The sequence below is a fragment of the Lissotriton helveticus genome, chromosome 12, assembly GCF_964261635.1.
Source record: "Lissotriton helveticus chromosome 12, aLisHel1.1, whole genome shotgun sequence".
Taxonomy (NCBI): Eukaryota; Metazoa; Chordata; class Amphibia; order Caudata; family Salamandridae; genus Lissotriton; species Lissotriton helveticus.
Genome location: NC_136073.1, coordinates 167,349,036 through 167,925,751, shown reverse-complemented (window position 1 = coordinate 167,925,751; position 576,716 = coordinate 167,349,036). Strand labels below are relative to the sequence as shown.

Below are 576,716 nucleotides of genomic sequence, written 5' to 3'. Positions count from 1 at the left end.
TCTCCGGGATGGAGTCCTTCTCTGCAGCTTATCTAGACGACATTGCCGTCTTCAGCAGCAACTGGGAGGACCACTTGTGTCACTTACAGGCTGTTCTCCAAGCCCTGAAACAGGCTGGCTTGACAATCAAGGCCAGCAAATGCCAGATTGGGCAGGGGTCGGTAGTGTACCTAGGCAACTTGGTGGGCAGGGGAACGGTGCAGCCCCTCCAGGCCAAGATTGAGGCTATCATGGCCTGGGAGCCCCCCAAGACCCAAACCGAGGTCTGAGCATTCTTGGGCCTCACAGGATATTACTGTCGCTTTGTGAAGGGGTATGGCACAATTGTGGCACCCCTAACTGAACTCACTTCCAAGAAGCAACCTCGACGGGTAGTCTGGACGGAGGCCTGTCAACAGCCTTTGACACCTTAAAGCAAGCAATGTGTGCAGCTCCGGTCCTAAGGGCTCCTGATTTGTCCAAGGAATTCATTGTCCAAACGGATGCATCAGAGCATGGCATTGGGGCAGTGTTATCGCAACTCAACGAAGAGGGTCTGGACCAACCTGTCGTCTTCTTGTCCAGGAGACTGCTTCCCTGGGAACAGAGGTGGAGTGCGATTGAGCGGGAAGCCTTTGCGGTGGTATGGGCTCTGAAGAAGCTGCGGCCATACCTGTTTGGCTCGCACTTCCTTGTACAGACTGACCACTGGCCCCTTCGTTGGCTGATGCAAATGAAGGGAGAGAATCCCAAGTTGTTGAGATGGTCCATCTCCCTACAGGGAATGGACTTCCAGGTGGAACATCGCCCTGGAGTGGACCACGCCAATGCAGACGGTCTCTCAAGGTACTTCCGCCTTAGTGATGAGAACTCCCAAGGGGTTGGGTAGCTCTCCCCACTTTCAGCTGGGGGGGACGCGTGTTAGACCTGTCAGCCCTTTGGGTGGTCCTTCCTAATTTTTTTTTCCCTTTTTGCCTTCTCATATTTTTATTTTTGAGACCACTATAATTTTTGGTGTTGTCCATAGGGCTTTTGGTACCTCATCATATTCACATAATCCTGAGGTATAGGTGCCCTTTCAAAATGGAGAGTAGGGAGACACAAAATGGTGGCCTTCAAACTGCCAATTCCTACCTCATAGCTGGGGGTCATTGGGCAATAGGAGGGGTTCCAGAACTTTCTGGCCCACTCTGGGCCCTCTGGACCTAGACTATAAAAAATGGAATGTTGTGCGGCCATTTTGAGTAGAGTAGAGTCGAGTGCTGAGGTGTGGTGAGTTGAGGCTCAGGCTGTGGGAAGAGGAGGTTGGCGCAGAGTGGGAAGCTTGACCGCCTTGTGGGGCTGCTCTTCCTAGTTCCTGACGTTGTCCCTCAATTACTGACCTGACCCATCCGGAGTACCAGCCACTTTACCCCTAATACTAGCAAGGGAGTGTTACTCTCAGAACTAGACAGGGACATTATCTGAGGGAGCCGGACAGGTGAGGGCGGCTGTGACTGCCTTCCTTGTGGTAACCGGACCAGACGTCCCCCCTTTTTCCCCCCTTCACTTACTGCACGCGGAGTAGAACTTAGACGCTGAACGACATCGTGGCCAGATTTGCTTTGCCAGCAGCTTTGCGACCTGCCTGAAGTTGCCCGTTTTACCCAGGAACCTACCGGAGTGGTGGGGATGTCAGCAACTCCTGGGGTTTCCACGGTGGTGTGAGGCCTTCATGCAATAGGCTTCTGAGGTGAGGTGCGCCACGTGGGGTTAGCGGAGCCATCGGTGCCTACGGAGCAAAGCCAACGAGGGGAGGCGGAAGCTGCTGAGGGAAGCCGCCGGGCGGAAAAGGGGGATTGACGTTCCCGTCCCTTCTGAGCACCGCGACGACGCAAGGGGAGGGGAAGAGTGAGAGGAGGCCGGGCTTGGGCGAGAACCTCCCTAGGAGAGGCCATTCAGGGGGAGGATACTAGAGGAACCCGGGAGCCCCAACCGAAGCCGGCGAGGGGAGGCTCATAGAAGCGCTAAATGTACAGTGTGTCAATTACTGTCCGGCGAACAGCCAGAAGTCAGCACCGAGTTGAGGGCCTTATCAACCTGACATTGGCATCAGCTAGGGATCGGAGCCAGTGGAGAAAAAGAGCCTACCCCCGGTCCGGAGGAACCGGCAGAACTGCCAATAAAGTAAGCTGGGAGCATAGACTGGCTGGGAGGAAGGGCCAAAAGGAGGAAGTAACTTGTGACTGAGATCTTGGCCCCGACTGAGGGAATTTGCTGCGAACCTTGGATGATGTTACCTGCATCGCAAATTAATGACCCTGATTGCTGTACCTGCTAGATAAGGCATATTCACCGCTTGGGAGGAGACTTCCGTAGAGAGCGGAGGAGGGAATCTTGTGCTAATAGCTAAGGGGACTCTCAAGTGAGGAAAGACAAAATAACACTGCGGGTCCTGGTACACGTTCCGATGGATAAGGGGGAATGTGTTGATGTCGCATGTAAATAATTCTAGATTGGAAAGATTCATGGTGTGAACCGGATAGACCCAGGTGATTGCAGCAGAAACTAGAAAGCTATCCGTGATAAGTGTATAATCTGCCTGTTCCATTTCTAGATTCGGTTGTTCAGATATAGTTTTGTTTTCAACAGTACAACCTGCGGAGCTATATGCTGAACCCTGAACTTCATGATCGAAATAACAAATGAACCTTGAAGGGTAATGTACATACTGACTTCCTCGTAGGAAAGCGTTATCCTTATTGTTTACCTCATATATCTGTGATTCTATAGCTGAAAAGTGAAGGTGCTAGGGTAATTGGTGAAAGTCTTTCATCTTGAAAAAAAAAGTATTTATTAATGCAGTGTAAAGTCTTAAGAATGCCAATAATAGAATGTGGAGACATCTACTGTACTGAATTTAACAACTGCTAAGAGACAAAGAGATGCTAAGAAGAGTTTTATAAAGCAGACCATATTTTTCTAAACTGGTGTAGAGTCATTTTTGGTGGATGGGCGCTGAGTTACTGTGCAAAGTGTGATGCAAGCTTAACACAATTTGCCTTGGGGATTAGCCTTTCCTACTCTGTGCCAAGCTACCCTATGTGGACTGGTAACCCCAGGTCCAACAGACAACATACATTTTATGTAAATTATAGGACAAACAGGTGGGAGGGTGAAGGTGCCTTATTTTTTTGTTTTGCATGTTGAGAACTGAAAATCTTTAACAGTTGTGCGCACCTGAGTCTAGCATGCAAACTTGCAAGCTAGCCTTTGTCATGATACTCAAGTAAGGCACTCCAATATCTTTAGGTTGAGTTTAAACCATATTAAAAAAATCAAGAGGTGAAGGCTTGGAACGCCAGAGGCAATTTCCATCCCCATCTCAAAAATCCCTCAGACAAAACACTCAATATAGGGACAGATCGAATTGTGTCCAAGCTTCATTAGTTGGATCTCTCCGAAAATGAAGATGGCTACACTGAAGAAATACAGATATAAAATGTAGACTCTACAATGACGATTTTTTTCATTTTAGATTGGGGTTTTCTTAATCTTGAGGACATAACGAATTCCGTAATAATAAACATATGGTCTTAATTCTTACTTCACCTCAAACCTAGTGCTAATTCTTACCCTAGCCCTTCAATTAATATCACATTGCTATTTTAAAAGTTTCAAAAAGTCATATTGGTTCAATGATATTTATTTTTTATTGATTATTTTCGACAAACAAAAATCTTATTTTTTCACTTAGGATTCATTGATTTAATATTGGTATTCTAGGGTTTCTAAAAATCAGTAATTCTCAAAATTATTTGGCCATAGGTTTGAAATATAGAAATGTTCTTTATGGGGTGATGCTTAGGCCATAGACACAGGCGATTGATGTATTCTGGGCACTCATTAGTAACTAGTGACCACATAAATAAGTATTCACAAGTATTTTTGATAATGTAGTCTGGGACAGCTTTGTGACTATATGGGTAGGCGGGAGTTCTCCAGGCAAGATAATGGGACAAACCAGCTACAGCTTTGTGATAGAGGTTGGACACAATTAAGGTTATTCTGACATTTAGACCACTTTAAGACACCTTTCACTAAGGTAGGTTACTGAATTAAAGGATTGTTCCATGGCCCTGATTACAAGTTGGCCAGTAAATTGTGTGGAGTATAATCGGACCTTACTTTACCATTAGCAGATAGTTACTTTCCTAGGGACCAGAGAAAACAAATCACGCAATTACGAGTAATTTTCCGGTCTAGAAATAATGATTTTATTGTGCACAACTTTATCACATCCGATTTTACCAGGTGTGATTTCTCGGCATGTGATTGTTAACAGTGGTAAAATCAGAAGAAGCTTATGCAAGGAAACACTGAAACAACAGGAAATGACGTCACCAAACAGGAAATATATCATTTAAAAGTGCCAAAATGACTTGGAGAGCACAGGAGAGGATGATTATTGCTTACACTGTATTTTGGAAAATCTACTTGCGGCATCATATACTTTTTGGCTTATACTAGATTTTGGCAGCCATTTTTCAGGTCTGTGATGACATCAATGTCTATTTTTCCAGTCAATACCATGGTTCCTGAACATCCAAGGAAAAAATAATTCAGAGAGTTTGAAATGTAGGTATTGACAGTGGGGGTGCGAAAGAAGCGGCCAGGCTGATGAGACATTTGCTGCACAGAAACAGTGCAAACTAGATCGAAGATATGGAAACAAAACACTGCTAAAGTCAATGCAGTAAAATCCCACTCAAGGAATGTAGAAGACTCTGAGAAATAGTTCGAGGATTTGAAGCATTGTATTTAGAATTTGATCTCGAAATACAAATGAGAGAGTCTGGAAATTGAAGGAAAGCCAACACACAGTACAGAAGCTCACACCATGGGAGGAGAAAGCTCAGTCAATAATCCACCTTGCCAGCATTGAGGGCACGTAATGTGTAGCATAAGCTTGTAGATAATTGGAGCCAAGAAAGTGCTACATTCATATACACAACACCAAAACCGGCTTTGAAGTAGCTACGGGCTGGTGATAATCTTCTTTACGGGGAGAGGACAAATATCCTTCAGTGAATTTTTGCTACCCACGCCGATGAAGCCAGCCTTCACGATTGGTGGGGTTGGACAGAGGAACTCCGAGTACGATGTTCCCACTGGTGCATTGGCACTTGCATTAACACCTTATTATAGGTAATATAGGGAGACTGTCACCGTCTCAGCCCCCTATTTTTAATCTTTTGTTTTCATTCACCTTTTTCATGGTCCTGAAGAAACACCACAGGATCCATTAGGGACCAAACAGGCATGAAACATGTCGACGTAGACCTTGAAAAAACAATTATCACTATCACTCACTCACTGGCTGACAACAGAAATGGAAGAAAATAGCCACCTCTCACGTATAATTTCCCCTGCGCTCCTAGTGGTCTCCATCACCTACCATTTTTATCTAGGCCACTCAGACTGCTTAATAAAGGTACTACAGAGTACCAATGTGTTTTTTTATCAACACACTTTCTAGCCCAGACACCTGCACTCACAACTGCGGCATTACTCCATAAAAAGATCTCTGATTAAGTGCCCTATCGCGGGGCCCGTGGGGGGACAGCAGCGCCACCCTCATGAGGAGCATGACACCTGCGAGGGTGTGTGAGGGTACTTCTTACAATAAGGAGGAATTTCCCCCCCCCCCCTTTTTTTCCTGTATCTCTCTAATTCGTTCCTATCTATACAGAGAGATTTTTTCTGAAAGACCCAGAGAAGCGACTAAAGTTGGCCAACTTATTCTAGTCATAGGAACTGTCACCCCTAGCGTTTACCACTTCTTATTGTATACATGACAGCCGTATTTCCATCATCAAGTATTCATGAAAACTTGATGAAGGAAATGCCTCTTCAGGAAGTCACACAAAATAATGAGCACTGATCAAGCAACAGCCACAATCCCTTCTAGGAAGAACCACAAAAGGTCAGTGTATTAACCTGTGCTTAACCCTGGGCAGCTTGGCACAAAAAGCAGCCAGGCCTAACATAGAGGCAATGTGTAAAGTATTTATGCAACAGACAAGCAGAAATAAAGTGAAAATACAACACAATAAAAAAATCCCAAACCAATTTAGAAACAGAGTACATTTTCTTAAATTATTTGACACCAAAATGACAAAATCCAATCAATAGAACCAGAGTGGTGAATTTTTTGAGAATGAACTGCAATATAGCACCATAACGCATAATGCACCAACCGCAGCTATCTGGTTGTGGTAGATCGGGTCAAAGTAAAATGTTCAACCCAACCCCGATAGAGCTCAGGTTAGATACAGTCCCAGATTAGTCCAACTGAAAGATTTCCTTCCAAGTTTTGTGCCAGGAGTCCTGTTCAAGTTGAAGAGGGGTTTTGAGAAGCAAGGAGAGCATTGTGGGTGGCAGTCAGCACGGTGTGAAGAGCAGGCCGGGCATCGCAGATGGGCAGGCTGAAGCATCACGTTAGCCGTCCCTCTCGGTCTGTCAATGCTGTTGTGCAAAGAGACTGGCTAGCGGCGGTGTATGCTGATTTTCGGTGTGAGCCACACAGTTCTGGTGCATCGGTCTCGTTTGTTGTCGCAAAGAGCTTAAACACTTGAATACAAGAGCTCGAGGATCTCACCAAGCGTACAGGACCTTTGAGGTACCACTTGGGTGTCAGGAACTTGCTGAAGATGGGTCCAAGAGCTGTCAGGGAGCCTTGTATGTGCCTGAGGCGCAGACTAGCCCTTCGAGTCACTCTGGGGTTGTTCAAGAGGGAGTTGCAGGTCCAGTTCTTCTTCCCCAGGCAAGAGGGCCACAGGCAGTGCTTAATTTGAGCCAGTGGTTTCTGGTGCTCAGCACCAGCACTTAATTGGCAACACCAGGGTCTTATGACAGTCTGCCACATGGTGGCGCTGTTTGTGTTTTTTAGAAATGACCCCAACAATAGTAGCTTATTAATAATATACATTAAAATGTCTAATACCGGCCACCCTAGCCATTCTTCTAGCTTTGGGGCCTGGACTAGTCTGAAGTGCCACACTTGAAGCAGTCTGGCGTTAGTAGGTGCGTTTGCACTGTCACCAGCAGCACTGGTCGGGTGAAGGGTGGTTCAAGCGGAAGATGCCTCCCGACAATAGCCCTCTCACTTATTTTTTTTACAAATTAAGCATTGGCTACAGGCAGCAGGTCAGCACAGTAGGTCAGCGATTCCTTCAGAGCAGCAGTCCAGAAGAGTGTCAGTCCTTGTAGCAGCATAGCAGTCCTTCTTTCTGGCAGTGTACTCACAGGTCCAGAAGTATATTGGAGAGCTAGTGTCTGAGGCCCTATTTCTATGCCCTGGTTCTGTAATGTGGGAAACCCTTTTAGAAAGTGTCTTAGCATGGAATCTCCTGCCTCCTCTGCCCTGGTTATAAGCTGGCTGAAGTGATAATGCAGTGTTGTTAGGCCCTTTGTGGGACGATAGAGCACAAGCAATTCAGTTGTAAGTGGGGCTGTGCTCAGCTCTGTCCCCCATCCAGCCAGCAGATGGCCTATTCAGGCACACCTAATATCCCTATGTGTGACTGTCCGAGACAAATTCACAAAGTCTAACTGTTAGTTACAGCCAGTCATGTGTCTCAAGACAGGCTACAGGCATCAAATGGCTAAGGCAAGAAAATGCCAAGTTTTTAAAAGTGCAATTTTCAGATTTCCAATGTAAATTCCAACTTCATCATAAATTAAGATTTTAAATTGTGATTCCAGAGACACTACAACATGAACAGGTTATCTCTTCCCATATGGAAATTACACTTATAAAATGTAATAGGACAACTCAAATGTTCTCCAATTGGACAGATAGGCCTTGCACTGGTGAAAAACAAATGTTTTCACCTCCAGAAAATGTAAAACTTATAACTACATGTCCATTTTTTTAAATACATTGCACCCTGCACTCTGGGAAGTCCAGGGCCTATCCTAGGGGTGACCTTTATGTATTAAAAACTAAGGTTTGAGTCTGACAAAGGGTTGAGTTTGCCAGGTCGACATGGCAGTTAAAAACATACACAAAAAATGAGCACCAGCAGTGTGGGCCCTAATGTCACACTAGGGTGTCATACTGAATATCTTGAAAACACAAACACTTTACTTTTCATGGCTCCACTGCTTAGAAGCCACACATAATCGACACTCAACAAAACAATTGAAAAGGAGCATCTACTATGTCAATCTATTTCCAGCCAAGGTTCAAGCAATAAAAAAGTCCAGAAACCTATCCAATATGAAAAATTCAACAAAATCCAGTGTTCAGGAGTCTTGCGATTGCGTACAGCCCTAATGAGGTTCTAAGGGATGAAACACGTTGGCTGGACTGATTGAACAAAGGTTTGTTTAGAAACATGAATAAAAGACTTGTTATTTTGTTGAATTTCTCATTTTGGAATATGTTTCCGGACCCTTCATTGCTTGAATCTTGGCTGGAAATAGATTACCATACTAGATGCTCCTTTTCAATTTTTTTGATGGAACTTTAAAACTGCACACACAGGCTCTGCAATTGCGGGCCAGAGACATGTTTAAAGGGCTACTTAAGTGGGTGACACAATCAGTGCTAAATGTAACCATGCTTTACAGGAGAGAACACATACACTTTAGCACTGGTTAGCAGTGGTAAAGTGCACAGAGTCCCAAGGCAAACCAAACCAAATCCAGCAAAAAGTGACGGGTAAAGGCAAAAGGTTTGTAGGTGAACCTGCAGAGAGGGCCAGATCCAACAGTGCAGATCAAATTACAATCTCACTTCACCTATCATTAGTCTTCTGGGATGAGCTTGCATGCTGTCTGAAGCACTCCATGGATTCAGCCATGCCCCCTTGCAATGGTGCCACACCATTTTGACCACATAAGGCTGTCGGAAAATTGGCCTGCTGCTGTGAGCTGAAATCTCTCAATATGCTCCTTCCTCTCAAGTAAATATCAGTAAGCAAAGCATTTCCTGTGTGGACAGCAGTCGACCCTCCTCTGAACACAACCATGGATGGTAAGCAAGAGCAGCTCAGAGAGTTGAGAGGTCGCACCGCAAGTCTTAGGTAGGGAAAGATGGAGGAGGAAGGCTGAGACTTCAGTGCCTGCGGAAGTGGGGGAATGGAAGAAAGCTCTGTTATATCAGGCGCTTAACGCCCATTGGGATAAAAGTGTGCTAATCCCCTAACCCCCTCCCCCGTCATGTGCCATAGCCCGGGCTCAGCTTTGTGGGTGCTTGTCTCAGGTGCTTGCCTGGGCAGGCCACTGCTTGGGAAGTGGGTGTTGGAGAACACATTTTCTATTTTAGGTCTCGCCTAGACAGCGCACATGCATTGTCTAGGAGCTGACCTTTGGAAATCGGTATGTTCCTTTCCAAGCACACTCGTGCTTGTGCTGGCATCCACCTTGCGGGAGTGAGAAGCGGCGGACATCCTAATTAAGAACATATAACTCTTTCGCCGCTGCTGCTCTCTCCCGCAAGGCGGAGGCCAGCACAAGCACGAGTGCTTCAAAACAGCTGCTGCTTGTTTGAGTTCTAGGAGGCAGACACAGCACACCTCCCCCACTTGGGATCAGGTTACTGCAGCCGCATCATTAAACACAGCTCGGGCTGCACTTCTTTTTTCGTTCTCTCTCTCGCTCTCTCTCTTTCACTCGCACTCTCTCTCGCACTCTCTCTCTCTTTCGCTTGCACTCTCTCTCTCTCTATCAAGGCAGTCCTGTGCTGCACAAACACTCTACTGAAGCTAGTTGCTATATCTTGCATGCATGAGAGTCTCCAGGTGCAAGGTTGCAATGAAGGGATACAGTCTCTCGGCAGTTTCGTACTTTTTGTCGCTACCATAGGTCTTCCTCTGTCCTCTGTCAACTTGCACTGTGAGCTGTGGTATCTATTAACGATTCAGAAAAGGGGGTGGTGATGAACAGAGTGCCTGAATAAAGCAGACCACTCTTACCCAGTCCAAAGATCAGGGCTTGATCCATCACCGTTTTTTAGCTCACTGCACCATCCCAGCTCAGAACTTGGCTATATGCAAATTAGTCTGTTCCTGTCCCAGTGCATGATGGGAACAGGGCAAACCAAACTACCAAGCCAATTCTTGTACTGGGAAGGAAACAAGCTTCCGGGGACCGGTTTCTGCCATTTCAGGCGTCGTCGGCCCGGCTTGCTTGAATCCTGATGGTGCAATGAGCAAGGGACTCACATCTGAGTATACCCTTCCACGCTTATGGTGGACAAAATGATTCAGAAAAGGGGGTGGTGATGAACAGAGTGCCTGAATAAAGCAGACCACTCTTACCCAGTCCAAAGATCAGGGCTTGATCCATCACCGTTTTTTAGCTCACTGCACCATCCCAGCTCAGAACTTGGCTATATGCAAATTAGTCTGTTCCTGTCCCAGTGCATGATGGGAACAGGGCAAACCAAACTACCAAGCCAATTCTTGTACTGGGAAGGAAACAAGCTTCCGGGGACCGGTTTCTGCCATTTCAGGCGTTGTCGGCCCGGCTTGCTTGAATCCTGATGGTGCAATGAGCAAGGGACTCACATCTGAGTATACCCTTCCACGCTTATGGTGGACAAAATGATTCAGAAAAGGGGGTGGTGATGAACAGAGTGCCTGAATAAAACAGACCACTCTTACCCACTCCAAAGATCAGGGCTTGATCCATCACCGTTTTTTAGCTCACTGCACCATCCCAGCTCAGAACTTGGCTATATGCAAATTAGTCTGTTCCTGTCCCAGTGCATGATGGGAACAGGGCAAACCAAACTACCAAGCCAATTCTTGTACTGGGAAGGAAACAAGCTTCCGGGGACCGGTTTCTGCCATTTCAGGCGTCGTCGGCCCGGCTTGCTTGAATCCTGATGGTGCAATGAGCAAGGGACTCACATCTGAGTATACCCTTCCACGCTTATGGTGGACAAAATGATTCAGAAAAGGGGGTGGTGATGAACAGAGTGCCTGAATAAAGCAGACCACTCTTACCCAGTCCAAAGATCAGGGCTTGATCCATCACCGTTTTTTAGCTCACTGCACCATCCCAGCTCAGAACTTGGCTATATGCAAATTAGTCTGTTCCTGTCCCAGTGCATGATGGGAACAGGGCAAACCAAACTACCAAGCCAATTCTTGTACTGGGAAGGAAACAAGCTTCCGGGGACCGGTTTCTGCCATTTCACGCGTCGTCGGCCCGGCTTGCTTGAATCCTGATGGTGCAATGAGCAAGGGACTCACATCTGAGTATACCCTTCCACGCTTATGGTGGACAAAATGATTCAGAAAAGGGGGTGGTGATGAACAGAGTGCCTGAATAAAGCAGACCACTCTTACCCAGTCCAAAGATCAGGGCTTGATCCCTCACCGTTTTTTAGCTCACTGCACCATCCCAGCTCAGAACTTGGCTATATGCAAATTAGTCTGTTCCTGTCCCAGTGCATGATGGGAACAGGGCAAACCAAACTACCAAGCCAATTCTTGTACTGGGAAGGAAACAAGCTTCCGGGGACCGGTTTCTGCCATTTCAGGCGTCGTCGGCCCGGCTTGCTTGAATCCTGATGGTGCAATGAGCAAGGGACTCACATCTGAGTATACCCTTCCACGCTTATGGTGGACAAAATGATTCAGAAAAGGGGGTGGTGATGAACAGAGTGCCTGAATAAAGCAGACCACTCTTACCCAGTCCAAAGATCAGGGCTTGATCCATCACCGTTTTTTAGCTCACTGCACCATCCCAGCTCAGAACTTGGCTATATGCAAATTAGTCTGTTCCTGTCCCAGTGCATGATGGGAACAGGGCAAACCAAACTACCAAGCCAATTCTTGTACTGGGAAGGAAACAAGCTTCCGGGGACCGGTTTCTGCCATTTCAGGCGTCGTCGGCCCGGCTTGCTTGAATCCTGATGGTGCAATGAGCAAGGGACTCACATCTGAGTATACCCTTCCACGCTTATGGTGGACAAAATGATTCAGTAAAGGGGGTGGTGATGAACAGAGTGCCTGAATAAAGCAGACCACTCTTACCCAGTCCAAAGATCAGGGCTTGATCCATCACCGTTATTTAGCTCACTGCACCATCCCAGCTCAGAACTTGGCTATATGCAAATTAGTCTGTTCCTGTCCCAGTGCATGATGGGGACAGGGCAAACCAAACTACCAAGCCAATTCTTGTACTGGGAAGGAAACAAGCTTCCGGGGACCGGTTTCTGCCATTTCAGGCGTCGTCGGCCCGGCTTGCTTGAATCCTGATGGTGCAATGAGCAAGGGACTCACATCTGAGTATACCCTTCCACGCTTATGGTGGACAAAATGATTCAGAAAAGGGGGTGGTGATGAACAGAGTGCCTGAATAAAGCAGACCACTCTTACCCAGTCCAAAGATCAGGGCTTGATCCATCACCGTTTTTTAGCTCACTGCACCATCCCAGCTCAGAACTTGGCTATATGCAAATTAGTCTGTTCCTGTCCCAGTGCATGATGGGAACAGGGCAAACCAAACTACCAAGCCAATTCTTGTACTGGGAAGGAAACAAGCTTCCGGGGACCGGTTTCTGCCATTTCAGGCGTCGTCGGCCCGGCTTGCTTGAATCCTGATGGTGCAATGAGCAAGGGACTCACATCTGAGTATACCCTTCCACGCTTATGGTGGACAAAATGATTCAGAAAAGGGGGTGGTGATGAACAGAGTGCCTGAATAAAGCAGACCACTCTTACCCAGTCCAAAGATCAGGGCTTGATCCATCACCGTTTTTTAGCTCACTGCACCATCCCAGCTCAGAACTTGGCTATATGCAAATTAGTCTGTTCCTGTCCCAGTGCATGATGGGAACAGGGCAAACCAAACTACCAAGCCAATTCTTGTACTGGGAAGGAAACAAGCTTCCGGGGACCGGTTTCTGCCATTTCAGGCGTCGTCGGCCCGGCTTGCTTGAATCCTGATGGTGCAATGAGCAAGGGACTCACATCTGAGTATACCCTTCCACGCTTATGGTGGACAAAATGATTCAGAAAAGGGGGTGGTGATGAACAGAGTGCCTGAATAAAGCAGACCACTCTTACCCAGTCCAAAGATCAGGGCTTGATCCATCACCGTTTTTTAGCTCACTGCACCATCCCAGCTCAGAACTTGGCTATATGCAAATTAGTCTGTTCCTGTCCCAGTGCATGATGGGAACAGGGCAAACCAAACTACCAAGCCAATTCTTGTACTGGGAAGGAAACAAGCTTCCGGGGACCGGTTTCTGCCATTTCAGGCGTTGTCGGCCCGGCTTGCTTGAATCCTGATGGTGCAATGAGCAAGGGACTCACATCTGAGTATACCCTTCCACGCTTATGGTGGACAAAATGATTCAGAAAAGGGGGTGGTGATGAACAGAGTGCCTGAATAAAACAGACCACTCTTACCCACTCCAAAGATCAGGGCTTGATCCATCACCGTTTTTTAGCTCATTGCACCATCCCAGCTCAGAACTTGGCTATATGCAAATTAGTCTGTTCCTGTCCCAGTGCATGATGGGAACAGGGCAAACCAAACTACCAAGCCAATTCTTGTACTGGGAAGGAAACAAGCTTCCGGGGACCGGTTTCTGCCATTTCAGGCGTCGTCGGCCCGGCTTGCTTGAATCCTGATGGTGCAATGAGCAAGGGACTCACATCTGAGTATACCCTTCCACGCTTATGGTGGACAAAATGATTCAGAAAAGGGGGTGGTGATGAACAGAGTGCCTGAATAAAGCAGACCACTCTTACCCAGTCCAAAGATCAGGGCTTGATCCATCACCGTTTTTTAGCTCACTGCACCATCCCAGCTCAGAACTTGGCTATATGCAAATTAGTCTGTTCCTGTCCCAGTGCATGATGGGAACAGGGCAAACCAAACTACCAAGCCAATTCTTTTACTGGGAAGGAAACAAGCTTCCGGGGACCGGTTTCTGCCATTTCAGGCGTCGTCGGCCCGGCTTGCTTGAATCCTGATGGTGCAATGAGCAAGGGACTCACATCTGAGTATACCCTTCCACGCTTATGGTGGACAAAATGATTCAGAAAAGGGGGTGGTGATGAACAGAGTGCCTGAATAAAGCAGACCACTCTTACCCAGTCCAAAGATCAGGGCTTGATCCATCACCGTTTTTTAGCTCACTGCACCATCCCAGCTCAGAACTTGGCTATATGCAAATTAGTCTGTTCCTGTCCCAGTGCATGATGGGAACAGGGCAAACCAAACTACCAAGCCAATTCTTGTACTGGGAAGGAAACAAGCTTCCGGGGACCGGTTTCTGCCATTTCACGCGTCGTCGGCCCGGCTTGCTTGAATCCTGATGGTGCAATGAGCAAGGGACTCACATCTGAGTATACCCTTCCACGCTTATGGTGGACAAAATGATTCAGAAAAGGGGGTGGTGATGAACAGAGTGCCTGAATAAAGCAGACCACTCTTACCCAGTCCAAAGATCAGGGCTTGATCCCTCACCGTTTTTTAGCTCACTGCACCATCCCAGCTCAGAACTTGGCTATATGCAAATTAGTCTGTTCCTGTCCCAGTGCATGATGGGAACAGGGCAAACCAAACTACCAAGCCAATTCTTGTACTGGGAAGGAAACAAGCTTCCGGGGACCGGTTTCTGCCATTTCAGGCGTCGTCGGCCCGGCTTGCTTGAATCCTGATGGTGCAATGAGCAAGGGACTCACATCTGAGTATACCCTTCCACGCTTATGGTGGACAAAATGATTCAGAAAAGGGGGTGGTGATGAACAGAGTGCCTGAATAAAGCAGACCACTCTTACCCAGTCCAAAGATCAGGGCTTGATCCATCACCGTTTTTTAGCTCACTGCACCATCCCAGCTCAGAACTTGGCTATATGCAAATTAGTCTGTTCCTGTCCCAGTGCATGATGGGAACAGGGCAAACCAAACTACCAAGCCAATTCTTGTACTGGGAAGGAAACAAGCTTCCGGGGACCGGTTTCTGCCATTTCAGGCGTCGTCGGCCCGGCTTGCTTGAATCCTGATGGTGCAATGAGCAAGGGACTCACATCTGAGTATACCCTTCCACGCTTATGGTGGACAAAATGATTCAGTAAAGGGGGTGGTGATGAACAGAGTGCCTGAATAAAGCAGACCACTCTTACCCAGTCCAAAGATCAGGGCTTGATCCATCACCGTTATTTAGCTCACTGCACCATCCCAGCTCAGAACTTGGCTATATGCAAATTAGTCTGTTCCTGTCCCAGTGCATGATGGGGACAGGGCAAACCAAACTACCAAGCCAATTCTTGTACTGGGAAGGAAACAAGCTTCCGGGGACCGGTTTCTGCCATTTCAGGCGTCGTCGGCCCGGCTTGCTTGAATCCTGATGGTGCAATGAGCAAGGGACTCACATCTGAGTATACCCTTCCACGCTTATGGTGGACAAAATGATTCAGAAAAGGGGGTGGTGATGAACAGAGTGCCTGAATAAAGCAGACCACTCTTACCCAGTCCAAAGATCAGGGCTTGATCCATCACCGTTTTTTAGCTCACTGCACCATCCCAGCTCAGAACTTGGCTATATGCAAATTAGTCTGTTCCTGTCCCAGTGCATGATGGGAACAGGGCAAACCAAACTACCAAGCCAATTCTTGTACTGGGAAGGAAACAAGCTTCCGGGGACCGGTTTCTGCCATTTCAGGCGTCGTCGGCCCGGCTTGCTTGAATCCTGATGGTGCAATGAGCAAGGGACTCACATCTGAGTATACCCTTCCACGCTTATGGTGGACAAAATGATTCAGAAAAGGGGGTGGTGATGAACAGAGTGCCTGAATAAAGCAGACCACTCTTACCCAGTCCAAAGATCAGGGCTTGATCCATCACCGTTTTTTAGCTCACTGCACCATCCCAGCTCAGAACTTGGCTATATGCAAATTAGTCTGTTCCTGTCCCAGTGCATGATGGGAACAGGGCAAACCAAACTACCAAGCCAATTCTTGTACTGGGAAGGAAACAAGCTTCCGGGGACCGGTTTCTGCCATTTCAGGCGTCGTCGGCCCGGCTTGCTTGAATCCTGATGGTGCAATGAGCAAGGGACTCACATCTGAGTATACCCTTCCACGCTTATGGTGGACAAAATGATTCAGAAAAGGGGGTGGTGATGAACAGAGTGCCTGAATAAAGCAGACCACTCTTACCCAGTCCAAAGATCAGGGCTTGATCCATCACCGTTTTTTAGCTCACTGCACCATCCCAGCTCAGAACTTGGCTATATGCAAATTAGTCTGTTCCTGTCCCAGTGCATGATGGGAACAGGGCAAACCAAACTACCAAGCCAATTCTTGTACTGGGAAGGAAACAAGCTTCCGGGGACCGGTTTCTGCCATTTCAGGCGTTGTCGGCCCGGCTTGCTTGAATCCTGATGGTGCAATGAGCAAGGGACTCACATCTGAGTATACCCTTCCACGCTTATGGTGGACAAAATGATTCAGAAAAGGGGGTGGTGATGAACAGAGTGCCTGAATAAAACAGACCACTCTTACCCACTCCAAAGATCAGGGCTTGATCCATCACCGTTTTTTAGCTCATTGCACCATCCCAGCTCAGAACTTGGCTATATGCAAATTAGTCTGTTCCTGTCCCAGTGCATGATGGGAACAGGGCAAACCAAACTACCAAGCCAATTCTTGTACTGGGAAGGAAACAAGCTTCCGGGGACCGGTTTCTGCCATTTCAGGCGTCGTCGGCCCGGCTTGCTTGAATCCTGATGGTGCAATGAGCAAGGGACTCACATCTGAGTATACCCTTCCACGCTTATGGTGGACAAAATGATTCAGAAAAGGGGGTGGTGATGAACAGAGTGCCTGAATAAAGCAGACCACTCTTACCCAGTCCAAAGATCAGGGCTTGATCCATCACCGTTTTTTAGCTCACTGCACCATCCCAGCTCAGAACTTGGCTATATGCAAATTAGTCTGTTCCTGTCCCAGTGCATGATGGGAACAGGGCAAACCAAACTACCAAGCCAATTCTTTTACTGGGAAGGAAACAAGCTTCCGGGGACCGGTTTCTGCCATTTCAGGCGTCGTCGGCCCGGCTTGCTTGAATCCTGATGGTGCAATGAGCAAGGGACTCACATCTGAGTATACCCTTCCACGCTTATGGTGGACAAAATGATTCAGAAAAGGGGGTGGTGATGAACAGAGTGCCTGAATAAAGCAGACCACTCTTACCCAGTCCAAAGATCAGAGCTTGATCCATCACCGTTTTTTAGCTCACTGCACCATCCCAGCTCAGAACTTGGCTATATGCAAATTAGTCTGTTCCTGTCCCAGTGCATGATGGGAACAGGGCAAACCAAACTACCAAGCCAATTCTTGTACTGGGAAGGAAACAAGCTTCCGGGGACCGGTTTCTGCCATTTCAGGCGTCGTCGGCCCGGCTTGCTTGAATCCTGATGGTGCAATGAGCAAGGGACTCACATCTGAGTATACCCTTCCACGCTTATGGTGGACAAAATGATTCAGAAAAGGGGGTGGTGATGAACAGAGTGCCTGAATAAAGCAGACCACTCTTACCCAGTCCAAAGATCAGGGCTTGATCCATCACCGTTTTTTAGCTCACTGCACCATCCCAGCTCAGAACTTGGCTATATGCAAATTAGTCTGTTCCTGTCCCAGTGCATGATGGGAACAGGGCAAACCAAACTACCAAGCCAATTCTTGTACTGGGAAGGAAACAAGCTTCCGGGGACCGGTTTCTGCCATTTCAGGCGTCGTCGGCCCGGCTTGCTTGAATCCTGATGGTGCAATGAGCAAGGGACTCACATCTGAGTATACCCTTCCACGCTTATGGTGGACAAAATGATTCAGAAAAGGGGGTGGTGATGAACAGAGTGCCTGAATAAAGCAGACCACTCTTACCCAGTCCAAAGATCAGGGCTTGATCCATCACCGTTTTTTAGCTCACTGCACCATCCCAGCTCAGAACTTGGCTATATGCAAATTAGTCTGTTCCTGTCCCAGTGCATGATGGGAACAGGGCAAACCAAACTACCAAGCCAATTCTTGTACTGGGAAGGAAACAAGCTTCCGGGGACCGGTTTCTGCCATTTCAGGCGTCGTCGGCCCGGCTTGCTTGAATCCTGATGGTGCAATGAGCAAGGGACTCACATCTGAGTATACCCTTCCACGCTTATGGTGGACAAAATGATTCAGAAAAGGGGGTGGTGATGAACAGAGTGCCTGAATAAAGCAGACCACTCTTACCCAGTCCAAAGATCAGGGCTTGATCCATCACCGTTTTTTAGCTCACTGCACCATCCTAGCTCAGAACTTGGCTATATGCAAATTAGTCTGTTCCTGTCCCAGTGCATGATGGGAACAGGGCAAACCAAACTACCAAGCCAATTCTTGTACTGGGAAGGAAACAAGCTTCCGGGGACCGGTTTCTGCCATTTCAGGCGTCGTCGGCCCGGCTTGCTTCAATCCTGATGGTACAATGAGCAAGGGACTCACATCTGAGTATACCCTTCCACGCTTATGGTGGACAAAATGATTCAGAAAAGGGGGTGGTGATGAACAGAGTGCCTGAATAAAGCAGACCACTCTTACCCAGTCCAAAGATCAGGGCTTGATCCATCACCGTTTTTTAGCTCACTGCACCATCCCAGCTCAGAACTTGGCTATATGCAAATTAGTCTGTTCCTGTCCCAGTGCATGATGGGAACAGGGCAAACCAAACTACCAAGCCAATTCTTGTACTGGGAAGGAAACAAGCTTCCGGGGACCGGTTTCTGCCATTTCAGGCGTCGTCGGCCCGGCTTGCTTGAATCCTGATGGTGCAATGAGCAAGGGACTCACATCTGAGTATACCCTTCCACGCTTATGGTGGACAAAATGATTCAGAAAAGGGGGTGGTGATGAACAGAGTGCCTGAATAAAGCAGACCACTCTTACCCAGTCCAAAGATCAGGGCTTGATCCATCACCGTTTTTTAGCTCACTGCACCATCCCAGCTCAGAACTTGGCTATATGCAAATTAGTCTGTTCCTGTCCCAGTGCATGATGGGAACAGGGCAAACCAAACTACCAAGCCAATTCTTGTACTGGGAAGGAAACAAGCTTCCGGGGACCGGTTTCTGCCATTTCAGGCGTCGTCGGCCCGGCTTGCTTGAATCCTGATGGTGCAATGAGCAAGGGACTCACATCTGAGTATACCCTTCCACGCTTATGGTGGACAAAATGATTCAGAAAAGGGGGTGGTGATGAACAGAATGCCTGAATAAAACAGACCACTCTTACCCACTCCAAAGATCAGGGCTTGATCCATCACCGTTTTTTAGCTCACTGCACCATCCCAGCTCAGAACTTGGCTATATGCAAATTAGTCTGTTCCTGTCCCAGTGCATGATGGGAACAGGGCAAACCAAACTACCAAGCCAATTCATGTACTGGGAAGAAAACAAGCTTCCGGGGACCGGTTTCTGCCATTTCAGGCGTCGTCGGCCCGGCTTGCTTGAATCCTGATGGTGCAATGAGCAAGGGACTCACATCTGAGTATACCCTTCCACGCTTATGGTGGACAAAATGATTCAGAAAAGGGGGTGGTGATGAACAGAGTGCCTGAATAAAGCAGACCACTCTTACCCAGTCCAAAGATCAGGGCTTGATCCATCACCGTTTTTTAGCTCACTGCACCATCCCAGCTCAGAACTTGGCTATATGCAAATTAGTCTGTTCCTGTCCCAGTGCATGATGGGAACAGGGCAAACCAAACTACCAAGCCAATTCTTGTACTGGGAAGGAAACAAGCTTCCGGGGACCGGTTTCTGCCATTTCAGGCGTCGTCGGCCCGGCTTGCTTGAATCCTGATGGTGCAATGAGCAAGGGACTCACATCTGAGTATACCCTTCCACGCTTATGGTGGACAAAATGATTCAGAAAAGGGGGTGGTGATGAACAGAGTGCCTGAATAAAGCAGACCACTCTTACCCAGTCCAAAGATCAGGGCTTGATCCATCACTGTTTTTTAGCCCACTGCACCGTCCCAGCTCAGAACTTGGCTATATGCAAATTAGTCTGTTCCTGTCCCAGTGCATGATGGGAACAGGGCAAACCAAACTACCAAGCCAATTCTTGTACTGGGAAGGAAACAAGCTTCCGGGGACCGGTTTCTGCCATTTCAGGCGTCGTCGGCCCGGCTTGCTTGAATCCTGATGGTGCAATGAGCAAGGGACTCACATCTGAGTATACCCTTCCACGCTTATGGTGGACAAAATGATTCAGAAAAGGGGGTGGTGATGAACAGAGTGCCTGAATAAAGCAGACCACTCTTACCCAGTCCAAAGATCAGGGCTTGATCCATCACCGTTTTTTAGCTCACTGCACCATCCCAGCTCAGAACTTGGCTATATGCAAATTAGTCTGTTCCTGTCCCAGTGCATGATGGGAACAGGGCAAACCAAACTACCAAGCCAATTCTTGTACTGGGAAGGAAACAAGCTTCCGGGGACCGGTTTCTGCCATTTCAGGCGTCGTCGGCCCGGCTTGCTTGAATCCTGATGGTGCAATGAGCAAGGGACTCACATATGAGTATACCCTTCCACGCTTATGGTGGACAAAATGATTCAGAAAAGGGGGTGGTGATGAACAGAGTGCCTGAATAAAGCAGACCACTCTTACCCAGTCCAAAGATCAGGGCTTGATCCATCACCGTTTTTTAGCTCACTGCACCATCCCAGCTCAGAACTTGGCTATATGCAAATTAGTCTGTTCCTGTCCCAGTGCATGATGGGAACAGGGCAAACCAAACTACCAAGCCAATTCTTGTACTGGGAAGGAAACAAGCTTCCGGGGACCGGTTTCTGCCATTTCAGGCGTCGTCGGCCCGGCTTGCTTGAATCCTGATGGTGCAATGAGCAAGGGACTCACATCTGAGTATACCCTTCCACGCTTATGGTGGACAAAATGATTCAGAAAAGGGGGTGGTGATGAACAGAGTGCCTGAATAAAGCAGACCACTCTTACCCAGTCCAAAGATCAGGGCTTGATCCATCACCGTTTTTTAGCTCACTGCACCATCCCAGCTCAGAACTTGGCTATATGCAAATTAGTCTGTTCCTGTCCCAGTGCATGATGGGAACAGGGCAAACCAAACTACCAAGCCAATTCTTGTACTGGGAAGGAAACAAGCTTCCGGGGACCGGTTTCTGCCATTTCAGGCGTCGTCGGCCCGGCTTGCTTGAATCCTGATGGTGCAATGAGCAAGGGACTCACATCTGAGTATACCCTTCCACGCTTATGGTGGACAAAATGATTCAGAAAAGGGGGTGGTGATGAACAGAGTGCCTGAATAAAGCAGACCACTCTTACCCAGTCCAAAGATCAGGGCTTGATCCATCACCGTTTTTTAGCCCACTGCACCGTCCCAGCTCAGAACTTGGCTATATGCAAATTAGTCTGTTCCTGTCCCAGTGCATGATGGGAACAGGGCAAACCAAACTACCAAGCCAATTCTTGTACTGGGAAGGAAACAAGCTTCCGGGGACCGGTTTCTGCCATTTCAGGCGTCGTCGGCCCGGCTTGCTTGAATCCTGATGGTGCAATGAGCAAGGGACTCACATCTGAGTATACCCTTCCACGCTTATGGTGGACAAAATGATTCAGAAAAGGGGGTGGTGATGAACAGAGTGCCTGAATAAAGCAGACCACTCTTACCCAGTCCAAAGATCAGGGCTTGATCCATCACCGTTTTTTAGCTCACTGCACCATCCCAGCTCAGAACTTGGCTATATGCAAATTAGTCTGTTCCTGTCCCAGTGCATGATGGGAACAGGGCAAACCAAACTACCAAGCCAATTCTTGTACTGGGAAGGAAACAAGCTTCCGGGGACCGGTTTCTGCCATTTCAGGCGTCGTCGGCCCGGCTTGCTTGAATCCTGATGGTGCAATGAGCAAGGGACTCACATATGAGTATACCCTTCCACGCTTATGGTGGACAAAATGATTCAGAAAAGGGGGTGGTGATGAACAGAGTGCCTGAATAAAGCAGACCACTCTTACCCAGTCCAAAGATCAGGGCTTGATCCATCACCGTTTTTTAGCTCACTGCACCATCCCAGCTCAGAACTTGGCTATATGCAAATTAGTCTGTTCCTGTCCCAGTGCATGATGGGAACAGGGCAAACCAAACTACCAAGCCAATTCTTTTACTGGGAAGGAAACAAGCTTCCGGGGACCGGTTTCTGCCATTTCAGGCGTCGTCGGCCCGGCTTGCTTGAATCCTGATGGTGCAATGAGCAAGGGACTCACATCTGAGTATACCCTTCCACGCTTATGGTGGACAAAATGATTCAGAAAAGGGGGTGGTGATGAACAGAGTGCCTGAATAAAGCAGACCACTCTTACCCAGTCCAAAGATCAGGGCTTGATCCATCACCGTTTTTTAGCTCACTGCACCATCCCAGCTCAGAACTTGGCTATATGCAAATTAGTCTGTTCCTGTCCCAGTGCATGATGGGAACAGGGCAAACCAAACTACCAAGCCAATTCTTGTACTGGGAAGGAAACAAGCTTCCGGGGACCGGTTTCTGCCATTTCAGGCGTCGTCGGCCCGGCTTGCTTGAATCCTGATGGTGCAATGAGCAAGGGACTCACATCTGAGTATACCCTTCCACGCTTATGGTGGACAAAATGATTCAGAAAAGGGGGTGGTGATGAACAGAGTGCCTGAAAAAAGCAGACCACTCTTACCCAGTCCAAAGATCAGGGCTTGATCCATCACCGTTTTTTAGCTCACTGCACCATCCCAGCTCAGAACTTGGCTATATGCAAATTAGTCTGTTCCTGTCCCAGTGCATGATGGGAACAGGGCAAATCAAACTACCAAGCCAATTCTTGTACTGGGAAGGAAACAAGCTTCCGGGGACCGGTTTCTGCCATTTCAGGCGTCGTCGGCCCGGCTTGCTTGAATCCTGATGGTGCAATGAGCAAGGGACTCACATCTGAGTATACCCTTCCACGCTTATGGTGGACAAAATGATTCAGAAAAGGGGGTGGTGATGAACAGAGTGCCTGAATAAAGCAGACCACTCTTACCCAGTCCAAAGATCAGGGCTTGATCCATCACCGTTTTTTAGCTCACTGCACCATCCCTGCTCAGAACTTGGCTATATGCCAATTAGTCTGTTCCTGTCCCAGTGCATGATGGGAACAGGGCAAACCAAACTACCAAGCCAATTCTTGTACTGGGAAGGAAACAAGCTTCCGGGGACCGGTTTCTGCCATTTCAGGCGTCGTCGGCCCGGCTTGCTTGAATCTTGATGGTGCAATGAGCAAGGGACTCACATCTGAGTATACCCTTCCACGCTTATGGTGGACAAAATGATTCAGAAAAGGGGGTGGTGATGAACAGAGTGCCTGAATAAAGCAGACCACTCTTACCCAGTCCAAAGATCAGGGCTTGATCCATCACCGTTTTTTAGCTCACTGCACCATCCCAGCTCAGAACTTGGCTATATGCAAATTAGTCTGTTCCTGTCCCAGTGCATGATGGGAACAGGGCAAACCAAACTACCAAGCCAATTCTTGTACTGGGAAGGAAACAAGCTTCCGGGGACCGGTTTCTGCCATTTCAGGCGTCGTCGGCCCGGCTTGCTTGAATCCTGATGGTGCAATGAGCAAGGGACTCACATCTGAGTATACCCTTCCACGCTTATGGTGGACAAAATGATTCAGAAAAGGGGGTGGTGATGAACAGAGTGCCTGAATAAAGCAGACCACTCTTACCCAGTCCAAAGATCAGGGCTTGATCCATCACCGTTTTTTAGCTCACTGCACCATCCCAGCTCAGAACTTGGCTATATGCAAATTAGTCTGTTCCTGTCCCAGTGCATGATGGGAACAGGGCAAACCAAACTACCAAGCCAATTCTTGTACTGGGAAGGAAACAAGCTTCCGGGGACCGGTTTCTGCCATTTCAGGCGTCGTCGGCCCGGCTTGCTTGAATCCTGATGGTGCAATGAGCAGGGGACTCACATCTGAGTATACCCTTCCACGCTTATGGTGGACAAAATGATTCAGAAAAGGGGGTGGTGATGAACAGAGTGCCTGAATAAAGCAGACCACTCTTACCCAGTCCAAAGATCAGGGCTTGATCCATCACCGTTTTTTAGCTCACTGCACCATCCCAGCTCAGAACTTGGCTATATGCAAATTAGGCTGTTCCTGTCCCAGTGCATGATGGGAACAGGGCAAACCAAACTACCAAGCCAATTCTTGTACTGGGAAGGAAACAAGCTTCCGGGGACCGGTTTCTGCCATTTCAGGCGTCGTCGGCCCGGCTTGCTTGAATCCTGATGGTGCAATGAGCAAGGGACTCACATCTGAGTATACCCTTCCACGCTTATGGTGGACAAAATGATTCAGAAAAGGGGGTGGTGATGAACAGAGTGCCTGAATAAAGCAGACCACTCTTAGCCAGTCCAAAGATCAGGGCTTGATCCATCACCGTTTTTTAGCTCACTGCACCATCCCAGCTCAGAACTTGGCTATATGCAAATTAGTCTGTTCCTGTCCCAGTGCATGATGGGAACAGGGCAAACCAAACTACCAAGCCAATTCTTGTACTGGGAAGGAAACAAGCTTCCGGGGACCGGTTTCTGCCATTTCAGGCGTCGTCGGCCCGGCTTGCTTGAATCCTGATGGTGCAATGAGCAAGGGACTCACATCTGAGTATACCCTTCCACGCTTATGGTGGACAAAATGATTCAGAAAAGGGGGTGGTGATGAACAGAGTGCCTGAATAAAGCAGACCACTCTTACCCAGTCCAAAGATCAGGGCTTGATCCATCACCGTTTTTTAGCTCACTGCACCATCCCAGCTCAGAACTTGGCTATATGCAAATTAGTCTGTTCCTGTCCCAGTGCATGATGGGAACAGGGCAAACCAAACTACCAAGCCAATTCTTGTACTGGGAAGGAAACAAGCTTCCGGGGACCGGTTTCTGCCATTTCAGGCGTCGTCGGCCCGGCTTGCTTGAATCCTGATGGTGCAATGAGCAAGGGACTCACATCTGAGTATACCCTTCCACGCTTATGGTGGACAAAATGATTCAGAAAAGGGGGTGGTGATGAACAGAGTGCCTGAATAAAGCAGACCACTCTTACCCAGTCAAAAGATCAGGGCTTGATCCATCACCGTTTTTTAGCTCACTGCACCATCCCAGCTCAGAACTTGGCTATATGCAAATTAGGCTGTTCCTGTCCCAGTGCATGATGGGAACAGGGCAAACCAAACTACCAAGCCAATTCTTGTACTGGGAAGGAAACAAGCTTCCGGGGACCGGTTTCTGCCATTTCAGGCGTCGTCGGCCCGGCTTGCTTGAATCCTGATGGTGCAATGAGCAGGGGACTCACATCTGAGTATACCCTTCCACGCTTATGGTGGACAAAATGATTCAGAAAAGGGGGTGGTGATGAACAGAGTGCCTGAATAAAGCAGACCACTCTTACCCAGTCCAAAGATCAGGGCTTGATCCATCACCGTTTTTTAGCTCACTGCACCATCCCAGCTCAGAACTTGGCTATATGCAAATTAGGCTGTTCCTGTCCCAGTGCATGATGGGAACAGGGCAAACCAAACTACCAAGCCAATTCTTGTACTGGGAAGGAAACAAGCTTCCGGGGACCGGTTTCTGCCATTTCAGGCGTCGTCGGCCCGGCTTGCTTGAATCCTGATGGTGCAATGAGCAAGGGACTCACATCTGAGTATACCCTTCCACGCTTATGGTGGACAAAATGATTCAGAAAAGGGGGTGGTGATGAACAGAGTGCCTGAATAAAGCAGACCACTCTTACCCAGTCCAAAGATCAGGGCTTGATCCATCACCGTTTTTTAGCTCACTGCACCATCCCAGCTCAGAACTTGGCTATATGCAAATTAGTCTGTTCCTGTCCCAGTGCATGATGGGAACAGGGCAAACCAAACTACCAAGCCAATTCTTGTACTGGGAAGGAAACAAGCTTCCGGGGACTGGTTTCTGCCATTTCAGGCGTCGTCGGCCCGGCTTGCTTGAATCCTGATGGTGCAATGAGCAAGGGACTCACATCTGAGTATACCCTTCCACGCTTATGGTGGACAAAATGATTCAGAAAGGGGGGTGGTGATGAACAGAGTGCCTGAATAAAGCAGACCACTCTTACCCAGTCCAAAGATCAGGGCTTGATCCATCACCGTTTTTTAGCTCACTGCACCATCCCATCTCAGAACTTGGCTATATGCAAATTAGTCTGTTCCTGTCCCAGTGCATGATGGGAACAGGGCAAACCAAACTACCAAGCCAATTCTTGTACTGGGAAGGAAACAAGCTTCCGGGGACCGGTTTCTGCCATTTCAGGCGTCGTCGGCCCGGCTTGCTTGAATCCTGATGGTGCAATGAGCAAGGGACTCACATCTGAGTATACCCTTCCACGCTTATGGTGGACAAAATGATTCAGAAAAGGGGGTGGTGATGAACAGAGTGCCTGAATAAAGCAGACCACTCTTACCCAGTCCAAAGATCAGGGCTTGATCCATCACCGTTTTTTAGCTCACTGCACCATCCCAGCTCAGAACTTGGCTATATGCAAATTAGTCTGTTCCTGTCCCAGTGCATGATGGGAACAGGGCAAACCTAACTACCAAGCCAATTCTTGTACTGGGAAGGAAACAAGCTTCCGGGGACCGGTTTCTGCCATTTCAGGCGTCGTCGGCCCGGCTTGCTTGAATCCTGATGGTGCAATGAGCAAGGGACTCACATCTGAGTATACCCTTCCACGCTTATGGTGGACAAAATGATTCAGAAAAGGGGGTGGTGATGAACAGAGTGCCTGAATAAAGCAGACCACTCTTACCCAGTCCAAAGATCAGGGCTTGATCCATCACCGTTTTTTAGCTCACTGCACCATCCCAGCTCAGAACTTGGCTATATGCAAATTAGTCTGTTCCTGTCCCAGTGCATGATGGGAACAGGGCAAACCAAACTACCAAGCCAATTCTTGTACTGGAAACCGGTCCCCGGAAGCTTGTTTCCTTTCCAGTGAAGAATTGGCTTGGTAGTTTGGTCTGCCCTGTTCCCATGATGCACTGGGCCAGGGACAGACTAATTTGCATATAGCCAGGTTCTGAACTGGGATGGTGCAGTGAGCTAAAAAACGGTGATGGATCAAGCCCTGATCTGTTGACTGGGTAGGAGTGTTCTGATTAACTCAGATACTCTGTCCATCACCACCCCCTTTTTGTAATTATTGTGGTATCTATTAACAGCATCCCTGAAGGAGGGGGCATTTACACACAATAAAATAATACAAATGCACAACCCCTTCTTATCCAGAGAACCTGCAGCTCCTGTTGTGTTCCCACCAATCAGGTTGTGCTTGTTGGAAACCGGACAGCTGTATTCCACCGATAACACTGGAATCTCAGGTCGGCCAGTAATTCCAGTTACTTGTGATCAGCCCTTTGGCATCATGCAAGGTGCGCATACCTTGGGATAGAGACCAGGGGCGATATGTATCAAGCATTTTCGCATTCGCAAAGGCCGAAATTCTGCGAATTTCTGTCTTTGCGAATGCAAAAATGTTCATCTGCATGTATGAATGCAAAACGCATTGAAATTAAGGATATAGCGATATTGCACATTTGCGAATTCCAATTTTGCAAAAATCGCAAAAGCAAAATTGCAAATATTGGAAATCGCAGATCAGCAATCAAAAAAAATCGCAATGAGATGTATGAAAAATTCGCAAATAGCGATTTTTGGAAATTCGCAAAATACAGAATCGCAATTACCACCAAGTAGGAGCAGGTGGTAACCAGGTGCAAACTATTTAAGCAGCAACAGAATTCAAAAAACTGCTTACCACAATGGCGGGCCTTTACATCATAGCAAGGAGGATGCGTTTGAGAGCTGCTGCACAGAGGAGGCTATGGCAGGAGAGGATATTCCATTTGCGCGTGACCATCTCCCAGCGCCTTGAGGAGGAGCAATACACACATTACAGGTTTGAGGAAGACAGCATAAATGATTTAATAGCCGAACTCAGACCCTACCTTGAACACCCCACACGCAGGACAAATGCCATCTCCACAGAAATACAGGTCCTGTGTTCATTACACTTGTTGGCATCTGGAAGTTTTCAGGGGGTGATTGCCTCAGCAGGAGGGGTGTCACAAAGTGCCCTATCACGATTCTTCCATGCCTTCCTAGATGCCATGGTTCAGAGGATGCCACATCACATTTACTTCCCCAGCACACCACAGGCAATAGCACAGACAAAGCAGGACTTTTATCAAATCTCACATTTCCCACACGTGATAGGATGCATAGATGGGACACATGTTGCTATATCCCCCCCTCAAGCAATGAATACATCTTCAGAAACCGTAAATGCTACCACTCACTGAACATCCAGGTGGTGTGTGATGCACAACACATCATCACAGACATCGTAGCAAAGTACCCTGGCAGCACACATGATGCATTCATCTTCCGACACAGTGGGATATATCGTAGACTCTCAAGAGGGGAGTTTGGCGAGGGATACCTACTCTGTAAATACCTTCAGACATAGGGGTCATTAATACCACCTACCATGTGCATGTCACAGGCTAACATATTTTTATCTAATCCACAGGTAACAGTGCTTATGCAGTACGGGATTTCATCTTGACTCCCGACATCAATCCCAACAATGCAAGTGAACGCAGGTACAACAGGGCACACATTGCTACCAGAGGCACCATCGAATGGACATTTGGGATCCTGAAAAGCAGATTCCGGTGCCTCCATAAAAGTGGAGGTGCACTCCAATACAGCCCCAATACGTGATGTAAAATAGTGGTGGCTTGTGCCATGCTCCATAATATTGCAACGAGAAAAGGGACACCAGTGGAGCTGAGTGACTCAGGATCCTCTGATGTGGAGGGGCCTGGACCTGGACGTATGGTAGCTGGTAGAGCTGTTGCAGCGGCTGGGCGCCAGAGGCGTGATGAGATTACGCGCAACTATTTCTAGGTAAGGACAAACGACACAATACCAAGTCATGTAAGTGTGAATTTAGTTTTTAATTCTTAATAGCAGGCTATGTATCAACTCTAAACGTACAGTAGTCAAACAAGATATATTTAGCACATGTTACATTCACAGTGCTCAAAACAGTAAAGGTGTGCCTCACAAGTTGGATGTTGCACAGGCTAATGTTCAGTGGAAGGTGTAGCCCTATTGGTTCTGCCACTACGGCGTCTCTCTTAGGTTGGGTGGTTGGGTGGTGCTGCTCCTAACTGACTGATTGTCTTCTTCGCTTGGAGTCAGTACTCCCGACCCAGTTGTGCGTAATTGGCGCAACTCATCCACAGCAGTGGTCACTTGCGTGAGCGCATTTGCTATGTCTTGTGCAGCATGGCTGAATTGCCGCTGCATCTCAATGCTGCGCCTGGATGCTACATGTAGCCGCCAGGCGGTTTATGGCCCGGGTGTACCTGTCTTGGCGTTGCCAACCTCTGCACCTAGCACTACCCTCAGAATGTTCACATACGGCTTGTAGGCCATCCTTCATGTCATTCCTTAGTGCACGGAAGCCCTCCCTCACCTCCCTTTGTAAGAGTTTTATGTTCTTTGCCTGCAGGCGCTGCACCTGCAACATGTTGAGTTCCAGTCCTGCATAAACTGATTCATCGCCTCGCTCATCAAAAAGGTTGGCCGTGCGTCGTCTGCGCCTGGCTGCACTCCGTGGGACATGCTGTTGTGTTGCTGGTCCCTGTTGCTCTGGCTGTGTGTCCACATTTGGTAAATTTTCCCCACTTTCTTCTGCGTCATCCTGAATTGGCGCTAGAGGTCTGACTATGTGTCTCCTTCTTCGTCTGTGACTGGTCACAGGGCTGTCCTCCCCTTCTGTGTCGACATCTTGGCCTGCTTCTCCTGACTCAGTAACTGTCACACTGGCTGAGGGCTGTGTCGAAGATGGTGCTGTGGACAGAACAGCACACATTAATTAACTTCACTGACTTGCACTGTATAAATAAAATTTTCAAACCTCTTACAAGTACATTGGTGTCTTATTTCACTCTCAAGCCTGGCAGAATACATGTTTGACTATTTTAGCTGCAAATTTTAAACTTTGATTTACATGTGACTACATCTCCCATGATGCATTGCTGGGTCTGCCTGTGTGCCTGCTCTGGACTACCTATCTTGTATCTTGACCCTGGCTCACTGCTGGGGGGTGTTGGGGGGTGTTAAGGGTGTGAGGGCATGGTTCTTACCTTTTGCAGATGCTGGCTGGTCAGAGCTGTCCAAATCACCCACTCCTCCCGCACTCTCTGGTTGCAGGGTCCCCTCCACCAGTTCCTCCAGGGTTGTGGGATCAGAAACAGATGATGTCCCACCACCTGTTAGCCTGGACTGCTCCAGCCTGGCAGCTAGTTTTTCCTTGGAGCGCAGCCGCAGGTCGTACCATCGCTTTCGGAGGTCCTCAACACTCCGGGGTGTCACACCCACAGCATTCACCTTGTGCTGTATGTCTTCCCAGATCCTCCTTTTGCGACTCTCTGGCACCTCCCTGGATTTCCTTCCAAAAAGTAATTTGTTGTTTGTCACCATTTCATGGATCAGAGCCTCCAATTCAGCCTCAGAAAACTTTTGTTTTCTTTTTCTTGAGCTTTCACTCTCTTGCTGCTGGGATTCCTGCCTGGGCGTGGCTCCACTCTCAGCCATGGTTCTCCAGGTGACTGCACTGTTCCAAACACACCTTCACTCTGCCTCTGAATCATGTAGTCAGGTGCAGCATGGGTAGTCAATCACTTCCTGGTTGTGATGTCATCATGCTGCACTAGAGTTCCTGATTGGAACATTCTAGAAAATCGCATCATTGCGATTTTTCGTTCTTTTTTGTGATTTTGCGCTAAAATTGCGATTTTCCAATGCGAATTCACATATTATGCGGTTCCTACATGTTAAGGAATCGCATATGGGGAAATCGCTAATAAATAGCGATTTTTAAGAAATCGCTATTTATTAGCGATTTCTTTCATACATTTCGGTTTGCGATTCTGAATGTGCGATTCGGTAAATTTCGCAGATTCAGAATCGCAATTCTGTACTTTCATACATATCGCCACAGGCCCTAACGATTGAGCCACGGGCACGTGTACCAGCTAGTGGAATCATTTGGAGATTATTGTATACCACTGTTATATATGCTTTGTTCCACAGAATACATTCCCTTTCAGGAAGTTTACCACAAATTATGCACTTACTGTTAGAGATCTCTTCAAACTGGTAATTGAGAAATGAATTCATAACTTACCTGTAGCAACAGTAGTGCAGTTTAAGGCAAGTCTATATGTATATACTGTGCATTGATCAGGAAAACAATGCTTCAGTAAAATGTTTATGTTTGTGCACCAACTATTGATGATGTTGCTCAGAAACTCTCAATGTTTGAGCATGTGACCTCAATTGTCACACTTTTTATCTAGTACCCCACTTACTTTCTAGTCACTAAACAACTATAACTAAACACTTATAAGGTCCCAAAGGCGAGACCGATTGGCTATGCCAATGCTTGCTTAAAGAGAGACATGTTCCGCTTTACCTGCTGCTGAAAAATGTCTTCAAGGGGTGAAGGTCCACCATGATTGGAGCTTTTATTGAGCACAGCTCACTGTTCTGAAGGGAGAACAATGATTGCCCATTAACAGTGTGAAGACTGAGGCAGCATTTGCACTTGAAAGGCAATCTTTGCCTTGTTCCAAACTTGACAAGCAAAGAAGGTACATACAAATGACAAATTATATTGCATACAGGATTACTGGAATTATGCGATTGTGTGGCATTTTTCGCATAACCATACATTTACAGCATATGCCATATAATCCATCATATGCTGTATAATCTGTGGATTCTATCAAAAGAAATAGTTTCTAGCTCAAACTGTTCAAGGGTTACTAAATTTGCAAAATATGCAGCCCCACGTGTTACTGGGCAGTGGGAGGTCCTTTGCAGAGCTTGACTGGTCACCTATCTGTTGCTTATTGCTTTATTTGCGTGTTATACTGGTTCTAATGTGGTGCTACTAATGCCCAAACAGTGTTAATAAGAGTAAAAATGAAAGAATAATGAAGAAATAGTGTCACAAAGTGTGCCACATTACACCACATAATTTACTCAACCCTGCTGCATTATTTGGCCCTCCCCTTTTGCATAATTCCAATGGCCCACACTTTATGTAACAACATGCAAAGTGATATTGGAAAATATGGGTCTGGGCAGCAGTTATTTTGTTTTGGTGGTTGATGGTAGGTGGCACCAGCACTTATTAGTGGGGGCAGTGACTTTTAAAAGATTGTCCTGTGAGCAGTCTCTGAGTAAAATATTCCTGGCTGCCTGTTCTATTTCAGAAGAAGGCCAGCCATGGCCAAAGTGTTGATGTGGCCTGTGAGTCTAGCAGGCAGTATTGGTGTCAGGCCTATGCCATTATGCAGTTATTCTAACACTCCGGTATAAAGGCAGCGGAAGAGAGCAGCCAGTCAATGTGCTCCTCTGCCTCATGTTTGCTACCTAACTCAGTTTGGGTAGGGCACCACACTAGGGACACACGTAGGTTGCAATGTTCCACTGTGACATATCAAGGGCTGGTGTGTGCTGGCCTCTCACAATCCACCTCACAGAGAGCTGTGTGTGGGTCTTGCCCTGGTTATTTGTTTGCTGAACATGTAATAGACTGACAAGTGGTTCTGAATGGCATTGTGTATGGACAGAACCTGGCACTGCAACCACCAAAGCTTTCTGTTGCAGCAGCAAGTGCCCACCCTGCCTTCTACTACCCTATGACGACTTCAGTCTGGCAACTGTAGTCCTGTCTGGCAACTGTAGTCTTGTGCATAAAGAGGGGATTTTAAAGTTCAAACTTGGTTCCAGAGACAAGACTTCACATTAACACAAGTGAGGGACTCTCAGAGGTTGAGTGGGAATGACACCAGGGCGAATACTCTAAACCAGCACTATTCCCTAACGCAGCATTAAAGCAATGAAGTAGCCTAAGGACGCCCAACTTGGTTTTGAGATTTCAACATTCTCCCTCCATATTTATTTATCTTCTTAAAGACACATAAATAACATTTCTTTATACTGACACTCTTCAAAATATGCATATAATGTATATTGAACATCCATATCAATATAAGGCTAGACCCAAAGGGCCAGATGTAGGTAAATATCATTTACCGATTCTTAAATACCGAATTTTACCGATTCGGTATTTTAAAATCGGTAAATGGTATGTAGCAAATGATTCGTTAAATTTTACTGAAACGGTAAAATTCGGTAAATACCGATTCGGTATTTACCGATTCAGTATTCCCCATTCATTTCTATGGACCTGGAGGCCCATAGGAATGAATGAGCCTGCATACATTTCATATAGATAGAGAAAGCAACATTGAAAGTCTATGTGTCAGTGGCTAGGAACTGAATAAAATGGCAGTAAATATAAGATACTGTGCCATTATGATGATGAATGCCAAAAGCGATACAGAGTAAGACTGCTAACGATAGAAGCAACCAGGTTACGAAAGCAGCACACAGCAATAGCTCAGCACAAGTCAAACTGAAAATCATGTGCTATGAAACAGATATTAACCAGTTGATTGTGAAGAAACATTTAGGCACAACGCCAACCAAATATCATAACTGTATCTGCTTTCATAGACTAGTAGAATACAAAGTTTATATTCTTACAAAACCACTAATGACTCATTGTGCAGCGACATGCAGCGGAGAGGCCCCAGAAAGAGGGTTGGGGAAAGTGCTAGCAGAGATGTGTCTGAATGAAGAGGCCCGCCACCAAACCTGCCAAGTAGGGACTCAGAACAGCTCCCTAGACCACCATCAAGTAAAGAGCATCGATGGACAGCCAGGGCGAGGTGCAACCTCCAAATGTCGTTACTGCTGACCCAAAGTCAGCACATCCCAAGGAGCTAGAGAAAATCTGCCTGCTCAAGTTCCACAAGAAACGCCTGAAAGACCACTACTGCCCACCAATATATATATATTAATGTGAACAAGGCTGCGGTGAGGTAGCCGAAACGCGTCATGCTGGAGACGATGGAGAAATAAACCACCTTAACAGAAATCTCTTGCGTATTTCGTGGTCTGTACCTGAGAAACGTTGGGGATTGTGGCCGAGGTTCAGGATTCGGAAACTATATATATATATATATATATATATATATATATATATATATATATATATATATATATATATATATATATATATATCTGCTGAATTCTTAAAACTGTCAACTGCATTACACTGCCAACAAACACATTATTATCAATAGATGGACTGCATGGATAGAGACTTTTCAAAGATTTCATAGATGCAATAGATGAAAAAGATAATAAGAAGATTATAAAGTATCTGAAGAGCATATCTGGTGAAGGAGTTAAATAAACCACGAAAAAGATACCACAAGAAGGTGGAGTGACGTACAATCAAGCCAAAACAGCCTTGAATGTCAAATTTAATCCAGTGGCAAACATATGTTATGAAAGACACATATTCAGCCAAGAATGCCTGAGATGAGGTAAAACCATCAAAGTATTTGTTGAGAGAACGGATGTTCTGGTGAAGCACTGTAAATTCAATGAATTTAATGAAGAGGAATATTTGCATCAGAGTAATCAATGGATGTCTGTCAGATTCCTTTCAATGACGAATGCTGAAAAAAACTTTAAGCTGGTAACAAGCACTCAAGGCTGCTCGAACTGAAGAGCGTGCTAATTGTAAATTGACTGACATGGAGGCAGGACCGTTCAAAATGCGTCGATCATGAACATGAAAAGTACGCTGAAATACAAGGCCAAGGGACACAAGGTATTGTCTCCACCGAAAAAGAATACATGGTATAGATGTGTACTGTGATTTCCACACAAAGGTAAATGTCCCACCAATTGACAGCTGTGGTAAAGTGAACCATTTTGTGACAATTTAAAAGGCGAAGAGAAAAGTAAGTGCATCACAGCATGAATATTAAATGGCCGACTGAATGCTATCACAGAGATTTTAAACACGCTTCCACAACGCTAAGCAGTCCCACCAACTGAGGCAAATTAACACCAAAGGAAGTTCCTCAGTATTAATTTCCAGTGAAAGTAACAATGACATTTGTGCAGCGTTGATGTATACTTCAAAAGAGTATTCACATGTGGGACTGGTTGAATGTGATGGAAAGTCAAAGGTGAAGAAAAATCTATATGAAAAAGCAGTACAAACATTCAAACATTGTCCAAAGATCACTCTAATGATAAACGGGTGTTCGATACTATTAATAAATGATAGTGGTGCATCAATGAATATCATGGTTGAGGAGAACTATAAAGAATTTCCCCTGTTACTAACACTTAAGAAGTCAAAGACTAAAGTATACACAAGGGCTGCCTCATTGTCCTTAAAGAGTCAAGGTTCGTTTGTAGCCTCAAAAAAAATAATACAACTGTGGCATCAGAACCTATTTATGTACTTCAAGGAGCAGCCTCAAGTGCAAGTCTGCTGAGTTTCAACACTGCTGCTGATATAGGAATGATATCAGTGAACTACAATATGAAAGTTCATCATGACATTGTAAGTCAATTTCCTTCAGTAGTTCATGGGTTAGGGAAACTCAAAACAATTAAAGTAAAGTTACACATAAATGATGAGGTTCATCCTGTTGCTTAAAGGCACAGACCAGTTGAGTTTGACTTGCAAGAACCAGTTGAAAGGGAACTTAATTTGTTGCTTAAACATGAGATTGTTTGACGCGTCAATGGTCCGACACCATTGGTTTCTACCATTGTAATAGAGCCTAAAAGACAGAGTGAAGGAGCTGTAAGCATATGTGTTGACATGTGTCAGGCCAACGAGCAAGTCAGAGATAGAGACATCATGGTCTGCACATTGCTGATAGGATAACTTAATTAAGTGGTGCAAAGTTCTTCTCTCTGCTCAAGCTAAATAAAAGAAATCACCATTCGGAGCCTGAAGAAAAATCAAGGTACATTACAATCTTTTCTGTGCATATTCAGGTTCCTCTTGCTTTTTTCTTTCCCTGCCCTTCAGTGATGGGACATGTCTTCGCTGGGACAGCCATGTGCTTTATAAACTGCATAACATAACACAACATATTGATTTTTTTCTCTACAAGCGATTGAGTGTTGTTATATCCTCTGCTGCAGAACTTGTCCAAGATGTCATTCAGCGTATCATGCAGACTGTAGTAAATGCATTTAAGTATAGTGATGACATCTTAGTTTTCAGAGCTACACAGAAAGAACAAGGCAAATATATCATGCAAGAATACTGTTTGCTGAATGATGCAGGCTTAACTAACAAATATGAATTTCACAAGGAAAGCTTGAAATGCTTTGGCCATTTCTTTTCTGATGGGGATATGAAACCTGATCCAGCTAAAGTACAAGTTTTGTCTAGAGCCAGTACCACACAACACATATATATGTTACAATCAATTCTTGGAATAGTCAGATACTGTTCTAGATACATACAAGACTTTGCTACGGCGAGGGCACAGTTATGAAAACTAACGAAAAAGAATGTGTCTTTTCATTTGTAATGAGAATGGGAGAAGAGCTTCCAAAAGATGGCATACACCAGTAAAAGTGTGTCACAAATGGAATATGCTTACTCACAACCTAAAAAAGAAAGCCTGGCAATGGTTTGGGCTTGCAAGTATTTCCATGTGTTTCTGTACAGAAAGCCCTTCACGGTAGAGACTGGTCATCAAGCACTACTGACGATATTCGACAATCCCAGAGCCAAAATGCCTCCTAGAATTGAACGTTAGAGTCTGAGTTTATAAGAATCCAACTGCACAATTCTCAGTCTTCCAGGGAAAGATCCGATTCCCGCTGATTAATATCAAGAGTGCCAGTACAATACCCTGGTATCCCATCTAAGACGGCAAGGCTTACATCAATTTTATTGTGAAATCGAGCAAACCAGCCGCCAAGTCTTTAGAATAAATTGTCACCGCCACAAGCCAAGATAGTGACATGTCAACGGTAAAATACATTATTGCTCATGAATCTTGGAACCAGCACTCTAGACGCCTCACTAATGACAGTGGGTCTTTGAAATTCAAAAATGTAGGAGATGAACTTTCAGTGACTCAAGTGTTGAAAATGGCAATGTATATGCACATAAGCGGCGTTCATTTGTGTTCACTGTACCCCTTGTTGTAAGCAGAACGGATATCGCTAAACACTGACTGTGTTATCCCGCCAGCATAGACCCATGCACACACGTACACGACAGCCATTTTAGGCACCATGGCCTCTCTGCCCGTTTGTTAAACCCCCGGCACCCCTCCCAGCGCGCACTGCTCATGCATCGGCCATAAAACCCTCTCCCTCTGCGTGACCCTGCTCTAGAAGTAACCCTCCTGCTCGACCCACACCCCCCCCATTTCTCCCCCAAGAACACCCTTCCCCTCACCTGACGAGCCCCCCCCCCAGCTGCACTTGGCCTTTCGACCCGGTCCCAAGTCCTAAGACCAAGCCTCGTGGATGTACACCCCTCCTTTTTCCTGCCCAGCATAACAAAACCGTGATACACCAACCGAAGTGCCCGATCTTATCGCCTGCCCAACCTTTGATCTGATCATCCCCTCCTGCCCTCGTGTCCTGTAGGAATGTCCGGCTGAGAGATCACAATCTCTTGTTACATTCAGGAGGGGAGGATGACGTCTGAGCGACTGGTATGGGAATAGGCCTGAAGCTGGGATTCCAAGCATGCTTTTTCCTACTTCAAAGCGTCTTTATTTCAATAAGGAATGTTTGTGCATCATAAACATGTGTATAAAAGACGAAGCCTCAGAGAAACTTGTTAGAGCACCTCCTGAAGACACTATGCGGGTGTCCGAAATGACAGGCTCTCCTCATGAGAAATAAAACTCTTCTTGTTTTCCTGCTTCCAGCGCCCGTCTCTTTATTTGGTAATTGTTCAAGATGAGAACTAAGAGGCGTCCTGCGCCAGCAGCCTGGGCATCAGGTGCGTTATGGGCTGACTTTTCCACAATTGGCGCCCAATGCGGGGCCCATCAGCGACATAAGGTCCGGTAAGAGAGGTCCAGACGATGGGGTGAACATCTAAAATGATTGGAGTATACCTGCCTTGAGAGGGCCCTCGTCCGGCTGCCGATTGAATGAACTTCACCGATTCCGAATGGACCTCTCTCAAGTGACCTACTGTCCTGACTGGAATCCCACAGGAATGCCGCGGTAAAAACATGGAGAAAGAGAACGATCGGGCGCTGGAAAAGGGAAGGTGAAGAACTGCCCACACGGTCCGGTCCGGGTAAGGTTAAGTAGGACGTCTTTACGTCCGATTGGTAGGATGGCTTTATCCATCTGATTGATTGATTGATTGTACTTGACGTATTGGTTCTCTTTGAGACAGTTTCTATTTGCAAACAGCGATGAATAGGAACGTTCCTCTCTCTTTGCAAATAGTAAAAGATAGGTAATGCAGACGTTTGTCCCCCATTGTAATCCGTCATGCCTATCTTTCTCCCCACTGATTGTTTGTTATCGATTTTTATCGATTATTGCTCTTTGAGATATTCCCTGTCTACAAACAGGGAAGAATAGAAATATTCTGCCCCCTTTTGCAGATAGTGAAGGATAGGTAATGCAGACTTTTGTCCCCGTTGTAATCCGTCATGCCTGTTTTTTTCCCCACTGATTGATTGATTGTCTGGACATTTCTTGTTCGAGGAATAGTTCTTTTGAGGTATTCTCTGTTTGCAAATAACGTAGAAAAGGAATATTCTGTCTAATCTTTGCAAGTATCAATTCAATTTCAATTTCAATTTATTTATTATGTTTTGGCTCTCGGAAGAGGGCCACATAAAATGTACAGAAATAAAGAAAATAAAACAAGATACATGGATTTACATATAAACAAGGAGAATATACCATTACATCAACAAAGGTTTGGATACCGAGCTAACATACAAATCACTACTGCAAAAGATCGGAAGGTCAAAACATCATCCAGGACATATTAATAAATAGCTAAAAAACCTTTAAAAAAATTAAAAATATGGAAGCAGAACATTTCATTAGGTGGGCAATAAAGTGCATGCAAAAAACCGTTTAAGGTGACAATGCCGAGGCGAAGGCAAATAACTTTTAACCATCTAGCGCGCAGTTTACGAAGCACAGGACAAATCAATAAGACATGCATGCAGTCCTGAATATTCAATTTACATAAATTGCACAAGGAAGAGGAACCATACCACTTAGATAGCAGAAGATTTAGAGGAATTAAATCATACCGTAAAAGAAACCAAAATCTCCGGATACCATGCGGTAGGTTCCATGTAACGTAGGTTTGAGGTTGCTTCCTCACATATGAATCAAGAAGAAAATCTACCTTCCTTTTACCACAGATAAACGTTTTGTCTGAATGGAAACTTAAGTCCCAGGAGGCAACTTTTAACGCAAGCTTTAACTGTGGGGGAGAGTATGAAAACAAAACGTTTTCATCTAATTTTAGTAGAGCTACAGCTTTTCTAAAGTTACATACAAGTTGGGAAAACTCATTAAAATTACCCAGTAGTTCACTACGGATAAGAGCTCTTATTGTCCCTTCTTTTGCTCTAGCAAGGCAGGCCACCCATCTCACCAGGGCACATAATCCCTGTACCCAGCTGCTCCTAATACCAAAATCAAGTCTACAAGCGGCCAGAGAGCATGCAGTGTTAAGAGAAGAGAGAGCTCTAAGAAGTTTCCCCTCAACCTTATGGCAAAAGGCCCAATTTTTCACTTCTATAAGTTCGATACCATACAATATTGTTGCGGGGATTTTAGATCTATACACCTCCAATAAAATCTGGAAGTGTCGCTTCCCCGTTGCCAGGTATAGAGACTTTAGACCATTGCCATGGGATAGAGCTTTGCGCGTGCAATGCTCAATATGGAGCCTCTCACTTAGATTAGCCATGATGCTTTTTCCCAGGAAAGTATAGGACTTCACAACCTCCAGTTTATTGCCCCCAATGTGCCAATCATAATCTACCGAGCGGCACTTCTTTTTACCAGCTATACACATCACCTTACTTTTGGCAATGTTGATTTTCATGCAATGGGCTACAGCGAAAGCATGAAGAGCGTGTAACCGATTTGCAAGTCCTTTAGGGGTCAGATCACAAATGAGGACATCGTCAGCATACATCAGACACGATATGGAGGTCCCCCCCACCACCGGAGCGATGCCCTCACTAACTGACACAACGGCAGGTAAATCTGCCGTGTACAGGGAGAACAAAAGGGGCGCCAATAAGCAACCTTGCTTAAGGCCATTCATAGATGGAATTACAGAAGAGATTCCCCTCTCGCCCCCCATCAGGACCCTGCACCAGGTCTCTGTATGCAGGGCCCGCACCAACTCCAACAGATAGGAAGGGAGACCAAACGCAGCCAATTTTCTCCACAGCGTTCCGCGGTCAACTTTGTCGAACGCTGTGGAGAAGTCAATAAAGGCCGCATACACAACCCCTCCTCTCACCTGGACATATTTGTCTGTCACCACATGCAGAACGGTGAGATTGTCCAACGTACCGTGATCCCTACGGAAGCCCGTCTGTTCAAGAGGTAGAATATTATGCTCCTCTACCCAATCGGAGAGGGATTGCAAAAGACATTTCGCAAAAACCTTTCCGATAGAGTCGAGGAGCGCAATCAACCGGTAATTGCTAGGGCTATCCCTTGTTCCCTTCTTAAAAATAGGGACCAGGATACTTCCCCTCCAAGAGGCGGGTACCATATTGGACAAAAAACAGGCTCTAAACAGGGGATACAAAATTTTACTCCACCTTGCAGGATCCTGTTTCAGGACCGTCATGGGGAGTTCGTCAGGGCCCATTGCCCCAGAGACGCGCATCTTTTTTATTGCCAATTCAATTTCTCCTTCTGTGGGGTAACTAATGAGACCTTCAGGGGTGGCATCTAGGACGATATCGTCACCTTGGATCCCGTTCCCCGCATACAGGTCACGAATATAAGAAATCCATACCTCTTCTGCTATAGGTATAGGGGAGGGACTTAGTCTGGATCCACATCCCTTACCAATTATTTCCCAAAATTCTCTCATCCTACCCTGAGTAACAGATTCCCTCAAATTAATCCAGACCTCGTCCTGACTTGCCTTTTTAATTTTTAACTTAAGTCTCGATCTCTTTCTCTTTAGCCTGGAAATTTCAATTCCACGTTCCGTGACTCTATCTACATATTGTTGGCGGACTAGCTTGTTTATTTCCTTGTTCAGGTTACACAGAGTACTAGGGACCACAACCCTTTTACTAGATCGGGGAGATTTTTTAGCAAGGGTGATAATATTTCGCATAAATTCCTCAAAATATTCTATTTCATTCCCACTCCACTCATTTAAAACCACTAGAGTATCGGATAAAAACTCCTGTAACCCATAAATGGCGGAAGGATTCCATACACACCTTCCCGAGGAAGTATGGAAGGCAACATCACTGCCATTAAGAGACCAGTGTGCAGTGGACATGGGATTTAAGGAAATAGTTATACACATTATGCTATGGTCACTCATAGAGGTAGAAATGATCTTAAGATCCTGAATAAAAGGAACCAAACCATAATCCGCGATAGCATAGTCCAAGATGGAAGACCCAAAAGGGGATTTGTGTGTAAATTTAGCGGGCACGTCGGAGGGAAATCTCCCATTTAATATTAGGCCATCTACTGCCGCTAATTCTTTTAACAAGATCTTCCCTCTTTTGTTTGTCACTAGTTTATCAGGAAAGAGTATTTGAGGTACCAAATGCACCTCTTCTTTGAATTTATTCCTAAATAATTTTAGGCTGGCGTTAGAGATTTTACAATTCAAATCTCCCACAAGTAGTGAAGGGTAGGTAATGCGGACCTTTGTCCCCCGTTGTAATCTGTCATACCTATCTACTCCCCACTGATTGGTAAACTAGTTCCACCCTGACCATTTATTAGAGGTAGGTCATCTGGCTCGACCAGAGGGCACCCCTAATAAAAAGGACATATGCAACAATAACGAAGTAATCACCGTATCCTGATAACAGAAACGTTAGCATGAAACATGCTAGAAAAAAGAAAAGGGAAGAAAGAAATAAGAAAGCAAAATCAGTAGGCCACTGATGAGTTTTTGACTTCGCTAGAAATAAGAAATGTTAGAAATAAGCCCGTAATAGGAAACCTGAAAATGATGAAAGAAGCCAAGCTTGACATCGCAACGGCCACGAGGCAACCAGCCTCTTCGCCACCCCTCACTGCTCCAAACATGTCTGTCCCACCGCCTGCCACGCCCCAATAACGGTAACATGAGATAGATACAAGTCAGCAGATACCTACCCCCATTCTGGAAACTCCCGAAGTGCAACAGGTCCGCGGCTACGCCCATCCGGAAGACGAGATCTTCGGCACGTGTAGGGCGGGTCCTGCTGCCAGCCGTCGGCTGGAGGTCATCGCATAAGGTGGGCCAGAAGAGGAGCCGAGGCCGACGGGATCCGGGCGTCCCCTCTTCTTTCTTCAATAATGGCTGCGACAACACGGGGGGGGATGTCTTGCTCATGCCACCGACCCCCCCCTCGCATCTCCTGGTCCAGCCACGGCTTGGTAGAAGCTCCCCGTGTGGCCCTGAAGCGGCGCCTTGCAGGCCACCGGGGGGGGATGTCTTGCCTATGCCTCCGACCCCCCCCCTCTCATCGCCTGCTCCGGCCATCATGGATATTAGCGCCGAGAAGAACGGCGTGGGGTGCGCTGGGAGGGAGAGGCGGCGCGAACGAGCCTCTCCCACCTCCCCAGGTGGAGGCCCCCAGCGGCACCCCCAACGCTCCACTCACCCGAAGAGGGTTCGGCCACTCGTAAAATGGCGGTCGACCCTGCAGGAGCGGGCCCGGCGTGAAGAGATGGCCCGGTTGCTTGTAGATTAAGAAATGAGTCCCACAATCAGAAGTGTTCTCCTCGACTTTGAAGATTCTATAAAAGCCACGGGGGCCCCCGACCCCCGCAGACACCCCCGATGGGGAATGACTGCCATGACTACCCTCGGAACGATGAAAATATAGCCGCGAGACGTCGGCGCTCCCATACTGACGCCAGCCTCAGTTCGAATGACTAAAATCCTGCAGACTGCAGTTCGGATCAGTTCCGGTGAAAATCCAGTATGACCCGGTATAAAAAATTGTTGCCTCCCTCCCCCTTTGACTGATGGTTCATACCGCCGATCCTTTCTGTTGCCCTTTAACGGAACTTTTGGACTGCCGAAAGAGGCTCTGGGCCAACCACGAGTTGGTGGACATTTTGACTATGCCTGGATCTGCCTGGCTGCACCCAAAATGGCGCCGGTACAAATGAAACTTTCCACTCCTTGTTGTACCCCGATTGCTCAGCCTTGATGTCGTGAGATATGTATGCAGTTTTAAAAAAAAACAAAAAACACATGGATTGATATAGGATGTGTACTGATTATATGTTCGAACAATGAATTGATATGGTATGTGTACTGTCAGTTCGGACAATGAATTGATATGGGATGGGTACTGATTATGTGTTCGGACAATGAATTGATATGAGATGGGTACTGATTGAACATTCGGATAATGAATTATAGTTAAGTTTTGGCGCATCATGATTATTGAAAAATTCGAATTTCAACACTTATGATACTCACTCACACTGAAGTTTCGATATGATTTTATTACACTTGTCGCACTTTTAAAAATTATGAAATAAGCGACCACCGACTCCATTAGGTTTTCCACTAATAAGTATCCCCACATGTACAGTTCCAGCCTGCTCCGTGGCCGGCCCACGGGGTTGTAGGCCTGTATTTATGCACCGACATTTGTATTAAAAAATTTTGAAAAAAAAAAAAAGCAAACGTAGTTGTCACGCGTAAATTGGTAAGTTTCGAATAAAATTCCGATATAACTAGATTACAGATGAAATGGCTCAAGTCGACTAGTAAGGGTTAAAAAGTATAGTACGCAGAAATATTGCAAATATGAACGGTCCAGGTTTTTGTTGTATGTGTTTTTCATTTTTGTACAAGCCTAAAGCAACCGCTAAAGATCCTGGTATTTAGCCTATACTTTATATGCTACCTGTATCCGGAAAGTTGTTTTAAAATGCCCCTAAGTCGCCCCGAAGGAGTGCCACCTGACCCCCCTAGTACGAACGACAACGACCCCGTACCACTGTAGGTTATCACTTTTCCTCAAAGGAGAGCACGAGCTCGCCCCCCCACGTTGCACCGACTGCCCTTTGTTCTGACCCCCCCCCCTGCGCACGATCCGTAATACCACACTTGGGCGACCTATGCTATCCACAGGCTTCCGATAATCATCTCTCCTACACCAAATGGTCCACCTGGGCTTAAACGCCGAGTTGGCAGGGACTGCATCCAGTGGAGATAGCCCGAGTAGGTAGTAGGTAAAAGCCTTTTCGAGTTTATGCGCGCTGATGTGTCTTTAAAATGCTGTCCCCGCCCCCCTTCTTTTTCCCTCTTTCTGCAGGTCACATCGGAACATCAATTAAAGTACGAAAAAGAAAATGGTGATCTAGCGGACAAACAGATGGGAAAAAGGGGTTCGATTATGGTACCTACACACGACGAGCGAACCATGACTGTTTCTCTCCCTGAACTTAGCGCTTGGGAGGACAGCCTGAAGCGGAAACTACAAAGTATGACTTCGCTCGGCACGCGTGCACTAATGAATAAATTCCTACGTTTAACTAAATAGGGAAAGTTTAAGGAATATTCCGAGGTGAGGTTTACCCAAGTACCCTCCGCTTGGAGGACTAGGAATGTTGCCAGTGTTTAAAATCTACTACCTCCTTTTCGCACCCTCATAGACATGAAACTCAAAGCTGCCCCATTATTCTCCCAACTGACACCCACTGTTGCCTCAGCCTGGAAAATGATTCGAAAATGCCACCGTGAGCATTAGCCCGACCAGGTTAGTTCTTGACCAATTGCCAAAGGCGTAAGTGTGTGCAACCAGAGCCACCAGTGAAGACAGCCGACGATGAAAGAGAAGAAAAGGGTAAAAAGAGCTTAGGATGCTAAGGAGGCGCAGCATACAGGAAGAGATCATTTTTGGCCAATAACTGTTCTATGTTTTGTCTTGGATTTTTGTATATAATACCTGTAACTGTTCTATGTTCTGTCTTGGATTTTTGTATATAATACATGTACTGTCTCCCCCGCCTGAGTTTGTGTGTACGTAATGTATGGATCTACGTTGTCCCTCTACCTGTGTTTCCGTATTACTTGACCCCTGCTGTTCTGTGTTATGTGCGCACTAAATGGCCTATTATTGTACACGTCTCTCTCTCTCTCTCTCTCTCTCTCTCTCTCTCTCTCTCCATGTCATACGTGTACCGAATGGTTCGTTTAGAGTGCGGACGACTCTCTCTCTCTCTGAGGGTCTCCCTGTTCCCTCCTCCCTTGTGTGGTAACGTTGTGCCCCACCGGCACAAACCTAATTGGGTCTCTTCGAACACAAAGGTGTTCGGCAAAATTGACAGGAACTAAAACGATTGTAACTTGCCATATTACTACCTCTCCTTTCTGCAAAACGATAGAACCCGAGTTGGTAATGAAAGAAAGGACAGGTAAGACGACTGATGTCCCCTAAATCTGACCTTTTTATAGGGGGACTATAACGTCAATGGTCTTCTGTTTTTCAGTTCGTTAGAAATGCAATCCCCAATGCCCAGATTGCCTCACCCCTCTGCACTTAAGTGCGGATGTCCAAAGCGTCCTCCTGCTCGCCCGATTGACCCCAGCTCCCTGTCCAAAGCTTCCTCGCTCCTCCCGATTGACCCCAGCTCCCTGTCCAAAGCGTCCTCGCTTCTTCCGATTGACCCCAGCTCCATATCAGCTATCCCCTAAGCGTAATTGATGACCTTGATTAACCGTCGCTCCCCAAGAAAAGCATGTTTAACCTCTGCCCCCCCCCATGATGATAACCCCCCTGCTTGCAAGAGTTAACCGACCCCGAAGGGAAATGTAAGATTGTCAGTTCTTGGGTTTAAGGACTCAATTTCGAGTTTGATAGAATACACTGTCGATGGGAGTCCGATTTCTCTCCATGCACGTCACGAATGTGTCCAAATAGGTTTACGAATTCAGTACAAATGCCCTCCTACATACTCCATCAGTCGTGACTTCTGACTGTGACCGATGAACTTATCCCCCACCTACTTAGGAGTGGGGACGGAATTGAGATGTATAAATGTCTTCTCCTGCCAGTTTTTCTAAAACTTGTTTTGTACCCATTCAAAGATACAATCATCGGAGGAGAGGAGCTGGACGTGACGCACAGCCTGGCCACAGATCATGAAGCACGTGTGACCTCAACCAAAGGTGGAGTCGCAGAGCAACGAGACGCGGGACGAGGCACCACTCACAAACTCGGCAGAAGAAGGAATGAAGGGCTGCCTTAAAGCCCTCAATTTGCTGACCCATTCGTGCCTGAAGTCCCCGTCCCTTTTGAGCCCGACTGATGGGCCTGCCTGCTCGTCATCCTTTGCTCCTTTGGTCCCTTGGTGTGCTCAAAGATCTGGTCCCACTCCGCCCTCTCTTCCCTCGATTATCCAACAACGTCACCCTTTTTTTTCCGCATAACTTTTGACTCAGAAAAGAGGAGCAGCATCTAGATAGGATAAGGTTTTGCCACGGAAGAAGAAAGACATACAGGTGCCCAGCATAAGGCACCCCTAAGAGAATCAGTTAGGAAACAGGACTGTGATCTAACCGCAGAGGACTGATCGCACCCTGCAACGCGTACGAATGAATCCGAGCTGGACTTATAGTTCCACTGCCGGTGCTCAACAGCGCCAACGAAAGAAGACGAACTCTGTAAAAAAAAAAAAAAAGACATTGTGACGAAGACCCCCCTTCCTGAACTTTCTACACACCCCTTGACTAATTGCTTGTATTGAACTGAATTCCTCCCTCAACCATTTTGTATTGCTTTCAAAAATGTTTCATCGGTCACTCATGTATTTAGTTTTCCGAAAGTCTCTTATAGCACTGACAGGACCCGAAGGTATCAGAGCATTTTTTCTGTATGTTGATGTCACCGGAGAGAAAGTCGGAATATGATTCTATAATGTGTCGGAACCTTTTTCTTGATTGACCCCGACTAGGTATTATGCCGATCTCTAGACTTGTATGAATAACCCAACAAATGTAAAATCATATGTACCGCATTCCGCCAATCGTATCGACTGTATAGAAATGAACTAGCTTATGTAAAAAAGCGGCGACTGTTGAAAATGGCAATGTATATGCACATAAGCGGCGTTCATTTGTGTTCACTGTACCCCTTGTTGTAAGCAGAACGGATATCGCTAAACACTGACTGTGTTATCCCGCCAGCATAGACCCATGCACACACGTACACGACAGCCATTTTAGGCACCATGGCCTCTCTGCCCGTTTGTTAAACCCCCGGCACCCCTCCCCGCGCGCACTGCTCATGCATCGGCCATAAAACCCTCTCCCTCTGCGTGACCCTGCTCTAGAAGTAACCCTCCTGCTCGACCCACACCCCCCCATCTCCCCCCCCAAGAATACCCTTCCCCTCAGCTGACGAGCCCCCCCCCAGCTGCACTTGGCCTTTCGACCCGGTCCCAAGTCCTAAGACCAAGCCTCGTGGATGTACAGCCCTCCTTTTTCCTGCCCAGCATAACAAAACCGTGATACACCAACCGAAGTGCCCGTTCTTATCGCCTGCCCAACCTTTGATCTGATCATCCCCTCCTGCCCTCGTGTCCTGTAGGAATGTCCGGCTGAGAGATCACAATCTCTTGTTACATTCAGGAGGGGAGGATGACGTCTGAGCGACTGGTATGGGAATAGGCCTGAAGCTGGGATTCCAAGCATGCTTTTTCCTACTTCAAAGCGTCTTTATTGCAATAAGGAATGTTTGTGCATCATAAACATGTGTATAAAAGACGAAGCCTCAGAGAAACTTGTTAGAGCACCTCCTGAAGACACTATGCGGGTGTCCGAAATGACAGGCTCTCCTCATGAGAAATAAAACTCTGTTCTTGTTTTCCTGCTTCCAGCGCCCGTCTCTTTATTTGGTAATTGTTCAAGATGGGAACTAAGAGGCGTCCTGCGCCAGCAGCCTGGGCATCAGGTGCGTTATGGGCTGACTTTTCCACACAAGAAGGCCTCCTTCTGTGAGAAACACAAATTGTTATTCCTGAGTCTCCGACAACAAGTAATTGATGTTGCCCATGAGGGACATCGAGGAATAATTGCCACTAACATAGCTTTCCCTGATTGATTCTGGTATCCGTATCTTGACGCAAGGGTCGAAAAAGAGTTGAAGACTTGTCACATATGCTAGCATTTTTTATCTCAAGTTATTCATGTCAGAATTGCCACACCATGCTTGGGAGAAAATTGCTATTGATTTTTCTGGTCTTCTTGAGAATGGACATCATCTTCTAGTAATTGTTGATGTATACTCCAGTCTTCCATTAGTAGAAGACCTTTCATCCACTACACATGAAAAGAATATTCACAAATTACATGGCATCTTTGCGACATAGGATGTACCTTCAGTCTTAAAATCTGACAATGGCCCACCATTTAATAGTCGAGAATTAAAAGACGTATTAATTCACCTCAATATAAATGATCAATAAAGCACTCCTCTTTGGCCCCAGGCCAATTGTCTGGTAAAACAGTTCATGTGTGCTCTAATGAAAACTGTTCAGTGTGCTGCATTGGAGAAGCTCGACCTTAAATTAGTTTTGAATACTACCTCTTCGAACTTACCAGAGCAATGTCCTGCAACTCTCATATTTGGAAGAGCCATGATGACCGCACTGCCCCACTTGACCAACTTTAGATCCAAGAACGAGGAGACATTCATGCTACTGACTTTGGTTGCAAACAAAAGATGAAAATATATGCTTCCCAGAATCCTGATTAGTCCCTAATGAGAGAATTCTCTAATTTTCAACATGTGGCCATTCACTCACCAAACATCAATGTCAATGTGGAGAATCGTTCCTGACAGACTGTTGATGACTCTGTGTCTGCTGATAATTCCAGCTCACCTGTGTAAAGCACTGACACTTCTACTGACAGTTCCAGGTTTCCAGTGATCCGATCAGGAGTGTGAATCAGGCGCGATGACATTTAATTGAAGAATTGTAATAGCCTGTATATCTATGATTGTCTGTGAATTTGGTTTGTGTATTTATTTATTTAGTTACTTATTTATCTACTTTGAAAAAGTTGTAACTTTTAGTTTAACAAAGCAGGAGTTGTAGTTCCTTGTAAATAAAAGAACAATGGAACTTTTTGGGTTCCCACTGCACACAATAGGCCTGTGACATAGGCGTTGGAGAGGTGAGTTGAAGGCAGGCTTAGAATGTAGAATTCTGACTTACATGCATCGCAATAAAGACATGTAAAATTACTCTTTGTGTGTGGTGTGATTATTGGCGAGTACCCGGGGCTGGCAGGATGCTACAAGTCCATGCAGAGATAAAATGAGTTCCTACACATGCAGAGAGAGTAGGAATCTGTCATAAACAGAACCCATCCTCTTGAAGAGTGGACCTCATTCAGTTTTATATAACAAAAACTCGACCTGAAGTTAATGGGGTGCTTTACATGAGCCATAACACTACAGCTGAGTCCCTGCATACATTGTGCTGAACCCCTGCACAGATATGGCCGAATTTATGGATAGATGGAATTGAGCTCCTACAGATATAATGTTGAGCTTGTGTTGAGGGCTACAAATGGAAGGACACAATATGATAGATTGGGAGCCAACACCTTTAACAGAATAAATGGTATGAGTTACACCAATTATATTCTGTTAGACCTGAAGCTTTGGCACATTGTTGTCGATATGGTTGTGGGTACAAGTTCAGATAGCGACCATAATCCCCTCTGTTTGAGACTGACGTCCCCATGGGGAGGCATATATGGTAGGCCTGAAAACCAACAGCTAATTAGGGTGGTTCTTCCATTCAAACATAAGTGCCAACTTAAGTGGCACAAGATGATTCTGCATGAAGGTAAGCTTCAACTCATACATCAAGATCTGGTAGCTTGCATGCTAGAGATAGCAGCTTTCCATGAGAATCCAGGAGGGTTAGATAATGGTGCCAGGCACTCATTCCTTTTTTTGGAGCAGTTGGGCTTTCATTTTGTCATGCATGTGCATAGGAATCAATATAAAGCGACCCACTAAGAAGGAATCAAAAACCTGGTTCAACCAAGAATGTAGACGTCTCAGGATCCAACTCTCCTTGGCCATAAAATCTAAGGACACTGGATAAAATCTGAGCCCTGGTTATTCACCTACATGAGCTCAACTATGCAAGAATCCAGCGGGGCTCTCAAAGTCAGCTCATGGATCTAATTTATGATAGTTGTGGAGAGCACCAAGGGTGCATCAAGACACCTACTCTTTTCTCCTGCTTTATGAATAGTTGTCCAGTTTTTAGCTCGGCACCTGTCAGATGCACCAACTCTAGGAGGGGGGGGTAAAAGTTATGACCATTCTATTTGAAGATTACACTTTGTAGGTGTCGAAAACCTCAGGGGGGCTTCAGCTGCTTCTAAATCGATTCAAAGATTTCTGTGATATGTGAGGCCTAGAGATAAACATGTCCGGAACAAAATTCATGACATTAAACCTCACAAGTCTCTAGGGGTAGACCTACCCTCAGTGGGGTCCTGCTTGAGAGGGTTAGTACCTTTGATTATCTAGGCATAAAACTATCTGAACGCAAGTCCAGGAAACCGCATGTGACCAAGATGATTTTGTAGCACAAGCAGATAATTGGGGGCTTAGAGAAGAAGCATCATACGTAAATTAACAAACAGGTTGCTGCTGTTTTGCAGATCTATGATTCAAAAGCAGTGAGCTCTACCCTTTACGGGGTGAACTGTGTGGATTTTTGGAATGTACAACCTTTCCAGATCTGAGCATACATTTTTGAGCAGTTTGGTGTCGCTGCCCCAGAGTGCCCACTTTACCCCCTAAAGTTGGACATGGGCAGGCATTCTATGGCTGACAAAGCCAAGCTCCACTTAATGTTGTTTTGGATGATAATTAGATCCATCCCTGAACTGCTCCCATATTCGCCTGCAAGTCAGCCACCTGGATACATTTAACAAAATAAATTGGTTGAACAATGTGAGGAGACTATTATTTGACATTGTGTTACAGGGAATTTGGTAAAATACTGACCACTCATCACTTCACTCAAATGGCCAAGTAAAATTACTGAGCTTACTAACATGTCTCATGGGAGGTTAGCATCTGAATTTATGGAATTACAAACTAGATAGTTCTTTGGAGAGTTTCCTAGACATTATACAAGTACCAAGCGGATATGAAACTTTATATCCAGTTTAGGTTTGGTTTGGTACACTCCGCCTGAATAAATTCACAGGCAGATGGCACAGTAACCCATCGAAATCTCAGACATATTAAGGCTGCAAAGAATCTATTGAATCTGTTGCCCTTGTAATGCTTGCTTGCCCAGCATATGCACTTCCAAGAGCAAATTGTCAAAAACCTAAATGTAAGCAACTGGGAACTAGCACCCATGTAGAAGCCCTGCAAATTTTAATATCTGATGCCAGATCTCTGTTTGACTGTGCTGTTGCCAAATTCCTCAGACACATGTGGGGCATCAGGAGGAAATCTCAAAAGTCTTGAGTATGCGTCTACTAATCGTACATCTTTTTGTTTTATTTTTTTAGCCTGCCCAGTGCTTATTTATTTTTAGGATACGTTCTTTACACAAGTATTTTATTTATCTTGGATACATGTTGCTATCTTTGTCGGCTGTACGGTTGCCAAACTTCAGGGATACAAGGGGGCACTAAGAGATGAGCGCAAAAGTCTGGAATATGTTGATTTTATCAAATACCTATTAATTGTACTTGTTTGCATCCTAACTTTTTAGACAGCTTTGGGCCTTTTTCCTCTCAAGACATATTCTTAGAGCTGTGCTCTTCCCAAACTCTTTTAATCATGATATACCCTTTTATATGTTAACTGCCATGTGTTTTAATAATGTATGGATAATGAAGATGCGAAAACATTTATTGCATGTATGCCAAAATAAAGTAGTTATGAGACATAATAATGTTAAGTCTACTTTCAGACTCTTTTCAATCTCTTCATTTCCGACCTGTCAGAGTCACTCGATGGAGTCAACTCTCATCCTACAAAACTTGCCGGGGTAAGAGTTAGCAATTTACTGTATGCAGGTGACCTTGTCCTGCTCAGCCACTCCAGGGTCAGCTTGCAGAGACTACTCAATCGGTTGTCTCCTTACACCACCGAAAACAAACTGGAACTGAACCTATCAAAGACAAGGGCAATCACCTTTGCGTTATGGAAATACCAAGACGGCAGTTGGCAGTTCAAGGGTAAAAGCACTGATAGGGCCGCTACATATAAGTATCTGGGGGTCCACATGGATAGAAGGGGTTAATTCTCCAAACATAGAGACGAGGTAGAAGCCAAAGCTTTGACAATCCAGGTGGCATTTAAGAACCTCGCAAGGCGATTGTCTGGCCCAAGCCTGACCCCTCTTATAAGTGTCATGAAGGCAACAACCCTCAACTTCCCCACCTACAACCAGGAGATCATGCAAAGGAAAGACAACAGCCTTGTGAACAAAACAATAACAAGAATTTTCAAACAAGTGCTGAGCATTTCAAAAATGTCATCCTCCGCTCAAATACGACTTGAGTTTTTGGTCTCCAAGATCACCGAGTGGTAGGGGCTGGAGCATTCATCAGGCAGTGTAACAAGTTAAGCATCTCTAGAGAAGGATGCCTGGAGGCCCTTTTGTAGCAGAAAATCTCAGCCGGTCAGCATGGTAGATCATACCAGAGTTATTTACAAGATTCTTTAAAACTCCTTGACGCAGAAGAAATCTGGAGCTCCAATCCATCGCAGCAGGCACTTAAAATCCATATCAAAAGAATTGTCCGCCTCTGGTCTTTCCACTTGGATAGAGCCCAACTGGCACAACATAAGCACGCCTGGTCAATTGTATCAGGGTTTAAGCCAGGGATTGTGGCATCCCATCTGTCATGCACCTACTCAGTGCTGTGGAAAAAAAGATTTTTGGCCCTCAGAATGGGTGACTGGCCATTCCTGTATGAATTGCTAAGTTGGCGCCGCACACATACCAACATGATGTGCAGGGAGTGTGGGAGCAGCAAGGAAACAATTGAGCATGTGGTATGTCTTTGTCCTGCAAACCTTGATGATCGAAAGATTTTGCTAAAGAGCGAATGAAAACTTGTCATCCGTACTTGCCGATAAACTATCCTTGCATCAATGAATCCGGACAACGCACTGCTTAATATCCGGTTTACCAAGTTTGTCACAAGAACAGTAAAAAGACTTATAAACAGTGAGAGCCAGCAAGCTAACAATTGTTAACCATAATAGGGGGATCGAGCCTGCCCATCCAATTACCGGCCCATCCGTCTAATAGACACTATGCAAAAGTTGGTGGCTACACTAGTGCTATCTAGGGTAAATAGGTGGATTGATGATAATGAGATACTATCCACCTATCAAGCAGGATTTCGCTCACATGTTAGCACTATTGATCAAGTTTTTAGATTTATTATGTTATATTGGATACTGTGTTCTTAGCTGGGGGCACCCTTTATGCACCATTTATAGATTTTAAGTCTGCATTTTATCTAGTGCCCCGTAATAAACTTTGGGACACTCTTAACAAAGCCGGGATGCCCGCAGAGATCCTATCATTCATCATTAAACTATATGATTCTATTTATGCCCATGTTAGATGGGGACAGCAGGGGGGGACAACAGAACATTTTTTGGTGAACAAGGGAGTGTAGCAGGGGTGTGTGCTAGCCCCTATCCTCTTCTCTTTGTTCATCAACAATGTTGTCTCATATTACTCCGACTATCCCATGGATGCTCCGACTCTTTCTGGTTCGAGGGTTCCTTTATTAATGTTTGCAGACGATACCCTCATTTTGTCAAAAACACAAGTTGGTCTGCAAAGAGCCCTCGACCGATTTAGCCTTTTTTGTAATGACCATGACTTTGTAGTCAATGTTGACAAGACCAAGTTCATGGTCTTGCAAAAAAAAAAAAAAACAGTGAAATCCAGAGTAGGAATGAATAATGTGCCCCTTGAACAAAATGATTCATTTACTTATTTAGGGGTTACATTGGGAAAAAGATTGAATTGGAAGCCACAGATGGATTTGCTGGTTTTAAAGCATAATCAACTAGCAGGGGCTCTCCTTAAAGAATACAGTCTATCTCAAACCAAACCAGTGGCTCCGGTTAGGGCTATTTATCAAGGAAAGGTTAAAGCCTCAATAATTTATGGAGCGGAACTCTGGGGATTCGAAAAGTTACTTCCTTTAGTCCAAGCACAGAATACGTTTTTGAGGGCAGTGACTGGTCTCCCGCTGTCTACACCACTTAGACCATTATTGATGAACCTTCGGTGTATTTCTTTTGAGGAGGCAGCGGGTTTTAGATCTCTTGCCTATTAGCGACGGCTTTGGACTACCCCAGAGCTAGCTCCTTACGCGGAAGCACTTAAGCACATTAGAGAAGTTGACAAATCCAACAAAATTTCATGGCTACACAGGATAAAGGCTACTTTATTGGATATGGGCCTCAACCACCTGTGGCTGGACCCAGAAGGGAATTCTTTCCCCTCGAAAACAGAATTTAAAGGCTTACACAGGGAGATGGTCTGGCAGAAGTCCTTCTCTCAGGTGAATGGTGATTGCCTAACAGGCCTCTTTCTGGATCATAAAATCGAGTAAAGAATGGAGGCCTATTGGGACACCATTACCAGCTTTGGTGATAGGAAGCTCTACCACCAATTTAGAGTGGGAAGCCTCCCTATAAAATCGTTCACAAAAAACTGGGGGACTGAGTTAGATTTACACTGCCATTCCTGTCCATGTGCGGAAGAAAACCTTGCCACATATCCTTTTTGTTTGCCCTGCATATAAGGCGCCTCGCCATAAATGGCTTAAACCAGTTTGTGTCAAAATAGGAACAAGATCCTGCCAAACGGCTCTGCGCATTTTAAAATCTGATACCAGCAAAGCCATAGTTGTTGCTATGGCTAAATTTTGGAGCTGGGCATGGGCCATAAGAAGGAACAGGAAGCAGGGCCCTATGTAACTATGTAATTATGCAATTATTTAAATACCTGACTTCTCATCAAGCAATATATGTTAATGAGTTTTGGGTGTTTTTAGCATTCTCTAAATTAAATATGTTTATATGCCTATATGATTGTGAACTTCTCTTGCATGTAATTATGGTTTTACCTTTCCATCATGATTTTATTTATGACAAAAGTTCCACCATAGGTATATGAATTTAGATATGTTTAAGTCCATTTTATCAAGTTTTATCTTGTGATATATTATATGTTTTAGTAAGTAATTCCTGGTTTGTTCTCCTGTATATGTGTATTTTATGATTGTTTATAATCGAATAAAGACTAATTGAATAGTGAATAAGGAGGAATAAGTCTGATGTTGTTTTGTCGATTTACTCACCTCACCGTACCACTGAACAGCAGTGGATTATGGCATTTCGCACATTGTTTACTTGCTGTTCTCTGTCTTGTGCGACCCTGGAACTTTTAAATTATTGCATGTAGGGATTTTACTATAGAAATGGAATTGCACTATTAGTGGTATTAGTCAGCAGCTTTTAATAATGACTAATGTCTTGTCTTGTGGCCTTAGCTGAAGCCAAATTAGAACAGACCACCATAGCTCTCAATCGTTTCTTAACCATAGCTTAAAAAGTCTCAATTGTCTAGACGAAGTTTATATTTTAATACCATGAACAAATATAGGTTGCTAGGTCTTTTAATAATTTATTGATGAACTTGACATTTTTTTATTTGCTTGCGACAGTATCAATGCACTAAATGGATGCATTTAGGCGGATTCTAAAAAAAACCAAGAGGAAATAATGTAAGCAAAAATACAGGATTTAGATAACGCCTGCTTACGGTTGTACGTAAAAATATTTTAGCAATTATTTGACACATGTTCTTTTTATCAGTGATGCATGCTCACCATTGTAATGATTTTTATTAATCAAACAATAAAAGTATTCTTCTGCTGGAACTCAAAGTCTACTTTCAGACAGTTTATTTAGTGTACTGAGTCAGAGCTGAGTCCCTCTATACATAGAGCTGAACCCCAGAGTCGTGTTGATTCATAGATTGTATTGAGTCAGTTCACAGGCAGAGTTCAGCTCCTTCACTATTCATTACCACAATGTAAAAGCTGAACTTCTGTGGAGACTGAGATACCAGTCACCAGCTCCTAATCTGTAGAAGCGGTTAGTGTCTGCCATAGAAATTCTCTCATAGTGAGTCAGAAGGAAAAGGTAAGAGGTAGGATGATAGTGAAAGGGGAGGGTTTGAAGAAATAAATTGCGGAAAAACAGCGACAGAGAGACAAGATAGAGAATAATGACAGAGAAGAGAGAGAACGTATAAGAGAATAAGGAGTGATGAAAGAGAGGGAAAAGAAATTAGGAGATTGTGATGGGAAAGAGGAGGGAGAGGATGTGGAATGGGAGATGGAAGAGTGAGTGATGTGTGTACAAGCAGTAAGAAATTATGCTAAATCAAGCTTTACTGCTCATTTCACTAATTACATTTTCTCTCTTCTTCATCAAAAGTCAGACTTTCTCCTTGTCAATGGGCAATGGCATTGCTAGTTGTGGATGCTTGAGGTGCAATATTTTGGGTAACGGCACATATGTTGTTTTTGTCCTTTTTTTTACAAACCTAGGGGTCTATTAGTATGTTGGGTGGATCGCCACCGCCAGCATTGTGGTGGCGATCCGCCCGCCATTTACAACCACCCGCATCCCATTTCGCCCTCCATATTGTGATGGTGGGGGCGACGCCGGCAGATGGAAAGACCGTCCGCCGGTTTTCGGCTCATCGACGAGTCGACCGGCCGGAAAAGGAGCTTGATATGGTGGCGGTGTCTGCAAGACACCGCCATCCATATAAAGATGCATGATATGGAGGCGGTGTCTGCAAGACACCGCTATCCATATTAAGATGCAGGCGGTGTCTGCATGTGGGGGCCCGTTGGGGGGTGCACATGGATTTTATCTATGGTACCCCGCTGCATTTGCATGCACAACATGTCTTTTTTCCATTGCGGCAGGTGCTGCTTAAAGCACCGCCCACCGCAATGTAAAAAATGCGGGATAAACCCGCCAGTGTGGCGGGCGCATGCTAATTTACCCCGCGTGACCACCGCACATATGGCGGGCGGTCCCTTTTGCCCGTACAGTGGCGGGGCTGAATTTGTCTGCCAGCCATCGTAATAGTACCCTAAGCACTGTGGGGGTTGAATCCATTGTATATATAACATAGTCACTTGGCAGCCATTTTTCAGAATTTTACAAGGTGGTATAGTTATTTTTGGAACAGTATTTCATATAGAACATCAAACATTAACCTTTTGCACATTTTGATAAGTCTTTTATTAAGATCACATGAAAATAAGCAAAAAAATCATTTTCTTGGCATCTGTAAAAACATTTTTTATTAGAAGGATCACTAAAACATACCAGAGACAAGTCATTAAATGAGCAGCATCCCTAGCACAAAGAATAGGTACTGGGCATGTGGCAGCCGAAGTAGGAGCAGCACAGATGCTGTCAACCATAGAAGGTATAAAAAGGACAGCTATTGTGAAGGCTTCCCTGTAGAATGGGTGGAAGACCAGTATCAGTAGAAACATGTCTCGTCTTCATAGAACGGGTACAGATGGGACAGCAGCAGGGCAGGCTTCGCTTCCTTATAGAACAGGTGCAACTTAGTTGACAGCACTGCAAACATGTCTGTCCTTTGCAGCAACAATGTAAGCTTCACTGCAAACAGGCCCCTAGAGTGCAAGCTTTCTATCCGCACAGAAGAGGTGTTTCTTGACAGACACAACAAGGCACATGTAGTGTAAACTTTTATCTTTGACAGAATATGTACAGCTTAGGATGCAGGCTATGCACAGTCTTCGGAGCAGGTTCTAAATCTATTGAAATGGTTATATTGGTGAAAGTGTGAGTGCTGCTGCCATTCTCACTTTGGTAGCATTCAGACAGTACATGTGTAGCCACACTTGTTTACTCAAGATGCTGTTTAGAGATGCCTCTAACATATTCTGAAACTTCTGAAGCTGCCACGTTGAGTCTTGCTGTCACCGCAACTCCTACTTTTGTCATATGCTTGAGCCTTGCTGCAGTTGCTGAGTCTTGCCTTCAGTGCCTGCAGGTCTTAATGCTGTCATGTCCTGTAACTTGTGCCCTTGTCACTGCAAGTGAGTTCTGCTGCTATCAAATACTGGCTGTTCCTGCTGATTTCATTCTGAGTACTGCTGTCAATAGACATAACACATGTCAGTGCCCTGCTTCTTAAGGACAATGATGTAATTCACTGGCGATTTAGCTGTCAGTCCTTATGGTACCTCCTGTCCGGGCTTCATTGCAGAAGGCAAACCCCAAATTGACTGGATGGATGGGTGAAGCATAAAGCCTGTGAGAGTAGGTCAACTTCAAGGGTACAAGAGGAGAGATTTCCTTCAGCAGCCTCAAGCTCTGATCATGGTTCAACCAGCAGACAAAAGGTAAGGTCCAAGCACTTCCCTAGACTGCTTGCTATTCCTTACATCTTCCTGCGAGAGATTATTGACATCTGTTGAGGTGGAAAAACATGAGCTCCTTACTGGCTGGTGATGCAGGTGGTGCCACCCATCTAGAGCTACAGCATCCCAGTGTGAGTGCCCCCAGGTTTATGGGCATGCTCAAACCTTTCCACATACATGGTTGTTTGCACCCAGGTCTTCAACTGGCTAACCTCAAATCTCTCATTCTAATCCTGCAGCAGTGTGTCTTGTGCTGATGATGCTCACCATAGCAAGATTTCATCTAATTTTTACACAACTTCGGCTCCTTCATAAGCATGGCTGACAACATTATTTACCTTAGTTGATTTCTAGTTTAGCATGCGCACATTTAAATGTTGACATCTTTTAGCCAACCGCTTTTCATTCAGAGAAAAAGATGATGTGACTGAGTGCAAATTTGGCCTTGCCACGTACCTGTATTTTTGTGAAAGATATTTAACCTCCAACTCTCAATCAGAAACAGACATTACAGTTCTAATTTGCAATATTGGTGCTTACCTGTCACAGTAGTTCATAGTTATTTCAAGAAAGGTTTGGAGTGCCAAAAACTGAAAAAAGATTCATCAATCATGTGTATACGATTTTAAATAAAGGAAAAAACCCCAGTAAAAAAAGGCACTCACCATCTGTTCCACCCTGACAGGTACAATGGGGATGCATTACTATTACTTAATCATTACATTGATAGAACTACATAAATATTTATGTTTTATATGACATTATACTTTAACCCATAGACAAAACTGAACCTTAAGCGACAGACAACGTAATCAAGGTGTGACCCCATGTATAATAACTACATATCACAATCATTTTTATTCGATCTACTCAGTAGACATCATAGGGAACACAGCACAATGATCATGGGAAAGTATCCAAATAATATAAGTGTTCATAAGGATTGGTGAAGGTGAACCCTGTGAGCATTTTCAACTATTAACCTTTTTTGAATGCTTTATTACATCAACTAAGGAATAAGATGTGGTGTAGTGACTAAGTCAGGGACCTGGTATTGAATCTGGCTTGGCACTTAACATAAAACTGTGAAGTTCTGGGCAAAGTACTAAATCTCTGATGATGCCTTAATTGTGTGTAACTGTCTGTTATTCAAAGATTTGAGCCCTCAGTTGATGTATGCAATCTTGATTCGGCTTCCATCACTACCCATAATGTATGATGCTCTGTTTCTCCCTAGCTAAATCTGTGCTATAACAATATAAAGACATATATGTTTTACATTGCAAAGTTATTCTGCTTACTCTGCTCTGTAAATGCTCCTTTCTTTTGAGCTCTTTGTGAACCCCCTCATTTTGTGACATTCAGATAGAAGTCTCATATAATTTTCTTTATTCAAGTATACATGTCAAAGTTTTATTAGGGTTCATGTACCTCTACTTCTTGATCTCTGTGGGCGTACCTTCTTGTGTTTGTTGGGACGTCCCTCATGCACACCTTCTTGCTCCATGGAAGTTTTTATTTATTATGAGTCTTTAGTTGCTATTGGTAAGAGAAGACACTTTTCCAATAAGGCTTCAATGCTTTCTTTCTTTCCTGTGTGTCAGACAAGCACACATGCATAAGACTCGCTCTGGGTTGTACGGCTTTACAACGCATGCTTTTACACCACGTGCTGTTACAACGCGGTTTTTTCAACGCAAGTCGTTACCACGACTTGCGTTGGAGGGGGTGCGGACTTAGGAATTTTTTAATTTACTATTCAAACACCAGACTACGTACAGTAGGGAAGGTGTTGGATAGTAAATAAAAAAATTCCTTGTCCTGCAGCGCCTTCCAGCGCAAGTCGTGGTAACAACTTGCGTTGAAAAAACCACGTTGTAACAGCATGCGGTGTAGCAGCCGCGTCGTAAAGGCTGTTCCTCCTCGCTCGGTACTAACCATCTTACAGACATCCCAAAGCTCACAAGGGAGGTCAATACTCTTGAAGCTCCATCAAGGCTTAGGCCACCATTAAGATGGCGTGCGGACTTTGCCCAAATTAGGATGCGCCCGCCACAGTGGCGGGCGCATCCTGTATTTTTAACATTGTGCCGCCCGTCCAATGGTAAAAATACCTGTTATGCGTTTCAAAGCACAACGTGACAGGCACCCCCCCCGGAGTCCCTGGGGGCCCGCAATGGGCCCCCAAAGCAGACTCCGCATGCCTTTCCGTGGCGGCAAAGCATTGGAAATGACCATTATAATATGGTTGGCTGTGTCTGAAAGACACTGCCACCATAGAGAACCCTTTTCCACCCGGTCGCAAGGCGACCGGGGCGGAAAAGCAGCGGACGGTCTTTCCGTCCGCCGCGGACCCCCCAGCCATACTAATATGGCGGGGGGTCATTCCTGCACGGATAGCGGGCGGATCGCCCCTGCCAGGCCGGCAGTGGCCACCGCGGGCCTGGCGAGCGCGATCCGTCTGCCATCCTAATGGAGGCCTTAGTGTCAGAGTAGAATCTATTGGCAAAGCTAATAGAGCTGACTGTGATGTGCTTAAGCATGAAAATATATACATGCACAAATGCTGCTTGCACATTAAATTCAACTCAGACATTTTGGCAATATGTGTTATCATACTGGCTCTAAGGATATTTCTACATGATGTGGTAGCCACACTACTGCAGCTTGAAGTACAACCCCCCAAAGTTGCACCCCTGTGTTATATACCTGCAAAGAAAAACACGGAAACAGTGTTAGCAACCTACTCTTTTAAAGTAGCTCTGCACTGCCAGTGTATTACACTTATATTTTAAGATGAACTACTGTCATCACTACACTGGAAATTAAATAAGATTAGCTTGCTTGAGAGTTAAATTTGAACCCTGACTCCTGACCTTCCTCAAGACGGAGGGAGAAAAAAGAGAACCAAGGATAAGATTCTTAATAATACCTTGGGCAAGACCAAAGAAAATCTGCTTGCTGTTTTTCCAAGCTGGCCTGATGTTAAAATCCAGTAGTGAAAGTCAAAAGAAGTCCATCAGCAGCCAGGGAAGGAGCGTGCTATGCAGAGGTTTCAGGCTCCAGCGTTCTCTTTCTCATTGCCAAATTTAGCGATAACCAGGAGCTACAAATAGGAGCTCTGTACAATCAAAGCACACTTTTGGGTGCGTTGTCAAACAGCAGAGTGCTATCATGGTACCCATGTAACTTTCCTGGGGCTTGATGAGATCAAAAGCAAGGTCAAAGGGGTAGAAATGGGGGAGGGGGAGCCTAAGTGACCAGTAGGCTCCGATAGTATCCCAAGGATGGAAGGCCCTGTACATCCATTGCAGAATATTAGCTCAATACCTGTAAGTACTGTTTGCCTTAATGCTGCAATGGTGATTATAAACAATGCCAATTTAAGCAAAGAGATGTAAAAAGAGTACCTCCCCTCACCAGGCAAGGCAGCTGTAAAATCACTAGGTGACTCTAGTAAAGCGAACAATCTGTTGTGCTTGAAAAATATATCAATTCAGGAACTATACAGCCTAATCAGACTCAACTAACAATAACTAGAATTATACCAGTTAACTCTCAAATATCATCACAATCTGATGCCCAGATAATAAATGGACTACAGCAAGCATTTGATTTAAGACAAGGATATTACAAAATTTCAAATAACCGCAATGACCATATATACTTAAGTTCAACACAATAAATGGACAAGGCCGAGAAATAACCAGATATTGACTTAGGACTCCTCACCTCCTGATGATGAAGGGGGACTGAATGGATGTTACAGATTATATTGACAAAGATTAAAGCACTGAAAATCAGCCAATTTAGGATCTGATTAGGAGTTGAGGCATTATTTATCACCCTTGATAAATAAGGATACCACGGGTATGCTTTTTATTGGGTGCAATAAATAACATCTATTATAAGTTTATGGGGAATAACAAGCATATTTTGGTGTTTAACACACCATGGGGCCCGATGTAGGTAAGCAAATACCGTTTGGAAACTGCCGAAAATACAGATTCTCGGCCGTTTCCGACAGGTATTTGGATATTGAGATGTAGGGGCATGTTAAATTACAGAATTGGTAATTTTACCGAATCTGTAATTTTTCCGATTCGGTAAAGTACCAAGGGCCAGATGTAGGTAAATTCCATTTACCGATTCATAAATACTGACTCATACCGAATCGGTATTATAGGATCGGTAAATGGAATGTAGGTAAAAAATCGGTAAAAGTTACCGATTCAGAATGACTCGGTAACCCAATTCGGTAATTACCGAGTCGGAAAATTCTGAGTTGGTAAATTCCGAGTCGGTGAAACCCAAGCATTCCTATGGGCCTCCTAGCCCATAGGAATGAATGGGATTTACCGAATCGGATAAATCCGAATCGGAATATACCGATTCGGTATTTACCGAATCGGTATTTACCGAGTCGTGAGTTTGAAAACAGCCATGTGAGCCTGCCAACCAATCAGGGACCCACTCCACACCCCACAACCAAGGCTCTGAGAATCCAACCAATCAGATTTAAGCACTCCACCCCAGTACCTGGGAGTGGCCACACCCATGCAGGTGCAAAGCCAACAGAACAAACATTTCTGCAGAGGTGAGAGGAGCAGAGCATCCACGGGCAAGCAGTGCAACAGGATGGAGTCAACTGAAGGCCAAAAGGATGGTGGGGAGAGAAAAAGGAAAATCAAGTTCAGCCCAGAGGAACTACAGGTGGCTGTTGAGGAAATTGTCAGCCACTACAGCCACATTTTCGGGAGGCACTCTCTGCATATTGCAGAGAGAGTGACCCACCGGGATATTGAGGACATAAAAAAGCGGTGGTATGACCTGCGCATCGTGACAAAAAAGAAGATTGCGGCCCAGAAAAAGGATGCTGGGGAGACTGGAGGTGGCAGGAGCAAAGCCCCTAAGCTGACAGCAATTGAGGAGCTAGTGGAAACCACCATGGAGCCAGAATGCATCCATGGGATAGGAGACATGGACAGCACAGCAAAAGCTACCAAAAAACAAGGTAAGAGGCATGTACCCTTATCCACACCCATCAACCTGACCCCGTACCCCACTGTGTAGACCCATCATACTGCATAACAAATCATACTCGGTGTTAGCAATGCATCATGGTAGACGTAGTCATGAATACATAGATGCAAAGCATCCATCACATGACTCTGCAAGGCATGCCACACACATCACCAAACACACAATGTGCACTGGGCAAAGATGTGTAGACTATTTATTTAGGAACTACACACAGGTGAACAACAACATTGACCCTATGTCAATTTTATTTTATTCCACAGGAGAGTCCTCACGCAGTTCAACACCACCAAGGGAGGAGAGGGCAGCTGCACCTAAGAGAGGGGAGAAAGAGAAGAGACAATCTGGTCACAGCGCGGTCGAAGGAGGCAATGACAACACCCAGGCAGCCTCATCACCAGACCGACCCACAACGCCTGTCCTACTTTCCCCTCTGTTGTTCGGTTCACCTGAACTGACAAACACACCCATTGCAATGTCCAGGGTGTCCATGCTGGGAGGGGCAAGTAGGCATGAGGAGCCCCCTCAGAGGATCCTGCAAACCTCTGAATCGGAGGATGAGGATGACATTCCCCACAAGAAAGCACCTGTAGCTGACAGGGCAACACCACGGACAGCAGCAGGCGCTGCGCGCACCAGTGTGCTTGGCAGAAGGGCACGTGAGGGTGGGGAGGGGCAGGAAGGGGAGAGCGCCTTCTGTGGCCTGGAGGGTACAATGGTGAAGGTCCAGCGGCAGCAGGCCAAAGCACTGTTAGCCATGCATAGGCAGGTCCACTGCATGAACAGTAAAATGTCCAACATGGACAAGGATGATTCAAAGAGGTGAGCAACCCAGTTACACCCTTGAGGGCTTGGGTAATTTAAATGAAAAGGTAAGGAGGCCTTCAAGGGATATATTTCAGGAAAACAATCACTTATTTAGTGTCACTTATGGAGAAGTTAATTCACCAAATGTGTAAATCATATAATCAAAATTTAAATAACATTGAAACATATAAACATATAAACAACAGAACACAGAGGTGTATATAAAAAGAATTTTATCAGAAAGTTCATTAAATCAGCAATAAATCAAAGAAAGCAGGTAAGGGAATGCTGGTAAAAATGACGTAATAGTACAAAAATCAATACCACAGCAAAACCTAAAAAAACATCTATCTCAAAAACAACGTGAATTAAACACTGTAGAGATGAGATGCAGGTCGACGTTTCGGTCTCTTTACACTAAGTTTATCGAGACCATCCTCAGGACTGATGTCATTAGAACACTGCTATGAGCTGTGCTGTAATCTGTAACATAAATGTTGACAGTTACAAATCTAACGTAATTAAACGAATTACTTCATACACCCATGTGACATGACTAACTACAAAAAAACATACCCTATTTGAACTAAACATGACATACTGTGTCAACAAGCTGACTATAACAAAACAGACCTAGTTGACAAATGAACAGACACTTAATACAAAATACAAGACAACAAACTTATGACTGCATTGTCAAGTTTGACTAGAAGACAAGTGAATTCATCTGAATTTTTGTCATTTAACAACAGCCAGTTGTGTGTAAAAACAAGTCAGTTATGCAGATATTGTTAGAGCCCATCACACATTAGAGCGCTGAGCAAAAAAAAAATTTTTAAAACATACATAAGTCGAAACTGAGTTTGCGCCAGAGTTGTATTGTTATCATAACTTCAACACGCCCAACAAAAAATAACCTGTACATGTTGGACCACACAATTATATACAATTTAGTTAGAAATGATGTCAATGTTTCACAAACATACCCAATGGACTGAGATATCACAGTGTTGGTCTCAGAAGAGGTTATGTGGCTTTACCCGGATGGAGGCCTGCATGAGGAACGACGTGCTCAGTATATATTTCGTGATAACAGGGTATAGATCATAGAATTAAATAAAAATAGGTACCTATATATAGAGCATGACCATCGCCCAGGCTAGAGCGCTGAGAGTGTAGTGGTCAGTCAGTTAAAGCTGGCTGAGGGCGCACCAAAATGGACGCTACAAATTAAATATAAGAAGAATGTAAGTTTCAAATATACTACTGGGGCAGTTGCAAATAAATCATCAACTCGTTTACACCAACCTCCGTGATGTAAAACGCAGAAATCTAAACTTTTCCTTTTGCGCAATGTCTGTGTTCACGAACACGTAGTCTGCAGAAAATAAACATAAAAAGCCCATTCAGCAGAACGTAGAGATAGAGACAATGCGTAAAATAAATACGCCCTGTGGCATAGCTACCTTTTCAGTTGAAACAGATATCCAACTAGTAGCGTCAACCAGCTAGGTCACTTTTTTGCATGGAGAATGTAGTGGTCAGTCAGTTAAAGCTGGCTGAGGGCGCACCAAAATGGACGCTACAAATTAAATATAAGAAGAATGTAAGTTTCAAATATACTACTGGGGCAGTTGTAAAAAAATCATCAACTCGTTTACACCAACCTCCGTGATGTAAAACGCAGAAATCTAAACTTTTCCTTTTGCGCAATATCCGTGTCCACGAACACGTAGTCTGCAGAAAATAAACATGAAGAACCCATTCAGCAGAACGTAGAGATAAAGACAATGCGTAAAATAAATACGCCCTGTGGCATAGCTACCTTTTCAGTTGAAACAGATATCCAACTAGTAGCGTCAACCAGCTAGGTCACTTTTTTGCAACATTTATGTTACAGATTACAGCACAGCTCATAGCAGTGTTCTAATGACATCAGTCCTGAGGATGGTCTCGATAAACTTAGTGTAAAGAGACCGAAACGTCGACCTGCATCTCATCTCTACAGTGTTTAATTCACGTTGTTTTTGAGATAGATGTTTTTTTAGGTTTTGCTGTGGTATTGATTTTTGTACTATTACGTCATTTTTACCAGCATTCCCTTACCTGCTTTCTTTGATTTATTGCTGATTTAATGAACTTTCTGATAAAATTCTTTTTATATACACCTCTGTGTTCTGTTGTTTATATGTTTATATGTTTCAATGTTATTTAAATTTTGATTATATGATTTACACATTTGGTGAATTAACTTCTCCATAAGTGACACTAAATAAGTGATTGTCAACATGGACAAGGGCATTGGCCACATAGCCTCAAGTCTGGACCAAATTGCAAAGGGGATTACAGACATCTCCACATACATGGGAGTACTGTCAGATAAGCTGGACGGGGATCATCTGCAGCGTGCCAGGGATCGACAGTACATGCGCCAACAAACTAAGGCAATGAATCGATTTGCAACTAGTACCTCACTACTCTGCAGACGCTCTAATTCCATGCAGGATGCAGTAGTGCACTGCTGCACAGACTTGACACGGGGCATGGGGAGAGTGACGTCTGCGATGGAGCAGATGCTCAACACCAACACTGGCAATGCTGGTGACACCGGTGTGGAGGAGACAGAGGGGTCAAGCAGCAGGAGTGGCTCTAGCACACCAGTCCCGGAGGTGCGCAGGAGCGGCAGGCGCAGCCATGCAGAGTCAGGCCCCAGCAGGGGATCTGAAAGCCAGGAACAACAATCGTGCAATGTGGTGCGTGGACGTAAGCACTGACCTATGGTGCTGATTTACTGAACTGCGCACAGTGACGGCAACTGAGCAGGAGCAGTCAGAGACATTGACTTGGAGTAACGAAGCCTTTTCTGTGTGACAATGATGATGTAGTGCAGATTAAACTACACTTGTCAAACACTACACCTGTCTCTGTGTCATACATTACCTAGAAATATGGACGTGTAATTTCTGTATGTCTCAATCTACCATCTAGTGCTGCTGTTCCTGTTGCCTGGGGCTCTGCATGTTCTTGGTCCTCATCGATGTCCTCGTGATGTGTCAACTCCACCTCTGTGCCTTCCCTGTTAGCAAGATTGTGCAAAATGGCACAGGTCACAATTATCTTGCAATACAGGATGGGGGTGTACTGTCGAGCACCTCCACTCTTGTGGAGGCAGCGGAACCTGCTCTTGAGGAGTCCAAATGTTCGCTCCACTACGTTGCGAGTAGACCTGTGTGCCACATTGTATCGCCTTTCGGCTCTGTTGGTTGGGTTGAGGTACGGTGTGAGCACAAATGAACGCAGGGCATATGCACTATCACCTGGGAGGGAATGAGAGGTACATGAGTTACAAACACATTGCACATTCAGCTGCCATTCATTACAGGGTGTGTTACACGTATTTACCTAGCAGATATCCATCTCCAAAATCTCCAGCAACTAGCCGTGTGTATATTCTGCTGTTCTGGAAAATGTAGGAGTCGTGCGTGCTCCCAGGAAATTTGGCCACTATGTCGGTGATGATGTTGCCTGCATTGCATATCACCTGCACATTGATGGAGTGCGTAGACTTACGGTTTCTGTATATGTGTTCGGTGGCTGCAGGTGGGCATAGGGGAATGTGGGTGCCATCTATGCAGCCTATCACATGCGGGAAGTGTGCCAGTCCATAGAAATCTGTTTTGGTTTTTGCTAGTTCCGCAGGTGTGTCAGGGAACCGGATGTAATGTCCCATTCTCTGCGTCATGGCATCCAGGAACTTATTTATTTATTTATTTAGGAATTTTGTAAAGCGCTTAGTTACGCTCTCCGGCATGTCCCTGCGCTGATATAGAGTTGGTGAGAGAGGAAAATTTAAGGCAGTGCTAGGCGAAACAGGTGTGTTTTGAGGGCTTTACGGAATTTGACCTCCAAGGGTTCAAGGCGTAATTCAGTTGGAAGTAAGTTCCAATTCTTGGCTGCGAGAAGTCAGAACGATCTGCCCCCCATGCGGGCTCTGCGGATTTTGGGGACTGCAACCAGACCAGTGCCAGAAGATCTAAGCATCCGCTCTGGTCGGTACGGGTTATAAGACAGTTTAGGGGGGTGGGTGCTCTAACTCCCAAAATGCGATGGCATATGCATAGGGCTTTGAATTTGATCCTTTCACGGATTGGCAGCCAGTGAAGGGACTTTAGAGCAGCTTTCGAGGACGTGCGCCTAGGGAGCCTCAACACCAGCCGGTCCGTCGCATTCTGCAATACTTGGAGACGGTTAAGACTACTGGCTGTACTGCCCAGGTAGAGGAGATTGGCATAATCGAGTCTAGATGTTACCAGGGCGTGTACGAGGGTCTGTCTGTCTCCAACAGGGAGCATGTCAAGGACCTTACGTAGGGTCTTAAGTATCCCAAAGCACATTCCCACTACCCGATTGATCTGGGGCGCAAACGAAAGATCAGAGTCGAATAGTACCCCTAGGTTTTCGGCCTGTTGACATGGCACAGGAGTGGGGCCCAGACAGTCCTGCCACCATGCTGAGGACCACACAGATGGACCCCCCCCACCACGAGCACCTCAGTCTTGGAGCCATTCAACTTCAGGCAGTTGTTAGACATCCAGGAGGCTAGCTCCTGCATACAAGCACTGAAGTTGACGGCCGCAGTTCCGGGTGCCCGCGATAGGGAGATGGCCAACTGCGTGTCGTCCGCATAGGATACAAGTTGGATATCATATCTTTCCACAATAGTGGCTACAGGAGAGGCATACAGGTTGAACAGGGTGGGGCTTAGGGCAGAGCCCTGTGGAACCCCCTGATTAAGATTGAACAGCCTGGAGTAGTGTTCACCCTGTCTAACCTGAAAGCCTCTCTCCGTCAAAAAGGATAGTATCCACCTAAGTGCCTTTCCATTGATTCCACCTTTGTTAAGACACTGTAGCAAGATGGAATGTGCTACAGTGTCAAAGCCGGCACTTAGGTCAAGCAAGATGAGTGCCATAGTTTGCCCCTCATCAACTCCTTGCCCGATGGTTTCTGTGGCCAGGAGCAGCGCAGACTCCGTGGAGTGGCGCGGGCGAAATCCAAACTGCGTTGGATGAAGAAGATTGGATTGATCCACATAGGTCATAAGTTGAAGGTTGACCACCTTTTCTGCCACCTTAGCCATATAGGGGAGAAGGGAAATAGGTCTCAGGTTGTCCATCCTGTCCCAGCTAAGGTTCGATTTTGTACAATTGCTTGCTTCCATTTTTTGGGTACAGTGCAGGTCTTAAAAGAGATGTCAAGAACATCTCTGATGTACGGTTCTAGGGTTTCGATACTTCCTCCAAGGAGTTTGGGCGATGCAGGGTCACAGGGGGACCCCGATTTGATGGATCGGCAGATCCTCTTCAACTCATTCGAGGATGGGGTGGCAAAATTACCTAATCCTATTTGTGCCTTCGTCTAGATTAAGGTGCTCTCTGAACTCTATTGCCTTATCCTTACCCCCTGTAAAAGCAGAGTAGATGTTAGCCACTTTATCCGAAAAGTAGGTGGCAATGCGATTACAGGACTCAATTGAGCTCGAGGGAGGATTGACAGAGGAGCTGCACAGGGAGATTTCCTTATAGATTTTAAATAGCTCCTTGATGGAGTTATGGGCTTCACCAATCCTGCCTGAAAAGTAATTGGTTTTAGCGCGCCTAATTAGATTGTGATATTCCCTACGTCTGCCTATATATTTCAGTTTAGCTTGATCTAGATACGCCACCCTCCATTGTCTTTCTAGTTTCTTACATTCCGCTTTGATTAGGCGGAGTTCATCGCTAAACCAAGGGGCCGACTTATGGGGTCTGCTATAGGGTTTTTTTTGATAGAGGGGAGCAGTGGCATCCAGGGCCATGATAATGCGCTCATCAAGTCTGTCAGAGGCTATGACGGCATCTTCCCCACCTGGTCTGCCATCTTTGGTAAGGGCTGTATCAAATTTAGCTTTAGAGAATTTAGTCCATTTCCGACTCAGGTATTTGGGGTTTTAGGGCATTAGTTGTAGGGACAGTTATAGTAAATGGAACTACAAAATGGTCGGACCATGGGACAGGGATAGGAGACTGGATTTTTACACCATCCCAGTTGGCAAATATGGGATCTAGCCGATGGCCTTTTTAGTGGGTGGGGGCTTTAGATTCAGTGGATAGTTGAAGGGATAGAAGTTGCTGGTGGAAGTCAGTGACTGCTTTATCTGCTAGATTATCTAGGTGGATGTTAAGATCGCCTAGAAGCAGAAACTTATCCCTTCGCAAGGCCGTTTCTGTAATGCCATCAGTTAAACAAGTAATGAACTGGGTCGAGGGGCCCGGAGGGCGATAGATCAATAGGCTATTCACCATATTCCCCGCGTTAGCCTTGATGGAAAAGGCTCCTATTTCGCCTTCGGCGATGGGACATGGTTCAAGTCGGCAGATCAATGGCTGTTTGAAAATAATCGCTATCCCCCCACCTCTGCCTCCAACCCTATCCAAATGGACCATAGTATAGTCTGCAGGGAGAGACGCAACTATGTCCGGCCCGGAGTTGGAGTCCAGCCAGGTTTCTGTGAGAAACAATAGATCAAGTTTCATGTCTGATAGTAGATCATAAATATTGAGGCTATGTTTCCTCATGGTTCTGGTGTTAAGTAACCCACACGTTAGCCTGGTGTGTTCCACCCTGGGAGGGAGTCTGGTAAGCTACGTATATTGACAGACTTTGCAGCTATTTGTATCCTCTGCATTGAGACTGTGAAGACAGTCTTTAGCAAGGATGGGGCACAGGTCTCGCAGTTGTTGTGAGTTCCAACATATTCTGAGCTCATTTTGTCCAGGGGTTCTGGCCCCTGTCCCCGGGCGTTCGCCATTTTTGCAACACTGTTCCATTTTGGGCCCATTTTTATAGGCTGCACATGGTTACCACCTGCTTTCAGTCCATGGTAAATACCGACTCTTAAATACCGATTTTCATTGAATTCGGTATTTTTGGCATTTCCTACATCTCGATGGGCTTTTTTTCCGATTTCTTATTAACCGATTCGGTGAATAAGGACTCGGTAAATAAGGAATCGTTAAAAATACCGATTCGGTATATATGTATTCGCGTGCTGTTACAACGCGTTTTTTTCAACGCAAGTCGTTACCACGACTTGCGTTGGAGGGGGTGCGGACTTAGGAATTTTTTAATTTACTATTCAAACACCAGCCTACGTACAGTAGGGAAGGTGTTGAATAGTAAATAAAAAAATTCCTTGTCCTGCAGCGCCCTCCAGCGCAAGTCGTGGTAACAACTTGCGTTGAAAAAACCACGTTGTAACAGCATGCGGTGTAACAGCCGCGTCGTAAAGGCTGTTCCTCTTCGCTCGGTACTATCCATCTTACAGACATCCCAAAGCTCACAAGGGAGGTCAATACTCTTGAAGCTCCATCAAGGCTTAGGCCACCATTAAGATGGCGTGCGGACTTTGCCCAAATTAGGATGCGCCCGCCACAGTGGCGGGCGCATCCTGTATTTTTAACATTGTGCCGCCCGCCGCAATGGTAAAAATACCTGTTATGCGTTTCAAAGCACAACGTGACAGGCACCCCCCCCCGGGAGTCCCTGGGGGCCCACAATGGGCCCCCAAAGCAGACTCCGCATGCCTTTCCGTGGCGGCAATGCATTGGAAATGCCCATTATAATATGGTTGGCTGTTTCTGATAGACACCGCCACCATAGAGAACCCTTTTCCACCCGGTCGCAAGGCGACCGGGGCGGAAAAGCAGCGGACGGTCTTTCCGTCCGCCGCGGACCCCCCAGCCATACTAATATGGCGGGGGGTCATTCCTGCACGGATAGCGGGCGGATCGCCCCTGCCAGGCCGGCAGTGGCTACCGCGGGCCTGGCGAGCGCGATCCGTCCGCCATCCTAATGGAGGCCTTAGTGTCAGAGTAGAATCTTTTGGCAAAGCTAATAGAGCTGACTGTGATGTGCTTAAGCATGAAAATATATACATGCACAAATGCTGCTTGCACATTAAATTCAACTCAGACATTTTGGCAATATGTGTTATCATACTGGCTCTAAGGATATTTCTACATGATGTGGTAGCCACACTACTGCAGCTTGAAGTACAACCCCCCAAAGTTGCACCCCTGTGTTATATACCTGCAAAGAAAAACACTGAAACAGTGTTAGCAACCTACTCTCTTAAAGTAGCTCTGCACTGCCAGTGCATTACACTTATATTTTAAGATGAACTACTGTCATCACTACACTGGAAATTAAATAAGATTAGCTTGCTTGAGAGTTAAATTTGAAACCTGACTCCTGACCTTCCTCAAGATGGAGGGAGAAAAAAGAGAACCAAGGATAAGATTCTTAATAATACCTTGGGCAAGACCAAAGAAAATCTGCTTGCTGTTTTTCCAAGCTGGCCTGATGTTAAAATCCAGTAGTGAAAGTCAAAAGAAGTCCATCAGCAGCCAGGGAAGGAGCGTGCTATGCAGAGGTTTCAGGCTCCAGCGTTCTCTTTCTCATTGCCAAATTTAGCGGTAACCAGGAGCTACGAATAGGAGCTCTGTACAATCAAAGCACACTTTTGGGTGCGTTGTCAAACAGCAGAGTGCTATCATGGTACCCATGTAACTTTCCTGGGGCTTGATGAGATCAAAAGCAAGGTCAAAGGGGTAGAAATGGGGGAGGGGGAGCCTAAGTGACCAGTAGGCTCCGATAGTATCCCAAGGATGGAAGGCCCTGTACATCCATTGCAGAATATTAGCTCAATACCTGTAAGTACTGTTTGCCTTAATGCTGCAATGGTGATTATAAACAATGCCAACTTAAGCAAAGAGATGTAAAAAGAGTACCTCCCCTCACCAGGCAAGGCAGCTGTAAAATCACTAGGTGACTCTAGTAAAGCGAACAATCTGTTGTGCTTGAAAAATATATCAATTCAGGAACTATACAGCCTAATCAGACTCAACTAACAATCACTAGAATTATACCAGTTAACTCTCAAATATCATCACAATCTGATGCCCAGACAATAAATGGACTACAGCAAGCATTTGATTTAAGACAAGGATATTACAAAATTTCAAATAACCGCAATGAGCATATATACTTAAGTTCAACACAATAAATGGACAAGGTCGAGAAATAACCAGATATTGACACAGGACTCCTCACCTCCTGATGATGAAGGGGGACTGAATGGATGTTACAGATTATATTGACAAAGATTAAAGCACTGAAAATCAGGCAATTTAGGATCTGATTAGGAGTTGAGGCATTATTTATCACCCTTGATAAATAAGGATACCACGGGTATGCTTTGTATTGGGTGCAATAAATAACATCTATTATAAGTTTATGGGGAATAACAAGCATATTTTGGTGTTTAACACACCATGGGGCCCGATGTAGGTAAGCAAATACCGTTTGGAAACTGCCGAAAATACCGATTCTCTGCCGTTTCCGACCGGTATTTGGATATTGAGATGTAGGGGCATGTTAAATTACAGAATCGGTAATTTTACCGAATCTGTAATTTTTCCGATTCGGTAAAATACCAAGGGCCAGATGTAGGTAAATTCCATTTACCGATTCATAAATACTGACTCATACCGAATCGGTATTATAGAATCGGTAAATGGAATGTAGGTAAAAAATCTGTAAAAGTTACCGATTCGGAATGACTCGGTAACCCAATTCGGTAATTACCGAGTCGGAAAATTCCGAGTTGGTAAATTCCGAGTCGGTGAAACCCAAGCATTCCTATGGGCCTTCTAGCCCATAGAAATGAATGGGATTTACCGAATTGGATAAATCCGAATCGGAATATACCGATTCGGTATTTACCGAATCGGTATTTACCGAGTCGTGAGTTTGAAAACAGCCATTTGAGCCTGCCAACCAATCAAGGACCCCCTCCACACCCCACAACCAAGGCTCTGAGAATCCAACCAATCAGATTGAAGCACTCCACCCCAGTACCTGGGAGTGGCCACACCCATGCAGGTGCAAAGCCAACAGAACAAACATTTCTGCAGAGGTGAGAGGAGCAGAGCATCCACAGGCAAGCAGTGCAACAGGATGGAGTCAACTGAAGGCCAAAAGGATGGTGGGGAGAGAAAAAGGAAAATCAAGTTCAGCCAGAGGAACTACAGGTGGCTGTTGAGGAAGTTGTCAGCCACTACAGCCAAATTTTCGGGAGGCACTCTCTGCATCTTGCAGAGAGAGTGAAGAGGAACATTTGGATTGCCATACAGGGCAAAGTGAATGCCATAGGTGTGACCCACCGGGATATTGAGGACATAAAAAAGCGGTGGTATGACCTGCGCATCGCGACAAAAAAGAAGATTGCGGCCCAGAAAAAGGATGCTGGGGAGACTGGAGGTGGCAGGAGCAAAGCCCCTAAGCTGACAGCAATTGAGGAGCTAGTGGAAACCACCATGGAGCCAGAATGCATCCATGGGATAGGAGACATGGACAGCATAGCAAAAGCTACCAAAAAACAAGGTAAGAGACATGTACCCTTATCCACACCCATCAACCTGACCCCGTACCCCACTGTGTAGACCCATCATACTGCATAACAAATCATACTCGGTGTTAGCAATGCATCATGGTAGACGTAGTCATGAATACATAGATGCAAAGCATCCACCACATGACTCTGCAAGGCATGCCACACACATCACCAAACACACAATGTGCACTGGGCAAAGATGTGTAGACTATTTATTTAGGAACTACACACAAGTGAACAACAACATTGACCCTATGTCAATTTTATTCCATAGGAGAGTCCTCACGCAGTTCAGCACCACCAAGGGAGGAGAGGGCAGCTGCACCTAAGAGAGGGGAGAAAGAGAAGAGACAATCTGGTCACAGCACGGTCGAAGGAGGCAATGACAACACCCAGGCAGCCTCATCACTAGACCGACCCACAACACCTGTCCCACTTTCCCCTCTGTTGTTCGGTTCGCCTGAACTGACAAACACACCCATTGCAATGTCCAGGGTGTCCATGCTGGGAGGGGCAAGTAGGCATGAGGAGCCCCCTCAGAGGATCCTGCAAACCTCTGAATCGGAGGATGAGGATGACATTCCCCACAAGAAAGCACCTGTAGCTGACAGGGCAACACCACCGACCAGTGTGCTTGGCAGAAGGGCACGTGAGGGTGGGGAGGGGCAGGAAGGGGAGAGCGTCTTCTGTGGCCTGGAGGGTACAATGGTGAAGGTCCAGCGGCAGAAGGCCAAAGCACTGTTAGCCATGCATAGGCAGGTCCACTGCATGAACAGTAAAATGTCCAACATGGACAAGGGCATTGGCCACATAGCCTCAAGTCTAGACCAAATTGCAAAGGGGATTACAGACATCTCCACATACATGGGAGTACTGTCAGATAAGCTGGACAGGGATCATCTGCAGCGTGCCAGGGATCGACAGTACATGCGCCAACAAACTAAGGCAATGAATCGATTTGCAACTAGTACCTCACTACTCTGCAGACGCTCTAGTTCCATGCAGGATGCAGTAGTGCACTGCTGCACAGACTTGACACGGGGCATGGGGAGAGTGACGTCTGCGATGGAGCAGATGCTCAACACCAACACTGGCAATGCTGGTGACACCGGTGTGGAGGAGACAGAGGGGTCAAGCAGCAGGAGTGGCTCTAGCACACCAGTCCCGGAGTTGCGCAGGAGCGGCAGGCGCAGCCATGCAGAGTCAGGCCCCAGCAGGGGATCTGAAAGCCAGGAACAACAATCGTGCAATGTGGTGCGTGGACGTAAGCACTGACCTATGGAGCTGATTTACTGAACTGCGCACAGTGACGGCAACTGAGCAGGAGCAGTCAGAGACATTGACTTGGAGTAACGAAGCCTTTTCTGTGTGACAATGATGATGTAGTGCAGATTAAACTACACTTGTCAAACACTACACCTGTCTCTGTGTCATACATTACCTAGAAATATGGACGTGTAATTTCTGTCCGTCTCAATCTACCATCTAGTGCTGCTGTTCCTGTTGCCTGGGGCTCTGCATGTTCTTGGTCCTCATCGATGTCCTCGTGATGTGTCAACTCCACCTCTGTGCCTTCCTTGTTAGCAAGATTGTGCAAAATGGCACAGGTCACAATTATCTTGCAACACAGGATGGGGGTGTACTGTCGAGCACCTCCACTCTTGTGGAGGCAGCGGAAGCTGCTCTTGAGGAGTCCAAATGTTCGCTCCACTACGTTGCGAGTAGACCTGTGTGCCACATTGTATCGCCTTTCGGCTCTGTTGGTTGGGTTGAGGTACGGTGTGAGCACATAGGAACGCAGGGCATATGCACTATCACCTGGGAGGGAATGAGAGGTACATGAGTTACAAACACATTGCACATTCAGCTGCCATTCATTACAGGGTGTGTTACACGTATTTACCTAGCAGATATCCATCTCCAAAATCTCCAGCAACTAGCCGTGTGTATATTCCGCTGTTCTGGAAAATGTAGGAGTCGTGCGTGCTCCCAGGAAATTTGGCCACTATGTCGGTGATGATGTTGCCTGCATTGCATATCACCTGCACATTGATGGAGTGCGTAGACTTACGGTTTCTGTATATGTGTTCGGTGGCTGCAGATGGGCATAGGGGAATGTGGGTGCCATCTATGCAGCCTATCACATGCGGGAAGTGTGCCAGTCCATAGAAATCTGTTTTGGTTTTTGCTAGTTCCGTAGGTGTGTCAGGAAACCGGATGTAATGTCCCATTCTCTGCGTCATGGCATCCAGGAACTTATTTATTTATTTAGGAATTTTGTAAAGCGCTTAGTTACGCTCTCCGGCGTGTCCCTGCGCTGATATAGAGTTGGTGAGAGAGGAAAATTTAAGGCAGTGCTAGGCGAAACAGGTGTGTTTTGAGGGCTTTACGGAATTTGGCCTCCGAGGGTTCAAGGCGTAATTCAGTTGGAAGTAAGTTCCAATTCTTGGCTGCGAGAAGTCGGAACGATCTGCCCCCCATGCGGGCTCTACGGATATTGGGGACTGCAACCAGACCAGTGCCAGAAGATCTAAGCATCCGCTCTGGTCGGTAACGGGTTATAAGACAGTTTAGGGGGGCGGGTGCTCTACCTCCAAAAATGCGATGGCATATGCATAGGGCTTTGAATTTGATCCTTTCACGGATTGGCAGCCAGTGAAGGGACTTTAGAGCAGCTTTCGAGGACGTGCGCCTAGGGAGCCTCAACGCCAGCCGGGCCGTCGCATTCTGCAATACTTGGAGACGGTTAAGACTACTGGCCGTACTGCCCAGGTAGAGGAGATTGGCATAATCGAGTCTAGATGTTACCAGGGTGTCTACGAGGGTCTGTCTGTCTCCAACAGGGAGCATGTCAAGGACCTTACGTAGGGTCTTAAGTATCCCAAAGCACATTCCCACTACCCGATTGATCTGGGGCGCAAACGACAGATCAGAGTCGAATAGTACCCCTAGGTTTTTGGCCTGTTGACATGGCACAGGAGTGGGGCCCAGACAGTCCGGCCACCATGCTGAGGACCACACAGATGGACCCCCCCCCCACCACGAGCACCTCAGTCTTGGAGCCATTCAACTTCAGGCAGTTGTTAGACATCCAGGAGGCTAGCTCCTGCATACAAGCACTGAAGTTGACGGCCGCAGTTCCGGGTGCCCGCGATAGGGAGATGGCCAACTGCGTGTCGTCCGCATAGGATACAAGTTGGATATCATATCTTTCCACAATAGTGGCTACAGGAGAGGCATACAGGTTGAACAGGGTGGGGCTTAGGGCAGAGCCCTGTGGAACCCCCTGATTAAGATTGAACAGCCTGGAGTAGTGTTCACCCTGTCTAACCTGAAAGCCTCTCTCCGTCAAAAAGGATTGTATCCACCTAAGTGCCTTTCCATTGATTCCACCTTTGTTAAGACACTGTAGCAAGATGGAATGTGCTACAGTGTCAAAGGCGGCACTTAGGTCAAGCAAGATGAGTGCCATAGTTTGCCCCTCATCAACTCCTTGCCTGATGGTTTCTGTGGCCAGGAGCACCGCAGACTCCGTGGAGTGGCGCGGGCGAAATCAAACTGCGTTGGATGAAGAAGATTGGATTGATCCTCATAGGTCATAAGTTGAAGGTTGACCACCTTTTCTGCCACCTTAGCCATATAGGGGAGAAGGGAAATAGGTCTCAGGTTGTCCATCCTGTCCCAGCTAAGGTTCGATTTTGTACAATTGCTTGCTTCCATTTTTTGGGTACAGTGCAAGTCTTAAAAGAGATGTCAAGAACATCTCTGATGTACGGTTCTAGGGTTTCGATACTTCCTCCAAGGAGTTTGGGCGATGCAGGGTCACAGGGGGACCCCGATTTGATGGATCGGCAGATCCTCTTCAACTCATTCGAGGATGGGGTGGCAAAATTACCTAATCCTATTTGTGCCTTCGTCTAGATTAAGGTGCTCTCTGAACTCTATTGCCTTATCCTTACCCCCTGTAAAAGCAGAGTAGATGTTAGCCACTTTATCCGAAAAGTAGGTGGCAATGCGATTACAGGACTCAATTGAGCTCGAGGGAGGATTGACAGAGGAGCTGCACAGGGAGATTTCCTTATAGATTTTAAATAGCTCCTTGATGGAGTTATGGGCTTCACCAATCCTGCCTGAAAAGTAATTGGTTTTAGCGCGCCTAATTAGATTGTGATATTCCCTACGTCTGCCTATATATTTCAGTTTCGCTTGATCTAGATACGCCACCCTCCATTGTCTTTCTAGTTTCTTACATTCCGCTTTGATTAGGCGGAGTTCATCGCTTAACCAAGGGGCCGACTTATGGGGTCTGCTATAGGGTTTTTTTTGATAGAGGGGAGCAGTGGCATCCAGGGCCGTGATAATGCGCTCATCAAGTCTGTCAGAGGCTATGACGGCATCTTCCCCACCTGGTCTGCCATCTTTGGTAAGGGCTGAATCAAATTTAGCTTTAGAGAATTTAGTCCATTTCCGACTCAGGTATTTGGGGTTATAGGGTTTTAGGGCATTAGTTGTAGGGACAGTTATAGTAAATGGAACTACAAAATGGTCGGACCATGGGACAGGGATAGGAGACTGGATTTTTACACCATCCCAGTTGGCAAATATGGGATCCAGCAGATGGCCTTTTAAGTGGGTGGGGGCTTTAGATTCAGTGGAAAGTTGAAGGGATAGAAGTTGCTGGTGGAAGTCAGTGACTGCTTTATCTGCTAGATTATCTAGGTGGATGTTAAGATCGCCTAGAAGCAGAAACGTATGCCTTCGCAAGGCCGTTTCCGTGATGCCATCAGTTAAACAAGTAATGAACTGGGTCGAGGGGCCCGGAGGGCGATAGATCAATAGGCCATTCACCATATTCCCCGTGTTAGCCTTGATGGAAAAGGCTCCTATTTCGCCTTCGGCGATGGGACATGGTTCAAGTTGGCAGATCAATGGCTGTTTGAAAATAATCGCTATCCCCCCACCTCTGCCTCCAACCCTATCCAAATGGACCATAGTATAGTCTGCAGGGAGAGACGCAACTTTGTCCGGCCCGGAGTTGGAGTCCAGCCAGGTTTCTGTGAGAAACAATAGATCAAGTTTCATGTCTGATAGTAGATCATAAATATCGAGGCTATGTTTCCTCATGGATCTGGTGTTAAGTAACCCACACGTAAGCCTGGTGTGTTCCACCCTGGGAGGGAGTCTGGTAAGCCACGTATATTGACAGACTTTGCAGCTATTTGTATCCTCTGCATTGAGACTGTGAAGACAGTCTTTAGCAAGGATGGGGCACAGGTCTCGCAGTTGTTGTGAGTTCCAACATATTCTGGGCTCATTTTGTCCAGGGGTTCTGGCCCCTGTCCCCGGGCGTTCGCGGACAGGCGCAGATGGGCTTGCCTTTGGCGCGCCTTCGGTGCCCCGCCGGCGCCCCCGCTGCGCCCGTCCGCTGCGCTTCCTGTATAAGGGTGCCATTATATTCTCTCGAGGGCGGGAGGGCAGGCGGGGCTGAGCGCTCGAATGCTAGCCCACCAACCTTCTCCTCATCTAAGAACTTCCTGAAGAAACGGGACAGACAGCTCTGGGATACACCTCCTACTGCAGCTATCACACTCTAGTAGCTCTCAGAGGCCAGCAGGTGTAAGCTACACAGCACCTGGACATGGGGTGGGATGGCGTGGGCCCTGGGTGTTGGGTGATCCAGGTATGGCTGGAGGTCCCTTATGAGGTCCATGATGGTCCTGGGGTGCAGCCTGTACCTCTGGAGTATCTCAGGCTCAGTCAATTGGAACAGTGTGATCCTCTGCCTGTATACCTGCTCCTCCCTTTGCCATACCCTCAGACCTGCAGCCTGTAGCCTTCGCCTCCTCGCAATCACATAGAGTGCCGCCATTTTTGCAACACTGTTGCATTTTGGGCCCATTTTTATAGGCTGCACATGGTTACCACCTGCTTTCAGTCCATGGTAAATACCAACTCTTAAATACCGATTTTCATTGAATTCGGTAATTTTGGCATTTCCTACATCTCGATGGGCTTTTTTTCCGATTTCTTATTAACCGATTCGGTGAATAAGGACTCGGTAAATAAGGAATCGTTAAAAATACCGATTCGGTATATATGTATTCGGTAAATACAGAATCTGTATTTTCCCGATTCATATTTACCGATTCGATATATTTTTGACTCCTACATCTCTTTTTCTCAATACTGGTCGGTAACGGCCGATTTTACCGATTTTGGTCCGTTACCGACCGGTAAAGGGCTACCTACATCGGGCCCCAAATCTGTAAAATTAACGATTCTGTAATTTAACATGTAGGTAGCACTGTAATCAGTGCTACAAGGGTTTAAGAATTCGTTATTTACCACCAACTAGAAGTTGGTGGTAAATAATGAAAACCCTTCAAAAAGCATTTTTTTTGCTTTAAAAAATGTGCCATGTTGCAGACATACAGGGGCATGTATGTCAGCAACATGTGCACCCATGCACAATTGAGGGGTGCAACAGGGTGTCAAAGTGACACCCTGTCCCCCCTGCAAATTCAGTAATTTTACCGAATCTGTATTTACCGATTCAGTAATTGGCATTGATTCCTCCCAGGGGTAGTGAATGGTGCATGGACCAAGTCTTTCTGTGGGGTGTCTTGAATTTAAACATCATTGAGGGCATGGATGGCATTGGATTGTGGTGATTTTTGTATTTTTTGTCGACTTTTTGGGGTGTTGTTGGGGCCTGGCCATGTGGTTGGGGGCCATTTTGAGGCCTGGTCCAGGCAGGGCCTGGCCATGTGATGGGGGTCAAGGGGCCATTTTGAAGCCAGGCAGTGTGCTCAGGCCTGCACCCAGTTTGCCTTGCTTTCATCCATTAGGCCCAGGGGTAGTGATTGGTGCATGGACCAAGTCTTTCTGTGGGGTGTCTTGAATTTAAACATCATTGAGGGAATGGATGGCATTGGATTGTGGTGATTTTTGTGTTTTTTGTCGACTTTTTGGGGTGCTGTTGGGGCCTGGCCATGTGGGTGGGGGCCATTTTGAGGCCTGGTCCAGGCAGGGCCTGGCCATGTGGTGGGGTTCAAGGAGCCATTTTCAAGCCAGGCAGTGTGCTCAGGCCTGCACCCAGTTTGCCTTGCTTTCAACCATTATGCCCAGGGGTACTCAGTGGTGCATGGACCTAGTCTTTCTGTGGGGTGTCTTGAATTTAAACATCCTCGAGGGCATGGATGGCATTGGATTGTGGTGATTTGTGTGTGCTTTTCGACTTTTTGGGGTGTTGTTGGGGCCTGGCCATGTGGGTGGGGGCCATTTTGAGGCCTGGTACAGGCAGGGCCTGGCCATGTGGTGGGGGTCAAGGGGCCATTTTGAAGCCAGGCAGTGTGCTCAGGCCTGCACCCAGTTTGCCTTGCTTTCATCCATTAGGCCCAGGGGTAGTGAGTGGTGCATGGACCAAGTCTTTCTGTGGGGTGTCTTGAATTTAAACAACATTGAGGGCATGGATGGCATTGGATTGTGGTGATTTTTGTGTGTTTTTTGTCGACTTTTTGGGGTGTTATTGGGGCCTGGCCATGTGGGTGGGGGGCATTTTGAGGCCTGGTCCAGGCAGGGTCTGGCCATGTGGTGGGGGTCAAGTCTCAAGGGGCCATTTTGAAGCCAGGCAGTGTGCTCAGGCCTGCACCCAGTTTGCCTTGCTTTCATCCATTAGGCCCAGGGGAACTCAGTGGTGCATGGTTCAAGTCTTTCTGTGGGGTGTCTTGATTTTAAACACCATTGAGGGCATGGATGGCATTGGATTGGGGTGATTTTTGTGTTTTTCGACTTTTTGGGGTGTTTAACTGATGTTCCTCTGGCTTCCATTGCTTTTAGGTGCATAAGAGAACCACCAGTGCCAGAACCACCAGTGCCAGGTCGGATGCGCCATTTGAACGTAACCACCCAACGGTACATCTGTATAACGCAAAGCTGGCTAAAATGCTAGCGCTGGACCTTCTCCCTTTCTCTTTCGTGGAAGGGGTGGGTTTCCCCTCAAGTGGGACTGAAATTACTGACTGACTACCTGCTTGCTGATTGTTGACAGACTTACTTCTGAAATTGACAGGAGAGGATGCCCTGTGGGCCCTCACTTTGCGAAGAAGATGCGGACAGAAAGTAGAACAGGTAATGAATAATGAGACGATGGCATGCAGTGGACAGCAATGGCTGTCTGTCTCTGTTGAAACCATGTGCTGTTTGTTTTTTGTGTTTTTTGTGAACAGCGCAATTTGCCATGTTTAGATTATACCAGTATTGCAGGATGTTGGGGGTTTCTTTGGGGGTGTTCTAGATTTGCGGTGCTGGGTCGGGGGGTCTGGGAGCACTGCTGGCACAGTCTAATTTTGATTGCATTTGTTTTTCAGGAAATCCATGGTGGAAAAGTGGAGTTATGGCCTAGCTGCACAGTGCGTTTGGACAGAATTTTTGCTTTTTGCCTGTTTGGGGGGGTTCTGCTTTTTTGCGGGTGGGTTGGCGGGTCTTGGGGCAATGCTGGGAAGGTCTAATATCGGAATCAAGTGGTTTGGACAAAATCCATGGTGGATTTTTTTTTCCGTTTTTGCTCACTTTCGTGTTTTTGGGGACCTGCTTGGGGGGATTCCTGGTGTTTGGGGGGGTTGGGGGCCTTGGAGCAACGCTGGGTATGGATAGTTTTGATTGCAAGTGGTTTGAAGAAAGTCCATGTTGCCAAAGGGGAGTTAGGGCCTAGCTGCAGAGCACGCACTGAGTGATTTTGGAATGAGGCCAAAATATTTCTAAGTGCCCGTTTTAGTATTTTTGCTTTTTGTCTGTTTGGGGGTCTTCTACTTTTTTGCGGGTGGGTTGGCGGGTCGTGGGGCATTGCTGGGAAGGTCTAATATCGGAATCAAGTGGTTTGGACAAAATCCATGGTGAAATTATTTTCCCGTTTTTGCTCACTTGCCTGTTTTTGGGGGGCTGTTTGGGGGGGTTCATGGTGTTTGGGGGTGGGTTTTAGGGTCTGGGAGCACTGCTGGCACAGTGTAATTGTGATTGCATTTGTTTTTCAGGAAATCCATGGTGGAAAAGTGGAGTTATGGCCTAGCTGCACAGCGCGTTTGGACAGAATTGAAAGAAGGCCGAAAATATTGTATGAGATTTTCCATTTTTGCTTTTTGCCTGTTTGGGGGGGGTTCTGCTTTTTTGCGGGTGGGTTGGCGGGTCTTGGGGCATTGCTGGGAAGGTCTAATATCGGAATCAAGTGGTTTGGACAAAATCCATGGTAGAATTTTTTTCTGTTTTTGCTCACTTTCGTGTTTTCGGGGGCCTGCTTCGGGGGGTTCCTGGTGTTTGAGGGGGGTGGGGGGTCTTGGAGCAACGCTGAGTAAGGATAGTTTTGATTGCAAGTGGTTTGAAGAAAATCCATGGTGGCAAAGGGGAGTTAGGGCCTAACTGCAGAGGGCGCGTGGAGTGATTTTGGATCTGGGCCAAAATACTTCTTAAGTGCACGTTTTTGTATTTTTGCTTTTTGCCTGTTTGGGGGTGTTAAACTTGTTTTCGCCTGGGTTGACGGGTCTGGGGGCATTGCTGGGGAGGTCTAATACCGGATAAAAGGGGTTTGGAGAACATAGGAGGTGAAAAAGTGTTTGCGTTTTTGCTCACTTGCCTGTCTTTGGGGTGCTGTTTGGGGGGCTTCTAGGGTTTTGGGGGTGGGTTTTGGGGTCTGGGAGCACTGCTGGCACAGTCTAATGTTGATTGCATTTGTTTTTCAGGAAATCCATGATGGAAAAGGGGAGTTAGGGCCTAGCTGCAGAGCGCGCTTGGAGTGATTTTGGAATGAGGCCTAAATATTTCTAAGTGTGAGATTTTCCAGTTTTGCTTTTTGCCTGTTTGGGGGTCTTCCTCTTTTTTTCACCTGGGTTGACGGGTCTGGGGGCATTGCTGGGAAGGTCTAATACTGGATAAAAGTGGTTTGGAGAAAATCCATGGTGAAAAGCGTTTTGGCACTTTCTTTATCTTAGGGCTCGTTAGGGTTAGCAGCAGTATTGCATGTGTTTGGGGGTGTTCTAGATTTTTGCAACTGGGTTCTGGGGTCTTAGAGCACTCGTGGGAATGTGTAATTATGGTTGCAAGTGGTTTGAAGAAAATCCATGGTGGGAAAGGGGGGATTTGGCCTAGTTAAAGAAAGCGTTTGGCACTATTCTTAACTTAGGGCTCGTTAGGGTTAGCAGTATTGTATTGCATGTGTTTGGGGGTGTTCTAGATTTTCACGACTGGGTGGGATCTTGGATCACTTGTTGGAATGTCTAATTTTGATTGCAAGTGGTTTGAAGAAAATCCATGGTGGGAAAGGGGGGTTTTGGGCATACTTTCTGAGTGCGTTTTGGCACGATTTGAAATTAGGCCTCTGCGAGGTAGCAGCAGTATTCTGCACATTTTTGGGAGGGTAATGTGGGGTGTTCTAGATTTTGGGGATTGTCTTCTCTGAAAGTGAAAGTGTAATTTTTGCACTACACAGCGTGCCTTATATATTTTTTTCTCCGAGGTGTATTTATCACTTACTGTTGTGTTTTTCCATCATCAATTACAGGCAGGCTTTTACCCTGTGCCATTGATGTCCTACTCAGGCTTACAATTAGCGATCCGCAAATTCGCATCAGGCAGGCAGTGGACAGTGTGTCTGGTCACCAAGATTGATCGACGGAGCATCCGATGGAATGAAGGAGTACCGCGAATAAGAGGAATGGCTGGATGCATCAACTTCACAAATTCAACGGGACAACTACAAAAAAACAGTAACAGTATCCAAAATTCTCCTTATCTTTTAAATGATATTCTTGTGAACTTGAACTTACTTCTACGAGTGTGACTCTGTGCGTTTGTTTGATCTCTGCTTCAAATTCATCCCTCCAGCTATTTGATACGTCTTTGCTATGTTTAACACTAATTTAATGTTCTAAGTGTTTATTCTCTCTGAGGGCAGAGAGGCAAGTGAAATTGCGTAATGTCTGCAGCCCTGTACTGTCAACTTGTTTCTTCGTAGTTACTAGTAAGTTGCAGTAAGTAGTAGTACTACATTTCAGTAACCTAACCATCCATTTAGTAAACAACTTCTGGCACGCAGTAGTGCACTTCCTTTATGTCCCTTTAAAGATTTATCATTATCTTCAAATCCAAAGATTTGTTTCTCTTCATTTGTTGTTTGACTGTCCATGCTGTGTTTTTTTCCTCTCTACCAAACTTTCCCAAAAAACCCCATTCCCATCCAATTTTCAAACCCTAACCCTCTTCCCCCGGGCTGTGTGGTATTTCATTGAGGTGTGACTGACAACAACAATAAATTCCACACACTTGCTGAGGAGGATAAGGTCAAAGCAACCAGAAGTTCATGTGCGCCATCGTGGATTGATAAGAACATCCTCCTCTTACACGACGTGAACAATCAAATGCTTAATGCTTACCTTACATTGGCACTGTTTAGGCTACAATTTAGGGCACTGTTCTGTACCGTACTATCTATTGTACTGTTTCTAGTGCTACGCTCAGGCCACTCAATGTTTCATTTCCTCTTTTTTTCATTTGGTGATACTGCCAGTGTGTAACCACTACTGCTACCAGCACAACAATGATATTGCATCCGTTGAGGATTCAAGTCAACAACCAACCTTAATCACCATTTGCAATGCAGCCAGCCCTGGGGCTACCCCGATTCTCAAACACAAATCACAGGTAAGATAAGCATATTGGAGAGGTAGTAGAATAATGGGCTAGGAGGACCAAGTTGGGAGGAGAGCAGAGACCGACAGTACTACTAGTAAAGTACAGTAGTAGGGCTACTAAATTTACTAACTCGGTTACTTGCATTTTGGTACATTTCAGGACTAGATGTTTCATTTATGCTGGTAAGTTTGAAGAAAACAAACGTCCAGTAACCACCGCCAACCCCCACACAAAATAATATATGAACGCGTATACTGTGTTTTTGTTAGAACAATAATTATGAAGAAATATATATTTGTGTTGTTTTCAGCACAACAATAAAATAAATTACCCTAACTCACCCCCCCCCTAACCCAACCAATCTCAAAAAGTCCAAAAGTCCCCTTTCCCAAACACCCAATTCCCACCCCCCAACAGTCTTTAAAAAAGGGGCAAGGGACAGTCACTTTCTCCGGTGGCGTAGTTTGGCAAGCTGTTGCTGCATGTCCCGCAGCTCTTTGCGGAGGTCCCGGAGCTGGCGCTGATGTTTTTCGCCCAACCGCTCCAGGTAGTCCACTCTTCTACGTAGCCGGCGCACACGAACCATCCAGGATCTGGGGGGCACTGATTTTGTTGCTGCTGTGCGGCGGCGGGAGGCTGTCGGGCCACAGCTCCGTTTGGCTGGAGGCTTCTGGCTGGTGGACAGTGGCAGTGGAGGAGGATGTAGAGGTTGATGTCTCCTCATGCTCCCGAGCCCACAACCGCTGATACTTAGCACAAATAGCCTCCAGCTAACGGGCCCTGGCCCGGACATCCATCTCCTTGCGGGTGAGCTTTTTGGGAGTAGCATCTATGAAGAAAGAAAGAGAAATACTGTAGCCAATAGTCTTTAACATAAAGTCAAAATAATTCAACGGAAAGTTGACACTCAGTAACACTAGCAAGCAGCAAACACAGTATAACATTTTGGCATTCATCTTTCCGCCGTCTTTGTAAGCCTGTGACATTACTAGGAGTTTCAGGAATTCCACTAGCAGCACTATGGGTGGACTCACTACTACATACATAGTCAGAGAGTACTAAAAAATGGCCTTTTTTACTTTTTTTCTCTTGTTTTGCAAAAGAAATTACTGGTACGTGAACTTGTGGTAGCCACCATAACGGCAGCTCACTCAGCTTTCACCCAAGAAATACAGACACAGGCCATGATGATGCAGACTCGCAGTACTTTAAGCAGTACATGCAGGTGGGGATAGGAATGTCTTACTTTTCTATAGGGGTGGCTGGCACTGCCACTGGCCATACTTCATCCACTCAGCGTCTGCACTACGACATCATACACCTCTGCTATCGATGAGGAGGATAAAGAAAATAACATCCAGGCTTCCAAAGTACGTCTATGATTCTTCTTAATGTCTCAAATGTACCAAAATGTCTTTTTGTCAACAACCAACTAACACCCTTTTCATTATATTTTGGAAACCGCCGTCTTCTTATGTTGAATTGCATTCAACAAAAACATTCTTTACAGTCATAAATATTAAGACTCGCTCGTCCTTCGTTTCACCCTTCTTTAACTTTTCGTTCTTCACATCCCTAAACTACATCTGATATGACTTGGCTTCACAATAAAAATTTGCCAGCTGAGTTGAAGTGAAATAGAGGGGGCCATTGGTTGCCAGAGAAGTACCGCCGCTAATGCTATTACAAGTCAAGGTTGACTGTCTTCTCCGTGATAGCCCAAAAAGTAGTTCTAAATTAGTAAATGTACTTAACAGTACAGTGTACTCATACTAGTGTACTGCGTACTACTGTACAGTACATCATACACTCCTTTACGAGCCTACTCAAAAAAAAATCAATAAGTAAGGAGTATAATAACTTACCACCGTCCGCCGCCGCTGAGTCTTCCCCCCCAGCTCCTCCTGTTGGCGCCGCCGCATCCAGACTGGACCCCTCCGCACTGCTGGCCCCGGCACTGGTGGTCATCTGTGCCGCATCAGATGTTGTGACGTCTAGGAAAAACATGTCATATTTTCAGGTGCCATACACAACCCCCTATTTTGTCTCGTAATGGAAGAAAATGTTACATAACACATTTTTTATTACTGGGATTGAAAAAAAGTAACGGTTTTGGGGAGGGTTTTAACCTTTTATATGCTTATTCCATTAAATGCTACACTTCTTCTTATGACAACTGATGAATGCTTGCTTAACGTGCACCATTTTTCTCATTACAGAAAGAAGATTCCATTGCCCTTCTGCCAGATGATTCACCAACTACTAGTAAGTCATCACCAACAGTACTTTAAGTACTTTAAAGAAGGTGGGGGCTCCCGCAGAGTTATTCTAATAATTTCATGTGTCTGTTAACTAACATTAAGTTTGAGTCATACTAATTTCATTCATGGGAATGTTGTTTGAACTTTAACGTCATCTTCATCCATCACCATTGCTCGCTCAGAATACTACGCTATTAAAAATAAAGAAATAACGTTTTCATTTCTTTATTGAAAATAAAACTTTAAAACTAACAAACACTGTGTGGTTTTTGTTCACGAGTGAGTGAGCGGAAAGGTTTGAACTACTGCACTTGGCAGTGATGTTTCAGTGACTCAGATAGGCGGGACTCGGCGGTAGTCTTCTTCTGTTCTTCTGGGTCGTAAAATCATTGGACAGACACACTAGATAGTCGGTCAGGGGATTGGGGGTTCAACTTCTGTTCGGACTGAGGTATGTCGAAAGTCGAACTGCACCTATCATCAACAATGTCCTATTTATCTTGTCCATAGTTCTTTGTGTGCAGAATAGTCCCTGAAACACTAGCAGTATGGGATGTGCTCCTCTCAAATCAAAAAGGCAACTGCTACCTTTTACTTGGTGTAAACAATGACATTTTGTTGTTGGAAATTGTCAAAGCACTTACATTAAGAAGACTGGAATAGACAGCAAGGGCATCCCAGAGGACTGCACTGAGTGCCTAGAGCTATTGCTGTATCAGAGTTTTATTTCACACCGTTTGCCGAATGGGCAAGCTTAGCTACCTACACAGACCGACTCATAATCGTAAATAATAGTAGCACAGAGAGTGATGGTAGAGGCAGGATAAGAATGTAGAAAGTAGTCTACATTAGAAGAAGATCAAAGACTATTTCGTAAAACATAGAATTATTAGGAAACAATTTGCAATATATAGGAGCTGTAAAAGTTAGGGAAGTATAAGTATTAATATAACAATGGAACAACTTACTGGGGCCAGCAGAAGAGCCTGCAAGGGACTGATCCTGTCCACTTTCTGCCACCGGAGTCTCAGTCGCCGCCGGCGCCTTGCCCCTGGGAGTTGCTGGTGATCATGAAATAAAGAAACACAACATGGATGATTGTTTTTTTGTAAATATTTGATTTCTTTGAACACAATCTAAAATTATGTCGGGGAAACAAATTAACAACAATTGCATCTGATCTAGTCAACTAGGAGGATAGTAGTACAGTATTGCAGGATTCGCAGACCGTCTAATAGGAAAGTTATATAATTCACTAACTACATCAACAACAAAAAGGTTCTACTACGACTGCCATCACTCAGCAGCACGAGACGTCGCGTGACAGACACAGTCCGTCATCATGATTGCAGACCACTAACAAATGTCATATAACAAGTAATGAATAATATACTCAATGTATCAATCCACCACTATCTCTTCAAAGTGGCAGCAGCAGGAGTACAAAGAAGGACTAGACTTGAGTCTACTGTCTCAGGCATTACGCAGTAATTCTCTCAAATGACTAAAAAGTTGCAAACAAGTAAGCATAGTAGCAATGCCAATAACCAGGCGAGCACCTGCAATGACAGAAGCTATTTAAACATTAATTTACCTGCAATGTAATCGAATCAGCAGCATTCGTACTCTTCAGGAAAAAAATTGACTAGCAATATAACAGAGCAGAAGGAAAAAAAGTAGTTATTAAATAGCTACTTACCAAGGCCAGGGATCTCCAATCCTAGCAGGTCGAGCATGTCATGCTCCCAGTCCAGGATGTCAGTCCACCGGTGCGTTGCTTGCTGGTAGGTGCGCCGGACCCTAGACTCCTTACACATGCGCCGGCACACCTTCTCCCACAGCTGGCGGCGCTCCCGGAGGCCGTAACCGGAAGCAATCCGCCCACCTGCTGCCACGGTCTTAGGTAGGTGGACTTGAACAAAAACCATCAAGGCGGCCACCTCCACCGCAGAGAAGATCTCCCTGGCCTGGACTTCCTCCGCCCCTCAAACGCCCGCAAGGGAGCCGGGTACGGGCTGCTGGGCCCTTCCCCTTGCCCTTGTCAGCTCCCTTAGCCATGGTCCTGGGCACAAGAAGAAGGAAAGAAGAATAGGTGTGAAAAAAATAAGAGAGAGAGCGAAAGAAATAAAGTAGGTAATAAAGTAACAAAAAGTAAAAAAAACACAAAATATAGATGTAGGAAATTGTAGAGATAGATAATAATCAAAAAAAAGCACAAAAAAAATTAGGAAAACATAGGATTACAAAGATGTAAGATGGATAGAAAGGTAGCATGCCCAAAACCATAGCAATGAATGAAAAACAAGATGGCCGCGCCCATAGAGGACCGCATGGGTATGTTCGCGCGATATTTCCCCCGCGAGCACGCAAAAACACCCGCAAACCTGTAAACGCGCCACGCGCACAACGCGAGCACGCAGCTAGCACCCGGAACCGGAAATACGCAACGCGCACAAGATGGCCGCGCCCATTGTACGACCGCATGGGTAACTTCGCGGTCGTTGAACTGCAAGCGGCCAGCGATGATGCAAAAAATTCCGCGAACACGCAAAAAAAAAACAATCCGCAAATTCGCACGAATTTGCGGATTGCGAGTTCGATTTCGCGCCCTGCGAATCTCGCGAAATTGCAGAAAACTAATTTTGCACAACAGAAAGCACTTAGCAGGTGCAAAAGTTCAAGCTCATTTGTAACCATTGCCTGTAGTGCTTCCTGAGGGGCCTCTCCAGAGTTCAGTTGCTTACTTGCAACTATTCTCTGACCCTGCTCTGACCCTCAAAGCAGGGTCAGAGAATAGTTACAAGTATGGCACAATGCTCCTGTAAAAAAATAACTGCAACAGGAAGCACTTACAGCTAAGGAAGCAGGTGCCAGACTTGAAGCACAAATTCAGTGACACATTAACCAGCCCCAAATTAATTCATCTCAGTTGAGGCTGGGCAGGTGTGCTTTCCCCCCATAATCTACAGTGGTGAACCAGAGGGTGCTGTGATGAACCAGAGGGTGACAGTGCTGAACCAGAGGGTGGCAGTGGTGAACCAGAGGGTGGCAGGGGTGAACCAGAGAGTGGCAGTGGCAAACCAGAGGGTGGCAGTGATGAACCAGAGGGTGGCAGTGATGAACCAGAGGGTGGCAGTGGCAAACCAGAGGTTGGCAGTGATGAACCAGAGGATGGCATTGATGAACCAGAGGGTGGCAGTGAACCAGAGGGTGGCAGTGGTGAACCAGAGGGTGACAGTGCTGAACCAGAGGGTGGCAGGGGTGAACCAGAGGGTGGCAGTGGTGAACCAGAGGGTGACAGTGCTGAACCAGAGGGTGGCAGTGCTGAACCAGAGGGTGGCAAGGGTGAACCAGAGGGTTCTGTGATGAACCAGAGGGTGCTGTGATGAACCAGAGGGTGACAGTGGTGAATCAGAGAGTGGCAGTGGTGAGCCAGAGGGTGGCAGTGGTGAACCAGAGGGTGACAGTGCTGAACTTTCACTTTCACTTTCCGCAAAGCAGTTAAAACTCACCTCTTTTCAGGTCGGTAGGTCCCTTCCCTCCCTCCCCCCACCCCGGTAAAGTGTGCTCTGGTTTCTTAGCGCCGGGACGCCCCGTTGCTGGGGCAGCTGTCGCGCTCAATAAACCCCTTAACATAACATAACATAACATAACTAGAGGGTGGCAGTGATGCACCAGAGGGTGGCAGTGATGAACCAGAGGGTGACAGTGATGATCCAGAGGGTGACAGTGATGATCCAGAGGGTGGCAGTGGCAAACCAGAGGGTGGCAGTGATGACCCAGAGGGTGGCAGTGATGAACCAGAGGGTGACAGGGGTGAACCAGAGGGTGGCAGTGGTGATCCAGAGGGTGGCAGTGGTGAACCTGAGGGTGGCAGTAATGATCCAGAGGGTGGCAGTGGTGAACCAGAGGGTGACAGTGGTGAACCAGAGGGTGGCAGTGCTGAAGCAGAGGGTGGCAGGGATGAACCAGAGGGTGCTGTGATGAACCAGAGGGTGCTGTGATGAACCAGAGGGTGACAGTGGTGAACCAGAGAGTGGCAGTGGTGAACCAGAGGGTGGCAGTGGTGAATCAGAGGGTGGCAGGGGTGAACCAGAGGGTGACAGTGGTGAACCAGAGAGTGGCAGTGGTGAACCAGAGGGTGGCAGTGGTGAACCAGAGGGTGACAGTGCTGAACCAGAGGGTGGTAGGGGTGAACCAGAGGGTGGCAGGGGTGAACCAGAGTGTGGCAGTGGTGAACCAGAGAGTGCTATGATGAACCATAGGGTGACAGGGGTGTACCAAAGGGTGGCAGGGGTGAACCAGAGGGTGGCAGTGGTGAACCAGAGAGTGCTGTGATGAACCAGAGGGTGACACGGCCGAACCAGAGGGTGCTGTGATGAACCAGAGGGTGACAGGGGTGAACCAGAGGGTGACAGTGGTGAACCAGAAGGTGCTGTGATGAACCAGAGGGTGGGAGTGGTGAGTGCTGAACCAGAGGGTGTCAGTGGTGAACCAGAGGGTGCTGTGATGAACCAGAGGGTGGCAGGGGTGAACCAGAGGGTGACAGGGGTGAACCAGAGGGTGACAGTGGTGAACCAGAGGGTGCTGTGATGAACCAGAGGGTGGCAGTGGTGAACCAGAGGGTGGCAGTGATGAATCAGAGGGTGGCGGTGATGATCCACAGGGTCGCAAACAGGCTGGACACGTAGAAACAACATGGTCGCGACTGTTGCGACGACACAAGTAAGTTCGCATTCCCGAACTTGTAAAAAACCCTCGCAAACTGCCAAAAATCCTCGCGAACACGCACAAAAAAAATCCGCAAATACACACAAATTTGCGGATTTTGCGGCTTGCGAGTTCGCTTTCGCGCGAATTCGCGCACCGCGAATTCGCAAATTTCACCCATATTTAGCAGGCTCCTCCCAGTGCCTTGTCTGTCTCCTGGTCACTTTTCATTTGGTTTTGGAGCTGGAAGGATCACTCTTTGTGTCAGCTGCATAATATATCATTGGATTTGAGGACTTTGAATTTGAGATTTCACAAGTAAGTAGGAAAACTGGTGTTGTTTATTTGATTGGGGCCATGCACCTCGATTTATTTTTACTTTTCATTGATTTTTAAAACATGTATTGTGGTGGGTGGTCTGTAGTTTCAGTAGGGGCCTAGTTGTTTCTTTTTAAGTAATTGTTCTTCTTTTATAAAGGAAACATGTTGCACAGTTCACTACATGTTCTCCATGTTTTGCCTTTGATATCAATTTACAATATTTATTTAATTTACGAAGTAGCCCAGTCATCTGTCAATAGACCTTTCCCAGCCAGTAGGCCCAGAGCTACTCATGGGAACATGAAACAACAACTGTTTCTGTGATGTCTGTTGAATTAAAACATCATTTAGGGTATGGATGGCATTGGATTGCAATACAGAATGTGTTTTTTTCTATGAGCTGTGTTGTTTAGCATGCCTCCTTTGTCAGGCCAGTGTGTCAGTGTGTTTGCAATAGTATGCCCCAGCATTTGCATTGGCTCCCCGTGTGGCCAGAGGCCATTTTCTAAAGTTTGTGTCCATAGGCCTGCTTGTCTTCATTGTTTTCCAGGCCTCCTGCTTGTTGTTGTGACCAGGTGGTTGGTGGACATTTTGTAGAGACAGTCAGTGTACTTTTTTGCCATAGGCCTGCATGTCTTCCCATTGATCCTCCTGGCTTATTGCTTCTTGTTGTGGTGGCCTGGCCATGTGGCTGGCAGCCATTGTGTGAAGGCAGTCCACGTCCATTTGCCATAGGACTGCTTTGTCTTACCTTTGAGGGCTTATTGCTTCTTGTGGTGGCCTGGCCATGTGGCTGACGGCCATTTTGTGAAGACATCCAGTGTGCTTGTAGTAGTTGTTTCTCCCAAAGTAGGGGCAGTTCAGGAGATCAAGCTTCCTACTGAGTAAAGAAGAACAAGCCACTCTTTCGGAAGAACCATTGTCTTCCAGATTCCCAGCAAGGACAAGGAAAAAAAGGGTTAGTCCACCAACTACTTCTCCAAGTCTCCCTTCCGACGATCTAGATACCACTTGGATCCCGCCTCAGTTTGAGAGTGAGACACGCAACGCACAAGAGATAAGGCTAGGGAAAAGGAAGGTTCTGGAAAGCTTTAGAGTTAAGGTAGATGTAGAAGAGGGGGATGATGACAAGCTAGTCATCATGGACAATAGCCCCGCCCCATTGGAGACCAACATTATCCCATCCCAAATTGTTGAGGGACGTGGCACGGATACCACCAACACAGATACCACCAACACCACCTCCAGCTGCCATATTTATAAAGTTCCGGCAGCGCCCTACATCCACCACAACTGCCTCAGTAGAAGTAGGTAGTGCAGCGAGTCAAACGTCACGCCCTCCTACCAGTTCTTCTGACATTGTAAGTGGCACCAGCAGCATTAGAACATTGACCTTCCCTGTTTGGGGCTTCTTTTTGGTTAGCCAGAAAGAGGCGAACATTGCTATATGCTTAATTTGTGGAGTAGGTGTTAGTCGGGGTAAGCTTGGCATAAACTATGGTACTGGTGGCCAAATAACCCATTTGAGAAAACACCACTTAATACAGTGGGAGGTGCACCTTAGCAGCCAAAAAACTGCCAGTGTTGTTGGCGGAGGGGATGAAGATCTGATCAGGGTGGAAGGTGAAAAAGAGGGAGATATTTTCTCTGGTACAAAAAGCAGCCCTGTCCCCATCAGTACAATGGCACCGCCCAATTCATCATCAGCAACATCGCAGTAGCGCAAGAGTCAGGTCGAGACACCAAGGGGTTTTAAGGCAAGAGAGTACTGCAATGAAAAAACGCACATTGAGCCTAACAATACCTGCTCTCAAGAAATCACCTGCATCAGTGGAACGAGAAAAGAAAAAAAGTCCAGGCTACCATCCTCAGCATGTTTAGGCCGGAGGGGCAGTATGAATGCAAACCCTCAACAGCACGTTTCTGCAAAGCTGGATAAAATGTTAGCGCTGGACCTCCTCCCTTTTTTTCTTTTGTGGAAGGGGTGGGTTTTCTTGAATTTGTGTTAACCATCTGCCCGAAATAGAAGATTCCCAGCTTGTCCAATTGTCCCTGAGTTGCTGTTCCATCACTACATCACGACGTGCTGGAATTGCTTGGACAAGCTTTGCAGCAGAGTGCTGTTAACACTATCCACCTGATGACAGACATGTAGACCAGTTGCCAAGCCATTGATTACATTCACATCACTGCACACTGTATCTCTTTTGTGGGGGTAAGAGAAAAGATATCTGTGGGTGTTGACACTGCTGACATTTTTAATGGTGCTCAGAAGCATGCTACAGTAGCCATGTTCTCCATGGAGAAATCCCATACTGCTGCAAACATTTTGGAAGACATGAACACTAAGGTCTTTTAATGGCTGTGACCAAGAGGGCTTAACATTGGTTTTGTTGCCACTGACAATGGCAGTAATGTAGTCAAGGCCATGGCTGATGGTGGCTATTTCAGGGTACTGTGTTTGGCGTACTGCATTAACTTAATTGTTCAGGACTTTCTGAATAAAGAAAACAGAGTAATCAACTTTCTGACCACCAGTAGAAGAATCTGCACACATTTCAACCATTCTTTTAAAGCCCGGAAACAACTGAGGCTCATTCAATGTGATAATAGAATGCCAGTTAAAGCACTCATCCAGAAGATGCCAGCAAGTTGGAATTCAACTTTTTACATGCTTGAACGTCTGTTTGAGCAGCACAGACCAATCAAGGAATATGTCATGCAAAGAGGAGATGCACCTGTGAAAGGCATGATCATTGAGATGGACCAATGGGGCCTACTTAAATATTGACAAAGATGCTGGTTCCTCTTGAGGGCTTCACACGTGAAGACAGACTGTACCATGGGCCAAGCTATCCCACTGTTTCACATGCTACAGGAACAGCTAAAGGAGTTGTCTGCAATGTACGCAGGTGTGGAGGTAAAAAAAGAAGCATATAAGTTCGTGGGGAGCTTAATCCTTCGGTTATCTGAAAATGCGAGGTTGCAAAGAGACATTCTGTTATCCAACCATTACATTTGTGCCACAATTCTTGATTCACAGTACAAACCATTAGTGAACACTTCCCTTCCTTTTTAGACAGGGATGTTGCCAACTTCAAAACTTGGACAGCTGTGCAAGCCAGTCAGCTAGAAAGAGAACAGCCAGGAATCAAAGGCCAGCTTCTCAGGACACAAGTACTAAACGTTAACAACAAGAACAGGAGCATCAGCCCCAAAATCGGCAAAGAAATGGTTTCTACTGGTAGGGCTTACGTCCAGTGCAGAGGCAAAGGAAAAAGAGGCAAAGAAAAGCAGAGCACCCATAACCATTGAGCAGATGGTCCAAGCATATCTGAAGGACTCAACAGAGTTCTACTTTGATCAAAACCCATTGCTGTATTGGTATGGGAAAAGGCGCCAATGAGCAGTGCTTAGCAGGCTGGCGATAAACTATCTGGCTTGCCCCGTAGCAAGTGTCTCTGCTGAGCGTGTTTTCAGTGCTGCTTGTGCCGTTCTGACAGTGAGAAGGACAAGTCTCTCTCTCCAAAATGTGGAGAGGTTAACCATGATCAAAATGAATCAGCACTTTATACCTGGATTACACCATACCTGAAGTACCACAGCAGGAAGATAATAACGGTTAATCAGGCAGTGGAAGTAGTGTGTTAAGTAACCTACTTCTGGGTGAACCACCAGAATTTGAGGATGAGCTCTACCTCCCTGGCAACTAGGCTTTATTTTCTAGTTACTTTCTTTCTTCCTTTGACATCCAAATAAAAAGATATAGAAAAGGCTCATTATTTTCTTTATTATTTCTGTGTGTCTGGCTGACCAATCCCTCCCCATGGTCTTACTCTTACTATTGGGCACATTTTATTGCCAGATTGGAGTTGCAACTGTGTGCAGTGAAAAAGGCACGACTTGCCCTAAAGCAATTTCCCTCCAGCCAGACATTTGATGGAGAATACAAACAAATGTGTGCCTGCTTCTGCCTCCAATCCTTGGCCCTGACTATCCATACTTTCCTCCTAGCCTAGAGAGACTGCCCCACATGTGAGATTATTATTTATTCGGTTTGCAGCAAAGCAATGGATGATCTGCATTCTACAATGTGCCCCCATGTGATCACGGTGAACAAAATGGAAGAACAGGTAAATGATGGCATGTCAACTTGTGAATGATGATATCTCATCATCATCAATCATGTGTCTGTAAACTTGAGTTGAAAGAGACTTGAGACGAAGAAGAGATAATTCATGTGGTTGAGAGTGGGTGATTGTTTGTTACGCTTAATGTTTTAGTGATGATGATTATTAAGATTTACAAAGTTGTGGTGGCCTACTGACGGCTGATTGATAATTTTCCCCTGAAGGTTATTTTTTTTCCTTCCCATTTGAAAGATTGGATAGTGAGATTCCTTTACTGGGTCCACTCCACACTGTTTAAAAAAAAATGTTTTATGCTTACTTATACTCTTCAAAGACTCAGACCTGAGCAGTCGCTTACTTGATGCAAAGTTTGCAAAGACAAATATAGTCAACTCTAGCCTACTCTATACACAAAAAATGACTCAGTCAAGTCAATTATTCCCTTCCTGTTGTTTAATAACAAAATTGCACTACTACAGGCCAATCCATTGCATTGAGTCGGGACTCACTTGGGACACTGATGGTACTGAGTTGGACACCATACTCAGAGTCAAAGTCAAACTCAGGAGGACCAGAGATGATGGAATGACTCAGGGTATGAACGTGATTACTTTGAGAACTGCCACCAGAAGAAGACAGAAGTTTTCAAATTCACTGAAACCAACGGATTTGGATGATGATGACTTTGAAGTAGCCTAAAGGTAAACAGCAACAACACAAGACCTACACATGTCTGTATAGTGGTGGTGAGTGTGACTGAATGATAGTTGTGCATTGATTGTTTTACTTAATTGGTAAAATACTATGTTGCTGAGTGTGTCTGTGCTCAGTACTGTCTGGATCAAATTTGAGGGCTAAGTGGAGTTTGGGTGGGGGGCCTGTTGTAGTAAATAACTGCCAGAAACAGACATTTAGCCATGCTGCCTCTGAAACAAAGTCTACTTGTTGCACTCCTTTATGCAGTTTAACTTTTCCCTTTGATTCTTCAATAATAGTTTTCTTTCCATCTACAGGCCCTTACCCTGTGCCGGACTAGAAAAACAACTCACTCTTAACCATACCGAATTGCATTTGCCAGGCACCCAAGATTAAGGGACAATCCAAGAGGAATGCAGTGCAGAGATGCAACTCTGAGTTTCAGTTGGGCAATACAGTATAATTATTTCTCTTAAATCATTACAACTGTGTGTATTGTTTATGTTTGTTTACTTCACTCCTATAGATATTTTAATTTTATTTGCTATCTTTCAAAGACCGCTACAAGAAATTCATGTAACTTGGTCTCTATGGAGGTCGACGGAAAATTAATTTACCTATACAAGGCCAGTACTCATATGCATTCATGCATTTCCTTTATTTCCAATTACAGATTTATGATGGTTTTTATTTTATTTTTTTGTAGAGTTTTATATAGCGCGAACTAGACCCGAACCGAATCAGGTATCAGAGCGCTTTAGATAGCACAAGTTACGTTTCACATGAGGACACACACATTTTATTTTTTGGGGTTTTTTTTAGGCACGGGGAGATTAAGTGATTTGCCCAGAATCACAGGAGGTTTTTTGGCGTCGTTACCGAGTCTCGAACCCAGATCCCCAGGTCCGAGGTCGAGCGCCTTAGCCGTTAGGCCAGCTCCTCTCCACCAAGATGAATGTGTTGTCCTTGTATAGTAGTGTTTGTTGTTGTCAAAACTTTTCCTCAAATCCCCCTTCCTATCCATTCATCAAACCCCCAATCCTCTTCCCCTGAGCAGTGTGATTTATTTGTGCGACTGAATTAAATTGTTACCATTAATTGATCACACACTTGGTGGGGCGGATGTGGTGAAAGCAACACCAACTCAAGGCAGGGCAGGCAGGGTGAGGATTTTAAGTTCTGCTCTAAGTATAACTATAGCCCACACTGGCAATATATATATTAGATTGCCCACCCATGCACAGGCAGTATTTGATATTCAAATTTTTTTCAGGGAAACATAATCCATCATAATTGCCAGCATCATTATCCTTCCAGCCTTAAAGGTTACACTTGACCACTTGACACTTGACTTGTCCACTTCACTTAATAGCTCTAGTCGACTTCAGTTTGTAACTTGTGCTAGCCCACCATTTTGATTATTATTATTATTATTAATATTAAGCGTTCTTATATAGCGCTCGATTACCCGTAGGCATCTCGGCGCTTGCCTTGGGAACCCGTCCTGGTTTTTCCCTGTGAGATACCCGTACTGGGCATCCCCAAGGTGAAAGCCAGGCATCCCGCCACAGGGGGGCCGTAGTGGAGATTAAGCAAGCTAATGCCCAGAGCTGCAGAGTGTGAACCTGTGACTCGAGTAGGCACCGAAACGAGAATTATCGAGTCCGTGGATATTTGGGCTCAAGACCCTGCCGCGTCGGGAATTGAACCCTGGTCCCGGGTCTGACCTCTGCTTCAGGGTCTGCCGCCTCTAACCAGTGAGCCACACTTCTCCATTATGTTACTTTAGCATTGCTTATCATGTTTTCTACTTTGGCAGTCTTCTTCTTGCGTACTGCTAGTCATACTCTACTCAGTCTATCTAGTCTCCCTCGGGTGACTGCCTCATTTTTTGGGGCAACCTTGCATATCAAATGGCATTGACTCAGTTTGTCAATTTTATTATTGAGTTCCCTGCAATGAATATTCCTCATCCTACAGTTTGAGGTCAGCTAGAAGGGAGGGGAACCTCGCTGCAAAATCTGGTGCTTCTAGTATTCGACTAGTCTGTTAGCACGCTTCTACTGTCTACTACTACAACCACCATTGCACCTTGGGAAACCAACAGCATGCAGCCCTTGCTTCACCTATTCACAGGTAAGAGAGAAGTATGGGGGATTCAATCAAGACGCAATAATCTATATACTAGGGAAATTATTGCATACACCCACACCCATTCAGAGTCCATAGTGGTTAGTTGTAGGCTGCAAAGACTAGGAGGAGAGGCTGAAAGTAGTAGGACAACTGAGGTTACCGCATCTATCTGTTGATGTGTTACACTATCAGCAGATTTCAAAAACTGACAGCGGCCCTATATCAAAGGAAACAGTGCGATGTAAAAGAGTAACCCCCTCAAAAAAGAGTGACATCATATGTAAAACTATAAATGTATTCTCTTAACAAATAAAACAGAATGAAAGAAACCCACAGCACCTGACCCACCCTTCTCTCTAACTCCAACCAATGTCCAGTACTAAAAAGTCCAAATGTCCATAAAAATTCAAATGTAATAAAGAGCACCCAAATTTTCCGCAAATCCCACATTTCCATCCTCTCCCCAACAAGTCCCACCCACCACAAAAGCTATTAAAAAAGAGGCAAGAGAGAGATCTATCATCTAGCCGCGGGCTAGGAGACAGATCTTTCACCCAAGCTGGTCAAAAAGCTCCTCCATCCTGGACTCTAGGCGCATCATCTTGTCACTTGTCTTATGCTTTTAATATACCATAGAGGACATTTTATTTCTTATAATATGTGATAAAACCATTATTCTCCCTCAATAAAAGCCTAAATACCTGAAAAAAATAGTATAATTGCAGATACTTAGAATGAATTCAAAATCTGAAGTTCAAAATTCAACTCACCAATAGGCAGCTAAACAATATTGTGGTATAACTGTATTATAGGCAGAATAATGTACATAATTTACAAAAGAAGGCTGTAGTTCAAAAGGTATTTAACATGCACAGATTCTTTTTTTTGTCTAATAAACTCTAGCTCTGCTAAAAATAAGCCTTCAACTAAAATATCTCCTTTGTAGTAATGGTAATTTCACAGAAACTCAGTTCAGGACAGCTAAAAGGTGAGTGTGATGTTCATTATTCACAGAATAGTTGTGATTCTGTTCAGTGACCTGCCTTTCAAATGTATGGCCATAGCTGACACAGAGATTGTGTATTCACAACTCAGCTGTAATAAGTTATTATAGCTGAGAAGCTATGTCATTTTCTTTTTGCAGCTAACTAGTGATGTCACAACTAGATTGGGATAAGAAATCCAGAGAAAGGTTTTTAATGTATATTGCGGGACTCAATTCTAACATTTAACTATTATTTTCATAATTTATTTGTATAAGTCATTTCATTATAAACACATTTATTGCCGTCTCCAAAGGCTGCAATTAAACTGGTGTTGCTTTTACCCTGCCTAATTGCATTCAAGTACTCTGATTCATATTCAGATTAAGATATTCAAATAAGCCTTCAATTAAAATATTCTAGTAATGTTATTTCAAAGAAACTCAGTTCGGGACAGCTGAAAGGTTAGTGTGCTGTTCATTATTCATAGAATAGTTGTGATTCTGCTCAGTGACCTGCCTTTCAAATGTATGGCCATTGCTGACACATATATTATGTATTCACAACTCAGCTGTAATAAGTTATTATAGCTGAGTAGCTACGTCATTTTCTTTGTGCAGCTAACTAGTGATGTCACAACTAAATTGGGATAAGAAATCCAGAGAAAGGTTTTTAATGTATATTGCGGGACCCAATTCCAACATTTAACTATTATTTTCATAATTTACTTTTATATGGCATTTCATTAAAAACATTTATTGCCGTCTCCAAAGGCTGCAATTAAACTGGTGTTGCTTTTACCCTGCCTAATTGGACTCAAGTGCTCAATTTTCCAAACCTCTGAAGAATAAAATGCGGAGTTGGCCTTGGTAAAATGTTTTTTTAAGATAAGATTTGGTAATCTTGCAGGAACTGGTTCATCAGCTTTTACTAGCAGAACTGTTAGTATCCCCTATTAAAATGCTAGCGAAATATTCAAATCATATTATAAATGTCTTGTTTAGAAGCTGAAAATCTCAATAGCAGAACAGTTATTGATGTCTCATGCATTATAAATTAATTAACAAATAAATCTTGAGGAATAAAATGTTCTATTTGCTGAGAACATGTTTGCAAAATGACGTAATACAAAGACAACAATACATATACTAAACAACCAATCAGATGAACACGAAATATGAACCTTTAAGGAAGTTCAATTGACAATAGATAGATTAAGCAATTTGAAAGTTACTGCACTAGGGGTTGGAAAGTGTGCGATACTCCGATGATTGAGGAAGAAAATCTATATTATATATATCTAGATAAACAGGTCAACCGAAATGAAACTTTAAACAATGTCTATTTAACAAAGGGCCAAATAATGTACTGGCAGAGTAGGTAGAAAGAGTGGCAATTTGAGAGACCGAAGTGGTTTGATCTAAACTGTTTTAATCCTTTGATTGTAAAGGTGCCCCTTATTGTCAATGCAATTCATTTAATCCTGACAGTGGCTGCTCTTCCTTATGGGCTCCAGGGCAACGCCACCTGAGTTTTATGGCCCTTTTTATTATACTAAGAGTGAATAATAATCTATCATTAACTCTTGGTATAATAAAAAAACAATGGCAAGCTACTTCAGGTTCATCCTGAAGTAGCCATTGAAACTGCCTGATGGCTGGAGCAGGCCCACAAAAGCGCCTGCAACAACCACTAGATATATTGTCATGGGGTGGTGAAATCCTAGCATTCTCTTGGACCCCTGGCACGCCCCAGTGCCACCATTTCTTTGACATGATAAAGCATCACTTCTAAAGATACTGCTGATTTAGGCCCTGCAGTGTCCTTGGCGACACGCCAATCATCCAGTCTCATCCCACCCTTTCTCAACTCATCGCAGAGTTGGAGATCGGCTGGGTAAAAGATCAGAGACTAAAACCTACTATCTGCGACTGCTAAGGTTCGAGGTTTAAGTTTCATGCACCAGGGCTGGTTGAAACAAGAAGGACCAAAAGTCCAAATGGAACCTGTGCAATAAAAAAAAAGTTGTTGCTAGTCACATGTGGTGTGGTGATGTTTTAGAGGGTGTGCCTGAGAGGGAGAGTGTGTGTATATGTGAGCAAGCCAATGTGTGCAATACACAATTACCTCAGACATCTTCACATTACCAGTCTTTGAGACCCCTTCAACCAGACACAAAGAGACCCAAATATTAAAGCTATAAGATCAGAGGAGCTGCACATGTGGCCTGCTCTTTGGTCTTTTCCACGCACATTCAATGCATGTCCAGTACTAAGTTTGACAATATCATTGACCACCCATAGAGCTAGACTGATACCAAATGCTGACCATGTAAAGAGTGAGTGGGCGCTAATAGTCTGAGATAGGCCATGGAAAAGGAATGGTGAAGTAATTGTCAGGCTTGCACTAATCTGGTACCCTGGATCTAAGGGGATGTTTTCGTTATTCTAGAATTCTCAGCCGCCTTAGAATTATGAGGTCAACTCATACATTGGTGTATTAGCTGCACAGAAGGTTAATACAAATGTTTCCCTTCATGTACCAACCCGGATTTCTCACTTCTGCCGTCCTTTTCTCTGACTCAAGCTTCTCTATTAAAAGATGTCATTCTGCACAGACTTTGATTTAACAACCTTTAATATTGATTAGGGCTATAGAATAGTTTTTCTGGGTTCTAAAACACCAAATCAATGGAGGTTCAGTAGCAGTGTTGTTTTCATTTGCAGGTTGATTCAATCAAGATAAGACATCCACCTCACCATTAATTGGACAGGGTTACATTTGATCACAGATTCATATTCAGCAAAGAACATTGTTTAGAAAAAACTGTTGTAGCCGATTTAGATGTTAAACTGTACATTTCTGTGGTTAGTGTACACTGCTACTGTATGTTTGGCTCCTGATACATATTGACCAATTCCTAAAGATATCTGTTCGTTTCTGAAAGCTATATTCTGTAATGGTGGGATTTCGTTCTGCTGGTAAAAAGTTCTAGGACCATTTTCTGCTGGTAAAAAGTTCTATGAAAATAAACCACTATATGCATCAGTCCAGTGATTGCATTTCAGTGGGACAAAACTATTCCTATTGCAAGAAATTAAGCTCACTAACCTCTACCGCATTAATATTAAGTTTTCTTCAGATGAAAAGTGCACCTCTATTTGAGCCTTATATGGACGAGATAGAACCGCCCTTTACTGAGGCTCTTTACATTAGATTTAGGCTGAGCACTCTACTACTTGCATCTTTCACTCTAAATGGAGCGGCCTCACATTATGACAAACTATGCCCAGCTTGCACCAAGCAGGAGGAATCGGTAAAGCACCTCTTGTTTTTCTGCCCTAAGAATGTTAAGCAGCAAACACGCTGGGTTGTCCCACTATGTCGAGCTTTGGACATACGTCAAGCATAAGTAGCACTGAGAATCTGCAAGTCAGACACTACACCTTCCATTGCTTTTTCAGTTACAAATACCTAGAAAGTGTATGGCATATTCTTTCTAGGACCCTAGCCCACTGAACCAAATGAAGGTAGTTTTGTTGTAATATGTTAAGATGTTAGCACTCTGTCACATGGGGGTAGTAGTAGTAGGCAGAGCACTCATCCAACACACTGGGAAATTATGCATTCACACTAATCTCTTCAATGGATTCAATGTGTTTGTTTATATGCTGCATTGTTGATCTTTGGAACTCTGAAAGCATGCTTTAGTAATTTCTATTGAAACTGTGTGGCGGGAATAAGTCAGAATATTATCATGTAATTATATAAAATGTTTATTTTATAAATGTACTCGATTGTGCTTTTATTGTCCTTGGCCAAAATAAAGTGCTGAAAAAATTAAAATATTTCTCACTGCAATAAATGGAGGCTTTACACTTAGAAGTTGTAAAATAGGAGCAAACAAAGGCATTTTGTTAAGACAAGGCTTGATCAGCTTCTTTCTGCCCTGTGAAGGTAGATCCTTTACAAAGGAGTTTGGTAATGGGTCTAAATGTCTAAAAAATTATGAACAAGGGAGTGATCCTGAAACGCGTCGAGTGTAATTCTTGCCACACCCGTTTTGCTTAATAAATTGACGTCTGCTGCACTAAACTCTGCTTCTGTGTCCGTGACTGCTGTGTTTCGTGAAAGGAGAAAGGAGAACAGCCGTGGTGCATGTTGAAGAGGCTGCCTGCCTCGTCACGGACCGCCTTCATCAAAGTGGCTGGGAGAGGCGTTGCGAGCGATCCCGCTCGTATTTGGTATTTGATATATATATATATATCATCAGTGAGCAAGGGCACGGACGTGCCCGAAACGCGTCTGATGTTTTTTACCCACCTTATGAAATAATAAAAAAAAGCGTACTCTACATCCTTGCCTCGAGTGCTAATTGGGCTGTCTGCGAACTTTTCTGTGCAGGAGGCACTACATGGAGAGTTGGAGTTTATATATATATATATATATATATATATATATATATATATATATATATATATATATATATATATATATATATATATATATATATATATATAAGAACCAAACTCCTTCTTACAAATGAGCAGAGACCACACAGGGGAACACTTTGGAAGCATGCTTTATTCCATGTGTGGCGAATGCATTTCGGCAATTTAATCGAACTTTGAGTCCTGCCACCCTCTTATTGGTCGAGGGCTTACTCCGCCCCCCTGAGGATATTTGCTCACCTGTTGACAGTTCACACAGTATCTGTGGACTGCAACACCCAGAATGCAACAGGAACAGTCCAGGTAGGTGATGCATGGGGAGTTCTTTTCATGCGGGTAAGGCAGAATAGTTTGTGCATGTAAAACCAATCTCCTTATTGTAATAGAACAAAGCACTTCCTCTGGTCCCCAAACTGTCTCAGCCCGGCGGGGGCAGATATGTCAATTCATTATATATATATATATATATATATATATATAATGTAAAAATAGAAAAGCCTATGAAGCTCTGCACACATTTTATTGAATTAGGTGTGGGCCAACTGTAAAAACATTCCTGTAATCTATTATAACTCCTTGTGAGCCAAATATGTGTCCGAACCTTTCTGCTAAATTGTTATGGAATATGTCTCCACACAAAGAGCTGCATACCCCCTGTAGTGAATCTGAAGCCAGGGAAGGAAGGGAGGAACTCTGTGCACTTTAAAGACCCTTCTTTGAAGTCACACCAACTTCATAGGCACAACTGGTATAAGAACAGGGCCCCTGACCCTACCAACTGAGTAAACTTTTGGGCCTAAAACCACTCTCCTAAGAAGAAGAACTGCTGCTGGACTGCTGCCCTGGAAGACTGCTGTCTTGCTGTGCTGCCTTACTACCTGCTGTTCTCTCTGACTGGGTGAAGATTGGGCCCCCATCACCTAAACCCAGAGTGACACAAAGAGCTAGGTTACTAGCCTCCTGATCTAACAATCCTCCATCCTGCTCCTGTACCTGGCTCACTGGAAAGGGACTCAGATGTTTTCCCCTGCTGAACTAGCACATCCTCTGCTGTGAGAGCAAAATCATTGCATTGCTGCTGTTGCGGGAACAGGACTGCCACATCATGCTGGGAACCGTTGCATCAGAACCATCACATCACCACCATTGCAGAGACTATGGATTCATCTCCTCAAATGCGCAGAGAAACCAGGTGCATTGGCGTCAGATCCAGTGCATGGCAGAACCGGTGCTTCATCTTCAGAACTGGCACATCGCCATTGTTGCATGGAAAAAATAGAAGTATCACCTCAACTGCGGGATGTGCAACATCACATCACTTGGTTTCACCATGCATCTTCAACAAGGATAAAGGTTCTTTTGTTCAGTGGCCCTTACGGAGTCCCTGTATCCCACCCACGCTCCATCGTGGTTAGCCTGAACTTTTGACTTTGTCCCAGTCCAGCATGACCAGAGTTCCCAAATAGGCGCTTATTGCTTCTAAGCACTATTTTCACATTGAATCTTAAAAAATTCATTTCTCAACTTCTAATTATTGTATGTTTGACATTTTGGGCTTGTTTTGTTTACTAAAATAAGTTATATTTTTCTAAACTATTTAGGACACTTTTTGTGTGGCCTTTTTACTGTTTTACTATTTCAAGTGTTGCACAAATATTTTTTTACACATTGCCTTTTAAGCTAAGCCTGACTGCTCTGTGCCAAGCTACCAGAGAATGAGCACAGGATAATTTAAGGTGTCCTGTGACTTACCCTAACTAGGATTGTGGTTCCTGCTTCGACAAGGTACATACCTCTTCCAAACAGAGACCCAATTTCTAACACTATTCCAGTATGAGGCCCGCAAAAGCTTTCTTGGCCTACAGGTGGCAGCACCCTTTTCTACCACAATATTGAGACTGAGAGATGCACAGTGGTGTGTTCGCAACTAATTTATATTCACTAAGAAATAATGTACACGTAGCAGCAGACTCAATTTATGATTTTTCAGCCTAAAATAGTTTTACGTTAGTAGTCTCTTTTCTAAAATTGGGTGGGCTTCAATTTAGGTCAGTGGGGAAAATTCAGTCCCCATATTTTCTTTTTTAAAATAGCCCAGTCTCAAAATGTTGGCATGTATGATGAAATAGGATTATATATCATGTGAATATATTCTATAAAATACTTTAAGCTGTGAATCATCAAGCTCTCCAACAGTGGACATTATTGCCATTGTCACATTTCCTCACAGCGTTATTGCTAGTCCTGCTTATTGTCAGGAATTAGCGATTAAAAGCACAACATATGTTAGTTGCCCCATTTTGTTTTTGGTGGGTGGGGGGGTCAGAGGGAACCATTGAATGCATGCTGTTGCACTGCAACTTGTCCACAAGGCCAAATTACGCAGCTACTGCATTCACACCAAGCTCAGATTAAAACGCAATTTATGCAAAAGACAAAGACTGCTCTGTTATCATTGTACACCTTTGAGGGCAAAGTGCTACTGGCAGTCATTCAAATGTCCCTGAAACCCACATGTCATAAGGGAATGATTCTTGCAGTGGCTTACCACATCCAAGGTCCTTGGACATTAGTTTGAATAACGTCTATTCTCCGAAAAGACCTGCTCCATCCTCCTTTAGTAGTATAGGAGAAAAAGGGTACCCCAATATGTGAACCTGGGGTCAGTAGATGTTTAGGGACAACAGTGGTTCAGTATGGCCAAAAAGGTCCAGAAGGATAAGTAGTGTTCCCAAGGGGAGACACTATGAGACAAGTTTTTTGTTGACACTTAATCTCAGTGGGAGAGGTAAGTAATGTACAAGGGAACATGTAGTTCAAGTGGAATTGTATTTTATTTTGTTAGAATAACAAATAATTATTATAGTATTCAGGTGCTCACACAAGAAGTGACAATAAGAGAGACGTGATAAAGTGAGAGTCAATTAAAAAGACATCGCATTGACAACAGTATTAGGGACTCCACAAGATTTTTACAAAGAGTAAGGAGTTCCTGTTGTAGGGGACCAACAGCGTTTCATTGGTTTGATTACACGTGCTGACAACAATACAGGGGGCAATGTACCTGCAAATGTTTGTGCTACACGGCTCCATTCATGAGTGGCCTCAATCATAATGACAGCACTGCTGCCAGCAATGGAGAATCCACTCTTAGGTCACTGTTACAAACTTATAGTGCCACCACTATCTCCAAGTGTGGGGTGAAAGGCACAGAACAAGCCAAAGTACGAGCGCTAAGTATATTGCATGTCTTAAATATATCATCCTAACAATATCCGGTTCCTCCGCAAATCTTTATTGTCATGCACACCACGAGTTGCCCCAACAGGGCTGATCCTATTTGTATTTGCTCCTTAACAGAAATAAATGTGCACAAAAATTAACTAGCACACAGAATGTGAGGGAGTCATAGGGTGTATATTCATGAACAGGGGGCCTCATTTATGAAAAGTGACGCATCGCTGCGTGAAATAATTTATATTCACTAAGAAATAACGTACACGTAGCAGCAGACTCAATTTATGATTTTTCCGCCTAAAATAGTTTTACGTTAGTAGTCTCTTTTCTAAAATTGTGTGGGCTTCAATTTAGGTCAGTGGGGAAAAGTCAGTCCCCATATTTTCTTTTTCAAAATAGCCCAGTCTAAAAATGTTGGCATGTATGATGAAATAGGATCATATATCATGTGAATATATTCAATAAAATACTTTAAGCTCTCCTACAGTGAACATTATTGCCATTGTCACATTTGCTCACAGTGTTATTGCTAGTCCTGCTTATTGTCAGGAATTAGCGATTAAAAGCACAGCATATGTTAGTTGCCCCATTTTGTTTTTGGTGGGTGGGGGATTCAGAGGGAACCATTGAATGCATGCTGTTGCACTGCAACTTGCCCACAAGGCCAAATTACGCAGCTACTGCATTCACACCAAGCTCAGATTAAAACGCAATTAATGCAAAAGACAAAGACTGCTCTGTTATCATTGTACACCTTTGAGGGCAAAGAGCTACTTGCAGTCATTCAAATGTCCCTGAAACTCACATGTCATAAGGGAATGATTCATGCAGTGGCTTGCCATGTCCAAGGTCATTGGACATTAGTTTGAATAACATCTATTCTCCGAAAAGACCTGCTCCGTCATCTTTTAAAAGTATAGGAGAACAAGGGTACCCCAATATGTGAACCTGGGGTCAGTATGTGTTTAGGGACAACAGTTGTTCAGTATGGCCAAAAAGGTCCAGAAGGATAAGTAGTGATCCCAAGGGGAAACACTATGAGACAAGTTTTTTGTTGACACTTAATCTCAGTGGGAGAGGTAAGTAATGTACAAGGGAACATACAAGGGAACATGTAGGTCATGTGGAATTGCATTTTATTTTGTTAGAATAACAAATAATTATTATAGTATTCAGGTGCTCACACAAGAAGTGACAATAAGAGAGACGTGATAAAGTCAGACTGAATTAAAAGGACATCGCATTGACAACAGTATTAGGGACTCCACAAGATTTAGGTAGATGCGTCACTTTGTAAATATGGTGCAACAAGGCACATTTTTTATGCTGAGGCGTAAAAGTGACGCACGGCCTCATAAATGAGGCCCTGGGTTGGGAGGGGGGCTTAATTCGAGGCAGCAAGTGGAAGAGTGAGCATGTTCACTGACTGTAATGCCACTGATTGGGATCTGTAGTGTTGTGCAAATGCAGCACTATGGTGATAACAATGAGGGTATTTGGCCCCTGTGGTTTGGTGCACTAGTGGTTTCCTCAATGAATATGTGTTATAGCAAATAAAAGGGACAGCAGCCAGGAGCACAAAATCAGTCCAGTTGAGGTACCTGCAATACCTGTGTATGTGTCATCATTTTGGTAACGAAATGGCGGCCCACATTCTCTGCTTTGCCAAGACCTCTTGAGATGCTACACCACTGCCACTGTGTTATGGCCACCACACATGCGTGCTAGCACAGCACCACGATCCACTGGCATGGGGTTGCACCTTGGGCAGAAAGTTGAACTAGTGACATAAGTGGCTGGTAAGCTGTGCGAAGCCCGCAGCAGCACAGGGGACACAAGGGTGGAGCAGCGCTCCTCTACTCAGCGCAAGGCAGAACTCCCAAGACTGACTGTGTGGGACCCAACACAGCCGGAGAGCACTCAACCCCAATCTCTGGTGGGGCCATTCCCCATTGGCAGTATGTAACCAGGTCTGCATTCACCCTGTACAGGCAGGATGGGCATTGCCTTCCCGTCCCGGGTGGGGGCCAACCAGGGCCATTGGCAGTGGTCCTAACAGGGAAGTGCTGAAGTCTTCACCCCAGAGGGAAGAGCCTACCATCTCTGAAAAACAAATGTGATCCCAGTCAGCAATGGGAGCCAGGTCTTTGTCATACCCATGTGGTGGACACAAATGCGGTGCAGGATGAAGAAAGGCGGCAAGCAGTCCACTGGAGGCAGCAGGTTACCCTGGCTCGTACTAAGGCACCACTCAGTAACATAGTCACCCCTTATAACAAGGTCACTCCAACTTAGGACTCACCCAATAAGGGTAGCTAAAAAGGCAAGCACCATTGGAAACCATGCAAGCTAGTGAACAATTTCTCATCTTGGGGCCACCGTTGACTCAAGCACGCAAGTGGAGGATATGAATGGAGCGACTAGAAATGTACTCCGCTGCCACTGCAGTGGAAGACAACACCCTCTGCTGCTACATTTTGTGGGGTAAGACATCTAAAATGTGTCATGCAGTGTTCCAAAGGCAGCTACCTGCCTGCCTACACCAGAATCGGCAAGGTCAAAGGCCATTTTGAAACCATGGTCAACCCAGACTATAAACAATGACTACTATGGAAAACTCATCAGTCACCAGAGAAATCTGTTGATGCTTTATACACCCAACTCAAGAGGTTTGCCAGCACAGGTATACTGCAGGATGAAACAAGCAAGAGACGGCACTGTTTATCCAGGGATGTGTGTTAGTCAAGCTGAGATAAAAGACACTACAAGAGTCTTGCAAATCTCTACAGGACATTGTGAATTTAAGGCACTCCAGAGAGCTTTCAAAGGGAACAGACTCCTAAAAGTGAGCTGATAAATTAGGTCAAGAAAGAGCACCCACAAAAGAAGAAAAGGCTTCACATGTGGAAACTGTACTGTATTTGACCGTTTTCTCATCTGGGGATTGCACAGCCAGTGGGAAAGATGCACCACATGCGGAAAGCCGGAGGGCTTCACAAAAGCGTTTTATTGCAGACATTCCAGACCACTGCCCTTAATGGGTATGTGATCAACATCACTCATAATGATATTGTCACCCAAGTGAAGGTGTATGCCACTTAAGGAGGCACCAGTGTGCTATTAAGCTGCCAGACCACTGAGAGACTGTGTTTACTCAATTTGCATTCAGGGTGTATGCTACTGAGTTTGAAAGACTCACTGAGGAATTCAGGGGACTTTTCTTAGGATTAGGGTGTCTGAAAGGAACAATTATATGACTATATATCAATCACTCAGTATATCCTTGACACCGCAACATCATGGGGTGGAAATTCATCTCCTGCCAAAAGTTGAAGAAGAACTGAGAAAGTTAGAAAAGGCTGACATCATTGAAACTGTATAAGGCCTCCACCTTGGAGTATCGTCATGTGTCCCACGTCCACGTGACCATGGGCCATGCTCGAGTCATTGTGTCTGAGTCACCTTTTCAGAAAAGCCCTTCTTCAACACATGAGTTAGACTCTGGTCCATTCGGACAATGAGTTGTCAGTGCAAAAGTGAAGGAAACGAAATGCTACTCCCAGCTGGAGTCAGTGAGTAAGTTAAAAAAAGAGGATCTAGAATTAGTGTTGGATCATCATCTGCATAGCAAGTTTCCACTTCTGTATGAACCAAACCTCAGGAACATGATGCAAGTTGAAGACACCATGGTAACTGACCGACCAGATAAAGTAAGAATCACAAGAAATATTTCGTTTTACAAATCGTTCACAGGGATGGAATCATGGTCCGCTGTTCTGGAAGCCAACTGGGCAGCAGATCCCAACCCACTAGTCATAACTGGTCTTTCGACTTTGAGAAGGAGTGGTGCCGCTACCTTTGTGACCCCACCTGAAGACCAATAAGGAGCTGGTTAAGGGTGGGTCCCTGATCAGCAGGAAGTGTTAAGTTGTCCTCAGAGTAGTCCTGCACCATGTTCTCGAAAGAACGATCGTAGATAAATTCTTCTAGCTCATTCTCCTCCATCAATAAAATCTTGAGACTATGAAAAGTAGTGGGATGTGGGAGCAGTGTCACCTGTTTTGAATAGAGCTGTTTTGGAAACTTTTATATTTTGGTCCCAATGTAGTGTTTCGCATGCTCAGCTCTAGAATGGTACCATTGAGGGTGTTTGCATAGCTTAGGGCCTTATGGTTTGGGTTGTTAGTGGTTTAATGAATATAAGGGACTGGAGAACGAGGGATGAGGTCAGTCCAGTGGAAGTCCCTAAATTGCCTGTTTCTGCATCATCATTAAATAGCAGCCTGCTACAACCTCACAAGGCCCTAGGTTATAGCTGATGAATGCATATTTGTAAAGAGTGATGTGGGTAATTGATAGTTCGGAGATTGATGAGGGGCTCAGGTTGGCCCTTCGCTAATTGACTGTGCAATGTGGGTGCGTGGAGGGTACGTGTCTGGTAAATCATGGTTCTTTATCCTCATTTGTCCTGTGACATAAACCTTTGTGGCAATTTGCATTATTTACAGAAACCGTCACTGCAGCACTGGTCTACTACATCTGAAAATTCATATTTTACACCTGCAGTGTGCCAAATATTTTAATTCTAAAAACATGCTACAGAGCAACGAGTGCTCAACCATTTCATCCATCCCCTTGTTGGTGCCTTACGTGCGGCAGGTGTGCCCCGATGTGGGTCCTGTTCTCAGTGTCCTGTAGGATGTAAGCTACATCCTACTGACGATATTCTGGTAGGGTAAAACCAGTCTTCGGTAGGTTCTGATGCTTTCTGGAGGGTGTTTCGCCTTGCAGTTTGGGATGGACTGTTCCCATGAGGATTAAGGGCCATATGTAGTGATGGAGCAGGTTAATGAACAATATTTTGTTCAGGCTTGTGAAGCCAGACTTCCATAATGTTTAATAAAACTAATACGTTTGTTGCATGTTATTAAATCAATCGAGAATAAACTGTGCATCATAAACACATGGGATTAACATTATGCTTATTTGTGCAGAATGCAAAAGAAATAATATAATAATTATTGTCTATTGTCTTTGTCATACACTAACTGCTGCTCTTAAAAAATAATAGCATGTGCTTTTAAATGTGCTTTTGTTTTGTCTTTTCTGTGACAAATGTATATGCTGCTTAAATGTGCTTTTGCTAGGTAACATAATTAATGGGTTAACATTTAGCAAAGGAGGGTGGGAAACAGAATATATTTCAGTTCTTTAATTAATCAATGCCTTGTGTTTGTTTAATATTAGTTTCCATGATGGGGCCTGCCTGAATAAGGCAAGTGGGTGAGCTGCAATGAAAAGGACCCTGGTTCTGCAAAATAAAGCTATGTGGCAGTGGAAAGGTTTCTTATGAATGTCTTTGCCAAGTTGGTTTCAAAAGTCTATTGTGCCACGGGAAGCTCAGAACGGACAGGCTCAAGGTTGGGAGGAAGAGCCGCGGCATTTTTGTGCATTACATGAACATCTTTGCTACAAAATGTAGCAGCCTAAGGAAGTGTCGCCAGGACTCTGTGCTTGAACAATGGGTTAGTGAAAAAGCCCGGACATGAGGTGGAAGATGTCACAATTTCCTGTGGCATGAGGTGGTTCAGCCAATGGGGAGCCAGAATTCAGCTGTTGGAATGTGAAAATAGTTAGTTTAGCTTTAGTTTTAGGGTATAAGAATTGGCTCAAAAAGCAGATATTTGCCTACGCTTCTGGATTCCAGAGGGTCGTGTTCTGCTGATGGAAAAATGCACGTAAGGAAAGGAGACTTTAATAAAGACTTTATTTTCAGGCGATGAGGGTAGAAACAGGGAATTAGTTAAGGTTTGGAAATGCTCATTTTCACTTATTTCTATTAATGAATAATATTTCTTGAATTAGGCTCTCTTTATAAATGCTGAATAAACCTTTCTTTATGACATTTTCTAATACTTGTCCGAATCCAAAACCATATATATATATATATATATATACACACACATATATAAACAACTTTGTTTCCATTAAAAATATGTTAATAACTTTAATGAAATATACATAAAACGATGTTTTTCATGAAAATAAATAAAAAGGATTCCCTACTCAACTTTTAATATTCTTAAACACATATTGAATAAACCTGAAACCTTTGCTTTGGATGGGGAATTTCTAATTAAATGCTTAAAAAATATGTTTAATTCAATATACTTAAATTAATTCAAGATTTATTTCAAGATCAATAGTGCAATAGTATTGTTTATATTAGTATGTGCTGAAAATAAAATTGTTTTTTAAAATGGAATACATTTTTTTATTTTTCCTATATTATTCCAACTGCAGTGATTTTCGCCTAGGTGCAAAAGATTATCAGTCGTAACGTTACACTTGTAAATTAGACCCTTTGTTCTGAATTAAGAGTGTGGACGCATATAAGTCTACAACTAAAAGTAAATAATAAGTGTAAGAGTACATTTACACATGTAGATGGACTCATGCAAATTTACTCTTATGGATAGGCCCCATCTTTTTTTTTGTGTCCACTTCAAAGCAAATATCTTATGTTTCTTTGCATAATGGCATGACAAGTTCTACTTTGCACATTCAGTGAATGGTAACATACCCTGACCCAGTTGTGTGGGGCTGCACAGGTTACCTACATGAGTAGTCAGTTTGCCTGAAGCTCTCCCTGGGTATGCTGAAGGCCATAAAAAGGATGGGTAGAGCCCGAGTCTCAACCCACTATTTTGGTGACCTCCAAGTCCCCTCAAAGGAAAAATGTGGTGAGCACATGCCCAACCCTATTCACTTTCACTCCAGTTGCACTGACACGTGTTGTGAATGGCACCTTGCCTATCAATGCTACACTTTGGAAGCTTGGTAGAACCTAAATGTATGGAGTAAGACACATGTTCTCTTCCGAAGCTCGCCTCGAAGGGCGGTGAATATTCAGTGAAACTCCCAGGGAACACTTCATGCATCCATACTTTGAATTCAAGAAGAATTTTCCCATTTTGCAGTGCAATCTTCATTCTTAGAGAGGACACCCTTTAGAATTGCAAAGGTGCTAACTTTACACCTGCCTTAATAACATTTGGAAGGTGACCTGCCTTCATGTTTATGTTCTGGAGCCCCCTTACTAATGCAAAATTGGTTGCCTAAAGTTACATTTCCGAACGTTTTTCTAACACTCTACTCCAACCCCTTTCTTGAACAGTATATTGGGTAATGCAAATAGTCAGTAAGTAAGTCAAATCAGTTTATTGTCTGACATGGTTCACTTTAGAATATACAAAGAAACAATAAAAATATATTTTCATTTCTATATAAAACCATATATCTGCCATAGGAGCTTATGATGAGTGAGCAGATTTTCAGCTGGTAGCTACACACTCAATAGTAACCAAAAACGGGAGTCCCTGTAACTCCAGCCTGTTGAACTACTGGGATTTACAGGAGAAACCCTGAGGTTTCTCTGAGAAATGAAATGAAGAATTATTTGGAACTCTGTAATTTTAGGTTTTGTTGCACAGAGTAATTCCTTATTTTCCAAAGAAGTTTAATCTGGAGGTTTCAACTGCTTTCAGTAACTGAATATCAGAGTGAATGTGAACGGATCTGCTGTGTTTCTGCTGATCTCATAAATGCATTGGGCCCAGTGAATGATGTTACAAGCCATATGGGAATTGGGTGGCCACTCCTAATATGGGCCTAAGTCATTCCAACAGGCCTATGTAAACAACTGAGAATGCAAAAGTACATATCTGACATTCCCATATGTAACCATCAGCAATTGGTTCAAAGTCCCATGAATTGGAAATCCTTTCAATAGCAGCAACATTCACAAGAATGTGGTCATACAGAATGCCCTTTTTCTCCAGACCAACAATTTTGAAAGAACGCTGTTACTACAGTAATATTTTCTACTACTTTGATAAGTAATATTATGTTTACGGCCCACATTTTTCAATGCTATTAAACTATTTAGCTAAAGAAAATTTCATGGTAATGCTTGTTTTAACGTGTTAATGCATTATGGGAGTTGAAGTTCAAATGTTGAAGAGTCGTATTTTTTTTAAAATATCCCCTTATAACTTACTTTAAACTCAAAGACATTATCTCAATAAATCGTCTGTATTGAAACAGACATATATTTCACACATTTTAATATGTTTAAGACTAGAGAAATCAGAAAAGTAATACACATATACATTTATTTCTGACACATATATCATTCCAAAGAGAACAGGAAAGCGAGCAAGATGCTACTCCTAAAACTCCTTGTAATATGGAGGTAACCACAGATATACCAGCAAGCCAGCCTGACAGAACAAGACACATCCAGATGCAGAAGTGCACGCCATGATAGTGACAGTGAGTGCCTGTGTGTATGATTAATGCAACAGCAAAATATGATGGCTGGAATGTTTGAACTGATCTTGGCCACAGGAAATTGCTCAGAGTCGCATTCCAGTCCATCACTTTTTACCTACTATGCGACCCTAGTCGAAGGCTCACTTTCTGCGAATCAATACTGAACCTAGGGCCATATGTAGGTAATTCGTGTTTTGCGATTCTCAAATTGCGATTTTTAGGTAATCGCAATCAGGAAATCGCAAAACCCAATGCAGGTAGGATTAGCGAAGTTATTTGAGAATCTCACTTATTCCTTATTTGCGAATCGAAAATTGAGATTAGCAAATAAGGAATACCTTCTCAATCATTCCTATGAACTAGAAGACCCATAGGAATGAATGGGAAGACATTCTCAATTTGCGATTCTCTTTAGAGAATCGCAAATTATGAATGCAATTTCAGGGTTGCAAGGGTGTCAATAGGACACCCTGTTGCACCCCTGAAATTAACATGTGTGCACATGGCACTTTGAAAAATGCCAATGTCAATGAAATTGTAAATTACCACTAACCTGAAGTTGGTGGTAATTTGCGATTTCTTAAGCAAAAATCGCACAACTTGGGTGCATCCTACATTGCATTTAAGGAATTGCAGTTTGCAATTCCTTAAATGCATTCGCAAAATAAGGAATCGCACATTTTGCGATTCCTTATTTTGCATGTGGGGTTTTCTGTGCTACATAGAACACTGCCCAAATTGCGATCGCAAATGCTGAAATTCAGCGAATTTCAGTTTCCTACTGATCCAGCGCTCCTACCAAAATTCTGCATAAATGACTCTACCTACTACCACCAAATTTATCATACAATATCAGGCCCATATCAACAACAGAGCGACTGAATCATGAGGCGATTAGATCTATATATGTTGTTTAAACTATCTACAATAATCAAGACCAGCTTGTCATTTAATAAGTTTATTCAAACATATTCATGAAAACTTAGGTTTTGGAATTTTATTAAACAAGTATTAGAAAATGTCATAAAGAAAGGTTTATTCAGCATTTATAAAGAGAGCTTAAGTCAAGAAATATTATTCATTAATAGAAATAAGTGAAAATGAGCATTTCCAAACCTTAACTAATTCCCTGTTTCTACCCTCATTGCCTGAAAATAAAGTCTTTATTAAAGTCTCCTTTCCTTACGTGCATTCGTCCATCAGCAGAACACGACCCTCTGGAATCAAGAAGCGTAGGCAAATATCTGCTCTTTGAGCCAATTCTTATACCCTAAAACTAAAGCTAAACTAACTATTTTCACATTCCAACAGCTGAATTCTGGCTCCCCATTGGCAGAACCACCTCATGCCACAGAAAATTGTGACATCTTCCACCTCATGTCCGGGCTTTTTCACTAACCCATTGTTCAAGCACAGAGTCCTGGCGACACTTCCTTAGGCTGCTACATTTTGTAGCAAAGATGTTCATGTAATGCACAAAAATGCCGCTGCTCTTCCTCCCAACTTTGAGCCTGTCCGTTCTGAGCTTCCCATGGCACAATAGACTTTTAAAACCAACTTGGCAAAGACATTCATAAGAAACCTTTCCACTGCCACATAGCTTTATTTTGCAGAACCAGGCCCCTTTTCATTGCAGCTCACCCACTTGCCTTATTCAGGCAGGCCCCATCATGGAAACTAATATTAAACAAACACAAGGCATTGATTAATTAAAGAACTGAAATATATTCTGTTTCCCACCCCCTTTGTAAATGTTAACCCATTAATTATGTTACCTAGCAAAAGCACATTTAAGCAGCATATACATTTGTCACAGAAAAGACTAAACAAAAGCACATTTAAAAGCACATGCTATTATTTTTTAAGAGCAGCAGTTAGTGTATGACAAAGACAATAGACAATAATTATTATATTATTTCTTTTGCATTCTGCACACATAAACATAATGTTAATCCCATGTGTTTATGATGCACAGTTTATTCTAGATTGATTTAATAACATGCAACAAACATATTAGTTTTATTAAACATTATGGAAGTCTGGCTTCACAAGCCTGAACAAAATATTGTTCATTAACCTGCTCCATCAACTCCCACCAAACACCACCCAAAAATTTCACAAATGTTATCCATTGAACATGTTTCAGGCTTACTCAGGATTAGTATTTAAACCCTAATTTCATCTATATTTCTGCAACTCTCATATTGAGTTCTACAAAATTCTTCTAATGCTATTTCCTTTTCCCTTTTTTTATTCAGCTAAATTGGATCCTTTCCACCTTTAAATCCCCAACCCCCAATGAATTTATAGGCATCTTCATTTTGACTTGCACCAATCAAAACAAATATTAATCTGAGTATTGTCCCACCTAAAAAAAAAACAAAAAAAAATAAATTTTGAAAAATTAGTATATACCCCCTCTTTTTTTTAAAGTTTCCAAATTCTAAAACATGTTTTCTTCGACCTAGGTCATACAACAAAGTTTCTTTTTCCAATTAAAACATAGTTTCTTCGACCTAGTCAACTAACAAGATTTATTCGACCTTGTCAATTAATCTTTCAATTACAGGTGGAAATATTATAAAGGACTGCCTTGATGACTTATTTTTCTGATTTGTTTTGACCACTCTCATTTGTTTTCTTCTATTTAACACTTCAATTTTTCCTTCTATTTGGAACTTTTCATTTAACTCTTCTCTGCCTTGACTTGAAATTTCATTCACTTGTTCTTCATTTTTATTCACCAACTTGTATTGTAGAGTTTTAACTCCTATTGTTTGACTATCTTCTTTATCTACCAGTTTGTATATCATATTCTCATTTCTTTTACTAATTAATTTTCTCTTGTGTTCTGTCAAATTATACTCAATTTTCCAAGTTCTCTTTTTCGGCTTATTTACATAATCATCATTGTCACTAGTTTCAGATTCTGTGTCTTCAGCTGATTTTCTTTTTCTGCTGAATAATTTCGTTATTTCAGTTTTCTTCTTTGATTCAGGATCTTCTCTAATCAGCAGTTTTACTTCTCCATTTGGAACATCATCCTTATAGCTGGTACTTGGTAATTCGTCTTCTTCTTCTGGAATTACTTCAATTACCTTCAACTTCCCAGTTTCAGAATTCTTGTTCTTGCTTTCGGAGTCTTCAATCTGCTTTTCGATACTCTCCTGATCTTGTTTTTGAAATTCTTGAATCTCTTGATCAGATTCTTCATCTTGTTCTTGAATTTCTTCAATCTCTTGATCAGATATTCTTCTGCTACTTGATCTAGCAAAATTTCAGTTTTCTCATCTTCAGAATCTTCTATTACTATTTTCTCATTTGATATTTCATTCATATCAGCATTTTCCAGATGTCGACTTTCTTGTCGATCTTCAAGTTCTGGATTTTCTTCATAATCTTCTTCTTCAGAATCTGAATCATCTGTAGTATCCTCTTCATCTTGATTTTCTAGTTGTGGTACACGCAAAGTATGACTGACATGTATCCACCTTTTCATACCTTTGCATTTTACTGTATTTGTTGATACTAGAATTATTTGTTTTGGCTTCTGCCATTTAGGTATTAGACAATTTTTTCTTCTGTACACTTTTGTTTTGACCCAATCACCTGGGATCAAATCATGTCCTTGTTCTCTCTCCTTTGTAATCACTTCAGTTCCCACTTGATTGAATGCAGTAGTTACCACATCAGATAAGTTTTTGCAATAGTCTAAGATAACACTGTCATTTATACTTAACAACTTGTTTGCTGGAACAAAAGCTTGCCTCATGATCCTTCCCATCAATTTTTCTTGAGGGCTCAAACCTGTCTTGTCAGGTATGTTTCTTAGAGTACTCAACACAAGTGGCAAGGCTTCTGTCCACTTTATACCTGTTGTTTCACACAATTTTGTAAGTCTATTCTTAATAGAGCTACTTACTTGTTCAACATCTCCTAATGCTTCCGATCTGTATGCACAATGTATTTTTTGTTCAACACCAAATGCTTCACAAACCATCTGCATTAATTCATTTTCAATTCTTGTTCCATTGTTAGTTTCTACAGTCACTTAAAAACCATAACGTGGAATGAATTCACGCAAAAGCAACTTTGCCACAGTAATTTTGTCATTCTTTCTTGTTTGAAAAGCTTCTACCCATTTTGAAAATAAACAAATGATAACTAGGACATACCTCAGTTTGTTATGTTGGGGCATTTCAATGAAATCTATTTCCTGCCGGCCTATAGTTTCCAAACTCTCAGTAGTCTTTTGACCTGGATTGTATTTCTGGCATGTCAGACATCTTTGACAGAGTGACTCCGCAACTAATCTGAACTTTGGATTGTACCATGTTTTTCTGAACATTTTCATTATGTCATCTCGATCTACATGACCTTCTCCATGGTACATTCGAGCCATATCTGAAATGATGCTGTTTGGCATGACCAATCTGTCATCTTTATCAACCCAAATCTTATCGCCTTCTCTTTGTTTACAACCCTGTCTCAGCCATCCAATTTCATCCTCATCATCTGCCTTGTCTTGTAATTGTTTTAATTCTTGCCATGTCTGAATTACAAAGATTAATATGAGAATGCTTGAAACATGTTCATTAAATTTTTCCCGATTGATTGCAACCCTCTCCCGAGCACAGAACTTAGCAATGATACCTGCATACGCATTGCCTTTTGAGACATAATAATTTTTCTCTACATTTACAACACATTTCACCACTGCTATTTGGTCAAGAAGCTCAATTCCATCTATCAACCTCTTAATCAAAATAGCATTTCTTATAGGTGATTCTATAGACTTTAAAAAATATTTTTGTAACCATAGTTGATCATAGTCATGCATTATGTTATATCCATATTCACTATCAGTTATTATGGCAATTTTCAGTCCTTCACCCATTTCACATGCACGAATCAAAGCAATTAATTCCGCTACTTGAGCTAAACGAACTCCTTTGAGACAAGAGGCTTCAATCACTTCTGCAATCGTACATATTGAATAAGCTGTACTCAATATACCATCATCTGTTCTCAAACATGAACCATTCACAAATAGCACATAGTCAGATTCTGGTAAAGGAACATCCTTAATGTCTTGTCTGGGCTTTGTGTAAAATTCTAATACATCCTGACACTCATGGCCATTTGTCAAGTTTGTTTTAATCTGTGGATCAGTTATATCTATTACTTGGATATTTTCACTTGAAAGATCATCAGATTCATTCCAAGATTCTGGGAGTACATTTATTCTTTGTGGTCTGTTTTCCTGGTCTCCACTGAATCCTGTATCTGTCTTGTATTTCTGCTCCCTAACATAATTTGGCAATGGCGGTGGAGGTATCTCATTCTGCTGAATCACCACCTGTCGCTGTATTTGTAGCTGTTGATTCAGCTCATTTATCTCATTTTGCATCTGTGGACACCATGATTCATTCTTAATGATATTTCTGGGTGAATTTTTACACTCTCTTACAAAAGCTAAATTTGCTTTTTCCTTCTCCTTTTTATTCATCCATTTTGTTTTCCATTTATTCAGATTACCCCATTGTCTCAAAGTCCAAATTAAATCTTTTATATGGGCAATTCTATCTGTATTGTTCAAGCTTTCAATGTCCCTTTCAGTGAAATCCATTCTGTAATTTTTCTGAAACAGTTTTTGTTTACTCAAATCAATTTCTAAATCAGAAGCCATTTCTTCAACAGCATCATACTTATTTTTTGTTTTCCAAGTAATGCTTTTGCAAAGAAACAGCAATTCATCATCCTGATATGTTTTTAATCTGTCTGTACTGATTGTACCAATTATTAATTCTTCTAAAACAACATTTAACTTTGACTCATCAGGCTGTGTCAGATCAATTAGGTCAACATCAGAGTCCTCACTAGCTGGAGCTGGAGTCATCACTCTCTCTTGCTGAGTTGGAATCATTACTGGCTGACTTTCAGATACATTAGAATAAAGTTTTTCAGCAACATTTTCAAATTTAGAATTCAATGGGACCGTTAAAGCTGTGGAACTAGTTTCATCTTTTCTAAGCACTGGGAAAACAGGTCCAATTATCACAGGAACTGTTACTGCTTCCATGTTTCTGGTTAACTGTTCAATTAAATCATTTGTAGAATTTACATGACCAGGAATATTAATTCCAGAAGTACTAGGCATTTCATCATTCTTTTCTGTTATAGATATCTGCGCTGGGACTCTATTAATTTGAACTGAAACTCTTGAGGTTACATTAATCTGTTCTAGAGTTTTGTTCGAACTTGAACTTCTGCCTTGGTCTGTAGACACATTACCATTTCTACACTGATCAATAATTTCTACTTTCTCATATTTATAATTTTCATTTGTTAATTTGGGAATCGAATTTTCATTAAAAATTATTTCTTTTGGGGGAGATGGTGTTCTTTCAAAATATATGTCCTTTAAAATTGTATCTTTCTTATCAGTATCTTCATTATGCTTACTAGTTACTTCATTATTCGCCTGTTTATTCATTAATTTGCTCTCACATGTAGCAACAACCTTTTCATCATGTTTAAATACATTTTTCATTTTCTTGTACCAGGAAAACATTTTCTCTTACTTTAGATAATAGTTATCCATGTTTTTAAATATTCACCTTTATTAAACTAATCAACAGAACTTCTCTCTTGCTTAAATGCTCGATTTTTATTTTAAAAGGCAGAAAAAGTGAGCTGACTAAAAGCACCAAATGAAAACAATTTAATAAACAGAGGCAGAAACACCTACAAGTAATGGGGCGTCTATAAGGTTATTTTGCGCACTTTTAATGGAAGGTTAACTAAGGGAAAGGTTTGAATTCCTCTATTCAATAACACCGCAGCATCTGACCTCGATGCAAAAGTCAATAAATCTCAGAATCTTCCGTCTTCTTGCAAGAGTCAATTAGCCATGAGTTTAATCTCATCACACAAATCAACCCTTTAATGCTGCGACGCTCGTCTTGTTAAACACAGAGAAGAGCAGCTGCCGTGACACACACAATGATGGAAATGTATTCACTTCATTGACTCGTGGAAACAGCTAATCAGCGCATACCTTTTTTCCAACAATTCTACTAGATTTATGATGGTAATAATTCGTCCAATCAAAGACCCCCTGTCCTCCCTTGCGTTGCTGTAACACTATCAGTCATTCACAGCACGGCTGCAGTGACGTACACTGCCGCTGCAGTCTCTCTTTCTCCCCTTGCACTCCAAAACAGCCCCTCCTTTGGAATTTGAGCTCCGTTCCTGGAAACAGCCTCTCTTTTACAAAATGAGCTCACAACACTTGGTTATACAATTTTAATATCGCGTACTTTACCCGAAGGCTTCAAAACACTGCACAATTGTTTTTCAACATTAGTAACTACATAAAACGAACCATTTGCCTGCTTCCCTATAAAGGACAGTATTTTTCAGACATTCAGAATTGCATTAATTTGAAATAGACGACGCTATTTCTATCGCATTTATACATACATATATACTGAAGAAATCCCTACTCATGCATACTTATTTTCTTCCTTAGGACTCTAACCTTAAAAGAAAACCTCTTTTGCCAATAAGAAAGCGATGTTTCTTACCCTTCACACAAGTTTAGATATGTCTTTTACTCTTTATCACAGCGAGTTTTAAAAAGGGCTCTTTGTCCCTATACTCAAAGGTCAAATTTCTTAGACAATCTTCACTATCATATATACAACTTATTCAACACACCTAGAACTCTAAACTTGTGTTGTACGTCCACAACACAAATGATATATGACGATATCACCTCTTGAAGCAGAACAAATAAACTGTGTAACCTGATAACAGCGTCCTGATAACAGCTTCACACTACTCTTGCCATGGCAAACTAGGAATTTTTCACACTGCTGGAAAAACCCTTATAACTACATATAACAATCTGACAAAATCAAGAACTCAACATATGTTAAACATTGATCCTATGAATATACCAACATATATGTATCATGTATGTAGCATGTATGTCAAAAACAACATATAAACCATCCTCTGCTACCAAGGAATTTAATCCAGCGCTCCTACCAAAACTCTGCATAAATGACTCTACCTACTACCACCAAACTTATCATACAATATCAGGCCATATCAACAACCGAACGACTGAATCATGAGGCGATTAGATCTATATATGTTGTTTAAACTATCTACAATAATCAAGACCAGCTTGTCATTTAATAAGTTTATTCAAACATATTCATGAAAACTTAGGTTTTGGAATTTTATTAAACAAGTATTAGAAAATGTCATAAAGAAAGGTTTATTCAGCATTTATAAAGAGAGCCTAATTCAAGAAATATTATTCATTAATAGAAATAAGTGAAAATGAGCATTTCCAAACCTTAACTTATTCCCTGTTTCTACCCTCATCGCCTGAAAATAAAGTCTTTATTAAAGTCTCCTTTCCTTACGTGCATTTTTCCATCAGCAGAACACGACCCTCTGGAATCAAGAAGCGTAGGCAAATATCTGCTCTTTGAGCCAATTCTTATACCCTAAAACTAAAGCTAAACTAACTATTTTCACATTCCAACAGCTGAATTCTGGCTCCCCATTGGCTGAACCACCTCATGCCACAGAAAATTGTGACATCTTCCACCTCATGTCCGGGCTTTTTCACTAACCCATTGTTCAAGCACAGAGTCCTGGCGACACTTCCTTAGGCTGCTACATTTTGTAGCAAAGATGTTCATGTAATGCACAAAAATGCCGCGGCTCTTCCTCCCAACCTTGAGCCTGTCCGTTCTGAGCTTCCCCTGGCACAATAGACTTTTGAAACCAACTTGGAAAAGACATTCATAAGAAACCTTTCCACTGCCACATAGCTTTATTTTGCAGAACCAGGGTCCTTTTCATTGCAGCTCACCCACTTGCCTTATTCAGGCAGGCCCCATCATGGAAACTAATATTAAACAAACACAAGGCATTGATTAATTAAAGAACTGAAATATATTCTGTTTCCCACCCTCCTTTGCTAAATGTTAACTCATTAATTATGTTACCTAGCAAAAGCACATTTAAGCAGCATATACATTTGTCACAGAAAAGACAAAACAAAAGCACATTTAAAAGCACATGCTATTATTTTTTAAGAGCAGCAGTTAGTGTATGACAAAGACAATAGACAATAATTATTATATTATTTCTTTTGCATTCTGCACAAATAAGCATAATGTTAACCCCATGTGTTTATGATGCACAGTTTATTCTCGATTGATTTAATAACATGCAACAAACGTATTAGTTTTATTAAACATTATGGAAGTCTGGCTTCACAAGCCTGAACAAAATATTGTTCATTAACCTGCTCCATCACTACATATGGCCCTTAATCCTCATGGGAACAGTCCATCCCAAACTGCAAGGCGAAACACCCTCCAGAAAGCATCAGAACCTACCGAATATATTCGGTACCATTCATATATATATATATTCGGACAGAATCTGTCCCTGATCACGGTAAATAACATTTTTATTTACCGTGATCAGGGACAGATCCTGTCCGAAACGCGTAGGTGGGGATCCTACAGGAATAATAAATCACAGATGAATCTTTGAGTGGTGTGCGACGCCTTCTTCATTGAGGATTTTTGTTATAAACATTTAATGCGTGGCTGTCCCGAACCACGCCGCCAGCACCAGCTTTGAAGCCGCTCCTTCCGCATGGGACATTTGCTTGTTAAAAAATATATATATATATATATATATATATATATTTTTTTTTTTTAATATAAACTCCAACTCCAGTTTCCTCAGTCAGAAAAGGACACCAACGCAGGGGGTTGATTGTTAATCTGTTCCTCGTTTATTAATTACGCTGTTATCCATTTCGATACTTCCTGCATTGTTCACACAACAAATGTCACTCACAGTTAACCAGTAAAATTAGCAGAGTTGTGGGTCACATGGTTTGCTCTCCGCGTAATCATGGAAGACTCCTCACATATGGTTTCACATTTTGCAAAATCCTCACAATGCCGTAGAGTGTTTTTTTATCTTATGGAACCATCGTTGTATTAATGGACCCTCCAGATGGACATGTTTGTATTTTTTTTAAACAATTCTTTATTGAAGTTTTTAACAGATACACTCCCTCCCCCTTGTTCCCACCCCCTTTCCCACCCCCCCTCCGGTCACATTTGACAGGTTATTTGAAAGAGAGAAAAAGAGAACAAAAAAAGAAAAAAAGAGGAAAAGAAAACGCAGTACATCTCATTACAACATAGTCAGATATCAGCGAGAGATTGGCTCATAATATAGTCACATTGGTTTCAGAATATTAAATATTGCACTTTACACTTTACGATTCAATGAGTTGCATCCACTGTATTAGGGGACCCCAGATTTCGAGGCCTTTTTTTTCCTTTTCGCCCCCTTCCTCCTATATATAGCTATTTCTAAGCTATATGTGGCTATGTGTCTAACCCGCCACTGTTGAAAGGTTGGATGGTTTGGATCGAGCCAGCTAGATGCTAGACATATTCTGAAAACAGCCATGGAGATAAAAATGAGTCCCTGTATTTCCTTTGGCCTGAGATCTCCATTAATTCCTAACATTATTGCGGCTATTGATATTTCTATTGTTGTGTTGCAGACTCCGGAGAGGAATTTAGAGATTTCGCATCTAATGAGGCCTAGTGTGTCGCATGTGGCAAATGAGTATGAGTATGAGTATGAAAAGTATTTCTATAGCGCTTGACTACCGGGAGGCCTCGTAGCACTTAAAGAAAAGAAGCAGAGTAACATCAACTTACCTTTAAGGGAACATTCTAAACAGATGGGTCTTTAAGCACTTGCGAAAGGTCAGCAAGTTGTTGTTCCCCCGCATAACTTGGGAAAGGGAGTTCCACAACCCAGCGGCAGTGAAGGAGAAAGAACGTCCACCCCATCTCACCTTTCTTATTTTCTTGATGTTGGCCAGATACAGGGAACCAGAACGAAGAGTCCTAGGTGGCAGGTAGTGTGTTAGTAAAGGGTGTAAGATGGATGGGCCGGTTTTCCACATGGCTTTATGGGCCAGACACATTGCCTTGAATTGTGTTCGGGCAGCGATGGGTAACCAGTGTAACTGTTGCAGGGCTGGCCTTGCTGATTGCCGCCGTGGAACCTGCAAGAGCATCCGTGCTGCACAGTTCTGAACTACCTGTAGTTTATTTAATGTAGCTTGAGGTGCTCCCAAGTAAAAAATGTTTCCGTAGTCCAGCCGGGACAATATGAGGGCCTGGACCATAATCCTGAATTTTCGGAGCAATCTCAGCAATCCATAGCAGGTTGATGAAAGCATAGTGGCCTGATATCCAAAGTTAAGGGCGTTGTCAAGCCAAATGCCTAAACTCTTTATTTGGAGCTTTGGGGACGGTGTGGGGCCTAAGCATGGCGGCCACGTAGGGACAGATATAGTAGGTGAAGGGTTTGCCAACACCATGATTTCTGTCTTATCCCCATTAATGCAAAAACAACAGTTGATGGACAGAATGCAGAAAAATGTCATATATTCACCCCAGTACAGAGATCTGGGCCTAAATCCATCGTTTTTTGCTCACCACACCACCCCAATTCAGACATGGCCATATGCAAATCAGCCTTGACCCTGTGCCTCATGGGAACAGTCCAGCCCGAACTGCCAAGCCATATCTTCCTTGGACCGGAATCAAGCATCCTAGGACCGGTTTCTGGCTATCAGCCTTCTTCAGCCCGGATAGCTTGACTCCAGTGGTGTGGAGAGCACGGGACTCACGTCTGAGCATACACTTCGCACTCGGGGTGACAAATGCAAAAACAACAGTTGATGGACAGAATGCAGAACAATGTCATACATTCACCCCAGTATAGAGATCTGGGCCTAAATCCATTGTTTTTTGCTCACCACACCACCCCAATTCATACATGGCCATATGCCAATCAGCCTTGACCCTCTGCCTCATGGGAACAGTTCTGCCCGAACTGCCAAGCCATATCTTCCTTGGACCGGAATCAAGCATCCTAGGACCGGTTTCTGGCTATCAGCCGTCTTCAGCCAGGATTGCTTGACTCCAGTGGTGTGGAGAGCACGGGACTCACGTCTGAGCATACACGTCGCACTCGGGGTGACAAATGCAAAAACAACAGTTGATGGACAGAATGCAGAACAATGTCATACATTCACCCCAGTATAGAGATCTGGGCCTAAATCCATTGTTTTTTGCTCACCACACCACCCCAATTCATACATGGCCATATGCCAATCAGCCTTGACCCTGTGCCTCATGGGAACAGTTCTGCCCGAACTGCCAAGCCATATCTTCCTTGGACCGGAATCAAGCATCCTAGGACCGGTTTCTGGCTATCAGCCGTCTTCAGCCAGGATAGCTTGACTCCAGTGGTGTGGAGAGCACGGGACTCACATCTGAGCATACACGTCGCACTCGGGGTGACAAATGCAAAAACAACAGTTGATGGACAGAATGCAGAACAATGCCATACATTCACCCCAGTACAGAGATCTGGGCCTAAATCCATTGTTTTTTGCTCACCACACCACCCCAATTCATACATGGCCATATGCAAATCAGCCTTGACCCTGTGCCTCATGGGAACAGTTCTGCCCTAACTGCCAAGCCATATCTTCCTTGGACCGGAATCAAGCATCCTAGGACCGGTTTCTGGCTATCAGCCGTCTTCAGCCAGGATAGCTTGACTCCAGTGGTGTGGAGAGCACGGGACTCACGTCTGAGCATACCCGTCCCACTCGGGATGACAAATGCAAAAACAACAGTTGATAGACAGAATGCAGAACAATGTCATACATTCACCCCAGTACAGAGATCTGGGCCTAAATCCATTGTTTTTTGCTCACCACACCACCCCAATTCAGACATGCCCATATGCAAATCAGCCTTGACCCTGTGCCTCATGGGAACAGTCCAGCCCGAACTGCCAAGCCATGTCTTCCTTGGACCGGAATCAAGCATCCTAGGACCGGTTTCTAGCTATCAGGGCTGGACTGTTCCCATGAGGCACAGGGTCAGACTGATTTGCATATGGCCATGTCTGAACTGGGGTGGCAGAGTGAGCTAAAGAACGGGGATGGATTAAACCCAGATCAGTTGACTGGGGGTGAGTGTTTGTATTGTCAACGCTCCATCCATCATCACCTTTGTTTTTTCTTTGTTCGCCCTAAGTTGGCAGGGTATACTCAGACGTGAGTCCCTTGCTCACTTTGCCACTAAAGTTAAGCAAGCCCCGCTGAAGACGGCTGTAATGCCAGAAACCGGTCCTGGGAAGCTTGATTCGGGTCCAGGGAAGACATGGCTTGGCAGTTCGGGCTGGACTGTTCCCATGAGGCAGAGGGTCAGACTGATTTGCATATGGCCATGTCTGAACTGGGGTGGCACATTGAGCTAAAGAACGGGGATGGATTAAACCCAGATCAGTTGACTGGGGGTGAGTGTTTGTATTGTCAACGCTCCGTCCATCATCACCTTTGTTTTTTCTTTATCCCCATTAAGGCGGAGGTAGGAACATTCCATCCATCTGGCTACTGCCTCAAGGCAGGGGACCAGAGTGCTGGACGAGCCCTTATTGTGGTATAAAGATACCACTAACTGGGTATCGTCTGCATAGCTCACGATCTTTATGCCGAATGGGCGGATGATGCCTTCCAGCGGCCTCATATAGACATTAAAGAGCGTCGGACTTAAGGCCGAGGCCTGTGGGACCCCGCATCCAAGAAGTAAGCTGGAAGAAACAGCGTCTCCTTCAAAGACCTGAAAGTGACGGTCAGTAAGGAAGGATAGGAACCATGTTATGTTATGTTAATGGGTGACTTATATAGCGCACGGCTACTCCAAGGAGTGTCCCGGCGCTTTCTGACCCATTACTGAAAAAGAAGAAGGATAACAGACATAACAGTATTATTGATTAAAAAGCCACGTTTTCAGGGCCTTTCTAAAGGCGAACAAATTAGAGATGTGGCGGAGACCAACGGGAAGAGAGTTCCATAGTCTGGGGGCATGATGTTTAAAGGAACGTCCACCGATTCTGGCTTTCTTAATGGGAGGCACCATTGCCAAGCCAAGATTTTCCGACCGGAGAGATCTGGTGGGCTTGTAAAAGGAAAGCCGTTTCCTAATGTAAGAAGCCCCTACCAGATGGAGTGCCTTGTGGGCCAGTGTAAGAGCTTTGAATATGATTCGTTTTTTAATCGGAAGCCAGTGCAGGGAGACTAGCAACTCAGAGGCTCTGGCTTGCCGGGGTAGGCCGAAGATGGCTCTAGCCGCAGAGTTTTGCACAACCTGGAGTTTGTGCAAAAGATAATCCGGCAAGCCCAGGTAGAGGATGTTAGAATAGTCAAGCCTGGAACAGATCAGAGCTTGTACTGTCAACTTCCTATGGGCAGCGGGGAGCATAGGAAGGAATTTACGAATCATTTTTAGCAGACCAAAACAGGTACCTGTGAGGCCTGTGATCTGCGTTTTCAAAGCAAGGGTGTTATCAATTTTAACCCCCAGGTTTTTTGCAACCGAAGAAGAGGAGGAAGGGGGGGACATGCTCACTGGCCACCATTCCTGCCAGGGCGGCTCTGCCGGACATCCGAAGAAGAGCACCTCAGATTTGTCAGGGTTGCATTTGAGGCTGCTTCGCTGAAACCAGTTGAAGACAGCCCCAAGGCAACCACGGATGCTCTCCCCGTCAAACTCCGTGCCCTTCTTGCAGGTGAAGAGTAGCTGGGTGTCGTCAGCGTATGATATGATCTGGGCACCCATTGACTCCGCCAGCGCCGCCAATGGAGTCATGAAGATGTTAAAAAGGGTCGGGCTCAACACCGACCATGCCAGCGCAGCGCCTCTCACACCTACATTTTTTAGTCGGCCGGCTAAGATCTTATGATTAACCCTATCAAACGCTGCGCTGAGGTCTAAAAGGATGATTCCAGCCACCCCTCCCTCATCCACCAGCTTCCTTGCCTCCTCTGTTACCATTAACAGGGCGGTCTCCGTCCCGTGGTTAGGACGGAACCGGTCTGTGTGTTATCCAGCAGGTTATTGGATTCAAGATGGTTAACCAAGATGTTATTAATATGTTTCTCCAACAATTTGCTCATCCAAGGTAGAAGCAAAATTGGGCGGTAGTTGGAAAGGTTTACTGGGTCCAGGCTGGGCTTTTTCAATAAGGCCTTGACCATCGCACACTTCCATTGGACAGGGACTGAGCTTGATGTAATAGAGGAGTTAAGAACCTCAAGAATTGTTGTGCTAACAGAGTCAAGGACCGCCATCAGATGTTGATGTTGGCTTCATGTGATGCACATCTTGGACACTGGGTACCTTTACCTGTACTCCGTTTAGCTATTTGGTATGGTGTTTTAAAATATTGTGCTTGTAGCTTGGGGGACATTAGTAGTGTTTGTGATAGATGGTATGCCAGTTGGACTGAATCCTCATTTATGTCTAATTTATTTTGCCATTTGAGGATATGTTTGTCCATATCGTTCGGCAGTGAAGAAGCTAAGTTGTTATACATTTCCCCTATTTTGGCTGTTTTATTACGGATAACTGCCTCGATCGTCTGGATTTTACGGAACTCTGCATTGCCCCCCCCCTTTTTCATTAAAAAGTCTCTAATTTTCAAATATTTGAAAAAATGTCTACGTTCTAGCCCATACTCATTTGTCAATTCTTCTAATGATTTAAAACCTGTTGGTGAAAAGAGGGCGCCACATCGGGTGATCCCTATATTAGCCCATCTTTTCATACATATGTCCAAGAATATCTCTGGTAGGTTGTTATTTCGACATAGGCTCGTGTAGTGGGAATACCTTCCAATTCCAAGGAGTTTACGTATGCTTTTCCATGCTTTATAGATGCCTGCGAGTGTTTTAAAGCAAACTTTTTTAAAGTGATTGTCATAGGTCAATCCCTATAGATGTTCACCTGTTTCCGATCCAAGGATGAGTTCTTGTGGAGTTGGAACCCCCCTTCTTGTGTCGGATGTCTATTTGGTGTCAGTAAGGCCTTACCATATTTCAAGAGTGTAGCCCACCAATAGATCTTGAGGTTTGGGACAGCGAGGACCCCTCTGTCTCTGGGGAGCGAGATATGCCTGTAGGCTCTGCGCAATCTTTTATATCCCCAAATAAAGCGAGAAAATATGTTATCTGTTTCTTTGAAGATTTGCTGGTCAAAGTTTAGGCAGATGGTTCTAAAAAAGTATAAAAATTTCGGTAGAAGAATCATTTTGATGACGTTACATCTGCCTATTAGGGTAAGGTGTAGATTATGTAATTTACTGAGATTTTTCATAGTTTGTTTCAGAAGTGGATCCATATTGATTTTTACTAGGTGATCTAGGTTGGAGGTGATATTAACACCCAGATATATAGCATTCCCAACTATCCTTTCGTCTCTGTATTTTGTGTTTTTATTAATAATTATCTGGGTTTTGCCTTGGTTTAATTTGTACCCGGAAATTTCTCCAAAGCGCATAGCTTCTTCTTCTATCGTTTCGACGGCTATACAGGGATTACTTGTGGTGATCGCGATGTCATCAGCGTATGCCAGGGTTTTGGTGTTTCCATTTGGAGTTTTAATAGGTAATATGCTTTGATTGGTCTCCAATTTGCGAACAAATGGGTCGATAAATATCGCAAACAGTAGGGGAGAGCACGGCCACCCCTGCCTCGTCCCTCTAGTCACCTCAATCTTGCCCGATATTTCGCCATTTATCATGACCACTGCTTCTGGGTTGTGGTATAAACTACGGATGGCATTTATAAATTGATCGCCGATTCCACTCTTTGACATGACTGTCCATAGGTATTGCCAGGAGACACTATCAAACGTTTTTTTTCGGCGTCCAAGAGTATAAGCGCCATAGGGTCTCCTGCAACTTCTGCCACGTCAAAGAGTGTAATTACCCTTTGTACATGATCCATCGTGGATCTACCAGGGACGAATCCGTGTTGATGGGCTGATATGATCTTGTGAATGATTGGAGCTAATCGGGTAGCTAACAATTTAGAGTAGATTTTAGAGTCACAATTAATTAGTGTGATCGGGCGATAGGATCCTAGTTCAGTTGCGTCCTTGTTTTTCTTTGGGAAGACCACGATTTTGGCCCGTGCCCATGATTTTGGTGGTTTTCCCCCTAGAAATACGTGAGTCATTAGATCCGTTAAAATTCCTTTGAGCGATTTGTGAAATTTGACATAAAATTCAGCGGGTATACCATCTATTCCTGCTGCTTTCCACGGGGCTAGACTGTTTATGGATAAAAAAATTCGACCCACTGTGGTATTGCCTCTAGATTATCTTGGTCTATTTGTGGAAGTTGGGCCGTTGTAACTTGATCTAAGTATTCCATGATTAGTTCTTGATCCTTATTGGTCTCTTTATATAGATTTTGATAATATATCTGGAATTCTGATCTGATCTCTTCTGGGTCTTGTCTAAGAAAATTATTTTGATCTTTGATCTCTTTAATTGTGTTTGCGGTGTTTTGTTGCCTAGTGCGAATAGCCAGATAATGCCCAATTTGCTCACTTAATTCGTATGCCTTCTCTTTATACATTGTGGCTTTAACGATTGCTTTTTCTGCAAATATTTCCGTTATTCTATTTCTTGCAATAGCCACCTTTTGTAATGCAATTTCTGTATTTAGACCCCCTTCGACTGTTCTAATAAGCCCTTCCTCTGTTTCTGCTAGTTTCCCATGTAATTCTGTTATTTTTTGTTTCGCTTCTTGATTATTTCTGATAGAGAATCGGAGTGTTTCGCCCCTAATTCCGGCTTTGAGTGTGTCCCATACCACTTCTACTGGTGCGCTACCCAAGTTGTCTTCCAGGAATTCTGGTATCCACTTCTCCATAAGTTGACAATATTTCTCATTTAATAATAAAGCCCTTTCATATGTTCAGCTATTTTGATTGATATCAATATTTAAGATTAATGGATTGTGGTCTGATAGGACCCTGGGTAGATTCTCTATTTGACACTTAGTTATAATGGTAGCCAATATGTAGTCTAATCTGACAAATTTCGAATGGGGCTGAGAGAAGAACGTATGCCCTGCTTTTTTGAAGTACTTATATTGCCAACAATCGGTTAGCCCCTGTGTGTTACACAGCGCTTGAAATGCTCTAAAGACCTTGGGTTTCCTGCCCTGGTATTTAAAGTTGGGGCCCGAGGACCTATCTGAGGGTAAGTTTAAATTAAAATCCCCACACATTATTATTGGCAGTGGCCAGTGTGTTAACTCATTAGTGACATACTCTAGCAGATCTGGGTCATCTGTGACGCTTCCATAAATGGAGCAGATAGTTAGTCTCTTTCCAGGCCTGTAATTACATTCCGCTATCACCCATCTCCCGAATTTGTCGGCTGCAGATCAAGTAAACTGGACATGTTTGTAATTGTAATTCATTACCAATCATGTATGTTTCATCACAATATTGTTGAATACAAACTGCAATTCAATGCTTCTATTAATACTTCCTTCGGTAAAAGAAAGTGCAAGTTCTTATGGCATCATCATTTCAGCAATTCATGATTATTGCAACATTCAGGTTAGAATTTGAAAATATAAATACAATTAAAAATTATAAAGACTATAAGAGAAACCTAAAGGTACCACCTTCAGAGTTTTTCGCCAACATTGTACAGCAAGCAAATATCATTGGTTACAAGGTTGCTAAGTGTTGAATTTCCCAATGCATACAATCTATTGAATAAAATGGTTTGGCAGACTTAAAATCGGCTCTACTGAAGTCAAATACCCCCAACTGATGTCATGTATCGGTTAATGCTGCATCACTGACTAGAGTACAAGTGCAACAGTGACCAATAGTAGCTAGTCAGAAAATGTAATGTCTGACATCTACTGTTATGTGGAAATTAACATACCGCATGGCCTGTAGTAAAGTGTAAGTGCTTTCATGAACTTTAACTCCTGGTCGTCATCCCTTTCAACTGACCCACAGTACTAGTTAAGTAAAGTGCAATTGCAGGATTGATCAGTCTGCCTGACAGCAGTCAATAACAGCCTGATGGTTAGAAGGATGATAACCTATGTAAAGTGCAAGTGCTTATCAAGTTAACCAGGGTAATAATAAAATATGCAGGTTCACTAAGGGAGAAGTATATCTTTCCCAATTAGATGTCTAGGGCATATATGTAAAGAGACAATGCATGTAGTATGTAAAAGAGTGCCAATACAGTAGATTCAATACACACCAAATTATGATGTTGGCATCTTGACTAGGCAACCTCCAACTCAATGGGCAATTTTGTTAAAATGTGACACTTCCTTCTCACTCACTGTGTAAATAGCTAGGTTCTTTCATATAACCATGGTTGACTTAAAAGATCAATAAAGATTACAAATTCAAGCTGCATTGACTTCAATGCTGCTTCCTCCTACTAAATCCCCGATAATGTGCATAAAACCTTTCACAAATTGTATACCATATATAAATATTCCTTGTTAAATAAATTCAGTACCATTTATAGCTTACAATACTTCCCAAAAGATGTTATGCAAAATGCATTATGTTATCGTGTGACCTACATCTCTCTGCCAATAATTAAAACTCTGACCATGGATACTACTAGACCCCTAAATGCACATAGAAATCCTTTTCTGAGTTTAAGCCTGACGGGATTTTGGTGTTGAACAACAGTATGTATCTGGATTCAAGGTGCCGTATTTTACGCTCACGATTTCCTCCCCTTCTTATTTTGGCAACTTGATCTATTGCATAGTAGGAGAGGTCATTTACATTGCCTTTATGTACTTCATTTATGTGTTGGGCAACCGGGTAATTCTTACAATTATTTTTAAATGCTCTTAGGTGCTGTAATATTCATACATGCACCATGTGAATAGTGCTGGCCACGTACATCATAGGACAGGTGCATTGCAGAAAGTATACCACAAATTCACTCTTGCAATTCAGAAAGCTTCTGATCTTCCATGGGCTTTTCATTAGCAGTGATGTGACTTGTCTCTCATTATGAGCAATTTTACAAGCCTTACATTTTAGGCATTTATGGAAGCCAGGGCTCGCTTTTAGACATCCTTCGATACTGTCAACCTCAGGGCTCCTGTTCTTCAGGTCCTACCTCATTGACCTTGCTTCTTTAAAGGTGATTAGCGGTTTACGGGGCATCACCACACTAAGGATAGGGTCCCTCTTAACTAAATTCCAGTGCTTACTCAAACAGTCTCTCACCCTGGTGTGGTAAGCACCACATCCAGTGATCATTCTTGGCTTTTCATTGGTTATCTTCCCACCAACACTATTGGATTTAATAGGTCGTAGAAGGGGCTCCCTCCTGATATCTTTCAATCTATTCAAGGCCTGATTTAGGATGAAAGTGTTGTGGCATATCGGAGTGAATCTCTCAGTGAGGTTGTCCTGGGCTTCTACCAAAGCTGATGCCTCACTGCAATTCGTTTTCATTCTAAGGTGCTCAGCATACGGTATGCTGTTCTTCAATTTCTGATAGGGTGAAAGCTTCTGGTGTGTAAGATGGAGTTTCCTGCCGTGGGTTTTCTAAAAGTGCGAGTGTATAATGTGTTATCTTTCACATATACTTCTAGATCAAGGAAAGAGACTTGCGACCTACTGATGATATCTGTGAATCTGAGATTCAATGTGTTGTTGTTTAATTCCGAAATGAAATTTTGGGCTGAATTGCATGTTCTTTCCCAGAACACAAAGATATCATTGAAAAATTTCAACCAAACAATAATGTTTTCCTTCAATTCTCTGACATGTTTGACTTTGAGCACCTGCTCCTCCCACCAGCCATATGCAAATTAGCATAGATGGGGGCAAAGCAGGTGCCCATTGCCTTCCCTTTCATTTGCCTGTATGTATCACTGCTGAACATAAAAAAGTTGTTGTCCGGACATAGTCTACCCATCTCAACTAGCATCCCTGAATGCTGGTACAGTGCAATGGGTCGTGTATTGAGGTAGTGCCTCATTGCCCGTAGCCCATCTTTATGCATTATACTCATGTATAGGGATGTAACATTGCGCGCAATCAGCAGGCATGAATCCTTCCACTTCAGGTGTTCAATCTTGTTCAAAAATTCCCCAGTATCTTGTATATATACAGGAAGTTCTTTTACGAACTTCTGTAGAAAGTGGTCAATGTATCTGGATGTAGGTTCAAATAGACTGCCTATAGCCAAGATTATCGGCCTGCCAGGCGGTACCTCTTTATTTTTCTGCACCTTTGGGGTGAGATATAAAATTGATGTAACAGGGTTTTCTACTTTTAAGTACATATATTCCTCTTGGGAATAACCATGCCCAATCCTCTCCTTCTTGCAAGGTCTTTGTGAAATTTGTTTTTTACTTGAATGAGGTTGCTAATTGGCACCTTGTGATAACATCTACTGTCCCTCAATTGTGACTTGGCTTCTTCATTATACATATCAAGTGGCCAAAGGACCACATTGCCTCCTTTGTCAGATTGTCGGACAACTATGTATTTTCTATTTTTGATCTTATTCCTGATCATTTAATTTTTCATGTCGTACTGATTACCAACTTTAAAAAAAACCTCACTAGATGACATTGACAACTCTTTTTAATCATTTATTATTAATTCAGAGAAAAAGTAATTAGAGTCCTTAGGGGTGTTGGGAATGAAAACTGATTTGGGTTTAAATATGGCTTTGGTGCTTTCAAAAATGTCCAAACCAAAAAGTTCTGCAGTGATGGTAAGCCCTCTCATTCCCTTACAAGTTGGTTCAGTTCATGCAGTTGTTTATATATGGCAAATGGACACTAATGACTGCTCTCTTAAACTTATGAAAACATTGATCATACATGCTGAATGTAAGCTAGAGGGAGTATTGGAGAAAATTCAAGAACCTGAAAAAGAGTTAGACAAACACCCTAATAATGAGGAGAAAAAAGAATTGTTGGAAGCCATGGAAAAAAGATTGTCAAACACGAAACTGATGTGGAAAAGAGGAAAGCGAGTAAGTTCAATCGAGATCGTATAGATTATGCAAATGGGAGAATATATACCTTTGCTAGGAAATATGACTCATTACGAAACAGAGCAGCTATGGATGATGTATCAGTCATGACAGTCATGGAGTTGAGGATAGTTCTGACCCAAGTTCAACAGATGAAGACTCAGATGTGACTAAGTTGGATTTTTGTGGGGAAATGCGGCTGGCCCAAATGGAGACGCGACAACGAGGAAGAGCCCGAGGAACATCTTGGGGAAGAGGGAGGGGATCAAACCCCCAGCAACCAGACGTAGCAAAAGACGGAACAAAGCCCAAAAGAGGAGAAGAAAAGAAAAAACAAAAATGAAAAAAATGGTCCTTGACAAGAATTTGGTGATCAATCTTTCCAGTATGAATCTAAATAAGGATCATGTTAGTCTCCTGAACAAAGGACTATCTTTCTGTCCTAATACGAAAATGGATATCCCAAACTTCCGCATTGACCTGTACAAATTCTGTCGCAAGGCCAAATTAAAGAAACACTTCGAGGACAAACCCCCAAATAAATCTAACACACGTACCATTCCGATTGAAACATCTTTGCTAAGTAGAAAAGAATTACCAGCCCTGAGGGCAATGTCAGAGCTACAGCCTGAGGCCACAGGAAACAATGCTCTTGAGTCTATTGCAAATCAAACAGATATTGACTATTGCCAGATGGTAGGAATAAAGACCAATAAGGGTGGGGATAGTGGTCTCAAATCACAATCACAATTCTGCCCACAACTGCCACCCGGTAACAAAATAGACCTATTCCATGAAATTGTTGTAGAAGAAATGAACTTGTTGACAAAGAAGAAAAAGAGATTTGACAAAACTTCCTGGAACCTCACAATAGGAGAATACAAGGCCATGAAAGAACTAAGAGATAATCAAACTATCATTATAAAGGCCGCCGACAAAGGCGGGAATATAGTCATTCAAGATCGAGAGCTATATATTTCAGAGGCCTATCGTCAACTTAACAACCAAGAACACTATGCTAAATTAGAGGTTAACCCCACAGAACATTGGACCAAAGAGTATCATTCACTACTTCTAAAATGGAAAGATAGAGGTCTCATGAACTTTGAGGAATATATGTATCTGAAGGTGGAAAATCCGATAACAGCAACAATTTACTTTCTACCGAAAGTGCATAAATCCCTCATTAATCCACCAGGGAGACCCATAGTTAGTTCTATGGGCTCATTATTGGAGAAAACCTCGCATTACATAGATGTGTTCCTGTTGGAATATGTGAAACTCCTTCCATCTTATATCAAGGACACAACCGCTTTTCTCAATAAAGTGAAAAACATGGTCTGGAATGACAATCTAATCATGGTAACAATAGACGTGAATGCATTGTATACGTCGATTTTACATCACAATGGACTATCAGCTGTAAAAAAAAATTGGATATGCGATCATTGAGATTCCTTGAACACTCGGAAATGCTAATGGACATGTTAAACTATTGCCTTACCCATAATGTTTTTCTCTTTAATGGGGAAATCTATCTTCAAAAACAGGGTACTGCGATGGGTACTTCTGTGGCTCCCACGTACGCAAATCTTTTTATGGCAGCATGGGAGGAAACCATACTACAGAGTAGCCACAAATCCAACATAAAAACCTGGATAAGGTATATAGACGCTCTATTTGTCCCGTGGGAAGGAGATCTAACTCAGTTGGAAGATTTCCTAAAGGACCTCAATCATAATGATCAGAATTTAAGATTTACATCGTCGAGCAGCAAAACCAGAGTGATCTACTTGGATGTAGAGGTTTTTGTCAAAAATCAACCACTGTTTACAAAAATACATAGGAAACCTACCGCCACTAACAGTGTCCTTCACGCCAGCAGTGGACATCCAGAACATCTAAAGTGGAGCATCCCCTACGGAGAGATGCTCCGCGTAAAAAGAAACTGCTCAGAAGAAAGTGACATTGAACAGATCATTGAGGACACTGGTTTAAGATTGTTGGCTAGGGGCTATCCTATGGAGGTTGTTGAAGAGGCAAAAATGAAAATTAGAGAAAAACCACGAGCTATCCTATTGGAAACATCAGAGAGGGTGGACAATGAGGAACCAACTCGTATGATCATGGACTTCAACTCAGAAAACTGAAGTCTGAAGAAGATCATAAAGAAAAACTGGAAGATCTTAATGCTGGATGATTCATTGAAAAAAACTTTACCACCTACTCCCCAAATAACATACAGAAAAACAGCCTCATTGGGAGATATCCTCATGCAAAGTCACTTAACCACCCATAACCCTAACAGTAAGAATGGCAACAAACCATGGCTGACAACACCTGGCTTTTGGAAATGCTCGAAATGCAAAGCCTGCGAGCATGGCTACAACACTCTTTCATATCAATTACAAAATGGAAAAAAGGAAAACATCTCTGATCATATAACATGTGAATCCAAATTTGTGATATATGTTCTGCAATGCCTCTACCAAAAAACTATATGTTGGTAGTACAATAAACAAACTAAAATTGCGCATACTACAACATTTAAGGGCAATTAAAAACCAGGATCTATCTTATCCAATGGCCAAACACTTCTTGGAAAAACATTCAAGCAACAACAATGAACTTAAATTCTTTGGAGCAAAATTGATAAAACCAAACGAGAGGGGTGGTGACAGAACCCTGGACTTGAGAAGAGCTGAATCGAGGTTCATCATGGCGTAGGGAACTGAGAGTCCTTTTGGACATAACTTGGATGCTGAGTTACATGTACATTTATAGAATATGAAATTATTTGGATATCAAATGAAGAACATGTTTTACCATCATACATATTTCTCTGGGAAGAGAAAATAATGATAGATAATCTGGTAATACTCCTATGACTGACCTATCTATTTAAAGAAAAAAAGGAGGGAAAAAGAATAAGGGGAATTTTAGTCAAAAAACTGTGTTGGATGAAGGATGTGCATTAACTGAGTTTTTGTCCTAGTGTTATCAAGTTTATTACTCACTGAGTTCAATTTTTGAAAAACTACTTTAGTATTATTGATAAACAGTGAAAATGCATATTTTGTTTATATAAATATAGGGAGGATATGTTATTCCAAGAAAAGAAATTGCAGAATGGTCTAAAAAATAATTCTTGCGTTTTTTGCACAAAAAAAGTATTCATTTGCGTTTTTGCACATAAATGCTATTGTATGAAAATGTTTACATAAGATAATTTGCACAATGCACAAGGCACATTAAGATTGCAATTATGCCATTTAGGAATCTCCTGATGGCCTCCTTTCTTGTTCATTCTAAACCTTTCCTTCCCTTAGAAATTATTTCTTAGATGCCTAGTTTTATACATTGATAACAACAGACAAGTTATAGGATATCGTAATCTCCTTCTCCATCATTTCCCATGCATATGTTTCCCCTTTCTTTTCCTCCCCTTATCTTTGCCCTCTCTTCCCATTGCATTAACATCCTGAATTTTAAGAGATGAAATTGTATGAATTGTGGGATAATACAATTTGTAGAATGCTTTTCCTTATACACCATTTACATTGATTGTGAGAAATGTTTGAAAGTAAATTGTATTATTGCCTCTCTAGATATGAGGTACTTTACCACTATGTTTCTGCGCCGACAATAACAAAAAACAAAAACAAAAATTTAAATACTTGAACAAAAAATTGTACGTCATAAATGGCCTATGTATTTGTACTTATTAGTAGGGTTTACAGTCTAGTCTATTTTAATAAAATGTAAAAAAAAGAAATGAATAAGGAACTAATGCACTTACCACTTTAAATGGACTGTTTGAACTGCGGGACTCTATGGTCCAGTCGAAGGCAACCGCCGAAACGCGTCGACTGTCCTCTTGTTTGCACAGATGGTGTTGAAAAATAAATAACCTTTAAATTTGAAGGTGTCTTTTGGTTCCTGTTCGTGCTGTGGTGCATCGGGACCGCCAGGCTGTCAAAACTGGGAAAAGCCTAACTAGTCCGTTCTTGGTTTAAGGAATATATATATATATATATATATATATATATATATATATATATATATATATATATATATATATATATATATATATATATGTATATATATATTTATTTACTGATAAAACATAGGTTTCAGGCACATTATAGTTAGAAATTAGCATTTAAAAAAACATTGAAATTCACTGAAAAAAACATAGGTTTGAGGCATGTTATAGTTAGAAATTAGCATTTAAAAAAACCTTAGAAATTCACTGAAAAAACCATAGGTTTCAGATATGTTATAGTTACTTGGACATTTCACTCGTACAAAACCATAGAAATTCTCTTGTTATAGTTAGTTCAGCTAACAATAACTCGTACCCCCACAATGCACTGCTGATGACGTCACATATTACATTATTCATGACATGGTCAGTGACATCACTGATGACATCTCAAACGACATCACTGATGACATCATCCACGTGACAATCTGATGCACCTCCTCACACCCGTAATATAACCTTTGATACACCCCCTGTAAAATACAGAGTTCCATTTTCAAAACCTTGTTCTGGCAGCCTTCTCTCCTTAATTAATTGAAATGCATTTATTTAGTGTTGCTTGCTGAATCTCTAAAAAGCATATTCTCTCTGTGGTGCCCCGCTAGAAAGGATTTCATATGTAATTGCTGAGTGATGCCATACATTTTTTGTCTTTGTTTGTTATGGCTGATCAGATTTTCAAAAGTAGACTTTAAAACATATGTACATGATCACAAAGGAAAAGAGATCATCAGAGAACATTTGGCTTTTCACAGATTCATTGTCCCCGCTTATCTCTTCCCTGAGTGGCATTTAATTACAAGAGTGTCATATAATGCATTGCATTGTGTTGTGTTTGGGCTTGCTGATTGTGACACAGTACTGTTAAGGAGCGCGTAATGCGTGAGGCTGATTATGAATGGAGAGCCACAAGGCACTTACGCAGACTCCATGAATCAGACGATGAAACTGATGATTCACTAATTTCTGCCTCGCCTCCATCCATAGCTGGCACCATTTTAATTGCATTACTGTAATTGTATGAAAGTGTACACAAATTACTTTGCAACATTTTTCCTAATGCTTACTCAAAATATGGCATTTGACTCTGTGCTAATCACAGTCGTTTTCAATCTGAACTTTTGTTAGCAAAGATGTTTCCATGTGTCACCTTGGGGAAAACTGAAGATGTATATCATTTTAACATGTTCCCCATTTTAGCAAGAAGATTGTCAGATGTTTTTAAGTTCTGCCGGCGTTTCCATTTTCTTCGTACTAACACTGCTTGTCTGAAATCTCTCAACTCCAACCTCACTGACCTTTTATCCAGCACTCGTTTGCTCACAGGACGTTTAGGGGATTCAGAATGGTTTCCTTTGCCACTTGCTCTGCTTGCTCCGTGTCCTAGTGTCCTCTTGTTGAAACTCAGCTTCTCCTTCTCGGTATTCTGAAAGATTTGATGGCGCCACGGCCGGGGCTTGGATGGGGACAGCCAATCAGCTCTCATGCTGCCAGGAATGCCCCGGAAGTCAATTTGTGCTGAGTCAGATTGTTCCTTTCGCACCGAGGCCTGCCTGTTCCATTCACACCAAGGCCTGCCTCCCCCTGCAGAGAGTTGAATCTGCCTCCGACAACAGCCCCGCACACAGCTTCACTCTTTCTCTGCAGCTGACCAACTCCGATCAAGGCCCAAGCAACTAAAGAAATTTCACAATTTAAAAGTCGACACCTGCAAAACGAGCATAACCATGGCTCTCAAGTCTATAGACCCGGCCCTGAGAAATAAGTGCCGGTGCTTAGCACCGCAAAGCACCGGCACAAATTAAGGACTTCCACCACCACCCCCAGGACCCCAGGACACATCCTCCCTCTACCACCGAGGCAGCGCAGTACAAGACATCAAACTTTTCTGAAAACAGTATGGCCCCTCAGCCACACACTAGATGAATATTTGGACAGATGTAAACTAACTATATGTGAAGGAGGAATTCACACATGAATAACATTGCACACAATGCAAAGTGTAGCAGTGATGTGCTGCACACATCTCAGTATGCACAACTCACACCTCTCCCTGTGAACAAATACTACTGGTTCTTGTAGTGTTGTGGACACTGGACCCAATATTGTTACGTCAAACACTAGGGAAGATCTCAGTCATGTAGCTGTTTCGTCCCCCCCTGTAAGCATAACCGTAACTGGAGTGGCCTGGTCTGACGTATGCCACTTCAGCGTAAGAGTGTGAATAAATAGGCCAGAGCTCTTGGCGTGGTTCACTTGTGGTAAAGCTAAAGCATCTGCCAGGGCGGTGCCCCTCACCCTGACACGAGGGCGCTGTTGTGACTCCCAGCCTCCTCAGCCGATCGCTGGCTTCCGCAACACAGGCCCCCAGCGGCACAGCACTGCGGCCTTATGTCTGTGCAAACTACTGCCTTCGATATACACTGCGAACAGAAGGCTCATAATTCAGATTGAGGCGCGATTGAATATGACGCAGTCCAGTAGGCAATAGACATTGCTCAAGTCAACAACAAGTGGCTGTGGGCCCTTCCTCACCGCTGCCTCCGGCCTACTCTGTGGTGAGTAGGTCTCACAATTTAGATTGAGTCGCGATTCAAGATGACGCAGTCCAGTACGCAAAAGACATTCCTTAAGTCAACACGACATGCCTGTGTGCTCTTCCTGACTGCTGCCTCCAGCCTACACTGCAGTGAGTAGGGCCACATTACAGATCGAGTCGCGATTGCAAATGACGCAGTCCAGTAAGCAACAGACATTGCTCAAGTTAATGCCACATGCCTGTGTGCCCTTCCTCACCGCTGCCTCCTGCCTTCACTGTGATGAGTAGGGCTCACAATTCAGAGCGACTCGCGATTGCAGATGACGCAGTCCAGTAGGCAATAGACATTGTTACTAGTACGGCCTGCCCGTACGACGCATCATCGGCACAGTAGATCTCACATGTGCAACTGTGTCCTGAGTCCTGAATGGCAGTGACCCCAAGTCCGTGGCAGCGACCACAGCATTAGACTCCCTTCAATCAGTGAGGCATATTTCCATATACAAGGCCGCCGACACGTGGTGCCACTAACCCTGTTCAACACAAGCAAATCCCACATGTGAAAATGTGTTCTGAGTCCTGAATGGCAGCCACCCCAAGTCCGTGGCAGCTACCATAGCACCAGACTCCCTTCGATCAGTAAGGCATATTTCTATATGCAAGGCCGGCGGCACATGGTGCCACTAACCCTGTACAACACAAGGCGCGACTCATGCCACGAACCCTGTTAAACACAAGCCGATCCCAACTGTGTCCTGAGTCCTAAATGGCAGTGACCCCAAATCCGTGGCAGCGACCACAGGATCAGACTCCATTCAAGCAGGGAAGCGTATTTCCATATGGAAGGTCGGCGACAGGTGGTGCCACTTATCCTGTACAACACAAGGCGCGACACGTGATGCCAGTAACCCTGTTCAACACAACCTTCCTCTCTCACTCTCTCTCTCTCTTTCTTCCTCTCTCTCACTCTTTCTCTCTCTATTCCTCTCTCTCACACTTTCCCTCTATCTTTCTCTCTCTCACTCTTTCTCTCTCTGTCTTCCTCTCACTCACACTGTTTCTCTTTCTCTCTTCCTTGTATCTTGCTCTTTCTCACTCTTTCTCTCTTTATCTTTCAGATCACTAAACTTGAGGTCTGCACTATCTCCCGGCACGTGGTTGGAGACACAGCGGAGGCACAAAGGTGAGCTGCAACGATTTTTTCCACTCTCAATACCCCCTCTCCATATGTTCCTTTCTCTCTCTCACACTTTCTCTTTTTATTTGTCGCATTCTTTCGATCCCTCCTTCACTTTCTCACTCTTTATCTCTCTCTCTTCCTCGCTCTCACACTGTTTATCTCTTTATCTCTCCTTTCCTGTCTTTCACACTGTTGTTCACGTTGTCTTCCTCTCTGTCTCACTCTTTCTCTCTTTGGCTGGCTTCCTTTCTCTCACTCTTCCTCTCTTCCTCTCTCACTCTTTCTCTCTCTCTCTTCCTCTCTCTCACTCTTTCCCTCTCTCTTCCTCTCTCTCACTCTTTCTCTCTTCCTCTCTCTCACTCTCTCTCTTCCTCTCTCTCGCTCTTTCTCTCTCTCTTCCTCTCTCTCACTCTTTCTCTCTTCCTCTCTCACTCTTTGTCTCCATCTCTTCCTTCCTCTCACTCTTTCTCTCTCACTCTTTTGCTCTTCCTCTCTCACTCTTTCTCTCTCTCTCTTCCTCTCTCTCACTCGTTCTCTCTCTCTTCCTCTCTCTCACTCTTTCTCTCTGTCTCACTCTTTCCCTCTCTCTTCCTCTCTCTCACTTGTTCACTCTGTCTTCCTCTCTCTCACACTGTTTCTCTGTCTCTCTTCCTTGTATCTTACTCTTTCTCACTCTTTCTCTCTTTATCTTTCAGATCACTAAACTTGAGGTCTGCACTATCTCCCGGCACATGGTTGGAGACACAGCGGAGGCACAAAGGTGAGCTGCAAAGATTTTTCCAGTCTCAACACTCCCTCTCCATCTGTTCCTTTCTCGCTCACATTTTTTCTTTTTCTCTGTCTCATTCTTTCTTTCTCTCATCCTCTCGCTGACTCTTTATCTCTCTCTCTCTTCCTCTCTCTCACACTGTTTCTCTTTTTATCTCTCTCTTCCGGTCTCTCACACTGTTTCTCTCGTTGTCTTCCTCTCTGTCTCACTCTTTCTCTCTTTGGCTGGCTTCCTCTCTTACTCTTTCTCTCACTCTTCCTCTCTCTCACTCTTTCTCTCTCACACACTGATTCTCTCTTTCTCTCTTCCTCGTATCTCATTCTTTCTCTCTTTGTCTCTCTTTCTCTATCTTCCTCTCTCTCACACTGTTTCTCTCTTCCTTGTAGCTCACCCTTTTTCTCTTCTTCTCTTTCACTCTTTCTCTCTCTGTGTTGCTCTCTCTCACACTGTTTCTCTTCCTTGTATCTTATTCTTTCTCTCTGTCACTCTTTCTCTTGTTCTGTATCTTCCTCTCTCTAACTCTTTCTCTCTTCTTCTCCCTCGCTATCTCCTTTCCTGGGTGCATGATGCACCATCTTATCTTTCTTTTTGTCTTGCAGGCTGTGATTCACAAATGGACCAGCGATGATAAGCCACAGCTGTACATAGTTTTATTTGTTGCGGTTTTGTATAAATATAATGTTTTATATGTAAATCTATACATGACTAAGATTCTTATTTGTCCAACCGCACAGAGACACTTCCGGGTCCAAGAAGGTTGTTGGGGGTATGCTGGTGAAGTGGGAAGAGGGTGTGTTACCTGCTAATGTGGGGAGATGCAGCGTGAAAAGGGTATCTTTTACAGATAGAGCTCCGGTATGATTTCAGAAATGCCTTAGAAAAATGCTACGGCCCGTCTGCTCCCAAAGGAACAGCAGCATGGTAGTTCGCAGAGGTAGCGGTACAGCAGCGTAGTAACTCGCAAAGTTAGAGAGCTGCGAGCCAACGCACTGGCTTCTAAAGGCATACCTGCGAAGTGGTGATGTTGGGCAGAGGGAGCGTGAAGGGAGTATCTCGCAGAGAGAGACCTGCGGTATATTTCCAGTTTTTACTTCATAGTTACAACTGCAGCCCTAAGAAGTCCCAACAGAACTGCTGCGAGCCCACCACTAGTGCGCTGAGGCAGACTTGCAGGCCCAATAAAGTTGTTGGGGGTATGCTGGTGATAAGGGAACAGGGTGCATTACCTACTGATGTGGGGAGAAGCAGAAAAGGTATCTCTCACCGACAGAGCTCCGGTATGTTTTCAGAGTTGCCTCGGACAGATGCAAGTTGACGGGCTCAATCACAAAATGGCTTTTCAGTGCTCATATAGTGTGACTTATCAACAGTTCGCACCTAGTCTCGCAAAGGGGCACCTGCACCCCACAGCAACGTACTAGCTTGCAAACGTAAGGAGGTGGGAGCCAAAGAATGGGCTTCTAAGGCCATAGCCGCGCCCTAGTGACAGGAGAGGCAGTGTGAAAGGCATATCTCACACAGATGCCAGTGTTGCCTAGCAGAGTTAAAACTGCAGACGCGATGACTTCTACACAGAGACATGCAAGCTAATGGAGTAAATCACAAAATGGCTTCCAACACTTCCTGGTTTCAAGAGTTCATAACCAATGAGCCGCACGCTCGTACTTGTAACCCCTCAGCCAATCACATGTCAGAATTCTCAAATATCGATATCCTGAAAATTTTATATTTCTTAAAAACTACTGAACAAATTTACACCATTTAAACAAAAGCATGCTTTCTGGACCATCAACTTTCTCCCTGACAAATTTAGCGTAATTCCGTTCAGCAGTTTCACCTGTAGTCTTCTGTAAAGTTTCATATCGAAATTGCATGGAGAAAACACATTTTGGGACCCTCTTTTTTCTCAGTCCCTCCTACACCATTCACCCCAAAACTTTCAATATAGGAGCTAATTAAAAAAGAGAAACTGAATAATTTCGTAAAAATTCAACAAACGACGACAAAGTTATGAGCACATAGATGGCTTCAGGACGGGGGTAGCACAACCCCCTCCCAACATGAGGGAAGCCCTGGGGCCCCTGCAACCCCTTCAAGCCCACACAGTTTTTTTAAAGAAATGCCCCTGTAACCTAGCCCACCCAGGGACATCATTAAAATAGAATGCGGGAACCCGCAACTCCGGCGCTAATTGCGCTGATTAAAAAAAATATATATATACTTTTTTGGGTCCTGGGGGTCTTCTAGGACCCCCTCAGCAATCCTAGGGTCAAGGTCTTTCTCCCCTGCCCCCTCCCCTTGTTTTCTACCTTTGTTTCTCCATTTTCGGTTGACTCAATTTTACTGAGCCACAAGATGGCTGCCAACTCTTCCTGGTTTGGACTACTGGCAGCCAATCACAGCGAAGCTCGCACATGCGACTTAGGCTCTGCCCAAATATCAAAACTTTTATTTTTCTAATCTCTCAGCAACTACTGAACTGATTTACACCATTTAAAAGAAAGGTTGCTTTTAGACCCATGCACTACCTTTGTGCTAGATTTGCAGTAATTCCGTTCAGTAGTTCCGGCTGTAGCCTTGCACAAAGTTTCCTATGGGAAAATGATGTTTTGACTCTTATTTTTTTAATTTCTCAAAAACTATTGAACGGATTTACACCATTTAAAAAAAGTCACTTTCTGAACCAAGCTCTACCTTTCTGCCAAACTTGGGGTAATTCCGTTCAGTGGTTGCAGCATGTCGCAAAATTTCCCATGGAAATAAACATAGGGAAAACGTTTTGGAGAATTTCGAAAGATTTGTCAAACAACGTCAAAGTTATTAGCAAACCTAAAAATGTTTTTCCTATGGAAACTAGGTTCTAACTATAACTACCTACTGGCAACCACCAGTAGGATATAGATCTATCTATATATATACTAATATAATAAAGAGAGAGCCCAAACCTTTGAGACGGGTAATCTCAGGAACCACAGCACCAATCACAACACCCAATACAGCATTGGAAAGGGCAGTTGCAGCAGAAGGACATAGGCTATGCAGATGCCCACCCATTTAAAAGGTAAAAGAACCGTGCCAGCAAAGTAGTCCCTTGTGGGCGTGTCTGCGTTGTGCTGTGGGCGTGTGCTGGTGGCGTGACAAACGCTGGGGGCATGTGGTACATTCCGCCCTTCATGCCATGTCTCATATCGTGTGCTGTGGGCGTGTGCTGGGGGCGTGGGCGTGTGCAGGGCGCGAGATTACGGGAAAAAAAGCGAGCGTTGTGCCCAATATTTCATTGTTTTTTCTTCCCAGGTTCTGTACATTCCAGCTCTGGGTGTCCACCCTGCTCCCTTTAAATACACCTGCACCCCATAATCATAACCCACCCTTACTCCTTAAAATACCCCAACAACCTTAAACACTAACCCATCTTAACCCTATAAATATACCCTGTACCCCAAAACCCAAACCTATCCCTAAACCCTAAAAATACCCCTGTACCCCAAATCCCAAACCTAGCCCTGAACCCTATAAATACACCTGTACCTCAAAACCCAAACCTACCCCTGAACCCTAAAAATACCCCTGTACCCCAAAACCCAAACCTAGCCCTGAACCCTAAAATACCCCTGTACCCCAAAACCCAAACCTAGCCCTGAACCCTTAAAATACCCCTGTACCCCAAAACCCAAACTTACCGCTGAACCCTAAAAATACCCCTGTACCCCAAAACCCAAACGTAGCCCTGAACCATAAAAATAACCCTGTACCACAAAACCCAAACCTACCACTGAACCCTAAAATACCCCTGTACCCCAAAACCCAAACCTAGCCCTGAACTCTAAAAATACCCCTGTTCCCCAAAACCCAAACCTAGCCCTGAACCCTTAAAACACCCCTGTACCCCAAAAACCCACACCTATCCCAGAACCCTAAAAATACCCCTATACCCCAAAACCCAAACCTAGCCCTGAGCCCTAAAACTACCCCTGTACCCCATAACCAAAAACTATATCTGAACCCTTAAAATAGCCAAACACCCCAAAACATATACCTCAGTACCCCAAAACATATACCCCTATACCCATACTTACCTTATCCAAACATAAAAAAGCATGCTTTTACCATTCATGCATTTACAACAAATTTCATTGTAAATGTATGCGTGGTAAAAGCATATAAAATGTAATGCTATGCGTTATAATGGCATTGCGGAGTCATGGTACTTTCGTAATGAAAGTATGTGGAGAGATAGTATGCGGAAAGAAAGTTGCGGAATAATGGGTGTTTACCCTCCCCCGGTAAGTACATTGGTGGCACGGCGGCCCACATCCCCAGCAACATACTCATATTTTTTCACCACCGATTTGAAAAATGCACAGGTCTCTTTCAATGATGGCAAGCACCGACGTACACTTTTAGACACACCTCCCGCCACAAGTTCTAGAATTGCGAACTTTAGATCTGGGGAGCTACGTTCGAATCTCGGCATCAGCTCAATATCCTGTGATTCCAGGGAAATTGCTTTGTCTCCCCCTGCCTACCACAAATGAATATGTTCTTCTGTAATGTAAATTGTGCTCATGCCATGTTGTCGAGTTCGAGCTATATAATAGTGCAAGGAAAAATAAAGTAGGGAAACTCGAGTTCACACACTACTGAACGCGCACTCTTAAGTGCATCAGCAGTGCACTGTGAATCGGAGCATTTCACAGGCCTGTCACAGATAAGACATGCTATCAAAACGAAATCCTACAATACAATATACTACTGGCCGGCAGCAATTCATACCTGGACAACTTCGGGACGGGCTGCTAGGACTAATATAATACAGAGAGAGCCCAAACCTTTGAGGCGGGTAATCTCAGGAACCACAGCACCAATCACAGCACCCAATACAGCGTTGGAAAGGGCAGTTGCAGCAGAAGGACATAGGCTATTCAGACGCCCACCATATACATTTAAAAGGTAAAAGAACCGTGCCAGCAAAGTAGTCCCTTGTAGGCGTGTCTGCATTGTGCTGTGGGCGTGTGCTGGGGGCGTGACAAACACTGGGGGCGTGTGGTACGTTCCGCCCTTCATGCCATGTCTCATATCGGGTGCTAATCCCACCCTGCTCCCTTTAAATACCCCTGCACCCCGTAATCATAACCCACCCTTACTCCTTAAAATAACCCACCACCCTTAAACACTAACCCATCTTAACCCTATATATATATACCCTGTACCCCAAAACCCAAACCTATTCCTAAACCCTAAAAATACCCCTGTACCCCAAAACCCAAACCTAGCCCTGAACCCTATAAATACCCCTGTACCTCAAAACCCAAACCAACTCCTGAACCCTAAAAATACTCCTGTAACCCAAAACCCAAACCTAGTCCTGAACCCTAAAAATACCAATGTACCACAATACCACCCCTGAACCCTAAAATACCCCTGTACCCCAAAACCCAAACCTCCCCCTGAACCCTAAAATACCCCTGTACCCCAAAACCCAAACCTAGCCCTAAACCCTTAAAATACCCCTGTGCCCCAAAACCCAAACCTACCCCTGAACCCTAAAAATATCCCTATACCCCAAAACCCAAACCTAGCCCTGAACCTTAAAAATACCCCTGTACCCCAAAACCCATACCTATCCCTAAACCCTAAAACTACCCCTGTACCCCATAACCCAAAACTATATCTGAACCCTGAAAATACCCAGACACCCTAAAACATATACCTCAGTACCCCAAAACATATACCCCTATACCCATACTTACCTTATCCAAACATTAAAAAAACATGCTTTTACCATTCATGCATTTACAATGAATTTCGTTGTAAATGTATGCGTGGTAAAAGCATATAAAATGTAATGCCATGTGTTATAATGGCATTGCGGAGTCATGGTACTTTCGTAATGAAAGTATGCGGAGTGATGGTATGCGGAAAGAAAGTTGCGGAATAGTAGGTGTTTACCCTCCCCCGGTAAGTGCATTGGTGGCATGGCGGCCCACATCTCCAGCAACATACTCATATTTTTTCACCACCCATTTGAAAAATGCACAGTCTCTCTAATTGATGGCCAGCACCGACACACACTTTTAGACACACCTCCCGCCACAAGTTCTAGAATTGCAAACTTTAGAGCTGGGGAGCTACGTTCGAATCTCGGCATCAGCTCAACATCCTGTGATTTCAGGCAAATTGCCTTGTCTCCCCGTGCCTACCACAAATGAATGTGTTCTTCTGTAATGTAAATTGTGCTCATGCCATGTTGTCGAGTTCGCGCTATATAATATTGCAAGGAAATATAAAGTAGGGAAACTCGAGTTCACACACTACTGAACGCGCACGCTTAAGTGTATCAGAAGTGCACTGTGAATCGGAGCGTTTCACAGGCCTGTCACAGATGAGAAATGCTATCAAAACGAAATCCTACAAAACAATATACTACTGGCCGGCAGCAATTCATACCCGGACAACGTCGGGACGGGCTGCTAGTATATATATATATATATATATATATATATATATATATATATATATATATATATACCTCTAAGCTACTGGCGATAGCCAGTAGGTATATATAGTTAGGATTGTTTTCCATAGGGAAATCGCAACATTCTATTGGGAATAACTTTGGCGCCGGTTGAGGGATCTGCCTGTAATTTTCCTTAACTTTGCCTCGCTGCGCTCCGCTCCTTCCCTGAAAGTTTCGGGGGAATCCGTCAAGCGGGGTCGAGATAAAAGGGGGGTCCCAAAACGTGTTTTCCCCATGTTAATTTCCATAGGGCGGTTGGACTCACTTTTAGCCCGAACGGCTGAATGGATTTCCACCAAACTTGGCAAAATTGTAGGGACTGGTACCCCGATTTGCCTTTGCTATGTCTCAAGATATATGCTCCAGTGGTTTTTACGAAAATTTACTTTGAAAAAATATATATTGGGCTACATTGGGCTATATATATGTTAGAGCCCAAATGTAGCCCAATGTAGCCCAATGTAGCCCAAAGATGGCCACCAGAGACAAAAAAAACAAATGTAGCCCAAATATCAGCCAGATGTAGCCCAACTATAGCCCAATGACAGAATGTCCCAGAGTGTTCTAAAGAACAACTAGAGCGCTAACAGTCTTATGACAAAAGTATAGCACACCTGAAGTCATCTTGATTGGAATACATTTAATTTGAAAAGGAACAAAATGAGGGGTTTTATTTTGCCATAGAATTTTTTTATATATATATATATATATATATATATATATATCACTGAAAAAACCATAGGTTATAGACCATATATAGTTAGGAATTAGCATTTACAAAACCTTGAAAATTCACTGAAAAAACCATAGGTTATAGACCATATATAGTTAGGAATTAGCATTTACAAAACCTTATTTTACTCACACAAAACCATTGAAATTCGCATATATAGTTAGTTGCACTAACTATATATCGCGCACCCGCAATCCACTGCTGATCATGTCACATATTACATCATTCATGACATGGTCAGTGACATCACTGATGACATCACTGATGACATCTCAAATGACATCACTGATGACATCACTGATGACATCTCAAATGACAGCACTGATGACATCACTGATGACATCTCAAATGACATCACTGATGACATCTCAAATGACATCACTGATGACATCACTGATGACATCTCATTTGACATTACTGATCACATCACTGATGACATCATTCATGTGATAATACGATGAACCTCTTCAGACTCTAATATAACCTTAGATACACTCAGTGTAAACAGACACTCACAGACTGTCACTCATCCATGGAGTTACTCACACACCTAGTCAGTCATGCAAAGAATCAATCACACCTCCATTTCCTCAACTATACAGTTATACACACCTTACTTATTCAAACATATACTAACACATATTTACTCTCTTATACAATCCCTGATACAAGTTCACAATGATCCATACAGCCACTCACACATTCACTGGCTCTTATGCACAGTTATTTATATATGTCAACTCTCACATGTACTGTGTTTTACATATGTACTTACTTTGACATGTAGCACTGAGATATCCATTCACTCACCAATACACTCATACACACAGTCAACCGCCCATACAGCTGTTTCCACATGCACTTTTGAACCCATACATCTAGTGAATCAACTGCTCACACATCTATGCACAGAGTCATACACCTCCCAGCCACCCACACACACACTCAGTCTCCCATACAAATACTTGGGCAACCAATCAATAACCCATATAGTTACTCATATAGCTACTGATCAACACATGCAGCAGTTTACAGAACAACAGACATAATGATGCACAAATTAAGACAGTTTAGTCACTAACCCATGCACCCAGTGAGACACATTTAATCACTCACTCATACAGTCAGTCATGCACCTACTAAATCCTTCATCCAGACACTTATACATCCACTCATTCTTCAATATGTAAGACATATTTTAACTTTACAGAAACATACAGTCACTGGATGTTGTCATCAGTGATGTCATCAGTGATGTCATTTGAGATGTCATCAGTGATGTCATCAGTGATGTCACTGACCATGTCATGAATGATGTAATATGTGACATGATCAGCAGTGGATTGCGGGTGCGCGATATATAGTTAGTGCAACTAACTATATATGCGAATTTCAATGGTTTTGTGTGAGTAAAATAAGGTTTTGTAAATGCTAATTCCTAACTATATATGGTCTATAACCTATGGTTTTTTCAGTGAATTTTCAAGGTTTTGTAAATGCTAATTCCTAACTATATATGGTCTATAACCTATGGTTTTTTCAGTGAATGTCAATGGTTTTTTAATAGCAAATTTCAAAAGCTGTAAAATGTATTCTTCTTTTAAAGGAAAAATATATTTTATATGTATTTAATATAATTTTTTTATGTATATAAATTTTTTGAGGGAACGAATTTATCAACTATCATGCTGAAGAAGAGTGTGGGGAAAAAAAACCAAAGAGGAGGACTAAGAGGAAAGAACAATCAGTTCAAAAATACAATTGCTTTAAAGCATGAAGTGCTTTTCCACACATTTACATTTAAATAACCCATATTAGAACATACAAAATATCTACAGAGGAGACGGTGTACATTGAATTTTAGACTCTTCATTGGTACCTACATGTTGGTACTTACATCACCCACACAACACAACGGCTCTATTCAGAGCTACCCTACCTCAAAGCACTCTAAAATATTATTTTAATATTTCCCTTGGTTTTCCCCTTGTTACGCTTTCCGGAACGCTACCTGTTTTTACATATATGGGCCTCCTCAGCCACCCTCAGAAAAACCTAGGGGGTCAGGATATGTCTCCCGTGCCCCCTTATACCCATTCCCAACATTGTTTATCCTCCATCTTGTGACTAAATTCGTCCGAAACACAAGATGGCGGACTCCCGTTACGCTACCGGTGAGCTACCCGGTTCGCGTACCGGGTAGCGCTTCCGCCACGAAAAATCGAAAAAAAATTTATTTTAGTTTTTTTGCCCCGCGGGGCCCTTTAATAGCCCCCACATCAATCCTAGGGGGTCTGGAGGGGGTCTGGAGGGTTCTACCTTGCCCCCTTTCATTCATTTCCCCCTTCGTTTATTTCCACCTCTTGTCTCTCGATCCTACCGAGAGACAAGATGGCGGCCACTCCGGACTGTTTAGAATGTTGACAGTCACCGGAGAGCCAATCCGCTTCTCCTCGCAAAGTTCCGTTATGCGTCTGGTACGCGAACCGGGGCGCTAACCGGGACGCTGTCACAGATATATATATTTTTTTGAACGTTAATTTCTCAAAATCCACTGGAGCACATATCTTGAGACCTAGCAAAGGCACATCGGGCAAACAGTCTCTTCAATTTTGCCAAGTTTCATAGAAATCCATTCAGCCGTTCGAGCTAAAAGTGAGTCCAACCGCCCTATGGAAAACTCAATGTTAAAAACACGTTTTGGGACCCCCCTTTTTTCTCGGCCCCCGCTTGACGAAACCCCCCCCCCAACTGTCAGGGGACGCTCAGAAACAAAATGTGCCATTTTCCTGAAAATTTCAGCCAATTCCGTCCATCAACGCCAAAGTTATTCAACATAGAATTTTCAGAAATCCCTATTCAAAAAAATCCTAACTATATATACCTACTGGCGACCGCCAGTAGGTAATATATATATATATATATATATATATATATATATATATATATATATATATATATATATATATATATATATATATATATATGTATTACCTACTGGCGGTCGCCAGTAGGTATATATAGTTAGGATTTTTTCCCTATGGGATTTTTGAAAATTCTATGTCTAATAACTTTGGCGTTTGTGGACGGAATTGGCTGAAATTTTCTGGAAAATGGAACATTTTGTTTCTGAGCAGCCCCTGGAAATTTGGGGGGGGTTTGTCAAGGGGGGGCCGAGAAAAAAGGGGGGTCCCAAAACGTGTTTTTAACATTGAGTTTTCCATAGGGCGGTTGGCCTCACTTTTAGCCCGAACGGCTGAATGGATTTCCACAAAACTTGACAAAATTGTAGGGACTGGTAGCCCGATGTGCCTTTTCTAGGTCTCAATATATGTGCTTCAGTGGATTTTGAGAAATTAACGTTCAAAAAAAGATATATATCTGTAACAGCGGACCGGGCAGCGCTCCGGTTCGCGGACTTTACGCGTAACGGAACTTCGCGTAGCGAAGCTGATTGGCTCTCCGGTGTCTGTCAACATTCTAAACAGTCCGGAGCGGCCGCCATCTTGTCTCTCGGTAGGATTGAGAGACAAGAGGAGGCCAAAACAAAGGGGGAAATGACCATAAGGGGGCATAGTAGATCCTCCCTGACCCCCTAGGTTTAATGTGGAGGCTTTAAAAGGGCCCCGCGGGGCAAAAAAAAAAATTTTTTGCGTGGGTAGCGCCCGGTTCGCGAACCGGGAAGCGTTCTGGGCAGCGTACTATAAGGAAAAAAGAATGATAGACTTTTCAAATACTGTATGTTAATTGATTGTTGGTTTTGTTGATTATTTTTTAATTTTTTTTTTTTTTAAGCAATTATTTATTATTGTGATTGTGTTTGAAAATTTAATAACATTTCTAACATTTAACTAGTTTATGAATTACATATAAAAATGATTAAAGACTCAAACAATTTTTTAATATTACATACAATTTTATTTTTCGGATTGTTTTTCAAAATTTAATAGAACGTCTAGCATTTGACTGTCCGATATGTCCTCTTGTTGAGTGAACATAAGTTCCCACATTTGACCGTCATCATAATGAAGTAAATGATCCACAGATTCTACACATTGAACTAATTCATGGTCCCGTGATTCATCCATGAAATCTGAGTCATCATTGTCCTCAATATCTTTTTCTGTGTTGTTCTCCAGAACAATTTCGAAGGAAACATTCTGCTCACCTTCCATTTTATTGCTGTAATTTGCATAAAAAATAAATATATCAGTAGAGATAGGGCACTGTTGGGTTTAAGTTCAGACAGGTACTTGTGAGTTTATAACAGAAAAGTAATCTATGGGCACTGTATGGTTTCAGGCGTGAAGTAGTACTATTAAAAAGTGCCTGTGAAGAAGCCTCAGTAAATTCATAATTATACCACAGAAACCTAAATCAATCCATAATTATAATAAAGAAGCCTTTCTCAATGTCTAACTCTTACAGAGGGATAGTATATAACTATCTGAAAATGTTTTCAATTTTATAAAATAATATCTCACCTTCTAAAAAGAAGTTTAAGTTGTGAGTGAAAATGATCTTGCAATGTAGTTCAGGAAGTAGTAGTCAAAATGGCTGTGTTTCTCTCTCTTCCTTTATATATATTCAGGTACATAGCCAATCAAATGTCAGGTAAAAAAAGTAGAAAATGAAAGTAACATTTTAATTGGTTGTCAATTCCAACACTTCAGATGTGTTTTGTGAAGTAATTTACCTCAGGGTATTTAGAGAGGTCTACAGGCTAAATGGTTAAATGGAATTTCAATCAAATTTGTGAAAATGGTAGGCATTGGTATGTAGTATGAGGTAATCTATATTTGGTGAAATTGTCTCCAGTCGCTTTTCTGTAAACTACTTTCCCACCTTTTTTGATGGTGCGCTTCCCAGGGAGCGACCCGGTACGCGAACTGGCGAGCGCCCCGGTTTGCGAACCTTAAGCGTTACAGGAGTCCACCATTTTGTGTTTCGGTCGAATTAAGATACAAGATGGAGGGCAAATAATGTTCAGAATGGGTAGAAGGGGGCACGGTAGACTTATCTTGACCCCCTAGGTTTTCTGAGGGTGGCTGAGGAGGCCCATATGTGCGAAAAAAAAACATTTTTTTAAAAATTTAGCGAGGTTAGCTCCCGGTTCGCGTACCGGGTAGCGCCCCAGGGAGCGTACTTTGTTGAAAATTAGTGAAAAATGTTAGAGTAAAATAATAATTGTGAGTGATCAGATGTAGGGTAGCTCTGAGAAGAGCTTTTGGGTTTATGGTACATTTAGGTACTTATAAGTAGGTACCAATGCACAGTCTTAAATTCAGAATGAAAATTCTGTTGCCCTCATCTGAGAAGTGAACTCCATCTCCTCTGTAGATATCTTGCATGTAGTAACGCAAGTTATTGTTGTACAGGGAGCCCATTCCATGGTCTCTCATGTAAGCTGAAACAGATTTGTTTACATGCTTCCTCGACTTCTCAATTTGTGGACAAAATTGGTTTGACCACCTCCATTTCTGTCTTTGGCATATATTTGAATATACCAAGGCAGTCTGAGGAAAAAGTGCCATCAATTGCTCAAAGGTGTCCTTTAAAAGCATTTCCAGACCTACCCCAGTCAAAGTGCCCAAATCATTACCTCCACAGTGCACAATTAACAGGTCAGGTTTTGGCAAATGCATAAAGGTTTTCACCAATGGTATCAATTGGTGACATTTTAATCCTCTGTGGCCAAACCACTTAATTTCCACATCTTGTAAATTGAGGCTAGGTAAATTCCTGTTCTCAGCATACCTCTGAGCCCAATAGATGTAACTATGTCCAACAATCCAGACAGAAAACATGGTGAGAGAAGGTTCTCCTGCAGTCAGATGAAGTGTGGCAATGAAATGGCAGTTGAAAAAATAAGAGTTTAAAATGAAAAAAACAGTGGAGTTTCTGAGTTAATGAAGCAGTAACAGTGATTGGTGGATTTTGATTGCTGAAAACAGAAAGTTAGGGTGCATGGATGAGTTGTTTGAAAGATGTATTTTGAGTGGTCAAGAAAAAATCATTAAATGAAAGAATGCACTGGATATGAGGTGCACTGAGAGTTCAGAGTTCAATTGCAACATTGTTGTGTGAACTTGCAAACACCAGAGGTCTTCCAAGACGTGGTTGCCATGCAGAAAAGGCAGAAAGGGCAGAGGGGGGAAGGGTTTTCATTTGAAAAAAAGTGAGGGAAGAATTTTGATTGGGTGACATGAGAGATATGTGTGAAGAATTACAGCATTTCTGTGCTTTTGATAGCTGCAGACTCTGGAGTGCATACCTTTTGCTCTGCTGAAGACAAATTGGTGTGTTTCTGAGACTGTTTTGAAACTCAAAGTATTTGCTAAGGTGAGAAAAGATTTCTTTAATTTAGATAGAGAATAGTGTGCTTTAAGGAGAAAATTATGAAGAAAGTTGTGTTCTTCAAATGTTGCTTTGTCTCAAGTGTTTTACAAATAGATTTTGTTTCTTTGAGAAAATGTAATTGGAGAAAATGTGAAGTATTAGTACTGACAGGGTGTTATTGTGCATAGGAGCTGTGGAGTCTTTTCAAATTATGACTTGAAAATCGTTTTTGAGGAAAATGAATGGTTATAATATTTATGACAAGGACATAATGGTGTATGCTTCATTATAAGGCAATTGAGTGTCTCTGATGTTATTTTTCCCATTTTAATGGAAGACCTTTCTCTGTGGAGCGAATTGCTTGTAAATATGCTCCCATCTGTGCATGGCAAATTTAGATTTTGAATGTTTGCGTTACATAGCCATGTTAAAAGTGACACAAACATGCTGCAAAGGCAATCAAAAAACGCTTTTATGTGTCTTAAGGACATTTTAAGTAATTTCTCCATGTGCAGTGTTTTGAAATTATGATTTGAAAATCGTTTTTGGGGAAAAGGAATGGTTTTTAAATTTATGACAAGGACATAATGGTGTATGCTTCTTTATAAAGCATTTCAGTGTCTTTGATGTCATTTTTCCCATATTACATTAAAAGACCTTTCTCCGTGGGGCACATTCCTTGTAAATATGCTCCCACCTGTGCATGGCAAATTTAGATTTTGAATGTTTGTGTTACATAGCCATGTTAAAAGTGACCCAACCATGCTGGAAAGGCAATCAAAAAACGCTTTCATGTGTCTTAAGGACATTTTAAGTCATTTCCCCATGTGCAGTGTTTTCAAATTATGATTTGAAAATCGTTTTTGGGGAAAAGGAATGGTTTGTAAATTTATGACAAGGATATAATGGTGTATGCTTCTTTATAAGGCATTTCAGTGTCTCTGATGTCATTTTTCCCATATTACATTAAAAGACCTTTCCCCGTGGGGCACATTCCTTGTAAATATGGTCCCACCTGTGCATGGTAAATTTAGATTTTGAATGTTTGTGTTACATAGCCATGTTAAAAGTGACCCAACCATGCTGGAAAGGCAATCAAAAAACGCTTTCATGTGTCTTAAGGACATTTTAAGTCATTTCCCCATGTGCAGTGTTTTCAAATTATGATTTGAAAATCGTTTTTGGGGAAAAGGAATGGTTTGTAAATTTATGACAAGGATATAATGGTGTATGCTTCTTTATAAGGCATTTCAGTGTCTCTGATGTCATTTTTCCCATATTACATTAAAAGACCTTTCCCCGTGGGGCACATTCCTTGTAAATATGGTCCCACCTGTGCATGGTACATTTAGATTTTGACTGTTTGAGTTACATAGCCATGTTAAAAGTGACCCAAAAACTTGCAAAGGCTTTAAAAAAACACTTTCATGTGTCTTAAGGACATTTTAAGTCATTTCCCCGTGGGCAGTGTTTTCAAATTATGACTTGAAAATCGTTTTTGAGGTAAAGGAATGTTGTTAAAATTTATGTGCGCCATATGCCCCCAAATTTCTTTTTCAGGGGTGCAGCAGGGTGTTCTTGAGACACCCCTGCACCTTTGGAAAAATTCCTAATTTGCGATGAGCTAATTGCTAATCGCAAATTGCACCTTCATTCCTATGGGCCTCCTGGCCCATGGAAATGAATGGGTAATTTGCAATTAGCAATTTGCTCATCGCAAATTAGGAATGGTAAAGAATCGCTATTTATTCCTTAAAATTCGCTATTTAGGAAATGCAAAATAGTTTGATGATACATATGGCGGTTCATCTGTAACAAGATAAGAAGCTTAGGGATACATTTATGATGACTGGCGCAATGAAGTGGACATCACTTACTTCATTGGTAGAGCTTTACATGTATTATCTCCTCTGTATTCTTCATCAAGCGTAACTTTCATCTGCAATCCTGAGTAGGCCTCACCTTAAACAAACCTCTGGATAGGGCACACCTTATCGTCATCCTGAATTAATCATTTAAAATGCTAGGGACAGATTTATGATAGGTGTATGCCTCTTTTGCGCCACTGTGCGTCACTTTTGTGATGCAGCGGCGGTGCAAAAGATTTGCTATGAGGCGACAAAATTGCAAATTGATGCATTTAGGCAGATGTGTCATGGTGTAAAAAACACCGTGCCACATGAAACTGATGTAGCAGTGATGCAAAAGATGCACCATGTTGCAAGACAGGCCTCACTTGGGGCCATATGTATGAAGCTAATTAGCATTTGCAAAGGCCGAAGTTCTGTGAATTTCGGCCTTTGCAAATGCTAATTAGACAAATGGTATGTATCAAACAAGTTTGATGCAAAATAAGGAATAGCAAAATTTGCTATTCTTTATTTTGCGATTGCACTGAAGGATTTGCAAATTTTGTGATTTCTTAAATGCAATGTATCAAACAAAAAATATGCAAAAAATGCCATTAAGGATTTGCAAATTACCACCAACTTCTAGTTGGTGGTAATTTGCGAATTCTTTTCAAAAAGCTTTTTTTCCAAAAAACAAAAGGTGACATATGACGCCCATACATGCCCTTAGGGCATGTATGTGCGCCATATGCCCCCAAATTTCTTTTTCAGGGGGTGCAGCAGGGTGTTCTTGAGACACCCATGCACCCTTGGAAAAATTCCTAATTTGCGATGAGCTAATTGCTAATCGCAAATTGCACCTTCATTCCTATGGGCCTCCTGGCCCATGGAAATGAATGAGTAATTTGCAATTAGCAATTTGTTCATTGCAAATTAGGAATGGTAAAGAATCGCTATTTATTCCTTAAAATTCGCTATTTAGGAAATGCAAAATAGTTTGATGATACATATGGCAGTTCATCTCTAACAAGATAAGAAGCATAGGGATAGATTTATGATGACTGGCACAATGAAGTGGACATAACTTACTTCATTGGTAGGCCTTTACATGTATTATCTCATCTGTATTGTTCATCAAGCGTAACTTTGATCTGCAATCCTGAGTAGGCCTCACCTTAAACAAACCTCTGGATAGGCCACACCTTATCGTCATCCTGAATTAATCATTTAAAATGCTAGGGACAGATTTATGATAGGTGTATGCCTCTTTTGCGCCACTGTGCGTCACTTTTCTGATGCAGCGGCGGTGCAAAAGATTTGCTATGATGCGACAAAATTACAAATTGATGCATTTAGGCAGATGTGTCATGGTGTAAAAAAAACGTGCCACATGAAACCGATGCAGCAGTGATGCAAAAGATGCACCATGTTGCAAGACAGGCCTCACTTGGGGCCATATGTATCAAGCTAATTAGCATTCGCAAAGGCCAAAATTCTGCGAATTTCAGCCTTTGCGAATGCTAATTAGACAAATGGTATGTATCAAACAAGTTTGATGCAAAATAAGGAATAGCAAAATTTGCTATTCCTTATTTTGCGATTGTACTGAAGGATTTGCAAATTTTGCGATTCCTTAAATGCAATGTATCAAACAAAAAATATGCAAAAAATGCCATTAAGGATTTGCAAATTGCGAATTCTTTTCAAAAAGCTTTTTTTCCAAAAAACAAAAGGTGCCATATGACGCCCATACATGCCCTTAGGGCATGTATGTGCGCCATATGCCCCCAAATTTCTTTTTCAGGGGGGCAGCAGGGTGTTCTTGAGACACCCCTGCACCTTTGGAAAAATTCCTAATTTGCGATGAGCTAATTGCTAATCGCAAATTGCACCTTCATTCCTATGGGCCTCCTGGCCCATGGAAATGAATGGGTAATTTGCAATTAGCAATTTGCTCATCGCAAATTAGGAATGGTAAAGAATTGCTATTTATCCCTTAAAATTCGCTATTTAGGAAATGCAAAATAGTTTGATGATACATATGGCGGTTCATCTCTAACAAGATAAGAAGCTTAGGGATAGATTTATGATGACTGGCGCATCACCAGGGATGTGCCAGTCATCCTGCGCTGCTGTTCCGCCACCCATGGTGTGCTGCATTTACAATGCGGCGCAGCATGGGGCAAAAATGGCACAGATGCGTGACGCATCTGTGCCGTAAAGGTGGCGCATTGCTGGAGTTGTATCGCAAGTGTGATTCAGCTCCAGCAAGGCTCAGGGGTGCCCCATCTCCACAATGTTGCGTCAAGACCTATGCCTGCTTCAAGCAGGCGCAGGGTTTTGACGTAGCTTTCTCCTATCTGATTGTAAATGCGGCACACCATGAGTGGCAGAGCAGCGGTGCACGTTAACTGGTGCATGCCTGGGGATGTGCCATTTAACATAAATCTGCCCCTTTACATTTAAGTATGTGCAGGGGACACAGAGTTGGTGAGGCTTATCCAAGGTTAAGAAGAGATGAGTCCTGTTCACTGAAAAATTAGACATAGGCTTCACCTGCTCAGCATCGTTGGACATGGCTATATAATAGCTGCAAAATGTTACTCTTGTTAAACAATTTTACTATTATAATCTCTGAGATTTGTCTCTTACTCTGCAACATCTCATTGTTGTTATCTTTCTTTAAAGATAAAGACAACATCAACATGAGCGACAATCAGCAATCAGTTGATTTTGACCTCATCATTGAACTCGTAATTGAAACATCAGTGGATGTTGATCCCTTGGATGATTTAAATCCTGAGGATGAAGAAGAACGTGATGAGGATGCAGATTTGTCCGAATTATATGACATAGGATGGGAAGCTGACGTGCTTGAGCCTATGGAACTATAAACATTTATTTTAAAAATGTATAATAAATAAAAAGTAAAAATGTAAACCGTTTAATTTAAAAATAAAGACACCTTCAAAAACAGGTTATGTGTAGTGTCTTCAATAAAATATTAAAATATGCTCATAAAATTAGATCAGATTCACATATAAAATAGCACAGGTAACATGAATATAAATTCAATTTCTTTTCTGCTATTTCTGTATTCTAAATTTGCCAAGCACTAAAAAATCTTCTATGTAAAAATGTCAAGTAGTGTTTTAAGTTTTTGATTACTGTTATTGATTTACTGTTGGGTAATAGTGGTTAATAACATTTTTTATTATATTTTACCACAGATTCAACTGCAGATCATTTCAAGATTTCAGCATGCCAACCAAAGAAAGAGTGAGAAAGGCTGCAAAACGTCAAAGACAGCAGGTTAATGAAAAAAAGCAGCAGTCCTCTAACAAAAAGATTTGTCAAGTCACCAAGAAAGCACCGGGTAAGAGTACAAAAACATTCATAAGAAATATTTGTAGTAAAAAAAATATTACTACAGAAAATGTTTCAGTCCAGAAAAAGAGAAGCAATTCAAACGGAAAGGAAAGGCCAATGAAAAATGTTACTGCTAGAGCAAGAGATAACTCTGTGCATGATAGTAGAAGGAAACAACAGTTTAGGGACATTCGTAAACGAATGTTCCGCAACAGGATAATTGGCAATTTGTTAAAAAATATTAAGAAAGGTCAACAGAAAGTGGTTTTTTATAAGAGAAAAAAAAAGTTGAGAAAGTTATTGATCATGCATTTGAAATTAAACGTAAGGTATTTATTTTGATAATCAATAGAATTAGGAAGCTCAACAAGGCAATTTATGATTTCAAAAGAAATAGTAGATGGAAGAGAATAGTTAATCGTAGTAATTTTTGTGAAGTTTTTTCTGGAGAATGGATGCATAGTTCAAGCTGTGAGGCATTTTTTAATGAGGAGAGTTATTTCCAGGATAATGATTTGGTGCATGCAGTTGACACCAGTGGTCGAGCTTATGAAGTGAAAGATGGTTGTCCAGTTGAAAAAGAAAAACTTGTGACAACAGAGGCAGAAGAGGTGTTAGGTAATGAGGTTTTAGGAAGACGTGCTAAGGGTCCTGTGTACACCTGGAAGTGTAGTAGTATTTGCAGTGTGCGACAGGATTCCATCAATTTGCTTTGTGATTTTGTACGGTCATTTAATAAGAAAAGTTTGAAGCAGAAAATGAGGTTGTTGCAAGAATTAGATCCTTGCAGAGTGAGAGAAGTGACAGGTTTGCATGGTCATTCACTGGCTTGTCTTTCCAGGAGAGTATGCCAGAGTGTTTTTCATCATTTCAGGATGCTAGCAGTGCATCATAATAAAGTGAGGAAATTAGTTAGAATGTTGTATTATGCTAAGAGTCCAGCAATTATGCTTAAACAATTATGCGCTGCTCTTTTGCATGGTTCTGAAATAGATGTGAAGAATATATGTGAAGAAATTGAGTTTTGTTACTTTGGAAGTAAAGAGGAGAATGTTGAAATTGACCAAGAAGAAGCGGGTAATGTGGAAGATAGTGTACAGGTTTCCAGTACAGATAATTTCCAGAGGGAAATTGCGACGTTTCAGGTCAAATCAAGTGAGAGGCCAAATTTCACTTGTGTGTGTTGTCGACGCACTTATTATAAGAATCAGACTAAGTTAGTGGATTTATATGCAAAAAGTGAAAGGGAAAATAATAGTGAATGGAAGGATTTCGCAACATACTTGATGGCAGAAAATTGTTTTGATTTGGGATTGGATCAACGTGTGTGTACTTATTGTTGTTGCAAATTAAATCAAAACCAGATGCCTGCTAGAGCAGTTCATAATAATCTGGAATTGGTTGATATTCCTTCTGAATTGAAGGATTTAAATACTTATGAATCTATTTTGATTCAAAGTATCCATCCCTTTCAGGCTATTGTAAGAATGGAGCCAAAGACAGGGAAATTGCCTCCATCAGATTTACAGAGAGGATTAAAGGGAAGAGTTGTTTATTTGCCTCTAGATTTGAAGAAAAACATTAACACAATTGGAGTAGAAAAAGTGGAAGAGGAACCTCTGGTTATCTTAGTTAATGGGGTTCCGACAAAGAATAAGAAAATATGGCAAGATTTAGTGGATGTTAGGAAAGTTAAAAAGGCAACATTGTATTTGAAAAAAAATAGTAAATACTATAAGAATGTATATGTTGCAGAAGAGGAAGTAAGTGAGGAAGAGGATAGCGATTTGTGTGCTGGTCAAATTGAGAAAGTAGAACCCTCTACTAGTGAAGAAATATATGAACATTATAGTGTTCATCCTTTGCATTCCAAGGAAGTCATGGGGAATGCTATTAAGTTGTTTCAAATGAAACAAGCCAAAGGGAGTCCCATTAGTGTTTGGGAGGAAAGTTTGGAAGCTCGGTGTTTCCCACAGCTTTTTCCAACAGGTCAGGGAGGAAGATATGATGAGCGACCTCATCAAATTCCTGCTTCTGAATACCGGACTTTGCGATTGTATGCAGGAGATGCTAGGTTTCGACAATGCATTCCTTATTTGTTTCATCTCCTGTTTGAAAGCGATCTGTCTGGACTGTCATATGCAGTGAACCACATCTTGAAAAGTGGTATACACATGCAAAACATCTCGGCAAGTGACTTTATGGATAAAGTCAATGTCCAAGACAGTATTTTGGATTCTCACCTGATTAATCTCATGGCGTGTCAGCGTGGTACTAATGAGTACTGGTACCGTCGTCATGGTGATTTAAAATGTATGCTGAGGAACTTAGGAACTCCCACATGGTTCCTCACTCTGAGCTGTGCCGAATATGGCTGGGAAGACTTACTTGAATTTCTACGAGAGGCAAATGCTAACGTAGAAAACATCGAATTCAAGACACCCGGAGAACTGTGCTCTTTGGATCCAGTCAATGTATGTAGGTACTTCAATCATAGATTTGAAGCTATGATGTCTTTCATCGTGAATAAGAAGAATCCATCTCTTGGAGAGGTGTTGGATTTCTTCTGGAGAAAGGAGTACCAAGCAAGAGGTGCTCCTCATATACATATGTTGCTGTGGATCAAGGATGCACCTAAATTTGGAACGGATCCAGAAGACTCAGTGATGAGTTTTATACAACAGTATTCTACGTGTGCTGTTCCAAACGCAAAGGAGAAGAAAAGCCTAAGAGAAAAAGTTCTGCGTTTCCAAAGCCATCGATGTGGAAAGTACTGTCGTCGTAAATTCCGACTTTATGTCAAGAGAATTTCCCTTTAGGTAAAAATATTTAACGAACATCAACTTCTCAATAATGTAGAAGAACAACATATATTTAAGACAAAAACCACAGTTACAACCAAATGGAGACTAGAAAACTAAGAGCAATGCAAAGGTTAAAAAACATAAGATAACAGTGATTTCAAAATAAGCACAGTTTATTCATTATAAAAATATTGATAAAAATGCATAAAAACACAGTAAATTTGGGAACACAGAAAATATTACACAGGGGTGAATCTAAACGCAAATACTCCTACTCAAATTCATACACCTAACACCAGGAAATATACAAAAAGTCTTAAATCAAAGGTAAATGGTATTATTCCCTCCAATTCAACGCGTTTCGACGGACATTTAGCCTATCGCCGTCTTCATCAGGAAATAAAGTCTGTATTCCCAAGCAATCTTATATCTTAGGTGCGTCACCCTCGTGAGGCAGACACTGGTTGTTTACATGGACGTTATGCCCTCTTTCCGTAGGGCTGCAGAGAGATATAACTCCGCAAATTTAAAATCCAAGTTGAAAAGACCTTTAGAGGTTTCAAGCAGATAAATTCGGCGAAAAAAAAATATATATATCTAATGAAGTAAGAACCAGAGTACTCGCGGTACTGTCATGAATCTCAGCTATTATGTCAAAGCGATCCGGGCTCCCGACCAGTTTTATCGTTATCAGCGCGAAAATCGCGTCACTAAAACCAGCGTTTCCTTGCTCTTGTAGGATAATAAAAATTCCTCTACGAGCCTCTTGTTTAACCGGAGCCACTGACAAACCGCGAGAAAGGAGTACCAAGCAAGAGGTGCTCCTCATATACATATGTTGCTGTGGATCAAGGATGCACCTAAATTTGGAACGGATCCAGAAGACTCAGTGATGAGTTTTATACAACAGTATTCTACGTGTGCTGTTCCAAACGCAAAGGAGAAGAAAAGCCTAAGAGAAAAAGTTCTGCGTTTCCAAAGCCATCGATGTGGAAAGTACTGTCGTCGTAAATTCCGAAACAAGGACAAGTTCTACACCAAATGTCGTTTCGGCTTTCCACGACCGGTGATTTCTAAAGGAAGAGTAAACAGTTTGATGTCTTCGCTGCGACATAATGTGATGAAGAAATCACCTAAAAACACATACAATTTGAAGAGGAACGAAGAGTCCAAGTACATCAACGACTACAACCCGGTGATTTTGTCCATGTGGAATGCTAACATGGATATACAGTTTGTGGCTGATAACTGTATGGCTGTGGCTCGGTATGTGACGTCTTACATCACCAAAAAAGAGAAGACAGAATTGAAGGATATGTGGGAGGACATTTCCCATGAAAAGAGCCTCAGCAAGAAGTTGTACAGTTTCAGTCTGAAGATGTTGTCGCATCGAGAAATTGGAGCGTACGAATGTTCTGACCGGTTGTCTTCAGCAAGTCTCTATGCCAAGTCCAGGAGTATCGTTTGGGCGAGTCTTGGTCTTGCTGCAACGCGTAATCGAGTTCTCAAACCTGTGCGGGAAATTGAGTATTTGGCGGAAAAGGAGCCAAACAGTACCGACATTTTGAAGACCAACATGTTGGATACATATTATCCAAATCGAAGCATTCACCTCGAGAATGTTTGTCTGTATGAGGTTCTTGAAAATTACATATTCAAGAGGAACATCAAAGAAGATACTGAGAAAGGAGTGTATGCTGTAATAGGAAGTGAGGGATGTCTGGTCAAGCAAAGAAAATGCCACTTGGTAAACCATCGAAAATTGAGTGGCGAATCTCCTGAAAAAAAGGAGTTTTTCTATTTAGCACTTTTGCAACTTTTCAAGCCTTGGCGTGCAGAAGAGGAACTGCTTGGAGATTTTCTCTGTTACGAAGACTCTTTCAATGCCGCCAAGGAGACCATAGAATGTCCTGCTTTTCCCAAATATGTAGAAATGTTGAATGCGGAAATTGAGCAGGAAGCAATGATTGTAGCCGAGATTGCCAGAGACAGTTCTCAGGACAGTCAGAGTTCTGCTTCATTGAGTCAGGATCCACTAGGAGGACCTGTTATCGAAAATGAAGCTGCCACTGCTATGAATGAAGTGGAAAGAGCCATGGCACATGCTCAGGAGGATGCGGTTAACTTAGAAGAGTTGGAAAGACAACTCAACGTTGAGCAGAGGAAAATATATGACGAAGTTACCATGCAAATTGATCATGGATTAAGTCATGACAAGAAAGAGTGCTCATGTACGTCGTTGAAGCCTGTCCGACTGTACGTGAGTGGAGAAGCGGGAACTGGAAAAAGTTTCCTTATTAAAGCAATTTCATGTTATTTGCAGGAAAGGACAGAGTCATCGCTGTCTTGTGTTGTCACCGCTCCAACTGGACTGGCAGCACATAACATTAAAGGGATTACTTTACATCGTTTACTGATGCTGCCAGTGGAGCATGACAACAAATTACAATATCACAAGCTATCTGGAGATGCTTGTTTTGAAGTTTCAAGAATCTTGAGGAAAATGAAACTTCTTATCATTGACGAAGTAAGCATGGTTTCCAATGTCATGCTTGCCTTTGTGCATTTGAGAATGCAAGAAGTTCTCAAAACAGAGTATGATGTGTTATTTGGTGGCAAACACATCATTGTTTTCGGAGATCTTCTGCAGCTGACACCAGTGAAAGGGCAACCTGTGTTCAAAATGCTCACGCATGAAGATACCAGGAAGTGCCTAGGCAGCATTGGCAACGTCAATATATGGTTAAACTTCAATTATGCTGAACTGCATGAAAATATGCGTCAGGCGAAGGATGAAGTTTACAAGACTATTCTACAAGATGTTAGAATTGGAAAAGTGACCGAGCATGGGAAAGAAGCTTTACATGCACGATTACTGTCAAATTTATATCCAGAACAAGATGTTGTGCCTGAGAATATTTTTCAGAAAATTACTGAGAAGAAATCTGGAATATGTTTGATGCCAACTCTTGCAGAATGTGCCAAATTCAACAACAAAATGTTGCATTTAGAAAAGCAAGAGATTGTGAAACTGGAAGCTATTGACAGAGTAAAGCATATGGGATCAACAATTATTTTGTCTGAGAATCTGAAAACAAAATTGGATTCATTAGAGAAGAGTATATCTAAAACTGCAGGTTTTGAAAAGACTCTGAATGTGTGCTTGAACTGCCGTATAATTTTAAGAAGGAATTTACATGTTGAAAGAGGTCTGGTAAATGGATCAATGGGTAATGTTGTTGATTTTGTAAAATACAGAAATAGAGATGGAATTGAATTTTTAAAAATTAAATTTGATGGCATTGTGGAAGTACAGCTAATTGGTCGTTGTTCTGCTAGATTTTTGCTTGTAAAAGACTTATATGTTCGCCGTAAGCAGTTTCCTGTTTGCTTGGCATATGCGGTGACAATCCATAAATCGCAAGGTTTAAGTGTAGACAGTGCATTGGTGAATATTGGCAGTTCTGTGTTCAAGGAGGGTATGGCATATGTGGCATTGTCACGAGTTAGAACTTTATCGGGATTGTACTTGATTGAGTGTGATGTCACAAGCATTTGTGCGGATCTAGATTGTGTTAAGGAATACAATAGGTTAAGAAGAGAGTATGCGCCACATTTGCCTCAATATCCTTTGTTTGAGAAACGTGTGGTAGGCCGGAAACGAAGAAATGTGACCAATACTGGGGAGGTTGTAGCAAAAAGACGAAAAGTCGATGAACCTGAAATTATAAGCAGAAACAAAAAGGATTCTGTTGAAGATGTTGTTGGTTTTCAATTTGAAAACAGTTCTGGTGTCAACTGCTATGCTAATGTAGTGGTTAATGTTTTGTTTTCTCTAGAAAATGTAAAAGAAGAGATTGTGGTCAATTCTGATCAAAGATTTTGCAGTTTGTTAAATTCTGTCTTAGAAAAATGTAGCACTGATAGAACAAACATAGAAAGTGTGTCTGAAATTCGAAATCTGTTAGACAGATGTTCAGGCCAAACACAATTCTCTCAAAATATTCAGCAAGATTGTCAGGAGTTTTTAATGTATATGCTTGATGTATTGCATGCTGAAGGTGTAGATGTAGATCAGCTGTTTGGGCTTTCTTATCAATGGCAGCATGACTGCGAGAACTGTAGGGTATCAAGTACTATTAGTGTAGACTCAGAAAGATTTATATATTTAACTTTGCCAGACAGTAAATCAGTCTCCTTTAATAAGCTAGTAAAAGCAGCTGATCACAACATGGAGTGTAGCCAATGTAAATCTGAAATGATGTCCACATTATTTATACGAACATATGGCCAGTATGTCATTTTAATGTTCCAACGATGTAGGCCTGATGGAACAAAATTGACAACTTTAATTAAAAATGTTGTGGCTTCGCAGTTGTCAATATCAGGAAGGACTTTTGTAACTGCAGCAATTATATATCATGACGGTCCTTCAACAACATCAGGACATTACACAGCTTATTTAAAGTCTAGAAATGGCTGGTCATTCTGCAATGATTCTGTTTTAATTTTCAAAAAAAAATGCCGTATGACCTTAAAAACTCTTACCTGGTGTTTTTAAAACCAAAATTTTAGGGAAAGAATCTCGGGATGTGCTCTGAGGAATTTCAAGAAGTTCTAATGGCTCCTACACGATTTGGCCTTGAGGATAAGTGTAGTTCAGATACATAACTTCTAACCATAAGACTGGACGTCATGGAGAAATAAGTGCACTTTGAATGAGTTCAGAAAAACTATTTCTTTTTATAAGCTAATTGTAGCAGCCAATCAAAACATAGAGTAGAGGGAATGTAAGTCTGCAATGCTGTCTACTGTTTTACATTGCTTTGTGATTAAAAGTGATGTAGAGAATTAAATAATTGTAGTAGTCATAGAGGTAGTGTAAGTCTGCTTCATAGTAAGCAGTATCAGTGTCATAGGAAATGTAGAACATGACTGAGGAAGAAGGGGAAGATATTACTAGTCCAGGATTGTGAAAATGATCTTCAACATTTTAATTCTGAAAGTTGCGGAAATGCCAAATGACAGGATTGGCTTACAAGAAATCCAAGAGTTATAAATGGCTCTGACAAGATTTGGCCTTGTGGAAACTTGTGGTAGAGAGCAAGAAGTCATTTATTGTATGTAACATGTTTTTCAAAACGATGGAGGTTTTCTTTCAGAAAGTGGCGGGCTGAAAGTAATAACAGCACAACAGAGTGTAAGTTGTTCATAGGACATCCTTTGACGTCATGGAAAGTAAGTTAACTTTAAGGAGTTCTGAATTCTGATTTGTTATGTTGTATGGGTTTTTTAAACACAATCATTTTGATTGTGGTTTTTTTTCCCCGCTGTTATATGATGAATACCTTCAAGTCACTGTTTTTAGTGAAATTTGATACATTCTGAGAACAGCAAAAATAAACCATTTAACATGTATAATTAATTCTGTACTGTTTCCATTTATGATGTACATTTAGAACTGTGTAGGAGGCATGGAGAAGGAGAGGCTTCTGTAAGTGTCAAAGTTCTTGCATACAGTGCTCATATTCTACGTAGTCTTTCATATGATAGACTACATTTCCACAATGAGATACCTAAGCAAAGGAAACACAGGTCATATGATTGTGGAATGAGCAAAAAAATTTACATGTTTTTCAATTATATTACCTGTGTTTCCTAACATTACACACCACATTGTGTAGATGAGGTTTAGGCCTGTTCCTGGAGACAGAGGAGGTCTGACATTTGTTCAAGAGTGCAGTGGACATTACTCACTTCGTTGGTAGGCCTCCACATGTATTATCTTCTCTGTATTCTTCAACAAACCTAAATTCCATCTGCAACCCTGAGTAGGACTTACCTGAAACAAATCTGTGGATAGGTTACACCTTATTGGCATCTTGAAACAATCATTTAAAATGTTAGGGTCAGATTTATGGTGGCCGTGCGCCTCTTTTGCTCCATTGTGGGTCACTTTTGTGTAAAAGATGCACCATGTTGCAAGATAGGTTTCAGTTCATCTCCAGCAAGATACCATCAGTTTAAAATGTATATAATTAGCATTGTGTAGGGGGCATGCAGAAGCAAAAGCTTTTATAAGTGTCAAAGTTGTTGCATGCAGTGCTGCACTTCTAGGTACTGTTTAATATGCTGGACTACATCTGCACTATGAGATACCTAAGCAAAGGCAACACAGGTGATGTGATTGTGAAATGAGGAAAAGAAACTCCACATTTTTCAATTACATCACTTGTGTTTCCTAAGTTTATGAATGACATTGTGCAGATGAAGTTTAGGTCTGTCCACGGACACAGAAGAGGTCTGGCCTTTGTTCAAGAGTGAAGTGGACATGACTTACTTCATTGGTAGGCCTTCACATGTATTATGTCCTCTGTTCTCTTCAAACAACTCGAAATTTCATTTGGAACCCTGAGTAGGTCTCACCTCAAACAAACCTCTGGATAGGACACATCTTATTGGCATCCTGAAGCAATCATTTAAAATGTTAGTGTCTTGCGACACTTTTCTGAGACAACCGCAGTGCAAAAGATGCACCATGTTTTAAGATAGGCCTCACTTCATCTGCATCAAGATACTGTTAGTTTAAAATGTATATCTTTAGGACTGTGTAGGGGGCCTGGAGAAGCAGAAGCTTCTGTCAGTGTCAAAGTTGTTGAAAAACTGTTTGTCCTTCAATCTTTTCCCTTGTCTTTTGTAATTTTTAAATACATGTTTTAATATTTTTCAAATGTTTGTTCTCTCTTTCACAGATTGAAAGTATAAAAACAAAAAGTGAGTAATTTAACGACAATTATAAGGTAAATGTTTTGTATTCTTTTCGTTACATTTCTATCACATTCACCTACTATTAGTTCCACAGCTTCATTTCTTTAACCCTCAGTTTCCTGCCTTTGCTACTTTCCTCATTCCTTTCTCTATTACCTACTTACTCAACTCCTTCCACTCTTTTTCTCAGTCCCTCTCTTCTCATAGTTCCTTACTCTTGTTCACTCACTCCGTCTCTATTACTCTTAGTGTCTTTGACTGATCACTTTTTCACTACTTGTTCATAATGCTTTCTCTGTGTAGTTGAAGCACACTAAGGGGCATATTATGAACACAGCCAATAAAATTATTGCTGTTTTTATTGGCAGAAAACTGGTGCAAAAGTGGTTTTAGCGGCAGTTTTCTGCCGCAAAAGCGGCTTTGGTGACATATTTCTGCCGATAAAAGCTGCAAAACTTTTATTGCCTATGTTGATGATATGGCTCTATGTTATTTACATTTCTTTGCTGTTTCAATTAATCTTTTTCTGTTATTTTTTGTTTTCTGTTTTCTATTTTTTCTCTCTGTTATTCCCCATGTTTTAATCTTATTTTGAACATTCACTCACATTCTCCAAGAAACTCTTCTTTGTTATTGTTCTACTCTCTTTTTTTTCTTTCACTTCCTTATCTATTTTGTTTTCCACAATTATACCCTCTTCCGTCTTTTCTTCGGTAAATAGATCTATTAAACAGTATCTCTGGTTTACTCCCTATAGCTGTCTTTCTTTTAACATCACTCTCTGTTTACTTTCCTTATACTTACTCTTCTTTTTTTTTTTATTTTTTTTTTTTTGGTTCGCTCCCGGTTCGCGAACCGGGAAGCGAACTGGGAAGCGAACTAAAAGAAATAGAGCTTGCCAGAGTGCTAAACATTCTAGCAATTTTTTTTGAAAGGGGAGGTAGTTCTGAAAAGAACTTTTTTTTTAATGTTTTTGTTGTTTTATATTTTTTTTTATTTTTTGAACATTTTTTGTTTTTTTTGTATTTTTTGAACAATTTTATATTTTTTTGGGTTTTTTGGGGGGGGAAACAACAAAAAACAGGCATTGAAAAGGGCTCAACAGGAGCAAAAAAAAAATTACTGTCTGGGGCGGTTAGGGCAATTATGATTGTTATAAGCCAGGTTGATGGAATTAATACTCATGTTACCACATGATATCAATGCACCACAGTGCAGACAAGTATATTTCATATGCCCAAAATTCTCCTGGATGTTTGGCACGGTTTCCCGTGCCTCTGCTGCTGTCAATGATATTAACGATGTTGACCTGGCCACAGGAGTTGCTGTTGGGTTTTGTTCCATGTCACGAATTTCCGCCCGGCTGTAATTGAGTGGATGCCACCTGTTCATGTGCCTATGCATGGTATAGTTCCCATAGCTATACTTTTTATCAGTCCCTCTTGATAATTTCTCTTTGCAAATGAGGCAGGTGACATACCTCGCATTCACTTTCTTCTGCCCTGGAGGGATTGAAAAAAACTGCCAAATGAAACTGGCTTTCCTATGGGAAACCCGGGGCACCTCTTCCAAGAACTGTGGTCCTTCTCTGTCCTCTTCCTCTATTTCTTCCTCTTCCTCCTCTGTGTTGGTGATGACCTGGGGAGGTGGTCCTCTCTTCCCATGAGGAGGTGGAGGTGGTGGTGGGGGTGCACCAGCTGAAGCAAGTACTGAAGCCATTGCTCTACTATGAATAAAGGTCTTCCTCTCACAATGATGAAAGTCAGAGTGAGGAAAGAAGGAGGGGTTTTCATCATTTGGGAAAAACAATAGTTCTAAACCAATGAAAAGTGTTATTTTTAGGTCACCTGACCTAGCCTTACATGATTATGAAACCAAAAGTTAAATGAACCAATGAAAAGTTTTATTAACAAGTCACATGACCTCTCACGCTTATGTTACGCGCTGCGGAACGCGCCCCGGATCGCTTCCGGGTCGCTGCGCTTCGCGCCTCGGTTCGCGCTCCGGAGCACTTCCGGGTGCGCTAACGTGGCGCGTCATAAGACGCATTACGCGGCAACGCGATACGTCGCGCTTTCGCGAAGCGCCGCGGATCGCTTCCGGGGAGCTGCGCTTCGCGTCTCAGTTCGCGTACCGGAGCACTTCCGGGTGCGCTAACGCAGCGCGTCATAAGACACATTACGCGACAACGTGATACGTCGCGCTTCCGCGACGCGTCACGATGTTGATTTCTAACGCGGCAGTTGCGCTAACGGAACGTTTACCGGTTCGCGGACCGGGTCGCGGCATCAAATTGAGCTAACGGAAAGCTTCCCGGTTCGCGAACCGGTAGCGAAACAAAAAAAATATTTAAAAAAAAAATTATTAATAAACATATAAAATATATTTTTGGATTTAAAGAAGAATACATTTTACAGCTATAGATATTAGCTTTTAAAAAACCAATGAAATTCACTGAAAAAACCATAGGTTATAGACCATATATAGTTAGGAATTAGCATTTACAAAACCTTGAAAATTCACTGAAAAAACCATAGGTTATAGACCATATATAGTTAGGAATTAGCATTTAAAAAACCTTATTTTACTCACACAAAACCATTGAAATTCCATATATAGTTAGTTGTACTAACTATATATCGCACACCCGCAATCCACTGCTGATCATGTCACATATTACATCATTCATGACATGGTCAGTGACATCACTGATGACATCACTGATGACATCTCAAATGACATCACTGATGACATCACTGATGACATCTCAAATGACATCACTGATGACATCACTGATGACATCTCAAATGACATCACTGATGACATCACTGATGACATCTCATTTGACATTACTGATCACATCACTGATGACATCATTCATGTGATAATACAATGAACCTCTTCAGACTCTAATATAACCTTAGATACACTCAGTGTAAACATACACTCACAGACTGTCACTCATCCATGGAGTTACTCACACACCTAGTCAGTCATGCAAAGAATCAATCACACCTCCATTTTCTCAACTATACAGTTATACACACCTTACTTATTCAAACATATACTAAAACATATTTACTCTCTTATACAATCCTGGATACAAGTTCACAATGATGCATACAGCCACTCACACATTCACTGGCTCCTATGCACAGTTATTTATATATGTCAACTCTCACATGTACTGTAATTTACATATGTACTTACTTTGACATGTAGCACTGAGATATCCATTCACTCACCAATACACTCATGCACACAGTCAACCGCCCATACAGCTGTTTCCACATGCACTTTTGAACCCATACATCTAGTGAATCAACTGCTCACACATATATGCACAGTCATACACCTCCCAGCCACCCACACACACACTCAGTCTCCCATACAAATGCTTGGGCAACCAATCAGTAACCCATATAGTTACTCATATAGCTACTGATCAACACATGCAGAAGTTTACAGAACAACAGACATAATGATGCACAAATTAAGACAGTTTAGTCACTAACCCATGCATTCAGTGAGACACATTTAATCACTCACTCATACAGTCAGTCACGCACCTACTAAATCCTTCATCAAGACACTTCTACATCTACTCATTCTTCAATATGTAAAACATATTTAAACTTTACAGAAACACACAGTCACTGGATGATGTCATCAGTGATGTCATCAGTGATGTCATTTGAGATGTCATCAGTGATGTCATCAGTGATGTCATTTGAGATGTCATCAGTGATGTCATCAGTGATGTCACTGACCATGTCATGAATGATGTAATATGTGACATGATCAGCAGTGGATTGCGGGTGCGCGATATATAGTTAGTACAACTAACTATATATGGAATTTCAATGGTTTTGTGTGAGTAAAATAAGGTTTTTTAAATGCTAATTCCTAACTATATATGGTCTATAACCTATGGTTTTTTCAGTGAATATATATATATGTAACATTTCTATGGCAAAATGAAACCCCTCATTTTGTTCCTTTTCAAATTAAATGTATTAAGTGTTACCACTTTATTCCAATCAAGATGACTTCAGGTGTGCCATACTTTTGTCATAAGTAAGACTGTTAGCGTTCTAGTTGTTCTTTAGAACACTCTGGGACATTCTGTCATTGGGCTATAGTTGGGATACATCTGGCTGATATTTGGGCTACATTTGGGCTCTTTTGTCTCTGGTGGCCATCTTGGGAGACTGCATATCAGAATTTTTTTAATGAAATATAAGAGGATTTGAGAAGTCACTCAAAATGTGCCCTAATTTTTCTTTTTTCAGCACTAATCATAATTTCTATGGCAAAATGAACCCCCTTATTTTGTTCCTTTGCAAATTAAATGTTTTAAGTGTTAACACTTTATTCCAATCAAGATGACTTCAGGTGTGCCATACTTTTGTCATAAGTAAGACTGTTAGCGCTCTAGTTGTTCTTTAGAACACTCTGGGACATTCTGTCACTGGGCTATAGTTGGGCTACATCTGGCTGATATTTGGGCTACATTTGTTTTTGTTGTCTCTGGTGGCCATCTTTGGGCTACATTGGGCTACATTGGGCTACATTGGGCTACATTTGGGCTCTAACATATATATAGCCCAATGTAGCCCAATATATATTTTTCAAAGTTCATTTTCGTAAAAACCACTGGAGCATATATCTTGAGACATAGCAAAGGCACATCGGGCTACCAGTCCCTACAATTTTGCCAAGTTTTGTGGAAATCCATTCAGCCGTTCGAGCCCAACCGCCCTATGGAAAACTCAATGTTAAAAACACATTTTGGGACCCCCCTTTTTTCTCGGCCCCCGCTTGATGAAACCCCCCCAAACTTTCAGGGGGAGCTCAGAAATATAATGTGCCATTTTCCTGAAATTTTCAGCCAATTCCGTCCATCAACGCCAAAGTTATTCAACATAGAATTTTCAGAAGTCCCTATTCAAAAAAATCCTAACTATATATACCTACTGGCGACCGCCAGTAGGTAATATATATATATATATATATATATATATATATATATATATATATATATATATATATCAGGCTCAAACTCCGTTGCATTCATGAACAAAGTGCAGCACTCAAGGGGGTAAGCGCCAAATTTCTTTAATCAGCCGCTTTCAGCAAGTCCTTCATCAGTGTCTACACGAAGCCTCGTGAGACGGCTACTTTTAACTACGTATCACAGTATTTTGGTACGTCATTACAATGTTTCAACAACATAGAAGATGGTATTGGAGTCGCATCGATGCTCTGGTGATAGTGGCAGCCATTATAAGCGTTCTGAATGAACGGTTACTTCTATACATATTGTAAAAATATTTAAAAATCCCGAGAGCCAATCTACTGAGCAAGCAAGATAATAAAGTGCAGTCGGAAGTGAGCAATAAATTCAGAATGATAACCTCATTCTCCGACAATGCCAATTATCTAAGAAGTATTCTGACAAAAAATTGGCACATACTACGTCTGGACCCTATTATAGGGAAGGATGTTCCACCTCGCCCCCTGGTAACATTTCGTAGGTTAAAGTCATTGAAAGACAGACTTGTACAAAGTCATCTCATGCCCCCCAGATCTAAGAATAGTGGCACCTTGAGAGACATGGAAGGCTTCTTCCCCTGCAGTAAATGCAAAGCCTGCGAGAATAGTAGACGTGTACTGTCTTATGACGTCCCAGGTCTAAAAAATCCCAGAAAGATCAGAAAGTTTATTACATGCTAGACCCCATATGTTGAGTACTGCTTAACCTGTCCCTGCGGGTTAAAGTATATTGGGAGCAGTATTAATAATGTGAAGATGCGAATCCTTGAGCATCAAGGTGCCATCACCAATAAAGACACAACATATCCAGTAGCCAGGCACTTTGCCAAACAACATCAAAGTAATAGGGATCTATTACGATATTATGGCATCGATCATGTCCCGTCAAACCCTAGAGGGGGGGATAGATTAATGAGATTGCGTAGACTGGAATCACGTTATATCATCGATTTGCAGACAAAGAGCCCTTTAGGCTTAAATATGGGCGAAGAACTTATGGTACATCTAACTTGATAAAGAGTGATAAAATTGTCATTTAATTTGCAATGTAAATGAATTATGTATATCTTGTGCTCTCGTTAACTGACTTCATGTGGCTACTATACTGTACTGACAGTTTCGATGATTGAATTTATTTGGAAATATTTGCTAGAAAGTATGGGAGTCGCTACTTGCTCCATGTGATTGCAACTGGTAACAGCCGATACACGGCTTTATGTAATGAATACACCAGTTACTAAGCGGATTATATCCGAGATAACTGGTGACTTGCCGATACACGGCATTATCACAACCTATACCAGTTCTGTGGCCACAAGCCGATCCACGGCAAGAACATCTTACAATATGTATAGAAGTAACCGTTCATTCAGAACGCTTATAATGGCTGCCACTATCACCAGAGCATCGATGCGACTCCAATACCATCTTCTATGTTGTTGAAACATTGTAATGACGTACCAAAATACTGTGATACGTAGTTAAAAGTAGCCGTCTCACGAGGCTTCGTGTAGACACTGACGAAGGACTTGCGTCCGAAACGCGTTTGTTTTGCTGAAAGCGGCTGATTAAAGAAATTTGGCGCTTACCCCCTTGAGTGCTGCACTTTGTTCATGAATGCAACGGAGTTTGAGCCTGATATTGAACGCGAGTGCCATCGCGTAGCAAGCACCCGCCGATGAGTGACCCGGGAATCTTGGTACAGTGGAGCGCGCATATATATATATATATATATATATATATATATATATATATATATATATATATATATATATATATATATATATATATATATATATATATATATATATATATATATATATATTCACTGAAAAAACCATAGGTTTCACACCAGTTATAGTTAGGAATTAGCATTTAGAAAACCTATTAAATTCACTGAAAAAAACATAGGTTTCACACCAGTTATAGTTAGGTGGAAATTTTACTCGCATAAATCCATTGAAATTCCCACGTTATAGTTAGTTGGACTCACTATAACTTGCGCGTGCAATGCACTGCTGATGACGTCACATATTACATCACTCATGACATGGTCAGTGATATCACTCATGACATCACTGATGACATCTCAAATGACAACACTGATGACATCATCCAGTAAATGTGTATCTTTCTGAAAAATAAATATTTTTTATATATGTATATCTAAAGGTTGATGGAAGAATAAATGGGTAAATAAATGTCTAAATGGATTTTTTTTGTGTAAAATTGATTGGTTAACTGACTTATTAAATGTATCTTAGTGAATACATATATTAGCGAGTAATGTTTAAATATTTAAATATCTGTATCTGTGTCTCACTTTGTGTATAAGTGGCTGCATGGGTTGGTGAGTAGCTACATGAGTGTGTATATGGGTTATTAGTTGTTTTTTGAGTATCAGTATCAGTGTCTGTATGGTTCGGTGGGGGATATTACTTAGAGCACAGATGCATGAATGAGTGACTCACTATTTGTATGTATTTTGAAGACAGCATGTGTGCAAGACTGTATGGGTGGATGATTGTGTGTATTGGTGGGTTAGTGAGTATGTGTTTTTATAATTGATTGTTTATGAGAGTAAATATGTTTCAGTTTCTGTAGAAGTATGTGTAGTGGTGTGTATATAGCAGTATAATCAAGTAAATGTTTTTTTGATAGTTTATTTGCATGTGTGAATTTGTGTGTGAGTAACTATATGGATGAGTATTAGTGTGTAACAGGATGTATAGGTGTATGAGTACATATGATGAGTAAGTACATGCATGAGTGACTATATAGAACTGTTGGTGAATGAGTGGATGTGTATGTAGATGTTGGAATTACCCAATAAGTTGTAATTGGTATTGGTTTCTCCTTTTTTAAGAAAATGTTAGTTTCTATTTTTGAATGTGTGTGTCAAAGGTTATTTTATGCTGATAGGAGGTCTGCCACTTTGTCACACCCAAACACCCCACACACCCACACCCACACACACACCTTACACACCCACACCCCCACCTACACCCACACACCCCACACACCCCCACCCACACACACCTCACTCCGCCCCCCCACACACACACACACCTCACAGACACACCCCACACATCCCCCACACACACCTTAACCCCCCCCACACACACACCTCTGACACACACCCCACACACACACACACACACCACACACACCTCACACACACACACACACACCCACACCCCCACTCCTCACACACACAACCACACACCCCCCCACACACACACACACCCACACACACACCCCACACACACCCCCCCCACACATCCTACACACACACACACACCACACACATACCCCCCACACACACACCACCCCCACCCCCCCACACACACACACACCACACACACACACACTCATTATTATTAATTTTTTTTTTGAGGGGGTGCGCGCCCTGGTACACGTATCGGTACACGTGTCGGTACGTGTACCCTGGAGAAAAAAACAAAGACAGAGTTTTTTAAAAATGTAACATTTTTATATAAATTGGAGGTACCCCGCGAATTATTATTATTTTTTTTAATTTTTTTTTTTTGCCTTGGGGGTCCTTGTGGGACCCCCTGAGCAGGCCTAGGGGGTCAGGGTGCTTCTACTCTGGCCCCTTTGCGAGTTTCACACCTTTGTTTCACTGCTTTCTTGTGCCTTGATTCTAACAAGACTAATTTGCATATAGCCAGGTTCTGAGCTGGGATGGGGCAGTGAGCTAAATAACGGTGATGGATCAAGCCCTGATCTTTGGACTGGGTAAGAGTGGTCTGCTTAATTCAGACACTCTGTTCATCACCACCCCCTTTTCTGAATTGATTCTAACAAGGCACAAGATGGCTGCCAACACTTCCTGGTTTTGAGTGTTGACAGACAGTGGCAGCCAATCAGCATGCCTTCCCGAGAAAGCTGCATGGTCATTGGCTGTCAAGACTTCTAACCAGGAGGTGTTGGCATCCATCTTGTGCTAGTGTTGACAGACAGTGACAGCCAATCAGCATGCCTTCCCGAGAAAGCTGCATGATCATTGGCTGTCAACACTTCTAACCATGAAGTGTTGGCATCCATCTTGGGTCTTAGTAGACTGAGGCACAAGAAAGCAGAAAAACAAACGTGTAGGACACAAAAAGGGGGCACGGTAGAAACACCCTGACCCCTTAGGGCTGCTTAGGTGGTCCCACTAGGATATTAATATATTTAAACGTTATCCGCTAATAGAATAAGCATTAAAAAAACCTTTGAAATTCACTGAAAAAACCATAGGTTTCAGGCCTTATATAGTTAGGAATTAGCATTTATAAAACCTTGCGAATTCACTGAAAAAACCATAGGTTTCAGGCCTTATATAGTTAGGAATTCGCATTTAAAAAACCTTTGAAATTCACTGAAAAAACCATAGGTTTCAGGCCTTATATAGTTAGGAATTAGCATTTAAAAAAACCTTGCAAATTCACTGAAAAAACCATAGGTTTCAGGCCTTATATAGTTAGGAATTGGCATTTAAAAAACCTTGCAAATTCACTGAAAAAACCATAGGTTTCAGGCCTTATATAGTTAGGAATTAGCATTTAAAAAACCTTTGAAATTCATTGAAAAAACCATAGGTTTCAGGAGTTATATAGTTAGGAATTAGCTTTTACAAAACCTTTGAAATTCACTCAAAAAACTATAAGTTTTAGTGGTGTTATAGTTAGCTGGACATTTTACTCATACAAAACCATTGAAATTGCTCCTATATAGTTAGTTGTACTAACTATATTTGGCGCACCCGCAATCCACTGCTGATGATGTCACATATTAGATCATTCATGACATGGTCAGTGACATCACTGATGACATCTCAAATGACAGCACTGATGACATCACTGATGATATCATCCACGTGACAATCGCATACACCTTTTCATACACTATTACAATTTTTCATCACTCTTTGTAAAATACAGAGTATCTTATTTAAATCCATTGTCACAGCAATACAAGTATCTAAAAATCCACTCAGTGATTCATAGATGTATACACACATCTAATCACTTACCTATGGATTCACTCATACATGCTGTCAATGAACAATAGAACACTATCAAAAATATTTATACATCTATATCGACATTAAACAACAGCACGCATCCTATTCACATATGAAGTCATCCTACTCACTTATGCAAACAATGGATCATACTTACATATTTACTTAGCAAAACACTTATACAAACACCACTTCTTCGATTCATTTAGATAGTAAGTCATACTTAGTGAATTATAAAATCATTATTACAAGTATACAGTTATCCATACAGTCACTCACACAATCATTGTGTCTTATGTATACTTATTTATATACAACAACTGACACATACACTGCCTTTTATTTTTCTAGTTTGTTGGACCTGTACCTTTGAGAAATATATTTGCTCATCACCACACCCATAAAGAGATTCCCTCACCCAAACTGTTAGAACATGTAGTTTTAACTTCATATATCTACTGAATCAACTATTCACACATCTTTGAACAGTCACACACCCCCACCGAACCACACACACTTTCACACTCCCATACTAATACTCAGTTAACTAATCAATAACTAATATAGACTTTCACATAGCTAGTAACCAACTGTAGAATCAGTTTACACAACAACTGACAAAGTGATACAGATATTCACACAGTTTAGTCACTATCCACTATATTTAGTGAGACATTATAAATTGGTCAAGTAAACAGTCAATTTCACTGCTACTAAATCCTCCATCCAAATATTTATTTATATATATCCACTCATTCTTCAATGCAAATTGCTATATATATAATGGATATTTAAATAACGAAGCAAACCACATTCACTGGATGATGTCATCAGTGATGTCATTTGAGATGTCATCAGTGATGTCACAGACCATGTCATGAATGATCTAATATGTGACATCATCAGCAGTGGATTGCGGGTGCGCGAAATATAGTTAGTACAACTAACTATATAGGAGCAATTTCAATGGTTTTGTATGAGTAAAATGTCCAGCTAACTATAACACCACTAAAACTTATAGTTTTTTGAGTGAATTTCAAAGGTTTTGTAAAAGTTAATTCCTAACTATATAACTCCTGAAACCTATGTTTTTTTCAGTGATATATATATATATATATATAATATATATATATATATTCACTGAAAAAACCATAGGTCATAGACCATATATAGTTAGGAATTAGCATTTACAAAACCTTATTTTACTCACACAAAACCATTGAAATTCCATATATAGTTAGTTGCACTAACTATATATCGCGCACCCGCAATCCACTGCTGATGATGTCACATATTACATCATTCATGACATGGTCAGTGACATCACTGATGACATCACTGATGACATCTCAAATGACATCACTGATGACATCACTGATGACATCTCAAATGACATCACTGATGACATCACTGATGACATCTCATTTGACATTACTGATCACATCACTGATGACATCATTCATGTGATAATACGATGAACTTCTTCAGACTCTAATATAACCTTAGATACACTCAGTGTAAACAGACACTCACAGACTGTCACTCATCCATGAAGTTACACACACACCTAGTCAGTCATGCAAAGAATCAATCACACCTCCATTTTCTCAACTATACAGTTATACACACCTTACTTATTCAAACACATACTAACACATATTTACTCTCTTATACAATCCCGGATACAAGTTCACAATGATCCATACAGCCACTCACACATTCACTGGCTCTTATGCACAGTTATTTATATATGTCAACTCTCACATGTACTGTGTTTTACATATGTACTTACTTTGACATGTAGCACTGAGATATCCATTCACTCACCAATACACTCATGCACACAGTCAACCGCCCATACAGCTGTTTCCACATGCACTTTTGAACCCATACATCTAGTGAATCAACTGCTCACACATCTATGCACAGAGTCATACACCTCCCAGACACCCACACACACACACTCAGTCTCCCATACAAATACATGGGCAACCAATCAATAACCCATATAGTTACTCATATAGCTACTGATCAACACATGCAGCAGTTTACAGAACAAAAGATATAATGATGCACAAATTAAGACAGTTTAGTCACTAACCCATGCACTCAGTGAGACACATTTAATCACTCACTCATACAGTCAGTCATGCACCTACTAAATCCTTCATCCAGACACTTATACATCCACTCATTCTTCAATATGTAAGACATATTTTAACTTTACAGAAACATACAGTCACTGGATGTTGTCATCAGTGATGTCATTTGAGATGTCATCAGTGATGTCATCAGTGATGTCACTGACCATGTCATGAATGATGTAATATGTGACATGATCAGCAGTGGATTGCGGGTGCGCGATATATAGTTAGTGCAACTAACTATATATGCAAATTTCAATGGTTTTGTGTGAGTAAAATAAGGTTTTGTAAATGCTAATTCCTAACTATATATGGTCTATAACCTATGTTTTTTTCAGTGAATTTTCAAGGTTTTGTAAATGCTAATTCCTAACTATATATGGTCTATAACCTATGGTTTTTTCAGTGAATTTCAATGGTTTTTTAATAGCAAATATCAAAAGCTGTAAAATGTATTCTTCTTTTAAAGGAAAAATATATTTTATATGTATTTAATATATTTTTTTATGTATATACATTTTTTGAGGGAACGAATTTATCAACTATCATGCTAAAGAAGAGTGTGGGGAAAAAAACCAAAGAGGAGGACTAAGAGGAAAGAACAATCAGTTCAAAAATACTATTACTTTAAAGCATGAAGTGCTTTTCCACACATTTACATTTAAATATCCCATATTAGAACATACAAAATATCTACAGAGGAGACGGTGTACATTGAATTTTAGACTCTTCATTGGTACCTACATGTTGGTACTTACATCACCCACACAACACAACAGCTCTATTCAGAGCTACCCTACCTCAAAGCACTCTAAAATATTATTTTAATATTTCCCTTGGTTTTCCCCTTGTTACGCTTTCCGGAACGCTACCCGGTGCGCGGACCGGGCGCTAACCGTGTGAGAATTTGAAAAAAAGGTGTTTTTTTTTACATATATGGGCCTCCTCAGCCACCCTCAGAAAACCTAGGGGGTCAGGATATGTCTCCCGTGCCCCCTTATACCCATTCCCAACATTGTTTATCCTCCATCTTGTGACTAAATTCGTCCGAAACACAAGATGGCGGACTCCCGTTACGCTACCGATGAGCTACCCGGTTCGCGTACCGGGTAGCGCTTCCACCGCAAAAAATCGAAAAAAAAATTATTTTCTTTTTTTGCCCCGCGGGGCCCTTTAATAGCCCACACATCAATCCTAGGGGGTCAGGAGGGGTCTACCTTGCCCCCTTTCATTCATTTCCCCCTTCGTTTATTTCCACCTCTTGTCTCTCGATCCTACCGAGAGACAAGATGGCGGCCGCTCCGGACTGTTTGGAATGCTGACAGTCACCGGAGAGCCAATCCGCTTCTCCTCGCGAAGTTCCGTTACGCGTCTTGTACGCGCACCGGGGCGCTAACCGGGACGCTGTCACAGATATATATATTTTTTTAACGTTAATTTCTCAAAATCCACTGGAGCACATATCTTGAGACCTAGCAAAGGCACATCGGGCAAACAGTCTCTACAATTTTGCCAAGTTTCATAGAAATCCATTCAGCCGTTCGAGCTAAAAGTGAGTCCAACCGCCCTAAGGAAAACTCAATGTTAAAAACACGTTTTGGGACCCGCCTTTTTTCTCACCCCCCGCTTGACGAAACCCCCCCAAACTTTCAGGGGACGCTCAGAAACAAAATGTGCAATTTTCCTGAAAATTTCAGCCAATTCCGTCCATCAACGCCAAAGTTATTCAACATAGAATTTTCAGAAATCCCTATTCAAAAAAATCCTAACTATATATACCTACTGGCGACCGCCAGTAGGTAATATATATATATATATATATATATATATATATATATATATATATATATATTACCTACTGGCGGTCGCCAGTAGGTATATATAGTTAGGATTTTTTCTCTATGGGTTTTTTGAAAATTCTATGTCTAATAACTTTGGCGTTTGTGGACGGAATTGGCTGAAATTTTCAGGGAAATGGCACATTTTGTTTCTGAGCAGCCCTTGAAAATTTGGGGGGGGTTCGTCCAGTGGGGGCCGAGAAAAAAGGGGGTCCCAAAACGTGTTTTTAACATTGAGTTTTCCATAGGGCGGTTGGCCTCACTTTTAGCCCGAACGGCTGAATGGATTTGCACGAAACTTGGCAAAATTGTAGGGACTGGTAGCCCGATGTGCCTTTTGTAGGTCTCAATATATGTGCTCCAGTGGATTTTGAGAAATTAACGTTTAAAAAAAGATATATATCTGTAACAGCGGACCGGGCAGCGGCCCAGGACGCGTACTTTTCGCGCAACGGAGCTTTGTGAAGCGAAGCTGATTGGTTCTCTGGCATCTGTCAACATTCCAAACAGTCCGTAGCAGCCGCCATCTTGTCTCTCGGTAGGATCGAGAGACAAGAGGAGGCCAAAGCGAAGGGGCAAATGACCATAAGGGGGAATAGTAGATCCTCGCTGACCCCCTAGGTTTGATGTGGAGGTTTTAAAAGGGCCCCGCGGGGCAAAAAAAAATAATAATAATAATAATCGAACGGCTGAATGGATTTGCACGAAACTTGGCAAAATTGTAGGGACTGGTAGCCCGATGTGCCTTTGCTAGGTCTCAATATATGTGCTCCAGTGGATTTTGAGAAATTAACGTTCAAAAAAAGATATATATCTGTAACAGCGCTCCGCCTCGCGTAACGGAGGTTTGCGAAGCGTATTGGTCATTCTGTCACTGGGCTATAGTTGGGCTACATCTGGCTGATATTTGGGCTACATTTGTTTTTTTGTGTGTCTGGCGGCCATCTTTGGGCTACATTGGGCTACATTGGGCTTCATTGGGCTACATTGGGCTACATTTGGGCTCCAACATATATATAGGCCAATGTAGCCCAATATATATTTTTCAAAGTTAATTTTCGTAAAAACCACTGGAGCATATATCTTGAGACATAGCAAAGGCACATCGGGCTACCAGTCCCTACAATTTTGCCAAGTTTCGTGCAAATCCATTCAGCCGTTCGAGCTAAAAGTGAGTCCAACCGCCCTATGGAAATGAAGGAAATGAATGGGTAATTTGTAATTAGCAAATAGCTAATCGCAAACTAGGAATGGTAAAGAATCGCTATTTATTCCTTAAAGTTTGCTATTTAGGAAATGCAAAAAACTTTGATGATACATATGGCGGTTCATCTCTAACAAGATAAGAAGCATAGGGATACATTTATGATGACTGGCGCATCACCAGGGATGTGTTAGTCATTCTGTGCCGCTGTTCCGTCACCTATGGTGTGCTGCATTTACAATGCGGCGCATCATGGGGCAAAAACAGCACAGATGCGTGATGTATCTGTGCCGTAAAGGTGGCGCATTGCTGGAGTTGTATCGCAAGTGTGATGAAGCTCCAGCAAGGGTCGGGGGTGCCCCTGTCGCAGGGTTTCTGTTCTCACACAGAACTGTGGACAGAGGATTGGAACCTCGGCAAATTAGGGTGTCCCAAAACTCACGTTAGTAATCAAAAACTCCTTAGCAAGCTAGGTACAGTGTCACATTGGATATAACAAACTCTCAATGTTTAGACAATCCAGAATATGAACTTATAGTACCTCAGGATACGTGGAACTCATGAACAGTCGGTCGTTATATATTTCTTAGAAACCAGAACATGGAGTTAAGAAGAACACATGTGTATTTGAAATGTTTATTTACTAATGCCGTCTTCTGAGGCGTAGTATCTTAGATTATACAAGTACACATATTATCAGTAGCAAAATTACCAGCATAGTCAGTAGTACATAAAAAGCGAATGGTGACAGTATGTTAACATGCTGTAAATGAATAAGAGTTAGCAACACTTATAAGCAGCCGCGGGCCGTGGAGGGAGTTACGGTGAGGCAGGGAGGCGGGGAGGGGGAGAAGCAGGGTGGAGAATACAAGTACACATATTATCAGTAGCAAAATTACCAGCATAGTTACTAGTACATAAAAAGCGAATGGTGACAGTATGTTAACATGCTGTAAATGAATAAGAGTTAGCAACACTTATAAGCAGCCGCGGGCCGTGGAGGGAGTTACGGTGGGGCAGGGAGGCGGGGAGGGGGAGGGGCAAGGTAGAGAGGGCTCCACCCTGCTTCTCCCCCTCCCCGCCTCCCTGCCTCACCGTAACTCCCTCCACGGCCCGCGGCTGCTTATATCTCACCCTCCCTAATACACATATTATATTATTTGCTAAGAAGGTCTCTTTGTGTTGGTTTAGGGCGTGCCCATACTTTAGTGTCTTAGATTTGAAGGAATCACATCAGCATACACCAGCTCTCTCTTCATGTGAACCGCATCAACTGTTGTGTATGTGTGTTCGGCAAAGCAATATAAAACCCGCCTCATGCCCAGAATTGGCAGAAGTTGCACTTATGTTATGAGTATGAAGTCGTGGAGATCAGACCTCATAACAATTCTGTATCGTGTTGTTCTTGAAACTTTAGCACTCGCTGTACAGATATAGTTTAACAAGCAAAGCAGATAGTAGAGCAATAACATATTATTCTCATGTAAACCACGATGAACTACTAGGTGGAAAGCTAAAGCAACAACTAAGTGTCGTGTGCAGAAGTTGCAAAAAAGGAAAAATGGCGTTTAAACCGGTAATGAGCCCATGCTAACTTAACACGGTGTAAAGATATCCAGGACCTAGATGACACCTCCCCATGATCCGGAAACGAACTGAATAAGATAATAGAAGTGCCATCTCATGAGAGTAGATTGCAAGTTTATATGTGGACGGTCCGCAAGGTAAAGCATTAAAAACTAGGAAAATTTAATGCTAAAGAAAAATAAAACAGCCAAGTACTTTATCGAGTCTTAAGCCAATAGGCAAGGTAAATAATAAAAACTTGACAAATAAGTCAATGAATTGTCAATGAAATGCTAGTACTCAGCATATCAAACATGAAAAAGGTCTATGACATAACTGTGTATGCAAAATAAGCTGCAACAGCCTCCAATAGGAAGTCACCGTCTTCATCCGAAAACAGTTCAGCCATCCAATTTAAAAGCGGAAAAGAACATACGTGCTCTCCCAGCACCGGATCCTCTATCACCATCAGAGGACAGCTCGGTGGGTTTTCAAGAAAGCTCTGTTCCAAGAAAGACTGTGCTGCCGCCAGTAAATTCCAGAGACCAAGTAGTCCATGCATCAATGCCACAGCCATAATCCTTTCGCCAGGACAAACCAACTCGTGAGTAATGATAGGAGTCATCAGCTGATTAAAGTCGACGTCAGGAGAAACCGGTCCGCAGAGACACAAATCAATGGCCCAATCGAAATCACAGGTCAGGCAGTGAAATACAGGCTGGACACAGGTGAAGTAGGAGAATCGAAAAGATAATCCATATGCCGTGCTTAATATCGCCAACGGCATTGTGCCATAATATTCTAGCATGCGATTGCGGAACAGTGTCAGCATCTGCAGGGTGGGAGGTTGCATAGGAGGGACATCCATATTTAAAAATGTAAAAAAGCACAAGAGCGTCCGCTGGTAATGCAAGTAAAAATGCCAATCCACGAAGCAGAGTGGAGAAAATATAATGAAAGGAAGCAGGGATGACTCCAAAGATTTTCTCAAATGAAGTCACGAGACCACTGGTAACAACTTTAAAAAAGTGCGCCAGGGCCTTTGTGGAGGATGCGTTAAAGATAGTCGGAACGATCTTGCTGAAATTGAAAGGCAAATCTTAATTGAAAAGGGTCTGCACCTCTGTACTGGTGTTCGCTATGTGAAGCACGAAAGTTTCACGGGCCGAACTCAAGGCCACCTCTCTCTGAGACAAAAGAGCTCTTATTCTTGCCATGCCGTTGAAATGTGCTCCCAAGGTTGGTATTTGTGGCCAGATTGAAAACTCCCTATGTTCATGTGTGGGAGGAAATAGAACATTTCTGTAGCAAATAACCCGTTCACTTACTGTTACGATAAAAGGAATACTTTTAATTAACTCAGAACAATCTTCATTATTGAGCATCAAATAACTACCATTTTCCAACAACTTGAACGTGGGGATGATAGCAGGAACTGGCGTGCCTTGCAACACGCAAGCCATATTTGGTCGGTGTTTGTTGCATGAACCGTGTAACTGTATGTGCCTACACATTAGTGAATGATCTGGCGTCTCAGTGCATTCCTCTCCATTCAGATAAACTTCTTGATCATCTTTGAAACATCTGTATGTGTATGGAAGCGACCAGACCTCATGAAGAAAAGCACTACCTAAAGGTTCATAACGACCTATTGGTATATATTTCATACAATTTGAAAACTTATATAAAGCAAAAGGCAGCGTTATTAAACCGTGGATAAGGCACGTTGCCAAAAAACCCGCAATCCTCTGCTGATGATGTCACTGAGCATGTCATGAATGATGTAATATGTGACATCATCAGCAGTGGATTACGGGTAATAGTATCTCTAGTTTACTCCCCTATAGCTGTCTTTCTTTTAACATAAGTGTCTGTTTCCTTCCCTTATACTTACTGTTTTTGGTTCGCTTCCGGTTCGCGTACCGGCGAGCGAACTGGGAAGCGAACTAAGAGAAATAGAGGTTGGCACAGTTCCAAATATTGTACCAATTTTTTAATAACGGGGAGGTAGTTCTGAAAAGAACTTTTTTTTTTATTGTTTTTGTTGTTTTATATTTTTTTTATTATTTTTCGGAACATTTTTTTACTTTTTTTGAATTTTTCTGAACAGTTTTATATTTTTTGGGGTTTTTCTTGGAGGGGGCAATGAAAACGATTCATTGTAAAGGGCTCAACAGGAGCAACAAAACAAAAAAAGAAGTATTTATTATTTTGGGCGTTTCGTACAAACTTGCATATGATAGTCAATAGCTCTGTTGATCAGAGTGATGCTTCTTTCTCCGTAGGAAATGACTCCATCGCAAAATACGCAGATGTGTTTTACTTCACCAAATTTCATTTGTATATTTGGCACCATCTCCCTGCCCTCTGGTCCCGTTACTTCCGGTACAACAGATCTTCTGGCCATAATAGGGAGATTATCTAGGTCGTTCCGAAACTGTGCAGCACTGTAGTTGTTAGGATGCCACCTAGTCATATGGCGATGCATTGTGTAGTTTCCGAAACTGTATTTTTTCTCGGTTCCTCTGGACAGTCTATCTTGACATATAAGGCAAGTTACGTATCTTGCATTTACTTTTTTCTGACCTTTGGGAATTTTAAAAAATTGCCAAATGAAGTTTTCTTTCCGGTGAGACGTCTTGGGCTGCTCAGGCAAAAACTGCCTCTCTTCGTGCTCGTCGTCCTGTTCCTCTTCTTCCTCTTCTTGTTGAATTATAACTTGAGCAGGTGGTCCACTCTTCCTTGGATGTGGTGGAGGTGGTGGGGAAGCACCAGCTGAAGCTACTAAAGAAGCCATTGCTCAGTGATCACAAAGGGTCTTTCTCTCACAATGATGAAAGTCAGAGTGAGGAAAGAAGGAGGGATTTTCATCATTTGGGAAAAACAAGAGTTCTCAACCAATCAAAAGTGTTCATTTTAGATTATATGACCTAGTCTTACATCATTAGGAAACCAAAAGTGAAATGAACCAATGAAAAGTGTTATTACCAAGTCACATGACTTGCTGTGTTTACGTTAAGCGCTTTGCAGGGCCTCACGGTTTGCTTCCAGAAACCTGCGCTTTGCGACTCGCTTCGCGTACCAGTTCGCTAACGTAGCACGTCATATGACGTATCACGCGACAACGTGGAACGTCATGCGGACGGGAGGCGTCACGATGTTGTTTTCTAACGCGGCACTTGCGGTAAAGAAACGTTTACCGGCTCGCGGTCTATTTCGCGGCATCAAGGTCAGCTAACGGGAAGCTTCCCGATTCGCGAAGCGGGAACGTAGAAAAAAAAATATTAAAAAAAAAAATTATTCATAAACATATAAAATATATTTTTGGATTTAAAGAAGAATACATTTTACAGCTACAGATATTAGCTGTTAAAAAACCAATGAAATTCACAGAAAAAACCATAGGTTATAGACCATATATAGTTAGGAATTAGCATTTACAAAACCTTGAAAATTCACTGAAAAAACCATAGGTTATAGACCATATATAGTTAGGAATTAGCATTTAGAAAACCTTATTTTACTCACACAAAACCATTGAAATTCCATATATAGTTAGTTGCACTAACTATATATCGCGCACCCGCAATCCACTGCTGATGATGTCACATATTACATCATTCATGACATGGTCAGTGACATCACTGATGACATCACTGATGACATCTCAAATGACATCACTGATGATATCTCATTTGACATCAATGGTCACATCAATGATGATATCATTAATGTGACAATACAATGCATCTCCTCACACTTTAATATAACCTCTGTTACACCCAGTGTTAAATACAGAGTATAATTTTTGAAACCATTGACACACCAATACTAGTTACTACATACGCACTCACTGATTCCTACGTCTACACACACATTCACTCATTCACCCATACAATCATTCATACATACAATCACTCATCTTTACAACACTATCATATGCACTCATACACCTATACAGACACTCACACTCTGCCACTCATCCATGGAGTTACTCACACACCTAGTCAGTCCTGTAAAGAATCAATCACAGTTCCATTTTCTAATCTACACAGTTAAACATAGAGTACCTTACATTTTCAAACATATACTAACACATACTTACTCTCTTATAGAATCACTGATACAAGTACACATTGATCTGCACAGAGTCACACACCTCCCAGCCAGCCATACACACACTCAGTCTCCCATACAAATACTTGTGCAACCAATCAATAACCCATATAGCTACTTATATAGCTACTGATCAACACATGCAGCAGCTTGCACAACAACAGACATGCTGATGCACACTTTCAGACAGTTTAGTCACTAACCCGTGCATTTAGTAAGACGCATTTAATCACTCACTCATACAGTCAATCACGCACCTACTAAAACCTTCATTCAGACACTTATACATCCACTCATTCTTCAATATGTAAAACATATTTAAACTTTACAGAAACACATAATCACTGGATGTTGTCATCAGTGATGTCATTTGAGATGTCATCAGTGATGTCATCAGTGATGTCATCAGTGATGTCACTGACCATGTCATGAATGATGTAATATGTGACATCATCAGCAGTGGATTGCGGGTGCGCGATATATAGTTAGTGCAACTAACTATATATGGAATTTCAATGGTTTTGTGTGAGTAAAATAAGGTTTTCTAAATGCTAATTCCTAACTATATATGGTCTATAACCTATGGTTTTTTCAGTGAATTTTCAAGGTTTTGTAAATGCTAATTCCCAACTATATATGGTCTATAACCTATGGTTTTTTCTGTGAATATATATATATATATATATATATATATATATATATATATATATATATATATATATATATATATATATATATATATATAACATTTCTATGGCAAAATGAAACCCCTCATTTTGTTCCTTTTCAAATTAAATGTATTAAGTGTTACCACTTTATTCCAATCAAGATGACTTCAGGTGTGCCATACTTTTGTCATAAGTAAGACTGTTAGCGTTCTAGTTGTTCTTTAGAACACTCTGGGACATTCTGTCATTGGGCTATAGTTGGGCTACATCTGGCTGATATTTGGGCTACATTTGGGCGCTTTTGTCTCTGGTGGCCATCTTGGGAGACTGCATATCAGAATTTTTTTAATGAAATATAAGAGGATTTGAGAAGTCACTCAAAATGTGCCCTAATTTTTCTTTCTTCAGCACTAATCATAATTTCTATGGCAAAATGAACCCCCTCATTTTGTTCCTTTGCAAATTAAATGTTTTAAGTGTTAACACTTTATTCCAATCAAGATGACTTCAGGTGTGCCATACTTTTGTCGTAAGTAAGACTGTTAGCGCTCTAGTTGTTCTTTAGAACACTCTGGGACATTCTGTCACTGGGCTATAGTTCGGCATCTGGCTGATATTTGGGCTACATTTGGTTTTTTTTGTCTCTGGTGGCCATCTTTGGGCTACATTGGGCTACATTTGGGCTCTAACATATATATAGCCCAATGTAGCCCAATATATATTTTTCAAAGTTAATTTTCGTAAAAACCACTGGAGCATATATCTTGAGACATAGCAAAGGCAGATCGGGCTACCAGTCCCTACAATTTTGCCAAGTTTTGTGGAAATCCATTCAGCCGTTCGAGCTAAAAGTGAGTCCAACCGCCCTATGGAAAACTCAATGTTAAAAACACGTTTTGGGACCCTCCTTTTTTCTCGGCCCCCGCTTGACGAAACCCCCCCAAACTTTCAGGGGACGCTCAGAAACAAAATGTGCCATTTTCCTGAAAATGTCAGCCAATTCCGTCCATCAACGCCAAAGTTATTCAACATAGAATTTTCAGAAATCCCTATTCAAAAAAATCCTAACTATATATACCTACTGGCGACTGCCAGTAGGTTATATATATATATATATATATATATATATATATATATATATATATCATTCAATTACATTAATCTAGATTTTTTTTTAAATTTAAATTAAATTAATGTAGTCAAACAATATTTCCTATGGGGTGTAATTTGAAATCCCTGTCAGCCCTGGGCACTGGGCATGTTCCTATTGGACTTTAAGGGCGGGGGCCATTTGTCTACTGAGGGCAATTTTTTTGCAAAGGGGCCAGGTCCGTCACATTTCCTGTGTACAGCGCTTCGGTGCATTGCAAAACAGACAATGCAAAACAAATGGCTTTACTGTGTGACGTCAAACCACGCTTGCTTCAAAACCATTTGTTTTTGTACTTGTTTGGCTCCTGTTTTCTGCATGATTGTCAGGAGCAGCGCTGACATTCAGGGGTTCAGGTGCAAGGGATGTGAGGGGTCTGCTGTAGCTTGTTCAGGGGAACCAGCACATATATGATTAAAATATTTAAAACTCAAAACAGTTTTTTTCTTTATAGCGTGACCATTGCCACTCATTTAAATTTAGAATAGTAAATCATGCTCCTAGTAAATGGCTAAGAACAGTAGATGACAATGGTTAGAACTGATTCTGAAAATGAACTTTGATGCCCCTTACCACTTTCCTGACAACAATGCTGTTAGTGAACCAAGAGGGACGTCAGTTGTATTTGGCTTCCTATTTAAGGCCTGGTGTGTTACTATAGCTGGAGTAACAATAGAGTTTTTTGTTTGTTGTGCATCACACCGAACTGAGGTATTTAAAAGTATTCCCATGTGATGATGAAGGAAAACGAGGCAGTGTAAAAAAAAAATAATTCCTCAGTTTGCACAAGATGGTCAAATGGAAGCTGGAATTGATGCAAAGTTTCCTGTTGTGTAATTCAGCCACTACATGCCTAGCTCTATTTCCCTCCCATTTTAAATCAAAGCCTAATGCTTTGTATTTAATTATTTTAGAAGCCAAATCAATGCATTGTGTTAAATACACATGAACCATGCATGTTTCACAAAGATTAGTGCTGGTAGTATTTAGGGAGTGTGATGCTTTAATACAGAAGCTAAAATGAAAACCAACGATGTCTCCAATGTTCATCCACTCATTCAATGATTGGAAAGAGTCTATAATAATATATGTGTTGTAAACCTCACTACAATTGCAATTTAAAGACTTACTTGGGGAGACAATGCAGTTTTAAACATTGCAAATGTGGTGAGTTTAACATCACATTTTCAAATTTTGTCAAGGCACGGTTCATGATGCACATAGCAAATGAGTGCAGCGAGCATCCCCCACAAACTCCTTCATAGTGGTAAGGTACACTTCTTTTTTTTTAAAAGGTTTATTAATAACACAACTAACACAGGGATTCAGCCTACATCCACTGAGTGGCCGGCTGCCGTCAATATAAAATAAATCAAAGTAAGCAGGAAAAGCGGATATCTTGATACACAGCAAGCCGCCTACAACCACTACGGGCTGGCCGCGTCAGGTAATCAGTGAAGGGTCACTGCAATGTAACATGCAACAATAAAACAAAAGCTGGCACTAAGCTTACATGCACATTCTCTGGGTGTCACAGATTGTCAGTATGTATGGCATTCTCAGACAAAGTCATGCCGTCAAGCATACAGATGGAATCATCCATGGATAAGCCTGCGGGAAGGGGGGGGGGTAAGGGGGGGGAGGGTGGGACAGGAGGGGGGGGAAATCCGCCGGGCCCTAGGACAGGAGGGCACCCACTTGCCTCAGGAGGTCAACAACCAATTTCAACAAGAGCAGAGTCCGTGCTTGTTGGCACTTAGGCTTATCTAGGCACGTAGAGTAGCGCAGTTGTGTCATGTGGAAAGGGTGGGATCATTACGAGGGGCAGTCAGTCAAGCTCGCCGTTCCAGTGTCCGCAGCCCTGGCCGAGAGATAAGATGTTAAGGGTGACCAAATGTCTCGAGGTCTAGATGAAGTAGGCAGTAATTCAGCATAATTGGATAATTGTTCCTGACAATAGGTCATATCATCCAGCCATTCCTTAAATTTGGGCGCACGCCCTCTGCCCCAATGACAGGCCACTCGTCTTTTAGCCATTAATAACGCTAATGCTATGTATTTATGAGATGACGGTGGAATGGGTAGGACATAACCAAGTAGTGCTACTACGGGGGTTGCGTCTAATTGTGTCTCAGTCATGTAATGCAGAGCCTCAAAGACCTCCTCCCAGAAGGTCCGGACCTCCGGACAGCTCCAAGCTAAGTGCAACATGTCTGCGTTTGTCGCATGGCACCTATCACAGGCGTCTGTTTCCTGCAATCGAAAGCGGTGCATTTTAGCCGATGTGTAATATAACCTGTGAAGGTATTTATAGTGTATAATGCGCAGTCTGCTACTAGCCGATATGCGCTCAGTCTTTAGACAACAAAACTCTCATTGGTCATCAGTGATCTCAATTCCTAGTTCCTCACTCCATCACGTCCGGGCGTGCGGAGCCGGTTTCACCTGGTGCTCTTGAATAGCACGGTACAATAATGAAACTAATTTTGCAGGCGTTTCGCGTTGCAGGAGCAAGTGTAGGGGTGCAAGTGTGGGGGGTTCTGCTGGGAAAGCAACATGCAGGGCTCGGATTCCCTGTCGAAGACGTAGATATAGGAAGCTGTCCAGCGGCATGCAGGTAAGATTTCTAAAGAGGCAGTCAAGGGTTCGGAATTGACCATCTTTGTACAGTGTCCCCCAGGTGAGGAGAGCATCATCTCCTGCAGTAGCGGCATTGCGGGATGATAGGCCAGTGGCAAAAGCGGAGAATATAGAGAATCCGCTCCCAGTAGTGTCGCGATGCGGCGCCACGCAGTGATCGTTGCATTCACAGTATTCTGAGTGCGCTCTCGGGTTGGGATTTTAGCAAACAGTACCCCTTCTATTGGAATCGGGTGCACAAGCCAATGTTCGGCTGCTATATGCGGCATAAATCGGTGGTGTCGCACCCAATAGTATAGATAATGGGCCTGCGCGCTAATGTAATACAATTCCAGGTCCGGTATGACAAAGCCACCCGCAGCATAAGGTCTGGTGAGCATCGACCACGATATTCGAGCCTGCTCCCCCCCCCCACACCAATCTAATCAACTCGGTTTTTAACAATGCGAAAAAGTGGCGTCCTGGATAGTACGGAATGTTAAGGAAAAGGTAGAGTAGTTGAGGAAGTATGACCATTATGATCAAAGATGCACGGCCAGCTAGCGACAGCGGGAGCCTTATCCAACGGCATATCTTGTCGGTGATACGGGTGAGTGCAACACCATAATTAAGCCTAATAAGTTCTTCTTTATTTCAAGTAATGCCAATCCCCATGTAGCGGAACTCGTCATCACACCATTCGAGCGGCTAATCCAAGGGGAAACGCAGCATCGAGCTCGTAAGGGGGAATAGGCATGACTTTCCCCAATTAATCTGGACTCCAGAAATACCGCTAAAGACCACAAACTCTCGGAGGAGCGTATTGAGGTTAGAGCTGGGATTGCGAACATAGAGCGTTATGTCATCGGCATACATTGAGACAAGGATCTGCCGCAGCTGGCATCGCCGAGCCATATCATTATGCCATTGCCGTAGTCTAGCCGCCAGTGGTTCAGTCACCAACGCAAATAGGAGAGGCGAAAGGGGGCAGCCCTGCCTGGTGCCCCGGGCAATTGGGATAGACGTGGACATATGACCATTGATCAATACTCTGGCGCCCGGATGACAATATAGGAGCTTAATCCATGAAATAAATATAGAGGGGAAGCCCATCAGTTGTATGACTCCGAATAGATAGTCCCATTCAACAGAATCGAACGCCTTGGTGGCATCGAGAAAGACCGCCGCTAAAGGTAGATCAGGGGAGACACTGTCCAGGACGGTGAAAAGCGTACGTAAGTTATGAGACGTGGATCGTCCCGGGACAAACCCAGATTGATCCGGAAGTGTTAAGCAATCGAGTAGTAAGGTCAGCCTGTTGGCTATGAGTTTCGCCAGTATCTTAGCGTCGCAATTGAGCAAGGAAAGTGGGCGATAGGAGCCACACATGTGAGAGGGTTTGTCGGGTTTCAGGAAGGAGATAATGAGCGCTTCTCTCATAGATGGCGGAAGGATCCCTACTTCAAGGGATTCTTCGAAGACTTCTAGTAGGATAGGTGCCAACAGGTCAATGTAGGTTTTATAAAATTCTATAGGGATGCCGTCCAGGCCAGTGGCTTTCCCAAATTGCATCCCCATAATGGCATCCCGGACCTCATCAAGTTTGAATGGGGCACTTAAGAATTCTCGGTCTGCATCGCTAAGCCAACCTAAGGCTACGTCACTTAGGTAGGAATCTAGGTCAAGATCCCGCTGACCAACACTGGCATACAGGTTGGCGTAGTGATTAGTGAACTCATCTAGGATGGTGGCAGTATCCCAGCATCTCGTGCCATCTGATCGTTCCAGGTCAATTATATAATTGGAGTGCCGCGATTTTCTAAGCACATCAGCAAGAGCTTTGCCAGGGCGCTCCCCTTCTCCATATCTATGCGCCACCCAGTGTTTGCCACGAAAGCGTACCTCCCTTTCCGCTTCTGCCATGTATTCCGCCAGCGTCTCCCTAAATTTGCTCTTAGTGTCACCGTCTGGGCGGCTAGCTAGGAGAGTGTCAAGTCTACGTAGTTCTACCTCTAGTCTCCGAAAGGAGAAAGTGATACTCTTTAAAACTCCCGCTCCCTTAGATATGCACACCCCCCTAACGGTAACTTTGAATGCTTCCCAAATTGTTTCCACGCTCCGCACGGATCCCTTGTTGACCTCAAAGAATTCTCTAATCTCATCCTCCAGTTCCACTTGGAAGACCTCATCGAGTAGCATACGCGCATTCAGCCGCCATGCGCTGCGTGGACACTCAACGATCGAGGGGGAGAGAGTGAGCAAGACTGGCGCGTGATCGGAATATGTCCTGGCTAAGTGCCGCGTTGCCGTGACCAGAGGGCCCAGACCCCGAGATAAAAGCCAGAAGTCCCGGTGCGCCCATGAGCTGTAAAGTGTGTGCCCTCGCGTCGGTGTGGATAGAGGTTTTGCCAAGCATCTAACAGAGAGTTATCAGAGATGATGTTATGGAGCGCAGCGGCTGCTTTGGTACGGTGGTGCGGCGCGGGATTACATCTATCAGTAGCAGGGTCATAGGTGACATTAAAATCTCACTTATTTTATCCCATAGAGAAGAGAAAAAGTAAGGGGAGTCTGTGTTGGGGCCATAACAGCATACTAGCGTCACCGAGTTGAGGCCTAGTCATCCCCATGTGAGGCAAAAACTCCCCTGTATGTCACTGAAGGAGCCTACCACAGCAAAAGGCACATTATGCTTGATCAGTATGGCAGTGCCCCTGGCATAGGTAGAATAATAAGAAAAAACTCTGTGCATGGACCAGCGTGAAGCAAAGGTAGGGGCCCGCAATGGGTTAAGATGGGTTTCCTGTAACATCGCAATATGGATGTGGTGTCGTCCAAATAAGCAATGGTCTGTCACCTCTTGCGTGGATCCCCCAACCCCCGGACATTGCATGTAAGAACGTTGAATGGTGTCCCCTTATGAGCCAGTGTGAATGTTAGAGATAAATCTGAGCAAGCCTAACCAGACGAAAGTGCGGCATGTAGGATCAAAGGGAAAGTCACCCTGTGCAATGTAGAGTGCAAAATGCCATTCAATAAGTGCAGTCTTAAAAACCAAAAGTATACGGAGTAACACCTCCAACCATACAGTACAACATTCACGTACTCTCAATTCCCCCCTCCCCCCACCCACTGAAGCATCCTAATCTTGCCAGTACCCTACACCCTCCCCCCACAATCCCCCACCCCCCCAACAAATAGAACAACCACAGTTTGGGTCTCACTAATCTCATGTAGTGGACCAAATCAGTGTAATGCCCTTACGGGGCCGTCTCAGGTAGCAACACAACCTCACCCCTGTCTTGCCAGCCAGAAGCCGAGGCCCCAAGTAGGCAGACAGAGGTGTCAGGTGTTAAATAACTTGGCACCCACTGGGCAGTCAAGGCACCCCCACATTTAAAGCGCAAAGGGGGTCATCATCATCGGAACATCCCCATGAAGGTTCTCAGGTAGACGGGGAGCAAGTATTCTAATAATAGAGGACTTCATATCAGAAGGACCGTGGAATTAGCCCACCCATCACACACATCCAGAGTAAAGCACATCTCACTTCAGTCCTCCTCCAGTCCTCCAGAATCTGAGAAGTTTGCATGTCAGCTCATAGTACAGTTCAAGCTCAAAATCACTCCCCGCCCAAAGTTACAGAGTGCATGGGTCTTACTAGTGTTCCATATCGGCAAGTGGGGGATCTCGAGGATCGTCAGCATCCGCCTCAAGTCTAGCCGATCAGATGTTTCAAAAAGTCCTCCACTTGCTGTGGCTTCGTAAAGAATCGCTGGCTTCCCCTGGTGAGTGACCCGCAGTCGCGCCGGGTACAGAAGTGCGTAGTCCACCTGTGCTTTTCGCAGTTTAGCCTTGACATCCAAGAACTTACGGCGTTCCTCCTGCACCATAGGAGTGAAATCCGGATATATGGAAAAAGTGACTCCATTATAGACCAGCTCTCGCCCGCTGCGCGCCACCCGCAATGCCACATCTCGGTCTCTGTAGTTCAGAAGACGCGCTATCATCGGACGTGGAGTGTCTCCGGGTTTAGGCCGGGGCACAAGCGAGCGGTGAGCCGGCTCAACAATAAATTGGGCAGAAAAAGCGTCAGTCCCCACGGCCTCCAGGAGCAACTTCTCTACATAGTCCTCCATACGTCCAGTGTTGTTCGACTCTGGAATACCAATAAGGCGAATGTTGTTGCGCCGGCTGATGCTTCCAAGTCCTCGTTCTTCGCTGCAATGGAGCGTAGCAGATTTTCCATACGAGACAGTTGGGACGTGGGAGCGGTAGTGACATCCTCAGAATCAGAGATGCGCCTTTCCGCTTCTTTAATCCTCTCATCATGCCCATCTAACTTGTGGGCAATGGCGTCCATCCGAGAGGTTAGCCTGTCCACTTTATCCACAATAGTGGCGAATCCTTGCCGAACCTCTCTGAGGATGTCCTGTATTTCGGAGGTCGGGTAGGGCGCCGCTGCTCCATCCACAGTTCGTCCCGCTGTTCCCGATCACCTTGGCTAGGCCGGGGCGTTTTTTTAACAGCCTCAAAAGTAATCTTGGGTTGGCGAGTGTCCGGCTTGCCCATTTTGCCAAACGGGTATGACAGTGATCTCTATGCCTGCCCTCCTACAGCGCTCAAGTTTAGTGGGGTTATTCACAGAGATCAGTGAGGGATGGAATCAGGGGACTGAGCACACCACTAGCCTTTGCAGAAGTCAAGACCTCCTCGCCAAGCTGCCGCCACTCCCTCACTCTGGGCACTTAAGAATGTCTGCAGGCTCTCGAAGGTCGCAGTAGTCAGGGATAGAAAGCACCACTTGTGCCCTATACCGTCCAGGGAGCACTGCCTCGCCACACAGGGATGTCGCAAGCCAGGATTCAAAATGGCGCCAAGGGTCTCGCTCCTTCCACCTAGCGTCGCAACGGGCCGCGCTTGGTAAGCAGGCCGCCACGGTGGGTCGCGCCTCCGCAACGCTACCCTCGGATTCAAAGATGGGTGGGGGGCGGCATAATACTCCCCCAAGGCACTCGCTGGGCAAACAGCACCACTGCGTGGGACGTGGTCTTAGCGTGACCCACGGCAAGCCCGGAGCACGAAGCCTGCGGCGAGCACAGGTGCTCACTCACCCCCTCCTTGTGGTATCCAAGGCATTGTCCAGAGGCCCGTTATATCAGCGCCACTGGCTCCAAGGTGCAGATCCCGTACGTCACACCGATGTGGGCCGGAAACGTCCGCAAGGGCCCTCTGCGCCTCCAGCTCCCACCACACAAGGGAAGCAGCTCTCCACCAGCCTCCCCTCGGCGTCTAGCAGTCTTCGGAGGTAGCGCCACAGGCAGTCGAGCACCGCCCCTGCAATCTCGGGCCAGGACTATGGCCAGTGCGGCCCAGCCAGCCGCGCCGCAGCCTCGGTGTAAAGTAGCCGCCGCGGCCGTCCTCGCAGTACCCAGAGTACTGCTGTCAGGCGGGGCCGTCTTCCTTCACCGGTTTCTGGGTCAGCGAGCCAGCAAAGTGCGCGAAACTCGGTCCACAGGTGGAGCACAGTGCCAGCTATCGATTGGGGGTGCCAGGTTACACCAGTCGGGCCAGTTTAAGGATAATTAATAATATTATTTACGCCAGGCGGCAGGAGCTCGCTATATAGCGGCCATCTGCTAGTGCGCCACCTAGCACCCCCCTGGTAAGGTACACTTGCCTCACATGTTCTCTATGTGCTGGATGAAAAAAGGTCTGTGAAAATTTGCCAGGTCTGCTTTTTGGTCTCAGTATGGTCCTGTCTCTATTATATTCCATATGTGGTGTTGCATTACCAGTGGTTCACGTTGTATAGTGCTGGACTTACTCCAGGTCTGAGCTGGAATACATTTTTGAATGTTTGGGATCCTTTTTGGCTGTAGTAACTATAGAAGTGCATATTGTGAATAGTAATGATCTTATAAAAATCTTGGTGGGTGCCTGTCCCTTGGTAGAACACTCTCTAGCCTTCCCTTAAACCCTCCTCATTCCTCTCTAATATCTCTCTCATTTAGTATTAAGAATTCCCCATTTTCAAGTCATTCTTCGGTTCTTCCTACATTAACTACTGTAACCTAGGTGTTCAAGTGCTCAGATCTGTGCAAGTGGGGGTGGAGATCCCCACACAGAAATATGGGAGGGGCAGAGGCATATGCTAGTTAAAAGCATTTTGTAGTAAGTAAGTTGTAATACTGTAGTGTTGAACTTGGTACATTCCGTAGGGTGCTCTCCAAACTTTTTGCCTTTACCCTCCTGTTTTCTGAACTGTTTTTGTTGGCTTTTAGGACTCTATACACTTTAACACTGCTAATCAGTGCTAAAGTGCTGTGCTCTCTCCTTTTTAACATGGTAGAATTGACTTACACCCAATTGGCACATTTCATTTAACTGGTAGTCTCTAGTAATGTGGTACTTCATGTACCATGTCGCAAAATTTCCTATGGAAATAAACATAGGGAAAACGTTTTGGAGAATGTAAATGAAATGCTACTAGTGGGACTGCTTATTTATTAAAGAAGAACAAAGGTCCTAAAGGTGAATGAATTCAACACAAAATGAAGTTATAGACTAGGATCAGTACTATAATCAAACTTCCTATACCCAGCCGGGTAAGGAATGTTTATTCCAATCAAAGAAATCAGAGAACCTCAGGGAGGTTATATACAAACATTAGATAGGGCACAATCCTGTACCTATCCAAGAATACGAAAACAAGTGGTAAGGAAGGGAAAGAAAAGGTTAGCAGGCAAAAACGTTGGAGCCAACTGTCACTTGCAATTGGTTACATAATACAGCAAGCTAAGACAAACAGTTTCTACAGTACAGTGAACACAATGGATTTACTGCAGAACTATTTTAAGCGTCGACGTTTCGATCCCCTGGCTCCTAATAAACCGGGATCATCATCAGGACTGAATGATTAATTGCCTGTTTCAAATTAAGAACGCCTGTTGGAGTAAAAGGAAAAGGACAAAAGGAAACAAAATAAGGCATCCGCCATACATTGTAATAGACATTTTAAAACGAGGTCCATATATCAAGCTTATTTAAGGCAGTGAATATCAATATCAAGTTTGTGAACGTGTTGTTGTTCAGAGCGCATCCGCTTAAAACATGCAAAAGTTGTCATCATGGTTGCCCAACAGGAAAAGTGATTGATCGGTGTTTTGTGGACTGAGTGATCAAAAAAAGATTTTTACCCGGCGCGGTGATGTGGAGAAGGATTTGGGCCGGCGCGGTGGTTTAAAACCATTTTGGTAACCGGCGCTGTGATGTGAGCATAACAAGGTCTAGAAGAGGGATGAGAAAAGAAATTATATCTGGCGCATTTATAATTAAACCCGGCGCAGTGATTTAAAGCCATTTTAGGTGACCGGAGCAGTGATGTAAAATTTCGTGAGCATAGCAAGGTCTGATTGTATATGCAATGCAGTGATACACATTATTTCATGTGAGCCCATTGTTTAAGATACCATCTGGCAAAAATCAAGCGTTAAGCTTCAGGTGGATGGCCTAAAATGGTGATTGACTTCAGCGCGGTGACCTGGATTGATTGTTAAATGTGCGAGCATTAGGACTGCTCAGGGCGATTTGATTGCGCTTGTTGCTGTGATTAGCGATGGTGGGTGCCAGAGTCCTGTAAGGGGAGTTCAGTGTAAGAACCCAGTCTGGAGATAAAAAAAACGAGGGCACTAACCTGCCGACCTGCAGTGTGTAGCTTGGGTCAGGCGCTGAAGGGGGAGCATGAATGAGGCACCCTATAACAGAAGAAAACAATATTGGTCGTGTGTCGTACCAAGTGTAAGGTGACGGCTGGGTGTGGAGTGTCAATTACCTTCAAGTAGAAGAGGACGGGCTTATGCAGAAGTCCAATATGCCGTTGAGTAAAGTAGGAGTCCTTCTGGGTGAGCGGACTCTCAAGTGGGCGAGTCGTTCTCCATGGGTCTGGGGACTGCCCTGGGTGTGCAGCTTTGTTCGCGGACCAACTATAAATCAAGAAATGAGGATTCTTGGTGAGGAGCGAGTCATGGGCGCCCTCGGGTATTTGGAAAAGTACCGGGGCTTACACGGGCGCTTACCTTCCGTTTGGTTGAGGCAGGGGAGACACAATGGTCTTTCTCCTGGAGCGTGCGGCAGGCTGCAGGTCGGAAGACACAATGGTCTCTTCTCCTGGGCAGTGCGATAATACGCTGCTGCTGCGTGGCTGTCCTGGTTTCCGCGTTGATATCGACTAGAACCAATGTGGAAACCAAGGAAGGACTAACTCAAAGTGTGTAGTCCCTGGGGATATGGCGGACATATTGTAGTGGTGTTAGTTGTGATTAAGGCACGAGAAGGGAGTGGCAGACATGTTATCGTGGCCTTTGCAGTTGGGAATAATCGGTGATTGCTTGAAGCAGATCACAAAGTGAAGTGAGAAGTGGGTGATCCTTGTGGGGACAGTGAAAAGTGATTCTTGTTGATACATTTGGGCAACTGAACCGGCATTGTGTTACACACGTGTGCATGCATGCGCGTCAGGTGGTTCTAGTCATTACTGCAATTTCAGACATTTATACACAATTGGCGGCTACATGTACTGGACAATTGATTTGCTAATACAGTTGAAGCAGCTTCACACTCAAATCATAGTAGACAAATTACATCAGGGCGAATCATGCGGCATCTAACAGGAAAAGTGATTGATCGGTGTTTTGTGGACTGAGTGATAATTAATCACCCATGGTCCAAAGATATCCACTGGGTCCCCTTGTTCACATTAAAAAGACATATCCCCAGGGACTACACACTTTGAGTTAGTCCTTCCTTGGTTTCCACATTGGTTCTAGTCGATATCAACGCGGAAGCCAGGACAGCCACGCAGCAGCAGCGTATTATCACACTGCCCAGGAGAAGAGACCATTGTGTCTTCCGACCTGCAGCCTGCCGCACGCTCCAGGAGAAAGACCATTGTGTCTCCCCTGCCTCAACCAAACGGAAGGTAAGCGCCCGTGTAAGCCCCGGTACTTTTCCAAATACCCGAGGGCGCCCATGACTCGCTCCTCACCAAGAATCCTCATTTCTTGATTTATAGTTGGTCCGCGAACAAAGCTGCACACCCAGGGCAGTCCCCAGACCCATGGAGAACGACTCCCCCACTTGAGAGTCCGCTCACCCAGAAGGACTCCTACTTTACTCCACGGCATATTAGACTTCTGCATAAGCCCGTCCTCTTCTACTTTAAGGTAATTGACACTCCACACCCAGCCGTCACCTTACACTTGGTACGACACACGACCAATATTGTTTTCTTCTGTTATAGGGTGCCTCATTCATGCTCACCCTTCAGCGCCTGACCCAAGCTACACACTGCAGGTCGGCAGGTTAGTGCCCTCGTTTTTTTTATCTCCAGACTGGGTTCTTACACTGAACTCCCCTTACAGGACTCTGGCACCCACCATCGCTAATCACAGCAACAAGCGCAACCAAATCGCCCTGTGCAGTCCTAATGCTCGCACATTTAACAATCAATCCAGGTCACCGCGCCGAAGTCAATCACCAGTTTAGCCCATCCACCTGAAGCTTAACGCTTGATTTTTGCCAGATGGCATCTTAAACAATGGGCTCACATGAAATAATGTGTATCACTGCACTGCTTATACAATCAGACCTTGCTATGCTCACGAAATTTTACATCACTGCGCCGGTCACCTAAAATGGCTTTAAATCACTGCGCCGGGTTTAATTATAAATGCGCCTGATATAATTTCTTTTCTCATCACTCTTCTAGACCTTGTTATGCTCACATCACAGCGCCGGTTACCAAAATGGTTTTAAACCACCGCGCCGGCCCAAATCCTTCTCCACATCACCGCGCCGGTTAAAAATCTTTTTTTGATCACTCAGTCCACAAAACACCGATCAATCACTTTTCCTGTTGGGCAACCATGATGACAACTTTTGCATGTTTTAAGCGGATGTGCTCTGAACAACAACGCGTTCACAAACTTGATATTGATATTCACTGCCTTAAATAAGCTTGATATATGGACCTTGTTTTAAAATGTCTATTACAATGTATGGCGGATGCCTTATTTTGTTTCCTTTTGTCCTTTTCTTTTTACTCCAACAGGCGTTCTTAATTTGAAAAAGGCAATTAAACATTCAGTCCTGATGATGATCCCGGTTTATTAGGAGCCAGGGGATCGAAACGTCGACGCTTAAAATAGTTCTGCAGTAAATCCATTGTGTTCACTGTACTGTAGAAACTGTTTGTCTTAGCTTGCTGTATTATGTAACCAATTGCAAGTGACAGTTGGCTCCAACGTTTTTGCCTGTTAACCTTTTCTTTCCCTTCCTTACCACTTGTTTTCGTATTCTTGGATAGGTACAGGAATTTGCCCTATCTAATGTTTGTATATAACCTCCCTGAGGTTCTCTGATTTCTTTGATTGGAATAAACATTCCTTACCCGGCTGGGTATAGGAAGTTTTATTATAGTACTGATCCTAGTCTATAACTTCATTGTGTATTGAATTCATTCACCTTTAGGACCTTTTTTCTTCTTTAAGAATTAATCACCCATGGTCCAAAGATATCCACTGGGTCCCCTTGTTCACATTAAAAAGACTAGTGGGACTGCAGCACTGATTGTGCCACCCACTTAAGTAGCCTTTTAAACATACCATTTGATTTACATGGAGATGGCTGAGGCAATAATTATTACACTTATCACCTTAGTTAACTCACAGTTGATTAGGAAATGAAATAGGCGCACAAGTGTGGGAGGTCAACCACCATAAACTCCCATATGGGACAAAGTAAACAATAATGCTTATGGCAAGAGAAACTCAGCACTCAAATCATCAAAAATGTTGATAAATGTTGTGATATATGTTCAAGATTAACATGCATAAAGCCACACAATGCGAATGGCTCCGCAAATGATTTCTTTATTCATGATCTTACACCCTCAGCGTCCTGAGCAGTGACCACAAAAGCATGAACATTTCAAGCTATTGTGGACAATGTACAGGATGCCAAGGTGAACCAACTGAAATTTACAGGACCGCAAATGATCTATCCCTACACAGGATGAGAAAACAATGTCATTAAGATTTTCTGATGCTTCAGAAAAGGAAAACTTTGCATTCCAGCTTACGTATATAGAAATCTGGAACAGCCCTGTAGAAGTCCCAAGAAGGACGGCGTTGGCTATGGCTACAATCAAAAGACTTTTTTTAGAAAATAAGATCATGGATAAAGAAATCTTCTAAATCATTTGGATGTTCATTTTCCAGCGGTGGCAGCTACATTAGGACAGAGGAGCGCCGCCCCCATGCCACCACTAGTTCATAAAATGATAATAAAACAGCTTTTAAATCCTTTTCATTATCATTTTATTTAATTCCACTGGGCCCACCCACAGGACTCTGACGAGTCCACGGGATGACACTGCTGGTGGGGGAATGTCGGGCACTCCCTTCACTGAGCATGAGGTGCTCAGTGAAACCCCTCATGTGCAGTGAAGTGCTCTGCAGCCTCAGCTGCATTGCTGGGCTGGAAAGAGCAGGTACAGGCTCCCAGTCAGCCTGGGAGTGCAAGTTGCCGACTCTCAGGCAAATCCTGAAGCAGCTATCATGCGAGAGAAGCTTCAGGATTTGCCACAGGGCAGGATGAAAGCCTGTGCCCAGAGCCAGAAGAACGAAGATCTGAGGCACAGTTAACGGCGGTGGCAGCGCTAAGTACGTTTATTTTAAAGTTTGTATTTTTTTTCTAACCAAACCCTCCCCTCATGTTCTGCTACTGCAAGGCATACGTGTCCCTTGAGATAACAAAGGGTTTACTTATTACAGTTAATAAGTGATAACTTTCAATTGTGAGTAGAAAGACAGGTCGAGTTTGGTGTCTAGACAATTTCAATTAAAAAGTCTCCCTAATGGTAAAGTCGGATTTTAAGTCGTTATTCTGAAAAAGAGACATTTATTAATTTGGCATTTTCTTGTCCTAACTGTTTAGTGCATGCAGACTGTCCCAGGGTCACATGATTAAATGTAGCAAGCAGTTGTTTTCTTGTATTCCTCCCAGACAGTGAAACAAAGACTATAGGTGCTGGAAGGGCCATCTCAGATTTGGTGACAGAGAGGAGCTGTCACTTACTACACTTGCACATCACAGAGGCTCAGCCTGAGCACACTCACAAAGGGTTTGACACTGGTCTTTTGTGAACACAGACAATCTGGGTCTATAGAAGGGCGCCAGGAAATCCTAGGCACTTCTGGGGGGCAAAACCTTCATAACCTTCTCCTACTTCAAAGCTGGTACATGGTATACATATTGGACCCTGAGACCCAACTCTTCAGTACACCTCTGGACCTGTGGAAGACTCAGAAGGACTGCTGTGCTGCTCTAAATGAAAGACTGCTGCTCTTTTGACCTGCTGCCTGAGTCAAGGACTGGACCTGCATCTTGAACCCTGGACCATCAGAGTGAGTCCAAGGGCCAGCTGGCCTTCTGTTCAAAAGCCTCAGGGACAGAACAGAAAAAAAAAAAAAGAAAAAAAGACAAAAAAAACATCTTGAACTCACCACCTAGACTCATACAGCTGTGAGTCTTGTCCCCCAAGTGGTGCCACCAAAGTTTTAGACCCTTGGAAGTGGACCTGAGGGTACACTGCCAGCCAAGCTGTGGTCCTGTGGGCAGAACCTTTGCAACCCAATGCATCTCCTCACAGTTCTGCTTCAAAACAACTGCTGCACGATACATCCCCCGACGCCAGATTTCACACTATAACCCACAGTCTTCTCGGAACTGCCACTGAGTGACTCATCCTCAATACAGGACTTTGAATTGCAAGCCTCCATCGACAGCATCCTCAATGACAACACAGGACTCTGCATTGCAGCCCTGTAACTTCTTCAAACCGAATGTGCACGATACATCTTTGCATCACAAGCCCCTTGTCGAGGCGGTATCTTCGATGACAATGGAAGACTCTGCATTGCTACACTACAACATTGTTGGAACCACTGCTGCATGATGCATCCTTGAAGCAGGATCTTGCAATGCTCTGCAAGCCAGGATTTACAGTATTTTGTCCAATGGGCCTAACTTGGTCCCTGTATCTGGCCAGTGCTCCAACACAGTCAGTTCGAACTTGTGACTTTGTCCCAGTCCAGTGTGACCATATACCCACAGTTGGTGCTTTGTGCTTCTAGGCACTATTTTTGATTAAATATTTAAAATGGAATGTCTCCGGTTCTTCCGAATGGATTTTGGTCATAAATATTTATTTCATTTTACTTACATTTTCTAAATTAGTGTGCAATTTTTCTTGTGCTATGTTTTCAATGTATTACTGTTTAAAAAGCTGCATAAACACTTTACAAAATTGTCTCTACATTATACCTGACAGCTTTGAGCCAAGCTACTAGTGGGTTAAGCACAGGTTAATTTGGAGTTTGCTTGTTTTCACCCTGAGAGAGATTGTGTTTGCCGCATGAGTCGAATTTCACCCACCTCAAATAGTAACCTAATTTCCAACATGTACTACTACTAAATGTGCTACAAAATGTTTTTTGTAAATATGTTTTGTTATCTTCTGGCACATGCCATAGCGTGGAGTGCAATAGGAGTGAATCCACCTGAATTTGTGGTAAAAGAGGGAATGTACTGTTAGTGTCTGTGAGTAACTTCAATCTTTGGAACACTCTTTGCTCAGTCATTAAAAATACTTCATGATGCATAGATCCAAGTTTCCAAATTGCTGTTTATCTCTGTTATAAAACTAAATAATTAGTCATTACGTTTGCATTAATCTGCTGCTCTTTGAGCTTTATCAGTGGAACTTGGAATCACACCATGCCTCTCTCCCCTTGTATAGTTCTACTTCCCCTTTGACCTCTGAGTTGTAGTCCAAAGATCAAACCTTGTATCAGATGTATTGCTTCCTCCAAGCCTTCTCTCCTCATATTCATAACTTTCTCTGCCCATCAACGACTACCTGAGGAGAAAACAGAGGAATTATTGAGAAGATGAAGATTTCACGTGCAGACCTGTTCATTTGTCTTTTTTTACCTGGTGAGTAGCCCAAACCTCTAGTTAACAAACGTTTTGTGTTCCTTTTATTTTTTTGTTTGTTTGTATTCTTGACAAGCACCACAATCTTAAATGGCGCGAGGATCTAAAGTAATGTCTGGGCTTCTTAAGATAAAAAAGGTTGGCATACATGTTCTGCTCTTCTGAAGTGCTCTGGGACCGAACGACTTGCTGTGCACAAACATTTTTGCACAACTTGGCACTGAATGTGACCACAATTGCGCTGCATCAGAACAGCGCGTGAAATGTGCCTGAGCACAGGCGTACTTTTGGCATCAAATGCTTGCTAGCAGTTGTTAATTAAAGCTGCAGTTGGACTATTTTAGTGACGAGTTTGTCAAACAGTCCATTTTTAGAAAGCAAATCTTGGTGTTTATTATTCATGCCGAAGTGCAACACGTTTAAAGATGTTATCTAAGGCGGTGGAAATATTTGTATCATGCAGTAGAATTCCGAATTGTCGCCCTTTCCATAGTTTGCAGTTTCCCACCGTTTCCCTACGCCTGAGTGTGAATTTCTTCCTGTGAGTCTTAGCTGATGCTAAAACCGGAGAAACGACAGAGCATCGGTAAATCACAAGCCCAGATGTAGGTAAAAAATATTTACCGATTCTTAATTACCGAATCGGTAAAATTCGGTAATTAAGAATCGGTAAATATTTTTTACCTACATCTGGGCTTGTAGCCCAGATGTAGGTAAAAAATATTTACCGATTCTTAATTACCGAATTTTACCGATTCGGTAATTAAGAATCGGTAAATATGAAGGGTGGACATGTAGGTCCATCCAGATGTGTATTTTACCGATTCGGTAAAAATCGGTATTTACCGAATCGGTAAATACCGACCGGTAATGCTCCATTCATTCCTATGGGCTTTGAAGCCCATAGGAATGAATGGGGCATTACCGGTCGGTATTTACCGAATCGGTAAATACCGATTTTGACAAGGGTGCAGGGGGTGTCACTTTGACACCCTCTAGCACCCCCAAAAAAGGGTCGGGGGCCATATGGCAGGCAGACCTGCCCTAAGGGCAGGTCTGCCTGTCATATGGCACAGGTGTGCATGCACACATGTGCATGCACACCTGAATCGGTATTTCACCATCAAATTGAATTTGATGGTAAAATACCGATTTCTTAGGCCTTGTGGGACTCATAAGAGTCCCACCTACATATCAATTTTAACGAATCTGTAAAAATACCGGTCGGTAAATATACCGACCGGTATATTTACAGAATCGGTAAAATTACCGATCGGTAATTTTACCGAACGGTAAATTTACCAATTCTGCCCCCTACATCTCAAAATCCTTTTACCGGTCGGTAACGGACGAATTCGGCCGTTACCGACCGGTAAAACCCTACCTACATCTGGCCCAGTGCAGGTGCATACCTTACTCACCTTTTCCTCGCAGGTTGCTCGACCGTCTCTAGGAAAAGGTGTGTTGAATCCACAAATAGTGAAATATTTTTGAGAAAGGCGACCTGACACACAGAACGTCGTAAATTCATTGAAGCTCTTTGGAAGTACTACGTGGTTGAAAGAAAAACAAACTTTGTAACTATGCACCCACACACAGATTTAGCGCATTTAATAAAAATAGAGTTGTTATTACAAAATAAAATTATGAATATCGCATGCAGAATTGGGACACTTCCGCATGAAAATGAATGGAATATACAACAATAGTCTAACTTCAGCCTTAAGTGAATGTAAAGTAGTTTGTGGTGCCAAAAATAGACTTTTTGCCTCTTAGATTTTGCAAGTTCTCTGAACTTTTGTAATGCAGTTCAAAAAGAGGTCAGATACCAAATAACGTACGTGAATGGATGCTTTTCCAAGAGGCTTTAAATTCTACCTTGGGGCAAAGCCTGTTGGAATATAGTTTATATGGTTTTATAAAAAATGTTTCAAAAGGAGTGAAGGCGATCCTGAGGCGACGCAGACAGCTATTTTTAGGCAACAAAGAATGGACAGCGTGTAAATTAGAGCAAGTGAAAATACATGAAACTTATGAGTGTAAGCAAAAGGCCAACTTCCCTGTCATCAAGGGCTCTCATGCCAGCATTGAGTTTATTCTAAAACAGAAAACTGTACTTAATTGATTAACTGAATTAACTAAGAGACTTTAAATGGGCCGGGTTCCTCTGTCTCAGACCGTGTAGTTTTTGAAAAGGAACATTGAAACTAAACCCTATCTTCATATACTTAGCTGCACTGAAAAAAACCACTGACAGAGTTCTGAAGAATGACTGTAAAAAAATCGTAAGGTAATCCAAGCCAGCGATTTAGTTCCTGTTTATATTTCACATATTTTACTTAACCTTGCATTGCCTAAGAGTGTTAGCTAATTCCAGGAAGTTGGATTTTTTCTGGGGTTTTTTCGTTTAGCATATTACACTATATAGTGCATACTTTGAACTAAATCACCTCCATGTGTTGGACCTCGAGTGAGAATTTTGGAGTTGAAGCTAACGTCAGGGCAATTTTCTCAGAGTGCCAGTGAGTGGGTCAGAAACTGTTCAGAATATATGGTAATACAATATTTGGCTTCAATGTAGAGCATGCTGAGCAGGGGTTGCAATTGTAACTGTGCAAATGTTCTGTGTTTGGGGGATGGTGAAGTGAAGGAGAGGCGAGGAAGTGAATTCAGGAGAGATTGAAAAGAGGGTGCTGAAGAGGAAAGCAATGAGATGTAAGATATGATGGAGATGTGGAAAGAAAAGGGTGTTCATGCCTGACATAGAGAGAACACAATGGGGGTGATTGATACATTCTGAATAGCACTAGCCCTTCCAGCGACCTCTGTACTATGTAATTCACATTCTTAAAATTTCAGAAATGAAAGATTGTCAACGTTAACAACAAAATAATTGTTGTTAATTTATCTTAAACAACTAACCATCATTGATAAAGCCAATAGTTCTGGATAATTGTAGGAGTGTCAGTTGTTGTGGTATATATCTGAATGCAACAACAGAAACCTCAGAGAGGCACAAAAATACCAATCAGGTGTCACACTCCATTATTTTCATCCCACTTAAAGTCCTGAGTAACTGTGTGCACTTCGTATTATGTGATAAATATTTGTAGAACGCACTCTCACCAGGGAGGGTATCCTGGCACTGAGCAGGTGTGAGTCTAGCCAAACCTAGTACCTAATGGGACGACTCAAAAAAAGCCAGGTCTTCAGCTTCTTGCAGAATCCAATAAGTGAGGAAGATGCTCTCATGTGTAGAGGCAGGTTGTAGGAGTAATGTAGGAGAAGACTCAACTGCATGATCTGGTTTTCCTGTGCATCGGATATGTGCAAGTAGCTGTCTGGATGAGCGGGTGTGTGAAAGGTTTGTGAAAGTAGATGAGATTGTTGAGGTATGCTGGTCCAGTGTTACATAGTACCTTGAAAGTATGCATGAGGAGAATTGTGCTTGTTCATGTATGGGGAGCCAGAGGAGCTCAATCATGTGCACTGTGATGTGAGAACGGCGTGGAGGTTGAGAGTGATTCGGGACACAAAGTTCTGAATAGTCTGTGGCGTTTTTGTGAATTTGTTGTTGATTCCCAGTATAGAGGGTGTTCCCGTAGTCTAACTTACTTGTGACTAGGGCATGCATGACAGTTTTATGGGTGCTGATTGGGAGCAATTTGAAAATCTTCTTCAGCACCTTCAGGGTATAGAAGCATAAGGTGGTGATGGTGTTGACCAAGGTGGTCATGTTGAGTTTGCTTTTGATGATCCTGAGGTTCTTGGCGTTAGTGGTGGTGGGGGGATGTCGGTCCTAGCTCCAATGCCCATTTCATAAAATAGGACTAGCCAACACAAAGATATATTTTGGCAGACAAAAGTGATACAATTTGTGACCCTTTGGACGACATTTATGAAGTCCATTGGGGTTCAAAATACCTTCATCATTGCAGACCCTCCTGATGAAGCAAAGCCCTTTTTAAAATCATCACATACTTTGTCATTTCATTTAAAGACCTTGAGACCTTTACCCACAAGAGCAGCGAGAAGATTTTCAGTGGTTCAGACAAAAGTGAATTGTCCTTGAGTCTCTCCCCATGTACTTAAAAATCAGTTTTTGCAACTTTTCTGAAGTATGCACGTGGCACCATTAAGTGCCACCCTAAGGCAGTTGCCTTTTCCCACCTAATGAAAGTGCTAACTCAGAGTACTCATCTCAACAGGCAAAGACAATACCACCAATACATTATTTTGATGAAAAACCTGTAAGGTCTCACAGCTCAGTGGCAGCACCAAATACACAACTATCTGTTCACCTGTACTACCACACTCAATATCCAAGGTGTCTACCTTCAAGATGCTTTCAGCTGTTGACTGTGGCCATCCTCATTGGTTTCAAGGCCAACAAATATTATCAATGTATTTATTCACTCACACAATTGTGTATAAGTCAGAATAAAACCAGGGAGTTTCTGAGTGATGTGTAGCTAAAATTGAACATAATGCATTTGAGTTAATAGTGAACAGTCATTCTAGTCTAAAATGAACAAGAAATAGGTATGTAAACTACATAAGTGTACTCAGGATGTAGTAGCAAAGTTACACTTGTATCATCAGGGGAGGTGATAGAATGCATGTTGAACAGGACCAACCCAGATACTTAGTTGACAAAGAGAAAAGCTACTTAACCACCCTGAATTGCTTTGCTAGAGGAGTTGTCAGAAAAATGCCAACCTATATTTTAATTTTATAACTCTAAGGAGTTAGGCCCATCTGGGCATGGAATAGGCTGGACCCTTTTTTAAGTACACAACACACAATATGCCTAAACCACCCTTATTTTTGTACAACACAATTTTTTGTAGGTCAAAAAGCTGTTTATTGAATTTCGACCGGGTATTATTATTTTGTACCATTCATTTGTTTTTTAAAGACTTTTTTCAACATCCTTGAATTAGATCCAGACGGCGGAGAGACTCGCGTTGGAGAACATCAAGTGCATTATAAAATACCCGATTGAGACATAATACAGAATAAGACAGATACAATTGTTTAAGATGCAGCATGTTGGATGAACAGGCTTGTTCTCCAGCGTTCATCGAAAAGAATAGCTTATATAACTGAGACAGAACTACTATAAATATCACACACGGAAGGAAAGAGGTGTGTAGCCAACACAACAACGAATCAGTGCATACTGCATTTGAGTCCAAGAGAAAAGGTCTCGTTGAGAATAAATACAGATTCCTACAGTCCCCCGCCTGCAAAAGAACCGACAAAAGAAAAAGCCCTGATGAGATTCCAGGAACTGGTTTCCTGGTTTCGAAACGCGTCGGCAGATTTGGAGGAATAAATGATTGACTATAGTAAAAACTAGTACTATCTAGCTTAGAGAATATCAATTAGTCCTATCAATTTAATTGTATTCCTTATCTTTTGATGTGGTCGTTCATTTTTTTATATCAAATATACATGAATACATTATGTGTTGTTTTTTGTAAGAATTGTCTTTTGATATGGATGGTGTTGCAAATTTTATTTTGTATTTATATGTATTTTTTTATCTGTGTTTGTAAATCGTCATGTATAATAGTGTAAATATATAAATGTACAGTTGTTCATTTTTTTGATAAATCAATGTGTTGAAAAAAGTCTTTAAAAAAACAAATGAATGGTATAAAATAATAATACCCGGTCGAAATTCAATAAACGGCTTTTTGACCTACAAAAAATTGTGTTGTACAAAAATAAGGGTGGTTTTTAGGCATATTGTGTGTTGTGAACCTATATTTTACTAACATCGCCAACTATTGACCCATTATCCAACTGCTCATCATCAGATAAACAAGAAAATATTAGTAGCCACCCAAAAACATGAGAATAGCAACTTCGTCTGCCTTCAGTATTACTATCAGCCTCCAGATCAAGTTACCACGTTCCTCACTGCAGGCGAGAATGACCACTAGCCTCATCATACTTTTTGAACTCTCAGTAGCCCTTAACACAACTGTCCATAAAACACAGGTCAACAGCCTCATGTCTTTAAAGGGATGCATTTCCTCTAAACTTTGTGGGTTCATCTCCCATCTATATGATCAATCTATCCAGATGCCCACCTCTAGATCCCAATAGAAAAGCATGGACTTGAAATGTTTCCTGATGTTGTTCAATCAACCATCAATGACATTTATCCTACTCACCACATGCATCAAGCAAGCCAAACTGCAGGAAGGGCTCTCCAACAGCAATGGTAAAGATTCTCACCAGGACTTAACATAAGGTCAAACTCGATCAACTTATCCCTGGAATCTGGCAACTCTGATAACATGACTCACCTTGCACACAAGCAATCACAGCAAGCTTGCTACAACCCGCCTTTCATACACATAATCAAGCCATGTCTCCCTATTTCAGATTTGGATCTTTGGGGCAGGCCCTTGCTCTCTTCACCTCAACAGTTTCAATGCCCTGCACATTATCCGTCCTTAAGTCCCCTCTTCCCACACCATTTAAAATCTATGCTATAAGAAATCGGTTCACTTCTCTCCAGGCCAGATGAAGTCTGCTTCTTCTATACGACGTGCTGCATTAATTTCAAAGCAACAAAAAGTAGTGACCCACTCCCTATCTAGGAGAAAAACTGAACAAACTAGTGGCCAACACAGCACAAGTGATCACCAATGTTTCAAACTTACCTATACATAGTTATACTTATTTTACACAGTAAATGTTATGAACTTTTTTTTATAGAACACTTCTTTTACACACATTATTACATTCTTTCACTTATGTATTTCCAAACACAACCTAAGTCATATGCATAGTGTTCATACTTACGTGACATAGGTTACTAGATGCTTAATGAGAGGGATGCCGAGTTAAGGGTAGAATGTAGGTGTGTGTGTAACTGCATATTTCTCGCTGGTGTAATTACTCCTAATTTCCGTAACATTACTCGTAATTATGCATAATTATGCGGGATGCATAATCCAGGCTTTAGCACGATTTTCTTAGTGCAAAATGCACCATTAGCCCAAAATGGGCCTGAGGATGCATTTTGTGTTAAGAAAATAGCACTAAATGCTGTAGGAGATGAACAGCAGTAGCCAGCAGCTGTTTGCTCTCTTATTTCATTGTTCCTGTGCTCCTGCAGTAGGATTGTTTGCCCCAAACTACTCAAGGTGGTGTAATTGTGTAATTTCGGTAATTTTGCACCACAAGAGTAATGGTTTTTACTGAAATTACTCTGATTACTCTGATGTAATTAAACATACAGCCAGGCCTATTAAAATGTTCTGATAACTCTTCTGGTGCATCTTAGTAAGTCAATTATCAGTTGAAGGGTTACTTTCTGATGAGTCTTGTGAAGAACGTCTGTCTTGATGCTAGTGTTGAATTGAGGACATTCAAAGCCTACAGCCTCACACTTCAATGGATGTACAACTGTGCATTTAAACTAACAAATGGATGTCCAGAGGTGCTGCATAATAGCAGCCCATCTTCCACAGATATTCATGAACCTTGCCACAGTAAGTCTTTTGTAAAGTACGATGTACTTTGGGAACGAATGCAGTATATTTAGGGTATGTTTTCTTTTCAAACTTCTTCAAGTAAAAACAAACAGTTTTTGAGGCTGAATTTTCAGTTACAAAAGTCTACCTATGAGTATTTTGGATTGGATTGGATAGGATTTTGAACTAGACTGGATTGGATTTCGGAATGGGTTGGATTGGATTTCAGAAATTCAAGTTGCCATGACCAGGACTTTTCTCAACACCACCAGTACATGGCTCTGAATTTATTTGAGAAAAGCAGGTTATATCTAGGCCTGGGCAGAACTCGCGTAGTTTTACTCTGCAGAATGCCACGGAGTTACCTAAAAACTCTGCGAGATTCCATGGAGTCCAGCAGGTGGGTGAAATTCGCCATGTTGTGCTGCTTGTGCTGATTTTTAGTGCCAGGAGCTTGTTCTGCACTTTAAAATCTCTGCAAAAGGCACCATGTGGTGTGCCAGATCGAGCTTCTTCTTACTGCCACTTAAGTAGATTTTTTTGCTTGAGCAGCAAATTTCTCAACACGAACCGGTAGGGACCTGCCACGACCACTGGGATTAAGATGTTCTAGCACTCGAAAATCATGCTTGGGGATGCATATTCTTGCTTGCACTCACCAACTTAATGTTGGCAAACAGCCCATGAGAAAAAACTCTGCCAAGATGCGGTTGGTGGAGTTTTGCCAGAACTCCGTGCTTCAAGCGGATCATGGACTAGGCAAAACTCAACGCACGTGGCTGGCGGAGCTGAATTTTTCACCCACCCCTAGATATAGCTGAGTCCAAATTTATGTCAAATGCACTTAGTTTCTTTGTTGGTACAAGTTTGTATCTAGTGTACAGGGCAACATGAAAAACATTATCTTAACTTCTGTACCATTCAGTGTTATAATGCCCAGTTTGGTGCCACTGAGAAGGAGGAAGTTCTTATTTTCCCATTGCTATTTGTAACCTGTGATGATGATCTGCTCTTTCTAGTTCTTTTTCCTTTTTTAGATGAATGCTTTTTATTGGTCATGCCTGTGATTGCGCCAATGCACTTGTGTTTCTGGATTACATGCCCTTTTGAACACTTGTGACAATTACTAGGTAAAGGAAGTAAAGGTGCTAAAAACAAACAAAAAACACTTCTCCTTGAGCACTTAAGTGTGGTTAACAGTGTGCCAATGCGCATTAAGCCAGAATGAAAGAATCTGTTAGGGGTTTGAGTGCCAATTCCAATGCCAAACATTCTGTGTGCACTGTTTATCAAGCAATCCTTAGGGTGGCATGTAGACTATTACTGATGCCGCTGAGTAAGTAAGTGCTATTTCCTCACTTCCATGCAGTAGGCATTTACAGATAGCAATCCACTGTTAAATGTGCGAGGTATTGAAGCTTTATCAGTGAAATGATGATATCAACCTTGGATCTTTCCTTTACATTGGCCCTCTAAGAAAATCATTTTTTGTGCCATGTTAAATCAGAGGGGAGATGTGTGCATGAGTTAACAGAGAGCATGAGTTAATGCCCAGAAATGGGAAATACCTCACCAGACCCAGAATTACTAGAAGGAGGATTGCATGTTTCTCCTCTTGCTCAGGGAGTTGTAAAGTTGGAAATGCATCCGAGCATCTGCTGACTTGCAGCCCCAAAGTTCCACAAGCTAGACTGGGTGCACAGACGCATTTTGTAAAAACAAGTCCAGTATCGCAGACCTGGTAACAGAATGGGCAGAGTGATCCACAATTATCATTTCTATTGCATACTAGCTCAACTACAGATAATGTCAGCATTTCTTCTTGGGTGCACCCAATACCTTTTACATTTTTGGAGCTCTTCTGCTGAGCTACAAATAACTAATTTACAGGAGAATGTTTCAGCTTAAAAACCTGTCCTCAAGGTCCTGTGTTTACATTAGGATTTATGAAGGAACGTAACTATTCACTGACATCACACTTTTATAGTGCTTCAATTCATCAGTGCATTGAGAAACAAAGTATATTCGAAAAAATAAGTCTCATAAATGGTGGTCTCCAGGGTGCAAATGACTATTCCTCTATTCTGCTTAAAAAAGACTCTTGATGCTCTTCTGAGCCCAGTGCCTAACTTGAGGTGTGGTTTCCAGTGCTCAGTACCAGCACTTAATTATCAATCCTGGCGCTTCTGACAGTCTGCCACATGGTGGCGCTCTCTGTCTGATTTACAGATGAGCACAAAGACAATTGTATATTAATTCAATACACATTAAAAATGGCTAATACCACCGCCCAGGCCATTCTTATAGCTTTAAGGGCCTGGAATAGTCTGAATTGTTAAACTTGTAGGAGTGTGATGCTTTGTAGTTGTGTTGGTACGGTCATTGGCAGCGCTGGCAGGGGCAATGGGTAGTGCAAGTGGCTGTGAGGTCCTGATGAGGGCCTTGGCAGGTATTTTATTACATACTAACCACTGTCTGAGCCTAGGTCGCATGCATTGGGCTGTTCCTTGCCAGAAATATGATCCTACATATAAGGCAGGCTTTCTTATGGCTTTTTTGAGCTATTTAAGTTATTGAAGTAGAGTCTAAAAGGTAGATTTTGTTCCAAAGGAAGTACCAAAACAACACGCACTGATAGAGAAAATGGGGTTGCTGATCAATGAAAGAAGGTTGAAGCTAATCTTTACCATTACCTACCTTGTAATGTATTGGCAAGTATTGGCAAAGCCAATAGGTCTTGCCTTTAGGACAGATTGTTGTAATACTTTATTCGATATTGTCATATCATAAAAGTACATACATTCTAAAAAACATATTTGATAAAATATCCAATTCATAGGGTATAAGGCAATAAAACATTATGTACATTGATAAGAACAATTTGATGACAATACTAAAGTATAACAATATTTAAAATGCATATAAGTTAGAAACAGTATGTCTAGGATCTATACTTTGTTAGCATTTAACATCCTACTGCGGTCAGCCAGGCACATGATAGGTATTTTGCCACTCCACATACAATAGGATGGGATGCTGTATCAGTTGTAAGGATTCGTAGGGCAACTCGAAAATCTCTGACCCCCAACTCTATACAAACTGGTTTCAACCATCTCAGTCTTGCCCTCTTGTAAGCTTTACAGCAAAACAGAAAATGTGGTAGGGATTCTTATTTAACGGGCAGCATGGGCAAGTACTGCTTGAGGCCCTTGATCCTTTCCATCTTTCAGTGAATGTATTGAGGGGTAGTGTCCCATACCTCATCTTTAGAAAGACCGATCTGTCTCTTGGTATTCTGATGAGGTCTAAAAACGGTTCCAACTTTCTGCTTGGCTTGTGTTCTAAGAACTGTGTGGTTAAAGATCCCCATTTCAAGCTCTTGTGTAGCTCTGCATCTACCCACTCCGAATAGATTTTCTTAATTACTTGCTTTGGGGTGGGGGACTGAGAGGTCCAAAATTCTGCCAAGCCCAATTTAATGACCATTTGTCTCAATTTGATTACCCACTGTATTTTGTTCATACTGTTCAAGGTAATCAGTTCATCCAACACCAAAGCATAGTTTGCTAGCTCTGGGGTCCTCCTCAGGCGCACCCAAAACAGCAAGGGGCGAAGGTGAACTATATCTAAGATAGAGCATTTGCCCTTGTCATGGAAAAGGGGTTTCAGCGCAGTTGAGGTCGGAAGGGAAACTAGGTCCCTTATAAATTTGTTCTCTGCTCTTACCAGATCAGGAACATTTTCGCAACCCCAAAGTTCAGCCCCATAGGTCGCCGAGGGCAGCACCCTCCCCTCATAAACAGCGAGAGCCGGGGCAATAGGTCTGCTGACTGACATTCGCTGGCTCCTTAAAATGGCACCTGAGACCCTCTTGAGGTTTAGCAGCATCATGGCTACATGGGAATCCCACTTCATTCTGCTGTTAATTCTGATTCCCAGGTAGTCAAAATCCTCGACCACCTCAAGAGGTGACCCATTGAGAATGATGTTAATTTTCTTTGCTTTTTTGGAAGGGGGCAGGACCATCAGCTTGGTTTTAGTTGTATTGATAGTCAGCCCACGTTCATAGCAGAACAGGCTGAATCTGTCCAGTAATTTTTGTAATCCAGAAGGTGTTTTGGCCAACAGGAGGGTATCATCCTGTGGAAAAGTAAATTTTGCCATGTTCTGTGTCCCTACGCTTCATCCATCATATGTTATGTGTGCATGACCAATATGCATATGTTATTCCCCATGCCTGATTAATGACGCAATTCCAGTTGTGTCCACCTCTAGTATGCTATTTTCCAGTCTTCGTGAATACTACGAATATCAGGCTTATGTAAAGTAATGTTGCCACGTTTCTTAGTGTGCACGTTATTCCATTATAATATCCCCGTTTCTAGGCCTCAAAAGGGCCCAGACCACAGATTCAGCTCCTGTCTCCTGAAAGTCTCGCTAAGGAGCGATACAGCCCCCACCTGTATCCTCGACCCTTCACTTACTTCCTGCCTCGCAGTGCTCGGTGCAGCTTGGCTCTGCCTCTGAGTCTGCCAAGAGTATGTTATGATTCCAGCTATCAGTTCAGTCCTCCTCCTCTGCATTCCTAAGCTACTGAACTGCATCAATAGTTTCCGTCATTGTCTAGCCTTCTCGTCTCCACGTTAGAGAAATACTGTATTTAATGGTCATTTAGTATTCTTCATCACGCACTACATGTAGAATAATGCATGGTCCAGTCTTAGAATCAAGTTAGCTTTTCCCCTCATGACTTCTAGTTTATATCAACATGTTCCCTAAACATCAGATACCAGATAGGGTTTAGGTACATGTCGCTCCGACCCTTCAGACTCTAGTCTCTGCTCCTAGCACAGAGTTCATAGCCCCCAGATTCTCCTAGTAACACGTCATTGCCAGTTTTCGCGCACCATTAGGTTAGAGGTCCCGGCTCCTTAGGTAGCCCCCTCCTATGTTTCCGCCCATTCATGACATATTCTGTTATGTTCGCACCACATGTCTATGTATACTCCCAGTTACACCTCTTTTTACTGTTATCTTTCGCGACTGCTACGCGTCACGCCTTCTGCTCCACCCACTGCTACGCCTACTGCAATGTAATGCTATGTGTTTGCGCTATGTATATAAATCAATGTTTTGTTATTGAATGTTAGCGCGCTCATCCCAGACCCAGCCCCGGCAGCTGCCGGGCCTTATTGTCCTATTCCCATGCAGGTTGTCCTGATCCTGTCCTTATGCTGTAATAAACCTGCAGAAACTCCTACTACCTCGAATCTTGACTCTTATTTTATTGAGCTATCTGTTATGCTATAAGTCTAGTCAAAAATAGGGTATTATTTATTTATTTACCACATAATGGCGCCCGAATAGGGACTTGCCCTTTCCCCACGCGTCGGTGAAGCCACGCCGACCCCCTGACCCTCTGCAGTCGTGACGGAACCATACCGTGCACTGGCAGATATTTCTGCTCCAAGTATCCCTCAGGCCCACGGAGGAGACGGAGGAGGCGGTCCAGCATCCAAACGAGACGGTGGAGGAACGCGGCGAGTCCCGACCAGAGCCCAAGCCGAGAGTCCAAGGTCCGAGGTATCCGGAGGCCCACCCGTAACTGAAGTCCGAAGTCCGAAGTCCGTCGTAGTCCAGTCCCGTCCGAGGCCTTCCGTTCCGTGCTGCCCGGTGAGTACCATTGCTGGGGTAGTATCTAGACAGGACCAATCTAAATTGACTCCTGGTCCGTGGGTTGGTGGTGCCCAGACTCACAAACGAAGTGTTCACCTAGGTGGATACGGGTCTTGATGCGTCCCTTTATGGGACCGGTATGTTCCGTACTGTTACAGCAGTGCATCCAGTAACTCTAGTCTGTTCCGTTCTCGAGAAAACCTGTTCTATTTCTGTTCTCAGTATTCCAGGTAATATTCTGTTCGAACTGTTATTTATAAATGTTCTTTATGTATTTTAATGTTGTGGTATGAGTGTGATGTGATTTCGTGTTTTTATTGTGTATTGTATTTTGTCCAGATTACAGTTCAGTCATGCCTATATTTTCCAAGTTACGTCAGTTAAAAACTAGAAAGGGTCTGTTAGAGGAAGCGGTTCCTGTCCCACCTAGGGACAGTCCAGGTCATTTTATGTATCAGAAATATGGCATAAGCGCCATAATGTATCTAGATTTATGGGTAGAGTATACCAAACAGTTAGAAGAAAAGTATAGATGGCCCGTATCGGGTACATGGGATGCCGAATGTATCATGCGAGTAGAAGAAGCATTATGGAAAAAGAAAGCCAGACAGTCACAGAAAGATGCCATCGAGTTATGGCGTAAGGAAGCTCATAGAAGAACCGAGAAGGAAGTCAGAAAGTCAGAGTTGAGTAGAGAATCCCAAGAACGAGCCCAAGAAAGAGAATTAATCGAGATAGGTGAACAAGTCAAAGCAGAACAGTCAGACAGACAGAGGCATGCCCTTATTAAGGGTATGTATCCTCTTCTTGCCGAAGGAGTGCCAAAAGCGACCCCAGAGGCATCCAGTAATTTCCCGCCACCATTAATTCCGACCAAGCTACGTCACAAACCGACCGCAGCTGATATTTTTATTTCGTCCTATCTGGACGACACAGTCCCCGAATATGCAAATCCTGTCCGCGCTCCGCCAGTCCCTGTAAACCAGGTAATTCATGCTTCTCCAGACACCGGAGTACCTGTTACGGTACCCCCGGTCCAGCCTACAGTTCCATTTCCCACTCTGCCAGGACGAAGAATGTCAGTCGACGATTCTAGTCTAGGGGCCGCAGGGGGAGGTCTTCCTCAAACCCCGCCGCCACACAAACGTTTATCAGCACTCGAATTACATGCTCAAGCATCACAGCGTACTCCTAAAAGTAATAAGTCTGTCACAGAAATCAGACAAGCCCTTAACGAATGTGTCTATGACGCAGTCCCAGGCGAGTATAATATGGTTTTATATTCCGTACGTGTAAGGAGGGTGACCGAGTATCTAGTCACCTTACCGAATATGAAAGAAGATCTAGACAGAATATATCGTTTCATCCGTACAGGGGATGATCCAGAAAGTATTGGCGAGATTATGTCTCAAAGGAAAGCCGAGATTCAGCTCATGATATTAAAGTTCCTGATCAATTGTTTAATAAGAGAACAAGATTACCCGTCTAAAGATCCCGCCGAAATGAGAATCCTGACAAGGTGGAGTGATAATATAGCCGAGGGTAAGCACAAGACCGTCAGTGCCATGGAGAGTATGTACAAGAAAATTCGTAAAGAAATAATAAGGTTACACGACCAGCGTAAAGCAGCACAAGTAAGCGAGAAAGAAAGTATCTCTGATCCTGAAGAGGAAGAGAACGAGAATCCCGCCAGAATAGCGTATGTAGGAAAATCCAGATTTCCAGATCGCCATTTACGTCTAGAACCCAAGTCTATTTTTCAACATCTAGTACCAGAACAAGGTTCCCTAGAACAAGTATTTCAAGCTACCGATCACATTCTGAAATCACGAGTCGGTTACAGTGAACTAAGTACTATGCATGAACAAGAACTAGCCCGATCAGCAGTCCGATGGATTAATGATTCTACCACTTTTCCAGACGAAATAGTGGCACAAATGTTTCTGAAATTGCCCCCAGCCGAGCAACGACTGGTGGGTATGTATATGATCCAGCACCTCATTACTCAGTATGAGGGTCAACATTCTGATCCAGGCCTGTTGCACGATATCCTGAACGAGTTACTCCAGTATAGATGGAGAGGTCTAGGTACCGATTTAGTTAGTGTCATTCTAGAACAGCGTCACAAGTATAGAACGTTTTTGAACCCGCATTTTGTTCATGTCTCACCCCCAGAAAGTAAATCATTCTACATAGACAGACAGAATCCGTTACGAGAAGTCCACCCAGTCCAAGGGGCGGGTGGCGTAATGCAACGAGTGTTTGTATACACTCCGATTTCAAAGATGGAACTTCTTGAAATGAAGAAATTAATTCCTTGTCATGACAAAGATCCAGCAGGGTTCCATAGAGAATTAAAAGACATGCTCCGTATGGGAGAATACACTTACCCAGATATCATTAAAATGTTAAAGGTCCTGTTACCCGCAGGGGTGTATGAAAAGTTAAAGGAAAAAGAATGGGAGGTGGGAGAGAAAAAGATCGATTGGGCAGCTCTAGAAGCTGAAGACAAGGCACGAGTTCCAGGTACCGGTCTTGGAGATAAATGTAAAGATTTACCAGAATTATTGATTCAAGTTTTACCCAGATTATTGACAACTAGGAAAGAAGACTGGGATGCAATCTCAGCCTGTAAACAGAAGCAAGACGAGGATATTAGTGATTTTTATTCTAGATTTGAAAAATGTTTTAGTATTAATAGTGGTCTCAAGACAAGTAGTGAGTCATACCCTCATCTTTTCGTCACCAAATTAGTCGAGAATTCAAGTCCACAAATTAAAAATCGAGTTTTGAAAGTCGAAAGCACCTGGCAAGCAAATACTCCGTCCCAGATGCTCCAGATGCTCCAGTACCACCAGAATAGAATCAGGGAAGAGCAAGAACACGAGAGAAAACGTATGAAAGACACGAAAATGAAAGTGCTAGTTGCACAATCTGTTCCTCAAGACAGTCAGAAGAGGGGTCCGAATCAAGCCAGTCATCCTGCAGCTCCCGTTAAAGGGAACTGCAATTATTGTAAACAGCCAGGTCATTTTATAAACGAGTGTGCAGTTCTGAAACACAACATAGCTACTGGTAAGACTAAAGAAAGACCACGTCCGCCGAGACAAGAACAAGTTTCACAGACTCCTCAGTCACAGAATGCACCACAGACAGTTACAGTACCGCAGCCTATTGCTGCAACACAGCATGTCACATCACAGATGTACCAGTATGCACAGTCCGAGTATCCAGAGTACCAGTCATATTCATGAAACAGCCTAGAGAGGGAGGTAGGCTTGCCTCTCATCGAGATACCTGTAGATCAAGAAGGTCCCTATGTTCACAGTCAAGTATTAGGGAAAGACAGAAAGTTTTTGATCGATACAGGGGCAAGTAGGACCACAATAAGTCACGCCGAAGTTCCAGGGGCTCCGCTCTCAGGCTCAAGAAATGTTTCCCTTGGATTTTCAGGAAAACCCATCGTTAATGAGATATCTAAGCCAGTTACTCTAGAAGTAGGTCCATTGTCCCGCACTACTGACCTGTTACTTACTAAGTCATGTCCAGAAAATCTATTAGGTATTAAGACACTGAAAGAGTTAGGTGCAGTTATTTGCTGTTCCCCAGAGGGAATACGTCTGTTCCTACGTGACTTTAAGGGTCACTATGTGTTACGAGATTTTGATTCAAGATTGTCTAATGTTCCACAGCATTTATGGGCGCAAGGTCCAACTGATGTAGGTTACATGCAAATCACACCCCATCGTGTGACTCTCAAACCAGGTGTAGTGTTACCCCGAATCAGACAGTACAGATTGCCACCTGAGGCTGTAGCAGCCTTATCCAAAATTATTGACGAGCTCATGGCTCAAGGAGTAGTTGTAGAAACTGACTCCAATGTATGCAATTCTCCGATCATTCCAGTCATGAAACGTACTGATCCGAATGCACCCCCAGTATATCGATTAGTGATTGATTTACGAGAGCTTAATAAATGTATCATTCCTCAGTACCCAGTTGTCCCAGATATTTCTTCCCTGTTAACAGCCATTGATTCCGAAGCCATGTTTTTCACTGTCATAGACCTCAAGAATGCATTTTTTAGTGTTCCAATTCATCCAGACAGCCAGTTTCTTTTCGGATTCTGTTTAAATGGAAGGAGCTATATGTTCACACGCGCTCCTCAAGGTTTCACAGAAAGCCCTAGTATTTACAGTCAAGCACTCAAGAGACAACTAGACAATATTCACATGCCAACTGACACTGCCCTGCTCCAGTATGTCGATGATCTACTGATCACAGCCCGTTCTGAACGTGCTTGCGAGCGAGCATCACTTACAGTTCTGTATTTTCTAGCCGAGATGGGGCACAAGGTGTCACCTTCGAAGCTTCAATTCTGTGTCCAGCAAGTGGTATACTTAGGACACTTGCTGTCCAAGAGGGGTAGGCAGTTGACACCAGACCGTATTCAGTTAATAGCGAGTCTTCCCCAGCCCAGAACCCAGAAGGAGGTACGTGCCTTTATCGGCCTTACTTCTTATTGTAGACAATGGATTCCCCAGTATGCATTTCTAGCCAAGCCACTGATACAGTTAACGACACAGGAGGCAGCCGTATCGACTGTCCTCCCTTGGACATCTGACCATACACTTAGTTTTAACGAGTTAAAGAAAGCCTTATGTCAAGCTCCAGTTCTAGCTACACCGAACTACAGTAAGCCTTTTACACTTTTCGTTACTGAACGGGAAGGTACAGCATTATCTGTTCTCACACAAGATCAAGCAGGTCAATACAAGCCCTGTGCTTATTTTTCGAGCACATTAGATCCAGTCGCCCAGGCGTTGCCTGCGTGCCTCAAGTCAGTTGCAGCCACAGCACTAGCTATCAGACAAAGTGATTCCATAGTTTTAGGACATTCCTTGACAGTACAAGTCCCACATTCAGTAGAAGTTCTTTTAAACCGAACACAAACTCAGCACTTGACAATTGCACGTTTAACAGGTTATGAATTGACACTGTTCCAGCCACACATAGAAATCAGACGCTGCAACGTTCTGAATCCTGCTACACTGTTACCATCAGTTAATTCAAATCCAGACCCACATGATTGTGTGGAAGTAGTTAACATTACGACGAAGCCAAGACAAGACCTGACAGACATTCCGTTACCAGATCCTGACCTGACACTTTATGTAGATGGTTCATGTATGAGAACTAGTACAGGAGAACTAGTCGCCGCGTATGCAGTGACTACTGACACTGAAGTTATCAAGACACACCGTATTGACACCCTGTCCGCTCAAGCAGCAGAGCTAGTCGCTCTGACACAAGCCTGTATACATGCCAAGAACCTGAAAGTTAATGTTTACACAGATTCACGTTACGCATTCGGAGTTGTACACGACTTCGGAGTGCTCTGGCAGGAGAGAGGTTTCATGACTTCTCATGGAACCAAGATTCAGCATGGTCTCCTTATTCAAGCCCTGTTAGATGCCATACATTTACCGACATCTATTGCTATTATGAAATGCAAAGCACATACGAAAGTCACTGACATTATTTCCCAAGGTAATGATCTAGCAGACCGCACAGCCAAGCTTACAGCACAGACTCCAGACATTCCAGTTAATCTGACACATACTCCAGATCCGATTACATGCATGACAGTTAAGGACCCTACACAAGATGTCATAGATATACAGTTACATGCTACTCCCGATGAAATCAAGAAATGGTCTGAACAAGGAGGGGTCCAGACAGATCAAGGATGGTTAACGAAGGGTAGAGCCACATGGTTTCTCCCCGATTCTATGGTTCAAGTCATTATCAATACCGCACATAGTCCAGCACATTTAGGAGAAAAAGCTATGTTAGACAGTATCCAGAACATTTGGTTCAACAAGCATTTACGAGCTGCAGCCAAGCAGAAAGTCCGTACCTGTATGATATGTTGTCAGTTTAATCCAGGTAAAAGTGTCCCGGTGGAACAAGGTGGTTTCCAGCCCCCTGACCACCCTTTTGAGGTCCTCCAGATGGATTATATTCAGATGGAGCGATGTCGAGGTTTCAAGTATGTCCTTGTAGTTGTATGCGCTTTGTCCAGGTGGACAGAAGCATATCCAGTCTCAGATTACACAGCCGCGACCACTGCCAAGCAGTTGGTTCGTGAATTTTTCCCTAGATACGGACTCCCTAGAGTCGTATATTCTGATAACGGCCAGCCATTCTCATCTGAACTCATGAAACACGTTTCCCTGTTGTTAGGGTACCAGTGGAAGTTTCATTGTGTACGCCATCCAGAAGCAGCTGGACTAGTCGAAAGGCATAATCAGACTCTGAAAATCCGCATTGCAAAAGTCTGTAAGGACAAAGGTGTGGACTGGTTAATAGCTCTGCCAGTCGCTTTATTTTATATGCGTATGGTCGCACATTCCAGATCAGGTCTGTCCCCGTATGAGGTCGTATTCGGCCGCCCCCCTAACGTGTGGGGTACTCCTAGACCCCGAAGTATTACCGATGTTTCATGTAATATGCTGACAGATTACCTAGCTTCCTTGATGTCTGCCCTCAACTCATGTCGTTCACAGGTTGCCGCCGCATTTCCAGACAATACCGAGGTGGCACCGCACGAGATCGTTCCAGGCTCCCTTGTGATGATCAGAAATTTTGACAGATCAAGTCCGCTGGAACCACGTTGGAAGGAGCCACGTCAGGTCCTCTTGACCACCCGAACTGCCGTCAAGTTGGAAGGCAGGAAGGGGTGGGTCCACCTTTCTCATGTAAAACTTTTCAAAGGATTGAAACCAGCGTCTAAAAACATTTTCCAGGATTCGAAGGATTGCCAGAACATTGTTTTAAAGGACTGTCCCGCACAAGACATTATTACAACCCCTCCCTTGTTAGAGAAAACTCCGCAGCAGGAGTATAAGTTCAAATTAAGGTCTAGTAAAATAAGTCAGTCAGTTTGATTGTATAAGTCCTCCCCTAGGTGAAACGGTTAAATTGTTTCTGACATGTATAAAATAGACCCCCATAGTGAGAGAGTCAGTCGAAGTTCACTTCAATGTATCGTTTTTCTGAGTTTCATATTGTTTCTCAGCATAATGATTTCCTGCACCAGCTACGCACTTTTCCTGTGTTTTCCAGTTCCTCATGCAAATATGTCTGCTAATGCTACAGTAGAGCACACGTTTAGTGATCTGCCTCCTCACGAATATTCTTACCGCCTCGCTATGCGCAACAACACATTTATCCGTATGTTACATTATTCACACCAGACCAGCAATGCCACTAATTGTTGGGTGTGTGGTCGACTCCCCCCTTTCCAGACACCGAAGGGAGTTCTGCCACTTTTTCCTTATCCATTCTCACACAATGGTTCGTGTGGAGCATGGTCCACGTTAACGTCATCCTCAACAGATATGTCTTTTCTTAACAGTACATGTTTTCCAGACAAGCAAGGTCTCCCCCACAGAACAGGTTTAGATCTAGAAAATGAAGTATATAATTTAGGTAATTATTCGTCGAATTTCATGGTCCTGAATGTTCAGTCTGATACTACTCCAGACTTACCTGCTATTTCAGTACTACCTGTCAAAGGCGAATTATGTGTCCGTAATTATGGTTCTGTACATGTAGGTCATAGTGAATGTACTACTGTTATCCAATATAGTGACAGTGGGAAATCTATTTTCAAAGCTTCACGTCATTCTTATTTTATTTGTGGTCAAACTGCATATGTCCGTCTGCCCCTCGATTGGGAGGGAACCTGTTACATTGCCTTCCTACTGCCACCTGTTTTCCTAGCCCCACCTGACTATCATAGGAATTCCTTTCTAGTACACATTAGACATAGAAGGGAGTCCCCAATTGTCGATTATACTGAAACTACTCTAGAACAGTATACAGATTTCAATAAAGGTTTCTTCTTCTTTATAGGACCTGTCCAGAATAGTAAACTGATCCGTAGGTTAACAAGAACCCTTGAAGCTGTAGTAAATGAAACTGCCTCTGCTCTAGGTAACTTAACCGAAGAACAATCTGCTATGAGATTTGTCGTTTTGCAAAATCGTCTCGTCCTTGACGTCATACTGGCCGATAGGGGCGGGGCCTGTAGAGTCATCGGATCTAGTTGCTGCATTTTCATTCCAAATAACGCGCCGTCTGTTTATTCAGCTATAACCAGACTCCATAAAATTGCCCATCTGTTACATCAAGATCCAGGCACCTGGACATGGTCCGGTTGGTTCTGGAATATAATTTCCGCATGGGGATGGAAAGTCCTGTCCCTTCTAGGTATCGCAGTAGCGATCATATTAAGCTGCTGCCTCTGTATACAATGTGGCCCTGCGATTTGCGGCATGTGTGCTACCTCTTGTATTCCTAGTCCCAAGCCCCGTTCTAAATCCCGTTCCAAGACAATTCGAGACGAGCAAATGGTACTGTATGAAATGATAGATGGTATCATGAAAATTGATGTTTCCTGATGGAAACGTAGTGACAAGGAGGGAATGTGGAAAAGTAAATTTTGCCATGTTCTGTGTCCCTACGCTTCATCCATCATATGTTATGTGTGCATGACCAATATGCATATGTTATTCCCCATGCCTGATTAATGACGCAATTCCAGTTGTGTCCACCTCTAGTATGCTATTTTCCAGTCTTCGTGAATACTACGAATATCAGGCTTATGTAAAGTAATGTTGCCACGTTTCTTAGTGTGCACGTTATTCCATTATAATATCCCCGTTTCTAGGCCTCAAAAGGGCCCAGACCACAGATTCAGCTCCTGTCTCCTGAAAGTCTCGCTAAGGAGCGATACAGCCCCCACCTGTATCCTCGACCCTTCACTTACTTCCTGCCTCGCAGTGCCCGGTGCAGCTTGGCTCTGCCTCTGAGTCTGCCAAGAGTATGTTATGATTCCAGCTATCAGTTCAGTCCTCCTCCTCTGCATTCCTAAGCTACTGAACTGCATCAATAGTTTCCGTCATTGTCTAGCCTTCTCGTCTCCACGTTAGAGAAATACTGTATTTAATGGTCATTTAGTATTCTTCATCACGCACTACATGTAGAATAATGCATGGTCCAGTCTTAGAATCAAGTTAGCTTTTCCCCTCATGACTTCTAGTTTATATCAACATGTTCCCTAAACATCAGATACCAGATAGGGTTTAGGTACATGTCGCTCCGACCCTTCAGACTCTAGTCTCTGCTCCTAGCACAGAGTTCATAGCCCCCAGCTTCTCCTAGTAACACGTCATTGCCAGTTTTCGCGCACCATTAGGTTAGAGGTCCCGGCTCCTTAGGTAGCCCCTTCCTATGTTTCCGCCCATTCATGACATATTCTGTTATGTTCGCACCACATGTCTATGTATACTCCCAGTTACACCTCTTTTTACTGTTATCTTTCGCGACTGCTACGCGTCACGCCTTCTGCTCCACCCACTGCTACGCCTACTGCAATGTAATGCTATGTGTTTGCGCTATGTATATAAATCAATGTTTTGTTATTGAATGTTAGCGCGCTCATCCCAGACCCAGCCCCGGCAGCTGCCGGGCCTTATTGTCCTATTCCCATGCAGGTTGTCCTGATCCTGTCCTTATGCTGTAATAAACCTGCAGAAACTCCTACTACCTCGAATCTTGACTCTTATTTTATTGAGCTATCTGTTATGCTATAAGTCTAGTCAAAAATAGGGTATTATTTATTTATTTACCACAATCCGCAAAGAGGAGAGTAGGTGTTTTCTCCCCTGCCAGGACCGGGGCATCGGCACTGCACTCCCTCAGATGGTCTACCACCCCATTAACAAAGAGGAGAACAATGTCGGGGCCATCACGCAGCCCTGGCGTACCCCCCCCTGTTCACAGACACCCTCTCAGTTAGTTGACTCTGTCTTCCCCATCTGATCCTTGCATAGCTATCCTCATGCAGTTTGACTATGACCTCCAGGAGGTAACGAGGAAACCCCATATCCTGCAACACCCTCCAGAGTTTGTCACGGTGTACCAAGTCAAAGGCACTTTTAAGGTCTATAAAGGCCAGGTAGAGATTCCCCTTCATAATAGTTACCGTTTTCCAATAAATTGCCCAGTACCTGAAAACCTGGTCCATAGTACCCACGTTTTTACGGAAGCCCGCCTGGAAGTGGGAAAGTATATTCCCCTCCACTAACCATCTATCCATTCTATTTACAAAGACCCTGCCAACTACTTTCTGCATAGCGTTGATTAAACTAATCGGCCTGTAGTTGGCAGGGTCCTCCCTATCGCCTTTCTTATGTATGGTGACCACTTTGGCACCCTTCCAGGAGTCGGGTACAGAATGCCCAGCAAGGATCAAATTCATAAGGGGAGCAATAAAATCCGACCACAACTTGGGGTCATATATATATAAGTCACCTGGTAGTCCATCCAGGCCTGCCGCTTTTGTGGGGGTTATATTCCTAATAGCATCAAGAACTTCCCGGGTAGTAAAGGGTTCTACGGGTGCTGACCCATCATTTCTATGGTTAATTTGTGTCCTGCAAAATGGTCCTACCTCATCTTCACCACAGTACAAATTTGAGAAGTGTGAGTGCCATTGCTGTTCAGTTATGTGGTTGGCAAGGGGCTCCATTCCTCTTCTGTCTAATTTGTTTATCAGGTTCCAGAACAGAGTTGGGTTCTTTATGCTGGCAGCGACCTTAAGTTCCTGCCAATATTCCTCCTCCCAATCCCTCTTAGCCCTTTTGATACACATATTATATTCCCTTCTAGCCAACCGTACAGCTGTAGTGTCCTTTCTTCTGATAGCATTTGCTATGTCCCTTCTCATTTCCCTACATTGTACCGTGTACCATGGGGTACTGGCTTTTACAACATTCTTCCTTTTTGGTCCCCCTGTGTCATTTATTGTGAAGAAGGTGCCAATTTTCTTCATTAGGGTATTATAGGAATCTGTGAGACTGAAATCATGATCAGTGTGGTGGGCAGGGATTTTAGATACAAGTTCCCTGGTTTCCAATTCCACCAGACCTTTGATACAAAGCAGACTATCTTCTTGACACAACACCCTGCTCCATTTAAGTTTACGGTTACCGTTAGATGGAACTAATTATTTTGTTAACATTAATGGGTCATCTGGGGTTTCCCTCTCCACCCCCCATTTTATTTCCATACAAAGCGGGTTGTGATCACTGTCCTGTGACTGTATGACTTCCATATCAATTAATCTATTCCAAGAGCCAGTGTCAAGCAGAATATAGTCTATTCGGCATGGACAACTAAGTCTGTTATATGTCATCGCACCATTTGGGACCGAGATTGTCATACCGTTCAGGGCACGTAAGTTATATTCTATTGTTAGAGCATTTATTTGGATCGCTCTTGGGGTCCACTTTTTGATTGGGGCTAGGGTCAGAGGCAGGATAGACTTTTTACAATCTTCTTCATTCATGTCCACAATATCATCTGCACTTAGGGGTTTATATGTACAGTTAAAATCTCCCCCTATGATCACACTGGACAGTAAGGGGATACCTGCCAGTGCCCCCTCAAGTATGGCTATGTTGGATGAGGTTTGACCTCCCGGGGACCCTCGGGCATAAACATTAAACAACTCAAAAGAGCTTATAGAGTGGTTGCCCTTAACAGAAATATACAGTATGTCCTGCGATGGCAGAGAGTGAACAGTAACCGCCAGATTAAGCGCTACTTTGATCCAAATATGTAGACCCTCCGAGGGTCGACTTCTCCCTATACTAACTGCAGGGATAAAATGGGTAGAATAACCACATTTATATTGGGGCGATATACTCCATGTTTCTTGAAACATGCAGATATCAAACATGTCTATAAATTCAATCCATTCTGGGTTTAACATATTTTTCTGGAGCCCCGCTATGTTCCAAGAAATTAGTTTAATTATTTTCATGTTTGGGTTAGTCTTGCTGGTAATTATATCTGAAGCTATTTTTCCTACAACTGTGGTTAGGGGCCTATCAACTGTGGGCACTTCATTTGGACCTCCATCCCTAGAGGGCGTAGCCTCATCATTAGTCACCCTGCCCTCATTGACTACAATGTTTCCAGAGCAGTTGATCTGGTGCTCAAGGTTCTGTGTATCATGTTTTTGTGTTACACGGTTCAGACATACCCCCTTTGGTGGTCAATCTATATTATTAAGGCCTGATTGCTCCTCGGGCCTATAATTAGACCATAGTGGTGCAGGTCTGATCTGAATATTGCAATTCCTGGGGGGGCAAGTCCTATGCTCCACAGCTACCAAGTTCTCAGCAATTGCTATATTGCCAAACACAATCTCAATGCAATCTGTTGTCGAGGTGGGCAAGGAAAGTCTTTTAACATTAATCATGTCCTCCCTAATGACTGGCCTACACCCTCTAACATGACGAAGCCAATAAATGGCCTTGTTACGTAAAGATTCACTATTCTCGTAGTTACTGGTGGCTTCCCTCTTAGTAACCCCAGTCATGTAGACAGTACCACAGAGGGATTTTGCCGCTATACTCCCAGCAGGTGGTCTATCCCTATCACCGTAGAGGATATTATGGCCTTGCAAGTCCATACGTTGTGATATTGGGTCCCTCTGTTTCGCTACTGTGGGAATAGAGCTAGAGATCTTATGCCTGGCTGATGTTTTGGCAAGAGGTGGTTGGGCTAGATTCGTGGTTCGTGAGTCTCCTGCGGTTTTACCGACTGTCAGTGGGGCAGTTCGTGGTGTACGTTTAGATGATGCCACATGTGCAGTCTGATTTATTGGGGTCAATCGTGGGGTGGGGCCTTTGGCAGGATTAAGTACTGACACTAAATGTGGAGAGGTTACTCTATATGGAACCTCCCTTTTTATAAGATCTATCATCATTTCCTTAATTTGGGCTATATCCCTTTCCAGGCTTTTTATTTTTCCCATTAACCTATGATTAAAGTTCAGGCATCTAGAGCATTCCTCTGGGCTATTCCTATCCTCCATATTCTCCCCCAACCTTTGCGTTAGAACCTCACCTATTTCCCTTGACTCCCCTTCCAACACCGCAAATCGATTTGTACAAGAAATACCCAATTCCTTTTCTATCTGGCACGGGGACATGTCTGTATTCTCGGTTGGTATTTCAGTAATAGCATTGACATTTACCCCTTTTTGTGCCTCTATAGTATTTACCTCTATGAGTTTCGGGGGTTAGAGTGTGTTTAATCCAATAGGCACTTATGTTTAGAATTTTTAGTAAAAATTGCTGGAATAACTTTACTCTTTCTCTGCAATAGACTTTCCACCAAAGGGTCAGCAGTATCCACATTACTTGAGGTAGTAGCAGTCAGTAGGATATTCTTACAATCTTCAACGATAGTTTCGATACTTGACATTACACAGTTAGTAGCAGCATGTAATGATTTCTTGGACTTCTTTTTTTTCTGTTGTAATAACAGGGGCTCCCACCCCCTCCTTAGCCTTTCTCTTCCACATAATTCTCTGCTGATTCCTTTAAAGGGAAGGGGCTAGTACACCACATGCAAGAATGGGCTCTTAATATATTATTTTTCCACGAAGTGATCACAGTACCTTATTAGTTTATGATGTAACTCAGGCTCACACGTTAGAGGGGGGCCCTGCCCTGCCTCGGTCAGCCTAGGACCGCCGCAGACGGCCCCGCCCTTGTCCCGGGCTTCTCCCGGCGATGCCCACGCGCGTCCCGCGATGCGGGGGCTGTGCAGGATTTTGTAGCGCCTCCGAGCGCTAGATTCGCGGTGGCGCCTCCTGCCGCTAGGGATTCTGGGGCGGGTAGTTTTGCTCCTCCACACGGCGGCCGCTTCAAGGGTGTAGCGGCGGCGGGATGGAGGTCGAGCGAGCCCAGCACTCAGACGGTGACCAGATGGCAATAAGGTAACCCCCAACAGCTTGGAACAGCCCCCGCTCCACCGGGGCTGTGCAGGATTTTGTAGCACCTCCGAGCGCAAGATTCGCGGTGGCGTCTCCTGCCGCTAGGGATTCTGGGGCGGGTAGTTTTGCTCCTCCACACGGCGGCCGCTTCAAGGGTGTAGCGGCGGCGGGAGGGAGGTCAAGCGAGCCCAGCACTCAGACGGTGACCAGATGGCAATAAGGTAAGCCCCAACAGATAGAGACTTGTTCCCCACATTTTTTAGTAGTAGAATTGTTAGTGACGAATGCACTTACCATTCTCCTTATTAATTTCTATAATTCACCAGAATTTGTCAGTAATAGTCAACTCTTAGTTTTACTTGAGGACTTTTTGGAAAGTTATAAACTAATTAAAAGTAGTTTTGAGGTCATCCTTATGGGAGACTTCAACACTCAATCTTGCCAAATGGACTGCAACATGGAAGATAAAGGGGGCCCACCTTTTTCGCTCCTCACGCACTTTGAGCACACTAAGCATGGGGAAGCTCTTGAGATTTTTTTGGCCTCCCTTAATCTTTAAGAATCCAGTTGCTGCCAAATAGGCTCAAGATCTCTAACATTTAAAGGGAAAGACACAGGCTCGGTTATAGACTATATTTTTATATCAACTTTTATTTTGGTTTTTATTTTTAGCTATAGGGTAGTAGACTCTATTTTTAGTGACCATAACCCTGTGGTATTGGAGGTCTCACAGGGGGGGATATTGGATTTTAAAACTCCTAAAGAATCTGTCACACGTTGTGTGACTGATTTGATCACCAAAGACCAGGGCAGAAGGTTGAAATGGTCTAATGGGACCCCAATTACCTTCCTAAAAGAGGTATTAGCAAAGGTCGAAGAAGAGGTTGGCATTTGCTTAGATCCTCTTGCCTCTCATAACAGAACAGTAGAGACTTTTAACTTAATATGTTGTCAAGTAAATCACGATCTAACGCTCAAAGCTAAGCCCGGTGTGCAAAGAGGTAAACGGTGGTTTGATACCAACTGCTCCAGGGCCCATTCCGCCCTCCTAAAGGGACTAAAAGAGACTCCGAGAAATAAAACAAATATAGTCCAACTGAGCAAGGCATACAAACAGGCCATTTATACCAGGAAGAAGCAGATCAAAGAACAAGCATGGAATGATCTTACATCAGTTGAGGTTCTTCGGGATAGCTCCAAATTCTGGGAGGTGATTAATCAGCCCTATTTTTCAGGGGTGGAGAATCACGCCGCGGAATGCGTTATACCCGATGAGCAGTGGTTATCCCATTTTGGTAGCATCTATAGTCAGCCCACAACTGATCACATGCAGGACTTACTTACTCATCCTCATATGGAGTTAATTCCAGCGTTTGACCCTGAGGATGTAGAAAAAGCCATAATTGATACATCAAAGAACAAGGCACCGGGACCTGATGGGGTCCCTGCGGACCTATATAAAGCGGCACCTAAGTTCTGGGCAAAGATTTTGTCAAATCTGTTTAATTGTGCAAGACAAAATACGTTTCCTGAATCTAGGGCAAGATCAATAATCATACCTATTTTCAAAAAGGGCCAAAAGGGCGATCCTGCTTGCTACAGACCTATTTCCCTTATAGACTCTGCCGTTAAGATCTTGGGCAGAGTCATTTTGGGTAGGATAACATCTTGGTTAGAAGGTAGGGGAATTCTATCAAACGCCCAATACGGATTCAGGCCCAAAAGAAGCACACTGGATCAGTGCTTAAATTTGCATCTGATCATCAGTAAATATACTAAAGTTAAAGAAGGGGCTCTGTATATGGCATTTATGGATCTCTCCTCAGCCTTTGACCAGGTTAACAGGTCAAGGCTGTGGGGAGTCCTTTTGGAAATGGGCATGGATAGGTCATTGGTGGGATTTCTAGCGGATCTTCACCAAGGACTAGAGGCCTCTGTTAGAGTCACTCAAGAAGGAAGATGCACTGGACTTTTTAAATCCGAGAGAGGGGTGAGGCAAGGGTGCATCCTTTCCCCCCTCCTTTTTACTTTATATATAAATGCACTTGAGCCCGTGCTCTCCACCCTGGGGGCCGACGTCCCGCGTGCAGGAGAGATTAACATCCCGGTCCTCCTGTACGCGGATGACGCAGTCTTATTGGCCCGTACAGGTGTGGCCCTTAACAAGTTATTGGCTTCCTTTGGGGATTTTATGACTTCGTTAGATTTGAAAATTAATACACAAAAATCCCATGTCATGATCACGGGACTCAAGGGCAGAAAGAGGAAACCCATAACCTTTAGTTGTACAGGAAAGGAAGTACAACGGGTTTCTTCTTTTACCTACTTGGGCGTGATATTTGATGACAAAGGAACCTGGGGCGCCCAACACAAATCCAAATCGAATGCTGTCACCAGATCCGCTGGAGCCCTTTTGAACTTTGCAAAAAGATTGGTGTCACGCCCAATGGAAGCTATTCTGAATGTATATAACGTCAAATGCTTGGCAATTGCTACTTATGGAGCCTCAATATGGGGTTACACAAATCCAGTTAACATCCAGAGGGCTGAGAATAGATTTTTTAGATCTCTACTCTCCGTCCCCCAGTCTACACCCACTTTTACCATTCACACAGAGATGGGTACTGGGTTTGTTTCAGACCACATAAAATCTGCCCCTGTGATCTCCTGGCTAAAAACTTGGCTAAATGAGGAAATCTCTTTAAATCATCAAATCCTCAGAGACTGCTTGGCCATGGATGGAGCACTAAAGATCCCATGGCTAAATTATGTAAAAACCATGCTATCTCGTGTGGGTCGAATAGATCTTTTCTACTCCCCTGATAGCATCCATAAGGAAGACGTCATGATGATAAAAACATCATTGATAAACTCCTTTATGGCTGAGCGGGAGGAAGTAGAGTTTAAAAAAACAACCGTTAGAAGAAACTATGCCCTCATCACTGTTCCCGGCTTAGAACCCTACCTGGTATTTGTTAACAAACCATTTCATCGTTTTCTTTTAACCAGATTTCGTTTAAATTTGATACACTTTTTGTTAGGCACTTACTCAAGATGGGATACACCTGACAATGCAAGTCCTTGTGACTGTGATCACTTTTCACCTCAGGACACTTTACACTTTATTATGTTCTGTGATCATTATGCACAAATCAGGAGAAAATATCTTTTACCCATCTTGCGAGAGGCTGGCTTTTTACAGGTCAGACCAGCACTCCTATTTTTGCAACTATCGCATGATGTACGAACAACTTTTCATGTTGCAAATTTTTTAGTAGCAGGAGTCCGTCTAAACAAAAGGCGTTGCAAGTGGAGACAAGGACAAATTCAAAACGAAACTTTTTAATATATTTTATTAAACTGTGATTTTTTAAACTTTTTTATGTAAATTGACTTTTTACTCAGGCTAATATAACATGAGGTATTACCTTTGTATATATACTTTTTATGAACCAATGAAATATGAAATTGGATGGCCTGATGTATGATATATTATGTAGATATTTGTATTGTTGTATTTTATTGTCTATTTCTTGTACAGTATCCTGTGTCTTTTTGTGATTTTTTAAAAATCGAATAAAAGTGATTGACTGACTGACTGGCGTCAAAGTTCCAAAAGCCAAACAGCAGCAGAGTCAGAAAACAAAGAGATGCAACACTCCTGATACCTTGGGGAGGCTATGCAACAGTTCTGCGACCCACAGAGGACGAGTTGCATCGATTCTGGTCCATATGGGGAGTGATGCGTTGATTCTTCGTGACGGTTCCTGTTTGCAGGTGAAGCGTCGGGAAAGCGTGCCTTACAGGTACGATGCGTGGATCTTTGGTATGCGTCGGTGATCAATGCGGCGGAGTTGCATCGGTCCTCTTCAGCCACAATCCCTCGATGCGTCGATTCATGCAGTGGCGACAGGCGTTGCGACGGTTTTCTCAGCGGCTCAGCGATTTTAGCTGTTCTTCACGTTTCTTCTTTCTTCCCGCTCCCAAACAGCAGCAACAACCTCCAGAGTCCCCAAAACTGGCACAGGCAACTCTAGGCAGGTCAGAACTCACAACAGCAGAGTTCAGGGGAGCTGGGGTGAAGTCTTTGAGTCCTTGAGACCTCAGAACAGGAGGCCGGGTCACACAGGCCCTTGGTGATCTTTTTCAAGCAAGAGACACAGCACAAGGCAAAGTCCTTCTCCTCTCCTTGGCAGAAACAGCAACTGCAGGCCAACCCCAGACACACAGCAAGGGCAGTACTTTCCCTCAGTTTCCCCAGCTCTTCTCCTCAGCAAAGGGTCCTCTTGAATTTCAGGAATGATCTAAAATTCTGGGGTCTGGGCCCCTCTTTTTATACACAGAAATCCTTTTTTCTCTGAAGGCAGAGAGTGGCTGTACCCAGCCAAAACCAGTTCTGTCCTCACTGGTGCAACTTCCAGGCAGGAGGTGGAGACAGCATTGTTGAAGGCAGACCAGGCTCATTCAGGTGGAAGTAAATCTCCTCCCCCTAATCTAAATGCAACCCAGGTCTATTCAGCCCAGCACTGACTCATCAGACCTCTGGAGCTGCTGCCCCTCTCCAGCCCCTGTCACACCAACAGCCAGACAGTCAACACATAAACCTAGTAGAGGCACACTGGATGGTTAGGCAAGAAAGTACCTACTTTCTAAAAGTGGTATTTTCAAACACAGAATTTAATATCACTTTCACTAAAAGATGCATTTTAACATTCTGAGTTCATGCATACAAAGCTGTATATTCGTACCATGTTCCCAGGGGCAGTTATGTTCATAAGATATTATAAACAAACTCCCTACTCTGTCCTATGGGAACAGGCAGCCTTGCAATAGTGAAAAACGAAATTGTCAGTAATTTACTATCAGGACATGTCACACATCAGTACATGTTCTACCTCTCACATAAACAGCACCCTGCCCAGGGGGGTACCTTGGTCCTCTCATAGGGGTGTCCTATGTGTAAGACAAGGGAAGGGTAGGGCCTGGCAAGTGGGTATACTTGCCAAGTTGACATGGCAGTTAACAACTGCGCGCAGCCACCACGATGGCAGGCCTGAGACATCCTATCCGGGCTACTCATGTGGGTGGCGCAATCAGCGCTGCAGGCCCACTAGTAGCATTTGATTTACCAGGCCTGCCACATGTAGTGCACTTTACTAGGGACCTACTAGTAAATCAAATATTCCAATCAGGGAGAGCCAATCATATTCACAATTTACACAGGGAGCACTTGCACTTTGACACTGATCAGCAGTTCCAAAGTGCCCAAAGCAACTAAGCCAGCAAAACTAAATCCATCACAGCACCAAAAATACAGGAAGTAGAGGCAAAAAGTCAGGGAAAACCACACTGAAAATGCCAATTCTAACACGTGTCCCTTCCAGCTGAAAAGTTGGGAGAACTACCCACCCTGTTGGTAGTTCCCACCACTAAGGCGCAAGAATCTGGACAGACCAGAAGCATTGGCGTGTTCTGTACCAGGGCGATGTTCCACCGTAAAGTCCATTCCCTGTCAGGAGATGGACCACCTCATCAGTTTTGGATTCTCACCCCTCATTTGCATCAACCATCTGAGAGGCCTGTGGTCTGTCTGAACCCGGAGTGAATTGTGTAAGAAAGTTGCTCTGTATATACTGGACCAAAGTAAGGTACGGTGTGCACAGAGTCCACAGTCCCCAGAGGTTTGGCAGAGGCTAAAGTTAGATATAACCTTATTCTCGAAAGTGGTAGCTTGGTAGAGCAGTAAGGCAGTATCAGAGAACAGTGCAAAACATTTGTTGCACACAAGCAGTCATCAAATGGTCTCACACACTCAAAAACTGAACTCTAGGCCAATGGTTTTGTATATAAAAATATATAGTTATTTTATTTTAGAACCACAGTAGGTATCATAAATACTTTCTCAGAATGAGATTTTGCAATTGAATACTTTCTAATATCAATAGACTTTTAAATGCAATAGATAGAGTCGTTGCAAGATGCAACACAAGTTAAATACAAAATAACATTGAGCTCAATGGGAGGTTTTAAGTAAATGCAATAAAATCACTTTACAGATGTTTTTCTTACTCAGGGCTGGATCCTGGATTCAGCCCTGGTGCATTTCCTGTAAACAGTTGAAAGAAATCGTTTTTGCTACACAGGCGATTTTTAAGGAATATTTGTAAGTTCTGAAAATCAACACTTTGAAGAAAATCTGGCAAAAACCAGACAATGTATTCCTATGGGGGAAAATTGGGTTAACAGTAAATCACGGTTGTAATTACTTTTCAGGTTCACTTCTGGGCTCAACAACACAGCACTGTAATCTCTCCTGATTGCAGGTGAGTAATTTTGTTTTTGATGTTGGGACAATTTTTAAGGAAAAATTTAAAGTTGTGAAAATCAACGCTTCAAAGAACTTCCAAGTGAAACCAGCCAATGTTACCCTATGGAGAAAATCAAGTTATCGGTCTTTGGGTAAGTACTCGACTGGTAGAGTTAAGGTTCTGGGGCTGACTCAAGGGTCTCCCAGGGTCAGGTAAGTACAGTTGTTACACCCTCAGCGGCACAGGGGCAGCCGGGTGCAGAGAGAGTAGGCCCAATGTTATCCTATCGAGGATGGTCATTTACAGAAGGCAAGTGGGGAAGTAAAGTAGGATAGATGCTGCACTCCCAGTTGCACTCAGGCCTCTGGGTGCAGGGTGCTTTTGGGTCTTCGGGCGCCCAATGCTACTCATTAGGAAAGCTGGAAGTTGAACAAGGGCTGCAGGCTCGGGGCGGAGATTCTTCAGGTGTGACAACCACTTCGAGAGGTAAGTTGGGATCTTGGAGGATAGGTAGATACCCAGGAGTTGGGCAAAGGGGGCCGTGGGGCGCCGGGTGTAGGGGTGTCTTTTGACGTCGGGAAATCTTACCCTCAGCTGGTCGCGTTTGGAGGGGTCACTTGTTGTGAGGCTTCAGGCGTCGCCAGGAGTGTCAAGGAGGGTCCTTTATGCACTGGATTTCAGGTCACAATTGCTGGGGGGACGTCCTCGTGGTCTTGGTTCACTCAGGTACAGGCCCGACTCGGCGGGTGCAGAGTGTGCTGGATACGCGGTTCCTGGCTGGCACCAGAGGTGCTGCTTGTTTGAGCAGAACCACTGCTCGTGGGAGTCCCAGTCTTTAGATGAGCAAGGCAGGCAGGTCCTCTGGGGTTTTCGAGGTTGCTGTCCGCAGGAGACGCCGGGGTTTAGCAGGAGAAGGTTCAAGGATCAACAGGCCGGTAGGGCTTGGGCCAATTCACTTGGTGTTGTCCTTGTGTTAGCAGCTGCACGGCAGGTCTTCTTTCTTCTTGTTTTTAACTCGGGATCTGGGGAAGGAAGGCTCAGGGTGCCCCTAAATACTAAATTTAGGGGCGTTACAGGTAGGGCAAGGGCAGGGACCAGTGGATCCCTGTCCTGGGGTGAGTACACCCCTATCTTGCTCCTCTCCTGTGGGAGGGGGCAGGAGCCTATCTCTGATTGGGTAGGGCTCCCTATCCTCAAGATGGCGGGAGCCCGGAATTATGCTTGACCTCACCTCTGCCACCTGAGGGGTGGGGTTGGCAGAGGCTGGCACACCGCCTTTCCTCACTTAGGGTTTCCCGCCTGCCTTCCCGCCACAGTGGGGGTCAGAACCGGTGGGGGCCAGTTGCTGAGTACAGCAATTGGCCTGGGGAAGCTCACAAAAGGTGGCATGCCTTTGAAGCTTCCCCAGCCCATCCTGGGGGCGGAGGCTTGGCACCTCTTCCCAGGATGTGCATTGTTTCTGGCCCCCGAGAGCGGCAAACTCATAACCCAGGAGTCCAGAAACATGTCTGGTGGTGGCAGCCTCTGTAGCCACGCAGTCAGGAAACTGGGAGTTGGTTAGGCTTTGGGGTCATCTCTAAGATGCCCTCTGTAGTGCATTTTACATTAAATCCCACACTGGCATTAGTGTGGGTTTAATGTGCTGAGAAGTTTGATACAAAACTTCTCAGTCTTCAGTGTAGCCATTATGGTGCTGTGGAGTTTGTAATGACAACCTCCAGCACCATCTACTCTTAATGGCATCACTTCACTTACAGTGCCCAGGAATGGCCCTGGGAACTGTAGGGGGACAGGGCTCATACACCTGTGCCCACACCACTGGCATAGTGCACCCAGCTGGAGGGGTGACGGAGGGATGCCAGGGCAGTGTGTTTGTGGGCATGGCACACAGGGATGTGTGAAATGTCGTCTCTCTGTTTAGTTCTGCACCAAGACACTCAGCCTGCAAAGGCAGTGTGTATGTGTGTCAGGGTACAGGGCCCCCAAGGGTGGAACAATAAGTGCTGCAGCCCTTAGGGGTCTTCTTTGGCCACAGTGCCCTGGGTACCTAGGGTACCATTTGCCAGGGGCTTACCTGTGGCCAGAGATGCCAATTGGGTTTAGGTTTCAACAGTTTTAGGGAAGGAACACAGGCCCTGGTACCTGATTGGTAGGAGCCCGGGGCACACTCAGTCAAAGCACATCAGCAATGCAGCAAAAAGTGGGGGCATACCATGCAAGAAAGATGGCACTTTTTGACAAATCCCAAACAAGTAGGGCCTTAGCTTCTTCAACGCCCAGACCACAGCAACAACTTCCCTTTCAATTGCACTCCACTTCTGTTCCCTGAGAAGTAGCCTTCTACTGATGAAAGCTACAGGTTGGTCCAAGCCCTTGTCTTTCAATTGTGAGAGTACTGCTCCCACACCATGCTCTGAAGCATCTGTCTACACAACAAATTCTTTGGAGAAGTCAGGTGCCTTAAGCATGGGCGCCGTTCACATGGCAGATTTCAGGGCATCAAAAGCGATCTAGCAGGCATCAGTCCAGATCACCTTCCGGGGCTGCATCCTTATAGTTAGCTCTGTCAAGGGGGCAACAATGGCGTCATTCCCCTTGACAAATCGTCGGTAGTACCCGGTGATACCTAAGAAGTCTCTAACCTCTGTGTGAGTCTTGGGGGGCTCCCAAGCCAGAATAGTGTCAATCTTTGCTTGTAGGGGCGCCACCTGGCCGCTTCCTACTTGGTGCCCCAAATACACCACGTATCTCTGCTCTATCTGGCATTTGCTAGCCTTGATAGGGAGGCCTGCCTTTTGCAGAGCTTTCAACAATTCACAGAGGTGTTGCAAATGTTCCTCCCAACTAGAGCTGAACACAGCAATGTCTTCCAGGTAGGCGGAACTGAATTCCTCCAGCCCGAACAGTACTTGGTTGACCAGTCTCTAGAAGGTGGCAAGGGCGTTCTTCAACCCAAAGGGAATAACCTGAATTTGGTAGTGCCCCTCTGGTGTTGAAAACGCTGACCTCTCTTTTGTCCCATTGGTTAAGGCAATCTGCCAGTACCCAGATGGTAAATCAAATGTACTGAGGTACCGGGCTGCTCCCAACCCATCAAAGAGCTCATCAGCTCTGGGGATGGGGTGTGCATTAGTCTTGGTGATGGCATGGAGCCCCCGGTAGTCCACACAGAACCGGAGTTCTGGAGTGGCACCGGGTGCAGCTTTTGGTACTAAGACCACTGGGCTAGCCCAGGGGCTGCTTGAGGGCTCCATCAACCCTAACGCCAACATCTTAGAAACTTCTTCCTTAATGTTGGCCTTGACTTTGTCAGCTACCCTGTAAAATTCCTGCTTCACAGGTAGACTGTCTCCAGTGTCCACATCATGGACTCACCAATTGGTGACTCCTGGTGTCATGGAGAACAGGAGGGTGAACTGTCCCATCACCTGGCGCCAGTCCCTCTGCTGTTCTGGGGTCAGGGAAGGCGAGAGGTTTACCCCTTCCACTAACCCATCATGCTCCTTTGTTGACAGGAGGTCAGGAAGAGGCTCATTCACCTCCTCCATTACATCATCTGTTGTAAGGGGCATAGGGCCAGATGTAGGTCGGCAAATACCAGTCGGTAACGGCCGATTTTGACCGTTACCGACCGGTATTTGCAAATGGAGATGTAGGGTCCTTCAAATTTACAGATTCGGTAAATTTACAGATTCTGTAAATTTACCGATTCTGTAAAATACCGAATCGGTAATTTTACCGAATCGGTAAATCCAGATGTAGAATTTGTTATTTACCATGAAATACTATTTCATGGTAAATAACGAATTCCTGTATACATGCACATTTGTGCATGTACACCAGTGCCATGTGGCATACATACATGCCCTAAGGGCATGTATGTGTGTCACATGACACACAAGCCAATATCAGGGGTGCAACAGGGTGTCAAAGTGACACCCTGTCCCCCTTGACAATCCGCTAATTTTATGGAATCGGTATTTACCGATTCAGTAATTACCGAATCATACAGATTTGGTAAAAATTACAAAATTTTTACCTACATCTGATTTACCGAATCTAGAATACTGAATCGGTAAAATTCGGTATTCTAGAGTCGATAAATCAGATTTACCTACATCTGGCCCATAGTTACTCCAGGCCTCCAAAGTGTGAATTGAGGGGGATCACGTGCAGGACCCTCAAAGGGTTCCAAGGAGACTGCAAGTCAACCAAATCGGTCACCTCACTCTTGCTCTCCACCACCTCATATCGACCACCCCACTTGTCTTGGCGCGCACAAGCACAAGGAACTGGACTCCACTTGCTTGGCCTTAATGTCCAGTTCCCTCATGCTCAACTCATGAGCCAAAGTCAATTTCTTTTCCTCGAAAGCAAGAGCGTTCTTGCTCTCCTCTGCCCTCCTTTCTCTCTCCAAAAGCAATTTCTGTTCCTCCAAAGTGAGAGTGTTTTTGCTCTCCTCTGCCATTTTCTCTCTCTCCATGGCAACTTGTTGGTTTTCCATTTCCAATTGCTTCATCTTAAAGGTTAAAATCTGTAATCATCTCTGACCCATTCGTTTTCCTCCAGCTCCTCTGGGGAAAAGCTCCAAACAGAATTGTTTCTGCCAGCCCTGGAGGTTGCTCTTGACAAAGGCAAACCCTGTGACCTGAAACCATTCCTTTGCACCTCCTCATCCACTTCTGCATTGCCTTTCTCCCCAGCCTCTTTGGCCTCCCACCAGGCACTTAAGGCCTTCTGTAGCTCCTCCTTCCAGGAGCTGCTTTTCGTGGGACATCCAAAATCTTTGCAAAATTGGTTGAGCTGATCTACTCGTTAGGTATGCAAAACCTCAATATCAAACTCCAATTCTGCTATCTCACTTGCTGGTTTACCCTTCTGAGACATGATGTGTGGATATTTTCAGTCACTCAAAATTAAAACCAAAAACAAAACACAGTATGTGGTTGCGTAGAGGTCTGCACTAAACTTGTGATGTACACCAATCTCTGTGGGTCAAGTACAAATACAGGTTCAAATCTTCACCGCTGACTACCAATGTTAGAAATGGGGGTCTCTAGTTGGCAGAGGTAGGTACCTTTGTCCAAATAGGGAGCCTTGCTTCTACTCAGGGTAAGGGGTATAGACACTTTAGATAACACCTGCTCACCCCCTCGGTAGCTTGGCACAAGCAGACAGGCTTATCCCAAAGGCAATGTGTAAAGTTTTTGTACCAACACTCACAGTAACACAGAGAAACCACCACAGATGGACACCACAACAGTTTAGAAAAGTAAAGTATCTTTATCTAAACTAAACAAGACCAAAATGCCAAAAATCCAACATACACATTTTTAAAATATGTCTTTCAAAAGATTTCAAGTACTTGTACCATAGAAATCTATGGATGAGTGACTTTTCACCAAATTACCTGTAGATGCATCAAAGTTTCAAAAGCCAAACAGTCGCAGAGACGGAAAACAAAGAGATGCAACACTCCTGAGACCTTGGGGAGGCGATGCGACAGTACTTCGACCTGTAGAGGACGAGTTGCATTGAATCTGGTCTGTATGGGGAGTGATGCTTATATTCTTTGTGACAATCCGGTTCACAGGTGATGCGTTAGAAAAACGTGCCACACAGGAACGATGTGTGGATCTTCGGGTTGTGTTAGTTATCGATGCGGTGGTGTTGCGCGGCGCTGCTTCAGTCCTCTTAAGCCGTGATCCCTCGATGAGTCAATTCTGGCAGCGGTGCTAGGTGCTGCAACGGTTTTGAAAGCGGCACTGCGATGCTTGGAAAATCTTCTTGTGTAATAGACATGCGTTGAGAAAAAAGCTGCAAGAATAGTGATGCGTCGATTTTAGCGGTTCTTCATGTTTCTTCTTTCTTCCAGCTCCCAAACAGCAGCAACAACCTCCAGAGTCCCACAAAACTGGCACAGGCAACTCTAGGCAGGTCAGAACTCTCAACAGCAGAGTTCAGGGGAGAGGGGTGTGAAGTTTTTGTGTCCCGAGACTTCAGAACAGGAGGCCAGCTTACATAGGTCCTTGAGGATCTTCTTCAAGCAGGAGACAGAGCAAACAGCAAAGTCCTTCTCCTCTCCTTGGCAGAAACAGCAACTGCAGGCCAACCCCAGACACACAGCAAGGTCAGTACTTCTCCTCAGTTTCCCCAGCTCTTCTCCTCGGCAAAGGGTCCTCTTGAATTCCAGGAATGATCTAAAATTCTGGGGTCTGGGCCCCTCTTTTTATACACAGAAAACCTTTGTTCTCTGAAGGCAGAGAGTTTCTGTACCCAGCCAAAACCAGTTCTGTCCTCACCGATGTAGCTTCCTTGCAGGAGGTGGAGACAGCATTGTTGAAGGCAGACCAGGCCCATTCAGGTGAAAGGAAATCTCCTCCCCCTCTCTAAATTCAACACAGGTCTATTCAGCCCAGCCATGACTCATCAGACTTCTGGAGCCGCTGCCCCTCTCCAGCCTCTGTCACACCAACACCCAGACAGCAAATTCACAAACCTAGCAGAGGCATACTGGATAGTTAGGCCAGGAAATAGTGGCATTTTCAAACACAGAATGTAAAAATCACCCTCACTAAAAAAGGCATTTTAACATTCTGAGTTCAGTCATATTAAACTTAATTTTCCTACCTTGTTTCCACGGGCAGTTATGTTTATAAGATGTTTTAAACAAACTCCCCACTCTGTCCTATGGGAACACGTAGCAATGCAATAATCAAAAACAAAATTGGCAGTAATTCACTATTAGGACATGTCACACACATTAGTACCTACCTCTCACATACGCTGCACCCTGCCCAGGGGGGTACCTTGGGCCTACTATAGGGGTGTCCTATGTGTAAGAAGAGGGAAGGGTAGGGCCTGGCAAGTGGGTGCACTTACCAAGTAGACATGGCAGTTAACAACTGCGTGCAGGCATTGAGGTGGCAGGCCTGAGACATCTTTTCCGGACTACTCATGTGGGTGGCGCAATCAGCGCTGCAGGCCAACAAGTAGCATTTGATTTACCAGCCCTGGCACACGTAGTGCACTTTACTAGGGACCTACTAGTAAATCAAATATGTCAATCAGGGAGAACCAATCCTATTCATAATTTACACAGGGAGCAATTACACTTTGACACTGATCAGCAGTGGCAAAGTGCCCAAAGCATCTAATCCAGCAAAAACGAAATCCACTACAGCATCAAAAACACAGGAGGTAGAGGTAAAAAGTCAGGGAAAACCACGCAAAGGATGCCAGGTCTAACAAACAGTAAATAGTAATGACAAAAACAAATACAATGAAATACTTCGATCCCTGAATGCCTCTCTCAAATCTGTCCCTCACCACATTCTTCTGATATTTTCCCTTTTTCCCCCTTACTTCCCTATCCCCACCACCCAATAGCTTTCTCACGCTTCGCTACTGGTTGATTCATGCTTCCTCTCTCATGTGTCCTGATTATCCATTGTTCCTATCTCTCCCTATTCCTTTGTTTAATCTCAATTGTTTTATTTTATTACCACAAACCGCTTCGCCACTCATTTCATTGTGCCTCAATTTCCTCTTGTTCTTCTCTTTCCTGTTCTTTTCCTTCACACTAATTCTTGTATTTATTCTGGTACCACATAAGGCAAGAAAGTGGCACAAATGAGTTTGACTCCTGTTGCTGACGTGTTTTTGTCAGCAAGATTGCATTTTAGAAAAGCCAGTTCACCTTCTAGCCTACTAAGAACTCTTATTTACCATTAAAATGTAATTTACAGCACTTGGAAATATCATTAGTGTACTACTAAATAAATATCTTTATTTTTAATAGTTGAAGTTAACAAGTCATGTCAAATCAACTTTATAGCATCAAAATAATTGAAACCAACTCAATTAGTTACCATTTCATACACAATAATAATAAAAACCTACATAAAACGATAATCTATTAGAAGGCATTAACCCTTTCACTACGAGGCCTCCCTCCCACCCATCTTTGCTAAGCCTTTTTTTTTTAGCTTTTTAGGGAAGTTTGCGCTTAGTGCCCTGTAACTTTTTGTCCACATAAGGTATCCATGCCAAATTTGTGCCCTTTTCTCCCAGCATCATCGGTGTTATAAAAGTACCAAGGGTTTGTGGATCCCCCTGGAGCAAACCCAGAAATTAGCCTAAAAACAGCTAATTTATCATTCTTTTTTTGACAAATTGGGAAAAAGTGCTGCAGAAGAAAGAATCTGTTCTTTCCCCTGCAAATTGTATCAACAAAGGGTTTGTGGTGCTGAAATCAGCATGGTCCCAGCTTTCAGGGACAAGCAGATGTTTGTCAGAAAACCAAAATGTTTTACACAGTTTTGGCATTTTACTGGGACATAGCCTATTTTTGCAGATTTTGTTCTTTTAACGTCCTTCCAGTTAGTGGTAGAAATGGGTGTGAAAGCAAAAATGGATCCTGGAAAGCTATACATTTCCGAAAAGTAGACAACATTATAATTTCAGCAAGGGGTCATTTGTGTAGATCCTTCAAGAATTTTTTTTATAAAAACAGTTGAAAATAAGAAAAATCGAAAATGAGTTGAAAAAAATAGCCATTTGTGCTAACGTTTTCACCTGTAACGTCTTTTAAGTATGACAGATGTTTGAAAGCAATATACCGTCACATCCACTGGCCACTTCTGGTTGTGATGATATTTAGGACCTGTAGGTTCACTAAGAACCTAAGTAACCCAGGGCCAATGACTGAGCAGCGTCTTGCAGTGGTTTTTCATTGTGTACCAGGTATATAGCAATTAATTAGGTAAAATATAAAGAGTGAAAAATAGGTATCCAAGACTCCTATGTATTTCTGAATGGGAACAAAATATAGAGTTTAGAAACAGTAGCTATTTGCACATCTCCGAAATTGCTGTTACCCATTCAACCTCAGAATTGTAGGACATTTTTCAAAGTGACTTCTTTTTTACACATTGTCTTAGGATGACAGAAATACATAGAAAGTCGATAGGCAATAACAGGTGCTCTGCAATTCTGGGTTTCTCTAAGGTTCCCAATAAAATTAGTATCTCACTTGTATGGGTAGACCTAGTGCCCGCATCAGGAAATGGCCCAAAACGCAACATGGACACACCACATTTCTACAGAAAAAACAGACCCTTTTTTTGCAAAATGCCTAGCTGTGGATTTTGGACCCCAGCTCTGTCGGCACCGAGGGAAACCTAGCAAACCTATACATTTTTAAAAACTAGATACCCAGTGGAATCCAGGAGGCGGTGACTTGTGTGGCTCTCACCAGGTTCTGTTATCCAGAACCTCTTGTAAATCTCAACCTTTGCAAAAAAAAATAAAAACATTTTCCTCATATTTCTGTGATGGAAAGTAAGTCTGGAATCTGCGTGGGTTTTAGAATTGCGGGTCTCTAGTTGGTAGAAGTAGGTACCTTTGACCAAATAGGAACTCTGGCTTGTAGTCAGGGTAAGAGGCTACGCTTCTAAAATAACCCCTGCTCACTCCCTTGGTAGCTTGGCACTAGCAGACAGGCTTATCTCAGAGGCAGTGTATAAAGCATTTGTAAACACATACAGTAATACAGTGAAAACACTATAGATGGACACCACACAGGTTTAGAAAAATAAGTGATCTTTACTAGACTTAACACAAGATCAAACAACAAAAATCCACTATACTGTAATCCAAGTAAGTCAATATGGTAGAAATAGCTTAGTTCACTGCAGATGCAAATGCAACACCTTTCTCTCACAGTATCTGGGATGCGTAATGCAAAACAAGCAAAAGGGTCGCAGGGAAGGTAATGTGTCGGTTCCTTACACACAGGGGGGTGGATGCGTTGGTTCCTTACTGCTGCGCGGGGGAGTTGATGCTCGCTTTCTTACTGTGTGGGGAGGTGATGCATCAGTTTCGTACTGCGATCCGATGCGATTACGCTCCGGTGCGGTGTGACAAAATGGTGTCTTGGTTACAATGCGACAACATAGGTGCGATGCGTGCACGTCCGACTGCCGTGCGGTGACTCAGTGATCTTCAGCGCCGCGACAGGCCCTGCGACACACTTTTCCGGTGATGCAATGGCAACCTCTGCAGCGGTGGTATGCTTCTCCGGTATGCAATGTGCATTAGCGATGCAATGGTGACAGTGGCGGCACGCTTACTCTGCGATGCGGCGCCAGCTGCTGCGGCAGCGACGCACTCTTGTCGTTGAGTCATGCATCCAGCTCCCAGCGACATGCAGTCTCTCAGAAGGCCCTGCACAACAGCAGGCACTTCAATTCCCAACAAAGGTATTCAGGGGGGAGCTGGTGGCAAAGTCTTGTATCCCTGAGACTTCAGGCAGGAGGCAAGCTCAATGTTCAAGCCCTTGGAGATCTTTTACAAGATGATGAAAAGCACACTCAGTCCTCTTCTCCTTTCTTTGGCAATGAAGCACCCACTGCATGTCAGCCCCCAAACACACGGCACAGGGGTAGTCTCCTCCTTCAGCTTCCTGGTTCTTCTCCTTAGCAAAGGTTTGTCTTGATTTCCCAGAAGTGATCTAAAATTCTGGGGTTTGGGTCCCCCTTTTTATACTCTTAAATCCCTTGTCTTTGAAGACAGAGAGTGTCTGTACCTAGTCCAAACCAGTTCTGGGTGCATTCTGCCAGTGCACAACTTCTTCCTTTGTCAGTGTGTGCCAGGGTCATCAGACACACCACAGGAGGTAGAGCCAGCATTGTGGAAGGCAAACACAGCCCTATTGAGGACCAGGTGCTACCCCTCCCTCCAATCCTCATGCAGATAGGTCTATTCAGCCTTGTGCTGACTCAACCTGTCTCCTAGAGCCACCAGAGCCCCTGTCACTCACAAACCAGACATGGAATACACAACCTAGCAGAGGCAGGCTTGGATGGTTTAGGCAAGAATATACCTACTTTCTAAAAGTGGTATTTTCAAACACAGAATGTTAAAACCAACTTCACTAAAAGATGTATTTAATCATTCTGAGTTTAGGCATTCTAAACTCGTATTTCTACCTAGTTCCCTGAGTCAGTTAGGATTATAAGATGTTATAATCAAACTGCCCATTCTGGCCTTGCAATAGTGAAAAACGAAATTCTCTCTAATTCACTATCAGGACATGCCACACACATCAGGGCATGTCCTACCTTAACCTTACAATGCACCCTGCCCTTGGGCCTACTTGAGGGGTGTCTGATGTGAAGAAAAGGGAAGGTTTAGGGACTGGCAAGTAGGTGCACTTACCAAGTTGACATGGCAGTACTAGACTGCACACAGGCTCTTCAATAGCAGGCCTGAGCCATAGGTTACAAGCTGCTCCGGTGGGTGGCAAAAACAGTGCTGCAAGCCCACCAGCAGCATTTGATTTGCAGGCCCTGGGCACAAGTGGTGCACTGTACTAGGGTCTGACAAGAAAACCAAACAAGCCAATCATGGAGTCACTAATCCATGACATCAATTTAACACAGGGAGCACTTGCACTGTGGCACTGAATAACAGTGCCACAGTGCCCAAAGAATCTAGACCAGCAAAACATTTAGCAAAAACACAGGGGGCAACAGCAAAAAATCGAAGGGAGACCCATGCCAATGGTGCCAGGTCTAACACGTGTCCCCTCCAGCTGAAAGGTGAGGAGAACTACCCTACCTCTTGGGAGTTCTCATCACTAAGGTGGTAAAATCTGGACAGACTTTCAGCATTGGCGTGTTCTGTACCAGGGCGGTGTTCCACCGTGAAGTCCATCCCCTGTAGGGAAATTGACCACCTCAACAGATTTGGATTCTCACCCCTCATCTGCATCAACCATCTTAGGGGCCTGTGGTCTGTCTGAACCTGAAAGTGAGTCCCAAACAAGTATGGTCTCAACTTCTTCAGTGCCCAGACCACAGCAAATGCCTCACGCTCAATCGCACTCCACCTCTGTTTCTGTGGAAGTAACATCCTACTGATGAAGGCTACAGGTTGGTCTAGGCCCTCCTCATTTATCTGTGAAAGAACAACCGCTACACCATGCTCACAAGAGTCTGTTTGGACAATGACCTGTTTTGAGAAGTTGGGTGCCAGGAGCATGGGCGCTGTACACATGGCAGTCTTCAGGGCATCAAAAGCTTTCTGACAGGTGTCAGTCCAGTTCACTTTCTTGGGCTGCTTCCTGAAAGTCAGCTCTGTCAAGGGTGCAACAATGCTGCAATACCCCTTGACAAACTTCCTGTAGTACCTAGTGAGTCCTAAAAAGGCTCTCACTTCTGTCTGGGTCTTGGGGTGTTCACAAGCCAGGATGGTCTCAATCTTGGGCTGTAGGGGCGGAACTTGGCCGCTCTCAACCTGGTGCCCCAAGTACACCATGGAACCCTACCGATCTGGCACTTACTCACCTTGATCATGAGGCATGCTCTCCGCAGCACCATCAGCACTTCCCAGAGGTGGCGCAGACATTTTTCCCAACTGGCGCTGCACACTGCAATGTCATCCAGGTAGGCGGCTCTGAAATATTCCAGTCCTGCAAACACCTGGTTGACCAACCTCTGAAAGGTGGCAGAGGCATTCTCCATTCCAAAGGGCATAACCCGGAATTTGTAGTACCCATCTGGTGTGGAGAATGCTGACCTCTCCATTGCCCCATCAGTAAAGGTGTTTTGCTAGTACCCAGATGTCAAATCAGACGTGCTGAGGTACCTGACAGCCCCTAACCGATCAATGAGCTCACCTGCTCTGGGGATGGGGTGCGCGTCAGTCCTGGTGATTGAATTGCGTCCTCGGTAGTACACACAGAACCAGAGTTCGGGTATGACACCAGACGCAGCAGCATTCGGGACCAAGACCACTGGGCTGGCCCAAGGGCTGTTAGAGGACTCAATCACCCCCAATGCAAATATCCTGGAGACCTCCTCCTTGATGCAAGCTTTCACCCTGTCAGTCACTCTGTAAGTTTTGTTCTTAACAGGAGGACTGTCCCCAGTGTCCACATTATGGATTCACTAATCAGTGGCACTAGGGGTCAGGGAGAACAGGTCAGGAAATTGTACCAACAGTTGGTGACAATCCTCCTGCTGCTCAGGGGTCAGGGAGTTAGAGATGTTCACACCCTCCACTGACCCATCTTGCTCCTTGACACACAGGAGGTTATGAAGAGTCCCAGTCTCCTCTTCCATTCCAGTATCTGTGGCTAGGAGCATGCCCACTTCGGACCTCTCCAAGTGGGGCTTCAGGCAGTTGACATGTAGGACCCACAAAGGGTTCCTAGGAGACTGCAAGTCCACCAAGTAAGTGACATCCCTCTTCCGCTCCACCACCTCAAAGGGTACGGTCCACTTATCTTGGAGCGCACAGTGCTACATTGGGGCCATGACCCACACTTGTTGACCAGGCTGAACCTCAATCAGAGTGGCATTCTGATCATACCACTGCTTCATCTCCTCCTGACTGGCTTCCAGATGCGCCTGAGCGAGTTGCCTGAAACGCCGGGTTTGGATTCTGAAGGCCAGCATGTAGCTATGTATATCCTGGGTAGGTTTCCTGGGAGCTTCTTTCCAGCCTTATTTTACCAAACTCAGAGGTCCTTTCACTGGGTGACCATAGAGAAGTTCAAAGGAGCTGACCCCCAGGGACTCCTGTGGCACTTCTCAGTAAGCAGAGAAAAGGCATGGTAAGAGGACGTCCCACTTACGCCTCATGGGTTGCTCAACACCCATAATCATGCCTTTTAGGGTCAGGTTGAATCTCTCAACCAGCCCATTACCTTGGGGGTGGTAAGGAATGATGAACTTGTATGTTACACCACAATCCTGCCAGAGGGACTTCATATACTTAGAAATGAAGTTTGCCTCACAGTCTGACACCACCTCCCTGGGGAACCCCACATGGGAGAAAATCCCCATCAACACATGACCTACCACAGGGGCCGTCACCGACCGAAGAGGGATGGCTTCCGGATACGGGGTGGCATGATCCACCAAGACCAGGATGAATCTGTTGCCGATGGCTGTCTTGGGATCCAGAGGCCCCACAATGCCAATACCCACCCTTTCAAAGGGGGTGCTGACCTCAGGGAATGGCTGGAGCGGAGCCTTGTGCTTCCTCCCACTCTTTCCACTTGCCTGGCAAGTCTGGCAGGTCTTGCAATGAGTGTCTGAACTCTTGCACATCTGGGGCCAATAAAAGTGGGTAACAAGTCTTTCAAAGGTCTTGTCCTGCCCCAAATGTCCTGCTAAAGGCACATCATGATCCAACCCCAGTAGGAAGTCTCTGAAGCGCTGGGGTACCATCTGCACATGGGCTACCATCACCGACCGGGCTCAGCAACCTTAGGCTCACTATACAGGAGACCTTTGTCCCAGTAGATCTAATGTGATCCAGACTGATCACCTGCTGCCTGATTTGTGGCCTGTTGCCGCAAACCCACAAGAGAAGGGCACTTTTTCTGTTCCTCACAGAACTCTTCCCTGGAGGGACCTTCCTCTTGCTGCCAATGAGTCAGCTCAGGCAGGTCTCTCAGTTCAGCAATCTGCTCCCCTGTAGGTTCCAGGGCATCCTCCTCAAGGTCAGCCTCCTCCTGGACCGTGGAAACTTCGGGGGCTTGTTTCCTGTGCCCCCTATCTCTTCTCTTTAAGGCAGGTACCTGGGCCACTCTCTCATGCTCCAGGGCCTCCTGAACATTCTTACTGGCTGTCATGGATCGTGTGGTCACACACGCCTATGCAGGCAGACCCCAAATCTGCAAATGAGCACTTCGCTCCACCTTAGCCCAAGGGAAGCTTTCCAAATCGTTACCCAACAGACATTCAACAGGCATGTCTGGCTTAACAGCTACTTGAAGAGTACCAGAGACCCCCACCCCTCCCTCAAAGGGAACCTGAGTCATCTGACAGTGGCTCTCTGTGTTGTCAGCGGAAACAACTGGGTAAAATGCATTGGGGACCACCTGCTCTTCAGAAACAGCCGACAACAGACAGCTGTCACACTGGCTCTGGTGTCTCTAAGAGCCTCCACTCTATGGCCATTGATGGTCACCCACTGCCTGTACTTTTTAGTGTTATCAGGCAACTGGGTCCTGGGGACTTCCTCACAGTCTCCTAAAGAGACAAGGGACATCTCCGCAGGAACCCACCCACCTTGGGAACCCATCTCCTCCCCCAAGGGCTACACTAGCCATCTGCCGGGGTGGGGCACTCATGGGTGCGGTTTTCCCATACAGGGGACATCTAGCATCATAAGAACAGTGGCCCACTTGACCGCACTTAAAACTGGTCTTGGGCCCCCTGTGAACAGGGCTATCTGTTGGGCCCCTGCTTTCTTCTCAGGGGGAGGCTGGGAACCCTTCCCCTGGTTTCCTTGGGGATTACTTTGGGGCCATTTCTGGAACTCCCTCTGTTTACCCTTGTCTCCCCCACTCCTCTGCTGGGGACCCTGCATGACCCTTGTGAACCCGGGTGCTCACCCAGCCGTCCGCCTTCTCAGCAAGCTTCCAAGGGCTAGTCAGCTTACTATCAAGCATGTGCTGGCATAGCTCTGGAAAACAATTATTGGGTAAGTGCTGCCATGCAAACAAATCATAGAGCGCCTCAAAATTATCCACTTTGCTACCCTTCACCCAACCATCCAGGGCTCCTCAAAAGAAAGACACATATTCCACCCATGTGGTAGACTCCAGTTTCTTGCAATTCCTAAACCGTTGTCTGTACAACTCTGGGTCAAAACATATCTGGACAATAGGGCTCCCTTCATGTGGGCATAGGACACCTGCTCCTATGCAGGTAAATCTAACAATGTGTCCCGCCAATCACTAACAATGCGGCCCCACAATTCAGCTCCCCAATCCTTCTCAGGGACCCGGTGGGCCAACATTGCTGCTTCATAAGCCCTAAACCATTGACCAATATCCTCATGTTTGTGGAAATCTTTAACTACCTCTTTGAGGATGTAGGCCCTTGCTACTACAGGCACTGGAGGTGCGCTGTCACCAGAGGAAGGAACTTCTAAACTTTTGGCCTTGAGTTCCAATTCCCTCAACACTCGCTCATGTTCAAGATGCATTTTCTTTTCCTCTAAGGCTAACTTCTTCATTTCTAATTCCATTCCAATTTCTATTTTCTTGCTCTCTATGTCACACTGACCATCTATTTTGAGCATGGCTAGCTCCAACGTATGCACTCTCTCCCTCTCCCTGCCCTCCAGCTCTCCTGGGGAAAGGCCCTTGGAAGAAACACTGCTGCCCACCCTGGGAGGTACTTTCTCCCCAGTTGGGCCCAATGCCCCCTCAAGCTGTCCATCTAAATTCTCTGCCTCCACCACCGACTCCTCAGAATGCTCCCTGGCATTCCTGGATTCCACCCAGGCCCTCAGCACCTTCTACTATTCCTCTTTCCTGGTGAGGCCTTTCAAAGAGATTTTAAATTTCTTGAACAGAGCCTTGGGGTTTTGCACATTGTAGGTATCAATCTTCTTCTTCCAATTCAATATCAACAGATGCAATGGACGTTGGCTTACTCATGGTAGAAAAGACTGGAAGTTCTCAAATCAAAAATAGAAAAGAAGTTCCAAGGAAAAAAATTCTACCAAAATGTATGTGGTCGGTTTATGGTCTGCACTGACTAGTAGTGTACACCAATCACTGTATATGAATCACAAATGCAAGTCCAAATCCCGCCGCTACCACCAATGTTAGAATTGGGGGTCCCTAGTTGGCAGAGAGAGATACCTTTGACCAAATAGGGACCCTGGTTTCTAGTCAGGGTAAGAGGCTACACTTCTAAAGTAAACCCTGCTCACCCCCTTGGTAGCTTGGCACAAGCAGACAGTCTTATCTCAGAGGCAGTGTGTAAAGCATTTGTGAACACATACAGTAATACAGTGAAAATACTACAGATGGACACCACACAGGTTTAGAAAAATAAGTACTTTTTACTAGATGTAACACAAGACCAAACAACAAAAATCTACAATACTGTAATCCAAATAAGTCTTTAAAATGGTAGGACTAGCTTAGTTCACTTTAGATGCAAATGCAACACTTTTCTCTCACAGTACCTGAGATGCGTAACGCAAAACAAATAAAAAGGTCACAGGGAAGGTGATACATCAGTTTCTTACACTCACGGGAGTGGATACGTCTGTTCCCTACTGCTGCGCAGGGGAGTTGATGCTCGATTCCTTACTGTGTGGGGAGGTGATGCATCGGTTTCTTACTGTGATCCAATGCCATGACGCTCTGGTGAGATGCGACAAAATGGCGTCTTGGTTACGATGCAACAACGTAGGTGCGATGCGTGCATGCCCTACGGCCGTGCAGCGACTCTGTGATCTTCTGAGCCGCTACAGGCCCTGCAACACGCTTCTCCCGTGATGCGACGGTGACCTCTGTGGCGGCAGCACGCTTCTACGGTGATGCAACTCGCTTCGGCAATGCGGTGGTGACAGTGGCAGTAGCGGCACGCTTACTCGACGATGAGATGGCAACTGCTGCGGCGATGACATGCTTCTTGTCGTTGAGTCGCGGTTCCAGCTCCCAGTGACACGCAGTCTCTCAGAATGCCAGCACAACAGCAGGCACTTCAATTCCCAGCAAGTGAATTCAGGGGGGAGCTGTTGGTGAAGTCTTGTATCCCTGAGACTTCAAGCAGGAGGCAAGCTCAAAGTTTAAGCCCATGGAGATCTTCTACAAGATGATGAAAAGCACACTCAGTCCTCTTCTCCTTTCTTTGGCAATGAAGCAACCACTGCAGGCCAACCCCCAAACACACAGCACAGGGATAGTCTCCTCCTTCAGCTTCCTGGTACTTCTCTTTAGCAAAGGTTTGTCTTGATTCCCAGAAGTGATCTAAAATTCTGGGGTCTGGGTCCCCCTTTTTATACTCATAAATTCTTTGTTTCTGAAGACAGAGGGTGACTGTACCTAGTCCAAACCAGTTCTGGGTACATTCTGTAAGTGCACAACTTCTTCCTTTGTCAGTGTGGGCCAGGGTCATCAGACACACCACAGGAGGTGGAGCCAGCATTGTGGAAGACAGGCACAGCTCTCTTCAGGCCCAGGCACTACTCCTCCCACCACTCCTCATGCAGATAGGTCTATTAAGCCTCGTGCTGACTCACCCTGTCTCCTGGAGCCACCCCTGCCCCTGTCACTCACAAACCAGACATGGAATACACAACCTAGCAGAGACAGGCTTGGATGGTTTAGGCAAGAAAATACCTACTTTCTTAAAGTGGTATTTTCGAACACAGAATGTTAAAACCAACTTCACTAAAATATGTATTATATCGTTGTGAGTTCAGGCATACTAAACTCGAACTTCTACCTAGTTCCCTGAGTCAGTTAGGATTATAAAATGTTATAATCAAACTGCCCATTCAGTCCTATGGGAGCAGGTAACGTTGCAATAGTGAAAAACGAAATTGGTTGTAATTCACTATCAGAACATGCCAAACACATAAAAGGTGGGACACAGGGTATGCCCCACCTTTTACATACAATGCACCCTGCCCTTGGGCCTACCTTAGGGGTGACTAATATGTAGAAAAGGGAAGGTTTAGGGACTGGCAAGCGGGTGCACTTGCCAAGTCAATATGGCAGCCCCAGGCTGCACACATGCTCTGCAATGGCAGGCCTGACCCATAGGTTACAAGCTGCTCCGGTGGGTGGCACAAACAGTACTGCAAGCCCACCAGCAGCATTTGATTTACAGGCCCTGGGCACACGTGGTGAATTGTGCTACGGTCTGACAGGTAAACCAAATAAGCCAATCATGGAGTCACTAATCCATCACATCAATTTAACATAGGGAGCACTTGCACTGTGGCACTGAATAGCAGTGCCCAAAGCATCTACACCAGCAAAACATATAGCAAAAACACAGGAGGCAACAGCAAAAAATGGAAGGGCGACCGACGCTAATGGTGCCAGGTCTAACACTGGGTCCATAAAATTCCACCCAACCCGCATTTTGCAAAGTCTTCCGATAAAAATGGTACCTCACTTGTGTGAGTAGGACTAGTGCCCACGACGGGAAACGGCACCAAACGCAATGTAGACACCCCACATTTTTACAGTGAAAACTGACCCTTTTTTTCGCAAAGTGCCTAGCTGTGGATTTTTAACCTTAGCTCAGCCGGCACCTACGGAAACCTAGCAAACCTATGCATTTTTTAAAACTATACAACCATGGGGAATCCAGGAGTGTGAGACTTGTGTTGCTCTCACCAGGTTATGATACCCAGAATCCCCTGCAGACCTCAAACTTTGTAAAAAAAAAAAAAAATCCTCACATTCCTGTGATGAAAAGTTCTAGAATCTGCATGGATCCACAAAATTCCACACACCCCGTGTTTCCCAAGGTCTTCTGATAAAAATGGTATCTCATTTGTGCCCCTTTTTAGGGACCTAAAAAAATCCGGTATTGGTATTGCCCATTTTGGGCAGCCCCCTCCCCTACTGGTGTAAATAGCAAAAAAATCCCTGTTGCCTACTGTGCTTTCTCCCCCCCCCCGTGGGAGATTGGGGGTATTGCCCTCAGCTTCCTCCCGGGGGGGGGGGCAGTAAGACTGTGGAATTTGGGGGGGGCATTGGCATACCCATTTTGGGCAGCCCCCACCCCTACAGACTTAAAAATAATTTTAAAAACCCTGTGTGTCTAGTGTGTATTTTGCCCCCCTGAAGGGGGGTACATTGGGGGCTATTGCCCCATCTGCATCTCAGGGATGGGCAGAAAGACTGTGGAATTTGGAGGGGTTGGGGGCATTGGCATGCCCATTTTGGGCAACCCCTCCCCTACAGGCGTAAAAAATAAAAAAAAATCCTGGGGCTTAGTGTGCTTTCTGCCCCCCTCCCCAGGGGGCAGATTGGGTGCTATTGCGCCTATCTGCCTTCCAGGGGGGGGGCGAAAGTCTGGAATATGGTAATAGGGGTGGGAGCATTGGCATGCCCATTTTGGGCACCCCACCCCTACGGGTGTACATCTAAAAAAAATCCCTTGTGCCTAGTGTGTTTCTTGCCTTCCCGGGGGGCGGATGGGTGCTATTGCATATATCTTATAACTTGAGCCCCCGCCTACCTTTTCATTTAAAACAGATAATTGTGTTCAAGACATTAAGAATGAAAGATACACTTTGCAATTTAGTAAGCAAGTATACCTCTGTGCACCATCACAGGCTTCCAAAATGTAGTTACTTCTCACAAAGAACGTTACAGCGACAACATAGGCAGCTTCAGTGCAAGCTTTCCTCAAACACTGAATCAGTAATTCAGAATTGAGAGTATAATTTCAAGCTTTATACACATGGAAGAGGTACAGCAAAGGCGTCAGAAATTGTGCCACAAAAAGATTCACTACCGAATTGAAATAATTTTGCTCACATTTTATCAGTAACCCCCCCAATCATTTTGCCAGTAACCCCATATTCTAAGTTATACTTTGTAGTAAGCTCTTTAATTACAGCATTCTGATTGATTTGTATGAGAATATGATACAATTTACCTATGCCAAAAATAAAAGTCCCAGAAATTGCATCAGTTATTTCATGGACATAAAGTGTGTTTTTTTTTAAATATGGCTTTATAAAGGCCCCTATCTGTGATGGGGTAATAAATAACAATGATTTGATTTTTTAGTGAAAAGAGGTCCGACTTGCCTCCCAAAATTTGGGTATCCCAGTGGCCACAACAATCTGTGAACCTATTGAAAAACAGCATCTTTCAACTTTTTGAGTTCTCTTATTTCAGTATTTAGATTCATATTCCGACACTGTTCTAAGGCATCCAGTTAATTTATCTCAGCATTACTGCATTAGGCAAAACAATTCACAGTCCTATCATATGCAAACTTTTTCAAGTATTCTCTTTTGGGATATTTAAGAGATTTAATAAATAAAGGTGGATCTATAAATGATCCTCTTTTTAGAATGAATTTCATCATGTGTTAGAAAATCGGTTGTTGGTTGAGGAGGTGGACACCTAACTCAAGCAACAACCACAATCCTTGTGAGGGTGAACCACACACGTTATTGAATTAACCTGTGCTTTACCCTCTGGAAGCTTGGCACAAAAGCAGTCAGGGTTAACTTAGAGGCAATGTCTAAAGTATTTATGCAACATACAAAGAGTAAAAAAGTAAAAACACAACAGAAGAAGAATCCCACACCAATTTAAAAACATAGAGAAATAATAATAATAATTAAAAATAACACCACAACAAAATAAATCCAATCATTAGACCTGAAGTTATGAATTTTTGTTTTTTTTGTGAACTCTAATGCCTAAAAGATCAAAACACCAACTGCTGGCATTAGTTCACACAACAGTGGGGCAAAGTCAAAAGTTAAGGCTGAGTGCGATTTAGCATGGGTTAGATACATGAAGTGGAACAGCACCCGTCTCGGAGCACCTTCGTTCATGAATTAAATTTTGAGGAAAAGTCCAGGATACAGTAGAGTTCAGCAGGGCAAGGCAGCAGACTATGTCTTAGGAGGAGCCCTTTACATAGCAAGACAAATCACCGGAAGAGGTCTGGGTGAACCCAACAATAAAAGATGGATACCCAGGCCAAGGAGATATTCGTCATCAATGGGGAGCCTCTCAACGTTGAACCTGGTGAATATGTTTACCTTCTGACTTAGACAAAACCTTCAGTGGGATGAAGCTCTAGCCGAAGAGGGCTCCACAAGGTCAAATACCATTGCTGAGAGATCCCACTAAACAAGATTTGCTGCTGCAGAGAGGACCGTAGCAGGAGTTACCATATAGTCAGGTTGACCGGCAATGTATCTTAGGCAGATTGGCTGGCAGGTAAGTTCTGATCTCATGTCAGTTCTTCTGGCTCTTTTTGATAAACATTTGTATTAGTCACAACTCTTAAGTTTAGGCAGGAGCAGCACCTTTAACACCATTTCAAAGGGTCTACGACTTGGTGGGCACCACTTTGTTGGCCTCAGGACTCACCTCAGCAGAGGCAAGGTGCAGGGTTCAAGTTCACTGGAGCTTGCTATGTCCCTGTAGCACACATGGAAGGTCACTTTCACTGTGATCTAGTGGAACTGATGACTCCCGTCCTCAGAATTCACAACTACCCTCTCAGCCCTCCTCCAAACTAAGGGAGATAAGGGCACTTTCTACCATTTGTTCCAGGTGACTACTTACCCCATAAGCCATATTCACCACCACTGTAGAGTCCCCACCGGTGGCTGGTCTCTCCTGGCAAAGTCTCCCTGCTTGAACCCCTCACTAACAAGAGCCCATATCTTTTTCAATTTTCACCTATTGGGATGGATGTATGTCATGACAACGTGGGCTTTACACCGCGCTACCATTACAACGCATCCATCACAACGCAAGTCGTTACAACGACTTGCACTTTAGGCGCAGGATTTAGGAATAGTATGATTTACTATTCCAACTCCAGCCTACGTAACAGTAGGGAAGGTGTTGGAATAGTAAATCATACTATTCCTTAGTATATAGCACCATCCAGCGCAAGTCGTTGTAACGACTTGCGTTGTGATGGCTGCATCGTAATGGTAGTGATGCAGCGCTCCTAATAAAAAACTGTCTCACTAAAAAATACCTAACTCCACAATACTCACCATTAATCAAGAATCACTTACCAAGGCCCATAAACTAACGAGACAATTTCTGAGCGACTGAATCATGTGACCTAATTAATCAGAACTATTTACAAAACTATTTATACATTTATATACAACTGCAGTTTATCATTTCTTACCATGGTTTTTAAAACATATATCATTTAATTAAGTCACTAAGGCAAACGGATCAACTGATGGTAACAAGACCATGAATAAACAAGACCAGCTTGTCGTTTCAAAATCTCATTTATTAACTATTTATTCAAAGAAAAAGCATTTTCATTTAAATCTTTTTATTAGCAATTTATTAGCAGCTTTTTATTGAGGAGAAGCACATTAGACTGGCAATTTAAAGCAAAAATCAGTTAGCATGAATTAAGTAAAATAAACAGTTTCCATCTCCTAAATTCTATTTCCCTGTCTAAAACTCGCTCCACCTAAAAAGAAATACTCATAAAATATGTTATCCTTACGTTTGCCAATAAGTCATAAGTCCTTCAGCACGTCACACCCTTCAGGAATCGGAAAGCGAGAATCGCCCTCCTGCCCATGGGGGCAATTTTTATACCTTTTTGCCTAGCTAATCTCACTAAAAGTATATTTTTATCTTGCCAGCCAGTGTTCTCATTGGCTGACTGATGTCAGCTCATATGGTGTCACCACCTTTCTCGAAGCCTAGATCAGACTTTTCTTAGAGTCCATTTTCTCTTATTCTCAAGTCACGCAGCTTCCTCAAAACGAAACATTTTACAAGTCACAGGCCGTGACTTCCTTAGCTTGGCAATCTTTGCCGGTTCCCGTCCTTGATTCAGTCCTTCCAAGAGCACGTATAATACAATTTTCATTTGAGTTTGCAAATATTTTTCAGTGTGATAAAAGTTTCCATGCAGGGCTCTTGCTCTCTCTGGACAGGACTCGACAACACCATCTTTAAAACGCTAGGCCTTAAGCCTCTCCCTTGGAAACTAGTATTCAAACAAACACAAGACGGTAATTAATTAAAGTATTGAAACCCAATCTGTTACCCACCCCCTTTACTAATTGTTAACCCATTAATTTATGTTACCAAGCTGTGCACACAAAGCGGTACAAAAGGGGGTGGTGATGAACGGAGCATCTGAATCAATCAAACACTCACACCCAGTCAAAAGATCTGGGTTCAATCCATCACCGTTCTTTAGCCCACTCTGCCACCCCAGTTCAGACATGGCTATATGCAAATCAGTCTGACCCTGTGCCTCATGGGAACAGTCCAGCCCGAACTGCCAAGCCATGTCTTCCCTGGACCGTAAACAAGCTTCTGAGGACCGGTTTCTGGCATTCCAGCCGTCTTCAGCCCGGCTTGCTTGAATCCAGTGGCAAAGTGAGCAAGGGACTCACGTCTGAGCACACCCTGCCACACTTATGGCAGTCAAAAGCGGTACAAAAGGGGGTGGGGATGGACGGAGCATCCGAATCAATCAAACACTCCCAGTCAAAAGATGTGGGTTTAATCCATCACCGTTCTTTAGCCCACTCTGCCACCCCAGTTCAGACATGGCTATATGCAAATCAGTCTGACCCTGTGCCTCATGGGAACAGTCCAGCCCGAACTGCCAAGCCATGTCTTCCCTGGACCGGAAACAAGCTTCCGAGGACTGGTTTCTGGCATTCCAGCCGTCTTCAGCCCGGCTTGCTTGAATCCAGTGGCAAAGTGAGCAAGGGACTCACGTCTGAGCATACCCTGCCACACTTATGGTGGCCAAAAGCGGTACAAAAGGGGGTGGTGATGGACGGAGCATCTGAATCAATCAAACACTCACACCTAGTCAAAAGATCTGGGTTTAATCCATCACCGTTCTTTAGCCCACTCTGCCACCCCAGTTCAGACATGGCTATATGCAAATCAGTCTGACCCTGTGCCTCATGGGAACAGTCCAGCCCGAACTGCCAAGCCATGTCTTCCCTGGACCGGAAACAAGCTTCCGAGGACCGGTTTCTGGCATTCCAGCCATCTTCAGCCCGGTTTGCTTGAATCCAGTGGCAAAGTGAGCAAGGGACTCACGTCTGAGCATACCCTGCCACACTTATGGCGGCCAAAAGCGGTACAAAAGGGGGTGGTGATGGACGGAGCATCTGAATCAATCAAACACTCACACCTAGTCAAAAGATCTGGGTTTAATCCATCACCGTTCTTTAGCCCACTCTGCCACCCCAGTTCAGACATGGCAATATGCAAATCAGTCTGACCCTGTGCCTCATGGGAACAGTCCAGCCCGAACTGCCAAGCCATGTCTTCCCTGGACCGGAAACAAGCTTCCGAGGACCGGAAAGCAGCATTTATATTTACTTTCTTCTTATAGGCCACAGGTTCCTTCCTCAAGCTTATGCCACATAAAGACGAATAGACATAGCATAAGCACACAAAATAAGCATATGCCACTAATTAAACAGACGCATTTAATACTGACAAAGACAATAGACAAAGTTAGTTTATTATTTTTCACGTACTTGCAGTTGCAACATAGAGCACATGAGTTAGTCCCTTATGTCGTGTAGATGCATTTTAAAACTAGGTTGATTAGTACTTTTCATTTCGTGCTTATTAATACGGTTATAATATTATGGAAATTTAACTTTGCGAGTCAGAACAAAATATTATTCTGAACCTCGCTCCATCAACTCCCTCATCTAGTGATTTAAAAATCACCAAACTACACCCAAAATTTTTAGCAAACATTTTAACCCTTGAACATGTTTTGACATTCACTGTATTAGTGTTTCTAAAGTTTTGATTCTGCTGTCTGCTTGTAACTCTCATATTGTGTTCTACGAAACTCCTCCAGTTCTATTTCCTTTTCCTGTTCCTCTCTGAGCTTATAAATTCTCTTCTTCTCCTTAAGATATTTATTTCTCTTGTGTAACATGCAACTAATTTTTAACATAAGTATCACAAATACTATAACTAATAAAGGAGTCAGTATTTTCTCTTGAAACCAGGTTTTGATTGCTGCAAATCTTTTTCTCAAACGTTCTGAAAAATCTTCATCTTCTAAAGGTACAATTTCTGAATCTAATTCTGTAATATTTTAAAATTTTAATGCACAATTCAATATTCTGACTCTTGTCAGGATTGTATGTGCAGCAATGCTGGACATGTAATATTCCTCAAACTCCTCCCTCTTTAGCTAGCAGAATATCAAGGGCAAGACGGTTCTGCATAACCATAGATCTCATGGCAATAAGTTCTGTATCCACTAGCTGGAAACCACTAGCAGTATCAGTAGACAATCTGTCAACAATTGTGGACATTTTTCTGACTTTTACTGCATTCAGGGTTATACCCACCATAGGTATTACTGCACCAAAAATATCTCCCAAAATTTCTGAAAAACTTTCTCTTTTGAATCTATTCAGATGATTGCTGATTTCAAATGAACCCTTTGCATTTCTGTCAACATGAACATTTTTTGGAAAAACTAATCCAACAAAACAAGTCCCATACCAGTGGTCTGGGAGATTGTAATAGGCTTTGTCCCCACATACAAAATAAATTCCAGGAAAAATTGGATCTTTACCACCTTTAAAACCCCAACCCCCTAGGATTTGGTAAGTATCCTCACATTGACACCTACAAAATAATTGTCAAAAAGCGTGTTATCTCTTCTAATACAAAGCTTTCCACTAAGAAGTTTATCTATGTGAATAGCAACATTCTCTGTTCTACCATTAAGCTTTTCATCCTCAATTTGCCAAAACTTAGATTTGGTTTGTTTCAGCATTTCATTTCTCTTATAAATTGCCCTTCTCTCCTCAACCAAGTTCAAGAAAGATTTCTCTTCAGTTCTCAACTTACAAGTTAAATTGTTTCTAAAAGCGTACTCATAAGTGAGTTCATTAGTTACAATGAAAAATTCCCTCATCTGCTTAGCATGTTTATGTTTATTCGAGCTTTTATCAACTTTTAAGTTTGCAAAGATTTCGTCCTAATTCGAGTAATAGTACTCTAGACGACCTTTTTGATAAAATAAACTAGCTATCACACTGCAAGTAATGCCATAAGTAAGGGGAAGCATGTTATAAGTCACCCCCTCCAAAACAGAAGCGGGCAATTTCACACAAATATAAAAAAAATTGACATCCATAACCTTAACATATTCAGATAAAAGTCTTGAAAAAGTATTACTAGAAAAATCACCAACAGATCTATCTTGGTGGATCTCCGGTTTGTGATCAATAACTCTGTTAATTTTGCCTACTGCACCATGGTTATCTTGTTTAGCCATAGCTTTACATGTCATATTAGCTTTGTACAACTCCTGATCAACTCCAAAAGGGAAAATGACAGCTAACATTAACCAGACTAAAATTAATAAAATCACACAAATAGAAGACATTTTGCAACATCTCCTTGGAATAGAACATCTTGAGTTATTATTAACAGAAGGCATCTTTTACTCAGAACAAGAGCCTTACAAAAAAACACAAATTCAAAAATTATCAAAAATTACTATACCCCCTATTTTACTTTTTTTTAAAAAGAAAACCCTACTTACTAACAGCTTTTCTTCGACCTTACGTCTTACATCAATGTGTTTTTCCAGCTAACACAATTTCTTCGACCTTGTGTCACCTAACACAATTTCTTCAGCCTTATGCCAAATGCAAGTTACAACTTTATATTGAAACAAAATCAGTCATTATCACTTGTGTCATCTATATCTTCTTGACTACTGCTATTCACTTCCACTACTGGTGGGATAATAATGTACATCCACTCAGGGGACTTGTACTTTTGATTAGGTTTTATCACCCTCTTTGCTCTACTGCTAATCACTTCTATTTTCTTTCCTGCTTGAATTTTGTATCTGTATCTCCTCTCTGACTTGAAACTTCATTAACCTGCTCTTTTGATCTATTAACTAATTTGAATTTCAGACCTTCATTCTCATTAGGCCAATTATCTCCTTTTCTCGATATTTTCTTCTTTGGTTCAGTCAGGTTACATTCTGCTCTCCAAGCTCTTTTCCTAAAATTTCTTATTTCGGATTCTTCCTCACTTTCTTCTGATTCAGTTTCTAAGATTTCAAATCTAAATTTAGGTTCTTCTTTACTCTGCAGTTTCACTCTGTTAGGAACATCATCCTTATAGCTGGTACTCGGAATTTCGTCTTCTTTTTCTTCCGCAATAACTTCCAACTTCCCAGTTTCAGAATTTCTGTTCCTGCTTTCAGAGCTTCCAATCTGCTTTTCAATATTCTTCTGATCTTGAATAATTTATTTCTCAGACTCCTTTTCTGCTTCTTTTTCTAGCAGATCTTCATCATTTTCAGAGTCTAGTATTACGACTTCTTCAGTATTTTTATTCAATGCCTCATTCGCATTAGAATTTTCCAGATGTCGACTTCCTTGTCGATCTTCAGAATCTGGATCTTTTTCAGGTTCTTCTTCAGAATCTGAATCAGTTGTAGTGTCTCCTTCGTCAGGATTTTCAGGTGGTGGTACACGAATGCTGTGACTAGCATGAATACATCTCTTCAAGCCTCTGCCCTTTACTGCATTTGTTGTGACAAGTATCACCTGTCTTGCCTTTTGCCACCTGGGTACTAGGCAGTTTCTTCTTCGGTGAACTTTTGTTCTTACCCAGTCTCCTGGTAACAGATCATGAGCTTGTTCCTTTTCTCTTGTTATTATCACTTCAGTTCCCACCTGATGGAACACAGAAGTGACGACGTCAGAAAGGTTCCTGCAGTATTCCAAAATGACGCTATCATTTATACTCATTAATTTACCCACTGGTACAAATGCTTGTCTCATGACTCTGCCGTGACAATTTCATAAGGGCTTAAACCTGTCTTTTTATCAGGAGTACTTCTCAGAGACATCAAAACAAGTGGAAGTGCGTCTGTCCACTTCATTCCTGTAGCTAGACACATTTTAGCTATTCTATTTTTGATTGTGCCATTAACTTGCTCAACAACACCTGATGCTTCTGGTCTATAGGCACAATGCAGCTTTTGTTTTATATTCAATGCCTCACAAATCATTTGTAATAGTCTGTTTTCAAAATGTGTTCCACGATCAGTTTCAACAGTCACTGGAAATCCGAACCTAGGTATGATTTCCCTTAAAAGCAATTTTGCCACAGTAACTGAATCATTGTGACGTGCTGGGAACGCTTCCACCCATCTTGAAAACAAACAGATTATCACTAAGACATATCTCAACTTATTATGAGGTGGCATGTCAATGAAATCCATTTGCAACCTGGTAAATGGACCACCCTCCCGTCCTATGGTTCCCATGCTCACAACTGTTTTCCTGTTTGGGTTAATCTGTTGACAGATCAAGCATCTCTGACAAAAAGATTCTGCAATCAGTCTGAATTTCGGATTGAACCATGTCTGCCCAAACAATCTAATCATTGAATCCCTTCCAATATGTCCTGGACCATGATACATTCTAGCCATGTCAGCAATCATGCTATTTGGCATAACTGGTCTGTCATCTTTGTAAACCCAAATCTCATCTTCTTCTCGCTGTCTGCAACCTGCTTTTTACCATGTGTCTTTATCCTCATCATATGCTTCATCTTGTAAATCTTTTACTCCTTGCCATGTCTCAACTACAGATGTTAGCATAAGTGAGTTTAAAACATGTTCATTGTTTTTCTCCTGATTGATTGACATTATTCTTCACGCAAAATTTCGCGATTTCATCAGCATAGGCATTACCCTTTGTAATATAGTCATCACCCTTTTTGTGCGCTGTGCATTTCACGACAGCAATTTTCTCTGGTAGCTGAATACCATCAATCAATCTCTTGATCAATTTAGCATTCCTGATTGGTGTTCCCGCAGAAGTTAAGTAACCTCTTTGAGACCAGAGCTGGCCATAGTCATGGACTACGCCATATCCATACTGACTATCAGCCACTATGGTAATTTTTAACTCTTTTGCTCTTTCACAAGCACGAATCAAAGCAATCAATTCTGACACTTGAGCTGAACGAATTCCTTCGAGACAGGAAGCTTCAACTACATCTGCAACTGTACAGACAGAATATGCTGCTCTCAGAAAACCTTCATCTGTTGTCAAGCATGATCCATCAACAAAATAAACAAAATCTGTTTCAGGTAATGGGACATCTTTAATGTCCTGCCTTGGTTTGGTGCAATATTCTAAAACATCCAAACACTCATGATCAATGTCATTCTCATTTCTGATTTCAGTTACAGTACCATCTGGCAATAATGTGGAAGGATTTAAATTCACACACCTCGCAATCGAGACGTTATCTGATCCCAGAATAACTTTTTCATATTTGGTCAACCTGTTACTTGTCAAATGCTGTGTTTTGCTTCTGGTAAGAAGAATTTCAACTGAATGGGGAACATAAACTTTTACAGGAAATCCCATTATAATTCCCTCACTCTGTTCAAGGCGTACACTTGTTGCAGCCACTGCCTTTAAGCAGCCTGGTAATGCTTTTGCAACAGGATCAAGAACTGCTGAGAAATAGGCTATTGGCTTTCTCAGTTTTCCGTGTCTTTGGATTAGAACTGATAATGCACATCCTTCCCTTTCACTGCAGTACAGCTCAAAGTCCTTCTCATAGTCTGGCATACCTAATGCAGGTGCTTCACACAAACTTTTCTTTAACTGCTCAAAAGCTTCTAACTCAGTTTCTGTTAGGGTAATCGGGTCTTTTATGTCTGCTTTTGTCAATCTCTGCAGTGGTTTTGCAATTACTGAAAATACACTAATCCATTGGCGACAATAACCAACCATTCCTAGAAACATCCTGACCTGTTTCTGCGTTTTTGGAGGTTGCATTCCCTGAATCATTTTTATTCTCTCCATTGTCACTTGCCTGATTCCTTTTGCAATTCTGTGACCAAGATATTTTACTTCTTGTTTGCAAAACTGTAATTTTGCAGGAGACACTTTATGTCCCTCATCTGCCAGATGATTCAAAGGAGTAATAGTATCTGTCACACAGTTATCTCGTGTTTTTGCAGCCACAAGGAGGTCATCTATGTATTGCACTAATGTTGATTTTCCAGGCAAATCTAAGTTTTCCAAGGATTTCTTTAGCAACTGATTAAAAATAGATGGACTCTCTGTATACCCTTGAGGGATACGACACCATGCTAATATACGCTCTTGGAACCTAAACGCAAACATTTGCTGGCTATCTGGATGCAATGGAACAGTAAAGAATTCATTACAAAGGTCAATAACTGTATACCATTCTGCATCATGCGGAATCTGATAAAGAATTACAGCTGGGTTTGGAACAACAGGGCAAATTGGAACAACTATCTCATTAACCTTTCTCAGGTCTTGAACAATCCTGAAAGTTCCGTTTGGCTTTTTAATCCCCATAATCGGTGAATTACATGGACTACTCTCAATTTCTTTTAGTACACCTTGTTTTATGAATTTGTCAATAACAGGTATAACACCTTCAATAGATTCTGCCTTCATTTTATACTGAGGAATGTTTGGAAAATCTACTCCTTGTTTCACTGTAATTTTAACTGGGTCTACATTTTTCATCAAACCCATATAATTTACTGTCAAATCCCAAATTGTAGCATTGACTGTCTCTTTTAATTCTTCTGGAAGATTATCTTTATCAAATGCAGGAAATAATTTACTTTCCTCTGCTTCAACCATTAACATTGTTAACTTATAAAGCCCATCTTCCTCTTGAGTTTGGAGCTCAATACCATCCGGTGAGCAATATATTTTGCAATTCAGCTTACATAAAATATCCCTTCCTAACAAATTTACAGGACTGCTGTTACAAACTACAAATCTATGTTTGTCTTTAAATTGACCAATTTCAACCTTGACTGGTTATGGTAAATCTGTTACCAACTACTTGTATGGTGTCCCCAGAGAGAGGCAGGTTTTCTATTTCCACTGATCTAACAGTAGAATGGGTAGCACCTGTGTCCACAAGAAAAGTGATTTCTACATCATTCACTTTACCATTTACAAATGGACCAGACTGATCTACCTCAAGAGTGGCTCCAAGCACACACTCTTCCTCCTCTCTCAGGCAGCGTCATAAGGCATCCTCAGAATCACTCCCTCCATTTTCTTTCATCAAATATTGTTGAGAAACATTTGGCACATGCACTCTTTGCGGTCTGTTTACTTGTACACCTCCGCAGAATCCCGTTTCTGTACTGTATCTCTGCACATTCAGACAGTTTGGAAGTGGCGGTTGTGGAATCTGACTCTGCTGATTCACTACCTGTCGCTGTAGCTGTTGCTGCAGATTTATCTCATTCTGCATCTGTGGATTTAATGATGCATTTTTTAAATTTCTGAGCGGATGTTTACATTCACGCTTCCAGTGTCCAATTTCGCCGCAATTAAAACATGGGAGTTTTTGCTTTAACTCTTCAATATTATCCATCAATCTTGGCTTATTAAAATTACCTTTAAATTTGCCTTGATTCTGATTAACATTTTTGTTTTCCAAATTTGCAATGTGTTGTTCAGCCAATTTTACTTGTGCCCACGTAGCTTTTTCTTTGAGCTTTTTCTGTTTGGCATCTATTTCATCACTACAGTATTTTGCTTTTCTCAAAATATCATCAACTGTTAGTGATTGCCAACCAACAATTCCATTTCTAATCATTTCACCAATTTCAGGTCTTAAACCATAAACAAATCTATATATGAAGTGGCTCATATCCTTTTCACTTAATTTTTCATAGCCACTGTATTGTTTAAATACCAGCAATAATCTTTCATAAAATGAATGTACTGATTCTTTTGGCTCTTGATTTGTTCTGTCTATTTTAACCCAATCAACTTCTTTTGGGGCAATCTTATTTTTTAACCACACAATTACTTTATCATACAGATCCATAACATCTGTTGATGGAGCACCTGTTATTCTATCTCGAGCAGGTTCTTCTTTGGGCCAACTTACAGAAATTTTACATTCTGTCCAAAGATCCGATGGAACAACAATGTCAAATAATCCATCAAGATCAATCCACAGAACTTTTGAAACCTTAATAAATCTATCCACCTGTCAATACCATTCCACAGGCTTTTCTCTCAGCCGGGGGAAATCATTTGTGAACAATAAGATGTCCTGTCTTGTCCAAGGAACATGCACATATCCGCCTCCTGCTATCTCTCTCATTGGAAACTGATTTGCTATTCACCTCTTTCTTTTCTTTATTCCTCTCTTTTCTTTGTCCATTTTACTCTCCATTTACTTAATTCACCTAATCTTTTTAGGAACACAATTAATTCTTTTATATAAATTATTCTTCCTGTGGTGTTCAGGTTTTCAATATCTTTTTCAGTGAAGTCTACTCTGTAATGTTTTCCCAAATTGTTCTGCCTGCTCAAATCAACTTCTAATTCAGTAGCTAATTCTTCTAACTGTTCATACTTGGTTTTGGTTTTCCATTGTATGCTTTTACAAATAAACAATAATTCTTCATCCTGATACAGCTTTAAATCGTCAGGTCCAATTGTGCCAATAATCAATCCCTCCAACTCTGCTTTCAGTTTTGCAACATCAAGTAATTTAAATTCTGGGTTTTTCGGGGATAGCATTAAATCTATTTTATCAATGCTCTTTTCTGGAGAACCAGCATCAGATTCTACACCAGCTGGTGTTCTACATGTTGGACTTTGATTAAAAGTTAAATCAGGCATCATTGTTTTCTCTCTGTGAATTTCAGATAAATCTGAGTAAAATTTTTCAGCCACTTTCCTGGATTTCTGCATTTAATGGAACAGTTAAAGCTGAATGCCTAACTTCCCTTTGATCAAAAACTGGTTGAACAGGTCCAATCGTTACTGGTACTGTTACTGCTTCCATGCTTTTAGTTAACTGTTGTATTAATTCATCTTTTGATCGGGAATATTCTGAGGTATTTGGTGTTTCCTCACATCTTTCTGTTCTCATTACATTTCTTAGAGTTTCATTTCTCGGAACTGGAGTTTCAGAATAATTTCTATTTTCTCCAGATATACTAGAATTAGTTCTGGTTTCTACTCTTTTGGGTGTTTTTGCATTACTCTGATTTAATCTGGATGGTGTCTCATCAACTATTTCTGTAGGAGGAGCACTTGGAGAAGTTCCTGGAGGAACTCTTGGGGAAGACCATGAACAAACTGGTTGATAAGGTGGCGGTTTCTGTTTTGTAATATAAATTTCTTCTAAAACCGCATCTTCTAAATCATTATCTTCTGCATCAGTGCTTCACAATTCTGTTTTGTAGTCGTGTGATGAAAAGGATAAGATCCGACTCCAAAGTCTTTAACTTGTTAGGTGTTTATTCATTCAATGATAGTATTAGTTTCACAAGAAAAAACCAGCCGACACGTGTTTCGTCAAAACGGGGGTAAACCCGTGACTCCTCATGGCTGTAGGGTGATAGGATGTGAGCTGTATCGTCGGAACGGTGGTATTTCCAACCCGGTCCTGATCGGGTCTGTGACACGGGGAGACGTTAGGAGAAGGTGCTTCTAAGCGTCTCGGTGTAAGTCGAGTGGAAGAGTAAACCGACGCCGGATGAGCGTTCGGGGGACACAGGGAAGCAAATCCGCTTACCCTTGTGTAAAACGTCCGTACGTCCTCGAGTAACTGGGACCCAGTTACTCGAGGACGTACGGACGTTTTCCACCTCGCCACCGCGATCACCAGTGCATACACAAGGGTTGGAAATATCACCGTTCCGACGATGCAGCTCACATCCTATCACCCTACAACCCTGAGGAGTCACGGGTTTACCCCCGTTTTGACGAAACACGTGTCGGCTGTTATTTTCTTGTGAAACTAATACTATCATTGAATGAATAAACACCTAACAAGTTAAAGACTTTGGAGTCGGATCTTATCCTTTTCATCACACGACTACAAAACAGAATTGTGAAACACTGATGCAGTTTGTGTGCGCTTGACATTGCATTTATGTACACAGAAGGTTGAGGCCCTCTCCCCTTCTTTTTTCTGAGACAAGGGTTATCTCAGATCAAGTAGCATCTACCACCGAACTTCTCAAATCACCCATTGACCACTACATGTAGAGCGCCTAGACATTTCTGAACACTTTCATAACCCCTCGCTGAACTTTGTATTTACACATTTATATACAACTGCAGTTTATCATTTCTTACCATGGTTTTTAAAACATTTATCATTTAATTAAGTCACTAAGGCAAATGGATCAACTGATGGTAACAAGACCATGAATAAACAAGACCAGCTTGTCATTTCAAAATCTCATTCATTAACTATTTATTCAAAGAAAAAGCATTTTCATTTAAATCTTTTTATTAGCAATTTATTAGCAGCTTTTTATTGAGAAGAAGCACATTAGACTGGCAATTCAAAGCAAAAATCAGTTACCATGATTTAAGTAAAATAAACAGTTTCCATCTCCTAAATTCTATTTCCCTGTCTAAAACTCGCTCCACCTAAAAAGAAATACTCATAAAATCTGTTATCCTTACGTGCGCCAATAAGTCATAAGTCCTTCAGCACGTCACACCCTTCAGGAATCGGAAAGCGAGAATCGCCCTCCTGCCCATGGGAGCAATTTTTATACCTTTTTGCCTAGCTAATCTCACTAAAAGTATATTTTTCTCTTGCCATCCAGTGTTCTCATTGGCTGACTGATGTCAGCTCATATGGTGTCACCACCTTTCTCGAAGCCTAGATCAGACTTTTCTTAGAGTCCATTGTCTCTTATTCTCAAGTCACGCAGCTTCCTCAAAACGAAACATTTTACAAGTCACAGGCCGTGACTTCCTTAGCTTGGCAATCTTTGCCGGTTCCCGTCCTTGATTCAGTCCTTCCAAGAGCACGTATAATACAATTTTCATTTGAGTTTGCAAATATTTTTCAGTGTGATAAAAGTTTCCATGCAGGGCTCTTGCTCTCTCTGGACAGGACTCGACAGCACCATCTTTAAAACGCTGGGCCTTAAGCCTCTCCCTTGGAAACTAGTATTCAAACAAACACAAGACAATAATTAATTAAAGTATTGAAACCCATTCTGTTACCCACCCCCTTTACTAATTGTTAACCCCTTAATTTATGTTACCAAGCAGTGCACACAAAGCAGCATTTATATTTACTTTCTTCTTATAGGCCACAGGATCCTTCCTCAAGCTTATGCCACATAAAGACGAATAGACATAGCATAAGCACACAAAATAAGCACATGCCATTAATTAAACAGCCGCATTTAATACTGACAAAGACAATAGACAAAGTTAGTTTATTATTTTTCACGTACTTGCAGTTGCAACATAGAGCACATGAGTTAGTCACTTATGTTGTGTAGATGCATTCTAAAACTAGGTTGGTTAGTACTTTTCATTTCGTGCTTATTAATACGGTTATAATATTTTGGAAATTTAACTTTGCGAGTCAGAACAAAATATTATTCTGAACCTCGCTCCATCAGTAGCGCGGTGTAAAGCCCTCGTTGTAATGGCTGGCTCCCATTGGGATTCTGAATGATGATTGTAAATTTCAAGCAAAGGCAAGAAAACATTCCTGCCAACCAGGGCCGGACTCGGAACCAAAACTGGCTCTGGCAAAGTGCTTGGTTGGCTCCCTGGGGGTTGGAGGTGCATTTGAGCTGTTTGCCATGGCCGATTTCGGATAATTTTGTTACAGGGTTTGCTATTGCAGCTATGCTGCATAAACGGCCTTGTGACAAAACGGTCCACCAGGGACCCAAAACAAGCCCCCACCCTGGCCGCCCACCGGGGAAATGCACGATGCCCGCTACGGCCAGTCCGGCCTTGCTGCCAACAAGACCTTGAATCTGGTGACTCGCTTTTTTAACAATGCCGAATATTGCAACTGTTATTGCATGAAAATAAATACCAACCACATTACGCTGTATTGACCTTGAATGGCCCAACATATTGAGCTTTGGATCAAAATTGGCTTCAGACTGTAACAGATTATGTAATGTATTGAACAGTGTGGGCCAATATGGTAGGAGGATTGGGCAAGATGCAAAAATATGAGTAGTGTCTGCGCCTGGCTCCATACACCAAAAACAATCAGAGGTTGCCCTACAGCCCAATCTAAACAATCTGTGAGGTTTATAATATGTCATGCAAAATCTTGAATGAATGAGCTTTAAAACGAGATGCATTGAGTATACTTTGGGCCAGCTGGACACTGAATCTAATATCATCCAAAGGGACAGCCAGGCCTAAATTCTGAGCCCATTTAGTTAATAATACATAAAAGTTATTAGAACTACAACTAATACGTCTGGTACAGGGAACTGATAGAGTGGCGTATATGCAAGTGATAAAACAATCCAGAAATTGATTCTGACCCATAGAAACTTAGTTAGCAGCAAGATGGGCAATGAAATCTCCCAGCTGCAAATATCAAAAATAAATGTGACGATGTGTGCCCCAAAAATGGTGTAATACCAGATGAAAGGAATACCCCACAGAAAACATTAGACTGAGCCACTTTATACCAGTCCCTTGCCAAAAATGTACTTAACCCTCATGCAGCTGCAACAGCATATTAGGGTTTGGACCAAAGCAGGTGTACTGATTGAAAGTCAAAATATTACAATGCATTTTAATAGAGAGCGAAATCTTGAGATAGGCAAAAATCATCTTAAACCTGGTACGTTTGATAAAGACTGTATCAATCATTCTCTGCAAAGGTGACTGGGTCCAACTAACAATCCAATATTCTGGAATAGCCATAAGGCAACTGCCAGTCAGACATACCCGTGATGGACAGAAGCCTGTACCCATATGAGGAAGGAAAGTACAGCCATAATGAGGGAAGGGCCGTATCACCTATCTCACGAAGTAGCTGCAACAACTAATTTGCCCAGCAAGGTTTTTTGTAACCTCACATTAATTTTTACCAAGTGGCCTCAACCTTCTTAAAAAACAGCTTAGGGAAATATAAAAGTATCAACCTAAACAGATACAAGAACTGTGGGCAAAATGACAATTTTAATCAAATTACACCTCCCAATCAGCCCCAGATGAAGCTAATCCCCTTTACGAAAGACAATCATCGATTCATAATAGCTCGTAATGAAGGTCAACAATATTCCTCATTCGGGGGGAGATCAAAACCCTTAAATATATTGTTTCTTTAATGTACCAGGAATTTTAGGAGCCAGGTAATAAACTAGTGACAATCTGTGTTTTACCCATGTTCAACTTATATCCTGGCACTGACCCAAAACAACCAGCCGACTCCTCAGTGCCAATAAGTGCTTGAGCCGGAGGAGATGACAAAATGACAATATCATCAACATATGCCATTACCTTAGTAGTGAAGCGATTAAGTCGCAGCGGGGGGATGATATCCGAAAGCTTCAACTTCTGGATAAATGGTTCCAAATGCAATGCAACTAATAGGGGGACTGCAGACAGCCCTGTCGGGTGCCTCGTTGAAGCATAAGGCTCTTCGATATTGTCCCTATACTATTGTGGCTGATAATGTGGTGTAGAGTGATTTAATAGAGGTAATAAGCTTTTCTTCTAGCTCTATTTTAGCCAGTTCGACCCGCAGGACGCCCTTTGGAAGTGTGCCTTCTGCAGACACACTGGTGCAGGGTCACCCTTTGTCAACGGGTTCAAGCAAGTAAGGAGAATCAACACTGGAATGAAGTAAGAATCAGACAATTTATTAACACTCAATAGTGCGGGCTCTGTCCAACGAGCACCAAGAGGCCCACCGAGCAACGATTACATGGGTTTTTATAGGAAGAGATCACAAACAGGAGACGCCCAATGGTGTAAATAGAGCTTGAGAAAGACACACACAATGAGGTAATAAATACACCAACAGCCTTGGTGTTTAAGAAACTCTGGGTCTTGGAGATGCATAACAAGATAGGCTATTTACGTACACTATATTCATGGTTTAACCATTGACAAGAAACTCTGAGCAGACGCCAGCTGTTTTTCTGTGCTGCTTCTGCGTGTACACATATTTTGCTATACCCCAATCTCGTTTCTTTACGCACGATTGTGCAGGGGGAGTGCCAACGACAGAGAAGGGGCTCTCAAAGAGGACAGAGAAAATGGATGACTCATAGGTCAACACAACAACGAGAAGAAGTAGGGTTTTTTACATTTTAACATTCCCTCCTTTTTAGCCTATGCTAATCCATTTTCAAGGCACATATATTAATCCTGTATACCAACCATCATAAGTTCATCAATTTCCTGTTATACAATCATTTGTTTATTCAATGCATGGACGTTAACTGGGGGGGCTTGATATTGTTACAGGCGGACCTGCAAACTGTACATATCACAGGAGCACACTGAATGCAAGAACAGCAAGTAAGAAAGATGGCTCCTATTATTACTACTACCATCAATATTTTCCAGCTCCAAGTAGAAAACATACCCCAAAAGCAATCTGACAAAGTCCATGTTCTTTTTTCCTGATGCATTTCTGCAGCTATTTTATGTAGTTTGGAAATAACCTCATACAGCAAAGGGGCATTATCAGGAACATACACACAGCAACTACTTCCTATTATGCGACATGCCCCACTCCGATCAGCTAGTATCACATCTAAAACTATCCGGTTTTGGAAAGCCACATTCCTGGAAATTTGGAGCTCCTCTGTGATATTTCCAAGGGCTGCCTCTGTCTGATTGGTCACTGCCTCTACCACTCGATTCAGGCGTCTTACTTTCCTGCTGTTTACTACTGGACCAATAAAGAAAAAGAATTCCAAATTGAAGTCAACATACTGCTATAATGAAGTGTTTGATCCACCTCATCATCCTCTATAGTTCTTTTAGATCGATCTGGGGAAGAGTCATTGAACAATTGTTGATCCTTGTGATAGGATGCAGGGTCCACGAACACAGGAGGAAGCAGGAAGGACACATAGCATATTCCAGGCCATCCACTTGACAAGTGAAAATAGCCTTTATTTCCACAAATAAAATAAGTGATATGAGATGCTAGAAAACTGGTATTGTTTGTTCCCGTAATGTTTAGTCCTGTAATGCAATCACTTTTCCCCACAGGGTACCACTGACACTGCTTACACAGAGGGGGGCTTGTGCTCTCGTAACAGCGATGACAGGAGGTACATTCCTCTTGGCTGTTTGGAAGTTGACAAAGACGTACCCTGTGGTGGAATTTCCTTTGCTGTATTCCTCCATTTCCCATAAGGACCCATAAGCTTGTGGGGTGCGTCATCATCAGGGTAACATACTTTATTCAATTATGTATTAAGTCCCCCCACATCAGCTGTGGCAACATTGTAAACCTCGGAGGCCCATAAAAGTTCAAACCAGGCCCTACAGGAACCATTATGGGAAAACAGTAAGAGAATGTTCCTCCCTTCCCCTGATGGGCTGGCAACATTCCACATACCCAGCATTTGATAGTATTCGTAGCATTATGAGTATGCTGTAACTTCCGTAGTAAAGTGTTATTTTTATATGACGATCAATGCTTCCTCTCATAATAAGGAAGGGTGAAGTAATAATGTTCCAAGGGGACGGGAGTGGTTGTATCAGAGAGGAAGTTTTGAGCTGGAATTACCTCCTCCACTGTCCATAATGCTGCTGCCAATATCACTAACAGAATGATCAGGGCCATCATGCACATAGTCTTGTCCTTCGCTCTCCACTTGGATACAGATGTATGCTTTCTCCTTAATGGTACTAGTACAACCACAGGTCGGAGAGAGACCCAGGTATCACTGAGCACGTATCACAACCCTCTCTAAACCTAGTTCAGCTTATTCTATGATCCCACCGTGCCACAGCCGAACCGTCCCACTAATTGGTAGCAGGTCCTCAGGTATCTCTATCTGCTCCTTCGATTCCTTGGTTGTAGATTGTACCTTGTTGCCGCAGGCATAGTCTGATCAGGGAACAGAACTTCTTTGTGTGTAGGAGCAATGTTCTTCTAGGTTTGCAATATCTCCTTAGAGTTATCTCTATCTTTGGGTTGGAGGGCAGTTGCTGGTATCCTCTTGCAATGGGAGACGTGGATCCAGTTCTTCCTATTGGTGACACGGACAGCGGTCCGAGTTGCAAGCAGAACTTGTTTGCGGCTCTTCCAGCGGGGTTCCAAGTTCTTGGAGCGTTGGAAATTCTTCGTTAACACGAAATCGTCATGCTGGAGACAGTGGACTAGACCTTCTGAATTGTCAGGTATGGCTTCATGTACCTGCTGATGAATTAGAGACAATTTTTCCGAACAGCACCTCATGAGGGGAGAGAACAGTCTTACTGTGTGGGATGGAACAAACCGATAACAGGGCTAGGGGCAAAGCATCTGGCCATTTAAGGCCCGTTGTTGCCTGTTTTTTAGCAGTTTAAGCTTCAGTTTGGCATTGGATCGTTCTACAAGTCCCGCTGCCTGAGGGTAATTGGCAGCATGAAACTTCTGTTCTATCCCTAGACCTTTCATTAGGTACTTTATTATCTGACCAGTGAAGTGAGGGCCATTATCACTCCATAGGACCCTACAAGTTCCAAATCGAGGGAAGAAGTCTGACAACAAACTGTTGGCCGTTGTCAAAGCCGTATTATCTTTCGTTAGTTAGGCCTCTACCCACTTGCTAAATGAACAAACCACCACTAAAGCATACTTCAAGTTATTCCAACGTTCCAACTGATATACTCCTTTTCAAGTGCTTCAAAAGGTGCCTGGGGTGGAGGAAATTCACCTGTGGGAGTTGATACTCACTTCCCAGGATTGTGTTGTAAACATATCATACAATGCCTCACTAAATATTCAGCTGTTTTACGAATGTCCGAATTGTCCCAAATCTGCTCTAGTTGGGAGATGGTGTTCTTAGCACTAACATGGGCAGACCCAAGAGCCATAGTCAAAAAGGGCAGTAAATAGGCATGGGGCAATTTCCATTTTGACATGTCTTTGGACCTCCAACATCCCTCATCATCTAACTCACCTTTCTTTTCCCATTCTGCCTTTTCTTGTTCAGTAGCTGACTGTTGTATCTCCTGAACCTCTGTGTACATGTTTCCCATCTTTCAGCTTGGGACCGTAGTACATACATTCTGCTTATTTTGAGTGCTTGCAGTATCATGTGCTACCTCATCTGCGAAAGCAGTTCCTTGTCCCACCTTATCTGTAACTTTCTTGTGGGCGCTACATTTGATGATGGCCACACTCTTTGGCAATGTCAGAGCAGTGAGGAGGCCATTTACCAGTTCACCATGTTGAATCTTTGCACCATACAAAGTTAGGATTCCCCATTCTTTCCAAACCCTGCCAAAGTTGTGTGCCCACCAAATGCATACTGGATGTCAGTATAAATATTTACTAACAATCCCTGACTGAGTTCACAGGCCCTCAAGAGTGCGATGAGTTTAGCAGCGTGGGCTGATCTTTGAGGAATACAAGCTGTTTCTACTACTGTTTATAGTGTTGTTATGGCATAGGCTGCAGAAGTGGTGCCAGCTAGTTTTAAACAAGAGCCATCCACCCATAGTTCTCCTTCAGGGTCTAACAATGCTGTGTCTCTGAGGTCTACTTTTCCCTTGGTTTGTTCCTCCGTCAGAAAGATACAATCATGCAAATCATGGGATTGTTCAGCTGGTAAGGGCAACAATGTGGCAGTATTCAATGTCAAACATCTGTTGAGTGTAATATGGGGTGCCAGAAGCATAAGTAAGCCTCGCACTAGTCAGATGCTGTGTCTTGGTTTGGTTAAGCAGTATATCTACAGAATGTGGTACCATAACCATAAGTTTTCTATTCAGTACTATCCCTTCAGATTGCAGTATTGGAGATAGCCATAGTAGCCACTATCCTAAGACAACCCAGGAGTCCTCTGGACACTGGGTCCAATACAGCTGAGAAAAAAGCACATGCGTGATGTTTGCTGCTGTGTGGCTGTGTAAAGACTGATAATGCACACCCTTCTCTCTCGTGCACATATAGTGTAAAGGGTTTGGTGTAATCAGGGGTACCCAACACAGGAGCATCGAAAAGGGATGCACAGAGCTGTTGATATGCATTTTGACATTCAGATGACAATGCTAGAGGAAAGGGGTTGTCTTTCGTAACAAGAGACAAAAGGGGTTTGATGATGAATGAAAAATGTGGGGGCCATTGTCTACAGTAAGAGGTGATACCATAAAGTGCTCGGACCTCTTTTTGTGTATGGGGAATAAGAGTGTGTATGATAGTTTGAATCCTATCCTTGGTGATAGTATGTCCCTCCTTCGACAAGAGGTGACAAGAGGTGACCTAGATAGGTGAACTATGGTCGACAATATTGCAATATCTTCCTAGAGGCTTTATGTCCTTTAGCAGCAAGATGGTGCAATAAGGAGAGGGTGGTCTCTTGGCAATGTTCAGTTGTATTGGCCGGGAACAAGATGTCATCTACATATTGGCCAAGTGTGACTCCAGTGGGTAAGGGAAGTTCATCCAACTGCCATTTGAATGCCTGGCTGTAGATGCTAGGACTTTCTGTATAGCCTTGGGGGGGGATCTACAGAATCTAAATGAACGGTCTCCAACTGAAAATCCAAAAAGATATATACTATCTCGATGTATAGGGATGGAGAAAAAGGCATTCTTAAGATCGATGACAGAGAACACAATAGCTGTGGGCGGGATCAATGTCAACAAGGTGGTAATATCAGAAACAACGGGATATTGAAGAACTACTATCTTATCAATTTCTCTCAAATCAATCACAAATCTGTAAACTTTATCCTGGATTCCATCCTATCTTTAAAGGACAGGAAGAATAGGACTAATACAGACATTAGAGGAGACTTCCTCAATGACCCCTGCAAGTATCATGTCATCAATGATGTGCATTAGCGCATCATCACCTTCCTGTGATATTTTGTATTGAGGGACGCATTGCAAGAAAGCACCTTCCTGAACCCGTATGTGTATTGGAGGAATGTCCATCCTCCCAAAATCTGTGTCTGCAGTAGCCCAGACACATAGAGGAACGGAAATGTTACATTGTTTGGGCGATGTTTTCCTTCCAAATATGACACGTTCTCCAGATGGGGAGCAATGTAGGGAAGCGTGAAAATATTTCAAAAGATCAAGTCCCAGCAAATTATCAAGGCCATGCGGGGGAAGCAAAAAGGGTGCAGAGGTAAAAAAAATTTTAACCTGTAAAGCCAATTTTCAGGACACAGGTCTAGGGGTTGATATTCCATCGAACCCCACCGATGTTATTATCCGGCCAGACAACTGTGTCCTATGGACCAGTGATTGAGATATCGCACTATGTGTAGCCCCTGTTTCTACTAGGAATTTCTGATCCTGCCCCAGTATGGTAGCTGTTATATGGGGCCCTAACTGATCTACAGGTATCTTCCACTGGTCCTCCTTGTCCTACGCTGTCCTCGTCAAAGTGCATTCCTATGGCATTGTCCAGTTCATAGACATCCAAAGAACATTGATTATTTCTTTGATCAAAATAATGATCTGACCTATTTCTGCCTGAATTTTGTTGTGGCTGTGAGGGGGCTTGAGCTCCCCTATCATTACTTGCTTGTCCCCTGCCCCTCCCACTAGAAGCTAAGACGGGGCATTCAGAGCACCAGTGTCTTATTTCCTTGCAATAGGCACACCGATCCGATCCTAGTGGTGTCTGTCTACGCAGTGGGCCTGGTCGGGGCATTTGTTTGTAATTTTGACCATGGCCACGACCCTGGGGTCCATGAGCCTGAGCCATCATAACCTTAGTCTTTAAATCCTTTATTTTACCTTCTTTCCTGTCATGCTCATCTGTCACCTGATTCTGATAATACCGAGCAATATCCAATATGGCCTTTGGGGATACTGAGGCCCATGTACTTTCAGACCTCTTTAAATGAACAGATATTTCGGAAAGTAAGTTTCCAACAAATCAGTCTGCAAATAAATGGGAGCCCGTGGGTGTAGATGTGTCTTGGCCACTAATTTATTTATTTATTTTATTTATTTATTTAACTTGTAACGCGCAACAGCTACCGGCAGTGGGTTTCCCGGCGCTAGGGATAGACTCAAGAAGAAAGAAGTATCCGGTAATATCAAGCAGACCAGGACAACGGGCAGATCACTCAAAAAGCAAGGTCTTACGTCCCTTCCGGAACTGCAGCAAGTTATTCTCCAATTTTAGAGCAACTGGTAAAGCGTTCCAGAGCTTGGGACCTAGATGAGCGAAGGACCGCCCACCCATTCTGGCAAGTTTGAATCTTGGGATAATAAAGTCTCCATTCCCAGAAGATCTAAGGGTTCGATGAGTCCTGTATGGTTGAACTAAGTTCTGTAGGTATTTAGGGGCTGTGCCCTGCCTAATCTTGAACAGATAGCATAAGGCTTGAAATTTAATCCGGCTTGAGATTTTAAGCCAGTGTAAATCACGCAGAGCAGAAGATGCTGAAGTTCTCCTGGGAACCTTCCGAAGTAGGCGGGCAGCCGCATTGTGGACTACCTGAAGAATCTTAATGGTTGCAGCATCAGCTCCCAAATAGAGAACATTACCGTAGTCCAGGCGGGAAACAACCAACGCCTGGACAACAGTTCTCTGAGTGGATAGGGGCAGCATCCATAAAATTTTCTGGAGCCATCTTAAGGTGGAAAAACAGATCGCAGCAACCTTTGTAGCCTGCTGCCTCATAGATAACTTGTCATCAACGAGGAAACCAAGGTTGCAAACCACTGTGGCTGGTTGTGGAAGTGGTCCCATATCACTAGGCCAATGTTGGGGGCCCCATAGATTTTTATTCTTGCCCAATATCACCACCTCTGTGTTCTCCCCGTTTAATTTCAGACAGTTCTTCTGCATCCACTCGGCCACGCGTACCAGGCCGAGCTTTAGAGCAGAGGGGCTGGTCTCATCTCTGCCTGACAGAGAGAAGACAATTTGGGTGTCATCGGCGTAGGAGAATAACGCCAGCCCTGCTTCCTCCACAATGGTGGCCAGGGTGGAAAACTTCCTCAAAGCGAGTAAAGAAATCAGTGACGGACTCGTCATTTCTTTGTTTACAACTAGTAAGGAGCGTCTAATCTATCTTTTGTGGGGGAATTATCGTCCTTATATAAGTGAGTATGAGTATATTGCCTGGGAGGTTCAGTATGAGTTGAACAGGTTTTTCACCAGGCTTCCTATCAGTTTCAGCCACTATTAATCCAGTCCAATCTCCTCCTAACTCGGCAACATGATCCTGTATCCGAGTGAGTCGCCACATATCTGGCGGCAAGATCATGTCGAAGAACATATCAATGTCAGCTAGCATCATAACACAAGAGTCAATGGCAGCCTGTATGTCGTCATAGAAACCTCTGGGGTTCTTTTGAATATCAGGTTAAGTGGCCTTAAGAGTGAGGACATCCGTCCTTTTCCATGGTGTATATATCCAATTATACATGAAATGGGCTCTGGCATTGGGGCTGTTAGGATCATCATTATCTGCATTCCCCCTTCCGGGGACATACTGGGGCGCGGCTTCCCGCATAGTGTAGGAGAGTAGGATCTGCTTCTTATAGATACCCCCACTTTTTGCTGATTTTTCACTGTTTTCGACTTAGTCTGGTTGGGATCCTACTATTCAGGACCCCAGCCTAGCTGCTTTCTCTTATAAACTGATTGCATGTACTTTAGGTACACTCCAGATTGGGTTCTGGGGTACCCTTATAAGTCCATAGTATATGGTATACTATATACCCAGGGCATAGGTACCCCAGTCGCCTCCCAGGGGATGCAGCATGTATTATGCCACCCCTGAGAGGTCACTCAAATTGACACCACAGCTCTGCTACTGCAACCTATGGAAGGTGGTGCATGCACCCCTTACTTACATATAGGTTCACTATATCTACCTTATTACTGCACATATAAACCTATCAGTCACTACTATGGCAGGCCTTATAAATCCTGAAGGCAGGGTGCTGGGTTTTAAGTGTGTGGGTGCCCATGCATGAACAGGACCCCTCTGCAGCCTTCGGAATCTATTCTCTGGGGTTGTTCTGTGATGCAGCCACACCATATACTCTTAAGTGCATTATAACCTCACGGTAAAGGCTAACTTTAGAACGGCTGCACAGAAAACTGTTGTGTTTGGTGTCAAACACCTTGGAATCATACCTTCACATCAGCCACTGGTGTGGGAGGTATGATTCCACCCTCCTAGAGGAAGAAATATGACAACACCGGTACACCCGGTATTAGCTTTCTCGACCCTGGCATCACAAGATGGATGCCGCCAGCCACAGACATGCGTCTGCCCTCCTGCTGCTGGACAAAACTCTGGCAGGGGAGGCTGGACAATAGGTCTCCTGTCACAGGGAGGTGTGATGACCTCCCAGACAGGCTTCAGTGTATTGGGGCTGGGTGGGTGCATGCCAAGTGTGCTTTGATGTCTGCCCTGAGGGCACATGTAAGGTCCCTGTGCATCGTCCAGCTCAAACCAGTTGCTCAGCTGTGAAACTGGACAAAGCCACCCCTCTGTCCTGACCCTCCCATGGGTGGAAACCCAGAGTTTGTCCCAACCCTTCCTTGGGTATAAAGTAGGAACCCCTTGCTACAGGACTTTAGATATTACCTGGACTAAACTCTGCTACAGAAATGAAGTTCTTTGATGATCTGCACGACGCTGGATGACTGAAGAATCTCCCTTGGAGTAAAGGAGTTACGCCCCAGATAAGCAAGCACCAAAGACACGTCTGACTGTTTTACAACTCTGAAGCTCCTGAGGTCTCCAAAGACTTTTGCTATACAGGAGGTGGGATACCAAGTGTCCCCGAGGTCGACTAGTGTGCTCAGCAAACCTGAGACCTGTATACCTCGCGGGGACAGTGCAACCCGAACCCCTGGGCACGGTGTCCACTTGCAGAAGCTTCTGCTTTTCGATGACCCCTGAAGCTGTGCTTCAGGCTACTTGAAGTCTAGACCCTGAGCTTCCACTGAAGATTACCGACTGCCTTCACTCGACAAGTGTTCCGTGGGCTGATTTTTGTGATTTCTCTCGAGATCCCTTTGCGATCTCTCGTCCGTTGGCCTGTGGGTCCCTGTGAAGGCAACTTTAACTTTCAGTGGGCTTACCTGGTTGCACCAGATGTGCCCTGACTCTCCATTGCTTGGGTAGTCCCCAGGACCTTGCTGGTCCTCCTCGAAGCATCTTTTCTCTGACCGCGTGGGTTGCAGTTGCCATGGCTTATTGGTGTTCCAGCCAGACACTGACTCCCCAGCACTCGACATCCTTTGTGGTAAAGCTCACTTGCGAACTTTGGTCTTCGTCGACATCTCCTGGTCCCTGTGGCTGCAGAGTCAAGCTTCACCTCTTTGCACCTGAAACCCCGGACATCGGTGGGCATTTGTCTACTGAGCCCCTGGTCACTGGTAAGTGATCCAGACTCTGTCTCCTCTGCTTTCAAGTTCTTCTCAGCTCCAATCCAGGCTTGGAGCACACTGGACACTTTTCCTCTACACAGCAGCAGCACTTTGAGGCATCCTGCCATTATAAACAATGAAGATTCCCAGCACCGTTTGACACCTATGCACTCGGCTTCCCTGGGTTAGGTAACACGAGTACTCCAGTGTTCACATGGGTGCTGGCCTTAGAACCTTCTAAGTCTGAAAGGGTTTGCTCAAAGTCCTCTCCTAAGTGTCCTTAAACTTTAAAATTTCAACCACGACTTTCCCATAGAATTGTACGAAGCTCGAGGCTCTGTTCTCACACTGCACGCGTCCCCCATAGGTCCCCTGTGTCACTACCTTAGGTGGTTTCTTGGGGTGCCAGCAATTCTATGTGCTCTAAGCACTGTGTGTAGTCAAGTTCTGGTTGTTATACCACTTTCTTAATATATTCTCCTCCTGGTGCCCGCTGTGTATTGTGCTATTTACTGTCATCCTAGCGCTGTAATATTGCGTTCCTTGTTCTCTAATCTCATAAAGAGGTTAGTAGAGAGTGTTTAATAATAAATACATATATTTTACATATACACCTTGTGTAGATCTCCTTTCATTTGGTGTATCAGGAGGTTTTAGACTGGTAAAACAAGCTGCTTTACATTCCTTCGAGACTTAGCCTGAAGGCAGCTCTCCATAGCTTCGACTAGGATAGCTTTCAATAAAGGTTGTCTTTAATCTAATCATCAATAAGGGTTGTTTGGACTGGTACAAGGTACCCACTATACCAGGCCAACTTCTCACACATAGGTCTTATCTGGGGAGAAACAAAAAGTTTGTTGTGGTGCTGCATTATCATTGCTATGGTGGCATTAACCATGCCCACAGGGAAGGTCCCTACCTGGCACTGTCGATTAATGACTCTCGTCTGTACCATTTTCCCCTGTATTCATCTCCCACTGAGCTAAAAACTGGTAAGAAAGTTTGTTTATAGGACAAAGGAGCTCACCATCAGAGAAATCTTGTATCTGATCTATCATTTCCCCTGCCTCCATTTCTGGATCATTTAAACAACAAAATACTATCGGTTGTATTAAATCTTGGTATGGTTGTGGTATGGCAGAGCAGAGAATTCGGGGAGCTGGGATAGGTACGGGACCAGCTGCCGGTCCAGGCACTTCAACTTGGGATTGGGGGATAAGGGACCAATCTGCACAGGTTGAAAAGTAGGGGGTTGGACAATCATCGGTGGAGAAGGTGGGGGCTGTGGCAGAGGTAGTACAGTATTTGGTGGTCCAGGGGGAGGGGATGGCAAAGGTGTGTATGGGGGTGGGGGTCGTTCAAACAATAATCCGTTGGTTTCTGAGTCAACATCATCATGGTGGACCTGGGCCGTCGCCGTTGGCCTAACAACATATTCTTTAGATCTTGTCAATCTATGTTCTTGATCTAAACATTCTGTATTTTCCTGAACTTCTTTATCCTTTAATTCCTTAAACATTTTCCTGAACTTCTTTATCCTTTAATTCCTTAAACATTTCATAAACAGACTTCCTTTCCTGTTTCCTTCTGACTTTCTCTGACTTGAACTGCCGCTCCTTCACTACCTTCCTCCACATATGCAAACTGTCAAACATAGTTGGTCTAACTTTTCTAGCAAAGAATTTTTTTTCTAAGTACTCAAGTTTATGAGGGTCCATCGTCCCCTCTAATTGCCACTGAAATTGGGGATCCACTTTTGTATATTTGTACCACAATGCACTATACATGATGGGATAAAAATATGTTTAACTCGTTTCATGCGCCTGCGATTTTGCGGAAGTGCGGCACTTCCGCAAAACGGGCGAGGCCACGTCGGCCTTTGGCCGACGGCACCACTGGGCACGTAGTGCTGCCGTCGGCCAATGGCCGACGGCAGCATTGAAGGGGTTAACATACATTTCAAAATTTGGCGTACCTTCTGGGGGTGCGGGCTGACTTTCTTCTAAAATGCGCTGCTTATCGCAGCAGCAACAACAAAACTTCCATAGTTTTCTAAAAACAGACATATTGTATAAGGCATAAACAATAGCTTACAGACAGAGAACATTTTCTCACATTACCTGTATATTCTTAACATTTGCAAATGTTAATCAAACAAATACCAAACAAACAAAAACCAGTTCAATAAATCCTACCTACCCGTTGTCTTCAACTCACACCTGTCGATCCTCCGTGACCAAATGATCAATTCCAAATAGCCGTCCGGAAGCCCCAGTCAAGGTCAACAGCCGCGGGAGGATCAGAGTCAGGAAGCCAAAAAAATTCACCTTGGTCACGAGAACTAGTCTCTCCTCAGGTGGTGCGCTCCTTAGTGAAGTTCTTCTCACCGACACAATCTCTTTCCCATTCCAACTGCAGGCCTTTGATAGGCCCCACGTTTGGCCACCAATTCGTAGGAGTGTAACTTCTTCCAGACACACTGGTGCAGGGTCACCTTTTGTACACGGGCTCAAACAAGTAAGGAGAATCGACACTGGAGTGAAGTAAGAATTAGGCAATTTATCAACACTCATGAGTGGGGGCTCCATCCAACAAGCACCAAGAAGCACACAGGGAGGAAGCACACCGAGCAATGATTACATGTTTTTTTTTTAGGAAGAGATAACAAACTGGATGCTGAATGGTGTAAATAGAGCTTGAAAAAGACACACACAATGAGGCCTTGGTGTTTAAGCAACTCTGAGTCTTAGAGCTGCATAACATGATAGGCTATTTACGTACACTCTATTCATGGTTTAACCATTGACCGGAAACTCCGAGCAGACGCCAGCTGTTCTTCTGTGCTGCTTCTGCGTGTACACATATTTCGCATACCCCAATCTGGTTTCTTTACACACAATTGTGCATGAGGAGTGCCAAGGACAGAGCAGGGGTTGACAAAGAGGACAGAGAAAATGGATGACTCATAGGTCAACACAACAATGTGAAGAAGTAGGGTTTTTTTTACATTTTGACAGCCCCACAAACTCTATTGGTTGCTTTATCTGCATCCAGCAGGATCATTCCTCCTAGGTCCTGCTGCGTTTCACCAACATCTAAAACACAATCCTCCCAATTGTTAAAAGGTTGTGCTAATAAGCGCTTGAATCCGCTACTCTGGTCGGGCGAAGTGCTGACGTCCTGGCAGCTCCAACTCGATCCGGGAGTGAGTTGTCTTACCGAGAGTGGCGTGGATTCAAGCGCTTATTAGCACAACCTTTTTACAGTTGGGAGGATTGTTTCCCAATGAGTGACCATACTGGCGTAAATTTCCTTAGGTGTATTTCTATTAGATCACCTGTATAGTTCGTAGTCTCAACTTTTGAAGTAGTAACGTTGATGCCGGTCTGGAATTTTCACTGCCATCACGTGCACGCCATCTGTGGCCTAACCTCGCAGCGATTTGTATCCATTCTCAACAGCACTCATTATTCTGATTATTGCTTGTACCCTAATGGGTTGGAATTGTCACCGGTTCAGGGACTGCACTGACCTTGGAATCAGCCAACAAGCCCTGAAGAGTCGGAGACCACTGTTTCTCTGACGAAACACGTGCCGGCTGGCTGTTTTGTGCTATAACCCAATAAATACTGTATGTGTGCACAGAACTGTTGTTTTATGTATATGTGGTAGGATTCTCCTTCACAGAATAAGGGGTTATTAGGGTCTCTCATTCCCGGACAGCACCATTCTAAATTGTTTCCTGTACAACACACCAACGTTAATAAGCTGAGCGTCACTACTTCATTTTTACTGAAACCCCTGTTCTCTTGTATCTAATGCTTACATTGCTGTTATAATAATCCGCTGTTCTTTGGTTCCATATCACATGATGGTTATGATAACTAAAAATGTTTTATTGCAATTTTTATTCTGTATCTGAATTATGAAGTTTTCATCATGGTGGTATGCTCCACTCTTTTTATGATTTTAACAGATCTAATAAAAGTATTTTTATTCAAATTTTATTCTGGGAGTTAATGCATGATTTTTCGACAGCACTAGTCATAAACCGAGGAAGGCAATCTTGCTCACTGTTACTGACCTTTGCTGTCTGAATAATGCATGAAAACAGGAATTAATGCATGGAGATATTGCAAGATATGATCCTGTTTTGTATGCTGCACTAACACAGTGGGGGCCTGTGCGTGTCTATTTCCAGTCTACAGAACATGCATTATTAACTCCTGAAAATCTCTGAGTCAGTGCATGTGCTGTAGACAGATGACCTTGGAAACACAGGACACTAATCCCCTCTGTGAGTCTCAGAGCTCTGCTGTCTGTAGTACATGCATTCACTACATTTTATAAGTTAATGCATGAGTTAAAGGAGTGAAACAGAAACCCCAAAGATTCCGGCTGCGTTGGCACAGTGCACTGAATCATGAGATATTTATGAACAAAGGATTAACATGTGTGCTCACTCAAACATAGGGGCATATTTTCAAGAAACGGCGTTAAAATTATTGTCGCTTTAGCAGCAGGAAACTGCTGCTAAAGCGGCGATAATGAGCTTGATAATATGCCCTTGAAAATTCCCATAGAAGCCCATGTTCACACCAGAACATGGGCTTCTATGGGAATTCTCAAGGCCATATTATCAAGCCTGTTATAGCCGCTTTAGCGGCAGTTTCCTGCAGCTAAAGCGCGATAATATTAACTCGCCCTTGATAATATGCCCCATAATACCTCCTGTCTCTTGAATGAAGTAACGTTAAAAGAAATATGCACATGGAATATGCAAGATGTACTTTTGATGTCATCTGCTTCTTAATGTTTTGTTTCTGATGTGTCAGGAATGACCACAACTGTTCAGACACACTCTAATTGAATAAATGAGTAACAAGGATTGAATGTCATGGGATTGTGGCAGAGCATCACTCATTCATCTCTTAATGTATTTCTGTTTTGTGCTATAAAGGTATCCTTACTCCAGCTCAAAGTCAAGACACCACCAGCCTGAATACCGCTGCCACAGTTGCCAATTTAACCACCATCACAGCTACTACTCCTACCAGAACTCATACTCCCGACATCAAGACATTAACTACTACTGCTGCTAACCCTACTACTACAAACACAGGAACTTTCACCACTACTTCTACCAGTACCACTACCAGCACAACCTCTGCCAAAACCACACTCAGTAAGTTATAGAAAGATAGGCAAAAATATTGTACATTAAAATTGTAAAGCTGTCATGTGATATGTGCATGATAACTGATATATACTCATTACCTTAATGTTTTGAGTGAAATAGGACGTTCACTTTAGAAACCAAAAATATTTACAAGCGGTGTATATTGTGTACAAATGCATTCTGTCATGCACAATAATCTTCACTGAAATCCTAACAAATGAGTCCTGTAGAACAACCTCTCGAAGTTCTAGGGACCAAGACACAAGTGACCTGCCAAGAAGGGTGTTGAACCTGGCCCTCTCTGCATGGTCACCTTCCTGTTTTATGATCCTGTTTTTGTTCGCTTTTGCAACTCGGCGCACTTTACCACTGCTAACCAGTGCAAAAGTGCTAGTGCTCTCTCCCTTAACCATGGCAAATATGTCTTGCAGTCAATTGGCACATTTAATTTACTTTTAAGTGCCTAATAACGTGGTCCTACTCAGGGCTGGACTGGCTACCGGGCGTTTTTTGCGGGGGTGGCAGGGTGGGGCCCAGGTTCACTACGGAAGGGCTGATTTTGATGCTGGGGAGCTGCTGGTGCTTCTAAATAAACAATACAAAGCAAATAATAGCTTTAAAGCTTACTTTTTAAAACATTTGTTTTGTATTGTTTATTAAGGAAAGCCCAGTAGCTAGTCCGACCCTGGTCCTACTTGTACGCAGGGCCTGTAAATTATATGCTACTAGTGGCCTGCAGCACTCATTGTTCCACCCCATTAAGTAGGTTTTCAAAGAAGTCCCAGGCCCCAGCATTACAGCCTTTGTGTGCATATTTAAACCTCACTTTGACCCTGCAAAATAAACCTTTTCCTGGGCCTATGCTTTGCCTTTTTAATGCATATAAGTCCCCCACAGGGTAGGCCCTTAACAGCCTATGGGGAGGATGCATGGTACTTAAAAAATTGAATATGTACTTTTAAGTTTTACATGTCCTGGTAGTGAAATAATCTTACATTAATTTTTCACTACTGCCTAGCCTACCTCTCCTCTAGGATAAGATTGGTGTACCTTATTGCTAGTGATAACTTTTGATAGAAAGCAGGTGGGAAAGCTGTGTCTGGTGTCTTAGGAATTGCTATTTATAATCCTCTTTAATGGTTACGTTGTAGTTTAAATCACAGTTCTGAAGATGTCACTTTTAGAAAGTTGCAATTTTCCTGTCCTTACATTTTGTTGCCTGCGTCCTGAATCACATATTAGGTGTAGTTGGCAGGAGACCTTTGTGTATTCCTCTCAGACAGCATCACAATAGAGGGTCTGGTTTTTGGCAAGATGGGCCATTTCTGGCAAGAGTGGGGGAGCTGTCACCTACCAACATTTTAAAACCACTGCTCAAGCACACTCACAAACAACTTCACACTAACCTATTGCACTTCCAGGCAGACTGGGACCAGGGCAAGGAGGTAGAAAATTCTAGAAATCTCAAAGTGGGCACCAGGTACAAATAAGGGACCTTGAAGCCCAACACTTCGTATCACTTCTAAACCTGTGGAAGCCTCAGAAGAAGGACAGCTCTGCTGCCCTGCTGATCCTCTGCAAGAAGGGCTGCTCTGCTATTCTACTGCTCTGCTGCCCTGACTGCTATGTAAGGAAGAAGGACTGGACCCATACCTAGAAACCAGGACCACCAGAGTGGCCTGAGTGCTAGTTGGCTGGCCTCCTGTTCAGAGCTACAGGGACACAACAAGCTCCAACACCCTTGAAACCTGAACCTGGACTCTACCTGGTGTGAGTGCTAACACCCCCATCTGGTGCCCCCAGTACTGGACCCTTGGCTGTAGGAGTAAAGATGTTCTCCTAGCTCAGTTTTAGTCCTCATCGGAAACAATGCAGCACAACACAACCCAATGCAACCCTCACAGTTTGAAACTGACACAGCACGACTCAACTTAACATGAACCACGCATTGCAGCCCTCGCAGCTCATCAGAACTGATGCAGTGCGACACGGCTCGATGTGGGACTCGCAAACCTCCCAGCTCCTCATTGGATCCGGCACAGTGCGATGCACCTTGATGCAAATCCTAGCATCAATCCTTCGTACCACCGCTGTGCGGTGCAACATCCCGCACCAAGGAAATAAGGTACAGTTCTCACAGGGCCTAACCTGGTCTGTGTACTCAGCCCTCTTTCACCGTTGACTTGAACTTGTGACTTTTTTTCCCAGTCCGACATGACCAGATAACCACAGTTTATTCCTAAACATATAAAAATGTATATCTCTAGTTCTACTAATTGGACTTTTGTTGTTTAGGTGTCAATTTATTTAATGCATGTTAGAAATGGGGGTCTCTAGTTGGCAGAGGCAGGTACCTTTATCTAAAGTAGGGACCCTTCTACCTAGAAACGATAAGGGAGTTACACTCCTAAGCTAACCCCTGCTCACCCCCTTCGTAGCAGTCACGCTTATCTCAGAGGCAGCGTGTAAAGCATTTGCACATAACCAACAGTAATACAGTGAAGACACTACAAAAGGACACCACACCTGTTTAGAACAATATCCAATATATTTATTTATCCAAAACAAGCGGGACTACTGTGATGCTGAAAGCAACAGAATCTAACAGTTCCCTTCGACTGCACTGGTACAGGCCAGCGAAAGCGGGGAAAGACTCGTGCACAGTACCTTTCCTTGTTGCGGCTGGCATGTTAGTGTGAACCGTTCGTGGCAACCGTCTTGGTTGCATTGCAAAATGGAAGCTGTGCAGGGTGCGGTGCCCTCAAAATGCGGTGCAGGCAGCGGCTCAATGACCATAATCCATATGGTGTTGGTGAGACCAAGGTTTACGGTGCAGGGCGAGGTGGTGCTCAATGCGATGCAGGCAGGTTGCGGTGCAAGCGACAGACCCGGTTGGCAGTTGCTGGCATCTGTATGCCCATACTGCTGTGTGGGACTAGGCAGTGTGTCGTGAAAATAACGAGCTGTGTCCCTAGCCGCATTGCGGACATGGGTGTCAAAGTCAGTAGCAGCTGAGAAATAAAAGGAGGACCCCACACAAGTTAAATGAATTACCCAAACAACACAGTTTGTAGTGAATCTAAGAAATATTTAAAAAGATATTTTCCACACCAAGAATTTCTTACCCTCTGTTGTTGTTTATTTAACAAGGGAAAGGAGTGCTTCTATAGTCTCTTTATATTATATTTGAATTATAATTGCCTTTTCCAAAAAATAATGGGAAATTAAATGGATGTTTGAAACTAATTTTGTGGAGGGCTGTTTAAATTTCCCCCTGCGCTTCCTAACATCAAAATTATCATTTTCCATTACCTTAGTTAACAAATTCGGCCTCCCTGCTCCTGGTCTCTGGCAGTCAGTCCACACGTCCTTTCAGTCTGGTATGAGCCGTCACGAACGCTGAGGGTTTCCTCATTCCTCAACCGAGGGTAAGAAATTCTTGGTGTGGAAAATATCTTTTTAAATATTTCTTAGATTCACTACAAACTGTGTTGTTTGGGTAATTCATTTTCGTAAAAATTAAATGTTTATGTTTGAATTCAAAATATTTATGTTTAAAAATGTTTTTAAGAAATACTATCCCATATACGCTATTCACTGAAAACTTGGTCACTGCCGAAATATTATATTGTTGACTCATAGACTCTGCCTCCCCAGTTGTATGTTGCTTTTAGAGATTATTATCTTGAACCTTGTAACTTTACCTTTCCCGCCGAAATAACGGCATGCTAGTTCGTGGGTAAAATACTCAACCTGTGTGGTTTCTTTCTTGAGGGGACACCTAAGTCTTTTTTAAAGTCAGTAGCAGCTACAGTGTAGGGGAGATCAGGATGGTGAAGTGAAGCAATGCGGTGCGGAGTGCGGTGCCCACAGGTCACAGTGCAAGCAGTGTCTCGGTGGCGGATGGGTTGGTCGGCGTCATTGGTGAGATTGGCTGCTATGCGAGATGCAAACGGAGCCTTCTGTGGTGCCGTCAAAACACAGAGTCAGCGACTGAGTCGGTTGTGTTTCCCTTCTCTGTGGCAACTGAAACAGCAGTTCAAGAAGTGGCATGCTGAGGTTGGTGAAGACGTTGCAGTCCCTGAGACTTCAGAACAGGAGGCAAGCTCTATGTCTAGCCCTTGGAGATACTCAGCACAAGTAAGGAATGTTCAGTCTAGTCCTTTCACTGCCCAAGGAAGAAGCAGCAAAAGCAAGCCAACCCAACAAAGCAACAACACAGCAAAGGGGCAGGACTCCTCCTGGCAACTCTTCCAGCTCTTCTTCATGGCAGGTTCCTTGACTCCAGTGAGTTCTAAAATTCTGGAGCCTGGGCCCCAATATTTATACTCAAAATTAATTTATTATCTTAGGCAGAGAGTGTCAGTGCTTGGTCCAAACAGTTTGGTCCTCTCTGGCCCAGCTTCCCAGCAGGCGGTGGAGACAGCATTGTCCACAGCGGACCAGGCCCATTCAGGTGCAAGGAAATCTCCTCCGACTACTCTGAATGCAGCCCAGGTCTATTCAATCCAGCCCTGACTCATCCAGGAAAGGCTGGACACACCTCGACCCCTCCAGTGGCTGTCAGAGGAGAATGCACATCCCCAGCTCTAAAGCCGCTCTAAGGCCACACAGTCAATCCACAAACCCAGCAGAGGCACACAGAATGGCTAAGCAAGCAAATACCTGCTTTCTAAAACTGGTATTTTCAAAAATAGAACATAAAAAATATACTAAAAGATGCATTTTTACATTCTGAGTCCAGGCATACTAAACTCCTTTTCTCTATTTTGTCCCAATGGAAAGTTGTGCATATAAGGGGAAACAACCATTACAACGCATGCATTACAATGTATTATTTTACCCCACATGCCATTACAACAAAAATGGCTTGCTGTAGGGGTTATAAGGTGTTGGATTTAACTCCAACAACTTCCCTACTGTTGCACAGACTAGAGTTGGAATAGTAAATTATACAATTCCAAACTTCGGCACACCCCCGACAGCAAGTCGGGGTAAAAAATTACGTTGTAGTGGCATGTGGGGTAAGAGCATGTGCTGCTTATAAGATGTTATAAGTAAGACTACCATTCTACCCTATGGTACAGATAGCCTTTCCATGGTGAAAAACGAAATGCACTGTAATTCACTACCAGGACATGCCACACTCAGCAGAACATGTCCTACCTTTAAGATTCACAGCACCCTACCCACAGCGTTACCATGGTCCTACCTTAGGGGTGACTTATGTGTAAGAAAAGGGAAGATCAGGGCCTGGCAAGTGGGTGCACTTGCCAGATCGACATGGCAGTTACAAACAGCTCTCAGACCCTGCAGTGGCAGGTCTGAGCTACCTTTTCCGGGCTACTACTGTGGGTGGCACAATCAGTGCTGCCGGTTCACGAGTAGCATTTTATTTACAGGCCCTGGCACTCTCAATGCACTGCACCAGGGACTTAATAGTAAATCAAATACGCCAATCATGGAAACCCCAATCCATAACACAATTTACAACAGGAGCCCTTGCATTTTAACACTGAACAGAAGTGAGAAGTTGCGCAGAGACACTAAACCAGAAAAAACAGAGTCAAGAAAGCAAAAAGACTGGGGAAACACGCCAAACGATGCCAAGTCTAACAATGCATTTTACTCTATTTTTGTAAATTGGTGTGTTGAGTTTTCACTTTATTTCTGTTTGAGCCCTGAAGAAATACTTTACACATTGCCTGTAAGTTAAGCCTAACTGCTTTTGAGGCAAGCTACCAGAGAGTTAGGCACAGGTTTACCTTTTTGTGGTTCACCTTGACAAAGGCTCTGTTGAAACAGTTAATATAGTCCAAATAAAGTAAAAATAGAAATTCATGGCTATGGGTGAGGGAAATTAAAATTTTTGCCACAAAATAATGAGTTTGAAAACTTTGCACTTCACAAAACTGGCAAAGTATTGTAATCTTTGCAGAAGTATTCTGCAGGCAAAAATAAGTAGAAAAAAGTTTAATGGAATAATTTTCTCAAAGATATTTTTGTGGATTGAATAATATAAATAAAATGTAGAGTTTTAACAAAATTGTTATTTTTCACTGGAATTTTTTTCTCAACGTTTTTGAAAATTGCATATTCCAAGTGGATTGTGAAGCAATCACATTTTAAAAAGGAATTTGTGTGACATTTGTGGAGAAAGAAAACTGTGTCAACCCCTACCATTCAGCATTCTAATGAGTAAGATAAACACCAGCTGCAGTCTACCAAGTAGTATTCAAGTATATTCAGTTGTAATAGTTTTAGGCTGCAGACCTTACATACCATTAGTTTTCCTATAACATTTATCAATGGAAGAGTTTTCGGGCCCAGCCTTCAATGTAGGACGGAATCGGCACCTACACAGCCACTGGAAAAAAGAATACCAGTATTTATTTTTAGGAATGAGATCCTCAAACCACTGAACAATTACACCAAGTATGGATTTTAGGTTATCCATAAAGGATCTGTATAAGATAAGTGTACAAATATTGAATTACATGTATTCAGTCATTCCCAAAAGCTGACTGAATGTGTCTATTCAGTGGGCTGCCAAGTAGGCCAGGGCGAGATTTTCACTATTTCCGCATTACTACAGAGATGCAATGTTACCAAAATTACGCAATTACGTCATCTTGAGTAAATAAGATTCATTTTTTGCAAAACCCCTACCGCAGGATCGAAGGAATAATGAAATAAGAGCGAGCGGGAGGCTGCTTGCTACTGCTGTTCATGTCCTCCAGCATTTAGTGCTGTTTTAGCAAACAATGCAGCATCTGTATCATTTTTGGCACTAGGGTGCGTTTTGCACCAAGAAAATATCATTAAATGCTTGATTACGTTTCTCTTGTATTTACATATAGTTACAAGTAATTTTGCAGTAATTACGATGGAGAGAATTATACCAGGTATACCCACCCCTACATGCCAAGCCCAGCCTAAGTTCTCTTTATTCCCAGCCAAAAATATATGGACTCCAGATGTATGGTTCAGTGTAGTTACGAGGTTGAGTGAAGCAGTTTTTATTCCCTTCTATTATCAGCCCCTGAGTGCTGTGCTGGTTGTTAAATGCACCCACTCCAAATTCAAAGTTACAGCTGCAGATGAGAGCTCATAAGCAGGGAGAATGCCAGGCCTATCCTAAGGTAGAAGGACTGAAAATGCTATTAGAGCATCCCACCCATTAAGGGTAAAGTCCAAAATACAAAGGGCCTCAATCATTTTTGTGACGTTCCGTGGCGCAGGAGCCTGCTCGATATTTACGAGGCAGTACTAAGCAACTTTTTTGGCCTAATGCTGCCTTGTAAATATTGTCCCCTTTAACGCAGTTTTCTGCTTTAAAGGGGCGTGCAATGGGTGTTGCTGGGGGCGTTCCCAGCAACATCCATGTCATTTTGACACCCTCCCCAGATTTACTAGGAACCGTAAATATGAGGCAGTGCCAGAACATACGCCTCCAGAGAGGAGGCGTAAGGGAGGCCCATTGAGGAGAAATATCTTTATTTCTCCTCGTTTGTTTCCTTTTTCTATGTGTGCTGCATTCTCAGTACACAAACAAAAAGGAAAAAGCCTCTTGTGATTTTTATGGAGGAACGTTCCCCTTCCTGCACAAAGACAATCATCCCCTAACCATAGTCACCCTTGCACCATGGTGTAAAGGTGCCTGCATTGGCGCACGACAGTCCATTGTGTGCGGACGCAGGGGAAAAGGACAGGGTTGCGCCGTATCTCATAGATATGGAACATTCCTGCCCTTTTCTTTTACCATACGGCAGCGCAACAGGAGGCCTGCGGTGCAGCCCTATGGTAAAACCTCATCAATGAGGCCCTAACAGTGCGTTTGAGCACAAATTCCATAGCCACCATTATTGCCTGTGTGCCACTCCATTGTTTTCAGTGGAAAGAATCTTTAACAAATGGTACAGCCCAAAGACAAAGCACTGTACAGTGATTAGAACATTCTACCTAGTATGTACCCTTGTATTATTTCTCCCCCCCTTTTCCCCTTAAGATTTAGCTCTAAGTGTTTATTGATTCCATTTGTATGAGCCTTTTATTTTACCGTTTTCTGGCTTATTATCACCTCATTCTGTTTTCCTGCATTGTTCTCTCATACTTTTTGCTATGTTGGTTTCAATAAACTTGAACTTAAAAAAAAGACCATTCTACCTAGTAAGTGTAGAATGTTCTAAATTACACAGGGTTGAAAAAAACTTGACAACGCTGGACTGCTGGGCAGATGGCCATTAGCAGCCATTATTGGCCTGTTACCACTCAAAATGCATCATGCTTTCCTCTTCAAGGATCTTGTGACCAGGGCAAAATGAAACCTCAGACTAACAATCAAGATCTCGCTGGGTTATGTTATGATAGCTGCACCAGACAGGTATTGTGCCGCATGTCTTGTACCCGTTGTAAAAAGACTGTTTCTCAAGGTATTTTTTTTTATTGCAGACCCTTTAATTTGCCAGAATGGAGGGATTTTATCTAGCTCTGGTAATACATGCCTCTGCCCTCCTAGTTATGGTGGAAAAACTTGTGAAGAACCCCTGAAGGTGTGCCAGAACGGCGGGACTTTTGATTCAATAAAGTGTGTATGTACCGAAGATTTCTACGGGGACGTGTGCCAATATCCCGTGGATGAGATAGGAGTCGGTAAGCATGTCATATGATTAATTATTTGATTACTGCCAGAGCTTCAGGGATTTAAAGCATAAAGAGGAATGTTTTGTTAACGCTAAAAGTGTGCTATAGCGAGTTTTGACTCTGTAAATATAAACATGCTGCAAGTGTGACCCCTCAAAGTTTCGTACCGGATGCAACAATAAGGGTTCAGTGTATTCTGACGGTTTGGAATTACAAATTAAAATGTATTTCACATATCTGATAATTATCGAATGCGTTAAATACCTAAAGGTTCATTACATTTTGGCAGCTCAAACTTGCCAAAATTTAGAAGGAGAAAAGCATGCAGTATTTACGGTATCATGCCGATTTTGGTTTGTTATACACCAATATTTGCATGTTATTCCCCATAAACTTGTAATAGGTGCTAATTATCGCACTCAATAAGTAATGTACTCCGTGGTGTTGTTATTTTTCAGGTGCATGAAACAGCACCTACACTCGTAATCAGGGTCTAAGTCTCGAAATACAAGGCGCCCAGTGCGCATGAATGAATGAACCTTTTCAAAGAGTTGCCAGCTCTGCTCCTGACTTGAGCGTGGTGACTTAGGAGGTGACTAGTTTGTTCGCAATAAAGGAGGTCACAGCTACTTTTTAATGCATTGAAAACCCAAGAATTAAAAGGATGTCAAGGACTACAAACCTTTGTTATGCATTTTTTTTTTACAAATACCTTGTTTCATCTTGAAATCATGAGTGCACTGATTTATGTCCACATTTCAGCATAGACTTTCCTGTTCAGACATTATCAGCTAGGCCTTTAAGTCTATAGGACGAGCACAGTTTTGTTTTCCCAATTAAGGGCCTGATTACAACTCTGCCCGAAATCACCTCAATCTCGGGTTAGACCATCCTCGGGTCGGAGGTCCCGACATCGCCATTTCAATGCAACCGCAAATGGTGCGTAAAATACTCCCATTTCTCCATGGGAGCTTGGGCTGTGGCCATAAACCGGCCGTAGCACAAGCTCCCATGGAAATGGGGTATTCTGTTAATCCCTGACTGTGTGGCAAGCACCTCAAAGTGCCTGCCACACAGTGCAGGGATTAACCTGAGGCCGTGGAGAAATGGAGGCCCTGCTACGGGCCCCCAAAGTTACTTTCTGACAAACTTTCCATTTCGGAAAGCCTGACATGGAAAGCCTTTTGGAAACCGACATAATCGCTGTCCTCGGTGATTACGTTGGGGCCTCTGACTGGCCGATGGGCTCCTTGAGCTCGTCGGAATCCAGCCGGAATTACCGTCTGGTTTCACTTTCGATAACCGGCAATGTAATGCGGCGGTCGAAAGTGAAACCGAAGATGTCAGTTGGAAAGCCTCCAACCATAGGTCAGAGGCTTCCGACTTCCATCAAATAGGGCCCTAAATCTTAAATATGTTAATTTAATGTTTGCAGTGGTGATGAGAGTAAAATCCCCGTCATCATTGGCTCCTCTAAAAGGAGTGCTTGGGACTGAGGAGATGCTTAGAGAATAGGGTGTGAGACAAATTTGAGATTGGGGGTATGTGAAAAAAAGTTGAGCGAAAAGAAGGTACAAGTGAGGGCAGTGAAAAGAAGATCAGAATAGAGCAGGGTGGGTGTGGTGAGCAGGAGGAAAGCTAGAGGGTGCTATACACCAAACCTGATAAATAAGGATACCCTGGGGTTCCTGCTGCCACGCTGAGTCTGTCTTGTGACAGAAGGAAGCCTGCACTGCATCTGCCTTTTGTGACAGAATGAAACATGCTTTTCATTTCCCATGATGCACCTGTTCTGCGAGTGAGCTCACAAAGCTACTGCCCAATATGTAACCGTCCTCTGAGGGGGAGGTTCCACTGCTGATGTCCAAACAGAATTTGTTCGATAAGAGAAGCTTGCACTGCTGCACCTGTTCCTTGAAAAAGGAGTGTTTCTTCTGCTGCTTCATCACCTGTACCTGTCTTGTGAGTAGAGAAGCTTGCAATGATGTAGCCCTAACTGTACCTGTCTTGTAAGAAGAGAAGCTTGCGCTGCTGCTTCATCCCCTGTACCTGTGCTGTGACAAGAGAAGCTTGCTCTGTTGCTGCCCGTGTTGTACCTGTTTTGTGTGCAGGACAGAATCTCGAGACTCACTTCCTGCTGCCACTTTACCTATTCTTTGCATGAGTGATGGATGAACTGCTGTTCCCCATGTCTTAGTGTTATGTGATAGCAAATGAAGGTACAAACCCTAACACTCCAAAAAAGTCAAGTTCAGTACTTGTTTCAAGGATGATGTGAATGAAAGACCAAATCTTCCCAATATAGTTTACTTTTGGTTTTGCCTGTGAAACATGCAGTCTATAAAACGAACTAGACCCCTTTGTAAAATTAAAAAACTATGCCAAGTGGTTCAATGTGATGTGTGATGCATTTATCCCACTCTGGCTTCTTTGTCATTATCACTTCGTATGTTGGGATTGTGAGCCCCTGAAAATGGTGTTAAAAATAACTACAATCCCCATGATGAAGTATGTTGTGTGGAGTAAAATGAACAACTTCAGTTCTGGATTTTCCGCTCTTTCATTTTAAGTGACTGGTTTCTGAGAAAGAGGGCAGAAATGCAGATGTTAGCATACCACTGCTAATGAGCGAACAGTAACACTGTTTTGAAAACAAAGGGGCATATTATCAAGGGCCATATCGCCGCTTTAGCAGGACTTTTTCACGCTAAAGCGGCGATATTTTTATCACCCTATTAGCAAGCTGTCGCTAACAGCAGTTAGCGACAGCTTTTAGGCGATAGCTACAGGTTTGGGGCCCGCTTTGCATGTCAGCGATATTTATCGTTAATGCCATGCAAAGTGGGCGTACCCAAACTGTTAGCGACTGAAAACATTTGCTAACTCAGCTATCGCCTATTAGCAAGGCCTGCGAAGCGATAAAAAGAATCGTGCTAAGCGCGATTATCGCTAGAAACCAACACCTGCTAAAAAGTTGACTTATCTGTATAGTCAATGGGGGGTGGATTATCACATTAAGCCCCCATTGGCATTAATGCGAGAATATCGCTGGATTTCCAGCGATATTCTCGCATTTCGCCGCATTCGCCGGATATTTTATCGCATTGGAGATAAACGTTGCTAATAGCACGTTATCTCTGTAATTATATCCAGCAATAGCAAGCGATACATTTTTTTTAGCGATAAACATTGCTAGTTGTTGCTAATAGGCCCCAAAGAGACCAGCGAAAAACTCCTTAGTACCCAAAACAATGAGAGCGTACATGGAGTCTTTACTGCATGGGAAAAGTTGAACATGTTTGAAATGAAGGGAACAAAGAAAAACACTATTTGCTGGTGCCTCTCTGCCACAGCACAACTTTAAGTTTGCCCTGATTTATGCACCACTTCTATCATACCTCTGTGAAGCGCCCTTCTTTAAACAAGTGCAGCACGTGTTGCAGGTACTCCCCCATGAGGGCCCACAATGCATGTTGGGTGAGTGAAAGGGCCACAGGTACTCTTTACAGATTCCTTCAAAGATTTGATTTCTCAGAATTTTTTGATCTTTTCGAAAAATGCATCTCGATAAGGAAGACCTCAACGATGAGGTCTCACACAGTATCTTCTTCTGCTCCCTCTCTCACTCACTATTATCTACTTCAAGCACTGTACCAGAGAATCACCTTCAAACTTTCCTGTTTCCTCACATTCTGGCGTAACTTCGCTGGAATGCAGTTACCTTTGAAAAACGACCTAATGAAAGTCAAAGGACCAGATGAACAAAGAATATTTATTTTGAGGTTGCAATGGTCTAAATAGCAGTATCTATCCGTTTGAAACCTCAAAAATGTTTTTGTTAATGTATAAATCTCAAATTGTGATTCAGCAACAAATTACCGAATCACAATCTGGATTTGCGATCCAGTACCATTAAGGTATTTTGGAAGGGGCGTGTTTGTGGCTTCCCTTCCAAATACGGAATGGTAGTGCTATGCATTAATATTTTGCGAACAAATTCCAGTCGCAAAACATTAATATTTTAACTCCTCTTTATAGGAGGTAGTAACCCATTTGCAAATGGGGAGGGGACCCCATGGGTCCCCTTCCCCTTTGAGAATTAAAAAAATATTTTTTTTAAGAGCTGGCAGTTGTCCCATTAAACACTGCCTTCTTTTCAAAAATGAAAGTTAAAAGTTTCATTTTTTGATTTAAAATGCATCTCATTTTCCTTTAAGTAATCAGACATGGTGTTCTGCTCTCCCCAGCAGGCCACCACCCCTGTGATGACTATCATTCCTAATGGGTCACAAAGTGCAAACTCCCTCATTAATATACATGAGGTAGGTCGATTTCTACCCACTAGGAAACGCTAATTAAAAGTAGACAGGTTTCATACATTCGGAATAGTGATTAACTAACTAGGATACGCAGAAAATTGCAATTTGAAAATTGTGATCCCCAAATTTTGCACATCTTGCCCTAGGTTCCCAGACACAGACACAATGAGTCAGAACTCAGCAATCACTGGACCAACCCATCCTTCTTAATTTTTTGTGTTCAAGGTTATTCTGTTGTTAGTCTTACATTGGAATCATTACAACATGCACACCCCTGATATTCATGCTCTACTTTCTGTGAACTCATGTGACCAGAAATCCCATTTGAAATTCTTTGGCAGTCAGCTAAGGTGGCCACATAGGGCAATGTGCAGGGGATTGATTCAGCACAAAATTATTTGTGTACCTATGGTGCGCCTTAAACATCCCTGCACCCTGTGGCTGGAACCACAAGGTGCCTGCCACATGGTGCAGGAATGTTTCAAAACCTGCATTTCTCAATTGAAGCTGGTGCTGCTGGCCTTTTCCACACCCCGCACAAGCTTCCATTGACATCGTAATAAGGCCCTAAGAGTTTTGTTGAAAACCGGGACATGACAGGTACCTTCTGATTCACTCGGATTCAGGGCTTAAGTCTCTGCCTTCCTATAACTTAATGCGGTTTACAATCCATCCTATTTTCATTATATGAATTTCCAAAACTCACAAGTTGCTATGTGATGGGGAAACATCACATGTGATGGGGAAACATGCTGTTTGGGTTTTTCTTTTTTGTTAGAAAAAGTCTCAAAGTGTATTGTGACTCATGCTGTGTCCCGGAGGATCTATCGCAGGTTGAATCCACTGCTGTATGGTTGCTTCCATCACTCTGTGCTTCTATGATATATGTAAACAGCCCACCTATGCCAGAGGTCCAATCAATGCAGGTGTAACGTGTTTTCCCATGCTTGCCCTCATAACAATGGTTGCCCTTTCAAAATAATCCTTGCCTCTAATTTGTTTTCGGGTTAATAGCTGTCACTGAATTTCTGTATCTTTCATAGCCACCGTCCAGGTAGAAGTGGCAGTCGAGGTAACAATCACCAACCAAGAGTTCACCCCGCAGCTGATGAATATTAACAGCGAGGAGTATAAAGTCTTTGAGCGCCACTTCAAAAGTGAGGTAAGAAATCTATTATAACCTACTTAAATGTATAACATGTACTCTAGCCCTGCTGCCTCTAGCTGCTCGGCCAGAGTGTGTGACTTGATCTTAGAATGTTGGTGTGCCTGTGATGCGTGGAATGCCTGGGTGTCTGAGTGGGATGAATGTGGCAGTTAGAGATAGGCTGAGCAGCTAGGCAGGCTGCTCCTGGTGGGGCTGGTACCACACTAGGCTGGCTGGAGTCAAGATAGATGTTACCTGATCTGAAGACTCAATAAAGAAGACTTAAATATACATCCTGGCTCCTGGTGTCTTTCTACATAGGACACAACAAAATCATTACCCAACCAGGTTACAACTGTGAAACAATACTCTATGGACACTCTTCTGGCTAGTGATGCAGGACTTTGGGGAACCTTAGCTGGATGGTTTAATCTCGGATGAAGTGTCCACCCACAAAATCACCATATGTATATCCTTAATCTTGTAAAGTGTCCCGAATTGCACATGTAGGCTCTGCCTATGCCTGAGCTAAGGTCATGCTACATAAGTACCACTCCATTAATACAGATGTACAAAGCTTTGCCAAGCATATCGATGGGTGAGTAGGGTCAGGCTGCAAGTCTGAATTACGGAACACTTTAGATAGTAGTCCACTCGTACATACAACGTGTAAATACCTTTAGCAGTCAGAAGGTGGGTGCTGCTGTGTAGATGTGCTGAATAACAGAAATGAGAGAGTGCTAAGAAGTCTAGTTCATATGGAGAAGAAATGTATGACAAGCTGGGCCCACAGAAATTGGTTCCTGGGCTGGTGCTCCAGAATACATTCTTTGGGGGGTGTCACAGAGGATATGGCTAGTATGCAATGGCTGTTTACAGACAGTGTAAGATTTGTCAGGGAGAATAGTCAAGTAGGTGTCAACATTTGTCAAGGCAGCCAAGAACAAAGCCATCCATTGAGGAAACAGCAACACTAAGGAGCTATACAGAGTTTGTCATGCTTTTTCCTCTTAAGTTGAAGGGACCCTCTAGCAATACCAAAAACGTTCTCAGCTGGCCTCCTGTAGGTAATGTTAATTTAATCTTTAATCCAGCATCTACATGGTTAACAATGTTATCCCTCTTAAGCAATCTGCAACAAATTTGGGTAATGCATTAATCAGTAGAAACACTTTCAGACTTCCAAATTTGGTACAGATTTCCTTAACAGATCATCATTTTTAATGTGCAACTGTTGAAAATACCATGGGTTTTCCTATAACAAAGCTTCTCCACGTGTTTCTCCAGAACACTGAATTAAAGTCCATCAAGTATTCTTGACAATGCAGCCCTTCTGTAATTCAATGCCTTTTCTTGGTTTGGTGCAATTTGGCTACCTATTTTGGAGACATCAGCAAAAATGTGACTAGACAAAGACTGATATTTGTTTAGATCCAATAATACAAGATCATCAGTTAATTGACCTACGGCGCAAAGCTCCCCGGGAAGCACTCGAATATACTTGCCATTCTCATCAATTGCAAACTGCATCCTGTATTGATTTTTTTGTAATATCTCATTCCCTGAAACATAATGGCTCAGAAGTAGGGGCCAACTCATTCTCAGACCATTCTTTGGTCAAGTTAGATTTAGAAATTGGGGAGGGAAGGAGGACAAGAACCAGGTGGCAGATGGATTGACTTCTAATCTCACATCAACAATGGGTTGCAGGCATAATGGAATGGATACAAAAGTTTTTCTAAGGTCAATAAGAGAACAGCTGAACATTTTTCAGGATGGGGGGTTTTTAAGGCGGCAGTGCGTGGGCATATGATTGCTTTTATGGCCGCTCAGTCCAGAAATCAAAGCATTCATATAGCCAAACTCCAGCAGGCAGTTGATATTGCCTTGATGCAGAAGAATGCCTCCTTACGGGGTGATGAGTTAGCTGGAAGTCAGCTTGAAAAAGCAAAAAAGGAAGTAAGAGAGTTTTTTTGCCGTAATTACTGAAGTTATAGATCCCAGGACCAAAGTTGTGGTGACGGATAAGGATAGGATTGCCCAAGTATTTGTGGAGCATTATGACCAGCTATATGCTACCAAGTATTTGGTTCGGCAAGAACTAATTCAGCATTATTTTGAGAGTGTTAATCTCCCGCATTTGTCACTTACCCAGGCTAAGAAGATTCTACTTGATGTATCAGGAGCAGAACGTTTGGCAGCCCTGGATACAATGGTGGGAGTGAAAGCTTGTGGGAATGATGGGTTACCAATAGAATTCTATAAGGTCTTTGTTAAGGAATTAACACCCTTTTTGAAAAAGCTTTTTAATGATGTAAAGGTGGGTGGTTTTGTTCCGCTAACTTTCAAAGAATCCATCATTGTTAGTTTTGTGAAAAAGGGGGAAAATCCTATGGATAATAATGCCTATAGACCAATTAGTCTACTTAACTCGGACTACAAAATGTTTATGAAAATCTAGGCATAGCGCTTTATCCCTTTGGCACAAGAAGTGATCCACAGAGACCAGACAGGGTTTGTCGCAGGGAGGTTAATGTCTGCAAATGCAGGGTTTTTAGTAGAGGCACTCGACTTTTTTATTAGTAATTGAACTCCAGAGCTTGTCATGATGGTAGATGCAGAAAAGGCATTCAACTTGGTCAATTGGGATGCTCTTTTTTTCGGTTTGGGCAGGTATGTGGTACCTCTGGTTACAAAAATGCTATGGAATATTTACCAGGGGGCACATGCTCAGTTCTTTATTAATGCAAATTTAGCAGGGATAGTCAATGTGAACCGGGGGACCAGAAAAGGGTGTCCACTGTCACCCGTCCTATTTACCTTTTTTATCGAGCCTTTGGCCACTAAAATTCACAACAATATGACAATTAGAGCGCCAATATTAAGTATGGCAAAATTAAAGTTGTTTGTGGATGACCTAATTCTTTATCCTAGTCCAGAGAGTCAGAATATAGAGCTAGTATTAGCAGAATTAGCAGAATTTCCTCAATTTGAATTGATTGGGGGATAAATCAACCATAATAAGACTGAGCTTTTCTCCCCAAAAACCTTAAGCAACAAGCCCTTAATGCCGATCCAATTCGATATCCAGGAATATACGTCACTAATCAATATGGGGAACTTTATAAATTCACTTAGGAAGCCATGCGAAATAAAATGTAAAAACTGCTAGATGACTGGTCATTACTACCCTTCACATTGATAGGCTGTGTGGCCCTTATAAAAATGTCCATTTTACCTTTACTTGTTTTTCTCTTCACAAATATCCCTATAACATTAATACCATCTATTTTAAGAAGTTTGAAACAATGTTTAGAAAGTTTGTCTGGAGTAGGAAGGCACCCAGAATCAAACTCTTGGTGCTCCAATTGGATGTTAACCAGGGGGAGCTTGCACTTCCACAAATTCGTACATATCATTAAGCTGCTATTCTAGATCTGACAGCTCGCATATTGGACTCGAACAGATCTGTAGATCATTTTTTTCTGGATAAAATGGTGCACGAAGCTGGCTCACAGATTCCGATATTTTTAAAAACAGCAAAACTCCTGACAAAAACTAGGTACAACATTTTGCAGGAATATTCTTATAGACTGCAGACTTTTTTTAAGCAAGCAGGTGCTACAGGCTTTTACTACTTAAAATTTGGTGAATGTAAAAGTCTGGCTCTTCAAATATAGAGTAGCTGTTTAAGATGCTGTAATTACTGTGGTCTGAAGGAGCTGGGGCATTTTCTAGTTGGAAATAGAGTGATTACTGTCATCCAAAACAGATGTGGTGAACGGAGTAAGTCTCCCTTCTTTGAATTAATACAGATTGTATATTTTTTGAAAAGATACAATCTCTCTTCATGTGCCGGTCCAACTAAGCTCTTTACTGCCCTATTGGAGGCAAAGTTAAGAGGATTTGGAAACTGATACCATCTTTTATGCTCCCAAGGAGAATCAATGCTGGTCAAGAAATTCCTAGGAAAAGTCACCCAAGAGACACAATGGACACTCTGAATCAGGATTGGCAGTCCATATCACAGTTAGTTAGCAAGCCCCTAAGAACTGGCAACTTTAAAAGATTGGCCTTTCTGTCTCGATGGATGGCATATTATACAACTGAAGCACTCCATAAATTATGTCCAGAATTGGAGTATAGATGCTTTCATTGCCAGGCAGAAGTAGAGGGAGATTGGCTACATATATATTTTACGTGTCCAACCCTAGGGCAATTTAGGGAAAGGATCTTCTCGGCATTAAGCCAGGGGATCCAGAAGAGAATAGATCCCGAGGCAGATGTAGCTCTCCTCTGTATTACTAGGCAAGAAGTAAACCTGGCAATGACAAGAGGTGAGGAGACATTTACAACAATTTCCTCCCTTGTAACACATTCACTGATATTTCAGAATTGTAGGTCTTCGGAAAAAAAACACTTATGTGGGATGGCTAAATAAGATGAAATGAACAAGGAAATGTGAAGAAGCGTATGTAAAGGGAGTGGATGCTACTAAAATGTTTACTGCCATTTGGAAATATATGGCGAAGGTAGAGCCCACGCTGGAAGAAGAAGCCCATATTGCATCACAAAGTCTTGTTTAGAATGAAATGGGGATGTTAAAAAAATGCACTTTAATACAGCACCTTAGGATGAGTAGCTTAGGAAGATAAAGTCAAGTTTGCACTTTAGGACTTTAGTACTGCACTTTAGTATTAAGTAGGGATATTAACCACTGTATTTTATAAGATCTATATCTTGCAGGGAGATTGCTGGAACATCCCATACTGCACCTTATAGTATTTGCCTTAACCAAATGTTTTATGTGTGTAAGAATGAATATTAGTCAAATGGTGTTTTAAATCCCCTGTTTTTATCTATGGTTGTTTTTTCTCTTCATGCTTCTGCTCAATAAAAATTTAAAATAAAAATAAAAAAGAAGAGAAGAGAAATGCCAAATGCTCCTTTGTTTTTGTTATTAATTTAGTATACTGGTTAAAACGGCGACTGCTTTTTGTACTAAGATCAAGAAGGAAGTCTGTATAATTAACATAAGGTTAAAAATTGGTGTGCAGAGTGTCACATTCTTTTTTGTTTCTTTTTGTGGTTTCTTTTTTGTCTTTTTTGTAAAACGGTGACCACGCCATACTCCCTCATATTGGGTTGATGCGAGAATCTTGCCATGAAAAACGGGGCATATTAGCAAAGCGGCGATATGAAATTATCGTAGCTTTTGCAGCCGTTTTCGGCCGAAAAGCAGTGATAATTTCATTGCTTTATCAGCAAAGACATGCTACCGCCTGTTTTGCTGATTTTGTGGCCTTTTCAACAACATTGCCCAGCTTTGCATCTCTAATGAGATTCAAAGTGGGCGTTCCAGAGAAAAATAATAGGAGAAATGTCGCTAAGGGGGGACCTAGTCTGCAACGTGGGTTGCACCTGCATCACCCTACCGGCCCGTGAGGAGCACCTAGCGAAGCCGAGGATCCATTTTCGCTGACCTGCTGCCCCGTCGCTTTGGCTGCTGCTTTCCTGCTTTCCTGCTCCCTCTCCGCCGTCGCAGGCTGCTCCAACCTTCCTGCGGCCGCTGTGTGTGGGGGAGGGACCTCGACATCAGGGACACTCAGGACTGCAGGTACCAGCCTGCTGGGCGTCCGGAAGCCGCCTCCCGCTTAACAGCGCCAGGAGGCGCTAGAAAAACCGACTCTTCCCCGGTGGAGCGGGGGACCTAGTCTGCCATGTGGGTTGCACCTGCATCACCCTACCGGCCCGTGAGGGGCACCTAGCGAAGCCGAGGATCCATTTTCCCTGACCTGCTACCCCGTCGCTTTGGCTGCTGCTTTCCTGCTTTCCTGCTCCCTCTCCGCCGCCGCAGGCTGCTCCAACCTTCCTGCGGCCGCTGTGTGTGGGGGAGGGTCCTCGACATCAGGGACACTCAGGACTGCAGGTACCAGCCTGCTGGGCGGCCGGAAGCCACAACCCGCTGAACAGCGCCTTGAGGCACTAGAAAAACGGACTCTTCCCCCACGTCGCGGTAGCGCACGGGAGCGTCGCCGGGCTACGCCCGGGCAAAGGGCAGGCCGTCTTTGGCCGTCCGGGGCCGGCAGAGGCCGGGCTGGGCCTTCCCATTTTCGCCCCTGGATAGGACTTCATGGACGGTATTGGAACCTATAGCTGGTGATACCAATATACTGCCGCATTTTTGTTATTGTTCTGGCACATTTTATTCCCTCGTGAGTGTCTAGTGTTATCCATCTGTCTTTAGCTACCTGTGGTCAATCGATATCCATACATGGCTAAGTTGAATCCTAAAGTTTCCTCAGGGGCTGGGGGTGTAGGGACTCTGGATGCCTATCTTAGAAGGGCTGAGCATGAGGTGACCAAAGAGATAGCAAATGTTCAAAGGAGATTATCATTGGACGCTCTAGCTCACCCACCTCCCCAATCGGCGAACACACAGCCGTTAAGCCCTACTACCACCCCACTTAATTCAACCAATGACTGTGCTATTTCCATCATATCCACTGATCCCATACAGGGGGGAACTTTGCCTTCTAACCTACTACCTGGTGTTACATGTGCTGGTTCTAGTACATCTCCCTCTCCCCTATCAGCCCGCACTAGGCACCCGCGGGCATTGGCGTCTGCCAATAATCACATCCTAGGGGGTAAAAGAAAAGCTACTGGTATACCCAAGGGTAGTAGACATCAAGCTAAACAGCCTAGGAGCAAAAAATCCACACTTGGGCTGGAGCACCATCTGGGTAATCTGGGTAATGCTGTAAACCCGGATCCTGAGGTTAGTACAACTTTAAGTAATGCAAGAGGGATAGAGTCCAACACATTTATCCCAGGGGGGATCAAGCACGATCTCATGGATTACATTGAGTGTAGGCTTAAGGCACTTATTTCCCCTGTTTTAACTAAACTTGAGGAAATAGGTAATAGACTTTCTGCTATTGAAATTAAATTGCAGCAGCAGGCAGTACCGTTACCTACCCCCAAACCACCGGAAGTACCATAAGCGACATTTCTCCTATTATCAAGCTGCACGCTAACAAGTAGAGCGTTAGGAAAAGTAGCACTAACCACAGTTAACGCTACTTTCCTAACGCCTGCTTGTGACCTGACTTAGCCATGTAATCCAATGGGAGGTGGATTACATGGCTAAGATTACCCTGCCCTATCAACAAGCTTATCGACTTTTTTAATGGAATATCGCTGGAAAACCAGCAATATTCCATTGAAAACGGCGATAATCCCCTGGGATTTTTATCTCCATGGCATTAAGCATTGTTAATACAGCGCTAACATGGAGATTCTTGCCAGCGATAGCGGGCGATAGATTTTCTCACGCTAACAGGGGTCAGCAATAATTATCGCTGCCGCTTGCTAATATGCCCCATCGTTTTCTTGGAACTTTAGTTTAATGAGTAGTTGCTCCTGTAGTGGCGGTAAGTGGAGTTTCACAAAAAGGAAGTGTTTGTCTTTGTTGTTAGTACAGACATGCAGTAAAGGCTTTTTTTTACATTTTTTTAGGAACATAGGATATCGTGTTCGGATTTAGCGTTGTGTTGTAAGTAAATCTAGAAAGTGCCACATAATCTTTTTTTAATAGAGACGTGGGTGATGCGGGATTTACCATAAAGAGGAGAGGTAACGTGGTGATGGTTGTAAGTACATTCTTGACATCACTAGACATCAGATTCTCACAGAGAGATGTACTTTGCGAGATTTTGAACAAAGAGGTGATGATGTTAGTTGGTTATTATTAAAAACGTGGAGGGATAACTAAGATTCCTTATACTTGCTGGTAAATTGGAAACTTAGAGGAATCATGAGTAAAAACTAGACTATATGATGATTAGTTATTTATACGGGGAGCTTTGAGCCATAACATCGTAAATGTGCGGAAATATGATTCTAAAGAAGGTGATTTCCCAGTGTAATTGAAAATCTGGATTACCAGAATAAGAAACTTTAGGATTTTTACAGACAATGTACTACTTCTGAAGAAGAGCTTTTTTTTTTTTTAAAAGCTTTATTTTGTTTATTTTCGTTAGAGAGAACAAAAGAAGAAAACAGCGACAATCCCGCACATCTTCCCTCGCAGGGGGCATAAGGAGAGGCAAACAGTAAGGGTGTCAAATGCTAGAAAGCTACCACCGATCAGCTCAGAGGGGCAGTGCTGTAGAGCAATAGAACAGTTCAGGTGTGGGATCGCAGTTCCAGAAACCCACCGTGGTGGAAGGCGCTGCAAGGGTGGAATACCTTACATAGGCACACAGTGTATCATATAGGGTTCTGAAAAGCCTCATTCATCTGTGAGGGTGTCTCAGAAATGTAACTAACAAAACACATTACCCCCCCCCCACCCCTCCCGCCCTCCCCTAGTGGTGGTGACAACAACATACAACACTCATCCATTCTAGCTCCTCTGTTAGACCTGAAATAGGTGAAGCGATCGTACTGAGGATGGGCAGACTGCAGATGGTAGACCTTTCTAAAGAAATCGGCCAGGGGACCCCAGCGAAACTGAAAGTTTTTGAAGTTGCCCAGGAAGATGTCCGCTACTCGTTCCACGCTTAGCAATTTCCATAACCTTGCGTGCCACAGAGAGATCGCCGGGGCCTCCGTTTTTTTCCAGGCTGCTGCTAGAGTGAGTTTGGCAGCTCCGAGACATAACCACAAAATTTGTTTGTCCGCACGCGTCTGATGTTCGAGAAGGGGGTCTCGAAGACCCAATAGCACTTGGGCCATTGAGTCCACTATCGGGTAACCGAGGATCTCTTTGATATGGGATAGAATCTCTTCCCAATAAGGGCGACTGATCGGGCAGTCCCACCAAATGTGGCAGAAATCCCCAAGCAGACCACAGCCCCTCCAGCCCCTATCAGAAGAGGCCGGGAAAATGCGGTGGAGCTTGGCCGGGTACAAGTACCAGTCATGAGCGTCTTGAGGTGGGCTTCCCTTAAGTCCAGCGAATGATTATGCGCAGCAATGTCGCGCCATAGGGCCGACCATTCCCTGTCAGAAATGTCCCGTCCCAGGAGTTCCTCCCAGTGCCCCATATAGCGGGGACGAGGCGACACTGCCGAAGTAAGCAGTAGGTTGTAAAGAAAGGAAATTACACCCTTCATGGTAGTAGTGCGAAGGATGAAGGACTCAAATGGCGAGGGAGGCCTCGTAGCCGCGTTGATGACCCCAGGCGACGTGGCCCAATGGAGCAGCTGGGCGTGATGAAATCGCTCCGACGGTGGGACTCCATAGTCCCTCGTACAGTTTGCAAAGGTAAGCGGAGTATCGCCGTGAAAGAGGTGGGTTAAGGCCCTACAGCCCCCCTCTCTCCACACCTTGAAAGGGCCCTCCTGCAGTGCTGGCGGAAAGGCCGGGTTAAAGTGGATAGGCGTGAATGGGAAGGGAATGTAGTCCAACGATCATCAGTAGACAATGTGTCCCAGACCTTCAGGGTGGTGCCGGTGGGGGTACTAATGTAAGCGTTCTTGGGTCTATCCTTCTTGGGTTTCCAAGCCAGGTCCCAGATTGATCTCCCCGCGACACTTCTGTCCATATGTAGCCAGTGTTTCTCGGAGTATTGTTGGGACCATTCCACCAAAACCCGCAATTGTGCAGCTTTGTAGTATAAATGCATATCGGGAAGGCCCACACCTCCCTCTCCTCGCGGCCATCGCAAGGTATCAAAGGAGAACCGCGCTCGTCCCCCCAGCCAGACGAAACTGAGCATCTGGGTTTTAAGGTGTCGGAAGAAATCTACATCCAGTGGGATAGGTAGCGCCTGGAATAGGTACAGGAATTTGGGGAGGAGGACCATATTGATAGCGTGAATTCTACCCAGCCATGATATATATTTCGGCTTCCAGCGGTCCAAGTCCGCCCGAGTCTTTGCCAGTAACGGAGGGAAGTTCGCGGAATACAATTTCCCCACCGAGGGTGTCAATCGGACCCCCAGGTACAAGATGGAGTTAGGGGCCCAGGAGAGCAGAGTGAGAGGCCACACTCGATCCACCTCCGCTGGGGAGAGTGTAAGGTTGAGAACGTAAGATTTATCGTAATTGACCTTGAAGCCGGCCACCTCCTCAAAGCGCAATAACACCCTCTGGACGTGTGGTAGAGAGTGAGCCGGATCCATAATAGATAATAGAACATCATCAGCAAATAGGGAAATCTTGTGCTGCTTTCCAGTAAAGGGGAGACCCCGTATCTCCTCGTGGTCCCGCACTGCCAACGCCAATGGTTCAATGCTCAGGGCGAAGAGCAGCGGGGAAGGGGACAGCCCTGTCTGGTGCCGCGGAAATGCGAGAAAAACGCTGATAGATGGCCATTTCCCGCCACTCTAGAGCGGGGGTTGCTGTAGTTCACCTTCACCATCGAGAGGAACTTTGCCGAGAAGCCGAAGGCTTCCAAAGTATGGAACAGGAAGCCCCAGTCCACGCGGTCGAAAGCCTTTTCCGCATCAAGGCCCACTAGAACCGCCGGTATCCAGAATCTATTAGCCTTCTCTATTAAATGGATAACCTGCCTCGTATTGTCATGGGTCTGACGGCCCTTAATGAATCCAGACTGGTCCGGATGTATGAGCGCCGGCATTAGATCTTGGAGCCTAGCTGCAATGATAGCGGAGTACAACTTGGCATCAATGTTGAGGAGAGCTATCGGACGATACGAAGAGCATTTAGTGGGGTCCTTCCCTGACTTAGGTATAATTGAGATTACGGCCTCAGCCATTGACCCCGATGTTACCCCGGACTCAGCCATGTCATTAAAAAGGGAGACCAGAAAGTCGCATATTTCGGCCGCGTAAGTCTGGTAAAAAAAGGCAGTATAGCCATACGGTCCCGGTGCCTTATGAAGCTTCAGGTTTTTGAAGGCATCTAGCACTTCAGCCCTAGTGAATGGGGCAGCTAGTAGGTCGTTCCACTCATTAGATACCTGAGGAAGGGGTAGATCACGTAGATAACCCCGCTGTTCCTCAGGGTTGAGAGTGTCCCCTGCATAGAGTTCGGCATAGAAGCGTCCAAAGAGATCGGCCTTAATCTCGTCCCGGTGTTGCAGAGCCCCCATCGTGTCCTGGATACCTCCTATGTAATCCCTTTCCCTCTTGTCCCGAAGCTGCCGAGCCAGGTGTCTCCCCACCTTGTTCCCCTGGGAGTAGGAAAGGTGCCGTAGTCTTAACAGGGTGAATTCTGCTCTATTGTTGTAATAGGCCCTCAGTTTCCCCCGAACCGCCGTCAGAGTGCGAAGGGTCAATCTGGAAGGGTTCAGTTTGTGTGCTTGCTCAAGAGCAGCAAGTTCAGCTTCCATCTCCTCTCGCTCCTTTCACCGCATTTTATTGAGGTTAGCATTGAGACCAGGCAAGTGCCCCTCATCGACGCCTTAAAGGCGTCCCAGGTTGTGAAAATTGACGTGTCGGACACAGGATTGAGAGTAAAAAATTCCCGAATGGCCTTCCTTAGCTCCTTACACGAGGTCTCATCCCTGACTAGCGCGACCGGGAAATACCACTTGCGTTGTCCGTCACCTTTCGCCGACCATTGCAGCCCAAGCACGAGGAGGCTATGATCAGAGACAGACAGCGGGAATATACTAGAGTCGCGGACATCAACTCTGAGGGCTTGACTCAAGAAAATGTGGTGTAGGCGAGAATAGGAGTGGTGGACATGGGAAAAGAAGGTGTAGTCCCGGGACTGGGGGTGCAGGGACCGCCACCCATCAACTAAGCCCAACTCACCCAGCAGCCGCTGCGTCTCTGCAGAGAACAGGCCAGCATCAGCCCTCTGAGTATGAGAGCTATCCATCTCTTTATTCCATACTAAATTAAAGTCTCCCAATAAAAACAGGTGGCCCTCAACAAAATCTTCCACTTTTCGCAGCAGATCCTGAATAAAGCTATTCTGTCCCGCATTGGGGGCGTATACCACCACAAAGGTGCACAGTCTACCGTGCGCCAGACCCTTGACCATCAGCCAGCGGCCCTCCTTATCGCTGCGCACACCCATAGGCTGAAAATGAAGGGTCGCATGAAAGAGAAGAGCCACCCCCCTGTGTTTCGTGGAGGCAGATGATCTATAAATAAGGGGGAAATGCCTGTGCCGGAGTCATTTTTGCGGGGAGTTCAGGCCTTTCACGTTCCAATACTAAGAGGCATTACTAAGTAGTGACTCCACCCCCGCTACCTTCACACCACATCGCCCCTCCCACCCAAAGCTGCCACTGGGTGACCGGAGCGGATGTGCTACAACAGAGATATTCACAAAGGCCCAGTGGTAGGAAGACACACCCCAATCCGCCTCCCTACATCCACCCAACGCACCAGGACCCCCCCACAAGCAGCCACAGACTCCATCCCACCTCCCCATTCTCCGGTGCAACAGGGATCCCCCCAAATAGCCTCCCCAAAGCCACACAGCCGTAGAGGAAACCCCTAGAGCCCAGGGTTCAAATATATACTGTCCGAGGACACACCACACACACACCATAAGTCAAGTGTCTCAGCAAACCGAGGAACCCTGTCACCACCACTACCCCCCCATTCCCCCCTCCCACAACCCACAACAACTCCCCTTGATTCCACCCCCCCAAAAAACTGTAAGAAGAAAAAGGAAACAAGAAAAAACAGTGTTCCTGACAGTCCCATTGAGCGGACGTCCGTAGATTCCTCCGGGGGTGGGGGGCGGGGTACCCCAGAGTGTGCCCCCAAGGTTCCGGACCGGGGTGTCTTCCCAAAAGTACAAGATTACCCATGGTACCTGAAGAGAAGTGTCCCTCCGGCGCCCAGCAAACGTCTTCCCAGATCTCAGGCTGCCCCGGAGCTAACTTGCGACGGCGCCACCGTCACAGAGGCAACCGCTGCCCCCCTCTCCTGTAGGCTGGTCGTACGATCAGGCCTCCTCAGTTCCGTCTCCCGACCCACTCTCTGCCAGGATGGGGAACGCCGTCTCCGCCTCGACGGGGAGCTCCCGCCGCCCGGGGAGGGGGCTGCATCATCAAGGCCCAGGATGTCCCTTGCTGCCTGCAGAGAGCGGACCTGTACCAATCTGTTCTGCCACCTGAAAATGAGGCGAAAGGGGTGGCCCCAGGAGTAGGACACATTCTGTTCACGCAGGAAGGTGGTTACAGGGCGAAACTCACGTCTCTTTTGGAGTGTCGATGCCGCTAAGTCCTGGAATAACTGGGGGCGGTGGTCTTGGAATTGCAAGGATGGGGTCTCCCGGGCTTTTCGAAGGATGCGTTCCTTCAGTTGGAAGTCATGGACGCAAACCAAAATATCAGGGGGAGGAGCCCCTCCACGCCTTGGCAGTCCAACCCTGTGGACCCTGTCCATCCTGATCTCGCTTATGTCCTCATCATCCAGGACCTGCAAGAAGAGCGCCTCTACATATCCCCTCAGATCACCAGCTTCCCCATCCCAGTGCACAGCTCGGATACGGATGTTGTTCCGGCGTGAACGGTTCTTCAAATCCTCCACATGTGCCTGGAGGTCCAGGTTCTGTTCCAGGAGCCGGATCGCATCCTGCTGCAGTTGGTGCACATCGCTCGCCACACTCAAATCGTGATCCTCCAGCGTAGCTACCCGCTCTCCGATGCCATCCACGTCTCTCCTCACCTCGCGAAGGTCTGATGCCAGCAGAGAGCGGAGTTCAGAGATGTCCTCCTTAATGGAAGCGAAAAGTTCCAGCATAAAGGCCTTAGTGGCGGGCGCCTCATCATCCTTAGGTTTAGGTGAGACACTGGGTCTGGGAGACGCCGCCTGCTGGGTCCCCCTTGTAGGGGCATCCTTGCCGGGCTTCTCTTTACGCGGTTTGGTGGTCATCTCGTCTGTTCTCCGAAGGTGCGTCAGAGACTGCCCTGGGTCGCCGGAGCGGCCGCCACAGGTCGCCCCGCAGGGTCCGCCGCCTCCACAGCGAGTATAGGGCCGGTATCAGCGCAGCGCAGTCCATTCCAGGAGGCTCGGCCGGGCAGCATCAGTAGTTGCCCCCTGGGTAGCGTCCGGATTACCCTCCAAGCTCCGTCAGAGGCCTATGTCACTGGACTCCAGTCCAGGGATCGATCTTTCCGCGACCACAGCAGCGATCTCACCGGACCTGTCTCCAATGGCGTGACCAGGCCGCGGCGTCCGGGCCCAACGGGGCGAAGGGCCGCCGTTCGCCACCACCGTCGCGTTCGAAGACCAAACTTCTCAGCTTCTCAGATCAGCATCTGGCCCCTGCGCAAGACGTAAGCACTCCGCAGTCCGCCGGCTAGTATCGTGCTCCCCACGTGGCATAGGCCGCCCGTCACCACACACACTGCCCGAGGCGCCTGTGCAAGTCCACCGCACCGCTTGTGCTGCCAGGCCTCTACGTTGGAGCCGGTCCAGGCACGGCCCTCCGGGGATTCTGGGGAGGGCGCCGCCCAGGATGCGACCACCGGCCGGGAGCTCTCCTCCAGACCAGACGGGCCAGGGATCCGGGCTTACTTCCTGCTACAGTCACCTGCAGCCGGGGTCCACGACTCGGCAGCCGCCGGCGACGCCTCTATGTCCCTTGCTCCTCAAACTGCGTCCATCCGGGCACCCCGACAGGCAGGGCAACCACGAGGCACCAGCCACCAGGGAAGATCGGCAGTGCTGGGGAGGTCACAGCTGTCCCACGGTGACCCGGAGGACCCTCCGCCGGCCCTCAGGTATGCCAGATGTCCCCAAGCCTAGGGCTCTCCAATGATGGCCCACCGCAGCAAGGCAGCCCACTGACCACAGACGGGGGAAGGGCGGCGAGGTAGCACCTCCGGCCGCCCCCAGCAGGACACCGCCGCAGTGGGGCCGCCGCAGCAAGGCCGCTCCGGCCACGAAATCAGCCCACCGGTCGAGGAGGGGGGGAGGGGCAGCGTGGCAGCGGCTCCAGTCGTCCCCAGCAGGCCTCCGGTCCCATCTCTTTCTTACCGGGCCCTGATTCGGCCGTCCGGCAGCGCCCCACGCTCCCAGGAGCACTGCGCAGCAGCCGCCGGGGGAAGGTGATCACAGCGCCGGCTGGTCCGGGGTCACCGCAGCGCCCGGCTCCCGGACGGCGCCCGCTCTCCGTGCCGCCGCGCTCGGTTCTCGGCCACTCCTCTGACTCCAGGCCGGGGATCTCAGGGCCTCTGGCAAGGCACCGCCGCCACATTGCGTCCAGGAGGCAAACTCCGCCACCAGACTGTGCCCCCGTGCCTCGGGACTCACAGCGGGCAGGAAGGGGGCTGGAAGCTCACTGCTCCGGGGGCTATAACAAGGCGAAGCTAATGTCGGCGCCGGAGGGACTTTGCAACACGTCTCACTCCGTCGCCATCTTGGCCACGCCCCCAAGAAGAGCTTTTTAATGCAAAATTAATTGTGGAATTGGATAATAACTTGAATATTATTATGTGTGAAAAAGGATAGTTCTTTGGAACAATATCATTCTGATGTAAAAATAAATTCAGAAGTGTATAAAAGGTCTGTTAAAACTTGATTCATCAAAAGTTGAATAAGAAAATCCACATCTATATAATATATACTAGAGAATATGTTTGAAGAGTAAATCTGAACTGTTCGAAGATTTGAAAAAAGGGAAATATATATATCTATACTAATATAATAAAGAGAGAGCCCAAACCTTTGAGGCGGGTAATCTCTGGAACCACAGCACCAATCACAACACCCAATGCAGCATTGGAAAGGGCAGTTGCAGCAGAAGGACATAGGCTATGCAGAAGCCCACCATATACATTTAAAAGGTAAAAGAACCGTGCCAGCAAAGTAGTCCCTGTGGGCGTGTCTGCGTTGTGCTGTGGGCGTGTGCTGGGGGCGTGAGAAACGCTGGGGGCGTGTTGTACGTTCCGCCCTTCATGCCATGTCTCATATCGTGTGCTAATCCCACCCTGCTCCCTTTAAATACCCCTGCACCCCATAATCATAACCCACCCTTACTCCTTAAAATACCCCAACACCCTTAAACACTAACCCATCTTAACCCTATAAATATACCCTGTACCCCAAAACCCAAACCTATCCCTAAAACCTAAAAATACCCCTGTACCCCAAAACCCAAACCTAGCCCTGAACCCTATAAATACCCCTGTACCTCAAAACCCAAACCAACCCCATAACCCTAAAAATAACCCTGTACCCCAAAACCCAAACCTAGCCCTGAACCCTAAAAATACCACTGTACCCCCAAACCACCCCTGAACCCTAAAATACCCCTGTATCCCAAAACCCAAACCTAGCCCTGAACCCTCAAAATACCCCTGTACCCCAAAACCCAAACCTACCCCTGAACCCTAAAAATACCCCTGTACCCCAAAACCCAAACCTAGCCCTGAACCCTAAAAATAACCCTGTACCCCAAAACCCAAACCTACCCCTGAACCCTAAAATACCCTGTACCTCAAAACCCAAACGTAACCCTGAACCCTAAAAATACCCCTGTACCCCAAAACCCAAACCTAGCCCTGAACCCTATAAATACTCCTGTACCTCAAAACCCAAACCTACGCCTGAACCCTAAAATACCCCTGTACCCCAAAACCCAAACCTAGCCCTGAACCCTAAAATTACCACTGTACCCCAAAAACACCCCGGAACCCTAAAATACCCCTGTACCCCAAAACCCAAACCTAGCCCGGAACCCTTAAATTACCCCTGTACCCCAAAACCCAAACCTACCCCTGAACCCTAAAAATACCCCTGTACCCCAAAACCCAAACCTAGCCCTGAACCCTAAAAATAAACCTGTACCCCAAAACCCAAACCTACCCCTGAACCCTAAAATACCCCTGTACCCCAAAACCCAAACCTACCCCTGAACCCTAAAAATATCCCTATACCCCAAAACCCAAACCTAGCCCTGAACCCTTAAAATACCCCGGTACCCCAAAACCCTTACCTATCCCTAAACCCTAAAACTACCCCTGTACCCCATAACCCAAAACTATATCTGAACCTTCAAAATACCCAAAAAACCCAAGACATATACCTCAGTAACCCAAAACATATACCCCTATACCCATACTTAACTTATCCATACATTAAAAAAAAACATGCTTTTACAATTCATGCATTTACAACGAATTTCGTTGTAAATGTATGCGTGGTAAAAGCATATAAAATGTAATGCCATGCGTTATAATGGCATTTCGGAGTCATGGTACTTTCGTAATGAAAGTATGCGGAGTGATGGTATGCGGAAAGAAAGTTGCGGAATAATGGGTGTTTACCCTCCCCCGGTAAGTACATTGGTGGCACGGCGGCCCACATCTCCAGCAACATACTCATATTTTTTCACCACCCATTTGAAAAATGCACAGGTCTCTCTCATTGATGGTCAGCACCGACATACACTTTTAGACACACCTCCCGCCACAAGTTCTAGAATTGCGAACTTTAGAGCTGGGGAGCTACGTTCGAATCTAGCCATCAGCTCAACATCCTTTGATTCCAGGCAAATCGCTTTGTCTCCCCGTGCCTACCACAAATGAATGTGTTCTTCTGTAATGTAAATTGTGCTCATGCCATGTTGTTGAGTTTGCGCTATATAATATTGCAAGGAAAAATAAAGTAGGGAAACTCGAGTTCACACACTACTGAACGCGCACTCTTTAGTGCATCAGCAGTGCACTGTGAATCGGAGCGTTTCACAGGCCTGTCACAGATAAGAAATGCTATCAAAACGAAATCCTACAAAACAATATACTACTGGCCGGCAGCAATTCTTACCCGGACAACGTCGGGACGGGCTGCTAGTATATATATATATATATATATATATATATATATATATTTTTTTTTTTTTTTTGGTGGCCAGTCATCAAGGGAGTCCTAGGATCTTTCAAGGAGAAAGATCGACAGACACGACCTGTGTTTTTTTAGTTTTATATGTCAGAGCTCTCGGTTGGTGCACTCAGATTTGTATAAAAGAAACTGGAAATAAATAAATAGCAACAGCTGAAAATTGAAACATTGTCAACAAGACTGCTACATGGTAGGGACGCAATGGAGTTCTTTTGGGCTATCGAAAGCATGGTAGGCCAGCCGATATTTCTCTAGTCTGATGGAGCCCCCGCAAGCACTACCTAACGAAGTATTACACCAGTATTGTGGTGAACAGCTAAGCAGCTTATAGCTGCCTGACCAATGGTAGGTAGTTCCTGTCGAACTTAGATTTCCCCACTGCCCAGGTGGGGAATTTTCATAAAAGTGCTTTTGTTGACCCAGAAGGAACACTTTCAGTATATATGGAATGCCAGATGAGCCATCATCTTATGCCAGGCTGCTTGACCATTTTTGTATTGAGTAGACAAACCCCCTTAGTGGGGTTTCATTCTGCAAATAAGGTCAATAGCGTTGATGAGCTGGGAGTTCTCTCACTGAGTGTGGGATCCATTGATAATCTTTTCTGCCCAGAATTCCCAGAGCTATCATGTTGGTCCTGAGTAGGAAAAAGGAACTGCAGAAGACCTGCCCTTCATAAGGATTGCTATGCAATATTCACAAAGTTGGGGCATGCCTTTGTCAGATGGAAGAGGTGTGACTCCGGAACGAGGGGATCTGGCAGAGCTGGACTGGCCATAGCGGGCACCGGGCGTTTCCCCGGTAGGCCGCTAGGGTGGGGGCCGGTTTTTGAGCCCCTGGGGGGCCGTTTTTTAGGTCGAGGACTGTAAGGCTGCGCTTGCCCAGTCTCCGGTAGGAGATTTAATGATTTCTAGTCTGGGGGCTTGAACCCGCCTCTCTCCTCCATTGGCTGGCTTCCTAAACAAAGGCCAGCCATTGGAGGAGAGGGGCGTCACTCCTTTCAAGCCCCGTCTCTTTCGGATTTGCGTTATTTCGACCTGTGACGTCATCCATCACTCAGAACGCCAAAAACAGGCCCCCGAATCCTAAAATGGCCGTGTGTTTCTCCAAGGCATTTGTGCCTCGCCTCGGAGAAAGATGGTGGCGCTACGATGCTTCCAGCCCCCCTTGCCATGCTGAGAGTCTGAGAGGCACCCGCAGAAGGAAACCGGCATCTCTGGAGACCCGCAGCGTCAGGGAAGCTGCCGCGGCCTCGGGGAGAGAAGCGCTTCAACCCCACCCGGCTGCAGCCCAGTAAACCACACCAGTGCTGCCCAGATGCCGTATCGCTTTTCATAGCAGAGTTAAAGGCCAGTTTCAGCGCAACATACAAATGCCCCCATCATCCCGCATGGCAGAGAAAGGAGCCTCAAACGCCCGCATTTCTTCCCGCAGCAGCCGTAAGTAAATATACAGCCCACTGAATTTCTAAACTGCTGTGGCCTGCTGAAATTGTTACCGCCCCACCTAGCAGCGACTCGCGGCACCGCGTCCTTGCCTGAGTGCTTGACTCCAAGGAGGCGCCTCGCTATAGATATGGTGGGTGCAATATATATGCCACCCTGCTGCTAGTCCTAAAATATTCATACGAAGCTTCCAGCCCCCCTCGCCATGCTGAGTAATGGTTGGGGTGCGGGAAGAGGAAAACTCACACAATGCCCGCATGGGCTTACAGGCTGCAACTCCCCGCATAGCATGTCGAACCCGCCCCAGCCATGAAATATGCCCAGGCCGGCAGTCTCAACTGACACTGCCCGTCGGTTCACCTGAGAAGGGGGAGCGGAGCCCGCTCAAGGTGAGAGCGGGCCATCTCTAAATGAAATAAAAGGGTGACGGAGCGAACGGGTGCTGTTACCGGGCAGGCCAGAGCAGGTTGAGAGGCACCTGCAGAAGGAAACCGGCATCTCTGGAGGCCGGCAGCGTCAGGGAAGCTGCCGCAGCCTCGGGGAGAGAAGCGCTTAAACGCCACCCGGCTGCAGCCCAGGAAACCACACCAGTGCTGCCCAGATGCAGTATTGCTTTCCATAGCAGAGTTAAAGGCCAGTCTCAGCGCAACAAACAGATGCCCCCGTCATCCCGCATGGCAGAGAAAGGAGCCTCTTTCCGCAGCAGCCGTAAGTAAATATACAGCCCACTGAATTCCTAAACTGCTGTGGCCTGCTGAAATTGTTACCGCCACACCTAGCAGCTACTCGCAGCACCGCGTCCTTGCCTGAGTGCTTGACTCCAAGGAGGCGCCTCGCTATAGATATGGTGGGTGGAATATATATGCCACCCTGCTGCTAGTCCTCAAATATTCATACGTGACCAACGATTTCACCCCAAGCAGTCAGGCGTGCGTTTGGTCCCTGACGTTCACCTACCTGTTTAGCACTGGCGGTGCACAGAGATGCAGGGAACAACAGTGCAGCAGTTAGAGGTGCAACTGTTACTTACAGCCCCGCTCCCCCCTCAGGTGAAAGTGTGCACCCAAACATTCATCCTGAAAGTGCCATTAAATGTACAATATTATGTAGCTCTTGCCAAGTAGTCTGTATCAATCATGATGCAAATGTACGATATGCCTATGTTTGCATTGTCCCTACGCTGAGCCCCCAAGCTTCTCAGCTCCACGTGTGCGTAGCCAATCCGGTCCAGTGTTCATTGCATTGCATTCTAAGTTTTGAAGTCCCGTTCTGCTTATTATACAATCATGACTACAAGCCCCAAAATGTAAACCAAAAGTGTAGACTGTATAAACAACCCAAGCATTAACCTCACAAACACGAGTGTTCTCTCCACACTTTGAGTGATTTGTTTGATTGCAAGCAAGATACCGAGGCAATGCTCAGATCTCAAACCCAGTTTTAGCCCTGACTTGACAGCTCGGGTGTTGCTTACTTTATGTGACCAACAGAAAAACAGTTTGAAAAAGCACTGTAGAGAGGGGGCTTTCCCTCCGTCCAAATATTGGTGGACATGAGTACAGCATTCAATTGGGTAGAAGTTATGCAGTTCCACCCAAAAGGCGGCTTTTATTATTGCCTAAAGAACTCCATAATCTTCATGCCTTACACAAAACACATAACTCACAAAAATGTGTACAGTTGTGTCCAGTCTCAATGAAAATGGGTACTCATACTACACATTTCCACAATGCCTTACACAAAACTCTATGGGATTATTTAGCATTATATATAGCTTGGACATGGCCCGAAGGTATCAGAGCACTTTACAACAGTAGAAGGATATGGGTGGGTGTGTATGTGGCTCTGGGTGTGTATGTGGCTCTGGGTGTGTATTGCTCCCCTGCCCCCTGGCTGTGCTTGATCCCCTGCCCCCTAGCTGTGCTTGCTCCCCTGCCCTCTAGCTGTGCTTGCTCCCCTGCCCCCTGGCTGTGCTTGCTCCCCTGCCCCCTGGCTGAGCTTGCTCCCATGTCCCCTCGTTCGCCTGCCCCCTGGCTGTGCTTGCTCCCCTGCCCCCTCGTTCGCCTGCCCCCTGGCTGTGCTTGCTCTCCTGCCCCCTCGCTGTGCTTGCTCTCTTGTGTCTATGTGGCTCTAGGTGTGTGGGTGGCTCTATGTAAATGGCTGTGTGGGTGGCTCTGTATGTGTGTGTGTGTGGCTCTGTGTGGGTATAAATGCAATAGGTCATGCATATGCGAGCGATTAAGCTATTGGCATTGTAAATGACAATGCCATTTATTTAACGATTAAGCTATTGGCAATGTAAACGACAATGCTATTTATTTATGATTTAAAAAAATAAAAATAAAAATAAAAAGATGTCATGAGCAATGCCAATAGCTCTACCTTTAATAATGCCGAGACCATTGCATTGTAAATGCTTGTTTGTTACTGGGGTCGGCAATATCGGCACCCTGTAACAAAATCGCCCGAAACCGGCCATCGCAAACTGCTCAGCTGCACTCACCCTACCCCAGGGAGGGGGCAGCTGAGCAGTTTGCCAGGGCCGGTTTCTGTTCCCAGTCCGGCCCTGGGCTCAGGGTTCAATCCCCGGTGCCAGCAGCAGCAGCTCAGATCAGCATCATGTGACTCTGAGCAATAGCTCACTTAATCTCCTCTTCGACCCCCAGCACCTGGATACCCTTAGGGGCGATAAGTCGTGCTTTACAAATCTGGAATTCTACGGGCAGCTGGCTAACACGTTCCGATGGTTAAACAGCTGAGGTTCTGATGTCGGAAATTGTAGAGTTTCAGTCTAATGTTTATGAAATGATCAAGATGTAACTATGACTTGGAAATAAAGTTATGGTGCAGAGCATCAATATTTGGGGGCCGGACCTTGTTGTTGAAAGTCACTTATGAATAGATAAACCTGAATTGAAATATATATGTCTGGAGATCTTCGCAGTAGTGCAGCCAAGATTCTCTGACCCTGCTGCTAGGAAAATAGAAACCTCGGACTGCTGTATGAGTAGCAAAATATAGCAATTGCCTGTGTATCCCGGTGCCAATACACATGCTGCACCAATGGAAGCTACACCCTTGGGTCTTTGGTGATTGTCACTAACATAAATCTAGTCCGTAGCTCACCTCTAAATGCAGAAAAACTAAGATCTGGCAATACCAAACTCTAATTCAGGTTATTTGTCTTTTTAAAAGATGGGATTTCAAGAAGGAGCGTGTCAGAGTGCCAGAGTTGGTGCTGTCCAGCAAAGGCTGTTAGTTGTAAAGCATATTTACTGTTTTACCACAGGTATTTCATCAACAGATGTATTCCAATAAATGTGTGTATCCAATGCAATATAAATGTTTTATGCTGCGCATCCATCATACTAAATTATGCAGTCATAAGGACTTCACCAAATGTTACATTTTGGTGAATATTCAACTGACAATGCAACCGATGTATTTGAACATACTAAAGATAATTCAGAGAGAAAACCTTCTTTTAACTTTTTTTCAGCATAGCACCCACAACATATCTATCTTGTTGTTTTTTCCAGATGATAAAGGTGTATAGAAATGTGCCAGGGTTGAAATACGTTGAAATACTATCAGTAAGGTAAGATGATTTAATATATTTGATAATTCATCCAGTCAGTGTTATGAAATCCGAACACGCCCACTCAGCAGGAATAGACATATGATCTGGCCTGGTGAGAAGGCTTAGACATTTTGGGATTTTATTTTCTGTTTTTAGAGATGGCAATGATAAATATGAATTTAGAGAATTAATTATTAGTAGGAGGCAACAGTCTGAGTTGTGGTAAATGGAGCAACAATGGGTGCAAAAGGATTTTCTGCAGGGTGGGAAAGGAAGGATGACGGTGGGGAGGGGTAGGCAAGGGAAGAGGTTGAAGTGAACTAGCAGAAAGAAACATGCATTACAGGGGTGGCCGGCATGGGTAGGGGTGGCGATGAGTGGTGCAGGGTGTAAAAAAAGAAAGGAAAAAAGCACTCACCGTCTCTCCTACATCACTCCTCTGCGTCAGCTGAAACAGGAAGCCCCCAGGCTCGTGTAGTGTTGTGATTGGTCTGAGAGCCGTTGCTCTGTGCTCAGATGGGGACTGGAAGCCTGGGCATTTTCTCCATCCAGGCGGTAATGCAGCTTGCGTGGTGAAGATGCAAAGACCCCAAGACGGCCAGTCACAAATTCATGCTCACTTTACAGAGTGCCCACCACTTCCCCTCCGCTCCTTGAGTAAAGCAGCCCCGCCCCTCCTGCAGCAAGAAAAAATAAAATGATAACATTGAGGTATCATTTAATTTTTCATTTCTTAACACTGCTGCAAAGCAGTGGGGTGTCGCTCCTCCGCCTTAGCTAAGGAGCCGCCCCTGATGCATTGACGGAAAAGGAGTTCAGGCGGAGCTGGCAGACAAAGACTAGCTACTGTTGCAGCAGAAGCCTACCGCAATTCCATCAGTTTTTTTTTATTACCAGTAATATCAGGTCCAGTGTTCCTGTACCTGCGAAAAATTGATGCAAGAACCCTGAGCCATTCATGATCCAGCAGAGTTTAACTCCATACTGCAATTGACCCTATTCACCAGACTGGTAGTGAGAGCCATAGTGTGACTGGGAGGAGCACAGTGTCATACACAGCTCACTTTGTGATCTAGAAAATAGAGCAACTTAGAATACACTGTGTGACTCAAAAAAGATGGTTAGACAGAACACAAAGTGTGACACAGAAAACATGTTAATCATCATATGCAGTGTGACATACAAACAAAAGATGTGATACAGAAACACAGTGTGACAAAGAACAAGCTGTCACAGAAATAGTGACTAGTAGAACAAGCTGTGAAGGGACGTGAAGTAAAGTTAAGTAGAGTGAAGTGGAATGAAGTAAAGTGCTGGTATCAGAATAACCTTTTCCACAGTTCCATTTTAGATGATTTCTGGAAAACCATGGCTAAAAACCTAAGACTTACAGTGATGTTACTTCCATTCAGCACACCGCCTGAAGTGACAGTAAGGCACAGGCACCCATGGCTCAAGGATTATGCAGAACCATCTGATTACATTTTCCTAATATTCATGGGAAAAGACCTAAACCTTTAGTGAGTCCATACCATGGCTCCACCTAGTAAGCAGAACCAAGCCATGTTGCCAACTGGACACTGTATATAAGTAATGCCCACCTCGTAAAGTCCAGATTACACCATCTTATGATACACCACGATAAACACTATTGTGATGTCAAGTTGGAGAACGCTACCAGAAACTGATCCAGTGGAAGCGGTGTAATATTTATACTCATTACAATATCTCCAATATATCATGAATAGAATCTTTATTACATCTAAGAGTTTGGGCCTATTGAACCCTCAATGACTACTTACATACATCTGGTCCTCCCATGGATATTTTGGGAGAGCTACTAGGGATTCAGATAATAAGAGACGGATGCTATTTCTCATGAGGACCTATAATGAAGGAAAAGCTTGCGCAACAATAATAGTTACAATAAGCATTATGTCGAATAACTCATCAATAAAGACAAACTCGATACTTATCAAGTCACTTTTATCTAAATATGCCAAACATGAATGGTCTATACACCAAATACATTAGTAATGTCAATTTTGTAATATTTCAATGTTACAGGCAAAATACAATTAAAAAAATACAGTTCATGGCAAATACATCATAATCAATAACAAGTGTGAGAGGAGAAAGAGAGACAAAAGGAAATAAATCATGCAATATCAATATGCAATTCAGATTTCATATGAACCTAAGATCAAAGGACTAATGCACAGCGTACAATAGTCAGAAGTATCTAACCCTTCAGCTGAAAAGGTATAGCTTGAGCAACATCACCAGCCGATGAAGGACAAGGTAATCAGGATAGTTATTATTAAAAGAAAATCAGATTCGTACTGACAGTATGTCAAACCCAGTATATGCATGGATTAAAGCCAGTCGAAGTAGCAGAGAGAGAATACAGCACCAAAGGGCTCTCTTCTCAAAGAAACAGCTACTGCTAAATTCTTTTTCCATGGAAATAATTATACCCCAAGATGTCCACAATCCCACCCCTAATTGTTTCATTTTCACAGTTCTGCACTATTCCATTACTTAAGTTCATGAGGTGATCATTCTCCAAGCTCTGTCATCCGGAACTATAACAAGACAGTCCATTGTTTATTTAGAAAGATATCATCACTCCAAGGAAGCAGGAAAGGAAATTGAAACTTCTTTATGTCCTCATGCTCGCTTTCACATCAGCTTTTATCATAGTCAACACTATTATTCATATAAAGAAATACTCTTAACAGTAGAAAGGAAATTCTAGTGATATGTTATGCACAGTTAAAACAAATAAATCTGCATTTTTGGAAATAACAAAGGACGTAATACATTTTTTTGAGGCCTAGTTTAACGAAAGGAAAAAAGAATAATTCTAGCAGGATTTGAGGCCTTCATAGGGAAAGCATAAATTGTTGTTTTTCTGAAGAACAAAGCACACACATTACTGGTGAAGAAATATTCTGATTAGACTCACAAGCGTAACCCAATTTTAAAATGTGAGTTATTACTTAATCTATTACTTTCTTGTTATAAAGAAGAAAACATAATCATGGGGAGAGGATGTAGCCTTGCGGTTAGAGCGGTCAGCCTTGAAGCTGGGGAACCGTATTCGAGTCTCGGGAACAACGCTCAACATCCTGTGATTCTGGGCAAATCACTTAGGGGCCAGATGCAGGTCGCCCAATACCGGTCGGTAACAGCCGAAATTACCGAATTTCGGCTGTTACCGACCGGTATTGGGAATTTGTGATGTAGGAGGCAAAAAAATACAGATTCGGTAAATACGAATCGATAACTACCGATTCGGTATTTACTGAATCAGGTAGATGATATGTAGCAAGGACAATTAAGAGTGCTCATGTGCATTAAGGATTCAGTATTTACCACCAACTAATAGTTGGTGGTAAATATTGAAAACCTTTAAAAAAAGCAATTTTGTGCTTTTTTCAACTGTGCCATGTGGCAGACACACATGCCCTTAGGGCATGTATGTGAGCCACATGTGCACCCATGCACTATACAGGGGTGCAACAGGGTGTCAATGTGACACCCTGCCACCCTTGTAGGTGTGCCCCCTATTACCGATTCGGTAAAATGTACCGAATTATAGCTACATATCATTTACCGATTCTAAAATACCGAATCGGTAAAATTTGGTATTTTAGAATCGGTAAATTATATTTACCTACATCTGGCCCTTAATCTTCCCGTGCCTAACAAAAATGAATGTGTCTGTCTGTAACAAAACTGGTACTAATGTAAAATGCTCTGATACCCGATGACTCGGGTCTAGTTTGCGCTATATAAAACTCTTTAAAAAAAATCATGAAATATTTTACTTCAAGCATTTTCATTACCATTATTTACTAAATTCCACTTATGAGTTTTGCTTTAGCACCTTTATCAACCTTCTCTCGCATGTCATTTAAGTTCCATAAATCTCATATTTTCCATCATATCTGCACGTTTATTCACTGCAGTTTCTGTTTACTAAATGTGTTGTGTCTTTCTTGCACATTTTCACATGTTAATTTATTTTCACATTGTTAATTATGTATATTAATAAACGTCTGAGCAGACTTGCAATAATCATGCTCCATCACTGCCTTGCAGTGAGTATTGGCCATTCAATTTAATTCAATTCAAATGTTACTGTTTGATTACTAAAAACCATAGCAAAATGTTAAAGTATTGGCCATTCTGTTTTTTGGCCCCAGCCTCATGCTAATCCAGTGTATGTGTAAAGGTGAAGGACTTTCATTGATGTGAGTGAAGTCCTGAACTTTGCATGTCCTCATTTGTTTGACAGCGGACTACCACACCTGTCATAGGTTTAGCTTGTAGAGCAGTAGAAGCATGCCATGTTTTTTTAATTAGTCATTGTAACCAGGCCTTTTTATTGTCACAGGAATGGAGGCCTACTGGTCCACTCACTTAAAGTTTTGTTGCGAAACACTATCCCAGGTCCTTTCACTAAAATCACACTGCATGTTGTGCATCTGTGCATGTGCGCAACCCTGTGGTGAAAACACTGTATTCAAAGTGAACCAAAGTAAGAGAAGACTGTAGATTCCATTTTAGAAGCCCTTGGTCTACTCATGTGGACAATATGTAAGTGAGGTTATTTTCAAAGACAGTGAAAGTGAATTGCTGACATTCCTGAAATTTGAGAGAGGACACGAAGACATCAAGTGGGTAAAGAGAAGACTGGGCTCCCTTTAGAAATGTGAGTAGGTCCTTTTCTTCAGATGGGTAGACTGCTGATTAGTTTTCCTGAGCTCTGTAATTTGGGACATGGCAGGGGGTGAGGGATGGGACTGCTGTTACTGTTGTTCAAAGATATACTATGATATTTGTATTTGTATGGCATTAATGCCAGCTGGGAGGTATCCTGGTGCATAAAAAGGAGGCTGCAGACATGGCTGGGGCCTATTGATAATAACAGGTTGTCAGGTTCTTGCTATGAGAAAGTAGATTATTATCTGGGTTCAATGGTAGCCCTCCACAAGTAATAGTATCGCTTTTGTCAGGTTCCCTAAAGGTGTCAGTAATTTAAACCTGAACTTAAACCCTTGTCATAATGTACATTAGGGCCTGTGCTGAGTCTCAATGTTTTGGTTCACGTTTTAACTTGACATCTTTTTCTAATGATAACGTTTACATGTTTTACACTTACACAATAATGTACTGAGAAGCTCCTGTATATGTAGTTAATTTCTTAGTAAGTCTTATTATCATGGCATTCCTACACTCTGTCCAAGGCTCTGCACATTGAACGCAATGCACTTGCATTTGGTTGTCCAGCTGGAAACAGCTCTAAGACTCTAGACAAACCACTGCATTAGCTCTGCACTTGTGACACAGTGCGAGACGAACACTGCTATTATTGTATAAACTGCCTCCGTACTACATTTGACAGATGAGCACTTCTACTTGGATTATCCTGAACCGTGATGTACTGTGACTGAGATGAATCCCTGCTGACTCAGACCACAATCCTGCAAAGGACGATATTCTGCTCTACACATACCAGCTTCCTAACACATCATAATCGGGTATAGGAAGTTCGGCTATCCCAATGGATTTGGCAGAGGGTACTCCAACAATGCTCTCGATAGTGTAGGTAGTAAGATATAGGAGTATAACCACATAATAATGTTATCGTGGTTGAACTTTTTATGTTTTTCACCATACTTGCATTGCTGGTTACCATGCTTTGATTCATCTGAATAGGACCCTGCATCTTTTACTCTGCATGCCATTACCCCACATTTTTTACTCCTCATTAATTTTTAAAGCAATCTGGTACAATGCATTCCCCATTCCAACATTTACTATTCTAACTCCAGGGGGCGTTACTTTGGGGAATGCGCTGTAACAGTTTTGTGGTGTAAAGTCCTGCATTGTTAAAGTTAAAACGGAGTAAAAAATGCGGGGTAATGGCATGCAGAATAAAAGCATGCAGGGCAAAGGATGTTTCTCATTTCATCTACCTAATAACCGCAGCTCATACTTTCTATACAAGAATATAATTGTTTCAATACATTTTTGAAAAGCTATTTTGTAACTTTCTCTTGTTCACTTTGGGCATGCAAAGTAACAATGAAAGACCTATGTTTGCACAATTTCCTTTGGGAATGAGGAGGGTCATGTTCAAGGTTGCAGGTACCATTTAATACCCTGGTAAGGTTAAGGGGTTCAGATGGGCACTGTGAGCTAGCTCGGAAACTGGGCCAACATTTTCTGATGATATGTGTGAACAACTAAGTTCCCATATTCTGAAGTTTAGGTTGCCTAGATACACAGTCCTGCTTAATTCATACGAACCATATAACACAGTTGTAGCTATGCCACAGAGCAGACAGGCTGCTTCGATTTATAAAAAAAAAATAGAGAATAATCTAATGAACAACATGACAAAATCCAATAATGAGAGCCAGGATATGAATTTTTAAAGTTTAAATTAAAAAATAGCACAAAAAATGCTAGGGTGCATCTGGTTGCACTTGACCGATACATACGTGTGATTTAAGGTATGGGTAGGAAACAGATACCATGTTCGTTCCAGTTGGAAGTTTTATCTTTGCACTGAGGGCCGGATTTAGAGTTGGCAGACTGGATCCTCTGACGCAAACGTGACAAAAATCCTATCCTTTGTATTTCAAGTGCCATGAATAAAATGCACTTGAAATTAGGGAGATGGGATATCAGTCATGTTTGTGATAGAGTATCCCAGCCGCCAAACTCTAAATTTGAAGTGGTTGAAGTGAACTAGCAGAAAGAAACATGCATTACAGGGGTGGCCGGCATGGGTAAGGGTGTCGATGAGTGGTGCAGGGTGTAAAAAAAGAAAGGAAAAAAGCACTCACCGTCTCTCCTACATCACTCCTCTGCATCAGCTGAAACAGGAAGCCCCCAGGCTCGTGTAGTGTTGTGATTGGTCTGAGAGCCGTTGCTCTGTGCTCAGATGGGGACTGGAAGCCTGGGCATTTTCTCTATCCAGGCTGTAATGCAGCTTGCGTGGAGAATATGCAAAGACCCCAAGACGGCCAGTCACAAATTCATGCGCACTTTACAGGGTGCCCACCACTTCCCCTCCGCTCCTTGAGTAAAGCAGCCCCGCCCCTCCTGCAGCAAGAAAAAATAAAATGATAACATTGAGGTATCATTTAATTTTTCATTTCTTAACACTGCTGCAAAGCAGCGGGGTGTCGCTCCTCCGTCTTAGCTAAGGAGCCGCCCCTGATGCATTGACGGAAAAGGAGTTCAGGCGGAGCTGGCAGACAAAGACTAGCTGCTGTTGCTGCAGAAGCCTATCGCAATTCCATCCGTTTTTTTTATTACCAGTAATATCAGGTCCAGTGTTCCTGTACCTGCGAAAAATTGATGCAAGAACCCTGAGCCATTCATGATCCAGCAGAGTTTAACTCCATACTGCAATTGACCCTATTCACCAGACTGGTAGTGAGAGCCATAGTGTGACTGGGAGGAGCACAGTGTCATACACAGCTCACTTTGTGATCTAGAAAATAGAACAACACAGAAGACACTGTGTGACTCGAAAAAGATGGTTAGACAGAACACAAAGTGTGACACAGAAAACATGTTAATCATCATATGCAGTGTGACATACAACCAAAAGATGTGATACAGAAACACAGTGTGACAAAGAACAAGCTGTCACACAAATAGTGACTAGTAGAACAAGCTGTGAAGGGACGTGAAGTAAAGTTAAGTAGAGTGAAGTGGAATGAAGTAAAGTGCTGGTATCAGAATAACCTTTTCCACAGTTCCATTTTAGATGATTTCTGGAAAACCATGGCTAAAAACCTAAGACTTACAGTCATGTTACTTCCATTCAGCACACCGCCTGAAGTGACAGTAAGGCACAGGCACCCATGGTTCAAGGATTATGCAGAACCATCTGATTACATTTTCCTAATATTCATGGGAAAAGACCTAAACCTTTAGTGAGTCCATACCATGGCTCCACCTAGTAAGCAGAACCAAGCCATGTTGCCAACTGGACACTGTATATAAGTAATGCCCACCTCGTAAAGTCCAGATTACACTATCTTATGATACAGCATGACAAATACTGTTGTGATGTCAAGTTGGAGAACGCTACCAGAAACTGATCCAGTGGAAGCGGTGTAAAATTTATACTCATTTCCAATATCTCAAATATATCATGAATAGAATCTTTATTACATCTAAGAGTTTGGGCCTATTGAACCCTCAATGACTACTTACATACATCTGGTCCTTCCATGGATCTTTTGGGAGAGCTACTAGGGATTCAGATAATAAGAGACGGATGCTATTTCTCATGAGGACCTATAATGAAGGAAAAGCTTGCGCAACAATAATAGTTACAATAAGCATTATGTCGAATAACTCATCAATAAAGACAAACTCGATACTTATCAAGTCACTTTTATCTAAATATGCCAAACGTGAATGGTCTATACACCAAATACATTAGTAATGTCAATTTTGTAATATTTCAATGTTACAGGCAAAATACAATAAACAAAATACAGTTCATGGCAAATACATCATAATCAATAACAAGTGTGAGAGGAGAAAGAGAGACAAAAGGAAATAAATCATGCAATATCAATATGCAATTCAGATTTCATATGAACCTAAGATCAAAGGACTAATGCACAGCGTACAATAGTCAGAAGTATCTAACCCTTCAGCTGAAAAGGTATAGCTTGAGCAACATCACCAGCCGATGAAGGACAAGGTAATCAGGATAGTTATTATTAAAAGAAAATCAGATTCGTACTGACAGTATGTCAAACCCAGTATATGCATGGATTAAAGCCAGTCGAAGTAGCAGAGAGAGAATACAGCACCAAAGGGCTCTCTTCTCAAAGAAACAGCTACTGCTAAATTCTTTTTCCATGGAAATAATTATACACCAAGATGTTCACAATCCCACCCCTAATTGTTTCATTTTCACAGTTCTGCACTATTCCATTACTTAAGTTCATGAGGTGATCATTCTCCAAGCTCTGTCATCCGGAACTATAACAAGACAGTCCATTGTTTATTTAGAAAGATGTCATCACTCCAAGGAAGCAGGAAAGGAAATTGAAACTTCTTTATGTCCTCATGCTCGCTTTCACATCAGCTTTTATCATAGTCAACACTATTATTCATATAAAGAAATACTCTTAACAGTAGAAAGGAAATTCTAGTGATATGTTATGCACAGTTAAAACAAATAAATCTGCATTTTTGGAAATAACAAAGGACGTAAAAAAAATTGGAGGCCTAGTTTAACGAAAGGAAAAAAAATAATTCTAACAGGATTTGAGGCCTTCATAGGGAAAGCATAAATTGTTGTTTTTCTGAAGACCAAAGCACACACATTACTGTTGAAGAAATATTCTGATTAGACTCACAAGCGTAACCCAATTTTAAAATGTGAGTTATTACTTAATCTATCACTTTCTTGTTATAAAGAAGAAAACATAATCATGGGGAGAGGATGTAGCCTTGCGGTTAGAGCTGTCGACCTTGAAGCTGGGGAACCGTATTCGAATCTCGGCAACAACGCTCAACATCCTGTGATTCTGGGCAAATCACTTAGGGGCCAGATGTAGGTCGCCCAATACCGGCCGGTAACAGCCGAAATTACCGAATTTCGGCCGTTACTTACCGGTATTGGGAATTTGTGATGTAGGAGGCAAAAAAATACAGATTCAGTAAATACGAATCGATAACTACCGATTCGGTATTTATCGATTCGGTATTTACCGAATCGGTAGATGATATGTAGCAAGGACACTTAAGAGTGCTCATGTGCATTAAGGATTCGGTATTTACCACCAACTAATAGTTGGTGGTAAATATCGAAAACCTTAAAAAAAAGCAATTTTGCGCTTTTTTCAACTGTGCCATGTGGCAGACATACATGCCCTTAGGGCATGTATGTGAGCCACATGTGCACCCATGCACTATACAGGGGTGCAACAGGGTGTCAATGTGACACCCTGCCACCCTTGTAGGTGTACCCCCTATTACCGATTCGGTAAAATTTACCGAATCATTAGCAACATATAATTTACCGATTCTAAAATACCGAATCGGTAAAATTTGGTATTTTAGAATCGGTAAATTATATTTACCTACATCTGGCCCTTAATCTTCCCGTGCCTCACAAAAATGAATGTGTCTGTCTGTAACAAAACTGGTACTCATGTAAAATGCTCTGATACCCGATGTCTCGGGTCTAGTTTGTGCTATATAAAATTCTTTTTAAAAAAATCATGAAACATTTTACTTCAAGCATTTTCATTATCATTATTTACTAAATTCCACTTATGAGTTTTGCTTTAGCACCTTTATCAACCTTCTCTCGCATGTCATTTAAGTTCCATAAATCTCATATTTTCCATGCTTTCTGCACGTTTATTCACTGCAGTTTCTGTTTACTAAATGTGTTGTGTCTTTCTTGCACATTTTCACATTTTAATTTATTTTCACATTGTTAATTATGTTTATTAAAAAACGTCTGAGCAGACTTGCAATAATCATGCTCCATCACTGCCTTGCAGTGAGTATTGGCCATTCAATTTAATTCAATTCAAATGTTACTGTTTGATTACTAAAGACCATAGCAAAATGTTAAAGTATTGGCCATTCTGTTTTTTGGCCCCAGCCTCATGCTAATCCAGTGTATGTGTAAAGGTGAAGGACTGTCATTGATGTGAGTGAAGTCCTGAACTTTGCATGTCCTCATTTGTTTGACAGCGGACTACCACACCTGTCATAGGTTTAGCTTGTAGAGCAGTGGAAGCATGCCATGTTTTTTTAATTAGTCATTGTAACCAGGCCTTTTTATTGTCACAGGAGTGGAGGCCTACTGGCCCACTCACTTAAAGTTTTGTTGCTAAACACTATTCCAGGTCCTTTCACTAAAATCACACTGCATGTTGTGCATCTGTGCATGTGCGCAACCCTGTGGTGAAAACACTGTATGCACAAGTGAACCAGAGTAAGAGAAGACTGTAGATTCCATTTTAGAAGCCCTTGGTCTACTCATGTGGACAATATGTAAGTGAGGTTATTTTCAAAGACAGTGAAAGTGAATTGCTGACATTCCGGAAATTTGAGAGAGGAGACGAAGACATGAAGTGGGTAAAGAGGAGACTGAGAAGCATATTACCAACGTTAAGCGATATTTATCGCTAACGATGCTTAGCAACGATTCTTTTACCGCTAAGCATCGTCAGAAATTATCGCAGATAAACCTTGCTATTATCAAGTTTTATCGCAAATGGGCTAAAAAACGGCCGTAATGCATGAATATCGCTGAAAAGTCAGCGATATTCATGCATTACTGAGCTAATGCTCTTAGCCATGTTATCCACCTCCCATTGGATAACATGGGTAAGAACTGCTCAGGGCAGGTGTTAGTTTTTGGAGATATTCGCGCTTAGCGCGAATATCTCCAAAAGTTGGTAATAGGAGATAGCGATGTTAGCGACTGTTTCCAGTCGCTAACATCTTGGCACGCCCACTTTGCATGTCATTAGTGATAAATATCACTGACATGCAAAGTGGGGCCCAAGATGGTCGCTATCTCCTACTAGCGGTCGCTAACTGGTGTTAGCGACAGCTAGGTAATAGGGAGATAATTTTATCTCCGCTTTCTTGGCTTTTAAAGCCAAAAAAGCGGAGATAAACCCCCTTGATAATATGCCCCTGAGCTCCCTTTAGAAATGTGAGTAGGTCCTTTTCTTGAGAAGGGCAGACTGCTGATTAGTTTTCCTGAGCTCTGTAATTTGGGAGATGGCAGGGGGTGAGGGATGGGATTGCTGTTACTGTTGTTCAGAGATATACTATGATGTGTGTATTTGTATGGCACACATATCAGCTCGGAGGTATCCTGGTGCATAAAAAGGAGGCTGCAGACATGGCTGGAGCCTATTGATAATAACAGGTTTTCAGGTTCTTGCTATGAGAAAATAGATTATTAGCTGGGTTCAATGGTAGCCCTCCACAAGTAATAGTATCGCTTTTGTCAGGTACACTAAAGGTGTCAGCAATTTAAACCTGAACTTAAACCCTTGTCATAATGTACATTAGGGCCTGTGCTGAGTCTCCATGTTTTGGTTCACGTTTTAACTTGACATCTTTTTCTAATGATAACGTTTACATGTTTTACACTTACACAATAATGTACTGAGAAGCTCCTGTATATGTAGTTAATTTCTTAGTAAGTCTTATTATCATGGCATTCCTACACTCTGTACAAGGTTATGCACATTGAACGCAATGCACTTGCATTTGGTTGTCCAGCTGGAAACAGCTCTAAGACTCTAGACAAAGCACTGCATCAGCTCTGCACTTGTGACACAGTGCGAGACGAACAGTACTATTATTGTATAAACTGCCTCTGTACTACATTTGACAGATGAGCACTTCTACGGGGATTATCCTGGAACGTGAGGTACTGTGACTGAGATGAATCCCTGCTGACTTAGACCACAATCCTGCAAAGTACGATATTCTGCTCTACACATACCAGCTTCCTAACACATCATAATCGGGTATAGGAAGTTCGGCTATCCCAATGGATTTGGCAGAGGGTACTCCAAGAATGCTCTCGATAGTGTAGGTAGTAAGATATAGGAGTATAACCACATAATAATGTCATCATGGTTGAATTTTTTATCTTTTTCACCATACTTGCATTGCTGATTACCATGCTTTGATTCATCGGAATAGGACCCTGCATCTTTTACTCTGCATGCCATTACCCCACAGTTTTTGCTCCTCATTAACTTTTAAAGCAATCTGGTACAATGCATTCCCCATTCCAACATTTACAATTCTAACTCCAGGGGGCGTTACATTGGGGAATGCGCTGTAACAGTTTTGTGGTGTAAAGCCCTGCATTGTTAAAGTTAAAACAGAGTAAAAAATGCGGGATAATGGCATGCAGAATAAAAGCATGCAGGGCAAAGGATGTTTCTCATTTCATCTACCTAATAATCGCAGCTCATACTTTCTATACAAGAATATAATTGTTTCAATAAATGTTTGAAAAGCTATTTTGTAACTTTCTCTTGTTTACCTTGGGCATGCAAAGTAACAATGAAAGACCTATGTTTGCACAATTTCCTTTGGGAATGAGGAGGGTCATGTTCAAGGTTGCAGGTACCATCTAATACCCTGGTAAGGTTAAGGGGTTCAGATGGGCACTGTGAGCTAGCTCGGGAAACGGGGCCAACATTTTCTGATAATATTGTGTGAACAACTAAGGGGCATACTATCAAGAAAGGGCGTTACATTATCGCCACTTTTATCGGCAGGAAACTGCCGATAAAGCGGCGATAATGGGCTTGATAATATGCTCTATGGAATTCCAATCGAAGCCCATGTTAGATGTGAAGACATCTAACATGGGCCCTTTCTTGATAATATGCCCCTAAGTTCCCATATTCTGAAGTTTAGGTTGTCTAGATACACAGTCCTGCTTAATTCATACGAACCATATAACACCGTTGTAGCTATGGCACAGAGCCGACAGGCTGCTCCAATTTTTAAAAATAAAATAGAGAATAATCTAATGAACAACATGACAAAATCCAATAATGAGAGCCAGGATATGAATATTTAAAGTTTAAATAAAAAAATAGCATAAAAAAGTGCTAAGGTGCATCTGGTTGCACTTGACCGATACATACATGTGATTTAAGGTATAGGTAGGAAACAGATACCATGTTCATTCCAGTTGGAAGTTTTATCTTTGCACTGAGGGCCTGATTTAGAGTTGGCAGACTGGATCCTCCATCGCAAACGTGACAAATATCCTATCCTAAGGCAACACCTGTGAGGACAGTGACTGCACCTGCAGTAGTTAAGGCCCTGATGGGGATTTTCAGCCGGGTGGTGTTCCCCAAAGAGGTGGTACCTGTCAGGGGCACCAACTTGTTGTCTGTGTACATGAAATCAATGTTGAAGGAGTGAAGTGTAACCGACAAGTTCTCCACCCTCTACTATCCACAAATCAATGGGCTTGTTGAGAATTTCAGCAATACCCTAAAAGGCATGAATATGCACCTGCCTGAGCCCATGAGGTGGCAGTGGGCTGCCCTCCTACCATGCCTGCTCGTTGCTTACAGGTATGTGCCACAGAAATGGAGTTGGGTTTAGACCCTTTGATCTTCTGTATTGTCACCCTTTTAGGAGACCTCCTAGTCTGTTCAAGGAGGAGTGGGAGCCAGCCCTACCCCGAGATGTGATTTATGCCTGCCAGCCATCGGGAACCAGATGACCAAGTTCTGGAAGAAAGCTTCTGATAACTTGGAGGCCAGACAGGAAGACATAAAGCAGTGGTATTGCCAGTTGGCTACCATGGTGGAGTTTCAACCTGGACGGAAAGTATGGGTGGTTGAGCCAGAGGAGCCCAGGGACCTCCAAGACTACCGGTCTGGGCCCTATGAGGTGATTGAAACGAAGGAAGAGGTGACCTACTTGGCGGACATCAAGACCCTGAGAAACCCCATATGAGTACTTCATATCAATCACCTCAAACCCCACTATGAGATGTCTGAGGTCACCATGCTGCTGGTGGCAGATGGTGAGGAGGAGAAGGAGAGTTAACCTCTGTTTGAACTCCTGACATCTAAAAAAAAGATGGGTCACTGGAGGGTGTCAATCTCTCCCCTACCCTGACAGCAGAACAGAAGAGGTACTGTCACCAGTTCCTGGGACAGTTTGCCTCATTGTTTTCCCTCCCTCCTGGGATTACACATCTGTGTACTTATGATATTGGCACTGGGTACAGCTTGTCTTTCAAAAGTAAAATATACAGGCTGTCTGACAGAGTGATGGCAGCATCAAGGAGGAAGTCTCTAACATGTTGGAATTGGGAGTGATAGAGCAGTATAGTAGTCTCTGGTACAACTCAGTGGTCGTGGTACCTTTTGCTACCCTACTGAACCTGCCCCAGAACTCAGATTTTTCATGGATTACAGGGGGCTCAACTCAGCCATTAAGACTGATGCTTATGAGCTAATCGCTAGATTAGGGACTGCCAAATTTCTGAGTACTTTTGATCGGACTTCAGTGTACTGGCAGATTGCCCTAACTTAAGGAGCGAAAGAGAGGGTGGCATTTTCTACCCCAGAGGGCCACATTCAGTTAATAGTGATGCCCTTTGGACTGACATATGCCTCTGCCATCTTCCAGAGGCTGGTGAACCAGGTATTGGCTGGGATGGAGGCTGTTAGAAAAGATGCTGCTCAGACAGGAAATATATGAAGAGCAGTTTATTCTGCGTCTGGTCTCACCGCTGCCAGCCTCACACAGCGTTCTAACATGAGCGCCCTCACCAACATTCTAAAGGATTACAACAACTGTACCTGAGGGAAGGGGTGTAAGGAACATACCAAAATGAACATGAGAAATATAAAGAGCAATTTACAACACATCTCCCTCTGTAGAGAATTTAACAATACTATGAATATACAGACAGCTATTGCACATAGTCCTCCTGCCAACGTGGTGGGTGGCGTACTCTAGTCTCTCTGGCCACTTGAACACCTGGCAGCACAACTTCCTTGGTCTCATCACATCCAGGTACAGGAACACATACATTAGGGCAACAACTTACATTGTCCATACTCCATGTGCTGCCATCATTCAAAAATGCAGAGTTACTGTTTACACGCTGGATTCTCAATGGTTTGGAGAAGGAGGACACTTTTGCACGCCCTATACCAGGTCGTTTGACTACCACCCACTGTCCAACATGGAATTTTCTATTGGAAGCTCCCCACTTTTGGTCATATCTGGTTTTGTAATCAGTTTGATGTAGGTCCACCTTCTCTCTCACAGAATCTCTATCCACCCACACTGGGATTCCTCCATTTAACCAGTTGGGGGTGAGTTTAGATCCTGGATTTCTCCCTTTAAGGGATACAAAAGGAGAAACTCCGGTCACGGCATTAGGGGATGAATGATAGGACCATAGAGTTTTCCTAATGGCGTCCTCTACCGGTTCATGCATGGTAACAGCCATTTGAATGGAGTTCTTCAACATTCTATTTGCTCTCTCTACCATACCATTGGCTTTGGGACAGTAGAAAGGTGTTCTTACATGAGAAATGGCCAACTCAGATAGAAATTCTTTCATTGCATCAGATGTAATTTGGACCCCATTGTCTGTCACTAGGGTGCTGGGTATTCCCTCTCTTGAGAACACTTCCTTCAAAAACTCAATTAATACAGGAGTAGTTATTGAGGATACAAACTTAGTGCTGATCCAATGGGAGTGATAATCAATGATAACGAACATAAATCTCTGGTTGATGTTAAGTAGGTTCAAAGGGCCTATAATATCAAGCCCCAGCTTGTCCCAGGGTTTACTCGGCACCACCACCGGAACGAGAGGTGCTTTATGTATTACCTTGGATTTGTCACACCTTCCACATGCCTCACAGTCTTTCACCGTGTTCTCCACCAACCCATCCATCTTGGGGAACCAATAGTGCTGCCTAACCTTGCTCTTGGTCATGCTTCTCCATGGATGACCTTCGTGTGCTAATGCAATAATGCGTTCCTTCATGCCCCCAGGAGGAACAATTTTATTTCCTCTGCACACTTGGCCGCTCACATTGGATAACTCATCTCTTACAATCCAGTATGGTTTGAGATTTTCTGACAGCTCATTGCTAGACTTAGGCCAACCCTTTTCAATTAACTTCCTCAAATCCCTCAACACTTGGTCTTCCTGAGATTCTTTCTCCCACTCTTCCTTATTGATGGCAGGGTATTCGACTGCAAGAATAACTTCCTCTGGTGGATTACATAAACTTTCATCACTATGAATCGGTAACCTCGACATGCAGTCTGCTATGGTGTTTTTTACACCCGCCACATAACACATGTTGAAATTGTACCCTTGCAATGCCAAAACCCACTTTGAAATACGTGGCGTGGCCCTCTCAATGTTCTTTGTTGAAAATAATGGGATTAGGGGCTTGTGGTCGGTACGTACTGTAAAGGGGATTCCCCACAAAAAAAACTTAAAATGATTTATTGCCCAATAGCATGCTAAAGCTTCCCTCTCAATTGTTGAATAATTGGACTCAGGTTCCTTCAGCGCCCTGGAAGCAAAAGCAATTATTCTTTCACATCCATCCACCACTTGAGTGAGGGATGCCCCCAGGCCTTTAATGCTGGCATCAGTGGTCAGAGTAGTTTTTTCGTTAGGATCAAACATGCCTAAAGTGGGTGCCTTGGCAATGGCTGACTTGACATACTGGAACTCCTGTTGACACTCAGAACTCCAAACAAAAGTGCAATGCTTCTTCAAAAGTTCTCTCATGGAGCATGTGTGACTTGAAAAATTTTCAACAAATTTAGTCATGTACTCCACTAGACCCAGGAAAGATCTAAGCTCGTCTTTATTAGATGGAGCGGGAGCTAACATTACTGCGTCCACCAGACTAGTTTTTGGCTTGATCCCCTCTCCTGAAATGGTGTGACCTAAGTAAGTCACAGACTTGACTCCAATTTTACACTTGTCTTTTTGGGTTGTAAAGCCTGCCTTGCTTAATTTGTTTAGTACCTCTCTCAGATTCTTGTTATGCTCAGTCTCTAAATCACCATAAATTAAGATATCGTCCTGGAAACACAAGACTTTCCCAAGACCCTCAAGAATGTGCTGCATGATACGCTGAAATACAGCAGCTGCAGACGCCAACCCAAATGGCATCCGGTTGTACTGGTATGCCCCAAAAGGTGTTATAAAGGAAGTCAAGCTTTTAGCCTCGGGATGACGGGCAACCTGGTGGTACGCAGCCGAGAGGTCTAAAACACTGAAGTATTGTGCTCCTTTTATCACACTGAGCATCTCATTTATCTTGGGTAGAGGATGTCTCTCCACCCAGATGTTGGCATTAAGGTCCCTAAGATCCACACATAAGCGAATCCCTTTACCCCCTCCTTTCGAAGCTACCACAATGGGGGCGAGCCACTCCGAGCTCTCAATTTTTTCAATAACCCCGATGGATTCCAACTTCTCCAGTTCACTTTTTAGAGAATCTCTCACCACTAACGGTACCGATCTGGCTTTATGCACAGTAGGTTTGCAGTGTTTCTTCAACTTTATCTTATGAAGGAAACCCTTAAGCAATCCCAACTCACTAGAAAATACTTCTGGGAACTCCTCACATACTTCTGCACCTACGCTAGGTTGTTCCACCAAGTATACAGGCTCTGAAGCATTAGGATCTAATTTAATGCCAAGGTCTTTCTGGTGTTTCCACCCCAACAAGCATGATCCCTTCTTGGTTAAGTATACCTTACCCACTGTGACTCTATCTTTGAATTTGATCTGCATAATGACCATTCCTACTAAGGGTATGGTATCACTGTTGTATCCCCCCGGTTTGATGTCAGGAGGCAATACCTCATACTCTTGGTTAACAGACCTCGCTTTGAATGTAGCTTCATTAATGAGTGTATATGGGGAACACGAGTCAGCATAAACTTCATAGGGTATGTTGTCAAGCAATATCTCGCATTCTGGGTAACTACAATCAGAGCTTTCAAGAAGTTCATTCACCTGGAATACAATGTCGCCTCTATGTACCTCCTCATCAAGAATAACATGGGTTACATCTTTCTTCATATCATGGCAGACTTTTGTAAAATGTCCCCGTTTATTACACCTCCTACATATGACATTCCTTGCAGGGCATTTAATACTATTTGCTAGGTGGTTAGGATTACCACAACGGAAACATTTTAACTTCTGAGTTTCAGCCCTTTGAACAGAACTTCCCATTGGTACACTTTTGCTTTTATCATTCCTTGTTGATACTTTTAATACCTCCTCATCACAAACTTGTTTTACCTCAACAGAATCCTTCATCTCACTCATACACATACAGAAAGCTGTGTGCTCTATGCTCTTAGCTATATCCACAGCCTGCTTCAAATCCGGAGCATCTGCTAGTAATTTTTCTTGTATTTTTTTATCAGATGTGCATCTAACCAGTTGGTCTCTGATCAGCGAGTCAGTAAGAGTCCCAAAATCACAAGTGGAAGATAGCCCTCTAAGGACCGCAATATAATTTACTACTCTTTCACTCTTCCTTTGTGACCTAGAGAAAAACTTGTGTCGTTCCAGAACTACGTTAATCTTCTTACCAAATTGGGCATCTAACTTTATCAAGGCAATTTGATAAACATCTGGTGGAACATCACCATCACTACTTCCACTTCCGCTTTCACTTACAATATCAGGTAAATTGTCATATATTTCTCTTGCATGCTTCCCTAGATTATGTAATAAAATGTGTAGCTTCCGCACCGACGAGAACCTGTTACCACCAATAGCTATTAGATAGGATTCAAATATTCTCACCCAATTCTTCCAAGGAGTGAGGGGTTCCCCATCCTCATTCAGAAATGGTGGTGGTTGGGACATTGACATTGCAGTTGCCATTACACACTAAAAGAACAATCTCCTGTTTTAGAGCTATAGAATAATATGTTAAAAATAACTAAGTTACAGCTGCAGACTATTTAAGCTCAAACCGTTCTCAAAACATGCATAGATTTCCAATTGTGACACCAACGTTATAGATGCAATCTTGACCATATGTTACACATCCTACAAGGAGGAAATAACGTGTTAAATTGTTCATATAGCTTTTTAACTTTTGCTTTACACATGTATATATGTACACGATATAGTGCACCCTCACTTCCCTTAAAAATCCTTTCCTTTAATTTCTTTTAGTTTCTTGCTGGCAGGCTTTACTTTTCTCTAATAAATGCTGAGCCTGTCAGCGCAATTATAACCTTGAGATCACTGTCACAGCATACCAACTCTTCACTAGACTTAAAACAGCTGTGCCTATCAGCGTAATATTGTACAATATACGACACAACAGGCTCATTAAACTTCAATCAGCTGTGCCTATCAGCGCAATATGGTTTGATTGACACAGATAGGCTTCCTCTCAAATCTGCACGATGACCTTTCTATTTAAATGTGAAGTTCCCAATTTATGCGTCGTAGGATTTTGAAGAGTTGCTGCCCTCTTGTGGCCGAAATGCACCAGCGCACAGTCAGCACTTACATCAGAACAGCTGACAGGAAAAACGAGTGAAGAATCTCCTCGTTCGACAAGCGGCAGCTGGCTTAATTTGCTCGAACAGCCACGCCTACACTTAGTACAGAATGCTAAGCCTCCTGGCTCAGATTCTAAAAGCTGTAGGATTTAAACAGGCTTACACTTTTCTTGAATGACGCCCAATTGCTGAAGTAAAATGGCAAAGAGAGAAGCGGTTCGTTTGAATTCCAATACATCGATTCGAATATGTGTCAAATATGAACCAGATAAACACTCCACACCTCACAATTATGTCTCAGGGGTTGTAATAATAGCGTCAATCAATGCGGATAAATCCCGCTTTCAAATTGTTACACTGCGCCAGAATATTAAATGCTTAATTCCTGAGGCGATTAATGAGCTTTCAGCTGGCGCGAGCAGTAGACACACGCTCACAGGTCGAGGTCACTCACGGCTCAGTTCAATGAAGATGTCTCAGCTGTCGGCAGCGCATCAGTAACGGGGGAAGACCAGAAGCTGCCCCCCGCGCAGCCCCATCGCCAACTTGTTAGAAAAGATGCTGCTCACACAGGAAATATATAAAGAGCAGTTTATTCTGCGTCTGGTCTCACCGCTGCCAGCCTCACACAGCGTTCTAACATGAGCGCCCTCACCAACATTCTAAAGGATTACAATAACTGTACCTGAGGGAAGGGGTGTAAGGAACATACCAAAATGAACATGAGAAATATAAAGAGCAATTTACAACAGAGGCCTTTAAGGACGCTTACCTGGGTGACATAGCTGTCTTCAGCAGCTGCGGACCACCTCTTTCACCTGCAGAAAGTGCTTCAGACCCTGCAGCAGGCAGGTCTGACTATCAAGACCAGTAAGTGTCTGAGCGGTCAGGGGTCTATGGTGTATTTGGGACACCTTGTGCGAGGGGGTAAGGTGTAACTGCTCCAGAAGAAAATAAAAACTATTCTGGCCAGGGAAGCCTCTAAAACTCAGACAGAAGTGAGGGCCTTCCTTGGCTTAACTGCTTACTACAGGAGAGTTGTTTAGGGATATGGCACCACTGCTGTTCCCTTGACTGAGTTGATTTCCAAGAAGAAACACAAGAAGGTGATCTGTCCATAGGCCTGCCAGAAAGTCTTTGACTCCCTCAAACAGGTCATGTGCACAACCCTTGTGCTCAAGGCGCCTGCCTTTTCCATAGAATTAATTGTACAAACAGATGCCTCAGAACATAGCATAGGGGCAGTCTTATCAAAGTTCAATAAGGAAGACCTGGACCAGCCTGAAGCTTTTATTTCTAGGAGGCTACTTCCCAGGGAACAGAGGTAGAGTCCTAATGGGAGTGTACCAGGCCTGCCATTGAGGCCTGAATGCAGTTTTTAACTGCCAATTCGACTTTGCAATACAACCCCCTTTAAACTCCCCTTTTATTGCATATAAGTTACCCCTAAGGTAGGCTATAGGTAGCCCGTGGGGCAGGGGGCATGGTAATTAAAAGGTTAGACTTGAACTTTTAAGTTTTACATGCCCTAGAAGTGAAAAACTCTTAAATTCCCTTTTCACTACTGTGAGGCCTATCTTTCCGATAGGATAACATTGTATTGCCTTCTTACATTTAATACATGGTAAATTTTGATTGGGTACAAATAGCCTTTTCATGTTTGATATCTAGGGAATTGTCATCACAAAATGTCTCTAATGGTAAAGTTGGTTGAAAATTACAATTTTGAAAAAGCTACTTTTAGAAAGTTTGAATTTTCTACCCCTTAGCTATATGGTGGCTGCAGCCTGTCCAATGTCACATGACTGGGTGTAGTTGGTAGTAGTGTAGTCATAGTATACTATAAACAGTCACAAAATAGAGAGATTAGGTGCGCCTGAATGGGCATCTCCATCAGGATGGGGGACAGAGCTGGCCACAGCACCACTTGCAACTGAATGGATTGTGCTCTACCTTCACTCAAAGGGCTAGTCACCACCTGCATTGCCCCTGCAGACAACTTGGAGTCAAGGCAGGGGTATCAGGAAATTTGAAGCACTTCAAAGAAAAACCTCAAGAAACGTTTACTACTATAAAGAAGGCACCAGATGTCAAAATATGGCCCTCAAACATACTTTTCGTTTCACTTTCTGGAAGGACTCTCAGTGGACTGCCTGCTGCTGTGAACTGTTGTTTACTCCACTAGACTGCTTTGCTACACCTGGAAGGACGGGTTTGCTGCCTGGAGCCTGCCTTGAATCCTTAGAGCCCTGCCCTGCTGCTTGTGCCTTGTTCTGCTGCTTGAACCCAGGCCTACCAGAGCGACTCCAAGAGCTAGTTTTCTGGCCTCCTGTTCAGAGCCAGAGGGACATAACAGGCTTACACCATCTTGAGCCCACGCCTTGTGCTAACCTGAGTGAGTCCTAATACCCAAGAGATGCCAGTCCAGTCCTGGATCCTTGGTGGTGGTGCTAAAGGAAGAGACCTCATGTAATCAATTTGTTTTTTAGGCCAAAAACGTGCACTGGTTGCATTGCTTTCAATGGCAACGCGTGCACGTTTGGTGATTCCTTTGCGGGAGCGAGCTTGGAAACCATCTGTTTGTAATTAACTTTCAAACAGATGGTGATGCTCGCTCCCGCAAGGGAAACGCTGTCGTCCATACTCCCCCCACCCCTCCCACTTGGTTACTGCACACATCTCACCCTGGGCCATCTCACTCCGGGCCAGCGTGGGGTGACCCTTACTGCGGCTACCCACCCCCCTTCCTAGCCACTGAGAGGGAGGACCAGACTCTTAAGGTAATTTCCATTTTTTAGCCTTTTTCCAAGCCAAAAATGTTTTTTTTTGTGTTTTGTTTTTTCAAATAAAGGGCGCTGGCAGATCAAGCTGGACTGATCAGTGTATAACAGCATTTGTATAGCGCTTGAACACAGAGCCTCTTGACCATTCCAACCACTACCCCCACCAGCTGATTAGCTGGTGAGTAATCCATTATGCCATTCCCCCCCAAAGCCCGTCGCTCATGTTGTTTGCCCACTTTCCGTGCAGTAGATAGGGACATGCCACCAGCCTGATTCTCAGACGCACTATCACTTCCACTGGAGCCCGTAACTGATTCTGAATCGTCCGCTGACCAGTCAGCTCCATCTGATAATAAATAAAAGCAGTCATTCATGTCGGGATTCGAGCTGATCGTGTCTGCCCGGTTCTGCACATTTTTACTAGCCTGGAAAGGTCTACCATGAGCCCTCCCTTTCGGGGGTAAGCCTATGCTTAGGGCTGAATCATCACCGATCATCACCTGCACCATGTCTGGACTGAACACGGAGCCCACCAGTTTTTGATTTTTTCCCTCTTTATATGGCTCAATTAATTCTTTAGAAGTTACCTTGCATGCTGTACTGAGTCCCTCTTGGGCCAGAATCTCAGATGGAACAACTTCTTGGGGGCTCGTCTCTGCCGGGTTAGTAGCCAAATTTTCCCTTGTGTCCAACGGTGCCTCCGTAGTTATAGAATTCACTTCAGCTGTCACTTGTGTGTCCATATGTAACGTAACTGGTGCTCATGTAAAGCGCTCTGATACCTCCAGGTCTAGTTAGTGCTATATAAAACTCCCCCCCTAAAAAACAACAAAAAAGCTTGCTGCCTTGATTCCCCTGCAGTACTTGCTCATTTATGAAGTAACTCTAGGACCATAGCACCCAGTGTGCGCTGTGAGGGTAGGGGCTCCCCCTTCACCTTCTTCTCTTTAGCCAAGCCTCTCCTGGCTAATGATAGCAAACATTGCCCACTCCGGAATCGGCCAAAGCCGGTAGAGCAGACAGAGCCGCTGGAGCCACTACACCGTTTTCCTTCAGACTGCCTGCTCTGGCTCCCGCTGCCTTTGGACCCATTCGGTCCTCCTGAACAAGATACGAATAGCAGCTGTAATGGATCAAAGCAGCTGCAAGCAAACGCCAACAGGCAGAATGAAACTTCTTCCGCAACAATGTATCTGCACGTCACCTATGGCAACTGCATGCTATGGAAAAGCCAGACAACATAACATGTCAATCTTGAAGCCTCCGTTATTGTGTTGCCTTTTTCTTCCTGCTTAAATTCTAAATGTCTTCACGGCAAGCGTAACATCACCCAGTTATGATTTTTCTCAAGCAGCTCTTTGCATTCATCCGCTTTTTATTTATTTTTTACTGTAATGTTTAAGTAGTATATTAAGGCATGTACTGTGGAATAAAGTCACCATGTAAACGGATGTTGGTTAATATTCTATACGTGAGAAGGTGTAGCACTCTTATAATCAGTCACTTAACACTGCGCTTTTTATATATTCAATGACATCAGTGCCATACATATATTCTTGCAACCTGTTCTCATCATAAACGTATAGGTTCTCTATTCACAAATGTGAAACCTAATTAAAAGTGCTGATTTACTCGTTTAGTGGGTATTGGCTGGAGTGTAGCAAAGGTGCCTTGGGTCCTAATACAAGCAATCAAATTGGGGCCCTTCCCCCTGGCTTTTAATCATACAAATATATAAAACACAATTAATATGGATGTAGTGAGCCCCTTTGTACCCAAGGTCCCGGTGTCACTGGGCCCGATTCACAGAACTAACTTAAGACAAAATCCTAAACTTACTACTTTTGGTATTTACAGAAGTTAGGATTTTGTCTTAAATTTGTATTAAAACAGTCTTAACACAGCCTTAAGACAGACTTAAGTTAGGATTTTGTCTTAAGTCTGTCTTAAGTCCGTCTTAAGTCTGTCTTAAGTCTGTTTTAAGACAAACTTAAGAAAAATCCTAACTTCTGTGAATACCAAAAGTAGTAAGTTTGGTCTTTTGTCTTGAGTTAGTTCTGTGAATCGGGCCCACTATGCCTGCTGCACCTTCAACAGCTTTCTACATTCCTTTTCCGTATGTTAACGCACTGCGTGCTGTTTGTTGGAGAACAAATTTGATACAGTATTGCATAGTCACATATCCCGGTGTCACTACGCCCGCTGCACCTTCGGCAGCTTTCTACATTCCTCTTCCGTATGTTAACACACTGCGTGCTGTTTGTTGGAGAACACATTTGATACAGTATTGCTATTGCATAGTCACATATCCCGGTGTCACTACGCCCGCTGCACCTTCGGCAGCTTTCTACATTCCTCTTCCGTATGTTAACGCACTGCGTGCTGTTTGTTGGAGAACAAATTTGATACAGTATTGCATAGTCACATATGTTGCTTAAAACAGCGATAAGATGACTTTCGACTGTAACAACGTTCTTGCTCCATAATCATTGTTTTACAAAGAACTGAAAGAAGTTGCCAGAAAGGTTGCTTTACGAAAGAGGGCAGAGCAGCACAGCCCAAAGCATTTCTCCTGCGTGGGCTAGGCTGGGTGAGTCATTTCCTCATTAACCTTTCGCAAACTGCAGCCAATCACAGGAGCGAGAAATGTAGACTTTAGTTACTAGGTGTGGTTTCACGTCCGCATTATAGAAAACAAACATTGGCATAGCCAATAGGTCTCACCTTTGGGACCTTATAAGCGCTTAGCCATGCAACAGTTGATGTTGTTGCACCAAGGATATTGTGCTGCATAACTAAATACTTGTAAGGTCCCAAAAGCGAGACCAATTGGCTATGCCAATGCTTGTTTCCTGTGTGAATACCCTTGGGTGTGATTATTATATTGTAAACTCTTTGGCAACCCAAGCACGTTTATGGTCCTGATGAATTGCCATGATCGGTTTTGACATTAAATAGGCAAGAAACATGTTGACCTTCTTTTTTTGAGCTATCACTCTCCAAGGTGGTTTGGACCATTGTACCCATCTCTGGCTCACAATCATTTTATAATGTTAACAAGGGAGCACACATATTAAAACACTAGGGTAAACCTTAGTTCTTTTATCCTCATATTCCACCATTCTACTCACATTGGCTCACACAACACAGCACCTCATACTTCACATCAGCAAAAAACAAAAGAACTCCAGCAAAGAGCCTCCTCGCAGGGTGCGTTGGACATCGCAGTGCCGGCCCAATGATGAAGCATGACACCCTTCTGGTTGTGTGATGGCTCTTGATCCTGAGTAAACAGATCCCTTGATCTGGGGTTTCTGGATACTGCCGACCTCCTCTTTTCCTCTCTATTCAGGAACTGCAGACTCCTTTGACTTACACTGCCCTAAAGTGTTCCTGAGTGGACGGCTTCACTGCAAATCTTCAAGTCGTACCTAAAGGGGCAGCACCCTAGCACTGCCCTAAAGTGTGCCCAAGCTGGCGGAGCTGCTTCAAACCTGCAAGTTGTGCCTAGGCACCTGCATGTTACATTGCCCTGAAGTGTGCCAGAGTGGATTGCACTGGCATGATCCTGAAGCATCTTGCACTGTGGCAAGGCTCTAAAGAGTAGTACTGTAAACTCGAACATTATGCCTGAGTGGACCATGTCATTATAATTCGTGGAGCTGTAGCTGAAGCGGACTACACAACTGTAATGACTGCCTGGCCTATGTGGACCGCTCCACTGTCCCACCGCCATGAGTAAAGTTGAAGCTGCACCACCGCCAAAGAAGGGTCAGAAGCCACATGATTTGTAAACCCATAACTCACGGCACAACTTGCGTACATGTGCTGAGGCTCCTGATTGCAACTTCAAATCCATAGACCTTGCATTGGTGAGATATAAACAATGTGAGTGAGCTGAACTGAATCCACTCACTCTAAAAGAGGGGGTGGCACTGCACTTGTGCCTGAAACCTAGCACACTAAATCCAACCCCTGAGTTTAGGAGAGAGAGGGGATGGGAAAGGAGGGATTCCTGATCCCTATTTACACTAGTCACTCACCAGTAGTTTGTGTACCTGCATATTATAGTGTGTAGTATTAAAGGTTTTTCTTTTTTATAAAAGATAAGCACTGGGATGGACAATCAAGCATTTCTCTGTTGGGTGATTGTGTTCTGAGCTTGAGGCACCCCACACTACTTCCCTGAGAAGCCTGTGTTTTCTCATCATCACTATCACTAAGAATCAGGTGCTGAAGTAGTTGTACTTGGCCCTGTTTGTAAAGCCATAATAGGATGGCCCCAGGGATATGAGAGGTAAATTACTCCAGCCTCCATGACTTCAGCCCAGTGGCCCTGCTTGCCCTCTGGCCCGCAGTATGGAGTCAGAAGACTAGTGAAAAACAAGGCTTATCTGGTATTGGCAGATGCATCCTGGTGAATGCATTTGAGGGAAATGAGTAGAAAGCTAGTTTGATAGAATGTTACCAAATCATCATAGCCAAAATGTTCTACCTACATTTTTATAAAAGTATTGCGCCACTGGAGTTAACAGTAGTAAATCTGCAATCAATGGGAAAGTACTTTTGTAAATAAAATTTGGAATGCTATCTTTATTTAAGACAACATTTCTGCATTTGATAGTCTGGCGTACACCCTTACACAGATACCTCTGACAAAAATGTATAAATATTTTCCAGTTTTCTCTCAAAAGGCTTTTTCACATTCTCTCATCCAATGTAAAATAATTGCCCTCACACCTCACTCTACACTATAGTGTAAAATGTTCTCTACTTGTTTACTCAACTATTATGTCTTTTGTGTGGGCCTGTGTTTCCTGAGTATCAGTCGTGGTGGGCATTAATCGCGAGTGAGAGGGGCAGGGGGTCACGGGGAAGGGGGTAAATTTAAAAAAAAAACATACCTGTCCACTGGCCGGGTCCAGCGTTTTCTCTGCAATGGCAGCGTTGTGATAAGTGGGGACGCCGCGCAACCGGGGGCTAACGGAGAGGCCATTTCCTTCATGTAGGCTGCATTGCAGCATGCATGGAGAAAGGGCAGAGTGCGCATGACTGGTTTGGGCGACCCCAGAGGGCCGTACAAACAGTCATTGTACACTCAGGGGGGGGGCACACCCCTTCTTTCCTGCCCATCCCTGCTTGCAGAGCAGCCCTGCCCACCCTCAACAAACCCCTTCTGCTTACTCGCAGTGCAAGAAGCAGAAATATAAAATGGTAGTTATTGTGGAGGACCCGCCCCTGCTGAGTATCATCCATCAATACATTCCTTAGCTATCGATAACACTGTCCTCTCTTCCTTTGTACTTCCTACGATCCCTACAGTAAGTGTGTGATACCCCTAGTTACGCATACAGCGTTATTGTTATACCTTCAGCATTTCACATGCAGTACACTGTATAACAAGAATGTTGCAACGATTATATCAACCTAGCTACTACATCACAGAGTAAGTTTAGGTAAGTAGATGTGGAGATAATATGAGTAAATATATACTTGACCAGCGATGATGTGGTTAGGTAGAAGTAGTGGACATACTATTATTGTGGGTCCATATTATGGACCTCGATATAGTGACATCCACCTATGTTGCTGCCTAGGAATACTTCAGTTTAGATAGAGAAAGCGAGACCACCCTTTTAATCATTAGCCACTGGCTGCACATTATCCTGCCTATTGGCCTCTGGAATACCCTTGGTGTATCTGCAGGTCCTACTAAACTAATGGTTTTCGATTAGTATTTCAGTAAGCAGCTTGGGGATGTTTTATGCTAGTTTTTGGGGTGAGAGGTCCAATTGAAATTATAGTTCAAACAACAGACAGGCTTCCAAAGGGAGGTTGTATCCAGCACACATGGGCATTGCAGACATATTCCTTACAATGTGCTGCAGTTACAAAATCTGAACGACATTGGGGCTATGGAACCTCTGGGGTCACAACCTTATGCGAATAGCTTGCTGTGTCTAATTATAGCACACTTACAACGAAGGTGCTGTAGAAGTGAACCTCTGTTTTGCTAAATGAAGATTGTGAAGCAGGTGAAATGTGCAAATGTTTACATTGGATGTATGTTTTTAGAGCCGGAAGCATCATTGTGGATCATAAAGTCCTCATGGAGCTAGAGCTAAAGCCAATCATCACCATTCAAGAGAATTACAAGGAGGTGGTGACCATACTCAAGGAGGAGCTAAAAGTGTTCATCCAGAGCCAGCCCAGCTGTAACCAAAGCAACCCAGGTGAGCACAGCAGGAACCTTCTTTTATGATGGATCAAGTGGACATGAAGAAATACATTTCCAGAGGTCCAGGAGATAGAAGATAAGGCAGAACTAACGTATTCCAATTGAGTAGTATTGTTCATACATGCCACAGACCCAAGAAGGTTAATTCACGAATTCCCCAGGCCACTCTCTAACTTGCCACAGAGAGAGAAGACATCTGATGTGCATTCTATAAATTATGTACAAACCTAGTAAGAAACACATACAGCAAAATGTTAGCAAATATTATGCTTCCAATAGCAAACATAATACAATATTGTATATTTGTGAATACGTTATCTGCTTATCCAAACCCTAATTACTAGTAGCTAAGTTCTACCATCATTGTAAATCAGATAGTCACTAACCAGATGCACATAGAATACAGCCTTTGGTTAGCACGCGCCCTACCTGATGCGGTTAAATGTCTGAGAAAGATGGCGGAAGTCCCTGGAGGCTCTGCTTCCTGGGTTCATTTCACTCTCGCTCCAACAGGCTATACATCGGATCAAATGTTTTGTATTAGTACTCTCAGGGGTTGTAAGGTGTCTGTGATTAATAGGACGAGTGGTGAAAACAGTAGCCTGAGAATTTGTAATTACAGTGTCCTCATGATGGGCTTTCCAACGTAATATAGTTAACCCACATATTTTGCAGGGATAAAGTCTGTAATACATACCATAAAAAACGAATACCCTAATATATATATATATATACATTTATATATATATATATATATATATATATATCTATATATATATATATATATATATATATATACTATGCATAAATAAAATAATAAAATATAGGCACTATATTATATTGTGAATAATATTAGCTCATATCAGAACATAAGCATTGTAATACAACAATATACATTTAAAGGACCTTAGAAACAGGAAAATGACGCACTTGTGAGACATAATTTAATGATGTCACAGGTCAGCGGTTGCATGGTGTGCCCTTTGGCCAGGCTCTGGACCCAACCTGTGCAGCTGTGAACAGCAGTTGTCAGGCACAGGGCCCTCAATCAATAATATGCATTGTTATGGAGATAGCAAGATTTTGATAAATGTTTTTATAGAGTTATTTATATAGTGAATTATCTACTGTGATGGTTAGAAATAATTATATAGTTATAATTTTTTAATGTGGTGGTGGCTATTTAATTCCTGCTTTTGCTTTCAGCTTTTGCAACGCAAACCTGGAAATCACGATTACCATCGTAATTTTGATTTTAGGCCTCACCAAGTAAATGGTAAATAGGTTTTAGAGATGTTTTTATATAAACTCTCTAGAAAAACATGACTTTAGAGAATACAGTAAGAAACGCCTAGAGTATAAAATACTGTAATATTTGTGGAAATATCTATTTTACCCTTTATGGAAAAGGCGTGATCGTCGCAGTTAACGACATCATAGCGACGTCCCGAATAACAACGAAAATGGGAAAATAGGTCTGAAAGATGGTTTTCAAAGAAACTTAGTGGCAAAATATGAGTTTAAACATGCTTTGAAAGAAGTATGTATATAGTAATATGTGTGGAGCTATGTTCAGAATGGATATTTTTACATATTATTTTCGGGTTTGTTGGTAGACATTGATTGTCTGCTTTTGTTTTCCGTTTTTGCGACATATCCGCGGGCATTGCAAATATAAAAAAAATGAAAAAAACCTTACTAATCCACTGAAGAAAATACAAACTTATGAAAATACTTCTTACAGAGCAATTTTAGATTAAATATAATGTGAAAACCTTAAAAATTCAATAAAACAACACCGGTTAAGTGGGCATTATAGTTGGGAAATGGAATTTAAATAACCGGCCCCGCCCGCCACCCATTTACCCCCGCCATATTACTATGGAAGACCATCCGCCGCTTTTCCTCCCGGTCAACGGGTTGAAGGGGCGGTAAAGGGTTTAATATGGGTTTAATATTACCATGGGTGCGGTAACATGCCTTTCCGTGGCGGCAATGCATGCGGGAATAGACTGTAGGGGCCTGTTGCAGGCCCCCAGGGACTCTGGGGGGTGTACATGGGGGTATCTATGGTACCCCCCTGCAGTTCCATGCACAACAAGGCAGGCACCCGCGGTGCCTGCCATGTTGCGCTTGGAAGTGCACAACATGTCTTCGTGGCATTATGGCAGGCGGTGCGGAGTGCACCGCCCGCCACAATAACAGGAATGCAGGATTCGCCCGCCACTGTGGCAGGTGCATCCTAATTGCCCCCACAGTACCCCCGGCCTTATGGCGGGCGGTCCCATTTCCCAACAGGATGGCGGGCGGACTAATGACCCCCTAAGTTATGATCATAAAAAGTAATGGAGGTCCTCACCCATATTGAGCCCATTTGGTATCTTTGTATCGAACTCTAAGATGAACTTAGATTCCAATTGCTGTAACAGCTTTTCCCTTTTGCATCCTCTCCTTAAAATTGGCACTGCTCCAATAACAAAATATTTCAGATCATTTAAATTGTTGTGATGAACCAACTTGAAAAGTCTCACTACTGGGTACGTAGGATCACAGTTTACTATTGCCCTGATGTGTTGTAGGATATTGCTTTGTACTTGTAATTTTGTGCTCCCCACATATGATAAACCACATGGACATTCGAGCACATGCTCAGCAAATTCAGTCCTACATATATAATGCCCTCTGATACTAGTTGCTTTTCACAAAATGCTATTTTATAACTTTTCATGTTCACACCAAACTTGCAGACCCGGCATGAACCACATTCTTAGGCTCCAATCAGTTCTGGCTAGAACTGACTTCAGGGCAGCTGCTGACCAAAGTATTGCTCGTCTAAACGTCAGGGTGGGTTTTACAGGGAGGAACTGGCCCAATGTGATGTCTGTCAATACAAATGACCATTGCTTGTTGATAATTGATCTTATTTGCCTCTCCTGTTTACAAAATGTTGTGACTAGTCTAAAATTGTCAGGTTTGTCCACCATTGTGGGGACCCCTACATTTTTGGAATTAGTGATTCTGGCGACTTTAAAGAGGATAGCTTCTCTTGATTGAGTATGAGCTTTCAACTTCGCTTGGTTCAGATTTCTAATATTGTACCCACGTTCTATGAACCTGTCAGAGTGTGAGCTTGTTGCATGGAGTATCGAATTTCCAGCCGTGATTTTTCTACGTAGTTTTGATTCTACTCTGCCCTTATTGATGTATAATTGTACGTCCAAGAACTCAATAGACAGGTTACTAATCTGTACCGTAAACTCAAGATTTAATTTGTTCATGTTGATATGATTTACAAAAGAGGTGGCACTTTCCTTCGATCCCCTCCAAACAATACACGCATCATATATAAAACGCCATCAACTTATTAAATGATTGTTCCAAACCTGACTATATTTTACCTTGAGGACTTGCTTCTCCCACCAGCCCACGTGTAAGCACGCGTAACTGGGGGAGAAGGAGGCTCCCATAGCTACTCTCCTCATTTTTAAAAAAATTTCCTGGTCAAAAAGAAAATAGTTGTTTGTTAAACATAACTGAATCATTTCAATTAGCATTTGATTGTGATCATAAAAACCAATCGACCTTTTGCTCAGAAAGTGCTCTACTGCCTTTAAGCCATCATCATGTTTTATACTTGTATATGATGATGTAATATCCATAGCAATGAATAGATAATCCTCCTTCCAAACCAAATTGTATACTTTTTGAGAAAATCCCTTTATCTTTAATATTAGATGGTAAATTTGTTACAAAACCCTGTAGGTAATAATCCACATACTGCGAGATGTTCTCAAACTGTCTATTTCTTCTGGATACAATAGGTCGCCCTGGTATAGGAGTCATCCCTTTATGCACTTTTGGAATTAAGTACATTACCGATACCACCACGAATCCATTGTTGAGTACATAAAATTAATCTTTTGTGATGAACCCTTTTCACTTCCATTGAGTCAAATTGTCCTTGACTACATTTTTAACAGTTCGTAGATCCTGATGAAGGGCCTTTCTATAACATGATGTGTCATCCAAATGTTTATCTGCCTCTTTAAGATAGTCTTTCCACTGCCACAGAACCACATTCCCTCCTTTTCCCGCTTTATTTACAATAATCTTGTTGTTGTTACTGAGTGTTTTCATTAGATCAGAGAATTGCCTTTCCCGATGTTTCCATTTTCTTTGTTAAGGTTGACTATGCGGTTCAGTTTTCTGTTCATTGAACACAACTACAGCATCCCATGCCATAATAGGGACGAATGTCAACACTGGCTTGAATGGACTTTCCAATGATTTAGCTATATTAATACCCACTCTGTTCATTGCTTCTTGAGTTGATATCTGCACATTATGAGTCCTATCCTCATTTTCAAGTGCTTGAAGTGCCTTCAATGTAACCACATCCTAAGCTTGCAGAATGGTTTGTTCAGGAGTGTCAATTACTGTATGTTATTTAGGTGGCTAATTTGTCACATTCTTTAGTTTGAAAAATGTCGCTAGTTTTATTAATTTCCTTATGAACCTGAACACATCAGTCCTAGACTAATTATAAATAAAAATGCTTTCTGGGCAGAAAGTCAAACCTAGGGATAACAGCTGTATCTCTGCTTTCATTAGCTGAATCTCTGTTAAATTTATGACCGTATTATCATTAGATTTTACTTTCACCTCCACTTTCTGACTTGTGCGCTTTTGTTGGTGTTTGTTCCTTGATTTCCTCCTCTCCCATTTTCTTTGGTATGTGCGCCTCCTTGCTTGTGTTGGGGATTCCGAGGACGCAAAGTTTGCCTGTGATCCTGTATTAAAACTTTGACTTCTTTCCTTAGCCTAAATTTTGCTGTCTCCATATATTTGTTGCCTCTTACTGTCTCATAGCCATCTTCTGAATTTGTTCCACTCTGTACGGAGCTGAGCTCAGAGGTTGATGTACCCTTATTAAGGTGAGCACCACTCACCATATTACGATTCGCTGCTAAAGAACTTGTTTGTCTTTTGGTAGTGTTAAACATTTTAGAACATGTAAAAACTCGCCCTGTTTCATAGTCATTGTTATCCCTTGCAAATTTGAAGGCTTGTTTTTTTTGTCCTCCTCATGGTTCTTTAAACAATCAACTATATCTTTGAGGATTTTTGCAATCAAATCCTTCTAGTCCAATCCATCAAGTACACCATTGATGCGTTCAATCTCCTTTATTGTTGTTTCAAAGTCAATTTCAGCATATTTGATCAAGGCAGTACCAGTCCCATTGATGCCTCTAAGTTGTTCTCTCCCCAATCTTTTAGCATTAAGGGATTAGGGTTCTCAAAGCAGGGCGCTATCATCATGCATAATCCTCTGGGCACTCTTCCTGCGTTACGATACTTCTCCAGGGATTTTTTCTCCAACCACTTTGTTAATTCAGTTTTCATGTGTTTTTCTGGTGCCATTGATAATGCCTCCACATTGTTAATACAAGTATTTTCACCCGATATTGAATCACTTGACTCATTCGTAACTTCTGGGAGATTTAAAAATAATGCTTCCGCTGTAAGTTCCCTATCACGCGGTGCGTCATCTACGGACATGTTGAATAAAGTGATTGGATCACTAAATACACTCTGGTGCTTCCGTGACTTTTCTGCACCAGTTACTGCCAGTCACCAGTAGGTATTTATAGTTATGACGAAAGTTTCCATAGGAAAAACGTTTTTTGGTTTGCCAATAACTTTTGTGCCACTTGCAATTTCGTGAAAACATTTAAAAAAATGATTTTATGCCGTGGTGGGGCCCAGAGGGAGCTCAAGACGATAGTTTGGGGGTCAGGGTATTCCTACCCTGCCCCCTTTTCAGTCCCAAGATGGCTGCCAACACTTCATGATTGAAGTGTTGGCAGCCAATCAGAGCTGTACATTTCCCGGCACAAGCTCGTCTTTTTCACGAAATATCCGCAGTCAGAGATATCACTATATTTTTCTTATTAAATTTCTCCACAACTACTGAACAGATTTGCACCAAATAATAAAAGGAACAATCTGCATAACAATACCTATTTTCTTTCTGCCAAATTTGTAGTTCCATTGATTGGTTCAGAATCAGCCGCGGTCGGTACTTACCTGCAAACCTCCATTATCCATACATTACTAACCCCCACCCTGCTCCTCCCCCTGCCCACGTCACCGCCCCGGCAGGTACTCCCCTACCGACTGCGGCTGTTCAGAATGTAGACATGTTAACAGGTTCCTATGAGAATTAACATTTCAAATGCACCATTTTTTCAACCCCATGTTTCTCAGACCCTGATTCCGGAATACCCCTGAAACTTTCATGTGCAACAAGAATCACTAGAGCACTTTTGGGGGGAAATTTCATGAAGAGTCATCAAACAGCACCAAAGTTATAGGCAGGTCATAAAATGCTTTTCCTATAATATAACTACCTACTGTAGACCGCCAGTAGGTTTTATATATCCAAGCCGCCTCGCGTACTGCCGCAAGATGGAACCGCAGTCCAGATTTCTTTCAACAATTCATTAATCAAGACAGGCGAGTTTCGACCTTTCCAGTCTTCGTCTGGGTCAGTTAATACAGCAAGACAGCCAACAAGTATTTTGTGCACATTCGCACTTCTTGAGGGCTGTTAGGCACAGAAATCATATATCAATATTCACCACCTTAAAATTATAACAAAAGTAAATCAGGATAACTAAATAAACACTCCACAAGGTTTGTATAACCTATAGATTAAACTCCTGTTTCATATGAATTATGAATCCAGATGCAGAGAAATATTGCTTGTACATGCTGTGAAAAAATAATATGTTAATTATTGCGCCACATGTACTACAATTACATAAACATGCATTCGGAGAGACAACATTTATAAAAGTACTGAGAGACATAGTATATGATAATTTCAATTATCATACACATTTCTGTTGTAAACCTCTGTATGTATAGTTTGCATAAAGAAATACATTATTCTCAAAGTTGACATAATCTAATTGAAATTCATAACATACTATTCTTATTCATATTCTTAAACTTTCCATTCTGTAATCTTTGTCCCAAAGAAGTTAGGGCAAGACTAATCATTTCCCTTGCAAATTTTCACTTTCACCTCCCTATGGTCTATACAGTATGTTTCTATTTGGTTCACTTTAACTTTTTATAAGGTAAGTATTTACCTTTCAGATCAATCTACTTAATTCATCCTCATCACTCTTGCCTCCTCAATCTTCTTCAATCAATGTTGTCTGCTTGGTTAGCACCCACTACAATGAATGGACAGAAATGGGCAATGTAACTTTAACTGTGGATCTATACGATAGGCCAAAACATTTCTGTTTCTTGGCCTTAATGGCCTTTACTAAAGTTAATCCGTACTCACTTATGTCAGCACAGTATTTACCCCATACTAATTCAGCAATTCATAGCGAAAATGGCTGAAATGTACCTTCCACAATAAGCGCATTGGAAAATGAAATGACAACCTGGAGAAAATTTTTAATATATGCCAGTTCATTTAGACAAAATTGTCTTGAGATGTATTTTATACGTATTACTCTATTTTTTATACTTCTATTTTAAATCCTCACCTGTAATGGATTTTTAAAGTGTTGCTACACTGAACTCCGCGAAGTGCTGAAAAAACACTGCTGTGCTACACCGAGTTCTGCGAGCGGCGGAGTCCGGTACATCGTGCTGTTCGTGCTGATTTTTAGCACCAGGGGTTTCTCCCACTATGTAAAATCAGCACCAATAGCATCACGTGGAGCACCAGAGGGAGCTGCCACATTCTGCCACTCAACGAGATTTTCTTCCAGAGTGGCAGCGTCCTCAATGAGAGTAGTAGTTTCCTCAATGCGAGAGGTAGTGACCTCCCGCGACCATCGGCGTTCAGAAATATTGCTGGGAGGTAGGCTAGTGTTCGATTTCTCTTGCTCACCATGTTAAGGTTGGCAAGCCGCGCACGGTAAAAACACTTCGCTTAACGTCACTTCACAGAGTTTTCACAAAACTCTGCACTCTGTGCAGAGTGGGCAACACTTCGCAAACTCCACCCGCCGAGTGGAATTCTTCACCCACCCCTATCCATAACTCCACTTTAAATAAGTTTTTCATTTAATCTTTGAGTTTTTTATACATTTATTATGGTGTTATAACCAAAGCTAACCATAACTTCACATTATTCTTTGCTTTCACTGAATATATTTTTCTGTGAGTACTTACGAGCTGAAAAAGATAGTTTGATCCCTGAAAAATGAGTAAGCTTGAAAAGCCTGAAAATCTATTAATTGCATTATTTTTCTCTCTTAGATACTATTTGCTTATCTAATTCAACTAATGTCAGCGAAGTTGTTCCACCTACAGAGACTGGTAAGTGAATAAAATAACTTATTTTCTACCTAAAGAAAAAAATGCACAAGACCGTGCTAGTACTAGTAGTTCTTAAACACCCTCTGTCAGACTGATGGAATATCCAGCTCTGTCAGGTCCAAAGACTGGAGTAAACTTTTCCACCACTCAAATGTATGTATAATCTAGTGGTCGGGTGTCCATATCGTACCACCAACATCATGGTCACCTAACAAATAAGAACGTATTTGGATGAGGTTACTAATTGCAATGTGTTAAAGACAGGATTGTATCAGTGCAACACCATACTGCTCACTAGGTTTAGATGGGTGGATATAAAAAACCCTGAGCCATTTTCTAGGCTGGAAGAACTAGAAATATTGTGGCGTTTTCTGTTTTGCTTATGCATAGAAGTCAGGTGTATATTTTCAGAAGTACATGTCTTGTCTATTGCAATCAGTCTGGGACTCATGTTTGAATGATTCAGTTTTGGCTATTTGGATCCTCGGCTTTTGGCATTTCTTCAATTTGGCTATTAGGGGTGGAATGAGATGTGGAGGGAGTTCATGAACATTTTGCAATTTCTTGCTTTTATGGCAAGACCAGGGGCTTGCATTATGCATGATGTCTCTTTAATACTACACTACAACAGTAGCGTAAACGCATAGTATAAGTAATGTTATAAAACACTTGCTCATCTCTCCATTCCATCATTCTAGCTCTTTTTAAGACTACTTCTAGACAGCTTTATATGTTTTTCTTGTTTCTCTGTTAGTAGGAATTCCTATGGCCAGGGTGAGAGAGGTGTCTGCCTGTTGTGGAAATAATGTAGAAATGATGCAGCAATGAATTCGGTGAAGCATATTATGAATCATTTTAATAATAATACCTACATTTCTGATTCAGGGAGCACTCACTCCCTTGGTGGTATGGTGGCTTGTCTTTATGAAAAGACTTTGGTGATATTGCAGTTTCAAGTGTGTGGATAATTTAATTTGGAAACTAGCCATTCCTGTAAGGCAATTACTTTTTAAATCAACTGTCCACACGTGTGTGTCAATGAGGCAAGCACAGGGCTGAATGCACGAGACAAGGATGTCATTTTTGTAAACTGATGAAAATGAACAGCCTGATGATGATGAAGTTGGCAACTCCCACAATAATAGTGACGTTTCTGACTCCAAAGTTTTGTAGGAATATATCAGGTTTTATTACAACATGTCTAATGGCATAGGCTGATTACTTGCTAGCTCTGTTTCATAATAAAATACACGAGTCAAATGTCATATCATCTATTTATTTTAATTTATTAAAGAGGGCATGCCCCCTCAAGGGATCATGAAACCGCTTAAAACACACAACTGTCATCACTGAAATCTGAAGGTTTACTATGGGTAGCAATACAAGTGCCCCAGTACTGGACCCGGTTTCCCTCCCCACAGAATTACCAATACACTGAGCATTGGTTAATCCAAGTAGAGGGCTAGAGGGAAATCATAGGATACTATGAGGTTTACCCTCATGATTTACCAGGAAAATTGTGAACACCACATCGATTACTCGCAGCAATTACTTTGCTCTCCCCGGGGTTTCACCAGCATAAAAGTTTCTGGGTGAAACACACATAAGCCTTGAAATGATCCTTGAAGAAAATATTTTTTTTGTCATGCACAGATGGATTTGTGACTATATTGTAGTGTGGTTAATGTGTACCCATGGAGTATATTGTATAAGAATGTGTTTAGTTTTGTCCTCAATATATACATTTTGTTCTGCATCAATACAAATATTTTGTACAATTGATTATAGTTCATTTATGGGATAATTTTGCAATACTTCGTATAGCTCCTCTACTAGATGGTAACAAACCTTTTTGACATAACACTCACTAGGAGATGTGGCCTAGTAGCCAGTGTTGTTCACTTTGGAGCTTGTGAACCCAGGTTGGAATCCCAACTTTGGAACTTGACTCAACAATTGCGATTGCTTAAATGCAATGCAGGAAGCACCCAAGTTGTGCGATTTGGTTTAAGAAATCACAAATTACCACCAACTTCAAGTTGGTGGTAATTCCGATTTCTTTGAAAAAATTCACTTTTTTGCATTTTACAAAGTGCCATGTGGCGCATATACATGCCCCTAGGGCACTCATACATGTTTCAGGGGTGCAACAGGGTATCCTTTTGACACCCCTGCACCCTTGAAATTACATTCGCAATTTGCGAGTACCTAATGGGTACTCACAAATTGCGAATGTCTTCGCATTCATTCCTATGGACCTCTAGGCCCATAGGAATGAATAGGAAGGTATTCCTTAATTGCGATTCACAATTTGCGAGTGGCAATTAAGGAATATGTAGGAATCACAATTATTATTGCGATTCCTACATACATTGCATTTTGCCCTTAATAGCGATTCGCAACAAATCGCTATTAAGGAATTGCAAAAAGATGTTTAAATACATATGCCCCTTTTTTCCTCGACCCCACTTCACGGAACACCTCACAATGTTCCAGAAAGGAGCAGTGATGAATGAACATTTGTTTTGGAAAGTATCAGGAAGATTGGTCGAACTAGACCAAAGTTACTTACCAACCAAAAAACGATCCGTTTATAGAAAAGCTGACTTAACTAGGAAATATATATATATATATATATATATATATATATATATATATATATATATATATATATATATATATATATATATATATATATATATATATATTCACTGAAAAAACCATAGGTTTCAGGCCTTATATAGTTAGGAATTAGTATTTAAAAAAATCTTTGAAATTCACTGAAAAAACCATAGGTTTCATGAGTTATATAGTTAGGAATTATTTTTTAAAAAACCTTTGAAATTCACTCAAAAAACTATAAGTGTTAGTGGTGTTATAGTTAGCTGGACATTTTACTCATACAAAACCAATGAAATTGCTCCTATATAGTTAGTTGTACTAACTATATTTCGCGCACCTGCAATCCACTGCTGATGATGTCACATATTAGATCATTCATGACATGGTCAGTGACATCACTGATGACATCTCAAATGACATCACTGATGACATCACTGATGACATCATCCAGTGAATGTGGTTTGCTTCGTTATTTAAATATGCATTATATATATAGCAATTTACATTAAGGAATGAGAGGATATATATAAATAAATATTTGGATGGAGGATTTAGTAGCAGTGTAATTGACTGTTTACTTGAACAATTTATAATGTCTCTCTAAATATAGTGGATAGTGACTAAACTGTGTGAATATCTGTATCACTTATGTCAGTTGTTGTTTAAACTGATTCTACAGTTGGTTACTAGCTATGTGAAAGTCTATATTAGTTATTGATTAGTTAACTGAGTATTTGTATGGGAGTGTGAAAGTGTGTGTGGTTCGGTGGGGGGTGTGTGACTGTCCAAAGATGTGTGAATAGTTGATTCAGTAGATTTATGAAATTAAAACTACATGTTCTAACAGTTTGGGTGAGGGAATCTCTTTATGGGTGTGGTGATGAGCAAATATATTTCTCAAAGGTACAGGTCCAACAAACTAGAAAAATAAAAGGCAGTGTATGTGTCAGTTGTTGTATATAAATAAGTATACATAAGACACAATGATTGTGTAAGTGACTGTATGGATAACTGTATACTTGTAATAATGATTTTATAATTCACTAAGTATGACTTACTATCTAAATGAATAGAAGAAGTGGTGTTTGTATAAGTGTTTTGCTAAGTAAATATGTAAGTATGATCCATTGTTTGCATAAGGGAGTAGGATGACTTCATATGTGAATAGGATGCGTGCTGTTGTTTAATGTCGATATAGATGTATAAGTATTTTAGATAGTGTTCTATTGTTCATTGACAGCATGTATGAGTGAATCCATAGGTAAGTGATTAGATATGTGTATACATCTATGAATCACTGAGTGGATTTTTAGATACTTGTATTGCTGTGACAATGGATTTAAATATGATACTCTGTATTTTACAAACAGTGATGAAAAATTGTAATAGTGTATGAAAAGGTGTATGTGATTGTCACGTGGATGATGTCATCAGTGATGTCATCAGTGATGTCATTTGAGTTGTCATCAGTGATGCCACTGACCATGTCATGAATGATCTAATATGTGACATCATCAGCAGTGGATTGCGGGTGCTCGAAATATAGTTAGTACAACTAACTATATAGGAGCAATTTCATTGGTTTTGTATGAGTAAAATGTCCAGTTAACTATAACACCACTAAAACGTATAGTTTTTTGAGTGAATTTCAAAGGTTTTTTAAAAACTAATTCCTAACTATATAACTCCTGAAACCTATGTTTTTTTCAGTGAATTTCAAAGTTGGTTTTTAAATGCTAATTCCTAACTATATAAGGCCTGAAACCTATGGTTTTTTCAGTGAATTTCAAAGGTTTTTTAAATGCTGATTCCTAACTATATAAGGCCTGAAACCTATGGGTTTTCAGTGAATTTCAAAGGTTTTTTAAATGCTAATTCCTAACTATATAAGGCCTGAAACCTATGTTTTTTTCAGTGAATTTCAAAGGTTTTTTAAATGCTAATTCCTAACTATATAAGGCCTGAAACCTATGGTTTTTTCAGTGTTTTTAAAAAAAAAACTGATTGGTTAACTGGCTTATTAAGTGTATCTTAGTGAATACATATATTAGCGAGTAATGTTTGAATATTTAAATATATGCATGAGTTATGTAATATGTGACGTCATCAGCAGTGCATTGCAGACGTGCAAGTTATAGTGAGTCTAACTAACTATAACGTGGGAATTTCAATGGTTTTATGCGAGTAAAATTTCCAGCTAACTATAACTGGTGTGAAACCTATGGTTTTTTCAGTGAATTTCAAAGGTTTTTTGAATGCTAATTCCTAACTATAACTGGTGTGTAACCTATGGTTTTTTCAGTGAATATATATATATATATATATATATATATATAAAATTTCTATGGCAAAATGAAACCTCTCATTTTGTTCCTTTTCAAATTAAATGTGTTAGACCTGTCTGCCCTTGGGTAGCCCCTCCTATTAATTATTTATTTTGTCCCCTTTCTGGCCCCTCAAACCTTTCTTTTTGTCTTTTTGGGTCCGCTGGATTTTTTTTGCGGTGTTGGCTAGGGGTTAGATGCTCTTTGGCCCTTGTAGTCCTTTTCCCTGAGGCCTAGGTGCCTCTTCTGACTAGATTTGTAAGACCCACAAAATGGTCGCCTTCAACTGCCATAACTGAAATTCCAAGCACCAGGCCCATAGGATAATATAGGAAAGGTCTAGAACCTTCTGGTCAGTTCCAGTGGTCTTTGACCTGCCTATAAAAGGGCCAGGGGGTGAGCGGCCATTTTAGAGTGATCGGAGGAGCTGGGGTTAAGCCTGGTGAGGAGTAAAGCAGCAGTGTAGGGAGGAAGGCGCACAGTTAAGGATTAGATCGGCTCGCGGGCCGACTGTGCTACCGTGTTAGAGGGTCTCCCTAACTGATGACTGAGCCCTACCAACACTGGGTCTGATTTAGCTCCAAACATCGGGCTGTGTTCCAGTGAGGAAACGGGACTGGTATTGTCTCCCACCCTTTCGGGACCCAGCTTGAACTGTCTCCAGACTCTCCGGAAGCGTGGGGTCGAGTAGCATGAGCACCCCCAGCCCGAGGAATTTGTCTTACCTCACGGAGGTCAGGGTGACCGATTTCCCTGCCACGGGGTTACTGTCCCTCCTTCTTTGAGGCCGTTAGTGAGGTTTATTGTGAAGGACCGCTTTGAGTCAGCTGGCGATCTTGCCTTAAGGAGCCTACGCGACGGCCAGGGAGGCAGGTAAGTGTTAACCCGGAAGGAAGGGGCGGAGAGCAAGGAAGGCCAGACTGCGTTCGCTCCCTCCCCTTTCTGACGCCGGAGGAGTGGGCGGGACGCAGTGCCGACTGCATCACGGAAGGAGTCGCGGTTTGGCTTCGATCCTGTCAGCGGTGCGTAACCAACAGCGCCTCATCCGAAGACACCCCCGAGCCTTGGTATCGTGGTGAGAAGTGAGAGAGAGGCTGCGTAGCCTGACCGGGGCGAGTCTGCAGAGCACCCGGTAAGACTGTGTCAGTGAGGCGCGTAGCGACACCACCTGTAGGGAGGGGCAAGGCCTCGCTGTTATTGACCAGAGCAAGGTGGAGGTCCTCCAAACAAAGACACCGGGAGGTCTTAACACACATGAGGAATTGGCTGTACATTTGGGAGATTAGGTAGCTGTGTAAAGGATATGTGAACAATAGACCAGTAGTAGATGGTTATGACATGGATTATTGATTACGGACAGTATATGACCACTGAGGGACAGGATTAGATAGAGGTTGACATGGCGTATGCCCATCCAGGGCGGTATAATGATTACAGTGGAAGTAATACTTCCGAAGGGCCCATCTGTGGGCTGGAAGGTGACTTCGATTTTGATCTCGTAAAAAGGGCAATATGATAGATATTGAGAGACCAAAACAATGTATATAATGTAAAATTACATGCCAACCCTATATGTTTTCATGTTTTCAATCTAATGAAATGTGATCATTTGCATGTTCCAAGATGGCGACCATGAATTAATCTGGTGTCCGTTAACAATGTCCATGATGAAGTGAACATAAAAAACGGCCGTTTCGGCACCGCCATGTCACCATCGATAAAGGCGAATGCCGAAACGCGTCTGGACACCGTGAGCTCTTTAATAAATCTTTTGAGCTCGCCACCCCGAGTGCTTGTCTTCTTTGCGGGGAGTACCGCAGGAATCTTGGAGCGATAATATTGCGGAGGGCACCATCCGCGGGGGAGCACCCGCCCGTGAGTGCAAGGACTCGGTGCAAACTTGGGAGCAATGATATATATATATATATTACCTACTGGCGGTCGCCAGTAGGTATATATAGTTAGGATTTTTTCTCTATGGGATTTTTGAAAATTCTATGTCTAATAACTTTGGCGTTTGTGGACGTAATTGGCTGAAATTTTCAGGAAAATGGCACATTTTGTTTCTGAGCAGCCCTTAAAAATTTGGGGGGGGGTTCGTCAAGGGGGGGCTGAGAAAAAAGGGGGGTCCCAAAACGTGTTTTTAACATTGAGTTTTCCATAGGGCGGTTGGCCTCACTTTTAGCCCGAACGGCTGAATGGATTTGCACGAAACTTGGCAAAATTGTAGGGACTGGTAGCCCGATGTGCCTTTTGTAGGTCTCAATATATGTGCTACAGTGGATTTTGAGAAATTAACGTTTAAAAAAAGATATATATCTGTAACAGCGGACCGGGCAGCGCTCCAGGACGCGTACTTTTCGCGCAACGGAGCTTTGTGAAGCGAAGCTGATTGGTTCTCCGGCGTCTGTCAACATTCCAAACAGTCCGTAGCGGACGCCATCTTGTCTCTCGGTAGGATCGAGAGACAAGAGGAGGCCAAAGCGAAGGGGCAAATGACCATAAGGGGGAATAGTAGATCCTCGCTGACCCCCTAGGTTTGATGTGGAGGTTTTAAAAGGGCCCCGCGGGGCAAAAAAAAAAAATAATAATAATAATCGAACGGCTGAATGGATTTGCACGAAACTTGGCAAAATTGTAGGGACTGGTAGCCCGATGTGCCTTTGCTAGGTCTCAATATATGTGCTTCAGTGGATTTTGAGAAATTAACGTTCAAAAAAAGATATATATCTGTAACAGCGCACCGCTTCGCGTACTTTTCGCGTTACGGAGCTTTGCGAAGCGAAGCTGATTGGCTCTCCGGTGTCTGTAAACATTCCAAACAGTCCGTAGCGGCCGCCATCTTGTCTCTCTGTAGGATCGAGAGACAAGAGGAGGCCAAAGCGAAGGGGCAAATGACCATAAGGGGGCATAGTAGATCCTCGCTGACCCCCTAGGTTTGATGTGGAGGTTTTAAAAGGGCCCCGCGGGGCAAAAAAAAAATAATAATAATAATAATCGAACGGCTGAATGGATTTGCACGAAACTTGGTAAAATATTAGGGACTGGTAGCCCGATGTGCCTTTGCTAGGTCTCAATATATGTGCTTCAGTGCATTTTGAGAAATTAACGTTCAAAAACAAGATATATATCTGTAACAGCGCTCCGCTTCGCGGAGATAAAATTATATCTGTATTACCTAGCTGTTGCTAACACCAGTTAGCGACGGCTAGTAGGAGATAGCGACCTTCTTGGGCCCCACTTTACATGTGAGTGATATTTATCACTAATGACATGCAAAGTGGGCATGCCAAGATGTTAGCGACTGGAAACAGTCGCTAACATCGCTATCTCCTATTATCAACTTTTGGAAATATTCGAGATAAGCGCGAATATCTCCAAAAAGTAACAGCTGCCCTGAGCAGTTCTTAGCCATGTTATCCAATGGGAGGTGGATAACATGGCTAAGAGCATTAGCTCGGTAATGCATGAATATCGCTGAGTTTTCAGCGATATTAATGCATTGCGGTCGTTTTTTATCGTATTTGCGATAAACCTTGATAATAGCAAGGTTTATCTGCGATAATTTCTGACGGTAAAACAATCTTTGCAATGCATCGTTAGGGATAAATATTGCTTAACTTTGGTAATATGCCCCAACGTCTGTTAACGTTCGATTCGAAGGAAATCAGGAAGTGTTGAAAAACATTGTCTGCGCCATCTTGTCTTTTTTCAAATGCCACACTTTTGTCGTGCACGGCAGCCATTTTAGATGCCTTGACCAGACCCACTCTGTGCACGCTGTCGATCCTTAGCATGGCTCCCCACCCTCGCAAGCATCTCACCCAGGCAGTGGTCACCCCCGCTCTCTGTCTTATGCATGGGTAATAAACCTCCCCCCATCTGCGCTGCTCTTCCCTGAGAATCACACCCTGTGCCCGCCCGACACCTCCCTTTCGCCCTATTCACTACCGCACCCTCTGACACTCCTTTTCCTCTGTGTCCGATTGTCCAGGCTGGTCCTAGGGTATCAGCTAGCCCTGCAGATGTAGTTTATGGCCACAGCTGTAAAGAATCACCCCTCTTCAAAGGAGTTATAGTAGATCAAGGCCCACACTCGATGAGATCCGTCACAGCAGAAGCGTTGCTATTATCTGAAAACCATCCTGTATTGTGATTGGGGAGGGGACCGAGCGTGAAGCGGAAGATTCCAGGGATGACTCTTTGTACATCAAAGTTTTTACAATTATGTGTCACATTAAAAATATATAGCACTCCGACAAAGTAGTAAGATTATAAAACTTTAATAATTTATAAATATATACAAGAAAACAAAAATAGTAATAACATATAAACATTTTTAGGGAAAAACAACAAAGTAGCGGTCGGCTGAGCGAATAGTCCCAACGCAGCACAACGTCCAGATTTCCGGCGTGGGGCGTCGCGGGGGGTGGGTCATCAGTAGCAAACTGTTGTGCGAATAGTTCCAAGGCAGCAGAACGCGCCGAAATCTAGATGACACGAAAGTGATGTCTAGTAAGTTGCCACCCAGCAAATAACGGCGTGGGGCATCGCGGGGGGTGGGTCATCAGTAGCAAACTGTTGTGCGAATAGTTCCAAGGCAGCAGAACGATGGCACCAAGGTGATGTCCAGTAAGTTGCCGCACTGGTTTTGGTATCCTACAATGCTGCTCCGAATAACGGCGTGGGGCACCCCGGGGGAGGCGGCGTGAACGGGCCTCTCCAGGTGGAGTGTCATCTGTTGTAGTGGGGCGCCCCTTTACCGTTTCAGTTGCCATTCCGTCCGTTTTTGGTCCACTGTGTCAAAAGCCGCAATTCAGCTGAGTTGCGTCCACTCTTGCGGTGCAGCGATAGGCGGCTGTCACAGGACTCTCAAAATGGCGGCAGGCTCTTTCCTTTTTGGGCCTGGTCCACTGAAATGGCCCTGGGACACCTTGGAAATCGGACGCTTGTCTGCTAGGTCTTGGACCCCATTCTCGAAAGCGTCCCCTCCGCCTTGAGAATTCATCAAAAGTTTTGGGGGCCCCGACTCCTGCAGGCTTCTGGTGGGGAGCGGCTGCCATGATTGCTCGCGGAATGACCACGACGGAGCTATGAGATGGTGGTGCTCTCATGCTGACGCCAGCTTCAGTCTGAAACATCCAGAAACAAGGTGGGGCTTTCATCGTTTGGGAAATAAAAAAAGTTTTCATCCAATGAAAAGTGTTGTTTTTAGGTCATATGATCAAGCCTTCCATCATTAGGAAACCAAAAGTAAAATGAACCAATGAAAAGTTTTATAAACAAGTCACATGACCTGTTATGCGGCATAGGGTATAAAATGCGGAGAAAATACGTTGGCACGTGAGGCGGCGTCAGTAGCGGACCGATGTGCGAATAGGCCGAAGGCAATACAACGCGCCAAGATCCGATGGCACCGAGGTGGTGTCCAGCAAGTTGCAGCACTGGTGTGGCCATCCTACAATGCTGAAAGTCAGCGTGGGGCGCCCCGTTGGCCTGTGAGTTTGCGTCAGTAGCGGACCGATGTGCGAATAGGCCGAAGGCAGCACAACGCGCCAAGATCCGGATGGCACCGAGGTGGTGTCTAGTAAGTTGCCGCACTGGTGTGGCCATCCAACAATGCTGAAAGTCGGCGTGGGGCGCCCCGTTGGCCTGTGAGTTTGCGTCAGTAGCGGACCGATGTGCGAATAGGCCGAAGGCAGCACAACGCGCCAAGATCCGGATGGCACCGAGGTGGTGTCTAGTAAGTTGCCGCACTGGTGTGGCCATCCTACAATGCTGAAAGTCGGCGTGGGGCGCCCCGTTGGCCTGTGAGATGGCGTCAGTAGCGGACCGATGTGTGAATGGGGCCGAAGGCAGTGCAACAATATTTTCGGAATAGAAGACAGCACTAGGCGCTGAGATGCCAAGATCCGGATGGCACCGAGGTGGTGTGTAGCAAGTTGCCGCACTGGTGTGGCCATCCTACAATGCTGAAAGTCGGCGTGGGGCGCCCCGTTGGCCTGTGAGTTTGCGTCAGTAGCGGACCGATGTGCGAATGGGGCCAAAGGCAGCGCAACAATAGTTTCTGACTGACACCACAAGGCGCTGAGATGCCAAGATCCGGATGGCACCGAGGTGGTGTCATAGTTGAGAGTTCTGAGCAGCGGTTGTAACACTGTCTGAAGCTTATTTGCAGCTGCTGCAGCTTCACTACGCGTCAAGATCCGGATGGCACCGAGGTGGTGTCTAGTAAGGTGCACTGGTGTGGCCATCCTACAATGCTGAAAGTCGGCGTGGGGCGCCCCGTTGGCCTGTGAGTTTGCGTCAGTAGCGGACCGATGTGCGAATAGGCCGAAGGCAGCACAACGCGCCAAGATCCGGATGGCACCGAGGTGGTGTCTAGTAAGTTGTCGCACTTCTGTGGCCATCCTACAATGTTGAAAGTCGGCGTGGGGCGCCCCGTTGGCCTGTGAGATGGCGTCAGTAGCGGACCGATGTGCGAATGGGGCCAAAGGCAGCGCAACAATATTTTCTGATTTGAAGACACCACAAGGCGCTGAGATGCCAAGATCCGGATGGCACCGAGGTGGTGTCTAGCAAGTTGTGGCACTGGTGTGGCCATCGTACAATGGTAAAAGTCGGCGTGGGGCGCCCTGTTGGCCTGTGAGATGGTGTCAGTAGCGGACTGATGTGCGAATGGGGCCAAAGGCAGCGCAACAATATTTTCTGACTGACACCACAAGGCGCTGAGATGCCAAGATCCGGATGGCACCGAGGTGATGTCTAAGTTGCGGACTGATGTGCGAATGGGGCCAAAGGCAGCGTAACAATATTTTTTGTATGGAAGATACCACTAGGCGTTGAGATGCCAAGATTCGGATGGCACCGAGGTGATGTCTAGCAAGTTGCTGTACTGGTGTGGTCATCCTACAATGCTGAAACTCGGCGTGGGTCGCCCCATTAGCCTGTGAGATGGCGTCAGTAGCGGACCGATGTGCGAATAGGCCGAAGGCAGCACAACGCGCCAACCCGGATGTCACCGTGGTGGTTTCATAGTTGAGAGGCACTTCATCTGCAGTGGGGCGCCGAGATCCGGATGGCACCGAGGTGATGTCTAGCAAGTTGCTGTACTGGTGTGGTCATTCTACTGTGGAAAAGTAAATTTTGCCATGTTCTGTGTCCCTACGTGTCATCCATCATATGTTATGTGTGCATGATTAAATATGCATATGCATTCCCTATGTTCGATTAATGACGCAATTACAGTTGTGTCCACCTCTAGTATGCCAGTTTCCAGTTCTCGTGAATACTACGAATATCAGGCCTATGTAAAGCTACGTTGCCACGTTTCTCAGTGTGCACGTTATTCTATTGAAAAGTCCCCGTTTTTAGGCCTCAAAAGGGCCCGGACACCAGATTCAGCTCCTGTCTCCTGAAGCCTCGCTGAGGAGCGATACAGCCCCCACCTGTATCCTCGACCCTTCACTTACTTCCTGCCTCGCAGTGCCCGGCTCACCCTGGCTCTGCCTCTGAGTCTGCCAAGAATATGTTATGATTCCAGTTATCAGTTCAGTCCTCCTTCTCTGCATTCCTAAAGCTACTGAATCGCATCGATAGTTTCCGTCATTGTCTAGCCTTCACGTCTCCACGTTAGAGAAATACTGCATTTAATGGTCATTTAATATTCTTCATCACGCACTACATGTAGAATAATGCATGGTCCAGTCTTAGAATCAAGTTAGCCTTTCCCCTCCTGACTTCTAGTTTATATCAACATGTTCTCTAAACATCAGATACTAGATGCTGTTTAGGTACATGTCGCCCTGACTCTCCAGACTTCAGTCTCTGCTCCTAGCACAGAGTTCATAGCCCCCAGCTTCTCCTAGTAACACGTCATTGCTAGTTTGCGCGCACCATCAGGTTAGAGGTCCCGGCTCCTCAGGTAGCCCCCTCCATGGTTTCCGCCCCATTCATGACATATTCTGTTACGTTTGCATCACATGTCTATGTATACGCCCTGTTACACCTCTTTTCACCCTTATCTTTCGCGACTGCTACGCGTCACGCCTTTTGCTCCACCCACTGCTACGCCTATTGCAATGTAATGCTATGTGTTTGCGTTATGTATATATGCTCATGCACTGTTATTAAAAAGTTACTTCCCCTTGTCCTGATCCTGACCCCGGCAGCGCTGCTGGGCCTTGCCATCCTATTCCTGTATTTGCTGTATTAAACCTGCAAAACTCCTACTACCTCGAATCTTGACTCTTATTTATTGAGCTATCTGTTATTCATTTATTCATTCAAAAATAGGGTATTATTTATTTATTTACCACATAATGGCGCCCGAATAGGGACTTGCCCTTTCCCCACGCGTCGGTGAAGCCACGCCGACCCCCTGACCCTCTGCAGTCGTGACGGAACTCTTCTGCGCACCGGCAGATATTTCTGCTTCAAGTATCCCTCAGGCCCACGGAGGAGACGGAGGAGGCGGTCCAGCATCCAGACGAGACGGTGGAGGAACGCGGCGAGTCCCGACCAGAGCCCAAGCCGAGAGTCCAAGGTCCGAGGTATCCGGAGGCCCACCTGTAACAGAAGTCCGAAGTTCGTCCGTCCGGCGTCCAAGCAGTCCCGTCCAGTCTGAGGCCTTCCGTTCTTGCTGCCCGGTGAGTACCGTTACTGGGGTAGTATCTAGACAGGGTCAATTTAATTGACTCTGGTCCGTGGGTTGGTGGTACACAGACCCACAAACGAAGTGTCCACTTCGGTGGATGCGGGTCCTGACGTGTCTCTTTATGAGACCGGTAAGTTTCGTACTGTTTCAGCAGTGCACCTAGTTTCTGTTCCAGTCAGTTCTGTTCTCGAGGAAATTCATGTATTCTGTGTTCCGTATTCCAGGTAGTATTCTGTTCGAACTGTTATTTTTAAATGTTCTTCATGTATTTTAATGTCGTGGTATGAATGGGGAATAAGTATCGTGTTCATTGTGTATTGTATTGTGTCTAGATTACAGTCCAGTCATGCCCTTGTTTTCTAAGTTACGTCAGTTAAAAACTAGAAAGGGTCTGCTGGTAGCAGCAGTTCCAGTTCCGCCTAGGGACAGTCCAGGTCATTTTATGTATCAGAAGCATGGCATAAGCGCCATTTTGTATCTAGACTTATGGGTAGATTATACCAAACAGTTAGAAGAAAAGTATAGATGGCCCGTATCGGGTACATGGGATGCCGAGTGCATCATGCGAGTAGAAGAGGCATTATGGAAAAAGAAAGCCAGACAGTCACAGAAAGATGCCATCGAGTTATGGCGCAAAGAAGCTCATAAAAGAACTGAAAAAGAAATCAGAAAGTCAGAATTAAGTAGAGAATCCTTAGAACGAGCACAAGAAAAAGAACTAATCGAGATAGGTGAACAAGTCAAAGCCGAACAGTCAGACAGACAGAGGCATGCCCTTATTAGGGGTATGTATCCTCTCCTTGCCGAGGGCTTGCCAAAAGCGACCCCAGAGGCATCCAGTAATTTCTCGCCACCATTAGTTCCGACCAAGCTACGTCACAAACAGACCGCAGCTGATATTTTTATTTCGTCCTATTTGGACGACACAGTCCCAGAATATGCAAATCCTGTTCGCGCTCCGCCAGTCCCTGTAAATCAGGCACTTCCCGCTCCTCCAGACACCGGAGTACCTGTTACGGTACCCCCGGTCCAGCCCGCCATACAAGTCCAGCCTACATTTCCATTTCCCACTCTGCCAGGACGAAGAGCCTCAGTAGACGACTCTAGTTTAGGGGCCGCAGGGGGAGGTACTCCTCAAACCCCGCCGCCACACAAGCGTTTAACGACAGCCGAATTACATATGCAAGCATCACAGCGTACGCCCAGACATCAGACTGTAGCAGAAATAAGAAAATCCCTTACCGAATGCGGCTATGATCCAGTCCCAGGCGAGGATAATATGGTTTTATATTCATTCCGCGTAAGAAAGGTGACCGAGTATCTAGTCACCTTACCGAATATGAAAGAAGATCTAGACAGAATATATCGCTTCATCCGTACAGGGGATGATCCAGAAAGCATTGGCGAGGCCATGTCTCAAAGGAAAGCTGAGACCCAGCTCATGATATTAAAGTTTCTGATCAATTGTCTAATAAGAGAACAAGATTACCCGTCTAAAGATCCGGCTGAAATGAAAACCCTGACAAGGTGGAGTGATAATATAGCCGAGGGTAAGCACAAGACCGTCGGTGCTATGGAGAGTATGTACAAGAAAATCCGTAAAGAAATAATAAAGTTACACGAACAGCGTAAAGCAGCACAAGTAAGCGAGAAAGAAAGTAACTCTGATCCTGAAGAGTTAGACGACGAGAATCCCGACAGAATAGCGTATGTAGGAAAATCTAGATTTCCAGATCGCCATCTACGCCTAGAACACAAGTCTATTTTTCATCATCCAGCACCAGAACAAGGTTCTCTAGAACAAGTGTTTCAAGCTACCGATCACATTCTGAAATCACGAATCGGTTACAGTGAGTTGAGTACCATGCATGAACAAGAACTAGCCCGATCAGCAGTCCGATGGATTACTGATTCTACCACTTTTCCAGACGAAATAGTGGCACAAATGTTTCTGAAAATGCCCCCAGCCGAACAACGACTGGCGGGTATGTATATGATTCAGCACCTCATTACATTGTATGAGGGTCAGCACTCTGATCCAGGCCCGTTACATGATATCCTGAACGAGTTACTTCAGTATAGATGGAAAGGTTTAGGTACCGACTTAATTAGTGTCATTCTAGAACAGCGTCACAAATATAGAACGTTTCTGAACCCGCATTTCGTTCATGTCTCACCCCCAGAAAGTAAACCATTTTACATAGAGAGACAGAATCCGTTACGAGAAGTCCACCCAGTTAGAGGAACGGGTGGCGAACTAGAACGAGTGTTTGTTTACACTCCGATTACAAAGATGGAACTCCTAGAGATGAAGAAATTAATTCCCTGTCATGATAAAGATCCAGCAGGGTTCCATAGAGAATTAAAAGACATGCTCCGTATGGGAGAATACACGTATCCAGATATAATTAAAATGTTAAAGGTTCTGCTGCCCGCAGGGGTGTATGAAAAGCTCAAGGAAAAAGAATGGGAGGTGGGAGAGAAAAAGATCGATTGGGCAGTTCTAGAAGCTGAAGACAAGGCACGAGTACCAGGTACCGGTCTTGGAGCGAAATGTAAAGAATTACCAGAATTATTAATACAAGTTTTACCTAGATTATTGACAACTAGAAAAGAAGACTGGGATGCAATCTCAGCCTGTAAACAGAAACAAGACGAAGATATTAGTGATTTTTATTCCAGATTTGAGAAATGTTTTAGCATCAACAGTGGCCTCAAGACAAGTAGTGAGTCATACCCTCACCTTTTTGTTACTAAATTAGTCGAGAATTCAAGTCCACAAATTAAAAATCGAGTTTTGAAAGTCGAAAGTACCTGGCAAGCTAATACCCCGTCCCAGATGTTGCAGATGCTCCAATACCACCAGAATAGGATCAGGGAAGAACAAGAACACGAGAGAAAACGTATGAAAGACACAAAAATGAAAGTACTAGTTGCACAATCTGTTCCTCAAGACAGTCAGAAGAGGGGCCCAAATCAAGCCAGTCATCCTGCAGCTCCCGTTAAAGGGAACTGCAATTATTGTAAACAGCCAGGTCATTTTATAAACGAGTGTGCAGTCCTGAAACACAACATAGCTACTGGTAAGACTAAAGAAAGACCACGTCCGCCTAGACAAGAACAAGTTTCACAGACTCCTCAGCCACAGAATACACCACAGACAGTTACCGCACCGCAGCCTATTGCTGCAACACAGCACGTTACACAGCAGATGTACCAGTATGCACAGTCTGAGTATCCAGAGTATCAGCAGTATTCATGAAACAGCCTAGAGAGGGAGGTAGGCTTGCCTCTCATCGAGATACCTGTAGATCAAGAAGGTCCCTATGTTCACAGTCAAGTATTAGGGAAAGACAGAAAGTTTTTGATTGATACGGGGGCAAGTAGGACCACAATTAGTCACGCCGAAGTTCCAGGGGCTCCGCTCTCAGGCTCAAGAAATGTTTCCCTTGGATTTTCAGGAAAACCCATTGTAAATGAAATATCAAAGCCAGTTACTCTAGAAGTAGGTCCATTGTCCCGCACTACTGATCTGTTACTTACTAAGTCATGTCCAGAAAACCTATTAGGCATTAATACACTGAAAGAGTTAGGTGCAGTTATATGCTGTTCCCCAGAGGGAATACGATTGTTCCTACGTGACTTTAAGGGTCACTATGTATTACGAGATTTTGATCCCAGATTGTCTAATGTTCCGCAGCATCTATGGGCGCAAGGTCCAACTGATGTTGGTTATATGCAAATCACACCCTATCGTGTGACTCTCAAGCCAGGTGTGGTGTTACCACGAATCAGACAGTACAGATTGCCACCTGAGGCTGTAGCAGCCTTATCCAAAATTATTGACAAGCTCATGGCTCAAGGAGTGGTTGTAGAAACTGACTCCAATGTATGCAATTCCCTGATCATTCCAGTCATGAAACGTACTGATCCAAATGCACCCCCAGTATATCGATTAGTGATTGACCTACGAGAACTTAATAAATGTATTATTCCTCAGTACCCAGTCGTTCCAGATATCTCTTCCCTATTGACAGCCATTGATTCCGAAGCCACGTTCTTTACTGTAATCGACCTCAAGAACGCGTTTTTCAGTGTCCCTATTCATCCAGACAGCCAGTTCCTTTTCGGATTTTGTTTAAATGGAAGGAGCTATATGTTCACACGCGCTCCTCAAGGTTTCACAGAAAGCCCTAGCATTTACAGTCAAGCACTTAAAAGACAACTAGACAACATTCACATGCCAACTGACACTGCCCTGCTCCAGTATGTCGATGATCTCCTGATCACAGCCCGTTCTGAACGTGCTTGCGAGCGAGCATCCCTTACAGTCTTGTATTTCCTAGCCGAGATGGGGCACAAGGTGTCCCCTTCTAAGCTTCAATTCTGTGTCCAGCAAGTGGTCTACTTAGGACACTTACTGTCCAAGAGGGGTAGGCAGTTGACACCAGACCGTATCCAGTTAATAGCGAGTCTTCCTCAGCCCAAGACCCAGAAGGAGGTACGTGCTTTTATCGGCCTTACTTCTTACTGCAGACAATGGATTCCTCAGTATGCATTTCTAGCCAAGCCACTGATACAGTTAACGACACAGGAGGCAGCCGTATCGACTGTCCTCCCTTGGACATCTGAACATACACTTAGTTTCAATGAGTTAAAGAAAGCCCTATGCCAAGCTCCAGTTCTAGCTACACCGAACTACAGTAAGCCTTTTACACTTTTCGTCACTGAACGCGAAGGTACAGCATTATCTGTTCTCACACAAGATCAAGCAGGACAATACAAGCCCTGTGCTTATTTTTCGAGCACATTAGATCCTGTAGCCCAGGCTCTGCCTGCGTGCCTCAAGTCAGTTGCAGCCACAGCCCTAGCTATCAGACAAAGTGATTCCATAGTCTTAGGACACTCCTTGACAGTACAAGTTCCACATTCCGTGGAAGTTCTTTTAAACCGAACACAAACTCAGCACTTGACAATTGCACGTTTAACAGGTTATGAATTGACACTGTTCCAGCCACACATAGAAATCAGACGCTGCAACATCCTGAACCCTGCTACACTGTTACCATCAGTTACTCCGAATTCTGCCACACATGACTGCGTGGAAGTAGTTAACATTACGACAAAGCCAAGACAAGATCTGACAGATATTCCGTTACCAGACCCCGACCTGACACTTTATGTGGATGGTTCATGTATGAGAACAAGTACAGGAGAACTAGTCGCCGCGTATGCAGTGACTACTGACACTGAAGTTATTGAAACACACCGTATTGACACCCTGTCCGCTCAAGCAGCAGAGCTAGTTGCTCTGACACAAGCCTGCATACACGCCAAGAACTTGAAAGTTAATGTTTACACAGATTCACGCTACGCATTTGGAGTTGTACACGACTTCGGAGTGCTCTGGCAGGAGAGAAGTTTCATGACTTCTCATGGAACCAAGATTCAGCATGGTCTCCTTATTCAAGCTCTGTTAGATGCCATACATTTACCGACATCTATCGCTATCATGAAGTGCAAAGCACATACGAAAGTTACTGACACCATTTCTCAAGGTAACGATCTAGCAGATCGCACAGCCAAGCTTACAACACAGACTCTAGACATTCCAGTTAACATGACACACACTCCAGATCCGATTACATGTATGACAGTTAAAGACCCTACACAAGATGTCATAGACATACAGTTACATGCTACTCCCGAAGAAATCAAGAAATGGTCCGAACAAGGAGGGGTCCAGACAGATCAAGGATGGTTAACGAAGGGTAGAGCCACATGGTTTCTCCCCGACTCTATGGTTCAAGTCATTATTAATACCGCACATAGTCCAGCACATTTAGGAGAAAAAGCTATGTTAGACAGTATCCAGAACATCTGGTTCAACAAGCATTTACGAGCTGCAGCCAAACAGAAAGTCCGTACCTGTATGATATGTTGCCAGTTTAATCCAGGTAAAAGTGTCCCGGTGGAACAAGGTGGATTCCAGCCCCCTGACCACCCTTTTGAAGTCCTCCAGATGGATTATATTCAGATGGAACGATGTCGAGGTTTCAAGTATGTCCTTGTAGTTGTATGCGCTTTGTCCAGGTGGACAGAAGCATATCCAGTCCCAGATTACACAGCCGCGACCACTGCCAAGCAGTTGGTTCGTGAGTTCTTCCCCCGTTATGGACTCCCTAGAGTCGTATATTCTGACAACGGCCAGCCATTCTCATCTGAGTTAATGAAGCATGTTTCCCTTTTGTTGGGGTACCAGTGGAAGTTTCATTGTGTACGCCATCCTGAAGCAGCCGGTCTCGTAGAGAGACATAACCAGACTCTGAAAATCCGTATTGCAAAAGTATGTAAAGAGAAAGGTGTGGACTGGCTAGTAGCTCTGCCAGTCGCTTTATTTTATATGCGCATGGTCGCACATTCCAGATCAGGTCTGTCCCCGTATGAGGTCGTTTTCGGCCGCCCCCCTAACATGTGGGGTACTCCTAGACCCCGAAGTATTACCGATGTTTCAAGTAATATGCTGACAGATTACCTAGCTTCCTTGATGTCTGCCCTCAACTCTTGTCGTTCACAGGTTGCCGCCGCATTTCCAGACAATACCGAGGTGGCACCGCATGAAATCGTTCCAGGATCCATGGTCTTGGTCCGCAATTTTGACCGCTCAAGTCCGCTGGAGCCACGCTGGAAGGAGCCCCGACAGGTCCTCCTCGCCACCCGTACAGCCGTGAAGTTGGAGGGTCGCAAAGGCTGGGTGCACCTTTCACATATAAAGAAGTTTTATGGACTGAAACCCGTCTCAAAGAACATTTCCCAGGATTTGAAGGATTGCCAAAATATTGTTCTCAAGGACTGTCCCGCAAAAGACATTGCTACAAACCCTCCCCTGTTAGAGAAAACTCCGCAACAGGAGTATAAGTTGAAACTCCGGTCTAGTAAAATAAGTCAGCCAGTTTGATTGTCTAAGTCCTCCCCTAGGTGAAACGGTTAGACTGTTTCTGACATGTATAAAATAGACCCCCATAGTGAGAGAGTTAGTCAAAACTCAATTCGATGTATCGTTTTTCTATGTTTCATATTGTTTCTCAGCATTATGATTTCCTGCACCAGTTATGCATTTTTCTTGTATTTCCCAGTTCTTCATGTAAATAAGTCTGCTAATGCTACAGTAGAGCACACGTTTAGTGATCTGCCTCCTCATGAACTCTCTTACCGCCTCGCTATGAAAAATAATTCTTTCATCCGCATGTTACATTACTCACATCAGACCAGCAATGCCACTAATTGTTGGGTGTGTGGTCGACTCCCCCCTTTCTAGATACCGAAGGGAGTTCTGCCACTTTTTCCTTATCCATTTTCACATAATGGTTCGTGTGGAGCATGGTCCACGTTAACGTCATCCTCAACAGATATGTCTTTTCTTAACAGTACATGTTTTCCAGACAAGCAAGGTCTCCCCCACAGAACCGGGTTAGATCTAGAAAATGAAGTGTATAATTTAGGTAACTATTCTTCGAATTTCATGGTCCTGAATGTTCAGTCTGATACTACTCCAGACTTACCTGCTATTTCAGTACTACCAGTTAAAGGCGAATTATGTGTCCGAAATAATGGTTCCGTACATGTAGGACATAGTGATTGTACTACTATTGTCAAGTATAGTGACAGTGGGAAATCCATTTTCAAAGCTTCACGTCATTCTTATTTTATTTGTGGTCAAACTGCATATGTTCGTCTGCCCCTCGATTGGGAGGGAACCTGTTACATTGCCTTCCTACTGCCACCAGTTTTCCTAGCCCCATCTGATTATCATAGAAACACACATCTAGTACACATTAGACATAGAAGGGAGTCCCCAATTGTCGATTATACTGAAACTGCTCTAGAACAGTATACAGATTTCAACAGAGGTTTCTTTTTCTTTATAGGACCTATCCAGAATAGTAAGCTAATCCGTAGGTTGACCAGAACCCTCGAAGCTGTAGTAAATGAGACTGCCTCTGCTCTAGGTAACTTAACTGAAGAGCAATCTGCTATGAGATTTGTCGTTTTACAGAATCGTCTCGTCCTTGACGTCATACTGGCCGATAGGGGCGGGGCCTGTAGAGTCATCGGATCTAGTTGCTGCATTTTCATTCCAAATAACGCGCCGTCTGTTTATTCAGCTATAACCAGACTCCATAAAATTGCCCATCTGTTACACCAAGATCCAGGCACCTGGACATGGTCCGGTTGGTTCTGGAATATAATTTCCGCCTGGGGATGGAAAGTCTTGTCCTTTCTAGGTATTGCAGTAGCGATCATATTCAGCTGCTGCCTCTGTATACAATGTGGCCCTGCGATTTGCGGCATCTGTGCTACCTCTTGTATTCCTGGTCCCAAGCCCCGTTCTAAATCCCGTTCCAGGATAATTCGAGACGAGCAAATGATACTGTATGAAATGATAGATGGTATCATGAATATTGATGTTTCCTGATGAAACGTAGGGACAAGGAGGGAATGTGGAAAATTAAATTTTGCCATGTTCTGTGTCCCTACGTGTCATCCATCATATGTTATGTGTGCATGATTAAATATGCATATGCATTCCCTATGTTCGATTAATGACGCAATTACAGTTGTGTCCACCTCTAGTATGCCAGTTTCCAGTTCTCGTGAATACTACGAATATCAGGCCTATGTAAAGCTACGTTGCCACGTTTCTCAGTGTGCACGTTATTCTATTGAAAAGTCCCCGTTTTTAGGCCTCAAAAGGGCCCGGACACCAGATTCAGCTCCTGTCTCCTGAAGCCTCGCTGAGGAGCGATACAGCCCCCACCTGTATCCTCGACCCTTCACTTACTTCCTGCCTCGCAGTGCCCGGCTCACCCTGGCTCTGCCTCTGAGTCTGCCAAGAATATGTTATGATTCCAGTTATCAGTTCAGTCCTCCTTCTCTGCATTCCTAAAGCTACTGAATCGCATCGATAGTTTCCGTCATTGTCTAGCCTTCACGTCTCCACGTTAGAGAAATACTGCATTTAATGGTCATTTAATATTCTTCATCACGCACTACATGTAGAATAATGCATGGTCCAGTCTTAGAATCAAGTTAGCCTTTCCCCTCCTGACTTCTAGTTTATATCAACATGTTCTCTAAACATCAGATACTAGATGCTGTTTAGGTACATGTCGCCCTGACTCTCCAGACTTCAGTCTCTGCTCCTAGCACAGAGTTCATAGCCCCCAGCTTCTCCTAGTAACACGTCATTGCTAGTTTGCGCGCACCATCAGGTTAGAGGTCCCGGCTCCTCAGGTAGCCCCCTCCATGGTTTCCGCCCCATTCATGACATATTCTGTTACGTTTGCATCACATGTCTATGTATACGCCCTGTTACACCTCTTTTCACCCTTATCTTTCGCGACTGCTACGCGTCACGCCTTTTGCTCCACCCACTGCTACGCCTATTGCAATGTAATGCTATGTGTTTGCGTTATGTATATATGCTCATGCACTGTTATTAAAAAGTTACTTCCCCTTGTCCTGATCCTGACCCCGGCAGCGCTGCTGGGCCTTGCCATCCTATTCCTGTATTTGCTGTATTAAACCTGCAAAACTCCTACTACCTCGAATCTTGACTCTTATTTATTGAGCTATCTGTTATTCATTTATTCATTCAAAAATAGGGTATTATTTATTTATTTACCACACTACAATGCTGAAAGTCGGCGTGGGGCGCCCCATTAGCCTGTGAGATGGCGTCAGTAGCGGACTGATGTGCGAATGGGGCCAAAGGCAGCGCAACAATATTTTCTGAAGAGAAGACACCAAAAGGCGCTGACATTCCAAGATCCGGATGGCACCGAGGTGGTGTCTAGCAAGCTATGCAGTTGAGTTGTGTGCGCACTTGCGGCGAATAGGTCGAAGGCAGCATAACAATGTTTTCTGAATAGAAGACACCACAAGGCGTTGAGATTCGGTTACCACCGAGGTGATGTCTAGCAAGTTGCCGCACTGGTGTGGCCATCCTACAATACTGCTCCGAATAACGGCGTGGGGTGCCCGAAGGGGGGGGGAGACGGCGTGAATGGGCCTTCCTAGGTGGAGGCTCGTCTGCTGTAGTGGGGCGCCCCTTTACCGTTTCAGTTGCCATTCAGCTGAGTTTCGGCTGCTCTTGATGCTACAGCGACAGGCGGCTGCAAGAGGACTCTCAAAATGGCGGCCTGTTCTTTGGATTTGGGCCTGGTCCACTAAAATGGCCCTGGGACACCTTGGAACTCGGACGCTCGATTTTTTTTTCCTTTCCTGTACATGCAAAAAAAGGTAAATGCCCGGTACGTTACACGCTTCATCTGCCACGATGAACTCTCCAGAGGAACCGAAAAAATATATAGTTGTGGTAACTATACCATGCATCGTCATATGGAGAGGTGGCACCAATTAATTATAGTGCTGCATAAAAGAGAGATTTGGAGGAGAACCCCTGACCTGCTAGTACATTCATCAAAGAAGTGGCACTGAGAGCTTCAGAGGCAAGGGAAACGGTCCCAAATATTTAGAAGAACTTTGGAAAGATTAAAATGACATGTTTAGATTGTGACAAATTAATTTCATGTGGACAGATGAGTGTTACTCTAATAAATACAGCATATGAACATGATCATAGTCGATGGTTGGTAGAGACATTTTGACTATATCCTGGACCTGCCCGTCCTCGCCCAAAATGGCGCCGGAATAAATGGGACTCGTAACTCCTTGTTGTGTACTGGTTGCAGAACCTTGAAATCACGAGATACGTATGCAGTTTTGAAGCACATGGCGGGCGGGGACGAGAATTGATTGAATATTTCGACATCCCTATTGATATTAAGTTCTGATGTGTTATTGATTACTGTACTGTTGAAAGTTCGAATTAACGTCACCCATGATACTTGCCCGCAAATGTATATCTAGATAATTTTATTGTAACTGGCCCTGTCGTATTTTAATTATAAAATGTACGTCCACCGATTCCGTAACTGTTAGACACCTTAGTTCTTGCAACCTAATGGCCCGCCCGTTACGTTCCTCTACAGTGTAAATGTCTATTCATCATATACGATTACAGTTTGCTCCGTGGCAGGCCCACGTGGTTATAGGCTCGTATTTGTATAATGAAATTTTCACAATAAAGGTTTTTAAAAGAAAACATGGTAGTAGTATATACATTGGTAAAGTTTTTAATAATAGTGACTGTTTTAGAATCATTAAAAGGCAAGTGAAATAAAGCAGACCAATTACATGAAGGGTAAAAGGTATAATACGAAGGAACGCAGTAAAGATAAATGGTCAAGGGCTGTTGTGTTTTCTATTCCTGCAACATAAAGTGATCGATAAGAATCTCATATTCAGGCGTATCGGCGACTAAGACAGCAGGTCGACCCTCTTTTGCTCAACGGCTCCGTCATGGGACGAAGAAACGCTCTTTTTCTCGAAAAAAGAATATATTTTACTTGCAGGACAGTTGTAAAATTTCCGGGAAAGTACATTAGCCTGGAACATTATAACATATATTTAAGAAAAAATAATGTTCGGAAGTAATGAAAAGCGTAATTTTTAGGTCATATGACCAAGCCTTTCATCATTACAATAAGAAAAGTAAAATGAACCAATGAAAAGTTTTATTAACAAGTCACATGACTTGTTATGCTTACGTTACGCGCTGCGCGCCCCGGATGACTTCCGGATGCGCTAACGCGGCGCGTCATATGACGCATTACGCGACAACGCAGGTCCAGAATATAGTCAAAATGTCTCCACCAACCAGCGGTCGGAACACAACCCCTTTCAGCAGGCTAAATAGTTCTGTTAAATGACAACAGAAGGGACAGGCAACAAGAACCATCAGTCAAAGAGGGGAGGGCTAGTTCTTCTCTACCGGGTTACATTGGGGCGCTACCGGAACTGATCGAATTGGTAGTCTACAGTGTTTCTGGATGTTTCAGACTGAAGCTGGGGTTAGCATGAGAGCAGCACCATTTCGTAGCTCCGTCGTGGCCATTCCGCCACCAATCATGGCAGCCGCTCTTTATCGTTATTTTGGGCGGGGTGGGTGGCGGAGCCGAGCTGTTTTGCAGCCATCATTGTGTGGAGTTCAGTTCATCTCACTAGTTTTGTATTTGTCATGAGGGGTTGTTCCTAATGTTTCTATTTTAGCGAGGTCAAAAAGAGATCCCATTAGTGGCCTACTGATTATGCTTGATTCCTTTTCTTTTTTTTTACACGATTTTTCGTTATCTGCAAAGACTAAACAGAGTATTGCGACTCTGTGTTTGTTTGTAAATAGAGAATGAACCAAAGAGAACTAATTCTAAAACAGTAAATACTTGGATAACAATCAACCAAATGGAGAGAGAAGCAGGCACGACGGATTACAACGGGGGCAAAGGCCTGCGTTAACTACCTTTCACTATCTGCAAAGAGAGAGTACTCCTAATAGAAATGAGGGGGGGGGGGGCACCATTCAAAGCAGATCAGTGTGCATAAACACGAAAATGTTTTCACTTACCACGTACTTGACATTCGACAGCTTATGATATTTGCTATTAAAAAACCATTGAAATTCACTGAAAAAACCATAGGTTATAGACCATATATAGTTAGGAATTAGCATTTACAAAACCTTGAAAATTCACTGAAAAAAACCATAGGTTATAGACCATATATAGTTAGGAATTAGCATTTAAAAAACCTTATTTTACTCACACAAAACCATTGAAATTCCATATATAGTTAGTTGCACTAACTATATATCGCGCACCCGCAATCCACTGCTGATCATGTCACATATTACATCATTCATGACATGGTCAGTGACATCACTGATGACATCACTGATGACATCTCAAATGACATCACTGATGACATCACTGATGACATCTCAAATGACATCACTGATGACATCACTGATGACATCTCAAATGACATCACTGATGACATCTCATTTGACATTACTGATCACATCACTGATGACATCATTCATGTGATAATACGATGAACCTCTTCAGACTCTAATATAACCTTAGATACACTCAGTGTAAACAGACACTCATAGACTGTCACTCATCCATGGAGTTACTCAGACACTTAGTCAGTCATGCAAAGAATCAATCACACCTCCATTTCCTCAACTATACAGTTATACACACCTTACTTATTCAAACATATACTAAAACATATTTACTCACTTATACAATCCTGGATACAAGTTCACAATGATCCATACAGCCACTCACACATTCACTGGCTCTTATGCACAGTTATTTATATATGTCAACTCTCACATGTACTGTGTTTTACATATGTACTTACTTTGACATGTAGCACTGAGATATCCATTCACTCACCAATACACTCATGCACACAGTCAACCGCCCATACAGCTGTTTCCACATGCACTTTTGAACCCATACATCTAGTCAATCAACTGCTCACACATCTATGCAGAGAGTCATACACCTCCCAGCCACCCAGACACACACTCAGTCTCCCATACAAATGCTTGGGCAACCAATCAATAACCCATACAGTTAATCATATAGCTAATGATCAACACATGCAGCAGTTTACAGAACAACAGACATAATGATGCACAAATTAAGACAGTTTAGTCACTAACCCATGCACTCAGTGAGACACATTTAATCAGTCACTCATACAGTCAGCCATGCCCCTACTAAATCCTTCATCAAGACACTTATACATCCACTCATTCTTCAATATGTAAGACATATTTTAACTTTACAGAATTATACAGTCACTGTATGTAGTCATCAGTGATGTCATTTGAGATGTCATCAGTGATGTCATCAGTGATGTCATTTGAGATGTCATCAGTGATGTCATCAGTGATGTCATTTGAGATGTCATCAGTGATGTCATCAGTGATGTCACTGACCATGTCATGAATGATGTAATATGTGACATGATCAGCAGTGGATTGCGGGTGCGCGATATATAGTTAGTGCAACTAACTATATATGGAATTTCAATGGTTTTGTGTGAGTAAAATAAGGTTTTTTAAATGCTAATTCCTAACTATATATGGTCTATAACCTATGGTTTTTTCAGTGAATTTTCAAGGTTTTGTAAATGCTAATTCCTAACTATATATGGTCTATAACCTATGGTTTTTTCAGTGAATATATATATATATATATATTACCGCTCCAATACCCAAAAGTAGATTCCCTTCACAAGGAAAAAGCACTCGTGGGGGACATTTGAATCAATTTATTGCGAAACAAACACAGCAAACAGCAAACATGTATGCTGTTTGCTGTGTTTGTTTCGCACTAAATTGATTCAAACGGCCCCCGCGAGTGCTTTTTCCCTGTGGAGGAAATCTACTTTTGGGTATTGGAGCGGTAATAGACATGCTGGTGCACCCTCGCATTGTCAGCACCCTCCTGTGAGTGCCTCGCATTGGTGTTTTGTGAGCGGAAATATATATATATATATGCCCATTTTGTATTCTTTCACCTGTGCATTTGATGTACAAGGCAGACATATTGTGCGCAGCTGATTTCTTGCCTGTGTAATATTTATACAGCATGCCTTCTTGCCCTGTGTCCAGCTTGGACCATTAGACCCGGACTCTAATATTAAGTTGAGTTTTTCTTTGACCGTATTGTTCACACAACATGCCCAGTTAATTTCACGCATATGTGCACTTGCGCTTACTAGATATTTTGGATCTCCGTATACTGTGCATATGTTTTTACAGTGTTGATCCTACAGCGTGATTATTATGCCTAACTTGATACTGTCTCTGTAGGTATGCGCACTCGCATCTGCATGCGTTTGGGATTTATGTATTAATTCCGTACATTGCATTTTTAGATGCATTGCCTGGTTATAACAGTGTTGAATTAATCATTTGGTTAAATCTGCACATGCACATGAGACGAACAAGACTAGGACATTTATTTGTTTTGAAAAGTAATGCCAATATTGTTTACTGTGTCACCAGTGTAATTTGCATACCTGCACGTTTAGATCGGGTATCGCAGTGTTCTTTTAATGATTTGGGTTGAAGCTCCATATGCGCATTAGACGCACAACACTAGGGCTCACATTCATTTGTAAGTACATTTTATGTCAAGATTGTTCTCAATTTCACCATTCCATGATGGCTGCCACAGTCAGGTAGACCAAATGTAAATATAGTCCTATGTTTATGTCGATACATTACTGGGTCGTGAAAACTTTATCAGTGTTTGTTTTTCTGTGCACCTCCACACGTGATCAAGGCTCTCGCCGAAACGCGTTGTGTGGAATAAACCTGGACAAGTAATTTTGTGTTTGCCTACTTTCTTCCTGAGAGCGCACTTTCATTGGATTTCGCCGTTGTGAGTAAAGTGCCGGCACGCTCCGCCGGAGTGTGCGCCAACATTTATGGGTCCCAGTATCTCGGAAGGAGTTTCTTGCCAACTATATATATATATATATATATATATATATATTCACTCAAAAAACTATAAGTTTTAGTGGTGTTATAGTTAGCTGGACATTTTACTCATACAAAACCAATGAAATTGCTCCTATATAGTTAGTTGTACTAACTATATTTCGCGCACCCGCAATCCACTGCTGATGATGTCACATATTAGATCATTCATGACATGGTCAGTGACATCACTGATGACATCTCAAATGACATCACTGATGACATCATCCAGTGAATGTGGTTTGCTTCGTTATTTAAATATGCATTATATATATAGCTATTTACATTGAAGAAAGAGTGGATATATATAAATAAATATTTGGATGGAGGATTTAGTAGCAGTGTAATTGACAGTTTACTTGACCAATTTATAATGTCTCACTAAATATAGTGGATAGTGACTAAACTGTGTAAATATCTGTATCACTTTGTCAGTTGTTGTGTAAACTGATTCTACAGTTGGTTACTAGCTATGTGAAAGTCTATATTAGTTATTGATTAGTTAACTGAGTATTTGTATGGGAGTGTGAAAGTGTGTGGTTCGGTGGGGGGGGTGTGACTGTCCAAAGATGTGTGAATAGTTGATTCAGTAGATATATGAAGTTAAAACTACATGTTCTAACAGTTTGGGTGAGGGAATCTCTTTATGGGTGTGGTGATGAGCAAATATATTTCTCAAAGGTACAAGTCCAACAAACTAGAAAAATAAAAGGCAGTGTATGTGTCAGTTGTTGTATATAAATAAGTATACATAAGACACAATGATTGTGTGAGTGACTGTATGGATAACTGTATACTTGTAATAATGATTTTATAATTCACTAAGTATGACTTACTATCTAAATGAATAGAAGAAGTGGTGTTTGTATAAGTGTTTTGCTAAGTAAATATGTAAGTATGATCCATTGTTTGCAAAAGTGAGTAGGATGACTTCATATGTGAATAGGAAGCGTGCTGTTGTTTAATGTCGATATAGATGTATAAGTATTTTTGATAGTGTTCTATTGTTCATTGACAGCATGTATGAGTGAATCCATAGGTAAGTGATTAGATATGTGTATACATCTATGAATCACTGATTGGATTTTTAGATACTTGTATTGCTGTGACAATGGATTTAAATATGATACTCTGTATTTTACAAACAGTGATGAAAAATTGTAATAGTGTATGAAAAGGTGTATGTGATTGTCACGTGGATGATGTCATCAGTGATGTCATCAGTGATGTCATTTGAGTTGTCATCAGTGATGCCACTGACCATGTCATGAATGATCTAATATGTGACATCATCAGCAGTGGATTGCGGGTGCGCGAAATATAGTTAGTACAACTAACTATATAGGAGCAATTTCATTGGTTTTGTATGAGTAAAATGTCCAGCTAACTATAACACCACTAAAACTTATAGTTTTTTCAGTGAATTTCAAAGGTTTTTTAAAAACTAATTCCTAACTATATAACTCCTGAAACCTATGGTTTTTTCAGTGAATTTCAAAGGTTTTTTTAAATGCTAATTCCTAACTATATAAGGCCTGAAACCTATGGTTTTTTCAGTGAATTTCAAAGGTTTTTTAAATGCTGATTCCTAACTATATAAGGCCTGAAACCTATGGTTTTTTCAGTGAATTTCAAAGGTTTTTTAAATGCTAATTCCTAACTATATAAGGCCTGAAACCTATGTTTTTTTCAGTGAATTTCAAAGGTTTTTTAAATGCTAATTCCTAACTATAACTGGTGTGTAACCTATGGTTTTTTCAGTGAATATATATATATGTATATAAAATTTCTATGGCAAAATGAAACCCCTCATTTTGTTCCTTTTCAAATTAAATGTATTAAGTGTTACCACTTTATTCCAATCAAGATGACTTCAGGTGTGCCATACTTTTGTCATAAGTAAGACTGGTAGCGTTCTAGTTGTTCTTTAGAACACTCTGGGACATTCTGTCATTGGGCTATAGTTGGGCTACATCTGGCTGATATTTGGGCTACATTTGGGATCTTTTGTCTCTGGTGGCCATCTTGGGAGACTGCATATCAGAATTTTTTTTAATGAAATATAAGAGGATTTGAGAAGTCACTCAAAATGTGCCCTAATTTTTCTTTCTTCAGCACTAATCATAATTTCTATGGCAAAATGAACCCCCTCATTTTGTTCCTTTGCAAATTAAATGTTTTAAGTGTTAACACTTTATTCCAATCAAGATGACTTCAGGTGTGCCATACTTTTGTTATAAGTAAGACTGTTAGCGCTCTAGTTGTTCTTTAGAACACTCTGGGACATTCTGTCATTGGGCTATCGTTGGGCTACATCTGGCTGATATTTGGGCTACATTTGTTTTTTTTTGTCTCTGGTGGCCATCTTTGGGCTTCATTGGGCTACATTGGGCTACATTTGGGCTCTAACATATATATAGCCCAATGTAGCCCAATATATATTTTTTCAAAGTTAATTTTCGTAAAAACCACTGGAGCACATATCTTGAGACATAGCAAAGGCACATCGGGCTACCAGTCCCTACAATTTTGCCAAGTTTGGTGGAAAACCATTCAGCCGTTCGGGCTAAAAGTGAGTCCAACGGCCCTATCGAAATTAACATGGGGAAAACACGTTTTGGGACCCCCCTTTTATCTCAGCCCCCGCTTGACGAATCCCCCCCAAACTTTCAGGGAAGGAGCGAAGCGGCGCGAGGCAAAGTTAAGGAAAACTTCAGGAAGATTCCTCAACCGGCGCCAAAGTTATTCCCAATAGAATGTTGCGATTTCCCTATGGAAAACAATCCTAATTATATATACCTACTGGCTATCGCCAGTAGGTAATATATATATATATATATATATATATATATATATATATATATATATATATATATATATATATATATATATATATATATATATATATATATATATATATATATATATATATATATATATATCTGCAAAACTTCACCAGAAAATCACCACTTTGAGGAACAGACAAATGCAGACCCTATGTGAGGTGCAAGATATTTATTGAAGCCCCTGCACCACCACCACCATGACGCGTTTTGGCCTACAGGAGGCCTTCATCAAATATTTACAAACTAAAAAACTCTACGTAAAAGCTGACCTAACTACTAGGTGATATATATATATATATATATATATATATATATATATATATATATATATATATATATATATATATATATATATATATATATAATATATGCGTGGCACTTCTCTCCACTTGGAATTTAACTACAGTTCAAATGTGAAGGTATTGGAAGCTGTCCCACAAGGGGAAGAGTATTGACGCAATGCAAGGTCCAGAAGGCTTTGTGAGATGCCACGCCCACTGGGGCAGGTGTTGGAAATGTATATAATTGTGTGCAATGAAAAACTGCTTCTTTAATCCCCTTTGAACTTTGCCTCTGAAGAAAGGATAGAGAAATCCTGAAACGCGTCAGGCTGACATTTACTTTGAAGACTGCAATTGTGTGTTTTTCTGCTGAAGCAAGCTGTGAAATGGATGCAAAATTACGAGTGCCAAATAAAACTTCATGTGGCTTCCTTCATCTTGGGGCTTACCTGTTTTGTTGGAGAATATATATATATATATATATATATGTATATATATATATACATATACATATATATATATATATATATATATATATATATATATATATATATATATATATATATATATATCAATATATCACCTCTTTACCAAAGGGCAATAATCCAGCACTCCAAGGGGTTATTTTCACTTGACTTTTATTCGTGTAGTGACAGCATCTACGCGATTCGGCTGCTACACGCAGCCTTGTTCATGATGCAGAGCACCATTTCAATAAACAATAAATACTCTTTGTAATACATTATCACTGACAAAGGACTACATCCCATTAGCACTCGGAAGTCAGTCATTTTACAACTTTGGGCGCCATATTTGAACATGTTAAAATACTAATACTTTTTCCACAGTATAAAATGCAAGTGCATGATAAATATCCTTGTCTCCGTTTGAGCAGTATAATTCATCACTTTACAACACATGGATACATAGAAAAAGTAAATTTTCTTATTCTGATACAAAAACTGTGTATTTACACGTTTATTAGCTGCCCCATTTTATTTAGGAACTGTCATAAACTTATAATGAACAAAGCTTCATTAAAGTGCAAGTGCTCAACTTTATATTTTCACTTCTTTCTTTTCAATTATTTTATACAGTACTATAATAATCAAAGTGCTAGTGCTCTTTGAAAAATCTCAGTGAAAAATCGCAATCCCGGCTCACCACATTACCGATGAGTTCACCCAGGTACGGACCACCACTCGCAGAGACAAAGTTGATCTTTAATAAAGTGCTTTATTCGTGCCAATAGTACACCATCTATATCAGGCTAGTGTCTGCCATGACGCGTGTCAGCCATTTGGACGTGGCCTTGAGCACATGACATGCCGCTAACGTAACAACATTTGAATAGTGCACAACCCCAACCCTTGATCGAAAAATGCCTTGCACAATTGTTAGACATAGAAGTAAGACATTTTGCAAATGTATATAATTGCATGTACTGTTTTGATAGACGATCTAGCAAATCCCGATTGTCCTTTGGAAATAAACTTCATATGGTTTGTCAACAATAATGGTTATTCTTTAAAAGTTAGAATCTGACCACACACTATCGATTCTCTCTGGTGTCTAAAATCAACAATATTATTACCTTAAATAAAGTGCTAGTGCTAACTAAATCACTTGATGACAAGTCCATAAAATAGAAAAATTGTTAGTACAAATATCAACAATCTATTGACAGCTAAAAACTACATCTGGTATTATAAGATGAATGATCCCCTGTCTTAATTGGTGCAGTGAGAGTACAGATAAGAATCTTTAAAAAAAATAAAGTGCTCACAAAAAGAGCTGTGTGCTTATTTCCTAAAATGTTAATTGTCTAAAACAACGGGGCTACCCGGAAACGCCTTTCTGTATCTGAATAAGATTTATAAAGTGCGAGTGCTAGAACCAATCATAGCTGGTCAAAACAACCTATTTCTCATCTCGTTCCATAATGCTTTGCAGGGCCTTTGGTTGGGATTGTATTTTTGCCCATAACTGTGCTTGGGGTGGTCCTAGGAGGATGGGACCACCACCAAATCGTTCAGCATATTGGGCTCTGTGTGTTCAAGGCATCTTCTTAGTTCTCTCCCTAGGTTAGGCAGGAACCAAAAAATCATCACCTCTCTCACTGCTTGCTATATTTACATTTTCACTTTTGTGAGATGACTATATGCTTTTTAGCATGTAAAGATAGATTTACTTGTTGTTCTATTAATTTGAATGAGAATGGAGTTTTTGTTCAACTCTGCAGGATTCCGCGTAGGGGTGCTCCGCCAACTTCACCCACCCATACAGAGACATTTTGGAACAAAACAAGGCACATTATTAGTTTTTGCCTGGGTGTAGATTATTTTCTGATATTGAAAGAGGTTATGTTAGGCCATAAAGAAGATAGCTCTGGCCTGAAATCTCTCTTTTCTATTATTCTAGTTGCTGCTCGACTTGCCATAGCCAGAGTCTAGATTTCTCCAAAGCCCAGCCCCCCCCCCCCACATGTGGGGAAATGGTGGGCAAGTATGATGGAAACTTATGAAAGGGAGAAGGCCTTGGCCCGAGCTAGAGCAATTCGCTCTGTGAAGAAATTTGGTTATATATGTGGAGACTTGTACAAGATTATCACGATAGGATGGGAGATTGATTACTTTTTTTTGTTTTCTTTGTACATGGTAGCAATATGAATTACCCTTTGTTAGCTGGTATTTTTATTAATTATTTGATCTATATGTAACTTTGTGTACTGATGTAATGCTACACTATAAATTCCAAGTGTTTAATGACTGTCCCCTTTTGACAATAAAAATATATTTATTTTTTAAAGTACGCCTAACTGGAGGTCTTTACTCTTTAGCTGGAGTGCAAGGCCCTCTTGTGGTTGTTTTTATGATTGCATTTTTTGGGCTGAAAAATGTTAAAAGAAAGATGCAGAAGCATGCTGGTTTTTATGTCTCTAACTCTTTCATTTAAAATGTTTTATAAAATGCAATGTTAAAACTATGTTAAAAGAAAGAATCACAGACCTTTTTATGAAAACTTTGTTAAACATTTTGATCATAATCACTAGCATTAAAAATTGCATTGTGTGAATTACTGAATATACATTAGATTAAAAATATTGGTGATTTTCGGAGAAAGATGATGTATCTGCTTTACATATATTGATGTGCTCACCCCATGTGAAAGTCGATAGGCTCACTTTCTATATTTTGGTACTTTGACTTGAAAGGAATTGGGCTTTTGGTAGACTTGGGTATGAACCATGGTCACGCAACAGCTACAGTCTTTACAGTGTGAACCACAAGCAGTCACTAAATTTAAGCTGTGTTTACTCCTGGGTAGCTTGGCACAAAAATCAGTCAGGCTTAATTTATGTGTAAAGCAGTTATGCAGCACACAAACAGTAATAAAGTGGAAACATAAGACAAGAAAAATCCGAAAGCAATTAAATAAAATAGAGAACATTTTAGTAAATTATTGGCACCAAAATGACAAAAGTTCAATCCGTAGAAATAGAGTTATGATTTTATAAAGTTTTAAGTGAAATATAGCACCTAAAAGATCAAAGCACCAACAGCGGACCGAGACCGGATCAAAGTCAAAAGATAAGGTTGACCGCAATGCACGATTCAGATACAAGAAGTGGATTTGGCCCAGTCAGCACTTGCCTTTGGACATAGAAAAGTGTCTTGGAAGGTAAAGTTCAACGGGGCACGGCTGCAGAAGTTGTCCAAGGAGGGAGTGCCATTGACAGATGGCCTTGGGTTAAAGCTAATGTGAAAAGTTCTAGGTTCAGACTTAGTCACTGAAACGGATGTTGAAAAACTCCAGTGGGCAAAGGCAGAAGGCTTTAGCCAAAGAGAGTTCCAGGAGGTCGGATACCCCTGTGGCTAAAAACCACTGAAATGGATTTGCTGCTGCGGAGAATAACGTAGCGGAAGAAGCCGCAAAGTCAATCTAACCAGCAATGAATCTCGGTGGATATCCAAGCAGATTGGTCCCGGTCCCCTCCTGATTCTAAATGTAATTTTTGGACACATTTTGTGTTATTCCTCAGTTTAGGAAGATGGCCATCTGGGCACCTTTTGCACCAATACCAAGGGTCCAGGACTAGTAGGATACCACTTGGGGGTTCAGGACTCCCTCAGGCTGGTCCAGGTGCGGGTTCAAGATCAAAGGAGCCTGTTATGTCACTGTGGCTCTAAACAGGAGGCCATCAAACTAGCCCATACAGTTACTTCTCGTAGTCCTAGGTGCAGGTGTGGATACAGAGCTCAACAGCAGGACTGGCCTCTGAGAGTTCAAGGAAAGCTCTAGGCAGCAAAGCAGTCCTTCCAGGTACAGCAACAGTCTGGCAGAATGCACAGCAGTTCGCAGCAGCAGGCAGTCCTCTGAGAGTCCTTCCACAGGTCCCATATTGAGCTGAAGAGTGGGGCTGAATGCCCTATTTTTATATACTGGTGCCCTTCTTCAGGAAGGTGGGAGATGTCTTCTTTGAAGTGCTTGGAATTTCCTGATTCCCTTGCCTGGGCCCCAAACTGGATACGGTGACAATACAGGGTTGCGATTTTTAGTTCTTTAGACACCCCACAACACACACCCAGAAATATAGACATACGTATTTGATTGAGCTTTTGGTCAGACCTCTTCAGCCATTTATTGGTTTGGGTGAGACCCCTTCAAATATTGCCTGCTTGATCTGCCAATCACAATTTAATCAGTGCCTGCCATATTGCAGATGAACAAAGAAACAGGTAGTCCCTTCTCTGCCGCAGACATCGAAAAGGAGCCTTTGTCCCTGTTGGCAATCTCATGGCCTCAAAACCAACCCTCCATCACTTATCTTGCCTTTACTGTCACCATCAAATAACTTTTCACCATAGTGCTAGTTTAAAAATTAAACACCTGATGAACGCTCCAATGTGACTGCTGTTACCTTGCCTGCAGCACCTACAGGCTTTATTACTTCCAGGCAGGGCAACCCACATGTCTGAAAGCCATACTAGAATGGTCATTTCACAGTGCAGTCACACTGCTGATCATAGCTCAGGAAACCTGAAACTTTAACATGTGAAGCATGACACTTCTATAGCAATACAAAAACAATAATAAAAAGAGAAGAAACCTGCCTGTTTATGAATAATCATGTGCTTCAGTAGGAGTGACACAGAGAATGTCTTGGTGTGTGTATGCAGCACAGGTATTCCACCTTCTTAAGAGCAATGATTTGAGGTTGATTTGCTGTATGTATGGCAGAAGCTAGGGAATGATTGTATCCATGTGGGGTCATGAATGGTTATATGGATAGGACAAATGATGCAAATCTTAGAGTTTTTTAATACGTGGAAAATAATGCTTGATTCAGATGTGCTTAAGTGAGCACAACTAGGCTGCAGTTGGCATGACTAAAACTCCGTTAACTTGCATTTACTGTCTTTCACATTTGCAGAGCAAAATGTATGTTTATTTTATGTCAACAAGATTTTCCTCATTTATGTGTCTCACTTTGTATGTTTTTTCCATTTCAGAAAAAAAAGCAAAATAAATGCTTCAGCCACTGTCTTATGCATTTGGCAAAACATAACTATTCATTTGTGTTTCTCTTCAGTATGCCTCGTCCAGGATGTTTCTGTCTTTGTGACTTTCTAGGTTCTTTATTTGATGCCTTTCTATGTGTCATTCATTGCTTCAACTAGTTATTGTATTTATGTGTTACATAAATGTCACGTAACTTCCTTAATTTTCTATATACACCTCATTCATTAAGCAAAGTAGGTGGTCCTAGATGTATTTTATGTGAATTATGTTGTGTATTGAATAGTGATTTGTATCCTTAATATGCATCTTTTTTTAACCATCACTATGTCCTTTCTCATCACTGACTGTGTGATTGGTTTCTTCGATTAAAACCCTATAAAGGATGCTGTTTTTGTGAAATGTCACGTTTTTTCCCTAGCTGTCTTCGGAGGCAAACTCTATGTTGGTCCTCTTGCTGACCTATACTTAGTTCTGGCTGCTTGATTTCTTTACAGTTTGACCTTATGTTGGTTGTCTTGCATTATTTGACTTTGACTTATTATGATTGCTGATTCTATATTAAACTAACTAAGGAATTTATGCCTTCTGTAATAATCTTAATTTTAAGTAGACTTCCTGGCTTTGACTTTGAATCTTGTCTCATCAAGGTTTTCTTTGATGGCATTGGACTAAGTCTAATGAATACATAGACTATCAAGATCCTGTGTGCCAACCCTTTAACTGGTTAATTAGAAGTGTTGACATGTACAAGATTCATGTGGGTAGGAAGATGTGCTGTGTATAAGACTACCAAGCTTCACCTAATAGATGGAGGAGCTTTTTAGGACCTCTCCAGGAATCTCCTCAGTACATCCGTGCACCAGTCTTAACACGCGAATACAACACATGACCCAAAGCATAGTCTGTGGAGTTCCTTTAATGGTCTGCAGGGCATGGTTGTCCTTAGAAAGTGTGCCACAATGCATCATCGACCAGATGGTGATCACTTCTCACTGGGTCTGAGAATGCACTAACGTCTGCACTGATATGTAAGGCACCAAGGTAAGCTGATACATTCCAAGATGTATCATTTCTTGTTAATAATCCTTCTCTTCATCTCTTGCATTCACATAAGTACATGGACCAATAAAAACGAATGCCACCTTGTTGGAAGTGGGGGTCCTTATCGCTTACCGCCGTCACCAAGTGCTGGAGGCGGGAGTCCCCGACCCATCGCTTCAACTTTAGGCTGAGTAAGGATACCGTCTCAGATAGCCTTGCTCACCCCCTTAGTAGCTTGGCATGAGCAGCCAGGCTTATCTCCAAGGCACAAGTGTACCACACTCACAGCAACCCAATAATGTCACCACAAATAGACTCCACACAAGTTTTGCTAAAATGAGTATAATCTTTATATAAGAAATTATATGATACATTCACATGATTCAAAATCAACATTTAAGAATGGGTAGTATTCTGTCCAGTGGGTTGGTAGGTTCTAATCCCAACCACCACTTCTAACCAACAGTTAAGCTCACTTCTAACCGTTTCCCAAAAGGTTAGGAGAGTCGTATTGCTAGAATCACACACGTTGCAAAAGAAAACAAATACTGCAATGCGTAACGATATTCTCTTGTACTTTTACTGCGCAACAGAGAAACAATGCCATACGTAGCACCACAGTCATGTACTTTGCAATTGAAGGAATAATGCAATGTGTATCACCACCAGCATGCCCTGTACCAGTAAGAAACACAGCAATGCGTCACTCTACAATCCTGTACGGTGCAATGAAGAAATAATACACTGTGCCCCGTTATAATCAGATACTGTACACTGAATAAATAATGCAATGCGCCACGTTACACTCAGGTAATCTGAAAAGGGAAAAATAACGCAGTGCGCAGCTCACCAGGCATGTAGTTCGTAAGGCACAAATGAGGTCAGGCGTCAAACAACAGTTTGATAGTTCGTTAGCAGCAATAATGCAAAGTGTAATACAACAGTTTTAAGTGCTCCATTAACAGTGCCCCCGTTATGGATCAAATGATGACACAAAAGTACTGCTTCCCACTCCGGCCCCAGTAATGCCCCTCCTTGGGTCAGTACGGGCCGAGATCCGAGCCAAAGCAACGGCTCACGCAGCTGACAGAAGCGAGAGTCTGAGAGAGTTTCCCTCCGGGCCCGCACCCCACCCCAGGTGGTGATCCACATTACCAGGGGGGTGCGACCCCACTCTCCTCTATGACGTCAGCGACTTGGGCCTTGATCCAGAACTCCATCACGGGGTCGGTAGACTTGGGCCAGCGGTTCAGCTCCCCTGTGGCTGCCGGTCCAGGCGCTGCTGGTTTAGTCCGAGGGCCCAATGACTTGGCCCTCCCTCCGGCGGTCTCAGTCAACACCAAGATCCGCCCTCAGCACTGTGGAGACTTTCATTCAAATTTGGTGCACACCCTACCCAGACACTCTTCACCAGTGCCTCGGGCCGCACCTCGACATGCACACCGCATGTCCGAGACTCGCCTCTTCTCTGGTTCTCACGATGACCCGCCTCTCTTCACCAACGCCCGCTTGGACCTCGCCCCCACCATGCACGTCCGAGTCTCCCGGTGCACACGATGTCCAGGCACTCTTCACCAATGCCCTGGCTGCACCATGACATGCACTCTGCGTGTCTGAGTCTCACCTCTTCTCCCGGTGCACACGATGGCCAGGCACTCTTCACCAATGCCCTGGCTGCACCACGACACACACTCAATGTGTCCGAGACTCACTTCTTCTTTTGCTGCACACAATGCCCAGGCGCTCTTCACTAACACCCTTCCTGCACCACGACATGCACTCTGCGTGTCTGAGTCTCACTTCGTCTCCCTGTGCACACCACAACCAGGCGCTCCTCACCAACGCCCTGCCCTGCACCACGACACACACCCAGCACGTCCAGGACTCAGCTTACTACTGCGTGCCCACGATCACAAGGCACAACTTCTGAGGGTCTCAAGCTGCAAAAGCACGTGCACACCGCTTTGCTTGGGACTTCTCCGGAAACTTTTATGATCCTGTATTGCCAAACAGGGAGCCAGCTCACCTTGGGCCCTTGGAGTTACAAGACACAGCACAAAGCACAGTCTTCTTCAAGCAAGGGGACCCAGCACCTCCAAGCAGAGTCCCAACAGTCTCTTGCTTAGTTAGAACAGCAAACTGCAGACCACCCCCAGATCACAAAGCAAGGATTGGTCTTTTCACAGCAGTCTCTTTAGTTGCTCCTTCTTTAGCAGAGGTTCCTCTTGACCACAGAATGGGTCCAAGCCTTTTCAGCTTCAATCCATATCTGTTTCATTCCAACGTTCAGGGGCTTCAGCTCTCATAGTTATACCCCTTAATGTCTCTGAAGTTTGTTTGTGCTTAGGGGTCCCTGACCCCTCCCTACATCAGTTCTGGGTGTCTCTCTTCCAGTGTCATCTCTCTCCCTTTGATACTGAGGGTCTGGGTCCTTAATCACTCTGCAGGAGATGGGTCCATTGGTTTATAGCATCAGCCCAGGCCTTTTCACCTCCCGGGCTTCTCCTCCCCCTACTGACCAGATGCACGGCAGCCTGGTGCCATCTCAACCCCTCCCTGGGTCAAGAACTCTCCCAGCTCCTCTCACCTTTCAGTTCCAGACAGACAATCCACATTTCAGCAGATACACACAGAAATGTCTAGAGCACAAAACTCAGTCACTTTCTAAAAGAGTGGTTTCTGAACACACAGTGACAAAACCACCTTCACAGAAATATGTGTTATGACACTGTGAGTTCATACATACTTAACCTCACCTCTCCATTATAAACTGACAGAAAACTAGGCTAACAAACACAACACCCAGCCTACCCCATTCTGTCCAATGGGCAGGATGGCCTTTCAGCAGTGAAAAATGAAATGGAGTGGTTTTCACTGTCAGAACATAGCACACACCTCAGTATATGTTATGCCTTTTGCTTACACTGCACCCTGCCCTGGCGCTACCTGGGACCGTCCACAGGGGTTCCCAATGTGTATCTAAAAGGGAAATTCAGGTCTGACAAGTGGTTGCACTTGTCAGGACAATGTGCTAACTTAGCACTCTGCGCTGCAGGCCTGAGTTCCCTTTTCCGCGCACCTTTGCATTACTAGCCCTGGCACACGCAGTGCACATCACTAGGGATTTTACTAGTAAGACAAACATACCAATCATGGCCAACCAATCACCATTACATTTTACATAGGGAACACTGCTACTTTGAGACTGATCAACAGTGGCAAAGTACCCCAAGCATCTAAATTGCAAAGGAGGCAGAGGCAAAAAAATCAGGGGTATTCATGCCAAGATATGCTAGGTCTAACACACCTCATCTGTAACAAAACAGTGCTTAAATTGGGAAAACTATTGTGGGTCATGTGTGTCTCATTGCATGTTTTCTTTCTTGCAAGTGCGCTCTTTGAGTTACTGAAACGGATCACTTCTGCCATAAATTACAATCTGGAACCGGTGGTGGTGTTCTTGTACTTGCCCATATGAAAACACCTGTAAAACTGAAACCCAAATATAACCCATACACACTGTTAGAGGGAAAGTCTGTTGAACAAACACCAAGAAAACAAGTTGACAAAGTAATATGGTTTTTAATGCATTAATTCAGCTAGGAAGATCAGCCAGGCTCCGAAGAGTATGGAATCAGATGTCCAAAGCAGAGCTCAAAAACAGCAGTTATATACTTTCGAACCACAACAGAAAAAGGTTACAAGTTCAATATTTACATCAAAAACATACTAGATAAAATCAGCAGATACGCCAAATTCTCAGAAACAAAAGGACGCCAAATTCTCAGAAACAAAAGGACATATATGTGGCAGCCACATTGCCCTTGCCTCGCATGATTAGTGGAAACCCCATCTGTAGGTTCTCTGTTCTCGAAAATGTAATAATATTAACAACATTAAATATATATTTGTCTTTCTGCACAGTGAGTGATTATATCTTGCTCGATGTGGATTAGCCACACTTACCTGACATTTTGTATGTGGTTTCTTCAAGCAAGCTAAGCTGTTAAGTGTGAAGTATGGTTTTCAGTAAAAGAGGGCATGTACTTGACCATGTTCCTAGGCAGAATGTGCACCTGGGTTGGTCTATTCTGTGTACGTACTTAATCTTTGGGTGCGTGTTCCAGGAGCCCAATTGCAAAAGAACCAGGCCCTAGTGTGATTGGCACTGTCTTTAACCTCTGTGCTATTGACTGATGGTTTCCTGAGTCTGGAGAAAGATATGTTCTATGTTTGGTGCCGTAGCTCAACTTACTAACCGCAAGATGTTCCTTGACCTTTATCGTGCAATGTGACCTATTTATTTCTGCTATACAGTTTGTTTTTAGAGGGGCCTAAAACTAACCTGAAAGCTTTGTATGGAGGTCTCTCGCCTCAGATCTGTGTGGGTCTTTTTATAATGTAAATGTGTTGTATTTGTAAAGCGCATGGCTGCCCACGCAACAGGGCGTCCTGGCGCTACACTCATACCGCTGTGGAACCCTTCCTGGCTTTTCCATGTGAAATGTCCACTCCTGGGCACCCCCAAGGTGAAGCCAGGCATCCAAGCACTGCTGGGGACGTTAAGGAGATTAAGCAAGCTATTGCCCAGAGTCACACCCATGATTAGACTGGGCACGGAGGAGAGAATTATCAGGTCCGGGGAGATTGAGTCCAAGAGCCGCCGAGGCGGGAATTGAACCCCGGTCCCGGGCCAGACCTCTGCATCAGGGTCTGCCGCTCTAACCATTGAGCCACGCTTCTCCACAATGTATCCCATTTTTCCCTGCATCAACACTCACCAGAAATACACATGCCTGCTCACCATCTCTTATCTTGTGCACAGTACATGCCAGAAAGTACACAGTGCTACACACTCGAGAATTGAAGGCAGAGACAGTGAACAGGGTCCTTAAGAATTCAAAGGCATTCTTTATTTAAAGAAATGTGCTCCCCTCTAAAAACATATGTACAGCAGGAGCATAGTAGACAGGTCTTCTTTCTTTTTGCTGTTATTTTATCTGAAGTATGACTCTCACTTGTTTTAAGTCTTTGTGATAGGAGTTTAAAAATGCTGAAACGTGCAGTAGCTCTATGTGAGCCAGGTTAACATACTTTACATATAGGTAGGCCAGGGGAGTACCTTTCAAAATGAGACCTTTGGACCATTTCATGTCATACTTGATATGGTGAACAGTGGCTGGTGATGAGGGTTACCCTACACAGAGAACTCTCAAATCCCTCACACTAGCTAAGTCTGCACTTTCGCAGAGTAGCAGTCTAAGACTTAGAAGCGGCTGATCATTATGTGTGCAGGGGCTCCGCCGCCCTTTCTGGCAGCATGTAGAGTGTCCATCTTGCTTAGCAATGGTCAATTTGATGAATACTCATCATGTCAAGGTCAGTGTAGTGTTTGGTTTACACCGATAAAGCAACAAACTTAGGGCTTCATCACGATCTTGGCAGACAGGGTTACTCCATCACAAATGTGACGATATCCAGTCCGATGAAATACAAGTTCCATAGGAAATAATAGAATTGGATTTTGGGGGACATTTGTGACGGAGTAATCGTGTCCACCAAGATCGAAACCAGGTCCTTAATCAATTTGAAGAAACCGCTTTAATTGAATCTAAAGAGAGCCCTTGTTGTTCATGTGCATCCAGCAGCGACTCCCGTCTCTCCACTGACTGTCTCTGTTCGAATTCCCATGAGCCTCAAAGCGCACATGCATCAGAACTTCTGGCATAAGACCATTCACATTAAATGGTAAACGTACAGAGCTACATACACATTACCCCCAGGTCCCTTCGTCCTCGACACCTTCATAATTACAAGTGGCGTATGAAGGTGTCGAGGACTACGGGACCCGAAGTAATGAAGATTACCGGTAAGTAATAGGACATTACCCCCAGGTCCCTTCGTCCTCGACACCTTCATACGCCACTTGTAATTATGAAGGTTTTGAGGACTACGGGACCCGGAGTAATGAAGATTACCGGTAAGTAATAGGACATTACATACAACAGGCATCCTGGCACTTTGCTTGCATTAAAGCATTGGTACTGGCAGCCTGAGACAAGGTATGCCAAGATGAAGCTCTCACAGCCTTGATGCAGTGACCGCAGCATCCTGGCAAAGCCCTATCAGATCCTTCTCCTCATTACAAGATGGACCATCACTGATAGTCAGCTCAGGGTGTTGAAGTGTCCAGAGCTGATTTTCTATCAGTGGCGCCTCACTCCACCCATTCCCAACTGGTGCTAGAGCAGGGTGAGAATACCAAGTCTCACAAACCTCAACCCACTGTGGGATGAGTTAGAGAGGGCCCACTTCTCACTGTCTGACTTATAGCAGCAATAGGCAAAGAGAGGGAGTATCAGGATTATCTATTTTTTTTCTTCCCGCCTGAGCAATCTGGCTTCTCCCTCCCACCATCTTTGCCTTCTATGCAGCGGCCCAGTAATTTCTTTATTGAATGTTCGGGTGCGTGTATGTTTGTATGAATGTACGTGCATATGTGTGTGTATGTTGTGAATGGGTGAGTGCAAGTGTGAGCTTGTATGTAATTATGAATTGATGGGTGTGAGTATGTGTCCATGCATGTGCTTGTGAATGCGTGGGTGAGAGTTTGGATGTGTGTGTCAGTTTGTGAATGGATGAGTGTGAGTATGGGCATGCTTGTGTGCTTTTGAATGGATGGGTGTGAGTGGGCGTGCCTGTGGATGGGTAGAAGCGAGTGTACACATGTGTACCCTTCACACTACTCCTCTAAATTATCACCCAAGGCTTCCCAGACTACCAGCAATATTCACACCAGCAGTCACACAATGGCTGGAGTACTCTCCTGTCAGACTCAAGGCACCTCTAATATTGACCTGACTAAAGCATGTACTTGCAACTAACCCTAGGGAAAATGTAGATCCACTGCATTCCGGTACATGGTAGAAAAATGCACAGTTTTTTACTTAGTAGTAGGCGCTCGCTGATGACCTCATCAGGTTGGTTTGCGTTAGAACTTCTCTGTTAGCGCAATGCTAAAGTGCTGTGGCAGAGCAAAGGCAAACGATTTATGCCTTGCATGAGAACCGTATTCGAGATACAACCATTGCTACAAATGTCTACTCTTGACAACTACCCAAGAGTAAGCTTTATCAAGGTGTGATTATGTGGAAGGTACATGTGTTATGTGTGGAAATATCTCACTGTATTCCGCTTGCAATTGGTTGCATCAGGTTTAAATTATGCTAGCTTCCAAGCTAAGCCAGGGAGTGGCGGTTCCCCAGCTAGGGCGGAGGAGCGTCACCCTACTACTTTGAGCAGTGGAAAGGAAAGGTAATGTAAAATGATAATAACTTTTAGTTATTATCATTGTATGTTTCCTTCCTTTGCGGGCGGGTGCGCAGGGCTGCTCTGCTCACGGAGCAGGGCAGGGGCTGAGTGGTTTGCCCACTCAAGTTTGCACATTCCCTGTTCTCCATGCAGACTGCATTACAGCCTGCACCTCCCATTCCCTGGTTGAGCGCCCAAACAGGATGCTGAAAACCATCCACCTGCGACTCATGCTGGCCGCGACTGAAGCCAGGCCACACTGCTTTCTTTGATTTGCACTACCAGTGACGTTTGCACAGTTCTCACTGTTTAGTGCCAACTTTGACCAATTTATTAGCTGTTTCTCTCTATGTGCCACAATGTTGTTTCGGCCTTGCTCTCGCGCCAATTCGCTGTGCAGAATTAGTTGCTTGACACCGCCATTTGCATTGCTCGGCATGGCGCAGCCCCCCTTTGGGTCGCACGGTAGCCCACTGTGGCGTTCAATAAATGTGGGCGAGAGTGTGTAAAGGTAATACCTACGTATTGTACTGTCACATTGCCTGTCATCGGCTCTGCCCCTTGCTTCTGCCACGTTCTCCAGCTATTTCGGGGGTAACTTGAGTATATTTCTTCCCGCTTTCACCACACGTCACACCGACTCCAAAGATCCTGTTGTTTCTCCCCCTGTCATGAGATTCCTCCAGGGAATAGACTCGCGCTTTTTCACCCCAAAAAGTAGCAGAAATGCAGTACAAGGGAAATATTGCGGGAGCTTTAGCGAAAGAGCGGCGAGGGGCAATAACATTAGCCCACCTATGAAAATGTACTTTCATTAATTGAGGTATATGAAAAAATTATCGCCATTTAAAAAAAAAAAAAAAAGGTTCTACTTTTCTACAAAATGAAGCACACCCGAGCGAAAGAAAATCAAACAAGTGTTGTTTGTCGCTGTCACAACGAATCAAATGCCATGACGATGTAACTGAGAGCTATTTTTACTTTCACAGAGCTATGCCAATGGAAGGCGCCAGCAAACTACTCCCAGTTCTACTTCCCGTATTACTTTGATGGCTCCAGTTTGAGATGTGTGACCCACTGCAGAAGGGGTGTGCCAGATGCGATTAACTGCAACCATGGGGAGTGCAGGCTCCTGAGAACAGGACCCCGATGCTTGTAAGTGCAGGAGAAGGGCTTGTAGAATGACTTACGTGATTGCTGTAAGTTTTACTGAGAAGTGTTTCTACATAGACAGAGACACACAATAATGCTAATAACGGTAGCCAGGTTTTATGCAGCGCCTCGTGCCACACTTCTGCACTTTCTATTCACTCTAAATAACTTGTTTTATTATTATCCAAAGTAATGGTGCTCGATTGTATCGACCTCTGAAGGATGGAAGGCTGAGTAGGCCTTACCAGTCTTCGAACTCGTGGCCTGCGACTGGCTCAGGTAAAACATGCCATTTTCATTCCTTAAAAACAAGGATATATTTTGAACATATTATTTTTCACATGCAATGGTTTCCTTGCTCTACTCCTGGTTAGCTCTGATGATATTCAAAGAACCCTTCCTTGCATGTTCAAATCAGAGCTTTGATAACAATTTGTGGACGCTTTAGATTTTCCAGGTAAAATATTGTTGATGCTCAGTGTTTCCCTCTTTGTCGTTTCCTCCTTCCGTTCCCATTGCCAATAGGAGGGAGATACCAAGTCCCATTGGCTGATCTGAGAGCCATTGTACTTTTAAAACATTAAAAGCACAGGGCAGAATTGCTACCGGCAAACTCACCTAATCTTTGGTTGCCATTATTTTTGTCTTCGAAGACATTTTATCCCAAAACGCAAGGCATGAATATTTTGATACTTTTTTTAAAAAAGTTTAAATGACTTCTAAAAGTCTACACACCGGATTTTTCTGACACCAAAAGTTAAATAAAGCCCAGCTTTCAATTTGGAAGGCTGCTGATGGCAAGAATTTTAAGACTAAATTGCACTCCCAATCAGGCCAGAATTGTAATCTCGAATGAGTCATGGTTCACAGTAAACAGCGAATGGATTCCCAGGTCTTTGAGTGATTATGGTATTCAGACCAGTGTTAAGTTCTTGAAGACCTCGTGCCATCAATTCTACTAACAAAAAGAAGGAAGCACAGAGATTTGGGTCAGTTCCCTTCAGCCATATGTTTTTCATGTTTTGCCATTGCTTGGATGGGCTGTCTATTAAGGCCAGGGCATTTCATGGATGTTTATGCTGTTCCACTTTTGTTCCCTCTAGATTTTAGTAAATGGGTGTAAGAGTAGCCAGGGTATACTCTTTGTTGTATTTACTTTTCCAACACAACATTTTAGTTGCTAGTTTACTGATTTTATGTCTATGCAGCTGTTTGGATGCCTTAAACTATTATAAAGTCACTTATCGGCCTTGCATGTTCATAGTTAACTTTACTGTCCTTATAAAATATTGTTACATTTATAGCTATTTGTTGTCAAAGTAATGAGGTGCCACACTTAGGCTTTCTGAAAGATGCAACAAAACACTAGCCCTTTGTCAAAAGTACTATTATGCAATAGTTTCATGTGTATACAGTTTAAACAGTGTATACAGTTTAAACAACATTGCAAAAAGCTTGAGAGAGCTTGGCACAAGCTTTATTTGCCTGAGGATAAGGAGCACTACAAACGGGAACAATCAATTTATAAAGTGGCATACAAAATGCCCAAGCAAAGTACTTCACTGAGAAAATTAACAGGTCTAATAATCTACCTGAAGAAGCTTTTAAAATCTCTAAAAAGTTTACCAATCCCCACACTCTCTCTCAGCCCCTAGAAGCCTCACCATCTGGTCTTAAATCTCAGACTATTTTGAGAGTTAGAAGGGAGGTATTGTTGGGTCCTTAAGAGCTACCGGTGCTACCAACTGCTTTGCTCTTATGGGTCACATGGGTACGAAATATACACTGCCACTAATATCACTGAGCCAGTCTGGCCTCCATACCAGCCTTTGACAGTTCCTCTTTCATTATTTTGCTCCCTTACAGAGTTTTCCCCCATTTCTTTGGAGGAACCTGAGCATTCCCTTAAAGTCTGAAAGTCGAGGTCCCCCGACGACTCCTGCCCTCCCCGAATCCCGGGTGCTAATGCAGAGGCCATGAACCCCGCCCTGAATGTGTTGATCAGATACTCATTGTGTCAGGCCTCTGGTCCCAGGAAGAACACCAGGTTGATTCTACTGCTCAAAACAACTTGGGCAGATAAGTCCGTCCTGTCCAATTACAGTCCAATTTCCCTGTTCCCAGCCTTTGCTAAAATCCTCCAAAAATGAGTCAATATCCAAGTTTCCTGTTGTCTCGATGCTAACCAGTTGCTGCATCCTTCACAATCAGGCTTTCGCCCAGGACATTGCACTGAGTCCGCTTTGGTTGAGGTCTCAGGCACTATTAATTGGCTGTGGACAATGTGAAGAAAGTAGCCTTGCTACTTTGATACCTTTTTGGAGCAATTGATACGGTTTCTCATCCTATCCTGATACAACGCTTGTGTAACATCGGGTCGGGTGGGACAGGCCTAGGCTGGCTGTGTTTCTTTTTATTGAACAGATCAGTCCGTGTGGATGCAGCCAGTTGCATCAGACTCTAAGTCCATAGAGTTTGGGGATCCCCAGGGCTCTGCTTTGAGCCCGACATTGTTCAATGCCTATATGCCTCCTCTCACAACCCTGGTTGAATCCTTTGGAGTGCAAATCATCTCTTTTGCTGACAACACACAGATTATTCTAACTTGGTACCGGAATATCTCTGGTGCCCAATGCAGATTTGAAACGTGCCTGTCAGCAGTGTTTAAATGGATGTGCCAGAGTAACTTCAAGTGCAACATGAGCAAAACAGAGGTAATGTTTTTTTGCCCCCCCACTTAGTGGGTTGAGAGGTTTGGCAGTTTGGCAGTTCTGCTCCCTCTCCCCTGAGTCCAACTATGATGATTAAGAAGATGGCAGTGAAGTTCGATTGTCACCTGTCCTTTAAACCGAGTGGCTAGCACTGTTGGGATCTGTTTCTGCCTTCTCTGGTTTCTGAGGAGGTTTTTGTTTCTGAGCCTGTCACCAGGCTAGGTCACCCACACGCACTGCTGCCTGCCTGCCAGTGAGCCTCCGGCTGATTGCCGCTTCCTATTACTGCCGCTTCGGACGACCCAGCCGCCGCTGAGCCACCCGCCCCAGACTCTTCCCGCCGCATCCTCCCTGCGGCCCCGCCTCCCGCCAGCCCATTCGCCGCCCCGCTCCCGCCACCCAGCTGCTCCTCCCTCCCGGCTCCTTACTTATGATGACCTCAGATCAACCGCGCAGCGGGTGCGCCGATTGTGCGCCGAAGCCATGCCAAAGGCAAGCCCGTCTGCGCCCGTCCGCGCCTGGACCGCACCCAGCGCCAGGACCCCTGGCCCCCGACGACGCCAGCCCACACGACGGACCTACGACGCCGCCACCCTCAACACACTCAACGCCGGCCGGACCCCCGCCTGCTACCGAGCTACCCCGAAACGCACCCACGGACCCTTCAGCTGCCAAGCCTGCAAGTTCACCTGCCTCCGGACCTGCACCGCACCCAAAAGACCGGGCACCAGCAACAACCACCTCAAGTGCATCCTGCTCAACACCCGCTCCGTCCACAGACACGCCGTCGAACTCTGGAACCTGCTCGACACAACAGCTCCAGACGTAGCCTTCCTCACGGAAACCAGGATGGACGCCTCCTCAGCGCCCGACATTGCCATAGCCATCCCGGACGGATGCAAGATCACCCGGAAGGACCGCGTCAACCAAACCGGAGGAGGCATCGCCATCGTCCACAGGAACACCATTCGCATCACGACCAACTCCGACGACACCTTCACCGCCGCAGAGCACCTTCACTTCCAGATACACACCGACCCCAAGACCACCCTCAGAGGCACCCTCATCTACAGACCCCCGGGACCAAGCACACAATTCAGCGAAGACATTGCAGACTTCATCAGCCCGCACGCCCTCCCCTCCGCTGACTACATCCTCCTAGGGGACCTCAACTTCCACCTGGAGAACAACAAGGACTGCAACACTACCGCACTGCTGGATAACCTCGCCAACCTCGGACTCAAGCAACTGGTGGACACCCCCACCCACTACGCCGGTCACATGCTTGACCCCGTCTTCTCCTCCAGCAAGCACATCTCCTTCAGCCACTCCACCGGTCTCCATTGGACGGATCACAGCTGTGTCCACTTCAGCGTCAGAAAAACCACAACCCACCACCACCCGCAACAGGTTCCTCGCAGGAGCTGGAGCAAGATCACCGCCGACCATCTCACCATCTCCCTCAGCCAGAACCCTCCAGCCAGCGCAACGGACCCCAACGAAGCAGCCCGTACCTTCACACAGTGGCTCACCAACTACGCCGACGACCTCGCACCACTGAAGAACCCTCCCAGCAGACCGGGCAGCAAGAAAGCCTCCTGGTTCACCGACGAACTCAAAACATCCAAGAAAAACTGCCGCACCCTTAAAAAAACCTGGCGCCACGACCAAACCACAGAAAACATGACTGCCCTCAAGAACGCAACCCGCAAACACCACCAGCTGATCCGCACCACCAAAAGGACAACTTTCAAGGAACGACAGGACAACAACAACCACAACAGCAAGAAACTGTTCAGCATTGTCAAGGAGTTCTCCAACCCCAACGCCGGAAACAACGACATCGCACCCTCGCAAGACCTCTGCGACTCACTCGCCACCTTCTTCCACCGCAAGATCGCCGATATACACAACAGCTTCGGCGCACAGACCAGGCACCCAACCACCGAACCAACACCCCCACCACCACCCTCTGCAACTGGACCCCGGTCAGCACCGAAGACACCACCCGCACGATGAACACCATCCACTCTGGATCACCAACCGACCCCTGCCCCCACCACGTCTTCAACAAGGCCGACTCCATCATCGCACCCCAACTCCGGGACGTCATCAAAATCTCCTTCAACACCGCCACCTTCCCGGAGAGCTGGAAGCATGCCGAGCTCAGCGCCCTCCTGAAGAAACCAACAACGGACCCCACCGGCCTCAAGAACTTCCGCCCCATCTCGCTCCTCCCTTTTCCTGCAAAGTCATCGAGAAGACCGTCAACACACAGCTCACTGCCTTCCTTGAGACAAACGGATCCCTCGACCCTTCGCAGTCCGGCTTCCGAGCCAACCACAGCACCGAGACCGCCCTCATCGCAGCCACCGACGACATCAGATCCCTGCTCGACAACGGGGAAACAGTGGCCCTCATCCTCCTGGACCTCTCCGCAGCATTCGACACTGTCTGCCACTGCACCCTAGTACAACGCCTCAGCAACATCAGAATCCAAGAGAAGGCACTGGAGTGGATCATCTCGTTCCTCACCGGAAGAACCCAGAGATTCCGCCTCCCCCCGATCAGATCCGAGGCCACCGAAGTCATCTGCGGCGTACCACAAGGATTCTCACATAGCCCCACCCTCTTCAACGTCTACAAGAGCCCCCTCGCAGCCATCGCATTTCAACACAACCTTAACATCATCTCCTATGCCGACGACACCCAGCTGATCCTCTCCCTCACCAATGACCCCGCCACCACCAGAGCTAGCCTACACGAAGGGATGAAAGACGTCGCCGAGTGGATGAAGAACAGCCGCCTGAAACTGAACTCAGACAAGACGGAAGTCCTCATTCTGGGATCATCGCCCTCTGCCTGGGACGACTCCTGGTGGCCCCCTGCCCTGGGCACCACCCCCAAGCCAATGGACCACGCACGAAACCTGGGCTTCATCCTGGACTCCTCCCTCTCGATGACCAGACAAGTCAACGCCGTTTCATCATCGTGCTTCAACACCCTGCGCATGCTCCGGAAGATCTTCCAATGGATCCCCACCGAAACCAGGAAGACAGTCACCCATGCACTCGTCATCAGCCGACTGGACTACGGGAACACCCTCTACGCGGGAACCACTGCCAAACTACAGAAAAGACTCCAGCGCATACAGAACGCCTCCGCGCGACTCATCCTGGACATCCCTCGCCGCAGCCACATCTCGACCCACCTGAGAGACCTGCACTGGCTCCCCGTCAACATGAGGATCACGTTCAGACTCCTCACCCACGCACACAAGGCTCTCCACGACATGGGCCCGAAGTACCTCAACAACCACCTCACTTTCTGCACACCCACCCACCAGCTCCGATCCGCCAGCCTCGCCCTCGCCGCCGTACCACGCATTCGCAGAGCCACCGCTGGAGGAAGGTCCTTCTCCTACCTGGCGGCCAAGACATGGAACTCCCTCCCCATCCACCTACGGCTGACCCAGAACCATCTCTCCTTCAGAAAGCAACTCAAGACCTGGCTTTTCGAGCAGTAACGAACCCCCCCAGCGCCTTGAGACACTTCTGGGTGAGTAGCGCGCTATACAAATTGCTGATTGATTGATTGATTGATTTCTTCTTCTGGCTCCTTGTTGGAAGTTAGTAGTTCATGCCCTTATAACATCTAGGCTGGACTACGCCAGTGCATTATACTTGGGCCTCCCACTGTACGTGCTTAAGAGGCTCCAGTTGGTGCAGAACGCTGCGGCTATGCTCCTGCTCAACATTCCTCTGAATATTTCTGTTCAGGCCCATCTTAGGAAGTTACATTGGCTTCGCAAATGGGCAAGAGTGATGTTTAAAGGACTGATAATTAGCGATTGAGCTTTCTATGGTATTGGACCTCAATATCTACCCAAGCGACTTTCCTCTTATCATCCTTCCAGGAGTCTGCGCTCAGCTGACGCATTGTTGGCTGTTGTGCTGAAGATGAGGTGGAAGAGATTGGGAGGCACTTTCTTCTAGGCATTAGCTGCTGCAAGTTGGAATGCCCTTCCATAGTATCTACAGGAAAACAGGGATGTGGGCTCTTTTAAACGTAGCCTGAAAACTTTGATGTTTAATGATGCCTTTTCGATTTTATCCCCCATGTGACAAGACCTGGGATCTTTTGAACATGTAGCTACATGCTTTACAAGCTCTATTTGATTTGATTTGATATGAGTTCCATTTACATTTAAATTAACCACTTACAATATGAATATCATCTTCTAACTCATTTTCATGACACTTTTTTAAAGGGAACATCTTATATCTCACATTGCAGTCAGTTCACTAAACACATTTTCCTGACCAAATGTGAAAATGAAGACTAGCTCTTTACAAGGGAACATGGGACATTCCCCATCTACAGACATTTTGAAAAAAAAATGAGGTCAAGTAGTGCATTCTGTAGCAGAATTGGTACATATGTTGGCTTGTAAGTTACGGGTCTAGCCAACAACTCTGAAAGGACAGATTCTGCAACATTACCCAGGAAAAATAGTTCTCCGTTACAGCACATCGTATTTAAATCTATGAAAAAATCTGTATGCCTGATGCCAAAGTAAAGATTATCACTGTCGATCTGAAGCAGTAAACGCCATCTGAAAAATATCTTTAGAAAGTCCTATTCTATGAGAATTATCACTAGTTTTAAATACTGTGCAGTAACACATTGTCCATCACTGTTCAGTGTCAGTTACCAGGCAATCAAGATGACTGTGCTAGAAATAGGACCATTACATGTCAGGGTGTAGTGTTTCTATAAGTTTGTACTTCCATATTGTGTCTGAGTGTTGCACTAGAGTTCTAATGCTGAGCTAATAACATGATGCTCATTACACAAGCCTGCCATGGACACTGACTAAATGTGAAATAATTTTGCCAGGAGTGATCAGTGATACTAAAAGCAGCCAGAGTTGTTCATTTTTTTCAGAGGGTGCTTACAGTCATTTGGGCTTAGAGTGTTAGGACTTTTGCAACTGATTTACATCTCCAAGATGCTGAACGCAATGACTCGGGCCATAGCTTTTAGAGTTGCCCATCATGAACCTCCCAAGCCCCTCTTATCTTGTAAATCTATCTATCTATCTATCTATCTATCTATATATATATATATATATTACCTACTGGCGGTTGCTAGTGGGTAGTTATAGTTAGGACCTTGTTTCTATTCAAAAAGCGTTTTCTGTTTTGTCAATAACTTTGGTGTCATTTGACAAATCTTCAGAAAATTTTCGAAACTAATGGCCTGCTCCGGTCAGCTCCTGTCTTAAAAGTTTCGGGGTGATTCATCAAGCGGGGGTGAGAAAAAAGGGGGTCCAAAAACGCGTTTTACCAATGTTAATTACCATAGGAATTTTAGATAAAGCTACAGCCCGAACTGCTGCACGGAATTACACCAAATTTGGCAAAAAGGTAGGTCTTGGTCCAGGAAGTGACCTGTTTTAAAATGATGTAAATCCTTTCAGTTGTTCCTGAGAAATTAGAAAAAGAAAAATATCGTTATCTGAGCGCCGAGGAGGAGTTGCGACTCTTCTCGGGCACGAGCTTCACTCTGATTGGCAGCAAACACTCCAAACCCGTAATTGTTGGCAGCAATCTTGTGACTCAGTAAATGAGTCACAAGAAAAAAGGTTTAACAAAGGTGAAAAACAAGAAAAGGGGGCAGGGTACAAACACCCTTATCCCCTAGTCCCGCTCAGGGGGTCCCACAAGGACCCCCATGGCCAAAGAAAGCATTTATGTTTGTTAAACGGCCAAATTCACGCTGGGTTTGCAAATCCAGCCGAGAAAATAAAAAAATGAAAACATAGCGCGTTGAATTTAAGTCCCCCAGTGGGCCAGGTCCCAGGGGCATGCTAAATTATGTTGTGGGGCCCGCTGGGGCCCCAGTGGCCCTGGGGACTGCCACCTCCCCGGGGCTTTATTTATGATGTGCTGGGAGGCATGCCCCCCCCCCGCAGCCCCGGGGACCGCCACCTCCCTGGGGAATTGTACAAAAAGGGTGGGGGGCCTCACGGCTCCCCCATGCCCCGGGGACCACCACCTCCCCGGGGCACTAAATATTAAAATTGGGGGGTCCGTTATGGACCCCCAAGCCCCAGGGACCACCACCTCCCCAGATCTTTGAAAATGAAGGAAGTGGGGCCCCCCCTCCTGGAGCCCTTGATGGCCCTGGAGACACCACCCCCGATTGCCAGCTTCTGCAATGTCTGGGGATGCCTACCCTCCGGGACATTGGCGTTCACTATGGCTGGGCGGGAGCCGTGCGGCTCCCTCCCTGCCATAGCAAACACTGCTTTGGTTTTTGGAAGCGAGAGCAGGAAACCTGCTCTCGCTTCCAAAAACCAAAGCAAAATTGCTTTTGCACAAGGGGAGCTGCATGTCAGCAGCTCCCCTTGTGCTCCTCCACTGTGTCTGCTGTGCACATGAGCAAAACATCAAACATCGTTAATAATGGGCTAAATTCTAATGGCATATCATCCTACTATAAAAAAGGCAACCACGCAAGAAATTTTAGAAAACCACTGGACTTTGAACTATAAATATCCTGCTGCTGTCTGCCGGGTAGAGGGCTGAAAAATAAAGAGTGAATTAAGCAGCAATTCAAAAACCTTATTGCAGACATTATATAAACACCTGATAAACTGATGTCCTTCACCCTTTGAAGTGGAGTAAGAATGGATCTCAGGTCACCCATACACATCAAACAAACTCCCGCTCTGCATTAAGGAAATACACACCATTTGAGCATAGTGGAGTTCTTTATTAAACAAACAGCTTTGAAGAGAATCCAACACCTTTTAGCTGAAAATACCAGCCTTCTTCATGCTGGGAACCATGTTCAAGACACAAACATTTAAAGGGAAACAGAAAAAAGACAGTAGCTTGCTAGACTTTCTTCATAATCAGGCTTATTATTAAATTACCCATGGTGTGACACATTTATTTAACATAGTATTAATCATTATCAGTCATTAATATATCAACATTGAATTCAAGCATTTGATCCCAAAACCTTAATGCTCATCGTGATCTGAATTCATATGCAAACACAGCACTATCCCAGCACTTAGTCATTTATGTTTCATACTGGAAAAAATAATTTGACACAAATCTTACAGAATCACAAGTTATCAGGGTAAAAGTGCTCTCTACAATATAGCGTTTTTCATGGGATTTGTTTCATCATCAATGTGATATTGCAATCTCACTGTTCAGCCACCTGTGGGCTAGTTGAGAAACATTAAACAGGATGTTATTATCTTAATTATTTCAAGCTTACTAAATTCTCAAAACAAGGGCAACAAGAGTTAGGGAACGCTTCAGAAGGGTAAACAACATTACAGGTCCATCAACTATGATTCATTATTATGGTGTGTGTCATCCATTTCCCCTTGGTGCAATAAAGTGAAAAGTATACATCAATAAAAAACAATACAATCCTACCCATGATACAGTCAAGAGAAAGCTGTATATTCTATATAACACATAGGAAGGCGACATTTTTCTGGAGGATTTAACCCACTTGGTTCACTTGTCTCGAAATCCTCTAACTATCATGGCTCTCATTTGCTTAGAAAATATTTGAAGAGTATGGACTGCTTCAGGTGGCTCCCAAGAACTTTCACAAGGATCATAGCCCTTCCAATTAATGAAAAACTGCAATTTCCCTCTGTGATATCGAGAACCACAGATTTGTTTGGACCTCATATTCAGTTTGACCACCAACAACAAATTTAGGGGGTATTCTCAAAGGAGAATTTCTTGAACATTTCTTAAAAGGTTGTTGTGGGGAGCCTTGGATTTATGAGTGGAATGAGGGAGATTAGCTTCAGATATTCATACCATATTACCTATCTGTTAGGTAGGAGCTGGTCACCTATGTCGATTTACTGCCTTAAAGATTTTCAATTTTGTCCATATGACTGATATATCTTGAGATGTACTGAAATGCAGGAACATTGCATCACAAAGTCAGTGCTCTGAGGAAAGGTTTAAGGATGAAACCAATACAAGGCAACGACTGGTGAATATCCAGTATAATTGAGAACACACTTATTGTAAACTAATTCAACTGCTGGTAGTACAGATTTCCAATTGCTTAGAGAGGTTAAAATGTAACATTATACAAATTATTTCAGAGTTCTGTTCAACCTTTCTCTCTGCTTTTTTTCCCTGGGGAAGCAAGACAGAGGTTAAAACCTGTTGAATACCCCGTTTTGCATAATGTTTCCAAAATGTAGATACATATTATAGACCATGTTCTGAGAATACTTTGAATGGAAGATATATATATATATGTATATATATATATATATATATATACATATATTCAAACTATTCACTCGGAATTGAGGCCGCTCACCACTCGCAGGTCGGTTTGCCAAAACCTTTATTCAAGAAACATGCAGCTTGCAAGTCCTGTGTTGTCATCCTTTGGCCTTACGCGTTTCGAAGCATTGTGGCTTCTCATCAGAGGCCGCATCACACGAATCCCAATTGTTGCGGTTACAACTCCCCTTGCTTTATTCTGTTTGTAATTGGCCCCAGCTGTGCCTCAATTTCAATTTGCAATGTCTGCTGGGAGATGTAGTCCCTTTACATTTTGTTATGCCCTCCAATGGGTCCGATTCCTGTGTGCCACTTCAGGATCATTTGTAGCCCTCCAGTTTGCTCCAGGGTTGCAAGCGACATGTTCAATTCTGCACCTGCCGTGCCATTGCAGGGAATCCTCGTTCTCTTCCCTGCGGTCCTTCTCCCCTCTAGGCAGTGCGATCCCTCCACGGCCGGAGCCGCCGTGATAAAACATTCAAACTATTCACTCGGAATTGAGGCCGCTCACCACTCGCAGGTCGGTTTGCCAAAACCTTTATTCAAGAAACATGCAGCTTGCAAGTCCTGTGTTGTCATCCTTTGGCCTTACGCGTTTCGAAGCATTGTGGCTTCTCATCAGAGGCCGCATCACACGAATCCCAATTGTTGCGGTTACAACTCCCCTTGCTTTATTCTGTTTGTAATTGGCCCCAGCTGTGCCTCAATTTCAATTTGCAATGTCTGCTGGGAGATGTAGTCCCTTTACATTTTGTTATGCCCTCCAATGGGTCCGATTCCTGTGTGCCACTTCAGGATCATTTGTAGCCCTCCAGTTTGCTCCAGGGTTGCAAGCGACATGTTCAATTCTGCACCTGCCGTGCCATTGCAGGGAAGCCTCGTTCTCTTCCCTGCGGTCCTTCTCCCCTCTAGGCAGTGCGATCCCTCCACGGCCGTATATATATATATATATATATATATATATATATATATATATATATATATATATATATATATATATATTACCTACTGGCGGTCGCCAGTAGGTATATATAGTTAGGATTTTTTCTCTATGGGATTTTTGAAAATTCTATGTCTAATAACTTTGGCGTTTGTGGACGGAATTGGCTGAAATTTTCAGGAAAATGGCACATTTTGTTTCTGAGCAGCCCTTGAAAATTTGGGGGGGGTTCGTCAAGGGGGGGCCGAGAAAAAAGGGGGGTCCCAAAACGTGTTTTTAACATTGAGTTTTCCATAGGGCGGTTGGCCTCACTTTTAGCCCGAACGGCTGAATGGATTTGCATGAAACTTGGCAAAATTGTAGGGACTGGTAGCCCGATGTGCCTTTTGTAGGTCTCAATATATGTGCTACAGTGGATTTTGAGAAATTAACGTTTAAAAAAAGATATATATCTGTAACAGCGGACCGGGCAGCGCTCCAGGACGCGTACTTTTCGCGCAACGGAGCTTTGTGAAGCGAAGCTGATTGGTTCTCCGGCGTCTGTCAACATTCCAAACAGTCCGTAGCGGCCGCCATCTTGTCTCTCGGTAGGATCGAGAGACAAGAGGAGGCGAAAGCGAAGGGGCAAATGACCATAAGGGGGAATAGTAGATCCTCGCTGACCCCCTAGGTTTGATGTGGAGGTTTTAAAAGAGCCCCGCGGGGCAAAAAAAATAAATAATAATAATAATCGAACGGCTGAATGGATTTGCACGAAACTTGGTAAAATATTAGGGACTGGTAGCCCGATGTGCCTTTGCTAGGTCTCAATATATGTGCTCCAGTGAATTTTGAGAAATTAACGTTCAAAAAAAGATATATATCTGTAACAGCGCTCCGCTTCGCGTAACGGAGGTTTGCGACGCTGATTGGTCATTCTGTCACTGGGCTATAGTTGGGCTACATCTGGCTGATATTTGGGCTACATTTGTTTTTTTTCGTCTCTGGCGGCCATCTTTGGGCTACATTGGGCTACATTGGGCTTCATTGGGCTTCATTGGGCTACATTGGGCTACATTTGGGCTCCAACATATATATAGGTCAATGTAGCCCAATATATATTTTTCAAAGTTAATTTTCGTATAAACCACTGGAGCATATATCTTGAGACATAGCAAAGGCACATCGGGCTACCAGTCCCTACAATTTTGCCAAGTTTCGTGGAAATCCATTCAGCCGTTCGAGCTAAAAGTGAGTCCAACCGCCCTATGGAAATGAAGGAAATGAATGGGTAATTTGTAATTAGCAAATAGCTCATCGCAAACTAGGAATGGTAAAGAATCGCTATCTATTCCTTAAAGTTCGCTATTTAGGAAATGCAAAAAACTTTGATGATACATATGGCGGTTCATCTCTAACAAGATAAGAAGCATAGGGATAGATTTATGATGACTGGCGCATCACCAGGGATGTGTTAGTCATTCTGTGCCGCTGTTCCGTCACCTATGGTGTGCTGCATTTACAATGCGGCGCATCATGGGGCAAAAACAGCACAGATGCGTGATGTATCTGTGCCGTAAAGGTGGCGCATTGCTGGAGTTGTATCGCAAGTGTGATGAAGCTCCAGCAAGGGTCGGGGGTGCCCCTGTCGCAGGGTTTCTGTTCTCACACAGAACTGTGGACAGAGGATTGGAACCTCGGCGAATTAGGGTGTCCCAAAACTCACCTTAGTAATCAAAAACCCCTTAGCAAGCTAGGTACAGTGTCACATTGGATATAACAAACTCTCAATGTTTAGACAATCCAGAATATGAACTTATAGTACCTCAGGATACGTGGAACTCATGAACACTCGGTCGTTATATATTTCTTAGAAACCAGAACATGGAGTTAAGAAGAACACATGTGTATTTGAAATGTTTATTTACTAATGCCGTCTTCTCAGGCGTAGTATCTTAGAAAATACAAGTACACATATTATCAGTAGCAAAATTACCAGCATAGTTACTAGTACATAAAAAGCAAATGGTGACAGTATGTTAACATGCTGTAAATGAATAAGAGTTAGCAACACTTATAAGCAGCCGCGGGCCGTGGAGGGAGTTACGGTGGGGCAGGGAGGCGGGGAGGGGGAGGGGCAGGGTGGAGAGGGCTCCACCCTGCTTCTCCCCCTCCCCGCCTCCCTGCCTCACCGTAACTCCCTCCACGGCCCGCGGCTGCTTATATCTCACCCTCCCTAATACACATGTTACATTATTTGCTAAGAAGGTCTCTTTGTGTTGGTTTAGGGCGTGCCCATACTTTAGTGTCTTAGATTTGAAGGAATCACATCAGCATACACCAGCTCTCTCTTAATGTGAACCGCATCAAGTGTTGTGTATGTGTGTTCGGCAAAGCAATATAAAACCCGCCTCATGCCCAGAATTGGCAGAAGTTGCACTTATGTTATGAGTATGAAGTCGTGGAGATCAGACCTCATAACAATTCTGTATCGTGTTGTTCTTGAAACTTTAGCACTCGCTGTACAGATATAGTTTAACAAGCAAAGCAGATAGTAGAGCAATAACATATTATTCTCATGTAAACCACGATGAACTACTAGGTTGAAAGCTAAAGCAACAACTAAGTGTCGTGTGCAGAAGTTGCAAAAAAGGAAAAATGGCGTTTAAACCGGTAATGAGCCCATGCTAACTTATCACGGTGTAAAGATATCCAGGACCTAGATGACACCTCCCCATGATCCGGAAACGAACTGAATAAGATAATAGAAGTGCCATCTCATGAGAGCAGATTGCAAGTTTATATGTTGACGGTCCGCAAGGTAAAGCATTAAAAACTAGGAAAATTTAATGCTAAAGAAAAATAAAACAGCCAAGTACTTTATCGAGTCTTAAGCCAATAGGCAAGGTAAATATTAAAAACTTGACAAATAAGTCAATGAATTGTCAATGAAATGCTAGTACTCAGCATATCAAACATGAAAAAGGTCTATGACATAACTGTGTATGCAAAATAAGCTGCAACAGCCTCCAATAGGAAGTCACCGTCTTCATCCGAAAACAGTTCAGCCATCCAATTTAAAAGCGGAAAAGAACATACGTGCTCTCCCAGCACCGGATCCTCTATCACCATCAGAGGACAGCTCGTGGGTTTTCAAGAAAGCTCTGTTCCAAGAAAGACTGTGTTGCCGCCAGTAAATTCCAGGGACCAATTAGTCCATGCATCAATGCCACAGCCATAATCCTTTCGCCAGGACAAACCAACTCGTGAGTAATGATAGGAGTCATCAGCTGATTAAAGTCGACGTCAGGAGAAACCGGTCCGCAGAGACACAGATCAATGGCCCAATCGAAATCACAGGTCAGGCAGTGAAATACAGGCTGGACACAGGTGAAGTAGGAGAATCGAAAAGATAATCCATATGCCGTGCTTAATATCGCCAACGGCATTGTGCCATAATATTCTAGCATGCGATTGCGGAACAGTGTCAGCAGCTGCAGGGCGGGAGGTTGCATAGGAGGGACATCCATATTTAAAAATGTAAAAAAGCACAAGAGCGTCCGCTGGTAATGCAAGTAAAAATGGCAATCCACGAAGCAGAGTGGAAAAAATACAATGAAAGAAAGCAGGGATGACTCCAAAGATTTTCTCAAATGAAGTCACGAGACCACTGGTAACAACTTTAAAAAAGTGCGCCAGGGCCTTTGTGGAGGATGCGTTAGAGATAGTCCGAACCATCTTGCTGAAATGGAAAGGCAAATCTGAATTGAAAAGGGTCTGCACCTCTGTACGGGTGTTCGCTATGTGAAGCACGAAAGTTTCACGGGCCGAACTCAAGGCCACCTCTCTCTGAGACAAAAGAGCTCTTATTCTTGCCATGCCGTTGAAATCTGCTCCCAAGGTTGGTATTTGTGGCGAAATTGAAAACTCCCTATGTTCATGTGTGGGAGGAAATAGAACATTTCTGCAGCAAATAACCCGTTCACTTACTGTTACGATAAAAGGAATACTTTTAATTAACCCAGAACAATCTTCATTATTGAGCATCAAATAACTACCATTTTCCAACAACTTGAACGTGGGGATGATAGCAGGAACTGGCGTGCCTTGCAACACGCAAGCCATATTTGGTCGGTGTTTGTTGCATGAACCGTGTAACTGTATGTGCCTACACATTAGTGAATGATCTGGCGTCTCAGTGCATTCCTCTCCATTCAGATAAACTTCTTGATCATCTTTGAAACATCTGTATGTGTATGGAAGCGACCAGACCTCATGAAGAAAAGCACTACCTAAAGGTTCATAACGACCTATTGGTATATATTTCATACAATTTGAAAACTTATATAAAGCAAAAGGCAGCGTTATTAAACCGTGGATAAGGCACGTTGCCAAAAAACCCGCAATCCTCTGCTGATGATGTCACTGAGCATGTCATGAATGATGTAATATGTGACATCATCAGCAGTGGATTACGGGTAATAGTATCTCTAGTTTACTCCCCTATAGCTGTCTTTCTTTTAACATAAGTGTCTGTTTCCTTCCCTTATACTTACTGTTTTTGGTTCGCTTCCGGTTCGCGTACCGGCGAGCGAACTGGGAAGCGAACTAAGAGAAATAGAGGTTGGCACAGTTCCAAATATTGTACCAATTTTTTAATAACGGGGAGGTAGTTCTGAAAAGAACTTTTTTTTTATTGTTTTTGTTGTTTTATATTTTTTTTATTATTTTTCGGAACATTTTTTTACTTTTTTTGAATTTTTCTGAACAGTTTTATATTTTTTTGGGTTTTTCTTGGAGGGGGCAATGAAAACGATTCATTGTAAAGGGCTCAACAGGAGCAACAAAACAAAAAAAAAGTATTTATTATTTTGGGCGTTTCGTACAAACTTGCATATGATAGTCAATAGCTCTGTTGATCAGAGTGATGCTTCTTTCTCCGTAGCAAATGAATCCATCGCAAAATACGCAGATGTGTTTTACTTCACCAAATTTCATTTGTATATTTGGCACCATCTCCCTGCCCTCTGGTCCCGTTACTTCCGGTACAACAGATCTTCTGGCCATAATAGGGAGATTATCTAGGTCGTTCCGAAACTGTGCAGCACTGTAGTTGTTAGGATGCCACCTAGTCATATGGCGATGCATTGTGTAGTTTCCGAAACTGTATTTTTTCTCGGTTCCTCTGGACAGTCTATCTTGACATATAAGGCAAGTTACGTATCTTGCATTTACTTTTTTCTGACCTTTGGGAATTTTAAAAAATTGCCAAATGAAGTTTTCTTTCCGGTGAGACGTCCTGGGCTGCTCAGGCAAAAACTGCCTCTCTTCGTGCTCGTCGTCCTGTTCCTCTTCTTCCTCTTCTTGTTGAATTATAACTTGAGCAGGTGGTCCACTCTTCCTTGGATGTGGTGGAGGTGGTGGGGAAGCACCAGCTGAAGCTACTAAAGAAGCCATTGCTCAGTGATCACAAAGATGAAAGTCAGAGTGAGGAAAGAAGGAGGGATTTTCATCATTTGGGAAAAACAAGAGTTCTCAACCAATGAAAAGTGTTCATTTTAGATTATATGACCTAGTCTTACATCATTAGGAAACCAAAAGTGAAATGAACCAATGAAAAGTGTTATTACCAAGTCACATGACCTGCTGTGTTTACGTTAAGCGCTTTGCAGGGCCTCCCGGTTTGCTTCCAGAAACCTGCGCTTTGCGACTCGCTTCGCGTACCAGTTCGCTAACGTAGCACGTCATATGACGTATCACGCGACAACGCGAAACGTCATGCGGACGGGAGGCGTCACGATGTTGTTTTCTAACGCGGCAGTTGCGGTAAAGAAACGTTTACCGGCTCGCGGTCTATTTCGCGGCATCAAGGTCAGCTAACGGGAAGCTTCCCGATTCGCGAAGCGGGAACGAAGAAAAAAAAATATTTAAAAAAAAAATTATTCATAAACATATAAAATATATTTTTGGATTTAAAGAAAAATACATTTTACAGCTACAGATATTAGCTGTTAAAAAACCAATGAAATTCACTGAAAAAACCATAGGTTATAGACCATATATAGTTAGGAATTAGCATTTACAAAACCTTGAAAATTCACTGAAAAAACCATAGGTTATAGACCATATATAGTTAGGAATTAGCATTTACAAAACCTTATTTTACTCACACAAAACCATTGAAATTCCATATATAGTTAGTTGCACTAACTATATATCGCGCACCCGCAATCCACTGCTGATGATGTCACATATTACATCATTCATGACATGGTCAGTGACATCACTGATGACATCACTGATGACATCTCAAATGACATCACTGATGACATCACTGATGACAACATCCAGTGACTGTATGTTTCTGTAAAGTTAAAATATGTCTTACATATTGAAGAATGAGTGGATGTATAAGTGTCTGGATGAAGGATTTAGTAGGTGCATGACTGACTGTATAAGTGAGTGATTAAATGTGTCTCACTGAGTGCATGGGTTAGTGACTAAACTGTTTTAAATTGTGCATCATTGTGTCTGTTGTTCTGTAATCTGATGCATGTGTTGATCATTAGCTATATGACTAACTATATGGGTTATTGATTGGTTGGCCAAGTATTTGTATGGGAGACTGAGTGTGTGTGTGGGTGTCTGGGAGGTGTATGACTCTGTGCATAGATGTGTGAGCAGTTGATTCACTAGATGTATGGGTTCAAAAGTGCATGTGGAAACAGCTGTATGGGCGGTTGACTGTGTGCATGAGTGTATTGGTGAGTGAATGGATATCTCAGTGCTACATGTCAAAGTAAGTACATATGTAAAACACAGTACATGTGATAGTTGACATATATAAATAACTGTGCATAAGAGCCAGTGAATGTGTGAGTGGCTGTATGGATTATTGTGAACTTGTATCAGGGATTGTATAACAGAGTAAATATGTGTTATTACATGTTTCAATAAGTAAGGTGTGTATAACTATATAGTTGAGGAAATGGAGGTGTGATTGATTCTTTGCAAGACTGACTAGGTGTGTGAGTAACTCCATGGATGAGTGACAGTCTGTGAGTGTCTGTTTACACTGAGTGTATCTAAGGTTATATTAGAGTCTGAAGAGGTTCATCGTATCATCACATGAATGATGTCATCAGTGATGTGATCAGTAATGTCAAATGAGATGTCATCAGTGATGTCATCAGTGATGTCATTTGAGATGTCATCAGTGATGTCACTGACCATGTCATGAATGATGTAATATGTGACATCATCAGCAGTGGATTGCGGGTGCGCGATATATAGTTAGTGCAACTAACTATATATGGAATTTCAATGGTTTTGTGTGAGTAAAATAAGGTTTTGTAAATGCTAATTCCTAACTATATATGGTCTATAACCTATGGTTTTTTCAGTGAATATATATATATATATATATATATATATATATATATATATATATATATATGTATATATATATATATATATATATATATATATATATATATATATATATATATATATATATATATATATATATGAGAGGGGTTGGCCTAACGGCTAAGGCGCTCTACCTCGGACCTGGGGATCTGGGTTCGAGTCTCGGTAACGTCGCCAAAAAACCTCCTGTAATTCTCAGCAAATCACTTAATCTCCCCGTGCCTAAAATGAAAGTGTGTCCTCATGTAACGTAACTGGTGCTATGTAAAGCGCTCTGATACCTGATTCGGTTCGGGTCTAGTTCGCGCTATATAAAACTCTGCAAAAAAGAAATATATATATATTTTGACCATATGACTGATATATCTTGAGATGTACTGAAATGCAGGAACATGGACTTTTTCTGCACTAAATAAACTAAGAAGAAAGGAAACTTTACTGGTCCGTGTCCGAGTGGTACTTACCCTGGCTGGTTGTTACTCCAGAGCTAGGTGAGACGGCGGTGTGCACGATATATATATATATATATATATATATATATATACATATATATATATATATATATATATATATATATGCAGAACACACAGGTGCAGGTTTGCCGCGGTGCTCCATATCGAGAGGGTGTGTCATTACGCCAGCACCTGCTCACTGGCAAAACATTCCAACCAGGCTCTCTCCCTCTCTCTGGAAAAGAATGTGACACTGCTCCGGGGGTAAGTAGAAACGTAGTTTAATACCTTTTAATATTTATGTATAAGTTTTAATGGATTTTTAATCTAAAATTGTGTATTTTATGTATACTTTTATGACTTAATTGTCGAATAAAGTTTAAGAAATGATATGACTTTATTTTGTTAGCAGCGCTGGATACACAAGTCTCTGGAAATGCAGGGCAGACGCATTTCCGCCTCAATGGCTTCATCAGTGCCCAATCCAGGAAGATTTTCTTGTTGTTCCGGGGGTCTATTATACTGCTCTTACATCCGTGACGACTCCCAGTCAAGTGGCCAATGACCCCTCATTTGCTGCCTCACAGGTGCAAGAAACTGTGCGCTCCACTTACAGCACTGCTGCATTCTGGGCCTTGGAGTCTTCAGGAGGCACCCTATGCAGTGATGGGTTGCCTAAACCGTACAGTGACGTCCCAAACCAAGTTTGGCTGAAGATCCCACGCCGGCACAGCAGTGTGGAGGGTAAAGTCGTCCTTCATCCTCCTTATCAGGCGAAACCAATTATGCCTCCTCTCTCCCTTTGTGGTGGAGATAATGTCCATGTGGAAATACAGCGCCGGGGGGGGCTCCGCGTCACAGTTTTATGCAGAACACACAGGTACAGGTTCGCCACGGTGCTCCATATCGAGAGGGTGTGTCATTACGCCAGTACCTGCTCACTGGCCAAACATTCCAACCAGGCTCTCGCCCTCTCTCCGGAAAAGAATGTGACACTGCTCCCGGGGTAAGTAGAAACGGCTTTAATTTGTTAGCAGCGCTGGATACACAAGTCTCTGGAAACGCAGGGCATATGTGTTTCTGCCTCAATGGCTTCATCAGTGCCCAATCCAGGAAGATTTTCTTGTTGTTCCGGGGGTCTATTATATTGCTCTTGTGTCCGTGACTACTCTCAGTCATGTGACCAATGACCCCTCATTTGCTGCCTCACAGGTGCAAGACACTTTGCGCTCCACTTACACCACTGCTGCATTCTGGGCCTTGGCGTTCTCAGGAGGCACCCTATGCAGTGATGGGTTGCCTAAACCATACAATGACATCCCAAACCAAGTTTGGCTGAAGATCCCAGGCCGGCACAGCAGTGCATAGGGTAAAGTCATCCTTGATCCCCCTTATCTGGCAAAACCAATTTTGCCTCTTCTCTCCTCTTGTGGCGGCGATAATGTCCATGTGGAGATACAGCGCCGGGGGGGCTCCGCGTCGCAGTTTTATGCAGAACACACAGGTACAGGTTCGCCGCGGTGCTCCATATCGAGAGGGCGTGTCACAACGCCAGTACCTGCTCACTGGCCAAACATTCCAACCAGGCTCTCGCCCTCTCTCCGGAAAAGAATGTGACACTGCTCCCGGGGTAAGTAGAAACGGCTTTATTTTGTTAGCAGCGCTGAATACACAAGACTCTGGAAACGCAGGGCAGACGTGTTTCCGCCTCAATGGCTTCATCAGTGCCCAATCCAGGAAGATTTTCTTGTTGTTCCGGGGGTCTATTATATTGCTCTTGTGTCCGTGACTACTCTCAGTCATGTGGCCCATGACCCCTCATTTGCTGCCTCACAGGTGCAAGACACTTTGCGCTCCACTTACACCACTGCTGCATTCTGAGCCTTGGAGTTCTCAGGAGGCACCCTATGCAGTGATGGGTTGCCTAAACCGTACAATGACATCCCAAACCAAGTTTGGCTGAAGATCCCACGCCGGCACAGCAGTGTATAGGGTAAAGTCGTCCTTGATCCCCCTTATCTGGAAAAACCAATTTTGCCTCCTCTCTCCCCTTGTGGCGGTGATAATGTCCTTGTGGAGATAAAGCGCCATCGGGGGCTCAGCGTCACATTGTTATGCAGAACACACAGGTGCAGGTTTGCCGTGGTGCTCCATATTGAGAGGGCATGTTACTACGCCAGTACCTGCTCACTGGCCAAAAATTCCGACCAGGATCTTTCCCTCTCTCCGGAAAAGAATGTGACACTGCTCTGGGGGTAAGTAGAAATGGCTTTATTTTGTTAGCAGCACTGGATACACAAGTCTCCTGGAAACGCACGGCAGACGCGTTTCCGCCTCAATTGCTTCATCAGTGCCCAATCCAGGAAGATTTTCTTGTTGTACCGGGGGTCTAATATATTGCTCTTGCATCCGTGACCACTCCCAGTCATGTGGCCAATGGCCCCTCATACCGAGTCACAAGATGGCTGCCAACACTTCCTGGTTTGGAGTGTTGGCAGCCAATCAGAATGGAGCTCGTGCTCAGGAGGGTTCGCAAACCCACCGCGGCCATAGATATCGAAATATATTCTTTTTCTAATTTCTCAAGAACTTCTGAACGGATTTACACCATTTCAAAAAAAGGGATCTTTCTGAACCAAGACCTACCGTTTTGCCAAATTCGGTGTAATTCCGTTCAGCAGTTCGAGCTGTAGCTTTGTCTAAAGTTTCCTATTGAAAATAACATGGGGAAAACGCGTTTTGGGACCCCCCTTTTTTCTTGGCCCCCGCAAGACGATTCACCCCGAAACGTTCAAGACAGGAGCTGACCGGAGGGCCCCACTAGTTTTGAAAATTTCTCGAAGATTCCTCAAACGGCGCCAAAGTTATTGGGGAAAGAAAAAACACTTTTTGAATAGAAACAAGGTCCTAACTATAACTACCTACTGGCGACTGCCAGTAGGTTTTATATATATATATATATATGCGGCACAAGCCATTTTTGGCCTCACTAGGAGAGCCAGTGCCAGTGATCTGCTCAAAACTCTTCATTGGCTCCCAATCAGAAAGCGTATTGTGTTCAAGACGCTAACAATGGCTTTTAAAGCATTGCATGGGTTGGGCGCCAGGTATCTCCGGAAATGGATGATGTTCTATTTTCCTTCCAGATCACTTAGATCTTCCACTCAGGCCCTGGCCGTTGTTCCTGTGATTCGGCATGCGCGGTGCGGCGGGTGCTCCTTTAAATGCCTCGCACCGCAGCTGTGGAACGCTTTACCCTTGTCCCTCAGAACTAACGGGAATCTGCTGGGTTTTAGGAAAAATCTTAAAACTTTGCTCTTTGCTCAGTAGGTGCCTTTCTCGCCCTCCATTCCGTGCCTGTGAGGATCTTAAGCGCTGGGACACTCCCTGGAGTAGCTGAGCGCTATAGAAATCCCCCCCTTAACATAACATAACATATATATATATATATATATATATATATATATATATATATATATATTGACGAGCAAATGTCCCAAGCGGAAGGAGCGGCTGAACAGCTGGTGCTGGCGGCGTGGTTCGGGACAGCCAAGCGTTTAATGTTTGTAGCAAAAATCCTCAATAAAGAAGCCGCCGCACACCACTCAAAGGTTCCTCTGTGATTTATTAATCCTGTAGGATCCCCAGGGTTAATAAATCACAGAGGAACCTTTGAGTGGTGTGCGGCGTCTTCTTTATTGAGGATTTTTGCTACAAACATATATATATATATATATATATATATATGTTCAAACAAGATGCCTGTGACATGAGAGGCACACTGCAGGGCTCTCCTCTCCGGGCTGAAATGTCACAGCGCGCTTCTGCACATTGCAAGGAGTAATGTGCCCGACGCGTTTCTGGGGGACTCCACCCCCGTCATCAGGGGCTGTTTCCAGTCAAATCTCGATGTATTTCACGTGATTTATGGACATTTTCTATCAGGCAAATCCATAGGCAAGCATGTGGCCTCTTGAGTTGGAATTATGGGATTTGTAGTCCGTGGTGAAGAATACACCTCGATAATCTTGGGTGAATGGTGCTTGAATTTGATACCTTGAGTAGGCTTGCTTTTTGTGCTTTGGCGCGCTGTTATTAAAATGACGAGTCCTGCGCTCCTGTTACAGCCAAGAAGTTTGGATGCTTTGAGCTTCATCCTGCCGCTCCTCATTACAGAGCAGCAGGCGATGGTGCCCTCTCCGCGGCCAGGCTATAAAGGAGCGCAGGACTCGTCACGTTAATAATCAGCGCGCTGAAACACAAAAAGCAAGCCTACTCAAGGTATCAAATTGAAGCATCATGCACCCGAGATTATCGATGTGTATTTTTCACCACGGACTACAAATCCCATAATTCCAACCAAGAGGCCACATGTTTGCCTATGGATTTGCCTGATAGAAAAAGTCCATAAATCACGTGAAATACATTGAGATTTGACTGGAAGCAGCCCCTGATGACGGGGGTGGAGTCCCCCAGAAACGCGTCGGGCACATTACTCTTTGCAACGTGGAGAAGCGCGCTGAGACATTTCAGCCCGGAGGGGAGAGCCCTGCAGTGTGCCTCTCATGTCACAGGCAGCTTGTTTGAACATTTCCACGCGGCAGCCTGGCCGAGGAGAGGGCACCATTGCCTGCTGCTCTGGAATGAGGAGCGGCAGGATGTAGCTTGAAGCATCCAAACTTTTTGGCTATAAAGGAGCGCAGGACTCGTCACGTTAATAATCAGCGCGCTGAAACACAAAAAGCAAGCCTACTCAAGGTATCAAATTGAAGCATCATGCACCCGAGATTATCGATGTGTATTTTTCACCACGGACTACAAATCCCATAATTCCAACCAAGAGGCCACATGTTTGCCTATGGATTTGCCTGATAGAAAAAGTCCATAAATCACGTGAAATAAATTGAGATTTGACTGGAAGCAGCCCCTGATGACGGGGGTGGAGTCCCCCAGAAACGCGTCGGGCACATTACTCTTTGCAACGTGGAGAAGCGCGCTGAGACATTTCAGCCCGGAGGGGAGAGCCCTGCAGTGTGCCTCTCATGTCACAGGCATCTTGTTTGAACATTTCCACGCGGCAGCCTGGCCGCGGAGAGGGCACCATCGCCTGCTGCTCTGGAATGAGGAGCGTGTAGGCAAAAACAGTTCCCAACAGGTATTATGTAGAGACAATTTCAAAAGTGTATGCAACCAGCATTACAAAAGGATCAGAGACAAGGAGTCCATTGATTTTTAGAAGAGGTAGTATTATTTACCAAGAGGTAAAGAGGAGAAAAACTTTCATATACAAAATACAGTTTAGACAGCACTGTAAAGACCGGATCTTGTGACAACCCAGTGACACTTGGTGCAAAGTGCTATATACAATAAGTGAAGTGAGTGTGCAAGTGCTTTAAAAACAGCATTGGCGGCGCATTGAGCAAATTATATACATCAGTTAAAGGCTCCGGATAACAAGTTACAGTCACTTGGAAAAACAATTATTTCTACAGGAGCACAAGACGTGGTATGCGTCGTATAATTCAAGCTGTACAGTCGACGGCGTTTCGATCCCCTTTAGTCGGGATCGTCATCAGGACAGGGTTGTCGATGGGTACAGTGAGTTAAGCCAGGCAGGTCAGCGTGGCTAGAAGGACTCCGCAAAGTCAATTAATCATCGGATGCTGATCTTCGCTTGAATCTGACCAGTGGACGGGGTTAGCTGCGTCTGATTAACGCAGGGCGGCCAGAGGCAATCTGGGGCTCTTCTGGTGTAAGGGCTACCGGCAATGGATGCGGGAGCCAGAAATGCGTCGGGCACATTACTCTTTGCAACGTGGAGAAGCGCGCTGAGACATTTCAGCCGGAGGGGAGAGCCCTGCAGTGTGCCTCTCATGTCACAGGCATCTTGTTTGAACATATATATATATATATATATATATATATATATATATATATATATATATATATATATATATATATATATATATATATATATATATATATATATATATATATATATATATATATATATATATATATATAGGATTTCCTTTGTTTATTCAAAGAAGTCATCCGGCACTCGTACGTGGATATCTCTCAATTAGGCTTTTTATTTAGTATTTGTTACATCCATCAACGCGTTTCGGGAGTCATGCTCCCTTGATCACGATGTTTATACTGCCATTGAATGCTTCTATAAGTACACAGGTAAGGTAATGAACATAGTAAAAGGACCATAAAATGCTCAACAGGTTGCCTGTTAATGAAGCGGCCATTTTAGCACTTTCGAGTTAAAAGGAAATTTTGCGCAGTAACAATGAAAGGATACTGTCTGTTTCGGCGCAAACATTAAAAAACAGGGTTTCAAACATAAATATTCCATCTTAAAATATGCAAGTGCATTACGAACATCATTATCAATAATACAAGCAATAAAGGTTCGACAATTTTCTATATATATATTCTTCTAGACTCAACAGATTCTAGACCTTTGCTGCTAGACCCATACCATACTATAGTTTCTCATCATTTCATTTCATTGAGATGAAAGATGCTGATCCCAACCTAGAACAGCAATGGCACACATCACAGGTTACAGAAGACAACATCTGATACAGGACACACTGGAAAGGCCATCAAAAGAACCAAGACATATTCTGAAGCTAAAAGCATCCTAGAAATACACAATCAAGCCAGGAAAATGTTTTAACATTTACCATGAGTTGCCCAACATAGAATCCTCGGACAGGAGCACCAATGCAACCAAGGACCACTCTTAAGATCTCCTTGATTTCTTTGAATGAAATAAAAAACAAGTACCAAAATAGCCTTTCCATATCAAAGAATCATTCTCACAACCTTCCCAATCTGACATCATTTTTACAGTCTGCTTTAGCCTTAGTTCAACTGCCAAATGATCAGTTGACAAGCCTGACTTGACAAGATAAAAGTGCCAAATTCTTCACAGACTCCTACCCAGGCTCATGCTTCAATCACCATTGTGACAGATACATCAAAAATGATCAATTCCTCTTGCTATTCTGCAGTTGTTCCAGGACATCTGGTACATGGTATCACTAATTGCCTTCCAAGAATACCACTCTTTGCCTGATGCAATTTGCTAACTACCAGTTATATGCAAGCCTTCCTTTAGAGAAGTCATGGAAATGAAGGCAAAGGTACAGATCTACAAATATGTGAAACGTGACTACCTTCTACTTGACATGGCTGTCAGGATTCAGGCCTGCAACAGGAATGGAATAAGCCTAGATCATATTACAGAGGAGCTCATTCTCTCTGGGGCTTCTGACGTCATTAAAGACACTATTCAGCTGGACAGGTTGGATCAATGCACTGGCATAACTGTACCCTATCACTCCTGGATACAATCTTTTCTTTCCAACAGCACCCATACAAATCTGGGTGGAGTCTGTGGAATTATTTGCATGCCCTTTTACTCCAATACACACACACACACACACACACACACACACACACACACACACGTAGATTGTAGGCAAATTCACTTCAAGCTAGATAGCAGATTCCAACCCCAACAAACATCACCTTATGCTTAATGATGTCCTCATTTGGATGAAGAAGAGCTTTCTCTGGGGATTAACTCCAAAACTCAGACCCTAATGATGAGTTCTAAAGAACCCAGTTCATTAGCCCTCGAATAACTGCCAGACTTAAGAACCCCAATCAATCACCATTAAAGTAAGGAATCTGAGGATTTTTTTGGGCACAGAACTTTCTTTTACACCTCGGGTCAATTTAATTCCAACACTCTAAATCGACCACTGGGTGAATCTGATGAGAATTCTGGGCTTAGCACAGCAAGACTACTGTAACCTCCTTTTGTGCCAGTCTCCTGAAAACCCAATTACCAGGTACAACGGCTACAAATCTTAGCTGCCAGACTAGCTAAAACCCTTGCAGCCATGCCCATTTCAAGCCCACAATGAAAGTGCCCTACTGCAACCAAGTGACAGTTGTGATTAAATATAAGATCTTTGCACCGTCCTCGAGGCATACTGGAGCAAAGGCTCAAGATACCTACAGAGGCTGAGTCAGAAAGATTATTATTTTGTGAGGTGCATTGTAGTCCACCACAAGTAATAGTGTCACTCTTTTTGTTAGTTCCAGTAAACGTTTCAGAAATGTAAACCTGAGCTCAATCCCAGGTAGCTATGGCACAGAGCACACAGGCTTAGCTTAATAACATGTGTAAAGCATTTAGAAGTAACAAAAATCCAACTTTAATGTATAAAAATAGAGAATAATTGAATGTACAAAAAGATACAAAAAATTACAAAAATCCATTAGGGGAATACAGCTTCAAAAAGAATTAACCTCAAATCAAGGTCATCTTGTTGCACTTGATTGGTACTGAAGCACAATTTAAGGCTTACCACTATACCTTAGACGCTTAGCCCAAACCCTGCAAGAGGTCAAACATCGCCTCCAAGAGCTGACATTGGTCTCTATTGACCTAGAAAAAGCTTTCAACACAGTAGACTGGGGCTACCTCCATGAGGTACTGAGAGTCATGGCCTTTGGCTCTCACCACCATGGTTGGATTTGGCTGTTATACACTGAACCTATTACTAAAGTGCTTGTATGCTGTAGTTGACCGGACCTGTGAACTCTGGGATGGGGGACACAACAGTGCTGCCATCTCAAGCCACTTCTATTCATACTTGCAATAGAACCCTTGGAGATATGGGTGCCCTGGGAGTTGTCGGACCCGGGAATAGATCTTGGGGATGCCAACAACATTATTTGGCAATACGCAGATGATACACTGTTCTAAATTCCTTTCCCTCACGCTGCACTGCCAATATTGCTTCAAATGCTAGATGCGTTTGGAGACCTTTCCAGCCTCCGGCTCAACCGTAACACTTCCCTACTATTCCCCCCCTGCATCCCTGGTTGGAATGCTTGTGACCATTCTCCCATGCATTGGCCTTCAGTGGGAGTTGACCCAATTGAAATACTCGGAGATGAAAGTGGTGCACTCCAGAACAGAGCAATTACACCTCAACATAGAAAGGCTACAGGACACATTAAAGAGGTCTGTGGAATATACTGCCCCTCTCCCTGATGGGAAGGCTAGATATTGCCAACATGGTGCTATTGCTAAGATGCCTGTATACTTTACAAAACTTGCTTTGCCCCCTTTCCATGAAGGTGCTCAGGCAATTGACCTCCATCCTTATTTCTCTGTGATGAACGGGTCGGCATAGCAGGGTGACCTTAACAACGGTGACCAGTCGATAAGAAGAGGGGAGAGTAGAGGTTCTAAGACTGGGCCTCTACTACTATGCCACACATCTTCAACACGTGTCCCAGTGCTTGTACGTGGATGACAACTGGGAAAAGAACTTGTTAAAGGCCTGGTCGAATCAGATTGAGTACTGGATTTAATAATGGAGAGTGCAGGAGTCTCTGGAGACATGTCATACGTAGTCCGACAAAAGGCAAAATTATGGCAACACTTTGTTGAAATGGCCTTGAAGCAAGCCCCATTTCACTGGGAACTCCAGGTATGAACGCTGGTCAGACAAATGATGGACAGTATGTCCTTTCAAGTATGAAAGGTGGGTGGATCTGCCCTATTTGGAGACTTATAACCCATGGAGATTTTCATAACATTTGAACAAGCATGCAAAAAATTTGCACTTGGGCCTGAGCTCTCTTGCATCCTGTTGTACTAGCCTAGGTGGCCAGGATGACTTGTCCCTCTTACTCAGGCATGCCCCAGTGTATCCAAACCCTGGGAATCTTGCTGTCATGCAGTGTGTGAGCTGCTGCAGAGGGTTCCCATCGCGGACCTGTGGGGTCTGGCAAAAAGACATTGGCACACCATTGGATGACGGGGGCTGGACTTGAATCTGTGAACTTACCCACACAGTTTGTTGTAACACCCACTTTAAGCTACTGTTAACGCGGGGATTCTGGTTTCTATTTACCTTACCAGATCCCAAATCAAGTCGACTGGATCGTTGGTACCTGTCATTGAGTAAAAGATAATCTACTACTAGGTTAGTCAATTAAGAACTTACACCACTCTAAATAACCACTGACCAGTGATAAAGTTTAAAGATTTAATATAAAGCCAAAGATAACTGAAGATACAAACTTCTCAAGATAAGGTTTAAAAGGTATACTGGTATCACTATAAACATAAATTCTTTGAATAATCTAAGTCTACAAAACAGAATAATAAGTACAAGTTCGAAAATCATTAAAGTTGCCAAAATGGATACAAGTTGCAACTTAAGAGTCATTACAGAAAAGAAAATTCAGGTTAGTCTGTCCCTGCACTAGACTAAGTGACATCCCTACTTAACAAGATCTTTACCCCAAAAGGTGTCAGCTGTGGTGACTTCCTAAGAAGATCACTCACTTCTCCTTGTCTCTTCTGTAAATCGGTCTCTTGTGATCAGCCTATCTGCCTACCCAACCGCTCTCTTAGGCTTCCAATATCATCTGCTCTACACTCCTCCCGGGTCGCTTTCCCTAATACAAAATCACATTTCCAATAGGAACGCCCCTCGGGACGCCCCTCACGTGGTATCAAATTTGGCGGTAGACTCCATGATGGTACTCTTCAAGACCCTCGTTAAAGTTGACCTTGGTTCCCAGGCTTCTTCTCCAGCGCGCCGGTACCCCCTGAAATTCCTGAAGACTCCTACAGGCCTGCGCCAAGCGCCACTGAACAAAGCCCCATTCATTTCAACTGATTAAGACCCCTCGCACCTGCATACAGGCCATCCTACAGTGGGCCTCAAATTCCAGGCTCCACCATATCTATAGGTCGTAAAACATATGTAAAGCACAGTACTTGGCGCCTCTCGACTTCTTCTCTAACGAGCACATTGCAGATCAAAGGAACGACATTATCTGTTCGGGCCTACTTGATTTACATGAAGCGGGTCCCTGCACTCTGAAAACATTTAACTTGATTTAAACAGTATTCTTAACTAACACACGTTTCTATAATGCCTCACATCTATAAAACATATATTTCAGTACTAAATTCAATAATACCTTTAAATGAACAATGTCAACCCCACCTCACATTATTTTAGCAGCACGTTTAGATTTACTGTGAGTTGCCATAAGGCCTACACATTTCAACTGGTTTGCAAGGTTCTATTTTCCTCTTACATGATCACTTTAACATGAGAACGTGAGGTTTTCATATTCATTACAGCATTTCTACATTAGTCTTCACATTGCTATGATTATTGTTACCCTACTTGAACACTCTATGCATTTCACTACTGGGTATAAGACACTCTTGTGCAAAGTATATTTAAACTAACTACGTGCTTGTAAATATGGTGCACTTATACATTTTTCAGATTTGTGCTCTCTCAGTCCCCCCTTTGATGACTTTCAGGAGTCATCACCATCAAGACACCATCTCTAAAATGTAGGACCCTACAAAGGGAAGTCATGGCAGTACCACTTCTTTTCATCGTCTCCAATGCCTTCAGACTCTTATATTGAGTATCTTGCATCGCTGTCAACCTTTTCTCCTGTTCTCTCATAGATCTCTGCAACCTGTTTGCTTTATACCATTGATACAAACGCACCAATCCCCACAAAGTGATTACACAAATCACAATTATGATGATGGGTTTCAGTATGTACCAAACGATACCCTTTCCTAGGTTGGCAAACCAACCTCCAACTTTACCCATTCCATGACCTACTTTTTCCCACACGTTTACTTTTGTCAGATCCTCAATTTCGTGGTGAATTGCAGTGATGTTTCGTATGTATTTTTCTAGAGGTTTTGAATTGTCCGGAATGTAAGTGCAGCATTCCTGGACCTTCAAAGCCTTGCAAACTCCTCCCTCTTTGGCTAACAGAACGTCTAGAGCAAGTCGGTTCTGAAGAACCATTGCCCTTATCGATTGCATCTCACCCTCCACCAGCATTAATGATCTAGCAGTACTGGCAGATAACCTATCTACGACTGTAGCCAATCTTCTAATTTTGATGTCATTCAGTATCACTCCCAAGATAGGGAATGCAGCACCAAATACATCCCCAATTACTTCTTCAGCACCTAACCCTCTCTTCCCTCTTGTTGGTATTCCTCTCTTTGTCGTTTCTAAATTCTCAACATGATATATTTTGGGGAAGACAATCGCTAGATAGCATGATCCGTACCAATTATCTGGTAGCTTCACATATGCATTTCTTCCACATACAAAATATACATTTGGAATTGCTTGCATCTCTTTCAGAAAATCTTTGGAGTAGTACTCCAATTGGAAAGCATGTTCACAACTGACTTGACCTACATACAGATTCTCATAATAGGAGTAACTCCTGTGAATGCACAGTTTCCCCCATTTCTCTTTGTCTAAAGCAATTGGACCAAAGCTACCCTTTCTTTGGTGTATCCTTTCTTCCTTGGTCCAATCTGTTTCCCATTGTCCTGAAGCCTTTAGAATCTTCTGCCTCCTGTATCTAGTATCCACCTGCCCTATAAACTTTTTCTCAATTTCTGACACTTGACAAGTCAGATTATTTCTTCGGGCATGTGAAGTATCTAACGTCTTCCATGGAATGAACCATTTCTGTAATATGTCTTCGCTCTTGTAATAGTCCCACTTGTTCAGATGCTTGTAATTTGGGACCTCTGGCAATGTCGAGTCAAAATTCGAGAAATAATACTCGAACCCATCTCGTCCATAGAATATGCTTAACAACAAACTACATGTGATTCCATATGTCAATGGAAGATGATGGTATCTGATACCCTCCTCCACCGAAGCTGGTAATTGCATACAAACGTAGCAATTCTTCGCCTCCATGACATCAATGTATTCGTAAAGCAATTTGGCATAAGCATTTGACCTGAAGTTCCCCTGTGACTCATCTGTATGTAACCTTTTAATTTCCGCATCTAACAAAGCTTTGTCTTTATCATTGATGTTTCCCTTATGATTAACAGTGATTGTTCTCTGTGTTGACACTCCCTTGACTTCCTTGACTGCAGTTGCATCTCTCTCATGTCCCACTATGTATGAGACAGTAACCACTAAAACTATAAGTGAAATCACCACCCCTAAAAGTGTGCCAACTATACATTTTGCCCTGCGGTTCGGGTTGCCAGCCTCCATGATCTCAAACAGTGTAGTTTTGGTGTTCTTCTATCTCCAACGTCTCCTTCTCTCCGAAAAATGTCTCTCTTTTGAACACCTGGAAGTTGACAATTTACTCCGCAAAACAGTTCTAGAGTCCTGTAGAAATAGACAACCCTAGCCCTTCTCCATCCTCTAAAAGGAAGCCCCTACCATTTTTCTTCTTCCACTCGGCGCTAGGTTATCTTGTAGCAATATTTACAAAGTTCTTTTCAAAAAGTCTTTTATCAGTCTAAAACTATGAGTGTTCCAAGAAGTTCCACTACTCGCTCAAGCATTTCCAGTCGAAGAAGAGTTCCCTCCAATACTGGATATCGTGAACAGCAAACCGGAAAATCAACTGTCTCTAAAATCAATTTTCTTATTCCGCTCAGGAGAGGAGGATAGACGATGTTGAGTGTCAGCAACCTTTCGGTCTCCGCTCCTGGTAGCAGGAACCTTATTTGCACTGTGATGATCGGATCAGTTCTGATCAGGTTCACTTCCCTGACCCTCCCGGTTCTGTGTCCCACGGACATCTGCAACGAGGTAGGTCCAATCAGGAGTAGAGTACCTTCTGCTAGGCACTCGCACCCTCCTTGATCTCCGGAGACCCTCCTGGGCTTGGTCCTGAGTATCTTCTTCCGGATCTGAGTCTTCCGATATAGGAGCAAGCGTTTCTTCTCGAGCAGACCTCAAGCTCAACCTCCTCTTTCTTTCTGGCCAGGTGGCTGCTCCACGCCTTGCTCTCCTATTTCTCGTCCTCACACTCGATTCTTGTTCGCTCTGGTACTGATCTGTGTCTGAGTCGTATTCACTGCAGCTCTCCCCTTCAGTTGCGTCTTTGGTCTCACTGCCGTCCTGCCTTCCTTCCTCTTCTGGATCAGATGCGTTCCCAACTTCTTCCGACACCCCCACAGCTTGACTGGTCCCCCCTTGGGATTCTTCTTCCACTGCTGGACTTTCGTCTGGGAGAGGAGCTGTTTCTTCTAGAGGTGCTGGAACTCTTCGAGTATGGGAAGCATGGATCCAATTGGGCAGCCCTCCGCACTTCACCGCGGTATTCGTGATCAGGATTACCTGAAAGGGCCCACGCCAACGTACATCTGGGCAGTTCTTCCGGACGTGCTTCTTGACCAGCACCCAATCCCCTGGGCTCAGATCATGACACAGATTCCTTGATGATGGAACTTCAGCCGCCTGCACCTGAAGGGACACAGAATGGATGGCGTCAGACAGTCCCTTACAATAATCCAAGATCAGATCATCTGTGATATTCAATAGGGCAGCAGTTGGAACTGTAGGAAGTCTCATGGCCCTCCCCATCAGAATCTCATGTGGAGAGAGACCTGTCCTCCTGTCAGGTGTGCTGCGCATACTCATGAGCACTAAAGGAAGAGCATCTGGCCAACTCAAAGATGTGGATGAACAGACTTTAGCTATTCGACTCTTCAGAGTGCCATTTACTTGTTCCACAATCCCTGAGGCTTCTGGTCGATAACTACAATGCAGTTTTTGATCGATCTTTAATGCAGAGCACAACATCTTCACAATTTCGCTGTTAAAATGTTTTCCTCTGTCCGATTCCAGAGAGGCAGGCACCCCGAAGCGTGGTATCAACTCCCTGAGCAACAGTTTGGCTACTGTGAGTGTATCGCACCTGCGTGTAGGGTATGCTTCAACCCACCTGGAAAATATGCATACAACCACCAAAACATACCGAAGGCGGTTGATTTTTGGCATTTCAATAAAGTCCAATTGCATTCTATTGAAAGGCCCCCCAGACCTCCCAATGTGACTCAGTGTAACTGGTGTTCTTTTCCCTATGTTTAATTGTTGGCAGGTAACACATCGCTTACACACTGATTCTGCTGCTATCCTAAATTTAGGGCAATACCAGGTCTGCCTAAACACTCTCAGCATAGCGTCTCTTCCTAGGTGTACTGGACCATGTATTTGCCTTGCCATGGGATTCGCTAGTTCCTCAGGTAACACAGCCCTCCCATCTGCTGAAATCCAAAAATCCATCTCGCTTCTCACGCAACCTGCTATCTCCCATGCCTTTTTCTCTGCTTCAGGTGCGTTCTCCTGCATCACTCTTAAATCCTCCCAAGTGTCTACAGTTTCCAACATCATACTCAATTCTGTCTTCTCTTCCGCCCCATCTATTTCTACCTTTGAGAAGGAATAGTCCTGCTCCGCACAATAGCGGGCAACTTCATCAGCATATCGGTTACCTTGTGACACGAAATCTGTATTCTTAGTATGAGCTACACACTTTACAATCGCAATGGCGGCTGGACCTTGCAATGCTTCCAACAACAGCCGCACAAATTCTCCATTTCGAATGGGCGAACCAGAGAGGTCATGTAACCTCTCTGAGACCACAATTGCCCGAAATCGTGAACCACACCGAAACCATATTGGCTGTCAGTGTATATGGTGACTCTCTTTCCGTTTCCTGCTATACAGGCACGAGTTAGGGCAATGATTTCTGCTACCTGTGCGGAATGTACTCCTTCCAGGCAAGCGGCTTCCACAACTCCAGTAATGGTGCAAACAGCATAAGCTGCTCTCAACCGCCCAGTATCATCTCTTAAACATGAGCCATCGACAAAGTAAATCTCATCAGGGTCAGACAACGGCTCATCCACAATATCTGGTCTTGGTTTCGTGCATAGTTCAGTCACATCAAGGCAATCGTGGTCTTCACATTCTTCGCCTTCTATCACAGTAGGTAGTGGCATCAATGTAGCAGGATTCAAAACAGAGCATCTCTTAAGGGTCACGTTCTCCGCAGCAAGGATAACTTGCTCGTAGCGCGTGAGCCTGCTATTGGTCAGATGCTGCGTCTTGGTCCTGGTCATTAACAATTCTACAGAATGTGGTACATACACCACTAACTGGTGTCCCATCACAATACTCTCACACCTCTCAATGCTGACACCCGTTGCAGCAACGGATTTGAGACATCCGGGCAACGCTGCGGCTACCGGATCTAATGTAGCCGAAAAGTAGGCAACTGGTCTACGGGCATTTCTATGGGTCTGTGCCAAGACTGACAAAGCACATCCCTCTCTCTCACAGCAGTAAAGTGAAAAAGACTTCTCGTAATCGGGCATCCCCAGAGCCGGAGCACGACACAAATCGTCTCTCAGCTGCAGGAATGCCACTAGGCATTCATCGTCCCATGGTACCGGATCACTCACCTCCTTGTGCGTCAGTTTCTGTAAGGGTTTTGCTTTCAGTGAAAAGTTAACTATCCACTGTCGACAATAACCAACCATTCCTAGAAACATCCTAACTTCTCTCTGAGTCGTAGGCGCATTCATTTTCATTATCGCCTCAATCCTGTCTGGAGACACCTTACGTTTTCCCTTTTCTAACCGGTGTCCCAAATACTGCACTTCGGTCAGACAGTACTGCAACTTGCTCGGAGATACCTTATGTCCATTTTCAGCTAAGTGGTTCAATAAGGCAATGGAATCTATTTTACAAGCTTCCTCAGTTTCTGATGCAACAAGTAGGTCATCTATGTACTGAACCAGAACCGAATTCTGCGGCAGTACTAGATTTTTGAGATTCTTCTTCAACAACTGGTTGAAGATTGATGGACTGTCTGTGAATCCTTGTGGGATTCGACACCATGTTAAGACGCGATCTTCCATTTTAAAAGCGAAAAGGTACCTGCTCTCTTCATCCAATGGGATTGAAAAGAAGGCCTGGCAAAGATCTATCACTGTGAACCATTCTGCTTGGCATGGTATCTGAAACAGTATCACTGATGGATTCGGTACCACTGGACAACATGAAACAACTATATTGTTAATTTTCCGGAGGTCCTGAACTATTCTAAATTTCCCACTAGGTTTCTGCAAACCCATAATCGGGGAGTTACAAGGACTTCCCATGATTTCTTTTAGTATTCCCTGCTGAATCATTGACTCGATCACAGGCTTTATTCCTGCAATCGTTTCCTGGGACAATTTGTATTGCGGTGTTCTGGGAAACTCGGCACTTGGCTTTACCATGATTTTTACTGGTTCTACCCCTTTAATCAATCCTATTTCCTCACCCGTGAAATCCCATACTTCTGACGCCACTGCATCTCGCAGGTCCTGGGGAAGATCTTCCACAGTCAGAGTAGGATATAGTTCTATGCAAGATTTGGAATTGGCTACCTTAAAGGTAGCGTCATCATCTGTAGTCTGTACCTCCACCCCTTGCGGGGTGCAGTATATTGTGCAGTTCAATTTGCACAACAGATCCCTTCCTAACAGACATACCGGACTCGAATCACATACCACAAACTGATGTTCATTCATATGGTTTCCTATTTTCACAGACACTGGTTCAGTCAGAGGACTAGTCATCCTTTTGTTTGCAACTCCTACCACTTGAATTGTTTCCCCTGACATCGGTAAATCTGGAACCACCACTGATCTCAACGTTGATCGAATAGCTCCAGTATCCACCAAGAACGTTGTAGGACATCCTGCCACTTCAGCCTCAACAAATGGCCCCCTTTGATCCACCTCTAGGACTGCCCCGAGGGTACAGTCCTCTTCCCTACTCACACGCTGTCCTGTCAATGGGTCAACATAATAACACTTTTCTTCCTCGATAAAGAGAGGCATTTGTTTAAAGACCTTTCCCCCTGACGCTATTTTCGGGGCCTGTGGGAACTGAGCTCTCGGAGCCGAAGTCCCCCCTTTGACCCCCTTACTTCCTGGGACTGTTGCCTTTTGAGCTGGAACCTCTTGAACTTGCTCCTCTAATTCCAGCTCTCCATTTTCAGGGTTAAAGGGACACTCGCGTCGCCAATGTCCCACCTGGTGACACAAATGGCACTTTGTCGTTTTCTTTAAAGTGGCAAAGTCTACCCTAGGTCTCTGGCCTTCGTCATTATCCTTGTTCTGACCATTTGGCTTTCGTCCCATCCCCTGCTTCTGTTGTCCACCCTTCCCTGCTGACTGCATCTGCACTACCATCAATTTCTCCTTTAGATTCTTTGCTTTAGAATCTATTTCGTCACTGCAGTATCTCGCATATCGCAGGATCTCATCTAGTGGTTTGTTTTGCCAACAGATTAAATGTTGTTGAATCATCAAACAAATATCTGGTCTCAGCCCCAAAACAAACTTTGACACAAACTGCCCTATGTCTTTGGGATCCATTACATCGAGTCCACTATACTGTTTGAATATTTTCAGTAATCTCTCATAAAACTCGTGAACTGTCTCTTTGGGTTCTTGCCTTGTTCGGTCTATTTTTACCCAATCTATATCTTGTGGAGGCACTTTATCCTTTAACCAGGCTATTACCCTTTCGTACTTCTCCATGACACTGTCCGATGGTCCATTAGTTCTAGCATTCCTCTCAGGCTCTGCATTTGGCCACTGGACACTAATCTTGCATGTTACCCACAAATCCCCTGGAACCACAATGTCGAACAAGGTGTTCAAATCAATCCACAATACTTTGGAGATCTTTACAAACCTTTCTACCTGCTTATACCACTCAACTGGGTTTTCCCTCAGTTTCGGAAACGAGTTGGTAAATGCAGCCAAATCTCCCCTACTCCATGGTACATGTACATAGTTCCCATTTGATATCTCTCGCAAAGGGAATGCCTCCATCTGCATTACCCTTCCCTCGGGGGTCATCACATTTGTACTTCGTCTAACTGTGCCCTTTTTCGACCACCTTTCCTCCCATTTGTCCAGTTCTCTCCACACTCTTATTCCTGATACCAACTCTCTTATGTGTGTTTTTAATCCAGTAGTTCTCTTCTCATCTAGGTCTTGGTCTGAGTACTGCAATCTGTGGTTACTCTGCAATGCCCTTGTCCTAGATAAATCTACGGCATACCTGTCGGCCAAATTAGTCAGTTTCTCATGAATCGCTCTAGCCTTCCTAGTAGTATCCTTCGCTATGAACAGCAGCTCATCTTGTTCGTACAAATCAATCCTTTCTAAAGGCACCGTCCCTTCTATAATCTCGTCTAGATCGGATTTTAGGCTGGAGACATCAAGCCTTTTAACCTTTATTGCAGCTTTTAGTACTTCGGCTCCAGGTGCTCCTTCCGCATCTCTCCCATCCCAGCTCCTAGTCCTGCGCCTAAGCACTGGTGAGTTATGGGGAGTCCTCCCATGCTCCCATCTCTCTAGGTCCCATGCCTTTCCATCTTCTCGGGGTGGATGGTGAAACACTCCTTCGCGCCTCATAGCCCCGCGTTCCCCATCCTGTCTAGTTTCACGGGATACATGGTAAGATATTCCGTTATTCCCTCCTTCTTCCTCATGCATCTGTGACCTCAGATCACTCGATGTATGACGTGACCTTTCACTGTTCCCTCTTTGCCAGTGCTGTACACTTTCCCCAGGTGCGTGATGAGTGCACCTAAACCTATCCCTGTACTCTTGTGTACTTCGGTCTCCCTCGGTTTGCATGAGACGAGACATCTCCTCACACTCCATACTCCTACCATTCTGCTCCTGTTGTTCCCTCTCATTCATAGGACATGTAACTCCTCTATTCTCCTGACTTTGACCTTCTCGGCCCTGACTGCTTTCGCTAGCCCCGCAATGATATACAGTCCCGTTACCTCGGCTTTCCCACTCGGGTTCTGTTCTTACCCTATTACTCGGGGTTACTGCGGACCCATCCCATTCTCTCAAGTCAGCCCTTAATTCCGTATAGGGTTTCGGCCGTGGTCCCCTCAGGTCCATCGGTCCTCTCTGACCTCCCTGTCCTGTGTTGGGACCCACAGTCGTATCGAATGGGGTGTTCCACGTTACCGATCCTGGCAATTGCTTCCATGCATTTGTCGTGTTATTCCTCCTTTCCATCTCAATCCTTTCTCTATCTAACCGTGCCTGCTCTTCTCCTTTCCGATGATCTGGATTGTAAATCGACACTATAGGTCCTATGGTAACAGGTACTTGAAGAGCATCCGGTAATCCAAAAGACTCAACCTTTTCGGTGTTTGGCGTCTTTTGTACCACAAACCTTCCCACTACACTCTGTACTGTGTTATTTTGAGGTGTCTCCTCGCCTTTAATAGGTGTCCATTCCGATATAGGGAGTGGTGTAAACCCCTCTATGGCAGTCCCATCTTCCCTTGCGAGCCCTCTATCTTCAATTTCCCCAACTCTCGGAGGAGGTCTGTCTATCAACAATCTGTTTATCACATTGTCCTCCGACTCGCTCTCCTCATCCTCTTCCATGAGGTTCTTCCCACCTACCACCTCCCTCATTGGATACAACTTCTCTACCTCGATAGCCTGTACCCTCCATCTCTTTGCTTCTTCATCCCATTTAGAATCTCGCACTGCTCTTACCGATCGAGTCAATCTTTGTTGACGCCTGTTCAAATTTCTATCGTGTGCCGCCCTAATCCATGCATTAAGGGCCTCAAACTGGGTTGGTCTAGGTGAGGGTTTCAATGAGGACATGGTTGCTTTTAGCCGATGTAACACCTCTAACTTAAACGTCCCGTACTTCGGGAACTGCATTTCCTCATTTCCTTCCGTAAGCTTATTCCAAGCCCCAATCCATAATATCGTATGCAGCCCCACATTCGCTGCCATATAATGAGCTGGTGTACCCTCCGGTGGTGCCTCTTCCCCGTAATAATGTTCACTTCTTTTTCTTTTAAAAATCCCTTTCAAACACTTAAAGCACTTCATGATTTCTCTTTTCTCCGCGTTTGTTTACTTCCTGATGACAATCTACCAATCACTGCGCTGTTCTCGCCAACTGGCCTATCCGATCGCGACTTCTCACTGACGTCGCACCAGCCGCCCAATCGCTTCGCGGCTCTTGCCGACGTCACACCAACTGTCCTATCGCGTCGCGGCTCTTCACTCGCCACCCTATCTCAGCGCGGCTCTTTCTGACGTCACTCGTCCCCCTTCGCAGCAGTTCCCCTCCTTTTTCAGCTCGTCTCCTCGGTCATGCGTGCATCCCATTCATACTCTGAAAAATGATTACTTCTGTCCAAGTGATCACCTTTCTTGACTGTACGCCCACAGTCTTTCTGTAGTTGTCCCCTTAACTTGACGAAATGTCTTTCCGTTTACTTCCAGACAATCGCCTTCTCTGATAGGTTACTCACACACAGTAACTTCCGACCAGCGTCCGTTACTCATACGCTCACTCTTACACTCCCCCTATCTCGGTCCCACGGCGGTCAATGGTACCTCATGACTTCCGTACTATGGTCGACAACTACTCTGGATGTTCGATACACCCAAAACCACTTAAGCTCTGGCCTGAACTTAAGATTCGCCAGTTCACCCGTTTACCAGGTAACCAGTTCACCAGGTTGCGCGCGCTCACAACCTTCTCACAATCACGCTACAGGCATTCAACTCCACAAGACATTGCACTACAAATACAACACAAAACACCGCAATCTGTTCACGCATGACCCTTGTTATACTCACTCTCCTCCGATACTGCTGCTTTTCTCGCCCCGTCTGCACCTTCGGCGCACGATTCTTCCGCTGCTCGTCTCTCGATGTCTAGGGGCCTTGGGGTAAACTAACCTCTCTAGATTACCTTCCTCAAGAAGATAACCATCCTCTGCTACCAACTGTTAACGCGGGGTTTCTGGTTTCTATTTACCTTACCAGATCCCAAATCAAGTCGACTGGATCGTTGGTACCTGTCATTGAGTAAAAGATAATCTACTACTAGGTTAGTCAATTAAGAACTTACACCACTCTAAATAACCACTGACCAGTGATACAGTTTAAAGATTTAATATAAAGCCAAAGATAACTGAAGATACAAACTTCTCAAGATAAGGTTTAAAAGGTATACTGGTATCAATATAAACATAAATTCTTTGAATAATCTAAGTCTACAAAACAGAATAATAAGTACAAGTTCGAAAATCATTAAAGTTGCCAAAATGGATACAAGTTGCAACTTAAGAGTCATTACAGAAAAGAAAATTCAGGTTAGTCTGTCCCTGCACTAGACTAAGTGACATCCCTACTTAACAAGATCTTTACCCCAAAAGGTGTCAGCTGTGGTGACTTCCTAAGAAGATCACTCACTTCTCCTTGTCTCTTCTGTAAATCGGTCTCTTGTGATCAGCCTATCTGCCTACCCAACCGCTCTCTTAGGCTTCCATTATCATCTGCTCTACACTCCTCCCGGGTCGCTTTCCCTAATACAAAATCACATTTCCAATAGGAACGCCCCTCGGGACGCCCCTCACGTGGTATCAAATTTGGCGGTAGACTCCATGATGGTACTCTTCAAGACCCTCGTTAAAGTTGACCTTGGTTCCCAGGCTTCTTCTCCAGCGCGCCGGTACCCCCTGAAATTCCTGAAGACTCCTACAGGCCTGCGCCAAGCGCCACTGAACAAAGCCCCATTCATTTCAACTGATTAAGACCCCTCGCACCTGCATACAGGCCATCCTACAGTGGGCCTCAAATTCCAGGCTCCACCATATCTATAGGTCGTAAAACATATGTAAAGCACAGTACTTGGCGCCTCTCGACTTCTTCTCTAACGAGCACATTGCAGATCAAAGGAACGACATTATCTGTTCGGGCCTACTTGATTTACATGAAGCGGGTCCCTGCACTCTGAAAACATTTAACTTGATTTAAACAGTATTCTTAACTAACACACGTTTCTATAATGCCTCACATCTATAAAACATATATTTCAGTACTAAATTCAATAATACCTTTAAATGAACAATGTCAACCCCACCTCACATTATTTTAGCAGCACGTTTAGATTTACTGTGAGTTGCCATAAGGCCTACACATTTCAACTGGTTTGCAAGGTTCTATTTTCCTCTTACATGATCACTTTAACATGAGAACGTGAGGTTTTCATATTCATTACAGCATTTCTACATTAGTCTTCACATTGCTATGATTATTGTTACCCTACTTGAACACTCTATACATTTCACTACTGGGTATAAGACACTCTTGTGCAAAGTATATTTAAACTAACTACGTGCTTGTAAATATGGTGCACTTATACATTTTTCAGATTTGTGCTCTCTCACTAATACACTACAATTTCCTACACAGGACTTCTCGAACCCCCAAAGACCTTCACCGCAGAGCCCCGGCTTGGTCTGACATTTTCCCATGCTGTGGATCAGAATTTCTGCAACTGGCCTGGCACTGTCAGATGGCACAGGATTATTGGAACTGGGTGGTGGCAGACGTACTGAGGACTACTCACCTTAAAATAGAACACGCACCTCTGAGTTGCCTAATCCTAACATTACACTTTTACATATCTTCCTTTTGAATACCAGGCACCCGTAGTGGCATTAAAACTTACTTAGAGGTGATTTACTAATATTTAAAAGGAGGCTTAGGGCTTTGAAAAGGGGTTATTTTGATAGGCCAAATTGGCAGTTTAAAACTCCACAGAGAGGCTACAGTGGTAGGCCTGCAGTCATGTTTGTAGTGTCACTACAGTGGGTGGCACAGTTGGTACTGCAGTCCTCGGTGAAATATAGCTGACAGGCCCTCGGTACACCTTGCATAATATACCAGGGACTTATAGGTGAGTTAAATATGCCAATTAGGAGTGAGTTTTGCCCATTTCTTCATGATTTAGGGGTCTCAGGATATGCACTGGGACTTGGTTGGCAGAGTTCCGGTGTACAGAGTCAAACCTCATCAGCATTGGTTAAAATAAATGGAAGGGATCATGCAGAAAGAGGGATTTTCCTACGAGCTGGCACCTCATTATGCATCTTCCTAATCCCTTGGTTCAGCACCTGTTCATCAGGTCAATAGATAAACCTGAATGAGAATAAAACGGAGACCGATCCTAGAGATTCCTAGAATCGAGAATGTGGAGATCCCTTAACTTAACCACCATCTGAGGTTTTGAATTTATTTAATGCAGGTTGCTCCACTCCTGAAAATTACATTATTTATACTTGCCCTCAATTGCCAGTCACAGGGAGCATGAAGTAAGTACATCCACTTCAGCTACTACCATCTAAATTATCTACAAACCTCCCTACTTACTCATGTTCTATTAGCCTAAATTAACCTAATGGCTCCACTCCACACTGTACAAAACCTGTAAAAAAAAATATCAATGAGTGCTGAAGGCTATAGTAGTGTTTATTTTTGTAGAAAGAGTGTATATAGTTTGGGTAAATTAAATGAAATGAAAGATAAATGTGCTTGGACAATGTCATGGGGAAGTGGTTAAAAAAAGAACCATCTTGAGCATCGGTTGAAAACATTGTTGCTTTTTTTTAGATAAGCTATAAATTACAACAAACAAATTGTTAGACTGATAAAATCTGAAACAAATTGGAAGATATGCATTCATACAATAGGTTGTGTATGATATTGGCATGTGCATGTCAAACAATTTCAATGACTACATGGAGCTTTCAGTAGTTTAGGGTTGATTTTTCAAATTGGTTCCATTACATGGTAGAAGGGGAAAGATGTTCTAAGCCAATTAAAAAGGGTTATAATGAAACCTCTACTCATAGAGTGGAACAATGAGTTTTCTGAGAGTGGAAAAATGATAATTCTAACTGACAAGTTGACATCACTTGGCTACTCATTGGTTTGCTGCAGTACTTAAGGTGCATGCGTGTGCACTCCTCTTATATAGTTTCCGTTTTAAGTTTTCTTGCTTCAGGCCTGGGCTGTATTGCACTAGGTTCAACTAACTCATCATTGAAATGGAGCAAAAGGAAACCAGAGAATGTCTTTACTCTCTTCCAATAACAAACTGTTCATCATTAAAGAATCTCACAAGATGAGGTGTTCAGTGATTCAAGTAAGATAGCCATTTTGACTAATGCACTCATTGATTGTATCCTCAAGGCTACAAATTTAATTTGGTTGTCAGGTTTCGGAAGTCAATATAATGAGTATGGTTGAATTAGGTAACAACACCTCTTAGCAGAACCTACAGACAAGTAAACTCATAAAGGGACCTCTGTTAGTGCGTTGGTTAGTACTATGCATTGAACCATTCATGATTATAAAGTAATGAGGCCATGATATTTTGACTAACCAATAGATTTTCAGACTTAACCTTCATATTTCCCAATGATCAATGTTTTTAGACAATAGCTATTGGCCTCCCTTGATATTGTGCAAGCCATGATTTAAATATAACACCCCAATTACCACATTAGAAATAGGCAGCAGATAGAAGCAAATACATAAGGTGATTCGGCGAGTGAGTTACACTTTGATTGTTGTATAACATTTACTATTTCCAACTTCTATGCAGCTGCCAAGAACTTGATACATACTGGTATGAAGGAGACAACTGTAGTTCCAGGATCAACAAAATTGCGGTTTATGGAGGCTTTGGAGCAGCTTTGGGAGTCGTGCTGATTGTTATCATTACACTTGCCATTCTTTTGCATAAATCTAAGAAGAAGCATCATCAACAAAGGTAAGTTAGCAGTCCCACAGCATTGTTCAATTTGTTGGAAATCCCTCTGTACCCTTCAGTTATTTATCAAGTCCGCAACACCCCTTTAATTAGCTCTCATTCTCTCAGCATACTTCAATTTGTGATCAATGCCCCAGCATCCTCCTGTTACTTATCAAGTCATCAACGCTGCTGCAATTAGTTCTAAATCCCTCAGCACCCTTCAATTAGATATCAGTCCCTCAGCCACATGGCTCAACACATAAGCAAAACTGACATAAGTTTGAATTGACAGCTACACATGTTGAAGATACTGAAACCTATACTACAACCAACCCACCTTTAAGCGGCCAACCATGCCTTGATATTATTGAGATTAGAACTTTAGCAGTGTGGTCCTAGTTGGTACCTCTTAGACCGCCCTTACTTCAATAAAAGTGGTCCTACATAAAGCAGACAGACTACTCTCATGGACCACCTATCACCGATACTCGCAGACCTTCTCTCGCTCCTCATTGAAGCTAGAATCAAATTCAAGGTGGGATACCCTAACCTTCAAAGCAATTTCTGCAAAAGCCACATCCTGCTTATACAGCCTTCTTAAAACATCTGGCTGCTCGAGATCTCTAAGAATTATTTTTTCTTCCTAAAAACACAATTTTTCCAAACTCCCATGTACTACAGCAATCCTTCTCGGGAGCTGCTCCCAACTTCTGGAACTCCTTGCCTACAAATAGTAGGCTATGTTATAGCCCCCCATAGAAACAGCCTGATATGTTGTTTTGTTAAACTCTATCCTCTATATTCCTATCCTTCTTCACCTACACTTTCCGTCAGTCCACCATCCTACCCCTACTTTCCTCTACCCAATCTCCTTTAAACCCTTCACCTACTCCATCTCCTATAACCACTGTTATCTATCCAAATTATTCTCTCTTTCTCCTGATCCACTACCACAGGTGTAACATATTTTCATCTATAGAAACTTAACCTGTTCTATGTAAGGCCTTTTGGCATTCCTCTATATGTTCATTGACCTCCTCAGTGACTAGTGATGTCCTTATATTAAATGATAGAAGGTACTTTGCTCAATATATAATACTAGGAAGGTTGCAGTCCCTGTCTAATAGCCCATATCTAATTTCCTTATTATAGATGACTTGTGACATCTCTAGTCACCTATAATAAAGAAATGATATAGGTGCTCAACTGTCAAATTAATACAGCTGACTTCCTACATTACAGTGACTGCTAAAAGAGCCAGCAACCAGGTCATGGAGCATAGTTACAGCTGCAGTTTAAACAATGAATATGAGAACATACTTTTATTCTGATATAATTTCCCAAAAAGTAAAGGTGATCAGAAGAAAGGAGATATTTATGGCAGCAAGTACATTTTTTTCACCCTGTAGATCATTATAAGAAAGATCGAATCTCTGCATGCTTCCACACATTCTGAGGTGCAACTTGTTTTTTAAATCTGACACTAAACTCATATTTTTTGTTGCAAAAATGAGTAACTGCTTTTAGGTGTGTTTAACTTCACACTACACCTAGAGCCAGATGTATCAACATGCCCTTTTGCGATTTCTTTTAGCGATTTTTAAGGAATCGCTATTTAGAAATCGCAAAATGGTATGTATGTAGAAATTCGCTATTTTATAGCGATTTCTTAAAATTCCTTAATAATTTCCCATTCATTTCTATGGCCCAGGAGGCCCGTAGCAATGAATGTGAAATTATTCTCAATTTGCGATTCGCAATTTGCTAATCGCAAATTGAGAATAATTTCAAGGGTGCAGGGTTGTCTCAAGAACACCCTGCGGCACCCCTGAAAATGACATGTGTGCGCATATGGCGCACATACATGCCCTAAGGTCATGTATGAGCGTCACATGCCACCTTTACAAATTTCATAAAGTGCATTAGTAAAAGAAATCGCAAATTACCACCAACTACAAGTTGGTGGTAATTTGCAATTTCTTAGCCTAAATTCGCAATTCTTAAATGGTTTATACATTGCATTTAACCCCTTCCATGCTCATGACGAGCTCAGCTCGTCATGCAGTACACTGCACGTGTGCTGATGACGAGCTGAGCTCGTCATGAACAATGGAAAAAAATGAGTGCCAGCGCTCAGGGGGAAATGCTGTAGCATTGATGGTGTTAAGAAATCGCAATTTGAGATTTCTTAAATGCTGACGCAAAATTAAGGAATCGCAAAATTTGCGTTTCCTCAATATTGCGAGGCATTTTTCTTCATACATACCATTTTAATATTTTTTAGTCGCAAACGCTGTTTTTTAGCAAATTGCAGCATTTGCGACTAAAAAATAGCTTGATACATCTGCCCCCTAGTGTTTTCATTCTCCTCATCTCCAACGAACATGAAAGAGAAGTACGCCAAGGATTTTAGTTATTTGAAGGAAGGTTGAAGATGTGAACATGTATTGTAAGTTATGAAACTTTCTCTGCTCTAAGTTAAAAGGAGTTTGCAAGTCACCTTGGAGTTCCATGACTTTATAAAGGAACTTAGCCTTCAGCCTTGTTGTTCTATGGAACCCTTTGGTGACTTGCAATATCATTACAATGTACAGCAGCGGTATGTTATTCGATATAGAGCACCCATCTACGAGGAAGCTACAATATCTAAGAACAAAGCGTGCTCTTTTGCTCGCAGGAGGAAGTTATCTGTAGGAATTATAATAAGACATCTTTCCCAAAATACTCAGAGTAATTTCAAACTTATCTGCAAGGGAGAAAAAGACTCTCATCTAGAGATTGGTGTGCCTATCAAATAAGAGTGAGACTATTGAAGGTACTAAATATCAAGGGCACAATATTGAAAGTAAGTCTAGATTGTCTATCTAACTTTCAGATATATGTACCTATGCTGTACGTATATGTTCAAGGTATGCAGATGTGTAGTTTGGAATAGTAAATCTACACTTCCCAAAAGGAACTTACCTTCCAATATTTTGTAACTAAATATTCAGTTCTCGTTATTCTTGCATATCGATATTCAGTAGTAGAGACTAGAGATTGTTGCCAGAGGAAATAAAGTCACAGTAGGTGTGTGGAAATTAAATTTCCAAATAATTTTTCCATTTAGTGGAACTAAGTATTACCATATCAGAAAATGCTAATGTAATTCCATGAGAGTTGGTAATAGTAAAAATCTGGTGCTAAGCCCACATGTTTATATGTCTAAAAACATATGAAAATATTGTTTCTTCATGGTATTACCATTTTAAGCCAAGTTCACTTTTAAATCGTGATTATGGGTTGCACAACTAGCAGAAACATGGCAGAAACATAATATAATTCCCATTGGCCTGACATGCTCTAAATGTGGGACACAGAATTCTTGAATGTGGCCCTTGTTTGAATTGGGGTTCAGAGGGTTATCCTCAGGGAAATCCACTCTGCCATACTCATAATCAGTTCCAGTGGAGTATTAGAATACTATTCATTGGTAACTAAAATGCATAATAGCAAATCTAAACGAGGGTTTTGTAGGAATGTCAAAGAGAGAGCGAACGTAACACCAAGGCTTGTTTGAAAGAATTAGTCTGTATTGTTAGAAAGAAATCGCAGAAGATTATACATAATCATATACATAATGTACAAAAATAAACTTCTGGTAGTGCGAAGTGTCCCAAGTGTACAATAAGAACCAAAGAAAATCAACAGTTAAGTGACATTTAGTGAAAATATATACAAGGTTTCAAAGGAATGTTCATCAAAGGAAGCGACGGTTTTTGGAATGAGGTCATACAGAATAATGAAGCAACTCTATACAATCATGAGTGCTATCTTGAAGGTTCGCCTCCATTTATTGTCGATGGCGTTTCGACCCGACTAGAATATGGGGTCTCGTCAGGACCTACGATGTGTGGGACATCTAGGGAAATTAAAGAATGTGGAATGTCAGAGCAGGCACATCTAATTGTGCAGGCAGGCTATTGGGAAGGCTAAAAAGGGTAATTACCTGAGTATACAGTGATATTTCACATGTGGGGTGAAGTGTGTCAAACTATGCGTGAAGGAGAGTAAAAAATTACTCACAGTGAACCCAGCCGGGTTCTGTAGTAATGTCAAGGCGAAACCAGGGAGAAAGCAAAGGGATAGGGTGAGTTGCAGTTAACAATATCACAAGGAGGGATCACGAGGTCACCAATATGACTACTTACCACTGTACGTGGTGAAATGGCAACTGTATGGATGTTCCGTGGTCTTAGCGATGAGATGACAGTTTTAGTATGGAGCCCGCGATGGGGCGTTGAGTGCCTGGAATGTTGGTTTATATAGTACACTTGGGACACTTCACACTATCAGAAGGTTATTTTTGTAAATTATCTATATGATTATGTATAATCTTCTACGATTTCTTTGTAACAATACAGACTAATTCTTTCAAACAAGCCTTGGTGTTACGTTCGCCCTCGTTGAGATTTGCCATAATGCATTTTAGTTACCAATGAATAGTATTCTAATACTCCACTGGAACCGTTGTTTTTTGTATAAATTACCCACCCTGGTTCCTAGTGTGTAAGGTTCCCTTGTCCTTTCTTCTCGTCTATACTCATAATCAGGGCCCTCAAGTCTAGTGACTTGCTAGATATAAAAGTGAGTCTTTGCCCTTATAGGGCTGATTAGTCGGACGGAGCGGAATTCTGGTCCTTGTGATCACAAGTGATCTGGTGATCCCACACCCAGTTTTCCTCTTTATGTTATGTTAAAGGACTTTGAAAAGCATGGCTTATTACCCAAGGGGTATCCAAGCACTGGAGCAGGTGTGAAGGTCGTCTGCAGGGTCTTTGTGGAAGAGCCAGGTCATCAGCTTCTTACGAAATGTCAAAAGTAGGGAGGAGGCCCTTAGGTGTAGAGGAAGGTCATTCCATGTTTTGGGTGTGAGGTATGAGAAGGCTGGCCCTCCACTTCTGTGAATGCAGAGTGTCTGTACAAGGAGATAGAGAGGCAAAGCATAGGTGTCTGGTGGGCTGGTGAAAGTGGAGGCAGGAGTTGAGGTATGATGGTCCAATGTTGTGCAGTGCCTTGTATGCATATGTGAGGAGTTTGTATGTGCAGCCTTTGTGTATCTGCAGCTAGTTGAGATCTCTGAGGTGAGTTGTGATGTGGTTGTGCTGGGGACGGGCCACAATGAGTCTGGTAGCGACATTCTGGGTCTTCTGAAAACAGTGAAGAAGATGGCTTGGGATTCTGGCACAGTGTGTTGCAGTAGCCAAGTCTGCTGGTGATAAGGGCTTGAGTGATGGTACGTTTGGTGCTCTTGGGAATCCATCTGAAGATTGTTTAAAGAAAACACAGCATATGGAGGCAGGAGGAGCTAACAGCATTCAACTGTTTAGCCATGTTGAGTTGGTCCTCTAATATGATCCCCAGGGTGTGTGTGTGGATGGTGGGTGATGGAGTGAGTTATGGAGTAGGACTGACCTCTGATGGCCACCGAGTGGAGTCCCGGGGTTGCTTTGTTACCAAAGATTTGTCAAGTATGTCTTAACATCCAAGGGCCATCCATTGCACTGGAGCAGGTATGAAGGTCATCTGCAGGGTATTAGTGGGAGAGCCAGGTCTTCAGCTTCTTACAGAATACCAGAAGCGGGGAGTAGGCCCTTAGATGTAGAGGGAGGTCACTTGATGTTTTGGGTGTGAGGTTTGAGAAGGCTAGCCCTCCTGTTCTGCTTCTGCGGATTCTGGGTGTGTGCACAAGAGAGAGAGAAGTAGAGCATAGGTGTCTGGTGGAAGTGGAGGCGGCAGTTGAGGTATCCTCGTCCAATGTTGTGCAGTGCCTTGAATGCATATGTGAGGAGATTGATTTGGCAGCCTTTGTGTATCTGCAGCTATTGGAGGTCTCTGAGGTGAGGCGTGATGTGGTTGTGCCTTGGGAGGGTCAGGATGAGTCTGGTAGCGGGGTTCTAGATGGTCTGAAACATTTGGAGAATGACATTGGCAATTCTGGCACAGAGTGTGTTGATGTAGTTAAGACTGCCAGTGATAAGGGCTTGAGTGATAGTACGCCTGGTGCTTTTGGAAATCCATCTGAAGATTTTTTTAAGGATGTGTAGCATGTAGTACCCGGAGGAGCTCATAGCGTCCACCTGTGTGGCCATGTTGAGTTTGTCATCTAATATGATCCCCAGGTTCTGTGTGTTGTTGGTGGGTGAAGGAGTCTGTAATGGAGTAGGACGGACCGCTGATGGCCACCAGGTGGAGTCCCAGGGGTGTTTGATCCCAAAGATCAGCACTTCTGTCTTATCTGTGTTGAGTTTAGAATAGTTGGATTTCATCTATTCTGCAACGTGGATCATGCATGCGTTGAAGTTGAATCTGTTCGTGGAGGATTTGTCTGACATGGAGAGGATGAGTTGAGCATCATCAGTGTAGGAGATGATTGAGATGCCATGGGATCTGATGACATCCGCAAGAGGTGTCATGTAAATATTTAACATGGTGGGGCTGAGGGATGATCAATGCAGGACTTCGCAAAATCAGGTTCTTGGGTTCCGATGTGTCGGGCTGGGAGTCTGATTTGCTGTGTTCTCCTTGTGAATAAGGAGCATATCAATTTGAGGGCTGGACCGTGGATGCCTGTATCATGAAATCTTATGTTGAGGCTTGAGTGTGATGTTTTCGAATGCCAGCAGTATGAGGGGGGTAGTTTCTCTTTGGTCTAGAAGGGTGCGAATCTCATCTGTGGCAGTAATAAGTGCTGTCTCTGTGTTGTGACGGCAGCAGAATCCAGATAGTGAGTGGTAAGAAGATTGTCGAGATCCAGGTGGCTGGTGAATTGCTGGCTGATTGCTTTCTTTCTCACCTTTGCTGGTTGTAGAAGTAGGGGGATGGATCAGAATTTGCTTAGTTCATTGGGATTGGTTGTGTTTTTTAGAAGGGTTGTGACTGCAGCATACATCTACTCCTCTGGGAACGTTGCTGACTCAATGGAGAAGTTGAAGATGTGGGTTAGGAATTTGCCAATCACAGGTCCTCCAAAGTTGAAGATATGGTGTTAACATATGTCTGTGGGGGCCCCGGAGTGGACAGTTTTCATGATTGAGGTTTTGTCTTTCAGAGTAAGTATTCTCTAGTTGGTTAGGTGTTCGTCCAAGTGGTAAGTGTTCAGTTTGCTGATATGCTCTGGGTTTGGTTAAGTTTCGAAGTCATTGTAGTCAATGGCACAGGAACACTGAGTTTAATGTTAACAGACAGAAATTCCAACTGGTAAAATTGCTTTAGAGTTCAGCTTCGACAACAGCCAGGTTTAGGATCCCGGGCCCTGCCAGTCCTCCTTCTAAGCCAATGGAACACTTATTTTCCTTATGTCTCTTATCCTCTGCAGTCTCTTCCCTTCACCACTGTGCTGCACACAAGACCCTGCTACCATATATCACCTACTAACTGCAGGTGGAAAATAGGTGCATTAAACGACAAAGTATTGGAAATTCAATGCAGTGTTACACCTGTTGAAGCCAGGCCTGTGAAGGTATTGCCCATCTTAACTTGTAAATGTACGGCACTGGCAAGATTTCACTGCAGGGTACCATCAATAACAGGTGCCCAGTAAAACCCCAGATTAAAGAGGACACAATGATATTACACACATGAAGACTGATTACTGAAATATTTTGTCTCATTTAGCCCCATATGTGTTGTTCAAAGGGAGTTGTTAGGGACCTACATATAAAGTCTGCATTCCTGCATCTTTGTTTAAAATGTAACAAGGAGACAATGAAAAGCTATCAGGCAGGGTGGCACATGACCACAGCCTTCAAATATTGGGTACATTTGAGCAAAGCATACATGTCCAAAATAAGAGAGCATGGTATTGCTAAGTCACACCTAGACAGGCAAAGAGTTTGATTCAGTATCATATGAATAATCATTCCACAATGTGATTAGAATCTCTTGTTAACTATAATTTCTTGGGGATTCAAGTAGAGGCAATTAGCATTAAGGGGTGCAGGAGGAGTACAAACAAATGTGAAAAAATGCGTCCACGTAATAGATGTGGCATTGACCTAGTTGAAAACAAACTAAAATAAAAATAGCAACTGAAGTCTTTGTAGGCAAATACATACACCTGTTGAGCTGTCAAATTGGTCTTTGGGTTTAGAAAGCTTTTTCAAAATAAAAAAGAAATAGGAATGAACAATACCATAACAAAAGTTTAGACTAAGATGAAATATAGCTGAATAACGTAATATCAATTCTTGTATATTATCTCTTATAATATTTATAAATGCATGATGAGATAAAAGGTAACACGTTATTTCTAAGAACATAGAAACCTCCCAGGAGTCCTTGCCTCTGGCACAGAGTGGGCTGTGCCAGGGAAGCAGGGTAAGGCTTCTAAAAACGAATCCCACCCTCTTGGCACCTGTTGTTATCCTATTTTGCCATATTGGAGCAGAGGCTACTTAGGGTATTCTTATACGACCCCTAACAAGACCCTCATATTTGGCAACAGTCCTCTCTGCATTGGTGTGGTAATTATGCCAAATAATATGCATTTTCATCTGATGTATCTCAAACTATTCAAGAGGGTTTGAGCTAGTCTCATGGCTAGTTGGAGAGGGGCTGACCTGCTGGTGGTCCAGACTGTGTAGTCCTACCCTGGGTTGCTCTTGGTGTGATTGTTGTCTCTCATGTGGTACACCAAGCAGTGACAATACGTAAAACAATTCCCTGGTTATTGGTTCTGTAAACGTATAGCTTTGCTCAGTTGGAGGTCATGTGCTTGTTCGTGGATCACTTCTGCAAATGTTTCTTGGCCGCAGGCCTGACCCGTAAGGATGTAAATATTGAACATGTGTGAACTGTTATGCCAACTTTATGTGAATTTTCAAGATATGTGAGATATGGTATTTAGTGTATGTATTTGCACATAACCTGTACCACTTGCAAAATGCAATATGTTCGGAACTTAGGGCCTAATTTAGATTTAGGAAGATGGGTTACTCCATCACAACTGTGACGGATAACCTATCCACCGAAATATAAATCCCTTACTATCCTATTGATTTATATTTTTGTGGACGGGATATCCGTTACCATTGTGATGGAGTAACCCATCCACTGAAATTTAAATCAGACCGTAAATCTAAGCTACGAACTACCATATATGCCCATAACTAACAGAGCTGCAATATAGCCAAGCCAGCTAAAATAGTGGATTGAGTTATAGTTTTCCTTAAGTAGTGAGGGAGACTAAGGGCAGTCTTATTGGGCACCTTCAGGAGGAGGGAATGTTTTGAAGTGCGATTCTTTGTGTGCCCTTTAAACCTGAGATTGGTATCAAAAAGGTCGTCTATGTTGTAGACACAATAAACAGGGTGAGAGAGGCCCTAAGTCCTTTGGACACTGATTCCTAGTGCAGGAGGAAGTATTTGCGCCGAAGATGTGTTTTACTGGAGTTAAGTCAGAGAGACTTTGAGTAACTCTAGGAGGTCAACGCACGGAGGTAGACTTGTAGGGAGAGACAGTTCTCAGTTAGTCTTCAGGATAAGCATCAGCGAAGGGAAACTAATGTATCCAGCTTGGCTGAAGGGCACATAAATGTTAAAAACAGTTGAGTCCAGAGGTGAGCTCTGTGTTGCTCTGAGTGACATCATAGACAACTCGAGCTTCACTCTAATTGTCTATTTGATCTCAACCCCTCGGTGTAAAACATCCCCGTAATTCACTGTTACCCATCTATACTTCTATGTGTTGTATATGGATCTCATAGAGAGTCTCTAATGTTTACACCAGATTCAATATCTGGCTAATTGACCACTATGACGTAGGAAGACTTGATAATATAGCCTTATAGCCCGCCGTAGAGATCTATACCGGCTATTAAAGGCCCTCTCCAGCGTTAAAGGCCCCGAGCCGAAGGCGAGGGCCTTTAACAAGGGAGAGGGACTTTAATAGCCGGCATAGCCCAGCTACGATGGGCTATAAGGCTATTAGAACATTCTGCCACTAGAGGGCAGAATGTTCTAACAAAAAAGAGCAAAGCCTTATGGGAGCATGAGGGGATTGGAATCCCCTCCGGCTCCTTGTAGCCTTTGTTCACCGCCAGAGCTGTGAACAAAGAAACATTGGAATGTTGGAGTTCCAGGCTTATACCAGCCATTATAAACCTGGAGCCCTCCATTGTTTTCATTGGAGCTCCCAACATTCCAATGTTCTAATAGATAATAAAACTGTTGCTACCTCATAAAGGCCTTCCAGGCCAGGTTGGACAGGGCTTTCTTGGAGCCTCCCTGCAATGTGCTGCTTGTCTGCTTTGACTAAAAGTAGAAAGCACAGCTGCAAGAGCTGGAAGAATGGCAGGGAAGGTGGTGGGCTTGGTTAAGCACAGCAGGTAATGTATATTTTTTTCACATTTAGTTAATGGAGGACAGGCCTTGTTATGTATGGCTCCCCCATTACGCATCTGACCCTGCACAGCAGTTGAAAGCAGGGGCAGCTTCACTCTCATTGTCTATTTGATGTCACGCAGAACTCCTTTGTAAGACAAATCAACGTAATTCACTGTTACCCATTTATAATTCTATATATCTTATACAGATTAGAAAACAACCTTTTATGAATGTGTTCTATTGATGCAGAATTTAAAACTGGTTTCTCTATTAAAATACTCCTGTTAATCTATTGTGCCACAGAACCAAAAAGGAGTCAAAACTGAATATATATGACAACAGTTATGAAGACTGATGAAGAATGATACCCAAGTAAAATGTGCAGGAAGAACAAGTTATCCATCATTGGCGAATGATGCATCTCTCATCAGCAGCCCAGAATGGGGATTCTGCAACTGGTGTCAATTTACACACAGCCGAAAAACACACCTGAGGCTTCCAAAGCTGACTAATGTGCTCAGCCGATGTGAATTAAATAAAAAAATCTAAGATAATTCAGTTCCTCGATAAAAAAATCTTTCAACATTCCTATTTTTCTGAACCTCCACTGAGCAAGAACTGATATATATACAACATTGTAAAAGAATTGCTAATGTAGCATTAAATGTTTTACATAATCACAAATAGAATGTGTGCCTCATCATCGATATCTTAGACAATGATTTTACTTGGGAAAGAAACATCACACTCTACAAAGAGAATTTGGTTCCATGCATTATGGGTGAATCATAAGAAGTGTTTGCAATGTGCAAGTTGCAGACCAACTGCCCCCTCTAAGCCCCACGTGGGTGTCTTGCATCCAACCCTGAAGACTCACACATGTAATAGCAGGTAAACACCTGCATGGCCGTGCAGGTGGCCTCTATTATCCATTAAGTTACACAAGAGGCACACTTGAGTGACCACCAGGCATAGAGGCAAATTGAGGGCAGGGACTGTAAAAAGTTAGGACAAAGGGTCCAAATTTAGTGCAAAAATTCAGGACAAAAGGTCATTTGTATGAACACATCTGTTAAAGTCGAGTAAAAACAGAGCAGTAAGTATATAGACTACCGAAAGAGGTGAAAAGCAAAGTAGATTTATGTTCTTTGGTTTGTATAATAGACAGCTGTATTGAGCATCATATGTAACTGGACTCACTTACAAATTAAAAACTAGCAAACATTTGTACAATTTCAGATCCGACATAAGGGACAGTTACCACACAATTCTGTCCCCTTAGCCTGAATGACCGTACCAGAAACAGAGAGGTAAGGAAATGTAGATAAGTGGTCACAGCACTTTTTTTTAAAATTATTTTATTTTATGCTTTTCTGTAAACCTACAATCGAACTTAGCATGACATCATATACATGGCAGTGAGCATAGGTACACACGATTAATGGAGACAAGAAGGTACAGGATAGCTAGGCCTTCAATATTCTGCACAGTAAAGTAAAAATTATGGGGTACAATAAAGTGGCATTGACAATCAGAAAATTCAGGCGTCCTCTGACGCACAGACGTACAATTATAATTGACAATGAATTGATTGAGATCTCATAGCATTTGCACACATTTTCACACTAGGCAGAGCTGCACAGGGAAGAGGTGCACTTTGTTCATTGCTCATCTCCTGCATTGGTAGCATCCTCTGCCTCTGAATATCCTGTCTACGCTGGCTAGGTAAGTTTGATAGGGTCCACAGTTGTTTCTAGGGTGACTCCGGGGTGGGAGCAGCTCACTATATATGGCAGATTGTGTGTTACAGTATGCCATATCGCGTGCCAATCTTTCAGTTGCGAGAGGATGCAGCCTTAGAGCTGGAGCGGTCGACCTCGAAGCGGGGGAACAAGGTTTGAGTCTCGGCAATGACGCTCAACATCCTGTGATTCTGGGCAAATCACTTAATCTCCCCGTGCCTAACAAAAAAAATGATTGTGGTCATCTGTAACAAAACTGGTGCTCATGTAAAGCGCTCTGATACCCGATGCCTCTGCTCTAGTTCGTGCTATATAAAACAAAAAAAAACAAAAAAAAGAGTACTGGTGGCCCATTGCATAGCCACACGGACTCTCCCAAAGGAAAAAAAAGTACAAGGCGACCCCCATGCAGGACAGGCGCAGGAACAGGACCTGAAGCCACAGTGCGAGAGGCACAATACTGAGTCATACATAAGCCGAGGGGCCCTTCTTGAGGACTTGGTTCAACGGCACCTCGTTAGTCCTTGGGCGGTTGTAAGCCTGAGCAACCGGGGGTTTGCTAATAACGCCCCTCCTGGCTGTGCAAGGTGTGAGTTGACTCTCCCTGGTCCAGAGGGGGGGGGGGGCAGGTGGACGATAGGTCCATCGGTGGGAGGCTTGCCTCCCAGGTTCGACACATGGCCAGGGCCACTAGTGTCTGCTTCATTGGCTCTACTTCAGGCGCCCTGCAACAAGGGGTTGCGGGGTGTGAGGGGTCGCCTGTCAGTTAACCCGCTCTGTTATTTGTATCACTAATAAACCTGCAACTTCTTATTCCCATCATACTTGTCTGTGTATCATTTGGGCGGTGAGGGTTGTGGGACAAGGGTACCGATGCAACTACTATGCGGGAGGCCCGCGGTCCCTGCAGGGGACCCCATAGGAGGGCAAACCCCGTAGTAGGGCGCAGGAAACCGCAGGCCCGCCAAGGGGGAGGGACGGGGGGGCGGGGTTGGACAAAGGTAGGCCACCCCCCTTCTCTTCTGGACTGATAAGGGGAGCACTTCCGTTCGGGCGCCCTCTTTGCTGCTGCCCCCTTCGCCGACGGTCGCCCCAGGCTGCCCTCGCCAGCCTAGACACAGGCCCCTAGCCCCTTCTTTCCCTCTCACTTCCCCCCACGACGCCGGAAGCGAGGCCCGCAATTTCTCTCCCCTCCCTACCGCTCACCCGCGAAAGGGGGGAAGTGTGGAGGGGGGAATATTAATGATGTTGTTGTTTTTCCAGGTTGCAGGAGGAGTTACAAGGCGACCCCCATGCAGGACAGGCGCAGGAACAGGACCTGAAGCCACAGTGCGAGAGGCACAATACTGAGTCATACATAAGCCGAGGGGCCCTTCTTGGGGACTTGGTTCAACGGCACCCCGTTAGTCCTTGGGCGGTTGTAAGCCTGAGCAACCGGAGGTTTGCTAATAACGCCCCTCCTGGCTGTGCAAGGTGTGAGTTGACTCTCCCTGGTCCAGAGGGGAGGGGGCAGGTGGACGATAGGTCCATCGGTGGGAGGCTTGCCTCCCAGGTTCGACACATGGCCAGGGCCACTAGTGTCTGCTTCATTGGCTCTACTTCAGGCGCCCTGCAACAAGGGGTTGCGGGGTGTGAGGGGTCGCCTGTCAGTTAACCCGCTCTGTTATTTGTATCACAAATAAACCTGCAACTTCTTATTCCCAACATACTTGTCTGTGTATCATTTGGGCGGTGAGGGTTGTGGGACAAGGGTACCGATGCAACTACTATCCCAAATAACAGACCAATGGCCATTAATCTCCTATTCTCCCCCTGAACGTCTTTGTCATAACCCGGCATTGCTTTCATGGGAGCAAATACCAGGGTCTCGCCAGGGAGGGCTTCCAGTTTTTGGAAAACCGCTCGCCAGAATTCATGAGCCCCAGGACAGAACCAAGTGAAATGCACGAACCTTGCCTCTCCTTCTCCACTTTGCTTGCAATCTGCACTGTCACGGAGCTCATATCGAGCTTACAGCACATTTGTGTGCCAATGTGTCAAACCCCCATTCAGCAAGTCAAATACATGTTCATTAAGTATTATGCAAGAACAATTACTCTGACATACGTAAAACAAGAATGAGAGATAAAAAAGGAGCACAGAAAACAATTTTGGAAATCCCACATATAAAATCCTCAATCATCATACAAATGATGTGTCAAACAGTGCACCACCATGAGTCACTCTGGTAGTCCTAGGTTCAAGGAGCAAGGCAGGCCTCAAGCACCAGGGCAGTCCTCTGAGAAGCAAGGCAGGCCTCATGTAACAGGCTTGTGCTCTGACAAGAAAGGCCAGGCCTCAAGCAGCAGGGTATTCCTAAAAGCAGTCCTTCTGTAGCTTTCTGCAGGTCCAGGAGTGTACTGAAGTGTTGGTCTGAGGGTCCAATATTTATGCCTTGTACCAGCCTTTGAAGTGGGAGAAAGGCATAGCCTTCTCCCCATATCTGGTGCTGGAATTTCTTTCCTTCCGTTGCCTAAGCTCCAAGAGGTCTGGGCGATAATAGGCTGGTTTCAAGTTCTTTGTGAGTGTGTTGGAGGCATCATCATTGAAATGTAGGTGGGGTCGGGAAAGCTGCCAGCTCCTAGTCCCCCTTTGGCTCACTGTCTGGGAAGAATACACAAAAGCCAACTGACAACTACACACAGTCATGTGACTCAGGACACAAGCTACAGGCTACTGATTGGACTTTTGTCGTTTTGGTCACATTTTATGTATTACCTTTTTTTCCATTTTCTAAATTGGTATGGTATCTTTCTTGTGTTTTGTTTTTACTTTATTACTGTTTTTGAACTGCATAAATACTTAAGATAGTGCCTCTAAATTAAGCCTAACTGCTTTTTGTGCCAAGCTGCCAGAGGCGTAAGCACAGGTGAGTTCAGGGACTTTTATGATTCAACCTGAGAAGACAAGGGTTATTACCTGAGTGGAACTTCCACCCACCTCAACCAATAACCGAATTTCCCACATTGATATATAATATCTCCTATGGGAAGATAGTGTCATAACTTACAATTCACCCACTCCTCTACCTGTATATTCTTCTCAGTGAATTAAGCACCCACTACAGAGATATTTCTGCAATCTATATGTCAACCCTGACAGTACATGTTCTGTGTAGAATGAAAGCTTGTATTTGCATGCCCTCCTGGATATGTTCTGTGAGAAATGAAAGATTCCTCTTACTGCCTTCTGCAAAAGAGAGGCATGCTTTCCTACTGACATTTTGTGCCCATTCTGTGAGTAAGAAAGCTTGCAAAGTTGCTGCCCAATGTGACCATGTCTGAGTCCTCTAATGAGAAAAAGTTACTACTGCCCAACCTGTACCTGTCATCTGAAGGAGGGAAGTTTTCACTGTTTCTACCCAAGATGTACATGTTCATTGCTGTTGAGGCAACACAAAAAGATGGTGGACGGAATGCTGAAAATTGTCAAGCATTCACTCCCACTAGAGAGATCTGGGCCAAAATCCATCATGTGTTTGCTCACAATGCCATTCCAATTAGGACCCAGCCATTGCTGTTGACCAATCTTAGGAAAAAACATAGGATATATAATAATAATAATAATAATATGAAATTTGTAATGCGCTCAGCTTACCCGGGGGCATCCCGGCGCAACAGACCAGAAGGAGAGACTCAGCTAATCACTACTATGGAAACAAATGGGTCTTAAGAAGTTTCCTGAATGGTAGGATCTGGGGCTCTGAGCGAATCTTGAGGGGCAGAGAGTTCCAAAGAGAGGCCACTTGCACAGAGAAGCGCCTGCCCCCAGAACGAGCTCTTCTTACTCTCGCTAACTGCAAAAGGTGTTTTTGGTCCGAGCGCAGCAGACGTGGGGGTTTGTAAGGACGGGCCATGTTAGCAAGGATGGGGGGGCCTTTGCCATGTAAAATTTTGTGGGCTGTACATAGCGCTTTAAATTTCACCCGCTCCTTCACGGGGAGCCAGTGAAGCGCTTTAAGGGCCGGAGCAGCAGATTGCCTTCTGGGAACATCCATAAGGACTCTTGCAGCTGCGTTTTGCACCTGTTGGAGGGTTTTGAAGGTCGCTTCGGGGGCACCGAGAAACAACGCATTCCCATAATCGAGTCTCGATAGAATCAGGCCACGTATCAACAGCTTCCTTGCTGGATCAGGGAGCAGGGGTAGCACCTTTCGGGCTGATCTCAGTAAACCAAAGCAAACCCCTGCGGTCTTCCTGGCATGAGTCCTGAAGGACAGGTCTTCTTCCAACCATACTCCCAAGGACTTGATCTCCTTCTTGGGGGATGGTGGGTCACCAAGAGACCTGGGCCAGCAGCTCGCAATAGTGGAGGGGCTGGAATTGCCCAGGAGCATCAGCTCGGTTTTACCTCCATTAAGCTTTAGGGCGGAGATAGACATCCAACGATAAACATTGGCAAGGCAGTCGTGTAACACCTCAGGTTGTTCCGCCAGCTGAGTGAGGCCCACCACCAGCTGAGTATCATCAGCGTAACTGATGATCTTCACCCCTGAAGGGGCGACCACTCTTTCAAGTGGAGTCATATATATATTAAATAGGGTAGGGCTCAGCGATGAGCCCTGCGGGACTCCACATTGAAGAGGGATTAGGGCAGATTGCTCTGACCCTTCCCAGACTTGGTAGAAACGGTCAGAGAGAAAAGATCCCAACCATTTCAGGGCCGTCCCTGAGACACCTACCTCTGACAGACGTTGGAGGAGCACCTGATGACTCACGGTGTCAAAGGCAGCACTCAAGTCCAGGAGGATCACTGCCACTGACCCTCCTGAATCTAGAGTGCTCCTTGCCTCCTCCACTACTGCCAACAAGGCAGTGTCTGTTCCATGGCCGGGGCGGAAACCAGTCTGGGAATCTCCTAGCAGGTGGTTAGACTCAAGATGGTGAGAGAGCTGACGGTTGACCAACTTCTCTGCAATTTTAGAGAATCCAGGCAGAAGTGAAATTGGCCTGAAGTTGGTCAAGTTGGATGAATCTAGTCCTGGTTTTTTCAATAGGGCTTTCACCACAGCCTTTTTCCATCTCTGGGGCACTATGCCCTGGGCGAGTGAAAGGTTCAAGAGATCAGTTAGAGGAGTTGACAAGGTGTTAGCCACGAGCTTAAGATGTTTTATGGGAACTGGGTCACTCGGGGAGCCGCTCTTCATCTCCAACAGGACTTTTATCACCTCCTCTTCCGAGAAGGGGCCCAAAGATGCTAGCTCAATTGGGCGACCTGTGAGGCTAGTAACCGGTTCATGGCTTTGAGGAATAGTGGGTAGGGAGGATAAGATTTTGTCTATTTTTGAATGGAAGAAGCTGGCCAGTTCCTCACATTTTTCTTTGGGATTATCATGCAGCACTGGAGGGACTGGGGCTTTCAAAAGTTCCTTGAAGATTTTAAACGATTCTCCAGAAGAATTGCTTGCTCTCTCAATCCTGTCGCTAAAGAAAATCTTTTTAGCGTCCTTCAGTGCGCTTTTGTATTTCCTCAACTCCCTTTTGTAATTGGCCCGGCTTTCTTCCATCTGCTCTCTCCTCCAAGCACGTTCAAGCCTTTTACAAGAGGTTCTGATGCACCTAAGTTCGGGGGTATACCAGGGGGCAGAGCCAATTCTTCTCTCCCTGACAAGCCTCCTTTTATTCGGGATCAATAAGTCCAAAGAGTTAGTCAGCCATTCGCCCAGGAGCTGATCAGCGATGTTAGGGTCATCTACGGGGTGAGGGCAGGTTCTAGCTAGTTCTTCCGCCCAACTGTCCACCGGGAGCTTCGACCAGAGTCGTTCCACAGTATGTTGTCTTGGTGCGGGGTCTCTACGGTTCCCCAGCAACCAGCTAAACGGAATAAGATGGTGATCGGTCCAGGGGAGAGCCAACATCTGGAGAGCCTGTAGGTTCGCAGAGTTAGCAAAAACCGCGTCAAGCTGATGACCTCTAATATGAGTAGTTCCCATATTAACGAGATGTAAGTCCAGTGCCCCGAGCGAACTTAGAAAATCCCTTGCTAATACGTCATTGGGGTCGTCAAAATGAAAGTTAAAGTCCCCAAGAATGACAAAATTGGAAGAGGCAGCAGCCTGTGGGATAACAGCCTCCATGAAAGAATCCACGAAGTTCCCTAGCGTAGCGGGAGGCCGATACACCAGGAGGCCAGATATTGAGACAGTAAAGGAAACGCGAAGGGTAAACTGACAACTTTCAGCGTTGTTGATGCCGCAGTCTACTGCTTTGCATAAGAATATGTCTCTGTAGACAATGGCCACTCCACCCCCTCTCCCATCCGGCCTATCAAGATGGAACATGAGGTATCCCGGGGGGAGAGCGTTGACAATGTCGGGGTCGGAACCTATAGTCAGCCACGTTTCCGTCAGGAATAGGACATCCAGACTATGGTCCAAAAGGAGGGAGTGAACCTCCGTGGCATGACAAGGCAGTGATCTGCAATTAAGCAGAGCCATAGTCAGTGAGTCAAGGTCCTTGCAAGTGTTATGCGGGAAACAGGCAAGACAATGTTTAAATGCGGAACCCTCAATCCAATAATAGCAGCAGCTGGGATGTCTGGCCGTGCGTAGAGCAAGCAGTGTGTCCCGCGAATACCTGTGGAAGGGGGTCCGAGGGCTAGAAGAGTTAATCAGAGTGGTATGCCCTAAGCCCGTCTGGGCCCAGACGGGCACAGACGGGCTAGTCTTTGGCGTGTCTTCGGCGTGCTGAAGGTGTGCCCGCTGCGCTCGACCGCTGCGCTGTCGAGTTGTGGGCATGGTAATGAGGTGAAGGAGGAATGGGCGTGTCTAAAAGCGATGGGCGTGGCCCCAAGTCACGTGGGAGCTAGACGCTGAAGAGGGATATTGATCTTCCCTTTCAGGCGCTCGCTCTCTAAACAAAGTGCAGTTTTTTAAAAAACACAGAAAACGAGTGTGCAGTCACAAGGTCACAAGTTTTAAAAACACAGAAAACGAGTGTGCAGTCACAAGGAATAAAAGCAGTTTAGACAGCAGAAAACCCCGGCTTCCGCCTCAGGGTCCTATCAGGTCAGCACCGGCTGCTTGCTCAGCCCGGCGTTTTGTACTTCCTGGGTGGGCGTGTCTACAAGCGATGGGCGAGGCCCCAAGTCACGTGGGAGCTAGACGCTGAAGAGGGATATTGATCTTCCCTTTCAGGCGCTCGCTCTCTAAACAAAGTGCAGTTTTTTTTAAAAACACAGAAAACGAGTGTGCAGTCACAAGGTCACAAGTTTTAAAAACACAGAAAACGAGTGTGCAGTCACAAGGAATAAAAGCAGTTTAGACAGCAGAAAACCCCGGCTTCCGCCTCAGGGTCCTATCAGGTCAGCACCGGCTGCTTGCTCAGCCCGGCGTTTTGTACTTCCTGGGTGGGCGTGTCTACAAGCGATGGGCGTGGCCCCAAGTCACGTGGGAGCTAGACGCTGAAGAGGGATATTGATCTTCCCTTTCAGGCGCTCGCTCTCTAAACAAAGTGCAGGTTTTTTTAAAAACACAGAAAACGAGTGTGCAGTCACAAGGTAACAAGTTTTAAAAACACAGAAAACGAGTGTGCAGTCACAAGGAATAAAAGCAGTTTAGACAGCAGAACACCCCGGCTTCCGCCTCAGGGTCCTATCAGGTCAGCACCGGCTGCTTGCTCAGCCCGGCGTTTTGTACTTCCTGGGTGGGCGTGTCTACAAGCGATGGGCGTGGCCCCAAGTCACGTGGGAGCTAGACGCTGAAGAGGGATATTGATCTTCCCTTTCAGGCGCTCGCTCTCTAAACAAAGTGCAGTTTTTTAAAAAACACAGAAAACGAGTGTGCAGTCACAAGGTCACAAGTTTTAAAAACACAGAAAACGAGTGTGCAGTCACAAGGAATAAAAGCAGTTTAGACAGCAGAAAACCCCGGCTTCCGCCTCAGGGTCCTATCAGGTCAGCGTGAATGTGCTTAATACTCCCATTTTAATTCTTCTGCTAAGAAGACGCCAGTAAAAACCATTTTAGCTCACCCATACAATTTCATTACATGTCTAAACATTTTAAAAAAAGGGAGAATATAGATGTGGACATAAAGCATATACCTCCGCCCATATTAGGCAATCTAGATGTAGGAGACTGTACTGTCAGTGACTTGTAGTACTATCACATGCTTCCCAGTGCTAGATGTGTAACCCACCGATAAAGCATACCACACTAGACAAATGAGAGTTCATCATCCTATATGAGTGCATAAATGTATAATAATTCCATAAGAGGTTTTTGATGTTTATTATAGAGGTTTTGTACTTCTTGTATTTTTAGGTCTGTTTACAAAGAGCATAAAACAATCCTTTCACTCCCCTCACTCCCTGGTTACTGTGTTAGCTACTTATTTTGTACCTGTCTTGTACGTGTGAGAGAATCATGGATGTTTATCATGCTACTAGCACCTGGCCTTTACTTAATTGTTTGTTTTAAGGAAGGCTTAACTGCAGCTGTCCATGTCCTTGTGTTGTGAAGTCCAGTATAACATTTTCAACTACACAAAAGACAAAACTATTTGCATTGCCAATGCTTGTTTTAATGCATGATGTGAATGAAAGAGTTAAGATTCACAAACCCTCCCACTATATGTGAGTGGAGTTTCACATGTAAAACTCCTGGTTTTAAATGTGAAATTACCATTTTAAATGGACTAGAATTATTTCTAAATGTTTAAAACATAACCTACTAGTGCCTTCATGGCATCTATAAAACGTTTTTTCCAACACCAATTTGCCATCCTGGGTTTGACTTCGCAATGAAAGTGTTAAAAACAAAACAATAAGCCACACAATGCAGCATACTGTTGATTGAAAAGCCAGGGAAAGGCTGATTGTACTGTATGTCCTAATTTCACTTGAAGTTGTCTGAAATGCAAAATTAAATTCAGTTCCTTACTTTTTAGCTCATGCCTTCCAGACAGTGCTAAGTCTTCCCACCTGCTCTCTGTTGGCCATGTGCTCCTTCATCCCCTCTTGCCTGTGCTCTCCTCCCATCAGCATCCTTCTCTTCCGCCCTCTCTCCCTCCGTGTTGCCGCGCCCCACAGGTGAGTGGGTTAGGAGGTGAGGCAACATGGAAGACGGGAGGTGGGAGAGGAGGATCTGGACGGAAGGAGTGAATAGGCGAGAGGGAATGGGGAGCTCGCGGATAAAATACAATTTAAAAAAGAATGTGATGCAGCCAGTTCTAATGCTCTTTTTTTAAATGATAAAAAGTGCTTTAAAACTGGTCATTTAATAGTGCATTTAAAAATGTGTTTTAGCCATGCTGCGCAGGAGTCACACTGCTGTACAGCGGTCTACACAAAATTGCAATATCTCTTTGCCAATGCTGTTAGTTTTGGTTTGAAAACTCCTGACAGTGTACGCTTTTCCATCTGTCTCTTTCATGTCATTTTCTCCCCTCTTACTCTCCCTCACCCATGTGCTTCTGTCCTCCACCCGCACTTGTGTTGCTCTCTTTCATATGTGCTCCTGCTCTCCAAACCCTGCTCCACATTGTGCTCTTTGTCATTGTTCTCTACTTCTTCTTGATTCTCCCACTGCTTACTGTGTTGCTTCTCCTTCATCTACTTGAGTAACACAATGCAGAGAGACCGAAGCCCAGCTGTGCTAGTTTCTTGTCCCTGATGGAGACAATACAGTCTGGCAGTTCAGGCAGGACTACTCCATTTGTTGGTGGGTGTGACTTGTTTGCATGTTCTTTCATGGAGATCAGTAGGAGTAGTGCTGGCGAGCAGGTGCTACCCATCATCTTGCTCTTTAATACCACTAGCTTTCCACTTGCTACCGTTAGCTTGAGCGTCTCAAAGGAGCAGGAGAATGTAAGCAGGGCACTAAGAGCAATATTACTTTCTGTATGTAGTGTCCACATCTCCCTCTCATCTTACCACTCGGCCAAGTGAATGGAGACCTGAAAGACAAAAGGCAAGAGGAGAGAGATAAGTTGTCTGCTTTTACTCTTGAAATTTACGCAAATCAAGGAGTGTGTATATTATCGATCAGGACATGAGTTTGACAAAGGCTTAGCGTAATGGGGAAATTACACCAAGCACAATCAGCAACCTAGGATGATAAAGGTTTCAGGGCGAGGAGGGCAAGTTGGCAAAAACCTAGCTAGATATGTTCAAGACTTGGAAAATCCGATAAAACAATGCATCTTGTCACAGAGTGTGTATATAAAAACACTCCTCCATTGAAAGAGAGCCTCGAATTGACACAATGATTATTTTAAGAGTCAATACTTACTTATAACATGCCAAGGTTTATCCAAGGGACAATACTTACTTTTAGCATGTCGGTCATATCTTTGAACTTAACACAAGAGACACTGGGGGATATTCACAAGGAAGTGGCGGGGAGAGACCTTAGCCTTCTTGGCTTAACACCTCTCTCCGCCACTTTGGAAAGGCAAGGCTGCACCATATTCACAAGGAAATAGTGCAGCCTTGCGTTTCCCCCTGCGATGGCGCTAAGTTTCACAACTTAGCGCCAACGCAGGCACCCTTGCACCAGAGTGCAAGGGTGTCTGCAAGCAGGGAGATTTGTTCATGTACAGGAAGGTGTCCCTTTCTGCACATAAACAAACCTAAAATGCCAGTTTGTAACTTACCTGGGCGCTGCTTCAAGCAGCACACATGCAAGTTACAAAATGGCATTTGATAAAAAGGTTTGTTATGAACAGGACACATGGAAAAGCAAAAATGCGGAGAAATAAAGCATTTCTCCTCTGTGGAAAAGTAAATTTTGCCATGTTCTGTGTCCCTACGTGTTCCCCATCTTATGTTGTATGTGCATGATTAATATGCATATGTATTCCCCATGATCGATTAAAGATGCAATTACAGTTGTGTCCATCTCCAGTATGCCAGTTTCCAGTTCTCGTGAAAGCTACGAGTATTAGGCCTATGTAAAGCTACGTTGCCACGTTTCTCAGTGTGCACGTTATTTTATTGTAAAGTCCCCGTTTCTAGGCCTCAAAAGGGCCCGGACTCAGATTCAGCTCCTGTCTCCTGAACCCTCGCTGAGGAGCGATACAGCCCCCACCTGTATCCCTGACCCTTCACTTACTTCCTGCCTCACAGTGCCCGGCTCGGCCTGACTCTGCCTGCCAGTCTGCCAAGAGTATGTTATGATTCCAGTTATCAGTCCAGCTCTCCTTCTCTGCATTCCTAAGCTACTGAATCGCATCAATAGTTTCCGTCATGGTCTAGCCTTTACGTCTCCATGTAAGAGAAATACTGTATTTATGGTCATTTAATATTCCTCAACACACACTACATGTAGAATAATGCATGCACCAGTCTTAGTGTCTGTTAGCCTTTACCCTGATAACTTTTGGATTCTATCAACATGTTCTCTAAACATCAGATACTAGATAGTGTTTAGGTACATGTCGCTCTGACTCTCCAGACTTTAGTCTCTCCTTCTAGCTCAGAAGTCATAGCCCCCAGCTTCTCCCTGGTAACACGTCATTGCCAGTTTGCGCGCACCACTAGGTTAGAGGTCCCGGCTCCTTAGGTAGCCCCCTCCATGTTTCCGCCCCATTTATGACATATTCCGTTACGTTTACATCACATGTCTATGTTCACGCCTCTTGTTACACCTACTTTCTGCTTTATCTTTCGCGACTGCTACAGGCCCTGCCCACTGTTACGCCTACTGTATGTATTGTAATGCAATTGTTTTAACTATATATACTTGTGTACTGTTATTAAAAGCCAGCGCGCTCATTCCAGCTCCTGCCCGACAGCTGTCGGGGCCCCCCTGTTGGCTAGCCATCCCAGATCTTGCCCGTGCAGGTTGTCCTGTTCCTGTCCTTTATGCTGTATTAAACCTGCAAACTCCTACTACCTCGAATCTTGACTCTTATTTATTGAGCTATCTGTTATTGTTATATCCAGTCAAAAATAGAGGTATTATTTATTTATTTACCACATAATGGCGCCCGAATAGGGACTTGCCCTTTCCCCACGCGCCGGTGAAGCCACGCAAGCCCCCTGATCCTCTGCAGCCGTGACGGAACCATACCGTGCACGTGCAGATATTTCTGCTTCAAGTATCCCTCAGGCCCACGGAGGAGACGGAGGTTGCGGTCCAGCATCCAGACGAGGCGGTGGAGGAACGCGGCGAGTCCCGACCAGAGCCCAAGCCGAGAGTCCAAGGTCCGAGGTATCCGGAGGCCCACCCGTAACAGAAGTCCGAAGTTCGTCCGTCCGGCGTCGTAGCAGTCCAGTCCAGTCCGAGGCCTTCCGTTCTTGCTGCCCGGTGAGTACCATTGCTGGGGTAGTATCTAGACAGGGTCAATTGCATTGTCTCTGGTCCGTGGGTTTGGGTACGCAGATCCAACACGAAGTGTCCACTTAGGTGGATGCGGGTCCTGACGTGTCTCTTTATGAGACCGGTAAGTTTCGTACTGTTTTAGCAGTGCATCTAGTTTCTGTTCTAGTCCGTTCTGTTCTCGAGAAATTCATGTATTCTGTTTTCAGTATTCCAGGTAGTATTTTGTCAAAACTGTTATTTTAAATGTCATTCATGTATTTCAATGTCGTGGTATGAAAGTGGTGTAATTATCGTGTTCATTGTGTATTGTATTGTGTCTAGACTACAGTTCAGTCATGCCGCTGCTCTCAAAACTACGTCAGTTAAAAACTAGAAAAGGTCTGTTAGAAGAAGCAGTTGCTGTCCCGCCTAGGGACAGTCCAGGTCATTTTATGTATCAAAAGCATGGCATAAGTGCCATATTGTATCTAGATTTATGGGTGGAATACACCAAACAGTTAGAAGAAAAGTATAGATGGCCCGTATCGGGTACATGGGATGCCGAGTGCATCATGCGAGTAGAAGAAGCATTATGGAAAAAGAAAGCCAGACAGTAACAGAAAGATGCCATCGAGTTATGGCGCAAAGAATCTCATAAAAGAACCGAAAAAGAAATCAGAAAGTCAGAATTAAGTAGAGAATCCTTAGAAAGAGCCCAAGAAAGGGAATTAATCGAAATAGGTGAACGAGTTAAAACCGAACAGTCAGACAGACAGAGGAATGCCCTCATTAAGGGTATGTATCCTCTTCTTGCCGAGGGTTTGCCAAAAGCAACCCCGGAGGCATCCAGTAATTTTCCGCCACCCTTAGTTCCGACCAAGCTACGTCACCAATCGACCGCAGCTGATATTTTTCTCTCGTCCTATTTGGACGACACAGTCCCAGAATATGCAAATCCTGTTCCACCAGCTCCTGTAAATAATGTAATTCATGATCCTCCAGCCACCGGGGCACCTGTGGCAGTACCTGTTACGGTACCCCCGGTCCAGCCCGTAGTACAAATTCCCGCCACATCAGTCACTCTGCCAGCACGAAGAGTATCAGTCGACGATTCCAGTATAGGGGCCGCGGGAGGAGGTCCTCCTGGTACCCCGCCGCCAAGTAGACGTCTAGGGCAGTCGAGTTACATGAACGTGCGTTACAGCGTACGCCTAAATATAAGTCCATTGCAGAAATCAGGCGACTTCTTACTGAATGCTGTTATGATCCAGTCCCAGGCGAGGATAGTATGGTTATATATTCCGTACGTATAAGGCAGGTGTCCGAGTATTTGGTCACCCTACCGAATATGAAAGAAGATCTAGACAGAATGTATCGTTTCATTCGTACAGGAGACGATCCAGAAAGTATTGGTGAAGTCATGTCTCACAGAAAATCTGAGATCCAGTTCATGCTATTAAAGTTTCTGATCAATTGTTTAATTAGGGAACAAGATTCCCCGACTAAAGATCCGACCGAAATGAAAATTCTGACAAAGTGGAGTGATAATATAGCCGAGGGTAAGCACAAGACACTCAATAGTATAGAGAGTATGTACAAGAAAATACGTAAAGAAATAATAAGGTTACACGAACAACGCAAAGAAGCTCTAGGAAGCGAGAAAGAAAATGACTCTTCTACTGAAGAGGTAGACGACGAGAATCCCGCCAGAATAGCGTATGTGGGTAAATCTAGAATTCCAGACCGACATTTACGCCTAGAACACAAGAAAGTTTTTCATCTTCCAGCACCGGAACAAGGTTCTCTAGAACAAGTATTTCAAGCTACCGATCAAATTCTGAAATCACGAATCGGTTATAGTGAATTAAGTACTATGCATGAACAAGAACTAGCCCGATCAGCAGTCCGATGGATTACTGATTCTACCACTTTTCCAGACGAAATAGTGGCACAAATGTTTCTGAAACTGCCCCCAGCCGAGCAGCGACTGGTGGGTATGTATATGATCCAGCACCTCATTACACTGTATGAGGGTCAACATTCTGATCCAGGTCCGTTACATGATATCCTGAACGAGTTACTCCAGTATAGATGGAAAGGTTTAGGTACCGATTTAATTAGTGTCATTCTAGAACAGCGCCACAAATATAGAACGTTTCTGAATCCGCATTTTGTTCATGTCTCACCTCCAGAAAGTAAACCGTTTTACATAGACAGACAGCATCCGCTACGAGAAGTACACCCAGTTAGGACACCAGATGGTGAAATGCAACGAGTATTTGTTTACACCCCAGTTACCAAGATGGAACTCTTAGAGATGAAGAAATTAATTCCCTGTCACGACAAAGATCCAGCAGGGTTCCACCGAGAATTAAAAGACATGCTCCGTATGGGAGAATACACGTATCCAGATATTATTAAAATGCTAAAAGTCCTGTTGCCTGCAGGCATATATGAAAAACTCAAGGAAAAGGATTGGGAGGTGGGAGAGAAAAAGATCGATTGGACAGCTCTAGAAGCTGAAGATAAGATACGAGTACCAGGTACCGGTCTTGGAGACAAATGTAAAGAATTACCAGAACTATTAATACAAGTTTTGCCTAGATTATTAGCCACTAAAAGGGAAGACTGGGATGCAATCTCAGCCTGTAAACAGAAACAAGACGAAGACACTAGTGATTTTTATTCCAGATTTGAGAAATGCTTTATAATAAACAGTGGTTTGAAGACGAGTAGTGAGTCATACCCTCATCTTTTTGTTACTAAATTAGTCGAGAATTCAAGCCCACAAGTTAAAAGTCGAGTTTTGAAAGTCGAAAGTACTTGGCAAGCTAGTACCCCGTCCCAAATGCTCCAGATGCTCCAGTATCACCAGAATAGAATCAGAGAAGAGCAAGAACACGAAAGGAGACGTATGAAAGACACGAAAATGAAAGTACTAGTTGCACAATCTGTTCCACAGGACAGTCAGAAGAGGGGTCCGAATCAAGCCAGTCATCCTGCAGCTCCCGTTAAAGGGACATGCAATTATTGTAAACAGCCAGGTCATTTTATAAACGAGTGTGCAGTTCTGAAACACAACATAGCCACTGGTAAAACTAAAGAAAGACCACGTCCGCCTAGACAAGAACAAGTTTCACAGACTTCTCAGCCACAGAATGCACAACAGACAGTTCCAGCACCGCAGCCTATAGCTGCAACACAACATGTTACACAGCAGATGTACCAGTATGCACAGTCCGAGTATCCAGAGTATCAAGCGTATTCATGAAACAGCCTAGAGAGGGAGGTAGGCTTGCCTCTCATCGAGATTCCTGTAGATCAAGAAGGTCCCTATGTTCATAGTCAAGTATCAGGGAAAGACAGAAAGTTTCTGATTGATACAGGGGCAAGTAGGACGACTATTAGTCACGACGAGGTTCCAGGGGCTCCGCTCTCAGGCTCTAGAAATGTTTCCCTTGGATTTTCAGGAAAGCCTATTGTAAACGAGATATCAAAACCAGTTACTCTGGAAGTAGGTCCATTGTCCCGAACTACTGATCTATTGCTTACGAAGTCCTGTCCAGAAAATTTGTTAGGTATTAAGACACTGAAAGAATTAGGTGCAGTTATTTGCTGTTCCCCAGAGGGGGTACGTTTGTTTTTACGTGACTTCAAGGGTCACTATGTATTACGAGATTTTGATCCGAGATTGTCTAATGTTCCGCAGCATCTATGGGCGCAAGGTCCAACTGATGTTGGTTTCATGCAAATCACACCCCATCGTGTGACTCTCAAGCAAGGTATAGTCCTGCCAAGAATCAGACAGTACAGATTGCCACCTGAGGCTGTAGCAGCCTTATCCAAAATTATTGACGAGCTCATTGCTCAAGGAGTAGTTGTAGAAACTGACTCCAATGTATGTAATTCTCCTATCATTCCAGTCATGAAACGTACTGATCCAAATGCACCTCCAGTATATCGATTAGTGATTGATCTTCGAGAACTTAATAAATGTATCATCCCCCAGTACCCAGTTGTTCCAGATATCTCATCTCTATTGACAGCCATTGATTCTGAGGCTACATTTTTCACAGTCATAGACCTCAAAAACGCATTTTTCAGTGTTCCAATTCATCCAGACAGCCAGTACCTTTTCGGATTCTGTTTAAATGGAAGGAGCTATAAATTCACACGAGCTCCTCAAGGTTTCAGAGAAAGTCCTAGTATTTACAGTCAAGCACTTAAGAGACAACTAGACAACATTCACATGCCAACTGACACTGCCCTGCTCCAGTATGTCGATGATCTACTGATCACAGCCCGTTCTGAACATGCTTGCGAGCGAGCATCGCTTACAGTCCTGTATTTCCTAGCCGAGATGGGGCACAAGGTGTCTCCTTCAAAGCTTCAATTCTGTGTCCAGCAAGTGATCTACTTAGGCCACTTACTGTCCAAGTGGGGTAGGCAGTTGACACCCGATCGTATCCAGTTAATAGCGAGTCTTCCTCAGCCCAAGACCCAGAAGGAGGTACGTGCTTTTATCGGCCTCACTTCTTATTGCAGACAATGGATTCCTCAGTATGCATTTCTAGCCAAGCCACTGATACAGTTAACGACACAGGAGGCAGCCGTATCGACTGTCCTCCCTTGGACATCTGAACATACACTTAGTTTCAATGAATTAAAGAAAGCTTTATGCCAAGCTCCTGTTCTAGCTACACCGAACTACAGTAAGCCTTTTATGCTTTTTGTCACAGAACGTAATGGTACAGCATTATCTGTTCTCACACAAGATCAAGCCGGACAGTACAAGCCCTGTGCTTATTTTTCGAGCACACTAGATCCAGTAGCCCAGGCTCTGCCTGCGTGCCTCAAGTCAGTTGCAGCCACAGCACTAGCTATCAGACAAAGTGATTCCATAGTATTAGGACACTCCCTGACAGTACAAGTTCCACACTCCGTGGAAGTTCTTTTAAACCGAACACAGACCCAGCACTTGACAATTGCACGTTTGACAGGTTATGAACTGACACTGTTCCAGCCACACATAGAAATCAGACGCTGCAACGTTTTAAATCCTGCTACACTGTTACCGTCAGTTACTTTAAATCCTGCCACACATGACTGTGTGGAAGTTGTTAACACTATGACAAAGCCAAGACAAGATCTGACAGATATTCCATTACCAGATCCCGACCTGACACTTTATGTGGATGGTTCATGTATGAGAACGAGTACAGGAGAACTAGTAGCCGCGTATGCAGTGACTACTGACACTGAAGTTATTGAAACACACCGTATTGACACCCTGTCTGCTCAAGCAGCAGAGCTAGTTGCTCTGACTCAAGCCTGCATACATGCCAAGAACCTGAAAGTTAATATTTACACAGATTCACGCTACGCATTCGGAGTTGTACACGACTTCGGAGTGCTCTGGCAGGAGAGAGGTTTCATGACTTCTCATGGAACCAAGATTCAGCATGGTTTCCTTATTCAAGCTCTGTTAGATGCAATACATTTACCGACAGCTATCGCTATCATGAAGTGCAAAGCACATACTAAAGTCACTGACATTATTTCCCAAGGTAATGATTTAGCAGATCAAACAGCCAAGCTTACAGCACAGACACCAGACATACCAGTTAACAAGACACCGACATCCACTCTAGAACAGACTACTTGTATGACAGTTAAGGACCCTACTCAGGATGTCATAGATATCCAGTTACATGCTACTCCTGAAGAAATCAAGAAGTGGTCCGAACAAGGAGGGGTCCAGACAGATCAGGGATGGTTGACGAAGGGTAGAGCCACATGGTTTCTCCCCGACTCAATGGTTCAAGTCATTATCAATACCGCACATAGTCCTGCACACTTAGGAGAAAAAGCCATGTTAGACAGTATCCAGAACATTTGGTTTAACAAGCATTTACGAGCTGCAGCCAAGCAGAAAGTCCGTACTTGTATGATATGTTGTCAATTCAATCCAGGTAAAAGTGTCCCGATGGAACAAGGTGGGTTCCAACCCCCTGACCACCCTTTTGAAGTCCTCCAGATGGATTATATTCAGATGGAGCGATGTCGAGGTTTCAAGTATGTCCTTGTAGTTGTATGCGCTTTGTCCAGGTGGACAGAAGCATATCCAGTCCCAGATTACACAGCCGCGACCACTGCCAAACAGTTGGTTCGTGAATATTTCCCCCGTTATGGACTCCCAAGGGTCGTATATTCTGATAACGGCCAGCCATTCTCATCTGAACTCATGAAGCACGTTTCCCTTTTACTAGGGTACCAGTGGAAGTTCCATTGTGTACGCCATCCAGAAGCAGCCGGTCTCGTAGAGAGACATAATCAAACCTTGAAAATCCGTATTGCCAAAGTCTGTAAAGAGAAAGGTGTAGACTGGTTAGTTACCCTGCCAGTCGCCCTATTTTATATGCGCATGGTCGCACATTCCAGATCAGGTCTGTCCCCTTATGAGGTCGTATTCGGCCGCCCCCCGAATGTGTGGGGTACACCTAGACCCCGAAGTATTACAGATGTTTCCAGTAATATGCTGACAGATTACCTAGCTTCCTTGATGTCTGCCCTACACTCTTGTCGTTCACAGGTTGCCGCCGCATTTCCAGACAATACTGAGGTGAAACCGCATGAAATCGTTCCAGGAAGTCTAGTGCTTGTCCGGAATTTCGATCGTTCAAGTCCGCTGGAGCCTCGCTGGAAGGAGCCGAAGTTAGTCCTTCTAACCACCCGCACAGCCGTGAAGTTGGAAGGCAGGAAAGGCTGGGTGCATCTGTCTCACGTCAAGAAATTTCACGGACTAAGACCTAAAACTTTAAATAACACTTCTACAGATACTATTCTTAAGGACTGTCCCGCAAATGACATTGATACCAAGCCTCCCCTGTTAGAGAAAACTCCACAGCAGGAGTATAAAAGTAAGCTCCGGTCTAGTAAAATAAAGTCAGCCAGTTTAATTGTCTAAGTCCTCCCCTAGGTGAAACGGTTAGACAGGTATCTGACATGTATGAAATAGACCCCCATAGTGAGAGAGTTAGTCAAAACTCAATCCGATGTATCGTTTTTCTAAGTTTTATATTGTTTCTCAGCTTGATGGTTACCTGCACGAGCTATGCATTTCATTTATGTTTTCCAATTTCTCATGTAAATAAGTATTCTAATGCTACAGTAGAGCACACGTTTAGTGATCTGCCTCCTCACGAACTATCCTATCGTCTTGCTATGCGCAACAATTCATTCATCCGTATGTTACATTATTCACACCAGACCAGCAATGCCACTAATTGTTGGGTGTGTGGTCGACTCCCCCCTTTCCAGACACCGAAGGGAGTTCTGCCACTGTTTCCTTATTCGTTTTCACATAATGGCTCATGTGGAGCCTGGTCCATGTTAACGTCATCTTCAAATGATATGTCCCTTCTGAACAGTACATGTTTTCCAGACAAGCAAGGTCTTCCCCACAGAACAGGGTTAGATCTAGAAAATGAAGTTTATAATTTGGGTAATTATTCTTCGAATTTCATGGTCCTGAATGTTCAGTCTGATCCTACTCCAGACTTACCTGCTATTTCAGTATTACCAGTCAAAGGCGAATTATGTGTCAGAAATAATGGTTCCGTACATGTAGGACATAGTGATTGTACTACTATTGTCAAGTATAGTGACAGTGGGAAATCTATTTTCAAAGCTTCACGTCATTCTTATTTTGTTTGTGGTCAGACCGCATATGTTCGTCTGCCCCTCAATTGGGAGGGAACCTGTTACATTGCCTTCCTACTGCCACCAGTTTTCCTAGCCCCGTCTGATTATCATAGAAACACACATCTAGTACACATTAGACATAGAAGGGAGATTGAGTCCCCGATTGTCGATCAAACTGAAACTGCTCTAGAACAGTATACAGATTTCAATAAAGGATTCTTTTTCTTTATAGGACCTATCCAGAATAGTAAGTTAATCCGTAGGTTAACAAGAACTCTTGAAGCAGTAGTGAATGAGACTGCCTCTGCTCTAGGTAACTTAACCGAAGAGCAATCTGCTATGAGATTTGTCGTGCTCCAAAATCGTCTCGTTCTTGACGTCATACTGGCCGATAGAGGAGGAGCATGTAGAGTCATCGGATCTAGTTGCTGCATTTTCATTCCTAATAACGCGCCGTCTGTTTATTCAGCTATAACCAGACTTCATAAAATTGCCCATCAGTTACACCAGAATCCAGGCACCTGGACATGGTCCGGTTGGTTTTGGAGTATAATTTCTGCCTGGGGATGGAAAGTATTGTCATTTCTAGGTATTGCAGTAGCGATCATATTCAGTTGCTGCCTCTGTATACAATGTGGCCCTGCGATTTGCGGCATTTGTGCTACCTCTTGTATTCCTAGTCCCAAGTCCCGTCCTAAATCCCGTTCCAAGAAAATTCGAGACGAGCAAATGATACTGTATGAAATGATAGATGGTATCATGAATATTGATGTTTCCTGATGGAAACGTAGTGACAAGGAGGGAATGTGGAAAAGTACATTTTGCCATGTTCTGTGTCCCTACGTGTTCCCCATCTTATGTTGTATGTGCATGATTAATATGCATATGTATTCCCCATGATCGATTAAAGACGCAATTACAGTTGTGTCCATCTCCAGTATGCCAGTTTCCAGTTCTCGTGAAAGCTACGAGTATTAGGCCTATGTAAAGCTACGTTGCCACGTTTCTCAGTGTGCACGTTATTTTATTGTAAAGTCCCCGTTTCTAGGCCTCAAAAGGGCCCGGACTCAGATTCAGCTCCTGTCTCCTGAACCCTCGCTGAGGAGCGATACAGCCCCCACCTGTATCCCTGACCCTTCACTTACTTCCTGCCTCACAGTGCCCGGCTCGGCCTGACTCTGCCTGCCAGTCTGCCAAGAGTATGTTATGATTCCAGTTATCAGTCCAGCTCTCCTTCTCTGCATTCCTAAGCTACTGAATCGCATCAATAGTTTCCGTCATGGTCTAGCCTTTACGTCTCCATGTAAGAGAAATACTGTATTTATGGTCATTTAATATTCCTCAACACACACTACATGTAGAATAATGCATGCACCAGTCTTAGTGTCTGTTAGCCTTTACCCTGATAACTTTTGGATTCTATCAACATGTTCTCTAAACATCAGATACTAGATAGTGTTTAGGTACATGTCGCTCTGACTCTCCAGACTTTAGTCTCTCCTTCTAGCTCAGAAGTCATAGCCCCCAGCTTCTCCCTGGTAACACGTCATTGCCAGTTTGCGCGCACCACTAGGTTAGAGGTCCCGGCTCCTTAGGTAGCCCCCTCCATGTTTCCGCCCCATTTATGACATATTCCGTTACGTTTACATCACATGTCTATGTTCACGCCTCTTGTTACACCTACTTTCTGCCTTATCTTTCGCGACTGCTACAGGCCCTGCCCACTGTTACGCCTACTGTATGTATTGTAATGCAATTGTTTTAACTATATATACTTGTGTACTGTTATTAAAAGCCAGCGCGCTCATTCCAGCTCCTGCCCGACAGCTGTCGGGGCCCCCCTGTTGGCTAGCCATCCCAGATCTTGCCCGTGCATGTTGTCCTGTTCCTGTCCTTTATGCTGTATTAAACCTGCAAACTCCTACTACCTCGAATCTTGACTCTTATTTATTGAGCTATCTGTTATTGTTATATCCAGTCAAAAATAGAGGTATTATTTATTTATTTACCACACCTCGTTTCGCCAACTTAAGACCAGGGTTTTCCTGGCCTTAATTTTGGCGCTGCTTCCTATTTAAGCTGCCGGGGGAACATCAAAATCAATGGGTGTTGTGGTGGAACACCCACCACAACACCCACTGCACGCCCCTTTCATGCTAAACATAGCGTGAAAGGGGGCCTTATTCACAAGGCAGCATTAAGCCACATTACGTGGCTTAACGCTGCCTTGTGAATAAGGCGAGGCCCCTATCGCAACCACAACATCACTGAACGCTTGTAAATATGCCCCACTATTTATTAGTAATGCGACAGTAGAACATTTGATGAAGGTATAAATAGTAATTAAGGTAAAATGCGGAATGTAGTGAATGATAAAACTTATTTAGAATTTAACCTTACTAAAGTGTACAAATGTTAATTGCATCACTGCTGCTTTGCTGGACTCCTGCCTTGCTATCCTGCCTTGTTCTCTTGCCTGAGTGAGAAGGACTGGAACTGCATCCCTAGAACCCAGAGTGACTCTGAAGGTTAGTTGGCTGGCCTCCTGACCTGAATGCTCAAGGACATAAATGACTTCCAATTTACCTGCTTCCTCACCTGGACTCTGCCATTCGTGAGTCTGCCCTGCCAAGTGGTGCCATCCCAGTCCTGGACCCTTGGAAGTAAAGTCTAAGGTGCTTGGTTCAGCAAAACTCATGCATCCTATTTTGAACTGGTGAATTGGCCGTTGTGAGGATAAGAACCTGCACAATGCCCCTTTTGCATGGTCAGAACCAATGCATTGATCCTGTTGCATGGATCGAAGCAAGTGCATTTCTCCTGCTGCGTGACCAGAAACAGTGCATCACCTCTCCTGTGTTGATCAGCCCGATGGATTGACTTCGGAACCACGACTGCACAAGGTCTCTGCATCTCCGTTGACAGCATCTTCGATGACAATGAAGAATCTCTGCATCGCAGCTCTGCACTCATCAGAGCCAACGCATGATCGCTGCTGTGCAGATTAGGACCGGTGCATCGCCACCACTGCATGGCTCAAGACCGATGAATCACTTCGGCTGCAGCCCGCATCTTCGACATCAATGCAGCTAAGCTCAAGGATCAAGGTACTTTTGTACAGTGGGCTTTAATGGGTCCCAGTATTCGGCCCACTCTTAATCACGGTTCTACTTATTTTATTTTATTTTTGCCATTTAGGTCTTGGTTTATTTATAAAATGAAGTTCTATTTTTCTAACCTACCGTGGAATCTTTTTGTGTGGTGTTTTCACTGTTTTATTGTTTGAAGTGTTGCACAGATACTTTACACAGTGCCTCTAAGTTAAGCCTGACTGCTCTGTGCCTAGCTACCAGAGGGTAAGCGTAAGTTAATTTAGGTTTTACCTGCCTATTACCCTGACTAGGATTGTGGTTGCTGCCTTTACTTGGATTCATATCCTAATAGAACAACACCCAGTGTATTGGGCCCTCAGGGCAATTATATGGATCAGGGAAGGTGGCTTTACGTGCCGCTCCCCAAATAAATATTTAATCGGACCCCAAGGGATTAGGTCTCAGGGTCCATTAAAGGGCTCAGAGAGGGGGCTGCACTCCACCTCCCCTTAACAAAATATATAATTACTGTTCCATTGGGTGAATGGCGTCTACAAGGCCATTAATTAATTTGTGAAGTGGGGGATCCACCCCCTCCCCCCATAAAAATGATGTATGCCAGCCAATTAAATCTCATCTTTTGATCTGCTGGTCCCATTGTATTCCTGCATCTCTGCATATACATAACTTTTGAACCATTATTTCTCAAAAACCACTGAACAGATTTACACCAAATCACAAGCAGCACACTTTATGGATCGTGGTCTAGCTTTCTGCAAGTTTAGTGTAATTCCATTCAGTCATTTTTATTGTAGCACTTTTCAATTTTCCAAATGGAAACTGCATGGGGAAAACATATTTAGGGATACTCCATTTTCTTGGACCCTGCTTCAAGGACTGCCACCAAACTTTTCACAAAGAAACTGAGTTGGCTTAAAGTTTTTTTGGAAAGCATGGATAGCACCAACAAACCCTAAGCTTAAAGACTGCTGTAAAAATGGCAAAAGGCTTTGTCACTTCCTATCTCAGCATGGAGGGCACTGTGCTAATCCTATTCTTAGAAGCTGCTAGAAAAACAGACATTTAATGTGAGCCAATTCAGAGTGTTGGTAGTGTTGTAGAGTTCTCATGTAAAGGAGCTGCTCTCCATCTAAACCCTGAAAAATACCCAGAGTTCACTGCTTCCTTTTTGCATAATTTATGCAGCACTCTAAGCTGGAAAGAGCATTGTCTTAATTTATAGTGGGTCCTCCCTTCTGTTTGGAAAAAGCTATACCGCTCTAATAGAAGTAAAACCCGTGCCAGGGGTTGCTTTTATTCATTCACGGTTGGCTTTGATGTTTGTGGGACTTTAACTTATGCTAAACAACTTTAGGAATTCACTGAAAAGGACTACTGTTTAAAAATATTTAAAAAAAACACTGAAATACGCTAGTTATGTCTAACTTACATACATATGTCTTAAAATACACAGGAAGATACAAGAAGCTGCTGTGGTTCATTAAAGGTAAATGTGTTAACCCTAATAATTTGCCATTCATAAGATGATTGCTTTGCTGCAATTCACTTATTGAACCTTTTTTGACAATTCTGTTTTTTGGAGGAAGTAACCATGATTGTTAGTTTTGTAACCTTTGCGATCTTGTCTCCTGAGATGGCATGTAAGTACATTGATTCAGTTCATGGGTATTCAGCAGGCTGGCGTGCCTCTCATATATAAATGTAAGTGTTTCACTAGATAGGTAAGGATAAGAAGCATACAGAAATAGGGATAATTTAGGAATTGGAATAGAAGCCACTAGGATAGAGGTTTACACCACTGGAGGCAGCTGCAACTCTGCCGGTTTAAATCCAGTGCTCCACCAAACTCTAAATAGTTCAGGGAAACCATAAGTTTGGAAGGTTGGGATCAGTGTTGAAATACAAAGGTGCTCCCACTCTGCCAGATTTATAAAGACCCCAAAGATGTGAACCTGGGTTCCATGGCTGGTGGGTTTCGCAAGGGCTTGTGATTGGCAATTGAGGGAGAAGATGTGGCGTAATGCCCGGAGCTGTTGATTTTGGAATAGAGAACCAAGGGGCATATTATCAAGGTGCGTCGATAATATTATTGCTGCTTTAGTGCCCGTTTTCGGGCAAAAAGCTGGGATAATATTATTGCATTATCAGCAAGGACACGCTAGCATGTGTTTCCTTGCCTTAGCGCCCGTTGTCAGCTCGCCTTTCATCGCATCGTTAATGAGATGCAAAGGAGGCGTGCCTGACAAAACCCCATGGGATAATATTGCGAACCCAGCTTCACAATATTTTCAACGAGGGGTAGCGATATTTGAAATCTAGTTAAGTATGCCTTAGCGCAGGAATTTAACGTCTGTTAAATTCCTGACTAAGGCATACATAACAAGGGGGGTGGATTGTGTGGCTACGACCACAGGCCCTATCTTCAAGGATATCGCCATTTTCCATGGAACATCGCTGGAAAATCAGCGATGTTCCATGGAAAACATTGCTATAGCTGGGATAATTATCTCCATTGCGCTAAGCGTTGTTAATACAGCGCTAGCATGGCGATAATTATCTGCGATAGCAGGCGATAAACATTTTAACGCTGAGGGCGGCCAGCGATAATTATCGCTGCCGCTTGGTAATATGCCCAAAGTTTGAGTCCTGGCGTTGGCTCAACATCCTGTGATTCTGGGCAAATCACTCCATTTCCCTGTGCCTACCAAAATTGAATGTGTCCTTGTGTAATGTAACTGGTACGCATATAAAGCACCCAAAACCTTAGGGTCGCTATGTAAAACCACAACACAATAAGTAAGATATGCGACATGATGGCAGTTTTGTATTTCCTGTGTAATACAATAAAAATGTTAGGTCAATTCACTTTATAGCGAGGTGACAGGTGCTATTTGAATTGACGATGATAGGGTCTCCTATTGGGCTTTCTTCTACTTTTAGGAACTCATGTACAGTATATTAGAGATTTTTGGCCATAGAATCTTTTTTTCGGTTGAGAGGCTACCTAAAATGTGTGGATTGTCGGCTCTGAAACATGAGAGCAGGCATAAAGGCAGGCAGTGAACCACAGTGAAACAAACAAGTATTACTTTGAAATTAAAATGTTTTTGGTACTGATTACCATGCTTGTTGAAAGTACAAGAAGGCAATGAAGCAAGCAGTGGAGTACTTGTTTCAAAGACTGCTTCGAGCATGCTTAGCACTGTGCATTGGGATCAGATCAATGTGGGTGTCAGGGAGAAGCAAGCACAACAGGAGTCCAAGCCACAACGTTTTTTCATGCAGCAAAATAATCTTGCATTGTAGACATTTTGTGGCCTCTATGTGTCTGTGTGAGTTCAGGATGTGGATGGAAGCTCACAACAATCCCCAATTTGAAAGTTCTGGGGTTCATGCCAAAGGCAGAACGAGTTTCTCACAGTGACTGTCAGTGGGTCATAAAGGGGTTCTCAGTGCCGGATTGAACCCTGTGGAATCCCCTAGGCAGTCGAAATTTTAGAGCCCCCTTCTCACATTATCTCCTAATAAGTTTTTATTTTTACCAACCAAACAATTTTCATTAACCAATTTTATTACACAAGACTAAACATTAAAAAATGTTAATCTTATTAAACAAAAAATAATTGGAAACAATTTAAGAAAGCTTGATTGTAATTTTCGTTCAAGATCAAATCAAAATTATTTTGATCCATTGTGCCAGGGCCCCTAAAAGGAGGGGGGCCCATAGGCCGGTGCCTACTTTGCCTATTTGGTCATCCAGAAATGGGGTTGGGAGTACATGTTCATCCAAAACTTGGCCTCTCTCCAGAGCGCTCATAAAAATTCCAGGTGCACTAATTGCGTTTCTGTGCAAAAGTGTGTGATGTTGATTAGCAGCTCATAAAATACTGAAAATGCAAAAGTAAAAGAAAGTGCAGTTCTTACAGCTCAGTGAGTGTGTTGTGCATTTACGTGGTGGTAATCTGAAGAGGATGTAAAGTACCTGCAAAGAGAGCGAAAACAGGGATCTTGGACAGGAAAGCGATGAGGTGTTAGAGGTGCAGATGGAAAATGTAGGGAAGATGTAGGGAGAAAAGGGGTGTGAGTTTCTAACAGAGATACTGCAGAGTAGAAGGGTGTGAAGGTAAGAATAAAGGTCTGAGACACTTCGGAGAGCTCTAACCCTTCTACAGAGCTTAAAGATTTTTTAATCCACAGTGTCATATTTTTATAACTGAAACATTTTTAATTCTAACTATTGACAACAAAAGCATTGCTGTTACTCGTTTATCTGACACTGCTAACAGGCACTGGCAAAACTAATGGGGTTGGGTTGTTTTATACCTGAATGCAATATAAACATGCTCACGGAGAGGCACTGAGAATGGATATTAGCAGGATGATAAGGTAAGGGAAGTGCAGGGTTTAAGTCTACATGCTTTAAGCCTCATCTTTAATTGTATAAAACACACCTCTCCTCCTTTTTTCATCCCACTTAATGACTTGGTTGATATAGATTTCAAACTATGCCAGCAAGTGGACAAATTACCGGCTTCATCAATAACAAGTTTGAGCTATTGACTTTGCAAATACCAATGCCTTTTATTTTTGTTTTCGTTTATAAAACATAAATAAAAGGCAGTGTCAATGCCAATAGCTTAAACTTGCGTAAATGCGAGACCTCTTGAATTGCAAATGCTTTTTGATTAATGTGTGTGTGGGGGGGGGGGGGTTGCTTTCCACAACCTTAACAACCTTAACGGTTTTTAAGGCATAAAGTCAATGATTTTGGAAGCATACTTAACCGAATAAACTTGGTTATTGCAACATGTTGACAGTAAAGGCAGACAGTAAAATTCTAATCCCCGTTTGTCCCAGCACCCCGATAGTGGCGGAGGTGGGCATCCTGTTAAACCCAACAATCCCACAGTTTACATTTCACCTGCTAAAACGAGTCCCCTCTTCAATACAAACCCAACAGACACGATACCTTCCTTGGATGTTTTCTAAACTCCCCTCTCTCTTATCTTTCCCCAAATATTGTCGTGCACAGTACACGTTACACACATGAAATGTATAATCAGATCAACCAACAGTCCCACCTGTCAGCCACCGGAAAAGAAACAGGGGATAGGTGAATAAATAAAAGCTGAAAGGTCCTGCATTGTTAACTGTTTTAGCAGTTTCCAAATAACCGCATTCACCTAACAGCCACGCCCGCGCCCATTGCTCACTTTGGCGCGCGGACTGGGTAGAAATTGCACTTTTATTTGCCACGTGTAGCATTCCTTTGAGACAGAAGGCGGCCTGTGGGCATTAAAGCATTATTAATCCTACCTTCGTGCCTCTAGAACAGCTCCGGCAGGCAGATGATAAACATGTTTATTCTTGACTTTGAGTGTCTGCATTGCAGTATTATACCTCTACTTGTACTTTGTACGCTTTTGTAACCTGCACACATGTCACTTTTTCCTCCTGTAATGTATCGTTTGCTACCTCTTGTATTTGTTTGCTCACAATTGTCACTTTTGCCTCATGTAACTTAACGTCTGCTTTTGTAATTTGTTCATGTGTAATGTTTCTCCTCATGTAACAGTCTGTTCCTAGTGTGAAGTGCTCTGACGCCTTCGGGTAAAGTCCGCGCTATATAAAAACGCATAAATAAATAAATAAAATAAATACTTCCATTGCACTGGTCTGCCTGCTGTCCTTGGGCTCGGGTCGTGCGCAGCTGATATTAGACACGGGTCATTGTCCGTACTCTCTTTCCGCGGTGGGCGGGCACGCGTGCGCTCACTCAGTGGGTAGGAGGGACGCACTGGTCCTTGTTCTCTTTCGCAGCTCTATAGGAGGCCGAGAGGGGGCACGCGGCGGCAGTCTTTCAGACTGAAGGACGGACCGAGCGCCATGGAGCCGCCTCACCGCCGGCCTCCTGCTGCTCGGCTGGGCCCGCGCCGACTTCTCTGGTGAGTGCGAGGAAAGAGGGGGGGACATCTCACCCCTGGGGGAGTGGGGGTGGCGGCAGGGGGGGTGTCTCTGTATGTGTGCGTGTGTGTGTGCACGTGTATGTGCGCTCGTGTGTCTCTGTGTGTGTGCTTGTGTGTGTACGTGCGTGTGTCTCTCTGTGTGTGCGCGCTCGTGTGTGTGCCTGCGTGCTTGTGCGAAATGCAGGGGCTGTCGCTATGTGTGTGTATGCGAGAAGTGCATGAGGCTTCCAAGGAGAGAGAGAGGAGACAGGAGATGGTGAACGCGCGCACGACCTGATCCGATTCCGGCTGCGCGTGCACATCTCCTGTCTCCTCTTTCTCTCCTTGGAAGCAGAACCGCCGACAATAGGCTCGCTCTGCGACATGGCTTCGCCATGTGTCGCAGTTGCGAGACCTAATAAATGATGTGTTCCCTTTCATGTAAAAAGAATGTCCTGTATCTGTAATATAAACAATAGCCACAAGATGGCAGGATTTCTTCATGTATTTTGGTTTTGTTGTCATACTAAGGCCGTCAAAACAAGTACAGCAGGAAAACAGCTGTGGTAATATCACACTGGAAATTACTGATAAGGCTGTTTATGGTAATGCCAGGGTGCTGAGTTACTACACTATGCTGGCATTTAACCCAAATAATGAGCACCATCTGTGCATTAGTTCACCGATTCCTGTTGGTTGTTCCTCTATTCCTTCTATTTATTTTCTCTGCCGATACTTTCACGGTTGTATGTTATTACAACGAATTCCGTTGCAACGCATGCCTTTACCACGCATGCGTTACAACGGAATGCTATTTCAACGTCATACGTCGTTAAGAGGAAACAGGTTTCTTTCTGTTTCCTCTTAAACGGCGCCGAGAGAATTTAGGTGAGTTTCTTTTTATTTGGGGGGGAGACCCCCCCAAGCCCCCTTTTTTAATGTTAGCCTTTACCACACATGCCTTTACTACGTACCTCGTAGTAAAGGTATGCGTGGTAAAGGCTTTCGTGGTAACCACGCATGCGTTGTACTGCATGCGTGGTTAATGTTTTCGTGGAAACGGCCGCGTTGTAGTGGCCGTTTCCCTACTTTCACCAGGTTTTCTTCGAGTAGCCTGTGTGAGGAAAGGAAAGGGCACCGGAAGTGCTGTTTTCAGTTTCAGTAAGTCCAACTCGAGCGAAAACTCCAGTTTCATCCAAAATCGGAATTTAAGATTTTTTTTTTAATGAGGGTCTTAGTGAGGTTAACCCCTCTTAGAGAAAAATATATATGTTCTTTTTCATTTAAATGTCGTAGGACCTGATTACGTGGCCACCGGTAATTGTAATGAAATAATCTGTGAAGTGGAACTTCTAATACCGCACAGAGGAGCGGTATTACCGCACTATTACATGTGCTATCACGAGGTTTGGGGAATTATCATAGAAATTAGGGGAATATTAGCCAGAAGCTCGTTAAAATTATCGCAGTTTTAGCGGCAGGAAACTGCTGCTAAAGCTGCGATAATGGGCTTGCTAATATGCGTTATAGAATTCCAATTAAAGCCCAGGTTAGATGTGTAGGACATCTAACCTGGGCTTCTATTGGAATTCTTTAACGCATATTAGCAAGCCCATTATCGCCGTTTTAGCTGCAGTTTCCTGCCGCTAAAACGGCGATGATTTTAACGAGCTTCTAGCTAACTTGTTAATATGCCCCTTATTCTTTCTGCACCAATTTCAGCATGTGTTCAAATATTCCACGCACTTTCCTTCAGTTCAGATGCCTTCCACCAGTTTTTAAGTGGCAAAATGATACCACGAAAAACAAGATCGCAGAATTCCCGCGTTTCTTGATTCATTGATGGTGGGGGAGAAGACATCAGACATTCAACGCTTGCCATAACAGAAAACATGCCAATCACTATAATGCAAACTGTCTTTTTTGACCGTGAAATATGAAACACTCAGCAATGTAGTGCAAACCATACACCAGCAGGCAGTGAGTTTTCTCATTTGAAAGCTTAAATCTAATTGAATTTACTTCAAGGCTACCACAGTGAAGCTTAGGCCATCTGAAAAAGCAAGCCATCAGGACCACAACAGATCAGTGCTACCCATTTCCACTAACTACCAGAAACTAATACCATCTTTAGTTCAATTGCCTACATAAGTAAACTTAAGTAAGAATGGAAGCCTGTTAAACCCACACAGAAGCCAGGAGGATGGTGTGATGTGAAAGGTGGACAGTGGCTTATGAAAGGGAAAAAAAAACCTTAAATAAAGAAATAACTAAAGAAAAAGCTCCTTTCTAAACATGAATTCAGTACATTTTTGAATCAATAACGATCATGGAAATAACTTTTGGAAACAAGCACAAGTACAAATCTCCCCGTGCCTACCAAAAAATGAAGGGTTTATTTATGAGCCCTTGTGTCACTTTTGCGCTGCGGGTGCGTCATTTTTGTGACGCACCAGTGGTGTAAAAAATGCGCCATGTTGCGTCATATTTACAAAGTGACGCATCTAGGAAGATGCGTCACTTTGTAAACCCTGCGCCACATTATACCTGCACCAGGTATAATGTATGCAGGGTAGGCGTTCTGACGCAAGTAAGCCTCGTAGAAGTGATGCAGTGAAATATATGAGATTTCACTGCAACACTTCTAGGATGCAAATGACGCAGGCACATTTGAAATGGGACTCCCCCATGTGTAATGACCCACTGATGGAGCTACGTCACTTTTGTGACATACTCCAGCAATGCATCATTTTTGCGCCTACAGATACGTCAGAAATACTGAAGTATCTGTAACTCCTTACAACATGATGCGTCATACTGTAAATATGACGCATCCAGCATGTCGCTAGGAGGGCGCAATGAAAAGTGACGCATCGCTGTTTTCATGCAGCGATGCGTCACTTCTCAGAAATGAGGCCCAGAATGTCTCCTTGTGTAATGTAACTGGTGCTCATATTAAGTGCTCCAATTCCTTCGGGTCCAGCTTGCGCTGTATAAAACTGCAAAAAAAAAAAGTTGCAATGCAAAAGGTCTCGCATGTACGCGAGTTTAAGCTATTGGCATTGTAAATCAGAATTTATTTATTTATAAAGTTTCATAAAGCGCGAACATGACCCTTGCGGGTATCAAAGCGCTGTACACACAGTGAGTACATGAATAAAATCTGTACAATAGAAGTCAACATAAGGAGTACACAATCAAGATCAAGGACCTGGTAGTGGGCCACACTAGTTCTAATACTCCTAGGAGTAAAATATTTCCTGTAACATTTAGCAAAACAAACAAAAGTAAACATGACACAACATAATATAATAATTGACAAACATGCAGGGAGGGGACCCACAGGTATAAAACAATTACCAACCAAACCTAAAATTCATGGAGCACAAAAGTTGGGATGAATAAATAAATAAATAAATGTTCGGTCAGTCAGCAAGGGGACATAAAATGGAACACAATGCACCAGTTGAGGATCACTCAGGAAAATCAGTTTGGCTTGTTGTATATCGATTTAGATTCCGTATGAATTTCCCGATTCATGCCCTTATATAGGTACATTTCACATTGCCCTTATATTGGCATAGGAATCTAGTCCTTATTTAGGCATAGTCCATGCTACCCAAATACAGGCATGGCTACTTCCATCTGTTCATCTACGTCACAACGATTTCTTGGAAAACCAGACTCTTAAGCCGTTAGGGACTTCCCCTTGCTTGGATATTGATTTCTCCAAGAACTCATTATTATGCATGAACATCTATTCCTTAGGGGTTCATTCATGACATTCATATGCCTGACTTTTATGTCAATACTGGCATTCCTGAACACCTTCAAGGTATAAATATACCTTCACTTGCTATGACAAAGCACAGTGCGGTTCGGTGCAGTTAGACTACCTACTTGCACGACGTAGCTCGCCACAGCAAGTACCGAAGGAAGCCAACTCCCCAGCTGACGCACGGACTAGATGCTGTCATCCTCCTGCCGAGAATCCAGCTCCAGTGTTTCTGACTCCCCTTGCGGGGTGTTGAGAAATTGAGTCCTGAGAAAGAGATACCAACCTCTCTCATTCTAAGGTATGGAGCTGATTAGAACCTAGAGAAACCTTTGGCAATTCTTGGCGAAACTAAACTTATGTTAAAGCAAAAACCTACTTCTTCCCTCTTACTAGACTTTGGTTAGGTACACTGGGGTAGGATTATTTTAGAAGCACCAGTTGAGTATTTTAGTCTGTGTTATTTATGTATGTATTTTTATATATGTCATAGCAACAGACCATGCTATTAAGGTATTATTTTATATTACTGTTTACGCTGTATGCATTATACTTCGCATTCTGTCTTACGATTGTAGCAGTTCATATCTCTTGCATGAGAAATAAGACTGTTCAATAAACCCCTTTTTATTGAAACACCCCGTCTATCTATTTCTATGCAACTCTGTAGAAACGAAGCATGCACGATTGACTGAGTGAAATAGTTATCTATTGTTTCCACATCTCTGAAGATATTGTTCCGACTCTAACGGAAACAAAGTTGTCATGTTTATGCAGTTGTCAGAGACTAATCCCTTCTTGTTTATTCGAGAAAGTTTCTAGAGACCTCTGAGTTAGCTGGCACACACAATTAAGTTTAATATACTCTAATATACTCGATAGAGACATACTGCCCTCAGTCCTATGTCAAATATATAGTGTATGTTATTCCAATGCGCAGAGCCTATTAGGGATATAGGAACTACACCACAGGCTTGTTTCTTGAAATAGGCAGTGGAAGGATTAGCTCTAATCTCAGTAGGCAAAGCGTTCCAGATTCTTGGTGCCAGTCCAGAGAAAGCACGTTTGTACGTATTTTTCTTCTCAAATTTCGATGGTTTCAAGAGAAGATTGGACGTTCTTAAGTTCCGCCTTGAGCAAGAAAGAATGAGCTTGTTCGCTAGATAGGCCGGAGTGTTATAATGTAAGGCTTTATGCGTGAAGCAAGCTATTTTAAAGCAAATCCTCACTTCAAAAGACATCCAGTTAAGCTGCAGAAGATCTGGTGGAATGAGGTCATGTTTTTTGGAGCCTGTGATGGGCCTGGCGAGGCATTGAGAGTAGCTCGCAAGCTGTTCCTGGGGCATTAGCACTTTATTGGGACCTTGGACATTCCTGACACAGAGCCTGAACTTTCTTGCCACGGACACTGAGGAGAACGTTAAACGCCGACTTGGGGCAGAACTACACCGCCTGCAGGGGCCGGGACTGCGAGACCCAGGGAGCATCGCGCATTGAACAACTCAGCGCAGCTGGTGTCTCTTCCTGCCCCCAGCTCCCCCGCTGCTATTTATGGCTCGCGTCCCCCGCTCCGCGGGAGCCGCTCGCAAGCTGTTCCTGGGGCATTAGCACTTTACTGGGACCTTGGACATTCCTGACACGGGGCCTGAACTTTCTTGCCACGGACACTGAGGAGAACGTTAAACGCCGACTTGGGGCAGAACTACACCACCTGCAGGGGCCGGGACTGCGAGACCCAGCGAGCATCACGCATTGAACAACTCAGCACAGCTGGTGTCTCTTCTCGCCCCCATCTCCCCCGCTGCTATTTACGGCTCGCGGCCCCGCTCCGCGGGGGCGCTCGCAAGCCGTTCCTGGGGAATTAGCACTTTATTGGGACCTTGGACATTACTGACACGGAGCCTGAACTTTCTTGCCACGGACACTGAGGAGAACGTTAAACGCCGACTTGGGGCAGAACTACACCGCCTGCAGGGGCCGGGACTGCGAGACCCAGCGAGCATCGCGCATTGAACAACTCAGCGCAGCTGGTGTCTCTTCAGGCCCCCACACCCCCTATTTAACTACGCCCTTTTCCCGCGGGACAGAGCACGGGGCGAATGCCGGGCCAAGGGCGGGCCCGTTTCAGCCCGTTCCTGACCGGTCAAGACCGGACCGGGCCATCCCCTTTGGTTTTTGTCGTTTCTGTGGCCCAACTAGGAACGGACCTTGAGGATCATGTCCAGCCGCGAGCTAAGAAGTAAATCAACACTGGCAGGCGGCTCTATAGCAGGAGGTATGGAAAAATTTCTAATCAGAGCTAATTCCTTAGTCGAATCTGAAATCTTAGTTTTGGAAAAGCAACTATCACAAGAAATCTCTGCAACTAAGAGATCATCCCTGGGAGCGATTGCAAACGCTAAAACCCCGGAAAGGAATATGGCTTCAGTATCACTTGTGCCTCGTTCCCTGGAACTAGATGTTTCAACCCGAGTGGATGAGCATGATTCGCAGGACTTGGACATCTTGGTCAATGATATCTTGCCCGAGATTAATTTATTTCTTGATGTCCATGGTATTACCCCCGCTGTCACTGAGGGAACTATAATTAATACGCTGAACCAAGGCAATAAGGAAGGGGCAATTCCTAAAAGGAAACGTGTGTACCATCAAAAAGATGGGAGGAAGGCTAAAATTGTTAAACGACAGAGTGGCGGCGGTTCATCGGTTAGGCCCACCGCTGGTACAATAGAACCTGTGAATGTGCCGGCCGATTTAACTGCCTCCGCTTCTGGTATTCATTTGCAGGCCCTGCCTGGCATTGAGATGTCTGTCGAAAGCCTGGGTGCCCTTTTTAAATCCCTATTTTATCCCCTAGAAGCTAAACTGGATAATATAGAACTCAGACTGGCTAATATTGAGAAAGTCACATCTGGCCTTGTAGAGAACTTAAGAAAGGCCATTAAGCCGGATGTAGCTAAGAATGCTGTGTGCCTGAAGGGGGGGATACCGCCTATTGTAGACTGTAGACTCCCTATTCAACCGGGCTCCAATCTGGTTCATCAGCATCCCCCAAATCCGTTTATTGACCCTTTGCCCAACAGTAGCGACAATGCTTGTAATAGTAGAGTAGATGCCTGTAAATCCGTTCCATCAGAACAAGGAAAAGAGTGCAGAGTTAATAAATCCCTATTACCTGATCTCCCTCCCGAAGCAAACCGTCTGATGGTTGTTTTAGCTGGCGTCCCATCCCTAGAGAAGGAGGCTAGAGAATCTTTTAGTTCTCTAAAAAGTAAGGTCATCAGATAGCTAAATTGGAATAGACCTTTGCCGGCCCATTTCTCTAATGAGATCATTATGTTAAGAAGGTTACCCTAGTTGGGCAAAACAGCCAAATCAATAAATGGAGACTGTATAACAGTAAATTTTAGAGATCCAAGAACTGTCTCCTTTATATGTGCCGGTGTTAATAGGTCACCCGATTCTACTATTCAGACACTACCTTTGTCCTTTTTTACCCTCCGGATTTTATGGCTAATGAGAGAAGGAATGATGACGGGGAAAGGGTGGACCGTAGAGGAAGAAATAGGGGACATGCTGGTTGATTAGGCTTTATGCCTACCCCTGCCTCTTTCTGTGACTATAATCGTTTTAGTTGCCTAGATGCCATAGACTGACTACCCCCTGCCAATCCGATGCCATTCGGTGGCGCAGACCCTGAGGGGAGTAATGCCTTACCTGTGGGATCTGTCGACCGACTGGTGAATGAACCTGTGGCGTGGGCATCAAAGGTTGTAGACCCTTCAGGGATTAATCCCCAGTCCAACTCTATTACAACTACAGGTGGCATGCAAACTTTGAGTGTGGGCCCTAAATAAACCCGGGGCTTCTTGTATGCCTTCAGACGAGGTTTTAGGAGTGGTCGGGAGAAATTATGGTAAAGGGTACAATTTTGTAAGTTGGAATATTGCTGGATGGCGCAAAAAGGAAGACTCCCTTGGTTGGCGGGAGTTTGTTAATAATTATGATATACTATGTTTACAAGAGACGTGGTCCACGGAACCGATAATTTACGATGGGTATGTCTCTTTTAATCTCCCAGCTCAGAGATCAACCATGGGTAGAGCAAAAGGTGGTCTTCTGGTACTACTCTCTGTAAATTTCCCGGTGCTAGTTAAAACCTACATAAAGATTGGGTTTCACTCGCAAGTGCTTTGGCTGCAGCACATTAGTGGCCGTAACGTTTTGTTAATCAATCACTATAACAACGTGTTTGATTCTTCTAGTTCTTTAGTAGTTAATGAACTAGAGTATGCCCTTGATAAATTATGTGGGGCTAATCCCGTCTTTTTTGTCTTTATTTGGGGGGGGGACTTTAATATTTCTATGTGCCCCTTCTCATTTACGAATGCCTGTGGATTCGAAGGGGACAGAGGGGAGGATTGTGCCCACTTCACACATAGCCCATATGGAGAGTCGCTGAATTCACTCCTGATTAAATATGAACTGTTTATAGCCCAGCCCGCAAAAGATAAGGAGGGTAACTCTATCCCGACCTTCACAGGCAGGAACTCTTCCTCTGTCATTGACCATCTGTTGATTTCAGAGAACATTAGTATCTTTTGTGATACCCCGATAATCCTGGACTTCGTCTTTAGTGACCATAATTGTATTACTATGTCCCTCCTCATCTGGGGCAGGAAGGACCAAGTTGCCCGAAAGATTGTTGATGACATAGTTTCTTGTAGGCCTAATGGCATTAGGATCAAATGGTGTGGGGATAACTCGGAGAAGCTGCTGACAAAAATTGTGGCCGCTAGCATCCAAGAGTTGCATAGTTGTTTAGACGACAATGCAGGTGCTGTATGTATTCTTGCTGGTTTTGAAAAAATCAATGAGATAACTAAAAAAAATTTAACGATCACCAAGGTCAATAGAAAGAGGGACAATATAGGGTGATTCGATGGTGCCTGCACTAAGTCCCTACGAAAATTGAAGAAAGCTTTATCTAATAGCCCTAGGGATAAGGGAATTATTACAAACCTTAGGGCAGTTTATAATGATCAGCTGAAACCTAGAAAGCAAGAGTTACGAGAGGAAGCCTGGGATAATCTCTCCAAGGCGGTAGAGCTTTCCAATAGCAAGCTCTTTTGGGACACAGTTAATAGCCCCTTCCTCAAGAAAGAGGAATTCCCCGTTCTAACTGCCCAGGTCAGTGAGGAAAGTTGGGTTTTGTACTTTACCAGCATTTTTGACCCAGAGGGAGAAATCTCTCCAAGCCCCGGGATCGAAATTTGTGGCCCAACACTACTCCTCAATATTACAGTCTTGGAGGTGGATAATGCCATCCGGAGTAGTAAGGGAGAAAAAGCCCCGGGTCCAGATGGGGTGCCGATCGATCTGTATAAAGCTGATACTTTGCTTTGGGGCCCCTTCTTGACCAAGGATTTTAACGCGGCAGCAGCGGAAAGCGCACCCTTAACTTGGGGTGAGTCCATAATTATTCCAATATTTAAGAAGGGAGATAGATGCGAGGGTAAGAACTATCAACCTATCTCCCTTTTAGACTCATCCCTGAAAATAATGAGCAGGGTGCTCTTGCTCCGTTTGGAAGAATGGGTAGAGGTTAATGGTATCCTGGTGCAATCACAGTATGGGTTCCGTAAGGGCCTCGGTACTATTGAGCAGTGTATTAACTTGGACCTTATTATAGGGAAATACACACGGGCAAAGCAGGGTTCGTTGTTCCTCTGCTTTGCGGACCTATCCAGAGCATTTGACCTGGTGGACCATGCCTTATTGTGGACAACCCTACTAGATCTGGGTGCCCCTGTCGCAATTATTAACTTCCTGGCCAGACTGTATACTAAGCTATCTGCCTGGATACGATTTGGTCAAGCGGGGGAATGCACCAATAATATTAAGGTTAATTCAGGTATCAGGCAAGGTTGTGTCCTTGCCCCACTCCTTTTCTCCCTTTTTATCAACGCCATGTTTACTGAGTTAAAACTGGTTAATTCCGATGCACCGCTAGCAGAGGGCCAAGTAATTCCTGTGCTGCTTTATGCAGACTACACGGTCCTTTTATCAAGAACACCTGTCGGTTTGCAGAGACTAATGGATAGATTTTCAGATTTCATTAGGGGAAGGAAACTGAAGATCAATAACTCTAAAACTTTCATTATGTCTTGCGGAAAAAAAGTAAGGAAACTAAGATCATTTCAGATCGAGGAACAAACAATCCAAGTGGTAGACAAATTCTGTTATCTTGGCATTACTTTTAGCAGTAGTGGCATGTGGGCACAGGAGATTTTTAATGTCAAAGCAAAGATGGGCAAAAGTGCTTTTGGTGTATTCAAATTTGCTTCCAAACTGGGAAGCCGACGTATCTATATGCTGCATATGTATCGCCATTGATGTGTCTCAGTAGCACTTTATGGATCAGGTGTCTGGGGCCACTGTCGTCATGGGGATCTGCAATTAGAGGAAAATAGATTTTTTTTTAAACTCTTCTGCCTCCCAACATCAGCCTCTACTGGGCTGATTCACCAGGAAGTAGGGCTGGAGTATTTGACAGATCTTATTGGGTTAAGACCTCTTATGGCCTGGAGATCGGTCTGGGCTAAGGAGGAAACTGGCTTTACCAGGAGAATAATCAGTGACTGCCTCCGCCTGGATAAATGCACTTTGATCCCATGGCTTAACTATGTTGTAATGTCGTTCAGAGAAGTATTTAATTTGAATGTTTTAGCCAACCCAGCTAGTACTAATGATATTTCTAAGAAGGAGCTTAAACTTACTTATCTGGGGAAAAAGCCAAAGCGCGTAGTGACGCCACAAGCCAGCTTTTAACCCATCAATTTTACTATTCTAATAATTTGGTTAGTTCTGACTTTTCAAAGTACCTAAAGGTGGTTACTAGGCCATCTCATCAGTACGTCCTTACCAGATCAAGATTAGGTATTGTACACAATCTGGTGGCTTTCCCCTTGATAAAAAAGCACCTTTCCGTCTTCTCTCCATGCGATGGGACTACGAAGCAGAGTACTGTGCACTTTCTGCTCTTCTGCCCTCTGAACCTGTATCTTCGTATTGCCTACCTTAAGCCGCTTTTAAAAAAATACTCTGTATCAACCGTTAAAACTGCTATGAGGCTTTTATTTGCACTAGATGAACCCGATGTGTGTTTTTTTACTGCAGTATTTATTTTGAAATCCATGGCTGCTAGGAAAAGTATGGCTTCTCCAATAATTGATACTGTCCTTGATTGATGTTACACTAGCAAGTTTTTTGTCTATTGAATGTTCATTTCGGTCCTTTTCCCCTTATGATCGTAATATTTTAAACAGTATAATTGTCCTGAAATGTTATGATATGTTTTTTATGTGCTTTTATGATTGTCTTTAATGAACGAATAAAGCTTTTTGAATCGAATCGAATCGCATCGAATCGAGTAGCTCTGAGAGGGGCCAAGCTTGCTTTAGGCAACCCCGCAAGGGTCACCAGACCATATTTAAGGCGTAATATGACTAGGGATTGTACTGCAGGTTGTAAGACTTTGGTCGGAAGGGAAGGTTTGATTTTCTTGAGGGTGTTAAGATGAAAGTTGGCACCCCTAGTAGTGGCACTGATGTGAGCTTGCATGTTAAGTAATTTGTCTAAGGTAATGCCTAACGATTTAGTGGAATCAACCACAAGAGGGGTGCAGTTAAGGGCTGTGAGTTGCTTTAGCCAGTCCAGGGTAGGTGCAGAGTGATTGTGGGGGGCAATCAGCAGGAATTCAGTTTTGAGGGTGTTCAACAGCAGATGGTTCTGAGTTAACCATTGTTGAGTTTGCAAAAGAGCTCCATTTAGAATTTTAATGTCATCAAGCGAGGAGATCTTCAGGTAAAGTTGCGTGTCAACTGCATACATGTGGTAGAGAATGTTAGACTGGTTTAGAATGATAGTGAGTGGTTCCATAAAAAGGTAGAAGAGCGTGGGCGAGAGTGCGGATCCTTGAGGAACTCCAATCCTGACCTGGTTACTGGAAGTAAGGGACTGGTTTCGTTTGATCCTTTGAGTGCGGTTGTGTAAGAAAGAGGTATACCACTTTAGGACTAGACCCGCTAAACCCATCCTTTGTTGTGGAAGATTAATCAGTGTTTCATGTTTGATGGTGTCGAAAGCGGAGGACAGGTCCGGCAGGATCAGAAGACAAGGGACATTCTGATCAAGGGATTTCAGAGCGTCATTCACAATGTGCGTTAGTGCAGTTTCAGTACTATGCCCTGCTCCGAAACCAGATTGATAGAGGTCCAGAAGTTGAAAATTCTCTATATGGTTGCAGATTTGCTTGTGGACGCATTTTTTGAGAAGTTTGGCCAACGTCATGATGTTAGTTATAGGTCTGAAATTGTTAGGATCAGATAGATCCGAGTTGGGCTTCTTAGGGATGGGAGTGACTTGCCCAATTTTGAGGCAATCTGGTATGCTCCCCTGCAGAAGGGATTCATGAATAATCCGTGACCACAGAGGTAGAATTGCCAAGTTAAGGTCTTTAAAAAATTTAGCAGGAAGCAGATCATTGAAGTGGTTGGCAGGTTTTAGAGTTGCCATCTCGTGGCTTACTTCTGTGTAATTTGGGAGGATAAAGGAATTCCAAGAGGCTTCATTTTTGGGGGAACCTCCGAGAGAAAAGGAGACTGCCGAGGGAACTAACCGCTCCTCTGGTGAAGTGGTGAGGGTTGGGGGGCCCATGGGAGTGACCGGCAGGAGGTCAAGTTCAATTGATCTAGCTTATTCTGAGAAGTGCACTGTGAATTCCTCCCCGCTAGGAAGTGGAGTCATGGAGGACAGGTTTGGTGTGGAAGTGTGGTTAGTTTTCTGTTTGATGATTTCAAATAGCATTGTGGGTCTGTTTGAGGCGCCGTCCAGTTGCGCTCTGAAATGGTCGGTTTAAGCGATGCAGACTTTTTTTATTTTATAAGTGCTTCTCATTTTCCTTAGCTGAAAGAAGCTGGTGGTGGAAGGGTCATTTCTCCAAGATCTCTCCAAAAGCCTAAGTTTGCGGCGTTTGTCATTTAGGGAACCATTAAACCAAGGTTTTGATTGTTTGAGGGGAATCCTTTTAAGTTGTTTTGGCGCAATGGTGTCAAAGATATTGGTCATAGTGCTAATGTAATGATCCAAAAGATAACCCAGGTTAGTCATGTTAGGTGGAGGCTGAAGTCTGTTCATGGTGATGGAAGTAAGAGCATTGATGTTTACGTCTCTCATTTTCCGAGACCATTGTTTTGCTTTACGTGTTTGACCCTTTCTGTTAGTCTACTTTTCTAGTTTGTGGAAGGCAATTTGATGATCCGACCAGTCGCAAGGTAGGATGTCCTTCAGTTGCATGAGTTTGTCTCTAGCAATAATGAGTTCAAGGGTAGCTCCTTTGATGTGTGTGGGTCCCTTACAGAACTGAGAGAAGTTGAAATCCGCCAGGAAAGTCTTAAAGGAGTTGACTGAGAGATCATTGGTGTCATTCCAGTGGAGGTTAAAGTCTCCCAGGAAGATTGGTACGGCTGATCAGAACATGAGCTAATGAGCTCCATGATTTGCTCTATTAAGATCAAATTGTCACCAGGAGGATGGTAAATTGTGTGGAGCACACAGTCAATATTACCCTTATACAATGCCTTTTATATATGTTTAAAAAACCAAAACATAAATAAAAAGCATTGTCATTTACAATGCCAATAGCTCAAACTCGGGTAAATGGAAGACCTATTGCATTGCAAATGATTGTTTCAAAGATATATTTAAATTCCTTCAAATCTATTAATCACATAGTTAACATTAAAAAGAAACACCTAACCTTATAAGAGTGTAGCTGCGCTAGCAAACTCTTTAGCAGATTAATATTGCACAGTTCCAGGCTCAAAACAAAAACTTGCGACACACCCTATGTAAATGGCTCACATCTCTACTTAAACAAGAGAAGATCACCTGATGTAAACTGGAAAAGAACTTGTGCAATCTTTATGACTGTCACCAGACACTTCAACTGCAGACAGCTGAGGAAATTTGTTTGTCTCATTTTAGCAAAGGCTTCTCCGCAGTGGTGGAGGAGCGACGCCCCACTGGCTCACAGCCAGCAGCTGAAAAATAAAATGATATTTTACTATTGTTTTAGTTTTCAGCTGCTGGGTCTGAGCCAGCATGTGTAGGGAGGGGCATGACCAGGCCATTGAAGGATGGAGGAGAAATGTTGTGCACTTCTAAGTGCACATGTCTAAAACCAGCCAGGTCAGTCCAATCACCAAGCTGCTTTAAAATGTATGAGAGCAGCGTCTGGATTGGATGGGGAGTCTGTTTCCCCAGGGCCTGCTGGGAGCAGCAGAACAGTGGAGCACTGAAGTGAACCAGTACTTTTTTTAAATTCAACCCCCCACTTCCCCACCCCTCTCCCAGTCCGATGCTCCTGCTGCCATGCCACCCAGTGGCAGTAGCGGTGAATCCCTTGTTTACAAGAAACTCACGTGTTTGCATTTATGCATCAGATTGCTTGTGTTGGCATCAAATTCCCTTGCGGCACCATGAGTGCACACATTTACAATACAGGGCTCCTCAGTGAAAGGATTAAAATGTGCATCAGAAATTCGGACACATCTGTTGGCGCAAAAGTGACACATTGCTGGGTTCCGTCATAAGACTGACACAACTCCACTAATGCATCAGAACACATAGAGGAATCCCATTGTAAAAGCCCTGCGTCAGTCCTCATGCTAGGTCTGAGCAGGCGTAGGGATTTTGACACAGTCAAAACGTAGAGTGACACTGTGAAATGTTGTAAATTTCACTGCATCAGTTCTTCATGGCTTTTTGCGTGGGACGCCTACCCTGCATACATTAAACCTGGTGCGGGTATAATGTGACACAGGTCTCTACAAACCGACCCATTGAGCCCATTGCGTCACTTTGTAGATATGGAGCAGTATGACACACTGATTGCACCGCTGCTGCGTCAAAATAAAGTGATGCAGCAGCGGGCCAAGCTCCTCATAAATGAGGCCCTGTGTTTCTTTATCACAATAGCTAAGAGATAGCTTTACTTGTGGAAATTGTGAACCTTAAAAATTTGCCTAAAGAGAAAGAGGTATTTCTTCATGTATAAGGGACTCAGGCACTGGTACATAAACCCTCTGACTGTATTTCTGATAAAATAAACTTAAATTAAAATAATCTTACCAACCAAGCAATTCCAGCGTTTGCTTCAACAGTAGCAGATTCTTTATACATTGCAGCTTCAGCTGGACCTTCAATCCATTAACATTGTATTGAGCGTGTCGCTGGTGATGTGGGTGTGACTAATATCACTAATAATTGCCACTTTTTTCATCTTTCTAACTAATCCTAGTTGAAGACGGTTCCCTCCTTTTTGCCAAAAGCAGACCATCTGCTGCCCTAGACGACCTAATTTGTGGTGCAATCTGGAAATGTTGAAAAGACCAACTGAGTCCCTATCCAACTTATGTCATCAGTTCCTTACTATTACCATAAATTGTTCTACAGCAATTGAAGAAGGTAATAGTCCATCCTCTAAAAAAGCTCTGCTTGGATCCTTTGAAACCTGAACATTTCAGACACACATCCTTTTTGCCATATATTTCTAGAAATAGTGAGACGACTTTTACCCATTAAGGTATATAATTTACAGAATCAAATCATCTTCTTCATGATCATAAGGATAGATTTAGTGCAGGCACCAGTACTGAATTGGTGGTGTCTTCAGCAAATGATGACTGTAGGAAAATTTCCCATATTTATGATCACCTCCATTTTAACTTTTTTTAAAGATGCTGCTGTTTTTTAACTCTGTTCACTGACACTCTGTTAGCCAGGCCCCAATGCATGTACTATGACCCCTTAAACACGTCAAAATTCCATATACTCCTAATTGGTAAATTTAACTTACCTATAGGTCAGTAGTATATGGTAGAAAGTATAAACAGGACCTATTAGGAAAATGTCACTAGTGGACTGCCGCACTAATTGTGCCAAACACCACAGTGACAGTGCAAATATGAATAAAAGCCTACCAGTGTAGCCGCCTGTACAGTTTTAAAACTGCCAAATCAACAGGTCGAATTAGCCCCTTTGGCAATACTCCTTAGCACACGTTTAATAATAATCTTCTAGCAGTTTGCATGTGTTTCCACCATATCTCAGTTATACATTCAAAAAAAAGAATTTCAGTTCCTTGTATTCAGGTTTGTTGATGGTGTAGTTTTATTTCTGGAGACGTCACAGCCGACACGTGTTTCGTCGTTGAGGGAATGTAACCCACGACTTTCTCAAGGCTGTTAGATAAAGACATGTAATCATGTGACAAACTATTCGTAATATTTGCATAATGTGCAGTACTATACAAATACATATTGTGTGATCCTAATTTTAGCAAGATTTGGTGGTGGTTTTAGTTATACATTTTGTGAGTAATTACATTAACGTTCATTATTCATCTCTACAGCATTAATTGATGCTTGTCCATTTGTTGTACATTGAGTGCCTCTGAAAGTCAGAGAGTTTATGGACCCATTAAGAGAAATATGGAGAAACCCGTGGTTTCATTCATCGTCATGCATCAAATTATAGGTGTGCAAAGTGATTATATCTTTGGGCAAGTGTGGCACTTAGTTTGCTGCGATTGGTGATAGCATGCATAATTGTGAATCATGCTTTAAATACCTATTCTCCAAACTGTTGTTATTTCTGTGGGGAAGAAATACACATGAGACTTTAGTTCAAGTCTCGTTCTTTGTAAGTTACCATTGTGCGATCAGTTCATTTTATTCTTTTGTTTTTAGTTTGTTTACTTACATTTGTTGAGGTGATAATTCCAACCCTCAATGGGGTTCTGCTTGGGGACTTTATTTCTGGTTGTCACGTACGTTGTAACCGGAGTGTCGGTTATTATTTCAGACAGCTGCAAATTAATTTACACTTTTATTATCTTTCTATAATTGTTAGATTTCTTAAAGCAAGAAATATGCGAGTTCTTTATTGCCAAGATTAGCGGCTTAGTGATATTTACTTGATAGTTTCCTTTGTATGATTATTAAACTTAAACTGCCAATCGCGAGCCGATCTTTAGTCTGCAGGTTTGTTTATATATTTATTCATTCATTATTTGTCGGTTAAGTACATACGACTTGTTCTGATCTTATATACGGGCTCTGCTGTGATCCAGTGATTATAGTTATGTTAGATCACATTTGGTAGGATCCACTACTCATCTTTGAGCTTGTAAATCTTTTAGCGGTCGCAGCGTGTTTGGCAGAGTATATTACGGAAGAATACTTATGGTGAGCGTGTCAAACAGTAAAGATCTAGTGGTCGCGCTTTTGACTATGGCGACATCTGTATCTGATCTCATTAAATATGATAGGGCCTTTCAAGCTCTGTATGACTTTCCTATTTTGGTCTCGCATAGGATTAAATATAACGACTTTTGAAGAGATAACCTCTCGGTCGCGGTAATTTCTTAAAATAACCTCGACTCGCGTTCCTGGTGAACCCGTCGTTAGCCGAACATTCTTACCTGCTCGTTGTGCTTTTCGTTTTCCAATTGGGTCCCCGCTGCAATCTTTATCGTGCAGTATCCGCTTCCCCGTTTTGGTGCCTTATATTTTAAATGGGAAGAGGTTCCGCGTCTTCTGACCCCTTTCACTTCCGGTTTTGCCGGTAATAGAGTAAACATATTTTAAATGGGTTTCTTTCTGCCATAGTGGCGGCCATCTTGACCAGTCTATTACGTTATGGTAATACCTGTGATATTGGGCGTTTGGTTTTTAAAGATGCCTGATTTTATCATGTATGCTCTATTGTTAATTGATTTATATAGTAATTGGGTTTGTTGTGATATTATTTTACAATTTACATCTTTATTTTCATTTCGTATTAACTTTCCTTTATTTAGTATACATTGGTTTCTATAGCATTGCATAGTATCCTAATTTATGAGCGCTCCTCTTTACGTTTTGTGAGACGGTCTTAGCCCTATATCTAGGTTTTTTTAAAGTTATTTTTTATATACAAAATCAACTTTTTATATATAAACAGTAAAGTGAGATCGTGTCCGTGAATTTGGCCAATATCATAGGTGTGATTACTATAGATTGTGTCACTATATTTTGTGAAGAAATTAATGTCTTGGTAATAGTCATAAATGTGACTATGTTTAGTGCAGATTGTGAACTTTATTCTTTAGTAAGATCATTTAGGGATCATAATCTCCACTGGCCCGTAGTTCTGTGACTATGTGGTTTCTCCATTCAAAATGGGTTCAGTACATATATGTGTCATTACGTAGCCAAACATATTTCTGAAAACTTAGTACAGGCATAAATACATTGCAAAAAATAATCACTTATATTTCCGACGGTATGTTTTTGTCATAACTCATTTGTTCTCACGTTGGTCATGAGCCACTTAATTCCAATCCTAGTTCTACTCATTTAGTGATTTTTTAATGTAAATGTTTATGTACCTAGAAAGTAGTGTAACTCATGGTCAATATTTAAGCCCTGTTCTACACTTTTAAGTGTCATTATCCAGGTGGCTTCCCTCCTTCGCAGTGCTAGTTCTCTGTTACCCCCTCTTGGATGGGTGGTTATGTGTTCAAATCCAAAAAATTGGAAAGAGTGGTTTGATGTCTGTGATGGACAGACGGACATGTGTGCTGCCACTGGGTAACGCATATCACCTTGTTTTACTGCTCTGATATGCTCATTATCCTGTCCCTCAGTGGTCTCTTGGTACTACCTATGTATCTTTTCCCGCATTTGCAGTCCAAAGCGTATACTACAAACTTGGTTAGGCAGTTTATAGTGGTGTTGATACGGTGTTTCTTATTGTTCGGTCCCTCAAAATCTTTTTTCTTTTTGTAGGCCCATTTACAGGCTACACAAATCCCACAGCTATAGAATCCTGGTTTCGTTAGCCATGTGGTTTTGCTAGTCTTCTGTGGGTAGCTTGGACTCAGTATATTCCTGAGTGTCATCCCTTTTCTAAAGGTTAGTGTGGGTCTCTCTGTTAGGTATTTGTTTAGTGTTGTGTCTGTCCTGAGTAAATGCCAGTGTCTGTTAAGGCTTTTCCGCAAGATAGTGGCCCAGTTGTTATAACCAGTTACTAGCCTGATCTTTTCTTCTTTGTTTATTCGTTTTGGTTTTTCTTTCAAGGTTTCTGCTCTGGATACTGCATCGATTCTGCTAGTGGCTTTCTGTAATTGTTTTTGGTTATATCCTCTATTGGCAAATCTTCTGACCACCCCTATTTTTTGGGTTTCAAACTCCTTGTCATCGCTGCAGTTGCGGCGTGTTCTGACTAATTCCCCATAAGGGATTGCTCTTTTTTGGTGTTCTGGGTGGGCACTGGTAGCATGCAGTAAGGAGTTGTATGCTGTGCTTTTTCTGTATAGTCTGCTTTGGATTGTTTTGTTTTCAATATAAAATTCCACGTCCAAGAACGGGAGTTTTGTGTTACTATATTCCATAGTAAATCTGATGTTTTGGTCATTGTCATTTAAGTATTCATGGAATTTATGTAATTTTTCTGGTGTTCCTGTCCATATCATGATACAGTCGTCTATATATCTACCCCAATAGAGTATCTCATTATTCCATTCAGAGGCTTGTGGGCCCCAGATTCTCGTCTCCTCAATATATATATAAACAAACCTGCAGACTAAAGATCGGCTCGCGATTGGCAGTTTAAGTTTAATAATCATACAAAGGAAACTATCAAGTTAATATCACTAAGCCGCTAATCTTGGCAATAAAGAACTCGCATATTTCTTGCTTTAAGAAATCTAACAATTATAGAAAGATAATAAAAGTGTAAATTAATTTGCAGCTGTCTGAAATAATAACCGACACTCCGGTTACAACGTACGTGACAACCAGAAATAAAGTCCCCAAGCAGAACCCCATTGAGGGTTGGAATTATCACCTCAACAAATGTAAGTAAACAAACTAAAAACAAAAGAATAAAATGAACTGATCGCACAATGGTAACTTACAAAGAACGAGATTTGAACTAAAGTCTCATGTGTATTTCTTCCCCACAGAAATAACAACAGTTTGGAGAATAGGTATTTAAAGCATGATTCACAATTATGCATGCTATCACCAATCGCAGCAAACTAAGTGCCACACTTGCCCAAAGATATAATCACTTTGCACACCTATAATTTGATGCATGACGATGAATGAAACCACGGGTTTCTCCATATTTCTCTTAATGGGTCCATAAACTCTCTGACTTTCAGAGGCACTCAATGTACAACAAATGGACAAGCATCAATTAATGCTGTAGAGATGAATAATGAACGTTAATGTAATTACTTACAAAATGTATAACTAAAACCACCACCAAATCTTGCTAAAATTAGGATCACACAATATGTATTTGTATAGTACTGCACATTATGCAAATATTACGAACAGTTTGTCACATGATTACATGTCTTTATCTAACAGCCTTGAGAAAGTCGTGGGTTACATTCCCTCAACGACGAAACACGTGTAGGCTGTGACGTCTCCAGAAATAAAACTACACCATCAACAAACCTGAATACAAGGAACTGAAATTCTTTTTTTTTAATGTATAACTGAGATATGGTGGAAACACATGCAAACTGCTAGAAGATTATTATTAAACGTGTGCTAAGGAGTATAAGCAATTTTGTGGCGTTAGCTAACTAGAAGAGGGAAGTGGTTCTCTTCTCCTTGTAGCACCGTATTACCCAAAAACAACTATTTCAGAAATTAGAAAGGTGTACATTCCTTTGAGGCGCCAATACCTAGTCAAATACCACTAGACAAGTTCAGATAGCCCCTTTGGGAAGCTTAAACTTTCTTTTTAAATATTAATAAACCACTCCTAATCAAGCCTTACTGCTCATAAGGCATGGTGCATGCAATTTAGTGAAAAGGCTCAAAAGCTATTTCACTGTAACAGGGATATCTGTTCCATGGGAAAGCTTTGGGATACACTACTAAATACACTAATCTTATCTCCGGCTAGGAAAAACATACACATTTTATTTTCACCTTTTGAAATATTTATTACAAACTCAATTTGTTGATGGAGTTGGATGTGTAATAAATATTTTGGAAAAGGTACTTTTAGAAAGTTACTTTTTCCAAGCTTGCAGCCTCTTTATTTGCATGAGCTCAAACTATCAACTGGCAGCTGAATAGTTCCCTTGATGAGGTGTAAAACTGCTCTGATAACTGAACAAAGTCCTTAGGCGTAGGGGTGCTCTACTCCTTTGGCAGGATGACCATCTGGAATGAGCCCAGGAACTTAATTAACTTCAAAGAGACCAACTTTGTCACAGGATAATGTTAGCAGACACATGAACAGTGTCCTTCTTTGTTCCACGTGTCAGCCTGGAATCAATACCAGTGGGAGTGGGGCTGCCCCAGAACTGATTTAAATTGGCCCTTTGCCTGGCCACAAGTCGGGTAGGCACACAGGCTCAGTACAAAGGGAGAAGGGTTTCAACACCTTGGATTGTGGCAGATAGGAGCACTGTGGGATTGTTTTCAGTAGGGCACACAGTACTGCTGTAAAATGGATAGGTTTACCACTGGGAACTTTTTTCCTATTGGTTAGATAGGGGTCAGGAGTCACCCCCAACCGGATAATGTGGAGACTCCACAGGCATAAAACTACTGCTAGTAAAATACTTTTGTGAATAGCAAACAATTGCAAACTCACAGAAAAGTGTTAATTTACCTTTTTGAATCTATCAACTCGGATTTGAAGAGCACGGCTAATCACCTGTGAGGCTATCCAGGTGCTAGTTTCTTGCTGGAATCAGTCAAAGAGCCAGGTCTTGAGTCTTTTTCTGAACTTGGGTAGGGCGAATGATGGACGGAGATGAAGCGGAACGTCCTTCCAGGACTTGATGGCGAGGTAGGAGAAAGATTGTCATCCACTGTAGCTTTGGCGGATGTGAGGACAGTGTGTGAGGGCAAAAGGAGACAGAGTGCAAGTGCCTGGAGGGTTGGTGGAAGTTCAGTTGATGGTTGATGTATGCTTGTCCTTGGTCATGGAGGGCCTTGTAGGCATGTGCCAGCATCTTGAATTGGCATCTTATCTGGATGAGAAGCCAGTGGATGATCCTGAGTTGAAGGTGATGTGGGTCTGTTTGGGGAGGTCGAGGATGAGCATAGCAGCTGAGTTCTGTATAATCTGGATTCTGGTGGTTCCTGTATAGAGTGCATTGCCATAGTCCAGCAGGCTGGTGACTAGAGCTTGGGTGGTGATTTTCCTGGTGCTGACTAGGAGTCATCTGAAGTTCTTTCAGAGCATGCGGAGGGTTTAGGAGCAGACAGAGGAGACTGTGTTGATCGGGCATTTCATGGTGAGCTTGTTCTCCAGAATGGGGTCAAGGTTGCGGGCGTGGTGTGGGATCAGTGTGGATCTGAGTTCGGAGGGCCACCAGGTGTTGTTCCTCAGTGAGGTGTTATTTCTAAAAATCAGAACTTCTGTCTTGTCTGTGGTGAGCTTCAGGTAGTTGGTTGTCATCCATTAGACCACACTCGTCATGCAGTTGTGGAAGTTGGTCCTGGTGGTGGAGGTGTCTTCTGAGAGTGAGAGGATGTGCTGGGTGTTGCCTGCGTGGGTAATGATGTTGAGGCCATGGATTGTGACGATGTCAGCCAGGGGCATCATGTAGCTGTTGAACACGGTAGGGCTGAGGGATGAACTTTGAGGAACACCGCAGATGGTGCTCTTTGGTTCCTAGGTGAAGGGTGGTAGGTAGATTCTCTAGGTTTGATCTGTGAGCCAGCGTGCAATCCATTTGAGGGCATCGCCCAATGGGGTGTAGCCTCTCGATGAGCGTGTGGTGGGACATGGTGATGAACATTCCTGAGAGGTTGTGGAGGATCTGGGATTCTGTTTCACACCAGTGCAGGTTTGTTCTGATGTAGTTGGTGATAGAGATCAGGGTGGTCTTTGTGCTGTGGTTGGTGTGGAAGACAGATTGAGAGGTGTCCAGCAGGTTGTTTATTTCCAGGTGTTCGTGAGCTGGCGGTTGATGGCCTTCAACGACTTTGGGTAGGAATGGGAGCAGTGAGATGGGGTAGTAGTTCTTGAGAGCACTATGGTCGGTGAAGGGTTTCTTGAGGAGGGGTCTTACTTCTTCCTGTTTCCATCCATTGGGGAAGGCAGCCGTGGTGATGGGTGCATTGAGAATTGAGGTGAGTCTGCAGCTAAGTTTCCTACTCCTGAGGTTGAAGAAGCAGTGGGGGCAGCAGTCCGTGGCTGCTCTGGAGTGGCTGGAGTTCATGATGACGGGTAGTGTTGTGTGTGTTGAGCTGTTTACAGGTGGTGAGCGGGTGGTTGAGGGTGACGTGCATTGGTGTGAGGAGGTTTAAATGTCAGGGGGTTGGGGTTCGAAGTTACTGTAGATGGCATACAGCTACCTGTGGAAATAGTCATCCAGGGTGTCGCAGTGTTCCTGGGAAGAGGAGATTGCATTCTCAATGACTGATAGGCAGGAGAACTGTTTGACGATGCTGAACAGTTGCTTGGTGTGGTTGGAGCTTGCTTTTTCATGTCTTTGAGGCGTTAGTGGTATTTGCGGAGGGCTGAGTTGAAGGTGGCTTGGTCCTTGGAATCTCTGCTGGTGCACCATCTTTCTAGTCACTTGCAGTTGCATTTCATTGTCCTGAGTGATGGTGTGTACCAGCTGGTTTGTTTGGTGGATCTGCAGGTCTTGGCTGATTTGATGGGGGCAACTCTGCCAGTGCAGTTGGTTATCCAGGTAAAAAAATTCTGGACGTCCTGTTCCAGGTTGGTTGCGGAGTCAGCTGGGTGGTGTTGACGGTGTCAGTCCATTAAGTCTCTGTCACTTTGTCCCAACTGTGGTGGGTGGAACTGGGGGACCTGGTGGTGGGCATGGGGATCCTCTGATGATGAACTGGATGATGGCGTGGTTGGTCCAAGTGAGTTTAGTGGTATAATTGTACTTTACTCTGTCGCTGACAGTAAAGATACAGTTAAGTGTGTGTCCTGTGCTGTGCGTGGGGTTGGTGACCAGATGGGAGAGGCCAATGTTGCTCAAGCTTTCCAGAAGGTTGGTGGAATAAATGTCTTTGGGGTCATCAAAGTGGAAGTTAAAGAAGACGTAGTGCTTGGAATCAATGGCTAGTGGTGTGGTGAATTTGGGAGGGTGTCAAAACAAAAAGAGAGGCAGGGAGAGTAGTGGGACACTCTTATACCCCAGTATGAATCAAATAAACAAGACAAGAGTGTTCCAAGGTAGTGACGTACCACCGGTTTGGAGCAATTAAACGACTTCACTTAAGGCGTTAAGGAAAGCCCTCACTCACCACCTAGTGATGACATGCTTCATCATCGGGCCCCACGAAAGAGACCTAGCGTCTCTTTCGTGTGCTTCAACGCCAGATCTACTGCGGAGCGGGTTGGTGGGTTAAGGCAGTGTTGTGCAAAGAATATTAAGTGAGTGGTGAGAGGTAAAAAAGTCAGTAGTGTTTCAAAATTAACTTTATTATTATGATCACTAAGGACTTAAAGATAAAATTTATGTGTAGGAAATTCGTCCACAATTAATTAAGTGGTAGTTTCCTAAGTCAGTCAACATGTTTCAGCCATGAAACGGTATAAATTTACCTGGCATTCATCAGGACTCAATGTGAAATAAAACCCTGGCGGTATGGACTCTCTAAGGCCCACCCTTACCTAGGGGCGTGAAAGTGAAAATTAAATAGTGAAAAAAGTGCAAAAAATTAGGAAGAAAAGTTGTGTTCCTAATTACTCCTGGTTTAGGACGCTTCCGAATTTACGGTTTCTGCACTTTTAAGGCATGACGGATTCACACCATGGGACACAGGAGGGGGGTGGAAGCGTAATTGGCACATCGCCCTCGACGCTAGGCACCCGTTGTATACCTGAAGCGACCCTCAGCTGGACCCTGAAGGGTCCAGCTGAGGGTCGCTTCAGGTATACAACTATTTAATTTTCACTTTCACGCCCCTAGGTAAGGGTGGGCCTTAGAGAGTCCATACCGCCAGGGTTTTATTTCACATTGAGTCCTGATGAATGGCAGGTAAATTTATACCGTTTCATGGCTGAAACATGTTGACTGACTTAGGAAACTACCACTTAATTAATTGTGGATGAATTTCCTACACATAAATTTTATCTTTAAGTCCTTAGTGATCATAATAATAAAGTTAATTTTGAAACACTACTGACTTTTTTACCTCTCACCACTCACTTAATATTCTTTGCACAACACTGCCTTAACCCACCAACCCGCTCCGCAGTAGATCTGGCGTTGAAGCACACGAAAGAGATGCTAGGTCTCTTTTGTGGGGCCCGATGATGAAGCATGTCATCACTAGGTGGTGAGTGAGGGCTTTCCTTAACGCCTTAAGTGAAGTCGTTTAATTGCTCCAAACCGGTGGTACGTCACTACCTTGGAACACTCTTGTCTTGTTTATTTGAGTTTGGGAGGGTGTCACAAAAGCAGAGGCATGATCCTTGGGGTCTGTACGTGAGGGTGCTTCTGATGGTTATTCTGAAATCAGTTTGGAGTTGGAAGTTGAGGTGTTCCATGATCAATGCGGTGTCGTCTTCTGTGGTGGTGCAACGGATGGTCTCTTTGTGAATGATGGGGATGCCTCTTCCGCATTTGTTGTTGCAGTCCCGGTGTATCATCTAGTAGCCATTGGACGTTACAGTGGCGATGTCGGGAATGGAGGAGGGGTTGAGCCAGGCCTTTGTGTTGAACAGCATGTCGGGGTGAGATTGGTGATGCTGTTCCAGATTTCGGTGGTGTATTTGCAGAGTGACCTGGCGTTGAGAACAAGACAGTGGAGTGATTCTGGGGTGGTTGTGGTCAGTGCGGTGGGTGTGGCAAGGGTTTCTGTGAGGCCTGGTTGTTCTGAGTTGCAGGTGGAGAAGCAGCGATGCAGGTAAAAGGTCCTACTGTTGGTCGAGGAGATGCAGCAGTTGTTATTGCGGTGTCTGGGATCCAGAGCTTGGAGCTCTGCAGCGGAGTATCTGTCTGTGGCCGGAGGGCCAGGGTTCCTGGCGCTGGGTGCAGTCCAGGTGCAGACAGGCACAGATGGGCACGGACAAGTTTGCCTTTGGGGCACTGGCAGCTCGACTGCTGTGTAGTTGCGCTATGTCCTCCATTAAGTAGGTCATGGGAGGTGGGGGGATTCCCTGGGAGGTGGGAGCAAAAGAAAATGTCAGGAAGCACGCAGGATGCAGAGGGAGACAAACACGGCAAATAAACAAAAGAATCTGGCAGGCCAGAAAATACAGGGGACAAAATAGCAGGCAAAGCAATCAGAGGCACAGAAAAAAGCAGAATATGTAAAAAACAAACATAATATGGGCAAGGGCAAATAACTGAAAAAACAAAGGTCACAATAGCATGTGAAGCAATCATATGCTTAAAATAAGCAGAATAGGGCAGGAACAAATGCATTATGGGCAAAGGAAAATAACAAGGAAAACAGGGGACACAATAGCAGGCAGAGCAAAGGGGCAGCAAGGGGTAGCAGACGTGAGGACCTGTGAGGATCAGGCCCAATGTATTTACTTAAGCATATTTGGGGCTATGTATTGATGCATACCTTGCATCAATATCTTGTTGTAGCCTACAAATATGATGAAAATGTGGAGATATTTGCACAATATTTTGTTGCATTTCTCAAATGGAGAATCATCCCACAATGTTGATCAAGGAAACGTTGCAGTGACTCCTTGTAATATGGCAATGCCAAATACGTGTGACATTTTCTTTGGGGATTTAGTTTTTGCGATCAATAATCTATTATTAGTGCCAATTACAACCTTGGGTCACAATCACAAGATGAACAGGTCTCAAAGTAAGGATTTTATTGATAGTATAAAAAAATATATTTTCTATTTCTGTATGACTTAAGGAATCTACTAGTGGAAGCCGGACACTCCTTGCATTGAATGGCTGAAAGGTACAACAGAGTAACCATGACGTTTGTAAGACTGTTTGCATTATTTTCCAAAACATGGTATTTACTCCATACTCCCTCATGCAGGAAAATATCCCTGCCAAGGCCTGACCTCATTTTTCTCCTTTGGGTCTCTATAGTGTTGGGATCCCCAACCTTTATTGGTTTCCTGGATGCAGCATGCCCACAAGCAGAAAACTGTGTGTAATTCATTTTGGAAATTTGGAAACCCACTGCAAGTGAAATGCCATTTTAGGCTATGTGTTTTGCTCACACATATTACCACTGGGCTGTATGGAAACATGCCACAAGCACATATTATTTACATTTGCTTGACCTAGGATTTCTTTTGCTGGGTGTCCGATCTCCTTCTCCCTCATTAGCTGGCCAGGAAATCGTACTGAACATAACATTTGTCAGATTTATTGCACTTTACTTCCACAGCATGATATGTCATGCCAGTGTTAACGCGGGATTTCTGGTCTATAGTTATAGGCCTAGATCCCAACTCAGGTCGACTGAACCGTTGGTACCTGTCATTGAGTAAAAGGCAATCCACTACCAGGTTAATCCGTTAAAGACTTACACCACTCTAAAGAACCACTTAAGCTTAAAAGGTTTAAAAGTTTATTACAAAGCCAAACTTAACTGGAGATACAAACATCTCAATATAAGGTTTAAAAGATATACGGGTATCAATACAAACATGAATTTTCTAAATGCTCTTAGTCGGCAGAAGAATATTACCAAAACCAATTCAAAAATCATCAAAGTTGCAAGAATAGACACAAGCTGTAGCTTATGAGTCATTTACAGAAAGGAAAGAAATCAGATTAGACTGTCCCTACACTAGAATAAGTGACATCCCTACTTAGCAAGATCTTAACCTAAAAAGGTGTCAGCAGTGGTGACTTCCAAAGAAGATCACACACTTCCCTTAGTCTTTGTTCCAAAAACGATGTCTCTCAGTTCCCTATCTGCCTACCCATCCGCTCTCTTAGGTTCCTCAGATCATCTGCCTTACCTCCACCCAGGGGTGCTGTCCCTAATACAAAATCACATTTACATTAGAAAGGCCCTTTAGAGACGCCCCTCACGTGGTGTTGGTGCTCCATGCTGGTACTCTTCTAGGCCCATCGTTAGCGTTGACCTTGCTTCCCAGGCTCCTCTACGGCAAGACGGTACCCCCAGGAAATTCCTGACGACTCCTCCAGGCCTGTACCAGGCTCTCTTGAACAAACGTCTATTCATCACTTTCCTGATTAAACCCCCTCGCACCTGCAAAAGACACTTTCTCTGTGGGCCCCAAATTCCAGCCTCCACCATATCTTTAAGTCGTAAACCATGTAACAGGCTCTGCGTCTTTGTGCTTAACATGACCTTTCTCTAACGAGCACATGCAGATCAAACGAAATGACTTTATCTATTCAGGCCCGTTAGGATTCCATGAAACGGGCCTGTGCACTCTGTAAAACATTTCAATTTCTTTAGTTTAAACAATATTCTAACTTGTTACACACAATGATTATATGAAACGTCCATAAACATATATCTCAGTCCTAGGTTCAGAAATACTTGAATCATAATAACATTAAAATCCAAATTATGTGGAAATGCATCAGCTTCTTGTACTCTTTGTGAACTGCCATGTGGCTTACACATTTCTACGTTTAGCCGAATTACATTTTCCCTTACAGTCACACAACATAGGATTCCAACATCTCTAACATCTCTAAAAACATCTACATTAGCTTTTCACACTCGATTTAAGTATTCTATTCTAATTAAACACTCTTATGTACTTTCACTCTATAATTTCGACACTCTTATATAATGTTTACTAAACTAATACAACATGCTTGTAAATATGGTGCACTTCTACAAATTTTCTTAATTTGCGCTCTCTCAATCCCCCCTTTGATGACTTTCAGTAGTCATCACCCTCAAAACACCATCCCTGAAGCATGGACTGAGTCAAACTGAAGTCGTTTCAGTACCCCCTCGTTTCATCGTCTCTAGGGCCTTTAGACTCCTGTACTGATTATCCTGCATCGCAGTCAATCTCCTCTCTTGCCTCCTCATAGTTCTTTGCAACCTGTTTGATCTATACCATTGATACAGCCGCACCAATCCCCACAAAGTGATTATACAAATCACTATTATGATAATAGGTTTCAGTATGTACCAAATGATATTCTTTCCTAGGTCGGCAAACCAACCTCCAACTTTACCCATTCCTTGTCCTACTTTTTCCCACACTGTTACCTTTGTCAGATCCTCAATATCATGATGTATTTCAGTAATGTTTCGAATGTACTTTTCTAAAGGTTTTGAATTGTCTGGAATGTAAGTGCAACATTCCTGGACCTTCAAGGCCTTACAGACTCCTCCCTCTTTGGCTAACAGAACATCTAGAGCAAGTCGGTTCTGAAGAACCATTGCCCTTATCGATTGCATTTCTCCTTCCACCAGCATTAGTGATCTAGCAGTACTGGCGGACAACCTATCTACAACTGTTGCTAATCTTCTAATCTTGACATCATTTAGTGCTATCCCTAAAATAGGAAACATAGCACCAAATACGTCTCCAACTACCTCCTCAGCGCTTACATCCCTTCTTCCCCTAGCTTGAGTTCCTCCCTCTATAATTTCCAAATCCTTAGCATGGTATATTTTGGGAAAGACAATTGCCAAATAACATGATCCATACCAATTATCTGGTAATTTCACATATGCATTTTTCCCACAGACAAAATATACATTTGGGATCACCTGCATTTCCTTCAAGAAATCTTTCAAATAATATTCTAATTGGAAAGCATGTTCACAACTCACCTTTCCAACAAACACATTCTCGTAATAAGTTTCACTTCTATGTATGCACAATTTCCCCTTTTTCTCTCGGTCTAAAGCTATTGGACCATTGCTACCCTTTCTTTGATGTGCCCTTTCTTCCTCGGTCCAATCTGTCTTCCATTGACCTATAGCTTTCAGAATCTTCTGTCTCCTGTATCGATCATCCACCTGCCCTACAAACCTTTTCTCAATTTCTGACACTTTACAAGTCAAATTATTTCTTCGGGCATGTGAAGTATCTAATGTTTTCCAGGGAAGGACAAATTTCTGTAATCTGTCTTCACTCTTGTAATAATCCCATTTATTCAAATGCTTGTAATTTGGAACTTCTGGTAACACTGAATCAAAGTTTGAGAAATAATATTCGAACCCATCTCGTTCATAAAATATGCTCAGCAGCAAACTACATGTGATTCCATAAGTCAATGGAAGATGATGGTATCTGATACCTTCGTCTACAGAGGCTGGCAGTTTCATGCAGACATAACAATTTTTAGCCTCCATAGCATCAACATATTCGTATAGCAATTTAGCATATGCATTCGATTTAAAGTTCCCTTGTGATTCATCTACATGTAACCTACGAGTCTCAGCTGCTAGTAAAGCCTTGTCTTCCTCTGTATTGTCCCCCTTTTTACCAGCAATAGTAGGTTTCTGTGTCGATGTAATCTTTGGTTTTGTTGTTGCTTTCTCTTCGTTTTCATGTCCCACTACATATGATATTGTAACCACTAAAGCTATAAGAAAAATCACTCCCACTAAAAGTGTGCCTATTATACATTTGGCCCTGCGGTTCGGGTTGCCAACATCCATGATCTTAAACAGTGTAGTTCCAATTTTCTTTCACCGCACAATGTCTCTTGTCGAACCACACCTGGAAGCTGATAATCTTCTCCGCAAGATCAGTCTTTGTGTTCTATAGCAACAGACAACCCTAGCCCTTCTCCGTCCACTAAATGGAAGTCCCTAGTTTCTTCTTTCACTCGGCGCTAGGTTATCTCTTCATTAATTTATTTACAAAGTCTTTAGCAATCTGGAATTATACGTGTTCCAACGACTCTCATCACACATTCTAATATTTCTAAACGAAGAAGGAGCTCCTCGAGTATTGGACTCCTTGAACAACAATCCGGAAATTCTACTTTGTTTAAGACCAAGTCTCTTATTCCACTCAGGAGAGGAGGATAGACGATATTGAGAGTCAGCAACCCTTCGACCTCCACTCCTGGTATCAGCAACCCTATTTCCACGGTTATGATGGGGTCAGTACTGGTCAGGGTCACTCCCCTCACCCTCCCAGTTCGGCGTGCTTCGGACATCTGTGGCGAGGTAGGTCCACTCAGGAGTAGCGTATCTTCTGCAAGGCACTCGCACCCTCCTTGATCGTCTGGGACTTTCCTGTTCTTGTCCTTGTGCACTTTTGTCCGGATCCGAGTCTTCAGATACAGGAGCAAGAGTTTTCTCTGGAGCTGGCTTCAAGCCTGGCCTCTTCCTTCTTTCAGGCCAACTGTCTTCTCCACGCTTTGTTCTCCTGTATCTTGTCCTCCCACTCGGTTCCTGATCACTCTGGGCTTGATCTGGGTCTGAGCCGTATTCACAGCAACTTTCTCCTTCTGTGGCAACTTCAGTTTCACTGCCGTTCTGTCCTTCTTCTTCTTGTTCTGTAGCGCTCCTAACTTCTTCCGACACCCCCACAGCTTGACTGGTCCCCTCTAGTGGTTCTCCCTCCACTGCTGAATTTTCATCTGTGGGAGGAGCTGTTTCTTCTAGGGGTGCTGGAACTCTTTGAGTATGGGAAGCGTGAATCCAGTTTGGCAGCCCTCCACACTTCACAGCGGTATTCGTCGTCAGGATCACCTTCCAACGCACGTCTAAGCAGTTCTTCCGGACGTGCTTCTTCAGCAGGATCCAGTCACCTGGACACAAGTTGTGACATAGATCTCTTGAAGATGGAACTTCAGCAGCCTGCACCTGAAGAGACACAGAATGAATGGCGTCAGACAGCCCCTTGCAGTAATCCAGGATTAGGTCATCCGTAATATTCAACAAAGCTGTAGTGGGTACAGACGGATGTCTCATTGCCCTTCCCATTAAGACTTCGTGTGGAGAGAGACCTGTCCTCCTGTCTGGTGTGCTACGCATACTCATGAGTACCAAGGGCAGAGCATCAGGCCAACTTAAGGAAGTCGATGAACATACTTTGGCTATTCGGGACTTCAACGTGCCGTTAATTTGCTCCACGATACCTGAAGCCTCTGGTCGATAGCTACAATGCAACTTCTGATCAATGTTCAATGCAGAACAAAGCATTTTCACAACTTCACTGTTAAAATGAGTTCCTCGATCTGATTCCAGGGAGTTTGGCACCCCGTAGCGCGGGATCAACTCTCTAAGCAACAACTTTGCTACTGTGAGTGTGTCGCACCTGCGTGTAGGGTATGCTTCGACCCATCTGGAAAATATGCATACAACCACCAGAACATACCTGAGGGGGTTGCTTTTTGGCATCTCAATGAAATCTAATTGCATTCTGTTGAAAGGCCCCCCAGACCTCCCAATGTGACTCATTGTAACCAGTGTTCTTTTCCCTACGTTCAGTTGCTGACAAGTAACGCATCTCCTACACCCTGCTTCTGCTGCAATCCTAAATTTAGGGCAATACCAAGTCTGCCTGAATACCCTCAGCATGGCATCCCTTCCTAAGTGTACTGGACCATGTATCTGTCGTGCCATTGGACTCACTAATTCCTCAGGTAACACTGCTCTTCCATCTGCTGAAACCCAGAAATCCATTTCACTTTTCACACATCCTGCTGTTTCCCATGCCTTTTTCTCAGAATCAGGTGCGTACTCTTGCATGTTTTTTAAGTCCACCCAAGTATCTACTGTTTCTAACATCATATTTAATTTGGTCTTTTCCTGAGCCCCACCTACTTCCACCTCCGTGAAAGAGTATCCTTGCTCCGCGCAATAGCGGGCAACTTCATCTGCATATCTATTACCTTGTGACACAAAATCTGTATTTTTGGTGTGGGCTACACATTTGACGATTGCAATTGCAGCTGGACCTTGTAATGCTTCTAACAACAGTCGCACAAATTCCCCATTTCGAATAGGCGAACCAGAGGAGGTCATGTAACCTCTCTGAGACCACAACTGCCCAAAATCATGAACTACACCGAAACCATATTGGCTATCGGTATAAATGGTGACTCTAATTTTGTTTCCTGCTATACAGGCACGTGTCAATGCAATGATTTCTGCTACCTGAGCGGAGTGTACTCCTTCCAGGCAAGCGGCTTCCACAACTCCTGTAATGGTGCAAACAGCATAAGCTGCTCTCAACCGACCAGTATCGTCTCTTAAACATGAGCCATCAACAAAGAAAATTTCATCAGGGTCGATCAACGGCTCATCCACGATATCTGGTCTTGGTTTCGTGCATAGTTCAGTCACATCAAGGCAGTCGTGATCTTCACATTCCTCGCCTTCAATATCGTTAGGAAGTGGCATCAATGTAGCAGGATTCAAAACAGAGCACCTCTTAAGGGTCACGTTCTCCGCAGCAAGTATAACTTGCTCGTAGCGCGTGAGCCTACTGTTGGTCATGTGCTGTGTCTTGGTCCTGGTCATCAACAATTCTACAGAATGCGGTACATACACCACTAACTGGTGTCCCATTACAATATTTTCACACTGCTCAATGCTGACACCTGTTGCAGCAACGGATTTGAGACATCCGGGCAACGCTGCGGCTACTGGATCTAAGGTAGCCGAAAAGTATGCAACTGGTCTACGGGCATTTCCATGAATTTGCACTAAAACTGACAAAGCACAACCTTCCCTTTCGCAACAGAAAAGTGAAAATGGTTTCTCATAATCTGGCATTCCCAAAGCCAGAGCACGGCACAAGTCTTCTCTCAGCTGGAGGAACGCCATCAAACAATCCTTGTCCCATGGTACCGGATCACTCACCTCCTTGTGCGTCAGTTTTTGTAAAGGTTTTGCTTTCAGTGAAAAGTTAGCTATCCACTGTCGGCAATAACCAACCATTCCTAGGAACATCCTGACTTCTCTCTGTGTCGTAGGCGCATTCATCTTCATTTTCGCCTCTATCCTATCTGGTGACACTTTGCGCTTTCCTTTTTCTATCCTGTGACCCAAGTACTGTACTTCTGTCAGACAGTACTGCAATTTGTTCGGAGATACCTTATGCCCATTTTCAGCTAAATGGTTCAGCAAGGCAATGGTATCTGACTTACAAGCCTCTTCTGTTTCTGACGCAACAAGTAGGTCGTCTATGTACTGGACCAGAACCGAGTTCTGGGGCAGTACCAGACTTTCAAGATTTTTCTTCAACAGCTGGTTGAAAATTGATGGGCTATCTGTAAACCCTTGGGGGATACGGCACCATGTTAAAACGCGATTTTCCATTTTAAAAGCGAAAAGGTACTGGCTCTCTTCATCCAATGGGATTGAAAAGAAAGCCTGACAAAGATCTATCACTGTGAACCACTCAGCTTGGAATGGTATCTGAAACAATATCACTGATGGATTCGGTACCACTGGACAACATGAAACAACTATGTTGTTAATTTTTCGAAGATCTTGCACTATTCTAAATTTCCCACTAGGTTTCTGCAAACCCATAATCGGGGAGTTGCATGGACTTCCCACGATTTCCTTCAGTATTCCCTGTTGAATCATAGAGTCGATTACGGGTTTTATTCCTGCAATCGTCTCCGGGGTCAGTTTATACTGGGGCGTTCTTGGATATTCAGCATTTGATTTAACCATAATCTTCACTGGTTCTACTCCTTTGATCAGTCCTATCTCTTCTCCAGTGAAGTCCCATACCTCTGATGACACCGCCTCTCGTAAATCCCCTGGGAGCTCCTCCACTGTCAGGGTAGGATACAGTTCTATGCATGTTCTCGAGTTTACAACTTTGAAGGTAGCGTCATCATCTGTAGTCTGTACCTCTACTCCCTGAGGTGTGCAGTATATTGTGCAGTTCAGTTTGCACAATAAGTCCCTTCCTAACAGACACACAGGACTAGAATCACATACCACAAACTGATGTTCATCGGTGTAGTTTCCTATTTTCACTGACACTGGTTCCGTCAAAGGGCTATTCATTTTCCTATTTGCAACTCCTACCACCTGAATTGTTTCCCCCGACATTGGTAGATCTGGAACCACCGCCGATCTCAAAGTTGATCGAGTAGCTCCAGTATCCACCAAGAATGTTGTAGGACACCCTGCCACTTCAGCCTCAACAAACGGTCCTCTTTGATCCACCTCTAGAACTGCCCCGAGGGTACAGTCCTCCTCTCTACTTACACGTCGTCCCGTCAATGGATCAACGTAGTAACACTCTTCTTTACCTGTGAACAAAGGCATCTGTCTATAGACCTTTCCTCCTGTCGTAATCCTTGGTGGCTGAGGGAACTGAGCTTGTGGAGCCGAAGTCCCCCCTTTGGCCACATTACTTCTTGACACTGTCACCCTTTGAACTGGAACTTCCTGAACTTCCTCCTCTACTTCTATTTCTCCATTTTCAGGGTTATAGGGACACTCGCGTCTCCAATGTCCCACCTGGTGACACTGGTGGCACTTTGTCGTTTTTTTCAATGTAGCAAAATCTATCCTAGGTCTAGAGTTTTCCTCGTTGTCCCTATTCTGACTGTTTGATTTCCGTCCCATGGTCCCTGTTCCCTGTTGCTGCTGTCCTCCCTTTCCAGCTGACTGCATCTGCACCACCATCAATTTTTCCTTTAATTTCTTTGCTTTGGACTCTATCTCATCACTACAGTATCTTGCGTATCTCAAAATCTCATCCAATGGTTTGTTTTGCCAACAAATTAAATGCTGCTGAATCATCAGACAAATATCGGGTCTCAACCCCAAAACAAACTTTGATACAAACTGCCTTATATCCTTGGGGTCCATTACATCTAGTCCACTGTATTGTTTGAATGCTTTCAGCAATCGCTCATAATACTCATGGACTGTCTCCTTTGGTTCCTGTCTTGTTCGGTCTATTTTTACCCAGTCTATGTCTTGTGGTGGCACTTTATCCTTCAACCATGTAATCACCCTTTCATATTTTAACATTACACTTTCTGACGGTCCATTTGTACGAGGATCCCTTTCTGGTTCTACAGTTGGCCAATCGACACTAACCTTGCATGCTATCCACAAGTCTCCTGGGACCACAATGTCAAACAAGGTGTTCAAATCAATCCACAATACTTTTGAGATCTTCACAAACCTCTCTACTTGCTTGTACCACTCTACAGGGTTCTCCCTTAACTTCGGAAATGAGTTGGTAAAGGCAGCCAAATCTCCCCTACTCCAGGGTACGTGTACATAATTCCCATTCGCTATTTCTCGCAAAGGGAATGCCTCTATCTGCATTAGTCTTCCCTCCGGAGACATCACATTCGCACTCCGCCTAACAGTGCCCTTCTTCGACCACCTCTCTTCCCATTTGTCCAGATCTCTCCATGCTCTTATTCCTGTGATCAGTTCCCTTATGTGTGTTTTTAATCCAGTTGTCCTCCTCTCATCTAGGTCCTGATCTGAATAATGCAACCTGTGGTTACCCTGTAATGCCTTGGTTCTGGACAAATCTACCATATACTTGTCTGCCAGTTCAGACAGTTTCTCATGAGTTGCTCTGGCTTTTCGAGTGATGTCCTTTGCTATAAACAACAGCTCATCTTGTTCGTACATGTCAATCCTTTCTATCGGCACTGTACCATCTATTATCTCGTCCAGGTCAGATTTTAAACTGGACACGTCGAGTCTTTTGGCTTTTATTACAGCTTTCAATATGCCATCTCTAGAGAGTCTATTTACATCCCTCCCATCACAGCTCTGAGTCCTACGTCTAGGCTCAGGCGAGTTATGGGGAGTCCTCCCTTGCTCCCATCTCTCCAGGTCCCATGCAGTTCCATCCTCTCTGGGTGTATGGTGAAACACTCCTCTGTTTCCCATGATCACATATTTCTCATTTTGCCTGGTTTCTCCAGGTGCATGGTAAGACCTCCCGTTATTCCCCATCTCTTCACCATTTGCCGGTGGTCTCTGATCAGTCGGCACATGGCAAGATCCTTCACTGTTCCCTATGCTCCCACGACTCCAGTGCTGTACATTATCACTGGGTGCATGGTGAGTGCACCTAAACCTATCTCTGTACTCCTGGGCCCTTTGGTCTCCCTCATTTTGAATAAAACGAGATGTCTCCCCACACTCCGTACTTCTGCCTCTTTGCTCCTGCTCATTTCCTCTGTCTGTATGACGTATAACTCCTCTACTCTCCTGACTTTTACCATCCCACTCCTGACTGCCTTCGCTAGCCCCGCAATGAGATAATGTTCCATTGCCTCGACTTCCCCATTCTGCTTTTGCTCTTGACCTGTTGCTCTGTGCTTCTGTCGACGCATCCCATTCTCTCAAGTCAGCCCTCAACTCTTTGTAGGATTTCGGCCGTGGTCCCCTCAGATCCATCTGTCCTCTCTGACCCCCTTGCTCTGTTACGGGGCCCACTGCTGAATCCAATGGGGTGCTCCACGTTATTGGTCCTGGCAATTGCCTCCAGGCATTGGTCGTGTTATTCCTTCCTTCTATCTCAACTCTTTCCCTGTCTAGCTGTACCTGTTTTTCCTCTCTCGCTTTCTCTGGGCTATAAATCGACCGTATAGGACCTATGGTAACAGGTACTTGAAGAGCCTCTGGCAATCTATGAGACTCAACCTTTTCCGTTGCTGGCGTCTTCTGCACCACAAACCTTCCGACTACTCTCTGTACAGGACTATGTTGAGGTGTCTCCTCACCTTTGGTAGGTACCCAATCCGCTATAGGGAGTGGCCTGTTCTCTTCTATGTCAACCCTACCTTCTTTTGGGAGCCCCGTACCTTCTGTCTCCCTATTGTCCGGAGGTGGTCTATCTATCAACAACCTATTTATGAGGCTGTCCTCCGACTCGCTCTCATCATCCTCTTCCATGGGTCTCTTTCCACCTGTAACCTCTCTCATGGGGTACAACTTATCCACCTCAATCACCTGTACCCTCCACTTCTAGGCTTCCCCATCCCATTTGGCATCTTGCACTGCCCTCACTGATGGCCGTAGCCTTTCTTGGCGTCTGTGCTGACTCCTGTCGTGCGCCGCCCTAATCCATGCATTAAGGGCCTCAAACTGTGTTGCTCTAGGCAAAGTTCTCAATGAGGACATAACTGCTTTCAACTGATGTAACACTTCTAATCTAAACGTTCCGTATTTTGGAAAAGTCAGTTCCTCATTCCCCTCTGTAATCTTACTCCAAGTCCCAAGCCACAGTATAGTATGCAACCCAACATTCGTTGCCATATAGTGAGCTGGTGTACCCTCCGGCGGTGCCTCTTCCCCGGTATAAGATTCTCTTCTTTTTCTCTTAAAAATCCCTCTCAAACATTTAAAACACTTCATGTTCAAAATCTACAAAATTTCTATTTTCTCCGCGTTCGTTTACTTCCTGATGACAATCCACCAATCTCAGCGCGGTTCTCGCTAACTGGCCTATCTCTGCGCGGCTCTTTGCTGACGTCACACCAACCGCGCTATCACAGCGCGGCTTCACACCAACCGACCTATCTCAGCGCGGCTCTCACTGGCGTCACTCGTCCCCCTTTCGCAGCACTTCCCCTCCTTTCTCCGCTCGTCTCCCGGTCATGCATGCGTCCCATTCATACTCTGAAAAATGATTACTTCCGACCAAGCGATCACTTTCCTTGACTGTACGTCCACAGTCTAACTGTAATTGTCACCTCAACTGACGAAATGTCTTTCCGTTAGTCCAGACAATCGCCTTCTCTGATAGGTTACTTGCACACGGTAACTTTCGACCTGCGTCCGTTACCCACACACTCACTCTTGCATTCCCCCATCTCAGTCCTGCGGGCGATCAATGGTACCTCATGACCCCCTTTTCTCTGGTCGACAACTACTCTGGATGTTCGATACACCCGAACCACTTAAGCTCTTCCCCGAACTTAAGATTTTCACCAGTTCACCGGTTCCCCGTTTCCCAGGTTACCAGTTTACCAGTCTACCAGGTTGCACGCGCTCACAACCCTCCTCATTCACACTACAGGCATTCAACTCCGCATGACATTACAACACAAATACAACACAAAACACCGCAATCTGTCCACGCATGACCCTTGTTATACTCACTCTCGTCCGATTCTGCTGCTTTTCTCTCGCACCGTCAGCACCCTCTTCGGCGGGCCACCTCTCGATTTCTAGGGTCCTTGGGGTAAACTTAACCTAGTCTAGATCACCTTCCTCAAGAAGGTAACCAGCCTCACTCTGCTACCAACTGTTAACGCGGGATTTCTGGTCTATAGTTATAGGCCTAGATCCCAACTCAGGTCGACTGAACCGTTGGTACCTGTCATTGAGTAAAAGGCAATCCACTACCAGGTTAATCCGTTAAAGACTTACACCACTCTAAAAAACCACTTAAGCTTAAAAGGTTTAAAAGTTTATTACAAAGCCAAACTTAACTGGAGATACAAACATCTCAATATAAGGTTCAAAAGATATACGGGTATCAATACAAACATGAATTTTCTAAATGCTCTTAGTCGGCAGAAGAATATTACCAAAACCAATTCAAAAATCATCAAAGTTGCAAGAATAGACACAAGCTGTAGCTTATGAGTCATTTACAGAAAGGAAGAAATCAGATTAGACTGTCCCTACACTAGAATAAGTGACATCCCTACTTAGCAAGATCTTAACCTAAAAAGGTGTCAGCAGTGGTGACTTCCAAAGAAGATCACACACTTCCCTTAGTCTTTGTTTCCAAAAACGATGTCTCTCAGTTCCCTATCTGCCTACCCATCCGCTCTCTTAGGTTCCTCAGATCATCTGCCTTACCTCCACCCAGGGGTGCTGTCCCTAATACAAAATCACATTTACATTAGAAACGCCCTTTAGAGACGCCCCTCACGTGGTGTTGGTGCTCCATGCTGGTACTCCTTCTAGGCCCATCGTTAGCGTTGACCTTGCTTCCCAGGCTCCTCTCCGGCAAGACGGTACCCCCAGGAAATTCCTGACGACTCCTCCAGGCCTGTACCAGGCTCTCTTGAACAAACGTCTATTCATCACTTTCCTGATTAAACCCCCTCGCACCTGCAAAAGACACTTTCTCTGTGGGCCCCAAATTCCAGCCTCCACCATATCTTTAAGTCGTAAACCATGTAACAGGCTCTGCGTCTTTGTGCTTAACATGACCTTTCTCTAACAAGCACATGCAGATCAAATGAAATGACTTTATCTATTCAGGCCCGTTAGGATTCCATGAAACGGGCCTGTGCACTCTGTAAAACATTTCAATTTCTTTAGTTTAAACAATATTCTAACTTGTTACACACAATGATTATATGAAACGTCCATAAACATATATCTCAGTCCTAGGTTCAGAAATACTTGAATCATAATAACATTAAAATCCAAATTATGTGAAAATGCATCAGCTTCTTGTACTCTTTGTGAACTGCCATGTGGCCTACACATTTCTACGTTTAGCCGAATTACATTTTCCCTTACAGTCACACAACATAGGATTCCAACATCTCTAACATCTCTAAAAACATCTACATTAGCTTTTCACACTCGATTTAAGTATTCTATTCTAATTAAACACTCTTATGTACTTTCACTCTATAATTTCGACACTCTTATATAATGTTTACTAAACTAATACAACATGCTTGTAAATATGGTGCACTTCTACAAATTTTCTTAATTTGCGCTCTCTCAATAGTCTTCCTTGCAGAGGAACATATCCCTGCCAAGGCTTAACCAGACTTGTATGAATATTCTATAGCTATAGGGAGCTCATGGGCAATAAACAGGGTGCAGCGCATTTTGTCAATTTCGAAAAAATCTCGAAGTAAAATTATGTTTTATGGTTTCTGTCTTTTCGCAGACGTGTGTGGGTTTTCCCATAGATTTGAGCAGAGATCCACACACTAGTCATCAGGGAATGTTTGTAATGGAGATTTCAGCAGTATTTGGGACCAGAGTCAGAATTCTGAGTTAGAAAAAGTAGTGCCATCCATGCAAGCCACGCCACCAAAACTCTGCAGGTGTGTAGTGTTAAGAAATATCTGGGTCTGGTAGGTTTCCTAGGTGTCAGATGACACCAGGTCCAAGTATGTGTTTTTTGTGACCCAGCAAAAATTCAGATGTTTTTGGGGAGGGTTTTGTTAGTCTAAGAAAAAATCTCCAGCAAGGACCTAGATGCTGTTTAGTTTTTAAATAGTCTAAGAAACAATCCAAACAGTGTCCAGCTCCTCACTGGAGCAGAGAATGTTGTGCCTGTCCCAGAAAGAAGCCTTACAGTGTTTGGATTTTTTCCTAGGAAAGAAAAAAATCAAACAGCATCCAACCCCACGTTGGGGCACAGAACTGTGTGTCTGTGTACTTCATCCTCTCATGTACTAAAACTCTAGACAAGGAAGCAGTTTCTCCGTTCAATTTCTAAAATGCACAGCACAAAACTATGCAGCGAGGCCATGTTCTTATGTTGTTCGACAGGCTCTAATGTCATCTACCTGCTTGTTACCACCTAAATTCCTGGGTTGGAACTTAAATAGAGCTGGACTTTTGCAACTCATGTTTTATTTGAAAATTGGATGGATTCATTTTGAGTTACTGTCGCGTTTTATTTAATTCACTTAATTGACTTACATTTCCACTTGATAACTGTGTGAATTAATTTTGAGTGATTAACTGTATTTTAATGTATTAAACGGAATGGTTTATATTGATTAGCAAGCTAAAACAATACATAAACCTCTTTGACAGCAAAAATAAGGGCTATGGTGTGACCCATTAAGCGAATGGAGGCGGAAATTATCTGACGAGCCCTTAGCGGAGATGACCATCTGCCAGCCTAGAAAAGGTGGAATTGATTTCCATTTCGGAATGGAAATTAAAATGGTCCAGGATCGTAATCAGGGAGGAGTATAGTTTTATTTCTCCCACCAGTTTGTCAAATTTCTGAGGCCAGTCTGTCCAGTTGGACGGTTAAAAAAAAAGTCCTGGAGGGAGGGAAGGAAATCTTTCACAAAATGGTTTTGGGGAGTGTGCACGCCAGGGATGCGCTTTTGAGTAAAATTGAGGGTAGATTTAAAAATAATCTCCATTCCCCCTCTTGATTACCAACCCTATCATTCCGCAAAATTCTAAAGCCAGCAAGAATAGCAATGTTGAGATATTAGCTGGATGCTTCATTTAACCACACCTCTATGACAAACAGGAAGTCTAAGTCAAAAGTCAGAAGAAGCTGATGCATTTTCCAGTAATGTTTGTTGTGGCAGCATGGTTTAAGAAGGCCATCCTTAAAAAGACGTGTCATCTTCGGGGTGTACAGGAAGTTAGCTTAAGGTTGAGTCGTAACAAGGTTATCTGTAGGAGGAAATGAACATTACTTTTAAGCACCAGTACCTGCTAGTTCCACCAGTTCCTGAGAAGCATAAGAGAGTCTCTGCGTGGTAAGAGACCTGGCGGTATGGGGCAGCCATGCATGAACAGAGCTTGAACCAGTGCAGATGGCCTTGCCTTTAAAGGTTGCCATCTGCATAGAGACTACAACCCCCTTTAAGATGGCGGCTGAAGCCTTACACATGAAGGAGAAAGTCTACAGCATGAGATACAGACAATAGGAGGCATTCCGAACAGACAAGGAGGTTGTGCTGTACACATTAAAATCATGCAGTGTTGAGTAATGAATGCAAGAACAACAATTGATGGACAGAATACAGAACAATGTCATACATTCAACCCAGTACAGAGATCTGGGCCTAAATCCATCGTTTTTTTGCTCACCATGCCATTCCAGTTTGGACCCACCCATTTGCAAATAATTGAGTAATGAAGGCGCACGAGGAAAGGTTGCTCTATTGTGACAGAACATTCTGATGGAGACAGCCATCTTTCAGCTCCATAACAACTACACTACAGTCACAGGTCAGAGATGATCAAAAATATCAATAAAATTCACCATATAAATTAGTGGACTTTCTCACTTAGTGGGACACACGCTGAACTTAATTTTCACACATAGATTTGTAAACAGGAGAATACAGGCTGAACCACAGATCTTGTCTGACTAGTTGTTGTTCTTCTCCAGGCACCTATTGAAAACTACACATTAGACACACACACACACATACTCATGCGCACACACACACACACATCTGTGATTCAGATTTTGAGATTCAATATAAAGGCGAACAACAGTGCTCTACAGAAGCTCTAATATTCTGAACAGAGTAGTACCACATAAAATAAGGAAGCCCAAACAAACCACTAAAGTTTACAGCAAATGTGTCCATTATTAGTTGGCTGAAGTGAAAGGATAAAGCCTACACATTAAGGACGATTGTTATCTGACATGACTAGGACCTGAATAAGCTATTCACAAGCAATTTGGAGACCAAGAATGTTTAATATCTTCCAAGAAATCAACAATCTAGAAGCAGTAAGAAAAAAATAATGGACTGAACGAGAGGTTGGGCGGTCTGTCATCCATCATCTTAGGACCATAATTATATCATTAATGTATGATCTTCTGATATCGATACTTGGAGCAGGAAGCACTGCTTGTTTGCTCCTGAATTCGGAATAGCACCACTTCAAAAATGAGTCCAAACAAACAATGATATCGAATTTAAAGTCCTTATTGAGACGCTGAGTCTTGATGTATATTTCAAAGCTATTTAATTTTCCTTAGAAAGATGAACCACAGCCAGCCGACGACTGTGGTTCATATTTCTAAGGAAAATTAAATAGCATTGAAATATACATCAAGACTCAGCTTCTCAATAAGGACTTTAAATTCAATAACATTGTTTGTTTGGACTCATTTTTGAAGTGGTGCTATTCCGAATTCAGGAACAATCTTTATGTACCCTGCTGTAAGGGTGGTGCTCTTGGACAGAGGGCACTTTTGGAATTGGCACGCAGTACGTATACTTTTGGATTTGAAATAGTGATTGGTCTGTATAAGCCCCAGGATTGGTGCTTTTGCTGTTTTTGTTTGGGTCCACTGTCCAGTGAAAGAGTTTAATAAGCACTGCTGGTTTGTTTGGAAAACACAACAACACAAAACCCAGAGCATAGGCCCTAAGTATAAGGCAACCCATGAACCCTTCTCCAATGCCTCAGACCAATATTTATATCAAAGCCCTCTGCATCCACATAACATCTCACCTGGGAGTAGTTCAATGAACCATTTCCTCTTTGTTGAACTAAGGATAAAAGATGTCATAAAAGAGCTCTGCAAGGATGCCTGTTGGGTATTGCACACCCTCCCAATGAGGAGCAGGACCTGATGATGAAACATGCCACTAAGTAGGTGAGGGTCCCAGTATCCTACCAGGGGATGACCTACAATTAGGACATATTTCCTGGGTTTTGTCTTGCTTTGGTTCCATATGTTGGTATCACAATGTCATACTCTCATTAGTGATAATGGCAATACCCCTTACGATAACCCACTACACTGAGAGAACTTTCTATTGTGTTCTGAAAATAAAATATTGGAGGTTTCCAAGGAAATTTCACCGCAGCACCCAGCATCACCTCTGACTTCTGTAAATAGTTTTACATTTATAACAGAGGAAGAAAAAAGTCAAACTAGCTTCAAATGTTAATGGATCGAAGCTTCGCTTCGTGAAATCTGACAGGACCAACATGAAAAACTAGTATGCTCATCGACATTTCCTAATATTACTACTTATACATTTGTAATTCTTTTTTTTAGGATATTTTTAATTTTCTCGTGAACACAGTTTAAGGACTGCACTACTCTACAGTATATTCCAATTTTTTTATTGTTACATTTATTTACTTTACTTTTAATATAAACATGTATGAGTTGTGATTTATATCATTGCTTGCAACCACATAGTTCTGTGGTAAATAAATAATTAATTACCGGTACTATTTTTCATATAATCAATAAAACAGGTAGCTCAATAAATAAGAGTCAGGATTCGAGGTATCTTGAGTCGACAGGCTTTAATCAGGCATAAGGACAGGAACAGGACAGCCTGCAATAGTACGGGATGGCAGCTGCCAGGGAAGGGAATCGGGGATTGGCATCGGCTATTGGCAACTTTCAGTAACAGTACACAGTATATATATTAAAACAATTGCATTACATTCAATACAGTAGGCGTAGCAGTAGGCGTGACTCGTAGCAGTCGCGAAAGATAAGGGCAAAATGATGTAACAAGAAGGCGTGTACAGGGCGTGTACATAGACATGTGATGTAAACGTAACAGAAGTGTCATAAACGGGGCGGAAACATGGAGGGGGCTACCTGAGCAGCTGGGACCTCTAACCTAGTGGTGCGTGAAAACGGGCAATGACGTGTTACCAGAGAGAACTGGGGGCTATGACTTCTGTGCTAGAAGAGGAGACTAAAGTCTGGAGTGTCAGAGCGACATGTACCCAAGGCATATCTGGTATCTGGTGTTTAGAGTACATGTTGATAGAATCCAAAAGTTATCAGGGCAAAAGCTAATAGACTCTAAGACTGGTGCATGCATAATTCTACATGTATTGCGTGTGCGAGGAATATTCTATGAATATTAATACAGTATTTCTCTTACATGGAGACAGTAAGGCTAGACCATGACGGAAACTATTGATGCGATTCAGTAGCTTAGGAATGCAGAGAAGGAGGGCCGGACTGATAACTAGAATCATAACATACTCTTGGCAGACTGGGAGGCAGAGCCAGGCCGGGCCGGGCACTGCGAGGCATGAAAGTAAGCTAGGGGTCAGGGATGCAGGTGGGGGCTGTATCGCTCCTCGGAGAGGGTTCAGGAGACAGGAGCTGAATCTGAGTCTGGGCCCTTTTGAGGCCTAGAAACGGGGACAATTCAATGGATTAACGTGCACACTGTAAAATGTGGCAACGTAGGTTTACATAGGCTTAATATTCGTTGCTTTCACAAGGACTGGAAACTGGCATACTAGAGATGGACACAACTTGTAATTGCGTCTTTAATCGATCAGAGGGGAATACATGCATATCGATCATGCACATATAGCATAAGATGGGGAACACGTAGGCACATACAACATGGCAAAATTTACTTTTCCACATTTCCAATAACAAGAGAGTGGACAGTCCTGATGGCCAACAAGAATCAAAGAATTGGGGGGGAAGATGTGTACTTTCATTTTCCTTCTTATTCAAGAGAATATGAGTGTTCCAAGAAAAACATGAAGCTATAATCCTGAGCTCAGATTTGGACATTTCTGCCTCCTGGGCATCCCATTATCCCCTCTGACAGATCAGTTCTGCTTAGGGTTGTAGACCACATCTATAGGTTTAGAGGGAAATATGATCCCTCACCCGTCATCTCTCCATTAGGTTGATCACTGAGCTAAAAGCCTTCCTATTACTTCTGAACCAGAAATGTTGTGATGCCTTACAGATAGCGGAGATTTACCTAGCCTTGACAGTGACTTTTCTAGATTTTAATAAAGACAAGGATTCAGATGTTATATGTCAATCTAATCTTTAGATGCAGCCATTAGCAGCAAGAGACTTCATAAAGAAGAAAGGAAGTCCAATGAAAAAAGGTCCTGGCTGAAAGGTACTACCTTTTAGACAATAGGTTGAAGGTCAAAGTGGAGAACAAAGATGCCAAAACAGATAATAACAACAAAACTACAGAGGTTCAAGTGAAGGTGAGGCTATTAGAGATCAATGAAGAACAGACCAAGAAGAGATCACCACGAATTGTGCATTTAAACGTGAAAACGTGAAACGTGAAAAACGTGAAACGTGAAAAAAGCTTTTATTGTTCGATTAATTAAAATCATTACAATATGCTAACATTCTAAAATAATTATCTAAAAACCAAATAGATTAAAACCCCTGATTATTGCCACAGTCTAATTTGACCTAAAACATTTGTTACAGTATCATGTTCTAGGAATACTGTTTTAGTGCAAAGAGCGTTCATTTTTAAGACAGAGGTTTGTCCACCTCTCCCCTGCTTCCAGTCCTACAAATTTATTTCTGCGGCTCAGCCTTTGTGGTCAGTCCTGCACGGATTAGGTCTGTAAATTTCCCCAGCCGTGCTGCTGTTTGACTTTCTGTGGACGAAAAGCACAAGTCCGAGATTTCGCTGCATCGCTTGAGGCCCTGAACTCTGTAGATTGGGATGACCAAGCGATGCCTCTCATTGGCTAGCTTTGGGCAGCAACACAGCAAATGATACCAGGATTCTAAATTATCCACTCAAATATAAATACATAATTGATGCAAAAAACTTTATGTGGTAACGGCTTTAATGACAGTCGGAGCCGTCGCGTAGATGAACAGAAGATAGTTTATTTAAGAAGTACCAACAACTGCGACCTCAGCCACAGCCTGACGCTATGCAGCCTCTTCAGCTAATGTCCCCGGCGCTCGCCTTGGAACGCTGGTCGCGGTGACATTCTAAGTGATGTCACCGCAAGCAGCTCCATCACACGCAGAGCCGCCGGGGGGGGGAAAGAAGAGGGAGATACCACACATCCCCCTTCCCTGCAGATTGAAAACATTAAATTCAACATGTACAGCATGAAAACATGGGGTGACCTAAGAAACCAGTTCTTGGGAGTATAACAACCTGGAACCCTGACCTAGTGAGGGTGGCGACTCACGGAGGCGGGGTGGCAACAGTTACATCATTACATATTGATCGAAATGCCTGGGGGGTCTGGTCACTCTCCTGTTGGGCCTGTAGCCTGGGTGAGGGACAGCTGACGGCCTCATGGTGGTGAAACTACGGTCCTGTCTTGAGTCACCCTCCCCCTCCCTTGCACTTTCAGGGAGTTTCACTGGAGGGTGGTATTTTACAACTCTCCCTAGGTTCCATATTTTCCCTTCTTGAGTCTTGACCACATTTTTGAATAGCTTAGTGATTTTAGTAGGACTGCTGTACCCTGACCAGCTTGCTCTCCCTGTGGGAGCTCTGATTTTGATGTTGTCTCCTACTTTGAACTCGACCTCCCGAGTGGCTTTGTGCTGGTCGTATCCTTCTTTCCTCATTTGCATGGCTCGTTCTTGCTTCTTCAGGCTTTCCTTTTCTTTGGTTCGGTCCAACCACCCCTTGTGCCACTCCATCCACCCTGGTGTCAGCTTAGTGTTGGGTACCCTGGCGCGGAGCAGTTCGAACGGGGTGACGCCCGTCGTCTGATGCGGCGTGAACCTATATGCTTCTACACGCCTCCATGCCTCTTCTTTCCAGCTTATGCCACTGGCTTTGGCCAACTGGATGCTCTCTTTGAGGGTCTTGTTAAAACGCTCGACCATGCCATTGGTTTCGGGGTGGTATAAAGCGCAACGCTTGTGTCTGATGCCTCTTTCTTCAAGGAAGTCTTCCATCTCTTTCGAACATAGTTGTACTCCATTATCCGTGAGGATGTTGCTGGGGAGCCCCTCTCGGATGAACACCTCCTGTAGAAATCCGATGACTGTTTTGGTCGTGACTTCATTGACGAATTTTATCTCCGGCCACCGCGAATACAAATCCACGAGCACCAAAATGTAAGGCGTCCGCAGTTCACCAGACATTGGGCCCACGATGTCTAATGCCAACTCATCCCACGGTCCTGATGGGGGCGGCCTACACACCATGGGGGGCGTCTGTTGTTTCAGGACCTTGTCGCTGTTGCTGCAAGGAATGCACTCCCTGATTCTTCTTTCGGTGACCAGGTCCATGTTCGGCCACCAATAGCTCTCCCTGAGTCTTTGTTTGGTTTTTGTGATACCCAAATGCCCTTCGTGGGCTATCTCGACCAGGTTGTCTCTCAAAGTTGCAGGTGGTACAAGCCTCGTTCCCCTGAACAGGCATCCGTCGACTATGGTCAACTCGTCCTTAATGGCCAGGTAAGGCCGCAGGTCTTCATCTCGTTTGTCGCCGTGCTTCCATCCACCTCTTACTCTTATGCAGATCTCCTCCAATATCTTGTCCTCATCCAGCGCCTTTCTCCATGTCTCTTCTCCCAACGCCTTCTGGATGGTGCAGACATTCTCCATCAGGAGGCCCTCCTCTTCTTCATCCTTATTTTCTTGCATCTCTCTCGCTTCTTCTTCACTGACGAGTCTGGATAGACAGTCAGCTGCAAGGTTTTGCGTTCCTGGGACGTACTCAACGTCGAACGTGTATTCCTGGAGGCTGACCACCCAACGCCTTATCCTGCTGGAGATGGCATCTAGACCTTTCTTACTGAACACTTCTACCAACGGCTTGTGGTCAGTTCGGAGGGTGAACTGAGTTCCCCACAGGAAGTCTCTGAATTTCCCTACTGCCCAAGAAACTGCTAATGCCTCTTTTTCAATCACTGAGTAGTTGTTCTCGGACTTCTGGAGCGACCTTGAGGCAAAGGCTATGGTTTCTTCTCCTTCCTCGCCTTTTTGGGTGAGAACAGCTCCCAGCCCTTTGGCGCTTGCATCGGTGGTGACTACCGTTGCCCGGTTGGGTATATATGACTTCAAGCTGGGGGCCTCAGCAAGTGCTCTCCTTACATCCTCGAACTCCCTCTGGCACTCCTGACTCCATTTGAATTCATTTTCCTTTTTCAACAGTAGCCTGATGGCGTAAGTCCTGCCCGCCAGGTTTCTTATGAACTTTCCATAGAACTCCAACATCCCCATGAATGACTTGATCTCGTCCTTACTTTTGGGGGGTGACAGATTCACGATGGTGTTTTGCAGTTCGGCCTTGGGACGTATGCCTTCCGTCGTCACCTTGTGTCCCAGGAAGTCCAACTCTGCACAGCCAAACACACATTTGTTCTTCTTTACAGTAAGGCCTTGAGATAAGAACCTCTCCAACACACATCTCAGTCTCTCATCATGCTCTACATGGTTTTTTGCGAAAACAAGCACGTCATCCTGGTAACACATGACGCCTGGGATGCCTTTCAGGATGTTGCCCATGATTCTTTGAAACACGGCGGCCGCCGAGACTAACCCAAAAGGCATCCTTTTGAACTTGTAAGCTCCCATGGGTGTCACAAAAGCCGTGAGTTCCTGAGACTCCTCGTGTAGTTTTATCTGGAAATAGGCCGAGGCGAGATCGAGAGTGGAGAACACCCTGGCACCCTCTAGCATGCTCATCATTTGGGTGATGTTAGGTAAGGGGTATCGGTCGACCACGACCTCTTTATTTAATGCCCTTAAGTCGATGCAGAGCCGGACTGACCCATCCTTCTTCTTTGCGGCCACGATGGGTGCCAACCATTCAGTCGCTTCCACTGGTTCGATGACTCCAGCCTTGCACAATTTCTCCAATTCAGATTTGACCTCCTCCTGAATTACTATGGGGAGTTTTCTAACTTTAGCCACGACAGGCTTGGCGTTCTCCTTCAATCTTATTTTGTGACAGTAGTTCTTTAAGCATCCAAACCCTTCTCTAAACACCTCTTCGAACTCTGTTGTGATGTCAGCCTTGCATTCTTGTATCTCTTGTATAAGAATCTGGGGATTGCTGTTGGGATTGAGATACACTCCCAACTCCTTCTGTGCTTGCCACCCCAAGATGTTGTCTCCTACAGTGGATACATACACTTTAGACACGGTAGTCCTATTGCTGTACTCAATTTTTCCCAGAAAATATCCTTTCATAGAGATGGGGCGCCACGCATACCCTCCTGGCCTTAAGTCCAAACTCCTCAAGGTTATCTTTCCCTTTGATACATGTGAGAACTCCTTTGCATTGATAATTGTTATTCTAGAACAGGAGTCAAACAATGCTTCTAGGTCAACCTCCCCTACTTTAATGGTGTCTTTGGGGCTACTGACTTGACCTTCATCAACCTGTACCACTATTTCCGCACACGTGGGGTTGCTGGGACTTGGGGCCTTCAACTCTTGTACTTGCACCACAATCTCGTCGCACACCACATTCGTCCTGTCTCTACTCTGCCTACTGACCCCCTGCCCGCTCTTACAGTATTGCTTGAAATGGCCTTTCTTACCACATTTGTTACATGTGAATCTGAGGGCGGGACACTCTTTGTCGTTGGCTAGGTGCCCTTGCTTGCCACACCTGTAGCAGGTACCTTTGAATGGACCTCCCGGCCTGCCTTCTTTCAGTTCTCTGCCCACTACCTTCTGACCTTTAACTACGGACACAGCTTCGCATTCGGTCACCACCTCACTGACATTGGTCTTGTCATCGTTCTTCTTCTCCCCTGCATCTTGCTTTATCTCCTTGACACACTGCAGCATGTGCTCTACCTGCTTGGCTATGATGAGGACCTCTCTCAACGGCGGGTCATCTTTAAGCCATAGCTCTTCACGCACTCGCTCCATCCTGCAAGTCAGGACAAACTGGTCCCTAATTCTCTCCTCACTCGCTCCACCAAACTTGCAAGTGGCGGCTAATTTCCTCAACCCAGACACAAAATCTTCTATTGACTCTCCTTCCTTCTGTGCTCTCTTCCCAAAGTGGTACCTCTCCATGATTGTGCTTGTCTTAGGGAGGTAGTGCAAGTCTAATTTCTTTAAACTTACTTCAAACTCATTCAGACCTCTTGCTTCCTGTGCCCCTAAGTCTGGGAGGTGGTCTAGGACTTCCTCTCCCTCTGCGCCTAGGTAATAGGCTAGCAATGCAACTTTCCTTTCTAACCCTAGGTTAGGCCCACACACAGTAGCGTAATTTAAGAACACTTTTTTCCATTTTTTCCACAGGATGGTGGGATCACCTGGGTTGGTTAAGAAAAAAGGTGGAGGGGTCACACTTTGCATACTTATCTCTCAAAGGTCTTGATATGAACTTACAACCTGGAAGCGTTCACAAACCCACTGTAAAGCTTATAAACGTAGGTGAAAACACTGTAGTCTGTGCCAAGGTAAGTGCGCCTAGTAAAGCTACTAGCGAAGACACTTATAGTTATAGAGATATAATCTAATCAAAACTTCTAGCAAGAATTAAGATGAGAGGCCCCTGCACGGCTCTCACTCCCTGTAGCAAAGGATACAGAACAAGTAACTTGCTGCAGCATAGATTACTGAGATACAGGAGATTCTAAGGATACATGAATATGTGAAGAGACCTGCAGTGGGGAAGTAAAGGAAAAACACACAAGAATGAATATTTTCCCTGTCTGCACAGTCCATACACCCAGGGGCTGATTATACTCAGCGCCTGACTTGCCCTTGAAAAGGTCAATATTTTGCTCGATGTGCTCAAACAAACGGTTTTCATTTACTGCAGAACAGTATTATCAGTAGGTTTCAAATGGTGGCAATACACTTCTTCATTAGCGTCTACCCCACAGCGCTATAATCGCCAACAGTTAGTTACAAATGCTAGTCAATGCTCCATCTAGCAACTGGCAGCGCACCACTTCCACGTGCACTCCTCTTCTGCCGTGTTAAGATTACACATGCCCTCTGTGGTGACAAGAAGAAACCGCCACACACACGCGCGCTCGGCTATGTTGGTTTCCAAGCAGCAAAACCTTCATTAGATGGCAGGGTTACAGAGGTGAGAAACGCTTCTCAAAACGTCTATTGCCAGTCTATGTATGTCCATTACTCGCCGATGACGATCCACAGAACTAAACAGCCACCTTATGCGCTGGACCCCTACACGTAGTGCAGTGCGTGCCCCCTCACATGAAGTTCTCACGTCACCTGCCTTCGCTCCAAGAAACATGTAAAGGGTCCTTGACTGGTCTCCCACAGCGCTATTATAGCCAGTAATCGGTTCCGTTAACGTGGCTGCCTGTCTCCAACTACCCTACTGTCCTGAACTGGATGAGGAGACCGAGCGCCTCGCTCTCGCCTTCACACACTATCCAGGTGGCGCTAAAATTATCCGCTAGCCAGGCTCCGGCATACACAGGATGTCTCCACACTTTAACGGCTGCAGATGAAGTTGCTCGCCACACAGTATACAGGCGAAGGGTCGGGGTATCGCGCAGGGATGACAGGCAGGCGTACCTTACTTCTCAGGAGACTCTCAGACAACAAGTCCACACCGACCTGCAGTTGCCCACACACGTTATTCGCCGGGCCACCTTCTCTCCCTCTGTACCTTCTTCGAGTGTTAGACGAACACCTTTCGACCCTGGGCTGCTTCTTCCGCCAGTCAGTTCTCCGCGTTGCAGACAGTTTACACCGTAACCCGATGCTCTTCTCAGTCAGCCGGCTGGATTCCTCAAGTCAGCTGTTCTTCTTGTTTACCTTCCAGCGTGTTGAGGTTGCAGAAGGTTACCCTCGTCGCCAGTGTGGTAACGGCTTAAATGACAGTCGGAGCCGTCGCGTAGATGAACAGAAGATAGTTTATTTAAGAAGTACCAACAACTGCGACCTCAGCCACAGCCTGACGCTATGCAGCCTCTTCAGCTAATGTCCCCGGCGCTCGCCTTGGAACGCTGGTCGCGGTGACATTCTAAGTGATGTCACCGCGAGCAGCTCCATCACACGCAGAGCCGCCGGGGGGGGAAAGAAGAGGGAGATACCACACTTTCCTTTTGCTCGAATCCCTGGAGTGGGGGAGAGAGAAATTCCAAACAGGAACCGGAGAAGTACTTTAATAAAAGAAGCACATTTGGGAAAGGGTCTGATACATCAGGGGATCTCTAAATCTAGATGGGAATTAAGAGTAGAGTACTGGTGGCCAGGGATGAATAGTCACATTTACACACTTGCATTAAATTGCCAAAACTGCAATAGAGATCAAAGCAGAGAAAACCACCAGATTCCTGACTACAGTGTAGCCAGCCCAGTACAGACACCACTGTTAGACAGTATAAGGCTATCTACATGCAGACGTCCGAATGGACTGATGCAATCCCACAAATATTAAGACCAGACTCATTTTTGATGTGGCCTCAGCGCTCAGCTGATGCTCGAACTGTTATAAAAGATTTGCTAGTCTTTATCGGCACATACGCAATCGGCACACTACATTCTGACCAGGGCCCTGCGTTTAGCTCTAGGGCTTACAAGGAGGCTATGGCCAGCTTGGGCGTTGCATTGCGATTTTTGAGTCCATTCCATCCTGAGCGAAATTCAGTTGTGGAGAGAAAAAAACGTGACATAAAGCAATCCATAACAGCTAGGGTATTAGGTTCGGATGATGGGTGGGTCAAACATCTAATAAATGTCCAACGTAGTCTTAATAACCTGCCAAGAAATTCTCTGGGTAGAATCACTCCATATGAAATCCTTTTTAGTACTAGAATGTTGGTTGAAGACCTCGACCATCACACTTCAGTGGTGGAACAAAAACCCTTTCATATCAAAGATTGTTTGGCTGTTTTACAGGACTTAAATGAAACAAGAAGAATTCTAAGTAATACCAACAAAAAACAAACGACCACTGAAGAAAAACCACCAGTCCCAGCAAGGCCAGTCTGGATTCCGAAGATTGGGGATCTGGTCAAGGAGAAAATAGTGGACAAGAAGGAATTTGGGCCTTCTTACAGAAAACCAGTACCTGTACTAGCAATCCATGGATCAAGAACAGTACTACTGCCGCCCGTTGCTGGTAAAAAGGAGAACCGGTCTGTGTCAATTGACCTGGTAAAACCACATCATGTGGCCGATAATAAGTAGTAGGCCCAGTGGACTCCCAAGATGTAGCAGATGACCGAATCTCGCTACTATCCAAGAGGTTCAAACTGAAAGACTCATCACCTTTGAAGATTCTAAAGTGAGAAAAGAAGGACTATGCAATAAAGCCATGGAACTTGTGGCTCTTGAAACCCAAATAACAGTTCGTCAAGATACTCCCGTCTATGATGATGTAGCATCTGACTATACAAACATGTCAAGGGAACAAGCAACTCCAGTGATTTCAAATAATCCGGATGCAATACCAACAATTGACAGAACTGCCTCTGGCTACTTTATCAACTTTGATAACTTTTCTGAGGATCCCAGTGAACCAGAAACTACGCCAGCAAACAAATCTTTCAAGGAAAAAGTGAAGGAACTTGGTCAAGAGCTTACAAATACATATCTGGTTTCACCGTGGGTTGAGCTTTGGATTGTGTTAGGTGTACTTTATCTCCTGCTATGGCTCATTTTTGTTTTAAGTTTGGGAAAGCTGATAGATGGAAAACACATTAAAATGGACACAGCAAGTAAGAACATCAACTTGCTCCTGAAGCCACACAAATCATCTCATTGTGAACAACGAGATCTGTCTTCAGTGAACATCACAGCGGTCCCACTACCTGGTGGAATAGCTTGGGATACAACAGAATATGACATTTATGGCCCTGTTGAACTGATAAAGATTCCTAATCAATTTAAGGTTTCCTTGAGTGATTTTGTCTCACCTAGCACATTTTCTGATGATTTTGAGACTGTTAATAACATGATGGCAGACTTAGAAATGTCATCAAAATTTACAAAGCATGAATACTTAGAAGGTTTATCAAATTATAAAGAAATGGATTGTTTTAATCATTTTGGCCATCATTACTTGCATAAATCTGCAAACCCTAGAAATGTTTTTACTTATAATCAATGGGAACATTGTCCAACACCTCCAAAAGGTAGTTCTAAAACGTTTCTTAGAAAATGTCAATATTTTACAGGTTTTAATGTTACAAACCCAGAACATTTTTATTTTAAAAATGTGAAAAGACAAGCAAGAAAAGTTTGTTGACAAATACTAAACAAATGTATTCTGCTGCCTTTTATGCTCAATTGTCCACCTTAGGCTTTGACTTTCGGAAAGACAACATTGAGACAAAAACTGTTTGGGGCACAAAAGACTGGCAGGTAAAAGGTTTAGAAGCATTGTTTAGAGCCTGCATTATCCCAGAACAAATGATGTTCCTAAATGACACTGTTCAACAGACATCTTGTCTAAGCCTGGCTAAGATAAAAGATTTAAACAAACCGTCCATGCCTAAGCCCACACCTTATAGTAATTTAACTTCAGATGAGGAGGTAGACATAAATTATATTTTACAACAGAACAGAACACATCCAGAATGGAAACAAATGGTTAATCTGACCAACAGACACGAATAACTGTCAAGATAGATTCCTGAACAAGACACAAGGGTTTACAGTAACTCGGCCAGATCCAAGATATATCCAGAGACAACATCCAGGGATAATAACCACTTATAGTGTAGGAAAACTATGTCTTGAAACTATGTCTTGAACGGCTGCAGAAATCCACACTTCCAGAAATAAAACAAAACTTATCTTTGCTTAAAGATGGCATTGATTTGCGAGAATTCTTAATAGGACCTCGTAATCTACGTCATAAACGTTTCATATACGCCGGTATATATGCTGCTTACAATGAAGCTTGGAAAGTCACGCAAATGGAAACAGCTGAAAGTATACGAGAAATTGATCAAAAATAACTTAGAGAAATCACTTTCTGTAGTTGACAATGTGTTTACAACTCTGTCGTCCAGAATTTATTCTTTGGACAGCATTGTATCCTCTGTCATAGACATAATGGAACAGGACTTGCTAATGTTACAACATGGCCAGTCTCAATTACGTTCAATAATGCTGTTAGGCTGGACGTTGCAAAACCTTCCTTCTGGCTATGTGCCTTGGCGTCTAATCAACTCTATGTCACTGTTTACTGTATTTAACCTTACAGATAACCAAATCTCGTTGGCACAGAGGGGGGCAGACTATACGGTGCTGAGCATTGAAAAACTGGAGAGATTACCATTGACCGTTTCTGAGAAACCATCAGCTGAATGGATAATACATGGCGCCATCACGATACCAGTGACGACTTTCCAGTTTCAGTGTTGCTTAAAACATATACCAGCAGGCCGGTATGAAAGGTTGGGTAAAGAATACATTAAGTCGACCTGGGATTTACCATACACACACAAATGTTGGAGTGGGTCAAAGGAAGTATTTCTTTGTGGTAAAAATTGTGAAAACTCACTGAGCGGTACACTATTGTGTCAGGGTATTAATTTACACGGAGCCTGCGAAGGTTCTTCCAATACCCTTTCTTGCCACTGGCAAGCTTTGCCCGCAGCGGTGATAGATCCAATTTTCAGGCAGCTTTCCAATGGCAGCTACGTTATGCTCAATGATCCCAGCTGTTGTGGAATGGTGCCAGGAATAAGCTATCTCGTAACTGTGTCAGCCAGGGTCACTTGTTGTATGCAAGTATTGTTTCCTAAAACTAAGACAGACTGGGAGTCGCCACTCAGGTCTTCAATGAACATCTCTTCTATACAAATTGATACTTTAAGCAGAATGAAAGCCATTCTTTTGCAAAAATCTGTGCCATTGACCTCGTCCAGAGAGGCGTATGATCTGAAAGTTGCAAGGTCCTCTGCAGAGATACATGCGTTATTATCAACAAACTACCCAGTACATTTTGTAGAAATGTTAGGTTGTATCTTTAACATGTCTGATACCAGCGGTTTGCACATGTATTTAAGACGATTTTTTCGGGACTATTACCACCCTTTGAAGCAGTCCTGGGCATTTTTCCTAACTTCGTCCACTCTGTGTTCGGCGGCCTGCCTCTCATTTTAGGACTCGTAGCAGGGATCCTATTTTTATTCCTCCTGCTCTGTTATGGCAAATCCGCCCACCAGCGATACCCAAGCCAGCATGGAAAATGTGCTGCAGGCAATGAGGTACCGTGACAGAATAACACAGATCCTGGGATTGACTCCTTTGAGAGATCTGAATACCACATGGTTCCTGTCATTCAGATCAATCTAGCAAGATTGCATCTTACCTGTTCTACGATGCCTGCTTTGTGGAGAGGAATGCGTGATAGATGTCTCTCTAACACTACCATCGGTTGCGCCAACGGATTCTGATGCATTACTGGGTCCGGTAACGGCTCATGTGTTGTGTTGCCCCCAACGGCTACCAATCCTGATGACGGCATTCATTGAGGTCTCACCGGCTAATCCAACTGGAGATGAGATACACGGATCAACAGGCACACAGGTACCATCTGCTATGAACATTGCTAAAGCGGCAACTGACGCTGACGGCGATGCTTCACATATGTGTACAATTGACCTTCTTAATGAAGTAGTCGAACTTTCATCTACTGTGGTAGACGATTTCTTTGTCAGCCTTGTTGACTTAATGTTTTCTTCAGACACCGAGAATGACTTTTGAAATTAGCACACAGCATTCTTTCGAACTCTGAAATTCGACCTTCACTTTTATCAAAACAAAAGCTACCAAGTTTGGAACTCTATTTTTGTGACAGATTTTATTTGACTTTTTTCCAAAAAACAAAATTGAACTTTGGCACAAAATGTAATCTGCTTAAAGTAGAACTATTCTTAGAGAACAAGAATTCCTTGAACACTTCCTAGAAACAATATTTAGCCTAATCCACAAACCAAAACAGTTTGTATATACTGCTATGGGATGGTCTCAACATTCTTTTTTCTTCTGTAACTAAGAGCCATTTCAGAAATGTAATTTTCGTGACTCATTAAGTTAGCATTTCTAATATCATATCATATGCTTACAATGAAGTTATTTCTTTAAATATGTACAGTACAAAAATGCTCATTTTTTCGTGGGCAACCTTTTTAAATGCATTTTATATGAATTTTTGGGGGTTGTATTCACATGCTTTAGATTACATATTTTAGTGCTTGAACCTAGATGAACATAATAGTGTGGAGTGGGTGTTATGTATTATTTTAGGACCCTATTGTAAGTTTCCCGATTCATACCGGCAGGCACATATACCGCTAGTGTGTTCCTCTGTTTTAAAATTACATCTGTAATTGAAGACTGTTTATAGAACTTACAAATTGTATGATTCTCGTTGTATATTTTAAAACCCAAAAATCTGCATTTTACTTTATTTTGAAACATTTACCTGATAATTTGTGATATGTGTTGGGCATTAGGGTAGCAAGGGTCTCTCCGGTCCACTGCGGCTCTGTAATAGCCGTTTGAGTGGAGAGAGGTAACCCCCTCCGAGTGACACGGAACTTGGGCGCCATCTTGGGAAGTTAGCGCTCTAGCGCCATGCCGCCTAAACGCATATAAACACCACACTCACGAGCGCGCGGCGGACACGCACAGCAGGCGCACCGCGGGCGCACTGAAGGTGCGCCAGAGGTAAGCCCGTCTGCGCCCGTCCGCGCCTGGACGCTGCCAGGTGGCAGGAATTTCTGCCTTATTTATCATGCCGCCCATGATCTACTCGAAGGAGGAGCTGTTTAAGGTAAAGATCTCCATGCATACATCCAGCTGTGAGGACAGGGTCCTGCTAGACAATGAAGGTTTATCTAGATGCTGTCCTCATTGTAAATGGAGTATAGGCCAAGTACAAACAATCCCAGGCTCCATTAAAACCTCACAGATCCACCCACAATCAGTTCTGGAGCCTAAACTAGGTAAAGCCCAGACTATACATGGCATGGACACAACTGTCAATTGTTTTTATATTAATGCAAGGTCCATACCCAAACATGCCTCAGAAATTTGGGACCTGCTAGATGTCCATAAGCCTGATATATGTGTATTTACCGAAACCTGGCTTCAGTCACACTCTGCGCACTCCATGGCAATCGCATTTCTCTCAGAATATGCGGTAGTAAGGTTGGACAGAGCAGAGAAGAGGGGTGGAGGACTGGCAATAGCCACCCGCTCCACTCTGGACTTAAAAGTTCTGGACACCATCTCCTCACCTAATCTGGAGTTGGTGATCTTTTCTTTGGAATTTGCGCATTGTCAGAAGGTCACAGGGGCAGCAGTGTACCACCCGCCAGGGGAAAACAAAAAGATTTTCTGTACCACATTACTGGAAACCCTTGCCCCCTATGTGCTATATGCTGATCATTTCTTTATTGAGGGGGATTTTAATTTTCACTTTGATACCATCACAGACCGTGACGAAGAAGATCTCTTGGCATCCATGGACATGCTAGATCTTTCACCCAAAATTAGTGAGCCAACCCATAAAGCAGGCCTTACTTTGGATAATATTTTCACAAATATGTCTACTCTTATAACTGAACCTCCTCAGACAGTTAGCTGGTCGGATCATATGGGGTTAAGTTTCTCTTTCCCTGCCTATAGAAGCCAGTCCCAGGCCCAGGGACGTAAGGTTACTCGCAGACAATGGAGGAAAAATACCCCCACTACATTTGGGTCAGTATTTTCCCCTGCATCTTTTCAGGAGTGCAATGATGTAAACAAAGCTATAACTATTCTTGAGACAGAGATGAGCAGGGTCTTTGACACCATTGCTCCCTTAAAAACACCAACTATATATGTAAGATCCTCCCCCGCACCCTGGTACTCTGACAGTTTGAAATCCGAGAAAGTGGCATGCAGAGTTAAAGAACGCAAATGGAGGAAAAGAAAATCAAATGAAGATAGACTGACTTACAATGTATTACACAGGCACTATCTCAGGAATTGTAACTTGGCCAGATGTTCACATTTAGCCACTTGAATAGTAGAAGCCAAAGGCTCCTCTAAAGAACTTTTTAGAATTCGTAAGGAATTCACTACCCCTACTGTGAGCAATCTCGCAGGTCCTACGTCGCAAGACTTTTGTGAGGAGCTGGCTCTACATTTCACTAGCAAAATAGATAACATCTACAATTCCTTGGCCTCAAATCCGGAGAAATGTTAGAAACATGGGTCTCAGATAAGCCCATGCTCTCAAAACTGGAGCATTTCGATCCCGTAACGTGGGAGCAAGTCCTCGTGTTATTAAAACATAGTAAATCATGTTCTCTGGCTGATGTGGCTCCGCCCCACGTGATGTCCGCCTTCGGGATGGAGTTTGCAAATCCTATTAAAGAAATCTGCAATCTATCTCTATCATCTGCCTCTTTTCCTTTGAAATGGAAAAAGGCTTTTATAAAACCTTTGCCAAAAAAACCCTTGGCTGATCAGGGGGATCTTCAAAATTATAGGCCCATTTCTCTGTTGCCCCTATGCTCAAAAATCCTGGAGTCTATGGTTACAACTATCTGGAACAGCATAACCTCCTGGACCCCTCACAGTCGGGCTTCCGTGCAGGTTTTAGTACGCAGTCCGCACTAACTGAAGTGTCAGACACGATCAGGCTGCTGTTAGATGAAGGGACACCTACTATGCTGGTTCTTCTGGATCTATCAGCAGCTTTTGACACCAACTCTCACAGGATCCTTCTAGAGAAACTGCAAGGGATTGGTGTCAAGGGGAGGGCGCTAGACTGAGTACAGTGGTAGGTAATAATGGGGTAAACCCTTACCTCATCGACCTGGGTCAGTACAAAGTTATAAAAAGGGTGGTCGATTACAAAACAATTAAACATTCCATTACTCAAATATAAAGGTACACACTCAAATTAAGTATCATTTAGACCGAATTTAATTCAGCTTTCTGCAATGATTACCTGTAGTCTCACACATATTATATTTCATATTCATACAATACATGGTAAATTACGTACAGTTCTTCAATTAGTGCTCGGTGATTGTCAGAGAAGAAAGGAAATTTAAAGTAGGGTAGGGTGTGTTTGGAAAAGAATAAGGGACAAAGAAAAGGAATTGTGTCCTGTAAACAATTCTGTCTTATTCACAGAGCATTTCTAGTCCTGTTACAGATCAATGTTGTTCCCTAGAAACACACTATACACGGGGGCCAAGTTTGGCAAATTTTCAATAGGGCGTGTATGTGTTGATGGTGTTGTCGACGTTTCGACCCCCAGGGTAAGGGCGGGTAGATCCTCAGTTTGGGGTCTTCCTCAGGACAATTAAAAACAGTGACATTGAGCACATGTACAGAGGTCACTCTGAACACACTGCCAGCAGTAACACAGATGGTGTAAGACATCTACACCTTGGATTGAATCGCCCGGTGGATGTAGGACGCTTGCCACACCCATTGATACACTGTTAAAATTCTGATACCCCGTCATCTGGGACGCCTATTATTGACTAATGCTCCTTAAAGACTGGAGAACCCAAACAACTCAACAGGCGCGAGTCTTAATTCAGAAGGGACATCACCCAAACGCCTGTACATGTGCTCAATGTCACTGTTTTTAATTGTCCTGAGGAAGACCCCAAACTGAGGATCTACCCGCCCTTACCCTGGGGGTCGAAACGTCGACAACACCATCAACACATACACGCCCTATTGAAAATTTGCCAAACTTGGCCCCCGTGTATAGTGTGTTTCTAGGGAACAACATTGATCTGTAACAGGACTAGAAATGCTCTGTGAATAAGACAGAATTGTTTACAGGACACAATTCCTTTTCTTTGTCCCTTATTCTTTTCCAAACACACCCTACCCTACTTTAAATTTCCTTTCTTCTCTGACAATCACCGAGCACTAATTGAAGAACTGTACGTAATTTACCATGTATTGTATGAATATGAAATATAATATGTGTGAGATTAGACTGAGTACAGAGCTTCCTCTCGGAAAGATCTCAATGTGTTCAACTGGACACCTTTGTATCCAGGGCCACAATGGTTGACAAGGGAATCCCCCAGGGCTCTGTGCTACACTGTTCAATATCTACGTGTCGTCTTTGGCTTCCATTATTAGATCATGCGGGTTTCATACCATCTCGTACGCCGACGACACACAGATTATTGTCCCGATACAGAAGGATATAGGTGGAACCAGAGACAGATTCAAGGCTTGCATGTCCAAGATCACAGTATGGATGAAAAAGAACTTCCTGCAATTGAACTCAAATAAAACTGAGATCCTACTGTTCGGGAAAGCCGAGCAGATATGGACCAAGGACTGGTGGCCGGAAGAACTTGGAGAAGCTCCCCCTCCCAAAAATTGGGTAAAAAATCTGGGTGTTCCAATGGATTCTAAACTATCCATGGAGGAGCATGTTAAGACATTATCGGGTAAATGTTTCGGATTAATCCGCATGCTAAGAAAGATCTTTCCCTGGATTCCTCTCGCTGTGTGAAAGGTTCTGCTACAGGCGATCTTGGTGAGCAGGCTAGACTACGGAAATGTCCTGCTGGTAGGGATGAGGGAAGATTTATTGTACAAACTTCAAGTCGTGAAAAATACGGCAGCCCGCCTACCTCTCAATAAACCTGCACACACCCCCTCTGTCCCATTATTGAATGAGCTGCACTGGCTACCAGTGAGGAAAAGAGCAGTGTTTAAGCTCCTGTGTCTGGTCTTTAAAGCCTTGGTTGGGCTAGGACCAGAATATTTAAGGAAAAAATTAATATGGTACACTCCATCCCGTCAGTTAAGATTTAGTGGCCATAAGCTTCTCCAAATACCGAAAATCAAAAAAGTCCGGATGGGTGGTCGTGCCTTCTCTCATGTTGCTCCTAAGTATTGGAACGCACTACCAGAAGACCTGCGGATCTGTCCTACATTTATGGCCTTTAAGAAAAAACTAAAAACATGGCTATATTAGTGTATTGATGTTTGTATAAGGTTGTCTGCTTCTTGGGCGCTGAGAGATCCTTCTGGGGTTGATTTGCGGCATACAAATAATAAATAATAAATATTAACAATAATGCCCTTATATAGGTATAAATCACCATATCCTTATATAGGCATAGAGATCATAAGCATATTTAGGCATAGCTCATGCAGTCCAAATACAGCAGGGCTATTTCCACTAGTTCCGAAAATCCACAACGATTTCATCGAAAAACCCGCCTTCAGAAGTCAGGGACTCCCCCTTGCTTGAATATTGATTTATCCAAGAACTCATGGAGTTTTCAAAGAACTGAGACTCTTTGAGGACGTTATTATGTCCAACTGTACGTCAAATCCGGCACCTTCAAGGTATAAATATGCCCACATTTGCTCTAGCAAACACACGGTGGTTTGGAGCAGTTCGACTATTTACTTGCCCGACGCGCCCTGCTACAGCAAGTGCCGAAGGAAGCCGACCCTCCAGTAGACGCACTGAGAGAGACGCTGTCTTTTCTCCTGCCGAGAAATCCAGCTCCAGTGTTTCCAGGCTAGCCTTGTGGGTTGCTGGGAAATCGAGTCCTGAGACCAGCCTTCTATATTGTAAACTAAGGTACGGAGCTGATTAGACCCTTAGAGAAATCTTGGACAGATTCTTGGCAAAAGAATACTACATTTATGCTACACCTCACTTACTTCTTCTCTCGTACTAAGCTTAGGTTAGGTACATTGGGGTAGGTGTATTTTAGAAGCACCAGTTGAGTAGTTTTAGCCTCTGTTATTTATGTATGCATTTATCTATGGTTTAGGAACCATACAATGCTCTTACAGTATTATTTTATCCTACTATTTATACTGAATGCATTATATTTTACAACCAGTGTTGCGATTGTAGCAGTTCATTTCTTATGCTTGAGAAAGAAGACTGTTCAATATAACCTTTTTATTGAAAACGCCCATCTATCTATTTCTCTGCACCTCTGGTGAAATGAAGCATGCATGATTGACTGATTGAAATATCTATATATTGTTTCCACGACTCTGAAGATACGTTTTATCTTGGGGAAACAAAGTTGTCATGTTTATGCGGTTGTCAGAGACTAATCCCTTCTTGTGAGTTCGAGAAAGTTTTTAGTGATCTCTGAGCTAGCTGGCACACCCAATTAAGTTTAATATATTCGGTAGAGACCGAGTCGACCTCAGTCCTAAGTCTAATCTACAGGATATATTATTCCAATGCGCAGAGCCTATTGGGAATATAGGAACTACACTACAGTACCTTGGGTTCAATGCCCCAGTCAGCACCATTAAGTACTTCTGGCCGTAGGAGAGAAGAGTGGTGGAGTCAGTCCGAGCTATGAATTCCAGCCAGGGTGGAAAAACAGTTGTGGGCACTGAATAAAGTTTGCTCGATATCCGCTTAGGGGCCGGCTCCCTCGAAGTACTAGACCTTGATTTTAAAACTCTATAAAAATACCCCAGTTACAGAACCTTCACATTACTTTGCCACACTAAGCTCAAATATGCAGCACAAATCAATTCCTCCACTGCTGACTGTTTAGCAAAGTTTTCAATGATACAATCCCCCTCATATTCCTTTCTTAGGGGGCCTATCCAGGGAACTCTACGAGCAAACAAAGCATCAGAGAACAAGTTAGATTTGCACCGAGCATGTGAATGTAGCTGGAGGGTGGCCTTGTTCATAAACTGCTCAGTACTTTCAATTTTCTGTGGCTTAAGTCTAGAGACATTAGCAAGAATCTTTACAAAAGGGCTGGCATCTGGGGGTAGCTTGACCTCAGGATAGCCACCTCTATGATGATCCGGGTATTGACGGAGGTTGATTGACAGCTAGCGAATTACTGGCTAGCGAGTCCAAGGGAAGAGGAGGCCAGAGATAGTGATGAAACATTAGAGTCTCTTGGAGGGCTCCAGATGATACTGACCAAGGACGTGTGGGATCTCGAGGGTGGGCCCTAGGCACGTTCGTAGTGGTGATTGTGAGGCCCTAATTGCAACAGTAGGCATAGACGACAACCCTTTGCAGCATGGACCAACACCAGGCCCCATAACCTCAGACAGCTTGCTTTCAATAACAGAGAGACAAGCAAGCACAGGAGAAAGACTGGTGGTCAGGATGGATTTGAAGGAGTGAATTAGACTGGAGAGTTGATCATCAGTTCTGAATCCCAAAGATGGAGCAGATGAAGAGCAGGCGAGGTCACTAGCGTACGGATCCAAAGGATCAGGCTGGGTACCTCTTGATCTTGGTTGTTTGCCTTTCATTTTGCTCTCTGCAGGAGGATAGCTGATGACTGTAGATGGAATCCAGGTGGGTACAAAAGCGTGGTATGGGGGGGTTGAATCGTAGTAATAGAGTCTCTATTGCCGCTACTTGGTAGCTCTCAAGAGGGCACAGGTGACTCCCTCTGAGTGGTAAATGGGGGCAAAACTGGGCTGTCTGAAACAAGAGATAACCCTCTCTCGGCAGGCTGGATCTCTTTGTCAATCACACCCACTGCCCGGTTAATAAATCCGTCTAGAGTTGAGTTTTTGGTTGGATTTCTGATTTTGGCAGGTTTGGGACCCCCCAGCATATGCTTGCCTATATTGTAACTTGGGAGCCCAGCTACCATCAGATAGAGCAACAAGGGGCCTAAGGTGGCCCGGC

The 576,716-nt window shown here is 43.6% G+C and overlaps 1 protein-coding gene across 1 annotated transcript; it reads left to right on the top strand.

Annotated features, from left to right (window-relative positions):
* The first annotated feature begins 216,225 nt into the window (after nucleotides 1–216,225).
* Nucleotides 216,226–481,549, top strand: LOC144799011 (mucin-3A-like). The gene is made up of 10 exons (XM_078670161.1): nucleotides 216,226–216,413; nucleotides 302,597–302,821; nucleotides 311,267–311,467; nucleotides 316,821–316,939; nucleotides 339,694–339,752; nucleotides 368,702–368,859; nucleotides 377,154–377,213; nucleotides 424,273–424,438; nucleotides 469,691–469,858; nucleotides 480,508–481,549. The coding sequence occupies exons 1-10, from the start codon at nucleotides 216,368–216,370 to the stop codon at nucleotides 480,557–480,559; spliced, it is 1,254 nt and encodes a 417-aa protein (XP_078526287.1). The 5' UTR covers nucleotides 216,226–216,367; the 3' UTR covers nucleotides 480,560–481,549.
* Nucleotides 481,550–576,716: the final 95,167 nt, after the last annotated feature.

What these genes read in the sequence shown, in the direction of transcription:
- LOC144799011 (XM_078670161.1), top strand. Translation starts at nt 216,368, where the DNA reads ATGAAGATTTCACGTGCAGACCTGTTCATTTGTCTTTTTTTACCTG. An exon ending in CTGTAACCAAAGCAACCCAG is followed by an intron (nt 368,860 to 377,153) that starts GTGAGCACAGCA and finishes TTTCTCTCTTAG; the next exon opens with ATACTATTTGCTTATCTAAT. An exon ending in AAGAAGCATCATCAACAAAG is followed by an intron (nt 469,859 to 480,507) that starts GTAAGTTAGCAG and finishes ATTGTGCCACAG; the next exon opens with AACCAAAAAGGAGTCAAAAC.